The 511,536-nt window shown below is 38.0% G+C and overlaps 22 protein-coding genes, 1 long non-coding RNA gene and 1 other non-coding gene across 34 annotated transcripts in view; 9 read left to right on the forward strand and 15 right to left on the reverse strand.

Moving 5' to 3' along the window:
• Positions 1-2,392: 2,392 nt before the first annotated feature.
• On the reverse strand, positions 2,393-45,674 carry LOC139943882 (spermatogenesis-associated protein 20-like). Its single transcript, XM_071940758.1, has 16 exons — positions 45,631-45,674; positions 43,992-44,182; positions 42,950-43,060; positions 42,391-42,455; positions 40,977-41,131; positions 39,829-39,972; positions 38,556-38,757; positions 37,465-37,595; positions 36,231-36,335; positions 35,053-35,127; positions 32,808-33,017; positions 31,405-31,597; positions 29,669-29,837; positions 27,258-27,466; positions 7,105-7,304; positions 2,393-5,646 (listed from the first exon to the last, which is right to left on the reverse strand). The coding sequence occupies exons 2-16, from the start codon at positions 44,081-44,083 to the stop codon at positions 5,401-5,403; spliced, it is 2,307 nt and encodes a 768-aa protein (XP_071796859.1). The 5' UTR covers positions 44,084-44,182; positions 45,631-45,674; the 3' UTR covers positions 2,393-5,400.
• A 74-nt stretch (positions 45,675-45,748) lies between these two features.
• On the forward strand, positions 45,749-53,294 carry LOC139943883 (NAD-dependent protein deacetylase sirtuin-7-like). The gene is made up of 9 exons (XM_071940759.1): positions 45,749-45,865; positions 46,655-46,792; positions 47,151-47,255; positions 47,721-47,791; positions 48,503-48,575; positions 49,381-49,479; positions 50,438-50,674; positions 51,830-52,017; positions 52,337-53,294. Exons 1-9 carry the CDS (start codon positions 45,752-45,754, stop codon positions 52,869-52,871), a joined length of 1,560 nt encoding a protein of 519 aa, XP_071796860.1. The 5' UTR covers positions 45,749-45,751; the 3' UTR covers positions 52,872-53,294.
• Positions 53,295-56,511: 3,217 nt separating this feature from the next.
• Positions 56,512-75,053, reverse strand: LOC139944705 (uncharacterized). Its single transcript, XM_071941787.1, has 16 exons — positions 74,920-75,053; positions 72,966-73,262; positions 72,416-72,640; positions 71,325-71,441; positions 70,618-70,720; positions 69,774-69,841; positions 68,861-68,931; positions 67,700-67,782; positions 67,381-67,458; positions 65,718-65,811; positions 65,184-65,408; positions 61,756-64,369; positions 59,926-60,108; positions 58,494-58,600; positions 57,921-58,025; positions 56,512-57,334 (listed from the first exon to the last, which is right to left on the reverse strand). The coding sequence occupies exons 2-16, from the start codon at positions 73,246-73,248 to the stop codon at positions 57,281-57,283; spliced, it is 4,410 nt and encodes a 1,469-aa protein (XP_071797888.1). The 5' UTR covers positions 73,249-73,262; positions 74,920-75,053; the 3' UTR covers positions 56,512-57,280.
• A 220-nt stretch (positions 75,054-75,273) lies between these two features.
• LOC139944708 (uncharacterized) lies at positions 75,274-77,844 on the forward strand. Its single transcript, XM_071941789.1, has 2 exons — positions 75,274-75,654; positions 76,862-77,844. The coding sequence occupies exons 1-2, from the start codon at positions 75,274-75,276 to the stop codon at positions 77,060-77,062; spliced, it is 582 nt and encodes a 193-aa protein (XP_071797890.1). The 3' UTR covers positions 77,063-77,844.
• Positions 77,845-77,967: 123 nt separating this feature from the next.
• LOC139944709 (transient receptor potential cation channel subfamily A member 1-like) lies at positions 77,968-106,721 on the reverse strand. Its single transcript, XM_071941790.1, has 27 exons — positions 106,489-106,721; positions 105,314-105,749; positions 103,846-103,963; positions 102,156-102,334; positions 101,345-101,452; positions 100,371-100,479; positions 98,405-98,502; positions 97,113-97,285; positions 94,519-94,567; positions 93,913-94,194; positions 92,893-92,975; positions 91,686-91,847; positions 90,604-90,715; positions 90,108-90,277; positions 88,956-89,100; positions 88,426-88,527; positions 87,683-87,753; positions 86,126-86,297; positions 85,521-85,631; positions 83,499-83,665; positions 82,236-82,296; positions 81,898-81,966; positions 81,533-81,706; positions 81,065-81,133; positions 80,386-80,499; positions 79,825-79,937; positions 77,968-79,652 (listed from the first exon to the last, which is right to left on the reverse strand). The coding sequence occupies exons 2-27, from the start codon at positions 105,689-105,691 to the stop codon at positions 79,520-79,522; spliced, it is 3,522 nt and encodes a 1,173-aa protein (XP_071797891.1). The 5' UTR covers positions 105,692-105,749; positions 106,489-106,721; the 3' UTR covers positions 77,968-79,519.
• Positions 106,722-110,275: 3,554 nt separating this feature from the next.
• On the reverse strand, positions 110,276-120,923 carry LOC139944588 (catechol O-methyltransferase-like). Of its 3 annotated transcripts, none has more exons than XM_071941642.1 (5): positions 120,746-120,923; positions 118,643-118,754; positions 115,588-115,803; positions 113,916-114,115; positions 110,276-112,648 (listed from the first exon to the last, which is right to left on the reverse strand). In XM_071941642.1, the coding sequence occupies exons 3-5, from the start codon at positions 115,772-115,774 to the stop codon at positions 112,337-112,339; spliced, it is 699 nt and encodes a 232-aa protein (XP_071797743.1). In that variant the 5' UTR covers positions 115,775-115,803; positions 118,643-118,754; positions 120,746-120,923; the 3' UTR covers positions 110,276-112,336. The 3 variants fall into 3 exon arrangements, with proteins under 3 accessions (XP_071797743.1, XP_071797742.1, XP_071797744.1); XM_071941641.1 differs by having other exon boundaries at positions 118,643-118,827; XM_071941643.1 differs by lacking the exon at positions 118,643-118,754.
• Positions 120,924-131,137: 10,214 nt separating this feature from the next.
• LOC139944663 (uncharacterized) lies at positions 131,138-137,019 on the reverse strand. The gene is made up of 3 exons (XR_011787005.1): positions 136,854-137,019; positions 135,310-135,424; positions 131,138-132,502 (listed from the first exon to the last, which is right to left on the reverse strand). It is a non-coding gene; the product is annotated as an uncharacterized lncRNA (long non-coding RNA).
• A 6,758-nt stretch (positions 137,020-143,777) lies between these two features.
• Positions 143,778-186,070, reverse strand: LOC139944707 (synaptotagmin-17-like). The gene is made up of 5 exons (XM_071941788.1): positions 185,779-186,070; positions 153,400-154,269; positions 150,829-150,949; positions 146,439-146,663; positions 143,778-144,651 (listed from the first exon to the last, which is right to left on the reverse strand). The coding sequence occupies exons 1-5, from the start codon at positions 185,794-185,796 to the stop codon at positions 144,521-144,523; spliced, it is 1,365 nt and encodes a 454-aa protein (XP_071797889.1). The 5' UTR covers positions 185,797-186,070; the 3' UTR covers positions 143,778-144,520.
• Positions 186,071-197,955: 11,885 nt separating this feature from the next.
• On the forward strand, positions 197,956-201,494 carry LOC139944288 (serine/threonine-protein kinase SBK1-like). The gene has a single exon (XM_071941274.1). The coding sequence runs from the start codon at positions 198,461-198,463 to the stop codon at positions 199,589-199,591; it is 1,131 nt and encodes a 376-aa protein (XP_071797375.1). The 5' UTR covers positions 197,956-198,460; the 3' UTR covers positions 199,592-201,494.
• Positions 201,495-216,173: 14,679 nt separating this feature from the next.
• Positions 216,174-231,368, reverse strand: LOC139944046 (histone-arginine methyltransferase METTL23-like). The gene is made up of 6 exons (XM_071940994.1): positions 231,253-231,368; positions 229,545-229,665; positions 228,100-228,204; positions 226,864-227,104; positions 220,027-220,111; positions 216,174-219,492 (listed from the first exon to the last, which is right to left on the reverse strand). Exons 2-6 carry the CDS (start codon positions 229,650-229,652, stop codon positions 219,339-219,341), a joined length of 693 nt encoding a protein of 230 aa, XP_071797095.1. The 5' UTR covers positions 229,653-229,665; positions 231,253-231,368; the 3' UTR covers positions 216,174-219,338.
• Positions 231,369-231,770: 402 nt separating this feature from the next.
• LOC139943657 (alpha-L-fucosidase-like) lies at positions 231,771-245,212 on the reverse strand. 2 transcript variants are annotated; one of them, XM_071940388.1, is made up of 10 exons: positions 245,055-245,212; positions 243,673-243,902; positions 242,365-242,562; positions 240,791-240,897; positions 239,105-239,235; positions 237,969-238,108; positions 237,030-237,127; positions 236,400-236,532; positions 234,057-234,227; positions 231,771-233,622 (listed from the first exon to the last, which is right to left on the reverse strand). In XM_071940388.1, exons 1-10 carry the CDS (start codon positions 245,160-245,162, stop codon positions 233,367-233,369), a joined length of 1,572 nt encoding a protein of 523 aa, XP_071796489.1. In that variant the 5' UTR covers positions 245,163-245,212; the 3' UTR covers positions 231,771-233,366. The 2 variants fall into 2 exon arrangements, with proteins under 2 accessions (XP_071796489.1, XP_071796490.1); XM_071940389.1 differs by having other exon boundaries at positions 231,772-233,622; positions 244,982-245,126.
• On the forward strand, positions 245,199-251,032 carry LOC139943658 (alpha-L-fucosidase-like). The gene is made up of 8 exons (XM_071940390.1): positions 245,199-245,592; positions 246,076-246,182; positions 246,746-246,879; positions 247,365-247,498; positions 248,028-248,125; positions 248,799-248,931; positions 249,532-249,702; positions 250,147-251,032. The coding sequence occupies exons 1-8, from the start codon at positions 245,243-245,245 to the stop codon at positions 250,400-250,402; spliced, it is 1,383 nt and encodes a 460-aa protein (XP_071796491.1). The 5' UTR covers positions 245,199-245,242; the 3' UTR covers positions 250,403-251,032.
• A 3,421-nt stretch (positions 251,033-254,453) lies between these two features.
• Positions 254,454-274,270, reverse strand: LOC139943659 (short-chain dehydrogenase/reductase family 42E member 1-like). Its single transcript, XM_071940391.1, has 11 exons — positions 274,085-274,270; positions 272,495-272,663; positions 270,852-270,947; positions 269,789-269,849; positions 266,938-267,056; positions 263,801-263,876; positions 262,793-262,875; positions 262,560-262,691; positions 259,548-259,677; positions 258,841-258,914; positions 254,454-256,129 (listed from the first exon to the last, which is right to left on the reverse strand). Exons 1-11 carry the CDS (start codon positions 274,144-274,146, stop codon positions 255,911-255,913), a joined length of 1,221 nt encoding a protein of 406 aa, XP_071796492.1. The 5' UTR covers positions 274,147-274,270; the 3' UTR covers positions 254,454-255,910.
• A 1,769-nt stretch (positions 274,271-276,039) lies between these two features.
• LOC139943995 (DNA polymerase subunit gamma-2, mitochondrial-like) lies at positions 276,040-289,264 on the reverse strand. Its single transcript, XM_071940921.1, has 11 exons — positions 289,127-289,264; positions 286,765-286,984; positions 284,658-284,886; positions 283,538-283,686; positions 282,490-282,595; positions 281,717-281,890; positions 280,755-280,880; positions 280,076-280,153; positions 279,480-279,574; positions 278,688-278,784; positions 276,040-277,240 (listed from the first exon to the last, which is right to left on the reverse strand). The coding sequence occupies exons 2-11, from the start codon at positions 286,920-286,922 to the stop codon at positions 277,181-277,183; spliced, it is 1,272 nt and encodes a 423-aa protein (XP_071797022.1). The 5' UTR covers positions 286,923-286,984; positions 289,127-289,264; the 3' UTR covers positions 276,040-277,180.
• A 117-nt stretch (positions 289,265-289,381) lies between these two features.
• On the forward strand, positions 289,382-297,962 carry LOC139944122 (uncharacterized). Of its 3 annotated transcripts, none has more exons than XM_071941085.1 (2): positions 289,382-289,578; positions 295,888-297,962. In XM_071941085.1, the coding sequence occupies exons 1-2, from the start codon at positions 289,523-289,525 to the stop codon at positions 296,546-296,548; spliced, it is 717 nt and encodes a 238-aa protein (XP_071797186.1). In that variant the 5' UTR covers positions 289,382-289,522; the 3' UTR covers positions 296,549-297,962. The 3 variants fall into 3 exon arrangements, with proteins under 3 accessions (XP_071797186.1, XP_071797184.1, XP_071797185.1); XM_071941083.1 differs by having other exon boundaries at positions 289,382-289,550; positions 295,953-297,961; XM_071941084.1 differs by having other exon boundaries at positions 289,382-289,550; positions 295,956-297,961.
• Positions 297,963-299,867: 1,905 nt separating this feature from the next.
• On the reverse strand, positions 299,868-373,609 carry LOC139943649 (zinc finger ZZ-type and EF-hand domain-containing protein 1-like). Of its 2 annotated transcripts, none has more exons than XM_071940380.1 (75): positions 373,327-373,609; positions 371,460-371,499; positions 370,587-370,668; positions 370,042-370,123; positions 369,450-369,521; positions 368,532-368,676; positions 367,748-367,812; positions 367,376-367,502; positions 366,883-366,982; positions 366,273-366,485; positions 365,536-365,667; positions 364,935-365,066; positions 363,896-364,012; positions 363,392-363,498; positions 362,829-362,909; positions 362,215-362,313; positions 361,442-361,521; positions 361,009-361,064; positions 359,858-359,947; positions 359,359-359,421; positions 358,747-358,903; positions 357,856-357,957; positions 349,885-349,991; positions 348,880-349,048; positions 347,632-347,779; positions 346,806-346,876; positions 346,362-346,466; positions 345,790-345,855; positions 345,320-345,488; positions 344,126-344,760; positions 343,568-343,687; positions 342,638-342,816; positions 341,841-342,006; positions 340,353-340,464; positions 339,408-339,562; positions 338,411-338,499; positions 337,608-337,729; positions 337,256-337,335; positions 336,052-336,124; positions 334,407-334,480; positions 331,820-331,915; positions 329,890-329,981; positions 327,455-327,619; positions 326,357-326,482; positions 325,716-325,846; positions 324,894-325,057; positions 323,645-323,789; positions 322,460-322,511; positions 321,854-321,967; positions 321,299-321,342; positions 320,472-320,591; positions 320,038-320,139; positions 319,369-319,506; positions 318,842-318,957; positions 317,994-318,076; positions 316,913-317,215; positions 316,246-316,417; positions 314,793-314,924; positions 314,373-314,484; positions 313,845-313,915; positions 313,087-313,206; positions 312,334-312,687; positions 311,827-311,927; positions 310,888-311,043; positions 310,333-310,423; positions 310,095-310,190; positions 309,469-309,645; positions 308,529-308,672; positions 307,814-307,982; positions 307,220-307,307; positions 306,591-306,647; positions 305,397-305,513; positions 304,410-304,599; positions 303,719-303,790; positions 299,868-303,146 (listed from the first exon to the last, which is right to left on the reverse strand). In XM_071940380.1, exons 1-75 carry the CDS (start codon positions 373,396-373,398, stop codon positions 303,015-303,017), a joined length of 9,396 nt encoding a protein of 3,131 aa, XP_071796481.1. In that variant the 5' UTR covers positions 373,399-373,609; the 3' UTR covers positions 299,868-303,014. The 2 variants fall into 2 exon arrangements, with proteins under 2 accessions (XP_071796481.1, XP_071796480.1); XM_071940379.1 differs by having other exon boundaries at positions 336,010-336,124.
• A 335-nt stretch (positions 373,610-373,944) lies between these two features.
• Positions 373,945-385,059, forward strand: LOC139943650 (CMP-sialic acid transporter-like). The gene is made up of 5 exons (XM_071940381.1): positions 373,945-374,075; positions 378,567-378,904; positions 379,568-379,790; positions 380,448-380,624; positions 381,218-385,059. Exons 1-5 carry the CDS (start codon positions 374,063-374,065, stop codon positions 381,460-381,462), a joined length of 996 nt encoding a protein of 331 aa, XP_071796482.1. The 5' UTR covers positions 373,945-374,062; the 3' UTR covers positions 381,463-385,059.
• Positions 385,060-386,322: 1,263 nt separating this feature from the next.
• LOC139944470 (E3 ubiquitin-protein ligase SMURF2-like) lies at positions 386,323-442,646 on the reverse strand. The gene is made up of 16 exons (XM_071941491.1): positions 442,434-442,646; positions 424,834-424,872; positions 421,499-421,607; positions 417,898-418,031; positions 409,588-409,765; positions 408,839-408,922; positions 406,932-407,182; positions 405,967-406,213; positions 404,594-404,744; positions 400,596-400,814; positions 399,722-399,900; positions 397,811-397,948; positions 395,764-395,884; positions 394,730-394,931; positions 393,525-393,609; positions 386,323-392,997 (listed from the first exon to the last, which is right to left on the reverse strand). The coding sequence occupies exons 1-16, from the start codon at positions 442,483-442,485 to the stop codon at positions 392,898-392,900; spliced, it is 2,289 nt and encodes a 762-aa protein (XP_071797592.1). The 5' UTR covers positions 442,486-442,646; the 3' UTR covers positions 386,323-392,897.
• Positions 442,647-443,701: 1,055 nt separating this feature from the next.
• On the forward strand, positions 443,702-449,313 carry LOC139944472 (uncharacterized). Its single transcript, XM_071941494.1, has 4 exons — positions 443,702-444,172; positions 445,130-445,219; positions 445,974-446,111; positions 446,908-449,313. Exons 1-4 carry the CDS (start codon positions 443,956-443,958, stop codon positions 447,117-447,119), a joined length of 657 nt encoding a protein of 218 aa, XP_071797595.1. The 5' UTR covers positions 443,702-443,955; the 3' UTR covers positions 447,120-449,313.
• A 165-nt stretch (positions 449,314-449,478) lies between these two features.
• LOC139944471 (mitochondrial Rho GTPase 1-A-like) lies at positions 449,479-471,710 on the reverse strand. 2 transcript variants are annotated; one of them, XM_071941492.1, is made up of 16 exons: positions 471,648-471,710; positions 469,969-470,098; positions 469,205-469,266; positions 468,880-468,961; positions 468,740-468,783; positions 467,857-468,072; positions 466,422-466,622; positions 466,169-466,277; positions 465,188-465,308; positions 464,568-464,652; positions 463,707-463,852; positions 463,284-463,387; positions 461,508-461,722; positions 460,526-460,651; positions 459,100-459,296; positions 449,479-454,436 (listed from the first exon to the last, which is right to left on the reverse strand). In XM_071941492.1, exons 2-16 carry the CDS (start codon positions 470,009-470,011, stop codon positions 454,322-454,324), a joined length of 1,866 nt encoding a protein of 621 aa, XP_071797593.1. In that variant the 5' UTR covers positions 470,012-470,098; positions 471,648-471,710; the 3' UTR covers positions 449,479-454,321. The 2 variants fall into 2 exon arrangements, with proteins under 2 accessions (XP_071797593.1, XP_071797594.1); XM_071941493.1 differs by having other exon boundaries at positions 469,969-470,103; positions 471,648-471,700.
• Trnad-auc (transfer RNA aspartic acid (anticodon AUC)) lies at positions 468,148-468,220 on the reverse strand. Its single transcript has one exon. It is a non-coding gene; the product is annotated as a tRNA-Asp (tRNA).
• A 2,760-nt stretch (positions 471,711-474,470) lies between the features above and the next one.
• LOC139944055 (uncharacterized) lies at positions 474,471-477,803 on the forward strand. The gene has a single exon (XM_071941005.1). The coding sequence runs from the start codon at positions 475,448-475,450 to the stop codon at positions 476,549-476,551; it is 1,104 nt and encodes a 367-aa protein (XP_071797106.1). The 5' UTR covers positions 474,471-475,447; the 3' UTR covers positions 476,552-477,803.
• Positions 477,804-486,305: 8,502 nt separating this feature from the next.
• LOC139943644 (uncharacterized) lies at positions 486,306-487,929 on the forward strand. The gene is made up of 2 exons (XM_071940365.1): positions 486,306-487,251; positions 487,610-487,929. Exons 1-2 carry the CDS (start codon positions 486,306-486,308, stop codon positions 487,864-487,866), a joined length of 1,203 nt encoding a protein of 400 aa, XP_071796466.1. The 3' UTR covers positions 487,867-487,929.
• Positions 487,930-490,966: 3,037 nt separating this feature from the next.
• The window catches only part of LOC139943641 (inactive rhomboid protein 1-like), a 61,431-nt gene continuing 40,861 nt past the window's right edge, over positions 490,967-511,536 (reverse strand). For 3 of the 4 annotated variants that reach the window (XM_071940360.1, XM_071940361.1, XM_071940358.1), the window contains 15 exons: positions 508,353-508,558; positions 507,079-507,275; positions 505,570-505,728; positions 504,198-504,429; positions 501,956-502,157; positions 501,384-501,647; positions 500,654-500,765; positions 499,323-499,397; positions 498,098-498,259; positions 496,755-496,843; positions 496,068-496,131; positions 495,004-495,168; positions 494,361-494,461; positions 491,917-492,070; positions 490,967-491,400 (listed from right to left, as the gene is read on the reverse strand). In XM_071940360.1, coding sequence (XP_071796461.1) covers positions 490,972-491,400; positions 491,917-492,070; positions 494,361-494,461; positions 495,004-495,168; positions 496,068-496,131; positions 496,755-496,843; positions 498,098-498,259; positions 499,323-499,397; positions 500,654-500,765; positions 501,384-501,647; positions 501,956-502,157; positions 504,198-504,429; positions 505,570-505,728; positions 507,079-507,275; positions 508,353-508,558 — 2,611 coding nt within the window. In that variant the 3' untranslated portion in view covers positions 490,967-490,971. The remainder of the gene's footprint in view (positions 491,401-491,916; positions 492,071-494,360; positions 494,462-495,003; positions 495,169-496,067; positions 496,132-496,754; positions 496,844-498,097; positions 498,260-499,322; positions 499,398-500,653; positions 500,766-501,383; positions 501,648-501,955; positions 502,158-504,197; positions 504,430-505,569; positions 505,729-507,078; positions 507,276-508,352; positions 508,559-511,536) is intronic. The other variant, XM_071940359.1, reaches the window with a different exon arrangement.

Raw genomic sequence — 511,536 nt, forward strand, 5'->3', positions numbered from 1 at the left:
CTTCACTTGTTGATGTGTATTTTATTTTCACTTGTTCATGAGTATTAATTTGCCAAACAAGTAATTACTGCACAGAGCCATCCAAAGATGTTGGTTGTGAATAATGTCCTATTGTCATTTAAAAAGTTCAAGTAACAAACAACAAGGGAAACTTTGACAATTTTATTTATTGGTCAACTAACTACATGTACAGTTTGTTTTTATTCAACCCAAAATTTGTGGTGGGGTGGGGTGGGTATGACAGTTAACAAGAAGTACAATGGTGGCAAGACGAATTCAAATTCATATAAATTTGAGCAATTTTTTATTTCATTTTAATATATATATATATATTGGTTGTTACTTTTGTACACAATGTCTTTAAAAGCAGGATACACTTGTGGTAGTTGTTAAAAACCAGTATCCTAACTTTGTGTATCCCAACATATGCACAGAATGACAAGCCTGTGAAAATTTGGGCTCAATATTGGTCATCAAAGTTGCAAGAAAACAAATTAAAGAAGCAACACCATTGTTACAAAGAGTTGTGCTTTCAGATGCCTGGGGAAGGTTTCATGTCTGTAACCTTTGTCAGATTGAATTTGTGGGTGAAAAATTACCTCATTCTAAGAAACTATGTTTCTTGACGGGGGACTATTTCTAATACTGTTTTATAATATCAACACCTTCACATTGCTCTTTACCAAGTAATTTTTATTGTCACTAACTTTTAGAGAAATTACCAAAAGTATACCCTGCCTTTAAATGTCTGATAAATGATTACCTTTTCATAAGATTAATAATATCCAAGAAAGTGAATTTCAGAAAGTAATTAAAATACCCTGAAGATCTTAATCAGTTTCTATTTTGGATTATTTACTAAAACTGCTCTCAAAGTTGTCTTTAATAAAAATCAAAGAAAATGGAGAATTATTTCAGAGCCTTCTTTTCTGTGAATAAAAGATGAGAGTGTTTCTGCCAATGACTGTCTGTTTTAATAATTTTCAACCAGTAATTATTTCATGCAATTGCAATCTCAATACCTAAACCATAAAAATTAATTAATTTAAACATTTGATCAAAAACCACAAACTCAACAACCCAATACAAAAGTAATTACTTTTTATTGATTTGTGATTGTAGAAGAAAATTATATTTCAGAGAAATTTTGAAGTGTTTTAGAGCACCATACTTATTAAGTCATTTTTAACATTAGGATTTTAATATTATTAACATGATGGAGAAACAATCTAGTAAGGTTTGCAGAAACACTACGTACATGAGTAGGATTTGAATAGTTTCATGGTGGAGATACAATCTAGTAAGGTATGAGTAACACCATGTACATGGGTAGGATTTGAAATTTTGCATAGTGAAGATACAATCTAGTAAGGTTTGCAGTAACACCATGTACATGAGTAGTATTTGAAACTTTGTATGGTGGAGATACAATCTAGTAAGGTTTGCAACAACACCATGTACATGAGTAGGATTTGAAACTTTGCATGGTGGAGATACAATCTAGTAAGGTTTGCAGTAACACCATGTACATGAGTAGGATTTGAATAGTTTCATGGTGGAGATACAATCTAGGAAGGTTTACAGTAACACCAGGTACATGAAGATAATCGGTTTATGAGTTACGACAGTTCCAAAAAGAACAAGTGGTGCAACACCTCAAATTTTTGACCATCTATGAGGAAAATGTTTGACTCTAAAGAATGAAGCTCTGGATAAGCTGAATGAAAAAAAGAAAACACACAAACACCTGACAACCAAACAAAACTCATGACATTATTTTGCACTCTTAGAATCACGTTTTTAAAATGTCCTCAAGCATCTTTAGAGGAAGCCTGAGAGTTACTTGTCAGGAGGTGGAAATAATAATCCCAAATGAAATAGAATAAGAGGAAATATGAAAACAAAAAGATGAAGTAAAAACACAATGAGGATGTCGTGAAAGTCTCAGTCGATGACCTCCTTACTCATAACAGGCAGTAAGCTCTTCAATGTCCGCCCACAGCGCTGACATTTCTGCTTAACCTATGATGGTTATAACACTGTTACTCTACATAATACCAATTACATTAATCACCTAGATAATGATACGCACAATAGCTGTTATTCAGATATTGGTGTCATTAGAGGAAATGTCAGACATGAGTCACAAGCTTTCTATGAAAAAAAAAAGATTCTTTAAAATATTTTATTATCTGATAAAAATCTAAGTAGATCCTTCTCATTTGATCGTGTTGTGTAACATTCACAACTCAAACTATTACATGGCCCAGGGGTGGATTTCACAAAGGTAGTCCTAACTTAGGACTAGTCCTTAGCAGTGCTAAGAGATAGGACTGGCCCTAAGTTAGGACCAGTAACTCATCCTAACTTAGGACTGGTCCTATCTCTTAGCATTAAGTTAGGACTACCTTTGTGAAATCCCCCCTAGGTCATGTACAGTGCAGTTTAGTACTAATCACCTTGCATTTTTTAGCCCATACTTCTGGACTAACACACACAAGACCACATAGCCCTGTGGGGTCCTGCTATTGTTGTTCTATTATTCCATTTTCTAAAGAATTCCCCTGTGGGGTCCAAGGTTAACAAAAAATACCTTTCATTCATTTTGGTTTTTACCCATACACCGCTGGTGTTAGCACTGTAGACTCAGTACTTACCCAAGTTCAGTGAAAAAAAATCACTACTGCACTCATAAACATTTATTATTTGTATGTTTATTTACGTTTAATACACACGACAGTAAAAGACCTGCCCATAGTGGATGCCTGAACACAATCTTATTACCTTATTGTAATAACATAATAATAATGAAAGAAAAAAACACCCTTGTCACACGAAGTTGTGTGCTTTCAGATGCTTGATATCAAGACCTCAAATTCTAAATCTGAGGTTTCGAAATCAAATTCGTGGAAAATTGATTCGTTCTTGAAAACTACGTCACTTCAGAGGGAGCCGTTCCTCACAATGTTTTATAAAATCAACCTCTCCACATTACTTGTTACCCTGTTAGGTTTTAAGCTAATTATTATTTTTGAGTAATAGCCAATGCCTTTGTATAACATTTTGGGTTATCCTTGGCTTGTGATCAGTTCATGTTTTATGTATTCTCTTTGTATGCTTAATTGTTATGCCAAATAAAAACTATAATATTATTATATGCCTCTCACAAAAAATGCACTGTCTCACTTAAAGGCAGTGGACACTATTGGTAATTTCTCAAAATAATTATTAGCATAAAACCTTACTTGGTAACGAGTAATGGGGAGAGGTTGGTAGTATAAAACATTTTGAGAAACAACTCCCTCTGAAGTGGAGTAGTTTTCGAGAAAGAAGTAATTTTCCACAAATTTGATTTCGAGACCTCAAGTTTAGAATTTGAGGTCTCGAAATCAAGCATCTAAACGCACACAACTTCGTGTGACAAGGGTGTTTTTTCTTTCATTAATATCTTGCAACTTCGATGACCGATTGAGCTCAAATTTTCACAGGTTTGTTATTTTATGCATATGTTGAGAAACACCAACTATGAAAGCTAGTCTTTGACAATTACCAATAGTGTCCACTGGCTTTAAAAGTAGTTGTACAACAATAAGTGGAATATAGAATATGAATAATTGGCAAGTTTTTCAAATTACCCTTAACCCACAAATTAAAACAAAAGGTCACTAAAGGACCATGGCTACAAATATTCCAAAGAAAATAAGGTATGTACATATTTTTGTAATCTTAAATATCTTTGTTTACAACTGCATCGTTGGTGTGTAAAGTTTATTCTTTCAATTAATACAATTTATTTTTGAAGAAAAAATCATACCTTTTAAAAGATTTTTTTCCCTAAGTGCTATTACAAATTATAAACTTTCACCATATCTGAACAATGTTGGTTAAACTGTGAAAACAAAACTGTTCACCACATTTCAGTCTTGTAGGGGTTTTGCTGTATTTCCACTCATTCACTTCCCATCCTGTTCATCTACAATCCCGGCCAAAATACCTGGGCTTCCTACAAAAAAAACCCACCTTGACTTTAATAATATCAAAGTCTTATATAGCGCACGTATCTACCGAACAAGGTACTCAAGGCGCTGAGTATATACAAACTTTCAGAAAGATAGGTTATTGCAGTGATGAGTTTTGAGACCCTCTTCATATTAAATGTAGTGTCATTGATTGGTAAATACCCCGACAATTAAACCATAAAAACTTACTTGGTGAGAAGCACTTCAGCTGTCGATAGTGTTAACTATTTAAAGAAGGGATTCCCTTTGAAGTAAGATGGTTTGGGTAATGAGTCGCCCAAGATATTCAAACTGAGACCTTTTTTTTAAATGAATTGTTTCTTAGATTTCTGAATGCTGTGGCCAGAGTTGTGGTTGGTACATGCAGTCACCTCGCTATAGACCTTTTGCATATGACGTCATTTCAGTAGGGCGCCCTCACCTAGAGGTCAAAAGGAAGCTGTTCATTGGCCAATACTGTGCGCCGTGCGTACAAATCTGTGCGTCTCATTTGTTTCGTCACCATTTTTCCTCTAAGATGGCGGCTAGATGACGTCAATGCATAAGGTCTATACATGTACGTGCATGGATCCACAATCTTGTAAACAAAAATGTAACAGTTTCTTGTTGCTGTTTTCTCAGCAAAGAGGCACTGTATTCAGCTGAAACTTCTGCATGCGACTTTTATTGTTTCTTTCTTTATAAGTTGACAATAAATCAGCGTTACGTTGACACCAACCAATCTATGATTCTACCTTTAAATAAAAAGGTATTGTTCTAAAGACAGCAAGACTCCAGAAATAGCATTCACTGAAATGGATTTATTTATAGCCTATGACATCATCATATGGCAAGGCTATGGTGGCCTATTATTGCCACTCCATAACCAGGACGAGGCAATAGACCTCATCGAATAACCCCTTTGTTGCTAAGAAAGTGGTAATATTGTAGAGCAGGACGTATGCGTGTCTAAACGCATACATCACTGAAGCACGCAGCATGCAGCGATTCTTGTTTGATTTCTATTTCCCTTCAGCCCAATAAATACACGTTTAACAACTAGAGGGCGCACTGGTGATGCTTCTTGCACAAACGCAACGGGACTGTAAGGAGACGCCATTCTGTACGCGCGTTGAGTATGAAGTTCACGTTGGAGTTTGTGTTTATTGAACACTACGAGATGCTGTTTTGTCAACTTACAAAATGGCCGCACAAACACACGCTGTGCGATGCTGTTTTGTCAAATTAGAAAATGGCCGCATGCGCGCATGCCAGGGCGCATATATATGCCAGTGCGCCCTCTAGTTCTTATACATAACTCTATGCATCAGCCTCAGTTTGGTTTAATAGATTTGAAGGGTCAGAAAACAAAATGGCAACACCATGTTACTACACAAGCTCCTCATAGCACTTTTTCCAGCTCGGCCACCGACGTGACCGGAAGTTGGCACTGGAAGTTCTCACAGACATAAGCAGTAGCTTTTCCATCTACCATGGCAAGGGAAGACAGAAGACTAAGCTTGGACGAGAGGAAGGACGCATTGTTTCCATCGTTCAGGATGAGGATTTTGTTGGGTAGGAATCTTGAGTGGACGCATCTAAGGAGAGCCTTAGTGTCTTCGGCCTCTGGCTGACCTCGGATGATAATCTACATAAAGTGGACAAATTGAATCATTATTAACTTTGTCTGGCTTTGACTGGATACCTTCTGTCTCTTACTTCCCTGATGCTAATTAAAAACACAAAACAAGAGGAAATCAATAAAATACAATAACTTTTGCGTGCCAAAATTTCTTTTACAATATATTTTACAGAAGGTCTGCTTAACTAAATCGTGACCCCAAACTGTCTCTATTTTTGTTTTTATCTTTGACGGAAATAAGTGAAAAGGCCACAAGGATTTCCCAGTTTCACAAAATCAGCAGCAGTTAACCAATATTTTCTCTGCACATTTACTTTTACTATAAATATAATCTGCAGTGTCTGATATAAAAGAAATTTAGTGCAATAATTTTGTGAGAATAAGGTAGTGTACAGGTTACCAGACAAAATTCCATGCATTGGCTACAGTTTTTGACTAAATTCTTCTCAGCAAAGAGTACTTGTTCAACATCACTGTAATTAGCAGCTCTTTGACATTAGGGTCCGAGGACTAAATTTTAACCAAGATATCAGCATTGTTTACTGAAAGTAATTTTTTTTACCATTTAACGACCGAACATAAATATCTTTATAGACAATGTCTGACTTTAATACCCTACAAGTGTTCAATTAGTTAATGTTTATCAACAACTGCAACACAGTGGCACTTATGCACTGGCAGTAAAAACATTGACATTTCTTGGATATCAGCGAAATAGTTCGTCCGTGTCAGCGATTAAACTTGTGTAGTATCTCAAGACATGTGACAGTGAACGGACGCTTGAAAAATGCAACTCACATCCATGAAGCAATATGTCAAGTAGGCCTACATGTATGGTATGACTGAATAGTCTGATCTTGACGTTCAGGTTACATCTGAACAGTATTGTTTACCGGATTCTTTCTTAGAATATTGGATGTCTAGATACGTGTTAAAAGATTTTAACTTCAACCGACTACTTTTTGTAAGAGTCACAATAGACCTTATGCACATGATGTCATATCAGTAGGGCGCCCTCACCTAGAGGTGAAAAAGCAGCGTTCATTGGCCAAACAACTGATGTGCGGCGCAAACAAATCTTTGTGTTTTGATCATTTCATCATCGTTTTACCTCTAAGAGGGCAGATGGATGTTGTCAATGCGTAAGGTCTATAAAATGAAGAATTTTGTTAAATTAAAATTGGTAATGTTTTCAAAAATTAATTCAGTATCAAATAGGTCTCTAACAAGATCTGTAGAAGTTTTACCCTTTCTTAAAGTTTGAGACCTATTAATAACTATTGTACTGTCAGATACTACAAATAGAACTCTGTACATATAAAGTCAGACAACAAAAAACTAACCTGTATAAACTTGAGATTAAATGAAGTACCTTAAATCACTTCCTAAACTCTCATAACACGAAATCACCTCCCCACTTCTTAAAAATGTTTATACAAAGCAAATATTGATAGCAATCATTACCTGTTTAGGAGTACTTTGTTTGAAGACCAGGGCTGACACCATTTCTGGAAGAGCAACAGGAATTTTAGAAAGCCTTTCTGTAAAGACGGAGATAAGCTGATCGAATCTTGCCTCCCAGTCCTTATTGCCAGTAAACTGAGACAACCTCAGCAGGTTCAGAGCAGAGACAGAGTTGGCACTTGGTTCAGCACCATCTTGATCTTTGGAAGACAGAAGGTGGAACTTTTAGTTATATTAACAATTCAACAAATCTTTGTTTGATCCAAATAAACTCAAAACTTCCCAAGTCAGTTTGCCCTGTGGTTTATCACTTGATCCCTGGCTGCACCCGAACAAAGACATTGAAAAAATAAGGACCCGCCAACATAGAGCTAATTAGGTCAGTGCTGTCATGTTAATCCAGAGGTCGTTGGTTTAAATCCCACTCTAGTAAATTTTCTTTGTTTGGCCTTGAATTATATAAACATTTACTGAGTCAGTAATAAAGAAAGAAAAAACCCTAACCCCATTATATCGACAAAACAGACCATCATTAATAGTTTTGTAGGCCCTCACAATATTCAATAATAGACAGATTTGAGAGCCAAATAAAAGGGATACGGTGTATTCACATTTAAAGCCATTGGACACTTTCTGAACAGAACAAAAATTAAAAGGTCACAGATTTACAAATAACTTACAGGGTTTACAGAAGGTAATGGTGAAAAACTTCCCTTTAAATATTATTCCATGAAATGCTTTACTTTTTGAGAAAACATTAAAACAATTATCAATTCTAGATATCAAGAATAAAGGATTTATTTTAAACACATGTCATGACACGGCAAAAGGCGGAAACAAGGGTGGGTTTTCCCGTTATTTTCTCCCGACTCTGATGACCGATTGAGCCAAAATTTTCACAGGTGTATTATTTTATATAAGTTGTGGAACACGAAGTGTGGGCCTTTGGACAATACTGTTTACCGATGTTGTCCGATTGCTTTAACCTGGGGTCATTGACTTCCAACTCGAGGTAATTTGGATGACCATCTTTCTCTCTCGTGCTTCTATTTGCTGAGAGGTGTAGAGACTTTTATCAAGAATTGATGCTCAGACGTTTGGAAAATTAGTTTGGGAAAAAGTTCAAAAGACAATGAAAAATTTGTCCCTTTGTTGTAAAAAGCTGTGACCTGTGATACTCCTAATGTATTTTAAAATTAGTTTTTAATAATAGCGTTTTGCACTAAATGATATGGGAGTTTATTTAGTGGGGTGCGCACCACAATGGTTTACAGTTCTTTCTTGTGACCCACAAAGAAGTAGTGGTACTTTGTTTGTAATCCTTTGAGTAACTTGTTAAGTTACTTATTGTTGTGATTCTATATAATCCCACTTTATACAAGGCTTTATGTGGTCACATATTAACAATGTAACTGTATAGAAAGGTTTTGCGATAACACCATGTAGTGATTATCTCTAATGAGTTGGAGTGGTTCTGAAAAAAACCATTGGTTTCAACTCGACGCTTCTGCAGCTTTCTCCAGAAGATCAGAGCATACTGATCGAAGCATCGAGTTGAAATCAACGGTTCTTTTCATAACCACACCAACTCATTTAGAGACAGTCATTACATGGTGTTACTGCAAAACCTTTCTATATCGTATTTCCAACATTCAAAGTTTCAAATCCTACTTAATGTAACTGTAAATAGCTGTCAATGCCATACAAAGAATGCCTAATGAAACCATAGCTCTAGGATGAAAACCTTTGTGATTTATACTAGAGTTGTTCCAGTAACCCCATGGCAAGAAACTCAAGGAATCTACTTTAGAATCCTGCAATTCAAGCCTCATTTAGTGAGTTCAAAAGATTTGGTGGAGTGTGACAGTTGGGAGATAGAGGAGTACTGCCCAGGGCCCAATTTCATAGAGCTGCTAAGCACAAAAACTTGCTTAGCATGAAATTTCCTCCTTGATAAAAACAGAATTACCAACCAACTTTCCATTTGTTGCATATTGCTTGTTACTGGTTTTTAGCTGTTGTTTGCTCATCTTGAAAATCAAGTGAAAATTTGGCTGGTAGTCCTGTTTTTATCGAGGCAGACATTTCATGCTAAGCAAATTTGTGTGCTTAGCAGCTCTATGAAATTGGGCCCTGGTGGGTGGGTTAGGGGCATATTGAAGGTAAGAAAAGATTAAAAGATAAGTTGGCTTGAACCAATAGTAGGTGCACTAGGAATTGTTTTGATTAATAACAAACTGGCAACCAATCATCTTGCTTGATGTAGTACAACACAGCTTTTTCGTGGCAAACTCCAAACTCCTGAACACAGACCTTTTCGAAAATACCCATTGCGCAGGCGATAACTGTTGAACGAGGTGCATGCTGGTCTAGCTAGGGATCAAACTTAATTGCAAGCTAGACCAGCATGCACCTCATTCAACGCTTACAGCGCATGTACCGAGTATTTAAGAAAAGATCAATGTGCAATGCAACACCCACACTGTTGAACTCTGATTATGGAAGGTATGCCCAATAATACCATTTAAAGCATAATCAGTTAAAAGTCTAAAGCAATCAAACAAAACATGGAGTTGGATAGAGGGAATTGGCCCCCTGGCCTGTAATAAATAACTAAACCTTAAAGGTACTGGCCACCTTTGGTAATTGTCAGAGATCAGTATTCTCACTTGGTGTATCCCAACATATGCATAAAATAACAAACCTGTGAAAATTTTGACTCAATTGGTCTTGCGAGATAATAATGGAAAAAAATAACCAGAAAAACAAAACTTGTTGCACAAATTTGCGGGCTGTCAGATGCCTAAAAAGGTCTTTTATTAGTTGAGTGAGCATTTACCTCTTCTTTAAAAACTATGTTACTTCAGAGGGAGCCGTTTGTCACAATGTCTTATATTACCAACAGCTGTCCATTGTTATAAAAAGGTTTGACGTAACACCAGGTAATCTCTAAATGAGCTGGGGTGGTTCTGAAAAGAGATTATCATTACATGGTGTTACCACAAACCTTTTAAAATCGTTTTTCCACCATTCAAAGTTTCAAATCCTACTCAGCTCTCCATTGCTTATGAACAATTTAGTTTTTATGCTAACAATTATTTTCAGCAATTACCAACAGTGTCTAAGGCCTTTTAGGTGGTTTGGTGTTACCTTCAGATTAAGAATTTACGGTCCTCTTTCTCAAAAACTACGTTAGTTAGAGGAAGCCGTTTCTTACAATGTTTTATACTATCGACAGCTCCCCATTGCTTGTTACCAAGTAAGTTTTTATGCTAGTAATTATTTTGAGTAATTACCAATTGAGTCCAGCCGACGATTTTTACCAAATTCTTCATAACTTAAGATTAGTCTTGGGACTTAAGTTCGGTATCCATTGACGTTTGGGCCCATTGAACCATGATTGAGCCTACTCCTAGCGGTTTTGTTCCGCTATCATCTCCCTAAGAAACGATAGCGAAACGAAACCGCACAGTTCTAGGAGTACATTAAACCCATCTTAAGTTAGGACGAATTCTTCGTCCTAGCTCGAGGTAGGATTAATCCCAGTGTTTCGTAAAATGGGCTGCAGTACCTTTAATGGTATTTACCCACAAGGTTTGGTGTTACCTTCAGATTATTAGGCTTCCTAATCACCACCCACTCCCCCATCTAGACCCTTAGGGGTTACATTAGCAGTATGGATAAGAACTCACTTCTTATATTCATATTTCATCATGCGAGATTACAGCTAAAAAATAACCTTTATCATCTAATGGGGAGAATTGAAACCCGTCTAAGTGAATTTTGCTCCTGGGTAGGAAAGATATTGTGTGTTTGATATTAAAGGAGTTGACTTTCTAAAAGGTATCAGTTTGGAAAGATAAAAGACAAATCAGAATTTATGTCGGAGCTTAAAGACACTAGACATGCCTGGTAATTGTCAAAGATCACTAGGTGTATCCCAAAATTGGGCTCAACTGGTCATCGAAGTTGCCAGAAAACAATGAAAGAAAAAAAAAGTTGTTGCAAAAATTTGTGTGCCTTCAGATGCCTGAGAAAGACTTGGGATCTTTCTCAGACTCAAATATTTCAGTGAGAAAATTCCTCTTTCTCAAAAAACTACATTACTTCAGAGGGAGTTGTTTCAATATTTTATACTATCAACAGCTCTCCGTTGCTCGTTACCAAGTAAGTTTTTATGCTTAAAGGCAGTGAACACTATTGGTAATTACTCAAAATAATTATTATCATAAAACCTTTCTTTATTACAAGTAATGGGTAGAGGTTGATGGTATAAAACATTGTGAGAAACAGCTCCCTCTGAAGTGCCATAGTTTTCGAGAAAGATAATTTTCCACGAATTTGATTTCGATACCTCAAGTTTAGAACTTGAGGTCTCGAAATCAAGCATCTGAAAGCACACAACTTCATGTGACAAGGGTGTTTTTTCTTTCATAGTTATCTCGCAACTCCAACGACCAATCCAGCTCAAATTTTCACAGGTTTGTTATTTTATGCATATGTTGAGATACACCAAGTGAGAAGACTGGTCTCTGACAATTACCAATAGTGTCCACTGGCTTTAAATATATATTTTTAGTAACTACATGTACCAACATCTCCAGTACCTTTAAGTACAAAAAGTGGTTTTCCCTGGAAAAGTTTTCTGAAAAAAGTCCTGTAAGACAAAATAAGCACAAGTGATGCAATAATCCCTCCATAGTAGAATTAGTTTATACGCACCTGCCATAGAGTTATATATAAGAACTAGAGAGCGCACTTGCCTATATTCGCGCCCCGGCATGCGCCCAACAGGCGGCCATTTTCTAAGTTGACAAAACTGGCATCTCATAGCGTGTGTTTGTGCGGCCATTTTGTAAGTTGAACAAACAGCATCGCGTGAGCGTTCAATAAAAAAAACCTCAAACATGTATTTCATATTCAACGCGCATGCAGAATGAAGCGCTTGTCATCTTGCGGTCCCGTGGCGTTTGTGCACGAAGCATCACTCGTGCGCCCTCTAGTTCTTATATATAACTCTATGGCACCTGCAGACCCCAAACCAGTAAACTCAGAATTAGACAGAACTGCCAACAATTGCATCTTGCAATCAGTGCAATTTTGCACAACAATTTTAGAATTACATTTACATAAACAAGTTTTGATAATCAGGGAAATTAGTCAGGGCACTTTCTTCAGAATTAAAGAGAGTTGAAGCATTGCCTGTGGTCTATTTTCATTTACGGTAGCTTTTACCTTGAAGTGTGCTGATTACATTCATGCAGGATTACAGACACTTATTTGTTTGTGCGACTGTCAAGTCATTAACTCTATGACATTTGCCAGTGTCATAGAGTTAATGACTTGACAGTCGCACAAACGTGCATTACGCCCAACATCAGGCATGATAACACTAGGGCCATACTACGGTGCGTTTGTCGCACATTCATTTCGCTCACAGACAAACCCAACACTCATCACCAGAATTTAACTAGCTAGGGTCAAATATGTCTGACCAAAGCTATTGACCCCTTGCACGCGCGTTACACGCGGCGACTGATGCCACGCTTACCATATTGGTGGGCAAGTTAGGTTTACGTATTAACGCCGCGTCACCTAAAACGCGCACTTCACTGCATAACACACAGCATAGAGTTATATATGAAAACAGTAAAATTACCCACCAGTATGGTGCACTCAAGATTTTTCTGATGATGACGCCAGGTGAAATAGGTCAATACAGTAGCCAGACCAAACTGTTTTAAATTTTGTGTAAGACAGAATCGGACAACTTGAGAACTAGTTTGGTGTGACCCAGTCTTAAACCAGATTACTTCGAAGTGAAATGTTTCTCAACTATCGAAAGCTGTTGTAGGCTTATAAACCAAACGTTTTTAAAGAGCAATTACCAAACGTATACCTTTCCTTTAATTACATGTCAGTTTCTATTCTATTTTATTGATCATCCTGTGCATTTTTCTTTCTCTTGATTTATAATAAATTTACAGTTGACCTGAAGATGGCGATGAGAATTCAAACTTTCATAAACACTGGAGCAAAAAGTACAACCGTATGATCATAAAATGTTTGAGTTTGTTCCACAGCTGTGAGTTGAGCTAATAAATACCTAGCTAAATTGGCATTCCATGAGGGAGCCTATCTGCTTAATGGAGGTCATTTTTTACAGCATTGAGTTACTAAAAGAAAAGGTCTAGAAAGGATGCCATGTGATGCAGGATTTGTATTTAAAGCCATTGGACCCTTTCAGTTCAGAAAAAAAATAAAAGTTCACAGATTTACACATAATTTACAGGGTTTACAGAAGGTAATGGTGAAAGACTTCTCTTGAAATATTAGTCCATGAAATGCTTTACTTTTTGAGAAAACGGTAAAACAATATAAATTCTCGTTAGCGAGAATTACGAATTTGTTATAAACACAAGTCATGACACGGCGAAACGCGCGAAAACAGGAGTGGGTTTTCCCGTTATTTTCTGCCGACTCCGATGTCCGATTGAGCCTAAATTTCCACAGGATTGTTATTTTATATATAAGTTGTGATACACGAAGTGTGGGACTTGGACAATACTGTTTACCGAAAGTGTATAATGGCTTTAACTAACTATGTAAAAAAGATAATAATATTACTGTACAGTGCTTGTATAGCGCTATTCCAAGGAACATGATCCCAGAAAAAATGAGTCGTTTGTTGACCCAGGTCAATTTTCATTTAAAACTAATTTTACTTTAGAGAGTATCGACTATGCTTTCGTCCTGTTGAAACCCCATGTTGATACCCCCTTGGGTTCAAAACTTGTGAAAAAAGAAACACCAAGAATGTGAGAGAATGAAACTGGGTAAAATAGAGTTTTGAGTCAAGTTGCTTGTTGAAACTACACCAGCACATTTTCTTTCAATGCTAGTGTTAACCTCTTTCTGATTTCAATTAGCAGGAAGGAAGTTGCCCACAAATAATTTCGCATTTAAAATAAAAAAATATCTGTGAAAATTTCAGCTGTTTTGGCTTGTTTCTCCAAACTGATATTTCTGACAAACGACTCATTTAGCTTTATCACATCACAGACAGTCCTTGCCCACCCCAACAAAAGTATTATAAGCTGCAAAGGGGTGGACGGTCCCCAAATATGAATAATGATGGTAACTCAACTACCATGCTGTTTCAATCAAGTTTAATGAGTAATGGGTAATCTCCAAAGACCTGTTTCACTCTAAAATACATTGCTGTTTCTTTGTATGTTTCATAGCATTCAATGAGATTTTACTGCAGCCCCGTGCTCCCTCTGCAGACTTCTCCCTCTTGCATAAAAAAGTATAAGTATCCATCAAAAACATTTCCAACATATCATTGTATCTACACAACCAACTTCAACAGTCAAGTTTAAGACTTGTTAAGACCCTTTTGATGCTTTAAAGGCAGTGGACACTATTGGTAAATTACTCAAAATAATTATTAGCATAAAACCTTTCTTGGTGACAAGTAATGGGGAGAGGTTGGTGGTATAAAACATTGTGAGAAACAGCTCCCTCTGAAGTGCCATAGTTTTGGAGAAAGAAGTAATTTTCCACGAATTTGATTTCGAGACCTCAAGTTTAGAACTTGAGGTCTCGAAATCAACACAACTTCGTGTGACAAGGGTGTTTTCTTCTTTCATTATTATCTCGCAACTTTGATGACCGATTGAGCTCAAATTTTCACAGGTTTGTTATTTTATGCATATAATGTTGAGATACACCAACTGTGAAGGCTAGTCTTTGACAATTACCAATAGTGTCCACTGCCTTTAACCCATATCAAAATGTAAGACCAAATATTAATAAATAAAGATGGGGCGATACAGCTACAACTGCTCACATTTTGTTAATTGTTTTACTTGCAGTGTTCGTTCATTTCAGGTGAATGATAGAAAATTCTAATACATACTTAAGCCCATTTTTTATTAAGACCTCTAGCAACTAAGTTTATTTTAAGACGTTTTGATAACTCGAGAAACGTATAAAGCAACAGAGCCACTACAAAGAGGAAATATTGCAACCTATTAATCTGTGTGTGCAAATCCTCATGTGACATCTAAGAAAAGCTGAGGATGTTGATGTCATCATCATCTGACTTTCTGATTGTGTGGAGAAGGCATCAGGATGCATGACATTCCTGCATCTTCCTTAAGTCTAAGATGCCTTGGGGGGGGGGGGGAGACTACAGTATGCGGGAAGGTGTGTGGTGTCTGTGGTGTGGATATTAAAATAACTTCTTGTGGTTACTCTTGGCTATTTATGTGGGTGTTATAGAAAAGATGTAAATGTGACTTATACTCAAGAATAAGGTCTGCGGAATGAGGCTATACTAGATATACTGTTTGATCCAATTATTAGAGGCTTATGTCTGCTGTAAAAATAAACAATAAATAATAAATAAAGCGCATACTATCACTTCTAAGTCCCTACATGTTCTATATGAGTAAAGAAAACACCAATGTAAAAAAGTACCGACAGAAAAAAACGATAATTGATTAAGGTTGAATATTAATTGCACTTAAAGGCAGTGGACACTATTGGTAATTGTCAACATATGCATAAAATAACAAACCTGTGAAAATTTGAGCTCAATCGGTCATCAAACTTGCGAGATAATAATGGAAGGAAAAAAACACCTTTGTCACACGAAGTTGTGTGTGTCTAGATGGTTGATTTTGAGACTTCGAGTTCTAAGCCTGAGGTCTCAAAATCAAATTCGTGGAAAATTACTTTTTTCTCGAAAACCATGGCACATCAGAGGGAGCCGTTTCTCACAATGTTTTATACCATCAACCTCTCCCCATTACTCGTAATCAAGAAAGGTTTTATGCTAATAATTATTTTGAGTAATTACCAATAGTGTCCACTGCCTTTAAGGCGATTTTCAATTGCTCAACTGTGACTGCTCCCTTAACTCAGGTATGCCATTCCACAGTTCAGCTGCAGCTACTTAGAATGACCGGGCTCCGTACAATTTCGTAACCGGGATAAGTTGCAAATAAAGGAAAACAACTTCCTTCCAATGGTGTTGATTTCCTTTAACTTCATCAAGAGGTGACCTAAGTAACTAAATCGTCACTAAAGATCGGTCCTCACGCAACCTCTGTCAGCGGTTCACATCGGTATGTTAGTCTTTACACAGCTGCGGCGTGTGAGCAAATTATACCGAGAAAACCGGCCTACCTACCTAAAAATATCCCCCATCTGTGTATTGACTTGGCTTGGCTACAGCGCAGTAAATTTATAATTCAAATGGTCTGTGGTGGTTTGTTAAGAGCTTAATCTGTAATAAACAAACAAGGGATCTGTAAGTGCTCTCTGTTGTGTGAAGTCAACAGATGGCGATACATTTTAGAGTCTGTAGATGAGCGTGGTTCTGATTTATGACAATTTATCATGGAAACTGCAAACTGAGCTTAAATTGAGTCTACTTTATGTAAGTGTAATTACCCCTCAATTCAAATGAAATGTGTTTCATGGTAATGGTGTTAGGTTACAGAACATTCAGAGAATTATTCAATCGATCAAGCAATCCATAGACAACTTTTGATCCTTTATGCTGATTGTCTACAAACCACTGATGTAATCGCCAGCTTCTGCCACAGTTTGGGAGCAGAGTTACTGGAAATGCACTGCGTGTGTGAACTTCAAGCAACTTGTTTGCAATTGGAAACAAGCATTACTGTGGATATTTTCAAAGAGGACAACAAAACAAGCTGACCAACAAGTACAACAAAAACACGCTGATCCTTTCTATGGCTTCTATCCGAACCTTGGTCCTTGGTGTAAGAAATCTGACATGCATTTTACCAAATATGGGCACTGCGCCAAAGGCGTGGTTACTTCATGTTTATGTTAATAAACACTGATGACTGGAATTTATCAAGATTTCAAAATGACACTTTAATTGAGCCTGGCGAGGTAACTCCAGGTTAGAGACTGTTGTCTGCCAAAGGCAATACACCAACTCTATCCGGATCAACAATTCCAAATCATGGACCCCCATCTCATAAAGAGCTGATAGGCTCACAAAAATACTAAGCATAGAAAAATGTTTGCTTAGCAGAAAAAAGTCAGCAACCAAAGTACCATTTACTGCATACAGCCAGACAGCTTTCTAATCGTACGCTGCTTTCTTGAGCATAAAGTCATAAAAAAAAAGTTTTTTCGCTGCTATTAACTATATAGTTCTTGGTAGTTTTTATTTAAGGATATAATCTCAGAATACAATATCAATATGAGATATTTAAAAAAATGTGTATTTTCAGAATAATCAATTAAAAAAATTTTTTGTTTGTGGTTATTAAAAAAAATTTGGACCCATACACCAGCCCAAAAATTCAATTTTTAAATATTAAATAGCTTCATAATAATCTTTACACTGAAGAACAAAGTAATGCCTCAATTAAACCAGATATTTTAGTTCAAAGGTCTCCAACATCAGTAATTTCCAATGACCTTTCCTGGCTTAAACAAACAACTTTAACTTTGTGGTTTGAATCAGAAATGAAATTCAAGATCCTGGCCAGGGTATTTTTGTCTCTTTTCATTTAAACCAAATTTAAATTTTCAATTATGTCGTACAAAAAGTACCAAACCCTTTCAAATTGAGGTTGATGCCTGTACGCAGACATATTTTAAAACTTCCGCTTCAGCAAATTAGTGAGAACTTGTTTGGTTTGATTTGATTCTCTCTTAGGTCGATCAATCTGATGATAACAGCTGATATAATAACATCAGCCCCAACCTCTCAGGTAAACCTGCCAAGCTATTTTCTTATTGTGCCAAATATATAGCTGAGAGGTCGCTGTAGTTAAAGGGAAAATAAAAGTTCACAGATTTACAAATAACAAACAGGGTTTACAGAAGGTAATGGTGAAAGCCTTCTCTTGAAATATTATTTCATGAAATGCTTTACTTTTTGAGAAAACATTTAATCAATTATCAATTCTCGATCGAGAGTTACAGATTTATTTTAAACACATAACACGGCGAAACATGCGGAAACAAGGGTGGGTTTTCCCGTTATTTTCTCTGACTCCGATGACCGATTGAGCCTAAATTTTCACAGGTTTGTTATTTTACATATAAGTTGTGATACACAAAGTGTGGGCCTTTTGACAATTCTGTTTACCGAAAGTGTCCAATGGCTTTAAAGGGAAGGTAGTATACGTTTGGCAATCACTCTTTTAAAGAGGAAACCCCTGGCCAAAACTTCATGGGGTGAAATATCATTTACTTCTGCTGCCCCCTCATTATGGAACGACTTGCCGGATCATGTTAAACTTTCTCCATCAATAGCTTTGTTCAAATCTTCCCTCAAGACTCACCTAATGAGGACTTTGTAACTTTTCCCGTTTAATGTGTCACTGCACCATAAGCATCTTTAGATCGATACCGGTGCACTATAAATGCCCATGATTATTATTATTATTATTATTATTATTATTATTATTATTATTATTATTATTATTAAAATTAATGGCAATAAAAACCGTTGGTTAGAAGCCTACAGCAGCATTAGATCATTTAAAGAAAAACATTTCCCTTCGGAGTAATGTGGTAATGTAAAAAATATATAAGTATTTAAAGGCAGTGGACACTATTGGTAATTACACAAAATATTTATTAGCATAAAAGCTTACTTGGTAACGAGCAATGGGGAGAGGTTGATAGTATAAAACGTTGTGAGAAACGGCTCCCTCTGAAGTAATGTAGGTTTCGAGAAAGAAGTATTTTTCCACGAATTTGATTTCGAGACCTCAAGTTTAGAATTTGAGGTCTCGAAATCAAGCATCTGAAAGCAACATGTGTGACAAAAGTGTTTTTTCTTTCATTATTATCTCGCAACTTCAACGATCAACTGAGCTAAAATTTTCACAGGTTTGGTATTTTATGCATAATATGTTGAGATACAGCAAGTGAGAAGACTGGTCTTTGACAATTACTAATAGTGTCCAGTGTCTTGAAAATTTGAATCTAAATAACAATACTGCGTAAAACGGGTCTCAGATTGTGTATTCCTATTTTAATAGGGATAATTCTTCCTGTGTGGACATAATCGCTCCAGACTTTCGGCAATATCTCAAATAGGTGATCATCTTTGGATATGAAATTTGAAGGTGTTAGTTTAATTGTAGGCCTGTATGCTTCAGTTTTGAAAGGGCAAGGGCACCAAGGCATTGTCTCCGTGGTTGAAGGGCATCCTATGAGGAGATTGTAAATCTACTAGAGCATCTCAAGGGCACAAAAGTATTTTCTCCTTGGTAAAGACCACCCTATGAGGAGATTGTAATATTCTACCGGGGCATTTCAAGGGCACCAAGCCATTGTCTCCCTGGTGATGAAGGGCACCCTATGAGGAGATTGTAAATCTACTAGAGCATCTCAAGGGCAACTAGGCATTTTCTCCCTCGTGATGAAGGGCACCCTATGAGGAAATTGTACCAAGAGCACCAAGACAATGACCAGGGGGGGGGGGCATGGAGGCAAGTATTAGGCCTGTTATTGTATCATCTACAGTATTAAAACAATCGAACGGTTCCAAAAACCAAAGGTCTACCCTCCCTTTAACTCATCAGGAAAGCCTATGAAAGGTATATATATGTTACATATTGGACCAGTCGTCAGGTATGTTATATTGGACCAGGTGCCAAGTTAATAACATGTCGCTGTCAACTTTTCCAACCTGGTGAGATACGTGATCTTGAGTCAAGCTGAGTCTGTTATTCCCGAAGACTAGACCGACGGAATTAATTACATCCACTGAAATGATGCCAACTGTCTGGACTATGTAGATGTTGGAAACAAAATAATGACTTCATTTCTCAGAACTATATTACGAAAGAGAATTTCAATTGATAGATAAAAACAGATCTTGTAATTACAAAGTTGTAAATTTCGATACAAGTATTGTGGAGGATACAATTGTTTATTGTACAAAACTTAAGCACAGCTACACAGCTGTTGTTGTTCATTATTTTGCATCTCCAAGACTCTAAAAATAGGCACAAGATATTATTCAAGGGAAAGTTCATGCAATGTCACAGGGTCTTCATTTTCTATCAACAAGCATGATATTTGGTCCTTGAAAAAAAAGCAGGACAATTTTATTGAGTAAAAGGGCTGACCTACCATACGGTGTAGGCTTTAATAAGGGAATCAATGTGTGGTGAAGAGGTTTTCAACTAGTGGTTTAAACCCAACGAGGCCTGGTTCTTGATAATTTTACCAAGACGAAGTCGAGGTAAATTATCGGGTTTTACACTAGTTGAAAACCGATTCAACACACTTTGATTCCCATTCATAAATACCTTTTCGGTCAAAAAACATCAACACTTTTTGGTCAAAAAGTAAAATAAATGCAAAAATTATAATTGTTCAATGATTTCTTTCAACACAACACCCCTCCAGCTATAAAATGGTAAGGCCCTCGGGTAAACGACTCCTTATAAGGGAATGGTGTGTGCGCAGCGCGTATTGCGTGATGTTGCACAACTGTCCCGGCCATTGGTCTCGACCAATAGGAATGAAGAAACTGTCTTATAAGCACAGGTGCAAGCTCACGTGTCAGGCTGAGGCCCATGTTTTTAACCCTTTTTTCTTGTCATAAACAAAGGTTTATACACACCCACATGACGCGCTCTCCACCAATAGGAATAGCGAAACTGTCTAAGGTATTTATGAATAGACTTTTCAGGCTAATTAATCACAACTTCTCTGGGGCAAGTACTTCTAGACTACCCAGCCAGACTACAAAATAAAAACATATCTCAGGTCTGATACTTCATGCAGGCAATGAAGGTGATTGCCTCCATGCCCCCTGGTCATTGCCTTGGTGCCCTTGAAATGCTCCAGTAAAGATTTACATTTTCCTCATAGGGTGCCCTTTACCCAGGAGAAAATGCCTCGGTGCCCTTGCCCTAACAAAGCATACTGGCCTGATATCTGTCTCCAAGAACAAGACATGTCGCCTTGACAACATATGCAAGGGTACACATTATGGGAATGGCGCGGGGCAAAAAAGAAAAGATAAGACAATCATTACTGGCAAGTTGCCCTTCGCAAATTTTTCCGAGATCAAATGACAAGAAATAAACTGTCAACTTTCAACGGCCTTTGAGATGACAAACAAAGGCACTGAGATGTAAAAGAAGTAAAGATAAGACAACTTGAAAACCTTGAGATATCCACTTAAGGTTCTGCATTCCTCACAAGATGAATGTGTCAGTGATATTTCTTATTTAGAGTAAGATGTATCAAGTTGCTAGTGATTTGTTGTGGAGGGATGTCAGTAGGCAGAGTGTGACCTCCCAGAAAATTAGCCCTGGGTCATAAATGTTTTTCTGAGACGCTGAAACATTGGCTTTAAAGGGAAGACATAACAGTTCTGTGGAAGAGAAATATAAAATCTTTTTTACGCTCTACAGATGGACGTAAACACACCAATCCATCAACTTGGAGGTTACACATTACAGAGAATAAAAAAAGCAATGCTATTTTCATCAACTGCCATTTCGGGGAGGCAGTTCACACTTTCAGTGGTATAGACCGTGCAAGTCTCGCGAGAAATTGAACTTCCGGGACCATTGTGGTCCCAACCTAATGGAGTTTTACGTTTGGGAGATTTTGTTCTGTCAATAATTTTAGTTTACATAAGTTATGACTCTAAAAAGTGAATATGTTCTTGGGAATGTAAAAATAAGTGATTAAAAACAGAAAAGTAAAATCAATTCAACAAATTAACGAAGAAAACTAAAGAAAAAAACTTGACCTCCAGTTTCCGGTTTACTCTAAACAATTAAGAATATTACCCAATTGACGTTCCCATTATCGCTGAACCTATGTGATGATCGCACCAATTGGACGTGATTCACAAACGGGGTTTGTTAGAAAAACCATCCAGGTCGATGTCGAACAGCGATCCTCGTCCCGATAAATGTATAATATTTACGTTAACTTAAACAAAACAATTACTATGTACACGAATTAAAATAATAATTATACAAAAAGTACGTTAAAAATAATAATCTTTAAGGATTTTTTAACAAATAACAATTTCAATACAATTTGGTTTTGTACAAAAATATACTTTTTTTCGAATTAAGTTCTCATTTTCGCTACGAGCGAGACTTGCACAGTCTATAGATAAGAGAGGGAGGGGGGGGGGGGGGGCATGCCCCTCAATTGATATCCGTACCCCCTTATTTGAAAACTTGGTTACAAATTACCAGAACATTTTAGTATAAAATATAAATAAAACAATAAAACTCAAATGTTGTGTGGTATTTGCTCTTTACTTCCACGTCAGATTATCTTATAAAAAAATAGTATTTACTAAATGGCATATCAAGAGCACTCAAAAAGAGACTCGGTAACAAAACCTCCAGTTTTAAATTGGCCAGAAGTGCCCCCTAATGCAAATGGTTGCACCCCTTGTGCCCAAGCAATAACTTAAAGTTTCTGCTTACTCATAAGGCTGGCTGGAGGCTTTGTAGAGCAGCGCCGCTTGCGGCGGATACCGGCGTTATAAAAGTTTCCATTATTATCATTAAGATGTCAATATTTATATTCCCTTAATTAATGAACCTGGGGGATAAAATTGAAGATAAACTTGTATAAGCCTTTATGAGATATGGGGGACACAATGTTACAACTTTTTAAGGTTTGGGTAAATTTGTGTGTATACACCCAAACCAAACAGTACACTCCTATCACGTCTACCATACCTCAAAAAGGCTTATTAAGAATGATAAAATCCCCCCCCCCCCCCCCCCCCCCCCCCCGTTTATAAATACTTCATGAAAGATTTGGACATATCTTATGATACCATTGTAAATTGGGGAGGTAGTGCTTTCTGCTCTATCGGCCAGGCTTCGGATTGATGATACCCAGGCCTACATCCGTATGGACTGCAAAATGGGGTAACCCTGTTTCAGCCCTAGGAGTAGGTGGCAACGACCTCTGGAATAAAATAATTGTAGCCCACACCTTGAAGTGGCCTTCAAGCCCTGTGTGTCTGGCAACTTGCATAAAAAGAAAGAAAAAAAAAAAAGAAAAAAAAAAGTGACTGGCCCTCCTGGTGGAGGGATGGGAAGAGCGACTGGAGGGCAGAGACGCCTTAAAATCTGTTATTTTGTTTTCTAATCTGTACTTTAAAGCAACCACAAAATAAGAGACTTAAGTTTTGTTCATCAAACAGAATCATACTTCCAAGAAATGTTTTCTTGAAATTACTAATCCTGCATTCTTGAAGCTACCACTTCAGATATTTCATCTTGAACTGTTGATTGCTGACTGATTTCACAACAGAGTGATACACATATCACTGTTAATGACTGCAAATTAAAAGTCAAGCATTTCCACTATTGTTCCATCGCATCAAGAGATTGATACACACTACATTGTTATTGCCACATCATTAACGATCTAACCTGAATATGACAAATCCAATTGGCATGAGCAGATATTGCTTCCGCTCATGTTTTTTTAATCGTCTCGTTAATGAGTAGCAATTAAGGATTCTTGGGAAAAGAACGAGCCACCAGTGATCAATTGACATCCTGTGCTATGGCATCCATCAAGACGGCAACTTGCCAGGAATGCAGCACACTGCCTTGCGGTTATAAACACGATGCTGGTAGTGACAGTTTGGTTCTGACATAAAGACAGATAGATTACTGGCACTGGATAGTTCTGGAGTATCACTTGAGTTTACAAGGCCACGTCAAAGTATTAAAGGGATTGTAGACGTACATGTACTATGTAATGTTTGTTCATGATCAGAGATGCTAATATCCAAAACATTGTCACCCAACCACAGGCCTGTATGCTTCGTTTTTGAAGGGAACCAAGACATTTTCTCCTTAGTAGAGGGCACCCTATGAGGAAACTGTAAATTTCTACTGGACCATTTGAAGGGCACCAAGGCCATAGAGCACTGAGGCAATCGCCTGGGTTGCCTCCGTGAACTATCAGGCCTGCAACCAAGATGTAAAATTCCCCAAACTATCACCTTTTAAAGGTATAGGATCACAGATTGGTTTCAAATGGTCAACGTAAAGCTGATTTATAGGTAATAATAATATACAGCACTTACAGAACGCACAGTATCTGACAAAGAAAATGCCATTCCATGGCGCCAGTTCCTAAAGTCAAGAGTCCAGGATTTAAGATATTTGTTTGAAGAGCTGTGTTTTGAGCTGTCGTTTGAATTGAAGATTGAGGAATTACTTTGTGTTCTAGGTAAACTTATAAAGAAAGATACAATAAAAGTCACTTAAGAAAGTTTCAGCTGAATCTGTAGCTGAGAAAACAGCAGAAAGCTGTCAAGATATTTTCATAAGAATGTCACATCCGTCTACATTCAGCAAAGTGACAGCCACAGTAATAATAACATCTCTGGCAACAGACACAAACTCTCAGAAACCAAAGAAGCATCTCATGCATGAAACGTTTCTCAGATTCAAATGTTTCTAGGTTAAAAATGATCCAAACCTTAATCTTTAAAGGGAATCATTTCTCAAAATGCCAACAGCTGTCAGTGATTCTTTCTCAACCAAGTTTTTTATGGTCCGTTAATTTATTGAGTATTTGACCCTTCCTCAATTCTTGTTTCTTTGATGTATTTTGATTTTGTTGAAGTTACAGATTCAAATGTTTCTGGGTGAAAAATAATCCAAACCATAATATTACTTTGAGTGGAATTACTTCTCAAACAAGTTTCTACTATCAACATTCAACAGCTGCATTGATTCTTGATCACCAAGTTTTTATGGTCCATTAATTTGTTGAGTATTTGACCCTACCTTAACTCTTGTTTCTTTGATATACTTTGATTTTGTAAAAAAATAACGCCACAACGAAGGCTTAAAGGTAGGTTCATATTGTTGGTAACTACTCCAAACATTAATAACCATAAAAACTAACCGAGAGAAGCACTGCAGCTGTTGATAGAATAAACTATTCTTTTTTAAAGATTTCCCTTTGAAGTAATATGGTTTGGAAAATGTTTCACCCAAAACATTTAATGAATAAATCATTACGTGTTCAATTGTTTTAATCCCATATAAATGTAGATACTGTACATACAATAAAACTAACCTGTGAAAGTTTCATTTCAAAAGGTGATAACATTTTTGAAATATCGCCGAAAGTCCAGTTTGATTTTGCCCATGCAGAAAGAATAATCCGCGTTTGGCATACACAATCTGAGAAATTTTCCTGACAAAGATTCTTTTCAGATTCAAAATCTTGTTCAATAACCACATTACTCCAAAGTGAAATGATTCTCAACACTTTATACTATCAAAAGCTACTGTACTTCTAACAAATACATGTCAGTTGTTATTGCCATTATATTTTACGGGTGATTACCATACAGATTCCTTTCCTTTAATTACACATCTGGTTTGTGGTAACACCATGGGTGTATCTTCTTGCCAGGTAGATTTTGTTCTTTAGAGAACTGTCTTGCTGTATATTCTACTACCGCGAAGTAGGTTTTTGGATTTCCGGTAGACTTCTCAGTTCTGAAAAGAACTGTCGTGCTTTTATTAACTACTACCTGGGGCGGAAGATAGACCATCGATTGGGACTACTACTTTAGCTTATAGAGGATCGTTGTTAACTCTAATTAACGCCCAGATGAACTATCTCCCTTTAACGAATTTCTTGAAAGACAGAAATGCAAAGGAAGAGAAATGGAAGGGGGGTTAAGAATGCCTGTGTTCCTTCGTTGACTTATCTCCGGATTATACTGACAGATGTCACATTCAGACAATTTTTGAGTTGACACGAGGCATGCGATGGATTATGCAGTTTGTAATTCTATTAACTTGATCCGGGGGGCTAACGTGATCGCAATGCTGGTGTTGGTCTGTACATTGTAAAGGGCAAGGATGGGAGGGGTTAGACGTGCTACCAAAGACAAGTAAGAGGGGGGGGGTACTGGAAGAGGGAGGGGGATAGGTAAAGCATTTTGAGTTTGTGAAACTGTTCAAACATTTGTAACTTAAATTCTTCAAAACCCTTGACATGGTTTTGCTTGCATTTGATGGATTTGATGTTGCACCCTACAAATATCTGACTGTAGCACAGGGTCAGGGACACAGGGGTTAATGTTGACTTCACAAAGATAGTACTAACTTAGGAATAGTCCTAGGACTCTTTAGAAGTTATTCATAAATACCTCAGACAGTTTCGCTATTCCTATTGGTGGAGAGCGCGTCACGTGGGTGTGTATAAACCTTTGTTTATGACCAGTAAAAAGTGTTGAAACATCGGCGTGACACGCGAGCTTGCACCTGTGCTTAAGACAGTTTCTTCATTCCTATTGGTCGAGAGCAACGGCTGAAACAGTTGTGCCACATCACGCGATACGCGCAACGCGCACAGCATTCCCTTACAAGGAGTAGTTTACCCGAGGGCCTTACCATTTCATAGCTGGAGGGGTGTTGTGTTGAAAGAAATCATTAACTAATTATAATTTTTGCATTTATTTTACTTTTTGACCAAAAGTGTTGATGTTTTTTTACCGTTTCGGTAAAATTATCAAGAACCAGGCCTCGTTGGGATTAAACCACTAGTTGAAAACCTCTTCACCACACATTGATTCCCTTAATAAAAACTTAAGGCCAGTCCTAAGTTAGGACGAGTAATGCTTCCTATCTCAAAATAAAACTAGTCTTAACTCCTTGTGAAATCCACCCCTGATCTAAGAGTCTGAACGGCCGATTCTGTGCTTACTGAACGATTTCCAATTCATAGCACTGCTAACCGTGAGCACACTTAAAGGCATACAGCATCCTTGTTTTATAGGCTTCCTCGGGCTTGAGAGCTACTGTGATTAAGCTCACTTATAAGGCATCCTTAGTTTCATCTCACGATCTCTGGCTGTGCTTTGTGGTCATAATGGGTTGATGGGGCTGGCTGCCAAAGGCACCCTTGCATGCCTGCTTCTCGAACATGTGTTAGCCGCGTCTTTCGCAATTCAGCTCTTAGCTGCGAGTAAGGATGATTACCATCCCAAATTATTTTTAGTTTTACTACCTGAAATATACTATAGTTAGTATTATTAAAAAGGACAGTTATTGGCCAGAACATCTTGTGAATCTGGTTTAATTGGTCAAAAAAAATCTTACCTTCTTTCAACCTCAACTTGATGGATGGATCTTTACTTGAAGCTCCAAAATAACCTCCATGCTCTGCATCCCAGAATAGCTCATCCTGTTTGGACTGGAGAGAACTGGCCCAATCCAGCCATGACTGGTCATAACAGGTTTCATAAAGATCAAGAAGACCGCGTATGAGGTCGCTATAGTCATCAACGAATCCCTCTATAGGCTCAGATCTTCAAAATAAATACAAGGAAGATGTTATCTACAAAATTGATAAAATGTACGGGGACTTTAATCACTTCAGATTAGATAATAATAGTTATCAATAAAAATACTAAATTCTAAGTAAAATCAGAAGAAACAATTGTTACAACAGAAAACAGGAATTTTAAACATTAAAAATCAACCAAAAGGTAAGTTTTCAAATAAGATTTTAAAAAAACTTTCAATTGAATCGGTTAATTGAATCGCTGCCGAGGGGCATTTATAGAGAATGAACGATCACCTTAGTATTTAGTTCTGGCTACTGGCTGGTTTAAATATACCACACCAGAGGAAAATAAACAAAGAGTTTGAGAAGTAGATTTCACAGCCAATAATTCACTAAGAAAACTGGGGCTAATGATATGGATTGTTTAAATACAGACATAAAGTTGTTCAGTTTCATTTATACATTATTTGCAGACTATCCAAGGAAACATTTAATAGAAATAATTGTCTTGAAGAAGAAGAACACTGATAAGATGCCAGTATCCTTCAAGTCTTGACGTTCATGGTGCAGACAAAAACAAATACTTGCTCAGCGGTTCCATAAAAATAAATGGATTTATTTAGCGCCATATTACCAAAGGATGTAAGGCAGAAAAGAAAGACCAAAATAATGGGAAGAACCAGCTACAGATTGCAGAACAGATGAGTCTTAAGACCCTTTTTGAAGGACAGAATAGTCTAAGTGTTTTAATGGGGACAGGTAGACCGTTCTATAGGCGGGAGACAGCAGTGAAAAACGCTCTCTCACCAGCTAGTTTGCGTGACTAGTCCACCACAAGGGAGATGGCATCAAAGCTTAGAAGGGAGTATGGGCAGTCATGGATTTGAAGGGAGTATGGGCAGTCAAGGGATTTGAAGGGAGTATGGGCAGTCACGGATTTGAAGGGAGGATGGGCAGTCATGGATTTGAAGGGAGTATGGGCATCAAGGGATTTGAAGGGAGTATGGGCATCAAGGGATTTGAAGGGAGTATGGGCAGTCACGGATTTGAAGGGAGTATGGGCAGTCACGGATTTGTAGGGAGTATGGGCATGATGGGCAGGCATGGATTTATAGGGAGTATGGGCAGTCATGGATTTGAAGGGAGTATGGGCAGTAATGGATTTGTAGGGAGTATGGGCAGTCATGGATTTGAAGGGAGTGTGGGCAGTCGTGGATTTGAAGGGAGGATGGGCAGTCACGGATTTGAAGGGAGTATGGGCAGTCACGGATTTGAAGGGAGTATGGGCAGTCACGGATTTGTAGGGAGTATGGGCATGATGGGCAGGCATGGATTTATAGGGAGTATGGGCAGTCATGGATTTGAAGGGAGTATGGGCAGTAATGGATTTGTAGGGAGTATGGGCAGTCATGGATTTGAAGGGAGTATGGGCAGTCGTGGATTTGAAGGGAGGATGGGCAATCACGGATTTGAAGGGAGTATGGGCAGTCACGGATTTGAAGGGAGTATGGGCAGTCATGGATTTATAGGGAGTATGGGCAGTCATGGATTTGAAGGGAGTATGGGCAGTCATGGATTTGAAGGGAGGATGGGCAATCACGGATTTGAAGGGAGTATGGGCAGTCACGGATTTGAAGGGAGTATGGGCAGTCATGGATTTATAGGGAGTATGGGCAGTCATGGATTTGAAGGGAGTATGGGCAGTAATGGATTTGTAGGGAGTATGGGCAGTCATGGATTTGAAGGGAGTGTGGGCAGTCATGGATTTGAAGGGAGTATGGGCAGTCATGGATTTGAAGGGAGTATGGGCATCAAGGGATTTGAAGGGAGTATGGGCAGTCATTGATTTGAAGGGAGTATGGGCAGTCATGGATTTGAAGGGAGTATGGGCAGTCATGGATTTGAAGGGAGTATGGGCAGTCATGGATTTGAAGGGAGGATGGGCAGTCATGGATTTGAAGGGAGTATGGGCAGTCATGGATTTGAAGGGAGGATGGGCAGTCATGGATTTGAAGGGAGGATGGGCAGTCATGGATTTGAAGGGAGTATGGGCAGTCATGGATTTGAAGGGAGTATGGGCAGTCATGGATTTGAAAAAGTGAAGAGAGATAACCTTGAGCATGATATTTGACCTTGGTCTAGCCTCATTAAATTGACAGTGAACACATTGAGATGTGGGAGGAGGGGGCGAATCTCGGAAAATCTGTTGTTCATGTTTGCTTACATTTGAGTGACCTCCCCTTGTTTATCAGTGTAACAGCTCCTTATAAGGCATCCTTTCTGATCATTATAAAGATGCTCCTTAATGAAGGTTGCTGCTTGGATGCCCCGGGCTGTGTAGCTAGCATCCCCAAGGACTTGGCCTCCTCGAGCAAAACCAGAAATCATCAAACCTGCCAAATGAAGAGATTTAAACCATTTGAAGATCACCTTGAAGTAGACTGTTGGTAACTACTCACTACTCAAAAAAATTGTTGAAATAAAAACTTACTTCGTAATGAGCAATGGAGATAGAGCTGTTGATAGTTTAAAACATTTCTGACGCATACATGTTTTGAGAAAGAGGTAATTTCTCACTCAAATATTAAAAGACTTCAGACCTGAAACCTTTTGTTATGCATCTGAAAGCACACAAAAAATGTGTAAAAAGGGTGTTTTTTCTTTCATTATTTTCTTGAAACTTTGATGACCAACTGAGCCCAAACTGTCACAGGTATGTATACATATGTTGGGATACACCAAAAATAGAAATACTGGTCTTTGACAATTACCAAACATGTCCAGTGCCTTTAAGAATAAGAGGATGGAGACAATAAATCTTGAGTCAAAATAACATTGAAAATAAAGACGACTGACTGATATTGACTTACTGTGAAGGTGCTGGGATGAAAATAAGTTTCTGTTTGAGGTGAGTACATGTAACTTTCGTGTGAACTAAATTGAAGTAAAATGAACAGGGGTTTCAGGGTTCTTCACCGGGTTAAATTTTGTCCAGTGGCTAAACCAATCCTGCACTTTCTTCAAATTGCCTAAATCATTCCTGCATTGTTGTCAAATTGCGCAAATATTTCATGCACAATCTCATTTTGCGATATACCTATAGGCATATTGCGCACACTACTCCTGCACTATCGGCAAATTGCGCAAACTATTCATGCTCAAATAGATAAGCCGATTGCATAAACCACAAACCATTCCTGCACTATCGGCAATTGCACAAACTATTCCTGCAAGATTGATCTGATTATGCAAACATTTTTGTGCAAAGCATTTCAGCACGAACAAAACCACTTTGTGCACGATCGCCCGGAAAAAAAAGAGTTTCAGGTTTGCGTCCGTTTTTTAAAAATTATCTCTGATCGGTCTCATAATATATACCACGAAACTTGATTTCAAGTCTGAGAGTGCGGTAATTGCTACCACGCTCTAACTCGCTCCAGTGATGGAGGTTTATCCACGAGAGGGCACTGTTTTAGCCAATAACATATCAGGAAGACTAAGCATGATCACAGACTTGGAACCAAGTCTAAATACCACGCTGTTGTCGAAATGTAGTCAACTAAGCCTATTTTCTCAAAAGTGTTTTAAAGTGTTCTATGGTTTTATCTTTGTTTTATTATGATATTGATCTAATTTATTAAATATATAATTTGTTGTTAACTAAAATTTTTTGTTTTTAGTGGGGGTTTAAAAAGAAACGGATTTCCGGTTAAAAACGGAGAAATCACATCCCTGATATTAATCATTATCCAAAAAATTGAACAATTAACCACAAGGTTAACTGACTGGGTAACTTTGAAAATGATTTGGGGTTGAAAAAAAATGGGGAAAAAAAATAACTGAAAAAAAGGCCCAAAACACTACACAATTCTGAAAGAATGTGTATGGTACAATGGTACAGGGTTTGCTCATCTAAAGGTAGCTATACAAATATACAACACATTGGTTTGCAATTCTTACCATTCCAACTTGTCAGTACTTTGTCATCCAAATGAGGCTTCGGCCGCTTCAGTCTCTCCTTGTATAGAATCTCCCGAGCCTTGGACAGCGCCCTCTCTGTTGAAGTTTCATCTAGCTTGAAGAATTTTGCAGTCACTCCAAGAGAACCACGAACAATCAGAACATTCTTGTGAAGAAGTTCTCTGTGGGGATCCTGGAAACAAGGTTTAAAACTTTACAACCTCGTTCCCACTGAAAGTCTGTAACCAGTAATGCCCTTTCTACAGATATTTTCATGGTCTTCCTTACCACATCAGGACTGCAAATACAACATCTTCTTTCAAAACTGCCGTCAAAACTCACCTCTTTAAAGTTAAATGTTGACCAGCTACTCTCAACATAATTTTTCTGTTCCTTTCTTTTAAACTGTTTATTTTGTATCATGAGCGAGCACTATATGAGCGCATTTTTTGTGGCGGATACCGACGCTATATAAGACTTCATTATTATTATTATTATTTGTGGCACCAGTGTGTCTGACCTGGTTCCTCCTATCAGGGTAAATGAGGATGAAATCAGAATTTCTGCTTGTTGTAACCCATACACTCTCGTTTGCTGAGATGTAGAACAAAGAGCTGTTCATAAATACCTCAGACAGTTTCGCTATTCCTATTAGTGGAGAGCGCGTCACGTGGGTGTGTATAAACCTTTGTGTATGACCAGTAAAAAGTGTTGGAACATGGGCGTGACACACGAGCTTGCACCTGTCCTTATAAGACAGTTTCTTCATTCCTATTGGTCGAGACCAAATGGCCGGGACAGTTGTGCCACATCACGCGATATGCGCGACGCTCACAGCATTCCCTTATAAGGAGTTGTTTACCCGAGGGCCTTATCATTTCATAGCGCGAGGGGTGTTGTGTTGAAAGAAATCATTGAAAAATTATAATGTTTGCATTTATTTTACTTTTTGACCAAAAAGTGTTGATTTTTTTTGACCAAAAAGGTATTTATGAGTTGGAATCAAGGTGTGTTGAATCGGTTTTCAACTAGTGGTTTAAACCCGCCGAGGCCTGGTTCTTGATAATTTACCTCGACTTCGTCTCGGTAAAATTATCAAGAACCAGGCCTCGTTGGGCTTAAACCACTAGTTGAAAATCTCATCACCATACATTGATTCCCTTATTTCAACAGCTCTATTCCATGTACTTCCTCTCTTTGATTCCTCCCAGCTCTCGCCGATACCAGTTTGTATCCAAGGGCGGAGAAAAGAAAATATGATAACGTGCTTTGCTCAAGGAACACACGTTTCTGGACCCACCAGGCAAGAAATCGAACCAACATTCTGTAAACTATCGAACTTGAGTCCACTACCATAGACTATGTTTAAAATGCTTTGAATAATTAACATAAGAAAAACAAACCTGTTCAAAATTCACATTGCCTTCTTTTCTAACATTGTAGTGTTTACAAAACACATCAGCCAATGTGACGCTATCACTGCCCTCAATCTTGTCAACTAGCAAGTTTCTTATTTCATCTTCCTCCCAAACGCAGAAAGCTCCTTCCTTTTTGTCCTTGGCGTCTGCAGTAGGCAAAGAATCAGCATCTTCAGCGCTGAAGAACCCGCCTGTCTGTAGAGAGGAGTCAAGAGAAATCGTTTTTTTTATTGACCCCTTGTACCAACATCAAACACTGCTACTGTCTGCTTTGTACGCTTGCAATTTTTTTAGTCAAACTGCACATAAATGATGTTGAAATCATCTTTCCAATGCTAACTAAGATCAGATAAAAATCTGACGCACGACCACCCAAACAGTACTACACCCAAACCAAATGCTGCCTTAAAATTAAACTTTATTTTTAATTTCCTAATGTAATTTGACTTTGTTTTGTAATGAACTGATGTAATGATGAATGATATGTCATCTATGTACTTTGATGGCATATTGCAATAAACACACAGACCAGTTTTGAACTTTGAAATTTTAAGTATGTAAACCCTGTGTCACCTAAAATGCACAACGCACTAAAAAAAAAACAGGGACATTGATTCCCGAAATGACACAACCAAGATTTGTGACGATAACATCAGGGCCCAATTTCATTCAGCTGTTTAGCAGAAAATTGTGCTTAGCAACTTTGTCTGCTTAAGCACAAATTAACAGTGAACAAGAGTCAAGCAATATTTGGCTGGAAACATGCGTCTGCTGAGCAAGATTTTTCTGTGCTTAGCCATTTTTAGTGCTTTACAGCTTTATGAAATTGGGCCCAGGTGAATATAGACTTGACTCAAGTCCCAAACCCGTGACATCCCCAGAAAACTACTGTTTTGTGATGCTCTGAATTCCAAAACCTGTTCCGCATGCAAGACAGGGACTTGACGATGTCGCAGTCGCCTGGTATGTAAATATATTCACTTATGAATATGTAACATTGTTATGTGATACGTTTTGACCAATCAAACGCACCCAAAAAGAAGACTAGTTCATTTGTCACTTGTGGGTTAAGTACTTAGTTGATGATTGAAATACATTTTTTAATAACCAATTTATTATAAAAAAGAAAGCACTAAATGTTCATTTGAATTTAAGTAATACGTTGTAACATACATTGGGGTCGGTTTTGTTTGCAAAATTTGAATTTTGGGAAGTGCAATAAAACGACTTATGACACCGACACCCTCTTGCCTGCTAATGAGTTTACCCGCCCCACGTGCGTGCCGCGTATAGACGCGTGCCTTACAACCTCTTCTACTGTGATGTCACAGAGTATAATGAATATTTTATCGGCTGGGCAGCGCTTCCACGCTCCCATTGGTGTTGTACATCTCCCCATTTGGGGAGATTTTCTAATAACAACGTGCAGAGTAAGAAACGACTTCGTCAAGTCCCATTCTCGGGACCACATTTTGACGGCGAGCGCGCACTGTACTGTTTGCTATGGGGTTGTTTCATAGTAAGTTGAGGTAATAGCTTAGGGACCTCTCACACGAGAATGGGACTTGAATCAAGTCTAAGGTGAATAGTATTCCGCACTTATGCTAAAAATAGAAGCTTAGTAATGATAATATTGATAATAGTGGTGTCTTATGTAGCACGCATAGGAAAGGTATGTGGGACTAAGTTTGAATTGCAGTCTATTCCTTTGCGTATCACCATGTAATGATTTACAAGACGATGTGGCACAATATGCTGCCAATCCAGCCAGGAACACCGAGGTGGACCCCTTCACTTTTTGATAAGTGCACTGGGTTCTTTAACATGTGTTACACAATGGGACCAATGGCTTTACGTCCCATCTGAAGGCAAAGCAATGGTTAAGTGTCTTGCTTAAGAACACCAAGTGTCATGACTGGGATCTCATGACTTGTACCCAGATCTCAGAAAACCGTTCACAATTTTCTTTAACACACACCTGTGCGTGTCCAGGTTTACGCTATAGCTACCCTACACTAAGTGCAGTTTGGCGTGTTAATGACGCAGTGATATAATAAGTTGTGGAATGTTTGTCTGACAACCAGGCATTTTTAGCAAAAGTGAGGTCATTAGTGCGAAGTGTTATTGGGTCTATCAAGGAAAAAACCCAAAGGTATATCAAGACCAACAAGAGCCAACTACCCGTTTCAATGAATTTTACTGATATGATTTTGTGCAACTATTCACATACCTTGTTACTAAGATCTCTTGATACATACTGCAATATGCTTCGAGCAACATCGGCAAAAAACTCATCTTTTGTAATCTGAAATGTATTACAAAGTGCATTTATATTTAGTCCATTCATTGTGGTAGTATGGATAAACTACGTCAGCCTGCAGTATATCATGTGGTGAATGCATCTAAACAGTACACAGTCAACCCTCCTACTGTCTGGCCACTCAATAAAATCCACTGTGGTTTTAGATAACAGATAGATATACTTTGCCAACCTGCAATATGATATCATGTGGTGAATACAGTACATATCATAGAGTTATATATAAGAACTAGAGGGCGCACGAGTGATCCTTCGTGCACAAACGCCACGGGACCGCAAGATGACAAGCGCGTCATTCTGCACGCGCGTCGAATATGAAATACACGTTTGAGGTTTTTTTTATTGAATGCTCACGCGATGCTCTTTGTTCAACTTACAAAATGGCCGCACAAACACACGCTGTGAGATAGCTGTTTTGTCAACTTAGAAAATGGCCGCCTGCTCGCATACCGGGGCGCGTATATAGGCCAGTGCGCGCTCTAGTTCTTATATATAACTCTATGGTACATATACATCTTCACAGTTTGTTAGCTCTGTACACAGTTGTGTCAGCATACACAACTTGTGCGGTTGATTTTCTTCAATTGATTGGTCAACTCACTGGAAAATACTACCCAGATTAAGGAGATGTAAAATTTGCATTGGGGAAAAAGATAATTAATTATGATTTTACCCGTTCACCAATGTGTGTAAGCACTCAGTACTTTGGCCGAGTTCTGTGAAAAAAATCACAGGCATATTACTTGGTGGGATTCGAACCCATGACCTTTGCAATTCTAGAGCAGTGTCTTACCAACTAGACCACCAAGATTGCCCTGTGGCTAGAGGCAGTTCAAATCCTAAATGTATCAAAAGTACATGTAGCTGACTGCCACCTGACCTTGGTCATTAAGCGTTCTTGAACTCGGTAGAAAGAAGAAAAAAATTCCACAGGCTACTTGGGTTGGATTTGAACCCAAGACCCCCCTTAATTCTAGGAATATGGAAATTCAACAACCAATCACAGCATGCTGACTGTTGAACCTTCAATATTTTTGACTGGAAAATGTCACCAAGAGTAGGGGGGTTAATGTTGTGAGTTGTAGTACCTGGTAAGCATCGAGGTAGCTGACTGCCAGCTGACCCTGGTCATAAAGCATCTTCTCAAAGTGTGGCACATGCCAGAAATCATCAGTTGAGTAGCGATGAAAACCCTAACAAGAAAAGAAACCAGGAAATGTTTAATATAATAGGAAATGTTTAATCTAATGAAAAATAAAATGATACAAAGAAGTATTTCTAGATGTCCTAATAATGCAACTTGATGATCTAAACCAAAGATTATAGAGCACCGCAAGGCGCAAGATGCGGAACTCGGGCTGAAATGTGAAATCCCACTGGACGCCATTTCGGCAAGTAACTCTTTTGATACAACAATAGATCAGTGCAGATCAGTGCAGACAATGACCATTCCTATCAATGGGAAACAAAACATTCACTTGCTGAAATGGCGCCCATGCGTATTTCACATTCCAACAATAGATAAAGCTTCAGTTCCGCATCTTGGCGCTCTATAATCTTTGTCTAAACAGAATTCCTTTACAGTTTTTCATTGCAATTGTTTGATTGAGCATTGGTTGAAATGGGCTCAATTATACACAGGCTAAAAACATATGGGTTCTCATGTGAATCTTGAGAAGTAGTGACTGAAAAAAGAATTCATCATAAAGGAGATATGAAAACATCATAGCAAAAATGAAGAGCACATATTAATAATTGTTAAATTGTATCACGGTTGTTTTTCACAATGACATTTCAACAAGCCTTCAACTTGGCAATATGTGCTTTAAAACTAGTTATTTTCTGAACATTGTGACTTCCGAATAAGTGTTTCTACCGATTCCAATTCAAACTGTGAGCTATCTGTACGAGCAAAATGTCAATACACTATCCCAGATATATTAGGACTATCAGAAAACAGTGTACTACAACACTACAACCAGTTTTCCCAGTCACAAAACCTCAAACCACAACTGCTGCACCTGGAAAGCAAAATGTAAAACAAATTGTAGGGGACAGAAAAATAATAAATTGCATTTTGAGGATGACAGTTCCACCAACAGAAGGAATTTTAACAATTTTTCGTGAATAATGTCTGAGGTTAACATTTTCAGAAAAGAATTGTCCCTTTTTCTTGTTGTATTTTTTACTATTTTTTTAACAGTTGGCTTCATAAAACCATTGGTTCTTGTATGTGCATTACACGATGTTTAGAACATTCGTACATTCCACCCTTGGCCATGAACCGTAGCGTCTTGAAACACATCTCAAGACCTTCCTTACCTGAGCTATGTGATCGTACATTCCACCCTTAGCCATGAACCGTAGCGTCTTCAAACACATCTCAAGACCTTCCTTGCTATCTTTACTTTCTGGTTTATTGCTGTACATCCTGAACATGAAGTTAAAGTTCACTACAAAGAGAAGAGAAAAATCAAACTTGTTAGAAGCGTCCATTAAAACTTGTGCATATGACGTTACAAGCCCAAAACAGCGCCTTCATTGAGGTCAGAGAAGATCTATCATTGAGAGAATTGTGCAACGCGTATACAGGCATGCACATTTCCATTGTTTACCTTAGCGTCAGCAAGGGATGTGTTAAGTCGTTTTATTATTACAGATGCACTTAACATTAGATACCCTGAACGAATCACCAATACTGAACTTTATCAATGAAGCAATGTCACTACCAATTACACAACAAAAGCAACGACTACAACTGCTCGATTACGGAACTAGGCGTGACACTCTCTCAATACTACCCAACAAGAACACCCAACCTACAAATCCTATCGTAGAGGTGGAGCACTTATGTGCACCTACCAACAGCAACTCTCTGATGACCTGAGGATGGTTGGTATTAGAACAAAGCAACTTCACCAAGCCACTCAGAATACTGAACAATGGAAACAAACAATTAACAAAATAACATACTGTAGCCACTGAGCGAGCCTGTGCGCTTTACGCACAAAAACATCAGGCAATATTTGCAACTGATCGAACACCCAACTAGGCATGATACTCCTCTCTCAAAACTCCTGGATAAGAACACCCAACCTACAGAACCCTATCGTAGAGGTAGAGCGCTTATGCGCACCTAACCACAGCAACTCTCTGATGACCGGGGGATGGTAGTTAATCGGACATGCAACTAGGCATGACAATCCTCTCTCAATACTCCTGGATAAGAACAGGTGGAGCACTTATGCGCACCTACCAACATGACCCGTGGATGGTTGGTATTGGATTGAACTAGCTTCACCAAGCCACTTAACATGCGAGCAAAGGAAATGAACAATTAACAAAACGAACAAACTGTAGCCACTGTAACGTTTGTGCGCTGTATACGTGCGTCACCATGATGAAGTACATACCTGGTTGTGGGAATTTAGGAGCAGCTCCAAAGCCTCCATACTGAGGTTCAAAGCTCTGGGCTAGTTGACGATAACACAAACTGACACTAGAGGCCATGGCTAGCGGTCCAGCATCGGACAAAGCCTTGGTGGTCGTTGCTTTCTGTAAAGCTTGTAAGATCTTGTCTGCTTGTTGCATCATCCTCTCAGGATCCTTGCTCCACTGTTTGAGAAAATAAATAATAATGCATATTATAACTACTAATAATGGCTTCATGGATGGACCCTAGCAGAGTCTTTTACACAGGCTAAAATGATAATGGGTGCGTTCGATTAGCTTCCCTGGGTCGACCCCACGGTGCTCACTCAGGTGAGCCCCTGCCATGAGCTAATCGAACGATCACACTCGCCCTCTCGTGGTGACGTCATGCACCTCAGGTCACCCCAAGTGACCCACTCCACAAGCAGGGCACTTGGGGCCGACCCTGGTGAGCCCCTGGAATGACGTCAAAGCTATTCGAACACACCGGGGACAGACCGGGGTCGACCCAGGGAAGCTAAATGAATGCACCCATTGCAACAAACTTTACATTGAATATCGAGGGAAGGGCAACATTCAAACTGGAACATTACTCGTCTGTTCATCTCAAAGAGAAAGAAACAAATAGCTGATGGCAGTGTGTTCGTGCCAACTCTCTGGAACCAATTACCACAGACCATAAGATCCTCACCAACAGTTGATGCTTTCAGGGCAATCTCAAAACCTATTATCTGTGTGGCTGGCGCCATAGGAATATCCTATAGCAACATTCAGGGAATATTGAACGGATAGGCGAGTCGGACCGCTGAAGCCTGGGGGTTGGAGCAGCTTAGATGAGGCAAACAGCACACAGGATGGTTTCAGAAATACAACTTGCATGGTGCTAGGCCTGGTCACGCCTGACTAATTTATTGCATTACTAATCACGTGGTGCAATCGCACATTACAACAACTGTAGTGTTTTCCTGTTGCTGAAGTTGTTCTTTGTTTGTTTGTGAACCACAATAACCAATTATGTTATTGTGCTATACAAGAGCTGTTAATTCCATTATTATTTCATTTATTTATTTTATTAAATTTTAATTCTTCGGACAAAACAATAAAACAAGCACAGGCTGTCCAGGGAAGAGCAAAAGTAAAAAACCTGTCATCAAAAAAGATGTGCCCTCTCATATTATAATATTAACATGAAATGACTCATACAAAAATGTGACATGTTCCTGTAATAAAGTAATTATATATATACTTACTGACCTGACTGTAGATGCTTTTAACAATTGTAGCGAATCCAGGACGACCATATCGATCAGCTGGTGGGAAATATGTCCCTCCGACGATGGGTTTAAGGTCAGGGGTCAACCAAACACTCATAGGCCAACCTCCGCCTCCGCTTGAGGCCTAAGAAAAGGTTAATCAGATATCAGATAACTTTTAAAATAGTGATCTGTATATCAGCAATGCCATGGAATTGAAACCAGGACTAATGAAATATTCTTGTAACTTGATACATTGGTTTGGTTCACAAAGAAAAAATGACTGGAACGAGACTTGAACCATTGACCTCTGGATTAACGTTTCGGTGCTCTACCAACTGAGCCATCCAGCCCTAAGTTGACGGTCTCCCTATTTGTCAATAGCTATGTTTGGTTGTGCCAGTCAGAAGCCATTCAACCCATGACTGCCATGGAAGTGTCGTGGCCGCGCGGTTAAGAGCACCGTATTCAAACTCTGGTGCTTCTGATCAGCAGAGTGTGGGTTCGAATCCCCAACCGTGACACTTGTGTCCTTAAGCAAGACACTTAATCATTGCTTCGTCCTTTAGATGGGTTATAGAGTCAATGGTCCCATGTGTTGTGTAGCGCATGTAAAAGAACCCAGTGCACTTAGTGAAAAGAGAAGGGGTTCGCCTTGGTGTTCCTGGTTGTGGCTGCTGTATGCGCAGTAGCACCTTGTAAACCCTTATGTGGGTGCTACATAACTGGGTCCGAGAATTCCTAACTTCAAAAACCAACCTTTCTGTATAATGTTAATACTATAAGCGCCTTGAGTACCTTGTTTGGTAGGATACATGCGCTGTATAAGACTTTGATATTATTATTTTTATTATTACTATAACCAGGGATCACACCAAAGTTTACGATACAACCTGGGAAGCGGTAGCCAGGGGATCACCTTGAAGGGATGCAACTTTTTAATATCAAATATCAAGTAATTAGCCACAAGGTCAACTGACTGGGTAAGTTTTAAATAGTTCCGGTAGTTTTATGTTCAATCGGTAGCTAAGGTACTAAATGGATAATGATTTTGTAAAGGGTTTAACAATTACTCGTTTAACCGTCACAGGATTTATATCTGTGGCAAGTAAAGTGCGAGTCACCATGGATTGATCCAATAATCCTTACCTGAACGAAGGTCATGTAAACTCGGTCGACATCAGGTCGTTCTTCTCTGTCCACCTTAATACACACCATGTGTTCATTCATCAATGAACCAATCTCTGTACTCTCAAATGTTTCACGCTCCATCACATGGCACCAGTGACAGGTTGAGTATCCCACTAAATGTATATCAACAATATATAAACTTGTGAATGATGGACATCCCTTATAGGTTGAGAATCAACTTTTAATTAATCTCATTATCTTTGCTGTGTTTTGATGAGCATTATTATTACATGCCTCCTCTTTACTCGACTTAAAGACACTGGACACTATTGGTAATTGTCAAAGACTAGTCTTCTCACTTGGTGTATCTCAACATATGCATAAAATAACAAACCTGTGAAAATTTGAGCTAAATCGGTCGTCGAAGTTGCGAGATATTAATGAAAGAAAAAACACCCTTGTCGCAAGTTGTGTGCTTTCAGATGCTTGATTTCGAGACCTCAGATTCTAAATCCGAGGTCTCGAAATCAAATTCGTGGAAAATTACTTCTTTCTCGAAAACTACATGTACGTCACATCAGAGGGAGCTGTTTCTCATAATGTTTTAAACTATCAACCTCTCCCCATTACTCGTAATCAAGAAAGGTTTTATGATAATAATTATTTTGAGTAATTACCAATAGTGGCCACTGCCTTTAAAGGCACTGGACACGTTTGGTTATTGTTAAAAAACAGTTTTCTCACTTGGTGAATCCCAACAAATGCATAAGATAACAAAACTGAAAAATTTTGCTCAATTGGACATCAAATTTGCAAGAGAATACTATTAAATTGCATTACTTTGTGTGCTTTCAGATCCATAATAAAAAGTTTCAGCTGAAGTCTTTCATTATTTGAGTGAGAAGTTACCTCTTTCTCAAAAACTATACATTACTTCAGAGAGAGCCATTTCCACAATGTTTTATACTATCAACAGCTCTCCTTTGCTTGTTACCAAGTGCGTTTTTATGCTGAAAATTATTTTGAGTGATTACCAATAGTGTCCACCGCTTTAAGTTGTCACTATCACCATAGTGATTTGTAAAGTGACATCAAACTTTGCTTAGCAGTTAGGATTGATGCCCATTTAAGATCAATCTAAGATCTTTGTAAAATCGAGCAAAATGGGGTAAACCCTGCGATTCCTGCGGCCGATTTTACAAAGAGCTCAGATTGATCTTAACTGTCTATCAATCTTAACTGCTAAGTAAAGTGTGATGTCACTAAATAAATCACTACGGTGATACAGACAACTCATCTTAAGATGAATCTTATGGCTCTGTGAAATCCTTGCCTCTCCCTTAAGTTTGAAAGAGTTGTTTTTACTTCTTCTCTTCTTTCGTTTGATCTTAGGATTTCTGAGGCCAAGAAGTGATCTTGTTGTGTTACTAACCTGAAAGGAAGATGAGTTTGTTCTCTTTCTTGGCTTTCTCAAATGCCTCTGGTCCCCATGGATACCTGAGAGAGCAAACACAGTAAAGATGATCTATCATGCAACTTGTGTACCAAGAAGCGGACATGTTCCCAAGTGGGATTCTATGATCAACTGAGGTGACCCAATGAACAGACAAGAACAAAGCTGAAGGGTAATCAGGTTTCAGCTAACTGCATTTAAATACTGTCTCTGTCCCAGCCCCCATCCAAAGTTTTTGAGAGAATTTTCTCAAAACCCACGAAGACAATAATGTGCACCAGTGTTGTAGCTAAATAACAACTTTCGCCCAGCACTCTGAGCAAAAATCACTGTGCTGCCCAGTACAGATTTCCCCCAGATTGCACGTCAGCAATGATGGCCCCATATTTAAAAATGAATAATTTTGTTGAACCTCTCGCCCTTGATGGACTAAACTGGATGAGCTAACCCCTTTAAATTGATCACTTATTTGTACACTATTGGTTAATAAATGAAACGGATAGCGAAAATAATGAAATTGCATGTGACTGTTACTGACCAATCAACTGGGTTGCTGGCATGCTGCAAAAGATATGGTGACTTCTCATTGGCTAATCGATTCTTGTGGGATACATCTGAGCTGCCGGTAGCCATGGTTCTTATAATAAATCTGTTGGGAAGAAAAGAAACATTTCAAATAGTTGGAAAGAAAATCAAATCAGTCATCTAGTTCATCATGGAAATATAAAACAAATTATGTTCACTTTTCTTGTGAAGGTGAATTTCAAAATAGACACCTATTGTGAATGTTATTTCTCAGAAGAACAACAAAACTCACTGGAAAATTTTACCGAGTACATAGCAGAATGATCTTGTCACAACCAACCCATTGAGGTTGTGGTTGCATCAGAGGAAGAACAAACCACTGCAGAAATAAATTTGCACTTAAAGCCATTGGACACTTTCGGTAAAAACAGTATTGTCCAAAGGCCCACACTTCGTGTATCACAACTTATATATAAAATAACAAACTTGTGAAAATTTAGGCTCAATTGGTCATCAGAGTCGGAAGAAAATAGTGGGAAAACCCACTCTTGTTTCTGCACGTTTCGCCGTGTCATGACTAATGACCGTGTCAGGAATAATATTTCAAGAGAAGTCTTTCACCATTACCTTCTGTAAACCCTGTAAATTATTTGTAAATCTGTGAACTTTTATTATTTTTTTTTCTGTCCTGAAAGTGTATAATGGCTTTAAGCCAATCAAGATTATACTTACAATTTATTTACAAAACATTTATTCTGCTGTCCGAGTTCTTTTTCAGTGTTCTTTTTACACAGTATTAACCGATTTTCATGATTTGACAAAGAAAATTGAATAGAGAAGGATTTGAACATGCAACCTGTGGATTATTATGCCGGTGCTTTACTAACTGAGACATCTGGCCCGGCTGTTGGGGGGGGGGGTCTCCCTTATTTGTCAATATCTATGTTTGGGGTTCCAGTCAGAAGCCATTCAACCTAAACTGCCCTAAACCAGGGATCACACCTAATTTTACAACTGAGTTTGCAAATTTAACACAATCTCAAACAGACACTCACCTACAATTTGGAAGAAAATTAGTAGATGATGAAGACAGAGGAATTCTTGAACTGATTTCTTGTCTCAAGAATCGGACAAATGACCAAGACATCACAAATAGAAGACATGGATTATATGAACAGAGTCAATCTGCTCCATGCTCAGTTGAAGGTGGGTGGTGAGATAATCAAACTGCTCAGCAACGGGATTCCTGGATAACATTTAGAAAGAAAAATGTAAACAAGAGTTGCCGACAAAGAAAGAAACATATTATAAGTAACTTAAACACTTCAGATTTATTCTACTTTGGTTAAAAAACTGATAGCCTATAAAAAATGAAAGGATCTACTTTGGTTAAAAAACTGATCCTATTAAAAATTAAAGGAAAATATAAACTATTTTATAACTCTTGACTCAAAAACGCATTGAACAGCAAAATTATGTCGCCGTTCAACTTGATTATCTGGATAAGGGCCTTGTCAAACAAGGCTGTTTACAGCCAGTTCCATACAATATAATTATTATTAAAAACTCAAACTAAAGAAGAAAACAAAATAAAACAATCGTTATGATATTTTCTGAGGGATTATTAAAGCCATTGGACCCTTTCGGTACAGAAAAAAAAAAAAAAGTTCACAGATTTACAAATAATTTACAGGGTTTACAGAAGGTAATGGTGAAAGACTTCTCTTGAAATATAAGTCAATGAAATGCTTTACTTTTTGAGAAAACGGTAAAACAATATAAATTCTTGTTAACGAGAATTACGAATTTGTTATAAACACATGTCATGACACGGCGAAACGCGCGAAAACAGGAGTGGGTTTTCCCGTTATTTTCTCCCGACTCCGATGTCCGATTGAGCCTAAATTTCCACAGGATTGTTATTTTATATATAAGTTGTGATACACGAAGTGTGGGACTTGGACAATTCTGTTTACCGAAAGTGTATAATGGCTTTAAGACACTGTTACATTTGTCTCTTGTGTAACCGAAGAGTTCCTTTTGCATACAGTGAAATTGCCATCATCATAGAGGGTTACAATTATCGCAACCAGCTACCATCGTTGCCTTTAAATATGTCTTGTTTGATGAAAATAAAATAAGGCTCTTCATCACTTTCTCCAACTGTCACGCAGGAAACACTCACAGTCACATGTATACAAACGTAAGGAGTCTGTGATATAATTAATATGGCTAATCTACATGCAAATATATTTTTAGAAATATATATCTGAACTTCTTTTAATTTATCATAAAATTTAAGGTAATGCTCTGCTCTAACCCTACCAATAATACTCATGACTGACCTCTGACCCACAGCACATGACTACAAAACAAAAAAGAGACTAGAAATATACATTAGAAATAATGTACAAGGCCCATGTTCTCTAGCCACACCCCCTTCCCCTACCCCTTTTTTAACCAAACCACACACGTAGACTGCTGCGTACGACGTATGGTGGATAGTGATTTCTATAAAAAAAAACAGATCAAGTTTACGACTCGAGCTAAAGTTGTTTAATTACTCGAATTATATCCTGTTATTTACTTTTATAGCTCATTTATGACTACTGAAAAGCACACTTTCTTTAGCCAGTGTAATATTACAGTCTATAAAGTCAAGAAATGAGAAATAAAACGATAAATTGCACTTACTTTTGATTTTTGCACCTCTCAATAAACAGCATAGAATTGTCAGACTCCCAGACTTATCTCTCGCACGTCGAATACGGGTTAAAATGAGCTACAATGGGAGCCAGACTATTTAAACATAAACATGGCGACGAACCCACAAGATCCGAGTGTTAAGAGACCGCGGAGAGATTGTGCGAAAAAGAGCGATATCGCCGGAATATTACGAAAGAAGGAAAAGAAAGAGAAGGAGAAAGAAGTAAGGAATATATTGTGGTATATCATTCAAATATTGTGTTGAGATTTTTAAGTGTAATTCAACAAAACATGTGGCATAAGAAACCGCTCTGCATTGCCAACCGTACATTAGATGAACACTGGAAAGGGGCGTGGTCAAGAATGTAGTTGGGGGAAGGTTTACCAAAACCACAATTTTGTCAAAGGAGAACAGCGTTTCCCCTGGTCTGAATTAAGTTGTTGAAGTTAACATTGGTGACTGATGGTTGAGCTAAACGAAGGACTTACTTCTCATTTTTGACTTATGGTATTAGAAAAGAGAAATAAGATAAAATAACACAAAAACAAAACAACAAAAAGATACTGGGCACTTTCAGTGGATCAGGGCCATTCGCTATCGAGCGTATGACGAGTCTGTCGGTCAACCCAGCTGCCCAATACCATTTCTTTATAATCCAACGATCATGAGAATGTTTGTTTTTGAAGTAAAGTAAAATCCAAGATACTGACCCACTGCGCGACACGAACGACTGATGATGGCGCAGATCAGCTGAATGTGCCCAAAACTAGGTGTACATGTACATGTAGTGTTTACATACTACTCTAGTTACAAATTTCTAGCAGTAGTATCTTTTTGTATACTATGTTTTAAAGTGTTCTTTTAAAACTTTAAAACATTTAAACAAGGACAAGATGGAATATTAATATTAGTTCCAAGACCATTCCCGTTGCTTCTCGTAACGGGAAACAGTGCCAACCAGAAGAACATTCACAAATTTAATCTTTTCATAATGTATAATTTTCCCCTTAGATTAAATCCATCCTGTCTAAACCAGCCAAGCTGAGGAGTAAAGATGAGAAGAAGATGTTGCGAGAATGTAAAGATGTTGCTAAGGAGATGGAACGTAGAGAAAGACTTAGGACCATGGTCAAGATGAAGACGGAAGAGGTTATTTTCAGGATGAGATTGAGTCTTAGTTCCAAGACCATTGTGTTTTTGCTTAATACACACAACCAATATTCGGATTTGTGAATAAACAAAGAGGGCGCTGTGTTGTTTATGTCGGTGGGGAAAATAACACAAGTCACAGCGACCCCTATGGTTTTTAGTTCATAATTCATTGAACATTGGTTGTGTTCATGAGAAAACAACATGGTTTTGGAACCAAGACTAGATAATTGCGATCCAAGGTTTAAAAACTTATTTGCAAGTTAAAAGGAGTTCATGTTATTATAACCTCAGATTCTAATCACCTTCAAAGAGTTTGTTTTTTCTAATGAAACAATGAATATTTTTCCTGTTCTAGATTGAAGACAGCAGTGATGTTCTTGATGCTAAGATAGATGAATTAGTCTCCGCTCTGAGGCAGGCTAAGCATGTAGTGATCTACACTGGGGCTGGAATAAGCACTGTAAGAATTCAAATTAAAACATTTATTAAAAAAGCATTTACCCAAGTTTATTACCAGAACGTTGTATTTCAAGCATTTATTTTTCTCCAATGGTCATTGATGCACAACCTTTATGTATACTTTCATTCTTTATTGTAGAAAAACGAAATTGTTAAAATATTTATAATTTCCAAGACCAGTTGTCTTCTGCATTGAATGAATTTGAACAATATTAATATAAGCTAAAAGGGAAACTGACTGGGTAAATTTTAAATGATTTGGGGTCGTTCAACCCCAAAGAGTTTGAATAATAAGAAAGAAATATGTATGTCAGTAGCTTTTCAAACCATATAAATGACGTGACCAAGATTGGAGTCAGAATATCCAAATTATCTGAAGAAAACACACCTCTGATGCCATTGGCTGTGCAGTTTTGATTCCCTTTGAAACAAAAAGTGATTGATTTGTTTTGTTCTTACTTTACAGGCTGCTTCAATACCCGACTATAGAGGGCCAAATGGGGTGTGGACATTGCTTCAGAAAGGACAAGTTGTTAGGTAAGGTGCTTAGTGTCAACACTACCACAATTACCAGATATTTTCAAGCCATTAAAAAAAGTTCACAGATTGTCAAATAACTTACAGGGTTTAAAGAAGGTAATGGTAAGAGACTTCTCTTGAAAGTGTCCAATGGCTTTAATTAGGATTTGAAACTGCATTGTGGGACTTTGATTTGGTAAGGTTTGTGGAAGTACCATGTGTAAATATCTTTGGAGTAGTGTTGGCTTTAAAAAAAAGAATGGATTATGGACAAGTCAACACTTGGAAAGTATGCCCTGATTGTCATATTACATTTAAAGGGATGGTACATGTTTGGTAATTACTCAAAACAAATATTAACTTAAAAACTGACCTGGTAACGAGCATTGGAGAGCTGTTGATAGTAAAAAACATTGTTGGAAACGACTCCCTTTGAAGTAACACAGTTTTTTAAAAAGAGGCAATTTCTCACTAAAATATTAAAAGACTTCTAGCTAGAAGTCTTTTATTCCTATCTGAAATTACACAAATTCGTCGACCAAGGGTGTTTTTTCTTTCATCATTTTCTCACAACTTCGATGACCAATTAAGCCCAAATTTTCACAGCCTTCTTATTTTATGCTTATGATGGGATACACCAAGTGAGAACACTGGTCTTTGAAAATTACCAAACGTGTACAGTGCCTTTAACCTATTTCTTTGAATGTTTTGTTGATTTGTTGTTGATAGGACCACTTCATTGGTAGACGCAGAGCCTACGTTAACTCATATGGCAATCAGAGAGCTTCATCAACAAGGCGTGGTAAGTCTCCAAATCAACAAAACTACATCACATAGTATTCAAACTGCCTCTAGCCACCGGGCTAGCTGGGTGGGCTACTGGTAAGACATACTGCTCTAGCAATGCAAAGGCAGTGGGTTCAAATTCCACCTGAGTGATTTGCATGTGGCTTTTTTTCACAGAACTCGGGACAGGTACTGAGTTTACAGTGCTTATTACACATCGTTGAAACAAACTACAAAATACAAACTACATCACTGGGTCTTTGTTTTTATCTTTTAAACTTTGTGAAATATAACAATCACTCTTTGACAACAAACGTTGAATGTATTCATAATCGGTATTTCATATTCTGAAAGCTTTAAAACATTGAACTTTTTGGAAAAGAACACTTTAGATTTTATGTGTTTTATGAGAATTGCCTAACATCACAAGGTTGGATGGTTACTTAAAGGTAAGGGCTACATTTTAGCTATCGACCCAAACCAACTGTCACCAGACACCTAGTCCTGGGGCTGAAACAGGGTTACCCTCTACACAGTCTACAAGGATGTAGGCATGGGTATCATCCACTAGGAGCCTGGCCGGAAGAACATAATGCGCTACTTTCCAAAGTTTTTACAAGGGCACTTTAGGTGTCATAACCCACATCTGTTGCTGAGACAAAGTGCATTGAAGTTAATAAATGGCACTGGCTGTGGCTAGATTATTATGCTTGTAATATTCTACATTCCTAGTGCAGCCTCAGCTATAGCCAAAGCCACTCGGCTTGTTTGTATTTTTTTGGGGGATACAATCTTATTTTGAATTGGAATGTTTTTTTTAGATCCAGCATGTTGTTTCACAAAACTGCGATGGGTTACATCTGAGAAGTGGCCTGCCACAGAGGGCGCTGTCTGAGGTCCATGGTAACATGTTTGTTGAGGTGAGTCACTGAATGTTTCTTGATCAATATTATAAAAGAGAGGTACTGTGATTGAAAGACACCTAATTTTAGACTTAACAGTGATTAAGAACTAATCAAAGACCTGTAATAGCAGGGCCTAATAACCATAATAAAATGAGGCCTAATGTGTTTTCAGCCATTTTTCTCCAACCATCATGAAAATAAATAGTCAGTTTTTTCTCTAGCAAAAAAGAGCATCCTTTTTGTTTCGTAAGGTGGCTTTGTTTACTTTTTTCCTCAGTGGGTAATTGGGTAATCGTATTTCATGTTTTGTAATTCCTGCAGTTGTGTGCTTACAGCTTAAAGAGAAACACAGCCTTGTTGTAGTTAAGAAGTAGCCAGGGGCCAATTTCATAGAACTGCCTTAGCAAAAAATGTGCTTAAGCACGAAAATAGCTCGCTTATTTTTTACATGTTACTGGCAAAATTTTCATGTCATATACATTGCTTCTGACTGGTATTTAGCTGTTTTTTACTTAGCATAACAATTGAGTGGTGTCTTGGCCGGTAATCTGATTTTACTAAGCAAGGTTTTTTTTGCTTTTAAAACAAAATTTTGTGCTTAAGCAGCTCTATGAAATTGGGCCCTGATGGATATTATAAAACAAATATTGCACTTTAGATGCGATGATGCTGTTGCTATTTATTTAATGCTGGTGATATTTGATTTATGGTCTTGTCAAGAGGTTAAGAGGACCAGACTCAAGCTCTTGTGTTTTGGTCTGCAGAGTGTGAAGATTGGTGGTGCAGTTAAATGAAGCCAGAACACTTATCATGGAACAGTAGGGGTTAACCCTGGTGTTTCTGGTTCACATAGAAAACACCCTCATTTACAGGTTTCCTCAGGCTTGCAAGCTTCAGTGATTAACCTTTGTGAGGCATCCTTGGTTTCTTTACCAGAAATATATAAAAACAATTGTAATATTAATTTCTTCAGGTTTGCACAGAATGTGACCCAGAGATCCAATACATCCGTCTTTTTGATGTGACGGAGCGAACTTCTTTAAGAAGACACTGGACAGGTCGATCATGTCATTCCTGCGGAGGACCTCTCAGGGATTCTATCGTTCATTTTGGAGAGAAAGGAGCCGTTGAACAACCATTGAATTGGCCGGGTGCCGTCTCTGCGGCTGGAGACGCTGACATGATTCTGTGTCTTGGTTCAACACTTAAGGTACTACTCTAAATCAATCAAACATTTTGAGCAGGTGTCAAATTCATCAAAGAAACCATCCATATGTACCTTATATTTTACTGTTTTTTTAAAGCAATTTTATTATGAGATATGGCCTAACATTAGGCCGGTCCGCCACTACAAGGTGAGGACAGTATGTAAGACTACTACACTGATTTGGGCTATAACCAACCCAAATTAACTGCCACAAGAGGCACATAATAATAATAATATAATATTTTGAGTTTACATAGCGCTTTTTCACTCCCGAGCGGGTGTCACAAAGCGCTTGAAATTATTACCCCTGGTCACTGGGCCTTAATTCACTTCTTAAAACCATCTCAGCTCCCTGGTGGGGAGTATGCAGCCTGTGCAACATTAATATGCGCTACTCGGCTAAATCAATCACAAGAACCGCCTCTGCCCTCACAGGTACCCATTTACCCCTGGGTGGAGAGAAGCAATAATAGTTAAGTGTCTTGCTCAGGGACACAAGTGTAACCACCGGGATTCGAACCCACACACTGCTGAACAGAATCAGCCATGACACCCCACACACCACATTGCCACGTACTCCAAAGGCTGAAACAGGGTTACCCACTTCACAGTCTTAAAAGGCATGGGTATCATCCACTATAGGAGCCTGGTTGGTAGATCAGAATGTACTACCTGTGGCATGTTGGGTCTAGCAGTCTAGCTCACCACACTCAATCTCTGGTGTTGTCAGCAGCAGAGTGTGGGTTCAAATCCCGGTCATGACACGTGTGACCTTTAGCATGGCATTTGACCATAACTGCTTTGTTACAAATTGGGGCAGTAGTGCATTCTGATCTACCAGCCAGGCTCCTAGAGGATGATACCCATGCCTACATCGTTACCGACTGTCAAGGGGGTAACCTGTTCCAGCCAAAGAAGTAGGTGGAAATGTATCTCTAGCTCTTGTGACAATTGATTTGGGTCTACAGCAAAAATCAGTTAAGTGGCCTTATGAGTTAAGCGTATCTCATAAAAAAATAAACAAGTAAATAAAATTAGAAAATAATTTTTATGTTTTTGGTGACAAACTTTTCATTGACCAAAAGATTTTGAAATATTTCTAAAACAGTAAAAAGTTTTGTTCCTTAATCGTTTCATCCCCATCCGATTGAATCACAGGTTTTGAAAAGATATGCATGTCTCTGGGGCACAGGAAAACCTAGGAACAAACAGCCCAGGTTATTCATCGTCAACTTACAGTGGACACCAAAGGATAAAATGGCCAGTCTTAAAATCCATGGTAGATGTGATGATGTTATGCAACAAGTTATGTCCAGACTTGACTTAAAGATACCGCAGTATGACAGGTAAGTAAGTAAGGGTTGCAGTGACACCATTTGGGATGGCCCTGTGAAGAGCCGGTTTCTGCTTGACGTTTCGATTAATGTGCTCTGACCGTCTTCTGGAGAATGCTTGACTCTGCTGTGTGTTTGAGCTGAGGGTTGGCTAGGGTTCAGTATTGAATAGATACGACTACAAATTCAACTCCAAAAATTATTGTATGCCTAAGCACGCATTGCAGTTGGATATTTTGAGTCGATTTCTTTCCAGAGAAAGAAAAATCATTGGTTCGCTTGTGCTTTTCCGTTTCAATGCCTTTATAAACTGAATCTTGAATTGTTACAGATCTCAAGATCCCATCATCCCCATGGCAACACCGCTGAAGAAACCAGAACTTCACTCTTTCTCTACAAAACTTTTGGAAGCAGTTCCTATTGCCGGATCAGTCAAGAATAAATCAGTTTCAACCAGTTCTGATCAACTTGTCAAAAGAGATACAAGTGGTTTGCAGCAGCAGCAACCAAGTTCAATGAAAACAGAACTAAACCAGGTGGAACCAGTACCAGCCAGTTCAGACCAGAATGTCAACACCACACAATCAAATACAAATTCTCCAAGAATAGAATCAGACCGGATGAAACCAGTTCCAGCAGGTTGTGGGGCGACTGACAAAGCAGATAACGGTTCTCAAGTTAGTCATGAAGTATCTTCAAAGTATGAGGGTGACCTCGGACTAGAAACTGAGATGGATTACTCGACACAGAACAAGGACACAAATCAAAATCCGATGTTAATCAAACCAGGGTGGTTTGGAAAAGGTTATCACAAGAAAATATCCAGAGGTAGAAAACGAAGGAAGATCTCCCAGGACTCTATTTGACCAACTCCAAATCACGTCCCAAGTTTCCTCAGCAATATAACAAACCAAAAGATAAGTTTGATTTGAAGAAGTACATGTCAAAGAGTAATTTACCCGGGAGTTAAAATTTACATTTGTTAACAAGTTTTATGTCTTCAAACTATATTTTTAAACTATTATTTACTATCATCATGATATTGTTATGGAATTGATTTTTTAAACTACTGTATTTTATCATTGGATCGGACTATTAAAGATGTTTTAAATTTGTATTTTTTTAATTGCACGAACATGTTTGGTAGTGTCCCGTATGTGTCTATAGCTTTGAAAGAGCATGTTGCCTTCGATTGGACGAGTTGGTCTATACAAAACGTTTGTTACCGTTTGTTATAAAATGCATTTAGAAAGAGGTTTTAAAAGTAGATTACACTGATCCACACAAATATGCCTCGAAATTGCGTGGTTTCCTTTTACCTCGTCGACTAACATGGTCGACCATTTATATAAATGGCCGACCGTGTTAGTTCGCCAAGTAAAACGAAAACCACACAATTTTGAGGCACATTTGTGTAGATCATTGTATTCTACTTTAACATTTTTCCAGCCATATGCATTTTAAAACAACAGTTACAAATGCTTTTCCAAGACCAACTCGACCGAGCCAAGGCAACGTGTTCCTTTAAACTCAGGTGTCCAACTCTATCAAATGTGACAATTATAAATGCTGAATAACCTAAAAACAAGAAGACAATTTAAAACCCTTTACTTAGCCGAACGACCATTAGCCTAAAGCCCTGTTCGCATTGGACTTTTTTTCTTTCTTTTTTAACGCCTATTTGGTACTTTTTAAAAAAAATTTATATATTTTTTTATTGGACTTAATTTGGGTAAACTAACCGAGCCAATTGGTAACTTGCCCATTTTAAGTCCAATGCGAACAGCCCAGGAAGTTTTCCTCCCAGGTAACTTACCCAACCCGAATGGGTAGTTTAACCGAGCCAAAGGTGCCCAGGAAGATTGACCAGGTCAGTTTAACCGAGCCAGAAAGTCCAATGCGGATGCGACGACTGCAAGCTGACATGTTTTGTCATGGAAGAATAACATTTTCATGACTATCGAACTATTCAATGTTACGCAGGGGGCCAGCTCGGTTAGTTTACCCACGGTCTCGGTAAGTTTACCCAAGTCAAATCAATCCAAGTGCGGCCGGTGGGAAAGTTAACCCATCGGAATGTTGCCCATCGGAATGTTACCCAAAATATGAATCCAGTGCGAATACGGCTTAAGGGACACTTTCGGCAATAACAAATCTTTAAAAAATTTGGACTCAATTGGTCATCAAGTTGCTAGAGAATAATGAGAGAAAAACAACCTTGTTACACACATTTGTGGGCTTCCAGATGCCTAAACAAATATTCAAAAACTTCAGGCCTGAAAGCCTTTTATTATTTTAATAAGGAATTTTAACTCTTTCCCCAAAACTACATTACTTCAGAGGGAGCCGTTTCTCACAAAAGTTTATACTATCAACAGCTCTCCATTGCTCATTACTGAATGAGTTTTACTGCTAACAATTATTTTGAGTAACAACCAGTAGTGTCCAGTGCTTTTGAGGGTTTGAAACTGTCTGTTTTTGTAAGGTGGAGTAACAAATTCACCTTCGTCTCAGCCGATTTTAGGTTTTTGTTTTCTTCCTTCTGTAAAACTACTAAAATATGAAATACCCAGCACAAATGTGTATGCTAAAATAAAAAGTTTCCTGTATTTAAAGCATTAACAAAACTACATGTCTGAGTAAAGCTTGGTTCCTGTGAATCTAAAGTGTATTTTGACGTCTTTGGCAGCGAATGTTACGCAGGAGTTCAGCACAAGTCAACTGATGCAAATTATTTGTTGCGAATTAGTGATATCAAAAATCTTACTGCATGTGCATTAAGTAAGAAATGGGCTTATATAAACTATGCATGAAAACTCTGAACGGTAGATTTGTCCTCTATGGTACAAACACTTAATAAACAATTGCAATATGATAAATATTGTTTATTTATTTTAGAAGATTTATTTCCTACATGTTCTGAAGACAACCAGGCATCTCTTTGATTGTTTGACAAGAATAATCAAATTAAAGAGTAAAAAATGCCAATTAAACAAGATAAAATCAAATTTAATTCAGTTCGTTGTGAAAACAACAACAGATGTACATCAAAGGTGCTTACGGTCAAAATTAAACTTACAGAACTGTTTTAAAGTTGCCCCTTTTTAAAGCAATTGTGACCAATTGTATTACTGCATTATTTCCTAGTTGTTATCTGAACTGTCGCTACCCAGGTTGTATCGTTAACTTGGGTGTGATCCCTGGATACACGACAGGTAATGGTTGAATGGCTTCTGCCTTGCACCACCGACAAAATAGGAAGACCGCCAACCTAGGGCTAGAAAGATAGCTCAGTTGGTAGAATGCACAGTTATCTGGAGACCATTGGTTCAAATCTGGCTCTACTCAATTTTTCTTTGCTCAACCCAAAAATATTAAATCTAAAGGATTTGGGTACTTTTTTAAAATGTCCATAGATTTACATTAAACTTACAGGGTTTGAAGATAATGATAGTGGAAAGCTTCCATTCAAATATTACTTACCGAGGTGCTGTAGTTTTTGAGAAATGAGTAAAACAATGTCATGAAAATACGTTTGTAAAATGATTAAAATAATTTCCGTCTCGTGAGACGAAAATTATTTTCATGACATTGTTTTACTCATTTCCCCAAAACTACAGCACCTCAGCACTTAATATTTTCAGGGAAGCTTTCTACTATCATTATCTTCAAACGGTGTAAGTTTAGTGTAAATCTGTGGACATTGTGTTTTTTGTCCTACAAAAGTTACATAGACCCTTCAACCCAGTCAGTTTATCTTTTTAATACTGTGACCTCTGATGCGATAAATACTTCTTTTTTAAACATACAAAATAAGTGATTTATAACAAATTTACAATTACCCTTAGAAATGATTAACCTATGGCTTTAGTGACATCATGTACAAGATTATCATTTCCAACATTTCTATACACGTGATGTTTGATTTGGGATAAAATTTAAGCTTCCATAATTACCTCATAATTTGTAAAAAATTTCCACAATTATTTTATGTTGATTAAAAAATGAATGGCTTCTCTGCCCATCTTCCTAATAATTGCATTTTCCCAAATGCGAGAAATAAAATAATCTTGAATAAAATGCTTCATAATGTTAAAATAAGTGCAAAAAGCAGCATTTGCTGAAAAAGAACCAAACTACAAGCTTTGCTTGACATCTCCTTCAGGCAAACAAAAATATGAATAACTTGTCATGTTATATTTTGAATAGTTAATAAATAAGGAAGTGAAATAATTTGATATTGCCAACTGTACATTATACAATATTAGCTATACAGGCAGTGTATTCAATGTCAATGTTTTACCAATGTAAGATCTTGTGCAACATTAATAAATCACAGGTTCATCATTCTGAGACGAGGCTTGATTGCTGGGGAGTGATCTTCCGTCAATCAAATAGACATTGTGGAAATCCTAAGCACATAGCTGTTTTTGCTTGTTAAGTCAAACTGTGAAGTTACAGGAAAAATCCCAGATAATTACCCCCCCCCCCCCCCCCCCCCCCCCCCCCCCCCAAGAATGGTGTGTTAACAAACACAACTGATCCCTATAATGTCAGGTCAGAGTTTCTTTTTGGATGTTAAATCACAAAAATAATTTCCGAGGACAGCCCAAAGAAACAATCTTGGGTTGATGTTCTAATAATTTGAGTTTATAACACACAAGTTTGAGATCCATGAGAAGACCGTGGCCCAGTTTCATGGCCCTGCTTTTCGCCAAGTTCTGCGCTTACGCTCACTATTCTCGCCTTAATTCACAAGAATTTCTGCTTTGTAAGCAAAGAATGCCTAGTAACAGGAAGTATGCATGTGCACAGGCAATGAAGAGGAAGTCGATTTGTATTTGGCCCTAGACAAGAGGGGAACACTTTGGCAAAATTATGTGTGTTTTTGTTGGTGTTTTTTTTAGATGATCTTCCTGACAAGAGAACTCAGCAAACTCCCACAAGCGGATATACACACCCAGCTGGCAACAACCAATCTCTCTCATACAAACATTGGTTTAACGTCTATGATTATGAATTGCACAAAATCAACAAATATTGTGATTCAGTAACTAGACGACAATACTTATTCTGGTGATAATGATATCAATGGTTAGCTGGGGGATTCCAACCCACAACCTTGTGATTGCAAGTCCAGCAGTCTAACCACTTGACCATGTTAATGCAGTGTTTTAAAAAAAAAGAAGAGACAAATCAGCTCAATACTATAATATACTTGTACAAATTTATACATATATGTATATATATATCAAACATTCAATGGTGAACTTCATCATCGAGGGCGCTCTCCATAGGATTGACTGAGCCTGTTGTAACCATGGTGATCCTGCAACAACAAAAATCATATTCAGGTTTACTAGTAAATGAGAAATGTTAGGAAAGAAAAGTGATCTGTTTGTAATTGATGGGATATATTAAGTGGCATAACTAAGAGGGACATGGGCTGCATTTACCCCCCCCCCAAGTTATGTCCGTCCCACCCCCACCCCCATATGGAATCTGGACTTCTTAGATTTAAAACTTACCAGAGTAAAGTGTTGGAATTTTACACACTTTAACGTTTTGAAAATTAATTTTCCATTTAGACACAATTTATTTTTACATTCACTTCAGATAATCTTTCAAAAATAGTGAATGGCAGCACTGAAAAGGGGCAATACAGTTTTAAATTGCCCAGAGTGCCCACCCCCAAGAAAAAATGGTGCACCCCATTTCCCCTTCATAATTAACCCTAGTTTTAATAAAACAAAAATTTTATGAAAACTGCAGCATCAAAACAAAACTTTCCGATTACTAAAAGTAAACAAATGAAAAACCCAAACTTCTTACCTAATGCTTTGAGGTGAAAAAAACCCGAATCTAAAACATAATTTTTTTTTCTTAAAAATGAGAAAGGGGGCTTGCTATCCTACCTTTTCAAATCTGTTTCTTGTTGTCTGTATAGATTGAAACGGATTATTCCGACCACCAAACAACTTCTGTTTGCCTTCTTCAAGATACTTCTTCACTTTCTTGATCTGGAATTAGGGAGAGGGAAATAAAGGAGTTTTACAATGTAGGAACCTTCTGCAAGGGGGAAATATTCGCATTTCTGGTTTATCCGAAAATCGTTAACAATGATGGCGCTCTACAAAGATATATATATATATATATACATGTATAACAGTAATAATACTTGCCAACAATATGTGTATGTATATATTGTTTAGGCCTATGAGAAAGGATCTGCAAGGTTAAAAATGTCAGGATATTAAACGATACTTCCATTAATACAATAGGTCTTTTTGGTTGGTAAGCAGTTTGCAACAGCTAATTTCTATTTTTTTCACAAGTATAAGTATTACTCAAAAATAACCCTCAACAAAAATCAACACAAAAATTAAGAGGCAACACTGAGCTTGAAATCACAACAAAACTATGTAATAATTAAAACACAAGCAATGCAAACAAATATGCAGACAAAAAGAAGCACATTTTGTGCCTACCTTTCCTCTATCAAAGTCTTCTTCATACGGATCTCGCTGTCTGTTCTGCCGCGAGTCAGAATCAACCTCGTTATCAAGAGCGCTACGACCTCCATCCCAAGAAAGGACTAGAGAAACAAGTGATATCAAAGTCTATTAAACCATCTGGGTTTTTTTTAATGGCGGGGTGGGGGCAAGTAAAAATTCCTCAAGATAAACACCACTTAAAAAAATAAAAATAACAGTAACAAAACAGTAAATAAATAAACCATACACCATAAATATAACCATTAGCAGTAGCTTAGTAAAACGCAAACATCTACCATAAGGTACTCAAGCTGATAGAAAACTATTATCTGTTGTGGTCAGGCATAGGCCTGGTTGACTAGCGAAATTCGTAACTTTGACACTAGTCATGACTATTTTTTAAATGGAAACAAACTTGTTAAACCACGTCAAAACTTTATTATTTATTATTATTCAGTACATATATTTCAATGCTGTCATACAAAACAATAATACAATAATGTACATTTATGTCAAAATTAAAACGAGCAATATAGTATGAGGTACGATTGGGTACACAATACTTCAAAAAAAAGCAGCAACTTAAAGACAACATTTAGGTGTAAGGTTAAGCGAAATGCTTTTGTGCCCTAACCTATTGACAGACAAACATGATACCAAGGAACACAAACAAAGACAAAGACAAGGGACAACACGGACAGACGAATACATATAGATGTACTAGGCCTAGCAACAACACAAAAGCGAGTCATCATTAAGTTGACACATACTAATGCCTTCATACCACATTTTTACAATAATAACACAACATCAATTTTATTAAAGGAAGTGGACACTATTGGTAATTGTCAAAGACTAGCCTTCACAGTTGGTGTATCTCAACATTTGCATAAAATAACAAACCTGTGAAAATTTGAGCTCAATCGGTCATCGAAGTTGCGAGATAATAATGAAAGAAAAATAACCCTTGTCACATTAAGTTGTGTGCGTTTAGATGGTTGATTTTGAGACCTCAAGTTCTCAACTTGAGGTTGAAATCAAATTCATCGGAAATTACTTCTTTCTCGAAAACTCGTCACCAAGAAAGGTTTTATGCCAATAATTATTTTGAGTAATTACCAATAGTGTCCACTGCCTTTAATTAGGGTGAATAAGAAAATGCAGAGCTGCCAGCATTTGCATCCTGCAATCAGGGAGATTTTGTCTAACAATCAGAACAATATTTAGAACAAAATTCAACATTAACAGAAAAAAAAGTTTCAATCATCAGGGAGATTTTCAAATTTGTTAGTCAGAATATGGACAAAATCGGGAACTTTCTGCAGAATTAGGGAGAGTTGGCAGCTGTGATAATGCCAAAACGCTGAGAAACAACATAAAAAGAGATTCAGAAAGAATCATTTACTTTCCAAAAATGGTATCTTACTTGATGGGCCAAAGGCTTTGAGCGAAGACTTGTTAAGTTCCTCAGCAACGCTGGAGGACGAGTAAGTACCGTCCCAAGAAGTATGCGTCTTGGAAGATTTACCGACTGTTTCGTCATCACCTCCTTCTTTATCCCGTTTCTTATGGCTGTCTTTAATGTGGTGGTCCCATTGCTGCACAGGAACTACATCGGGGAAATAAAGAAAGTCATTAAGGATTTGAGAAGTCTCCTGATTGTAGAGAAGTCTCCTGAATTGTAGAGAAGTCTCCTGAATTCCATAAAATCTACCCAGCAAGTAGATATACACATGGTGTTACTGCAAACCAAATAACCACTGACACCTTGTCAAGCAATGACTCAAATTCCATACATTTCAGTTAACAAAAACAGACTGTAAGTATTGTTTGAAGCTTTGCATGGCGTGGAGAAATCAGAAGAAACTATAAATAAATAGTAAACTTGCAGGTACAACCATTTGTAAATCTCTTAGGGTGAGTGTTGGCTCTGAAAACAGACTGTGTTCTTCAGGCAGTAGTATGTTGGCTGAATACCACTATTTGAATGGCTCCTATATTCTCATTTATAGCTGCAATCAGAGGCAATCACATGTCTCACTTGGGTTATTATTAGCGAGGTTTATGCTAGCAAATACGCGAACGTGAACCAAAAAAATCTGTTGTTTCTGGGTGACGTCGCCACTTTGGGCTTATTGTATGCTCAGGTATATTGTCTACGCGCACAGTCGAACCCGACGTGAAAAATGGTTAACTTCACGTATGCTAAAAACGTGAGATTTACATAAATTTTCTGACGTTCACATTCATGTTCACGCGGAACGTGCAGCTAAACCTCCATATTATTATATATTGTGGTAATGAAACCAAGCCTGAAGACATCTGTTAACAAGGGTGCTTGCTATGTAAACCTGAAACACTAGGTGAACCCATACTCTTCCAAGATGAGCATTCTGGGTTCTTTTACATACACTACCAATTCTAGTACATGGGACCTACGGCTTAAGGTCCCATGCGAAAGGCATATCAGTTATGGTAAAGTATCTTGCTAAAGGACACAAGCGCCAGAAGAAGAACTCGAACCCGTACTCTGCTGTTCAGAAAACACAAGAGCTTAAGTCTGGAGCTCTTAACAGCTTGGCCACCACCCGCCACAAATGTAGGTTCTAAAAGTAATGGTTAGCATTTCAGTTGAGTATAGAATACACACATCAAAATTTACCAAAAAATCCCACTTATGATTTAAAATGAATTTTAAAATCAAAGAGATTTTGAAATTGGAACATTTCTTGTAAATTGAGTTATTTACGAATTGAAAAAATGGAGTCTCAACAAAAAATGCTATTGATATTCAAGTGCTGACTTCTCAATTTGCAAATAATTTACAAAACACTTTTTGACTACATATCCATCATTTAAGGCACTGGACACTATTGGTAATTACTCCAAAAAAATGTTAGCATACAAACTTACTTGGTAACGAGCAATGGAGAGCTGTTGATAGTATAAAACAAGTAAATTTCTCACTAAAATATTTGAATTGAATTAGAGACCTCAGCTGAGTTCTAAAATTCAAGGCACTGAAATTCCATTCGCAATTGAGTTCAAGTTTTCATAGGTTTGTTATTGTTTGCATACATGTATGTTGAGATACACCAAGTAAAAAAACTGGTCTTTGAAAATTACCAAAGGTGTCCAGTGCCTTTAAAAAGTATGATAAAGTAAAATATTTGTCAATTCATAAAACACTTTTTGACTACATCCATCAAGTAAAATATTTGTTTCCACAAGTTTATTCCGTCTTCAGATTGCTTACCGTCTTGTCTTGATTTCTGAGAGGTAACTCTACTGCTCCGATCCTCTTCATCATCTGATGAGCTATGCTTCTTCTTTTTCTTCTTTCTCTTCTCCGGTTTACTCTCCTCATCATTATGATCTTTAAGTGATCTCCTCTCGCTCTCCTCATCCCGGTGTTTCCGTTTCTTCTTTTTCTCCTTTGGCGGGCTTGGATCATCTTCACTTCGCAGTTGTTCCCCCTTGTATGGTTTCTTGGAAGTTGAATGATTATCTGAACTATGGCTGTGCCTATCTGACTTGTCAATTTTATAACTGTGTTTTTCTCGGTTTGAGGTCAGATGGTCGTCTCTGTCGATCCGTCTGACCTTAGTGGAATAATCCGAGCTGCTACGATCATCTGAACTATGTCTCTTCCGTGACTCTTTGTGGTGCTTAGAATATTTGTGAGATGTGTCACCGTTGTGAGGTACATCACGACTTGAGTTTGGTGTTTGATGATGATCCTCATGGATGTTGTGGTCGTCGTGTTTTGAAGAGTCTTTCTTGTGTTTCTGACTGGCACGACGTTCATGGTGGCGTTTTAACTTCTTTTCCAGAGCACGTTGCATCATAAAATGCTTGTCTTTGCGTTTTGTTTCTGTGTGTGGCGTTGAATGTTTGTGCTTAATCTCTTCACTGTCTCTCTTTTTGGAAGTCTTATGTTTGTCGTGATAGTCTCTGTCTGAATCGTGATTACTCACTTTAGAATTGCTTAAAAGTGGTTCTTTATCGCTGTCTTGATGCGGTTCAATCACACGTTCAACCCATTCCTCAACCAGCTCTTCTTCTTCATACTCTCTTTTCTCCTTATTTTTTTTCTTCTTCTTTTTCTTCTTCTTATGTTTTTGCAACGCCACATCATTCTCCCTGTTTTCCTCAATATCCCTGACCTTTGACCTTTCACTTTTGGCCTGACCTTTACATTCATTGACCTTGGATGAACTCTCAGGTTCCTCGGGACTCCCTGGATGAGATCGATCCTTCTTACGTTTCTTCTTCTTCTTTGGCGACAGGTTTTCCTCTAATTCTTCCTTAGTATCTTTCTTGAATGTCTGCTCGTTTGATAACTTTGGGTAAACCGTATCCTGCTGGCCATCATCTTTAAGATTTGATCTCTCCAAAACTTTCTGATGTTTGACGTCTTTGTGAGTACTTGATTTATTCTCATTTTTTATGGAAACACTTTCTGATTTGATGGATACCTCTTGTTTATCCCCAGAAACAATTTTCTTTTGTTTTTCATGGACTTTTGTCCGATCTGGGCTTTCGTCTTTCACATCGTCGAAAACAAGAGCAATCTTTGGTCCGATCAACTTAGTTCTTTGTTCCTCTGAGTCTGGAGGTTTTTCAGAATTCTTAAGTGGAGGAGCTGGAGAGATATTCCACCCAAACACAGCCGCTTCCTTCTTCATATCTTGAGGCGTCTGAGGAGCGTCTCTCTTCTCTAAGATATTCCACTCGCTAGTTGAGTTTGTTGACACGTTGCTATGGAGACTACAGTCGGAGGCAGGTGAAGGAGATATCTGTGAGTCTGAATCCGCCGCTCTCCAGTGTGACGTTGATTTGATACGCTGTGCCTGACCGTTTGTTGTTATAGTCAACTTCAACGGGGAATCTGGCTTACGGATTGACGTAAGGTTTGTACTATTAGCCAGTCCGGCTTTCTTGAGAAGATTTGGCGAGAGTTGAAGATTGTCCAAAGATAAACTCTTGGCGGTTGCTGGTGGTTTCATAGGCGTGGCATCAACAGGGTTCTCTTTACTGTCATTAGAGATACAAACATCTCCCTTGGGAGGTTCCTCAGACTTGACTTGAGGTTTTTTATTGGAGTTTTTACTTTGATTTGAAGCATCCCCGCCTTGTGACATTGAAAACTGGGCAACGACGTTATCGTAGTCCATCTCGGAGTCACCAGAGGAAGAGTTTGAATCTTCCGCAGTGTAAGGGACAAGTCCAGAGGAGGCAGGCTGCTTCTTACAGACACCATTCATCTTGGAAGCATCTTGAGGTAACCTTGCCTTGGGTTTGACAAGTCCCTGCATGTGTTTGAGTGAGTCTTTGCTTTGTGTCGTTGAGGAGGCTATCGTTGGAGGAGAAGTCTGGTTTTGGGGAGGTGAGAAGGTCTTTGTCGCTGCAGTCTGTTCAGGATGGATCTGTGGTGTAGCATCACCACCACCAGTTACTACTGGGGTGTTTACTGACGCAGCAGCCGCTGTGGCATTAGTGTCCTGTTTCTTAACCAGCAGTGGTTGCTGCTGCTGCTGCTGTTGGGGTGGAGGTTGTGAATTTGCAGTAACCACATTTGCACTTTTGTTCCGGAATTGAAAAGATAGTTTGTTGCGTTGAGCTGGTAGTGGGGTCAGCTTGTGCTTTGCTTCCTGTTGTTGTTGTTGATGACTTTGATTCAACTTCAATGGTCTGTTGTCTTTACCCTCGGAAATCATTGTGGGTTTGAATACAGGGCTCTTTTGGTGTAGAGTGTTTGCCAGTGGCCTGGATACAGGGGTTCCAAGGGGTCCATTGAAGAGCGACTGAGGTTTACTGATTGTTGTGGCTGGCTTGGAGCGGTTGTTCTGGACAACGTCACGTTTGGGCTGAGGAGTAAAAATGACAGCAAGAATTTTAGTTAATACAGATTTTCATGTCCAGTAGTAGGACGAAGCATCATCCTTCTGGTTATCACTACAAACTCAAATCAATCAATGTTTATGCATGTAATTTTTGATGAATTTTTGTGTGTGTAGATTTAGAGATTTTATTTACTAACCTGATCTCTGTGATTTATGGTCAAAATGTCTTCAGAAATGGTTCAGGTTGAAAGTTTTGAAAGTACAATTATTGATGTGTTTTTTCCAGCTTATAATTGCCCTCTCACAATATTTTTTCAACTGACTGTGTTGGTGGTAGTATTTATAGTAATTGATTTATTATTTTTAATCTAAATTTAACTTCTTGGGAGGTATGGCTGCAATAGCACTCCACACTAATGACGTGGATTTTGCTAAAAATACCAGACAAATGTTACTTAACTTATGCAACCACAGCACCAATAAAACTTTGACATGTACGTGTGCCTATAAATGTTATCAAAATTTGACACGCTTGTCTGAGATTCAGGTACCTAGCTTTTATTTTTAGCATTAGTGCGGAGAAGCTGTCAGCTGCTATGGTCAGCTGTAAATGAACCATTTCAAATCCAAACTAAAAAACAAAAATAGTGTTAAATTAATTGTTTATCTTACCCCTATACACCGATATGTGTCAGCACTGTATACTCAGTACTTTCCCAAGCTCAGTACTTTTTTCACAGAAATCAGGTATTTCTGATATACAGTGGTAACACACATCAATGAAAATGGGTAAAACCAAAATTAATATTCTTTATCCCGATGCAAATCTGAAACCTACCTCTCCGCCATTCATAGGCGATTTGAAGCTACTTTTACGAATATAGAACAATAGATAGGCGTTCTGGTTAAGAACCCTCTGTAGGCTGACTTGACTAACAAACGCATCGTTCATGCAGTACCAACTCTGATTGGCTGCCTTGACGAAACAGTAGTAATGACCTGAGTTACACGAAGCGCCCTCGTGCTTCAGAACGGCATAGAGCTCGTACATAATCGCTGGACCCTGGAGGAAGAGAGTAGAATTGAATAAGTACACAATTGATTTGATATTTCTTTACCCCTTTTAGAGCCCTTGGTCAGGTTCAATGCTGTTATATTGAATATCCTCAAAACTAAGGAATGAGTTGAAAAATCTCTGTACACAAATGTGCAGACAATCTATTTGAAATGTAACGTCATTAAACAATTTAAAACTTTGACAAAAATAGCACTTTATGGGTATCAAATATAGAGATATTTTAACATGAGGCTAGACTTGTAGTATTTTTAAAAATCTTTTTCAAAATGAGAGGATCACAAAACTGAATCTTACCTTAGGGTCACTCATGTATGGTCTTAGGTTGAGATGATCAGAATAATTCAGTTCTTTGTTGATTTTCCCCGTGCTAAATCGGTTGAAGTCAAATCTAAAACATAAAGAAAGACAAAATCACGTTTATTGTTAGACAAATCTACCACTGGGAGACTTTTGGGGACACTAGGGTGGCAGCAGACTTACTACGTAAATCCATTGTTCTTTGAAATGTGCACAAGCTCAGAACTATGTAAACAACTGCCCCCTAGAGACAAAAATTTTCAAATTGATGTTGCGAGATTGAACAAATGTGAAAATTCCATTAACCATAGCAGGAGGTTTTACAAACTCTGGGCATCACCAGAAATACAAAACTGCAGGTTGTGGACTACTTGTGGACATAGTGGACTACTTGTGGACATAGTGGACTACTTGTGGACATTGTGGACATATTGAACTACTTGTGGACATAGTGGACTACTTGTGGACATTGTGGACATATTGGACTACTTGTGGACATAGTGGACTACTTGTGGACATTGTGGACATATTGGACTACTTGTGGACATTGTGGACATATTGGACTACTTGTGGACATAGTGGACTACTTGTGGACATAGTGGACATAGTGGACTACTTGTGGACATTGTACATAGTGGACATAGTGGACTACTTGTGGACATTGTAGACATACAATGAAGTGGACATTGTGGACTACCTCTTTTTCCCTTTGGCGAGTGTTTTACTACTTTTGAGAAAACTGGACACTACTGGTAATTGTCAGAGACCAGTGTTCTCACTTGATGTATTCCCACATACATGGCATATGCATAAAATAAAAAACCTGTGAAAATTTTGACTTAATTGGTTGACACAGTTGCAAGAAAACAATTAAAGAAAGAACACCCTACATGTACTTGTTGCACAAATTTGTGTGCTTTCAGATTTCTAATAAAAGGCTTCATCAGGCCTGAAGTCTTTAAATATTTTAGTGAGAAATTACCTCTTTCTCTAAAACTACATTTCTTCAGAGGGAGCCATTTCTCACAATGTTTTATACTATTAACACCATTTTATACTATTAACACCATTCATTGCTTGTTACCAGGTAAGTTTTACGTCAACAATTATTTTGAGTAATTATTTTTCGTGTCCAGTGACTTTAAGGCCAGTGGACACTATTGGTAATTGTCAAAGACCAGTCATCTCACTTGCTGTATCTCAACATATGCATAAAATAACAAACCTGTGAAAATTTGAGCTCGATCGGTCATAGAAGTTGCAAGATAATAATGAAAGAAAAAACACCCTTGTCACACGAAGTTGTGTGCGTTTAGATGGTTGATTTCGGGACCTCAAATTCTAAACTTTAGGTTTCAAAATCAAACTCGTGGAAAATTACTTCTTTCTCGAAAACTACTCCACTATAGAGGGAGCCGTTTCTCACAATGTTTTATACTACCAACCTCTCCCCATTACTCGTTACCAAGTAAGGTTTTATGCGAATAATTATTTTGATTAATTACCAATAGTGTCCACTGCCTTTAAGGAGGTTTTGAGAAAATCCTTAAATCAGGAAAAGTGCTGAGAAATCACGAGCCTATTGTTGAAAAATGTCGCTAAGGAATATTTCAACAATCATTCTATCAAAAGAGTTTGTTTTCACAATAGTTTGACTCACCTCTTTAGACAAAGTGTAAGTACATGTGGCGCTCGTTGAACCGTGAACCTTTTCTGAGCCTGCACCTTTCGATTACACCTGAAATAAAATAAAATCAATTTTGTTGTCTTTCTTCTATTTGCTAAATTGCAGAAAAATTATGTTTTTTATAAGAGTTCTAACCACATCACATTGGGCGATCAAGAATTAGGCAGTAAGCAGAGTTATGAAATTGTGCCCACGTTCTCCTATACTCCAGACTGTTGTTTCCCTTCCAGCCTCATTATGGTCAAGTTGATTTGAATGGAAGAGTAAACAAGATGGCTGCATTTTGACTTACTTCTTGCACTGATAGAGATTCTCTCCATCCAGCATCTCTGGTCTTATCAATCTCTCCAATGCTTTGGTTACCGTTGGTGCTTGCTGTGAATCAACAACATGGAGAATTAGTTCCGATGAAAAAAATGCAGACATGATAAGAAGTAGGAACATTTTATTGAGTGAAAGGCTGGCCTACATGAACATACATTATAGGCTTTGACAGACTGTGCAGGTTATTTTATAAAAATTGTGAACAATTTTTTCTGAGGGCCAAACCTATTGGGAAACTAGACTAAAGTAGGAAGGATGCCATGCCTAAAAACAGCTTTTACACCACTGGAGTGTTTTCTTCTTGTGGCCCCTTCCATTGTTTTTGGTGCTTTTGCATTAAAGACAGTGGACACTATTGGTAATTGTCAAAGGCCTTCACAGTTGGTGTATCTCAACATATGCATAAAATAACTAACCTGTGAAAATTTGAGCTCAATCGGTCATCAAAATTGCGAGATAATAATGAAAGAAGAAAACACCCTTGTCACACGAAGTTGTGTGCGTTTAGATGGTTGATTTCGAGACCTCAAATTCTAAACTTGAGGTCTCGAAATCTAATTCATTGAAAACTACTTCTTTCTCCAAAACTATGGCACTTCAGAGGGAGCCATTTCTCACAATGTTTTATACCACCAACCTCTCCCCATTTCTCGTCACCAAGAAAGGTTTTATGCTAGTAATTATTTTGAGTAATTACAATAGTGTCCACTGTCTTTAACAAATAAATACATTTAAAAAATCCAGTTAACAACCCAGTTGAATGGTTTCAAGTGGTTGGTCAACTCAATGGAAAATGTTATCAAGAGAAAGTTAAATAAATGTTTTGTTGAATCAGTGCAAAAATAGTGCATTTCAATTTCCATACAGCATCATTTTTGCACACAAAAAAAGTACAGTATCACAGCAAATACTATCCTTATGTGTAAATCCCAGCTACGTTAAGTTAATGACAATGCTCTGAAAATGCTACTTACAAACGCAAGTATTGTAAGTACAATTTTAGGAAACACATTGTTGTACAGCCTCTATAAGTTGTAACGCTGAAAAATGCCACGCAAATGTGACGTTTTTGAACTCAAATAAATACTGAACAATTCAATACAAATCGGTGATGTAAAAACAACAATACCTTAATATCCAGTCCGATGTCTAAGAATGGCTCGTACGTATCCGACTTGTTTTGACAAACTGAACAAATCACTGCAAGAAAATCAAAACATATATTTTATCAGAATAAATCATTTCAAAACGATCACTTTGAAAAATATTTTACAGGTTTGAAAGGTTGGTGGCATGTCACGACCAGTTGGTCAAGTGAGCTGGACTCAAAATGTGGTGTTTCTGATCAGAACTTCGAGAAGAGGAACAACAATGTTACCAAGATATAACAAAACAATTGTTGCACGCTGGGACTGGGGTCCATGGGTTTTGTACACCCTCGAGGGCAAATGGCACCCTCAGCTTCGGGGTGCCATTTCCCCCTCGGGTGTACAAAATGCCATGGATCCCGTCACAGCGTGCAACAATTGTATAATACATAAAGGCATTTGAGCAGTGAATTAGGTTGGGTAAAGATAATGTTTGATACACTTCTTGAATTTGCATAAAGAGTCAGATTCTCTGATTGAGGTGGTGGGTGTATGCCAGGTGTATGGAGCAAAGGCCAGTAGTGTTAGATGCTGAGCGAAGACTTGAGCGGCCAGAAGATTAAAGGTATTTAAACTCTTTAAGAGACCATAGCAGCTGCAAGCGGCTTGTACCAAAATAACCCAACGACAAGCGCAAGTTTTACCTACTTCAGGTCAAACAAGGCTCGAAGATACATCAGACAAATTTAGCGATTTCCCATGTACTCTTAGAATGAACAATTCTAACAACACCACGTATTTATGTTTTGTACTAATTCTCCTGAAAATAACAGGACAACAATTAAGAAATATTAGGCATGTGGGGCCGTATGGTGATGATTTTACAGAAATTAATGAACTCTAAAATGACTAAAAGGGTTAAAGTTTTGAAAGATGTTTTTTGTATTGTCTCACCTCGACTTCTGTAGTATCCACTGAATATCTGATAAACAAGACTCGTCTCTTTACTATACTTATCAAGTCTGTGGGGAAATAAACAAAAACAAATGTGTTATTTAAGATATGAATGTCAACTTTGCAATATGAATACAGGCTTTGAAATAACATCAAGACATTTTACCAACTGGTGAATCCTTAATTTTTTTTTTTAAATATTACACAATTTCTTTAATGAAAATCGTACAACACACATTTGTTTAACTATATTACTTATATTTCACTACACAACCAACAACAGGATGGTGAATAGGAAACGAAAACAAATGCTCAGTTTTACATGTGGGAAGAAAACCCCCAGGCATCGTGCTCTTGAAATGCTCCAGTAGAAATTTACATTTTCCTCATAGTGTGGCCTTTACCAAGGAGGAAATGCCTTGGGCTCTTGCCCTTTTCAAAAGTGCAGCATACAGGCCTAAACTCCAATGGGGGAAACCCACGCAATCAGGCGGGGACTGAAAACCCAATCCACATAGTGCCCCCTGGCAGGATTCAAACCCCCTCTGGAGGTGAAAGGCGTGGAAAGAAACCATTACGCCAAACCAACCGCCCTCAGATATGAACAGTAGGCGGGGAGTGGTGATCGTACACGCAGAATTCAGCAGTAACTAGAGCCATGAAATTTGACCCAGCTAGGAACTCAAAACCCAATACACGAAGTAGCCCTGGTGAGACTTGAACTGCAGTCTAGAGGTGAAAGGCGTGGAGCGAAACCACTCCGCCAACTTCCCCGCCAATAAATACCCATCTCTTCCCACGATCAACGATAGTAGATCTCATTTACATTACTAGGTCTACTCACTTGTCAAAACCGTTGACACAAGTTTTCTGCATGGCCTCAATGAGTAATCGTAGAAACTCATGTGCATCTTCCTGTCTGCCGATATGCATGTGCTTGGCAAAATCTACGATGGTGAAAAAAAAAAAGGTGTCAATAAATTGCCTTGGTTAATAATAAAACAGAGCTGCCAACATTTTGCAATCAGGGAAATTTAGTACCACAATCAGTGAGATATTCAGAATTAAATTCAACATTATGGGGAAACAGTATCATACTCAGAAAACGGAAAGACTGATTTATTTTCAGGGAACTTTCATGCGAATCATGGAGAGTTGGGAGCTCTGATAATAATACAAATATTCATAAAACGCCTTTTACAAATTGTTTTTTTTTTAGCGCTGTACAAACTGTTAAAATAGCACTGTTAAAATTTAGAATAAAAGTAATAAGAGTTTTTTCACATGACTTTGAAGGATGCAAGAGATGCTTGAGGGATGTGAAGAGGTTGATTGTTCCATAATGTTGGTGCACTGACTGTGAAAGCTTGTTGGCTATATCGTTTTTAAGTGCGGGGTGCAAGCACAACAGGGAAGTAGAAAAAGAACCTGAATTGTGGAAGCTGTGGGCTTTATTAGAAATTTATTTTCTGAAGATAAGTAGGAGCTAGACCATTTTTGACTTTACAAAATGTTTAGTGAGTTAGATTATGTAGTTGGAGTGGTACTTACATTTGAGTTTGTGGAGGATAACCATTGGTCGTATAGCCTGTCCGTTTTGCTGGTGGATGAATGCACGATGGACGTGGTTACAAAGCTCACACATTATGCAAAATCCCAGCTCTCGACCTGACAAATATAAACAAAAAAACAAGGTTTAAAAGGATGACACTACCAGGCACGAAACATCACAGAGAAATGTCATTGTGCTGGTCTTGGCATTGACTACCCCCCTCTCCCAAGCCAAACATGTTCTTATAGATTTTAGTTAGGGAATAAAAGAGTTGTGACCAGGTTTTATACCATCAACCTCTCCCCATTACTCGTTACCAAGTAAGGTTTTATGCTAATAATTATTTTTAGTAATTAGCAATAGTGTCCACTGCCTTGAAGCACGAAGTAGCTCCTCCCACAATTTTTGCAGTTGGGGGATTAAGTTTCAAACTAACACACGCAAGTTTCAAACTTGCGTAAGACAAACCATGCAATCATAGAGTTATATATAAGAACTAGAGGGCACACGAGTGATGCTTCGTGCACAACTGCCACGGAACCGCAAGATGACAAGCGCGTCATTCTGCACGCGCGTTGAATATAAAATACACGTTTGAGGTTTTTTTTATTGAACGCTCACGCGATGCTGTTTGTTCAACTTACAAATTGGCCGCACAAACACACGCTGTGAGATAGCTGTTTTGTCAACTTAGAAAATGGCCGCCTGCTCGCATACCGGGGCGCGTATATAGGCCAGTGCGCGCTCTAGTTCTTATATATAATTCAATGCATGCAACTTACCAACTTTTGGGCAATGTAACTTGCATACTGTGAGCAACCATCTTGTAGCGCCCTCTTTTGACACAAGTTTTTTAGGTTGATCGTGTTTATATTGCTCGTTTAAACAAGGCTAAGTTATCTCCTCTTGACCAATAAGAATGGATACAAACTGTCCAAGGTATTCATGAAAAACAAAACCCTGAATTAACTTGTGTCTTTTTCCAAATGAAATTTTCCCTGCTAATTTAATGACAAATTACAGATATACTACATTTTTTGGGGGGAAGATTGACGCTAAATAAGATAAGCTTGGTGACATTCTTGCTTACACTCTGTTTTGTGTTGATGACTGAGGAGGTAGTTGGCTAAAGGTGGAGTATACGTCAGGCACTGTAGTGTTGCATTCAGGAAGCATGTGTTGCCCATATTAATAAGGCCCGGCCCAACACGTTGGGACCGCTGCCAGGCGAGGACAATCTTATCAGGTGGGTACAGGACTTTCTTAGGGGCTGGGATGCCATCTTGCTTCACTTCCACCTGCCCGTTCATTTGACCTGGGAAAACAAATATTGAAAATATATCAAATCAAGAGGAATGAGTAAGTAAGGTTTGCAGTGACAAATGTTGGTGGAATGTTTTTCATCGTAATCCCCAACAAAGGTTTTCTAAAAATTGTTACAGTGTTCTGTTTTTGTTCATTGAAAGTGTTTTGACATTTGCTCCTTTAACATATGGGCTCATAGTTCTGAGTAGAGTTGGTAGGAACAGTTAAACAGTTAACTTACCCGAGTAATATGCATGTGATTTGTTTGCACAAAACTTTGGAAAGTACTGTTGCTAACACACATCGATGAAAGGGTAATTAAAATTAAAACTCACTATGATTATTGCTAGTCAGTTGCTTAGTGTCCTCGCCTCCAGAACAGCTGGGATTCAGTGCCACATACTTCACTCTGAGATTCTGCAACTGGAATGAAACGTCCTGCTCAGCTGGTCGGAAATCTATGCTCTTGAGGAGGACTTGCTTAGAGGAGGCGACAATATGTTGGTCTAGGTTAGCGACATCAGATTGTGAGTCTTCCCTTGTCTCCTTCTCGCTGGTGGCTGCTGGCGTCGTAGACTTCAACAGGTCTCTTTTAAGGGTTTGATCAATCGTCATCATTTAGTTAAGAGGGACTGTGGGAAAATACATAGATTATTTTTGATTATTTCAGGATACAATAAAAATTAACCTTTACATACCTGAATTAGGTTTGTATACATGTAGTATGGGTAGAACTAGTTTTTTTATAACCTGACTAACAGGTGTAAGGCCATAATACAGCGTGTAATTTTCGACTAGCTATTAATAAGGCCTATTCATTCCCTCTCCAGGGATGAAGGTCACTGCTGACAAAATAGTCTTAACTTTGATCAAAATCTTTGGAGGTGTTGAAACCCACAAGACCACAGGCAGCGGGTTTGTTTATTGTAGTTGTTCTGTACCCCCCTGTATATAGCCCTATCATTGTTTTCTGGACAAACTTGTTTTTCAAGACCCGAATTGAGATGAGAAACAATAAAATAACTGTTTTAACTTCAACGATTCCACTTCAACAAGCGCAACTTTACGACTTTCGATTTTAATTAAAGGGAAGGTACACATATATAGTAGTTACTCAAAACAAATATACTTAAAAACTGACTTGGTAATGAGCATTGGGGAGCTGTGGATAGTATAAAACATTGTGGGAAACGACTCTCTCAGATTTAACGTAGTTTTGGAGAAAGAATATTAAAATATTGAAAATTAAAATATTAAAAGATTCCCAACTAAATAAAAGCACATAAATTCGTCCAACAGCGGCGTTTTTTCTTTCATCATTTTCCAAGCAACTTTGATGACCAATTGAGCCCAAATTTTCATAGGCTTGCAGGCCTGTATGCTTCATTTTTGAAAGGGCAAGGGCACCAAGGCATTTTCTCTCTGGCAAAGGGCACCCTATGAGGAAATTGTAAATTGCTACTGAAGCATTTCAAGGGCACCAAGGCAATGGCATCGGGCAACGGAGGTAATCGCCTCCGTTGCCTCCGTGAATTATCAGGCCTGGGCTTATTTTATATGGTTATAATGGGTTAAACCAAGTGCGAACACTGGCCTTTTTCCGCCTCCCACTCTGCCGTCCAAGACTCCAAGTCCAATCCAAGTGTAAAAACACTTATTTTGTTTGATCCCTGCCTTTTAGTTCACTCTACTAGATTCAGTCTTACAAAAACATACACTGAGACTATGCCATGCTGCTGAGACACACACACTGTCACTGACAGTCACACAGGGGTTGAAAACAGAGATTTTGAATTAAACTCGGAAAAGTTTCCGTATGGCGCCACCACTTTTTCATTCGGTATGAAATAATCTAGGAAATTCATAATCTAATTTACCTCAATGAGATATCCTTTTTTCTAAAAATAAGTGAAAAAGTGGTGGCGCCATACGGAAAGTTATCCTTAAACTCAAATTAAGCTGAGCCAGTATTTCATTCATTGTGATTAAATTGGCTACACAAAAAGTATTCAATATATTGTCACTGAAAAGGCTGGTATTTCAACCATGTTTGCAGCAACAAGTTAAGTCTACAATCACAAATTTTTAAATTAATTAGTCAGGCGAAAGGATTGGTGGCGTTGTGGTCCTCGCCTGGGACTCGTAACTCGCGGACTTTTTCAGCCCCCATTCAAAAAAATTAACGAAAACAACTGTCCGGAAATTGGACACTTCATTATCATTTCAGTTTACGACATTCACAAAATACAACAATATAAAGTGAGAAGAATATGATTTATGATGACTTACCTTATTTAATCTTTAAATGAAACCATCGGGCGTGCTCATTCATCAAACTGCACGCAACGAAATCGGTAAGTGTACTTTGAATTATGGAAAAAACCTCGATTCAGAACATACACGAGGAAAGACATAGCACATCCGGGCAAGTTGATTAAGTCACAACAAGTTTAAATATTGTATTTTTATTAAAATACATTTTTATATCAAAGCATACATTATTATTATTTTTAAATTGTTGTTATTACATTTGTTATACTTTTGTAATTTATAAAGTCTTAAATATTTAAATAATTATTATTTTATAGATGTTGGTTTAAAACGTTGCGACAGAGGATATTATTTCCAAACTCTCAAATAAAGATGGCTGCGCCCATGAAGTTATCACTTTCGTCGGTTTTGAGAATTCAAACCCTTAATAAAAGCCTAGTTATGGCAAGAAGGGTGCTCTCAAGTCAGATTTTACCTTCTTGTATCAATAACCAAGTGTCGAGTCATACATCAAGACATTTGATGCAAACTGGAATGCAGCAATTCAGATTTAATAGACTTTCTCTGCTTCACGTTAAATCGCCATTACCGTTCACCAGTACCACTACCAGTAGAAATTCATTGAGCATGTTGAGTGCACATCAGCAGCGGTTCATGACAACCGGCAATGGGCTAACCAGTGACATGCTACGAAGGGAAATGGAAAACCTCAGTGATCGATTTATGGAAGCAAAGGAACTTTTAGATGATGCAGTAAGTGGAAGCTTTATTTAGTTACACAACTTTACTTTACTGAGTCATGAGTAAAGGAAATATCAATAATTTGCAGAAACTACCTACAAAAAAAACCCAGTAACCACGTTAATCGATATTAATGATATAAACGGAACGAACCTAAGTCTTGAGTTGAGTTATTTGTAGCTTTTATTTTTAGACCTTGAATCTTGATAGTTCAAGTACAATCATACTTCTACTTCTTAGAATCTACGTGGTACTCGGCAATGTCCGTAAGTCAGGATATAATGCCCAGGAAAAACTAAATGTGCATGCGCAGTATTATAGTCATTTAATTTAATATGTCCGTTATGAAATCGGCATCAATAAAAAAAATGATCAATATAGTTTTATTAAAATTTTACTAACGTTGAACAAAAGAAATTGAAGCTTCAATAAACAATATATATGCAATGCAATGGGAGACTTTTTGAAAGCTCTGCCACTAGAGGGCAGCAGACCTACCAGGTAAGGGTGCACAACTCCTATAGTAAACAATGGTAAATGCTAAAAATTCAAAAATACTCAAAAAATATTTAGAAGTCTCTCAGCCTCTTGAAAATGAAATCAGATACATTGTCATACAACTAGACTTCAGATTTCTTCTCAATTTTCGGTAGGTCAGCATTTTGGATTATTTGCTTATTACCCTAGAACTTAAGAAGAAACACTCCCAAAAACTCAAGCACACCGCTTGTTATCCTTGGGGAACTCGTGTCCAGTACGTCCTGTTCCAGAATAATTTTTGGTTTATGCTGGCATTGTGTTATGAAAAACAAAATTCAGTTTGGCTAAATCTAAATACAAAATCAAAAACACGCAAAACACAAGGTATTTGCTGTCAGTGACCGTCACTCATGCTTCTCCTATTCCTAAGTTGTTGACATTACCTGGTGAAGAGCGCCCTCTCTTGGTGATTGGCAGATAGTCTAAAGCACCACCTCTGCAGACCCTGTGTCTTGTTTGTGGATTGGGTTTTCAGTCCCTACCTAGCCTGGGACTGCGTGGCTTTCCCTCTGTGTGAGGGGTTTTCCGCCCATCCCACGTCTTTACCTGAAACTTCCTCATTGTCTTATAAGTTGGTGTGATGTTGATAATTTACCTACTATAAATTCAGATACAGAAGTTGTAAGCTTTCAGAATCAACAAATATTGATGACCATCTTTCATTTGTTTAATTTTTCAGAGAGAATCCATGGGAACTGTTTACTTTAATGACGATCTTGAAGATGCTGATGGGGCTGTGGAGGAGACGTTGAAAGAATACAAATCTCTCTTAGCTCGGTTGAGTGAGGAGCAGAAACAAACCGTAATGAGGACTATTGGACTGAGGATGGAGGAACTTTCTGCACAGCAAATAATGATCAGAGAGTCCCTCAAAGATTAACGGTTGAGAAAACCAACTTTTTGTTACTTCTTGGTTTTGCTTGTCTGTAACCTTTGTGTATCATTAAGAATGGACCACCACAAACATCCAACAGTAGTCCAGTGATTAGAACTGCAATCACAAAGGTGTGGGTTCGAACCCTACCAAGCCAACCCTGTTCCAGTGATTAGACTTCTGAACTTGCAATCACAAAGTTGTGGGTCCGAAGCCTACCAAGCAGAACTTGCAATCACAAGGTTGTGGGTTTGAATCCTACCAAGCTTTGAACTGATTTCACAAAGACTAGAATTTAAAGGCAGTGGACACTATTGGTAATCACTCAAAATAATTATTAGCATAAAACCTTTCTTGGTGACGAGTAATGTGGAGAGGTTGATGGTATAAAACATTGTGAGAAAAAGCACCCTCTGAAGTGCCATAGTTTTTGAGAAAGAAGTAATTTTCCACAAACTTGATTTCGAGACCTCAGATTTAGATTTCGAGGTCCCGAAATCAAGCATCTGAAAGCACACAACTTTCTTTCATTATTATCTCACAACTTCGATGACCGAATGAGCTCAAATTTTCACAGCTGTGTTATTTTATGCATGTTGAGATACACCAACTGTGAAGAGTAGTTTTTGACAATTACATGTACCAATATTTTCCACCGTCTTTAAATTTTGGGTTATTGTTGTAAACAGGGAACAAATTAAGTATTGTGGTAGCACAACCATGAACATCTAAATTATCATGAAGCGATGTCAAATAAATCAGGCAAAAGAAACTTGTGTCGTAAGAAATTGTCACGTGTACGGATATTACACAAATTGATTTATGCTGGCAATATTAAGCAAGCAGACTAATAAAGTTTTCTCTCTAATAAAAACAATAAATTATTAAAACAGGGTGGAATAAAGACTTTAAGTTGAGTATCTTATTTCAAAAGATCTTCGGTTATTAATATTGGTTAATCAAAAATCAAACATTGTGGCCATGGGCTTAATTGTATTTAATATAAAAGTTGAGAATAGTGAACAAAATATTCTAAACTAAAAAATATTTGTACAAAAGTAGTTAACTTTATACAAAAACTTTAAAAACATTTCTTCCTTGTGTACTTGCATGTTCCAGCCACGTTCAACCCATCCTCATGAGTATTACAATCACACACTTTGTACAAATTGGGAATGGAGAGACAAATGTTCTAAATGTAAAATTATTTGGACACAAGTAGTTGTCATAATACAAAAACTTAAAATACATGTACTGGTATTGCTTGGGGTACTTGTATGCTTTGGTTGTGTTCAGCACAAGTTTATAAGTACTATTTTCACATTTTTGGTGGAAATTTTTTGGACTTTCGTTTGTACAATTAGCTCATGTGGTCGTCAATTTCAAGAGCTGGTTTGTCATAAAATAACCCAAACATTCTGAGCGCATGTGTCTTTGTATGTGGTCAAAATGGTTTATACATGACGGTGAGGTAGTTTTCCAAAATGTTAAATGGGCGCATGACGTCACACCATTGCAAATCATGTAGTCTTGGTTCCAAGACCATTGGTGATGCGCGGTCACACACAACCAACGTTCTAGTCTTGGTTCCAAGACCATTGGTGTTGCGCGGTCACACACAACCAACGTTTCGATTATGCACGGCAAAAACTGTACACGCTTGTAATGAACGAACGCTAGCGGGCGCTCTGTTTCTCTGATTTTGATCTAAATCTAACAAAAGAAACAACCAATAAACCACAACTTCAAAATTCTTCTTCTTGCGTATAAAGCTGTTCATAAATTGGCTCCTGTATATCTCCAAGACCTCATAGCCCTTCGTTCTTCTTAACTTTCATCAGCTACCCGACGCCTTCGCTCTTCTTCAATAGCTCATTTCCAGCTTTCCCGGGACCCCGCACCATGACACACTATGGCGATCAGGCCTTTTCAGCCATAGCTCCAACACTTTGGAACAAGCTACCCACCCACACCCAAGCAGCTCCTTCATTGGACACTTTCAAATCTCAACTTGAAACCCATCTGTTTTGTCTATCTGGTTATAGCGCTTAGAAACATCCGTATTCAGCGCTCTATAAATGTTGTAATTGTTATTATTATAACAAAATTTGAGATTTATGTGACATCTTACGAGATGGTACAGTTCCATAGAGCTAATACAGTTCTGACACGTTGCAACCCTTAAACTCTCATTGTGCTTCTGTTGTTTTGAAGTAAACACACATTTTGGTAGTGATGGTAAAGTAGTTATGTTTAATTCAACAACTGTAAACTTTTAATCACGAAGGTTGTTTCTAAAACGCTAGTCTTCTCTCAAAGCACACAGTGAAAAATACTTCGCGCACCTAAAGGAAACGGTTAACATGTCCAACATGTCATGACATGAGGAATTTGGAATATGTACACGGGATGAAAGAGTCTGACGTCATACGAGAAATCCTTGGGTTTCCAGTAATGTTTATTTCAATGAAGAATGCTGGATACAGTTTCCTTATAGGATAACGCATCCTCAAAGTCGTGCTTGATATCAAATTTTTCGGTGATCTTCTTCATGACATCTGTGTGTTGCTGGAGAACGATGTCCATTATACCAAGTCTGGAAAATAAACAAAAACAATGAAAACGTTGAAGAACATAGAACATTACTAGCTTGATCGTCACAACTTACTCGTTGTTTTATTTTGCAGCACACACATTCAATTCACAAGTTTACTCAGTTAAAGATGCTTCTTGTTTTCCACAGCAAAGCTTTAAAAAATGACACTTACGATCCGCGAATTTGCCGAATATCTGCTGTATTGTCAGGGGCACATTGGGATGTATCTTCTTCCTCTCTTGGTAAGAAGGGCGAGTCCTCGTCCCCAAACAGTAGGCGTTTTAACTGCAGGGAAATAATGATGGTTGCTATAATTAATGTAAATTTTTTGTTATTGTTATTTCACGTTTATTTTAGTTTTATTCGTTTCAACGTACACTCCTCTTTGAGTAAATTGTAAATTTTGTTTGTTTGTTTGTGGCTTTTGTTTTTGCTTTAGTTTCTTTTGTTTTGTATTTTAGAAATAATCCTCTTTATCTTCTGTAAATGTCCCATATTGGTTTACTCCGTACCCATTACATTAAATTATTTTCATTTCATTTTCATTAATTGTTCTACCAGTTCTCAACTGTCTTTGACTTAAATAATTATACTTAGGCCTACTTTGTTTATTACCCGTTGTCAATATTGAAACAAACGTTTGTTGAATTTAATTGATTGAATTAAATGAAAGAAACTAAGTGTTACAGAGTTTATGGAAACGTTAAAAGACAATTTAAACGAAGTCACTTACCTTCCCGCGCCTTCCTACTGAGCGTCTGTTCGGTCTAGCCGTTGTTTTACTCTTGTGTAATCTACGAAGTACAACAGCGGGGAGTTTGGTCTCGTAATCCCATGATAGAGAAACCTGCGAAGGATCAAGACATTTTGGACTCTTGCCTGTTAACAAAATGTCCAAACCACACCAAGTACAATGTATACTTAAAGACAGTGGACACTATTGGTAATTATCAAAGATCAGTCTTCTCACTTGGTGTATCTCAACATATGCACAAAATAACAAACCTGTGAAAATTTGAGCTCAATTGGTCGTCGAAGTTGCGAGATAATAATGAAAGAAAAAAACACCCTTGTCACACGAAGTTGTGTGCGTTTAGATGGTTGATTTCGAGACGTCTTCTAAATGTGAGGTCTCAAAATCAAATTCTTGGAAAATTACTTCTTTCTCGAAAACTATGTCACTTCAGAGGGAGCCGTTTCTCACAATGTTTTATACCATCAACCTCTCCCCATTACTCATCAACAAGTAAGGTTTTATGCTAATAATTATTTTGAGTAATTACCAATAGTGTCCACTGCCTTTAAACCAAATTGGGTTGAACAAAAAAACAAAAACAAAACAATGTTAATTGTCTGCATCTTCTTTGATATAATTATGTAATATGAAACTAATTACTGTCACTAAAACTTACAAGATTACGAAGCCGATCCATATAGGCAGTTCTGAATATTTTCTCAATATCACCAACTGCAATACCGACCTGTAGAAAAACATGGAAGAGCACACGATACATAAAAGATAACAACTCAGAAATGTATACAGTTAATACAGGTAAATATTAAGTCTTTTTGAATAGGCATACGGAATTAGTTTTGGTGGAATATTTGAGATTTGTCAACAAGATATTTGTAGAGTATAACGACAACAGCAACTTCATCATCATAAACATCAACAATATCAATGACAGAACATCAACAACATCAACATCAACATCAACAACATTCAACAGAACACGAACAGCAACAGCAGCAGCAGAAACCACAAAAGCAACTTCAGAATGCAGCAGCAACAAGTTGCAGCACAACAGCAGCAACAACAGCAACAAAACCAAAGCATCAATACAAGTTTACATTAAACAAGATTTAACATTAGCTCCTACCGTTAGATTGATTAAGACAATCGGCATGAAGAAGAGAAAGATAACGAAGATGGTGTACGCGACTGCATCAAAGGGTCCTATGGGATCACTTTCAAATATATCGGCTTTGTTGAGTTCACCAAGTGTCATGACAAACGTGGTGAGTAGACTGCTCGGTACGTCCTTGAATGAAGACTACGGAGGAAAATAAAGCAATCATTTACATAAAGTGCTTAGTAGACTGAAGTCATTGAATGAAGACTATGATTCAATCAAAGAAATCAAGTATTTGAATAAGCATGATTCTGATTAGGCCAGACAAAGTTTATTTGAAATAAAAATTCCTTGATGCTAATATAATCTTAGCTAAATATTCCAATACTTACAAGTCGAGCGAAGCAGATGTAGAAACTCACTCCAAATGCTATTATGAAGAATATGTAGACTGTCATAGCCTGCAAAAGACATCCAAACACCACACAATGTAAGTCAAACAATTTTGTTGGTCAAATGTATTTTGGCCTGCCTATATACAACTTCTCCACTTTTACACTGCTTAATAGGGGGATTTAAAGCCGGATTCTACATTTTGTTAGTGCAATAAAGTTTGCATAATATGTGTATACTCAAACCTTACGTATTTTATATTATTTGAAGAGAAAGTCATTTGACTGTATTTGTATTCAAACAAAAAGTGAACAAGCACTCAGATTAATCATTTTACCTTCAGGAGCGATCTTAGTGTTGTGAAGAACATTCCGACATACATTCCGAAGAATGGCAAACTAAATCAAGAAAAAAGGTTAAACATTACGGTATATTACTATTTGTAACGGTCCACCCCGTCTGGTAAATTCATTCAAAAAGTTGTTATAGATTTGGCCTGTACTGTACTATAAACTCGACTATCAAAATAGTTTTATATAGATTTTAACATATATTTGATATTCGTGTATAGGTAGTTCTGAGATTTTTTTCTCTTTTAGAGATGTTATAATTTATTTTTAATAAAGCGTCCTACGTAAAACAAATCTCAAATCGCTGTACATATTTTTGTTTTACATTATAAACATTAAGCTAAAAAGAGATAAGCAAAATTCAGCAAGATTACATCTTACAATAATACAAACAATGAGATAAAACAAAAACACAACAGTGAGATACACCAATACGAGTCAATCAACCGTCACACCACAAGAAAAGGCGGGGAAAAAAATAATCTTTTAAAGCCATTGGACACTTTTGGTAAACAGTATTGTCCAAAGGCCCACACTTCGTGTATAACAACTTATATATAAAATAACAAACCTGTGAAAATTTTGGCTCAATAGGTCATCGGTGTCGGAGAAAATAACGGGAAAACCCACCCTTGTTTTCGCACGTTTCGCCTTGTCATGACATGTGTTTAAAATAAATCTGTAATTCTCTATACCGAGAATTGATAATTGTTTTAATGTTTTCTCAAAAAGTAAAACAGTTCATGGAGTAATATTTCAAGAGAAGTCTTTCACCATTACCTTCTGTAAACCCTGTAAGTTATTTGTAAATCTGTGAACTTTTATTTTGTTTTCTGTTCCGAAAGTGTCCAATGGCTTTAAAAAGAAATACTTTGAATTGAATTTTAAAATACCAAAGTTGACGATAGTCCTCTAATAGAGTTGGAGCATTACTGGAAAAAGTCCGATCCCCATATGACTTGCTAGGCTTTGGGCCATCTAAGGAGTTATTATGTTTAACACCATCACAAGTTCTAGTATGAGAAACGTAAATTGAAATTAATCCTAAAAGATAGCGAGGGGGCGGATTTACCTTGATGAATAAGTTTTAAAAATATAACACAGACAATTTTATACTCAACACACACTTTCTTCTGATTCAAGTTCATTTAGGTTTACCAGTTGTGGTTGTGTTGGAATTGAATGTTTGTGATTCACATTGAAAACAAGAACAAATACAAAGAATTTAGCAGGGAGAACAATTATCTTACGGTTGAAGGTACGTTATAAGATGAAGCCAGATGCAATAATTGGCTATTGCTCCAGCCTGCCATTGAAGTGCACACGGTGGCTTCAATGTTGGTAGAACGAACATCATACAAACAACACATAGGCCAAGAGTAAAGTAATTGTGCAGGTGCATCCAGAACGCAAGTTTCTATAAATGGAATGAATTTTTGGAGAAAAAAGCATTAGTTCAATAAGTTATTTTGACCCCTGCTTGCACAAGCGGAACACCGACCACAAAATGAGCGTATTCAACCATTGTGTGAGTCAATTCCGTTTAAGGAGAATGGACGAGAAAAGGTAGATTCGTGAATAGAATGATACTGTACATTATAGCTGTAGATTATGTTACGAATCTATACTTTAGTGTCGATTAGTAACGAATACAAAGTTAAGTGTACAGGTATTACGTGTACAGTTAATTGTAGATTCGTAAAAAGATTATTTTACTAACAAAAATAGCGGACATAATTATTGAAGTGTAAAGTGCACTGCGAACTGTGCAAAGTTATCGACAGAGGAAAGTGTTATGACCCAACTGCTGTCAATAAAAAATGAGAAACATTGTGAAAATCCTTTCAGTCAATATGCGGTCTTTGTTTTCCGTTTTGACAAAAATGTATCAATCTTCTCGCCCCTAACTTCAGGTCGAGATGATCAATTATTATTATTATTAAGAAGTTCGAAATACAAATAGTTTTAACCGCCATCGGTGATGCACTAAAATCAAGAATGAATTACCGACCAGTATTCTTACTTGGTGTACCCCAACATATGCATAGAATAACAGATCTGTGAAAATTTTGGCTTAATTGGTCGAATTTGCAAGAGAATAGTGAAAGAAAAACACCATTTGAGATGCATAATAAAAGGCTTCAGCTGAAGTCCTTGTTATTTCTCAAAACTACGCTACTTCAGAGGGAGCCGTTTCTCACAATGTTTTATACTATCAACAGCTCTCAATTGCTTATAAAGACAGACTATCTGCAAGGTCGAAACGTGAGTAAAGTGTTTTTGCATTTATACTAGTTTGAATGATTAGCAGTTTGCACTTAAGTCACTTTCCCACCATTATTATAAAGTTACATGTGAGTACATCAACCAAGTTGCGCAAAATGCGTCTGATGAGTCGAGACTAACCAATCGGTGCACCTAAAATGCCCTACGTCAGTAGCATTACATGGCATTTCTAAAATGACATGTTTACAAAAATTTAAAAATTCTACAAAAAAAAACAAGAGAAATCTATACTAGCCTGATGTTTGCATAAAAGGTCTCACTACATCAATATACATAACATTGGAAAACAGACAATCATTTAAAAATGCAAACATGCATCATTAAGACTTTGACAGAGCTGGGATTTAATAGAATCCCAGTATCTGTCAGTTCTGCACAGAGGTGGAACTAAACGTGTCATGGTGCTTTCCTCAAATGTTGTTATGTCCACAGTCAGTTATAAGAGTGGTGGGGGGTGGGGAGTATAATGTCTACATTTGGTGCACTGCAACATTTTTCAACCAATTTATAAAAACAATTGGATGGCTCCTTAACCATTTAATTATATTATTTTCATTTCATTTCCAATAACTGTTTCTAGACAGTTCTTGACTGCCATTGACTGTACATACTTTTTTAACTACCCTTTTTTTTACACCAATGCCCAGGTCGAAATTCCAGTTGAACCTAGTTAAACTGGGTTTAACTGGAACTAGTTGAAACCAGTTGATAAACTAGTTAAACACAGTTAAAACCAGTTGGTTTAATATGGAAAATGGACAGAAACCAACTGGTTTATAATTTCAACCTAGTTGAACACAGTTAAACAGTTAAACCTAGTCCAAACCAGTTGGTTAATATGGAAAATGGACGAGTTTGGTCACTTTCCAGTTGAACCAGTTAACCCCAGTTAACTAGGTTCAACTGGAATTTTGACCTGGGTGTGGACATAAATTTAGATTGAATTGTTAATGTTGCTAATTGTGATATCCCCCAAATTCTCTTACCTGATGCAGCATATCGGTGACTTTAGACAATAATAAAAAGCCGCAGTAAATTAACACTGCAAATTGGGCAACGATTATTGATGCGTCACTGAATCGAACCACCTCGCCTGCCTGTAGAGAATTAATGAACAAACAATGGTATTTCAACTTTCCAGTTATATTCTAATAAAAGTTAGAAGCAATGTTAACTACACTTGCTTGCAGGTGTGCCTTTTTATGTGTGAATGTTTCATAAGGAGGTCATGATAATACAACGCAGTGTTAGCGCATACCAAGGCGGTTCAACAAGGACAAACACTTTTTTTAGCCAGGTTTTGAAGTTGATGATTTATGCTTCTTATAAGTGTTTACAAAGTGAGGTGCACCCACAGCCGCTAACGGTACGTGTACTGTGTTCTTTCACGTACATAACACGGGACCAACGTCTTTTTGTACCGTCCGAAGGGCGACAGCATGCAACCAGAAGGGTGAAACCAAAGCGGGGAGGGAGGGGTAGGTGACATCACAACAATAATACCTTACATTGTTTCAGATATCGGTGACCTTATACAAAAATTACTAAATTATTGCATTTTTCTCATGGGAAATTATTATTTTGTACCTACCTCGTTGAATACATAAGCAGTGTTGTTCACATCGCGTATAATGCAGCCATTGTTATCCAGTTGACTTTCAGAGAGTATTAACTCACACGACCACGTGTAGTACAATAGGAACCCAAGAAACATGAGGTAGAAGGAAAAATCCACTGTGTAAAATGGGCCTGCAAATTGAAACCTGAAGTAAAGAAGAAGTAGAAACATTACACTGAACAGGTCTGACTATAGCCTGAACATCTGACGCCACACTTCGAGAATTACGCCAGATACCAGCCTCCAGCGGACGTCCAATTGTACCCTTGACATCGTGCAAAGAGATTCGCAGTCAATTCACACGTACATGAACGCATACATGAAACAACATGAACCGTACGCTGCAAGCAGATGGTTCAAAGTGCAGCTGACACCGACTCAGACCAATCATATTAACACTGACATTGAAAGCTTATACGTCACAACAAATTCATCCAATGAAACCACTGATCCAATAAAATCATGGCAGTCTCAATATAAGCTCCATTCTGGGCGGGGCAATGTGGATTTGGGCATTGAAAAGCTACTAAAAGATGACATTTTACTATTTTTAAGCGAAATATTGCTTTACGTAATAATAATAATAATGATTATTGCAAAATATATAAGTGCTTAAAAGTATATTTATAACAATAGTTTTAACTAATAGCGAGCTCAGTACATTATTGACAGAGGCTTTATGATCACAAAAGGCTCACTTAATAAACAATTGTGTTTTCAACCTGGACTTAAATGTATCATGATTGTGATCATCAAGTGTGAATATTGAGGGGAAGATTGTTCCATAAGGAAGAGGGGGCATAATAATAAAAAATAATAACAAAAACTTATATAGCGCCAAAGTCCGCCTAAAAGACGCTCAAGGCGCTTCACAGAGAAACAATTTAAAAACAGTGGACACTATTGGTAAATGTCAAAGACCAGTCTTCTCACTTGGTGTATCTCAACATATGCAAAAAATAACAAACCTGTGAAAATTTGAGCTCAATCGGTCGTAGAAGTTGCGAGATAATAATGAAAGAAAAAACACCCTTGTCACACGAAGGTGTGTGCTTTCTGATGCTTGATTTTGAGACCTCAAGTTCTAAACTTGAGGTCTCAAAATCAAATTCGTGGAAAATTACTTCTTTCTCGAAAACTACGTCACTTCACAGGGAGCCATGTTTATCACAATGTTTTATACTATCAACCTCTCCCCATAACTCGTAATCAAGAAAGGTTTTTTGCTGATAATTATTTTGAGTAATTACCAATAGTGTCCACTGCCTTTAAAAAGCAAAGCTAAAAAACACTAAACTAAGTAATTAATCAACAAACCTAAGAAATTCAAATAACAAATAGATCTTTCCCTATAATATTTTGAGCTGAATCTTTGAGTAACTTCCAAAAGTGACTAAGTAGATGTTTGCAGTGTCCAGGAAGGACTGTGTAGTGAACTGTAGTGGTGGATAAGATCTAATAAGTGGGTAGGAGCAATACCATGGCTTCTAGCTTTGAAAGTATTGAGAAGGTTTTTCTTAAGACGCTTACCATTTTCTTGACAGTATATGTTGTGACAGTTCATGTGATAAGAGGTCTTCGCGGTTGAACATGGCCATTGTCTGCAAAACAAAAATCAACAGAAAATGTGACGTCTATAGGGCTTAATGTTTGGATCGAACAGGCACAAGCAAGGTTCTTTCGAATAGAAACACATTCTTTATCTATCAAACTTCTCTTTAATTACTGGAAGACTCACAGCAGTTACTCTTGAAGATTTGAAGATCTTAAGTTGGTGTGAAAATATTCTTAATAAAACCCAATAGTTTCCGTCTAGCCAGTGACATATCTAGTAAGTAGCAGGAGTCGAGGGCACCATTTTTATAGTCAATATATGCTGACAAAATTGCAACAGATATATTTCTTTTTCAAGTATCCCCTGAAAACCCTCCCTAACAACACATCAATGTTACATGCCCAGCCGTCGATTTCACCAAACTCTTCCAAACTTAGGATTAATCTTATGACTTAAACCGAGTTCAGTTCCGTATCCGAAGACGTAGGACGCATTGAACCCATCTTAAGTTAGGACGGGTAACTTGTCCTAACTCGAGATAGCGTTTTGTGAAATCGGCTGCAGTGCACCACCAGGGATGCCATACTATGTTTGTTTGACTATGGAGAACAATACAAAATTTAACCTGATATTAAAAATATATAATTCTGGATTTTATCGAGGCCTATCTTAAAATAATTTAAAGATTTTCAAAGAGTAAATGAAATTACAAACTTACCTTCAGTCCAAAATATCGATCTTTACTGCCCTTAAACCGTCCATGTTTTCCAATCTGGTGTTCATCGATTCCCGGATCGATATATTGGTGATCATACGTTATCTGAAATCGATTTTCCAAAAAAAGTGTTTAAAGCAACAGAAAAAAACAATTGTGCGATATGTACTTATTATTTATTGGTCACTTGCAAAATTGTAGCATGGTTGTAACATTTTTACAAAATGTACCTCGTGAGAAGGTACAAAAAAATCTATACTGTCCAAGTTCTCCTCTTGCACAATCTTGTCAAACATTGCTACATTTTATAACCATGCTAAAATACAGCAAGGGTCCCTGGTTAAATTGATGTCATGCCACTTAATAGGGAGATGATCGACATTTACAGGGCTGGATATAGCCATATAGCTCATCTCAACTTTTTGGTAGAGCGCCGGCACGTTAATCCGGAGGGCGAAGGTTCAAATACCCCTTCTGTGTTTAACCCCAAATCAACAACAATACAGACAAAATAAAACGGGCAGAGAACTCACCACTAGATCGGGATGTGTGGGATTCTTATGTGATCTCTCCACAGAGTAATCCATTACAATCATGGCTGCATTAGGCATCTCTTCAATCAGTTTCTTCATCGGGGATAACCCTTTTTTATCACGGTTGCTCATTGCCGACTCCCACCTACAAAAACACAAGACAGGTCAGAAACAATGCGGTGTGGCAGGAGACTCTGTCCCCCGGAGATTCGATTCCCCCACGGCTCGAATCCTCCTTTTCCAGCCCATGTTAATTTCCCATATTGGGGACCGAATCTCCGGCGGACATTGCCCCCGGACACCGGTATAACAGCCAATATGCAAGTCTTCCTAATGCGCATGGTTGGCAAACTCTAAAAACTCCCAGATCGGAATTGACCCAGATTTGGGTCCTAGGGGCCCGGACCCATTTCTGGGTCAGTTTGACTCAGAATCCATGTCAATGTGTCCCGGAATCCGAGTCAAAATCCCCGCTTTTAACCAAATTGCTGGTCACATTGACACCGATTCCCGGGTCACCATAATACGGATTCCGGGTCAATGGACCCAGAAATGGGTCTGGCCCCTGAGCCTTTGGAGTGCAGGTAAAGGATTAATGGGTGACATAAGAGTAAGTAACACTGGCAACCATCAAGGCGTGCTTAATCAATTCGGTACAGAACTATAAAACATAAAACAGTTTGTGCAAGTTAATCATGGCGGCCATCTTGGCAGATCCATAATTTTGTTAAACTGCATTAGGTTTCCCAACATGTATTGCGTTATAGTTTAAAGATAGCACTTGAGCATGTTCCTTTGAACTGTGGCCAAGAACCGATCTTTCTCGGGGTTGGTTCTCATATTTTGTTTTCTCATGTTTTGTTTTCTCATATATTGTTTTCTCGCTCAAGAAAGCTTGTTGTATCACGGTGGAGTAGCCATGGTTTGTTTAAAGTTATACCCTGGCACATTGATACCCTTGGTAGCTCTTTGGGTAATGAGGTTTGGCCGTATGCACTAGAGGCAGCCATTTTGTTTGTACGTCACTGTTATAAATCACCTTACACGATAAAACATTAAAAGTTGTTTTCACACCTTGAAGTAGCCTTCAGGCCTTGTGTGTCTATCGAATTGCATAAATAAAATAAATAAAATAACTCAACAAAAACTTACTGTGTGCTTGACAAGATGACCTTGCCTATTTCATCATCTCTATTTTTGATGGCGACGTCCAGAGCGAATTTGTCTTCTATGTTCTTATGGGTAAGCTCAGCACCGGCCCTTAGAAGCAGTTTGGCTGCTGGGTAATGGCCCTCTATACACGCAAGATGTAGAGGAGTATTCTGTAAGATAAAATATAAAAGATAACAACAATTCAGTCAAACAATAATATGAATTTATTCCTAAAAACCTTCGTCTGTGCGTACGTTTAAAGCACTGCATGATCAATGACGTCATGAACCGCTACTACCCTTTCACGGATTATTCTTCCTGAGTGGACGTAACTGCTGCGGATTTCCGCCGATATCTAAAAAACGCCAACACCTTTTGAAATGAAACTGTACAGGTTAGTTTTATTGTGTATATCTTCATTCAAATACTACAAAAGCAATCGAATGGTAAAAAAAAAAAGGTATGCATGCCATTTAAAAGAAACATCATACAGCACCTTATCTCTGTCTTGTGCATTGATGTCCGCGTTGTGTTCTATCAAGACGGCAATAGTGTGCATCCGATTCAGCTGAGCAGCGAGGGATAAGACGGTCTTCCACTCATCATTCCTAGACACAAGAAATGTATAAAACAACAATGGTTAAAACAAGGTATTTGGCATAATGTCATCTGAAGTCTATTCTTATTAAAGATTTATGTCTTTGGTGCATTTTAGTTCTTTGGAGTTACAACATGTATGGGGTCTGATGTCTTTAAGATTTTCGATGTAGATGTCTTGGAGGTTTTTGAGGTCTTGGAGGTTTTTGAGGTCTTTAAGGTCTGATATCTGAATGTTTTAGGTCTGGAACCTTTGACGTCGTTGATGTATTTCATGTCTTTGAGGATTAGGTTTTTGTCGATTTTTAGGTTCTTCATGTGTTTAGGTTTTCGGGGATCTTTGAGGTACTTGGAGTCTTGGGTTCTTGAGGATATGTCTAGTGGTTCTTTTGATGTCTTTTGAGTTCTGTTTAGGCCCAAAGTCTTTTAGATCCTTGATGTCTCTGGTTTTGTTTGATGTCTTGGAGTTCTCTGATGCGTTTGATGCCTTTAAGGGTATTTGGAATAGCTTGGATCGTCTGAAGTCTTAAAGTTCTTTGAGGGTTTATGAGGTCTATGAGGTATTTGAGGTCTTTAATGTCTTTGGGGGTATTTTAGGTCGTAGTGTTTATTTTAATTTGTTATCTTTTTTACTATTATTATTATTTTTATTTTTTTTATTTTTTTTTGGGGGGTAATTAAGGTCTTTGTGGTCCTTTTTTTCAGAGCATGCCCAGTCTTTGATTACTTGTTTTCAGTACAGTTTTTATTATTAATGCTGCAATAAAACTGGGGCTCATATTACACTGCTATGATCCAAACCTTCTCCTAAATCAGTGGAAGAATAAATCGTGTCATTAAAATTACTCTTGATCAATCTTGTTTTTAAAGAAGTTTGTACAAACCAATTTTGTTCTTATCTTCTGAAAATACTGTTAGAGTAAATTGGTTGAAAGAACAACATGTTATAATCTATAAAAAATATTTAAAAAACATACCCACCTCTTATAAATATCAGCCCCCATGCCCAGCAGGAACAAAATGACGCGATGGTGGCCTCCCCGACTGGCCAATAGGAGTGGAGTATTACCGTCTACGTCATCATCGTTTAAGAAATTAGGGAAGTTCTTTAAAAACGTCTCCACACATGATAGGTGACCGAACCTAGTAGTACAGAAAGAAATAAACAAAGGTATCCATGGTTTAAATAAAAGCACCAAAGAACTGTTGATTTGACATAAAGAATTTTGGGTACTTTGTGTATACGACACAAAACCCAAACGAACACAGATTTACATCAATTTTACACGGTTAAAAATAATGATGATAGACATTTTCCATAATTTTTTTAGTTGCGGAGTTGCAGTAATTTATGAGAAATGAGTACAACAATGTCACGAAAATAATTTCCGTCTCAGTGCTTTTAGCTTGTACGAGGAATGTATGCGACTCTCCTAAACACATTGCTTTGTGATTTTCACTTTTTTTCTCTCAAAATCTTGACGACTATCGATGCTGAAGCTTATATCACATACATCTTCATTCACAGTGAGTAGGGATTCATGTCATGGCAAAAAAAAAAAAAAACGATCTACAAAAGATATCAAAACCCTTTAAAACTGATGAAGCTCCTCAGAATTGAATTTGGAACCAGTTATGATTGCATTACATGTTTGGGCTGATAACCTGTTCCTGTTATAGGCAACCATTCTTGTTTAATTGGTTTGTTATGAAATTTATATGGTTAGAAAGGTGTTTTAAAAGTAGTATAATGATCGACAGAAATATGCATAGCACTTGCACAGTTTTTCTTTTACGTCGTGAACTAAGCCGGCACGCTAATTTTTTGAGTCAAATTTTTGTCTCCAGAAAATGGCCGACAGTATTATAAGTAAGATATGAAACTTTGCATGGTGGACATACGATTTGAAAAGGTTTGCGGTAACACTATGCAATGACTATCTCTAAATGAGTTGGGGGTGGTTCTGAAAAGAACCGTTGGTTTCTGCTCGACGTTTCGATCAGTATATGCTCTGATCGTCTTCTGTAGACAGTGTTATAGTTCGCTAGGTAAAAGGAAAACTGTGCAATTTCGAGGTTTTTGCATTCTATAACACTAACGGTTTCAAACGCTTTTCATAAACCAACCTGCCGATCCAAGGCAACGTGTCCCTTTAAACCGGTTTCGGAAATAAGATGCAATACTCACTGTGCTGCGATATGGAGAGGCGTTTTCTCGTCCACATTTCTCGTACCTCCTCTTGCACCTTTGCTGATCAGCATTTCCATCAGCTGAAAAGCAGGATAGAAAACAAAACTCCATGGGTCAAATTGATCTACAGTCCGGATTCCGAGAGGGGGCCTGACCCATCCACGGGTCTGGTTGACCCTGAAACTAATACATCAATGAGATTTTGACTAGGACTCTGCATCAGTTTGACCAATTTCCGGATAATTTTTGACCAGGATTATCATATTGACCCAGACATTGGTCAGGTTCTCCGGACCCGAATCAATTCTGACCTAGAAGTTGATAGAGAGCATGATACAGAGAAGTTTATTTGATTAACTTAAACCGTCCAGTTTTAATTTGAGCTAATTTGATTTAGAAGCCCTTCCATTTTAAAGACACTGGACACCTTTGATAATTGTCAGGGACCAGTCTTCTCACTTTATGGTGTATATCAACATAATGCATAAAATAACAAACCTGTGTGAACAAATTTTTCAAAAAGTACAACACATCAGCATCTTCAAATGTAAATGTAAATCTGCAAAAAGCACCATGACCCTTTAAAGCCTGAATGAATAAATACATTAAAATAAAAGTGGTCCAAGTCATTCTTGTATTTTGTAAATATCGTTGCGGTACCCGCTGCCAAAACATAGGATTCGAACTGCCTCAACCGGGCAATCTCGGTAGTCTAGCTAGTTGGCAAGAAACTGGTTTAGAATTGCAAGGGTCGTGGGTTTGAATCCCACCCGAGTAATATGCCTGTGATATGTTTTCACAGGACTCGGGAAAGTACTGAGTATACAGTGCTAACACACATCGGTGTATGGGTAAAAACCAAAATTAATCTTCTTTATCCCGGATGAAAATTTAACATCTATTTGTAAATCATGTTGACTTCCTTGTTTTCACACTGCAGGACTGAGAATTTCATGTTTTAAACCAATGTGACCAATAAATGAATGAATAAATGAATGAATGAATGGTCCTAGTTACCTGTTTGTTCCCAATCTCAGCGGAGTAATGCATTGGGCTGTGGTCTAACTTATCCTGATGCTCCATCAATTCAGATCCAGTCTCTGACTCAATAATGATGTCTACCAGTTCACAATGCCCCATCTCAACGCACCAATGAAGACACGTCTTAAGTTGATGATCTTTGATAGTGATGTCAGCTTTCTGAGCTACAAGTTCCCGGACTACGTCAGCGTGACCCTTCCAACAGGCCAAGAGTAGAGGGGTAAAACCATCCTTTCCAACGGCGTTGATTTGGGCTCCCTGCACCGGGAAATAACACAAGACAAAAACCAGTGATCTCACTTGGTGTATCCCAACATATGCATAAATTCACATATCTGTGTAAAATATTTCCCAATTGGTCATCAAATTTTCAAGAGAATAAAAGGAAAAACACCATTGAGGCACAAAATGCTGACTTTGTCTTTACTTACGTTTTGGTTTTGGCACTTTTTTGTTTTAGTTTTTTTTATATAGTTTTTTTCAAAGTTCTACATTTTTTCTCATGTTTGTTTGCTTTCTATAATATTCTGACTACGCGCTTCTAATCATTAATTTATGTAAATTTTACAATTAGTTACTCACATTTTCAAGCAGTAGTTTCACCATCGGCAGACGGTTAAACATTGAAGCCCTGAAATAAAATAAATTCCAAGTTTACTGATTTTCAAACCAGAAAGTAAGAAATGACGTCAACAAACTAAGACGTTATATCAGAAAAAGAAGATACATGTATTATCATTGTTTGTTTTGATTTTTTGTGTGACTTGATTTGGTTTTGTTGCTTTATCTTGCTTTATTATGTAAAGACGAATGGCCCAATTTTTCCGAAGAGAAATTTGAACAAATTTTGACATATGACAGTGTTTCAAAATGCAAAACATGCAAAAGCTGTCGCATATTCCAAATTCACGGAATAGAATTTCAGTTATTTGTACATGGATGATGGACGAAAGCAAATGCGGGGGTCCCAATAACAATTCGTTTCTAGATTTTAATTTACTACCCCTTAATATTAGCGTTTTTTTAAATATTGTTTATACCCATTGTTGAAAGCTTTCACGAGCCAATAACAATAACTTTTTGTATTATATATCTTTAAAAACAATTCGGTTGAACCAAGTGGTATTCTCTGTTACCCACAATGTCAAACTAAAAGTACTCTTGGAGTTCGTGTTTTTAAGTGTGTTGCCACTAAACTTTGGAATTCTCTCCCATAGCCTACATGCCACCAGGATCGCAAAAAAAACATTGCTCAAGACCCATTTATTTGGACAGGCTTTTTATTAGTTTTTATGTTGCCTTTGGCTAGCTGATATAATTTCTGTTGATAGTTTTGTATTGCAAAAAAAACGTTGTTCAAGACCCAAAGTGACAATACCAAAGTGCAACCATCAGCCGTGAAGTTACATTATATATGATGGTTGTCAAAAGGATAAAAAGGTTGTTGTCGCCACAACCAACCCCTTTATATACAACGAACCATGTGAATCTATATATTCAAACAAACAAAACCTTCTAAAGAATACCCATGCATAGATTTGTCAGGTGCATAAAATTATGTCCAAGCCAGCACTGTGATTTATATGTGTGTTTTACTAATTTCCTCACTTCCCCAACCAAAGTGACTACAATACGTCTCTATTGAATAACAATGGTATATTTCGACATGGTTTTTATTTTCAGCTTTTCCATAGATCCTGTTTTTTATGACTCCCAAAAATGGCCGACCGTGTTAGTTCGCAAAGTAAAAGGAAAACCACGCAATTTCGAGGCAAATTTGTGTGGATCATTTTATTCTACTTTTACAACATCTTTCCAACCATTATGTATTTTATAACAAACGGTTACAAACGCTTTTTATAGACCAACTCGTCCGATCCAAGGCAACGTGTTCCTTTAACGCATGTAATGTTATTTACATAAAATAAGAAAATACTGGAACCCAAAATTGGGCTAAGCATACTAATTATGTATCGTTTGGAACCTCCTTAACATCTCCTGCCCTAGTGGTGCCCGATCCAAGGCGTCAAACATGACTTAAAGCCATTGGACCCTTTCGGTTAACAGTATTGCCCAAGGCCCACACTTCGTGTATCACAACTTCTATAACAAACCTGTGAAAATTTAGGCTCAATCGGTCATCGGAGTCGGGAGAAAATAACGGGAAAAGCCACCCTCGTATCAGCGCGTTTCGCCGTGTCATGACATGTGTTTAAAATAAATCCGTAATTCTTTTGACCCAGAGGTGCTCGGTCCAAGTTGTCAAACATAATGATAATGAAGTAAATTTAATCACAAACAATGGAACCCCCATGAGCGGGCTAAGCACGAGCCTGCTCAGAAGCTCGAGCCTGCCCAGTGATTTTTCTCCAGATGTTACGGTCCAGCATGCAGGAGCGTAGTTCCTCAGCGCTGGTCAAACCGGTGTCTCGTTCTCAGTGTATACCTTTGATTTTTGGAAACGCTTTATGTTGTTTAACTACTATATACATTTAGAAACGAAACAACTAAAATGAAGCGTTTTAAGATATCACCGAAAAGCTGGAGCTGTTGTCTTCACAGGAAGAATAATCCGAAATCGGAATACACAATCTGAGAAACGTTTCTGTCAGTAACGCTTCTCAGATTCAATATTTGAGGGGGATAAAACTGATAAATGTTTTATTCAAAGACACTGGACACTATTGGTAATTGTCAAAGACAAGTCTTCTCACTTTGTGTATCTCAACATTATGCACAAAATAACAAACCTGTGAAATATTGAGCTCAATCGGTCATCGAAGTTGCGAGATAATAATGAGAGGAAAAACACTTGTCAATCAAGTTGTGTGCTTTCAGATGCTTGATTTCGAGACCTCAACATTCTAAATCTGAGGTCTCGAAATCAAATTCGTGGAAAATTACTTTTCTCGAAAAGTACTCCACTTCAGAGGAAGCCGTTTCACACAATGTTTTATACTATCAAACTCTCCTCATTACTCGTTACCAAGTAAGGTTTTATGCTAATAATTATTTTGAGTAATTACCAATAGTATTCATTGCCTTTTACCTCATAACCGAAGTGATGTGATTCTCAAAATGTTGTATATTGTCGAAAACAGCTACACTTCTAATAAAGTTAGTCTGATTCACATTAATTCTTATAAATAAATAAATATTTTTTTAAAGATAAATACTTGTGTAGCGGTGTCATGAGTTCATCATCTTGGCATTCAATTGTTGCTCTGTATTCAATCATTATTGCCGCCATATCAACGAAACCCATGACTGCAGCGAGATGAAGTGGGGTCTGTCGGGAGTTTTTCTGCACGTCTACGCTTGCACCATTTCTCAGGAGAAACTCCACTAGCTGTGAAGAGATTTTTAAATTTAATTAGAAAAAAAAAAACGCAAAAGGGGTCATGTGTGAGGTTCACAGTTTCACCAGGGCCCAATCTCATGGCTGTGCTTACTGCCGAATTCTACACTTACGATCATGATTCCCGCTTACGTGCAAGCGCCGAATTTCTGCGCTAGCCTTATAAGCGTAGAATGCCTAGTAATGTCGAGTACCGTTCGCGCAGAAGCCAAAATTCGCTGATAACCCATGAAATACGCTAGCCGTTGTTCCCTGCTTCCTTAAGTGCATTTTCTGTGCTTACGGTAAGCAGAGCCATGAAATTGGGCCCTGGTGGTTGTATAGCACCACGTGTAAAAACTCTTTTGAGTAGTGTTGGTTCTAAGACGAACCGGTGGTTGATAACTCAACGTTTCAATCAGTATGCTCTGACTGTCTTCAAGAGGACGAGTTGCCAACCACGGGTTCTTCTCAGAATCAGCAGTTCACAAAATAGATTTACAAACTACGACAAACCTCACCTGAATACTCACACCATGCAAAGTTTCAAATGCTACATGCTTAGTAAAAATAAAATGTTAATCTCTAGTGTTAAAGAAACTGGACCCTAATGGTAATTGTCAATGACCAGTCTTCCCACTTAAAACATATACATGAAATTTAAAAAACCTGTCAATATTTGAGCTCAATCGGTAATGGAGACCTCAAATTCACCTATTGTGTGGTTACACCGATAAACTCAGTCATTAATAGAAATCGGTGTAAGGGCAAAACAACATAATGATATCTTTTACGAAATATGGTCGACCGAAAAAGACATTTCCAAATATCTGGGTGACATTAATGTCTGTGAATTCCATGCATCCCTGAAAAAAGAGACGTGTCCAGAACACAACCAGAACATACGCTTTAAAAACACAACCAGTTGAAAAGAAGACTACAACAGGGCTGAGTTTTTTTGGTTTTTTTAAAGTAGGGTTCGTTAAAAAAAAAAGATTCATAGACCGATATTACTGCCAAAATATGATACACTTGCCCAAATTAGTCTGGGTTGTTTAATAACTTCAAATTTTGTTTAAAAATCACAAGCGAGGCTGGGTGATGGGAAGAGATAGGTGAACCCAGGCCTACCTTGGTGTGGCTGTTTTTTGCGGCGGCATGCAGCAGTGAGTTCCCTTCGTTGTCGGTATCTTCCAGTATATCATTTGTACTCAAATCTTGAGACGATGCTGGAACAAAGAGAAAGATTACAAAAATGTTACTATTATATCCTCTGACGTGTCTTCAAGGCACTGGACACTTTTGGTAATTACTAAAAATAATTATTAGCATGAAGCCTTACTTGGCATAACGAATAATGGAGAGCTGCTGATAGTATAAAACATTGTGACAAACGGCTCCCTCTGAAGTAACGTAGTTTTTGGGAAAGAAGTAATTTCTCACTAAAATATTTGAGTTTGATTTTGAGACTTCAGAATTAGATTTTAAGGTCTAGAAATCAAGCACCTGAAAGCACACAACTTGTGCAACAAGGGCCTATTTCTTCCATTATTCTCTCGCAACTTCGACGACTAATAAAGTTCAAATTTTCACAGGTTTGTTATTTGTATGCATGTGTTGAGATACACCAAGTGAGAAGACTGGTCTTTGACAATTACCAGAGGTGTCCAGTGTCCTTAATTTACCCTTTATAACATCCACTGCATGGAGATGGATTGCACATCGACGTCATTCACCGCCATCTTTGATAAGACTCAATTAAAAAATGCACGCTTGTACGTGCTGCGCACGACCGTCGGCCAATGATAGACCTTCACTCGTGCACGTGTCATCAACGCACTTGACACAAGCTCTTGTGTTTCTGATCAGTAGAGTGTGGGTCCGAGTCCTGGTCTTGACACTTGTATCATTGAGCAAGACACTGAACCATTGTTATATTAAGAGCGTTTTGGCAATAGGCCCAGGGAGCATGACAGCTGTGCTGGATAATCCCCGACAAGAAAATCTATCGGAAGGACGACTGTATGTGAAGAAAGTGTTCATCTTAAAAGATTTGGGTACTTTTTTCAGCACAAAACATAATGTCCACAGATTTACATTAAACTTACTCAGTTTGAAGATAATGATGGTAGAAAGCTTCCCTTAAAATATTACTTGCTGAGGTGCTGTAGTTTTTAGGAAGTTTAAACAATGTCACGAAATTAATGTTCGTCCCAGTCTGTCAGTGAGACGAAAATTATTTTGCATGTAAAAACGCAGTAACCAGGTATGGTATGCTACCATCAATGGTTAATACGTTTTTACATGCTAAAACTGAGAATAAAGTAATTTTCATGACATTGTTTTACTCAATGTATATTTGGTTTGCGGTAACACCATGTGTGTATCTACTTGCCAGGTAGAGTTGTTCTTAGGGAACTGTCTTGCTTTATTCTACTGCCGTGGAGTAGATAATCGGAGGTTCAGGAGACTTCTCAGTTCTGAAAAGAACTGTCCTGCTTTTTAACTATTACCAGGGCGGATGGTATAGAAATTAGACTGGACTACTACTTTAACTTATAGGATCGTAATAACTGTACTGCCGCGGAGTCAGTTCTGAGTTGGTCTCAACGTTTTGACTAGCTTGCTCTAGTCATCGTTATAAAATGCATATGGTTGGAAAGATGTCTTAAAAGTAGAACACAATGATCCACACAAATTTGCCGTAAAATTGCGTGGTTTTCCTTTTACTTTGTGAACTAACACGGTCGGCCATTTTTATGGGGGTAAATGGCCGACCGTGTTAGTCGACGAGGTAAAAAGAAAACCGTAAAAGTTTGCCGTAAAATTGCGTGGTTTTCCTTTTACTTTGTGAACTAACACGGTCGGCCATTTTTATGGGGGTAAATGGCCGACCGTGTTAGTCGACGAGGTAAAAAGAAAACCGTGCATTTACGAGATGTGTTTGTGTGGATCATTATATTCTACTTTTACAACATCTTCCTACCCATAAGCATGTTATTAAAAACGGTTACAAACGCTTTTCAAAGACCAACTCGACCGATCCAAGGCGACGTGTTCCTTAAAGGTGAAAGACACAGTGATCCAGTGGTTGTACCTGTTTTTAGGATTGTCTCTGTCATGTCGAGATGTCCAGAGGATACTGAGAGCATGATTGGAGAGATGTTATTGATGTCTTTAACGTCGATTTTGGCGCTGTAAGTTATCTATGGATAAAACAAAACACTAAAATTTCAAACATATTCTGATGAAGTAAATGTATAGATTGTAGCAGTGCAATGCATTGTGGAAAGTTTCTGATTAACTTAAAGTCACCTGGAAGTGTTTTTTTGTCAAAATAAAGCTTTTTTTGTCACTTATATGTGTATTGATGAGTGGAATGTGAATAAACAGTTAACTAAGGTTCTAAAAAAAACTAGTTCTTATCTTATTTACAAATTTAAGAGTAGGCCCCGACCCGAGGGGCACTGTTCGTGACATCAATCGAGGCGTGATATTTGAAGAGAAAATGCTGCACAGCGCTGAAAAAGACGTAGACCAGACCACTAGGCACTATTGCTCTTGTGAGTCTGACCAGCCATGCAGACTGGCCCCATCTTTAGTTGTTTTGCTGCATCCAGCAGCAACACACTTGGTCGGCATTGCCGGAAAAATGCAAGAAAAAAAACTGTTTTCGAAACGTACAAACTCACGACGTGGACTTGAATGTACTTTGCACGTGTCCCCTCTACGCATGATTGACGTCCCAAACGAGTAGGCGGAGTCAACCCCCCAAAACAACTTTTTTTTAAATATAAATCGTTACAAACAATTACTAAAAAATGTTTTTATTGTTACTAAACATATACTCTTATCTTTGAAAAAATTAAAATTCTATTGCCAGGTGACTTTAAGTGTTTGATGTATGTGGTAAACAATGGTATAGTCATTCCTCATTCCGTCAAATTTGCAATTTTTAAAACGAAATAACAATAACTTATACGAATTATGAATTAATTATACTTTTACAAACACGCATCTTTAAAAACAAGTGTGCTTTTCTTTAAAACCATAACCATTCAACAATCTCACCAGCATCCGCAATGCCTCCTCGTTGCCGTTGAGGGCGACCATGTGTAACGGTGTTATCAGATCGTTATTTCTAACATTAACTTGACCTTTGTCAGCTTCAATTAAAACCTGGATAATAGACAAACAAATCTCAGAATTAAGCCATGTCAGTGCTCTCATGCGAATGCCTCTGTACGATAGGAAAAGAGTGTTTAAAGGGAAGGTACACGTTTGGGAATTACTCAAAACAAATATTAACTTAAAATCTGACTTGGTAACGAGCATTGGAGAGCTGTTGATAGTATAAAACATTGTGAGAAACGGCTCCCTCTGAAGTAGCATAGATTTTGAGAAAGAGGTAACTTCTCACTAAAATAATAAAAGACTTCTAGCCAGAAGTCTTTTATTCCTATCTGAAAGCACACAATTTTGTCTAACAAAGTTGTTTTTTCTATCATCATTTTCTCGCAACTTCGATGACCAATTGAGCCCAAATTTTCACAGGCGTGTTATTTTATGCTCACATTGGGATACACCAAGTGAGAAGAGTCTTTGACAATTACCAAACATGTATCTTCCCTTTTAAGTACAGGAACCCCCTTGTTTTCTTAGAGGGAGAGGGGGGGTTCACACCCTCTGTCACAATATAAGTCTTTGCAAATTGAGGAAATAAAAGAATGTTACAATTTGTTTTAATAGATGTACCTGGTAAAGGGGGGGTTCAAGTGTCCTTTCCTTTCATTCAAATTAGGCAACATTTGACTTTGATCAATTTCATTAATTCCACAAAAAGTATATATTATACGTTTTACAATAATTGTATCATTTAAACCTCAATGACGTCAGCAAGTCCCCTCCTTGCGGCCAGATGAATTGGTCTCTGCCCGTTAGTCGTAGATGCGTCACAGTTTGCTCCGTGGCTGATCAAAGCCCGTACGGCTTGTGTACATCCATACCGGGCAGCAAAGTGAAGAGGAGTTAAACCCACTTCTGTAGAGGTAATATCTACATCTGCAAACAGTGGACAGTGTGGAGAAATTGAACGAGTTGAGGTTTGTGATGGTAACACCAAGTGAACATCTTTTTTGAATAGTTTCGGTTGTGAGTGTAGTTTTGGTTTTGAATGTGAGGTTTTGCAGCACCAAGTGAAAATCTCTTTTGAATAGTTTCGGTTTTTAAAGTGTACTTTTGGTTTTTGAATGTGAGGTTTTGCAACACCGAGGGAAAATCTCTTTTGAGTTGTGCTGGTTCTGAAGAGACTCGGTGGTTGGATAACGGTTCGATCAGTATGCTCCGATAGTCTTCAAGATAAAACCTATTTAAAATGTGGTAATATAGCGGAAGGAAAGGGCTGTGAGGGAATGGATAAAAAAAGTCTTTGAGTAACATGTCCCACATATACAAAAACCATGTCAACATAAAAACAAAAACATAAGCTACAAACGTTACTCAACTTGGAAAACTGAAATCCGCTTATTTCTAACGGTGAGAAAATGATAGAGGCTGGATGACAGTATTGGCGTCGCAATTCAACTTTTATATTTAATTGAACCGGTCACTTGACTGGTTGAGATAAAACATTATTTAAAAAAACTGTTTCTTAAAGTGTATCAATGGAAGATCTGAGCATTCCATCAACTTGCCTAAAGTTTATCCTTTGCACATTTCATATATAAATAGGCCTAAATTAAATATATTTATGGAAATATGTATTTGAAAAGATGTCGTTAAACAAAATTATTTTCAGCATTTTCATTTTTTACTGACTCGCTCATACAATGACAAAGAATCAAACTAAAGTTAAATGCCCCTTTATTTAAAGTCATGCTTCCAATGATCGACGTAAATTGATTTTTGTAAATCTTTTGAAATTATTGCTATTCAACCGCAGCTATCTTGGACCAGAGGGTGCTAATAATTGTGAAAGACGGGCTAAATAAAAATCCAATTGAAAGCTCGCAAAATATTACGACTGACAGCAATTGATAACAATAGACAATAAGCAACAATGACAATTGAACTTGGTACCCAGTGTGTGGTATATGACGAGGTACGTCCAAGGTTAAAAACTGAAAGAAATGATAGGAGCCTTTTCAATGACAGATCTAGTTCTGGGGGTTGTTAGGGTTTGCTTTGATGGGTTTGAGCTGTCATACTGTGTCTAAGTGTATGCTAGGCAGAGTATGCTAGGCAGAGTATGCTAGGCTTTGGTTCATTGACCCACTTTCCTCTGCTGGTGTCTGATATTGGGCATGATTGCTGTGTTTTCATTGTGTGTTTGGTACTTAGAGTTATATATAAGAATAAGAGGGTGCCCTGGTGATGCTTCTTGCACAATAGCGACGGGACCGCAAGATGACAAGTAGAATATGAAATACACGTTTCAGGTTTTAGGAGATATGAAAAACGTACGGCTATTCCTAAGTTAGGACGAGTAATGCATCCTAACTAGAGATAAGACTAGTCTTAACTCTTTGTGAAATCCAACCCAGTGCCTTAAACTTCAAGATTCCATACTATACCTGCGTCACTATCGAGAAGCTCCGTCATTTCTTCGAGATTGTTACTCTGAGCAGCCAAATGGAGAGCAGAAAACCCTTTCTTGTTTAGTTGATTGACGATGGCCGCTCTCTCAGATTTCTACAAAACAATAATTGACAAATAAAACATCAAATAACCGACATTGTTTTGATCAATAAATAAAGATGTCCGCCATCTTAGATTTCCATAAACCAATACGAACAAAAACATCATCAATTTTTCACTTCAATTTGATCATTAAATGAGGATGTTTTAAAAAGCAAAGATTTGTAAATGGAAATAGGTCATCTTATGTCCCAAGTGTGGTAAAACATCTTCATTTAATGATACATGAAGAATTGTATAAACCAACAATTGAGAAAAAAACAAAACAATTCAATTGACTGCAGTAAAACATCGTCATTCAATGATCAATGAAGATTTGTAAAAACCATCAAATTTGAAAAAAAACCTTCATTGACTCAAATGCGGTAGAAAATGTTAGCGTGATGGTCAATGCAGATGTTTATGAACCAACAATTGAGAAAAAAAATTATTGACCCAAATGCAGTAAAACATCTTCATATTATAATGATCAATGAAGATTTTTGTGAACTAACAATTGAGAAAAAAACTTCATTGATCTAAAAGACTTTGCTAAACCAACAATTGAGAAAAAAAAATTCACTGACCCAAACAGTAAAGCATACTCATTAAACCTTCATCTATAAACAAAAAAATCTGAACAAAAAACCTTGATAATTAAATGAAGATGTTCGAGAAGAAAAAGGTTCGTAAATGAAAATACGTCGTCTTAATATAACCCAAGTTGGGTAAAGGTATACTAATGATATTTGATATTATTTAAATTAAAGTATAGAAAGATGATTTTTCTCAGCAAATTCACTTTTTTTTTAAAGTCACCTGGAAGTGGTATTTGTTCAGAATAAAGCTTTTGTCACTAATATTTGTGTTTTGATGAGTGGAATGTGAATAAACAGTTAACTAAGGTTTTAAAAAATCAGTTCTTATGTTATTTACAAATTTAAGAGTAGACCCCGACCCGAGTGGGCGCTGTTCGTGACGTCAATCGAGGCAGACTTTGCCTGTAATGCGTAGAGTAAACACAATTGCAAAAGACATGTACGGACCAAGTCGTGAGTTTCAAAAAAAAAAACACCTTTTGAAATGTATCAACTCACAACTTGGTCGTACATGTACTTTGCACGTGTGTTTACTATACGCATTGCAGGCAAAGTCTGCCTCAATTGACGTCACAAAAGGGGTAAGCGGAGTCAGCCTCCCAAACTTTATATATTTTTTAAACATATAAATCGTGACAAACAATTACTAAAAAAATTGTTTTATTGTTCATAAGCATATACTCTTATGTTTGAAAGAAAACAAAATCTATTTCCAGGTGACTTAAAGGATAACCCAAGAACTAGAAACGATCATTTTACAACTGACCGGTTCATAAGCTGAATCCCTTGGAGAAGAAAATTTGTCTCCAGTCTCTGCTGAAACCACAGGTTCCTTGAGCATATTCTGCCTGTCTGTTTGTTGGAAGAGCAAAGTATTAGACATTTGCCTCCGTTTGCTTCCAGTCTTCTTCGTCGATACTCTTGGTTGCCATGACTCTGTTTCAGCCGGACCAACTGTGCTGGTTTTATGCGGTAGGAGTTGACGGACAGGGTCTTTACTGCGGTGTCTACGAAAGGGTTCTGTGTCACTTTGCTGGGAGGGTTCCAGCCGTTCCGGAGGTATGTCCACCAGGGGGATTTGGTCCATTTGTTCGTTGAGGTCATTGATGGATGACCCCTCACGGGAATCGCTATTGGATTCCATTTTGTTGATGTGTCAAGTTGTACACTTGAATCGTCCGATAAAGGAACGAAGCGATTTTCTGCAATTTTTAAAATACAAAAACAAATGAGACTTAAATTAACAAACTATGATCTCATTATTATGTTGAGTTGTTAATTAGCCTTTCAGAAATGCTATGAATCCTACCTCCATGCTATGATATAGGGTCAATTGTCAGCATAAATATTAATACGGATAAGGTTGAGTCTGCTATTAAAGTCATTGTACTACAAATAGACTATGTATACATAAAAACAAACCGATTATTTAGGCTACTTGATACAAAATTAGGGTAAAATGTTGTTAAATAAATTTAATATGAAATCTAAAGAACCATTGAAGAAACATTTGACATCTGTAGAATGTGTCGGGTCACTTCGTCCATTTTTAGTGATACGAAACGTACATGGTTCCAGAATGCTGACAAGCCATTATTTGACAACCTATTGATCCACAGTATCATGGAGGACCAACATCTCGTCCTTGCTGCCGACCAAACACAAAGCTAGTATACATGTACCATCCCACACGCTGATAGATGAAATGTGATTACGTAATGCAATTTATCCACTCGTCAAATATTATTATAAATAACGACACTGGTTTATTATTCAATAGCTACCGTACTTCTAATACGCAAGCTAATGTGTAGTTCTCAAAATATGGCTGCAAGAAATTTGCTCTCACGCTCCCTGTAGGGGGCTTACATCAACGGTCTAGGCATGGAGACTACTTAGAAAACAAATTGAAGAGACGAGTTGTCCAGCATCATGACTCACCACTTTTCTTGGCAGATCACCTCCATTTATTATAACCGTCTTCTGAGTTGTCTTGCATGTCAGCAGAATTCCTCATCAGCGGTTCATGATTTATTCATCTATTTGTCAGAACCACAACTTCTTGCACTTTTTCATTCAGTTTGATAAGGCAGGAAGACTCATTTCCTGCCGGTATTTACTTGGTCTTTTGGTCAGACTGTGTTTGCGAAGACCACATTAGCGTTGCTACAAACCATAAGCCAGCCCCACTGCACAAACACAATGCTTTATCGATCGTAGATGGTCGAAGCATGTATGAGCAGTATAACGGGACACAGAGGCAGATAATAACCATCGCTCTTTGTGTTCGTTTTAGCTTTAAAGCCGATATTGGAAAATCTCAAACGTGAAAATCTCCTTCACATTTCATGACTAAGCCAGCCATATTTATAAAATTAACTAAGATGTGTGTGAAAACATCGTTCACTAATTAAACAGTTGTTGAGCCAAATTACAATTTAGACTTCCATACAGAGCCAGCAATTGCTGTTCATCACTACATCCGATGATTTTGCAAAAAGAACTGATGCATATATTTCTTTAGAAGAAAGATCTAGCTATTGCAAACTGCTTACCAACCAAACAGATCAGAATGGTATATGGAAACAATTGCCGGAAGTTTCGACCCTTGCAAAGTCTTCCTCACTCCTTGCTTCATATGGAATGAAGGGAAAACTTTCCGTATCCTGCCACTACTTTTCCACTCATTTTTACATAACAGGAATATCTAAATTGAGATAGGCCTACTTTGTTTTTATTTCAAAACGAATTTGTAAAAAGTGTTAGCAGTATACGGAAACTTTCCCCCATGAAGTTTGCACTTTAAATTGAATTGAATGAAGAATACTTGGGCCGAAATGACAACACAAAACAACACATACGAACAGGTAGACGTATTATACCTGTTCGGTTATGTCATGAGAAAACAAGTAGACGTATACCTGTTCGGTTATGTCATGAGAGCGACTCTGCTGGGTCGAAACGTCAGGCCATTGAAGGCAGTGGACACTGTTGGTTATAACTCGAAATAATTATTAGCATAAAACGATTAACGGGGAGCTATTGAAAGGAAAAAACATTGTGAGAAACGGCTCCCTCTGCGAAGTAACATAGTTTTTGAGAAAGAGGTAATTTTTCACAAATTTGATTTCGAGACCTCATAGAATATGTGGGGTGATGGTGGGGGTTCTGTGTGTGGGTTTGTATGTCCTACCTTCCGAGGACATTTTTCAATAGGGCAATAGGTCCTCTAAGAGTCGGTTCTTTATTGTCGGGAAATGGAATTTACCCTCAATATAGTTTACTAAATCCTTGCTTTTAAGATGAAGTTCATTTCAGGACTCCATCTAAAATCCTCACAAAAAGAGTACAAAAACTGCTGTCCAAAAGTTATTATACATTGTATTCACATGTTTCCACAAGGGTAACATAAATATAAAATATTCTAATACAAAGTGACCACCTGAAGGCAGGTTAATCATAATGATTTCTAAACAAACACACTACTTAGAGACTTTTTCCTAATATGTTCCCACCAGGTTGACTTAAATGCATGGAAATAGGGAGTGACAAGCTTATTAGAGCAATTTCTATGTAAACTCATTGTTTTAAGGGAATTTTCAGAGAAAACCCACTTCCTTATTGCTATATATTCTCTTGGTCGATTGGAAAGGTTTAGTGTCCCTCAAGGACTGCTAGTCCTGAGCCATGGCCTTTACAGTGACTTTGTGGGTCAAGTTGAGGTAAATTGATACAAGGAGAAATTTCTCTGTCAGCGATTAGTAGTGACCAATGGCAAACATCCAATTCAAACTTACTTGTATACATATTAGGGGAACTTTCAAACTAACCAATTGAAGATTGGTCTAGCGTCAGTGACTAGTAAAGTTAGGGGTTTAAAAGGCGATGCACAGAGGATCAGGAGCCATTCCGAATTGATGAGCACAGTGGTGAATTGAAAACCTGTGAGATGGAAGATTTTGGTCATCAATGCCATAGCTCAGGGTGAGTTTTGATCTTAGATGTTTCAAGTTGTAGTTTTAACAGTAAGTTATTTTGGAGTTTATTGTACTGATTTTGTTGTATTTCTTGTGTTTAAATGTGAGTTAATTCTAGTACAAATGTATAACTCTTCCTCAAGGAACTTGTGTTCAATCCAAATATCTAGAATATTGTGACTGTGTTTATGTTAACCTTTCTTACAATAAGGATAAACAATGTTAGGTTTTACTGAGATGGAACTGATTGTTTTGTTGTCTCACGCTTCAATTGTATTGAGAGTTACTCCATTTTATTCTTATATCGCTTCCATATCAGCCTGAGTATGGTCGTGCTGATGATGATGTGTTAAAAAGAGAAGCATTGGCTGAAAGTGTTCAGGTTAGCTTCTAACTTCTTGTATTAAAGGAACACGTTGCCTTGGACCGGTCGAGTTGGTCTTTGAAAAGCGTTTGTAACCGTTTTTTATAAAATGCATATGGGTAGAAAGATGTTGTAAAAGTAGAATACAATGATCCACACAAACATGCCTCGAAATTGCGTGGTTTTCCTTTTACCTTGTCGACTAACACGTCGGCCATTTATGGGGGTCAAAATTTTGACTCCCATAAATGGCCGACCATGTTAGTTCGCACAGTAGAAGGAAAACCACGCAATTTCGAGGCAAACTTGTGTGGATCATTGTATTCTACTTTTACAACATCTTTCCAACCATATGCATTTTATAAAAAACGGTTACAAACGCTTTTGTTTTGACCAACTCGTCCGATCCAAGGCAACGTGTTCCTTTAAAGTGGTTTACAGTTAAACTCTACTTTGAGAGAAATGGTTTTGATTGAGATTTGTTAAATCAAATTGCTTTATTTTGTGGTAATATTGTTGTTAATGTTTATTGTACCACACTGCACCATAGTTCAAAGAGTTGTAACTATTAGCATCACAATGTGTTTATGTTGGCCTTGTGCATGTAGTAATGCATACATCCATGTGCGAGTCCTGGATTTTGATGACAAGGACAAAGCTCTAACAACTATCCAACATTGTAGTAATTTGTCATGTATAAGTAAAAGTGACTGTTTTATGGTTTGTTTTGACTCTCAGTGAAGGTTGTTCACAAACTGACCTTTGAACTACTGGTGTACTGTGTTTAGCTCAGTTTATGATAATGTAATAATGATGTGTATTCTAAACCCTTGTTTTCTATGTTACTCTCTATTTACAGGGGTCTGTTTTTTACTCTGGGGTCTGTTTTCTAAACTGTTGTTTTTACACTAAGATTTGTTTTTGAGTCTGTTTTCTGTTTTTGAGTCTGTTTTCTATATTACGTTGTTTTGAATATCGTCTGCGTTTCTAGTTCAGATCCAAGTCAGGTCTGTATCGGTTTGAGTCTATTTGAATAAAGTCTTAGAACAGTAGTAAGTCAGAACTGTTTTGTGTGCATCTGTAGAGTCGTATTGAGTTTACCCGTTGAGACCCTGTGTGAAACCACACTAAACCAATACTCAGAGGTTTGATTATTATACGACATTATTTTCATGGGTCCTCACTAGTCCTTTGTATACCAAACCAAAACGGATTGTTTCAATGAAGTACAATATGTCATAACGTAATGGTCAAACACGACTGTGGTGTGTGTGTAGGGGGGGGGGGGCATTGGACGAGAAACAACTTTTAAAATGTTGCGTTTAAAGACATTCCAACAAGCACTCAACATAACAATAATTTAAAGTATCAGTAATCAGTACTGTCTATTTATTGCTGACAAAGAAATAACTATTTGATAAGGCTAGCTTGTACGATCTTTGATAAAGAATGTGGATGGTAAACTAATGATACTGCGTAGGGACTTTAAAAAAAGTACACCTGTCCAATGTTTGTGTGCTTAGCAAGTTTATAATTTAATTTTTGAAAAACATATAATTTAAAAAATTTGGCACTTGATGAAGGACATGGTGACTATTGGTGGGAGCTTATAAAACAATGGAAGTAATTTCCTATTATAAAACAGCTAACAGATGAACACCAGAAAGAAAAATTGAATGGTCAGCAATGCATGAAACAAGCATATTTTTGTTGCTTAACCAGGGGCCGTTTTACCAGAGCTTCGTAATTTTTGTAGCACAAAAAACACGATGTCCACAGATTTACACTAAACTTACACAGTTTGAAGATAGTAGAAAGCTTCCCTGAGAGTATTACGTGCTGAGGTGCTGTAGTTTTTGGGAAACAATATCATGAAAACAACTTTGGTCTCATGAGACGAACATTATTTTAAGCATTTACAAACGTCTTGTCATGACATTGTTTTACTCATTTCTCAAAAACTTCAGCACCTCAGTAAGTAATATTTGAAGGGAAGCTTTCCACTGTCATTATTTTCAAACCCTGTGAGTTTAATGGACATTTTTTAAAAGTACCCACACCTTTTAAGGGAAGGTACACGTTTGGTAGTTACTCAAAACAAAAATTAAAAACTGACTTGGTAACGAGCATTGGAGAGCTGTTGATACTATAAAACATTGTGGGAAACAACTCCCTCTGAAGTAACGTAGTTTTTGAGAAAGAGGTAATTTCTCACTAAAATAACTTCTAGCTAGAAGTCTTTTATTCCTTTCTGAAAGCACACAAATTCGTCCAACAAGGGTGTTTTTTCTTTCATCATTTTATCGCAACTTCGATGACCGATTGAGCCCAATATCTCATTTAGTAAGATGCCGACTTTCTGGTTATTTCATCGAAGAAATGTCGACATAGTGAAAGTAAAATGCCGATACACATGTTTTTTTTAAGTCGACTTCTAAGTATCATTCTGACCGTTTCAAGAACCCACTAAAAAGGAAAGTTCTCCCAAATTTTGTCTATGAAAAGCGGGCAAGTCTATCGGGCAAGTTTGTCTATGAAAAGCGTTTGAAACCGTTTGTTATGAAAGATGTTTCAAAAGTAGGATATAATGATCCACACAAAATGTGCGCCTTGAATGTTATTATTACTACTATTATTGCGTTTCTAATACTTGGACTATTCTAGTTAGAAGGGACACACACAACTAAATACACGTCAACAATTCACGGTGACTTTAACGGCTCGTGTGAAAGTCAATTATATCGTTGGTGTTCCTTCAGAGCAACCATACTACTGTTTTTAGCAAATTTAAACTCATATAATTAATTTAAATAAAAATCTATTGTGTATTTCAGTACTAAGTGTCCGTTTATATTGCAGCTCTTTTGCTACATGTTACATAAATGCAATTCAACCCAATCTGTCTTTGTTCACACTAACATTAAAATTACATGACAAAAAGAGTTTCCCTTGATGTATTCTGATGAATATTTGAAATATTATATTAACATTTATTTGTTTGAAACATGAAATGCAACAGTTTAACAACAAGTTAATAATTATACTATCCCTCCCCTTGTTTTCATATTCGAGAACAAAATGTTACAAAATATCGGGCACATTTTTCAAATCGAAACCATTTCAGGCATTTAAATGTTTTAACTTCCATATTCCCCAAATAGGCAAAGCTTTGAGCGAGAGAAAAAGAAGCTGAGCATAAGCTACAATCTACCAACCCTGTGCCCAATTTCATAGAGCTGCTTAAACAGGAAATTGCTCAACAATTTACTGCTTAGCGGAAATTAGCAGGATACCAGAAACAAATTGTACGCATGCCATGGTACTATGGTTGGTAACCCTATTCTGGTAAGTAACAATTTGTTGCGCGGTCAGATACTTTTTCTGCCTCAAAATAAGCAGCTCTGTGACGTCGGGCCCAGATTGGTCAATCCTTGATCTGTTTCCTTGACTACCCAAGATAAACAGATTTTGCCAGAGCATCTTCACGATCAGAGTATTCTAAGGTGGAAACTATGACCTCAGTGTCATACTTCTCTGATCCTTTCACATATTCCAGATACTCAGGAGCGCCTGGGTAGATGATATTATCGGCTAAGATGACCGTGCCCTTCCTAAGGAGCCCATGGGTCTCAAGAAGCTGGATGTCCCGTACGTATAAGTTCTTCCAGTGGTCGATAAAGACGAAGTCCAGGGTATCAACGGAGTAATCGCTTTGGAGGCTTGGGATTACCTCATCTGACTGTTTGTTGATAATTTTAACCTGTGTGATATAATAAATTAATAGATTTTATACAAAATGAAGTGGAAGTGTCGTGGTCGAGCGGTTAAGAGTACCGAATCCAAACTCTGGTGATTCTGATCAGCAGAGTGTGCGTTCGAATCCATAGCCGTGACACTCCTTAAGCAATTCAGACACTTAAACACTCCTTCAAATTTAGGAACCATTGCTTCGTCCTTCGGATGGGACGTAAAGCCGTTGGTCCCATGTGTTGTGTAACGTATTTAAAAGAACCCAGTGCACTTTATCGAAAAGAGAATGGGTTCGCCCCGGTGTTCCTGGCTGCGGCTGCTGTATGCGCAATCCTTGTAAAGCCTTAGGTGCTACATAATTGGTGCTCAGAATTCATCACTTCAATAAAACCCTATCTTTCTGAAAGTTTGTATATACTCAGCGCCTTGAGTACCTTGTTTGGTAGATGCGTGCGCTTTATAAGACTTCGATATTATATTCGTTTACATGACGTAATGCTATGTAGTTTGCATAGTAGGCATAGTGTAACATTTCTTATTTATACTTTCAATGTTACTGACGTCAAGGCAATTTTTATTTGAAAAGAATATAACATTTTTTGAGAGAGAATTAGCAGCAATCCGTAGTATTCCGCGTAAGGGCGCTCCAAACATTTGCGTCGACCCTTCCGAGTGGCATTTTTTTCTGCACATTAAAAATTGCAATCCTAAAAGAGTGCTCTTAATCGATTTAGGAAAAAGCACTACGACAGTGGCAATTTCGGAGTGCAGAAAAAATACTTCCGGGTGCATCACACAAATTAGGCCAACATTTACGTACTTACGTTTTTGGACAATAACGTTATGGAGGTCATGCAATTAATAGACTACGTGTCACAACCTGGAGCAGGGGGGGGGGGGGGCTCTGTGGTTCAACTCTTGCGGAGACTTGATAAATTTAGGCTTTATGGTTCTATTTGGTCGTTCACACAAATCATAGTCAATGTAGGCCTATGCGACTATTTTGCCAGCTCTACAAATTCTGTATAACACCTTGTAAACGGAAGAATGCCGAATGATTTGGCGATGAATGTAAATATTGGACGAATTAGTGAAATCATTTTTCCCATTACGATTGTTGAATGTGCATGATGTAGCTATTTGACATGTTGAGTTAATGACAATACATGTCCCAACATGGCGACCAGTTAACGTGTGTTTTTGTCCAGTCATTAAAGTGTCATCAAACTGAGTAAGTCCAGCCAATTATTACTACTGTTGTTTCCGTCAAACCCTACCTTCTCGCTCACATCAGCACCCGCTAGTTGGATGAATTTTTCTGCATTTTCTACATTTCCTTTTGAAGGTTCGACGGTGAGGAAGCGGCTTCCTTTAGGCAAGACACTCGCCATGAGAACGGCCGAATAGCCGCAGTATGTACCCAACTCCAAACATGTCATTGGAGCTAGGTCCTGGATAATCTTACGAACGATTGCACCTGTTGAAACAATTAAGTTGAGATCTTCATTTTCTCTGATAAAATGACTTCCCAAGGGGTGGCAGAGGTTTCCCTGATTTTGTTTTGTTTACAGTTGCCTGCCGGGCGATTCAATCTTAATTTTTGGATCGCCCAAAGTTTTCTTTTGTACTATAGCCCGCATGTATTGCTGTGTGTGGTTTCCCCTCTTGTGCGGCTTAAAAACAGTGGACACTATTGGTAATTGTCAAAGACTAGCCTTCACAGTTGGTGTATCTCAACATATGTATAAAATAACAAACCTATGACAATTTGTTTTTTTCAAAACGTAAAAGAAAGAACTAATACAAATGGAAGTGAAGTCGTCAAAATTGCCCTTTTTACCATTTTAAGTGTTATCTTAATTTCTGCTCTAAACTATACCATTTCAATCCTAACCATTTTTAACGAACTCTTGATTTGAGGATCGGTTGTTTCAACTTCGTTTGCAACAAAATATTCCTGTTAAAAATGAGCTTTACCCCGCATCGGCCTCTGTCAGCCAAAAACCCTGGGTGAGACAGACAAACAAAGAGAGGTATATGGACAACAAAATTACGCTGGACAGAATAATAGGCACAGCAAAAATGCCATACATTTTGTGACTGGTGTCCTGCTAATTATTTGCTTAGAAGACAAACCTGACAAATAGTTTTTAGAGTGCGAGTTCCAACAAGTTTGGTCAGATAAGAAAGAACTAGTATACACATAGTGACTGGCAATTGAGGTAGCCGCGGGACTTTGAGTGGCCAGAAAAGGGACCTGTTCCAGAGGCCGTTTCATAACACAACTCGGGCTTAAAATGTGAAATAAAAAAAGACATTTCGAAAAAGAAAACAAAAGGAAGTTTTTCAGTTGCTGCTCACGGTTCACATCAAGAGAGGGCGCTGTAACCAGTCACTAATTTAAAAGACTAATGCCCGATGGGTACTATTCCCGCAAAACACGCGCGCGATCACTAGACTGTAGGGAGGTTTAGCTGCACGTAGCGAGCAAAAACGTGAACGTGAACGTCAGAAAATTGTGCCTTTTCTACGTGACGTCACCACTTCGGGCTTATGGCACGCTCACGTATGACGTCTGCACGTACGTAACTGACATGACAAGTGGTAACTTCAAGTGCTTAAACGTGAGATTTTTGCAACAAAACGTTCTCAAGTTCCCGTTTTTGCTAAACCTCCCTCATATTATTAGTTCACAGTAACCGCGTTTCAGCCAAACAGAATACAGACCAAGCAAGAGGTGTGTTATAAAAAAAAAGTAAACTTGTGTGTACAACCATGTGAAAAATCTCTTTTGTGAGATTGTTGGCTCTGAAAAAAAACGTTTCGACCAGTACACTCCCACAAAAGAGATTTTCACATGGTTGTACTTATTTCATCTTATTTGCCCACACCACGCAAGTTTCAAAGAATATTTAAGTTTGGTCAGAATTGTAAGATTCTAATGTCTACCTTTTTTGTCGCCAACATGCATCATCTTACGGTCAAACTCGTAGCAATACTGGTCTGCTGTATCAAGCAAGTTTGCTGGATTCCCTTGCTCTACACGCTCAGTCACGTACTCCAACATCATTCTTCCCTGGTTGACCATTTGAAGAGCGAAGTCGGGAAGGGATCCTTTCTGTGTATTCGTAGCCATTGCTTCTAATTAATGTTCGAGTGACGAGTCTGTGAACAACACGGTCAAAAACATGTAGTTCATTAAAGGCACTGGACACTACTAGTAATGACTCAAAATAGTTGTTAGCATAAAAACTTACTTGGTAACAAGCAATGGAGAGTTGTTGATGGTATAGGTTTTCTCGGTCAATTTCGGAAAACGAGCAGCCACTTTAACCACCAGCTTATTCTATTTGGCACGAAATTGAATGCTATCTGAAAAGGGTCATTCGATTTCGTTTTAAGACTAGTCAAATGTACTTTTACGTTTTCGATTTAACAATATAATCATTTAATTTAACAATTCATCAAAACAGCAATCAAATTCACAGACGCTTCTTGAGGCGTCACTGTCACGAAAAAGAATGACTATACGCAAAATTTAACAGAGTGCTAAGGGAGTTTGACTCGACTCAAAACGAAATTGAACGGCCGAATTCTGAATTTGAAACGCAGTAACAACTGGAGATGCAAAACAGTTTTAATTCGAACGCATGAAAAAGAAATTGACTGCTCATTTGCCGAATTTGACCGAGAAAACCTATATAAAACATTGTGAAAAACGGCTTCTTTTTAAGTAACATAGTTTTCGAGAAAGAAGTAATTTTCAACGAATTTGATGTCGAGACCTCAAAATTGATTATAAAAGGAGTAACTTTGTAAGGGAAGACTTTGTGCTCAGAATGTACACAGTGTGTCAATGACTGGAAATATTATTATACTACAAAATATACTTTAAAAAAGGTGATGGCAAATGGGAGAGGTTACCAGCACATGACACCCTTCCTCAGATCCTCAGCATCTGGCTGTCCATAAACAAATGTATTATAAAAATAAACAATATAAAAAATAAAAAACCCAGTATAGATTGAGTGCATGATGAGGTCAGGGTGAAGCCTTGTGTCCTTGACTTTTCTTAGTCATTGCGTGTCAAAGTGAAATATACAAAGGCAATAGCTTAATCTTTTCCCAATCTAAATTGGCTAGCATTACACTCGATATTATCTTTGACACTTCTATACATTTTATTACTGTTAAATTATGTGGTATCCATATTTTCACAATTATACTTATTGTTAACTTTTTTTTTTTTTTTTAATAATACAAAGTTCTTATAAAGCGCACATATCCTAGTCCATTTTTGAGTAAAATTCATTCAATTTTAATGTGCAATTTTCAATGTGTAAAATTAGGGGAGTGGCTTAACTGTTTCACATATTTTTTTTATTTTTTTGTTTTAACCAATTTGTCTTCTATTTAATTTTAAATTTTAAATTTATGTAAAATTGTTGTAATTCAGCCTTTGAGCTGCGAGGACAGTTTTTTAATAAACCATTTTATCTATCTATCTATCTATCTATCTATCTATCTATCTATCTATCCATAAGCACTAGACCAAGTCGCTGAACAAATAGAGAATTATCAATTTTAATTATCATGTTCAAAATGAAAAATAAACGTGAATTGAATTGAATGCGATTACAAAGCATTTATGGCGCTGCCGCGACCCAGTAATGTCGGCGCGGCCATGCTAGGGTGAAATGCATTGTGTAAATGAATCGGTCTATTACTAATAGCCCATTCACAAAGCCGTACGACCTGACGAAGACCACCAATCACCCCAATCTAAAAAAAAAGAACATCAAGTTGGGACACATGTTGCTGTCAAAATCGAGCAAATTGGCAAATTAAAGACTCCACCAGAATTGTACTGTAAAATACCGACTAGTAAAATTAATGTTTGTAGTGATTTCTTACCCTGTAATGGAGATATGCCTGCATGAAATACATATAATTTTACTGACTGTTCGGCAGAGACATAGAAATGACTGTGAATAAAATCTATACATAGGCCTATAAATAACTTTACTAGCTTAACCACAGAGCTGGCATAAAATACACATGTAGTACTCCACACACTTAAAAGACACTGGACACTATTGTAAATTGTCAAAGACCAGTCTTCTTATTTTGGTGTATCCCAACATGTGCATAAAATAACAAACCTGTGAAAATTTGAGCTCAATTGGTCGTCGAAGTTGTGAGATAAAGAAAGAAAAAACACCCTTGTCACATGAAGTTGTGTGATTTAAGATGGTTGATTTCGAGACCTCAAATTCAAAATCTGAGGTCTCGAAATCAAATTCGTGGAAAGTTATTTCTTTCTCGAAAACTATGTCACTTCAGACACAGCCGTTTCTCACAACGTTTTACATTATCAACCTTTCTCCATTACTCGTCACCAAGAAAGGTTCTATGCTAATAATTATTTTGAGTAATTACTAGTAGTGTCCACTGCCTTTAAACTATGGAACAATTCGTGAGTATACAAAGCAAAACATGACCAGCAAGCTTACACTGTGAGGTTAATTTATGCACTGAGCGACTATAATATAAACCAGTGAAGCACAGAGCCTTGGCCCTGTGAAACGGTGATTTCTTTTGTCGGTGTCTTTATAGGAAATGGGAACAAAACACATTTGCTTCTCCTCTTTTCCTACATGTTAATGTAATTTAAATTATTTACTTATTTTTCAAAAACCAGAGCAAGTTTTCATTTGTACTAGTTACGGGTATGGGGGCGGGGGTCGGTGTTACAGTGTATGTTTAACTGAGCAATGTTATCACACTTTGTATTGAATGATGTTGACACGAAACAAATGAATCTTTAATGACAAATGAAACTTATATGCTAAGATAAAAGCTATGCTAATGCTAAAATACACAGGCAGGAAGTCAAACAAGTGTACACCCTTTACACATGTGCGAAAGGACAGATGCACATTCCACAACTACAAAAAATAACTTGCCTTAAAAAAAAATGTTACGGGATCTGGCCGGTACTTACCAAAAGAATAGAGTGCTCCCTTTCTAACGAAGTCGTGAAATTATACAAAATCCCTTTCCACAAATTTGCAGTTCAACAGTATGATGAAATAACCACACCCACACAGTCACCACTGGTCTTCCATCAAGTTCACGTGACAAAGTCGTGCACAAAAACAAACACAAGGGTTTGGTTCACGTTCCAATCTAAAAATGCCCGCTAGTCAATAAATATATCAAAGCTCAAGGGGAGTATTAGCGCCCTCTGTCGCTTGCACTAGTGCCCTGTCTTTAAACCGCAAGATACAGACAGGTTGCTTTTTCAGAGCCAGTGATTTCGTTGAATGTACTGATGTCAGTGGATAAACGTGCAGTGACGTAAGTTTTCTATGTGTTTTGATTGGTCCGAGGTGACGCTTGGCATCTGCACTTGTGGCTCCTATATATATATCTATCTATCTATCAGTGGCGTAACCAGAGGGGGGGCAGGGGGGGGGGCCGGCGCCTCCCGCTCAGAACCCTTGCCCCCCCCCCCTCTTGCCCCCCCATATGAAATCAGAGATAAGTATATTCTTATAGGCCTTATATATAAATCGTTTAAGGCTGCATGAAATGCTGCCGTAAAACGGAAAACTTTTATTCATTATCAGTAGGCCCTATGTGGACTATAACATGAAAAATGCGTGGAAACGCGCGCGCGATCGTATTGGATGTAAATGTTTGTTGTGGTTTTGCGGTTACAGAGAGTGCAGGATGTGACAAAGTTCTGTTAAATACGTGGTGGTCTGAACGCGGACCAATTGCTCCGTAAACACAAAGTCAGATCATGGAGGTAGAAATTTCTACCTCCATGGTCAGATGCACTACAGAGAAATTTACTACAGCACAAAAATGGCCAGCGAAAAAGGTTGCTTAGACCATTTCTTCTCCTTTGAAGCAAGCGGTGCAATTGAGAGGTAGGCCTATTATTTTTAAATATCCGTTTCGTAACTAAAATGTGATTATTAAACACCCACAATTTCGATCCTGTATTTTTGGCTTACACTTGTTACAATAAGGCCGAGTAAAAAAAGAAACATGTTTAGTGTCTGGGTTTCTCAAAAATAAGGAAGGAGGAGGGGCTTTTTATTTTTTATTTCAAGATGGTCGCCATGAATGTCAAATATCAACTGTTTTTTTTCTGCTGCTGAAATACACAAAACATTAATGAAACAGTTTGGTCAAGGCATTCAGACAAGACATTCAGATTTTTTTTTTTTTTTGCTGAGATCATTTAAAATAACCCTTTTTCAAAGAAAAAAAGAAAAAAAAATGTGCATAAAAAAAACTTAAGAAAAAAAAAGAGGTGTCCTGTAAAAAGGAAGCGGGCGGGGACGCTAAACATTTCTATTTTTCTATTTTTACTTGGCCTAATATTATTATGTTTTGGGTATTTACACACCCACAAAGCCTAGTTGAGAATACCGTGTACAACTCTAAATTGGTACTTGTTGACCGCAGTTGGTAATTTAATCCTTTTATACAGTCAAAAAGTTTTATCTTATACAAAATGACATGTTCTCTAAGATTTTGTTGTTTTCGCAATCTTTTGTTACATGCTGACTATAGACTGTTTTAGAACTGCATTGGTGTGTATCAACTATATATCAGTTAACATATTTAATAATAATCTTGCACTTCTTTGGCCCCCCCCCCCCCAAAAAAAATTTAATCTTTGCCCCCACTTGCCCCACCAAATGAAAATGTCTAGTTACGCCACTGCTATCTATATATCCCAGGCATTATAGACCAAGACGCTGAACAAATAGAGAATTATCAATTTTAATTATCATGTTCAAAATGAAAAATAAATGTGAATTGAATTGAATACAGTGTAAGTTTAACTGAGCAATGTTATCACACTTTGTATTGAATGATGTTGACACGAAACAAATGAATCTTTAATGACAAATGAAACTTATAAATGCTAAGATAAAAGCTATGCTAATGCTATGCTAAAATACACAGGCAGGATGTCAAACAAGTGTACACCTTTACACAGGTGCGAAAAGACAGATGCACATTCCACAACTACACAAAAATAACCTGCCTTGAAAAAAGGTTCCGTGATCTGGCCGGTACTTACCAAAAGAATAGAGTGCTCCCTTTCTAACGAAGTCGTGAAATTATACATAATCCCTTTCCACAAATTTGCAACTCAACAGTATGATGAAATAACCACACACAGTCACCACTAGTCTTCCATCAAGTTCACGTGACAAAGTCGTGCAAAAACAAACACGAGTGATCGGTTCACGTTCCAATCTAAAAATGCCCGCTAGTCAATAAATAGATCAAAGTTCAAGGGGAGTATTAGCGCCCTCTGTCGCTAGCAACCCGAAACCGTTCTTAGCCACGTTAGACTTGCACTAGTGCCCTGTCTTTAAACCGCACGATACAGACAGGTTGCTTTTTCAGAGCCAGTGATTTCGTTGGATGTTCTGATGTCAGTGGATAAACGTGTAGTGACCTAAGTTTTCTATGTGTTTTGATTGATCCGAGGTGACGCTTATTGGCATCTGCACTTGCGGCCTCCTGCGTATGAATCAATGGGTGCGTTCGTTTTAGCTTCCCTGGATCGACCCTGGACTGCCCCCGGTCATAGCTATAGAATAATATAATACATAGATCGGCTGCGCGTACGTACATACGCGGGTTCTGGCATGGGGGCAGCCATTCGCCTATCTTTAACGTTCATCTTCTACCAGCACGTGACTTTTAGCGCATCCATAGTGGTTTAAGGCCTATCTCCAATGTTCATTTTCTGTGCGTTACCACCAGCACGTGACTTTTTAGTACTATATTCTATATCTATGCCCCCGGTGCGTTCGAATAGCTTTGACGTCACTCCAGGGGCTCACCCAGGGCCCAATTTCATAGCGCTGCTTAGCGGCCGATTTTGTGCTTACTTTGCAATTTCTATTTCATAGCGCTGCTAACCGTAAGCACACGAAAAGGCATGCTAACCTTCCGGTGCTTACCGCACGAAAATAAATGACGTCACATCGAAATCCACGGTAAACACGCAATATGGCCGCCCAATTTTTTTGCTAACCTGTGAAATACGCTTAAGCAAATCTGTTACAGTAAGTACGCAAATTTGCTTACCGTTAAGCAGCGCTATGAAATTGGGCCATGGTCAGCCCCCAGTGCCCTGCTTGTAGAGTGACACACTCTTGGGGGTGACCCGATGTGCATGACAACACCACGAGAGGGCGAGTGTGTTCGTTAGATTAGCTCTTGTCAGGGGCTCACCCGAGTGAGCACCGCAGGGTTGACCCAGCAGGCAAGCTAATCGAACACACCCTATGTGTAAGGCCGTGTCCGAATTGGCGACTTTGGCTACAGCTACGGCTAGATCAGCGCGTCTGTCAGTGTTGAAGAATAGCAGACGCGCGCGCCCTATAGCCGTAGCTGTAGCCGAAGTCGCCAATTCGGACACGGCCTAAGATGCAAATAAAATGGACCGGGGATTGACCTAGGCTAGGCTAGAGGTCACTCTCTTGCAATATTCACAAGCCTCGAAGTGTGACATCAGAGGTTCAGGCTAAAGCAGCGTCATCTTTACAACAAAACGTTTTAGAAAAGGAGTATCTGGCACCGGTTTCCTCTTATCAGAATGGAAGAACGAGTATAAGTAAACATGGAGGTAGACACCGCCATTTTTTGACTTGTTGAATTAATTTGGTGTTCCTAATGATCTCATCACCATTGAACATTATGTCCAGAAAGTAAAAACCATAATTCTGATTTACCTAGAAGAATGACTAATGTTTACGTAGCAAAAGTAAGGGAAATTTATTATATTATTCGAAGATTAAAAACTGTCGTTTTATTCACACAGTTTCCCATGTGCTCTCGACTTTCCACTGTTTATTGTGGATAGGCCTACCCTGCTACATACGATTGGATATTGAACGCACCAATGTGTTCAAAGACTAGTATTCTCACATATACACACAAAAAACACCAGGGGTGCACAAACGTGTGTGCTTTTTATGTCTAAAAAGACACATTAAAGATGCTATGTCAGATGTTTGGCCCCAAACATTAAAAAATAGATTTGTTTGAGTGAATGGTATTTCAAAGAGTATCACCCACTCTTACGAAAAAAAGTTTAACTTTTACTTTTAATGGTCAGGAACCATGACAAAAATTTAAACAATTCTTATAAAACACATAAGAATCGGTCACGTGATATATTGTCGGGATCCTGACAAAGACTAATTTTGAGCACTTTATTTCACTGTTACTAATAATTGGCGGACTTTTTCGAGCAATGGCTCAAATGAAAGCTTGTAACTTTCTCGACCTCCATCAAAATACAAATTTAATTTTACATCAACATTTTTGGGTCAAATCGGCCAAAAATCTGACATAGCATCTTTAAAAAACTGAGTCCAATGGACCATACTATACCAACAAGGTCTGCCTCCCAACACGGCTCACCCTTTTCGGTCATGTAGTAAATAAAAAAATAAATAAAAAAAAACACGGCTCACCCTTTTCGGTCATGTAGTAAATAAGCACCCTATAGAATGCCATGTTAGGTGTGGCGCATTAGTTCAAATTACGAGAACGAACGAATGAACGCGGGTTCCAATGTGGCAGGAGATTCTCCCCCCCCCCCCCCCTCCCCGCCGGCCGGCCCCGGAGATTCGGTCCCCCATAAGGCAAACTGTGTACAAACTTCTTCTGATAGCGCCCTCTTTTTAGTCATCCTCCTACAGCACATGTTAATTTCCCATTGGGGGTCCGAATCTCCGGGACACCGGGTGTTTGCTCTAGATATTGGATCTAGGAAAGTTAAGAGGCGTTTATAACAAGTGTATTCAATTACCAGATCTTGTCGATACACTCACTTTATGCATACTACGTCTAGTGAGGTCCTACACCCCAAAGTAGTGTATTTGACGTAGGGGCCTATTGCATATCGTTAGACTAAAAGGCCGTCGTTTTTAAAAAATATTTTTTTTTTTTTGGCAGCATAATTTTCGCTACAGAGATTCTGGATAGGATTTTAAAATAATAAGGCCTACTAAACAGTCACTTTTTAAATAAGTTAAAACTACATTTTTCTTAATTGTTACTCCAATATTTGTTATTGCTGTAACCCATTCCCTAGGGTAAGGGGTTTGTTCCGGTTAAAATAAAATTGATACAATACAATATTAGTGACCCCCATCTCCAAGAAAATGGTTTAACTGGTCAACAAAATAATGGTCAGTACTGGGGACATTGAGGTAAAAGCCTGGGAATGTTTGTGGTGGCTTTTATGACAAGAAGTGTGAAGACCGAGGATTATGTGCAACCTGTTGAGAAATAAACAACTATTGTGGAATGGGAAACTTTGGACTATCTGCCAATCACCAAGAGAGGGCGCTCTTCACCAGATAATGTCAACAACTTAGGAATAGGAGAAGCATGAGTGACGGTCACTGACAGCAAATACCTTGTGTTTTGAGTGTTTTTGATTTTGTATTTTAGATTTAGCCAAACTGTATTTTGTTTTTCTTAACACATTGCCAGCATAAACCAAACCGTTCTGGAACAGGACGTACTGGACACGAGTTCCCCAAGGAAAACAAGCGGTGTGCATGAGTTCTAGGGTAATTAGCAAAAATTCCAAAATGCTGACCTACCAAAAATTGAGAAGAAATCTGAAGTTTAGTTGTATGACAATGTATCTGATTTAATTTTCAAGAGGCTGAGAGACTTCTAAATATTTTTTGAGTATTTTTGAATTTTTAGCATTTACCATTGTTTGCTATAGGAGTTGAGCACCCTTACCTGGTAGGTCTGCTGCCCTCTAGTGGCAGAGCTCTCAAAAAGTCTCCCATTCTAGAGATAATAGTGGACAATCTTCCTCTTTACAATAATGAAGCTAAATGAACAGTATTGTTGAAATAGGAATGTTAAACTGTCAGCCTGAGATTACCCTTTACAATACTTGGTGTTAGCTTTCAAGATCTTAAGCTCATCCAACAAAGGGTAAAATCCCTGAATGATGTCTCGCATCGAATCACAGACGATTTAGTTATATAAACTGTGTTGTAAATTTCCACTCCACAATATTGACATAAAATCCCTGATGCCGCCTCGCTTTGAATCACAAACGATTAATTTGTTTTTTATTGGGGGGGGGGGGGGTGATATCTACTCCACAATGAATGCCAGGTGTGATTTGGTCTGATTGCTTTTTCGTTCGGAAAGAGTATCAGTTTTCAGACTGACTTTTAGTTGCAAACCTATACGAATTAAAGCTTGCCGTACAAATGTCAGCGATGTCAGGCGAATAATCGGATACAAAACCCTATTCTTTCACCACAGTTCTTTCTTTCAAGGTGGAAAGAAAGTTGTTTTGAACCCAACTTTTATGAGCGTTTTCCTTCTTCTGTGCTTCAGAACAGCTTTCTGAGTAATTTCGGAAAAAGTTTTTTTGTAATAAGTTTGAGCCTTCATTTCCAAAATTTAAAAGCTGCAAGTGATGTTCAATACGGCCGCATTCAAATCAATTCAGTTCAACTTGTTTCATTTTATGTGAAACACGTGAAATTCCTTATTCTCTGGAGAGCATATTTGTCCATAAACACATTACTTCAGAGGCCGCGGCCGAGTTCGGACGGTCTTTTCTTGGCCCAAGTGCGCTGTTCGCACGCCCGAACGATGAGAACACGACCCGAGAACAACCATAGTATACCAATATTGACTGCTTCGAGTGCTATGGTTAAAACTATGACTCCCGAGGTGATCCCCGGATCACGCTACGGGGATCACCGAGGGAGTCTTAGTTTTTAACAATTGCACGAGTAAAAAGCAGTCAGTGTTTGTTTTATAACACCCCAAACATTTCTCTAAATACTGTACTATTATTATTAAGTTACAGACCTGAATGCTACAATCCACGGACGACGCGAATACAGATTGCAAAAACTTTTACTGTGCTGCATGTAGTGTCGTGCAATCCGAAATGGTAACAGACTATTAATTTATCATCCTCGTACACGCAACGGACGTCTGGGTATTGCACGCCGTGTGCTAGTCTTCGGACTAGCGCACGGCAAACCGACGCCCTATCACACGGCCGTCGTCTAGCAAAACTAAGACATGTCATGTGACGCGCTCTAAACCAACGAGCAGGCAGAATACTTGAAAGGGTGTTATAAAATTAAATACCTAAATCGGCCGGGCGTACATACGCGGGTTTTGTCATTGGGGCAGCCATTAGCCATTTTTGTTTTCATCTAAAACCAGCACGTGACTTTTAAGCGCATCCATCGGGCGAGCCCCTGCTGACAAGAGCGTCATGCACCTCGGGTCGCCCCCAAGTGACCCACTTCACAAGCAGGGCACTGGGTATGGGGCTGACCCGGTTATACATTGGTACATTTCAAAAAGTGTTTTTTTTTTTGAAACGTACAAACTCACGACTTGGTCCGTACATGTACTTTGCAATTGTGTTTACTCTACGCATTACAGGCAAAGTCTGCCTCGATTGACGTCAAGAACAGCGCCCTCTCGGGTCGGGGTCTACTCTTAAATTTGTAAATAACATAAGAACTGGTTTTTTAAAACCTTAGTTAACTGTTTATTCACATTCCACTCATCAAAACACATATATTAGTGACAAAAGCTTTATTTTGAAAAAATACCACTTCCAGGTAACTTTAAACTTAGTCCAGTCGATAAGCCAACCTAGCAAAAATGCATCCCTCAACCCAGAATCTAGACTTGACTCAAGTCCCGTTGTCGTGCAGGAGGTCCCTATAAAGCATACTCACCGCCGTCAAAATGTAGCTATTGTGGTCCCAAGAACAGGTTGGGGAATGCAGAACATCACAAAACAATAGTTTTCTGAGATTTTCACGGGATTGGGACTTGAGTCAAGTCTACCCCGAATCACGCTCGTCGCTTATGAAGACAAATTCAATTCTAGATGAAACCTTTACGGCATGTGGTCCGGGCCCGCTATAGGGTCCGGTGAAATTATGGCACATTATACGGAAATATGACAGGAACTCTTCAAGCTGAGTTGCGCTGAAGTTTAAAAGTCGGCAATTTAATTTTTAAAACCCCGTCGTATGCGTTTCTTTTTTTGTTGGATGTTGTCGCCAAATAATTATATTTCAATCAACAAATAATATTATTAAAACATGCCCAGTAATCAGCCTAACATATCGAGGCATGAAATTGTTACTAAAAGGTATACCTTTACATGCAATACAGATTTAAAACAATCGTATGATTGAATAAGAAACAAAAGACCTTGGGTATGTTTGGTAGATGTGCGCTGTATACACTGCAAAAACGTTGGTCAAATCATTTGTTGGGCAAAGTAACTTCAACAATTATTGGTCGATAATTGCCCAACAAAACAAATAATTGGTCTTGTTGGGCAAACATTTTGTTTGCCCATTCTTTGTTTAAAAAGCGGAACAAAAGTTGGGCAAGTGTTGGGAAAATATTTCGTAATCTGAATTCATCATAACTGTTGGTTACACTTTTGCTTATTTATTGGGCAACTTTTTGGTAATTTTAATTAATCTCGATTGTTGGTTAAAATTATGCACATTAGTTGGTCAAAATCGTCCGATCATGCGCACTACGATTAAAGAGTTGCCAAAAAGTTGGGCATTAAACAGTAGAACAAAGATATTTTCCAACATGGCGAGTGGAGGAGTGGCTGTGACGAGCGGGGTTGTCCAGTGGATATAGATCCAGTTTGAAGGTGAGTTTTTAACTAAATATGAAGTTGTGTTTTCTAGTCAGTCGTACATATAGTCGTGACAATTGCAGAGCGAGCAACACATTGACACTACTGTGATGGTTTCAGTTTTATCATGCCATTATGTGCAACGCCGGTTGTGGCGTGTATGCGTGGTTGTTGTGTTGCTTTGTGTATGAAATACATGCATGGAACTATCACTGCATTGCTTGCGCTGCAACTGTCACGACTGTGTACAACAACTGAACAGGAAACAAACTTTATTTAGTTAAAAACTAACCTTCCAAAGCATCTACAAATTACTGAGCACCCTCACGATTTTGAGAGAGATGCCAAGGTCACAACTCACCACCGTTTGCCATCGTGGAAAATATATATTTTATATGCCTGGTTGTATGACGTATCACAGGAGATACTGTAAATCAAAGGGTTAAAAACATTCACCACTTTGTTGGATAACACCGGAAATGGTTAAACATTTTAACTAGATCATGAATAAAATCATCGCCCAATAAGTGGGTAATTGATAATTATTCAATTTCCAGAAAATGGGTAAACAAAGAATTACCCAACTGTTGGTTACCAAAATATACCCAACTATTGATGATGAAATATTACCCAATTATTTGGCAGTCAGAGCGCCCAACTTTGATGGGTAATACTTTGCCCAAAAATTGGAGGAGGTCACTATTCGCCCTTAAATGGGTAAAAAGTTGGGCATTTTTTTAACCCAATTTTTTTACAGTGTAAGACTTCGATATTATTATTATATTCCCTGAAAAAAAAAATACGCTTGAAATTATTCGCCGTCTCCTCGCTCCTCCGGCCGTCGTGATACGAAAGCTCCCTACTTGAATAAAGAACGTCCAGAACTGGACAACGAGATACCTTTAAAGGAGAACTCTTTAAAATAGGTTTAGTACAAATCAAACTCACCCAAAGGACATTATTGTCCCTAGATTCTGTCTCGCATGAACTATTTTGAAAGGGAACTCTCCCCCCACACTGAGATAGATTGAATGAGTGCAATGGGTTTAGCTTAACATTGTCTTTTATCCTCCTTTTGTTCAGTCGAAATCGGTTTAGTCAGCAATCTTTCTATGGTGGTTAGAGGTTGTTGACAACTCAAACTCATCCGAAGGACATTAAAGACTAGAGGTTGCGCTGAGGTTTAAAAGTCAGCAGTTCAACTTAACTACCCCGCCAAGACTATCCTTTAATTGCAAAAGAGTTTTAAAACAGCCGTACGCTTGAATTTTAAAGCAAACCACAATAAGTACCAACATAAGAACAAACTTGTCGATTTTGTTTATGCATCACTAAACTACAAAGGGTACAAGAAAATGTATTGTAAGCAGAAAAAACGACAATGCAAGAAAGAGAATCCACTAGATTGTGACAAAGATTCCACAAAGAGTTACTTTGTACTGAATATAAGAGTTTAGAGAACAATAACTAAAAGCTTGAAATTAACTGACATCGAATGGTTATTTTGAAGAAACTAATAAACTAAAATATCAAAATGTTATTGGTCCACACACTTTTTATTTGCTTATTCGATTTTGTTTGATAAACAAGGTAAAAAAAGACAATAGTCCTGGGGTCGATTTCACAAAGAGTAAGGACTAGTCCTAACTTAGGACTAGTCCTAAGAGATATCAAAAATGTACAGCTAGTCCTAAGTTAGGACTAGTAACTCGAGATAAGACTATAGTCCTAACTCTTTGTGAAATCCACCACAGTACGTTTAAATAAACCGGGCTTAAAGGAACACGTTGCCTTGGATCGGTCGAGTTGGTCTTTGAAAAGCGTTTGTAACCGTTTTTTATAAAATGCATATGGGTAGAAAGATGTTGTAAAAGTAAAATACAATGATCAACACAAACATGCCTCGAAATTGCACGGTTTTCCTTTTACCTCGTCGACTAACACCGTCGGCCATTTAGGATAGTCAAATTTTTGATTCCCATAAATGGCCGACCGTGTTAGTTCTTACAGTAAAAGGAAAACCACGCAATTTCGAGGCAAACTTGTGTGGATCATTGTATTCTACTTTTAAAACATCTTTCCAACCATATGCATTTTATAAAAAAGGGTAACAAACGCTTTTTATGGACAAACTCGTCCGATCCAAGGCAACGTGTTCCTTTAACGATGTCCCCCTATCTTTCAATTTTATAACAAACGGTTCAACACGCTTTTCAAAGACCAACTCGACCGATCCAAGGCAACGTGTTCAATGTCCCTGGGTGCTTCCTCGCGTTGAATCACAGACGATTTGGTATAATCTGTGTTGTGGATGTCCATCAATTAACATTGTGCAATGTTGCATAATTCTCAGAATTATTTAGAGTAATCTTAAAAAGCTCATCTAACAAAGGGTACTAAAGTCCCTGGAGTGCTTCCTCGCATCGAAACACAGACGATTTGGTTATATAATCTGTGTTGAGGGATTTCCAAATCACAACGAGAATAAGTGGACATCCGTTTGTTCAGATTAAGAACGTATCTAGTTACGGTTGAATTGGTCTACACAGTCAGTTGATGTTGTTTATGTGAATGTCAGATCTTTTTCACTACAACCAAGAGTTGTAAACCTCTAATAATTAAACTGTTGGTTTTTATTCACCGTTATATCACTCGGCCATCTGGGGGTCAATGATCTAAGAATACCATTTAGAAATTTTATTTGATAAAATCATCAATTTCTTTCACCAGAGTATATGGACACAATCTGAAATGGTTGGTCCTTTTTCACTTCCAGGCAGAATAATAAATTGCATTAGATTCAACTTTTATGAGGATCGTCTCTAACAAAAGTTGATGGTTAATAAAACCGCTGGGTAAACTGCATGGATATGAGACTATTAACATACATATACGTCTTGCAGACTTGTATCTGTTTTTACGTTAATCGTTTCAGAACAAGTTTCATGTTTAAAGGAACACATTGCCTTGGATCGGTCGAGTTGGTCTTTATAAAAGGGTTTGTAACCGTTTGTTATCAAATACATAGGTTAGAAAGATGTTGTAAAAGAAGTATACAATGAACCACACAGACATACCTCGAAATTGCACGGTTTTCCTTTTACCTCGTCGACTAACACGGTCGGCCATTTATGGGAGTCAAATTTCTCTTCTGGGTAGTTGAAACTTTTGGGGGCAATAATGAGCTTTCATGTTTAAACTTCAAAGTGGAAGGAGGATATGAAGTATATTATATTGCCATATTGAATTCAACTAAACGAACGCATCCATTGATACGCAGTCAAATTCTATTGTGGACGTGACATCAGTGTACTGTTGTGGGCATTATGGACGCACCTTCATCTAATATCATTGTATCCAATGGAATCACTGGATCAGCCAGCAGGGACCTGTATTCATCCTTGCCGATAAAGACAGGGTCAATAGTGGTTGATGACCACTCAAACACATCCAAATCACATCCAAAGGACATAATAGACTATGGTCCCCAGATTCGGTCTCGCATGAACTATTTTGAAATGTCAGAACTATTTAATTCCACATAGAGAAAGATTGAATGAGTACAATGGGTTTAGCTTCTAGCCTCATCTAATCTTCGAAATCGTTGTAAAGCAATCTTTATAATAGTGCTTGGAGGTTGTTGACAACTCACACTCATCCAAAGGATATTAAAGACTGGAGGTTGCGTTGAGGTTTAAAAGGCAGCAGTTCATATTTACTATAAAAACAGTTCGCATGATTGAATATCAAACAAAACACAAAAAGTACCAACATCAGAACACATTTTGTTGATTTTATTCATGCATTACTAAACTACGATTGGTTCTATAAAATACATTGTAAGTAGAAAAATAGAAATTAGATAATCAGATTTGGTCAAAGATTCAAGGCAGAAATACTTTGTACTGAATATCAGAGTTTAGTATCTAATTGATAAGCTTGAAACTGGCTGACATCGCATGGTTATATTGATTAATAAATAAACTAAATATAACAAAATGTTATTAGTCCTTAAAGTTTTTATTTACTTTTGTAATCCAATCGATTTTGTTGATTGATAAACAAGGTGAATAAGACAATAGTCCAGTACGTTTAAATAATTTTGCATATCACTCAGATGCATCCAGGATTGGATGAAGAAGTCATGCTCTTTTAATCCAACAGCTTGGACCAGGCATGGCTTCAAGGTTTGTAGAAACTTATATGGTTTTGTGTTTTCTATATTTGTTGTTTTTGTTGTTGTTGTTGTTGTTGTTTGTTTTATGTGAAAACATGTATTTTCTAATAATGACCTACACTATTCACTATGGTGTCCCTTTTGTGCGTAACTAGCAATTGTGTGTGTTTTTTTTTAAATGTACACAACTGGTTTATCATCAAACATTGTTGGCGCTGTTTCAAAAGAAACGATCCGAAATTAAATAACCCTGATGCAGTTTGGAGAAGCTGAGGAATATTAAAACAAAGACATTTCGGGGGTAGTGGCTTTCCAATTAATATCTGGTTAACAATAGGCCTCATGGTTTTATCCCCATACTTTCTTTATATTTTATACGTTATGCTGAAATACTCGTTTGATTTGCGTCGAAGTAGTCAATATAATGATATTTTGTTAGTTTATTCCAAGTACCTACTTAAAAGTAGATAATACTGCTAAATGGGCCCCATGCATGTTGCATCGATAGAACTGTTGTAGGGTTTAAAATGGCAAAATGAGTAGAGGAACAATAGGGCCTAATTGTTTGGCGTTATATAGCCTGAACACTCAACCGAATAATGTTATGGTTTTGTTTTTACTGTTAGTTTATCTATTTGACTATTTACAGCAGTAAGCGGGTAGCTTAGCGCTAGGACGGGGAGTGTTCGGGATCATCATGACAGTTTTGAACAAAATCCTACCGGTGGAGTAACATTCACCGGCCTTTATGTACTTTTCTTCGCAAGGAGTAACTCTGGCATCACGACCCGTCTTGTCGTACATGCCCCAGCGTGGGTCATAGTAGTTTTTCAGCCAAGCGTTAGTCATCTGGCCCAGGGAACAGAGCGACAAACCAATACTTTTACAGTAGGTTTGGGCAGACGCCGAATCAGTTTTCTCATATTTGTCTTTTGTCAGACAAATACTGTATCCTGCGGATCAAACAAACAGAAAAATCAACATCGTTAATAAACCGTAAACCAAAGAGAGACAATCAAACGATGCGTGTCGAGATGCCAACTGAAAAGAATCTGACGTGCAGCGAGTCTGAATTTCTTATTCTGTGAAGGCACTTGTTAACAAAGCACCATTGTGTACGAACTATTACTATACCTCATACATATTCAAGACTGAGAGTCGAATTCTCATTGGTCCATTCATCATCACGTGCCAAGTGTTAATTTTGCTAATTACAAAGCGCGCACGTGAGTATTTCTTATTTATGTTAATGACATCTGTAATTCTACCCAACTTCTGAAATTTATCCTATGTGCAGATGATACAAACATTTTCTATAGTGGAAAAAAATTAAAAGACGCAGTTACCCTTATTAATACTGAATTAGGTTACGTTTGTGAGTGGTTTACGTGTAATAGATTATCCTTGAACTTAAAGAAAACACATGCGATGGTTTTTACAAATAAATCTGTAGATAAAAACGTAAATATTCGCCTCAATAATAATGTTATTGAACAGGTAAATTCATGTACATTCTTGGGTGTCGTCAGTGACGATAACCTTACATGGAAAAATCATTGTCAGAAAGTTCTCACATTAATTTCCCGCAACCTTGGCATCATTAGAAAGCTTAAACATTATGTTCCTTCTTATTTTTTGCTTTCCATTTATAATACATTATCATGTCTACAGTATTGTATACTTGCCTGGGGTAACACCCACAAAACATTCCTTGATAAGTTGTTTGTTGTACAAAAGAAATCCTTAAGATTGATTAATGGGTCTGGCCCCAGAGATCACTCTGGACCGCTTTTCGTCAAATTCAACACCTAATCTGTATTTGATCTCTATAAATACCACATGTGGTTTAAAGGCAGTGGACACTATTGGTAATTGTCAAAGACTAGCCTTTACTGTTGGTGTATCTCAACATATGCATAAAATAACAAACCTGTGAAAATTTGAGCTCAATCGGTCATCGAACTTGCAAGATAAGAATGAAAGAAAAAACACCCTTATCACACGAAGTTGTGTGCGTTTAGATGGTTGATTTCGAGACCTCAAGTTCTAAACTTGAGGTCTCAAAATCAAATTCTCGAAAACTATGGCACTTCAGAGGGAGCCGTTTCTCACAATGTTTTATACCATAAACCTCTCCCCATTACTCGTCACCAAGAAAGGTTTAATGCTAATAATTATTTTGAGTAATTACCAAAAGTGTCCACTGCCTTTAATGTATAACTTTGAAAAAAATGTATCTCTACTGTTGAATATTAGAAATCTGTTTGTAAGGAACACTGACATTCATACCTACAACACTAGGGCTTCAGATAAACATCTAAGTAAAGTTAGGGCAACTCATCACCTTTCAACTGTAAGATATCAGGTTCTCTTCTTTGGAATAAAATTCGATCTTCATGCCCACTAACTTCAATTAGAATTTGTAAGAAGCACTTACTTAAATTGCCATAATGATTAAATATTAATAAAATTGTTAAGTATTAGATGGTTATTTTTCTTTTAAATTTAATTTCTTGTCAGGTTATGAATAATTATTAAATTAAATTATTCAATAAATAAACTTCATATTCAATATTGCTTATTTATCTATTTTCAAAAACTCATGATTGTATCTAACTATTTATATGTGTTCTTTTTGTAGAGGCCAGACCCTGTACAAGCCTAGGCTTTATGTCTGCGACCTTCCCATACTGTTATAAAGTTCTTTATTTAGTTTTTCCCTTACATTGCACATGTACACATGGTATGAAAAATATACCTGAAACCTGAAACCTGAAACCTATTCACGCAAGTGTTAATGCGCGTGACAAGTAATAGCTCCCCGGGAGCTATTCTACTTGTCATGCGCATTACCATTGTGCGACGTCATCCCCGGGTGCTATTCTACTTGTCATGCGCTTTACGATCGTCGTACTGCTTTGTACATACGCACGAACAGCGCTCTCTCTAGCGACATCCAACTCATGAACAAACTAAATCATGTGTCTTTTATTTCACAGTTATCATCTTGCTCAAAACTCATGTTCCGGTAGCTGAATATGTATGAAGTATAGTAAAACAAATGTAACATGATTTATTTCGGGTGACTAGTCGATGAGCTCCCCTCGGTTTTGGAAGTTGACAAACTAGTTCCCTCGGCTTCGCCTCGGGAACTAGTTTGTCAACTTCCAATACCTCGGGGAGCTAATATCGACTAGTCACCCTTAAACAATGTTATATTTGTATATAATCACCATTCTGTATAAAGTTAACTATAATCACCATTCTGTATTAACTATAATCACCATTCTGTAAAAATTTAACTATAATCACCATTCCGTATTAACTATAATCACCGTTCTGTATGAACTATCTGTATGGAACTATAATCACCATTCTGTGTTAACTATAGTCACCATTCCATATGAACTCTAATCACCATTTTGTATTAACTATAATCACCAATCTTTGTTAACTATAAGCACAATTCTGTAGAACTATAAGCGCCATTATGTATGAGCTTTAAGCACCATTCTGTCTGAACAAGCACCATTCTTCTTTGTAATGGTTACTACCTGAAGTGCAGATACAAGACCTTCCACCATTATGGAAACTCATTGTAATTGAAATACTGGTGTATATTAATTAAGTAAATGTGTGATTTTTCCCCCTGATGTGTTTCTCCGAAATGTTCTCTTCACATTTCTAAAGTCGTTATGATTGTTTTGCACTTCCGTCGTGACTTTCATGTGCGGATCGAGACCAAAAGTTGTGTACTTACGCGAAAACGACCAACTGTACAATTTCGGACAATCAAATGGGTCAGCTGGACCCATGTCCCAGAAAGCTGTTGTCATGGACACCATGGTCAAAACCAGCATCAACTTGTAAATCATCTGAAACGAAACCATCCCAAGTTATATAAATACAACGTTTCCTATATATGTATGCCTTTACAAAATGGGGACGGTAGTACAATGTTAACCAATCTTAAAATCCAATAGTCTATAATACCATACAGGTAGAGAACGGCTGATTTAAAAGTTTCAATTTGATTACAGTATCACACACTGTTTCTTCCAACATCATTATATCGCCAGTTTGAAGTACTGACGTGGTCGGTCACTTCTACATGTAACAATTCAATTAACTTTTCTGTCTATGAAGCTTGGCCAGAGAAAATCCACTAAATTAAGCCAATTCTCGAGGAAATTCCAACGAGACAATATATTTGTTAAGAAGGAATGTTAAACTGTCAGTATGAGGCGACTTTTTACAATACTTAGTTTTAGCGTCAAGATCTAAAGCACATCCAAAAAAGAATAAAGTCACTGGATGCTTTCTCGCATCGATTCACAGACGATTTGGTTTTCGGAACTTTCTGGCAATAAACTTCAAAGTGGAAGGAGATATGCAGTATATGGCCATATTTTCAATTCAATGAATTCTTAATAAAATAATTAATCTCGTAAAAAAACACATGAGAATTGCAAATCATTTAAACAAATTACATAAAAACCTTGTGTAGGGGTATGCTTCGGTTCATTCATGGCTTGAATGTAAATGTAAAATGTAAAAATTAATGTAAAAACCAAAAGCTTTATGAAACCTAAAGACGTATTTTTTCAAATGTCGGTTTGTTAAAGTCGGGTTAAAGTATGTGTTTTTTTAACCTCATCTCCCTGCAAAGATAAAACAAAAAATCAGATTGATAAAAAAAAAGTAATTTCGATTGCAAGCTTTTCAGGGTTTGGGTAGACTTTGGTTAGTGCATGGCTACCTCCATGGTTAGTGGTCTACTCACTCAGCTTTATTTGCCTGGTTTTAGGATATCAATGACAATTCTTGGGTATACCATAAATGGTTAAATAGACATCTTTACTTCTACAAAATTCACTTGCAAGTATTTTTGTTCGAAATATTTATGACGAACGAAACCTTGAAGAGATGAAGAAAAATGGTCCGTTTTGTGCCTCTACGTCTGTGTTCGTTATGAAATAAAGTAGTATCTAATTAGTGCAATTTTAGATATTTGTGTCACTTAAAAATAAATTAGTAAAACATTGGTGGCAGGATATGAAAACTTTTATGATGTTGCTACAACGAGATAAGACGTAATGAATATAAAGGATTATTGATGCTGACAAATCAACTCGAGAAATATTTCAGATTTAAACAAGAATCAGTTTGCAAACGTATCGTGTCCATTAAGCATCGTTTTGATAGTGAGCAGGACGTAGCAGTCGAACCCTCATAATCAACCAACAAACTCAATTAAATAAAACATTAAAGGATCAAGAGGAAATTATCAAAATGAAAACATACCTTGAAATTGATGGAAGTTTTATGTAACCCTGGTGAAATAGCGTCTCTCGATCTGGCAGATTTGACGTCTTACTCGGCGCTGGCTGACTTACATATGAAACCTTTAGACGTTGAATTAGTGTTCATATGTTTTGGAGGTACGTCGGCCGGTCGACCACGTCAGAGCCAATGAACAGCTCTCCCTGCTGGGCAGCTACACCCCCAATTCACTACAGCAGGGTGAATATTCATGTATCGGCCTCTGCGATGACGAAACACCTGAATCTTACCCGCGCTATTTAAAGGCGAATGAATAGACTGTGTGCTCGTGACATACCAAGTGAACAGCCAATGTGAGTTGAGACAGTCCTGCACTGTTTGTGTTACTTGGTATGCCACGAGCACACCGGGGGTTTCGTCATCACAGAGGCCGACACATGAATATTCACCCTGCTGTAATGAATAAAGGAAACCTCTGCAACGTTCGTTGTGTATGTAAATTGTGGGTGTAGCTGCCAAGGGAGAGCTCTTCATTGGCTCTGACGTGGTCGACCGGCCGACGTACCTCCAAAACCTATGAACACTATTAGCACTGAGAATGTCGTAGGCGACTTTTGAACCTTAACAAATCAAACCTATCGAATCCCACCCGAGTAACATGCCTGTGATATGTTTTCACAGGACTCGGGAAAGTACTGAGTATACAGTGCTACCACACATCGGTGTATGGGTAAAAACCAAAATTAATATTCTTTATCCCCGATGCAAATTTAACATCTATTATTATTATTATTATTATTATTTCAAACCTATCCAACCCAGACAAAGTCCCTGGATTCTGTCTCATGAATAAGGAACGACCAAAAACCATTCCCGTTTAGTTCGTGAAGAGATAGGCGTGCCTATTCGTGAAAACTACTTCTTTCGCGAAAACTATGGCACTTCAAAGGGAGCCGTTCCTCACAATGTTTTATATCATCAACCTCTCCCCATGACTCGTCACCAAGAAAAGTGTTATCCTAATAATTTTTTTGAGTAATTACCAATAGTGTCCACTGCCTTTAAGCCAATGAAAATAAAAATAATAATAATAAAGAGTATTTATATAGCGCCTTATGCCAGGCCTCAAATACCCATACCACCATCGTCTCAGAGACCTTGCAATCATGCAGATCTCATGAAAACATGTCCCGTCTTCTCATCACTAAAATTATTGAAAAAGACAACCGGTCAGTTTATGCTGCTCTCACATGGCGAATGTGTTTGACAATATTGCTCAAACTTCGCAACATTCGCCAGGTCTTCGTATGCGTTGTTAACCAATTCGGAACGTTCACAAGTTATTTTCCACCTCCTTACGAAGATCGGTCAACTTGGGTGCTTTCAAAATTTCAGCTAATGTTGTGAAGACGGTCATTCGCAGTAAATTTTCGTAAGCATTGGTAAGCCATGGACGTTGGTAAAGCGTGCGTAAAATTAGTGTTGGCAACGTTCGTAAAGGCATATTATTGGCAAGCGTTGGTCAGCATTCGTAATAATATTCGTGATATATTGGTAGGAAAGGGCCGACCGAGGACGACCGATGGTAGAGACCGAGATGAAATATTCACTATCCAATCGGAATTTCGGGGCGAATTCACGTAAGATATTGGTACGGGGGGAGAGGTCGAGGGACGATCGAGGACGATCGAGCAAATATTCATTATCCAATCGCAATTCGTAGGTGATAACTATTCAACATAGAATAGCATCTTGGCTTGCCTCTGAGGGGTCAGTCCAAAGATATGCTGTTTCAGTAAAGTTAGCAGAAGTATTTTTCAATGAATCTTTCAGAGGGGCTTAGAAGGCCGTTGACCCACCTAAACTCATCCGAAGTATGTGGATGGATGTCTCGCATGAGCTAATTCGGAATGTGCAACACAATGAAGGCTAAGGTGATTAGGCCTAGAATATTTGTATAGCTGATAGGCCTGCCTCATCTTCCATTTGGCCTGTCGGATAAAGTTATACTGAGCTAACAGACGTCATCTTTGCATAATTATCTTTGGTCAGACAAGTACGGTATCCTGTAGATTTACTTGAATTGCAGATGGGTTTCCTCCAATATGAAAGTCTTCAAAATTGAGAGAGTGGCGTATAATAATTGAAGTAAGTTGCTGATTTTATTCTGATATGTTAATTCGAAATGTTCTTTTCGATTTCAAGTGTTGTTATGATTGTTTTACACGGACGTCGTTACTTTCAAGCGCGGGTCCTGACCAAACCATCAGGGGGGGGGGGGGGCAAATCTTTCAAAGATGGTTCATGCGAGCGCGCCTTAACGACCGTGGGTCCGGGACGGCCGTGCTCTTTGCTTGGTGCAGTCTAAGACAAACTTAGAGGAATAATTGATAAAGGCAATCTGTCTGTCTGTCCGTCTGTCTGACTGCCTGCCTAGCCGATTTCACTGCCATGCTGGAGCAAAGCCTAGTCACCAATTATCCATTTTACTCTATCCTGTGTTTGTCTGTTGCCAAGCACGTACTCAATTCCATCATCTGTCTCTCCTTGAAATGTCAGCCACTGTAATACAGAACACTCCACACTGTTTCCATTTGATATGAGTTTTTTCCCTTTTTGACAAAGCCTTTTTATTGTTGTTATTGAACAGGGAGGTATTAAACACGGTATAATTACAATATCTTGGCCTATCCAGACTTACATCAATTCAAAACTTGGTTTGAACACTAATTCTTATTTCTAAAACACTTTTAAGTACGTTTTTTGTGGTTTAAGACTTGCTGCCCTTCATATACATATTTTAAGTACAATCGACAAATATTCAACTCTGGTTTTTAGCAAAAATAATCTCAATTTGCACGAAGCCAATAAAAATGGACAGTGATTTACAATTAATTTATTAACAAACCCGTAGCTCATAACACATTCATACTTATGCATAATAACCGGTGAATACTCATCCAACAGCTTACATACTGTCTGACCTAAAGGGACACGTTGCCTTGGATCGGGCGAGTTGGTCTAAAAAAGCATTTGAAATCGTTTGCATATGGTTTGAAAAACAATGACCCAAAGAAATATGTCTCGAAGTTGCACGGTTTTCGTTTTACTTTGCGAACTATTACACGGTCGGCCATTTTGTTGAGTCAAAACTGTGACTCCACAAAATGGCAACGTGTCCCTTTAAAGAAAGGGACACGTTGCATTGAATTTGGCTTATTTGGTTTATAAAAAGCGTACGTTAGAAAATTTACATTGAAACTAACGTACAGGGTATGGTCGCATCGCTGGTTACCAACAGCCGTTTTCGTAGCTCAGCGCAGAGTGGACAAGACAGAAGCGGAAAATGATAACGTGTTTTAAATGCGGCGGGCAATATTGGTAAATTACTCGAAACAATTTTGTTAGCATACAAATTTACTTGGTCACGAGCAATGGAGAGCTACTGATAGTATAAAACATTGTGAGAAACAGCTCCCTCTGAAGCAATATAACGTAGTTTTTTAGTATGAAGTAATTTCTCACTCAAATATTGATTTAGAGACCTCAATCAAGCACCTTTTGAGGTCTCGAAATCAACATCTGAAAGCACACAACTTCGTGTGACCATGGTGCGACAAGGGTGTTTTTTCTTTAATTATTATCTCCCAACGACCAATATTCAGCTCAAATTTTCACAGGTTTGCTATTTTATGCATATGTTGAGATACACCAAGTGAGACGACTGGTCTTCTTGACAGTTACCAAAGGTGTCCAGTGCCTTTAAGCGCCCTGACATGACATGACAAGAGGCGTTTACACTCAACCTCTTTGCGCATGCCGTAAGTACGTCACTGCACAACCACACTTGACCATTGTGTATTAAGAAATGAACAGAGCTGTAAATTTGTTTGAAAAGCAGATTATAGCGATCCGCACACATGAATCAACACGCTCTGCTAGTTTGGTTAGTAAAAATGTTTGTTCTATAAATAACTATTAGGACTTTATCTAATGAAGTAAAGGAAAGCTACAATAATGTGTAATCACTTGTGTCGATCATTATTTCAAAATCTTCCAGTTCCAATGCAACGTGTCCATTTTATAGTTTCGAATGCTGGATACAAACATCATTATATCTACATCAATCAACTGTTTTGTTTTTAAATAGGAAATTAATATCATAATTTTTTACATTTATATAATATTATACGTCTTTGACCATTTTGTTCCAATAACATACTCATATAGGTTAAGGGTTGTTAACTTGGGGGTCTATATATCTTGATTACAAAATGTCTGTAAGGTGCATGTTAAACTTGTTACAACAACAGTAGCTACAAATAATACCATAGTAATAAGTTCCCTGTGAGCGTTAACAATAGTTAAACTTGCTCTTTGGTTAAACCAATCTCATGACCCTAAAAGAGGGCCCTTCTATACGCTTGTTCCAAGACTAACGCTGTGTGTGTGTTAGACCGTGTCCGAATGGGAGACTTTTGGAACGCTAGGTGGCAGCAGACCAACCAGGTAAGTTGTCATTATTTACGTAGTTCTGGGCATGCGCACATTACCGAGAACAATGGATTTTACCTGGTAAGTCTGCTGCTACCAAGCGTCCCAAAAGTCTCCTGTTGGCGGCTACAGCTACGACTACGGCTAGATTTCCACTTCATCATGCGTCGATGTATAGGACGTCCTTCGCAACACCCTGTCCAACAGTCGTAGCCGTAGCTGTAGGTGCCAATTCGGATACGGCCTTATTTTGTGTCGTGTTGCAGTGAATAATGGGTCATTACACGCTAAAAAAACTTCATATTGGCATGGTTTGGAATATTTTGTGCAAATTGACAATTATATCAACACAAATAATATTTGCTTTATGTCAAGCCACAACATCGGATATCCTATCAAACAGAAAACAAATAATTACAGTTTTTTTTTGTAGTTTACCTTTTGGATACCACACCAACAAAAATAACAGAAATAAATAATGAAAAAAGAAGGGAAAAAAGAGAATAATAGAAGTTGATCAGGAGCACAATTTTCCGTTTCAAGAATAAATAAAAGCAAACAACAATTCAATAAAATTGAGTCATTATTACTTTGAGACTGGCGACCAACAGAACCAAGGAGCAATAGTAGCAACATTTTAATAAATTAAACCACTTTGTAAAAAATACACAATCGGTAAACAAAGACAATAACATTTGTTCCGAGTTTCTAGAGCTTACGTCACTTTTTGTATGAACTATATTAAAGTGTATGTACTGCTGTGGTATGAATTTGAGAAAGTCACCGAAATTTTAACGTATAGGCCCCTGAGCGAAACTTCCCTCGCATGAGCAGTCTATTGAGGGCGCACTGTTTGGAAATTTGGACTTCAATGGCGAAAGCAACAAAGTCTATGGTGGTCCTTTTGAAGGACGAAATTTAAAGTGACGGTTATTCATCCTCCAAAAAACAACATTCTGACGTTCATTTTGAAGCCGGTGTCGCAGGGAAATTGATCCGCTGTGGATTTTACGGAAATAACACAAAAGGATGTTTAAAAATAGGACACTATTAGAAGTAGTTTGTACAAAGTTCGCCACACAGGGGGGGGGGGGGGCGTAATATCCTGCCACACCCCTTATTATTAATGGCCTAACGAAACCCCTACTCCACATATGCCGAATTTTTCTAAGAGGCATCAAATATATATCAAACTTTCAACTGTGAAAAGTTACTTTCTTTTTTATAAAGGGGGCCTCTAGGCCATACTTGTAAATTTTGTGCCAGTGAATAAATAATTAGTAAATCATAGCCTTCGAGAAAGACTCTGCTAGGGTCGAAACGTCAGACCACTACCACATTGTTTGCATCAAACAAACAAACAAACAAACAAACAAACAAACAAACAAACAAACAAACAAACCAACCAACCAACCAACCAACCAACCAACCAAACAAACAAACAAACAAACAAACAAACAAACAAACAAACAAACAAACAAACAAACAAACAAACAAACAAACAAACAAACAAACAAACAAACAAACAAACAAACAAACAAACAAACAAACAAACAAACAAACAAACAAACAAACAAACAAACAAACAAACAAACAAACAAACAAACAAACAAACAAACAAACAAACAAACAAACAAACAAACAAACAAACAAACAAACAAACAAACAAACAAACAAACAAACAAACAAACAAACAAACAAACAAACAAACAAACAAACAAACAAACAAACAAACAAACAAACAAACAAACAAACAAACAAACAAACAAACAAACAAACAAACAAACAAACAAACAAACAAACAAACAAACAAACAAACAAACAAACAAACAAACAAACAAACAAACAAACAAACAAACAAACAAACAAACAAACAAACAAACAAACAAACAAACAAACAAACAAACAAACAAACAAACAAACAAACAAACAAACAAACAAACAAACAAACAAACAAACAAACAAACAAACAAACAAACAAACAAACAAACAAACAAACAAACAAACAAACAAACAAACAAACAAACAAACAAACAAACAAACAAACAAACAAACAAACAAACAAACAAACAAACAAACAAACAAACAAACAAACAAACAAACAAACAAACAAACAAACAAACAAACAAACAAACAAACAAACAAACAAACAAACAAACAAACAAACAAACAAACAAACAAATAAACCAAGAAAACAAGAAGAACAATTTAAGTGTTCTAGACTGCACCATAGAGCATCTTTGGTAAAAAAGTCAGTTGTTCCTGTATCGTCATGATCAACAACTAACCTTAATCTATACATGTAGTTAACAATTTGTTCTTAAATGAGAATGATGTTCTAAAAATCAATCTTTTTATTGGACTACTATATTAGAATATTAGTAATTAGTAATCCTGTACGAGTTCTTAAGATTGTGCACTTAAAGTTAATATTGTGCAACAGGACGGAAGTGAATATAGTGGATTTAATATTATTTCAGTTGTTCAATAGATCATTTTGATGATACTCTTTGCTTTGGTAAGTTTAAAGTTGGTCGTTCTATGAATGAGTTGTTTCGTTATACACATATTAATGACATCATACTTTGAGCTAATATTGCACTGTATACTCTCCAGCAGACGTCAGGGTAGTACACTTCTGCAGTTGGTTCACAGACTCGCTATGCATTGTATAGTAGTGACCCTAATTTAACATTCCCTATTGGATACAATAGCCGTGCATTTTATCTTCAGATCACATTAAGCTAAATCAAGTAACATAAACATACCACCATATCTCTCCGCTACAATTCTTGCATTTTCCTATCCTGCAAATCACCGTCAATTCTGCATATGACAATGTTGTGACAAAAGCATTAACAATCACTTAAGACAATGATTGAAGTTAAACAATGAATGTTAACTTCAAACATTTGTGTTGCCCCTCTGTTCCTTCTCTAGCAGTTGACATGCCCTATATCCGGCAACGAACAGCTGTCTATCTGTATAACCCAATTTTCGTACGTTTCTATTACTTGTTGTACAGTCGATCTTTAGAGCACATCAAGTATTGCGGCTGGTTTTAACGTCTACACCGTTCCAGTCGTTCCCTTTGTATCAAGATGAATAATTGAGAACACATGGTGGCGCTATAATAAAGCGTCTGTTAAAATCCTCATTGCTCGGAAATATTGGTGTAGTATTTTTTTCATCAATCAGGATACACCCGCATTGGAAGAAGGGAAAACGTCATCACATTCTTCGCGCGTGCGTAGAGTGTGCCACTGAGCGACCGGGGAGCGATGGGCATGTACCATGCGTTGCCAATGGGTTATTTCACTAGGTCCTGAAATAAAAAAAAAAAACATCAAGTATTAGCAAGTTAAAAACAAAAATAGTTTTTTTTTTTACCTGGAGAAGGAAGTTTATAATTAGGTAAATCAAGTACAAAACAGTCTACTCTCATTCATGTGACGTCATTGTTTACTGGTATAATTACAGAATCTAGGCCTATCCAGACTTACATCAATTCAAAATTGGTTTGAACACTAATTCTTATTTCTAAAACACTTTTAAGTACGTTTTTTGTGGTTTAAGACTTACTGCCCTTTATATACATATTTTATGGTAAGAAGTCGCCATATATTCAACTTTCTGTCTGATTTACCATTCTTATACACGCAGCAGAACACGTTAGTTGAATAAACGTGTTGAAAAAAAACCACCCTTTTCTTGTATAATTCATTCCAATTTATGTGAAAGTAAACTAAACTAGAGCCAGTGCATCTTGCAGACGTTACGGAGACTGATCCATCCAGCAAACCCTGTACAAACCCTGTCCCACGTACAGTATAGATTATCTCTGAATGCTTGAAACACAATATGCTCTGCTGAATTGCACAAACAGACCCGCCACCAAGACAATCAGCACAAGCCGTATATATTGCCTCATAGTCAAATCCTTTGGTCATATATCTCAAACCCCAATCACTGTACGCTGCACAACAATATCTGATTACCAACAATGACGTCACTACTTGGACTGGCTGTATGGATTGTGAACTTCCCTGTGGCCATGGCTGCCGTTAGGGTTGCATAGTAATTGCGTATTGACCGAATCTGTATGACATTTCAGTCGAAAGTGTACATTCTTTAAGTTTTCTTTATACATACTTTAAGTTTTTTAATTTCTAATAAGGGTGATCACCTTCGGTAATATTTTGTGGGTGCTTTCTTAAAATATCATAATCAATAGATTTGTAAAATATCTAACACCAAAGGCCCGACATTTTGGGTTTACACACACCGGCCGGTGTAGCAGGGACTTCCGCCCCCGGGGATTCAGACCCCCATAATACGGGAAATTAACCTGGGCAGGAGGCGTAATTTTTTTCCTAGGACGAACGTGGGCAATTAACATAAAATGTTCCAATTTAAGTAACTGTCAAATTTGTTCTAATTTGAATAGCCTTATATTTAAATTGGAACATTTTATGTTAGTTGCCCACGTTCGTCCTAGGAAAATAAAAACACGCGGGCAGAAGGAGGAGAGTTCAAGACTCAAAAGAGGGCGCTATCAGAAGACATTTGAACACAGTTCACCATATAGGGTGCGTTCGTTTAGCTTCCCTGGGCCAACCCCGGTCTGCCTCCGGTACGTTCGAATAGTATGACGGTATTCCAGGGGCTCACCCGGGTCAGCCCTCAGTGCCCTGCTTGTGGAGTGGGTCACTTGGGGTGACCCGTTGTGCATGACAACACCACGAGAGGGCGTGTGTGTTCGTTAGATTTATGCTCTTGTCGGGGCTCCCCCGCCGAGTGAGCACCGCAGGGTCGACACAGGGAAGCTTTTTATCGCACGCACCCACTGAGGGACATAATCTGCTGCCACATCGGCACATTGTATCAAAGATGGCTGAGACACCATATACATGTAGAAGGACTACATGAAATGCTGACGTGCGCAGAATTTATTAACTGTGTCAAAATTTTCACAGTTTTGATTGTGTTATGCTTATGTTGGATCTGTCTACCTCCATTATTGGATACACCTAGTGAGAACACTGGTCTTTGACAATTACCAAAGGTGTCCACTGCTTAAAAAGATTATACTGATTTGCAGAGAAGTTCTACCTGATGGGTATTTTCCCAGAATAATCTGTCCAATGAAATTATCCCGACTCTTGGAGTTATAGTCCCAAGCTGAGACCAAGAGACAGACTTCATCCAGGAGGGCTGGTGTGACATGGAAGCTAAAGGTCTCATTGAAGACAGGGTCGATCGTATTCTTCTTGGTAGAAGTCTTCTTGGTCTTGACGACTTTTTGTTCAACAATGAGCTGAAGTTTGACAAAAGGATCTGTTGAGAAACACAATAGTCAAATGTTAAATTTGCAACGGGGATATTAATATATGTGTTATATACCCATACACCAGTATGTATTAGCACTGTAAACTCAGTTCTTTCCCCGAGTTCTGTGAAAACAAAATCACTGACATATTACTCGGTGGGAATCGAACCCACGACCTGTGCGTTTCTAGAGCTTGTGTCTTACGCAAAAAGTCAATGTACAAAATGTAATTCCAACCTCTTGGACCAAGGCGAAGTGCCTGATTTCATAAAGTCTGTAAAGCATAAACACACACTTTCTAATCACAGACACATTAATTAATAACTGAAACTGGCTGTTAGCAAAAAATCCAGTTGCAACTGGTGCTCCACTTTTTGTTGTTTCTCAAGCAAACAAAATTGCTTTGCAGCATTTTCTACCTTCCAGCTTTGTAAAAATGGGCTCAGAAGACAACATTATGATACAGTTCACTGCAGTATTTTTGTATGTGTTCAATTTTTTAATTTAGTCACCATACTTTGAGTAAAATGGTTGTATTTATAAAAGCCAATGTAGGTGGTATTATAATTATTAAAAATAATAATAGTAAAACCATAACCTATAGGGGCCTATACAGCCTTAAATACAGGCATTGTCCAGGGCACTAAACAATTAACACTTGTCAGAAGCTAAGCATATGCAATTATATGGAAATTGTAACAAAAACAGTTACAAAATATTAAACACAACAATAAGTAGTCAAAAAGGGCGATTTAAAGAAAATTTAACCTATCGTAAAACGTGTAAGAGGATGAAATGAATCACTGAAAAATTAAAATGCAATTTGATCTAAAGTTATACTCAACATAGAGAAAACAAAATTAGCTGTTGTAAACTACTAACCAACCAGAAGGACCTATACAAGGCAAACACAATAGCTATTAGATGGCCTGACGTTTTGATCATATAGCAGAGTCCAAAATGACAACACGACACACATGATTAGGTAACTAAGTGTAACATATGCAGTGAAGTGGAAATACATGAATATAGTGAGAGAGAGAGAAAGTCAGAAAGCACACGGAAAAAAGCAAAGGGTACACATAAACTATTATTATTCATAACTTGACATTGTTTTACTGAGTCCAAATGAAGATGCTTATATGTTGCATTTGAGTGAAGGTTAATACACACATCAATTCATTTATAGCAAACGTTAATATTGTTGTGGTAAGAGGGGCAAACACCACCAAGCCAAGTCCAAACCTGCTACATTGGCTAAAGAAAATAGTAGCGAAGAAAACTGGCTTAATAATCGAGAACCTTCTCTGACCAGAGCTGACGATGAAGTGGACGAGCATTTGCTATGCGCCCCTCGTTGTCGTTACACCTCAGCAGTTTTCAAAAGAAGAGGGGAACAAAAGCGTGCGTCTTTTGTGCACAAAGAGAGCTTTATTTATTCTTAAAGGAATTCACTACAATATCACGGCACTGAGATGTTATCATGAACACACAATGGTAAGAAAACGTGACCAACTGGAAAAAAACACTGTTGTTATTGGTTTGACACCGCCATTTAGGGGGAGCACAAAGACGCGATTTGGGTATTACAGTTATAAGCCAACTATTATGACAAGATTGGACAAGGTAAACGAAAAACAAAATCGGAACTTTATTCCTGGAGTCTACAATCTACAATTCAAACTAAATTGTGATGAAAGAACGTTAATTTGTGTGTGTCGCATTAGCCATATCGGCGGTAAGAAGCCTATAAAGGCAAATCTGTTTTTTGTGTGTGATAAAATGGCGTTTGTTATGGAATTGATGTGTTTGGAAAATTGTTTTAGAAGTTTAAAATACCTTAATATACCTTACATTGGCCAACATCGCTGATGAAACGTACACGGGCGAAGAGCTACCATTGGCTGGGAGTCGATGCGCAGTGCGTATACAGGTTTCCATTATTTGTCATCAAAGATGACGACCAAATGCCGGGATACGAATAATAATCCACACAAACCAAAGAAATCGTGTGGTTTTTCCTTTTACTTGTTCTTGAACTGAAACCGGTTCCTTTTTGATAGAATTTCTTTTTTGACACAAGATGGTGGACCGTGTTAGTTCACGAAGTAAAAGGAAAACCACATAATTTCGAGGGTTGTTTGTGTGAATCATAATAATCAACAAAACATCTTTCCAACAATATGAATTTTGTACCAAACTTTTTAATACTGCCCCAAAAGCGCCCAATCCAAAATCAAAGTGTCACTTTAAAATCTCCTCACTACACATGAGATCGAGTATCAAACCACAAAATAACAAATCAAGATATATATAATTGTTTTTACCCTTCACACCGATGTGTATTGAGCACTGTAAAATACAAAATGATATAAGCCTCTACAATAAATATAATGACATCCGGGATAAATTTGATGATAATGTATATATATGGTGATGACGAGGGAACCGCGAGGACGGGAGCAGTGTCTTACGTCTTGAATTATTGTATGAAGTACTTCTGTGTAATCAGTCATGACGATCACAAGTTAATGGTACTCGTTGAGATTATACAATGGCGTCACTCTTACCTCAGGATTGACGAATGAGGGTGCTTTGTGTCTCTAATAATATCTAAAACCTTGATAAGAATCCAAGTGGTTTAGTGCCATCCTTTGAATGAGACTGAGAGCTCCCTTGTGTATCTCTAATGAGTTATATGTGTATTCAATCACATCATACTGATTTACCATACACACTATGGGCTTGAATTACGAGTGGCTATTTATAAAAAAAACATCAGTGAGCAAGTTCGGGTGGCGACTAGACTTGACTACACCGACTAGACTAACCAGAAACCATTGAGCACAGGGAGATTGACTCAACCGAGCATGCTCGATATGGTCACTTCGAGAGCTACGTCATAGTTTCTGCTCAAGTTTAGTCGTTTACCAAAACTTGCTTATTAAACCAGAATACGCAGGCTTATTTTTAGACGGACGTATAGCAGGCCTGAAATTTCATCTTTGAAAGGCAAGGCCATTTTCATTTTACGCACTTCCGTTGGGAAATCTTAAAGTCAGTCTAAGAAACTGTTTAAGTTCACCAGGGCCATGACCAGGGACAATAGAGGCTATGACCTCGTGGTATGTGTGTAATTCGATGCTTGAAACAAGTATTGTCGTGGAAGTAAAATGGAAACGGACGCTGATTTGCTGTATTTCTGTGAGAGATTGAAAACGTTTCAAATGCAAAACAACAAAAGACAAGACGATAAGACAAAAACAAAAACCTAACTCTACAGCCATGTTGAGCAGACAACCAGTCAAGATACACATTATGTCTACATGGCATTTTGGTCGCTTTCATATTCTGCTCAGCAACGTCCGTGCTGAGCAAAATTTACTTCTAGAATTAAGCACGACAATGTATGTAGGCCCTAATAAGGCCATTCCTGGTTGGTTAATTCGTGTACTGACCTCAAACAACTCACTGTAGGTAGATGTAGACAAAAGTACGATTTACGTAGGCCTACCTTATACAGTTGATTGAACCCAATACTTGAAAACTTCACATGAAATTGCCTTTGCACTAATAAAAAAAGACACAAATTTCCCCATCTCAGTCATCACCACAGAATATTGCATCCTCAGATGACCGAGAAGAAACTACTTCGAATTGGTTTAAAGGCACTGGACACTGTTGGTATTTACTCAAAATAATTGTTAGCATAAAACCTTACATGTTTTGGAACGAGCAATGGAGAGCAATTGATATAATTGTAAAACATTGTGAGAAACGGCTCCCTCTGAAGTGACGTAAATTTCGAAAAAAGAAGAAGAAATGTTCACTATAATAAAAGACTTTAGCAGAGGCCTTTTAATATGATGCATCCAAAGCACACAACTTGATGTGACAAGGGTGTATTTTTCTTTCATTATTCTCTTGCAACTTCGATGACCAATGAGCCAACATTTTCACGGGTTTGTTATTTTATGCATATGGGGGTCGGGTACATCAAGTGAGAATACTGGTCTTTGACAATTACCAATGGTGTCCAGTACCTTTAATCCCAAAATCCACGCTTGAATACCTACAATTTCTTTTTGCAACGAAAAACAAAATCACTGACTTTTGTGGTTAAGACTTGCAAAATGTGAGCAAGGAGAGATAACAGTAGTAGAGTCACAATACCTGATCCACCGTGTATATCGGTCTGAAGTAATTGTTTGGCTTTGATGATGTCGACGTTTAGTCTGCCAGCACTGGGAAGGTAATTCAGTGAGATCAGAAGTTCTCCTCTACCTGGGTTATTCTGAAACATCAATAAGAAAGAGCGTGAATTCGACGAGATAAAGTGGATCAAAAAGAGCAAGAGACAACGTGAACTCGTGAAACTAATTCTTGATTTTAGAAGGCATAGAAACTGCGCAACATCGAATTTGAATCAGAGCAAACTATGCTTGCTTCTAGTTTGGCCGATTGTGCGGCCCCTAAATGTAGCCCGAGCCCTAAATGTCGCCTGACCTAATTTAGGGATTGGGCTACGTTTAAGGGCCGCACAGCCAATTTTTAAATTATGGCAGGCATACTGAATAAATAATGACTTTTAAACACATTTATTTTTGATATCTTAATTCCTTTAAAGGAACACGTTGCCTTGGATCGGACGAGTTGGCCTATATAAGGCGTTTGTAACCCTTTTTTATAAAATGCATATGGTTGGAAAGATACTGTAAAAGTAGAATACAATGATCCACACAAGTTTGCCTCGAAATTGCGTGATTTTCCTTTTACTGTGCGAACTAACACGGTCGGCCATTTATGGGAGTCAAAAATTTGACTCCCATAAATGGCCGACCGTGTTAGTCGACGAGGTAAAAGGAAAACCGTGCAATTTCGAGGCATGTTTGTGTGGATCATTGTATTTTACTTTTACAGTATCTTTCCAACCATATGCATTTTATAAAAAAGGGTTACAAACGCCTTTTATAGACCAACTCGTCCAATCCAAGGCAACGTGTAACCAGGTTACCAGGTTAGTCTTAATGCTAACAATTATTTTGAGTAGTTACCAATAGTGTCCAGTGTATTCAAAATCAATCTTATGCATAGTTTAATCATTACAGTGACGTAGTCAAAACTCATTACATTTGAGGAATCACCAAATGTTAGATATTTAAAATTTAAAACAAGCAGTTACTTAATTTGAAATAGCCATCTAATTTTCCAGAGATGATTTCTATTGTAATTCATTCCAGCCATAGTTCTGGCATGCCATTTTATGAGGCGATTGAGGAACAACCTACATACTTCTCTCCAAAGAAAATTAAATTTTCGTAATCAAGTTTAGCTCTTCGTTATTGCAATTGTAAATAGGTGCACTCCATTGATGCTCTGCACAACTAATGACTTTTGATTAACCACTGCGAACTAAGGATAACTCCATTCTGTGGTGCATCAACTCAACCGTTAATAACCATCTGTCGTTTTATTCTTGATATAATTCACCACTTATCACAACCCCATTTGTTATCAGTCTGTATGAAAGAAACAACCCTAATTTATTTCTATTACAGCAGCTCTATATTTTGATTCTGCATGCAGGTTAAGGTTGTACTTTGGGGGTTATAATAACATCACATTAGTGGTATGTACCGCATTGATGTCATTGTCCAATTGTAGTTGTTATATATCCACGTTTTTGTGTGAGTACATTTCAAACTTTTTTTAATAATGTAAAACAACAAACTAATTCCTTCTTAAAGGCAGTAGACACTATTCGTAATTACTCAAAATATTTATTAGCATAAAACCTTACTTGGTAACGAGTATTGGGGAGAGGTTGATAGTATAAAACATTGTGAGAAACGGCTCCCTCTGAAGTGACGTAGTTTTCGAGAAAGAAGCACCTTTCCACGAATTTGATTTCAAGACCTCAAATCTAGAATTTGAGGTCTCGAAATCGAGCATCTGAAAGCACACGACTTCGTGTGACAAGGTTTTTTTTCTTTCATTATTATCTCGCAACTTCGATGACCGATTGAGCTCAAATTTCCACAGGTTTGTTATTTTATGCATATGTTGAGATACACCAAGTGAGAAGACTGGTCTTTGGAAATTACCAATAGTGTCCAGTGTCTTCAAGGCTGTGGATAAACACATCAATAATAATATAAAAGAAGTTCTACCCCTGAAAATGTTGATTAAGAAATAAATTGAATACATTCAAAAGCCCTCTATAAAACCCGATTTGATTGACACCCTGAGGATAATACCCTTATAAAAATCTTTTAATCTTTTAACACCAAAGCAAACATGGATATTGTTTTCAGCTCTGATAAAACACAAAAAGACTACCCACCGTCAGTATTGTTTACATCTTAATAAACAAATAATAATAAAAACAATTTTTTTCATATAGCGCTTTTCCCACATTATTACCCCGGCCTGGTCACTGGGCCATTATTCATTCCTTAAAACCATCCCAGCTCCGGGGAGTATAAAGCCTGTGCAACAAATATGAGCCATATCTGTTCATGGAAGGAGAGAGTTAAGTGTCTTGCCCAGGGACACAAGTCTCACGGCCTGGACCCGAACAAACACTCTGCTGAACAGAAACACCAGAGCTCGAGTTCGGTGCTCTTTTTCCACTCCGCCACGACAACCCACGATATTAAAGGTACAAACTGTCTCCATGTAACCCCCGGATTAAATTAATTGACAGCCTCCCTTCACCTGTCTTGAACCCGTAAAGTATCTTACCTGATTAGGAGGTTGAAGAGGCTTCCAGTAATGTCCACCTTTAATTAGATGAAGACCCGCCAGTGGTGCAATGTGTTGTCCAATAACACAGTGACGTGAAAATTTATCAAAGTCCTGTATTGACAGTAGTAGTAACCTCCGTTGGGCTTCTTGGTATGAGATATTGAACCTAAAGTGTTCATCAAAGTCAGGATTTTGCGTCTTGCGTTTAACAGTTGTCTGCTTAGAATCTTTTTGGTCTGGAAGTAGACATATCTTGACGTAAGGATTGGAATGTGCTAAGTCTTGTCTTGTCTCATCGTATAAAACTGGTGGCGGTAAGTCTCTTGCTTTGATGATACGAATAATGAGCTGTTCATCGGCTACGTCATATCGCAATCCGAAGTGAATCTTACCAAGTTTGTAACGAGCAACCTTTTCCTCATCGGTCAAGTCTTCTTCGTGTTCAGATACTTCGTAAAGTTTGGGCTCGATCTTGAGCTCAGTATCACTGAAAGAACCAAAGTCGTTGGTGTACCGACGCATCAGTGGCTTGGGTTGAACGGTCTCTTGGTTGGTACTCGGCGGCCAGAACTCTATTGGTTTCATATCAATGACTGGTACCGGTGTGCTACCTCTTCGGTACTCGGACACTGGTGTAGAGCTTCTACGGGATTCATTGCAAGATGAACGCCGGGAACCAGTGGATGGAAGGCGACTGGTGTGCGATCCACCTGAGCTATAGTCGCTACATATCGGGATGCTGTCATCAAATGTGTCATCAAGATCCTCTATGGACGATGACCGGCGTTGACATGTGTCGCAGCATGGACAGCAACGACAATGACAACATACTGATGATAACTTCCACCAAAAACCACCACTTCGTATCTGCAATTAGTGAGAAGAAATACAAACATTCATAAATTATATGTGAGGAAAGCTCAGTCACTTTTTAGCGTTATAAACACACCAGACTGGAGGCAGTCGTGGTGTGATCAACATTTCATCATTGGTATACGATGGACATAATGAGTATTAAAAATGTCACCAAACGAGCACCCCCCGGATAGTTAAGGTAATGTTGTATTGAGATAAATGGAATTGGCCAAAACAACGTATCGGCAACCAGCCATTGTACATCTTTCAAACATATTTGAAAATGATCTTGAGGGTTTGGAGAATAAGTTTAAGCATGGATTTATATAAATCGCCTATCAACAACTAAACTCAGCTCCGTCAAATACTTCCCCAAACAAGACTTGACAATCATTAAAAAAACCGTACAAAAACAATAAATATTTGAGTCACACTTCAAATGTTATCTCTCTACGGATAAACGAAGTAGTCTGGAAGGAGGGGGCGAAGGCTTGCCGGCACTTCGAGACAGTTCGTTTCAGCTCCAACAGTTTGAATGACACAAGGGAAGAACGTTGAAAGGAAGAGACTCAACGCAACCAAGCAGAGTTCATTCGATTTGATCTCTCTCCGAGTGCTCGGCCTCTCTCTATACACGCCTACCGGCTGCTATACTACCGTCCATAAATCCGTACATCTTAAAGTAAACCATTAACGTCTTCATGCCAAGAAGTGATAATGTCATGAACCTTAGAAACCTTTAATTCAACAGCTCGATCGCTCATGAGATGCTGCTGGGTTTGTATCTATGTTTAGAGCCAGAGTGTGAAAGTTTTTTTTTACATCGTGTTGTGTCAATTTATTTCGCAAGTTTAAAGGCAGTGGACACTATTGGTAATTACTCAAAATAATTATCAGCGCAAGGTTTTGTGCTGATAATTATCAGCACAAAACCTTGCTTGGGTACGAGTTCTGATGAGAGGATGATAGTATAAAACATTGTGAGAAACGGCTCCCTCTGAAGTGACGTAGTTTTCAAAAAAAGAAGTAATTTTCCACGAATTTGATGTCGAGACCCCAAGTTTAGAATTTGAGGTCTCGAAATCAAGCATCTAAAAGCACACAACTTCGTGTGACAAGGTTTTTTTTTTAATTTCATTCATATCTCGCAACTTCGACGACCAATTGAGCTCAAATTTTCACAGGTTTGTTATTTTGTGCATATGTTTAGATACACCAAGTGAGAAGACTGATCTTTGACAATTTTCAATAGTGTACTCTCTTTAAAGGATGACACAGGAATGGATGCGTGCAATTATTTTTTTACGACGTGAAGTGTTTAAAAAACGTTTTTATTTTCTTCGTCAATTATGTGCTCACAGAGCTTGTTGTTTTTAAAGGGCAGTGTGCAAGTCTATATTCCAGCCAACCAAACACAGCCACGTCTGGGAAACAAGGCAATTGCTGTCGTCTGTCCGTAATTCTGTAAGCGATTTCCATATCCAAAATGAAACTGCAATTTTAATACAGACACTTTAGTTTCTATGATTTTTGCTCAGTTGAAATATTTTCTTCAGAAGTGAGGCCATTTAACTTTTAACCTCGATCTGGCTTTACTGAATACAATGAAAACTAGATTGGATTCATCCTGATAACCTTATATTGTGAATAGTATAGAGAATGATACCAAACAACACCACAAAACGTGGTGGAATATAGCGCTTAAAAGCACTGGGGTCGATTTCACAAAGAGTTAGGACTAGTCCTAACCTAGGAGATATACAAATTGCATGGATAGTCCTAAGTTAGGACGAGTAACTGGTCCTAACTCGAGATCAGACTAGTCCTATTCTTTGTGAAATCCACCCCTGGACACGTTCGGTAATTGTCAAAGACCAGTAATTTCACGTGTTGTATCCCAACATTATGCATAAAACAACAAATCTTAAAAAAAAAATTGACGTAATGGTCATCATTGCAAATGAATAATAATCAAAACACCCTTGTATGTTGCACAAATGTGTGTGCTTCAAATCAGATGCCTAAAAAAAGCGTCAGGTCTGAAGTATTTTAATACTTGAGTGAGAAATTACATGTTCGTTTCTCAACAGCTCTTCATTGCTCGTTACCAAGTAAGTTTTTATGCTTAATCAATTATTTTGAGTAATGACAAATAGTACCCAGTGTCTGTAAACAGACTGTTTCCACGCAACCTAAGAAACAATGTGGTTATTAATAGTTGTGTACGATCTAAGTAATGTGCCATCCGATGAACTATTCAAATGACGGGCAAAGATCAAGGATGCTGTATCTAGGTTGATGGAGGTGTCTTGAACTAGAGTGGTCTATATTTAGATAGCCAGCTATTAAAGATGGGTACAACATTGGGTGAGACAGTCGAAGAAAGACATTCAGTAAGGAGACAACAGATGAGACAAAGCATCTTACTAGGAAGACTGCAAGAGATGACAGAAGAAAGAAGTCGCCAAGTGAGACGCCACTTGTAAATTATTACAATAGAGACAAGGGGGATGTGTCATTGCGAACACAAGGACTTTTGCGATGATCAGGAATAGGCTTTTAAGGGCAGAGACACTTTTGGTAATTACTCAAAATAATTAGTAGCATAAAACCTTACTTGGTAACGAGTAATGGGAGAGGTTGGTAGTATAAAACACTGTGAGAAACGGCTTCCTCTGAAGTGGAGTAGTTTTTGAGAAAGAAGTAATTTTCCACGAATTTGATTTCGAGACCTCAAGTTTAGAATTTGAGGTCTCGAAATCGAGCATCTAAAAGCACACAACTCCGTGTGACAAGGGTGTTTTTTCTTCCATTATTATCTCGCAACTTCGACGACCGATAGATGTCAAATTTTCACAGGTTTATTATTTTATTCATATGTTGAGATACACCAAGTGAGAAGACTGGTCTTTGACAATTACCGATAGTGTCCAGTGTCTTTAATCAAGGCACTGGACACGTTTGGTAATTATCAAAGACCAATATTCCTATGGTGTATCCTGACATATAAAGAAACAAACCTGGTACGTTTGGGCTTAATTGGTCATTAATTTGCAAGAGAATACTGAAAGACAAAACACCCTTGTCGCATTTCTTTGTCTGCTTTCAGATGCACCATAATATACTTCAGCTGAAGTCTTGTATTATTTGAGAGAGCTCCTCTCAGGATAATCGTAACCCGAGTGTATTTCTTAAAAGCACCAAACCCAAAATAGGATAAGAACGTGGAAATTACTATAAACATAATATGTTGTTGCCGTAAGACGATACACTGTTTGCTTGAAAAAAGAATTTGTTTGTCTTATAGTTCCATGTGGTATTAAAGGCGCAGAACACTATTGGTAATAATTGCTCAAAATAAGTGTAAGCACAAAAACTTAGGCTTGGTAAACGAGCAATAGAGAGCTGTGATAGTATAAAACATTGTGATAAACGACTCCCTCTAATAGAGAAAGAGGTAATTTTTCACATGAACCAGCTCGACGTGATTGAACTAATACATATTGGCTCTGTTTGTTGCAAAGGTGCCAGGTATTCCCCACAGGGGATACAATGACCTCTCCGGCAAACTCCTCTTGGGGGCGCACTATTTAAATAGTCCCCCCCCAATTCTGCAGAGATTGGAAGTTTGTTTGTTTGGTCACCGAGCCCAAAACACAGGCACTCGGGTTGCAACATTCTTCATGCAAATTTGATTTAAAAAGATCGGTTACATTATCTGTGGTATATGTTCTGAAGTCTCAATGTAGTGGTTGTGCGTATTGCATTGATAAGCAAAACATTTGTTCCCACTATACATCACTTGATCCTGAACGAGAATTTGTACAGGCGTCAGCCATCCTATCAAAGCGAAGTTTAAACTACAGGTCTAATACCTACATATTTCAATTTCAATTTAATTCACTTTATTACCCACATTTGGGAAATTCATTTCGGCCTTTTATACATCAAATTTACAAAAATTACATAAGATTATTTTTTTTACCATTAGACAGTACAAAAAAACACAAGCCACAAAAGTCTATAAAAATAAATACATGAAAAGCTGGAAGTATAAAATATTGATTTTACAAAAATATTTCAGAAAATCTAATATATGAAAAAAAACACACACAAAAAAAACATGACGATCCCTGTATACTTGCACGAAAAAATCAACGTTCCAATTGTTCATTAAACATCCGGACACCTGTGTGGACAAATGAGTTAGCATATCGCTTTGTATTAATTCTGAGCTGCAAAAGGCAGTTACTTCTATCGTCATCCTTATCCACATTACGATTTCGCAGGCACTAAGGGACAAAGATTACTTCTAAGGACATGTTGTACTAAGCAGTGTTGACGTCACTAAATTTCTTTGTATAGCAGAGCAAAATGCTATTATATCGAGTGCTACTCAAAAATCCCCTTTTGCAACGCAATGCTTGAATTCAACGGCACAAAATAGGTACAGTCCAGTAATGTTTTGCTATGCAAAATTGCTTGATGAAATTGTTTTCTGAAATTAATTATTATTCAAACAGCTGAAACCAGTTCTGTATAGATCTTGACAAGTTTGCCCCAATCTTCTTGATTTCGTGTACGTCACGAATCCAGACTTACACGACGACAGCACCAACAATGGACATTCTAAAAACAAAACATGTTTTAAACTGTTGTCAGATGTCGCTTTAGACTAAAATATTTGGTTGATATAATCGATTTTAGACCAGTCTGGTTATTAATTGCTTTCACAGAAGATTATTAAGTTTTTTTTTGCTGTAGACCTATCTCTTTAACGTAAAGGGTTTCACCCCTTGATCGAGGAAAATACCAAATGTCGAGATTACATTACTTATTACCAATCAATGCTAATGTAATAAGATAATCAAAATATACAATTAAATTTCGTATACATAAACATCAAGCTTTTATGATGCCCCAAGCGCAAAATACAATATTATCACCTGTTTAAATATTGTTTTTACGGAAGAAGACAAACTGAAAGTCCTGTTATGTTTCAACGGATCTTGTCTTTAATATCCAGTCTTTATATCCTCCCTACTAAGTGTATATTGCCATAGCAACGCATGACGTCAAAGATGCCTTCATAACAACCCACACTGATTTTGCCTCCCTTACCAATGCCGTGGCTGGGAATCTAAACTTAATATGCACCCTGCCTTTAAAGTGAACTCGGGAATCAATTTTGAAGAAAAGAGAAAAGTATTTGATAACGTTGCTGATGGTCATTTCCCTCCTGTTCTAAACCTGGACATTGCTCTGGGTCAAAGGGTCAAACATGCCCAGAGAGGAAACTCAGGATTGATTTAGGTTGGTAATAATAGATGACCCGAGAGTGTTGAAGAACAAGGTTGGTAAGGTTGTGTGTTTTAAAGGGGTTCAATTAAGTATGGGTTCATGGTGGTCTTTTAAACGCAAAAAGGTCTGCAGTTCTTCAGAGGGTGTCAAGAAATTATAGCACGGACAATTCTGAGGACGAACTCAGACAAAATAGTATATAACATGGGAAAAGCAACTCTGTTGAAAACTATAACGAACCCGTTTCAGCCATAATTATTTAAAATTATCTACCCTTCGTGTAAAAGAGAGGCATTTAATCTTAATTGATGAAAAGTATAATAAATGGATTGTTTTGCATGTTTGTTTTGGATTTCTCTTCATGCAAGAACAATAAGAGAGGGTTACAGATATGTTAAACCTTAAAACCACATCCTCTCCAGGGTACAAGTTTGTACAAAAGAAGTAAAATTAACAAAATAACGGAACTGTATAAATCTTATGATTGTCATCAAAACAATCTTATGAAAAGTTTTTTTAATTGAGTGTGTACATTTATTTCCTTTTAATATAATATGTAACGCTGTTATCAAACAAACAATTGTTTCATTCATCGTGCAAATGGAAACTAACTTTCTGTATATTTATGATGCAGACTAAAACATTCTAAGTCTAAAAATTATGCCGACATCGTTCCGATTTGTGAACTGCTCTTATTTCCTCAATGCATCCAGGGTTTGTATATACATAGCGCTGTAGGAGTGGGTGGATAATGCTGACAATAACAAACAAATCAAAAGCCGATCTCCTTCTCAGCGTGTTAATGAAGTATGGATTTTTAGACCTCGGCCAATGTTCCCCAAGCAGAAAAATAGTACAGCACGAACGAATTATTTAGACCACATGCAAACCACTCCAGTCCGCTGAGAGGCAGTGGAATCGGTATCCTGATTGCACGTCTACCAGACTAAACAACTCAAAGAGTTACCAATATGTGACATTTTGCAGTTTATTAACCGAACACCGCCCCCCACCCTGGGGATACCGCCATCTCCCAACCCCGGGGAAGGTTTGTCAAAATGTACTGGCTCTGATAGTTGTTTTTATGGACACAGTGCCTCCGGGTTGTATCGCTCGCTAGGGCGTCTTGTACGTCCACATAACACCTTTAAAATTATTTATCATGATTTAGTCGATCATGATGGTGTGGAAGGGATCAGCTTCGCAAAAAGGATCATGGAAATTATAGTTAAGATCAAACTCAAGCCACGTTTTACAATATTATTATACAAGTTAATAGTCGTAAGTAAAAACCAAATACTGAAAGGTTTTAATTTAAAAAACATAAAAAGTCTTTAAGTCTGTATCGCTTTCGTATACGAAAGCGTTAAGGAACACGTTGCCTTGGATCGGACGAGTTGGTCTTTAAAAAGCGTTTGAAACTGTTTGTTATGAAAAGCATTCAGTAGAAAGATTTTTTAAAAGTAGAATATAACAATCCACACAAGTATGACTCGAAATTGCATTGCTTTTTCTTTTACGCCGCGAACTAACAAGCTCGGCCATTTTATGGCGTCAACATTTTAACTCCTCAAAATGGCTGACCATGTTTCTTCGCGACGTAAAGGGAAAACCTTGCGATTCCGAGGCATGTTTGTGTGGATGAGTGAATGGTATTTCAAAGAGTATCACCCGCTCTAACGAAAAATAGTTTAACTTTTAATGGTCAGGAACCATGACAACAATTTTAAAACGTTTCTTATAAAACACATAAGAATTGGTCACGTGATATATTGTCGGGATTCCGACAAAAACTAAGTTTTAGCACTTTATTTCACTGCTACTAATAATTGGCGGACTTTTTCGAGCACTGGCTCAAATGAATGCTTGTAACTTTCTCGACGCCCATCAAAATACCTATTGAATTTTAAATCAAAATTTTTGGGCCAAATCCGTCAAAAATCTGACATAGCATCTTTAAGGAGAATGGTCGAGAAAGTGTAGATTCGTGGGTGGAATGTACGAGCCCAAGGGGAGTACATTGTATTCACATTTTTTTATAAATACAGTTTATAGAGTCTTTGATACTTCATACGCTATGAGCACATAATTGTCTAATTTCCCATGTTCATTACACAGCTAACTAAACAAAAGCTAAATACATAAAAGGTACCAGACTGTTTACCTGCAAACTTTGCTTAGTACATCTGATCTTTCACGCCTACATAATGCAGAGTGCGTTATTGCTTTGCTTTGCCACTTACATGTACCCTACATTCTGTTTTTACAAGGACACTATTGGGAAAAAAATATAAAGGCTAATTTGTTTTCAGATTTCAGATTTCATTTTAAATTTTCATTTGAAGATCAACTGTTTTTGTAAGACAACGCATGGTAATATTTAGACTTGCTTCACGTCTGCTTTTAACACCCTTAAAGCCATTATACACTTTCGGTAAACAGTATTGTCCAAGTCCCACACTTCGTGTATCACAACTTATATATAAAATAATAATCCTGTGGAAATTTAGGCTCAATCGGACATCGGAGTCGGGAGAAAATAACGGGAAAACCCACTCCTGTTTTCGCGCGTTTCGCCGTGTCATGACATGTGTTTATAACAAATCCGTAATTCTCGTTAACGAGAATTTATTTTGTTTTACCGTTTTCTCAAAAAGTAAAGCATTTCATGGACTAATATTTCAAGAGAAGTCTTTCACCATTACCTTCTGTAAACCCTGTAAATTATTTGTAAATCTGTGAACTTTTTTTTTTTCTGTACCGAAAGGGTCCAATGGCTTTAACGTGATCTTATGGCAGTATGATGCAAACTAGAGAATAGCCTTCATTTCTTGGCCAGTCTATGTTGACATGCTAAATTCCGATGGAGTTCTCCTTCGACTTAAACTCAATTTGATCACACCATTACCGTCGTACGTACACAATTACCCGACCCTAGTGCGTTCAATTCAATCATGACGTCAACCAACATCTATATTTAAATCCAAGTTCCATTTTCCTGCCGTTTCTGACACATTCAAGGGTCTTCCTCTGCGTCAAAAACACTAAATATAGACTACATTTTTCATATAACAATGAAAGTTAATGCTGTTTAATTTGAAGGTCCCTTTTTGTATGAATTTAAAAGCAATCAGAGGGGACAGAAATTAAATCGGAAGTTTGGTAGGAAATCCAAGACCTTCGGGTACGTTTGAAATTTTCACCGAGAAGAGCGAGTATACGGGAAAGTGGCCTTCTTTACTATACTTCAAGAAGTAAAAATAAAAACAGTCAAAATAATAAGACAATGTTATTTTGTTTACTGGTTTATCTAAGCAATTACGGTTAGGCCTACTTGTATTATTTTAAGCATGTTGTAAAGCGCCTCGGGTTGGTTAAGCGGGAGGCGCTTAATAAATCAAACTATTATTAATATATTATTCTGGGCAAAAGTAAATAATAAATCAACGTTTTAAACCATTTGGTCAGTAAAAATCTTTGTCAAAGACAAGCAATTTAATGTGAGGCAGAAATACAAAGTTAAAAACACATCTGTGCCGGAGTTTGGGTATTGACCCCGCTGACCCCAAAGTGGTCCACATGACCCCTCTATCGGTAAATATTCTGACTTACTTATTACTTTTGTGTGTATTATATAATTATGTATTTTTTTTATAATGAAACCAAAAATGGCTCACAACCTGTAAACAAGGATGTTTACTATGTAAATCAAAAACACTGGTATAATCCCTTCACTATTTCACGATAAGTGTTCAGGGTTCTTTTGAGTGCACTACACCAATCCTAGTACACGGGACCTACGGCCTAATATCCCACCCGGAGGACAGCAATTATGTTAAAGACTGGGACTGGAACCTACACTCTGCTAATAAGAATCACCAGAGCTTTAACAGCTCACAGTTCACAAAAGTTATCGAAAAGTATCCTCATTACAATTTAGTTTGTAAAACGAGTTTGTAAACATTACAACCTAGAATGGATCGGATGCAGGGAGTTCCTTGAAAGAAAAACACCTTTGTTTTGTTACTTTGTGTGCTTCCAGATGCAAAATAAAAGACTTCAGCTGAAGTCTTTTATTATTTGAAAAAACAACGTTACATCAGAGGGATGCCGTTTCTCACAATTGTTTTATAATACTATCAAGTTCTCCCCATTACTCGTTACCAAAATAAGTTTGTTTTGCTAACAAGTAGGTTTGAGTAATAACCAATAGTGTACAGTGACTTTAAAGGTAGTGTCAATATTGGTAAATACTCGAAATAATTATTTGCATAAATGGGGAGAGGTTGATGGTAAAAAAAAACATTTTGATAAACGGCTCCCTCTGAAGTAACGTATAGTTTTCGAGAAAGAAGTAATTTTCCACGAATTTGATTTCGAGACCTCAGATTTAGAATTTGAGGTCTCGAAATCAAGCATCTGAAAGCACACAACTTCGTGTGACAAGGGTGTTTTTTCTATCATTATTATCTCACAACTACTTCGACCACCAATTGAGCTCAAATTTTCACAGCTTTGTTATTTTATGCGCATGTTGAGATACGCAAAGTGAGAGGACTGGTCTTTGACAATAATCAATATAGTGTCCGTGTCTTTAACCGCACGAAGTTCATGTGCATTTTGGTCTACAAGGTACATCAGAGAGCAATATCTAAAGGCTACATTTTCCTGCGGGGCCGCGAAAACGATGAGCCCTTTTTCTGAACTCCTTGTAGATAAGATGTCATTCCCGTTGGGCCGAGCAGGTTTTATTTTACGGGTTTTAGCAAGTCTTCGCCATTCAGTGAAGACAGTTGTTTTCATCTTGGTCGACGTTCAGTGAGACATTTTTCTTCATGACAATTAGCGTGGCAATGTAAATCGCTGCAACGAAGGCGACCAGCTGTGAATTATGTGTGAATACAACTGCTCGATATCGTGGACAATTGGTTTCCGTTACTAACGATATGGCTATCTTTTGCTTACATACATTTAGTCTGGAAGTGTTGAGGCATTCAATTTTCCACTGCAGTTTACTACCTACCTCTAATTTAATGTGATGTATATGTTTTACGAAAGTACACCTTTTAAACATTTGTTTGTGAAGTCATGCTTTAGGTATAATCAAACAAACTTTCTCAAAGAAGACATTCTTTCAAAAGGGGTCTCTAAAAAATGTATTTGTCAAAACAAAAAACTAATTAGGCATAAATTATGAGACATAATTTTGACTAACTTATATCAAAGTCTCATATGAATAATTAGTGTTGTTTTGACTAATATACTTTTAGAGACGCATTCTGGCACAGAGGGTTGATCAGTGACCAGCGTTATCAAGCATATAGATTATCAGTCATATTGAACAGTTGCGTTACAAACGTTTTTTGGGGGGAATGCGGGGGCAGATTTAAATCATTGTATTTGTATGATCTTGTGAGGGGAAGGGGGGGTTCAAAAGTTCTGCCCTCTCCGTTTAGGAAACTGTACACACATTTATTCAAGAAACAACTTCTCGATGTAGCCATTTAACTGTATCGTGTCTTTAACGAGAGGTTTCTATTTAGATCGTCATTATGTAACCAGCCATCATCAGCCATTGAGTACTGTTTCATATGCAATGAAATGTATCAGGTACTTGGCACGTTTGGCAGTATCCTCACGTGGTGTATCCCATCACATGCATAAGATAACAGACCTGTGAAAATTTGGCTCAATCGGTCGTCGAATTTGCAAGAGAATAATGAAAGAAAAACACCCTTGTCGCATTACTTTGTGTGCTTTCAGATGCACAATGAAACGCTTCGAGCTGAAGTATTTTGTTATTTGAAGGAAAGATTTTACCTCTTTCTCAAAAACTACGCTACTTCAGAGGGAGCCGTTTCTCACAATTTGTTATCAACTACTCTCCATTGCTCGTTACCAAAACGCTTACAATTATTTTGTGAGTAATTATGTAGCGCGTGGTTCTAAATGCAACCCCATGGGATTCAGTGCAGTGTTAATGCTGCCTGGTCTCAATGTGAAAACATTGAATTGTTTCCCTTCACTAAAAACACATACTTCACGCTACTCACAGAAATTGGGTGTGAAAAAGGTCTGTGTCTTGAATAACATCTTCAGCTCAAACTTAATGTCAGAGGTCGACAACAATCGGTCGATCCGGGTCCTGTCGATCCTAACCCATTTCTGGATGTGACCCGGAATCTTTGTTAAAACAATCAGGAAAATGGTCCGAGACGCACTAGACCTGAAATATAACTGTGTAGAAACCTCTCCAAGATGATGAGTAATCCAACTTCAGGATCAGGATTGACCTGGATGCGGGTCCTGTTGACTCGGACTTATTTCTGGATCAGTGTGACCCCGAATCTTTGTCAAAACAACCAAGAAAAGTCAGTGTTTTTAAAACAGACCGGTACAATTCTCTGTCCCGGGAGTTTTTAGAGTCTAGAGGTTTACCCCATAGGTTGGCAGCATATTGCGCCACAGCACCCTGTAAAACCATTACATGTTAAAGGGTCTGTGTACTTTTTGTTGGACAAATTAAAAACACAATGTGTACAGATTTACACTAAACGTACACAGTTTGAAGATAATGATAGAAGAAAGCTTCCCTGAAAATATTACTTGCTGAAGTGCTATAGTTTTTGAGCTGTTACATTTCCAGCTGAACTCCCCGTCTCAAAACCCATTTCCAAGGTGAAAATTAAAACAATATAAAACTCTGTATACGTAAACATAGTCTACGGCTCAAACAAGGCATGAAGCATCTCATAAATGTTCATGTTCAATCCCTAGGTCGTGGGCTCGACGAATCCTGCCCGAGTAATATGCATGTGATTTTTTCACAGAGCTCGTGAAAGTACTGAGCAAATAGTGCTCACGGTGTATATGGGTAAAATATATAAAGATGTTCTTTATCCCCGACGAAATTTTCCATCTATTAAAGACAATGGACACTATTGGTAATTGTCAAAGACCAGTCTTCTGACTTGCTGTATCTCAACATATGCATTAGAGTAACAAACCTGTGAAAATTTGAGCTCAATCGGTCGTCGAAGTTGCGAGATAATAATGAATGGAAAAACACCCTCGACACACGAAGTTCGATTGATTTCGAGACCTCAAATTCTAAATCTGAGGTCTCGAAATCAAATTCGTGGAAAAATACTTTTTTTTCTTTAAAACTACGTTTCTTCAGAAGGAGCCGTTTCTTACAATGTTTTACACTATCAACAGCTCCCCATTACTCGTTACCAAGTAAGGTTTTATGCTAATAGTTATTTTGAGTAGTATACCAATAGTGTCCACTGCCTTTAATATAAATCTATGTAAGCAAACACAATAATCTACGACTTGACTAATAAGCAAAGTGCTTCGTAAAATTGTGGTATTCAACAGCAAGGGAGCAAACTGCATTCCTGGTTTCTTGTGTGTTATCCAGTCTACAGCTAAAAATAAAATCAGTAGATGAAACAAATCTGCTGATGTTAGCGTAAGATTTCGATCGCTTCCTCTTCCGTGTACGAAATCGATCTGCTAGATAACGTTGATGAATTATCTTATAGCAGAGGTTGTCTATTTTATGATTTGAGCATGGGGGAGGAGGTGTCATAAACAAACAACATTAGACTAGACGATGAACAAAATATCTTTCTTTTTTTTCCAATTTTTTATTTGGTTGATTGTGGGTTGATAGGGAAGCTAGGACGTCATAATTTATATAATTATTGAATACAATAGGTCAAAATACTTATTATTTCATTTGATTACTCTTTCTGAATGGATATCATTTGAAACTATTTCAAACCGGGATGAAACACTCTAAGAATGAACGTCTTCAGATAATTATTACACAAGTGTGTAACTGTTTTGGGTACTTTTTGTAAGACAACAAAAGCTTTGTTTGTTTTCATTTAGTTTACACGGTTTGGAGATAATGAAGGTAGAAAGCTTCCCCTGCAATACAGCTTGCTGAGGTGACGTATAGTTTTTGAGAAACGAGTAAAACAATGTCACCAAAATAATGTTCGTCTCGAATTATTTAAGCATGTACAACGTATTTACCAGTCTGGCATTGCAACTCTCCTGATACGACGCTCTGCGACGCCCTGTATGTGGTTTTCCCTTTTTTTTCTTCAAAAAATTTGACGACAATTGAAGCCGGAACTCCTATAGGTAAATTAATTTACATACATTATCATTCACAGTGAGTACAGGGATCCGTGTCATGGCCAAACAAAATTAATCCACAAAAAGGTATCACAAGAATACAATTTAAGTGATACGTACGGAGAGTGGACACGAGAACAAAATAAGTCCACATATAAAACTGTACGGATTTGAAACACTATGTGGGGTCTCTTTAAACATAATTGGAGGTTACGTGCACAGAACAAAAGAATGTCAAACGAGTTTAGGCGGCACAGAGCTGTCCTTGATTGTCAGAAAACCTACGCTCGTTTTTGACCGCCAAAGCAAAATAATTTCATCTTCTTTCAGCCTCCTCAAAATCTGAAGAAAAAAATGTGTTTGCTTCAGAAATGCCAAGGCAACAGACGACGTGTCAAATTGGAATCCAGCACAAATAATATTGACTCTAAGAAAAAGGAAAAAAGAACAACACAAATCCATTGTCTCTACAGCATCCCCCAAGAAAGGTATTTAGAGTAACGGAATCCCAGTAGCTTTTCCATAATGCAATGAATTTATACACGTTTTAATCGTATGCTCGTTCCATTCATACGTAATTTTGAAAATCATTGACTTAGTAGATACTTCAAGTTCGGTTGGCTAAAACAAAAACTGACCCGCGTGTCCTGCATATAAACTAGCCTCCATTGACGTCATACTGATGCTACTATCTGACACAAAGTAGAGAGTTGTTCAATCATAAACGGGTGTACTTGACGTGTTGCTTGGATACAGCGATCAGGGCACCATATGTTGGCGAAGAGTTTAGCAAACATACAGCCACTTGGTGAAGAGTATTTCTATATGCCATGGACGCGAATTGGAGAGTCAAGAATAGGGAACATTATTTGTCAACTTCCTCTCGATCCGCAATAATACATCAAGCTGTTTCCAGGCTGGGTACCAACTTATACACTTAAAGGTACTGGACACTATTGGTAATTACTCAAAATAATTGTTAGCATAAACAAACTTACTTGGTAACAAGTAATTGAGAGCTGTTGATACAACATTGTGAGAAACGGCTCCCTCTGAAGTAACGTAGTTGTTTTGAGAAGTATTTTCTCATTAAAATAGTTGAATTGATTTCGAGACCTCACGCGTAAGGTCTCAAAATTAAGCATCTAAAGGCACACAACTTAGTGTGAGGGTGTTTTTTCTTCCATTATTATCTCTTAACTTCGACGACCAATTATTGAGTTCAAATTTTCACAGGTTTTTTTGTGCATATGTTGAGATACACCAAGTATTAAGAAGACTGGTCGTTGACAATTACCAAAGGTGTACAGTCTTTAAAGGGATTGTTATATTTAATTTTAAAAGGTGGTAACGTTTTTGAGATATTGCCGAAAATCTGGAGCTGTAATGTCCCCGCAGCACGAAGAATACTGTGCAATTGGACACACCTTATGGGTAACGTTTCTGTCAGTTGCGCTTTTCAGGTTCAAATATTGAGGGATATATATTGAAATATTTTTCCATTACTGCATTTTATATTATTCCAAGCTGCATGCCATACTTCTTTTCCAGGTAAGTTTTTATTGACATTGATTTTCAGTCGGTACAAAACGTATAGGCCGCACAGACCCTTCGAAGAGAAATCATTACTAGGCCATAGTTAAACCAATTTTTTCCCTTCATATTTATCAATCAAACGCGTTTAAAGGCAGTGGACACTATTGGTAATTACTCAAACCAATTATTAGCATAAAACCTTTCTTGGTGACGAGTAATGGGGAGAGTTTGATGGTATAAAACATTGTGAGAAACAGCTCCCTCTGAAGTGCCATAGTTTTCGAGAAAGAAGTAATTTCCACGAATTTGATTTCGATACCTCATGTTTAGAACTTGAGGTCACGAAATCAACCATCTAAACGCACACAACTTCGTGTGACAAGGGTGTTTTTTTCTTTCATTGTTATCTCGCAAGTTCAATGACCGATTGAGCTCAAATTTTCACAGGTTTGTTATTTTATGCATATGTCGAGATACACCAACTGTGAAGGCTAGTCTTTGACAATCACCAATAGTGTCCACTGCCTTTAAAGGATTTTGGTACTTTTTTCACACAAAACACAATGTCCACATATTTACACGTAACTAACACCGTTTGAAGATAATGATGGTAGACAGCTTACTTAAAATACTACTTGCTGAGGTGCTGTAGTTTTTGAGAAATTTGTAAATCATTTTCATGAAAATACGTTTTTACATGCCTAAAAAATGTTCGTCTCATGATCACCGAGACGAAAATTATTTTCATTACATTGTTTTACTCATTTCTCAAAAACTACAGCACCTCAGCAAGTAATATTTTCAGGGAAGCTTTCTACTATATCACTATCTTCAAACTGTGTAAGTTTTATGTAAATCTGTGGACATTGTGTTTTGTTTTATTGGATTGTGAGGGTTAACAGTTTTCCATTTTCACATAATAAAACCAAGCTTGGGTTAACTGAACCTACAGTAAGCACGCATGTGTAGACATTAGTTTTTGTTCTTTTTGTATGTGATGTGTTCATGTTTTTCTCGCTGTCATTTGTTTGCACGGTACCAGATGTTCACGTGATTAATGAGTCTAGCACATGATCCTAATTGCAATAAAATGTCGAGTGTGGAAATCAGTCAAAATGTCCTCTACTGCTCATGTTTGCATAAAGTGTTATTACAAATTGTTAGCATTCGTAACGAGCAATGGAGAGCGGTTGATAGTATAACACATTTGTGAGAAACGGCTCCCTCTGAAGTAACGTAGTATTTTTTTCGAACATCTCGACTAGTTGAGCCCAAATTATCACAGGTTTGATACTTTATGCCTATATCGGGATACGCCAAGTGAGAAGACGGGTCTTTGACAATTACCAAACGTGTTCAGTGCCTTTAAATACAGCCTTTCGGGTTATTCGCAACCAGCCAACTGACGGTCACTTCGACCACTCTTTGACATGCACTGAGACAAATGCATCTTTGAAGTCTATGTTCATGTCTTGAATATACATAAAAATGCATTAAGGAAGCTAGTTTCATCAAATCCATGAATACAAAAAACTTCCAAAACAGAGAGCAGCAGAAACGTCAACATGAAATCTCGAACATGTTGCCAAGCAAGGCCATCGAGCAAGGCCAACAGAAGATTTTTCCAGAGAATAAGAAACAACCGACAACGGGCAAACTCAGAGCACATGTTCTATTGCTGTAATTTACTGTCTTCATATTCCTAATCAGTATCTCCTACATGCTCCTTCAGTATTGTCACTGAATCGATGCATTCATTTGGGGGGGGGGGCATTCATGATGAAAAACAAGACGAGAAATATCTACCGAGCACCATATTTTTTAGGGAACCAGAGAGCGATAAACCCCAGGCACGCGGCATAAACATGAAACGCGTGGGCGTCTTCAGGCCCCAGGTCCGCCGGCTGTTTGCCAGTATTCTCCCCACCGTTTTGTTGTTCCATGTTGCGCTGACTTGCAAGAAAACACAGACATGCAACTTTCTACTCGCAAAAAAAAAAAGAGGAATTGCCAATCACACTTAATTTTTGAGCAGTGTTTTTCAGGTTTCTTTGGACGCACTATTTTGAAAAGTAAAAAAGAGGAAATCAACAGATCAGCTACTCAGCGGCTAAGTTGCATGCCTGAAAATATCGCTGCACCGGTCGTGAAGACGTCACATTTATTTTTGACAATGTAACTCAATAATGAGGTCGTAATTTAGTCACAGACTATTACAAATATTATAATGAGTAATAGAAAACTCCTCTCTATAGTAAGTAACCTGTGCATGTAAAATCATTTTTCGAGGTTGATATTAGACGTTCTCTCACACGAACGAGGAGATCGAGGACAGAGAGCGAAATATTTCACCACAAAAAGATGAAAATTAATATCAATTAATTTCTCTCAATGATGATTAAAAGTTCTTTGTTAAATACCCACTTCATTATTACCTACAATTCGATACACAATTTACCTAGCACATACGTCGCAGCCTACTCAGAATACTGCTATTAATAATTCACTAATAACCACAACACAATATACAAAATAATTTTCACAATATCCACTATATAACCACCATATCTATCTACAGTGCATATTGTTCACAATACTACCCTTTATCCACTAGCCTTTATCCACATAGGATTAACACAATTCACAGTGCAGGATTTTCACATACCCCTTTATCCACATAGGATTAACACAATTCACAGTGCAGTATTTTCACATACCCCTTTATCCACATAGGCTTAGCACAATTCACAGTGCAGGATTTCCTCAAAACTACCATTAACTATCCACTAAACACAACACACTTCACTGGACGTGTAGTAGTTTCACTTTAAAACCCTTCTCCCACTATACCTACAATACACAGAGCAGGAGTTTTCAATGACATGGCAAGTCAGACTCTGCCTTAATATACGATTTCTTGTTCATGTATACGTCAAGCGTGACTGGCCTGTCTATATCTGCATTTTTCTTTAAAAATCATCGTCCTCTTCAAATTTATATGACATCATCATGACGTAGAACAGGGCAATGTCAAAAGTGAAGTGTCTCCCACTCTACCAGTTTCGCTTGTAAACTGATTAAGAGAAATTGAAATAATAAAAATTGCCAAAAATTTGCAGAATTAAACTACGCAGCGAGTCTACGGCTCTCACACAAGCAATCAAATCCACACAGCCCCGTATCCCACCTAAAAGATGCACAAAAATCGAAAGCACTTTGAATCCATACCTTCGCCCCCCTACGGCATAACTACAAAAGACAGAAAGGGATAATAAAGAAGAGAGAAGAGAGAGGGAGAGTGTGTGTGAGAGGGGGTTGGGTAGACAGGCCCAGCTCGGGTAGCCGAAATATTACGACTGTAAATAGTCTCGTATAAGCAGGTGACAAAGACACCTGTAAATGGAAGCATTATTAATCAATCGATTATCCACAATCCACAGAGTTGATCGATGTGCCGGGGGCGAACACTGCATTCTTATTGCACACGTTGTCGGCCGATAGTTCCTATCAAAACAAGAGGCCTGGGGACGAGGAAAGGTTAAAAAATATTAAAACCGAAAAAAGAAGACTAAAAAAGAAGAAGCTGATGTCGAGGCATCAAGGGGCCGTGAAGTGTTGCTTTGAAACACAACCGGCCTGGATGAATAACTGGACTGCATACGGGTGAATGCAATTGAAGAATGGCCTTAAAATTGCTGACGAGTCTCTGAAGACAGCTCTCTAAAAAATGTTTAGTTTTATATCTTTCTATGTAATGGTATCGCTAGGATTTGGAGAGCGCCCTAGGTGCAAAACTGTACTTGCTGTCATTTCAAACAACTGGACTGAAAAACACACATTTTGCCTCTCTTTATCAAAGCCATCGAATTGCTGTTTATTTTCGCTGAATCATAAGTTTCGGCAAAGCTCGATGACAGTTGGGCTGGTTATATGGTTATGATACCTTTTGTAGACCAAGTTTTTTGCCATGACATGAATCCCTACTCACTGTGAACGAAGATGTATGCTATATATGTTATATATATGTTTCCGCGTCTCGGATGAGCTTCATCAGTTTTAAAAGGTTTCGATACCTTTTGTAGATCGAGTTTTTTGCCATGATATGAATTCCTACTCACTGTGAATGAAGATGTATGTAATAAAATTTACCTCTAGAAGTTTCAGCTTCATTGGTCGTCAAGTTTGTAAGAAAAATTGAAAACAATCAAGAGAGTCGCGTAAATACGTCGTGCATGCTGAAATAATATTCGTCACCTGAGACGAACATTATTTCCGTGACATTGTTTTACTCCTTTCTCAAACACTGCAGTACCTCAGAAAGTAATATCTTAAAGGAACACGTTGCCTTGGATCGGTCGAGTTGGTCTTTGAAAAGCGTTTGTAACCGTTTTTTATAAAATGCATATGGGTAGAAAGATGTTGTAAAAGTAGAATACAATGATACACACAAACATGCCTCGAAATTGCGTGGTTTTCCTTTTACCTCGTCGACTAACACGTCGGCCATTTATGGGGGTCAAAATTTTGACTCCCATAAATGGCCGACCATGTTAGTTCGCACAGTAGAAGGAAAACCACGCAATTTGGAGGCAAACTTGTGTGGATCATTGTATTCTACTTTTAAAACATCTTTCCAACCATATGCATTTTATAAAAAACGGTTACAAACGCTTTTGTTTAGACCAACTCGTCCGATCCAAGGCAACGTGTTCCTTTAAGGGGAAACATTCTATCATCAAACCGTGTATAGTTAAATCTGTGGACATTGTGTTTTGTGTCGTACAAAAAGTATCCAAACCCCTTTTCAGAGCTTGATGAAAATTCTACCGGATGTTCTACAAATCACAAATTAAGTTTCTTGTGTTTTTACTTCTTGATGGAAGAATGGTGGATCTGTACATTTTCTTTCCCCTCCCCCCCCCCCCAAAAAAAAAATCCCGTATTAAAAGACAGACACAATCAGCTGTTACCGCAAGGTCTCATCGTTAGACCTTAAAAACCATGTCCTAGCATTCCATACAGAGGTACTGGATTTATTGTAATTTTCAATCCATATGGCAATATTATTTCAATTTTGCATACGTGGTTTGTAGTCCATTAATACAAAGCTGTACTAATTTGATATCTGACATTTGTAAATCGTGTCCCTGAAACTTGATTATTCCCTCGCTGATAAATCAAAATGAAACTCATTAATAAAATTACAATCTGTACATTACTTTGTCCATACAGGCAAACTTTTGCTACAAATTATGAAGCATCACCCAGATGTTTCTACTCAATTGGCAAACAACTGATGTTTAAATCGTTTTGGTGATTTGTTTTAGTAATATAGGATTTGAGGCATTGCATGGTGGGGTATCAATATATATTGGTTTGCGGTAACACCATGTGTGTATATCTACTTGCCAGGTAAAGTTGTTCTTAGGGAACTGTCTTGCTTTATTCTACTGCCGTTGAGTAGAATCGGAGGTTCGGGAGACTTCTCAGTTCTGAAAAGAACTGTCCTGCTTTATAACTATTACCAGGGCGGATGGTATAGAAATTTGACTGGACTACTACTTTAGCTTATAGGATCATAATAACTGTACTGCCGCGGAGTCAGTTCGGAATTGGTCTCAAATGTTATCCAACCCTAACCTGGTCTAAAGGGAGATTCGAACCACTGTCCACCTGGTAACAGGTTCAAGCTCTTATCCAACCCTAACCAGGTCTGAAGGGAGATTCGAACCACTGTCCACCTGGTAACAGGTTCAAGCTCTTATCCAACCCTAACCTGGTCTAAAGGGAGATTCGAACCACTGTCCACCTGGTAACAGGTTCAAGCTCTTATCCAACCCTTACATGGTCTGAAGGGAGATTCGAACCACTGTACACCTGGTAACAGGCTCAAGCTCTTATCCAACCCTTACCTGGTCTAAAGGGAGATTCGAACCACTGTACACCTGGTAACAGGTTCAAGCTCTTATCCAACCCTAACCTGATCTGAAGGGAGATTCGAACCACTGTCCACCTGGTAACAGGCTCAAGCTCTTATCCAACCCTAACCTGGTCTAAAGGGAGATTCGAACCACTGTACACCTGGTAAGAGGTTCAAGCTCTTATCCAACCCTAACCTGGTCTGAAGGGAGATTCGAACCACTGTCCACCTGGTAACAGGTTCAAGCTCTTATCCAACCCTAACCTGGTCTAAAGGGAGATTCGAACCACTGTCCACCTGGTAACAGGTTCAAGCTCTTATCCAACCCTTACCTGGTCTAAAAGGAGATTCGAACCACTGTCCACCTGGTAACCTGGTCTAAAGGGAGATTCTAACCACTGTCCACCTGGTAACAGGTTCAAGCTCTTATCCAACCCTAACCTGGTCTGAAGGGAGATTCGAACCACTGTCCACCTGGTAACAGGTTCAAGCTCTTATCCAACCCTTACCTGGCCTAAAAGGAGATTCGAACCACTGTCCACCTGGTAACATGTTCAAGCTCTTATCCAACCCTAACCTGGTCTAAAGGGAGATTCGAACCACTGTCCACCTGGTAACAGGCTCAAGCTCTTATCTAACCCTTACCTGGTCTGAAGGGAGATTCGAACCACTGTCCACCTGGTAACAGGTTCAAGCTGTTATCTAACCCTTACATGGTCTAAAGGGAGATTCGAACCACTGCACACCTGGTAACAAGTTCAAGCTCTTATCCAACCCTTACCCAGCCCTGGTCTTAAGGGAGATTCGAACCACTGTTCTGGTGGTAACAGGCTCAAGCTCTTATCCAACACGGTTGAGAGTCCATTACCTGATGACATAAACCTCGCATACTGATTACTAAATCATGTTAAAATAATTTACAGGTCGATACGTCTGTAGAGAAACTCGGTCAAGCTGATGAGATGGTAACGCCATAACCACAACCGAGCTTAGCCACATCCAGACTAAGCCATAGCCACGCTAAGCCACATCCACGTTAAGCCGCTATACTCGATAAAATATCCCCCCAATTTGTGTATTGGGATAAAGAATACTTCAACGGTGTGGCACTTTACAGTCCTACTGTTTGTCTGTACGGGTTCTGTTTCAGAAAATCTAACGATGATATCACAAAGAGTACAGTGCACAGTTTTAGAAATTTGTCAAAGTCATTCCCCTCAAAAGACATTCTTGCTACACAGTCTACAAGATTAAAGCATAGATAGCGCTTCAATTTAGATGACGCGCGATCGCCATGTAAGAATTCTTCACGTAATTACTGGAAAATTGCAAATAAAAAAGCTTTCGCTTTAAAATAATTTAACAATCTTAAGGCTAGATCTTGGCTTAAAATTAGGAATGGTAATTGGATTTTACAATTTAGCAATGGAGCAAACTCTTAATCGGATATTACGCTGAAGCCCCTCTCTGCAGATCCTATCACTAGAAACCAATCTGTCGTCACAATCATCAAAATACTTAACAAGAAAACGTAATAAAAAGTTATCCTTTTTTTCGTCTTCATAAAGTTACTCAGTTGTGATTGACTGAGTTTCCTTTCACCGCTGTAGGCCTATGGATATATTTAAGGACAAAACCCTGTGACATTGGAATGAGTTTAGTGGGCGAATCTTTAGAGGCGAAACAGCCAACAGTCAATGGCCAACTTGAAGAAGCTTTAGCGAAGCAGCCGTCGGATCTCCGGATACAGTAAATCAATGGTCGACTTGGAAAATCCTTAGAGGTGAGAGCTGTCGGGTCTACGAATATAGCGTTCTCAATGGCTGACATGGAGAATCTTAAGAAGTAAAACAGCCGTCGGATATCTAAATACAGTATTTCGATGCCCCCCCCCTCCCACGCACGCGACACGACCACCAGATTTTTTTATATTTTAAATAAAGCCCCCCCCCCCCCCTATAGCGGCTTGCGTGCAGTCAACCCCACACCTCTGCTGGACACCATCGCAGTGATGTGTGTGAGTTGTATTGATTGTTGGCTGGTACTCCAACACCCCGCTAAGCCCGCGGCTTGAGAGGGACCCGTCAGGTTTAGTGGTTCGTTTCGCGCCTTTTTTAACGCACGGTCTTGAACGCCTGGTCCCTCATCATTAACCAAGCATTTCGAAGACAGAAGAAGAACTGATTGAGGATTAACTCAGTCTACTTCAATTTGATGTCAGGACAAAGCTATTAATGTCTTTGATTTACCAATGAGCATTTTAATGGTAGAGAATTTAAATAATTGAATAATGAAAGAGTGTATCATCACTCAAATAAAGACAGGAAGGTCTAAGGAAGATCAAAATATTGGCAATAAAGCTGGTCTACCCCAAAACACGGTTTTCAGTCAATCTTAGTTTTATTTATATCAAAGATACCTCTTAAACGTTAGATGTGTGTCACCGCTCTTCCCCAACGTCGAGAACATTACAGAAAACTTTAACTGACAAACCTGTAGAAGTTTGAGATCGATCGGCCATCTGGGTCACGAGAAAAATTGTGAAAAAACAGATTACTTTTGCATGACATCGATAAAAAAGAAAACAAAAACACGCTCACAGAGGGAAACTCCAAACGGGAACTTAGTTTTATTTATTTATTATCAAATTATGACATTTCAGAGAGTAATATTTCAATAGATGTTTTCTAATATCATGATATCATCAGCATTAGACCGTGCAAGTTTTATGTAAATCTGTAATCTTAAACGAGTTTTTTTGTAACTAATTCTTTAATGTTCTCATCAAAGTACACGTAAAAATCAACTTCAATGAGGGCGCTGTTTAAACCTTTGAGATGACGTCATGCAATATGGCGTTGAAGGTTCAAATTACTTCCATACTCGTCACAAACAACTCCTCCCGCATCAACTCTTAAAAAAATTCTATTTTTGTTGCACAAACTCGATGTAAAATAAGTTGGCAGAATGTTTTCCCGTAATATGATTTCATTACCATCCACTTTGCTCGAGCAGTTCAGATTGACAATTTAATTTGGCGTGCCCTAATTTTTGCTGAACGGTGTGAAGAAGACGTATTGAAGAGTTGCTGCATGCCGTGAGCGTGGATTGATCTGAACGTATAATATGCAAACACTGTGTATATTTTAAGACATCCCTTAAGCCTAACAACGGATGTATTTCAAATTTTCTCTTTATAAAAACAACTCGGTATGATGAACATTTACTACTGTAGTTGATCGCGGACTGACACTGTATATCCTACGATCCTACACAGTCATGTTTGTTTGTTTGGATGTTAGTGGGTGGGGTGTTTGTTTGTTTGTTTGTTTGTTTGTTTGTTTGTTTGTTTGTTTGTTTGTTTTCTGTTCATACATGAACATCCATTGTATTGTACATTAAAAAAACAGTGTGTTGAATTTCAAACACTTTGTATTCATAAATGCAGTAATAAATACGAATTATAATGGACACTTTGAATCATTACAAGGGGGCCAGACTATTTCCCTTTTAACATATATTTTTTTATTTTTTTTATTTTTTTTTATTGTAGCCTTCGAAAAAAATTATTAATTTATAAACTATTTTTTGCATTTATACGGCATGTCCTTTTGGTTGGTAAGTTTGCAACAGCTTATTCTAGATTCTCATAAATTGTTTGAGACATATTCGAGAGCAACAATTGACGCAACCACAAAGCAATCTAAGGCCGCAATGTTTACAAATTAGTGAAGCTCAACACAGCCTAAGGGTCCGGCTGGGATTACAGGCAGGTTTTTAATATCAATGGTCCATTGTTTTCTAATAGGAGATGATACGAATAGAGCGTGGATACCAACCGGAAAGCATCCAAGACGTAGCCAGATGGTCATTAAAACCAACCCATCATTTTGATTGGACGGTCCTCTATTGTTAAAATGAAATACAATGAAGATGCCCAACGCCGAATAAACCTTTTTTTAATGATTGGCTTCTGTGTCTTAATTTGTTTGCTTTTGTAATGCTCTTGAATGTTATAGTTTCTGGAGTGTTTGAATTTCATGTTTAATGAAGTGTTTGTTCAAACTTTTAAGTCATGTTCACATGTGCAAGCGAGTCATGTTTTTAATAAACCATTATTGAACTGAATTAATTGAACCTTCATGATTCAGTGGTTAGTTCTTAGGTATTGAACTTTTGAAAGACTACCATAGAAATGATGGCAGCCTGTGCGTAACAATTTAATGTGGTATTCAAAGATAAATGCGCATTTTTGAGAAAAGGCGCCAACATTATTGACAATATAATTTTTCAGTGTGACATCATAAATGCATATATTATAGTCTTTAGTTTTGATTTCAAACTTGCTCTCAAAACCCATCTCTTCTAGAACTGTATAGGTCGGTTTAGTTTCAGTTTTTGTTTTTGTATTGATAGTTGTTTATATGCAGTTTTTGAAATGTTGCAATCATGTTACTGTTTTTAGAATTACTTGTTCCAAACATGAATAGGCCTAAAGGAATATGCACAATTACTCAGAATGTCCTATATTTAATGAGATGAAACACGCAATTCGCACAGTATGTTTATGTGAACAATACACAATCATCACCCAATCAACAAGGTATGACGAACCACACGCATCGAATCATGTCAAATTGTTATAACGACAAAACCAGCTCCACTGTGGGGAAACACGGGTATACAAGATGTCATCAGAACGTCACACAATAATCACCTTCATCATGCAACAAAGCCGAATTCTACAGGAAAAAAACGTTGCCATGGTAATACTTAATAAGCGTGTTGACAGGTTTTACGCTTGATCACGACACCATCGAGCTACACAGGTGTTTTCTAAATAGCCACTACCAATCAGAGGCGCGCTGCCCATTGCTATACGACCATGACAGATATGCATAGGACTCTCTTGACCTTTGTATTACGGTCTTGACGTGTTGTTCTCTACACCTTTCAAAGCAAGATGGTCAAATCAAGGCTAATAAAGCAGGGGAATAATTTACACCGTTTGGTGAAATTAACATTTACATTTATTACTGTATTCAGGGTCGATTTCGTCCGGTTATTTTGCGTAGCAAAGATGTCCAGGAAAATATACGGGAATTTAACTGTCGATTTTTAAGCTGAAATAATGACACGGGTGGCTACTATTCTATTTGACAGCGTATGTTAAAAACCACCAATCATTGAAAAACACTCCCATCGTGTTTGCAACAGCACTCTGCTCAGAACTTTAAGGTCCTTATTAGTGCAATATATATGGATTTTGTAAAACTGCCTTTCATATTTTAGAGCTCCAGTGCTATAGGTTTAATGATCAAGAGTGGTCATCAATGTATTTATTTTGCAAAAATAAATATTCTAAGTATAAAAAAAAAACAAATAAAATAAAAACGATATTTTGATCATTACGTATGAAGTTGTCATTAGTATGAACTTATTATAGTTATGAGCAGACGTTAAGTATTCCTATATTTACAACATATAATGTACCACACTACATCCCTTCTAGACTCGGTTGGGTTTTATTGATAAAAATGGTGCACTGTAAAAATGGCTATACTTTAGATATATTGCCATTAACCACGGCATAATTATTATTATACATTGTAGACCTACATGCATTTATATATTGTATTTGCTAATTTACACCGCCTTTATTCGAGATCGAACCAGTTAACCGGTTAAATGGTAATTGTCCAAACACAGATTAAAGTAATTATTTAGGCCTTTATTTGAAACGTATCAACGACACAAATCAGTCATAATAATGAGAAATTTGATGATAATCTTTTTTCGAGTAAAGCATGAAATAGTATAATTTAATCAGCATTTCCTTTTGGGAAAGATTATTCATCCGAATCCATCTAGTGTCATAAATCATATTATAATCCATTTATTTGAGAAGGTTTGTGATAAGAAGGAAAGCAGTTGGCCTATACCGTTATCTGGTTACGTGTGGAGGTTGTTGGTTAATAATTACATGTTAACTGTCTTGTGCGTCGCATGTGAAGTAGCAAAGGATTCAAAAACAGATCCTATTTCTTGAGTATAATCTCAATTTATAAATGTAAACAGTTTCGACGGGAACTGTAATCGCAAACAAATCTCCTAAAATTCAAGGATGTCATATATGAAAGTACTTAACTTTGAATACTGGTATTCTTGTTTTAATAATGTTGACTAAAACAGGTTACAAAGAATAAATATGTAAAGCTATTTCCTTTTTTATTTTTTACTTTTTTAAATTTTTTATACTGATCAATTTGTGAATTATTTCATTATTTTGTTTAATATTAATAATAAACCTGCAGCGAAATTTGTTTTTAAATAAGCAGGATTTTAGTCACATATATTGTACATTGGACTTAGTATTTTGGATGGATAACCAAATTCGGGTATCACAGCATGGATTTGTTGCGCACAGCTACTTTTTGTCATCTCTATGAATTTGGGACCAGAGCAGCTTGAAGTACTAAGGAAAAGTGACGTCACAGTGATGGTACTTTCTTAAGTACTTCCACATCGTTTACTCAATACTGATCTGTTACATAAGTTATAAAAAACTGTCCCGAACGGAAAACCCGGCGCAACTAACCCGACTTTACATACAAAGCAAGTTCGAACGAAAGATATTGTTTTTCAATCATAACTCTCTGTGTTGCTAAAGCTGAGAAGTTGATTGAGTTATCACTGGTTTGGAAAAGAGAAAACTGTCAATAATAATTTCCACGTTTGAAAAAAATTCATCATCAAAATAACTGCTGAAATATTATCAAATTTATGTAAGTGTTTACCAACAAAATAAACAACATAACTATTGATTTATCAAATTTTTATCAAATTTAATCAATTATGTTTCATTTTTTGTGCATTCATGCCTGCAGCTTTTCTTCTCTTTTTTTTAGTCAGAGTTTGTTGTTTTTTGTAATTTTTTACAATAATGAATGTAAACACGCCAATTTAAGTCTTTTCAACTTCTGTCGTGTATTTTGTGATATTTTTAATAAACCTTAATGAATTGAATTGAGTTGAATTGATGTTTTGTGAGTGTCTTGGTGCAAGTTTATTTTGTGTTTTTAATTTAGCATATGAATCAAAATACAGGCTGAGTGTGACGGAAAATATTCCCAAGCAAGACAAAGGCATTATAGTGCTCATGAAAAAATACAGCTCTCCAACTTAACAACAATTTATTTATCGATCATAATGGAATCCCACAGCAAAGAAAAACACAAGCCTTCTGCATAACATCTGTCGTTGGTATTGTTTCACAACTTCTAAAAGCCTTTATCTCTGAAAAACAACCGGTCTTATCCAAAATGTAAATGTCAACCGTCCGTGAACACCCGCGCTTTTGATATCAAACGTCGTATTAAAATATTTGTAACAACAAACACAATGTCCACATATTTACATTAAAATTGTACAGTTTAAAGATAATGATAGAAGAAAACTTCCCTTAAAATACTACTTGCTGTGATGCTGCAGTTTTTGGAGAAATGAGTAAACAAGTCATAAAAGCAACTTTCGTCTCAATGTAAAAACGTATTCATAAGTACCTCAAACAGTTTCGCTTTTCCTATTGGTGGAGAGCGCGTCACGTGGGTGTGTATAAACCTTTGTTTATGACCAGAAAAAAGTGTTGAAACATGGGCGTGACACGCGAGCTTGCACCTGTGCTTATAAGACAGTTTCTTCATTCCTATTGGTCGAGAGCAACGGCCGGGACAGTTGTGCCACATCACGCGATACGCGCGACGCGCACAGCATTCCCTTATAAGGAGTTGTTTACCCGAGGGCCTTACCATTTCATATAGCTGGAGGGGTGTTGTGTTGAAAGAAATCCTTGAACAATTGTAATTTTTGCATTTATTTTACTTTTTGACCAAAAAGTGTTGATGTGTTTTGACCGAAAAGGTATTTATGAATGGGAATCAAAGTGTGTTGAATCGGTAAAATTATCAAGAACCAGGCCTCGTTGGGTTTAAACCACTCGTTGAAAACCTCTTCACCACACATTGATTCCCTTATTTATAACCAGTTTTGGTAAAATACAATAATTGGTAAAATTTACATGCTAAAATTGAGACAAGCAATCTTTTCGTGACTTGTTTCACTCATTTCTCAAAAGCTACAACACCTCAGCAAGTAATATTTCAAGGGAAGCTTTCTACCATCATCATTTTCAAATCATGTAAGTTTAATGTAAAATCAGAGGACGTGGTACGAAAATTACCCCAACCTTTTAACAGCATGAGTGTAGGAACCAAACAGTATGGTGTAAGGGTTTAATCTAGGGTCAGTTAAGCCACTGTCTATAATTCTGGAGACCTGTTCAGTTTCTTCTATTATCTGTGATAGAATCATCATCTTAGAGCGATCTTATTGATAAAGTATAAAGCAGTATTGCAGCGTGGGTTATTAATTGAATGTAGCGCTGTGGTGAACACAGAAGGCACTCAAGCCCGATGGGGGTAAAACCAGCTGCTTTGCTTTGCAATGAAGCACGCTCAGATAGAAAGAGAAACAATCGTTTCTTCTAGGATTCTTACACCAGGTATCAGGAAACGATGGTTGGCAGAAAATGAAGGAGAGGAAGAGAATGGGGGAAGGGAATGTGGGATGGTAAGAGAAGAAACTGAGGGAAGTGAGTTGAGGGGAGCGGGGGTGGGGGTGGAGGATTATAGAAGAAAGGAGTAGAGGAGGTGCATTGAGACAGAGGAGCATTGATATATAACATGAATAGTAAATAGTCTAAAAGGCTAAAGGGCCAAAGAGAATGACATCTTGATAATCACAAATAAAGACTACTTGGAATTATGAAACAAGTCCTCCGGAAAGATTAAGTTCTCCTCAGGGGAGCATTGCGAAGGTTCATATGGTTTCTGTTCCTCGGCAAAAATAAATGTGTGAATTCTACTTGTTCAGAAGGTCTGGGCTTAATTACATGGCACAGCTTACCACAACGAGCAGTGCTTAGTGTGTCATAATTGAACCGGATCCAGGTCCCGTGTGTCTTGATCCAGCTCTAGGTTAGTATAACCCGGATGCGGTGTCAAAAAGAACCAGGTTTGGTAACAACTGAGGCAGAATCCTAGTCAAATTTACTTAGGTCATCTTCTCGTTGACCAGTTATCGGGTCAGCCGACCCAGAAATTGGTCAGAAAATCTTGGTCAATTCTGTTTGATCCATGTCAAGCCTGTCTGACCCAGGTTAATTCTGTCTGATCCAGGTCAATTCCGTCTGACCCAGGAGTTTTTAGTCTATAGCAGAGCATTCCTGAGCAACCTTAACGAAAACAGTAAAAACATCCACTTTCACTTTATGTCAAAGTAAATTAACATAATGTTAATAATTGACAAGGGGAAAGTTGTAGTACGGAAACAGTTCCAATGATCGTTGACACCAGCGATGATTATCAACAATGTTTCCTGAGCAACGGTCATTTAATCTGAATGGTACAGATGATTAAAATTAACAAGGATCACTTGACCATATAGGAGAAGTCCAGTCTTATGGAACACCACGGCTGACCCTTCCGTATCAGTGACCATGCGTCGCCCTCATTAGCCATTATATCTTTCATTTATCATCGTTACGGCGAAACAATCAGAATTGCATGCAATATTTATATGATTAGGAAATAGCTTTACTTCGCTGTTGTTGTATCAATCTAGGTTGAGCAGCATAAAACTGACATCGGGTGATACATTAACGGTTTGGGGGAAATTCAACATAACTAATAGAAAACAACAAGCCCTTATGTTTTCTATGTAATATTATCCACAATTTTCTTGCTTTTTCCCAACTATTTGTTTCTTCAGACACATCAACAATTTTGAAATTGATTTGAAGAAAATAAATTTGAATTGAAAAAAAAGGTGATGGAAACAAGTCATACTCATTTAAGAAAACGTTCAGATTCATTCTCCTAAATATTCCAGGAATATAACAAACAAGCTATAAACCATCACATCCTGCTTCTAATTTACGAAGTCTACTATAACAGCAAAACACGAAATTGTTTCTCACTATTTTTACGTAATCTGCTGCCTAAAATACTAGTACAATATTAAAATTGTTCTGCATTAAACTGAAGATAGGTCAGATTACCTATGAACGGGAGAAAGTAAAATAGACCCACGATAACTGTCGCAATTCAAATCAATCAATGAGGCAAAGTACGTTTGGCTCAGTTATCAATAAAACTCTCCCGCTCTGTAAAATATTAATTATTAATGAACATTTAGAATTACGAAATAGAAGCGGAAATAATATGTGAGTTTAGATTGAAATATTAATTATGTCAAGGGAGGTGAACGGAAGTTGCCTCTATTTTGGATAGATGTTGACATAAAGTGGGTGAATATACAGTGGTGTTTGGACTGTTGTATGCATACAGTTATAAAGTAGTTATTAACTTAACAACACGAGAATGAAGTCATATGAAATACCAACAATCCGTAAAATGAACGTTCTGTTCATGATTTCATGAATAATTTGTAAGCTTCCCCCTCTTCAAGTTAACCGCGCAGTTGTAATACTCAAACACAATTTATATTTGCACTCATGCACAAAAGACAAATACAAAAAGAAAAACTCAAAATACCTTGAAATACGAAGTCATCTTTAGAGTGAATTCTGATGACTGAAGACAAGACCAGCTTTAATGGAAGACCTCTTATAAAATGTAGCTCAGATTGCAAGCAGTTTGGGACGAGATATCCAAGGTAAGTAAATGTACAAAGATGTAACGTGTGGATGCAGGTTGTAACACCAGTACTTAGCAGGCTGTAACGTCACAGATGGATGCAAGCTGTAACACCAAAATACGTAGCAGGTTGTAACGTCACAGATGGATGCAGGCTGTAACACCAAAATACGTAGCAGGCTGTAACGTCACAGATTGATGCAGGCTGTAACACCAAAATACGAAGCAGGTTGTAACGTCACAGATGGATGCAGGTTATAACACCAAAATAAAGTGCAGGCTGTAACGTCACAGATTGATGCAGGCTGTAACACCAACATACGTAGCAGGCTGTAACGTCACAGATGGATGCAGGCTGTAACACCAAAATAGGTAGCAGGTTGTAACGTCACAGATTGATGCAAACTGTCACACCAAAATACGTAGCAGGCTGTAACGTCACAGATTGATGCAGGCTGTAATACCAGAATACGTAGCAGGCTGTAACTTCACAAATGTATGCAAACTGTCACACCAAAATACGTAGCAGGAGTAACAAGTTACAAGATGGAGGCAATATGTACTGTCACAAATAGTAGCAGAGTATAACGCTCAAAGATGTAGCAAATAAGTCACGCCAAAACGTAAAGTAAGTTGCGGTGTTAGTTAAATTAAGTCGTAAAGCGGAAAAGTAACAAGCCGGTTACAGCAACAAAATAAATGAAATCTTGAGAACCATTAGAAAGATCAAGATGAAATGTCGTTCGTCGTGCTGTCCTCTTGCTGATGTTACTTTTAATCCATCCATCTATGTCACTTAAGTCACAAGGCTCAGCATCTTGTCATTTCAACTCCGGATGTTCCTTACACCACTGAAGATAAATCCCGGATTATGATAAGAGTTAACAGACTGCCCTGGGTCGAAACATGTGACCGCTAAACAGACGATGAAACATTGCATAAGTTCCGCTCATCAAGGAGATGTTTAGTTGGAGGATTGCGTCTTTCAGCACAGATAGCTGCCCTTGATTGCTCAGGCCCTTCCTGTACCCTACTACCCACTGTCTCCAACAACACTGCTTGACCAGTACACAAGATATCCACCTTGCCGAAACCCGCTGGCGAAGTATCTACATAAACATGTGCAAAGGTATGGTTTGACAGCTTTCTGCCCACTTCGGTATCACACTCTAGGTTATCCCATAGGGGATAAAAAGTAGTGGTTGATGCAGTTTACTCCTTTGGTGTTGATACCGCCAGTACGGTGCCCTTTTTGGCAGCACGAGGTGCCTGGTGTTAACCCGCACCTACCATATGCTGGGCAGCAAGGCGCTTACCAAACACACAGAGAGAAACAGACAGTAAACATATGAATGATGCTGGATGGAGTGTTGCCAGCTAGCGCTAGCTATACCGCGCTCCGTAGCTACAACCTAGCGTGCATTATTACCCACTCGCTGAGATTCTGCATTGCCCAAGGCTTTTCATTACAGTCGTCACATAACACGGACTAGTCGACTGGCTAACTCACACAGAATCGTTCTGCTCTTAGAAACATTGCGGGGCGCCACCAAGCGGGATCATGTCACTCAACATGTGTATACCGTATTGCTTCAAATAGGCCTAGCCCAAACAAAATTTACAAAATTTACAAACTATATTGTCAGGAATATTACACGCATGTAAACAGGCGGGGATAAACGAGTAGACATTTTGATTCAGTGTCTGTCTGTCTGTCTGTCTGTCTGTCTGCCTGTCTAGTCTGTTTCACGCCACTGCAGTAGGAAAGCCTCTTCACCAATTCTCCATCTCACTCTGTCCTGTGCTGTCTGTTGCCAAGCAATTATGCCCCCATATGTACTTAGATTCAGTGTCATCACATTGTAAAAGCACTTGTAGGCACTATACCTAACACCGATTTGGTTCTTGTATTAAAGACACTGAACACTATTGGTAATTGTCAAAAGACTAGTCTTCTCACTTGCTATATCCCAACATATGCATAAAATAACAAACCTGTGAAAACTTGAGCTAATCGAAGTTGCGAGATAATAATGAAAGAAAAAACACCCTTGTCACACGAAATTTTGAGCTTTCAGCTGCTTGATTTCGAAACCTCAAATACTAAATCTGAGGTTTGAAATCAAATTCTTGGAAAATACTTCTTTCTCGAAAACTACTGCACCTCAGAGGGAGCCGTTTCTCACAGTGTTTTGTACTACCAACCTCTCCCCATTACTCGTTACCAAGTAAGGTTATATGTTAATAATTATGTTAAAAGAAAATCACACACAAACCATTTATACAAACACTTTCATATCAGTCATACATCTTCTTTCTATTACAAACTGTAGTAAAAACAGTTCAGATTCACAACTTGTTGTTCCGTTTGAGTTGTTGAACATCTAACCTTTTTAGCATAGTGTTTAACATAATATTGTATACTTTAATGTAATTTTATTGTAAACCAAACTCCCTTAGTCTTTTACTTTTTATTTGGTTGAGTATTTTTATGAAATAAATTAATATTGGATTAAATTGAATTGACTCTTACGCTTTGATACACTACTAAACATGGAAACGATTTCATGGAACTGTTTGAAGAAAAAAGAAGAAAACAAGTTTCCCCTCCCCCAAGCGATTGGTTCAAATTAAGTGCAAGTGAACCTGTTTTTAATGCGTCTTTTTAACTATGAGCAACAACAAAGTGATTTGAACTTCCTCACCCTCAATATGAACATGAACATTCTAAAAATTATAAATAGTCCGCCCTAAGACATGATGACGTAAGTGAGTGGGTGTTGTTGTTTAGATTTTCCATACGAGTGGAGCATACTAATTCGCTATGGTGTATAGCTTGAGGACCTCATCACTAAGAAGGAATAGATTTTGTACATCTCAACTCACGCGAATGAGAAATGAATCAAGCCAGCTGCCAAGTGAAGAAAAATTACTTCAGGCTATGTGAATAAAAACACGTAGATTTTCGTCAGTTAATGGGCAAAAAAACAACGATTGAAGTATTTTTTGAGAGTTTGGTTCAGCTTTACGTTAAAATTCACTTTTAGAATTGGTTGTCTAACACATGTTTCTGTCATTGTTTAGTTTATACTTGTCATGCCCAAGTCATTGTCTGGCATGGGGTAAAGCATAAAAGCACGAGGCTTCATTTTCCCTACATTTTGGCTAGGATTGTATTTATGATTTTTTTAATATAGGATTTGTGTTTTTATTTGCGTTTTTTTTATATGTGACAATAACAATCACACCAATATTATAATGATTGTAAATAACCCGCACTTGTCTTTGTACATACTGCCTCCATGATATAAATGTTTATTGAATTTAAATATAGTTTACTCTGCAAACAGAGTAGATGGAGATGTTCTTAATGGCTGCCTGCAGGAATCTGAAATAATCGAAAAACCGATAAAAAACACAAGCGTTAAAAATGTTCAATTAAAGAGTGTTTGTTTCGGCTTTTGCTTTGAACCACGAGAATGCTTTATTGATATCGTCACACTATGACTCCAATTTGTCCCATTTTAATTTAATCTAATTAAATTCTAAATAATCAATTGTGTACAAAATGTTCTGACGTTTCCAAAGCAAATCAAATGACTTTGATTAAATACAACTGATCAAGCTTGGTTCGGAACAATCTCATAGAACACAATGCGCTTGTCTAGGACAATCATTTTAAAACAATTTCATGAGGTGCTTTTCGTCAATTTCATTCATACATAAACTTACGACGTTGTATCAGTTTGAAATTCAAAACAATTTTGAACAAGGAAAACACTGGGATCAAAATTACTTTAGGAAAAAAAAGTAAAACAGACGCTCAGTGAACAACCAGAATATCTTCCCGTTGTGATTGAGGGGTAGGTTTTTTTTTTGTAGATGTGTTTATTAGTATAATTGTTTGTTTGCTTGTTTGTTTGTTTGTTTGTTTGTTTGCTTGCTTGCTTGCTTGTTTGCTTGCTTGCTTGCTTGCTTGCTTGTTTGTTTGTTTGTTTGTTTGTTTGTTTGTTTGTTTGTTTGTTTGTTTGTTTGTTTGTTTGTGTCTTTTGTGTGCTTTAAGAAATAAAAGGACCTCATTGGGAAATACTAAACCCCGGGTGCTCCACAGGTAGTTTTAAGTCTATTGGAAAAATCTACGTAGGGACAGAGGAAAGAACAAAGGATGTCTCCACAGGGATGCATGAAAACAATTGAGAGTCAGTGTGGGTAGGACATCCACATTCAAACCGGGGCCCTATAAAACAAAAGGGACAATATGTCCTCAGTTGCTATCACAAAGGAAAGCATTGTGGTCCACGGTTGATATCGCAAATAGTTGAAGGAGGGTCCACGATTGCAGGTGTTTACACACTATAGATCTTGATTTTACTCTATTCCAACTCATTGTAACCAAACTGAGGCTGGTCAAAATAATAGTCTGGTGCCATGTTTGCGCAATGAAGAATAGCATTCATAACTGTTATGTAAACAGGGAACATGACCAAGATGGTGACAGCGTGTTTTGATTTTGTATTTGTTATTGTAAGTCAGGCACTAGATATAAGTTGGCAAAATATGGGAGGGCGCACTCAGCAGCACCAGGAAGACAAAATCATGACCAGAAACGTGATATGCTGGGCACTCTTTTATTAAAGACACTGGACACTATTGGTAATTGTCAAAAACCAGTCTTCTCACTTGGTGTATCTCAACATATGAATAAAATAACAAACCTGTGAAAATTGGAGCTCAATCCGTCATCGCACTTGCGAGATAATATTGAAAGAAAAAAACAGTTGTGTGCGTTTAGATGGTTGATTTCGAGACCTCAAGTTCTAAATCTGAGGTCTCGCAATCAAATTCGTGGAAAATTACTTCTTTCTCGAAAACTATGGCACTTCAGAGGGAGCCGTTTCTCACGATGTTTTATACCATCAACCTCTCCCCATTACTCGTCACCAAGCAAGGTTTTATGCTAATAATTATTTTGAGTAATTACCAATAGTGTCCACTGCCTTTAAACATAATTTACATCAAAATTGATGAAATGGTTGTAAGCATTATGATCTGCCTCGACCTTCTGGATTCGTTGAAGATGAAGAGTTCTTTGTAATTACATTACACATTTTCAGGAAAGCTCAGGGCTAAAGCTCTGTACATTAACCTTCAACTGGCGAAGGTGTTGTCTCTTTTCTTATTAAGTTCTGCATATATTCAGTTTCTGTTGTATTTATTTATATTAACATGAATGTATGTTACAACGCCATTAAAGTTTGCTTTAAAATGATTGACGCAAAATAAGCTTCATAAGCTAGTTTTTAATTTGTGTAGGTAAAACAAAATTTTACATGCATTGTGAATGTTTTTTATATCTTTATATCTTTATATTATAATGAATAGGGTTAATGGCCTTAGCTTTCGATCCAATCCGGACCTTCTTCAGAGGCATAAAACAAGTACAAACAAATACATATCCATTTATAGAAAAAGAGAGGGGGAAAGGGATTAAGGAAAGGATCCAAAAGAAGCGGGAAAATAACAGCCAATCAAAGTTTCTATTTCAGAGACAATGTGTGGCTATAAACCAATAGGAGTAAAGTATCTTTATATTTGTATATATCTGTAAATTGTAATTTTATTCTTGTGGTTATGCCTTTCTTGTATGTAAAGCTGTCTTCTTTGCACAGGGAAGACACATTTCATGTTTTATTGTCATGTCAAAAAATATTTGTAATCTTTTAATCTTTATCTTCAAAGATCTTTTTGTTGTTTCATGTATATGTATCAAGTATTTTTTCATTTTTTTCAAATGTTCAATACTTTTATAGTTTTATAAACATCCTTGTTTTTGTTTCTAATAGATTCAAAGCCATTTAATTATAATTTTAATGTTTTACACGAGACGTTTAATCTGTTCTTTGTTCATATAACTCTGCTGCTGGCAGCGGTTTGAATAGCTTGTTATTAAACAATTGAATACTAAAAAAAAAAAGAGAAAAAAAAAAACATTTCATGCATTCGTGCCGAGCGTGAACGGTTGGTTTGATGATTTTTTGTCATTTATTGTTTAGCACATTTACTGAATACTTCCCGATGGAGTTTTATTTTTTAGAATAGTTCCCCCGTTGTGACAAACGGGGGATTTTGAGAAAGACTATGTTCTTTTAGGTTCATTCCAACAAAACATGAATAGCATTATTTCCGAAACACACTTTGCAGAGAGACGAGCACTCTAAATTAATTGTATTACCTTGTGCCTGTTTTGTTTAAGAACTAACTGTGGGGAGTCGTGGTAAGTACTAAATTGTCAGTGGCTGACCGCTGCTATGGACTGAGGTCAATCAACAGCAGCCAGACACCAACCAATTACCATGCATTGAAGACTCGCTCCTCACACTGTTATTGCCATTAATAAAAAGCTGTATCGCTAGACGAACAAAACCGACAACTATACCATCAGAATTTGTGATGAAGTTAATGCAATACGCAATGCTCATAAGTATTCTCAAAGACATGTGAACAGCAATTTCGTGATATTTTTAAGTAAGAAAATTTGCTAGTTACAATATATTTTGCTTACTGTAGAAAGCAACAGCAACAGCCAAAATAAAATTTAGTGAGTACTTTTTATTCATGGAACCGGGTCCTGCTTACGTTTCCCAGGCATTGATTTTTTTACAACAATTTCTGTTAAAGTTGAATCTTAGAAGTAGCTCTTTGAAATTGCTCCGTAGTGCACACCCGATGGTACCAGCTATTTTATCAACACACTACATTGAAACATTTGGTTACCAGCTTGAAATAATCCAACTCCAGCAACGACGCCTTAGGAATTCGACAATGACGTCATTGGTCGTCGGGTTTAATTCAAGTTGCATTCAGGAGGGCGGGTTGGATTATCTGAGAGGTGGGATATATAAGAACGCGGCACATGGCAAAGCAATCAAAATACAAGATAGAATTATGCTAACTGGATCTAATGCACCAGTGATATTGATTTTGGTTAATGCTTTACGGTTTATTCTAAACAGCTGTCCGCAACACCCAACATATTAGAGGTATATTCTCCTGAATACGAGCAGAGTATACTCTTCGAAATGTCGAGCCCACACCAGGCTCCTTTCAGAGATAACACTCACACAAAATTGTGCCCGCAAGTTTACTATTAATTATTTTTTTCCTACTATAACCACACCATGCAAAGCTTCACACAAAACATATTAGACTTGTATTTATGTTTAATTGTTAGTTTCTCATCACGAATAAACAAGGGGAACATTTTAAACAGGATAATAATAATAACAATCCCTTACAAAAAAGTCCTATCTATAGGCGAAATACCTATATATTTTCTTTTTTAGAGAATCATAGGATTTTTTTTATAGTTATAGGATTCCCATATAATTCCTATAGATTTTTCGTCACTTCTTTGATTCCTATAAGATTCCTATCAGATTCTTTTTTGTTGGTAAGGGATAATATCGAAGTCTTATATAGCGCACGTATCTACCAAGGTACTCAAGGCGCTGAGTATATAAACAAATTCTTAGAAAGATAGTTTTATTGAAGTGATCAATTCTAAGACCCAATTTTTTAGCACCTTGTAAGGGTTTACAAGGTGCTACGGCGCATACAGCAGCCACAGCCAGGAACACATCGGGGCGAACCCCTTCCTCTTTTCGTTAAGTGCACTGGGTTCTTTTACATGACACAACACATGGGACCAACGGCTTTACGTCCCATCCGAAGGACGATTTGACAAAGGATGTCATTATGGGAAGAGAGGCCTACATCATGATTGGATATTATATTTATGAAAATATCATTGCCTTTATGAGTCAACATTAATCCAAAGTCCCCAAACACAACATTTTATAATCTCGGTTTTAAGTATTACTCTTTGCGTGCATCTTGTAGAACCTGATTACATACCAACATCAAATTTGATTATATATGTTTAAATATTAACTTTAAGTTACTGCTCTCCTCCCCATAGTATAAGTGTGTACAGTACTTCTCCCTCTTAGTTTTTCTGTAAGATTTTGGCAATTTTAAATAGTAATGTAATGTTTGACTCCAAATTTTTAACTATGTAACTGTTCATGTAATTCTGCTGCTGGCAGCGAATTTAATAGAATTTTAATAAACCATTGAACGAATAAACCATTGAATGAATAGTACAAATAACAAAATGATTAGCCCTTTAAAATCCAAAAGGTCATTGGCTGTGGTTGCGTGTATTGATTGATCGATATTGTGTATCGACTTCAGACATGAATGTTGTTGAATCAATAACAACAGACATATTACTTTGTTGTCCGATGAGACAAGAGTATACTGTATAACCAAACACAATGGCCACGCATCTACATATTATTTGCAAGAACTTATTCACAAATACCAGCCTTCTAGAAATCTCTGCACCCAATCACAATCTCTACTAGCCTGTTCATTGGCCTCAACTTAGTCTTACGGCCATCGTGCATTTTCTACGTCTTCTCCTACTCTTTGGTACAAACTCCCCCGTAACATCAAAGACGCATAATCTGGATATATTCAAACGCCTTCTCAAAACTCACTTGTTAAACTCCAACTTAATATTTTGTTTGTTTTTCTATTTGTCAGATGTTGCCTATTTCAAGAATTGAGTTGTTTGCATTGCTGGAAAGAACACACCAGCAGCAGTAATTTGGTTTATGTCTAAGCTTTGGGGTGTATCGCGTTGCTGAGTTACTCCCGTTTGAAATTAGCCAATACATTTTTGTGAAAAACTACTATTTCGCGCAAAAGGATACAAATTAGACATAAGTATGGTCACAAAATTGTTGTATTCATAGCTTTATTGCCTAAAAGTAACTATATATATATGGTAATTGTCCAGTATTCTCATTTGGTGTATCCCAACGTACAAACCTGTGCAAATTTGGACTTGATTGGTCATCGAAGTTGCAAGAGTATAATGAAAGAAGAACACTCGTGTTGTACAAATTTGTGTGCTTACAGACGCTGATTATAAAAAAGCTTCAGACCTAAAGTATTTGAATATTTGAGTGAGAAATTACTTTTTTTCTCAAAAACTACGTTACTCCAGAGGGAGCCGTTTCTCACAATGTTTTATGCTATCAACAGCTCTCAAGTGCTCAAAAACTACGTTACTCCAGAGGGAGCCGTTTCTCACAATATTTTATGCTATCAACAGCTCTCAAGTGCTCAAAAACTACGTTACTCCAGAGGGAGCCGTTTCTCACAATGTTTTATGCTATCAACAGCTCTCAAGTGCTCATTACCAAATATTTTTATGTTGATAATTATTTTGAGAATAACTACCATGTGTCCAGTGCCCTTAACTAGAACCACATGCTGAAGTGCTATGTACTGTAATGAAGGACCTTTGTTGAAACAGCTCTTATTACCCTCACTGCACTTTTCAGGATTCCTGGGCTGTATTCACGCCACACTGTTGTTTAATAGATTATCACGATAAATTGTAGATTAAAAATAATAATGAGTTTTAGTGTGTTTTGTCAGACACACTGCATTTTCAGACGACGACGATGACAGTTTAAGGGTGACACTGCCAGACACACTGCATCGCCAGACGACGATGACACTTCATGAGTGACACTGCCAAAACACACATCTACGCCAGACGAAGATGACACTTCATGTGTGACACTGTCAGACACACTGCATTGTCAGACGACGATGACACTTCATGGGTGACACTGTCAGGCACACTGTATCGTCAGACGGCGACGATGACACTTTATGAGTGATACTATACTTGTCAGACATTGAATCATCATTTACAAAACATTGTTTATGTGACACTGTATCTATCTGACACACTGTGTCGTCAGACGATAGTGACACTAACTCGTCCGATGATGATGACAATTTGAGTGACATTTGTAAAACACTGCATCGTCAGACGATGACACTTGATGTGACCACTGTACTTGTCAGACACACTGCATTATCAGACGATGATGACACTTGATGGGACATTGTAGCCTACTTGTCAGACACATTGCATCGTCAGTGAAACTTTATGAGTGACACTACATGATCTGTTTTCATGCAGAAGTAAATACGTAAGGAGTGCATATTATTAAATGTCTGGTAAAACAATTATGGAATTGTATAAATTCCTGCTTGATACATGAACATTCTTTCCAATCTTTGCCTTTTGACAACAGTCAAAGCTATTTTTTTTTCTTCTTTTTTTTCTAGCCGCTTTTCCATGAAATATATCTGATGGAATGTTGAGACCAATGAGGTACAAGAATCAAATTTATCTGTAAAGTTTTCACATTAATTTTGTTTGTATTTGTGGCCCCTTCCCAAACACATACGCACTCTCCGTCATAACCGTGAAATTTGTTACAAATTCTCCATCCTCACAAGGTCATTTGCAGAATGGAATAAACTACCACAGGATATTCGCGACGCACCAACTATTAGTAGTTTTAAGAGTAAACTTCAAGTATGAATATGGGTAACATCATCAGGGGGGCTCACTTCATGTAAATCATTGCTGCTCAGCCACCTGCACGTGTACATCCCCATATGTGGAGATTGTGCAGTAATTCACCAGAAACAGAACCCTTTAAGATAAATCATTAGTGTGGTGAGCAAATCATGACGTCAAAGCTAAAGTTTCCACCGAAAGATACTTTTTCCGTATCACATTATTTTCAACACTTTTGTATACGTCATAATTTGTATCGCATAGCCGATGAGTATGGCCTATGCACATTAGCATCGACCGAAACGTGCAATTACAAAGTCAATAGGCTACTTCACGTTAAGTACCAATCACGGGGGAAAGTAAGAATTTCCTGTTTGAACTTAAAGTACGTTGTCGTATGTTTGCATTAATGCTGACGCAAGTAATGTGGATTATTAGAATCTTTTTTTTTTTTACAAAATAGCACAATTTGATTTCATTTCTTCGGCTAAGTTTCGTTGTTTAAATGCACAGGACACCATTGGTTATACTATAGTCAAATACTGGTATTCTCACTTGATGTAGCAAAACATTGCATAAAATAACAAATCTATGAACATTTTGACTCGGTCGGTCATCAAAGTTGCAAGAAAAAGACACCATTGTTTCACAAATATGTGTGCCTTAAATCATCAGATGCCCAAATAAAAGGCTTTAAACCTGAAGTCTTTTTCAAACAGTTTGAGTGAGAAATTACCTCTTTCTCAAAAACTGCATAACTTCTGAGGGAACCGTTTCTTACAATGCAATGTTTTATACTTTCAACAGCTCTCCATTGCTCGTTTACCAAGTAAGTTTTTATGCTAACAATTATTTTGAGTTATTACCAATAGCGTCAATCAGTGCATTTAACCATATATCTAGTCTGTAGACGGAGTATATACTATTTCATTCTACAAAGATAATCGATGCTCTGATGTATAATACTCTATGTGCTATGCCTACATCAAAATGGTCTCTGGTCTTTGACTCACTTTCATTTGCTAATCTGCATATAAAAATCAATGGATCTTAGTCACTTTTGTTATCATCAATTACTTTTCTCAACCAGTTCTCGATTGTCTTTGACTTCAGCTATTGTATCAAATATTTGTATTATTGTTCTACAATAATATGGAAACAAATGTTGCTTTGAAATTGAATGTTTAGGAAAAATGTATTAATTCTTGTGAGGTACTTTCAAAGAAGAATACAAGGAAGACACTAGGCTAATATCGCGATAAAAACACTTCATCGAGACAAATACCTAAAAAGATGGCATTAGAGAGTACCTTTATTTAAACAATGCTATACTACAAAAATTACAATAAAGTATTACCCCAAAAAAATGTTAAATTTAAATCAGAAAAAAAACAAATACGCGTGGAATATTAATTTTGGTATGTAGTTTCCTTACCTTTTTAACAAGTCATTATCGTCTCTTTAAATGTATTAAAAACAACTTATTGCTGGTTATCAATCAATAAATGTCAGAGTAAAGGTACCGGTTAATTCTGGACTACCGCAATACATCCAGTCAATAAACTCTTGTACCCTTACCACTAATGGTTCAGTCTGGTTATGTCTGGGCCAACACTTTTGCGTAGGTGCATTTACACACACATGAGCGGACTTCACATGCACACGCATGCAGACTGCACACGCATGTAGACTGCATCCCAACAGCTGAGATGCAAGCTATACATGAGAGAGGACTACTGAAATCAGTGACCGGCAGTCAATGTTGAGCCTGGAGTAGTATGACAAATACATTCATTTTCTGGGTTTGAATATTTCAAAACAATCGAACATAATGAGAGGGCGTGCGAATCATTCATGACAGGCCGAGTACATGGTCGTCTGCACGGTACACACATGCCTTGGCTGCAACGATGTGACTTAGACCTTCAACATTAAACCTACACACAACATGGAAGAGGCAGTGATGACATTATGCCATGTGCACAAACTCATATCAATCTCGTGTTTTGTAGGAGGACCATCTTTTAGTGCACTTAATCATTACAATGTTTAGGAAGTACCTGTGTTCAAAGTGCGGTGCCGTGGTGGCTGTTTTGACTTGGAGGTGCAGTGACGGAACAAGGAGTTATGTTCCAAGCAATGGATAAGATTCAAGCGACTGGTCTGGCCCCGGAAACTACGACTCCGGACGGTATCACAGGGGAATTCACACCGGGACAACGCGACGATGCCCTACCCTGTCCCAACAGCTTTATCACCATTCGAGTGCTCAGTCGGGGGATGTTCGGTAAAGTGGAACTCGTAGTAGACAAGAGGTCTGGCAAACGAATGGTATTGAAGTACTACGACAAAATGAGGATCAGAATGAATGAATTCCTTCGAGAGTTTCAAATCAGTTGCCGGTTAGCCGTCCATCCAGCCGTTCTTATTACTTACGATAAACCCGTTGAGAATGACAGGGCTTTTATATTTGTTCAGGAGTACGCTAAACAAGGGGACCTCCTTGAGGCAATACCACCACATCAAGGTCTTGATGAAGATAGAGCTAAATCATGCATCAGCCAGACTGCCTCTGCAATCTCCTTCATGCATAAGAGGTTCCTCGTACATGGTAACGTTAAACCAGAAAATATCCTTGTGTTTGATACCAGCATGACTGTGGTTAAACTTTCTGATTTTAAGAACACACAGAGGCAAGGGGATACAGTAAAGAAGAAATGCCCGAATGTACCGTACACGGCACCAGAGAGTTGCTCCACTGTGATCAACGAGGGATATGTAGCTGACTACGGTCAAGATGTATGGTCATTTGGGGTTCTCTTATTCTGTGTTTTGACAGGAGTGTTTCCATGGGGGACCGCCACACCGGAAGACACCTCATTTCGAAACTTCAGCCATTGGCAAAAACGAAGGGTAAACGTGACCCCAATGGAGTGGAGAAAACTCTCGTCTAAGATGCAGAAACTCTTAAGGAAAATCTTACATCCGAAAGCTGAACGCCGCTGCCCTATCGGTGAGATAAACAAATACATGAATGAACAATGGTTAGAGACAGAGCAAGAACCACCGTCTCTACGTGAGGAGACGTGTAGCTTAGATAGCACACAAGAGGTTGCAGCTATGGATGAATTGAGACAGATGTTAGCCCGGCATGGTGTTGTCACTAACTCTAATAGCAAACAAAAGATGCAAAGAACTGATGAGTGGGTACAAACAACATGTAGACAGGCACTCCATACCACAGGCACCAATGCTTAAACACTATCAATACCAACATCATTAAAGAACAGCAGCAAAACAACGACAACAACAACAACAACAACATTATTAACAAATACAAAAAACAACAACATTATTAACCAGAGCAGCAACAACAAAAACAACAAAAACAAAAGCAAAACAAGAACAACAACTTTTACAACAACATATACAATAAAAACAACTACTCTTCAACAACAACAAAATAAACAGAGCTACCAATATCACTACCCACACTGCGATGGCTCAGCACACACCCAAATAATAACAACAACAACCAGAAGCAACATATCATAATCGTATAAAAAGAGCACATGTAGATGACTAGAACGTTGTACTAATTGCTATTGCCACAGGAAAACTGTGCCCATTTATCGTTTAACTTGCAAACATCAACCCAAAGTCTGTTTTGTAAACTTTACATCCCTACAATGGGCATAAGCACATGGAGATTTTACATTTAATTCAAGGTTTTGAACGGAATTCCGAAAACAAATTGTTTCCATTTTATTTAAATGTCGATAAATGTTTAGTCTTCTGAATCATCATTGATCATTATTCATGTAAATAATATTCGATTAGTTCATATTGAACGATGTATGTATTTAAGAGCAATGGCACGTATTATGCTTAACAGCTGTAAATGTCTTTTATAGAGCGCAAAAAAAAAATCGTCTTTGAAAATATGACCACAGCTGCTCATGTGTATAAATAGAAATCTCTTGAATCAATTTTATTCATTGCCGTCTTGCACCATCTGCCTGTTATTGGCTGAGGTTAAACTCATAATAATACTTTTGTTGCCTTTGGCTGTATTTCTAACCATGATTGCACTTTTATTCGTCACACTATTCAAACTAATCCTGTACGTGACGTGGCTAAATTTGACTGAAACGTTTAACACAAACAAATTCCAATCTCAGAAAATCTGTGAATAATAGAAATAGCCAAATAGTTATTTCTGAGATTGTGTATTTGATTGATGTTACTTTCTTTGGGGTGTTTGGGGCTGTTTGTTGGTGTGTTGGGTTGGTTGTGTGTTTGTTTGTTTGCTGTGGTGTCGGGTGTAGTTTTTTTTTTTTTTTTGCTGGACTCGAGTGTATAGGTTTGTTGGGGTGTCGGGTGTTTGTTTTTATGATGTTAAAATTTGCATCGGGGATAAAGAATATAAAATGTGGTTTTACCCAAACATTTTAACCTTTAATTTTGGCGTTTGTTTGGTGGGGTTTTCGGGTTTGTGTTTGTCTGTTTCCTTCCTTCTTTCTTTTCCTGGGGTGCGGGATGAGCGTTGGTTTCATAGCAAAGAAATACTGGGCAGGTCAATACATTCTGTTTTAAACAGCCTTGTGAAAATTGCGGGCCTACAGATCGGTAACTGTACACGAGCGTCTTCATGTATGCAGTAATTGTGTCTATCTTTCCTTGACCCTACGTTCTCGAATTTAGTTGTATAATTTGGACCAACATGGCTATAGCCAAAAACCATCAAATTTCAATTTCCTCTGTTGTTTTAATAGCTTTATTAGAATGGAAAATGGAAAATCACTGTTTACAAAAATGTATTCTATAACTCACATATTCCCTTTTTGGAAAACGCGTTTAGTTATGAAGCTTTGGGGCTTGTAGAAGACAACTACAAACATTTTTTTACTACTCCTGGTTGAGAAATATTTATTGACTGAAGATTTTAAACATTATCTTAATAGTGCATGTAACGCAATATGTGTGAATGTGCGAAGCATTTACAATCGCTCTTCCCAAGGTATTATTCCCTTTAAAGGCAGTGGAAACTATTGGTAAATACTAAAAATAATTGTTAGCATAAATACTTACTTGGTAACAAACAATGGAAAACTGTTGGTAGTATACATGAATACACATTTCTGGGAAACGGCTCCCCTTAAGTAACGTAGTTTTTGATAAAGAGGTAATTTCTCACTCATATAAATAAAATAAACTTTTATTATGCATCTGAAAGCACACAAACTAATGCAACAAGGGTGTTTTTTGTAATTTCTCTTGCAAATTCGATGACCAATTGAGCCCAAATTTTCACAGATTCGTTATTTTATGCATATGTTGGGATAAACCAAGTTAATACTGGTCTTCGACATTTACCAAAGTTGTCCAGTGCCGGTAATAGGCTTTTTTCGCAGCAATCTTGAATTTCTCCAACTGATATCAATGTTGCCAAACCGAGGCTGGAAGAACATTATAGTCTGGTTCCTATTTGCAAAATGATTATTAGCATTCATTATTGTTATTCGATACGAGGAACGTGACCAAGATGGAGGCAGCATGATAAAGGTCTATAAGCCCAGAGTCCGGCGTATGTTTAATCGAGTGAAGAAATTGTTCAGTATAATAAGATGAGCGAACAAAAACAGCAGACACTTTCCCTATATAGGATGATTCCCAGTGCCGTAAGCAGAATTGGTGTTTGTTTTAGCATGGACAACATAGATGCACTCTGTAACGAGTCGGTGAACGCACTCACACCTTGGATCAATATTCAGGGATAGTTAGCAGAGACTGAATTGTGTTGCACTTCTATTTCCATGGTTGGACCATTTAGGTCATATACAGTAACTCACACATTCCAGAGTTTGATTAACAGCAACAAATTAGCCAAGTTTTTGTCTTTCTTGTTGTTATTCGTTTAGGCCCTATATAAAATAAAATCCCTCTGAAGTGCCATAGTTTTCGAGAAAGAAGTAATTTTCCACGAATTTGATTTCGAGACCTCAGATTTAGTACTTGAGGTCTCGAAATCAACCATCTAAACGCACACAACTTCGTGTGACAAGGGTGTTTTTTTTCTCTCATTACTCGCAAGTTCGATGACGGATTGAGCTCAAATTTTCACAGGTTTGTTATTTTGTGCATATGTTGAGATACACCAACCGTGAAGGCTAGTCTTTGACAATTACCAATAGTGTCCACTGCCTTTAAACTAACTAGAATAATAGCTCTACAAGAACAGCTCTAGAATAAATGTCTTACCACTTGACCACCGAGATTGCATGGCAGCTTTAGACAATTCGAATTCCTCATTTTCACCATCTATTATTACAAAGCACATCAAAACTATGTTTCAAATTTGAAGCATATTCTGGTGCTTTCTGTTTTTAGTTGTGTTATTAAGCCATGTTTCTTTAAAGGCACTGGACACTATTGGTAATAACTCAAACTAATTGTTAGCATACAAAATTACTTGGTAACGAGCAATGGGGAGCTGCTGATAATATAGAACATTATGAGAAACGGCTCCCTCTGAAGTAACGTAGTTTTTTAGAAAGAAGTAATTTCTCATTTAAATATTTGAACTGAATTCGAGACCTCAGCTGAGGTCTCAAATTTTAGCATCTGAAAGCACACACATTGTGCGACATGTTTTTTTTTTTCTTCCTTTATTCTCTTGCAACTTCGACGACCAATTGAGCTCGAAGTTTCTTAGGTTTGTTTTTGTATGGACCATGTTAGGATACATCAAGTGAGAAGATTGGTCTTTAACAACTACCAAAGCTGCCTTTAACGTAGATGTTCTTCATGCAATGATCATGAAATACAACACGAGACAGACTTTGTTTTAAGAATCTAGCTCGCAATAATTGACATCTCTTGATGGGCAGTCAAGAGTGAAACAAAGTGAAATGGTACTTGGAGTATAAAACAAATCACACACAGATAAATAAAATACAAGTTTTCATGAGGATTAAAGGGACTTCGACCGAGCTCAATAAAACAAAAGATGCAACACATTACAGAGTAAGTTCAATCTCAGCGTCGCGATATTGCAAAAAGGGCCATCAATATAGATTTGAATTAAATTCAGTTCAACAACATGTTTAGGGACCTCACGGTGATGTGCGCAATATATAAATGGTTTTATTATTATTATTTTCCATTTCACATAATATTTGTACCGGTATCAAACAAAATGATGGTTTACGTTAAAACCGAATACACTATATTATAGAATAGTATAGGATTAGGGCACAGTTAGTGAAATGAAGTTGCTTCCATTTATTTGAGAATGCCACACAGGATAAGACACACAAAGGACACAAAAGACAAAGACAATAACAGACATGCTGACAAACAGACATCAATTATTGAGTTTTAGATGGGGATGCTTGAGATAGTTGTATCATGACAAAAACAAAGTATTAGTCAAATCAGCGATATACAAGGACTTTTTTTGCTATTACCCTTACCGTGTGTATAAGCACAGCTCAGTATACTTTCCCTAGTTCTGTGAAAGTACTGGGTAACTATATAAACATCATGCAGTGTAAGGGAAAACCAAATAAAATTCCCTATCAGTGAATTTATTCTGAAAATTGTGCGTGTTTTTCTTGACGAGTTTCTCATGACACACACTTCGGATTGAGCCCAAACTTTCTACAGGTTTGTTATTTCATGTATATGGTTTGATCGGCACACCTGTGACACTGTCTGCGAATATTGTGTCAGCTCTACAAATTCTGATATCTAGAACGATGACAACTGTAAACCAAGAAGACTAGATGGAAAACAGAGCTGGCTAACGTGCAGATGTTTGGAATAAAAAACCTTGGCCGTCTACTCTGATAACTAAGGACATCGTTAAAGGCACTGGACACTATAAGTATTTACTCAAAATATGTGTTAACATAAAACCTTACTTTATAGTATAGCAAGCAATGGAGAGCTTTTGATAGTATACAACATTATGAGAAACGGCTCCCCCTGGAGTAACATAGTTTTTGAGAAAGTGGTAGTTTTTAATCGAATAAAAACAAATCAGCTGAAACCTTTTACTGTATGCATCTGAAACCACACAAAGTAATTCAACAAGGGTGCGTGTATTTTGTCTTTCTTTCAATATTCTAATGCAACTTCGACGACAAATTGAGTCAAAATTTTATTAGGTTTTGTTTTTTTATGCATGTTGGAATTCACCGATTGAGAATACTGGTTTTTGACAATATTACCGAAGGTGTCCAGTGCCTTTAAAGCCATTATACACTTTCGGTAAACAGTATTGTCCAAGTCCCACACTTCGTGTATCACAACTTATATATAAAATAACAATCCTGTGGAAATTTAGGCTCAATCGGTCATCGGAGTCGGGAGAAAATAACGGGAAAACCCACTCCTGTTTTCGCGCGTTTCGCCGTGTCATGACATGTGTTTATAACAAATCCGTAATTCTCGCTAACGAGAATTTATATTGTTTTACCGTTTTCTCAAAAAGTAAAGCATTCCATGGACTAATATTTCAAGAGAAGTCTTTCACCATTACCTTCTGTAAACCCTGTAAATTATTTGTAAATCTGTGAACTTTTTTTTCTGTACCGAAAGGGTCCAGTGCCTTTAAAGGAATGATTAAGAGGTCTTCTTGTACTTAGTATGCGAATTAATTGATATGCACAACATAATGGGCGTTAAAGAAATGTGGAACAACGATCCAGAGGAAAAATGGTGGTCTCTTTTGAGAAAATGACGTATATAGCGTTTGGCATACGTCAAGTTTATGGCGTGAATGGTATGTAGTACATGTAGCGATTGTAATTTGTATGCTGTTGTATTTTCTTGATAAATGCTTCTCTCAAGGCAAGGCATTTGACAGTTTTCTTGAAGACTGCAATCATTTAATAACAATGATATTTCTAAAGGGGGTCAGTGGCATTTCCAATCCTACAAATATTGGTTTTAGATTATAATTTTGAGGTTTTAAGTCGCCTTGAAACAAAAAGATGTCTTTAAGCAAGATGCGTTGTGTGCGGCTGTAAACTTCGATTAGTGTTGACCGCATTTTGCGTAACGAGAAAAACGGGTGTGAACATTGTCTACGATGCCGTCAGATATCCAAGCTTTCTTATGGGTCATGACTCCTATCTCACCTTCGTTCCATTTAGTTCCTGCCAGTTTGGTATCCTGACTATTTAGTGAATGTAGTAAGAAGGCCTGGTTTGTACACCGGAGTAAGCACATCTGTGCCGTGCACGTCAGGGGGCTTGACCCGTAATTACACACCGGGTTAAACAGAGACGTTTACCCGCCGCCTCAACCAACTGGCAACAACATAAATTCAGTTAGAAATATAATTTGATAAAGACCAGTGCGAGCTTTGAGGTCGGTCCCAGCGCAGGACAAGATGGGTTTAATGGATTTGACATTTTCTTGGGCCTTTACCTGGGGTTGAGTCAATTGGTAATATTTTTGTCGACATCAAAATGTCACTGCCATACAAAACAAATTAATAAATAAACACGATTTTGAAAAACTTCTTTCTTGTGCCAATTTATCAAATTGAGTTAAGTTTTACTAATCCAATCACAGCCTATGAATACATTTTCAAACAGAAGACCTCATAAAATACGTTCAGAGGTAAACAAGACAAGTTTATAAACACAACAACTTCAACAAAAATTTAACCAGAATCGGATTCCATTTAGTTTGAAATAATTGCTGCTTCTGTTGATTAAAGTCTAACCTTTCTCCTTTACAACACCAGTTAGCCGTCCGAATAACATGATTTAAAAGGAGTGTTAATTGCACCTGTATCGTTTCTCTTTTTCTGTAAAGCCACTGGGCACTAGTGGTAATTACTCAAAACAAATGTTTGGATATAAAATTACTTGGTAGAACGGGCAATGGAGAGCTGGTTGATATTATAAAGCCCTGTGAGAAACGGCTCTCTCTGAAGTAACGTAGTTTTGAGAAAAGGGTTATTTCTCAATCAAATAATAAAAAAGACTTCAGCTGAAGTATTTTATTATTAGGCATCTGAAAGCACATAAATTTGTGAAACAATAGTGTTTTTTCCTCTATTAAAGGATTTGGATACTTTTTCAAAATGTCCACAGATTTACATTAAACTTACAGGATTTGAAGATAATGATAGTGGAAAGCTTCCCTTCAAATATTACTAACTAAGGTAGTGTAGTTTTTGAGAAATGAGTAAAACAAGTCACAAAATAGTTTTGGTCTCATGAGACCAAAACTATTTTAGCATGTAAAATCCCTTTAACCAGTTATGATATTATACCAAAACCATAGCATAACTGGTTAGTACGTTTTTACTTGCTAAAACTGAGACGAAAATTATTACTTTTACTCATTTTTCAAAAACTACAGCACCTCAGTAAGTAAAATTTCAAGGGAAGCTTTCTACTATCATAATCTTCAAACTGTGTAAGTTTAATGTAAATCTGTTGACATTGTGTTTTTTGTTAGGAAAAAGTACATATACCCTTTAATTCACGAAGTGAGAATACTGGTCTTTGACAATTTACCAAACGTGCCAAGAGCCTTTAATTTAAAATTAAAGGGCCCGACGTTAATATTTAAAATCATAAGACAACGTGTTTTATCTCAATCAATGTTCACCATTACAGAATTCCTACCGAGACTCGGTAAGGCGTGTACATTCGTTCTGACATCCCATTTTACCTAACTATACACCAGTGCCAGCCCTAATGAACAAGCGACTTGTTAGACATTACTTATCAGTCACTTACGATTTGTTATTACTTCAATCTTCATGGCCACTATACCAACACAAATGGAATACAATTAAATTTAATTGTCAGATGATGACGTCACGGGCATCGTGTCACCAATAGGGACTTGGGGACGCCCTGCAGCGTTATGGAAGCCAGTTGATTACTGGTTAAATATTGTATATACACTGAACTTGAACTTACAAATTTCAGTCTACAACGTTGTTCGGTAAAACAAAACACGTCTGGGTATAGATTTTGACCAGGTGAGATGTTAAAAGCAAAGTGTATGCATACCTTTGTTTTTCGGAACTGTACGATTATAGGATTTGAGGCATTGCGTGGTGAGGTATAAATGTATATTTGGTTTGCGGTAACACCATGTGTGTATCTACTTGCCAGGTAGAGTTTGTTCTTAGAGAACTGTCTTGCCTTATTCTACTGCTGCGGAGTAGATAATCGGGGGTTCGGGAGACTTCTCAGTTCTGAAAAGAACTGTCCTGCTGTTTAACTATTACCAGGGCGGATGGTATAGAAAATAGACTTGGACTATTATAGGATCGTAAATAACTGTACTGCCGCGGAGTCAGTTCTGAATTGGTCTCAACGTTTCACCTTGCTTGCTCTAGTCATCGTCAGGAGACGTACGATTGTTTTAATAGTACAAAAGTACTAGAGCGATTACCAAACGTATACCTTCCGTAAGAAGACAATAAAAAATCGCTCATTTGCCTTAAAATTAAATACATTTATTAAATCATAACTTTGCCAGTTATCTCATCTTTCTAGATGAGAACATGGTTTTAAATCCCTGTTCTGTTAAAATTGTGTCATCTTGCTATAGGCATAAAGGATTGGGTATTTTTTTAAATTACAGTTGTATACAAAAAGAGGATAATGAGTTTTGTTTTTGTTTGTTTGTTTGTTTGTTTGTTTGATTGTTTGTTTGTTTGTTTGTTTATTTGTGGTGTTGGGTTGTTTCTTTGTTTTCCACTAATACTTTCATACACACAAATATATCATGTTTAATGATCAATTAAAAAGTATGTGTAGCAAGACAACTAAACATAAATCCCCTACACTGTTGCCTCTTTCAATGACAGAAATGAGTGTTTCCCTTCTACATTACACATCCTAGTGGCTCATCTATTCACACATTATTTAGATAGACCATAGAAATGATAAGTGATGGGAGTTCAGTAAACTGCGTCATAACATTGGACAAATGTCCCTCCTTTGTGTGATTTAATTGGTTTGTACATGAAGTGTAACCGTACACGATTGGCATGTACTAATTGCTTTAATGTCAAACTGTGATTATTGATGAAACACGGAAGTGCCTATGTCTAAATATGCACCAGCTGGTTTCATGTTGAGGCAATCCATTATAGAGTAGACTTTCAATCTCATCAACAAAAATAAAGATGAATTTAATCTGGCAACGCACCATCATTAATCCAATAACGTTTTCTGTAGTTACTAAATAGATTGCGAAATTAGCCTGCGTTTGAACCCACATAAAAACGTCTTATGGCCTTCTCAGACGAGGCAACTTGTACACAAGGAAACGTTAGAGGCAACCAACGGCAGTGCATGCCAAAGGGGCACTTTGGTATAGCACATGCGTTACTATTTTTCAAATAAATGTCTTACGATCACAACGAAAAATACGTGAACATTCAGGTGATAGCCTTTTCTTCTGAGATTGCATGTACCTGTTTGCCTTTAAATTGCATCGTGTGACATAACCCTTACTATTCAAATCAATTCAATTCAATATAATATTCATTTCCACATTTATTTTTTTTGCACAAGGAGGCATCATCTCATGCATCCTACAAGCCGAGGCTTTTGATGGATGTGCCCGTATACTTTGTTAATTCCATTTCAGTTTTCTATTACAGACTTTGTGAGAAGGGCCTTGAAGGGCTCGAGTGTTTTTCTTGACAGATTTGTTTTACTTCTGCCCTTCTATGATCGATGTCTTCCCCTTCACAGGTTTATCCATATCAGTAAAATGAGTAGTCATTGGTAATTATTATCATTTGCGTGATGTGTAAATGCGTGTCACATCAAGTCAAAGCAAACACAAAGATGATTTGGGTTTTTAATCACGGCATATATCGAAGCTGACAGAAAGCAAAATGTAGATGTTAACAAAACAACAAGTGAAAATGTCATTTGAAGGTTTTTCTTTTTTAGATATCGCCAAAAATCCGGAGCAAATAATGTCAACGCAGGAAGAACAATTCTTAAAGACACTGGACACTATTGGTAATTGTCAAAGACCAGTCTTTTCACTTGGTGTATCTCAACATATGCATAAAATAACAAACTTGTGGAAATTTGAGCTCAATCGGTCGTCGAAGTTGAGAGATAATAATGAAAGAAAAAACACCCTTGTCACACGAAGTTGTGTGCTTTCAGATGCTTGATTTCGAGACCTCAAATTCTAAACTTGAGGCCTCGAAATCAAATTCATGGAAAATTACTTCTTTCTCGAAAACTACGTCACTTCAGAGGGAGCCGTTTCTCACAAAGTTTTATACTATCAACCTCTCCCTTTACTCGTCACCAACAAAGGTTATATGCTGATATTTATTTTGAGTAATTACCGATAGTGTCCACTGCCTTTAACACTAATAAATAAAGGCTTCTAACCAAAATCGTTGTATAATCCCTTAAATACGTTGCATACACTAAGTAAGAGTAGGCCTACTGGCGGGGTACCGCAGTAACGTCTCTCAGATTCATATATAATACATTTTTACATATTATTACCAAACGCACCTTCCCCTAAAATAACAAATAATCCTTTTGACTTGGATTGTAACATCTAAAGAGAAGATATAGAAGATATCTTATTAAGATATATTATTTCAAAATATGAAACAAATTTGAAGAAGCTTGAGTAGGCTCTCTTTAATTGAAACTTGACGGTGTTCTGATTTTTTTTCTCCGTCTTGTATACAACAATCAGTGGTCATCCTTTAGGGACCAGTGCTCGTGATTACTCTTCTCACGCCACCAGCATCAATGCTATAGGTGTGGAGAAGAGAAGACGTAAGCCTTACCTATACCTTATACATCCGATATAGCCTCCTTATCTCGAGTACATCTCAGACATAAAGCCTCCACAAGAATTCAGTTTCATGAAAAATAAAAACTATAAGCTGCTTAAGTGCAACACCATGTGCACATTTTTGCAGGTGTTTTTCAACTTATTTAATGCCTGGTCTTACTTCGCGGTGCACCCCCCCCCCCCTCAATCCTAATGGGGAAGATTGATACTGAAACATTAAATCCGTCTACAAAATTCTGATCTATACAAGAAAACAAGGTGGCAATATTTCTCTTGTTGTACAACACCTCCTATATATCAGCTCTCTCGTTACAAGGAATTCCCAATTTTGTGGCAACCTCTTGACTGTTCAAGCTAAAATTGAGAGAGTTGCAATCCAGCCTCTCGCGGTATAGTACAACCAATCAAGATGTGCTCATGAGTCTAGACACGTTTTAGAAAACGTAAAGAGTACCCTCACGAATTGGTGACATTTGATATGTGGTCGTGGGGCCCTGATTAAAACGAAGCCCGGCTCTATAATGAACCACCCTGTTTAACCAGAGCTTGGGCATTTACTGAGACAAACAATAATATTGTTTGTCTCAGTAAATGCCCAAGCTCTGGTTATATTATATACTATATCAGGGCATGATATTTTGTCTTAGGAAAAAGTAGGAATATTTTATCAAGCACATGGGCCGACCTATAATGTATACAAAGGCTGTAATAGATGTGTATGTTGAAACAGATTCAATTCAATTCAATTCAATTCAATTCAAATCAATTCAATTCAATTCAAATCAATTCAATTCAATTCAATTCAATTCAAGTCATTTCAAATCAATTCAAGTCAAATCAATTCAATTCAATTCAAATCAATTCAATTCAAATCAAATCAAATCAAATCAAATCAATTCAATTCAAATCAATTCATTTCAATTCAATTCAATTGCATTCAATTCAATGTTCAATTTAACTCAATTCAATTCAACTCAATCAAATGACGTTTAATCATGGTTTACTCCTAGTGGTTTTGTTTGGTTTAAATTGTATACCCTTTATGTGGTTTTTAGACTGCCTTTTCTATATTTAGTGTTTTTTTATACATATTGTAATGTGGAAAGCGCCTTAGGGCCTGGCATAAGGAGCTATATAAATACTCTTTTAATAATAATAATAATAATAATAATAATAATAATAATAATAATAATAATAATAATAATAATAATAATAATAATAATAATAATAATAATAATAATAATAACTAGAGATAGTGATTGTAAACAATCACACAGCTGTTCCCGGATGTTTTGTTAATAAAAGTTCTCTATGCTACAAAAAACACACACATTATAACTCTATGTAATGTGATTCTGGTCTTGTATCTGATACCAAATCAAAAGGAGCTTTAACACAAAAAATAACGGTCAGCATGGCGCCATGGTCATTGTGCTGAATAAATTTAACACAAGTTTAAAAATTGATTGTGTAGTTCTTGAGATAGGATCCCACTTCCGGTTAACACGGAAGAAAAGGTCAATACTGGGTCACGGAAAGCCATGCTTGATTTTCAATGCCCAAAGAGTCCATAACTGAAAAAAGTTTGAAAATCTGCTGTGTAGTTCTTGAAATAAGGTCCCACTGCCGGTTGACCCGGAAATAAAGGTCAACATGGGGTCATACCAACCCCATACGATTGTCCAATGCCAAAGGAGCCCATAACTGAAAAAAGTCTGAAAATCGGTTGTGTTGTTTTTGAGACAAGGTCCAACTTCCGGTTGACCCGGAAATAAAAGTCAGAATGGGGGTCTTAGTTTTCAAAGTTAATATTTAATGCCTAAGTAGTCTATAACTGAAAGAAGTGTGAAAATCGGTTGTGTAGTTCTTGAGAAATGGTCCAACTTCCGGTTGACCCGGAAGAAGAGGTCAAAATGGGGTCACGGATTTTCCCCAACAAAATTTAATGCCTAAGGAGTATATAACTAAAGAAAATAATTAAATCGGTTATGTAACTCCTAAGATATGGTCCCACTTCCGGTTGACCCGGAAGTAGAGGTCGAAGCTGGGTCACGGTTACCCGAGGCAATTCTCCTATGCCTAAGGAGTCTAATACTGAAAAAAAGTTCGAAATCGGCCGTATACTTCTTGAGATATAGTGCTGCAAAGAAAAACTCATTAAAGCTTCTAATTAGCATAAATTAACATGTGATGACGTCACAGTCTTAAAATTGTGTTTTTCGTACTAATAAATTTCATAAGGTACACGATGGTGTGCAACTTACCCCAATCCAATGCCGTTTACAAAATCCCAATTGTGTATTGCTCTAACTATACGAAAGATGTATCAATGCAATGATCAATGCATATCACGTTGTACCCATGATGCCAAGATTTTTAATTAATCATTAATTATTTACGTACTTTGACTGATTTTAACAAACTGAAACATCTCTTATTAGAATCAATACATTTTTCAACACAGAATATGAAATTTTGAAAACGAACAGATAAATTATTTTGAAGTTACTGTCAATTATTGTGTTTTTGACTTGTAAAACGTTTCCACTTTTAGCTCCATATGTTTTGTACACAGAAAACAAAACGCGCAAACGTATGACGTCATGATGACGTGACTGAAATTGTTAGGCTGGAAGTCTTATCTACACTTCAAGACAAGTCCATAACCGAAAAAAAAAATGGGATCGGATTTTTAATTCTTGAGATATGACTGTAACAATATTGCCTAATTAAATATTCACATGGCTGTAACTTGAATAATTAAATAAGAATTTTAATCTAATTAAATTTAAAAATTAAGTTAGGCCATAAACTTTCATATGATATATGATTTGTCACTTTCTGATAATTATAATTTGACATTTGACAATTTTAAAAGTCAAGTGTTAAGTCAATACGATTTTGAGGAAAGAAAGAATAATAATAATAATAATAATAATAATAAAAAATAAAAATCTCGACGATTACAATAGCTGTTCCGACTAAAGTTCGGAACAGCTAATAATAATACCATTTATATAGCGCCTTTTCCTAAGGTTACAAAGCGCTCAGAGAATGACAGGAAAAAACAAAAAAGGGAATGCAAACAAAACCAAGAGGAAAACCACGACTAGGCAAAGCTAGCAGCATTTAGCCAAGAAAGTCCCGCGCAAAGCCGGTCTCTCTTTGACTAAAACCGCAGGCCAAGCATGCGAGATTTACTGATTGAAAATGAATGTTTTCAGAGACCTTTTGAACAAGGTAACAGAGCTAGAACTTTTGGTTGAGTTTGGAAGGGAATTCCACATCCTAGGGCCTGCAACTGAAAATGCTCTGTCTCCTGATTTTCTGGTGGTTCGAGGAATATACAAGTTGCCCTGTGAACGTAAGTTGCTCTTTGTAGCCCTGGTTTCTAATGAGTTGGAAATGTATGTGGGAAAAGTACCAGACATACACTTAAACATGTTTAAGGCCAATTTGAACATTATTCGTTTTTCTACTGGGAGTCAGTGCAGCTGTTTGATCAGTGGTGAAGTGGGGACATGGTTTGGGTAGGAGAAGATGATACGGGATGCTCTGTTTTGTATCTTTTGTAACTTGCTTAAATCAGATTGCTTGAGACCACTTAACAAAGAGTTGCAGTAGTCCAATCTGGAGAGTACAAGTGCCCTAACAGCGGCGTGACAGGCTTCAGCGTCAATGTACTTTCGGACTCTACCAATATTTCGGAGGTGGTAGTTAGCTGATTTGCAGACTGATGTGACATGATCACTCATCGACATAGTATTGTCGAAGACAACACCAAGATTCCGGATGGAAGTTGATGGGTGGAGTGTGCTGTTGTTTATAGGGAGAGTCAGATGGGCAAGATGTTTGTAGTTACAGCTTGAAGAGGCAATGAAAAATTCAGTTTTCTCTTCGTTTAGCTGAAGCTTGTTGCTTGACATCCAGTGTTGAACGTCACTGATGCACTTCGAGAGCTTGAACAACCCACATTCTGCATCATTGGGGATTTTGGGGTCAAATTCTACGTAGATTTGGATGTCATCTGCATACATGTGAAACTTGACCTCATGCTGACGAAGAAGATCACCGATTGGGGACAGGTACATGGTGAAAGCCTGAGGACCTATAACAGATCCTTGTGGGACACCGAAACGAAGAACAGTTTCATCGGAGGTGACACCGTCAGGTAGGATAACCCGACTCTTGCGATTGTTGAAGTATGGTGAACCAGTCGAGCGCTGTGTCGGTTATACCAAATCTGTCATGGAAGCGTTGCAGGAGGGTTTGGTGGTCTAGGGTATCGAAGGCGGCGGAGAGGTCCAGCATGACCATGAAAATGGCATTGTTTTTGTCGATTGCTCTAAGGATGTCATTTTGTACATGAAGCAGAGCAGTCTCGGTGCTGTGATTGGGCCTGTATGCTGACTGTAGAGGCTCTGCTAGCTGATGTTGAACAACATGTCGGGATAGTTGTTCGCAAGCGATATTTTCCATAAGTTTGGCTAGGTACTGGAGATTAGAAATGGGGCGATAATTTTTGAGTACTTCTTTATTAAGAGATTTTTTTTCAGGCTAGGAGTGATGACGGCCTTTTTGAATAGCTCTGGGAAAACACCTGATGTCAGTGAGGTATTTACAATCTCCGTTAGCTTCGGTAAGAATGTAGCCGTATGCTTTTTTAATACCCAAGTTGGAACTATGTCGAGCTGGCACGATTTTGTCGCCGAGTTTTTGATCACTTTATGAAGGTAATCTTCGGTGATCGGCATGAAATGCGCGAACTAAGCACTTGGGGGGCATGTATGCAGATCAGCCGATGAAATTGAAACAAGTTGAACGTCATCCATATGAGCTCGGATATTTTTAATTCTGTCAGTGAAAAATTTACTGAAAGCTTGAGCAAGAACTGTGGGCGAGTCCTGGATTGATGGGGTTAACCGGGGTTTACCAGTGAGGTTATTGACGATGCGGAAGACTTCATTTGGACTGGATCCTATCAACGACTCTCTATAGAAGACAGATTTAGCTTTGACAAGCACTTCTGCAAGTTTGCATTTGGATTGTTCGTAGTTCGTGCGGTCACTGGGTAGTCTGGACTTTCGCCACTTGCGTTCCGCTTGACGACGTCCGCGTCTCGCATCATCAACATCGTTGTTGTACCATCTTGGTTTAGCGCGTTTGGGCTTTGGTTTAGAAGTCAACATTGGTGCATGGATGTCTAGAGCACAGTTAACTGCAGAGTTAAATTCCACGACTGCCGTGTCAACGTCGCCTTCACAGGTGACATCGTGGATACGTTCTGTTAGTTCACGAGCAAAAGCATCATGGTCAATCTTACGAAAATCACGGAACTTTGATGCCATGAGCACGGGTTGAGGTTTAATGAAGTGAAGTTTGCAGTTGACAACACCGTGGTCAGAGATGTCATTCATGTCAACTGTGCAGTATGGGTAAAAACCAAAAATTAATATACTCTTTTATTATTATTTATTATTATTCCAAAACTCATGAGAATATCAGTACATAGAAAGGTAACCAAATCAAAAACTCATACTATAAGTATACAAAATGTACAGATTTTCAGGGAGGCCTTATTAATCTTTTCCAAAGGCAAACACAAGGAACAGACTAAAGGAAGCATATCATGCCTGATGTTTAAAGAAAACAAAAAGCGTGGGGTAAAAACGCTTAAAGGAACACGTTGCCTTGGATCGGACGAGTTGGTCTATAAAAAGCGTTGGAAACCGTTTGTTATGAAATGCATATGGTTAGAAAGATGCTTTAAAAGTAGAATATAATGATCCACACAAGTATGGCGGTCGGCCATTTATGGGAGTCAAAAATTTGACTCCCATAAATGGCCGACCGTGTTAGGTAAAACGAAAACCACGCAATTTCGAGGCATATTTGTGTAGATCATTGTATTCTACTTTTACAACATCTTTCTACCCATATGCATTTTATACCAAACGGTTACAGAACGCTTTTCAAAGACCAACTCGACCTATCAAGGCAACGTTTCCTTTAACAAAAACCAAAATATGGTGTATGATTTATATGCCTATAACTTATAGTATCAGTAGCCACCGTATCCAATAGGATGAATATCAACGCATGAAATACAAATAAGCTCCATCTTCTCCCTCAGCCTAACATGACATGTTTTAAGCAATCTTTTAATTATGCTGGTGCTGCTATATGGAACAAGTTACTCCTAAGGCCTGGACTTGATCTGTAAAATCTTTTTACTCTGACTGTAAGTATGTCTTTAGGTGTATTTTTCACTATTTTTTTTTTTAAGACACAGAATGATAAGGTAAAACAGCCGTTGTGCAGATTTAAACCCAAAGCTTATACCCACGTCTGCATCGGTTCCACGGCCCAGACTTGTTTTGGATATATCAGATTCAACCACTCAAGAAGCATTAGGCCAAGACACAATCGAGCCATGTAACTTTAACCAGTGCAATACTTGATGAGAGTGTTCAGATGTAGAATTTGAACAATATAGATCTGTTGGAAATGTAATAGCTCCATTTATAGGCTAAGTGTGTGCTATTTTCGTCAGCTTATACCTATAGTCAGGCCACTTGGCTCAACCGGACTTATCCTTTAAAACCAAGGGGAAAACATTAAAGAAGTCCAGGTCGTCTTCACATTCGCACAATTGTCACTTTGTGTAGCAAGAATTACCAGAACCACAGATAAAGAATACTCCTCTAAAAAATTATTTTTTTCCTTCATTTTTCCACAACAAGGGATTTATAGTTTTAATTACTTGTAGATCTCATATTAATTATACTGCAAGCCATGTTTTATTAAATTCCATAATGTCCTTTTATAGTGTCTGTGTCTTAAATTGTGGCATCAGTAGATTAACTTGAGAGCAACTTAGTTTACTCTTTTTGAAAATCATCGGGGCTGCTCCTTTTTTGTTTTCTCTCCTATATGTGTGTGTATCTTATTTTTGTACTTTGAAATTAATAAATGAAATTTAGTGAAGTGAAATAAATTCAGGAGTACACTGATGCTTATAACATCTTGAACACGTGACATAAGTTCTTAATTGCATACAATTGAAGCGCTTGCGCGCGCGCCCAACGGTAAACAAATTAACCTTGAACTTTACAGAGTCATGAATACATGTAATGAAAATATTAAAATGTTCACAAAACATCGATCTAAAAGGTCTGCTGATCTTCCTAGAATTGCAGAAAATAAATTGCATCAAGTAGATCCTAATGGATACAGCTTGTCACAAAGGAATTCAACTGCATTGTGCAATGCGTAAACAGACGCGTTTTAGACGGCGTAATAAAACAAATATTAAACCATGTGAAACTTTCAATGGAATTACCCAGAATAAAAGCACCTCAGATCAGCCCGAAAAAGTTACTAATTTTTCACAATTTATGTTGATATATTTCTGCCATTGGAACCAAGGATACCTTAAGGCCAATATCTTGTAATAATTGCAACTATGAACCGTAAAGGATCAGCCCTGTGTACTGTTCATTCACGTCGATTCCAAACATACGAGTATCCACGAACAACAAGCATCACGATTGATCACAATGCTGGGATTTGAACCCATAACCATCCAACTGTGGAATCCAACATCATCCCCAAGGACAAATCACACACCTCAGTGAGGGGTCACACCTAAAAGGAACTCGTAACACCTCGCTGACTCTTCTATAGCTTAGTGATCTCTAATAGTTGTATGGTGTGAGGACTTGGTTAGATTTGAACCTGTAACCATCCAACTGTGGAATCCAATATCCTCCCCAAAAACAAATCACACAGCTCAGTGAGGGGGTCACACCTATAAGCAACTCCCACCACCTCGCTGCATGAGGATAAATCGTCTATAACTTGGTGATCTCTAATAGTTCTATAGGTTGATGACTGGTGATGACAAAGTTAGATTCGAACCCATATTCATCCAACTATGGAGGGAGACCAACACATCCTCCCCAGGACAAATCACATACATCTGTGAGGGGTCACACCTACAAGGAATATGTACCACCTCTCTGACTCGTCTATAACTTGATGATCTCTAATAGTTGTATGATGTGAGGACTTGGTTAGATTTGAACCCGTAACCATCCAACTGTGGAATCCAATATCCTCCCCAAGGACAAATCACACACCTCGGTGAGGGGTCACACCTACAAGCAACTCGCACCACCTCGCAGCACAAGGATGAAACGTCTAACTTGGTGATCTCTGAACAAAGTTGTACAGTGTGATGACTTTGTTAGATTCGAACCCATTACCATCCAAATATGAAGGGAGTCCAAAAAATCCTCCCCTAGGACAAATCCCACACCTATCCTATGAGGGGGTCACACGTATGAGTAACACCACCACCTTTCCGATTAGTCTTTTACTTGGTGATCTCTTACAGTTGAATGGTGTGATGACCAGGTTAGATTCGAACCCATTACCATCTAACTATAGAGGAAGTCCAATAAATCCTCCCCATGACAAATCACACACCTCTGTCAGGAGTCAAACCTATATGCAACTCGCAACACCTCGCAGCACAAGGATGAATAGTCTATAACTTGGTGATCTCTAATAGTTGTATAGTGTGATGACCGGGTAGATTCAAACCCGTAACCCTCTGTCAGAGGTCACACCTGTAAGCAACTCGTACCACCTCGCTGACTCGTCTATAACTTGGTGATCTCTAATAGTTGTATGGTGTGATGAACAGGTTAGATTTGAACCCATAACCATCCAACTATGGAGAGAGTCCAATACATCCTCCCCAGGACAAATCACATACCTCTGTGAGGGGTCACACCTACAAGCAACTCGTACCTCCTTGCTGACTCGGCGATAACTTGGTGATCTCTAATAGTTGTATGGTGTGATGACCAGGTTAGATTCGAACCTATAACCATCTAACTATGGAGGAAGTTCAATAACACCCCAGGACATTCACACACCTCTGTCAGGGGTCACACCTATATGCAACTCCCACCACCTCGCAGCACAAGGATGCATAGTCTACAACTTGGTGATCCCTAATAGTTGTATGGTGTAGTGACTGGATTGTATTCGAACCCATAACAATCCAACTATAGAGCGAGTCCAATAACTCCTCCCGCATGACAAATCACACACCTCAGTGAAGGGTCACACGTATAAGCACTCTGTACCACCTTTCCCGAATAGTCTATAATTGGGTGATCTCTAATAGTTGTATGGAGTGATGACCGGGTAGATTCGAACCAGCGACGCTAGGACCATCAGCCCCAAATACACCCAGGGGAATGTGAAGGCAATGAAGACCCCATCGGATCAGCAACTGATCGAGGCTACGATCGGAGCTGGATTTATAAAATAAAAAATAAAATTACTCTACCAACGGCCAGTTATTGTTGACCAACGACCAGGGGTCGATTTTACATAGAGTTGGGACTAGTCCTAACTTAGGACTAGTCCTATAGGAGATATTTAAAACTTAAGGCTAATAGGACGAGTAGTTTGTCCAAAGTTTGGACGAGTTACTCGTTCTAACTCGATATAGACTAGACTAGTCTGATCACTTTGTGAAATCCAACAAATTTCATAAAGCATAATTTGGTGATTAGATGGGTGCACTGTATACGACCAATCAAAGCGAGAATACATTGTTAACTACCGCCTCAATCCCATGTTATTCCGGCATGATGTACTCTAATAACCTGATGTCTGTCTCGCGCGCATGTTCCCCGAATCGCGAAATTTAACCACATAGCTGTTGCACGTTTTCAAGTTTTTATCATCCTTTGATTTCATTTAGATTTAGATGGTTAGAGATTTACTTTGTTAATTTATATTCTTAAAAGTGAACTTATACACAATAAAAGTATGATTTTTACCTTCTTTCTTGGTAGCCTATCCAACACCTTGTAGTTGTTCCTTTCTCCAGAAAGAAAACAATTGTGGCAAGAACATTCTCAAAATCTGCAAACAAACACAGATAATTTTGCACACATGTTTAAAATGTTTTGGATATATCTGTAGAAAGAAAGAAAATAGTTTTGGGTCTTGAGTAAATATTATGTATCTGTATCCAATTATAATCCAATATTATAAGAGGAGAGGAGTAAATTAAGATTCAATCGAGCATAGTACGATTATTCTGCAGAAGTCACCGTAATTCGAAATGAATAACACAAAATGTCGAATTGATAGTACAAAGAGCGGTTAAAAGCACCGGATTCAAACTTTGGTGTTTGATCAGCAGAGTCTGGGTTCGAATCCCGGTCGTAACACTTGCTACATAAAAATGGGGAGGCAGTGCTTTCTGCTCTACCGGCCAGGCTTCGGACTGATGATACCCAAGCCTACATCCGTATGGACTGTAAAAGGGGTAACCCTGTTTCAGCCCTAGGAGTAGGTGGCAACGGCCTCTGGACAAAAAATAATTGTAGCCCACACCTTCAGGCCTTGTGTGTCTGGCAACTTATATAAACAAAAATAAAAAATTTAAAAAAAGTGAACTTTAAAGAAATACCAACATCTAGGTCGGGCGAAGCAACAGCTTTTGTTCCCCAGCCTAGTGGACGGACGATAAAATGGCAGAAAATAAAACAAATTACATACACTGGTGTAAGACAGACAATAACTTGGTAATTGTAAAAGACCAGTATTCTCACTTGGTGTATCGTAAAACATAAACAAAGTATAAAACCTGTGAAAATTTGGAGTCAGTTTGTCATCAAGGTTTCAAGAGATAATGACAGAAAATACACCCTTGTTTACAAGTAAATTATTATGTAAAATGTGAACAAATAATGTCATATAATAAACAAAGCAAAAAAAAAACCCACAAATCTTCGAAAATTTCAAGAGCCCTTACATCATACAGCTTTACACAATCATAGCCAACATGTAGGAAAAAAGTGAAGCATAGTGCTTTATGCTTTTCCTTTTTGACAGCAATGACTTGGCAAGACAAGAACAAAAACAAAACAGAGACCAGATTAGGATGACAAATTGACAATACCGACATATGAAAATCTATAATTTTAAAACAAAGGTTTTGTAAGAATCACATGCAAGAGGCTTGATGCAAAGACAAAACAAGTTTCTTTTACACTCAATAACTGATGTTTAAGACGTTGCAGCATTCCTTTAAGACATCTTAACTTTAGGTAAATACTCCCACTGTAGACTCCCAAGAGTAAAAAGAGATGGAGACGAACTCTCCAAGCTTCCTTCCAGAAAATCCAATTATGAAATCTAAGTCATTCCTCAGGGTTCAAGATTTGCTTCCAACGGACGCAATACGATGACGTTGGGAGTTGAAAATAGAACATGAACTCTGTATCACAACAACATGCAACTGTTATGTTCGTAGGATGTAGGATCATGTGAACAATTTATTGATCATAATTATTACCAAAAACTTGCGTAGCTGTCTCACTTTGACTTATTTTTTGTGTTTTTTTTCCTTCTATCAAAAAAAGATTGAATTTTATATTTACTTTTAGATTTAGTAACCGTGTAACTTTTTGTAAAAGTATCTTTGAGTGGTCATCTTGCATACATGTCACCTGTAATTTTTGCCTCATTTATTAGACACTGTTTTACGGTTTTGATCCTAAGATTTAGAAATTGGAAATTCTGAAATTGATGTGATATTATTAATCTCTGCCACTAAACTAAAATAAGTCCCTGTGATTAACCATGTCAATAGAATTCAAAATGAAAAAAATTGAATCAGGAACCTAAAATGTAACAATATTTTTGCAATCGAAACAGTGTCCTCTCTGAAGTACTATCTTTTATCTTCAAGACAGATTGACTGATCCCAATTTCCAGGCATTGGACAATACTGAAAATTACTCAAAATAGTTGTTTGCATCAAAAGTTACCTGTATGAGCAACATGGAGCTGCTGATAGTATAAAAGAATTTGAGAAAAAGCTCCCTCTGAAGTAACAGAGTTTATGAGAAAGAGGTAGTTTCTCACTCAAATAAAGAAATACTTCACACCTGAAGCTCTTTTTAGGCATCTGCAAGCACACAGACAATTGTGTTTTTCTTTCATTATTCTCTTGCAGCTTCGATGACTGAACAAAAAATTGAGTAAAAGACTAGCTGCGCATTGGGATCAACAAGTGAGAATACTGGTCTTTAACAATTACCAAACGTAGCCAGTTCATTTAGGATGAAATTAACATTTTACATATTATTATGAAACTACAATCTGAGCACATCCATTTAATGCAGTCAAATCCCTAAATCAGTTTATGATATTTGTTTGGAAAACCAATAATATAAAACACTTCCAAGATATAAATGTTCTTCAAGAAGGACTTTATTGATGAAGGAAACGATGCCGAGTATCAAGCGTGGATCTCTCCGGTATTAAAAAGATTTCCACAATCTTTAAAACTAAGACTCTATAATCCAGCAAATCTAGATCTAGGAAATCGTCTAATGCAAATAGATGATCTGATTTAAAAAACAGAGGTCAGCAGTTTTAAGATTGACTTCTCAGTATTCAAATTAGATTTAAAGGCACTGTACACGTTCGATAATTGTCAAAGACCAGTGTTCTCACTTGGTGTATCCCATCATAAGCATAAAATAACAAGCCTGTGATAATTTGGGCTCTAGTAATATTTTTATCATATTAACTTGTACATATATTTTTGATGTAATTTTATTGTTAACAAAATGCCATTAGTCTGTGACTTTTTATTTGGTCTTGTATTGTTATATGAAAATAAACCAATATTGAATTGAATTGAATTGAATTGAATTGGTCATTGAAGTTGCGAGAAAATTATGAAAGAAAAAAACACCCTTGTTGGACGAATTTGTGAGCTTACAGATAGGAATAAAAGACTTCTAGCTAGAAGTCTTTTATTATTTTAGTGAGAAATTACCTCTTTCTCAAAAACCACGTTACTTCAGAGGGAGTCGTTTCCCACAATGTTTTATACTATCGACAGCTCTCCAATGCTTGTTACCAAGTCAGTTTTAAGTTAATATTTGTTTTGAGTAATTACCAAACATGTACCTTCCCTTAAACCATACACGATGTAAAAGATTAGCACTGGAAAGTTATTATTCGGATCACGTAACTGTTTTTGCTGACATAAACTCAAGTGGAATGAAGTAACTGGGATACTTTTATCATTTAAAGACATTGGACACTATTGGTCATTGTCAAAAACTAGTCTTCACAGTTGGTGTATCTCACATTTGCATAAAATAACAAACCTGTGAAAATTTGAGCTCAATTGGTCGTTGCGGTTGCGAGATAATAATGAATGAAAAAACACCCTTGTCACACAAAGTTGTGTGCTTTCAGATGCTTGATTTCGAGACCTCAAATTCTAAACTTGAGGTCTCAAAATCAAATTTGTGGAAAATTACTTCTTTCTCTAAAACTGTATCGCTTCAGAGGAAGCTGTTTCGCACAATGTTTTATACTATCAACAGCTCCCCATTACTCGTAATCAAGAAAGGTTTTATGACAATAATTATTTTGAGTAATTACCAATAGTGTCCACTGCCTTTAATTTGAATTGAATACACATGTGGATATATAGAAGATGCATTTAATATCATAAGTAGCTGCGGGCTTGGCTGATCCTACGCTTATCCATTTACGCTTTCAGGCAAACTGCAAACTAAGTAACAACATGTGACCATCCCCGATCATTGTACACAGAGTTTCGTGTATTGGCTACGCACGGCCAATTAATGTGGTCGCCAAAAGGGGCGGGGCTTAATGTACAAGACTGGAGTTAGTTGCAAAAAAGCTACTAGCTAGAGATGACAATAAAATAGCGTCGGGCATAACTAGATCTTGATTTAAACCCATTAAAGAAAATTTAGACTGGCGGCTGTTTAAACTTTAAAGTCACCTGGAAGTGGTATTTTTTCAAAATAAAGCTTTTGTCACTAATATATGTGTTTTGATGGGTGGAATGTGAATAAACAGTTAACTAAGGTTTTAAAAAATCAGTTCTTATGTTATTTACAAATGTAAGAGTAGACCCCGACCCGAGAGGGCGCTGTTCGTGACGTCAATGGAGGCAGACTTTGCCTGTAATGCGTAGAGTAAACACAATTGCAAAGTACATGTACGGACCAAGTCGTGAGTTTGTACGTTTAAAAAAAAAAGGTGTATTGCTGCTGAATGCAGAAAAACACTTTTTGAAATGTACCAACTCACGACTTGGACGTACATGTACTTTGCACGTGTGTTTACTATACGCATTGCAGGCAAAGTCTGCCTCGATTGACGTCACAAAAGGGGTAGGCGGAGTCAGCCCCTAAACAACTTTATATATTTTTTAAACATATAAATCGTGACAAACAATTACTAAAAAAATTGTTTTATTGTTCGTAAGCATATACTCTTATGTTTGAAAGAAAAAAAAATTCTATTTCCAGGTGACTTTAAATGATGTAAACCTCTTTAAATTTGAAAGGTTACCACTATTAATGAACAACACTATAAAAACAAAAAACATATTCAAATGTAGTAAAGGTCTGTATTGTTTTAAACGGGGCAAATAAAATAGTCTTACAAAGTGATTAAAACAACAATAAAAAAGTGTCTTAACTCAAAGCCAAAACAATTGGTGTCTTGAAACATATAAGAACGTAAGAAGAGATGTTCAACCTAGTTTTTACCCTTACTTACAGCGATTGTGTATTGCAGCACTCTAATAAAGACACTTCTGGGGTTAAGTATTACAGTACTTAAAATCTAAACATTTATCCCATTGCAAAATTAAAATCTCTTTTAGTAAAGATGGTCCAACTCACGTGTCAACCTTATAAATAGATGACTCTACCTCCATGGTTACACACAGCATCTGTTGTGATTATTAAAGACACTGGACACTATTGATAATTGTCAAAGTCCAGTCTTCTCACTTGGTGTATCTCAAAATATGCTTAAAATAACAAACCTGTGAGACCTCAAATCTAATTGTGAGGTCTCAAAATCAAATTCATGGAAAATTACTTCTTTCTCGTAAACTACATTACTTCAGAGGAAGCCATTTCTCACAATGTTTTATACTATCAACAGCTGCTCCCCATAACTTGCTACCAAGTAAGGTTTTATGCTAATAATTATTTTGAGTAATTACCAAGTGTCCACTGCCTTTAAATTGTGTGTTTATCACAAGTGACATTCTTCAATTGTCATCCATGTAATCTGATCAGTCAAGATTGTCTTACTGACTCAAGGAATGTTACATGATTGGGGAAGATAGATTCACTCTGGTCATCAAATCTTACAACTGGAAGCTATATTACTGGGAAGAGCAAAATCACTGTAACCATTAAGAGTATGATTTTCTATAATTGTGGCCGTTCCCAAGGAGTGGAAGGGGTCCTATGGAAGTATAGGGTGAGATTTTCCATCATTGTGGCTATATTCAAGGAATGGAAGGGGTCCTATATGGAAATGTAGGATGAGAGTTTCCATCATTGTGGCAGTCCTTAAGGAATGGAAGGGGTCCTATGGAAGTATAGGGTGAGATTTTCCATCATTGTGGCTATATTCAAGGAATGGAAGGGGTCCTATATGGAAATGTAGGATGAGAGTTTCCATCATTGTGGCTGTCCTTAAGGAATGGAAGGGGTCCTATGGAAGTAAAGGGTGAGATTTTCCATCATTGTGGCTGTCCTTAAGGAATGGAAGGGGTCCTATGGAAGTATAAGGTGAGATTTTCCATCATTGTGGCTATATTCAAGGAATGGAAGGGGTCCTATATGGAAATATAGGATGAGAGTTTCCATCATTGTGGCTGTCCTTAAGGAATGGAAGGGGTCCTATGGAAGTAAAGGGTGAGATTTTCCATCATTGTGGCTGTCCTTAAGGAATGGAAGGGGTCCTATGAAAGTGTAGGGTGAGATTTTCCATCATTGTGGCTATATTCAAGGAATGGAAGGGGTCCTATATGGAAATGTAGGATGAGAGTTTCCATCATTGTGGCAGTCCTTAAGGAATGGAAGGGGTAATATGAAAGTGTAGGGTGAGATTTTCCATCATTGTGGCTATATTCAAGGAATGGAAGGGGTCCTATATGGAAATGTAGGATGAGAGTTTCCATCATTGTGGCTGTCCTTAAGGAATGGAAGGGGTCCTATGGAAGTAAAGGGTGAGATTTTCCATCATTGTGGCTGTCCTTAAGGAATGGAAGGGGTCCTATGGAAGTAAAGAGTGAGATTTTCCATCATTGTGGCTGTCCTTAAGGAATGGAAGGGGTCCTATGGAAGTAAAGAGTGAGATTTTCCATCATTGTGGCTGTCCTTAAGGAATGGAAGGGGTCCTATGGAAGTACAGGGTGAGATTTTCCATCAGTGTGGCTATTCTCAAGAAATAAGGGAATAAAAGGGTAGCGACGAGGTCTTACACGGCCGTTTAAAGCCGGCAGGGTCGAGTTGCCGTGTGATAAAGGGCCGAGCTGAAGGCGAGGCATGTCAGTATATGTGGAGCTACATTTAAATTATGAGACCTATTCCTTTACATAGCAGCATGTAGTGGTTTACAAAGTGCTGTGGCACAATCTGCAGCCAAGTACGTTTAGTTCTGACACACATCGGTATATACGAGTAAAAACCAAAGTAAGATTTAAATCGTCATGCAAAAATTACATCATTTTAATGTGCTCACACTTAGCAATACAATCTTCAAATCTTTAGAAAATGAGTCAAAATGATAAAGTAACCAACCTTTGGTGTCATAAAAACAGTCTGAAGCCAGAATGACATCAAATGTTGGAAGTTGGAAAATACCAGGTGGAAACTCCCCCCAGGAGAGGCCTACTATATCTACCGAGTCTCTCAGGTCGTTGGCCTGGCATGACTTAAGACAGTTCTCAAGACAGCGAGGGTATCTTGAATGGTCAGAGAGAGTGACCACTGCTCCACATATTGCTGCTAAGATGCCTGGTAGAGCTGTGCCAGCTCCGAGCTGCGAAATATAATAATAATAACAATTTTTTTAAAAATCAAATGGTTTCAACAAAGTGACTTATTATTATATTTGTATTCTTCTTGTTTCAGTTATAGTGCATGCTTCAAGCAGATACCACATTGTAGGTTGGTGTGACCACAAACCCAATGTATGCCCAGGCAAATAAAAGATCATGTATTTTTTGCAGAATACACGCCGTGAAGAGAAGTGCGGTTAAAAAAGAAGAATGTCAGGAATCTATGGGGGCTTCCCTCAGTGCCGCCTTGAAAGCAAAGAGTGTTGCAAAGTCACTGGGATCCTTCTGCAAGGGTTGTATTCTTTGCTCTTAAATTTTTTTTATTGCTAGTAAATTTGGAGGTGAATTTGATTTGATTTTAGAGCATTTATATTTGCATGGCCTAAGTTGTCCGCAAATAAATTTTCTTTAAACAATTCTGTAAATGAATGTTGACAGACGATGCCATTTCAAAGCGAAAAACAGACAAATTAGTGTAAAATTAGTGTAAAGTTATTAATATTATTATTATTATTATTATTATTATTATTAAATGCAACAATTATACGCATGTAACATGCACAATTTTTTTGTGCGTGGCAATTTGACGCAAGATAATGCTGAAACCCAATTAATCATATCTAGCTTTTAAATAACTTCCACTCATCATTGGTGTTTTTTGTGGAATACTTGAGTCTTGAATCTATAAAAATAGCTATTTAAAGTTAAAACCAAGTTTTGGGGGTCAAGTTTGCAAATTACCTTCAAGTAGTAGCGGTACCCCCTGCTAAAACATAGGATTCGAACATCCTCTAGCTAGTTGGTAGCTCTAGAATTTCAAAGGTCATAGGTTTGAATTCTAACTGAGTAAACATGCTTCTGATTTTTTTCACAGAACTCAGGAATGTATACTGAGTGTACATTGTATGGTGCTAACACACATCTGTGGGTAAAAACCAGAATGAAAATTCTTGTAGCCAGTCATTGTAAAACTCACCTCGAGGACTCTCTTGCCAAAAATCCATTTTCGCTTTTTCCAAATATACTGAGCTAAGACAGGTGCAGAGGGCCATACGTACATCCCATAGGCAGGATCAACCACCTAGAAGAAAAAAGAGCACACACAATACAGCTTAATGTGGCACTACGGATCGTCTTCTTGCGTGATAGTTAAGAGCACCAAATTCAAACTCTGGTGTTTCTGATCAGCTGAGTGTGGGTTCGAATCCCCAGCCGTGACACTTGTAGACACTTGACCATTGCTTCGTCCTTCGGATGGGACGTAAAGCCGTTGGTCCCATGTGTTGTGTAATCAATGTAAAAGAACCCAGTGCACTTATCGAAAAGAGAAGGGGTTCGCCCCGGTGTTCCTGGTTGTGGCTGCTTAATGCGCCGTAGCACCTTGTAAACCCTTATAAGATGCTACATAATTGGGTCTCAGAATCCATTACTGCAATAACTTATCTTTCTAAAAGTTTGTATATGCTCAGCGCCTTGAGTACCTTGTTTGGTAAATACGTGCGCTATATAAGACTTCGATATTATTATTATTATTATAGTTTTTTATTTTTTCGCCGAAATGCTGGTGCGCAGCCATGAGCAGCACCAAGATATCAGACGATAAAGCCAAAGCAACCAGACCAATCAAACAGTCTGACCTACAGGCAACCGTTCACCAGAGTTGATTGCTACCTTTATAGCCGTTTCCCAAGAGCTGTTCGGATTTGAAACAGGCTACCAGTGGCTGCATTTACTGAAACAAATCTGCAAGGGTTCCAGAGACAAAGCACTGCCAGCTATATAATAAGAGGGATGGAGCTTTCAATCTCTCTCAGAACAAACCACAATTGATTTCCATAATATTGACAGAGCACAATAGACCGATGTAGTAGGCTCCGCCCACGACGCACGTGTGAGCAAGAACACATGGGGCTCTACAATGCCTTTCTGCACAACTCTGCCGTGCGCGCCAAGATATGCGCACAAATGTCGAACCTTATCTGTCGGACCTTCGTTGCGCTGTGATTGGTCAATACGCAATGGGGCAGAGCTTAATGGATCAGTCTATTGGATTGCAACCCACCCTCTCCATCAGGACAGCAGCAATACTTTCAGGAGAGTGTAACAATTTAAGGTTCCAATCAAAACAAAGTATGCCAAGCAAAGCAAATTTCACAATTTGCATTTTAAAAATTTAGGTAGCCATCTAGATTCTAGATTCATTGAGGTTATTATTGGCTAGTTACATACTCCCAACCCTCCATCCTCCCATGACCAAAGTGAGGATGGTGAGTTAATGTATTATCGCAACTAGTTAATGGCATATGGGACAAAAGATGTTTGACATCAACCAACCTTCCATCCTGTCACAAATGACCAACAGGAGGATGGTGGGTTCAGTTATCACAACTATTAGACAAAACTTGATTGAAAGCAACCAACCTCAGGGATCTTGACCTCTATTTCATTTTCTGTTTCCTCCTCATCTTTGAATGTGAAAACTTTCAAACTTTCCACACTCTGAGAACTGGGTGTCTCATCAAACTGCATGTGTGTGCCGAGCCTGCAATTTAGAAATTTAATAACACTTTAACAAAATGTTAAGGGTGCTTTCTCATTTATTTACAAAGTTCTGCATACTGAACTGCAGGAAATAAAACTGAGCTTTTCTTCACTTCAATGTTTCACATAGTTGCGATAATTGTAACCCTCCATCTTGTGACCGATTACGATTATCAAAGAGATGCTTCAGAGCCATTCACGTTCTTGTTTGTATTTTTGTGGAAGTTTCTGTTCAGCTCAGTCAGTGCATGGACTCACCTCAAGTTTTTATTAGGTTTTAAACAGACTATTTACAACATATTAAAACATTCCCAATGTATGATGAGCATTCTCATGAACGGCAGATTAATTTAGTGACTCATTGAAGTATCCAGTATTTTTAATGAAATAATTAATATACTCAAAGTCGACAAACAGGGCCCAATTAATTCAATTGCAGTTGGTGTTTTTGCTGGTGCTTAGTTTGTGTGGGGTTCACGTCGTGCTCTGCTACCGCCCCCCAAAATACATTCATAATTCCACCTTTGAATATATTTTGCACTGCCTTTTATCATCATAAGGGAGCTTTTAAATTGGGCGCTCATTTGGAGCCTGTTTTAGATCCGAAATTGCTACAGAACTGTCAAGCTTAGGTGCATTCTCTTGTCAAGCTTAGGTGCAATCTCTTGTCCAATCTGCTGTTGGAATCCAAGATGGCGCTGCGCTGATTGCTTACGACATGGAGATCCTGTGACGTCATGATACAAACAGTAGAACTAGAAGCTTCATAACCCACAGAGCCTGATTGTTGGATATCCACAAAATGTCATTCTTACCAACCAAGGACCACTATGGTCCATAGTAGAGTGGAATGCCCTTGACAACTCATAAGTAAATACATGCCCGGCTTGAACAACTTCAAGCAACTGCTCCAATAAAATCCCATATCCGCACAAGCCTGGCTTCATACATACTCTCATCGAGTTCAGCCAGTACAACACAAGAGTGAAAGTGAAGAAAGTGAAAGCATGAAATAAAAAGACTCCATTCTCCAAGTCTAACTAAGTGAAAAGCCTGTAAAGCAGTAGATCCAATTTCAATAAACTTCTAAATAGTAAGCACAACAATTGAACAAAGGAAAGACAAAAAAAAAAAAAGTAAAGAGTACAACACATGACTTGCTATTTAACTTACTTACTAAAGCACAGACAGATATTTGAAAAGTATCAGATACTGGTGCCCCACTCACTAAGCAAAGACATTTGTCAATTCAATTCAAGCAGTATTTTCTGCTAATAATAAACAGCTTTATGAAATTGGGCCCAGCAGTTCAGCCAGGAAGTAGCACTAGCAAAAGCATAGCAAGCATAGCACTAGCTAGCCCTGGTGTGGTAGGTAGGACGTCAGTGCATAGAGCAAGGAAGAGTGGTCAGTGCCACTGCAACGGAGGAGTTCTATAACACTAACAGCATGGCGGTAGAAAATAGCACGCATTGATTGGCAAATTGATGTTGTCGTCTGCTAAATATTATAAAAATGTCTGCACAAATGTTACATTTTGGTTGCTAACTAAATAAACTCTGGTACCAAATAATAAAACAAATCTTACCAAATGTTGTAAGAGAGATATCCAGTAAGTTATTGTGGTTGAATTGTTTCTTCGGGTTACAAAATCGCAACATTTGCAACGCCCATTTTCACCTCATGACAAAAATTACCATTTTTCGCAATGGAACGGTTTCCGTACTCACTATAAACATTCTGAACACTCTTCACGATTTAGAAAATAGAACCAGACTATCAAAATTTTGAAAGGGCGCCCTCTTTTGACTCTTTTTATTGTTATTATTTTAGGCCCTGTTCTTTTTAATGTACAAGGCCTCTTAAGGGCCTATACCATTCACAATGCATTGAACTTAAGTAGATGCTATCAGATTCACAACCTGAAATCTGTACCTGAAAAAGTGTTATCGACAAAACCAGCTTCTTGTGGATTTGAGTTTTTAACCTGAGGGGGAATCCTGTACAATCATAAATTTGTAGGCACTAATGTTGCATGTTTCAAATTCAAAACCGATGACCTGCCCCAATCATTCAAACCCAAATAAAAAAGAAGTTACAACAATATGATTACTTCAAAAGCGACTTGTCATTTAATTGTTGCATCATAAAAAAATATATTATATACAAATGCATCATATTTCAGGGTTAGTATACTCTTTAAAGGCAGTGGACACTATTGGTAACTACTCAAAATATTTATCAGCATAAAACCTTTCTTGGTGACGAGTAATGGGGAGAGGTTGATGGTATAAAACATTGTGAGAAACGGCTCCCTCTGAAGTGCCATAGTTTTCGAGAAAGAAGTAATTTTCCACGAATTTGATTTCGAGACCTCAGATTTAGAACTTGAGGTCTCGAAATCAACCATCTAAACGGGTGTTTTTTTTCTTTCATTCTCGCAAGTTCGATGACCAATTGAGCTCAAATTTTCACAGGTTTGTTACTTTATGCATATGTTGAGATACACCAAGTGAGAGTACTGGTCTTTGACAATTACCAATAGTGTACACTGCCTTTAAGTTCACAAACTACATTGGTAAGAAATTAAATGACCTGATCGCCCCCCCCCCCCCACCCCCCTTAAATTTTACCCTAGTTGTTGGCACTGGTGGGTGTTACCAAAAAGCAGGCATGTCTCTTGCGATAACTCAGGAGGAAATGAGCTAATTAAAAGTATTCAAATTAGCCGCAACATCAACTATGATGTATTCACCTAGAATAATTAGAAATATAGATGAATTTTTAACTGAAGATAATAATGGTAAAAAAACATCTGGAAAGAATTTAGATCGTATCATGGGGACTCAACTTTTGTTGCTTGAAAGAACAATACTGAAAAAAACACAGGTCCAAGACAAGTTCCACACCCCTTTTTGTGTAACATCTTGCATGCCAAATTCTATCTCAGCTGAATTTCATAGAAGTTATTATAGAGAAAGTTGTTCTTACTTTCTGCTGAGCAGAATTAAACAGGATACCTGACACAGATCATGCATAAAATATTTTATGTTTTTCAAGCATTATTTCCTTGTACTTGGCTACTTTGGCAACACAATTGGTAATAACACAAATTATATCTTATAGCGTAAAACTTACTTGGTAAAGAGCAATGGAGAGCTATTGATATAAGAAAGTGTTATAATGATGAGAAAGAGGTAATTTTTGAGAAAGAGGTAATTTCTCACTGGCATAATCAAATACTTCAGGGCTGATGATTAAGCCTTATGCATCTGAACGCACACACATTTTGTACAACAAGGGTGGTTTTTCTCTTGCAACTTCGATGGCCAATTGAGTCCAAATTTGCTCTGATTTGTTATGCATAGTATGTTGGGATACATATATAGCGAGAATAAGGGGTCTGGTATCTTTAAGCAGCTCTATGAAAATTGCCCTGCACCCAATTTCATCAAGCTAAAGCAGAAAATAGTGCTTATTAAATTTCTAAGCTAAGCAGCCAATTTCAAAAAAGCAGCCAATTTCACATAACGCTAGGATTAATCCTATCTCGAGTTGTGGTGAGTAACTCGTCCAAACTTGTGATGGGTTCAATGCGTCCTAACGTCTATGGATACCGAATTTAACTCGTCCTAAGTCCTAAGATTCATCATTAGTTAGGAAGAGTTTGGTGAAATCGATGGCTGATCCTTTTAATGCTTGCTAAGAAACACAATCCAATTTCAGCACCCATGCCCACCGACATGGCATCTGAGATGTATTCAAACTCGGCAGGTCCACAAAAACTCCTCTTTCATATTGTCCAGGTTTCCACTGCAGCGCCCCCTTGTGACCCAGCATCGTAACTGTTGTATTGCTACTAGTATTTGGCACACCAAGCAAGAGACTATTGTTGTCTGGCCAGTCTAACAGGATTGCGTATACCACAATAGAATTTCCTTGTTTCTTTGATGTATACCTGGGAGGTGAATGCAAATGGAAAAAGGATAAAGGTTAAAAAGTAAGCAGGCATGCAAGGGCGCCTTTGGCTGCAGCCACATCAACACATTACGACCACGCAGCACAGCCAAGATCGAAAGTGTTTGGTTTTTCCCGGGGGAGGAAAACCGGATGGTCTGGAAAACCCTTGTGGCACAGCAGAGAACCAACGCACAACTCAACTCACATATGGCCCCGGCCGGGAATCGAACCCGGGTCACCTTGGTGAGAGGCGTGCACTTTACGCACATGCCAACCATGCCACTTGGTGGTTGCAAATTTGAAGATGGTATACAAATCGAACATCAAAAATAGGACTGATCCCATCTAAACAAAGGAGTCTGTGAAGCCATTTACAACTTGTTTATTTCCTAACAAATCTCTTGAATGTTAAAGCTAGGTTAGTATACATACCAAACTCCTTGAGTCTTGGTGTCATTCTGTGCCCTCCATGGCTTGGATGCATAGATCGCCTCACCATTCACCTTCAACCAAGAACCCAGCTGACGCAGACGCTCTTCAAATATTGGAACAATACGACCATCATGGGTTGGACCGATGTTCACCAAGAGATTCCCACCACAACTGATGAGAGAAAACAACAAAATAAGGAAAATAAACGAGATAAAAATAATGGTTTCAACAGAGCAACAGGAACATGTTATGTAAAGAAAAACCTTTTTGATTTCACAATTAATGGGACTTACAATCATTAAGGCACCGGACACACTATTGATAATTGTCAAAGCCCAGTTTTCTCACTTGGTGTATCTCAACATATGCTTAAAATAACAAAGCTGTGAAAATTGGAGCTCAATTGGTCGTCGAAGTTGCGAAATAACTATGAAAGCAAAAACACCCTTGTCATACAAAGTTGTGTGCTTTCAGATGCTTGATTTCAGGATCTCAAAATCTAATTCTGAGGTCTCAATATCAAATTTGTGGAAAATTACTTCTTTCTCGAAAACTACATTACTTCAGAGAGAGCCATTTCTCACAATGTTTTATACTATCAACAGCTCTCCATTGCTTGTTACCGAGTAAGTTTTTTTGCTAACAATTATTTTGAGCAATAACCAAAAGTGTCCACTGCCTTTAAAAGAATGATTAACTGAGTTCAACATTCGCCAAAGAGAATGACAAGATAAGAAAGTCAATACTTTGATCATTTACTGCACCGAGATGAATGCATTAACATTGAAACACCCACCACCTACCACCCTCAACCGTAGTCCCATCCCCATTCAGGCCTGATACTTCACGAAGGCAACGAAGGCAATTGCCTCCATGCCCCCCGGTCATTGCCTTGGTGCCCTTGAAATGCTACAGTAGAAATTCACAAGGAGAAAATGCCTTGGTGCCCTTGCCTTTCAAACACGAAGCACACAGGCCTGCCCATATATATGACCAATCAGGAAAGCTGACTGCAGTGCCACAAAACCACCCTCGTCAAGCATCTGAATCTGAATTATACAGTCGGCAAAGCATCATATTACCTAATGGAAACATCACATCAATTTTTGTAGAGAAGACAATGAAGACATTCCAGTTGTAGACGTGGAAGGAAAACCCCTATTGACCCCTTGCACGCGTATCACACGCGGCGACCAATGCCACGCTCACCATGTTGGTGGGCAGTTAGGTTTACGTGTATTAACGCCGCGTGGCCTAAAATGCATACTTTCACTGCATAACGCACAGCATAGAGTTAATATAAAAACGCACTGTGAAATTGACCACCAGTATGGCGCATTCAAGATTTTTCTGCTGATGACGTCAGGTGAAATGGGTCAATAGGGAAAACCCACGCAGTAGGGTGGAGACTGAAAACCCAATCCACAAGCAAGGCCCGGTCCGCGTATCGAACCGGGGTCCACAGAGGTGAAAGGCAGTGACAGAAACCATTCAGCCAACCTGATATGCCCATAGACCAATCCCCATTGACAATAAAGCAGGCTGCACAATGAGTCTTCAATAAATTGACATCTGATCCTCATGTGGAAGTGTCGTGGCCGAGCTTTTAAGAGCACCAAATTCAAACTCTGGTGTTTCTGATCAGCAGAGTGTGGGTTCGAGTTCCATTTGTGACATCTGTGTCCTCAAGCAAGACATTTAAACCATTGCTTCGTCCTTCAGATAGGATGTAAAGCCGTTGGTCCCGCGTGTTGTGTAACGCATGTAAAAGAACCAAGTGCACATACCGAAAAGAGAAGGGGTTTGCCCTGGGTTTCCCGGTTTGATTGGCAGCATATTGCGCCACACACCTTGTAAATCATAATACATGTAAGCTTGGGCGATATCGATTTATTTTATACACGATATATCGCCGACAATATATCGCGATATTCGATATAATCGCGATGAATGAAATTTGACATCATCAGTCTTAAAACTCCAAGTGAAAGTTGTAGAAGAGACAATCATAGCATCAGAGAGGTGTTCTAATGACCTATTCTTCTGGTTTTACTCCAAACCTATGGGGTACAAGATGTCTCAGCTAGCAAATACATCGCGATATATCGCGATATATCGCGATATTTCGATTAAAACCAAATCCATCCGATATCGAAATCGTTTCCAAATTAATATCGCGATATTTGATAATATCGTGATATCGCCCAAGCTTACATGGTGCTATCTCCTGATTCAAATGCAGTCCCACATACTCTGTATGTTTAAGCACCTTGATAAACGTCACTAAGTGATGCTCATATCCGCGCTATATAAGAAGCCACTATTATTATTATTATGACTTACCTGACAGTTTCTGCAAGGAGTCTTGTAAGATCCTCCATGTCTAGGTAGTCAGTGACTTGAGCATCTCGACGATAACCCCAAGACATTTTATCTATTGTCATAGCATTCTCCCACTTATGTTTCTGTAGTACACCTACATTAAAGGAATATTACAAAATTGGTTAGAATAAAAAACTTGTCTAAAAGATCACAGATTTACATAAAACTTACACGGTCTATTGATGATGATAGTAAAAAACATCCCTTGAAACATTTCTGTCTGAAATATCATACAGTATTTGATTAAAAGTAAATAAAACAAGTTTCCTAATTGTTAGAGGTTATCGCTCAGTGAGCACTTTATTAATTTTTCTTGTATTCGATGACAAGCCAAATGTGTCATCGGTTTTCTCATGAACCAAAAGGGTCGATCGATCTCAAACTTCAACAGGTTTGTCATCTTGTGGTGGATAGACTAGCTGCCAGCAACTGTTTTTTTTAGCCAAAGCCAATTCTGTAATGTTCCTTTTAAGTACAACATCAGACACAAATTTGAAACTAAAAACTCAGGATGCACGGTCATTATTTTCAAAACTTTGCCCATTCGTGAAGTTGAGTAAACAATAGAGGACAGGAAATTCTGTTTCCTACCTGGATTAAAGTGGTCACCACATGTGTAGAACCCTCCATGTTTACAGGTTGTGTTGGTACCCCATCTATCATTGGTTACCACGACATCCTTCACTGGACTAAAAACAAACAAACAACCGTAGAAACAAAAGTAAGAACAAATTTGAAATGAGACTTTTTAAAACTTTTGATCAGTTGTGGCTGCCCAAAAAAAACCTGTGGATTTGTTGAAACTTAAATGCATGCCTAAGAAGGCACTTCAATTTACTGTGAATCATTATCAATGGACATTATGCATGGACATCATCATGCCACAACCTTAGAGGTAGGCATGCCTTTGTACGCACAGCGTGCAGGATGGTCCAATAGGCGATCTTCTTTTGACCTCTAGACCAAGGTGCCCAACTCAAATGAGGTCAAATGCATTAGGTCTATGAGGTATTCCTAATAGAGGGTGCGTTAGGTTAGCTTCCCGGGTTGTCGACCCTGCTGTACTCATCCATGTGAGCCCCAGACATAAGCTACAGTCAAACGCCAACTTCCCCTAGCATTGACAACAATGCACCTACAGACAGCTGACTACTTTTGTTGTGCATTTACATCCCAAACTGTTCGTGGATTCACACAAAGATTTTGAAATATTGATTTTCAATATAAAACTGCAACGTCTAATAAAATTACAAACCTGTGGTACAAACTACCCATCTTCAGATAACAAAATACTAACTGCTCAAAAAGTCTCTGATTTAAAGGTGAAAATAAGTGTCAAACCATGTGAAAATGGTGTCCATGTGAAAGTTTTTGTGGTGATGTCATGCACCTCAGTCAGACCCCAAGTAACCCGTAGCACAAGTAGGGCACCTGGGGCTGAACCGGGTGAGCCCCTAAAAGTTATTCGACCCATCCATCAGGGAATCTAATCGAACGCACTCGTTGTTTCCTTTCGAACTCTCTTCTTACCTGTCGTTGTAAAGCCATGCAAGGAATCCAGTGCTATGCCAGTAGTTGGGTTTAACATAATACTCATTTGCACCATCGGACCATAATATCTCCGGCTTGTACATGTTGACAATTTCATATAACTCAGGTATGGCTACTTTCTATCAAAGAAACACAAAGGATTTAATCAATTTTAGTTTTGAATCGAATTTGTCTTCTTCCTACAACAAGCAACTAAGACTGTACCAGTTGATGGATCTAGCAGCAACACTCGCAAAACTCGCAAAATGATTAACTTTGGGAACGGGTTGCTAATATCAATCATTGATGATCCAGCTATCCTGAGAGCCTACTTTACCAAAACAACATTCCGAGTGATATGCCTTTGAACTTTGCTCAAAGAATTTTCCGGTATTAAAATACTTTTTTTACAGTGTTTATTACACATTGTCGTTGATGGACACCAGCAGCAACCCAACACTCACAAAATGATGAACTTTGGGAACGAGTTGCTAAAACTATCATCGATGATCCAGCTATCCTGAAAGCCTACATTACCAAAACAACCTTTGAAGGTTGTGGGTTCGAATCCCACCCGAGTGATATGCCTGTGGATTTTGCTCAAAGAACTTTACAGTATTAAAATCCTTTTTTTTACAGTGTTTATTAGACATTGTCAGAGGGGCAAATCCTTGCTGCAAATTTTTTTTTTACATTTTATTTTGAAGAATTTATAAAGATTGCAACTTTATACAACAATGGCATTTTTTGTTATTTAAAAGCCCTTTTAAAGACACTGGACACTATTGGTAATTATCAAAGACCAGTCTTCTCACTTGGTGTATCCCAACATATGCATAACATAACAAAGCTGTGCAAATTTGAGCTCATTTGGTCATCGGAGTTGCGAGATAACTACGAAAGAAAAAAAAACACCCTTTTCACACGAAGTTGTGTGCTTTCAGATGCTTGATTTCGAGACCTCAAATACTAAATCTGAGGTCTCAAAATCAAACTACGTCACTTCAGAGGGAGCCGTTTCTCAGAATGTTTTATACAATGAACCTCTCCCCATTACTCTTTACCAAGTGAGGTTTTATGCAAATAATTATTTTGAGTAATTACCATGACTGTCCACTGCCTTTAAGATTCCATACCTGAGCGTACTGAGAGGTTTCATATTTATTCCTTTTGTCTTCTTCAAAGAGAGGATGAAACCACTCCTTTAAGGAATGGTAGAGGCCGAAGTGAAGATCAGTCTTATTACGGATTGACTTAGCAAGGTCTCCTGTTTCAAATGAGAGAAAAAACACTAAAGGTAAACAACAACAAAATATAACATTTGTTATATTGAACTTCCTGTGAAGATCAGTCTTATTACGGATTGACTTAGCAAGGTCTCCTGTTTCAAATGAGAGAAAAAACACTAAAGGTAAACAACAACAAAATATAACATTTGTATATTGAACTTCCTCCTCCATAACTTGAAGGTTTGAATAATAATAGGTTCTAATACAGCGCTTTATCACTCCCCTAGGGCCATATCAAAGTGCTCATTTATCTCTTTTTAAAGGAACACGTTGCCTTGGATCGGACGAGTTGGTCAAAACAAAAGCGTTTGTAACCGTTTTTTATAAAATGCATATGGTTGGAAAGATGTTTTAAAAGTAGAATACAATGATCCACACAAGTTTGCCTCGAAATTGCGTGGTTTTCCTTCTACTGTGCGAACTAACATGGTCGGCCATTTATGGGAGTCAAAATTTTGACCCCCATAAATGGCCGACGTGTTAGTCGACGAGGTAAAAGGAAAACCACGCAATTTCGAGGCATGTTTGTGTGGATCATTGTATTCTACTTTTACAACATCTTTCTACCCATATGCATTTTATAAAAAACGGTTACAAACGCTTTTCAAAGACCAACTCGACCGATCCAAGGCAACGTGTTCCTTTAAAGCCATTGGACACTTTCGGTAACATTGTTGTTCAAAGGCCCACACTTCGTGTATCACAACTTATATATAAAATAACAACCCTGTGAAAATTTAGGCTCAATCGGTCATCGGAGTCGGGAGAAAATAACGGGAAAACCCACCCTTGTTTCCGCACGTTTCGCCGTGTCATGACATGTGTTTAAAATAAATCCGTAACTCTCTAAATCGAGAATTGATAATTGTTTTAATGTTTTCTCAAAAAGTAAAGCATTTCATGGAATAATATTTCAAGAGAAGTCTCTCACCATTACCTTCTGTAAACCCTGTAAGTTATTTGTAAATCTGTGAATTTTTTTTTTTTTCTGTTCCGAAAGTGTATAATGGCTTTAAAGGATAAGTAGAGCTGTGTTTTGAATTATGAGACCCATTTATGTAGCACCTTTTAATGGTTTACAAGGTGTTGCAGGGCATTCAGCAGCCACTGCCAGAAGCACAGGGGCAAACCCCTTTTGTTATAGCGATAAACGTAACTGGGTTCTTCAACATGCAATTGTAGATACAAAAGTTTACTATAACAATACAATTTGCATTTAAAGGAACACGTTGCCTTGGATCGGTCGAGTTTGTCTTTGAAAAGCGTTTTTATCCGTTTGTTATAAAATGCATATGGGTAGAAAGATGTTTTAAAAGCAGAATACAATCAAATTTTTGACTCCCATAAATGGCCGACCGTGTTAGTTCGCACAGTAAAAGGAAAACCACGCAATTTCGAGGCAAATTTGTGTGGGTCATTGTGTTCTACTTTTAAAACATCTTTCCAACCGTATTTATTTTATAAAAAACAGTTACAAACGCTTTTTGTAGACTAACTCATCCGATCCAAGGCAGCGTGTTCCTTTAAGCCTACCAACAAGATCTCTTTTGGGTCCAACATCCATGGAGTTCCAATTCCATGAATACTTGGATGGCCAGTTGGTGAAACCTTCGTGGTGTTTACTGGTCAACACAACATATCTACATAATAAAAACACACTCAAATAGTTATTGCAATGTAAGGAAGAAAAAAGGTTACATATCCTAAAAATTATAGTTTTAACTGATAATCATAGGTGTGAATAGTCCTGGGCCCAATTTCAAAGTTGCTAAACAAATTTCTAAAGAGCAAAAATAAGCAGGCTATCAGTCACATATTGTACATGTAACATGGTATTTTGGCTGGTAACCTTGTTCGGGTAAGCATAGTTTTGTTGTGCTTAGCTGTTTTTGTGCTTATAAATGCAGCTCTATGATATTCAGCCCTGAACGAAGGATGTGGTCTTCTCGCAATGTTTAGTTGAAAATCACTCAATGCTAAACTCATACAGACTCTCTACCCTACCACAAGTGATGTGGGACAATAATAATTTGTTTCTAGTCTTCGAAGCGTTGATGAAATATTTTACGACAACTTCTACATGGTTCGAAAAAACATTTATTTTAGGAGACCCAAAATCAAGATACATTCTGACAAATCACTAGGGGGGGGGGGGGGGGCGGGTGTTGAGTGTGTTAAGTTGAGGTTTAGGGTTAAGGTAAGGCGTTTCAATGTTGAGTGGTCTTCTTCACCGGAACCAAGCTGTGTTCTCAGCAGCAGAGTGTTGGTTCGAATCCCGGTCATGAAACTTGTACATGACCAGGGCACTTAACCATAATTGCTTCATAAGAATTGGAAAGATAATGCATTTTGCTTCACCAGACAGGCTCCTAGTGTGGATGATACCAATGCATATCCTTCAGACTGTAAAGGGCGGACCCTGTTTCAGCCCCAGGTAGGTGGCAATGTGCCTCTTAAACTTGATTGAAGTGGCTGTCCGTCCTTGTGTTGTAAGGCGATCTTCCATAAAAAAAGTATTCATAATTACCTCAGACAGTTTCGCGTCACGTGGGTGTGTATAAACCTTTGTTTATGACCAGTAAAGAGTGTTGAAACATAGGCGTGACAAGCGAGCTTGCACCTGTGCGTATAAGACAGTTTTTTCATTCCTATTGGTCAAGAGCAACGGCCGGGACAGTTGTGCCACATCACCCGATACGCGCGACGTGCACAGCATTCACTTATAAGGAGTTGTTTACCCGAGGGCGGCAAAGGGCCTTACCATTACATAGCTGGAGGGGTGTTGTGTTGAAAGAAATCATTGAACAATAATAATTTTTGCATTTATTTCACTTTTTGACCAAAAGTGTTGATGTTTTTTGACCGAAAAGGTATTTATGAATGGGAATCAAAGTGTGTTGAATCAATTTTCAACTAGTGGTTAAACCCGCCGAGGCCTGGTTCTTGATAATTTACCTCGACTTTGTCTCGGTAAAATTATCAAGAACCAGGCCTCGTTGGGATTAAACCACTAGTTGAAAACCTCTTCACCACACATGGATTCCCTTAGTAAACTTGCGGGAATACCCAAGTTAAGGTTTAGACCTACTCTCAAGGCACTGACTTACTTGGCTCCAGACAACTGGAAAATATCTGCCCAATGATCAGGATCAAACAGCTCTGCTGTAAACATCTTAGCAAAATCCTCATAAGTAAAGCTTGGGGTGTAGTTCTCCTTCATGAAATCAAGGATAGGTTTCTTAGGAGTGTCCCCTCTCCAATACCACCAGAACCACTCAGCGGGAATAGCACCATGTCCACCAAAACTAAATAACACAAAGAGAAAGTTAATAGTTTATAAGTCTATCTAAACAAAACCACAACATTACTTGTGTGGGATTCGAACCCAAGACCCTTGCAATTTTAGAGCAGTGTCCTACCAACCGAGATTGCCCAGTAGCTGGAAGCAAATTCAAATCCTATGTTTTGGCAGCGATTCCGCAACGATTTTTTTCTGACTGAGTACCGAGTATACAGTGCTAACACACGTCAGTATTTTTATAGGTAAAAACCAAAATCAGTATTCTTTACCCTGTTGCTAATTATTATTAAACCACAACATGTTACAATTTTACTGTTGTTTCGGAAATTCTTAGATTTCTTTGTTTTTGAAAATTAATAAGACACGTATCTGGCAATAGCTTTCCAAATTGTATCTCTGTGAAGTGCCTTGAGCGTCTTTTAGGCAGACCGATAATAAATTGTGTGAAATTTATTATCTTTATACTAGCATTTTACACACAGATTCTTGTCCTTAATGTACCATGTACTGCCAAGATGCTCCAAACATTTAGAAGAAGTCCTATATGGATACTTACAGGACAGTTAAAACGTTTTGAAACCTTATGTTTCCAAACGAGCATTTTCCGCTGTATTTTTCCTAACGAGCAGCTCTTGTATACGGCATAGAGTCTCTAACGTGCTCCTATAGGCCTATTACTATGGCTTACAATTAACTTTTCTTTCATCTTTCTTTTCCAACCTTTTTTTAATGGGGTGGTTAGTTCAGTTTTCAATTTTCTTTTTTTAACTAGTGAATACAGTACTTGAAAAAAATAAAGAATTAAATTCTTTTTTTTTTCCTCATCAGTTAAAATTTATTAATATTACTAACAGTAGGAATGTACTCTTAGAGTCCTACCTAGAAGTATTTCCTTAATATTTTCATAATCCACCTTATCTCCATGAAAGTTGAGATGCAGTAAGCTTGGGAATCCCACGATGTATCGTCAAGAAAATATCGCGCTATTCAATAATATCGCGAATTATATTTGAATTAATCGAGGTATACATCTGTCGGGTGTACTGTCTACCCATGGTGTGAAAACCTGGCATGCCAGCGGAATGAACTTATAGTTCAAAGTAAATACAGATACCTTGGTACAGCGTAGACACCCCAATGCACCATCACACCAACTTTTGCTTCATCATACCAGGCTGGTAAAGGTCTAGAGTCAAGAGAGTTCCAATTGGGTTCATACTTGATGGCCGGCACGGCGGAGATCATCAAGCTAAGTATGATAAATAATTGTGTCCGCCCTATCCTGGGCATCCTGAGTGGGCATTCAGTGATCTTTGCTCCTTGTGGGTGACTCGATGAATACATCTATAATATTAAAGGAACATGTCAAGAATTGGTAAGAATGGCAACTAGCAGGCGGAGGGGGGGGGGGGGGGTCAGTGAGGAGAGAGGAGGTGGGGAGGGTCGGATTGGTTGGATTGGGAGGAGGAGGGAGGTCTAGGGAGAACAAGATTTTTAACAAAAAACGCAATCCGACAGTATAGGAAACTAAATTAAAGTCAATTTATACACTTTCTGCACAGAAAAAAGAAGGTTCACAGATTTACAAATAACTTACAGGGTTTACAGAAGGTAATGGTGAAAGACTTCTCTTGAAATATTATTCCACGAAATTATTTACTTTTTGAGAAAACATTAAAACAATTATCAATTCTCGTTGTCGAGAATTACGGATTTATTTTAACACATGTCATGACACGGCGAAACGTGCAGAAACAAGGGTGGGTTTTCCCCGTTATTTTTTCCCGACTTCGATAACAGATTGAGCCTAAATTTTCACAGGTTTGTTTTCTTTTACATCAGTTGTGATACACGAAGTGTTGGCCTTTGGACAATACTGTTTACCGAAAGTGTCCAATGGCTTTAAAAATAAAAGGCAATCAATGAAGACAAAGTGAAAACATTATAAAATATCAGTCAGAGAAATAAAATTAAAATAGTATAAAAAATTTACTAGTTTAAAGTTCAAATTTAGTAAGGATCTGGAAAAGTTTCCGTATGGCGCCACCACTTTTTCATGTGATATGAAATAATATAGGAACTTATTTACCTGATTGATATATCCCTTTTTCTAAAAATGAGTGAAAAAGTGGTGGCGCCATGCGGAAAATTATCCAAGGATCTTGTTGGTATGTAAGGGGTAGCTTAGGGTGGGTCTTTACTCTACTCGTCTCACTGTAGGCAACTTCTTTAACTTGTGCTTTGGATGATCGGATAATGCAGAGTCTTTATCCAACCATGCACATGCAGCAAAGCACAAAATAACAAGTTAAACTTTGATTTGATTGAATGAAGAAGTTTTTTTATTGGGCAAGTTAATTGTGTGGTGAACATTTGTCTTCTACAATCTAACACCATTAAGCAATGCAATATTAAATAGTTACCCTTCATTTACACCATTGTTTGCCTTTCGTTTTCTTAATCCGCCTCTGTTTGAGATTAAAAACTGTAAATTACCCTAATCACTTTCGTTCGCAGAGAGCCAGAGTTTTCACTTTGGGGTATGTCACATGACCTGTCATGTGACTCTGCATATGCCCTTTCTGTTTTCCTCAGTGTGGTCATGTGACTGGCTGGTCTGCAAAGCTCGGTTTGTTTTGATTTAGCCGCGTAGTATATGCAGTGGTGGATAGATTCCACTCAAAATGGCTGCTCGTTGTACCTTTGTGTTCCTGGTTTTCCTGTGTATTTCTGTATCCCAGGCTCTTGCAATCTACCAGCCAACCTGGGCGTCTTTAGATGCTCGACCCCTACCAGCCTGGTACGATGAAGCCAAGATAGGAATCTTCATGCACTGGGGTGTTTTCTCAGTTCCAAGTTTCGGTTCTGAGTGGTTCTGGTGGAACTGGAAGGGTAGACAACTTCCTGCTTATGTTGATTTCATGACCAACAACTACCGGCCAGGGTTCACTTATGCTGATTTTGCTCCGATGTTCACTACAGAGTTCTTTAATCCCAAGGAATTTGCTGAGATCATCGAAGCTTCTGGGGCTAAGTAAAGTTACATTCATAAATTTTTTAATTAAATGTTCAGATATATTTGTTTAGCTGCAAATTCGGGGGGGGGGGGGGTGTCCGTAACCAGTCTGTAGGCCCAATAAAATAGAAATAGATTAAAGTTTAGGCAAATATTACTTCTAGAAACTACTCCTTACGGTGGAGCCTTCTAGTTTCTAGAAGTAGACAAATATATAGCCCCATTAAATAGGTCCAATCCACTCCATTTGACACATTTATAGTTACTGTATTAAACAGTCTTTAATCTATTTAACCTATTTCTATGTTTGTTTAAACTTTATACATTAAATTGTCATGACTGTGTACTTTTTCCTTGTTGTAAAGTGGTTGTGCATTTTTAAGTTGTAATCCAGAAGTATAAATGATTGTAATCCAGAAGTATAAATGATTGTAAACTGAGTTTTCCCCCCAATGTTTTATTAAAATTATCATTTTAAAACAAATCTTCTTTGTATTGTAGATATGTTGTGTTGACCAGTAAACACCATGAAGGTTTCACCAACTGGCCATCCAAGTATTCATGGAATTGGAACTCTATGGATGTTGGGCCCAAGAGAGATCTCGTTGGTGAGTTTCACCATCTCATATTATTTGCAAATTATGTTGTATTATTATTACTGGTAAAATTAAAATTATCTGGCAGGCTGAATTCTAACACAGATTGACAATAAAAATATAAAAGGGAAAATATGTATGCAATAGGAACAATAGATTCAGTACCCAAACCAAAAATAACTATAACTTAGAATTTCTTTTGTACAAGCTCACTTAAACCAGACTGAGACCAAATCAACTTTTTCCACAATATTTGTTATTATAAGAGACAGGTCTTGATAGCGAAGAAGACATTGAACTGTGACAGTTTTATTTGGCAAACATTTCATTTTCCTACCTAGAACTTCTTATCTCGCCAAGTAGTTCTCGGCTTGTTTAGAAATGTGATAACTACTATTTTGTAGTAGGGCCTAGTTGTGGCGGCAAGATTAACCAAATAGTTGAAAAACAGTAGTTGCGACTCAACTAAGCAATCAATAGTTGCGACTTTGACACTTGTCCCACCAGTCGCCCAGGCTTATTCATGTTGATAAATCAGTGTAATTTTTTTTAATGATTTTTATTTGCACTTGTAGGTGAGTTGGCTGCAGCAGTCCGAACCTACACTAAAGATGTTCACTTCGGTCTCTATCACTCTCTCTTTGAATGGTTCAACCCGTTATTTCTGAAAGACAAAGCAGCTAATTTCACATCGCAGGAGTACGTTCAGGTAAAAAGCATTCTTCACATAAAGGGACACGTTGCCTTGGATCAGGCGAGTTAGTCTTTGTAAAGCCCTTGTAACCGGTTTTTTTAATAGAATGCTATGGTTAGAAAGATGTTTAAAAAGTAAAAAATAATGACCCACAAAAATATGCTTCCAAATTGCGTGGGTTTTCTTTTTACTTTGCAAACTAACACGGTCGGCTGCAGTATTAGTTCACAATGTGTTTGAAAAACAGTTTCTAATTTGAGGCATATTTGTGTGGATCATTATATGCTGCTTTTCAAACAACTTTCTAGACATATGTGTTTCATAACGAACGGTTTCAAACGCATTTCGTAGACTAACTCGCCCAATAGGGCAGCAAGACCTTTAGGGAAATTGACAATGTTAAAAAGAAGGAGCTGTCTTTTGTCTTTCACAATTTGGAATTTCCAGGCAAATTTCTAATTCCACTTTTGTTATTGTTATCTGTCACGTCTTTGGAGTAGGAAATCTGCCTGCCAGAGTTGCATGAGATCATAGAGGCTTATAAACCAGACGTACTGTGGTCTGATGGTGACTGGGACGCTAGTCCAGCTTACTGGAATAGCACAGAATTCTTAGCGTGGCTGTATAACAGTAGGTAAGTGTTTGAAGGGTCAAGGATAACAAAAATTACACCCATGTGTAATAAAGGCATTGGACACCAGTCTTCACACTTGATGTATCTTAACATTTGCATTAAAAAAAAAACCTGTGAAAATTTGACTCAATTCGTTGTTGAAGTTGCCAGAGAATAATGGAAGAAAAATCACCCTTGTCTCACAAGTTGTGTGCTTTCAGATGCCTTGACTTTGAGACCTCAGCTGAGGTCGAGTAAAAACAAATTATATTCTTTATACCCTGATGCCCAAAAAACACTACCTTCTATTAAGAATACAAGGAAATGAAGTAAAAGCACTTGTATAACATCTAGTTGGTAAGACACTGCTCTAGAATTGCAAAGGTCATGGGTTCGAATTCTAACCCATTATGCCTGTGATTTTGTTCACAGAGCTCGAGAAAGTATACAGTGCTAACGGTGTATATGGGTAAAAACAAAGTTAATAATCTTTAAACTGATCACTTATTTAATTACAGTAGCCGTTTCTGTTTAATTCATTTGTTTTCAGCCCAGTTAAAGATACAATTGTTACGAATGATAGATGGGGCCGAGGTACTGCTTGTAAACATGGTGGATACTACAGTTGTCAGGATCGCTATAACCCTGGTATGTATTTGCTTTTAAATGAATGAACTTAATGTTTCCTCCACAGTTATCAATGTCGATGCAAATCTTTTTTTAGAAACATTTTATCAGAGTAACAAGATTGTAACGGTATGTAGGTGATAGGAAGAGAAATGAAATGTGCCTTTAACTTTGCATGATGGAAATATAACTAATAGAGTTTTGTGTTAATACCATGTGAAAATCTCTCTCGAGTAGTGATGGTATTATGATTAGTTTGTTTAAAGATGTTGTCCTTGCCCTGATGGTTTTCTTCATTTAAAGACAGTGGACACTTTTTGTAATTGTCAAAGACCAGTCTTCTCACTTGGTGTATCTCGACATATGCATAAAATAACAAACCTGTGAAAATTTGAGCTCGATTGGTCGTCGGAGTTGCGAGATAACTCAGAAAGAAAAAAACACCCTTGTCACTGGTAGTTGTGTGCTTTTAGATGCTTGATTTCGAGACCTCAAAGGTCTAGATCTCAAATTCGTGGAAAATAACTTCTTTCTCGAAAACTACGTCACTTCAGAGGGAGTCGTTTCTCACAATGTTTTACACTATCAACCTCTCCCCATTACTCGTTACCAAATGAGGTTAGATGCTGATAAGTATTTTGAGTAACTACCAATAGTGTCCACTTCCTTTAATTTGTTATCTTTTAACTAATAGGTGTTTTGCAGAACCACAAATGGGAGAATGCTATGACGCTTGATAAGAAGTCTTGGGGTTTCCGTCGTGATGCAGATTTAGCTGACTACTATGATATGGATGAACTGATCCAGGTTCTAGCAGAAACTATCAGGTTAGTAATGATGATAAGAAGAAGACTTGTTATGCGCACATATCCACCCCGCTGGGTGTTCACGGTGCAGTAAAACCAAAAACAAAGAAAAACCGACACAACAAAATTACTCCTTGAAAACCTGTGACATAAGATCTTTTGGAGAAGAGATTAGAGTTTTGTGGTACAAAGTCAGATCTAAAAATAAAGATACAGTGGTAGAGAGTTCCAGATGCGAGGCACAGCTGAAGAAAAAGACCTGTCACCCCACGAGTGTCGGGACTTGGGTTCGATGAGGAAAAGCATGGAACTTGATCGAAGATTCCTTGATGGAGTGTAAACTTGAAATAGTTCAGAAATATAGTGGGGAGCCATTAAGTGCTTTGTGGACAATGAGCATCAGCTTGAGGATGATTCGTTGAGAGATTGGGAGCCAGTATAGGTTTTTTTAGTAGCCTTGTTCTGTTACTATTTTTGAAATAATTTGAGTTTAATTGTTTTGTTGTTTTTTAGTTAGTTTTAATTGATTGTAAAGCAACTTTGTCCAGGATTCTGTCTCCCTTCCTTTGGAAGTTTTTTGTTGGTACATTTCAAATTAAAATCTATTTGTCTGTTTTGTAGTTGTGGCGGTAATCTCTTGGTGAACATCGGTCCAACCCATGATGGTCGTATTGTTCCAATATTTGAGGAGCGTCTGCGTCAGCTTGGTTCCTGGTTGAAGGTGAATGGTGAGGCCATCTATGCATCCAAGCCATGGAGGGCACAGAATGACACCAAGACTCAAGGAGTTTGGTAAGAATTAACAGACAAGTTTCAACAAACCCACCAAGAAATCCAAATGATAAATAAAAAAACATTTAAGCCTATAAACTGAAACTTCTACTGTTCTCCACCTGTGACGTCATACTATTGCTTTGTTGCTCCATTATTTCGAAAAAAGGGCGTCCATAGCTCTCTTTAAGCAATATCATGCCATTCATGCTAAATAATTGAGCGCTGGAACACTAGAGCATGGGGCAACAGGTGGAGGTTAAGTGGCATAATGCCCTCGGTGTAGGCCAAATTCGTGGGATACAAGTGGCACTCGGGCTTCCAACCCACAAATGCTCGAACAGTTTCCTATGCGTAATGTTCCCAGTGCATGTTTACCTGAATCAGTAATAGTAAGCTATAGACCTGTCACTAGTTTGTCGCAAGTTTAGTCTTCTATAATTCTTATTTGATATCTTTCTCCAGGTACACCTCAAAGACGATTGAAGGAACAACAGCAGTATATGCCATCGTCTTGGATTGGCCAATCAATAATCAGCTGGCCCTTGGTGTTCCCATAGTAACGAACCAAACAGTTATTAAAATGCTGGGATATTCTAATCCCCTACGCTGGCAACCCATGGCGTCTGGTTCCGGACTCATCATTACCATGCCTCCATTAAACCAATCACAGTTGCCATGCAAATGGGCTTGGGTTATCAAGATGCAAGCTGCGAAGTGAACGAGAGAACAACACTTTCTTTTGCAAGAAAAAGGATTAGTGTCCTGACCTTTTCAAACCTACCAGAGTCAGTAGAATCTTGTTTAAAGGCTGAAAGAGAAAGACTCTGCTTGGGTAGAAGTATCAGGGCACTAACTTTTCTCGTAGAGCTTTTGCAAACTTTGAGGCTTTGCATGGTGAAGGAATTTGTATGTTTGAAAGTTTATGTTTTTGTATTCAATGATATAAGACCGGGAAGATTTGTTTTTATGGGTCTCTAGTTAGTTTTAAGTTTAACTTACTTTTACTTGTACTTGTTTTTTTGTTTTTTTGAAATAGTTTTCTGTTTTATTTCAACAGGGGGTTCTGTGGGGTTGCTGTATATCCCTATATGTTACTTAATGTTTTGTATCTTGTTTTTCCGATCTATCAGCGCCATGAGGATATTTGGTAGATGTGTGCACAATGTGCTTTTCATTATTAACGTTTACAAATGGACAGAAAAAAATCATGTAGACAGTAACAGTTTAATGCTTCCATTTTTTACGCCGCACTGTTTCTTTGGAATAGTCTTCCTGTGCATATTCGCCGAGCTAGTTCTTTACAACGTTTTAAGTCCCTGTTGAAAACTCATTTGTTTAAAGCTGCTTTTTTGTAATTTGCTTATTTGTATTTTGTATCTTTCTCTCATTGTTTATTTTATTTTTCTCTTTATGCGCTTTTTGCATTAGGCGCTTTACAAATGTCTTAATATTATTTGAGGAAAGATTTTATTTTGTCATAGTTTGCTTTACAGTACCCAAGTTTGCATTAGTCATCTTCCTTTTGATAACTATTTGGTTATATAATTAGTTCTTGACTTGAAATCGTAGTCCACTGTTTCTGTCACTCCTGTTATGGGTTCATTAGATTGATACTCAAAGGAAAGACGCAATGATTACTTGACTTGTTTTTAGAACTCTTTGGGTCATGTTCAGTGTTAGTAATGCTTTGTATACATGAGTTGCATTATGCATTGTCAATAGAGGGCGGTATATAAGATGAGTGGTTAACCATCAACAACTCCTACTGATTCTTCTTTGTAAACATGCATGTGCCTTGATTGAGACCAGGCCCAATTTCATAGAGCTGCCTGAACATAAAGCATTGCTGAACATTTATCTTTTTGATGTTTCAACCGTCATTTTCTTTGTAAAAGGAAGGCTAAATGCGGTTGTATAGACATTCCTTATGTTGATAAACAAACCGCCTTGGTGTGAGTAAAACACTAAATCGTAAAAACAGATTTTTAAAAAAATCAAGTGTGACTATTACACAAGTAGGCTCACCGTCTTTGAAGTAGTAACAGAAGGGTGTCAGTAAAAACTTGTGTACAGTAATTCACAAAAAGCAACTAAATCATGGCATGAGTATATCACAACATAGAATACCATTATTGATTTTAATTAGTGGGTATTGAAGAAAGGATATCAAAAAAGAGAATGGTAAATACTCGAGAGTAAATCAGGGCAAGAGTATATCATCACAACGCAGAATACCATTATTGAACTCAAATAGTGGGTATTAAAGAAAGGAAATCAAAAAAGAGAATGGTAAATACACAGTACCCGACACTGGTTATAACTATAGATCGCTGGGACTGGCCGAACGACCTCTTTATAATAACAGGAACATTGAAAAGAGGGCAACCAAACCAAGAAACACAAAGCAGAAATGAGATTCGGCACTTTATAATGTACTCTTTATAAGCAGGAGTTCTTTATAAAGTGCTCTTTATAACAAGGTAGACTGTAAATATCACAGAAAATATTACATTTACGGTGAATTTTACATACGATGACGGAAGATGAGAATTTGGATATCACAAAGTGAAAAGTAAAACTTCAAAATGAATATCATAAGATAGAATAGTGAGTACCTGTATTTAATTTTGCAGGCATACTACATGTATATTATTATAACAATAATAATATAATATATGTTTAACTTGGACTAATGGGAAGTTTAACTTCAACTAATGGGAAGTTTTGGGCAACATTACAAACATGATTACGGTAAACAAGTCATAGTATAAAAATTGAGCATCAACAATCAAATTGTGCTCATCTGTAAAGTATCTTTCATTTATTTCATATTGTTAATAAATTATTTATAATAGTTAGTTGAAGACCTCATTTCATGACATCCTTTGACTTTGAACAAGCACATGATTCTCAATTTGGACAGCTTAATAAATCATGTTATAGAAACATCTTTGGTATTAATGTATTTGGTTTGCGGTAACACCATGAGCATCTACTTGCCAGGTAGAGTTTGTTCTTAGAGAACTGTCTTTCTTTATTCTACTGCAGCGGAGTAGATGTTCGAGGGTTCGGGAGACTTCTCAGTTCTGAAAAGAAATGTCCTGCTTTTAACTATTACCAGGGCGGATGGTATAGAAAATAGGCTTGGACTGCTATTTTACTTTAACTTATAGGATCGTGATTAAATTGGTATTACTGATCAAACTTCTATAAGTATTTTGTATACAAATGTCTAAGTCTTAGCATAACAAATCTATGCAACTGTGCAAAAACATGTCATGTGTAAATAGACCATAAAAAACGAACTTGACTATCCTTATTTTTGGATTATTTGATTGTATTTCAGCACGTGGACATTATAAAAAGTTCTGCAAAGAATAAAGTAATAATATTTCATTCTAAACCACCATCATTGACAAAATTCTTTCAGAACGGCAAAAATACTGTAAAGTAAAGCAAATAAGTTTGCTCTCTGGACATAGAGCTAAGAATTTTCATGAAGTATATGTCAAATAAATCATTTTTGGAGGAACAAAGTAAATGGTTAGTCATTAAACATTTCATATAATACATCTGCACCTTTATAAATTAATGAAACTTTAAAACAACATAAACATGTGAAAACTGATAAAATACTGACGAGTATAGTGATACAGACTTCATACTACAGCAGATTTTGTTATAAATGTTCACCCAGTAAACGATAAACTAAAATACTGTTTCTGTTATTCAACATTTACAATAGCGCTGTACTCAAATTAACAACCTACTTGATTTTTAACAGCTGTAATAATGCTGTTAAGTTTACAAATCAAACCTTTAAAATTGCTTTAAAATTTGAAAGCTGCATCTGCACACGGCACCTGTTCCAACTAATGAAATTGTTAAACAATGGAGATTCATGTAAATACATCATAATTTAAAGTGTTTTAATAATTATTTCTACACTGTATACAAATGTATACAAAGCTTTACAATGAATTTGTTAATTCAAACTTTGCATTGTTTTCCTGCTGGATGTAATAGTGAACTGTTCTCATAGCTATAGGTTGAAGTGACATCAACCAAGGAACTCACAAAACAGAGCGCCACCAAACGTCCCTTTGAGGTAATTTTCAAGTAGTTTGCAGAAATGCTTAGACAAACTGTTTGAATAAGGGAATCAATGTGTGGTGAAGAGGTTTTCAACTCGTGGTTTAATCCCAACGAGGCCTGGTTCTTGATAATTTTACCGAGACAAGTCGAGGTAAATTATCAAGCACCAGGCCTCGGCGGGTTTAAACCACTAGTTGAAAACCAATTCAACACACTTTGATTCCCATTCATAAATACCTTTTCGGTCAAAAAACATCAACACTTATGGTCAAAAAGTAAAATAAATGCAAACAACATAATTTTTCAATTTCTTTCAACACAACACCCCTCCAGCTATGAAATGGTAAGGCCCAGTCAAGGCCCTCCGGTAAACATAAGGGAATGCTGTGCGCGTCGCGCGTATCGCGTGATGTGGCACAACTGTCTCGGCCGTTGCTCTCGACCAATAGAAATGAAGAAACTGTCCTATAAGCACAGGGGCAAATTCGCGTGTCACGCCCATGTTTCAACACTTTTTACTGGTGTTACATCATCCGTTCAAACAACCCCTCGTGATGCCCTCTCTACCAATCAGAATGGATAAACTGTCTTAGGTATTTATGAATTGTGAATCAATCTGGAAACAACCCTAACAGTGTCCTATTAAGTTTGTGAAATGCCTTGGGTATTTTAAGTTGTACATTAATGTTTTTGTTACAAGGAATTTGTAATTAGAAATTCACGAGATAATGACGGCAGTAAAGTAAGGCTGAACCTTTGCATAGTGGGAATCTACAAAGATTTGGGGTAGCACCACTTAGCTGGGTAGGGATTGAAACTTTGCATCATGGAGATACAATCTAGTAAGGTTTGCAGTAATACAATGTACATGAGTAGGATTTGAAACTTTGCATGGTGGAGATACAATCTAGTAAGGTTTGCAGTAACGCCATGTACATGAGTAGGATTTGAAATTTTGCATAGTGGAGGTACAATCTAGTAAGGTTTGCAGTAACACCATGTACACGAGTAGGATTTGAAATTTTGCGAAGTGGAGATACAATCTAGTAGGGTTTCCGGAAACACCATGTTTTGTTGGTTCTGAAAACCACAGGTTCTTCTTCAGATTTAACATAACTCATAAAGAGAGTTTCTGCAAACCTTATTAAACTGTAGTCAATACACGAATTCAGTTGGTCATAACATGAAGCAAGGACCAGCTTAATATATGGCCACAACTTGAACTTTCAAACTTTCAAGAAAGATCACTTAAAGTTCAAATATGCCATATCCAACATGTGGCAGAAGTCACACCAATGTTCCTATACTCTTACACAATAGTCTTACACACTCTTCCCCTTGTGTACAGAATTCCCATCTTAAGCTCCCCCTCCATTCCTGAAAAACCTTTACAAGTATTCCTGAGATTCACACAACATAATGGGTGCGGTCGTTTAGCTTCCCTGGGTCAACCCTGCAGTGCTCACTCGGGGTGAGCCCCTGACAAGAGCTTATCGAACGATCACATTCGCCCTCTCATGGTGACGGCATGTACCTCAGGTCACCCCCAAGTGACCCACTCCACAAGCGGGGCACTCGGGGCTGACCCGGGTGAGCCCCGTCAAAGCTATTTGAACGTACCGGGGCAGACCGGGGTCGACCCAGGGAAGCTAAACGAGCGCACCCAATGAAAACACAATAGGGTGAAGGGGGTATACCATGCCACATATCAAGCACCAAAAATATAAATTAGGCATATTACTATAAGGCAGTGGACACTGTTGGTAATAACTCAAAATGATGTTGGCATAAAAACTTACTAGGTAAAGAGAAATGGAGAGCTGTTTAAAACATTGTGAGAACGGCTCCCTCTAAAGTAACAAAGTTTCTTTAAAAAAGTTAGGCATCTGAAAGCAGACAAGTTTGTGCAACAAGGGTGTTTTTTCTTTCATTATTCTCTTGTAACTTCAACATTGAGCCCTTAATTTCACAGGTTTGTTGTTTTATGCATATGTTGGGATACACCTAGTGAGCATACTGACCTGGGACATTTAACAAAGGTGATCAAATGCCTTTAATACTCAGTGAAGTGCAAAAATTTGGTCAACTTAAATTGGCCGTGGACACAGCTTCTGACGGCTTGATCATCATCTTAAAGTAAGACTGCTATCAATAGAATAAAGACGACAATAATGATGATCTTAAGCAGCAAGGATGAAGTCCAGTCACCACCAGGGTTGGTTTCTTTACTGTGTCCCAGTTGTCTTAGATGTTCCAAAGAGTCTTCAAGATCACGCTGGAGAGGTTTGTAGCCGAGCTCGGAGCTAGCTTTGTTATGGCTGACAGTGTGATGTAATGCTGATTGGTAAACCTGAATACAGTCAGAAAAATTGAATTACTTTTAGTGCTTGAATCTCATCTTACACATTTCTTTCGAACCAATCTTCTAATGGATATTTTTTAATAATTGTTACTTGCACTTAAAGACACTGGACGCGTTTGGTAGTTACTCAAACTAATTGTTAGCATAAAAACTTACTTTGTAACGAGCTATGGAGAGCTGTTCATAGTATACACCAATGTGAGAAACGGCTACCTCTGAATTAATGTAGGTTTTGAGAAAGAGTTATAGACTTCAGGCCTGGACCTTTTTTTATTATGCATCTGAAAGCACACAAATGTGTGTGAACGAGGGTAGTTTTTTTTCATTATTCTCTTGCAGCTTCGATGACCAATTGAGTCAACAATTTTTACAGGTTTGTTATTTTATGCATATGTTGGGATTAAGTGCCTTAAATTTCAAGTTACGGACTTACTTTCAATTATGTTTCTTAACATCTCATCCTCAACAATAGCTACAAAGGTACCATTTAAAGCCATTATACACTTTCAGTAAACAGTATTGTCCAAGTCCCACACTTCGTGTATCACAACTTATATATAAAATAACAAACCTGTGAAAATTTAGGCTCAATCGGTCATCGGAGTCGGGAGAAAAAAACGGGAAAAACCCACTCCTGGTTTCGCGCGTTTCGCGTGTCATGACATATGTTTATAATAAATCCGTAATTCTTGCTATAGAGAATTGATATTGTTTTAATGTTTTCTCAAAAAGTAAAGCATTTCATGGAACAATATTTCAAGAGAAGTTTGTCACCATTACCTTCTGTAAACCCTGTAAATTATTTGTAAATCTGTAAACTTTTTTTTTTCTGTACCGAAAGTGTATAATGGCTTTAACAACTGACACTAGTTCATATTATTGCAATGCATCAATGCATTTGTCTTCTCTCACATAATTTGGGAAAGTACCGAGTGTACGTAAAATCAAAAATAATATTCTTAATAAGGGAATCACAAATTATAATTGTTCAATGATTACTTTCAACACAACACCCCTCCAGCTATGAAATGGTGTGGCCCTCCGCCGCCCTCGGGTAAACAACTCCTTATAAGGGAATGCTGTTCGCGTCGCGCGTATCGCGTGATGTGGCACAACTATCCCAGCCGTTGCTCTCGACCAATAGGAATGAAGAAACTGTCTTAAGCACAGGTGCAAGCTCGCGTGTCACGCCCATGTTTCAACACTTTTTACTGGTCATAAACAAAGGTTTATACACACCCACGTGACGCGCTCTCCACCAATAGGAATAGCGAAACTGTCTGAGGTATTTATGAATACACATTTAACATCTGTGTTCAACTCCTTTCTCACTAAATCAGATGACGTTTAATGACTTACAGATAGTAATAATTTGGGCAACACATTCACAAGTACAAACACAGTGCTACATTATGACTGTTGCATAACATTTAACAATACACATTGTGAAACAGGCTGGCATGTGTTGCCAAATACCACAGATGTTCTTAAAGGCCAACAAATATATGCCAAAACAAAAGTAACCTGTGGGTATGGAAAGAAACAGGTGAGTTTTAAGGGGAGAGAAAGCCCATCTGAAATACAATGTACACACATTACAAATATACTAAAAACTTAAGTTAAAGAACAATTGGATGCTGAAGAGAACATAAAAGTTTAAAATATAACTGTCGCCATAGAGGCGTGTGTCTCCCAAATCCCAGAAATCCCAAAAGATCATACAAATCACTGAACAACTATAAAAAGGCCCAACACGCAGAAAAAGGAACACCGAAAGACTTTAAGGAAAGACTTTAAAAAGCAAGCCAAGACATCAAAATGATTCCTCGAGCTGACATAAAAATTCAGATAAAGGGCACATATATTTAAAATGTAAGAGACTAAATACAATTCAATTCAATTCAATTCACATTTCTTTCCACACAAAAAAACATTTCGACAATATTACAAAACTACATTGTAATGCATTAATAAGGGAATCGATGTGTGGTGACGAGGTTTTCAACTAGTGGTTTAAACCAGCCCCGAGGACTGGACTTGTAAATTATCAAGAACCAGGCCTCGGCGGGTTTTAACCACTAGTTGAAAACCGATTCAACACACTTTGATTCCCATTCATAAATACCTTTTCGGTCAAAAAACATCAACACTTTTTGGTCAAAAGGTAAAAAAAGAGCAAAAATTATAATTGTTCAATGATTTCTTTCATCACAACACCCCTCCAGCTATGAAATGGTAAAGCCTCCAGGTAAACAACTCCTTATAAGGAGATGATAAGAGCGTCGCGCGTATCGGCACAACTGTTTCAGCCGTTGCTCTCGACCAATAGAAATGAAGAAACTGTCTTATAAGCACAGGTGCAAGCTCGCGTGTCACGCCCATGTTTCAACACTTTTTACTGGTCATTACCAAAGGTTTATACACCCCACGTGACGCGCTCTCCACCAACAGGAATAGCAAAACTGTCCGAGGTATTTATGAATGTTTATTATATACAAAAGACAGAAAAATTATAAACTAGGGGGAAGGGCGTGGAGGCATAGCCCAAAATAAGCCAGGTAGCTTGTAGCGACTTGCCTTTATATAACAAAGACATAAACTAAAGGTACATGCTTAGGACAACACAAAGACGAAACAAACAGACAGACAGACAGACAAACATACAGACGAACAAACATCAGTTCAGACTAGACACTTACCTCAGTCCGGTTGAGAAAAGGAACAAAGTGATAAACTGGCTTCAGAATAAAGTGCACAATCTCAAACATCAGGGCTGTAATCAAAACAAAAATAAAATCATGTATTCTTTGAATCACTTTCACACTATGCTAGAGTAGAACCAGAACACCTGTACAAAGCACAAACTTGTCTTTTTACTAATTCAAAGTAATTGTAAAATCAACTTGAAACAAGAACCCAAACCAAAAGCAATGTGAATAACAAAAAAGTAAGAAAAATAAGATTGAGGCGTTGTATGTGTAGCCAGACATTTTCCATGGGCTGAGTGTGTGGGGAAGAGGGGGGGGGGTACATTTAAATTATGTATATTTATTATTAACTTTTTGTTTTGTTGTGGGGGCCTTAATAACGCATAGTTAGCAACACCCCTAACTCCAACAATATTGTCTCAATAATTAATGTTAACTTTTGTTTGATTTTCTATTTCGTTTGGTACTTGTCAGTGGGCGTTTCAAAATAAGCATGTTTGGCTTCTGTAAATGCCCCCCTCCCCCCCATATCGGTTTTCTCCGTATCCACTACATTTTATTATTTTCGTTTCATTTTCATGTAACATTTTCTTGATCTGTTCTTGAAATAAATTAATTTGTTTATTATTCTCATTTTTGTACCATAATTGGAAATAAGTGTTGATTGTTGTTGTTGTTGTTGAATAGAACAAACTTACCTATCATCCATAAGATGTTAAGCGGTATCCATGTATCAGGAAACTGGTAACCGAGACCAGTGATGATCGGCTTGAAGAATAAACAATTATTAATGGGCGTCTCGTCTGTTATGAAATAAGCTTGCCCTCCCTAAATTAAAAAACACAACAAAGTAAAATAAAACCTCAAAACAAAATTTCAAAATAATTGGACTACGGTTTAATGGTAGCAGGTTTTGAACTTATTTCCTGTATCTTAAAAGAAATCAAACAAATCCGCTGCAAGAGTGACTGAAAAGAGTAGAGTGATATTTGTAAAAAAGATCTTGATGACCTCTTACAAAGAAATACCTATTTGTGGTGCGATTAAGGTAAATGGGTTGTTTGTCACAATTAGTTATAAATATGGAGAAACAAACCTGATGAATAACAACCAAAAAAGGGTTAAAACAAGCGTTGACAAAAATGTGCCGATCTATGTTCAATAAAACCTTTTGTTCTCAGTTGTATTCTCTCATATCTTGGTGTTTCTACTTTCACAGTTATTAAACCGAAGGAGGTATCAAGACAGGGTTTTAAGAGCATTGAATCATAGATTAAGCTCTTTTCATATATACAGTGTGAATCATTTGTTGAATTCATCTGGGTCAACAAATGACTCATTTTGCTGGATCGCAACACATTGTGTCTAAAAACAGTTTATCTTTAGGGTCATTCCGTGTCAATTCAACACGCTTTTGGACCTGACCCTCACGGATTTAAATGAAATTCGGTGTGCTGATTGGACTCCCTGAGAAATGCCCAAATCCCAAATTGTATGTAATTCGGATCATTATTTTGGGAGATACGGCTTAACAAACTTTTGACTAATTAGCATGACCTGCTACGTTTGGACAATCATATCTCCAAAAGTAAAACACCTACCAAGATAATATTTACATCATTTTGAAGCTCTTGACATGGCCCACATTTGATAAAATAAAATCAAAAAATTTCCACGCACCACCGAAAAAATATGCAAAAATTTGACCTTTGACCTTGATTTGCGAAAATGAGTATTTTTCAAAATGCGTAATTTTTTTTTAAATGCAAGTTTAAGATGTAAGCAACAATATTCTGAAAAATTGTGATGGGCACTCTTACAGTTTTTTTTTAATGATTTTTTGAACATTGGCTATCAAGACAAAAACCATAAAAACGCATTGTACAACATACACAATGTACAGTGTACAGAGTATTGTGTGGGAGCGTGTACACGCACATTAAAAACCATGTTACCCTGGTAATAATATGGAGTTCAAAAGTCTATTTCATGACATGACTTAATGAGCTAATTCATTTCATCCCCTTAATTTAATATAGGAGACACTGTGTATCCGACATACTGTATACATGTTATACAATGTACAGTGTATTCACATTTAGTGCTTTAAAAGCTTTATTTAGTGCTTTAAAAGTCAAGTCATGATCATAGAGAAAAATGTGTTGTGACCCATTTAAATCACACAGCAAGAAAAAAAAGAAGCAGGCTTAAGGCAGGTATCATAAAGGTTTATACTGGAGCATCCAAGTCTTTATTTCACTTGAGCACACAGTTTATGCACTGGCTGTCACAAGAAGATATCTGAACTGTCGCCTGAGAAAATACTCTCAACAACTGAAAGTTTTAGCAGTGATCCAGAAGTTCAGGGACCATCAATGTCATCTGCACATCAGGATGTTTTTGTGCAGCCAAATACCGACATGAACATTATCAATGAGGCTATGACAATTATTGGTGTATCTCCCATCATAAGTAATAAGAAAGCTCATGGAAGTTACATGGAAAACAAAGTTAAGAGAATAGAGACAACAATAAAGCAGAAACTTGAAACTGCTACGGGAAAACAGTTCGGTGATGATGAAAGTGAGATGATAACTCAGTTGAAACAAAAGTTTCATTCCTTGACAAAGAAAAGTGAAAAAGTTCATGTCTTGAGCGTCTTACCAGTGAGTTGGAGTATCAAAAGAATAGCAGATGAATTTGAAACATCAAACTACATGCCAAGAAAATCAAAGAAACTGGTGAATTAGCAGGGAATGCTTTCCATTCCAAATCTTAAGGCTGGAAAATCTCTTTCATTAAAAATGGTGCAAACTGTGAGAGACTTTTACTTGTTCGAGTCCGTCAGCAGACAAATGCCAGGGATGAAAGACTTTGTATCGGTTACTGTTGATGGTGAGAAGAAACATCTCCAGAAACATTTTGATCTTTGTATCTGAAAGAAGTGTTTGAACTTTTCAAGGAACATCCTTCTGAAAGTTTTGCTGAAAATTTGCTGAACTTGGGCTGAAGCAGTGCATCCTTGCCGGATCTAGTGGAATGCATTTAGTTTGTGTTTGTACTATACATCAAAATGTGAAACTCAAAATGTGAATGATTATCTTTGAATTTCTAATGTACATGTATCATGTACACATTACTACACATTACACTGTATATGTACATGTATGTACATGTACATGTACAATGCGTTTTTATGGTTTTGGCCTTGATAGCCAATGTTCAAAAAATCATAACAAAAAAACTGTAAAAGTGCCCATCACAATTTTTCAGAATATTGTTGCTTACATCTTAAACTTGCATTTAAAAAAAAATTACGCGTTTTGAAAAATACTCATTTTCGCAAATCAAGGTCAAAGGTCAAATTTTCGCGTATTTTTTCGGTGGTGCGTGGAACTTTTTTGATTTTATTTTATCAAATGTGGGCCATGTCAAGAGCTTCAAAATGATGTAAATATTATCTTGGTAGGTGTTTTACTTTTGGAGATATGATTGTCCAAACGTAGCAGGTCATGCTAATTAGTCAAAAGTTCGTTAAGCCGTATCTCCCAAAATAATGATCCGAATTACATACAATTTGGGATTTGGGCATTTCTCAGGGAGTCCAATCAGCACACCGAATTTCATTTAAATCCGTGAGGGTCAGGTCCAAAAGCGTGTTGAATTGACACGGAATGACCCTTTACTGTCATAGATACGCTTGTTCTTACCGCTATGTGTTTCTTTCCTGATGCTAGGCCCTCTGCTGCCAATAAATGTCCATTCACAAGGTTGTCCACATGGACCCAGTTAGTTAACGTATCACGACTTCCTAAGTTGGCTTTATATAGTGATAACAGATTCTGAGGAACAAAAGAAAATCACAGAGATATATTTTACAACTGTTGTGGTTGGAGACAATCCTTAATTTCATAGCACTTTTAGGAAATATTGTTTTACTTACAACAATCCTGTTAAAATGTCTCTGTTCTCCTGCCCCATAGATGCCTGGTGGTCTAATTGAACATGTATGTAGTACCCCTCCATCTAAACAAAAAAAGTTAAACATCACTCAATAATTATGGCAACCTTGGGCTTAACCTTATGATATTCACATATTGTTTATAAAATTGCTTATTATACTAATTATAACCACAAGAAAATAGAATTAGCTGATGCAAACTGCTTATGCCCCCCATCACACCGAACTCGTTCTCACTATGAAATCATAGATTCGTTTTTACAAATCCAAAATATGTGTGATGTCACTTACATATAATTTAGTACTAGTAGTAACGTTTCACTCCTAAGCTAGGAGCTTCCTCACTATGTTCTGAAAAATGTAGTCTTGGTGCAAGACGTTGTTTTTCACACTATCACTCAACTATCGCAATCCCTGCTCCCTCCCTCCTCGCCGTGCACCTTACTATCGTCTTGCAACAAGAAAGCATTTGTCAGAAGAGAACGAGTTTGGTGTGATTGGGGGGGGGTGTTACCAACATAAGTAAATGTCCATGGGGTTTTCCTGAAAACGAACCAGTACATGTCATTTGAGTGTCTCAAAGTTGTAATTTAATAAGCTTTTTGTTATAATAACAACCCGTTTTTTATATAGCGCTTTCCACACTCGAAGGGCGTCCCAAAGCGCTTCACATTATTACCCCTGGTCACTGGGCCTTAAATCACTCCTTAAACCATCTCAGCTCCCTCAAGTGGGGGGTATGCAGCCTGTGCAACATTAATAATGCGCTACTCGACTAAATCAATCACAAGAACCATCTCTGCCCTCACAGGTACCCATTTACCCCTGGGTGGAGAGAAGCAATTATAGTTAAGTGTCTTGCTCAAGGACACAAGTGTCACGACCGGGATTCGACCCCACACTCTGCTGAACAGAAGCAGCAGAGCTTGAGTTCGGTGCTCTTATCCCCTTGGCCACGACACCCCATCAATGAATGAGTAGAATTCTTACTTTCTGTTTGTCTGCCGTTTGTTTTCTTAACTAGCTGTTCTGCAATGCTTTTGGTTCTAGAATAATCATCCGCATGCTGAAAACAAAGTTGACCAGAGAAACATTATATTTAAAAAAAATTATAACAAAACCAAATCCAATAAAGGTTTTTGTTTTTGACTGTTAGTTTGGCTAAGCATTTATTAACGGAGTACCAGTCGTAGAGCACTGTAAATTGCAAGGCATTTTAGCTGGTTACTATACTGCCTAAAGGGAAAGTATACCTTTGGGTTTTTGTAACTGTTTGATTTTTAAAATCCTATATAAATATAGATTCACACAATAAGACTAACCTGTAAAAATCCAAGCGATTATGTCTCGTGCAAGAAGATTAATCCCTTAAATTGAGACACATTTCTGTCAGTAACACTTAGATGTAATACTCAAATTCAAATTTTAGGGTATAAAAAATGATAAATTTTTCAATAACCAAATCACTTTAAAGTGAAATGATGCTCAACATACTTTATATTTTCAAAAGCTGCTGTAATTCTAACCAAGTATCTTTTTATTGCCACTATTTCTAAGAGTGATAACCAAATGTACACCTTTCCTTTAATAGCATGATTCTATTTCTGTAGTTACTTTCTGTTTTTTCTTGAAAAGCATTAGACAACTTAGCCCTGTCCAAGGCTCTTTAAACAAGCACAGGCCCGCTCTGAATTCCCCAGGCAGTGCTATGGACGACGAACTGCATGAATACATGTATACTGCCACCATGACTGGCACAAAGCCATTATACACTTTCGGAACAGAAAAATAAATAAAAGTTCACAGATTTACAAATAACTTACAGGGTTTACAGAAGGTAATGGTAAAAGTCTTCTCTTGAAATATTGTTCCATGAAATGCTTTACTTGTTGAGAAAACATTAAAACAATTATCAATTCTCGACATCAAGAATTACGGATTTATTTTAACACATGTCATGACACGGCGAAACGTGCAGAAACAAGGGTGGGTTTTCCCGTTATTTTCTCAGATGACCGATTGAGCTTAAATTTTCACAGGTTTGTTTTTTCATATATAAGTTGTGATACACGAAGTGTGGGCCTTGGACAATACTGTTTACCGAAAGTGTCCACTGGCTTTAATGTACAGTACTTGATACTGTGGGGTCGAAGCAAGTTTTGTATGAGGTTAAAAAAACCTTGAAAAACCAAGCTTTGACCCCACGATATCAAGTACTATATCAAGTCCGCAGTACCGTGACAGTACATGTATCTATGCAGTTCGTTGTCCAATGCTACTCAGAGCGGTGTGCTTGGATATAGAGCCTCGAACCAGGCTATAAACAACTTGGTGTCATATATTGTACATGAAGATAAGAACACAATTAAGAAGTATTTCAAATTGGAAATCATTTAGGTCAGAGGAAACTATCTGCACTAAAGCCACAAAACAAATAAAATAAGGACATAGGTCCAATAGCTACAATAGCTCCAATCTCCAATAGCTCTATGTCCTTATTTTAGTTTGAACGGCAATTGTACCGCTATTTGCATGATAGTGCGTTTGTTTTTTTCCTTGTGTCATCAAACAAAAATGCAGCATATGTGACGCACAATCTGCTGATGAGTGACAAACTGCGAGCATCATGTGCCTCATGTTTAAATGGCGCGTAAACTTTTTTAGTATGTCAATCAAGTCGAGATTTACGGTTTTGTTAGCAGGGACACACATGAAAAGGCAGTTGCGTATGTAAGCGCACCTGCCGAATATCACAAAAATTGCGGCAATGCGTGTTCTCTTCAAATTAAAATTCTTCCATAGTCATGCAGCACATCAAACATGTCTGCGCCCAGGGTGGCTTCAAAACGCAGAACAAGTTAGCGCTCTAGTCAATAAAAATAGCTCTATGAATATGGATCAATTAAGGAATTTTTCTTGCAAAAATTGTGTGTTTGTTTTAACTACAAATAACTCAACATCATCGGTGACATGGACTTTGGAATTTTAAATATAAGCACAGATAACAAAACAAGCATATTCTTCCTTAGTCACGCAGCACATCAAACATGTCTGCGCCCAGGGTGGCTTCAAAACGCAGAACAAGTTAGCGCTCTCGTCAATAAAAATAGCTCTATGAATATGGATCAATTAAGGAATTTTCCTTGCAAAAATTGTGTGTTTGTTTTAACTACAAATAACTCAACATCATGGGTGACATGGACTTTGGAATTTTAAAATATAAGCACAGATAACAAAATAAGCATATTGGAATTGTATCAAATCTAAGTCAACAAATTGTTCATCCTTGGTAAAATTGAACACCTGAAACAGGTTTAAGTTGACAAGATAAAAACAAACAAACAAAGAAATGGTCAGTGTTGGGTTTTTTGGACCGTCACCATGAGAAAACTTAAATAACCAATTAACTAGGCTTAAAGCACTGGACACTATTGGTTACAAGCAATTGAGAGCTGTTGAAAGTATAAAACAATGTGAGAAACAGCTGCCTCTAAAGTAATATAGTTTTTGAGAAAGAGGTTATTTCCCACTCAAATAATAAAAGACTTCAGCTGAAGCCTTTTATTATGCATCTGAAAGCACACAAAGTATTAATGCAACTAGGTTTTTCTTCTTTCATTATTCTCTTGCAAATTCGATATAATCAGTTGAGCTTAAATTTTACAGATTTTATATTTTATGGGGGATACACCAAGTGAGAATACTGGTCTTTGACATGTTTGACATTACCAAACGTGTCCATGTCCAGTACCTTTAAAGCCATTGGACACTTTCGGTAAACAGTATCGTCCAAAGGCCCACACTTTGTGTATCACAACTTATACATAAAATAACAAACCTGTGAAAATTTAGGCTCAATCGGTCATCGGAGTCAGAGAAAATAACGGGAAAACCCACTCCTGTTTTCGCGCGTTTCGCCGTGTTATGACAGGTGTTTATAACAAATCCGTAATTCTCGCTAACGAGAATTTATATTGTTTTACCGTTTTCTCAAAAAGTAAAGCATTTCATGGACTAATATTTCAATAGAAGTCTTTCACCATTACCTTCTATAAACCCTGGCTTTAATGGCTTTAATACAATGTACATACTCTAAAAGAAGTGGACTTTTAATTCGAATAACTTACATTTTGTGGGGGTATAATAGGAAGCTCCGCCTCTGTCTTCATATCAAATGGCTCATGACCTAAGACAACGTTAATCGTACTAGTATAGACAAGCCTGGGTACATTATGCTTAATGCAAGCTGAAAAAAAGAAGAAGAAAAAAAAAGATTTTTTATAATGATTTATTGACAAAAAAATGTCTCACCATAAATTAAAAGTGTTTTATCAATGTATGGTTCTTGATTGTGAGCCTTAAAAGAGTGTCATTATTAGTATTTCATTTTGTCACACCTTTTTGTTCCCAAAAGTGCCGCCCTCTGAAGCTAATCTACCCTCACAGTTATGCCTATTTGATCTAGACTAGGTCTAGACGCTTCTTCAGTGCCTTCAGAGTGGTGCTTAGTGCTCCAACCACCAAGGGAACTCATTTCACCTGCCAATTGTTACCAGGCCAAGTAAAATAGTACACCAGTTGAACGTCCAGGTTTTTCCAAAAAGAGGAGGACCAAGCATTTTAATTCAAACTGGCTACAAATTCTTCGGTTTAAAGTTACCACTTACTCTATGTAGTAACAAGTTCTTTAAAAAGAAAAACTTAATAAAATAAAAAAATTATAAAAAAAGAGAGTACGGCCTGAAAAAGGATGAAGAGGGGATGATCAACTGGTATTTTTTTTTTTTTTTTGGCCTAAGTACCAAATTCCATTTTCTGTCTCCTCTGATGAAGATATCTCTTGGAGATTGCACATCTCCTTTGTCTTACAGGCCTAGAATTTTATCTTTGACAGGGCATGGCCATTTAAATTGTGTAAAGAGCACTTTCCTTGTCATATCTGAAGGAACACTTTTGGAGGGGCACTAAGGCACAGGGCAACAGAGGCAATGTCCTTTGTGGCCTCCATGTAATTCCAGGCCTGGTCTTATCTACAATCATGACTACCGGACCTTGACCGGGATGGGTCTCTAAAAATATCTCTGGAACATGGTCATTCTATTTCTCTAGCACCTTGAAAAGGACCTAACATGCTTAGGACCATTGAGTCAAACCAAAGTACAGTAACTAAACTAGTTACTAAAACTACTATATAAGTAGAAGTTGGAACCTTAATATACAGGATGCTATAAACAACTGGATGAAAATAGCATCTGTTAAAGTTCAATTGCATATTATTTATACAAATTATATTTTGAGTAAAAAAAAACAACCTGGCACATGCCCTCAATTTTAACAATTATTCTTGCTTTGTAATCAGCTAATGGTAGAATGCACTTGTCTTTTAATATCAACTGTAAGGTTTAAAATAAGAATAAACCATCTGCTGGTATTTCAGGCATATCTAGAATAAAGTCTGAGTACTAGAAAACAAAATGAACTTTGAAACCATCAGAAAAGCCAGAAAGCTACTAGAGGTTCATTTCTATTTTAATGCTAGGATGTAAAGTATTTGTATACCTAAAGATAGATAGATAGATAGGTAAATAGATAAGACTTCATAATCCCTCCCAGAGGAAACTAAAAAGGCCTTGACAAAGAACTGTAATACAAAGATAAAATACAAACGATCAGTTTCATTGAAAAAGGATCAACTGAAAGAATGCATAAAATACACACACAACTAGTAAAGTCATTACATACAACAGCAAGAAGACATGGAAGATGATTTGTTAACTAGGGACCCGAGCCAGCAACATAGACTTAAGGACAAGTCGTTTAATGTCTGCCGCGCTGATGGAGTTCCGACTCTCTCAGCGATCCCCGCGACACTGGCGATATTCTCGCGAGTGCTGGTCCCCTGCGAGACTACTGCTCCCATGCTGTGCAGCTTTGGTCGGCAGCCAGCAGCTTCGCGCAAGAGAGCAGTGATCTCGCCAGAGCAGTGGTCATTTGCAGAAACCTGAATCATTATGCCACCACCACGACAAGACTATCAACACAACAAACCGCAAAAAACTTGCCCACAAGTCTAGCTACATCATTCATCATTCATCATTAATAGCTGCCGGAACAAAATAATGAGTTTTCTGTATCACCATATTCTGATCCTTCATTTAAAAAAACGTTTACTTCTGGAGTTGGTAACTGTGTGCGAGCATTTAAATTACCCTTTTGGGGATCTAATAAAAAGATTATTGTATTGTATTGTATTGCATTTCATATTTTATTTTCTCATTTAAGATTTAAAAAAAAAAAGGTCAGAGCTTTTCTCTCTCTGCCGTTTCTTTGCCACTTTCAACAGCAATAAAGCAATGAAATACAGCACAAGTCATTGCAATAAAAAAAAGTAAAGTTACATAAATAACCATGTTGTAAACCACAGTCCATAGTTCATTTCATCTATGATAAAACACCGCCCGTTAATCCGGAGGTCGTTGGTTCGAATCCCACTCTAGTCAATTCTTTGTTCAACCCCCAAAAATCTATGATAAAACATTCACCATATTGGTCCTACAGTGTGTACACTAGAATTTGTTAAGCTATGAAAGAGTTGAGCATCCACGTATTAATTTGAACTGCTGATTGTATGGTGCAATATTACAAAAAAGTAAACAAGTGTATAATCGTATTTATAAACAAGGTTGACCAATAAGGATTGGTCCTGCATTGGTCCTGCAATTCCCAAGTGTGTGGCTGAAAATTTTGTGTGAGGAAATTTATTGTCACTTTGTCAAAGCTTTTTTGCGGAATCTCATAGAAAACTTATGAAAAAAAATAAACCCCTACTACAGCACAATTCAATAGAAAGGTCTTAAAGTATGGAAGCAAATTATGTATTGTGTAAGTAAGTCTTCATGCTGGTACAGTGTAGAGCTCTAGAAATGTCAGATACCAGATTGTATTTTATGCAGGTACAATAAAATAAGTGCTTTTTACCTTCGATGATATTCTCTGTACCACCAACATTGATACTGCTTATGAATTCTTTTTTCTTCAACTGAAAATAATTGGAAGAGGTAAATTTAATCAAAACATGTAATCAAAAAAAGCCTCATATAGCTGCCTAAGCACACACAAAATGATAAGCGTAAAACAACTTTGCTTACCAGAATAAAGGTAAGTGGTCAGCTATAAACGACATGCAAACTGTGTGAGTATGACTCTTTCCTTTTTAACTTTTGCAGCTCTATAGAAATGGGTCGAGGCCCCTTCCTAAGCACTGTACCAAGTCCATCAACAATATTCTACTCCAGTCTAATTAACAAGATTGAGAGTAGTAATGGGTTGCAGCTCATGACACTACCATTCACAAATCCATCAAATTCAAGTATTATCATCTGCTTTCCGAGCAACTCTCCTGAGGGTAAATGCTACAAATGTTATTTGTATTTATTTCGTTTATCGGGTAGATAAAAAGTACAATAATGCACAATAATTTGGTAAAAACATTAAAAGATACCAAATGAGCAATTTAAATACAGAGGAAGGAAAAAGAAACAGCTGGAGCCCGAAGGATTGCCTAAAAGAAACACAGTTTCTGTCTAGAGGCTCTCCTTTCCAGCTGGTTCAAAGACCACAACTACACAAACTGCATATATGCATGGAACCAGATTATAGCCAAAGTTAGCTTACATAGTTTATAATAAAGTTGACTGTAAACAGGCCTCGAACTTCACTCTTAAAGGGGCATGCAATTCCCTTCTGGAAAGCCACACTGTTAATTATTGTAACTTAACAAAGGGCACCACAGCAACACCACTGCAGGGCAACAAGGCAATGTGGGTTATTTCAGGGCCTAAGCGGCATTGTAACGGGCACCACAGCAAAACCACAGGGCAACAAGGCAATGTGGGTTCTTTCGGGGCCTAAGGGACATTGTTGCACATTTGTACTTGAACTTTGCAAAGGGCACCACAGCAAAACCAAAGGACACCAAGGCAATTGCTGTGGGTGCTGTGAGTTATTTCGGGGGCTGTGTAAATTATCACAAAATGCTTACCATATCAGCACCTGACATTCCAAAGGATGCAATATGAAACACAACGTCGACTCCCTCACAAAGTTTCTCCACTAACTCTCTGTCTCGAATATCTCCCTAAAGATCCATCAAATAAAAAAATCAAAAAATAAAAACAAAGATGAATAGCCTTTTACCAAACAAAACTGGAAGTTAGAAATTTAGAGTAAAAAACTATATCTACAATATGATTGTATTGGAATGAGGGTTCTCTGCAGAATTTTTCAAAATTGCTCTGACAGTTAGTAATTCAAAATGAAGGTTCGCAATCAAGAAAGTATCCAAACTGATTGACAATGTTGTTCTTAGAACAGCCATGATGATTCGTTTTTGAAACGAAAATAGCACCAAGGGATGGGGGACATTCTTCAATCTTCAACTTCAATGGTGAAATCCTTATTCAGCTATAATATTGCTATAGTTATACAAGGATTTTCCTTTTCATTTGCACACATTTATTTCATTGCTGCCCTACATGTACACTTACACATTTTACAATTTTATAATTACATTCAAATTATGAGTAGTTTACAGTATTACTTAGTATCTTAGGATATGAAAGTTTACAATGATTTAGATAGTTATATATTAGGAAGCTTTTAAAGTAGCAGAATGGTACAGAAGTGATGTCATTTTTGTGAATATCTATTGGAAAGGTCAAGAGGCACCAAGGCAATGGCCAAGGGCAAATTGCCTACATTGCCTTCCTGAAGTATTAGGCCTGGAAACAACAACCTTTCTTTGAATATTTTTACGCACATTTTGTTGATATTTGTTCCTGTGACCAAGCAATAGACCGATCTAGTAGGCTCCGCCCACGACGCACGTGTGAGCAAGAACACGTGGGGCTCTCCATGCCTTTCTGCACAACTCTGCCGCGCGCGCCAAGATACGCGCACGCACGTCGGACCGTAGTGTCGGACCTTCGTTGCGTTGTGATTGGTCAATACGCAATGGGGCGGAGCTTAGTGGATTGGTCTATTCCCAAGTGCACCCAAGTTTGACTATACTCTTCTGCTTAGAACACAGATCTACAGAGAGAGAGAGTTTTAACAAAGGACATAACATTCTGAATGAATGAATCTCAGCTCAAAAGAATGATAATCAGCCCTGCGGCTGATTTCACAAAATGCTAGCATTAATCCTATCTTGAGTTAGGACGAGTAACTTGTCCTAACTTAGGATTGGCTCAATGTGTCCTCAACTTCCATTACGGAAATTAAAGGAACACGCTGCCTTGGATCGGACGAGTTGGTCAATAAAAAGCGTTTGTTACCGTTTGTTATAAAACACATATGGATAGAAAGATCTTTTAAAAGTAGAATGATCCACACAAAAATGCCTCGAATTTTGCATGGTTTTCCTTTTACTCTGCGAACTAATACGGTCAGCCATTTATGGGAGTCAAAATTTGACTCCCATAAATGGCCGACCGTGTTAGTCGACGAGGTAAAAGGTTGTCGACCAACTCGACCGATCCAAGGCAACGTGTTCCTTTAACTCTTCCTGAGACGTCAGATTATTCATTATTTAGAAAGACTTGGGTGAAATCGATGGATAGCGAATAAAAAGAACTGAAGAACTGATCAATTCAAAGTACATCAAAAATCTTTATTTAATCAAACCTGAACAAATTTGATGTCATCTTGGTAGTCTTCAATAGGGTTTCCTTTATCGGTGATGAGTACCGAGCATCCTAACATGTGTAGCGCCCTCGCTAGGTGAATACCAAAGAATCCACCACCTCCAGTAATGAGAACCTTTTGACCCCTGACTGATGGTACGTCCAAACTCCTATGGAAATAAACACAATACCAATGACTTTTGAAAAGAATGGTCTGTGAAGCGCCTAATGAACACTCAAAAACCATTGAGGAAATATTTTTGAAGAAAAAGGACAAAAACTTACCAGATCCCGGAGCGAATTCCCAGGTTTATATTTTGAACCTGTCGCATCGCTTTGCAAATGCTTTGTTTTTTGGTTGGACTAAACCATTCTGTGAAAGGGGTGTTACAAGGCAGTGCGTGCGTGCTGTCCAAACATTGCCCGCCTAGCCATTCACTCAAAATATTATGGCACGCATCTTTTCAAAAGGACTTGCCTAGGAGCTTTTCCCGAATCTAACGTGATGCTCTCGATCGAACACTTGTAACCCTCTGTTTCATAATGCAATATAATAGTGAATGCCTACCAGCAAATCTTTTTAGTGTTATCCGACCCTGTTAGTGTTAGTGTAATCTATGGTGTAATCATAGAGGCAGGAAGTCATGGTTTGGTGTAATTAGTGTTTACACAGGCAGGTCCTCATGCAACTAATAGGTATAAATAAGATTGCGGTTGATTCAAACAGAGAATTGGTGGCCTGTCTGATTTGAAATACTAAGGGGCCACCTTGAAAAAAAATAGTCCTCTTTTTTGAAAAATCCAGACGATCAACTGGTTTTTTGTGTTTTTTTGCCTTATTTGCTATTTTCCAAAAGTCGGTCCTTTATCATCCCGTTCTATAATATCCCCACGTGCTCAGGTTTTGACCAATCAGTCAGAGAATGGAAACTGTCCAAGGTATTCATTAATATTTGAAAAAAGTTTTTACATTGCATTTTTGTACTAAACTGCAAATGTCAAACAAAAATGCAAATCTTCAAAATTAGTACAATAATATGCCCGGTTTACCATGTTTACTTGGTCGAGTCATGGTCTAGTCTAATAATGGAGGTCACTGCTCAGTATACCATGCATGGACTGGGGATACTCCTAGAACTATTTTGGTTTCATCCGGCTATCGTCTCCCGTAGGATAGGAGTAGACTGGGGAGGCACAAATGTTGTAGCAATTGTCTTAATTATAAGTTATAAAAATAACATTACAAAATACTTATCTAAATTTGCCGGCTTTTTGCTAAAAACCGCAGTGATCTGTGAGTTAATTAAGCCCCACTTGAGTGTGGCCCACACTAGCCCACCTTGTTGATCTGTTAATAATAATGGCAGTGATGAGACCAATATTAAAAGCGGAGCCATTAACAGCTCAACAAGGTGGGCTAGGCCCACACACAAAAACAAGGCTAGCTGCCTTGGCCACACACAAGTGGGTCCGCCGGCTACTGTGAGTTCAGTCATTGGGATGGGGTCAGCAGTTGACAGTCAGTTGGTAGGCCCTACGGAATGGTTTGGTGGTATTGCTAAAAACGAAAATCCTAAAAAAATATCCGTACCTAAGCACCTCCTCCACACGCTCTCTGTGTCTTTCAGGTCCAATCATCTTCTTCGCGGTCATCTTGACTTCCAAAGAATGAATGTTATTGTCACAAATTAAATCCAATCTGAACGAATTAGTGCACTCCCTCTATCCTGTGTGATTGCCTGCAGTGAAATGAAGCCGGTACTGAAAAACAGGTGGTGGACCTAGACCTTTTCGCAAATACTGGGGCGCGCGCGTAAAGCTTGGAATTAGGTGCATTGTGGTCTAGCTGATTACAAATTTGATTCATATATATCCCACAATGCACCTCATTCAACAGTCTGCGCTTGCGCATTGGTATTTGCGATAAGGTCTCTTGACATCAAGTAAATAGTGGTTTGGCGCCCTCTAGCAGCCGTTTTTCAATGTGATTGGTGGGGGCGGGGCGAGGCTTGGGGAGGAAGGGAGGGATGGTGGGGGGGGGGGGTCATAGTTTGGCTGTAACGTTTTTACCAAGTCGCACACATCTACTCTCAATAACCCAATATAGACACTTCCCATACCAAATTAAAGAAAGGGACACTGTGATCTCACCAACACCTTGCGTTATCAGCAAACACTTCCAAGAGTCAATGTTAAGAGGGTTTGGTTATGCACTTTCTCAAATATCCATGTATTGCCTGGGTTAAACTAAGCTGGTTTGTTTGTTTAATTAATTAAGTTTTCTAATATTTGAAAAGTGACCTAACTAATTATGTGCTTCTAGAATTTGTTCTGTCCCCTACTATTGTGTGGTCCATACTTATATCATGCCATAAGCTGACTCAGGCGATTATGATATAATGGTACTGAAATAATAACATTTTGTCAGCAAAAGCGTACCCCAAAATATGGCGAGACAAATTAAAAACAAACAGCATTTTAAAGATCTGAAGGTGAATGATAAACGTACTGCTAGCAAGAGGAATGCATTGTGACCCGACATCGTCCCGACAAAGACAGGGTCAAATTTAATAAAGCAGTTATTAGCACAACATTTTGCTAAGTACAGAATAGTATTGCTTAGCAGAAATTGACTACCAGCCCAAATTACTTAATATTGTTTTTTTTTGTGGCCAGTGCCAGACTAAATTTTTGCTTAGCAAAAGCTGACCATGTCCCTCATTTGATGTACCCGCAAAAGGGACAGACAAGAGACAGACAATTGAAAATAATTGTTTTACACTCAGGATTATTTTACAAAATACAAACACAGTTTCTTTACTTAACCTCATAAAAGCAGCATGATTAGATATTTATATTTGTACCATTTCCACCTCAAAACAATACTAACTTAAAGGAACACGTTGCCTCGGATCAGTCGAGTTGGTCTTTGAAAAGCGTTTGTCACCGTTTTTTATAAAATGCATATGGGTTGAAAGATGTTTTAAAAGTAGAATACAATGGTCCACACAAACATGCCTCGAAATTGCACGGTTTTCCTTTTACCTCATCGACTAACACCGTCGGCCATTTATGGTTGACTCCCATAAATGGCTGACCGTGTTAGTTCTTACAGTAAAAGGAAAACCACGCAATTTTGAGGCAAACTTGTGTGGATCATTGTATTCTACTTTGAAAACATCTTTCCAACCATATGCATTTTATAAAAAAGGGTTACAAACGCTTTTCATAGACCAACTCGTCCGATCCGAGGCAACGTGTTCCTTTAAAGGAACACGTTGCCTCGGATCGGTTGAGTGGGTCTTTGAAAAGCGTTTGTAACCCTTTTTTATAAAATGCATATGGTTGGAAAGATGTTTTCAAAGTAGAATACAATGATCCACACACATTTGCCTCGAAATTGCACGGTTTTCCTTTTACCTCATCTACTAACACGGTCGGCCAAATGTTTGACTCCCATAAAAAGGAAAACCATGCAACTTTGTGGCAAATGTGTGTGGATCATTGTAATCTACTTTTAAAACATCTTTCTAACCATATGCATTTTATAAAAAACGGTTACAAATGCTTTTTATAGACCAAATCGTCCGATCCAAGGCAACGTGTTCCTTTAGTGACATAAAACTTACTCTCTTTGACCATTGTACTGGTTTGATCACTTTTTGGTCATTGCCTCTTACTGTCAGACTTTCTTCAATCAAATCATGTTTTTATTAAGTTATGACTCATAACCAATCTAAGGACTGGTCAAGTCTACTACGCACAAACAAAGTCTGTGCGCTTTTATTAATAGCACCATCTCCTTATAGCAACCTTTTAAATCATAACCAAAGAACAATGAGAGAACCATAAATTACTTATTTGACAATGTATTTCAGGAAACAAATCTTAATATGGCACATGTATATGATGAACGATGTTGTTCCTCTTGTTAAAGAGATATTCTTCCCAACCAATCGGGTCCCTCCTCTGGAACAACTTCAATCAACAAGGTTTCTCTTAAAGACACCGGACACTATTGATAATTGTCAAAGAACAGTCCTCTCACTTGGTGTATCTCAGCATATGCATAAAATAACAAACCCGTGAAAACTTGAACTCAATTGGTTGTCGAAATTGCAAGATAACTATGAAAAAAAAATGAAGAAAAAACCTTGTGTTGTCACACAAAGTTGTGTGCTTTCAGATGCTTGAAATCAAATTTGTAGAAAATACCTTCTTTCTCGAAAACAACGTCATTCTCACACCATTTTAAACTATCAACCTCTCCCCATTACTTGTTACCAAGTAAGGTTTTATGCTAATAATTATTTTGACTAATTACCAATAGTGTCCACTGCCTTTAATACATTTACAAATACTCATCGATGTAGACTGGTCCCCTGTCTTTATCTGCAAGGATAAAGACAGGTACCCGGTACTTGCTTTTCAGGTGGATACAATCATTTAATTGGTTAAAAAACGTGCAGTGACGTTAGCTTTCTACATCTGTGTTTTGATTGGTCCGAGGTGACATTCGGCAGCTGCACGTTCGGTCGTCTGCGTATGAATGTAGGTAAAAGGTGAAGATGGACGGGGATTGACCTTCACTAGGGGCCACTCTCTGGCATTATTCACGAGCTTTGAAGTGTGTCGTCAGATGTTCAGGCTATCATTGATGGAGTTTGTTGGCTTTCTTTAACTGTCTTCATTCAGCCTCCAGATGGCGCTCTATGCATTCTTTGACCTCAGTGATATGTAATTGTTGCTGAAAGTATAAAAACAAAAATCACAAAGTTATTTTCAAATAATTTGGGGTTGAGCAAAGAAATTTTTGGGACTTGCGACTGCGTGCCAGCGCTCTTCTGCGTTATCTACAATCCCGGCTATATCTCGTTGGGCCTGCCCCCTGCCCAATTTCAATGTTGGTTCTGATTGGCAGTCTTCTTCTGAGTTACAGTCAACATTGAGCAAGTGATGGGGGGGCGGGGAGACAATGTTTATTGTCAATGGGAAGTGGATAGGGAATGGTTTTATATAAATATAGGAACGGGTGGCCCAAGCATTTTGGCGGGGATTGTCCGAGGGATCTTTTTATTTTTAATTAGCAAATAATGCTTGAAAAAGATACAATAATGATTGTCAATGGGAATTGGACAGGGAATGGTTTTATAAAAACATTAGGAATGGGTGGCGGCCCAAGCATTTTGGTGGTGGTCTTCCTACGGCCGAGTGGTTAAGAGCATCGAATTCAAGTTCTGGTGCAGTCACCAGAGTTTGGGTTCGAATCCCGGTCATGACACTTGTGTCCTTGAGCAAAATACTTCACTATAATTGCTTTTCTTCACCCACGGGGTATAAATGGGTACCTGCGAGGGTAGGGGTTGATATTGTGTATGAAAAGCCACAACACCTTACAGGCAGCTCAGGGCTGTATACTCCCAAAGGGAGTTGAGAAACATTAACAGAGTGTTATTGGCCCTATTTTGTCAATTTTTGTTCAGGTGCCAGTCAGAAACATAAAACCTGTAACTGCCTTGTAGCCAGGGATCACAGTCACACCCAAGTTTTTATTCAACCTGGGAAGCGGCAAAGGGATCACTATATGGGGATGCAGCTTTTATTTTAGCACCAACAGTTCTGAGAGCACTACTCAGTCGCTTCAAGGATTTAGGTACTTTTTGTACAACACAAAACACAAAAACCACAGATATACATTCAATTTGCATGGTTTAAAGATAAAGATGGTAAAAAGCTTCCCCTAAAATATTACTTGCTGAGTTGCTGTAGTTTTTGAGAAATTAGTAAAATAATTTCAACAAAAATTATTTTCAACTCAGTGAGACAAAAAATTACTTTAAGCATGTACAACAACCAGTTGAGCCTCAGTTTTCACAGGTTTGTTATTTTAAGCATATGTTGGGATACACCAAGTGAGAATACTGATCTTTGACAATGGACCCTTCCCATGAAACATGCTAATTACATTCACGCATGCGTACAGACCCTGTTGGTTGGCAAACGCCATAGAGTTGTGCACTAAGCAGACGCGCAATCGCGTCTACGTCATGCACCCATTAGCCGTGTACAAAACAGCGCGATGTTCACTCATTTTGCCAACCAAAACGTTAGTGCGCACGCGCTATGTGCAATTTACATATTTCATGGGAAGGGTCTATTACCAAAGGTGTCCAGTGCCTATAAGTCTCTCTTACCATTACTGATGTATCTCTGTACCTCAATCGAACCACTCCTGTCTTTAAGGTGTTCTCGTTAAGAAGGATAACAAACGGCACTCCCATCTCATCAAATCTAAGCACAAGAAAGTCAGTATGTTGTTTACTGTTCTGCACATACAAATTCCAGATGTGACGATTAAATGAAAGTATATAATACATAGTTTATATGGGATGGTTCGTACACAAAGCCATTGGTCCCGTGCACAAAAAGAGAAGGGGTTCACTCTGGTCTTCATGGTTGGATTGGCAGCACATTGCGTCGCAGCACCTTGTGAATCATTACATCGGCTTTAAAAGAATAGGTCTCATACTTAGCTCCACATACAACTTGCAGGTCAAAAAAAGCGCTTTGATCAGTTTCAATGTTTGCATGAAGTTAAAGACACTGGACCCTATTGGTAATCACTGTTAACATAAAAGCTTACTACTTAACGATCAATGGAGAGCTGTTGATAGTGTAAAACATTGTGAGAAACGGCTCCCTCTGAAGTAACATAGTTTTTGAGAAAGAAGCAATTTTCCACTTAAATATTTGAATTTGATTTCGAGACCTCAGAATTTGTTTTTGAGGTCTCGAAATCAAGCATCTGAAAGCACACAACTTCGTGTGACAAGGGTGTTTTTTCTTTTATTATTATCTCACAACTTCGAAGACCAATTGAGTTCAAATTTTCACAGCTTTGTTATTTTGGGCACTGAGATACACCAAGTGAGAAGATTTCTGGGGGAAAAAAAGGAGAAATCACACCCATTTATTATGGTACAAACCTTGTAAGATGTTGACTTATAACGGGACTGACTTCACCGACTCGGTGACAAGAAATACTCTTTTTCCTCAATTCCCTGGCAAGATACTCACAGAGCTGGCAATAAAACACAACAGAAATACCTAATCATCAAGATAAATGGTTTCAGTTAATCCGTGCTTAAAGAGTGGTTCACATTTAATTAAATCAAATTCGTCCGGGCATTGTTTGTCCATGAAAAGAACAGCCAGGTATTACTTTGACTAAATGTCAAGCTCTGGTGTTTCTGTTCAGCAGAGCGTTGGTTCGAGTCCTGGCCGTGACATTTGTGTCCCTGAGCAAAACACTTAACTACAATTGCTTCTTGTAAACAAAATGCTGCAATGCATCTTGGGAATTAAAAAGTAGTTGCGACTAGAGTCAAAGTCGCAACTACTTGAGGATTAGATGAGTAGCAAATTTCGATAGTCGCCAAGGTTTACTGTAAGGGTGTGTGTGCAACTGTACATGATACTACAGACTCCATTCATCATTCATGGACAAATACTGCTTGGCAAAGGGACAGGACAAAATAGACTTGACCAAGGCAATCAATGTATATCAGTCTGGGCACCTTACCTCTGTAAGCTCCTTGGTACCTCTGATGGGTAAAACTGCTGCCTTGACTGGAGCAAGTTTAACGTGTAGTCTCAAAATCTAAAATGAGAAGGAAAGCCAAACCAATCAAAACATTACTCTTTCATCTTATTAATTCCTGGCCTAAAAAAATACGTATCTGTCAAATTTATGCTCAATTGGTCATCAATTCTAAACTTGAGGTCTCAAAATCAAATTCTTGGAAAATTACTTCTTTCTCGAAAAGTACGTCACTTCAGAGGGAGCCATTTATCACTATGTTTTATACTATCAACCTCTCCCCATTACTTGTAATCAAGAAAGGTTTTATGCTGATAATTTTTTTGAGTAATTACCAATAGTGTCCACTGCCTTTATAGCATCTTGTAATGGTTTACAAGGTGCTGTGGCGCAATATACTGCCAATCAAACCAGAAACAGCGGGGTGAACCCCTTCTCTTTTCGATGAGGATAAGTGCACTGGGTTCTTTTATGTGCGTTACACAACACATGGGACCACTGGCTTAACGTCCCATCCGAAGGACGAAGCAATAGTTAAGTGATTTGCCTAAGGACATAAGTGTCACGACTGGCACTGTTGAACAGAAACACCAGAGTTTGAAACCGGTGCTCTTAACTGCTCGGCCACGACATTTCCACAATGAGGAAACTAAAAGCTCACCCTTTTAAGATCATCTCTCTTTTCTTTCTCTTGGAAAGCATCTAGCAATAAGGCCATCATTCCTCTCTCTAATCCACCAACCATCTCAATCACATGAGGCAAGACCATCTTCCTCCCATCACGACCCTAGTCAATTTAAAAGGAAACATACATTATAAATATTTGATTTGCAGTCACACCATGTCACGGTGTGTGTCTACTTGGAAGGTAGATTAGGTAGAGAACTGTATTCTACTACCACAGATTAGTTTTTTTTATTTGTTCAGGAGTTTTCTCAGTTTTGAAAAGAACTGTCCTGCTTTTTAACTAGTACCTGGGCGGAAGATAGAACATCGGCTTGGACTACTACTTTAGCATATACGATCCTTATTAACAGCACAACCATGGAGTCAGTAATTAATTGGTCTCAACGTTCCGACTTATAGCTTGCGTTAGTCTAGTCATCATCTGGACACATACATTCCCTTGATTACAAACTTCTCTCTAGTCAGGGATGTGATAGGCTAGGTTACAAAAAACTGAACTATGAGCGCAAAGATTGAAAGCTTGTAAGCGCAATAGAGTTTGAGTTTGGTGGTATCAAACACGGACCATTCTTGGATGTTGTCAAACCAGGGCATCTTTGGTTTGCCTACAGAACAACTTGACTTTGTTCCGGAAACTTAATATAATGAGTGGATAAGTACTAGAGGATTTGAAAAAAAAAAATCAAAATCAAGCATGTGAAAGCACACAACTTCGTGTGACAAGGGTGTTTTTTCTTTCATTATTATCTCGCGACTTCAACGACCAAATGAGCTCAAATTTTCATAGGTTTGTTTCTTTATGCATATGTTGAGATACACTAAGTGAGAAGACTGGTCTTTGACAATTACCAATTGTGTCCACTGTCTTTAACAGCTAGGCCATGACACGCCACAAGGCAAGAATGATTTCAAGAATATGAGTTTACCAGTAATTACTTGTAAATCTTCTCCTGTTTCATGTTGAAGCTGTTCCAGGTCACTACCCCCTCTGTTAGATATTCTCTCTATCGTATCTACTCCCCATGGGAAATGAAACTGGATGTCAGTTGTGCGTAAAGTGTCGGACTGTTTTGTTTCAGACATCTGAAAACTGGACGGAGCCCCTGAAAACTGAAATCAGTTAATAGTAAGTTGCAATTTTTATCAAAACATACTTTATTTTTCAAATTAAATGTCATTTTCTAGACTAGCGTTACAAAAAGACAATTTATTTACAAAAGTACCAGACCTGAAACTTGTTTATCCTTGGGTAAAACAAACCCAAAAACCCAATCATACAAAAGATTTTAACAGTTTGTTTACCATTATCATATCTTCATTGTCTTCATGTTGTTTTTATTCAGTATTCAGAACATTTAAATAATTCAATAATTTTGAGGTTGATATGGGGGCATGGTGTTCCCCATAGTGTGTCTTCATCATGTGTTTTTTGGGTTTTTTTTTTGGGGGGGGGGGTGGGGGTGTACTTACGTACAAGAGGAAACTAGTGTGTTGAAGTGTAGGGAAATGGGGGGGGGGGGAGGGGGGAGGGGAGGGGGAACCCTCTGGTCCCAGATTGGGCCTGCTATGAAATCAAGATGGGGGTGGAAAATTAGTCTGGTCCTTTTCTGTATATAAAACATTAGCATTTATGATTGTTACTGAACACATAGAACATGACAAAAATGAATTCCAGACGATTTAAAAATGTCTACAAATGTTGAACTGACCTTTCTCCACCACTGCAACCTATCTCTCTGCCAATCAATCATGCAACGATCTGCCGTTTTTGGTGAGCAATAAAACTGAGCTGTCATCTGGGTGAACTCTGGTAAACTTAAAGGAACATTTCAGAATTGGTCAGAAAAAAATACTCGTCTAAGATCACAGGTTTACATAAAACGATGATAGTAGAAGACATCCCTTGAAATATTCCTGTCTGAAATGCCATACTTAATGAGAAATAAATAAAACTTTTTTCCCTCATGGAGGTTATCTCTCAGTGAGCATTTATTCCTTTTTTGAATGATTGTTTTGAAAAAAATGTGTACAATTTGGTTTTTGACCCAGATGACCGATAGATCTAAAAAGTTTCCCAAATTCGTCAGTTTATGTTTATGGTGAATATAAAGTGATTACACTTCGAATCCACAAAATGGCAAAGTAAAAGGAAAACTGTGCATTATCAAGGCATATTTGTGTGGATCATGATATTCTACTTTTTAAAGCCATTATACACTTTCGGTAAACAGTATTGTCCAAGTCCCACACTTCGTGTATCACAACTTATATATAAAATAACAATCCTGTGGAAATTTAGGCTCAATCGGTCATCGGAGTCGGGAGAAAATAACGGGAAAACCCACTCCTGTTTTCGCGCGTTTCGCCGTGTCATGACATGTGTTTATAACAAATCCGTAATTCTCGCTAACGAGAATTTATATTGTTTTACCGTTTTCTCAAAAAGTAAAGCATTTCATGGACTAATATTTCAAGAGAAGTCTTTCACCATTACCTTCAGTAAACCCTGTAAATTATTTGTAAATCTGTGAACTTTTTTTTTTTTTTCTGAACCGAAAGGGTCCAATGGCTTTAAACATCTTTCCAATCATATGCATTTTATAACAATTGGTTTCAAAGGCAACGTGTCCCTTTAAGTGCTCTGTATCGACTTTGTAAAAAGGGCTATTTAAGGTTGTTTTTACTACTATTATTATTTTATTGTTTTGAGGACAGGGGGTCAAACAGTCAACAGAAAAACAAATATTTTTGTCTTACTCAAATATAAACTTGTTCTCATCTGGACGGTTTGTGTTTTCTGACTGATGGAGTCTCCTGAAGCATCGACCAAGTTGAGCTAAACCAAACGGTAGTCTGCCATTGTTTAGTCGTAGCGTGTTGTAGTAATGAGAGAAGGTTCCTTGAAATGAAATATTAAAAAGATTCAGTTTAAAATGGTATCCAAAAGTCATTCAGCCATCCCTCATGCCTCTAATCTACAACGAAACAAGAAAATTTCATATTTCATAATGACCGAAAGACTGACGTTAGAAGGTCTATGTACTTTTTGTAGGACAAAAAACACAATGTCTACAGATTTGACTTCAAGACCTCAAATTCTAAACTTGAGGTCTCAAAATCAAATTCAGGGAAAATTACTCCTCAAAACTATGTCACTTCAGAGGGAGCTGTTTCTCACAATGTTTTATACTATCTGTCCCCATACGATCTGACCTGTCCCCACTACTCGTTACCTAGTAGGGTTTTATGCTGATAATTACTTTGAGTAATTACCAATAGTGTCCACTGCCTTTAAAGGAACGTTACAGAATTGGTAAGAAACAAAAATTGTGACGATCACAGATTTACATAAAAATACACGGTCTAATGATGATGATAGTACAAAATATTCTTGAAATATTAAATGTTTGAAATTTCATATTTGATGAGAAACAAATAATATAATTGTGCGTTTGGAGTTTATCGCTTAGTGAGCGTTTTATTCATTTTTGTTTTGGCATCGATGCAATGCAAAATTTGTAATCAGTTTTGCACTATTCTCCTGTGACCCAGATGGCTGATCGATCTCAAACTTCTACAGGCTTGTCAGTTTATGTATATGGTGGAATACATAAAGTGCTTACACTGCCAGCAATTCTTTGGCTAGCATAAACAATTCTGTAATGTTCTTTCAAGTTTTAAATGTGGATGAAACACAAGATGATTCAGATCGGGACAGAAAACCCAATCCACATGTGCCCAAGGTGAGAGATTAGAACCAATCAGTATACAGGAAGGAAAAACTACTAATCCAACAACCCCATCACCCAATTGATGCATCTATTTCATGGGGTTGGCCAATTTGTCATTTGAGCTTTAGTAATCAACTAACCCTGATGTAGGCATTCCTGAGCACACAGTCAACCTTCTCCCCCATCTTGGCCGATGTTCTTGACTCATCTTTAGGCGTCTCTTGCAGTCTTGTATCTTGATTAGTAGGATCATGGAGAGGGCTTCTGTTGAACTCAACCGCTAGATTATTTGCGCTGTTCGTATCGTGTGTTGTCTGTAGTTGAGAGCTGTCTACTCCAAACATACTCTCTTCAGATAACACCACACTTGTCCACCTCAACAAATTAACAAGATTGTGATTAATAATGAAGAATGGACCCGAAGACAGTGAAGATCATACAAAGCTACAATCCATAGCTAGAACTATATGTGCATTTCCAGTTAAAAATTGTTGCCAAGATAGACCCACCTCATTACCATCCTTATGTTAAGGTGTAACAAGAATTTAAAGGCAGTGGACACTATTGGTAATTGTCAAAGACTAGCCTTCACAGTTGGTGTATCTCAACAATGCATAAAATAACAAACTGTGAAAATTTTAGCTCAATCGGTCATCGAAGTTGCAAAAAATAATAATGAAAGAAAAATAACCCTTGTCACACGAAGTTGTGTGCGTTTAGATGGTTGATTTCGAGACCTCAAGTTCTAAATCTGAGGTCTAAAATCAAATTCGTAGAAAATTACTTCTTTCTCAAAAACTATGGCACTTCAGAGGGAGCCGTTTCTCACAGTGTTTTATACTATCAACCTCTCCCCATTACTCGTCACCAAGAAAGGTTTTATGCCAATAATTATTTTGAGTAATTACCATTAGTGTCCACTGCCTTTAAATAGCCATACTTTTTACCCATACACCAATGTGTATCAGCACTTTCCCGAGTTCTGTGAAAAAAATCACAGGCATATTACTTGAGTGGGATTCGAACCCACGACCTTTGCAATTCTAGAGCAGTTGTCGTACCAACTAGACCACTGAGATTGTCTGGTAGCTAGAGGCAGTTTGAATCCTATGTTTTGGCAGCGGGTACTGCATCAATTCAAGTTTAACATAATTTTAAAACCATTATGAACATAAAGTCATTGAAGACAGTGTCTGTTGTATACATGTACGTATAGAATGACATAAATATACAGCCCTGGCTCGGATTTTTACTGGACCAATGGCCCGACGCCAGTGAGTGAAATTGGGTCCTGTATGTTGACCTTGCAATAGAAATATTCAATCATATTTGGGGATTTTTGCATCAAGGTACATTGCTTTTTAAGGAAGTGGACACTATTGGTAATTACTCAAAATAATTATTAGCATAAAACCTTTCTGGGTGACGAGTAATGGGGAGAGGTTGATGGTATCAAACATTGTGAGAAACGGCTCCCTCTGAAGTGCCATAGTTATCGAGAAAGAAGTAATTTTCCACGAATTTGATTTCGAGACCTCAGATTTAGAACTTGAGGTCTCGAAATCAACCATCTAAATGTACACAACTTCGTGTGACAAGGGTGTTTTTTTCTTTCATTATTATCTCAAAAGTTTGATGACCAATTGAGCTCAAATTTTCACAGGTTTGTTATTTTATGCATATGTTGAGATACACCAACTGTGAAGGCTAGTCTTTGACAATTACCAATAGTGTCCACTGTCTTTAAAGTCATGTGAATAAAAGTGTAAATGAAACAAAACTTTGATAAATTCTGAAAAATTAATAAGGAAAAATCGACTACGAGAAAATACTTGTAAACTCCGAACACTTTTTCCTTAAAGGAACACGTTGCCTTGGATCGGACGAGTTGGTCAAAACAAAAGCGTTTGTAACCGTTTTTTATAAAATGCACATGGTTGGAAAGATGTTTTAAAAGTAGAATACAATGATCCACACAAGTTTGCCTCGAAATTGCGTGGTTTTCCTTCTACTGTGCGAACTAACATGGTCGGCCATTTATGGGGGTCAAAATTTTGACCCCCATAAATGGCCGACGTGTTAGTCGACGAGGTAAAAGGAAAACCACGCAATTTCGAGGCATGTTTGTGTGGATCATTGTATTCTACTTTTACAACATCTTTCTCCCCATATGCATTCTATAAAAAACAGTTACAAATGCTTTTCAAAGACCAACTCGACCGATCCAAGGCAACGTGTTCCTTTAAAGCTCACCACTCATTCAGGATGTTTCTTCTTAATGCTGATCCCATTGGTCCATAATCATAACAACCTTTGACCCCTGACCTCATCAGGTCAGCTGACTGATAGATATAACCATGGTGACTGCATAGTGTCATCAGCTTCTGTAGAAGGTTGGATTCTTTGCACATTATTACCCTCCTCTAGAAAACTTCTTTTACCAAGTAGGTCAGTAGACGGGATGGTGGATGTCCTGATAGTTTTACAAAATGATTGAAGAAAAAAAAGGTAAATAAAATAGTTTATTTCAGACAAAACATGTTTAAGTATACAATATTTAAGTAAAAAATTCATGATACTAAGCCTGTCAGTAACAGGTATTTTAGTTTCGGTACCCGATTGTCAGCCTGCCGAACGTCAGCCTGCCGATTGTCAGCCTGCCGATTGTCAGCCTGCTGATTGTCAGTCTGCCGATTGTCAGTCTGCCGATTGTCAGTCTGCCGATTGTCAGCCTGCCGATTGGCAGCCTGCCGATTGGCAGTCTGCCGATTGTCAGTCTGCCGATTGTCAGTCTGCCGATTGTCAGTCTGCCGATTGTCAGTCTGCCGATTGTCAGTCTGCCGATTGTCAGCCTGCCGATTGTCAGCCTGCCGATTGTCAGCCTGCCGATTGTCAGCCTGCCAATTGTCAGCCTGCCGATTGTCAGCCTGCCCATTGTCAGCCTGCCGATTGTCAGCCTGCCGATTGTCAGCCTGCCGATTGTCAGCCTGCCGATTGTCAGCCTGCCGATTGTCAGCCTGCCGATTGTCAGCCTGCCGATTGTCAGCCTGCCGATTGTCAGCCTGCCGATTGTCAGCCTGCCGGTTGTCAGCCTGAAACTAAACCCGAAATGAGACCGATACATTTGATAAGCCCAAGCCTATTATTGTATATCTACATGGTCTGATTGTCTCCTCTACATGTACAGAGCACATACCGTGCAGTCAACTTGTTTGCATCCAGACTGTACAGACAGTTGGTGGACTTTTAGAGTGTCACCGCCAAGTGGTTAAGAGCATCGAACTCAAGTTCTGATGCCAAGTCACCGGAGTGTTGATTCAAACCCCGGTCGTGACACATATTCAAGGTGTGGGCAGAAAAGAGAAAGATATGCTTGTTGCTGTAGCTTCTGGGAGCATCCTCTTTCTTATTCTTAGACTGGGCCCCTGTGGATAAAGACAGGTCGCGCCCGCAAGATCCAGTGATTCCATTGGACACAATGATACCATTGGAATGGATTCGTGCAGTGACATAAATGCCCAAATAGTCACTGCTCTCAAGTCAGTAATGGAATTTGACTGCTTATCTATAAGTGAAATGACCAGGGTCAGAGGTTAAACTACACGCCGGTTTTGCAACTTTTTGAGGCTGGTCTCTGGTGGTATTCAGGAGCCTCCAAGAATGGCGTCAGACGTTTAGCTAGGCTACCTCTGTCTCTGATCTGAGGTTACGTCTGATAAGTCTGTCCAAGCATCCTGTTAGCTTTTGCAGAAATGATATCTACGTGGGATTGCCATGACAAGTTACTTGTAAGACATTATTTATTTGTAGCCTACCACTAGGTAGGTTTCTTGACCACACAACATGAGCACTCCTGCATGATATATCGTAGAAGGTCCTGTTTTCAAGGCTTTCCCTAAAATCGTGGCAAATCTTTTACCTCTCTGTGCGCGATGTAAACAGTCCCTAGATACAAAAATTTTGGTTTTATTAGCCAAGCAAAGAGTCTCCACTCCTTTGACCAAAACTTAGAAACCCGTAAGGCTCCACTGGTTTGCACCTGTAAATGCAAAAAGTTTGGTATATTAGGCAGTTCTACAAGGTACAAAAATATGTCATAATGTTGAGGACATATTAAAAAAATTGCCCATCGAAAAAGTTTCAAACACTATTTCAATTCACAATTCACGGTGATCAAATAATGTGACTGAAGTTTAATAAAAGTAAATAAAAATCAGATTTAAAAGCCAATAATTATTCACACTTTTTATTGAATTTTGAATTTTTTTTTTATTTTTGCAAACTACCATTTACCATGGTCATTTTTAAAATGTCATAAAAAATATTGTGAATAAATGGAGACAACTGCTGGCTATAGAGTCATACACAGAGTCTGACAGAACACTTGCAGTCACTGAAGGTATTTCTTCCACGTATGGCTTCACCGGGAAACCATTCTTTCTCATTTGCCTTGAAAACAGGAAAAACTCAAAACAAATGGGACCAGTTCAAACTGTGTGTGCTTAAAAAGCCTTCCAATCAAGGCGTTTTCATGCAGTATAAAATTCTGAAGATTCTGAAGGTTAGCTTTCTAGGTGGTTATTCAATTCACTAATGTTTGGATGTTTACACATACCTTTTTTATTCTCTCACTTAGTGAGATGAAAATCACACATTTTCAGAGGGTTTTTGATGTACTTTTCAACCATTCTCTGTTTTCTTCAGCAGCATGCTCCTTGCTGCAATTTCTGCATTGAGGTGGAGTGCTCTGAGATCGGAGGAGACGTGTGGAAGATTTCTTGTTATAATTAGCGCCCTCGTTGGGCCATTCAGTGATCAATGTTTTCAAACTTAACAAAGGAGGGCGCAATTTACAAACATTGGACGACGGATGGGAAGATGTACACCGGAACGTAAACAGAACCAGCTGATTTGAGGGTTTCTTGTTGTTTAGTTAAGTTAGACTTAGAGAGCAGAGTAGACAACCGCACCATTTATCTAGCTTCAATAAATAACACCGTCAGTCAACTCAATGCAGAATATCAATTACATCAAGAAAGGTTTGTCTGTCTTAAACCTCATCGCCCCTCGTCTCACTCGGACGTTGGTAAAACGCGGAACGATTGCGGAACGACGGAATGGCGGAACGCTTTTATATACGATGTAACAGATTGTATTGCACGTATGTACATACGTACAACCATACCTACGTGATGGAGCATGGAGGTAGAAATATGGAGGTAGCTAGATGGCAAGACGACTGTAGAATTTGCTGCATATATTCCAGTGTATAGAAAGTCTTTGGAATGATACTTTGTACTAACCAGTGCGTTCTATCATTGGACAACTTGGTATTTCAAGATTATTTTTTAGAAAGGTTCTTCGTGCATGATGACATTATGCATTAACATGGAGCACTGCTGAAGTCCTTGGCTGAACTTCAACGAGTGTACAACTGTGTGTAATTTGCATGCATGACCCACACGCGCATACTGTGTATGCTTCATCCCCCTATACTATGGCTGATGATGGTGCATTGCGCGAACTAAATATAAAAGGGGGGCATGATAAATGAGCAAAAACACCATCAAGGACGGGGTGCTCCACCAATTCCAATAAACCAAAATATTCTTTGAGGACTCCTCTTTCATACTAGCTATCCAAAATAGTGGAGCACCCCGTCAATGAGGTCGAAAAAATTAGTTCTTTTGGCGGAACGTTTTTAAGCCACCATTAATACATACAGTGCATTGCGCGAACTGACACAAAATAAGGGGGTACATCGACGGACAAAAACACCATCAAGGACGGGGTGCTCCACCAATTCCAATATCCCAAAATAGTCTTTGAGGACTCCTAATTCATACTAGCTATCCAAAATAGTGGAGCACCCCGTCAATGAGGTCGAAAAAATTAGTTCTTTTGGCGGAACGTTTTTAATACACCATTAACACGTACAGTGCATAGCGCGAACTGAAACAAAATAAGGGGGGTACATGGATGAGCAAAAACACCATCAAGGACGGGGTGCTCCACCAATTCCAATATACCAAAATATTCTTTAAAGACTCCTCTTTCATACTAGCTATCCAAAATAGTGGAGCACCCCGTCAATGAGGTCGAAAAAATGAGTTATTTTGGCGGAACGTTTTAATGCCACCATTAACACGTACAGTGCATAGCGCGAACTGAAACAAAATAAGGGGGGTACATCGACGGGCAAAAACACCATCAAGGACGGGGTGCTCCCCCAATTCCAATTTACCAAAATATTCTTTGAGGACTCCTCTTTCATACTAGCTAACCAAAATAGTGGAGCACCCCGTCAATGAGGTCGAAAAAATTAGTTCTTTTGGCGGAACGTTTTTAATACACCATTAACACGTACAGTGCATAGCGCGAACTGAAACAAAATAAGGGGGGTATACGGATGAGCAAAAACACCATCAAGGACGGGGTGCTCCACCCATTCCAATATACCAAAATATTCTTTAAAGACTCCTCTTTCATACTAGCTATCCAAAATAGTGGAGCACCCCGTCAATGAGGTCGAAAAAATGAGTTATTTTGGCGGAACGTTTTAATGCCACCATTAACACGTACAGTGCATAGCGCGAACTGAAACAAAATAAGGGGGGTACATCGACGGGCAAAAACACCATCAAGGACGGGGTGCTCCACCAATTCCAATATACCAAAATATTCTTTAAGGACTCCTCTTTCATACTAGCTATCCAAAATAGTGGAGCACCCCGTCAATGAGGTCGAAAAAATTAGTTCTTTTGGCGGAACGTTTTTAAGCCGCCATTAATACATACAGTGCATTGCGCGAACTGACACAAAATAAGGGGGTACATCGACGGGCAAAAACACCATCAAGGACGGGGTGCTCCACCAATTCCAATATACCAAAATATTCTTTGAGGACTCCTCTTTCATACTAGCTAACCAAAATAGTGGAGCACCCCGTCAATGAGGTCGAAAAATTGAGTTCTTTTGGCGGAACGTTTTTAAGCCGCCATTAATACATACAGTGCATTGCGCGAACTGAAACAAAATAAGGGGGTACATCGACGGGCAAAAACACCATCAAGGACGGGGTGCTCCACCAATTCCAATATACCAAAATATTCTTTGAGGACTCCTCTTTCATACTAGCTAACCAAAATAGTGGAGCACCCCGTCAATGAGGTCGAAAAAATTAGTTCTTTTGGCGGAACGTTTTTAAGCCGCCATTAATACATACAGTGCATTGCGCGAACTGACACAAAATAAGGGGGTACATCGACGGGCAAAAACACCATCAAGGACGGGGTGCTCCACCAATTCCAATATACCAAAATATTCTTTAAAGACTCCTCTTTCATACTAGCTATCCAAAATAGTGGAGCACCCCGTCAATGAGGTCGAAAAAATTAGTTCTTTTGGCGGAACGTTTTTAAGCCGCCATTAATACATACAGTGCATTGCGCGAACTGACACAAAATAAGGGGGTACATCGACGGGCAAAAACACCATCAAGGACGGGGTGCTCCACCAATTCCAATATACCAAAATATTCTTTGAGGACTCCTCTTTCATACTAGCTAACCAAAATAGTGGAGCACCCCGTCAATGAGGTCGAAAAAATTAGTTCTTTTGGCGGAACGTTTTTAAGCCGCCATTAATACATACAGTGCATTGCGCGAACTGACACAAAATAAGGGGGTACATCGACGGGCAAAAACACCATCAAGGACGGGGTGCTCCACCAATTCCAATATACCAAAATATTCTTTGAGGACTCCTCTTTCATACTAGCTAACCAAAATAGTGGAGCACCCCGTCAATGAGGTCGAAAAATTGAGTTCTTTTGGCGGAACGTTTTTAAGCCGCCATTAATACATACAGTGCATTGCGCGAACTGACACAAAATAAGGGGGTACATCGACGGGCAAAAACACCATCAAGGACGGGGTGCTCCACCAATTCCAATATACCAAAATATTCTTTAAGGACTCCTCTTTCATACTAGCTATCCAAAATAGTGGAGCAACCCGTCAATGGGGTCGAAAGAAGTTTTTTTTTAACCCGTTAGTTGGGTAAAAATCACTCCCTGAGTTCGATCTATAAATCAAACTCTTTATCCGCAGTGCTATAGTATAGCCGTTGTTGCAACAAAGGAATGCTTACACCAGCGAGAAACATGTGCGTCTCCCGCATCCAGTAGGCGTTTTTTCTATTAAAATAAAAGTATAACATTGTATATAATTCTTTTCGTGCCTTTCAATCTATAATTATTAAAAGATACACCATTGGCGAGCAACATTGGTGTAGCTAGCTTTCGTTGAGACCGCAGTGTTTAGTCGTTCAACACTCTTGCGTTGAGTTGGCTCTGTATTGCTGACGCCGGGTGGCAGTTAACACAATGTTTGGCACACTTTATGTAGATCCAAAGGTTTTTGTACTGACATAATCATTGGCTTTTGTTGTATACCACTATAGCATGACAGCAATAACAATCGTGTCTCAAGAAAGGATTAACATACTTGTGTAAATGAGTACATGTCTGTCGCAGGTTTTTACCTAGGTTGTTGTAAACAAGTTTGCTATAAAATAAAACGCAATGGACAGCAATTAATTTTGAAACGCTTCTCTCAGTGATGGTTACTATTATTTTGGAATGAATTTAGGTACAAGGTTATCAAATATACACGTCAATGGGTTACTGTGAAAGAACAAGTGCAACAACTCACAAGAAGAGCAAAGTCACAAATCAGGTTTGTTCTGACTTTCTCCTTCAAAGAATAAAATCATACAGTACACTTTAAACCACTTATAAAGACACTGGACACTATTGGTTATTGTCAAAGACCAGTCTTCTCACTTGGTGTATCTCAGCATATCCATAAAATAATAAACCTGTGAAAATTTGAGCTCGATTGATCGTCGGAATTGCGAGATACTATGAAAGAGAAAAAACACCCTTGTCACACGAAGTTGTGTCCTTTCAGATGCTAACTTGATTTCGGGAGATTTTAAAAATTCTAAACTTGAGGTCCCGAAATCAAATTCGTGGAAAATTACTTCTTTCTCGAAAACTACTTAACTTCAGAGGGAGCCGTTTCTCCCAATGTTTGAAACTATCAACCTCTCCCCATTACTCGTTACCAAGTGAGGTTTCATGCTGATTATTTTGAGTAATTACTAATAGTGTCCACCCTTTAAATTTCAATAAACTGAAGTTGTACAGTACATTCAATTTAGCAAAATCAATAAAGGCAATAGTAAAATTCGTTCTAGCTACTTCAACAGTAATTACAACTCTGCAAAATGACACCTGATCAACGGCAATTAACCACTGCAACAAAAAGTTCGTAGTGGAGCAACGGCCACGATAGTGTTTTTACAAGTGTTTTTTTTTTGCTCATCCATACCCCCTTATTTTGTTTAATTTCGCGCAATGCATTCCGTGCTAATAATGGTGGCTGAAAAACGTTCCACCAAAAAACTTATTTTTTCAACCTCATTGACGGGGTGCTCCACTATTTTAGATAGCTAGTATGAGAAAGGAGTCCTCAAAGAATATTTTGGTATATTGGAATTGGTGGAGCACCCCGTCCTTGATGGTGTTTTTGCTCATCCATGTACCCCCCTTATTTTGTTTCAGTTCGCGCAATGCACTGTACGTGTTAATGGTGGCTTAAAAACGTTCCGCCAAAAGAACTAATTTTTTCGACCTCATTGACGGGGTGCTCCACTATTTTGGATAGCTAGTTTGAAAGAGGAGTCCTTAAAGAATATTTTGGTATATTGGAATTGGTGGAGCACCCCGTCCTTGATGGTGTTTTTGTCCGTCGATGTACCCCCCTTATTTTGTTTCAGTTCGCGCTATGCACTGTATGTATTAATGGCGGCTTAAAAAAGTTCCGCCAAAAGAACTAATTTTTTCGACCTCATTGACGGGGTGCTCCACTATTTTGGATAGCTAGTATGAAAGAGGAGTCCTTAAAGAATATTTTGGTATATTGCAATTGGTGGAGCACCCCGTCCTTGATGGTGTTTTTGCCCGTCGATGTACCCCCTTATTTTGTGTCAGTTCGCGCAATGCACTGTATGTATTAATGGCGGCTTAAAAACGTTCCGCCAAAAGAACTAATTTTTTCGACCTCATTGACGGGGTGCTCCACTATTTTGGATAGCTAGTATGAAAGAGGAGTCCTTAAAGAATATTTTGGTATATTGGAATTGGTGGAGCACCCCGTCCTTGATGGTGTTTTTGCCCGTCGATGTACCCCCCTTATTTTGTTTCAGTTCGCGCTATGCACTGTACGTGTTAATGGTGGCATTAAAACGTTCCGCCAAAAGAACTCAATTTTTCGACCTCATTGACGGGGTGCTCCACTATTTTGGATAGCTAGTATGAAAGAGGAGTCCTTAAAGAATATTTTGGTATATTGGAATTGGTGGAGCACCCCGTCCTTGGTGGTGTTTTTGCTCATCCATGTACCCCCCTTATTTTGTTTCAGTTCGCGCAATGCACTGTACGTGTTAATGGTGGCTTAAAAACGTTCCGCCAAAAGAACTAATTTTTTCGACCTCATTGACGGGGTGCTCCACTATTTTGGATAGCTAGTATGAATTAGGAGTCCTCAAAGACTATTTTGGGATATTGCAATTGGTGGAGCACCCCGTCCTTGATGGTGTTTTTGTCCGTCGATGTACCCCCTTATTTTGTTTCAGTTCGCGCAATGCACTGTACGTGTTAATGGTGGCTTAAAAACGTTCCGCCAAAAGAACTAATTTTTTCGACCTCATTGACGGGGTGCTCCACTATTTTGGATAGCTATTATGAAAGAGGAGTCCTTAAAGAATATTTTGGTATATTGCAATTGGTGGAGCACCCCGTCCTTGATGGTGTTTTTGCTCATTTATCATGCCCCCCCCCCCCCTTTATATTTCGTTCGCGCAATGCACCATCATCAGCCATAATAGGGGGATGAAGCCTATGTACATACACAGTATGCGCGTGTGGGTCATGCATACAAATTACACACAGTTGTACACTCGTTGTAGTTCAGCCATGGAGTTCAGCAGCGCTCCATGTTAATGCATAATGTCATCATGCACGAAGAACCTTTCTAAAAAATAATCTTGAAATGCCAAGTTGTCCAATGAAAGAACGCACTGGTAAGTACAAAGTATCATTCCAAAGACTTTCTATACACTGGAATATATGCAGCAAATTCTACAGTCGTCTTGCCATCTAGCTACCTCCATATTTCTACCTCCATGCTTCATGGATACACGTACGTATGTATGTACGTATGTACATACGTGCAATACAATCTGTTACATCGCATATAAAAGCGTTCCGCCATTCCGTCGTTCCGCAATCGTTCCGCGTTTTACCAACGTCCGTCTCACTCTCACTCTCAATTCCTGCTGTGCACAAAATCTACATGTAACACCTACAACATCAGCAGAAGCAGCTCAAGAACGTAAGGACTGGCCCTTCACTTCCAGAACCAGACACACCACCAGCATGACCAGAAGCAACTTAGCAAATAATAAAGACCCCACAGATGCATTGGATACAGCCGTAAATCTGGCATCAACATCAACTGAAGAGAGTGTTGCCAGTCGGAGATCTGTTGGAAGTTGCAGGCATGTGAAATCATGGAAGAAGATGAAGAATTGTTCATTTTTAGTAATATTTAATACTAGTGCAGATGATCACTGTCCACAGTTTGGTTCAACACATCAGTGGAGATCTTTATCAACTAACTCAACTTCTTCAACTGATGTTGATCTGCAACAACCTGGTGATCCACATGGGATTAGTGACCCTAAACTGAGTGGATCCTCGGCCTTTGAACTAAAGGATCCCAAGCCGATGCCCCAGCCGCCTGATCCAGAGACTTGCTGCGAGAGTGGATGTGTCAACTGCGTATGGATACGTTATGTCCAGGAGTTGATGGAGCACTCACCAAATGACAAGGAACAAGTCAAGAAAGTGTTGGATCAGATTGAGGATTATAATGTTAAGATGTTTGTAAAAATGGAACTGGATTTATAATCAGAAGAAATAGGTCTATTATTTGACTGATTTAGAACTCTGGGTTGTGACAATTTAGGACCCACGTAGTAAAACTTTTTCAGGGTGATAAGTAGTGTTGTTAAGGCCATGTTACATGTGGCACTTTACAGACAACCGGTTCCATGCAAAGCAATATCTAAGAAGAAAAAAATGCTAATTTTAATGTTGACATATTTTTTGTGTGGATCATAAGACATTGTGAACTCGAAAAATGTGTATTACTGGCATGTGTGCTATGTAGGTAGTCCTGTAGACAAGGCCACTAGGAAGAGAGTAACATATTCCCACCCATGTACATCATAATAATAGGACTGGAATTCTATGTTTGGTGAACACATTGATTTCTTAAGACTGAAAACAAAATATTTACATGTGTTTATTTTGTTTGCAGATATTTTAAAGTCAGGACGCAACAATTATTACTTGCTATTATTATTATTATTGCTTGTTCCACATTATTGCATCTAGCATCTTGTATTGGTGACTTCTCCTTAAAGCATTGCTGCCGTTTTCCTGCAGCGGGTTGGTTGTAATTCCCTGTGTGCACTGTGGTTGTGCTGTTAGGGTGCTTATCAGATGGTAGTATGAGATAATATAATATTGAAGTCTTATAAAGCGCACGTATCTACCAAACAAGGTACTCAAGGTGCTGAGTATACACAAACTTTCAGAAAGATAGGTTCTTGAAATTATGAATTCTGAGACCCAATTATGTAGCACTTATAAGGGTTTACAAGGTGCTGCAGCGCATTTAGCAGCCACAGCCAGGAACATCGGGGCGAACCCCTTCTCTTTTCGATAAGTGCAATGTTAGGGTGCTTATCAGATGGTAGTATGAGATGGCCGTGCTGTTCTCTGGAACCCCACTCTTTGTGTGACCACCTAGCCCTAAGATTTTGTCCAGTCATAGACAATGAACAAAATTTGCAAAACTTTAAGCTCAATTTTCACCAGGGTCACAAAATATAGTGAAAACTAGTGAAAACCACCCACTGTTTTCAAACATTGGATTTCAGACTTATGAGAACCAATTTTTTTTTTGCTCATTATCTCAAAAGCTACCACATTTCAGCCAAAACAAACTTCAATGGTAATTTTTACGCCATCTTAGTTAATAGTGAAATTTGTGAATATTCATTTTCAACCTCACCATTTTGTGCATACCAAGGCTGTTGACTTCTCCTTTGATTAAAATCTGTCTAAGAAGTGTAAATGTGTCCAGATTCTCCTTTCTAGATGTTAACTCTCTTTTGAGAAAATTTCTGAAGACAATACACACACAAAATTGACTTCAGCCTACATTTTTACAGCGTTGATACATGTACATTTTTTTTTACATTTAATTATGTAGAAACTTCCAAAACATCATCATTTGACATTATTAATTCATTCCTTGGTTCTACCACATTACACGTTATCAATAATTGTGCATCAGATTCTCACCCGCCTCTGACCTGACAAAATTATAAATGCACTTTTTGTTATACAGACAAACTTTAATACAGACTTTGAATCCACAATGTGATATATGCAATATTGGTTAGGGACCAATTTCATAGAGCTGCTAAGCACAGAAAATTGATTAGCATAACATTTCTGCCTTGATTAAAAACAGGGTTACCAACCAAGTTTCCAAATGGTTTTCAAGATAAGCAAACATCAGCTGAATACCCAAAACAAGCAATATTATGCAACAAATGGAAATTTTGTTGGTAATCCTGTTTCTTTTATCAAGGATGAAATTTCATGCTTTGCAAATTTTTGTGCTTAGCAGCTCTACGAAATTTGGCCCATGTCTCTTGCTTTCACATCACACGAGACAGGCTAGGATTTTGCCCTGTACAGCCAATGCAAACAGCCACATCTAGCCATTAGCCACAGCCAATAGTATCATTTATTAGTACTGCCAGCAGCCACAGTCAATAACCATTGTGTATTTTACCGCAAAATGCTATTTCTGCTCATGTTTTTATTCTGTATTATAATGTGTTTTGACTGAATACTGAAACAGTGTTGAAGCGCTTTAAATGCAGTTAAGTTAAGGATTTGGGTATTTTTTGTAATACAAAACACCACTTCCACATTTAACTTACACTGTTTAAAGATAATAATAATAGAAAGCTTCTGAAAAAAATTACTTGCTGAGGTACTGTAGCTTTTGAGAAATGAGTAACTAAAACAATGTCACGAAAATACGTTTTACATGCTGACCGAATTTTCGTCTTTAGAGATGAAAATTATTTTTCGTGACTTTTCTGACAAAGAACAGCACCTCAGCAAGTAATATTTTATGGGGTGCTTTCAACTATCATTATATTCAAACAGTGAAAATCTGTGGACTTTTAAATAGTAACCTCATCCAATGCCACATCCTTTCCTTTCCTAGGCTGCTAAATCACTGCTTTACATCACTTCTTAACATTGCAAGACTCAACCAGCTAGAAAAAAAACACACAAAACAGTCACATAATTTTCTCAAATTTTTGTTTCTCCTCATTTATTGTAAAAAATAACAATCTGTTGTTTTATCAAGTTAACTTTAAATCAATAACACCAAATTGAGGTATTGCACATTTATAACATATAAAAGCAAAAAAAGCACTAAGAAATAATCATTCTTATTTTCTCTAATATTTCTTTTTGCTGAATTAATTTCAAAAGTCGATTACATCCTTCAAAAAAAATCCTTTACTTGCTACAAAATAACTCACTTTATCGAAAGTACATATTATTCCCAATTATTCTACAAAATTGTTTTTGATAGACGTAAAAAAAAACCCAACATTTCTGTATCATTTTGAAACAATGGTCAACTGACCATCGTTTGACAGTGCAAGTTTTAAGACAACAAGGTCTGTCAACAGCTTCAAAACATCACCATTTCCTCTCATTTTTGTTCAGCAGTCATGGCCGCAACAAAACGTAGGGTCTGTAAAACGATATTTTATATGATATTCAACCCCCCAATTCACATTTTCGAAAACAAAAATACAATGATGAAGTTTCACTTTAAAGGAACACGTTGCCTTGGATCGGACGAGTTGGTCAAAACAAAAGCGTTTGTAACCGTTTTTTATATAATGCATATGGTTGGAAAGATGTTTTAAAAGTAGCATACAATGATCCACACAAGTTTGCCTCGAAATTGCGTGGTTTTCCTTCTACTGTGCGAACTATCACCGTCGGCCATTTATGGGAGTCAAAATTTTGACCCCCATAAATGGCCGACGTGTTAGTCGACAAGGTAAGAGGAAAACCACGCAATTTCGAGGCATGTTTGTGTGGATCATTGTATTCTACTTTTACAACATCTTTCTACCCATATGCATTTTATAAAAAACGGTTACAAACGTTTTTCAAAGACCAACTCGACCGATCCAAGGCAACGTGTTCCTTTAAGTAAAAACAGAACAAATTATTTTCAGGGTGATTAAAAACTAATGTTCAAAATTAATTCTGCAAACAACTTGGCAAGGGATTAATCATAAATCAAAATATCTGTGAAGTATTCCAAAATGACTACCGAGATAACATAGTTATTGAAGTAATGGTAAAGGTACAAACAAATTGATGCATTTCACGTTAAATAAATCTACATACTGAAAACGGGTAATTGTTTTCCGACTTCCCATGAAGAAGTACAGCGCGGAGTACAGTGTGATTGAAAATCATGTTTGTTAAAACTTCACCATTTTATGACCAAAACCTTTTTTTAAACCCCCTACGATACTAATTTTTGTATTTTTTTTTCAAATCCTCTTTTGCATGCAGTTGCAATCAAGCAATTCAAATAATTATGTTCAACCTTTTTGCTTAAAGGTTTCAGTAGACTGATTGCCAATTGAATACCTGACTACTCAGTCCCATTTGCTGATAATAGGCCATGTGATGGTCCATAGAGGGCGCTGTTCATGCGAGTGCCAACAATCACAATAAGGCCGTGTCCGAATTGGCGACTTTGGCTACAGCTACGGCTAGATCAGCGCGTCTGTCAGTGTTGAAGAATAGCAGACGCGCGCACCCTAGCCATAGCTGTAGCCGAAGTCTACAGTGACTACAGTGACTAACCTCAGATGTCTGCTACCTACCACTCGATAGCTTCAGTAGACTTTGATAGCCAATGGCAAACCAGACTTTGTGATCGCTCGTTCCCATTTGGTGATGTTTGGCCTTGTATCCCAGACACAGAATCATACCTTCATTCTCTCACAATACATATCCTCAAATCAATAAGGATTTCCTCAATCTGATTACGAAATACTCGGCTCAAAAAACCTAAAGTTGCGTTTATAGGTTGTTGGAGTTGAGATATTTCATTAGTAGAATAACATTTTATAAAAATGTCATAGCTATGTACACTTTCTATACAGTCCGATTCCTCTCTCTCATATAATTACATCATTATACAAACACTTGCATCGTTTCACGCTTCTATGAACATTATATCAAGGGAGATAAAGAAAAAACAATGGAGCATATACATTATGTTATATATATAAATATAAAACGTAATCAAAATGTAACGATATTTGTGTGGAAATTAATGTGCTTAGATAAGATCCAGACGTAATGTGACCCAAAAGCCAGCAATCAAGTGCATTGTTCTTGTATACATGCACTGTGTCTTAAACAAAAAAGTAATAGTAATAATGATTATGTGCTTTTATTATGTGCAGCCATGTTTTAGTAAATATCTATCTTAAAGGTTGCCTTTTGAACTGTAAAATGAGGGAATTTCCTTTGATGCTTTGAAGGTGCTTAGCAGAGGAGAGCTATATAGCTTAGAACAAGCAAGCCACCAATCAAACTTGATGCACATGGACTTTAGCTGGTTCCCTGCAAAGTTGATACTTGTGGCATACATTTTGGTAAGCGGGTCTTCAATAACTTTGTTCAAGAAGACTGTGAACATTGATAAGGCAGGTATGGTGTTTTTTCTTGAAAATTAAATCTAATAATCATCACAAAACTTCACAGAAGCTAGATTTAAAATAACAACAAAATAACAACAAAATACAACTCAAGTTGTACTTAAAATGTGTCATATTTACATTATTGGGGTCAAAAAATAAAATAATTGTTGAAGATCATGACTTCGAAGCTCGTCTATCAGACAACAAAAACATCAAAACTTTTCCAATTTTGAAATTCCCTTTCAGATCGTAACGGCACTGGCTGCCACCATTTGCATCTTGCAATCAGGGTGATTTTGCACAACAATCAGGGGAGAGACTTGGAAATATATTCAAAAAAATGGGGACACAGTTTCCATAATCAGGGATATTTTAAGTTTGTTCATCAAAAAAACATGGAAAGATTGGTTTATGTTCAAGGAATTTTCTGCAGAATCAGGGAGAGTTGGCAACTGGGACATAAATCCCAGTGGGCCCTATCAGTTTTACTGGAACAACTGGTTTTAACAGTATACACAGAATGAACAAATGCTTTGCATATTAGAAAACAGCACTCTTCACAAAAACATTTGAATAATGATGAATATTCAGTAGATACATGGAGGAGGCATCAGTAGCTTGCTAAGTCGGAAACTGCGTTTATGACAAAACATCACAATGAAGACGAATATTCAGTAGATAGGAGGGTTCACGTTATCAAATAGCGTGCTGGTTAGTTGTTATTTAAATAATGATGAAGATTCAATAGATAGAAGGAGTCAACAGTTTGCTAAGAAGCTGCTTTTTTTGACTAAAATATAATGCGGATGAATATTCAATAGATAGGAGGGATCAAGCTATTAAAGAGGCCCTGTTGGTAAATTGCTTCACATTACTAAAAATAAATTTGAATGATGATGAATATTCAGTAGATAGGAGGAGTCAACTGTTTGCTAAGAAACTGCTTTTATGACAAATATTATAATGATGATGAATATTCAGTAGATAGGAGGGTTCACTCTATCAAATAGCATGCTGGTAAATTGCTTCACATTACTAAAAAGAAATTTGAATGATGATGAATATTCAGTAGATAGGAGGAGTCAACTGTTTGCTAAGAAACTGCTTTTATGACTAAAATATTATAATGATGATGAATATTCAGTAAATAGGAGGGTTCACGCTATCAAAGAGCGTGCTGGTTAATTGCTTTACATTACAAAAAAAGTTTTTTCAATGATGATGAATATTCAGTAGATAGGAAGGGTAATAATCATATTTGGCACACTAGCGAACTACCTTGATTACAAACGAATCAATTAAATTATGATGAATATTCAGTAGATAGGAGAGTTCAAATGACCTTTCAGCAAACTTTATCATACACTCAGCATGTGTGCTAAGCGTTGAATCTACAGAGATGGCTTACCATCATAACTGCCCAGAAATTTAAAAAAACCTGAATTTCACTCCGCAGTAGAGAGCAAAACACAACTTACATTTGCACCGATAAAAAAAAAAAATATTCTCATTTACATCAGCGGGAGTGTGGTTTATACAGTCAAGGTTGTAGATAGAGTCCCCGTGGAATTAATCCTGGTTAGATTTTCTTGGGTTTGACACTCCCTCGACGCCTTATTGGGGATGCCAATTGCCAAGCCGATAGCGGCAACGTTCCGAATGCCCTGTATTTAAAAAACAAGAAGAAGCAAATGGAATCCAGATTAAAACAACGTTACCTAGATTGGAATTTGTCTTAAGCCTATTTCATGCGAATAATTTGCAGCAGTTGAAATGTGTTCAACTCCTGTGAAATATTCGCTGGGAAAACAGACATGTGACGTTTGAATTTGCTTCGCATTCTTAAGGTATTCTAAAGTATGAACCGGGCTTGACACCGATAGTGTGGAAGGCTAAAAACATCCTTGCTTGTAAACATCCTTACGACAACCAGCTGCATCAAACCCAAAAATGGAATTGAATTAATTGAATTGATTTTTTTTTGTCATCAAGTATAAAAATACATGAAATTTAATTTCCAATAGTACAGGAACATATAAAATATTGAAAGGTAAAAATTGCACAAGATATACTAACATACGTAAGAAAACACTTTTTAAAACACATTAAAATTTATTTAAAAACCCATAAAAGAATGATCAAGGATTACAGCAAGAGACCGACAGTGTTTGATTGGCGGATATGACTCTTAATGAGACTGACTTGTTTTTATGCAAGACACACTTTGGTTTCTCACCTGAACAGTGGCAGATAAGATCTTGTCCTCATCCACCAAAGATATGGCGTATTCTTGTTGTACACCCCAATCCTGAAAATAAAAATAATAAAAACATTGTAAAATAATCTATAAGAACAAGTTGACTTTTACCACCACCTTTGTTCATTTGCCCTTACTACATTAGTAACTTATGTCTTTCGGGCACATTGCAAGAAGAGATGGGAATAACCAGGAGAAGCAATGTATGGACGGACGTGTTGCTGGTTGCGCCAGCAGAGGAAGGCCAAAGGCGAGGTGGACAGATAACATTCGTGCAATGGGGGGAGACTGTATGGCCTGGGAAAGACCACACTGGACAGGGACGCCTGGAAGGAGTTCACTTCTCAGATCACCACGGGACGGCTGACGCCCTAATGGACTAAAGAAGAAGACATTAGTAATAATGAATGTGTCTTGTTGTACCAAAAGGGAACAGACTACTTTGTTCCTCCATCCTCGGTATCCTTTGACCTTTCCATTGTTGATAAACAAACTGAGCTAGTTGGCAAGGACAGCTGAATGTACCGGTAAGTAAAACACTCTTTGTAAACTTTCAATTAAATAAAATACCTCCAATGATTTTTTTTTTTTTTTTTTTTCAACACTATGTTTGAATATTTTAGTAAAACACAAATAATATCCTTCGTAAACCTGAATATATAAGACTTACGAATGCTAGATTTTCGGCTCGTATAAAGAGTTCTGTGAGAGCTCGTTGTAGCGGTGGTAGCGTGGTCGTGGCTGCGTCAGGTACCAGTTTCTCATTCATGGCTTCTAGTAACCTCCATAAGGGCTTCAATAAGCCAAGATCGGGAGCAGTGGCAAGGTCTATGGTCGCTGAGTCGTTTACCAGTTTCGCACTTCGTGGTGGAAATAAAAAACATCAACATTTTATCACATATTTAAAAAACAAAAATGCCAATGGATTTAAATGTGATGATACTGAAAGACAATAAATAGGGGTGAGATTTGCCAAAAGTGAACATTTCTAAAAATAGTTTTCAGGCATGGGCTCTCCCCTATTCTAGACCTGGAACCTCGCATGTAACAATTCAGGAGTTTTACAGACGCTGTGCATCTCCATGAGGGAAATTGTTCAGTAAAATTTGTTACAACTCAATCCTGACGAGACAACATCAGATCCCGGTACTAAATTTTACAAACTTTTATCTTCCCCTTGTCAAGTTAGGGTTTCAAGGTTGAAGTTTTATTTTCAAAGGAAGACTCCATAAACTAATAATAACATGTGTGGGTACCCAAAATTTTCCTAAATACCGACATGTAGTGGTTCGTCACTGACTTTGTTTTCAAATTTTGTCAGCAAAAAATAGACTCGCTGAATAGCAAATAGACTTGCTGAATAGCAAAAAGACTCACTGAATAGCAAATAGACTCACTGAATAGCAAATAGACTCACTGAATAGCAAATAGACTCACTGAATAGCAAATAGACTCACTGAATAGCAAATAGACTCACTGAATAGCAAATAGACTCACTGAATAGCAAATAGACTCACTGAATAGCAAATAGACTCACTGAATAGCAAATAGACTCCCTGAATAGCAAATAGACTCGCTGAATAGCAAATAGACTTGCTGAATAGCAAATAGACTCGCTGAATAGCAAATAGACTCGCTGAATAGCAAATAGACTCACCTTGCTAGAGTGTGAAGAACTTGTAATAATATTTCTATGGTCTTGAGGCGATACTGGGCCGTCTGTCTGCAAGCGACGTGGACCAACCACGCCCATAACTCCTGCAAGGCTATATGCCTGTAGAGAAAACACATCAAAGTCGGTTACGGGATCAGAGAGATAAACTAGCCATGTCTGGGTGTGAGGTGGCCAGTCATCAGAAATACAAATATTGGCTAATTTGTTCTCAATGAAGTTGAAAATACAGAATACCCATATGGTTTGTGACAATGTTAGTGATGTTTTGCATGGTCTGAATAATAAGAATAAACTATATACAATAATAATCTTGAGGGTACAACCATGTATTAAATCTCGTTTGAGGGAGTGTAGGCTCTGAAAAGAGCCGATTTGGTTTTGATGTTTTGAACAGTATACTCTGCACATCAAATAGGTTTTTCCAGCCCAAAGCCATCAATTTAGATTCAGCCACAACTTACAGAACAGCAAGCACTATACAACGCCAAAACATGTAACACTACAGGGCCCAAGTTTATAAAGCTGCTTATAGGCACTGTGCACGTTTGGTGATTGTCAAAGACCAGTCTTCTCACTTGGTGTATCCCATCATAAGCATAGCATAACAAGCTTGTGAAAATTTGGGCTCAATTGGTCATCAAAGTTGCGAGAAAATGATGAAGGAAAAACACCCTTGTTGGACGAATTTGTGTGCTTTCAGATAGGAATAAAATACTTCTAGCTAGAAGTCTTTTATTATTTTCGTGAGAAATTACCTCTTTCTCAAAAATTACAACACTTCAGAGGGAGTCGTTTCCCAAAGATGTTGTACACTATCAACAGCTCTCCAATGCTCGTTACCAAGTCAATTTTTAAGTTAATATTTGTTCTGAGTAGTAACCAAACGTGTACTTTTCCTTTAAGCAAAGAATTTGGTTTGATGATCTTCAGCTAAGCACAAGTAAGCGGGAAACCAGCACAGACGAGACGAGTGGTATAGTATTTTGGCTGGTAACATTATTCTAAGCAAAAATTTATTTTTGTGCTTAGCTACCTTTTGTGCTAAGCGGTTCTATGAAGTTGGGATAGGGTTTGGAAACAATACAGTTATGTTCTTCTTTTGATGGGAAAGGGTGAGCTGTGAAAGAATGATGTAACCAAGAAAATTGATTATACCTATCATAAAAATCATCTTACCTTGCGAGACCTTGTTTGGATAGCACTGTGTTTAGAATAATATATCCAGTATCAAATCTATGAAAATTAATAATAGTAACAAGAACGAATTTAGCTTAAGTTTTCTTCAGTTAGTAAAGTTGTTAAACTATAACAGTAGTTGATGCATACAACAACAAATTATAGAGTTAATTATACAGAAGCTATTGGCTTCATAAGGTGTTTTTTCCTAAAAAGATGAAGTGTGTAATTATTATCATTATAGTACATTAATGGTGATGAAACCAAGGATGCCTCATAAGTGAACTTAATTACTCAAGCTCACAAGCCTGAGGAAATATGTAAACAAGGATTATGGCTATGTGAACCAGAAACATCAGGGTTAATCCCTACTCTTCCACAGTGACCAATCAAAGAACAAAGTAACGCCTCAAATGAACCAGATATTTTAGATCAAAGGTAACATCAGTAGTTCTCAATAGCCTTACCTGGCTTTTAAAACAACAATTAATGATCTTGGCCAACTTGATATTTTATCTTCTTCTTTTTCATTTGTTAATACATATATTTATATTTGTTTTTCAATAAAAACTGAATTTTGATTTTCAGGTTTTTCTTTTGACCCACATTTCAAATGGCCCCAAACTCACCTTCCTAGCCTGTTTCCAATGACAGTGAACTTGAATCCCCAGTCATTATTACTACTGTCTGAGGTGAACTTGTAGTAAACTGTATCTCCTGAATAAATTTAAAAATACAAACAAATGGCTCAAATTCTAACCTAATTTAATATAAATCTTATTATAAAAGACTTTGATTTTGTTTATGCGAGATCATCCTGACACTTGTGCCCATGAGCAATGCACTTAACCATAATTGCTTGTGATAAGGCCAAGGACGGCCACTTCAGGCTGCGGGCAACATTGAACTGATTTGGGCTGTAAACCCAAATCAACTGTCACCAGGGGCAGGCTGCCACTTACTCCCAAGGCTGAAACAGGGTTACCTCCTTCACAGTCCTTAATATGTGGGCATGGGTATCATCCACTAGGAGCCAGACTGGTAGAGCAGAATGCACTACCTTCCCAACTGTTTACCAAGCAATTATAGCTAATAGCCTTGCTCAAGGGCACAAGTGTCATGACTGGGTTTCGAACCCACACTCTGCTGTTTTGAGTTACAGCTTTATGCAATCAGGAATTCAAGTATAATGTGGTGGGTAGAATATACACACACAAAATTACCAGGGATTTCAAAGTCGTTCCAGTTTCCTCGTCCGCCGCTGAATTCGTGCCTGTCCTGTTTGAAACTGCTGTCCGCCGCGAAGGACAACTCGTCACATTCCTCTTCCGTGCTGCAACGCTCATCAAACTTGATGCTGAGGAATGTTGCCCCCGCTATTGTCACATGACCCTGTGATTCAAATTGATAATCAATGAATTAATAGAAATTGAATGTGTTGATTGATATTCAATGAATAGATTGATTGATGTCATAGTCAGAAAACATCGCGATGTCGGAAGCGACATTGTAGCCAAATCTTCATTCAATTAAATTCTCAACTCTCAAGTCAGTTTTACATAAGTCAAGTCTCAAGTCATTTTCTCCCAAGTCAAGTCAAGTCACGTGTCAATAAAATTGGTGACTCGAGTCTGAATCGAATCCATGTCAGTGACTCAAGTCAACGACATTGAGTCCTTCAAGTTAGGCAAAGGGAGCTCTGGAAACTGGAAAAAATCTTATAAAATCACAAGTTTCCATGAATTTCAGTGACACATGGATAACAACTTTGTACCACAATGCCAAACTAGTAGATTCGGATGGACAGATTAATGTCAAACATTATGCAATTTATCACTAAATAAAATAAAAACAAAATAAAAACTGACACTTGACATATTTCAGGGTTGTTCACCAAAGAAATAGAAGAGCAGTTAAATATGCCCGTCTGGTACCCACCTCATCCTTTGTATCATTCTTGTACTTATGCAGTGATTCCCTAATGACAGGCGCCATACTAGCCTCTTCCATGAATGTACACGCAGCGACGGTGAGAGGAGCTAGCAACTCCGGCTGACAATGGCTGACAACGTTAGAAACAACCTGGAAAGGGCACCAAACAGATCAAAATATCGTTATCCGTCAAGATTATCATGGTTTTTTTTTTTTTTAATTTTTTAAACACTGAAACGGCAGTCACCAGCATGCCAATTTCATAAAACTTCTTAAAATCACAAATTGACGAAGCACTGGAAAAAAAACGTGCTTAGCAGAAACAGGTAACAAGTCAAAATACCACATCATACTACATCTAGCATATTAATCAGGAATTCCCATACAGTTTAAAAATATTATGCATGTACCTACATAATTATAATAACAAAATTTAAAAAAAAAATTCTGTGTTTTTATTATCAAGTTTAAAGCCACAAAAGTCACAAACTTGACCTAGCCTGCAGACTACAGTCCAGTTGTGTTTTTTATATTGTACAATATACCAAGTTGAGTTGAATATTTCTGTTTGCCGAAAAATGTTGCTATAGCACCTCAACATGTATGTTTTAAGGGAAGCTTTCTACCATCATTATCTTTAAACCTTTTAAGTTTAATGTAAATCTGTGGACGTTTGTTTTGTGTCGTACCCAAACCCTTTAAAGAAATTGGGCCAAGGTGTCTGTGCATAGGTTCCAGCCTATAACTGCAGGGGTGGATTTCACAAAGGTAGTCCTAACTTTAGGACTAGTCCTAGGCAATGCTTAGAGATAGGACCAGTTCTAAGTTAGGATGAGTTACTGGTCCTAACTTAGGACTGGTCCTATCTCTTAGCATTGCCTAGGACTAGTCCTAAGTTAGGACTACCTTTGTGAAATCCACCCCAGGACAAATTCTTGGGACTGACCTTTTTAAGGACTTCCTTCTCCTCGTCTCTTTGAAGGAGGTCCAGAACGCTGACCATCTGAGCAGGCTCTGTACACCCTAATGTAGCTGTGTTGATCAGGTGACCTTCCGATGGCCAATCAGCAAGCAGGGCTGCCAGTAGATGTCTCGCATACATTATGGATATTGCATAGTTTATCTGTAAATGAAGGATGGTAAATTTGAGCAAGTTAGAAACAACGGAGTAGTGGGAGAACTGGAGCCACCTTGTTTTCTTTTCAACTTCAACACATATTTCAATCTTCCTAATCACTTCATTACTGACATGATTTTACAGGGCATTGAAGCACTAGCTAGGCAACCACAGAGATTGTTCTCCAGACCATTCAACCCCATGGTCTGAACATCCAAGAAGGAAATGACTAATAACCTTTTGTTTTGCCTTCCACTTCTCCTAACAGATACCATGCTTCCATTCACCAATTAATTTTTATTTTCTCTCTTCCTATCTTTAATATTTTCGTTTATCAAGCGTAGCCCTCACGTGTACCCTTCTGGTGTTAGGGGGACTCTCATAAAAAAATTTAAAAAATAAAAAAAGTTTGCACTAGCTATGTCTATTTTCTCATGCTCTAGAGTTTGACAAACCTTGTGTAGATGTTCCCTTGGATTAGTCTTCCCGTGGGTGTTGAGTTCCTTCTTCAGTAGATCGGCACTTCGGGATCTCTGTTGCCATTGGTAACTCTACAATTACAACAAATTCAACAATAAGTGTGAATTATAGTCTTACATGTAACTGACAGTGGTTCAAATTTTGGCTAAAGAACAAAATCTACATGAACTTTAACAGATGATGTTTTTTAGAAACCACAATAAGCTATCCTACCTCCCTAAGGGCTTTCTCTGAGCTGGCGATGAGCTTCAACGACATATCAACCATGGGCTCCGCGATGGCTTCATGAGGCGTCTTTGTAGGTCTATAGAAAATAATATCAAAGTTCAGTTATTTATGGCACGGTCACGACCCTGCCGGTTTTAAACGGCAGTTTCAAAACTCATTCCCTCACCTTTTATTCCCTTATTAATAAATGATGTTGCCAGAACAGGCCTGAAATTTCATCTCTGAAAGGGCAAGGCCGTTTCCATTTTGCAAAGGGGCACTTCTATTGCAATATCTGAAAGTCTATGGGAAACTTTTAAAGGGGCACCAAGGCCAAGACAACAGAGGCCATGTCCTTTTCACAAATACTCGGGCGCGTGCGTAAAGATTGGAATTAGGTGCATTGTGGTCTAGTTGGTGATCAAATTTGATCCATAGCTATCCCACAATGCACCTCATTCATTAGTTTGCGCTTGCGCATAGTGTTTGCGAAAAGGTATATTGCCTCCGTGGCCTGCGGCCAGGCCTGGCTGAACAAGAATGCGCAAAAGTTGTACATACTTAGGCAGAGAGCTTGACGAGCTGAAGGCCACGGCACCGGAGTCAACGGACTTCAGGTCTATCTTGGAGGATTTCTCTGTGTTGTTTTTGGGCTCCCATCTCTTAGCGAGCTCCTTGATGTCACTACTCACCCCTGCCGACCCATCTTCAAGAAACCTACAAGAAGATGGAGTAGACAAATGACATGCAGAAATGCTTAAGTTCACAAACTCAAGTCAGAACTAAGCCTTTTTTCCAAAAATAATTTGGAGCCAATGCAAAGAAGCAACAACGTCAAATCTATGATAATTTAAAGGCATTGTACACATTTGGTAATTGTCACAGACCAGTATTCTCACGTAGTGTATCCCAACATGTGCATAAAATTACAAATCTGTGAAAGTTGCCCAATCGGTCATCGAAGTTGCAAGAGAATAATGAAAGAAAAAAATACAAATTTGTGTGCTTCCAGATGCCTGAGAAGAGCTACAGGCCTGAAGTCTTTCTCAGATTGAAATATTTTAGAGAAAAATTACATCTTTCTCAAAAACCCTGTACTTCAGGGGGAGCCGTTTGTCATAATGTTTTATAAACTATCAACAGCTCTCTATAACACGTTACCTAGTAAGTTTTTATGCTTACAACTATTTTGAGTAATTACCAATAGTGTTCAGCTTAGGGTGTTTTACGCTCTCAAGGGAGTTGAGACAGACGCAGGGAGTAGAGAAAGTTTATGGAATGGTCTATGGGATAGGTTTTTTTTATTTTATTTTTATTTTATGCAATTCGCCAGACACACAAGGCCTGAAGGCCACTTCAAGGTGTGGGCTACAATTTTTGTTCTTCCAGGGGCCGTTGCCACCTACTCCTAGGGCTGAAACAGGGTTACCCCTTTTACAGTCCATATGGATGTAGGCATGGGTATCATCAATCAAATAAGGTTCCAGAAATTGTACTGACCATTCCTGTATCTTGGTTTCAACTGTCTCAAGATTGTGGCCAGACTTCTCATAAATTGCTCTTAGTATGGGAAGTGGCGTCTGCAGGGCTTCATTCGTCATCTGAAGAAAGAAAATTACATGACATCAGTACCTTTCAAAGTTGTGTTCTGAAGGGAAAACACTCAACTCACTATTTAAAGGTATTGTAAAAGAGACTAGTAGAGCTGACAAAATAGTAATAAGTGGTGTTTTGGGAATAATCCGTTGTTTGAGTCGGGAGAAAATAGTGAAAAACCATTCACAAGTTTTAGCATGTAAACATATTTTATTGCCATTTTCTGTCTTTTTGTCTAATGTATTTGCACAAATTTTCCTGGTAATTTGCCAATTAAAACAAATCAAATCAAAAGAAATGACAGCCTCAAACAACAGAGATCAATAAATCCCCCAAAATAAGAGTAGCTTCAGCCCTTTAAAATCTTCTTAATTTGTTTTCAGATTTAATTGACCAGGGTATTACTCTCACATGCATAAAGATCTTGGCTTTATCTTCAATCCCCTCCAAGGGATCTATTCCCCCCTGTGACGAAGTGGATGATCCCCTCAGCTGTCCGGGCACAGGTGGCGGAGCCCTCAGTGGCATGGAGTCTGGGGTGGCGTACCCGGACCCGCTGGACTCCGAGAACGTCGATGTGGATTTGAAGTCTGACTCTGAGATGTCATCGCTGTCCTCGTTTTCATTGTTGATGTCACTGTTGTCCTTGTCATTGTCTTCATCGTGGGATGACAAGTTGTCACTGTCGATGAATACGGGATCGTCGGACCGGCTGAATGAGGACGGGCCGGACTTGTCGTGGGTGTAGAGACGAATCGATAGAATCTGCAATTTGAAAGGAAAGACAGTTATAAATCCCTAAAAATAAGAGTAGTTTCTTAGCACAAGATTTTAGTTGCTTCATGTTTTACTTGCTTTCAATCAACATGGCTTATATTAATGTACTTATGTAATTTAATGTTATAGCTAATATAAAAATGATTTTATTTTCTACACAGCCCCTTTATGGTAGCCTTGTTTGATACCCTTAATTCAGCGTAAAACAAAATTATTTACAACTGAAATTGGAATTGAAACTGTACACTAAAGTAGAAACTTGAATTCCTAAAAAAAAAGTTTAGTCCTAATAAATTTTGTTTTAAACCAGGCCTAAAAGAAGGTATCCACAAATGGTTAAAACAAAGTAACTTCTTCGTAAGTAGTGCTAACATATCTTGAATGTACCTCTAGGTCCCGTAAGATCCATTGCCTGTTGAGTTTGGTTGCCTGACTCGCTAAGTGTACTAGCAATGGTAGTAAGTTGCTAGTCAGAAGCTGCAGTCTTTTCTCTGCACCATCGAGTCCCTGCAAAGAATGAACAAAGACAAATTGACAAATGGAAAATTAAATTTCATCAAAACTTTTAACAACTGTGCTGCTGCTTCCATGGTAACATACCTGGCAACATCAAAGAGGAGGGGAAATGAACAATTCAATTTTGTGATGCACTAATTTTTCTTATACTTGATAGAGTCCTCTCGTGAGCTGAGAAAAATATTACAAGTCTCTAACCTCACGTTGAAATGTTGTAGATTGCCATCTTTTAGGGCATTACTCGTCTACCTGCAAAATGTCAGCAGAGTTTGTGGAACGGTGAACCAGAACACAATTACCAGAGAAAAAAACATAGACAGATAGACAGACAGACAGACAGTATTAGTATCTTGTACTATTTTTTTTACTCTTATTTTTTGTTTATATTGCTTTTAATTTTCCGTAACATTCTTAAATATTTTACGTAATTTTTATATTGTAATTTTATCATGTGATTTTATATTTACTTTTAACATGTTAGTTTGTTCGCAGGGCCCAACCATTTTTTTTTACTGATTTGGCTCACCCTGGGTAAATAAAGGAAATAAATAAAAGACAGGCAAAACGTCAACACAAACGAATTAGCAGAAAAACAACAAGTTAATGGACAGATAAACAAACAAACAAACCTTAATGTTAGCCAGGATCGCTTTGATTATGAGGTAGAGGACCCAGACTGTTTCTACGTTCAGTTCAGCACCTACAGATAGAAATCATTGTACAATAATAACAGATTATTATGTGGCTTCTTGTGGCCGGACCCAAGCTCTGGGCCCAATTTTATAAAGCTGTTAAGCAGAAAATGCTGCTTGACAAATTTCTTCGCTCAGCAAAAATGTAGAAGGGCACCAGTCACAAAAGTGTAAACTTAATGTAATTTTGGCTGGTAACCTGTTGGAGCTGGTATGAGTTGGATATGGGACGCACAGACGCTATATTTTTCCTTATTCCACGAGCGCAAGTGATAACGAATTTATCTTCAAGCAAAATCAAGGAATCAATTTTGTGCTATGGATCGACCAATTAAAAAAAAGGATTCAAATTTGTCGCTACAGTTCAACCAATCAAAATCAAGGATTAAAATTTGTTGATATGGACTGGCAAACCAGAATCAAGGTATCAAGTTTCCTTGACGGTAAGACACAATGACATCATACCTTCTTTGAGCTGTGTGAGTATGTCCTTGGTAATGGTGATGAAGAACGAAAACTCGTCTGGTTTCAGACTCTGTCCGAACTCCTCATCTACAATCAGCTTGTATTCTTTCACCTGAGTATGGTTTGAGAGAGAAAAAAAAAATTAAATAGCCCACTTTCAACGGTGAGTCTTTGAATTTCAGTGTTGGATGGAAATACTGGCACATCCCAACCAGAATCATCTTTTAACTGATGCGAAACAAATTTTTAGTCAAAATTATTTTCTCTTCCACGATCTAGGATTTCATTTTTTATTTATCCAAACTATCATTTCTATCAATTTTCCACAGTTGGTCTATTACTAGAACAGCAAATAATTAATAAAATGGAGATATTTAGGTATTTTCAGATCTAACAGTTTCTGAATTGACGGAAACTCACATGTTTTTTCTTCCTGGTTCTAACGTCAGTAACGATGGCTCTGTTCTTCTCTACTAGATGTCTAATAACAATAACGTTAGACTGTTCCCCAGTGGATTCAGAATACCTCGCAGCACTGCCGAGACATAAAACCTGTCCAGTAAAAAATAACAAATTTTTTAAATAACAATTTTTAAATAAACGACCCCATTACAAACATAAATCCCATCATTTCTTGATTCACTGTCTGTGTTATTAACTTTTTCAGTGCCAAGATCCTACATACACAATCTATTTTATGTATTTAAAAAACGTCATTATCGTGCATGTACCATTTTTTTTTTATGTTCTCAAAAATTGTCATCAATAGTACATGTGCGACCCGTAATACACATGTTATCACGAGAGGGCATTAACACTTCAAAAATACTATTGACTTTGGGATGTACCAAGGCAACACATATCAGCAAGATACAGTGTGTTTGATGAGAAGACTTTTTTATCTTTTTTTCAAAGACAAACCTCACAAAGCTGGGCATTTCAGCTTGCTGAAAGAGTTAAAAACTACTTATACATTTGACTAGAATGGAATTTGAACCTAACACCTACCGGTTAAAGGGTCTATGTAACTTTTGTAGGACAAAAACCCCAATGTCCACAGATTTACACTAAACTTACACAGTTTGAAGATAATGATAGTAGAAAGCTTCCCTGAAAGTATTACGTGCTGAGGTGCTGTAGTTTTTGGGAAATTAGTAAAACAATGTCATGAAAATAATTTTCGTCTCATGAGACGAAAATTATTTTAATCATTTACAAACGTATTTTCATGACATTGTTTTACTCATTTCTCAAAAACTACAGCACCTCAGGAAGTAAGATTTGAAGGGAAACTTTCCACTATCATTATCTTCAAACCCTGTAAGTTTAATGTAAATCTATGGACATTTTGAAAAGGTACCCAAATCCTTTAACGTGCCAGTGCTCAAAAAAGGGCCGTTAGCTCAGATGGTAGAGCAGCAGCACATATACCTTGAGTTCGCACGTACAAAGCCCACCTGAGTAAATTTGTCTCTGTTCACCCCAAAATTGATTTGACTTTTCCCCGTCAGTTTCCCAACTTCTTGCAAATTGCAACAATAACAGCAAATTTTCATCGTTAGGTGCTTCAACATGCTGCGTTGTTAATATAATTTGGTTTTTACCCTTTCAGCAATGTGTATTACGCACTATACATGCAACACTTTCCTGAGTTCTGTGAAGAAAAACAAATCTGAAGGCAACTCACTCGGGTAGGATTCGAACCCATGACCTTTGCATTGCTAGAGCAGATGTCTTACCACTAGGCCACCGAGCTAGCTGAGGCAGTTTGAATCCTTAACAGCGGGTACCGCAACAAATTGAAATTGTATTCATTATCCCCAAAGCAAAAAAACAACAACTGGGGATCATAGTTATTATTGCAGATTCTTACCTCAGGAAAGCCGGCCACCACAAAGAGAGCGAAGATGCAGGGGAGTGGGCACTCCTTGGGCAGGCATCCGATACTCTCACTGATCTTCTTAGCAATCACAACCTGCCATGAAGGCATCAGACACAGATGCTGAAGGATGTTTGCGATGAGAGACGTCCACTCTAGACCACTCCTTAAATAAAATAAAGAATGGGATAACAATCAGCCATATTGTTTTTTTTAATTTTGCACAAAATAGTTAATGGCCTGACGTTTCGACCCTAGCAGAGTCCTTCTCGAGACTCTGCCAGGGTCGAAACATTAACTGACAGAGAAAGACTCGAAGCGTCAGGCCATTTACTATTTTTCGCATTTATACCATACAAAGGTTGTTTTGGTTAGCAAGCAGTTTGCAACTGCCCATTCTATTATCTAATTCTTTTATTTGATTGCCCACCCAAGAGCACAATTAGCACAAGTAACAGTATGAATAGGAAACTAGCAGAAATATTCAGTTTTAGATGTGGAAGGAAAAACCCCAAAGTGGGGGGGGGGGACACCCAAATGTGAATCTTCAGGTCAAAGTTGCGTTTGGAAGGGGATTGAAGTAGGCTCAAGGCAGGTTTCTAGAGTAATTCATGGGCCTTGAAGTGTGATATCAGATGTTTAAGCTGTATAAACTACTTACTTCTCAAGGCAAGATGCACCAAGATCAAAAAGGAAATCAACCGTCAGAGCTCCGTCAATCTTAACCTCCTCTTCCTCCTCCACCTTCCCTCCAGTCTCCTCGATACCCGTCTCAGCCCCTGCTGCCTCCACGACTGTCTCCAAGACATCCTCTTCCTTGGTGCTTGAGGACTTCTGCTTGGGTTGGAGGGCCTGGGATAATCGGACAATCTTGTCAGCGTCTCGAGGCGGGATGTGGATGAGGAGTTGTCCCAAGAGGGCCACCGTCTGGTGATGGGTGATGTTGTCGTGGGTGTTTCGTTCCCTGAGATGGTGAAGAAGGACGGTAAGAAAGAATGTAGAACCACCCCAACTCATATAGAGATCATCATTACATGGTGTTACTGAAAAACCTTTACTATAAAGAACATCCACGTTTGATTGGCTGCATATTGCATGCGCCACAGCACAGAACCTTGTAAACTATTACATGGTGCTATGTAAAAGGAGTTGGTCTCATAATTCAAAAACGTAGTCCGACATAGCTTGCAGGAAATACTGTATGCCAAAGCGCCTTGAGCGTCACCGAGTGACAGATATGCGCGCTAAAGAGGCCACTATTATTATTATTATTTCAGCAACCTTGTGGCACTTTAATACCTTAACGTTAATACCTCCTGAAGTCTATAGAACATTTGATGATAATAATAGTGGCTTTCTTATCCATCAATCAGTGACACTAATGCCACTCCAACAATATTATAACATATCCTACAAGGTATGCGGAGTTAAGTTTTGAAGTATAAGAGCTTTTTCCTTTACAAAGTTACGAGGTACTGTGGCGCAATATGCTGCAATTCAACCATACCAGGAACATCGGGGCAAACCCCTTCCTTTGCGATAAGCGCACTGGGTTCTTTTACTATCAACTCATACTTTGAAAACAAAGTGTTGAGCAGTGTCTTTTCTTGGTCTCAAATGAGATTTACTTCCGTTTTTTACTTTTTTTAATAAAATAAAAAGCTATGTGCACCAGCAGACCAACTTTAATTTAAAAAAGGTAGTATTCAGGTATTTTGTCTTGAGGTTGTACATGTACTTACTTTGCCATTCTCAGCAACAGCGGCAAAATAGCGTCAATATGAAGTTCCTGAATATTGACCTGTCGCAACGAAGAGCCGTCTCTCTGGAATAAAGAAGGGTTACAAAATAGACAACAAAATAGTGCAGCTCGTTTAATATGTTCCACACCCTTGAGAGAACATATTACCGCATCACTTAGGGAACTTCATTGGCTACCAATTAGAGAACGAATCCATTTTAAAATTGCTCTTCTTGTATTTGAATGCTTGAACAAAACTCCCCGATATACATTTGTATTTCCCCTTTACCGACACATTCTTCAGTCCACACTTGACATCAATCGCTTGATTGTTCCCCGAGCAAACGGTTAACAAAATTACTAGCAGCAACTGCACAGAAGCAGAAAATTACTTGTTTGGTGTTTGTTTGTTTGTTTGTTTTACTTCACGCTGAAACATTGTGCTGAGCAGAATGAGGTCACCAACCAAAACACCATGCAATATATCATTCTGGTGACCGGTTCCCTGCAAATACTTGCTTAGCAGAAAACATTGCTGAACAGAAACAAGTATAGGAATCAAATTGCCTCTAGCTACCGTGCAATCTCGATGGTGTAAGTGATAAGACACTGCTCTAGAATTGCAAAGGTATTACCCGATTAATATGCCTGTGATTTTGTTCACAGAACTCAGGAAAGTGCCGAGTACACAGTGCTAACAAATACATTGATGTATGGGTAAAACCCAAATTAATAGTCTTTATCCCCAATGGAAATTTAACATCTATTCAAATACTGCACAGCTCTATGAAGCTAGGCTTAGAAATGGCGAAAAATTTACAGGCGCTAACTAGAATGTAATAAAGTTACCGGTGTGTTCTCCAGCAACATGGCCGCCAGGAGACCTAGGACCCTTTCTTGTGAGCTCACGGTGAAGGCTTTCTCTTGTAGTAGGACCTTGCTCTCTGACTCCGGTTGTTGAAGGGCTGTCAAGAAAAGTATTTTTTGTTGTTACTACAATACATTTTTATTTTTAAGGAGATTTTGGCAATTTTTTGCACAAACTATGTTGGGACAATAGTTGGTAGCTGATATACCAACACTCTTTCATTGTTAACATAACTGTAAATGTGCACAAATTTCCCTCAAGTGCAATAGACCTTATGCACATGACGCCATTTCAGTATGGCGCCCTCACCAAGAGGTCAAAAAGAGGTTGTTCATTGGCCAATCATGTGCGCAGCGCGTACAAATCTGTGCGTTTTGATTGTTTCGTCACCGTTTTTCCACTAAGATGGCCGCTGGATGACGTCAATGCATAAGGTCTATAGATTAACCTGGTAAGTCTGCTGTCACCTAGTGTTCAAAATTATTTTCCCCTTTGTATTAATACAAACCTTCTGTTGGTTTCTTGTCTGTTGTTTCAGTAGATTTCTCCTTGTCCTCTTTCTCTTCAGTCTCTTCAGTCTCTTCAGTCTTCTCAGTCTTTTCAGTCTTTTCAGTCTCGTCAGTCTTCTTGTCTTCCTGTTCTTTCACTAAGAAGACGAATCGACAAAATACAATCAATTTTCCCCCATCATTCCCATGTATGAATGAACTATGACCCCTTAAAGGCACTGGACCCATTGTTATTTACTCAAACTAATTGTTTTGAAACTGATTTGGCAAAAAGCAACGGAGAGCTGTTGTTAGTACAAAACATTGTGAGAAACGGGTCCCCTCTGAAGTAACAGAGTTTATGAGAAAGGGGTAATTTCTCACTCAAATAATAAAAGGCCTCAGTATTATGCATCTGAAAGCACAAAAACTTATTTTTTTGCAACATTTGTGATAAATTGAGCCCAAATTTTCAAAGGTTTGTTATTTTATGCATATGATGAGATACACCAAGCGAGAATACTGGTCTTTGACAATTACCAAAGGTGTCCAGTTAAAACCACCAGGGCTCATTAATTGGAATGGAAATTGATTAAAAATTCCTTCTTCATTTTTGTTTTCCTTTCTAAATTTGAGAGTCCCATTTTAGGCTGGTGACTGTTATGTCAATCCTGTTATCTACACCTTACATGATATGGCAGTCTGGGCAACAGTCGGCAGGCAGTTGGTGGCTAACTCAATACATTGCTGGAACAGCTTGTTGGCATTTTGCACGTACTCAACATTCACATCTGTAAGAGTTAAAAACAAATAAAACAAAAACAACTTGGTTAAGTTTTAGTTTCTTCCATCTCAATTTTGTTAAATTCTGGAAATTAAACTTAATCACTGTAATAAAAATAAAAATAATAAACATGATTCGGTGGTGAACACAGACAAATTTACAACATAGGGAGACCTGTAACATAGCACGTTAGTTCAGAGGTTGTTGGTTCAAATCCCGCTCAAGTCAATTTTCTTTTGTTCAAACCCAAATCATTTAAATTTTACCCAGTCAGTTTTCCTGGTGGTTTATTATTTGATATAAATAAGAATAATACAAAGTTTTACAGAAGTCTGGTACCTTGACTGTGTGTATTGCGCACCATATCAGCAACGGAAAGAGCCAGAGAACAAAACAACAGCCAGGAATGATGGTGGCTGTAACTCTCCAACATGCCACCTTGCTGATTACCAGAGGTCACTGCAAAGTCAAAAGGTCAAAGGGTCAAACATACAATGAACTGTCACAAATGAACCAACTCTGCATGATTAAGAAACAAGCAGGGCCCAATTTCATGGCTCTGCTTACCGCCGAATTCTGCGCTTACTATCACGATTCCCCGCTTACATGCAAGCGCCGAATTTCTGTGCTAGCTTCGTACGCGTAGAATGCATAGTAACGTGGAGTCACACACACGCAGAAGCCAAAATTCGCCGCTAACCTGTGAAATACGCTTGCCGTGTGCTTACGGTATTGCAGAGCCATGAAATTGGGCCATGTATTTGCATTAGGCTTAAATTTGCTCTGTATCCATTACATTAAATTATTTTCAATTCATTTTCATTAATTGATTTTCTTGACCAGTTCTTGACTGTCTTTGACTTAAACGCCTGTACTTAATTTGCTAATTATTCACCCTTTATTCACCCATATGAAAATAAATGTTGATTGAATTGAACTGAAATGAATCGAAACGGCAGCCATTTCAAAAATGTTATCGTTCGTAGACATTTCATGGGAGAAAAACCGATAATTCTGAAAAACAAAAAAATCCTTAGAGACAAAAGTTGATCTGGTTAGTGTTTTTTATTTTGTAATTTTTGTGCTCAAGCAACTCTTTGAAATTGGGCCTTAGTTTTAATAAGCTTTCTTATTTTAATAATGTAAAGTTTGCCTTTCTTACTTACCTGTAGTCATGGTGAATATCTCTGTACTGTGGGCAGCCGTGTGACTGAAATAGTAAAAGAAAAAACACATATTCAGATTAGTCTGAGACTACAATAATAAGATCTGTTTAAGAAGGCGGCGCTTTTGGGAACAGCGAGAGGATCCGGTGAAGGGCTAATATAAGGCCATTTGACGTAGCCAGACTCAAGGAATAACCAGCAAAAAGGACAGCCAGTGTAGAGTCTACAAATGTCTCATACCTTCATGTCAAACTAAAAATTACAACTTCCCAGGATGTGTCGTAATTTGGGTGTGATCCCTGGCTACATGGCAGTTAACGGTTGTATGGCTTCTGACTGGCACCCCCGAACAAAGATATTGACAAAATAGCGAGACCGCCAATATAGGGCTAGATAGCTCGGTTAATCCGGAGGTCGGTTCAAATCCCACTCTAGTCAATTTTTATTTGTTCAAATCATTTTAAAAATGTACCCAGTGAGTTTCCCGTGTGGTTAATCATAATATAAATAACTTATAGTATCACATGCAGTGAAAAGAAGAACAAAATAACATACCCATCGGGAAACTTCTGTGCATGATTGCAGCCGTAGCAGAGGTCAAAATCATCACACACGTTACAATGTATACGAGTTCCGGCAATGAACCCATGGCAAGAATCACAATTATACCTGTGGGAAAGTTGAAAATTCTCGTTAATATTCCACAAGTTCCTAATTGTAATAATTGCATCAGGGATAAAGGCTATCGTTGTGTTTGTGTTAAACTGTTGGTGTTTCAAATTGTCAAAGCATCATGTTTAGCTTAAAAATGGCCCAGATGTACACATAACACAAGTACACGCCCAGATACAATGTTTTTGCATTGAGCATTTTAATGCAAATCTGTTGTTAAATAATTGATTGATTTCTTTGGATTTTTTTGTCAATATTTTCAACACAATTTGCCTTTATTTTCTATAACTAATGAATTTCAAGATAATTAATGACACAATTTGCATTTATTTTCTATAACTAATGCATTTCAAGAAATTAAAAACAAAACTGATGACTAATTTTGTTTACCTAAAGTTGACCATAATTAATGACACAATTTGCATTTATTTTCTATAACTAATGCATTTCAAGAAATTAAAAACAAAACTGATGACTAATTTTGTTTACCTAAAGTTGACCATAGGATGTTCATCTAGATGACCTTCCGTCTGAACACCACCTACAGGAAAGAAAAACATGTAACAGATATTTGAGGCATTGCATGGTGATATATCAATGTATATTTGTTTTGCACTAACACCAAGTGTGTACATACTTTTCTGTGTAGATTTCTTCTTTTGAAAAAAGGTCTTGCTTTTTATTCTTCTGCCGTGGACTGGACTTTGGAATTTGGGAGACTTCTCGGTTATGTCCTGCTTAATAACTACTACCTGGGCGGTAGGTAGAAAATCGGCCGGGACTACTACTTTAGCTTAGTGGATCGAGGGGACTTCTTGATATTAACTTCACTGTCACAGAGTGATTTCTTACTAGTGAAAAATTAGACTTTTGATTATACTTGTTCAGTTCTCAAAAAGATTTAATTTTTTTTTTAAGCCAGTACATCCACCATGTGACCATCCTGTAGGAGCCAACCCAGGTAACTGGCAGAAGATCTCACGAGAATGACAAAAGAATGTACCATCAGAGTTCAGTAAAATCTCACAAAATCTTCTCACTCCTTTTCCAGCCACATCCAAAGCTTATGGGAAAAGGGCTTTTCATGTTGCATCTCCTGAACTCTGGAATTCACTCCCAATAGTATTAAAGAAAGTTCCTCACTAAAACAGTTTAAGTCTTTTTTGAAGACATATCTCTTTGTGAATTAACCTTTTTTTTTATTACATATCAAAATATATTTTTCATTGTATGCATTTTGTAGTTCTTTCCATATTTTCTGTAATTTTTGTATTCAACAGTCCTGGTTTTTCTCTCTTTACTTTCCAAAAGCGCTTTAAATACTTCACTGTAAATTTGCGCTATATAAAAACTCTTTATTACTTTTATAATTCAATAATCAAAACAAAAACTAAAGAATAAATAAAAATTCAGAGAACTCAAGCTCTGGTGTTTCTGTTTAGCATAGTGTGGGTTCGAATCCCGGTCGTGACACTTGTGTCCCTGAGCAGACACTTAACTATAATTGCTTCTCTCCACCCAGGGGTAAATGGGTACCTGTGAGGGCAGAGGTGATTCTTGCGACTGATTTAGCTTAGTAGAGCATATTTGTAGCACAGGCTGTATAGAGAAGCCCTATGGGTGTGAAAAGCAAGGTGTAAAAACAGACTATAATTATTATTATTTTGCACTGACCAAAGTAGCAAGCGTAGCAGTAGTCGAAAGCTTCACATTCCAGACATCGATAGTGGGCACCAGGGAGAGTAATATTACATCCATCACACATCATACTGATGGATGGTAGCTGGTTGCAGTAACGTGCCACAAACATCTGTCGAGCCTAATGTTCGGAAGAAACAAAATAAACAACAACTGAAGTGTCGTTTGAAACTTTGCATGGTGGTGTGAAAAATAATAAGGATAAACTATAAATAGTAGTAAACTTGCAGGTACAACCCTGTATATATCTCTTTTGAGGGAGTGTTGGCTCTGAAAAAAAAACGGATTGGTCTCATCGTTTGGACAGTGTAATATGCTCGTCGTCAGGAGAGCGAATAAAGAAGAGCATAGTAGACTGTACATAACGTTGGGACCAAACCGGCTCTTTTCCTCTTAAAAGATTTGATATATGGTTGTACCCGCAAGTTTACTATTATTTATAGTTTATTCTTACAACAACCGAGTTGGTACCCTCAAACACTGTTATTGACAAAAAAGAGAGATTGCTCACAATAGGGTTAGAAAGCTTAAATTGGTAGAGCCCCAGCAGGTTAATCCAGAGGTCACAATGTATGTGGAGCTACATTTTTGTAGTATGAGAACAATTCCTTTACATGGCACCATGGAATGGTTTACAAGGTGCTTGTTGGAGATTGCCTGGAACTGGTTGTCTGCAGATTGCCTCATGTAATAAAGGCACTGGACAGTGGAAATGTTTGGTAATTGTCAAAGACCAGTGCTCTCACATGGTGCATACAATAACAAACCTGTGGAAATTTTTGCTCATTTGGTCATCACAGTTGCAAGATAATAATGAAAGAAAAACCACCCTAGTTGCACAACCTTGCGTGCTTTCAGATGTATAATCAAACTCTTTTAATAATTGACATAGAAATTACCCATTTCTCAAAAACTATGTTACTTCAGAGGGAGCCATTTTTCACAATGTTTTATACTATCAACAGCTCTCCATTGCTCGTTACCAAGTAAATGTTTATTTACATGTAGAGTAATTATCAATAGTGTCCAGTGCCTTTAAGCTAAACAGTGTCATGCACCCTGTATATGCCTCTTTTAATATTCATGCATGACGTCATAATTCTAACCCAAACTGAGGCTTTAGGCATATGTCCGCCACCACTTGCAGAGGCTGCGCCTATGGCCTCGTTTTGGGTTAGAATTGTGACGTGCTCATGCATAAATAATAAGAGAGGCGTATATTTACCCTTCGTTCCTCTGGGCTGGCCTGCTCCGCGATGTTATCAAACCACTCCAGGAACTTCTCATTGTCTTGGAACTCGTCGTACCATTCCAGGCACTGTTTGTGGACCTCAAGCTGCTTGGCTTCGTCCCCCGCACTCACCAACCGATCTCGGATGCTCATGTTCCCTACAGGAGAAGAAACACAACTTTTGTAAGTTTGGATTCTTCAAGAATTTGAATTCTTGGCGGCGGTAAATAACTGTTTTGGTCATTGGCCAGTGATTCTGACAACACAAATCTTGTCGAAGTTTGGACAGTATTAAAGTAATTAATAATTAAACATTTCTGCATCATAATTTTTAAGGCACTTCCAAAAAACTTCCTCTCAGCTACTGATTTGCAGCCTTTAAAGGCCACTTAACACCCTTGGTAATTGTCAAAGACCAGTATACTCACTTGGTGTATCCCAACATATGCATAAAATAACAAATCTGTGTACATTTTGGACCCAGTTGGTCATCGAAATTGCAAGAGAATGATGAAAGAACAAACACCCTTGCTGTCCAAATTTGTGTGCTTTTAGATGACTTTCAAATGTTTCAGGCCTGAAGTCTTTTAATACTTGTGTGAGATTTTCCCCCTTTCTCAAAAAATATGTTACTTCAGAGGGAGCTGTTTCTCACAATGTGTTATACAATTAACAGCTATCCATTGCTCGTTACCAAACAAGTTTTTATACTAACAAATATTTGGAGTAATTAACAATAGTGTCCAGTGCCATAATAAAAATCAAGAAAAGTAAAAAAAAAAAAACCAAGGAAACTTTAGCATCATAAAATCTTACTCTTTGAGATGTTGAGGAGCAGGAGGGGGGCCTTGATGTCGCACAAGAATTGCAGATCATAACGTTGCCAGTCTACGTCCAGAATGTGAAGAAGACAAGCTTGCATGCAGGCATATCCCATCTGGACCTCTCTGTCATTCAAAACGATACAAAAACATTCAACCACCAGTGGATAATCATTCATAGAGCTGCTTAAGCAGAAATCGCTTAACAAATTCCTGCTTAGCAGAAATTAGCAGGTTATCAGTGACATTATTGTTAATGTGACATGGTATTTTAGCTGGTAACCTTGATCCTGGTAAGCATAATTTTGTTGTAGTTAGCTACTTTTTGTGCCTAAGCAGCTCTATGGAAATATGCCCTGGGCCAAATTTCATAGAGCAGAAATCGCTTAACAAATTCCTGCTCGGAAAAAACGCCAGTGTTATCATGGTCAGTTTTAACAGCCGGTTTTGACTAGCTACATGTAGTTCTAACAGGCCAGTTTTGATTAGCCAGTACTACATTAACAGGCCAGTTTAACCGGCCAGTTCTAACAGGCCAGTTTTTACCAGCCAGTTCTAACAGACCATTTTTAACAGGCCAGTTTTTACCAGGCAGTTTTAACAGGCAAATTTGAACATGCCACAGACATTACTTACTCAGACTGTTCTGTGCAATCAAAGTTTTCAATAGCTTTGACTAGACTCCGTACAAGGAGGTAGAAAGATCTGCGTAAACTAGCCTCCAGCTCAAGCCCACAACCGTCTAGTCCACTTGCGTAATGCCTGAATAAAAAGAAACAAACAGTCAACATCTCTTAAAGAAATATTATTTTATGGGGTTGGTCACTGCCAAGGCTTTTTGGCAAGTTCCGTTGAGATAAAATCTGTGCTTTTATATTGAACAAAATCAGTGACCCTTTTTTGGAAAAAATCATCGACTCTATTTTGACAAAATCACTGACTCTACTTTGACAAAATCATTGACTCTATTTTGACAAAATCGTTGACTCTATTTTGACAAAATCATTGACTCTATTTTGACAAAATCATTTACTCTATTTTGACAAAATCATTGACCCTATTTTGACAAAATCATTGACTCTACTTTGACAAAATCATTGACTCTATTTTGACAAAATCATTGACCCTATTTTGACAAAATCACTGACTCTACTTTGACAAAATCATTGACTCTATTTTGACAAAATCGTTGACTCTATTTTGACAAAATCATTGACTCTACTTTGACAAAATCATTGACTCTATTTTGACAAAATCATTGACCCTATTTTGACAAAATCACTGACTCTACTTTGACAAAATCATTGACTCTATTTTGACAAAATCATTGACTCTATTTTGACAAAATCGTTGACTCTATTTTGACAAAATCGTTGACTCTATTTTGACAAAATCATTGACTCTATTTTGACAAAATCATTGACTCTACTTTGACAAAATCATTGACTCTATTTTGACAAAATCATTGACTCTATTTTGACAAAATCATTGACTCTACTTTGACAAAATCATTGACTCTATTTTGACAAAATCATTGACTCTATTTTGACAAAATCATTGACCCTATATTTTGACTTATCATTGACTAATAACTGGCAGATGATGTTAAAAGTGAAAACAAAATTAACAATTATAAAAGTTTCATTCAATGCAAAGTTTTGTAATCAATGCAAACGGGAATACACATTTTGAGTACTGTTTCTGGTCTTCCTTTTTTATGTGAAGGTCACTTACGTTTCTCCGCTGTGCCTGGTGTGCAGCATCTCTTTCAGGAACTGTACACAGTCCGTCTGGAAGATGCTGGGCTCGCCATTCGTCTTGAGGAACTTACAAGCAATCTGGTAGATCTCAGCCACAGCGCTGGCTCGATCCTGCCTCTCCTTAAGGAGATCTCTCACCCTACCAGGAGAAAATAAATCCATCAGAAAAAACCCATCAACATCATGAAAGTACCATCTTAAAGCCATTATACACTTTCGGTACAGAAAAGAAGAAAAAAAGTTCACAGATTTACAAATAACTTACAGGGTTTACAGAAGGTAATGGTGAAAGACTTCTCTTAAAATATTATTCCATGAAATGCTTTACTTTTTGAGAAAACATTAAAACAATATCAATTCTCGATAGCGAGAATTACGGATTTATTTTAAACACATGTCATGACTCGGCGAAACGTGCAGAAACAAGAGTGGGTTTTCCCGTTAATTTCTCCCGACTCCAATGCCTAAATTTTCACAGGTTTGTTATTTTATATAGAAGTTGTGATACACGAAGTGTGGGCCTTGGACAATACTGTTTACCGAAAGTGTCCAATGGCTTTAAGACCCCCAACATTACTAAAGTATATTTTGAAAAACCCTTCCCATGAAATATGTAAACTGCACATAGCGTGTGTCACTAACACTTTGGTTGGCAAAATGAGGGAACACCATGCTGTTTTGTATGTGGCTAATGGCAGCATGACGCAGACGCAATTGTGCATCTGCTAAATGCACATCTCTATAGATTTGCCCACCGATTGGATCTGTATGCATGCGTGAATGTAATTAACATATTTCATGGGAATAAAGTTTTCGAGCATCGAAGAAAAACTCATTTATCCACGGCAAATAGTGATCCGGTCCGCTAGGCCTTATTGTCTCCTTGTTTTGGAGACGCACGGTCTGGACTAATCATGATGCGTGTTTTAAAGGTTCTATCAATTTGAAGGACCAATCACAACCGGCGTGTAGGTCGATAACGCTTCGGTAAGCATTGTTGCAGTTCACTCTCTGTCTCGGCAACGGATAGAGAAGGTCCAAATAATTTTTTTCCCCACCCACCTCTCCCATAATAAAGACACATTTATATCAGCAATTGATAATATCACCCTCGACGATGATACATTAAAATCTGGATTAAGGTTGTTCTCTGCAAAATAGTTACAATGCTAACCAGTGATTAAATGATATGTGGGGAAAAGGTGGTTTGTAAAAACTGACTTAAATTATGATAAAATATAAATAAATAGCTTGAATTCATAGTTTCTTTCAGGTAGACTCCTATGAGAAATGCTTCGGCAGACGCTCGGAGCAGGTGATGTATTATGTATACATGTGTAACAAAAGACAAGAATTAAGGTGTCAGCCATTAAATCTCATGTGCATGCTTGTTTTTATTGCCAGGTCCCTTTGGCTTCACCGGTAATAGACACCGTGTGGTGGAGTCAGTGCTTTGGAGTAGACACTTCCAAACCCGTTTATTGGGATGCAATGTGTATTGTAAGCCCGGGGCGAACTTATTTGAATTGAATAATTCTTAGACTCCTGGTAGACATCAGGAAGTTCCTCAAGTATTATCACTGGAGGTAAAGAATTGTGTGTAGTGGCATTTTGTCCACTTTTGTTTTAACCTTTTGAGTTGGCTGACTCCTTTCATTGTTGAAATGTTTTCTGTTGAACGAAAGAGTAAAATTGAGAGAAATAAATTTTGACCCTGTCGGTGCTAGACAGCGAACAACAAATACTTTGTGTCATGAGTCTTTCAGTATTTGTCCGGGATAAGGGTCTATTGAAATAAACATGCACAAGCAAAGCCGCCACCGTTGGCATATTGAAATTAAGAAATACATTCAATATAATAGGGGGGGAATCTAATAATCAAGGAAATTTTTTGTTTTTTGTTTATCAGAACATGGCTATATTGGTTGATATTTTAGAGAAATTTTCTGCAGAATCAGTTCTGCCACTTGCCCATGACACCCAACATACAAAAAGCTTAAAATCCTACTTTCATAATCAAATTAATGCACAGTGACTATCTTACATTTTTCGGCTGTCAGAGCATACTGATCGAAACATTGAGTTGTCAAACTACAGGTTCTTCACAGAACTCTTGCAGACCTGATACTTCACGGAGGCAACAAAGGCGATTGCCTTCATGCCCCCTGCCTTGGTGCCCCTAAAATGCTCCAGTAGAAATTTACAATTTCCTCATAGGGTACCCCTTACCTTGAAGAAAAGGCCTTGGTGCACTTGCCCTTTCAAAAATGCCACCACTACTAAAAAGAGATTTAACAAATGGTGTCACCATAAACCCCATCTGATTGTTCTCCCACCATTCAAAGTTTCAAATCCTACTTATCGAAAACAAGTCAGACATAAACAATCTTTGAGACAACATGACCGTACCTTTCAACAGTGAGGTGAGGATTTTTGACAAAGTCGAGGACCAGCTTAAACTCTGGATACTGGCTCAGCACCGTGCCTTCCTCGGCCGTCCCCTAAACATAAGATACAATCAAAACACTGTGAAACTGCTAAGCAGACAAAGTAGCTAAGCATATTAAGTCAAGAGAAAAAAACATTAACCGGTAAAATAAGATACACATTATTTGTAACTGGTTTTAACTTTACAGTTTGCTTATTATCAAAACTCTTGCTCAATTTGTGTCAACTCTCCTACTGTTTGACCATTTACTAGCATCCACTGTGGTTTAGAACGATAGTTTAACTGTGCCAGCCTGCAATATGACATAATGTGGTGAGTGCATTTACACAGTACACAGTCAACCATCCTACGGTCAAACCATTCAATATCATTTGAGGATAGATAAAACTATGCCAGCCTACAACTTGTAGCCTGCAGGCCAAATTACAAAACATAAAGAATACAACTGGAATGGAGTCTAGACAAAATTGTTTTAAAAAGTGAACAGGTATGGTCCTGCCAAAACAAACCCCACAAGAATTCCAAAGTGCACCAGAGTATTATAGAAAGATTATAATGATATGATAGTTTGAATGTGTCTACACAGAACAAACACAAAGGTGCACACCCTGAACCTCATCGATATAACCGGTGCAGTGGTTTTGTAAAGTTGGTAAATACACCATATCACCACAGGTAGAATTGTAAACGCATATAAAATTGTAAAAACACATATATTTTTTAGATGATTGGACAGGTTTTGCTTTTGTTGTGATGCCCTTTGCAAAGTCCCAGCACAAGTTTATTCTTTCCTCATAAAAGTGGCCCTTGCCTGACAAAAATGTTTGTGCCCCTTCAAGAGCGAAGTTCAAGGCCCACTTTCTTTACCACAGAAACGTAAAAAGACACATCTTCAGTGTTTGGCATACAACAATGACCAAAGAAAGCTTTTACAAAAAATAATGTCACTTTTAAGACTTGGACAATTTGAGTACATGCTTCAAATGAACGAGGAGAGGCGAGGGAGGAATTTGTGAAACTTATGAATAGGACTTGGGAGGGGTGGGGTGGGGGAGGTAAAAGGGGGTAAGAGGGGGTAAAGGATGCTTTAAGATGTGAGGTAATCCATATCTATGAAACCATTTTTTTTTTATCTCTTCTTAACAAATATTTGTTTCTTATTTTATCCCTCTCCAGACTTCAAAGTTTATCTAAAATAAGGAAGAAGTAGGCAGCTTTTTTTCAAACAGGAATATATATATTCTTAATCAGGAAAGGCCTTATAACTAAACTTTTTCTACGGTCAATTTTATTGACAGACTTCAGATTTCTTTTTTAAGAGGGACTCTTTTAAGGTCAAATTCAGTTTTGAGATGCACTAATTTTCCAATAGGTAAAAGAAACGGGGGTGAAATTACAAGTCTCTAACTTCATGTTAAAATGGTGTAAAATTCAACTGTGTTTAATCCCCTTCAATGGAATTTTTTTCAGAGCCCAAAACATTTGATGTCGCCACATTTCAACTATATGGACTTTACATTTTTCCACAAACATTTTTTTAGCTCAATCCTGAATTTTGATGATATGTTGACAGGCACAAAAATTTGTCTAAGGATGTAAAAATCCATTAGCTTTTGTTGTCCGGTGACATCATGCTTAAAATTTCACTCTGGGACAGTATCAAATAAAATTAAATTAACACCATTTTAATGCGAGGTTAAGGGCTTGCCATTTTTTTTTCAATTCACATGAAAACTCTTGTTTTTATTGGGAAAATAAGTGCAACACAAAACTTGATTTGTCCTTGGAGACCCTCTTTAATATCAAAGCTTTGAAAATTGTTACACTTGTCCGTTTTGGCAGAAAGAAATCCACCCGAGCCAGATAAAGAGGGCGCTGTTGCCTAGTTACCTGAAATGCTGCATTCCTCTCGGAGGATGTTTGTCTCTCTTGGAAAGCTCTACTCTCTAGAGACTTGCTCCTTGTGTACAACTCGCTGCATTTTCGCTGAATTTGAAAACAAATACAGTGGCGAGTTTGTTTTGGGGGTTTTTGATTTCTTTAATAATAATTATTATAACTATTTTCTATGTTTTAAAGAGCTGTTTGTTTTTTGTTTTTTCTTACTAGTTTCTATATAGTGGTTTATCTACGGCTGTTTCAAAGTGCTGAATTTGAAACGTATACAGTGACGTATTTGTTAGGGGGTTTTTGTTTACTTTAAAAGTAATGATAATAACTAGTTTCTATTAGCGCTTTATCTACGGGTGCTTCCAAGCACTTGTTTCCAGATGTTTTTTTTTAAGTAAATGAATTATGAAACCCATTTTTAGGGTTGACAAGGTGCTGCGGAGCATTCAGCGGAGCATTCAGCAGCCACTTCCAGAAACACTGGGGTGAACCCCTTCTCTTAGCGAGAAGTGTAACTTGGTTCTTTTACGTGCGTTACACAACACACGGGACCCACAGCTTAACGTCCCATCCAAAGGACGAAGCAATTATGGTTAAGTGTTTTGCTCAAGGACACAAGTGTCATGACTGGGACTGGAACCCACACTCTGTTGATCAGAAAAACCAGAGTTTGAGTCTAGTGAGCTTGATGCTCAACCTAGATACGCCACTTTCAGTGCAATGGTTGGAGGAATAGTCAGTGAAATGAATTGGACCGGGACTCGAACCCACACTCGGCTGATCAGAAACACCAGAGCTTGAGTCAGGTGTGCTTGACCGCCCGACCAAGACACGCCACTTCCAGTGGACTGATTGGAGGAATAGTCAGTGAAATGAATTGGACCGGGACTCGAACCCACACTCTACTGATCAGAAACACCAGAGCTTGAGTCAGGTGTGCTTGACCGCCCGACCAAGACACCCCACTTCCAGTGGACTGATTGGAGGAATAGTCAGTGAAATGAATTGGACCGGGACTCGAACCCACACTCAGCTGATCAGAAACACCAGAGCTTGAGTCAGGTGTGCTTGACCGCCCGACCAAGACACGCCACTTCCAGTGGACTGATTGGAGGAATAGTCAGTGAAATGAATTGGAAGAGGGCAGAGGGGATTGATGTACATCAAAGCAAAGTAAATTCAGCATGCAGCATTTAACAAATAAAATAATTGTGGCAACAATTTCTTTTTTAATGATTGAGTTTCAGATTTAGTTTTTCTCTCTATTTTTGTTTGTTTGTTGGGAGGGAGTGTTGTGTTTTGTTCTTTTAAAGGCAGTGGACACTATTGGTAATTACTCAAAATAATTATTAGCATAAAACCTTTCTTGGTGACGAGTAATGGGGAGAGGTTGATGGTATAACACATTGTGAGAAACGGCACCCTCTGAAGTGCCATAGTTTTTGAGAAAGAAGTGATTTTCCACGAATTTGATTTCGAGACCTCAGATTTAGAACTTGAGGTCTCGAAATCAACCATCTGAAAGCACACAACTATGTGTGACAAGGGTGTTTTTTTCTTTCAGTATAATCTCGCAAGTTCGATGACCGATTGAGCTCGAATTTTCACAGGTTTGTTGTTTTATGCATATGTTGAGATACATCAACTGTGAAGGATATGTCTTTGACAATTACCAATAGTGTCCACTGCCTTTGAGCCCTCGAGAAAGACTCTGTTAAAGCCAAAACGTCAGGCCAGCGCCACTTTTTGCAAAGGTCACTTTGGGTGGTAAAACAATTTGCAACTGCTGATTATTTCAGTCAGACACTCAATCATCAGATGCAGACTTCACTGATCTATATTTGGTTGATTTGTATATTAAACATCTGATGATTAACCCATTGGTACACAAATTAGTTTTTTTTTTCTTCATTTTTTGAAAAAAAACATAATCTATGCTTTAACTATTTTTAAACCCTAAGTTAATACCAAATTTGGTTCCAAAGTTGTGAAAGTAGGAACAACAAGAAATATGAGAGAGAAAAAAACTGAGAAAATGGGGTTTAAATTCCAGTTGTAAATTCACCATCTGATAATCAACCCAATGGTGCACAAATAAGCAACACATGCTACCAGTCAAAACAACATGTGGTGTGAACAAACAAAATGATTTTTATTGTCAACCCAGGTAATTTTTTGTTATTTTTCATTTTTATTATACTTTTGAAAAGAGCATAATCTTGTTCCAACAAAACTACATTTTGATACCATGTCAAAAGAAGTGAAAGTATAAAACACCAAGAGATGCGAGAGAATAAAACTGTGAGAAAACAACTTTAAAATGAGTTGCTTGTTGCTTCGAAGCTAATTTTAATATTAACTATCAGAAAGGGAAGTTGCCAATATCAAATAAAACATAATTTGGCATTTAAATTTACCCCTCCAAAAAAAACCTTTTGAAAATGTCACCCTTGTTGGCCTGCTTTGCCTCGTTTTTAATTTGTCGACAAACCACTCATTTAGCTTGATTGCATCACCCTTGTTGTCACCAGTTTTCCCTTAATCCACGTTAATTCTTGCTAAAAATCTGCTTAAAATTCACACTTACCTCCAGTTTCTTCTCCAGCTTCGTGAGTCCAGCAAACTGAAGAAGGAAACGGGCCTTGTCACGGAATATTTCAACTGTACGACAGAAATGAAAGCAAGATTTTTAGCAACAGATCAAAATCTCTTTTTTTACATTCTAAACTGTTTAATGATGTGGGCCAAATTTCATTTAAAGCCATTATACACTTTCGAGTAAACAGTTTTGTCCAAGTCCGACACTTCGTGTATCACAACTTATATATAAAATAACAAACCTGTGGAAATTTAGGCTCAATCGGACATCGGAGTTGGGAGAAAATAACGGGAAAACCCACTCCTGTTTTCGCGCGTTTCGCCGTGTCATGACATGTGTTTATAACAAAACCGTAATTCTCGTTAACGAGAATTTATATTGTTTTACCGTTTTCTCAAAAAGTAAAGCATTTCATGGACTAATATTTCAAGAGAAGTCTTTCACCATTACCTTCTGTAAACCCTGTAAATTATTTGTAAATCTGTGAACTTTTTTTTTTTTTTCTGTACCGAAAGGGTCCAATGGCTTTAACAGTAAGCAAATTTTCATACTTAATGTAGCAAAAAAATTTGCTCAGGTGTAAGCTTATCTCATAGAAAATTAGACGGCCAGCTTGCGCGTTCACCATTGTTTATTTTTGTGCAGTAAGCACTGGAAGGTTAGCCTGTCTTTTTGGGAAGCAGCACTGCGAAATGGAAACAGTAGGCACAACATTGGCTGTTAAGCAGCTCTATGAAAGTGGGCCGTGGCCAGCGATCGATTTCCCTTGTACAGAACTAGTGCTGGGCGAATAGTGAAATTATGTTATTCGGATACCGCTGGCCAACTATCCGAAATTAACCGGATATTCGAATAGTTTTTTTTTTACGCTAGAGGGCGCTATAAAAATAAAATAAAAATTTTGGTTTGTTTTTTTTGTCGCTAGAGGGCGCTGTTCGTTTGTGAATGAGATCTTCTGGGCGGATTGATATTAGTTTCAGACAGTGTCACTCGGTTCATTCATAAAAATGACCGGATCTAATTTACAGATGGCGATTTGCTTTTTCTTTTGATCGTGGATGACTCTACGTGAAGGAAAACTTTTGTAATTTTTGAACAAATTACGTCAGAAATGTCATTGTTTTAACTCTTCACGGAGGTGAGCATAGTTAAATACTTAATTTATGCTGTTTTATGCTGTCTTAATAGAAGTTTCATTAGGATTCAGTCAAAACATTCATGTCAGTTGTCGCCCGACGTCCGCGGATATTCGGATATTAAAGAATATCCGGTTACTTGGTTGTAATTACAGAACTATCCGGTTTATAAATAGCTATTCGCGCCCTATGCGGATATCCGGTTAAGAAAAAAAAGGCATTCGCGGTTACGGATAGGAAAACCTATTCGCCATTAACCGGATATTTGAATAATTCGCCCAGCCCTATACAGAACAGCAAATATCTACACAAAATGTTACAGTTGCTACTACATGTATACAACGATTGCATGTATATGAGTACAATACAACAGAATATGACCACAAGGTGAAATTATTTTGCTAAATGCAAAACTGCTGGATGAAGTTATTCCCCGATGAAAAAAAAATACTAACTTTCTGAAAGGCAAGGCCCCATGTTGTCTGGAGTTTTCTTACCGGGTTCTAACTCCGATACATTCATGTTGGGGTCATTCTCTTTGGCTGCCAGTCGTTTTTGTCTCAGATCAATCTGCGGAGGTAACATGGATGTTTTAAGAACAAAATTCAGCAAAACTTCTTTGGTTTCTGTTTTAACACATACGAAGTGTGGACCAGGGTTCAATTTCAAAGAGCTGATTAAGCAAAAAAAGTAGCTAAGCACAGCAACATTATGCTTCGCAATAAAAGGTTACCAGCCAAAATAACATGTCAAATGTACAATTTGTGACTGGTATCCTGCTAAATTTCTGCTTTGCAAAAAAAAGATTACCAGCCAAAACAACATGTCCAATGTACAACTTGTGACTGGTATCATGCTAAATTTCTGCTTCCCAAAAAAAAGGTTACCAGCCAAAATAACATGTCAAATGTACAACTTGTGACTGGTATCATGCTAAATTTCTGCTTCCCAAAACATGGTTACTAGCCAAAATAACATGTCAAATGTACAACTTGTGACTGGTATCATGCTAAATTTCTGCTTCCCCCAAAAATTGTTGAGCAATAATTCCTGCTAAAGCAACTCAATAAAATTGGATCCTGATTATAACAAAAGACGTCCAAAAAATGTAGGGACTTGAAACTTTATGTGGACTTATAAAGTTCATACTAGAACCATATTTCTTTTCTGTGAACTATTTCCCTCTGAAATGAAATCATACTCGAGATAACTGCTGATTTCTGTTGTTACAACCACAGTTAAGGACATTGTGTTTCATGCTGAAAATTGTGCCAATCCTCAGTAGGATTTGAAACTTTGCATGGTGGAAGTAGTGCTTGAGTAGTGCTGGTTCTGAAACCAGTCGTTAATCACCGATTTATTTCAGAACCAACTATTGACCCCACCTTGCACGCATGTCACACGTGGCGACTGTGCCACGCTTACCATTTTGGTGGTCAATAGGTTTACGTAAAAACGCAGCGTCGCCTAAAATGCACACTTCACTGAATAATGCACAGTGATATTGACCACCAAAATGGCGCATCCAAGACTGTTCTGATAATGACGGCAGGTGAATTGGGTCAATACTCAAAAAGAGAGCCAACCTCTCTGCCAATCATGTATTATACTTTTTAAACAATCACAAGTATTATTTCCCCCTGGATAACTGTCTGAAAATTTAAGAAAATTTAGTCTACTTTAATCAACTGTAATATTTACCAGGAGCGGCCTGAGTCCCTCTGCAGTTCTGAATGCTTGGATTATACCATCACTGGGTTTACAAGTGGAGTCGCCATCAACTACACGATAAAAACAACACGATTGTCATCAATTACAAGATAAAAACAGAGTGGAAGAAGGACGTCACAAAAAATTTACCACAGAAAGGGCATAAGTAAGTAGGGATGAGATTTCCCGAATACAAGCTCTCCTTAAAAATGGCTTGCAGCCTGGCTAAAAACACCTTGACCAGGTGTTAAAATTCAAAAGAAAACAAAATGACCCAATCCCATCCATTCCTTACTATTGGGCAATAACAAAATAAAAGGTAAAATTTGCATGAATCAGTTACCATAATTAGGGATAATCTCTCGGAGTTCCTGTGAGTGCCACAAGAGGGCAGCAAACACCGACATGACAGCATCGTTGACGAGTTCACCACCGACTGAAGGCATGTGGTATTGTTCCCGACACCTTGAAAACAAATTGTAAAAAGAATTCTTACTTCAAACGAGAAAACTACTCTCAATACACAGCTGAAGGCGTATTAGAAATGTTAGCTTGCCTAGAACTTCGTCAACCATGGACAAATTTTCCAATATTTTTGTCTGCTGCCACCTAGTGTCTCGAAGTCTCCCAATGTAAATAAAATACTACAGAGCTTGCCACAAATGTAACACAGGTGTCATGATTATGAATCAGCTGCTTCTCTCCACACAGGTGTACAGATTAACACTAAACACCGTATCATAAAATAATATAATTAGAGTAGCAGTTGCTTCTCTCAAAACAAGAGTACACATGAGTGTTTAACAAGCAGAATATCATAAAATCGAAAGAGTAAAAGTTGCTTCTCTCCACAAATGAGTACAAATGAGCCCTTGAAAAAGAAGTATATCATGCAATTAGACAGTAACCGTTGCTTCTCTCCACACAGGAGTACACATGAGCTTGAAATACAAAGTTATACTGAAAAATCAGATAAAAATGTTCACTTCTCTCCACACAGGAAGGAGTGCAGATGAACATAGAGCGTTAACTTGTGACAATATTAAGTTTCTGCTTCCTGATATCTGTCAAGTGAAAAATAATTTTGTCCGGTGCCTTCTTTTTTGTTTAAAACAGCTCTAGGAGATGAAGCCCTTGATACCTTACCTCTTAATAAACTTGAGAGAAGCTCCTTGTGAGATGTATGCAACCTCCACCAGGAAGCTGTTAATCACCGACTCAATGGGCTCAGTTCTCTAAAGACAAAAACAGGTAACAATTGGAATAATCATGCTAGCCCATATCTGCCAGACTGGTCACAATGGATACACACTGCTCCTAATAATAGTGGCTTCTTCTATAGCACTTCAAATCCATCACTCAGTGACACTCATTTCGCTCGTACATTTCTACCCCTAGGCCCAATTTCATAGAGCTGCTAAGCACGAAAATTTGCTAAGCATGAAATTTCTTCCTTGATAAAAACAGGATTACCAACCAAATTTCCACGAGATTTTCAGGATAGGCAAGCAACAGCTGCATACCAGTAACAAGCAATATGCAATAAATAGAAATTTGGTTGGCAATCCTTTTTTTATCAATGAGGAAATTTCATGCTAAGCAAATTTTTGTGCTTAGCAGCTCTATGAAATTGGGCCCTGGTCACTGGTCCATTTATTTCATTCTTTAAACCATCTCAGCTCCCTGGGGAGTATACAGCCTGTGCGACACTTATATGCGCTACATGGCTAAATCAATCACAAGAACAATCTCTGCCCTCGCAGGTACCCATTTACACTTTCAAAATTGTGACAGTTAAAACATGCAATAAAAAGTTGTTTAAAGTTAAGTTGTTTATTGAACATACATTGGCACATTTTTTCAGTTCAAATTTTAACCCATTTCTAATGTCATTTATCAGGGAAAAAAAACTGCGAAAGCATGCGAGCATGAAGACCAATTATTAACATTTATCTTCAGTTTTAAAAGCCCTACCATGCAATCTGGGGCTTTATTACATGGTTTTGTCTCCATTTCTTTAAGAATTTGATCTAAAAAATAATTTAAGAAAGGAATTTCTTTTTTTAGGGCAAAACAAAACAGAATTCTGTTTCAAAAGGGAGGAATCACATCCCTGATGTATTGATAATAAATATTGACATACATGGATACCGGACAGGGATCTGGTTAGCCTGATGACCTCGTGACCTCCTCTAAAGAGTGTCCTCCACAGCTCTCCTTTCAGTAGATTAGTCGCTGCCGTCTTTTGGCCCTCCTCGGGGTCCGTGGTGGCGCTTGGACTCGCCTCTGGTTTCTTAGCTGTATCAGAACGAGAAAATATTCAATTCATGTCAACAATTTTCATACTACTGTACTCTTCTCTAGTTATAACGTATACAAAATATTACATAGATAATTAAAATAATGAGCACAGAGGATGGAGAAAAAAAAGTTACTCTATGTAGACCAAAATAAAGAGAGTATGAGGCTGTCAGATTAAGCCAAGGCTTGTAGAAGACAGCCTCGACAGACAAACTACAAACATGTACACAAGACAAACAGGTTAGACTATTCAGTTAGAAATGGTTCATGATTGAACACCCGGCTGAAGGGAAGAGACTCCCGGAGCCTATGATGAGAAGGATTGGGTGATGTAAAATGTGTCGTCAAGACATTGAAAGAACATTGTTGAACTCCTTTCTGACATCTTAATTTAGTAATTTATTTGTACTTTATTTTCCTTTGTTAAATTGGTCCAAGTGTAAATATTATTGTGAATAAATAAGTGAGCGTGAAACGCATTAATTTAAAAGTCAGCGTTTATTTGTAATTTTGTTGTGTGCTTGGAGGAACAGTTTTCCTTACTTTTGGTTTTGGTATTTGGGAGAACCCGGCTTTGTGGCAAAGACCCACAACAAGTGAACCTTGTTCTTGGATAAGGGATAATGAATATTTAACCCTCCTATTGTTTTACCATTTGATTAAACATCCTGTGGTAAATGCATCCACAGCAATTTTTTTCTGCTTAAGCAGCTCCATGAGATTGGGCCCTGAGCAGAAGGGTCAACTTCAAGTTGGGCTCGACAACCAACAATGTCGGTTTACTGACCTTTTGGTGGATTAAGGACACAGGCGCAGAGCTTCCCTTGTAGTTTAGCCAGACTCAGTTGAAGATCGTAAAGCCAAGATATCTGGATATCACGAGAGCCTTTCGCTGTCACCTTTAAAACAGGAAAGAGATCAGGATTTTAGGAATACTGATATTTAAGGTATTGCTTTAAAGCCATTGGACCCTTTCGGTACAGAAAAAAAAATTAAAGTTCACAGATCTACAAATAACTTACAGGGTTTACAGAAGGTAGTGGTGAAAGACTTCTCTTGAAATATTATTCCATGAAATGCTTTACTTTTTGAGAAAACAGTAAAACAATATAAACTCTCGTTGTCGAGAATTACGGATTTATTTTAAACACATGTCATGACATGGCGAAACGCGTGGATACGAGGGTGGGTTTTCCCGTTATTTTCTCCCGACTCCGATGACCGATTGAGCCTAAATTTTCACAGGTTTGTTATTTGATATTTAAGTTGTGATACATGAAGTGTGGGCCTTGGACAATACTGTTTACCAAAAGGGTCCAATGGCTTTAAATTAATAGAATTTGTTTTTTTGTTTTTTGTCCGTTTGCTTGTTTGGCTTTTGTTGTTATTTTGGGGGGTTTATTTCATGTAGAGCAGCTTCTCAGGTTATTGATTAAATATTATCTAAATATAACTGACAATTTAGGGTTGAATAAAGAACGTTTGACTTGAGCAGGACCTCAACCTGGGACCTCCAGATTAATGTGTCGGTGCTCTACCACCTGAGCAATCTACTTGCCCTAATGGTGGCAGTCTCCTTATTTTTCTCAACATCGTTGTTTGCGAGTGTCATTCAGAAGTAATTCAATCTGTAACTGCTGTTTCGCAAGTGATCACACCAAACTTTACATTACATCCCATGAAGCGGCAGCAGAGTGATCACCTTAACATAGACCCGGTCAGTCTCCCGTGGTTTATCACTTGATAAAGAAATATATCGTTGGTTTGCAGTAACACCATGTGTGTATCTACTTGCCAGATAGATACTGTTCTTTTGAGAACCTGTCTTGCTTTATTTATATTCTATTACCGCGGAGTAGATTTTCGGAATTCGGGAGAATTCTCAGTTCTAAAAAGAACTGTCCTGCCTTTTTCAACTACTACCTGGGCGGAGAAAGAAAGTTTTGATGGATTCAAGGACAGCTCCAGAACTTAACAATTAAAAAGTATTGTTTGAAACTTTGCATGGTGTGGATAAATAGGAACAAACTATAAGTAAATATTAAATTTGCGGGTACAACCATGTGTGAATCTCTTTTGGGGGAGTGTTGGCTCCGAAAAGAGCCGGTGCCTTCAGGAGAAAGGAAGATGAGCAGAAGAGAAGAGCAGAGTATACTGTTCGAAACGTCGAGACCCCACTAGCTCTTTTCGGAGCCAACACTCCCACTAAAGACATAGTTTACTATTTATTTATAGCTTCTTCCTAGAAATTATAAAGTTGAACTCCGTCACTTACGGTGAACTTATACCCCCACTCGTTATTGCTGCCGTCTGAATGGAAGAGGAATTGTAGACGAACTGGAGATTTGAATGTGACGGACACCGGCCATTTATCACTGCCAACCTTCTGATCGTAACGGGTCTTGTTTCCGTAGGAATCTGTGAACTCAAGGTAGTCATACCTGATCGGGGAAAAAAAGTTTATAAAAACACGTTGGTTAATTTGTTGCTGAAAGAAAAGGTATACAATGATAATAATAGACCATTTTTATATAGCGCTTTTCACGCCCGAGTGGTGTCTCACAGCGCTTCTGACATTATTACCCGTGGTCACTGGGCCTTGCTCAGTGTCTTGCTCAGGGACACAAGTGTCACGACCGCGATTCAAACCCACATCTGCTGAACAGAAGCATCAGAGCTTGAGTTCGGTGCTCTTATCCACTGGGCCATGACACCTCACTGGTAAACACTCTTTAAAAATGAATGGCAATAAAATTCTTTGGTATAGAAGCCTACAGCAGCAATAGTATAAAGCAATTTAAGAAACGTTTCACTTCGAAGTAATGTGGTTTTGTAAAAAGATTTGTAAACAAATTTAAATCTGAGAAGCGTTTCAGCATAACGCTTCTCAGATTGTGTATCCCATGGACACATTTGCTCCTGATTCTTTTTTTTTTTTAATTCACCTGGCAACCTTTTGATTGCTACGAATATGAAACTGCAGTTTACGACCTTATAGTACTGAGACAACAAAGTGTGACTGGGTTCTTTTATGTGAGTTACACAATGCATGGGACCAATCAAATACTTCACCTGAGTTCCGTTTCACAACGGGAGTCGAAGTCCACTTGGAATGTCTGCGCCCCGGGGCAGTTGAAGATCTGTGTGACGTGTTGATTATGTGGGTAGCGATGGGCAGATTCAATGTCCCACTTCCTCAAGGTGACTTTCTCCTTCTTGGTGTTCCCCTCCTTGAAATCGTCAGCAGGGATCTGTCAATCAATCAAAAACAACGATTTTTTGGGTGATCAGTGGGCACTGTTCAGTATGCTCAATAATAAAAAAATTAACATACCACCATGTAAGATTTTACAAGGATATGCGGTGCATTCAGCAGCCACTGCTAGAAACGGCAAGCCCCTTCTCTTATAGTGATAAGTGTAACTGGATTCTTTATACAAAAAATAGTTAATGGCCTGACAATTCGACCCTAGCAGAGTCTTTCTCGAAGGCTAAAAACAATCAAAAAGCCTTCGAGAAAGACTCTGCTAGGGTCGAAACGTCAGGCCATTAACTATTTTTTGCATTTATACCCTCGGTCCATTTGGTTGGTAAGTTGTTTGCAACAGCTAATTCTATTTTCTCATCTGAATTCTTTATAATCCCATATACCTATTAATAATAGTGGTTTCTCATAAAGCACTCATATCCGTCACTCAGTGACGCTCAAGACACTTCAACATGCAGTATTTTCCTGCGGGGTATGTGGGACTAACTGGAAGTCGTTAACTCCTTTTCACCGTTCAGGAAAATAGATGTAGATGCACAACTGTAGTTTACAGACTCTTTACATCACCACAAATAAAAAGATATATGTTTGGTCATAGAAAGGGCCCTGTCTTTCTTTATTGAGATGGTTAAGTTCTTCTTTTTCGAGTGTTGTTCTCCACATCTTCGTAACAAATCTAAAATTCGGGAGATAAAGTGGCAAAACCTTAACTGGCAAAACCAGAGTCCACTTACCTCATTAAAGTCGTCTCCGAGCAGCTGCTGCAATTTCTTGACTGCTATGGACACTTGCATGATGTCATTAATGATAGAATGGTTCAGGTTCTGATCGCTCAGTAGAATCAACATCAGAGTCTGGGAACAAGACACAAGGTTCAAAGGTCAAGAAAAATTTACTATGTGGTATCCCAAGCCTGGCAAAAGCACCTTGCACTATTAATACCTCTGTTCATTGGGCCTTAGATCATCATTGCCTTTTGCACCATTTAATAAGACGCAGTGTGTTTTCTTTCTTCTTTTGAAAGTCAGATAAGCATGCATCTTCTACACAAGAAATTAAGGCCAGTTGTATACATGTACATCTGTTAAAGATGGAATGTTCTATTGACTTCTTTATATATTTCTTATATCTGTGCTCATAATTCACAGGGTTTGCATGTAATTCACATTCAAGTATCTCTATCTTGAACAGTGTGGGGAAAAAAACACTTTTAGTGAAGAGAGAGGGGATTTTAAAAAAGTGTTTGGTTTGCACGCTTGTGAAAATGTTGATAATCGTGATTGGCTTCTTACCAGCTGCCTCATGATGGTTCCTAGGAAGCTGTGCTGCAACGCATCAATCAGTTTCTGCTGCTGCTGTTTCAACTTCATCCGGCACTGCTGCAGTTGCTGCTGCTCCACGCGCTCTTGCCGCTGCTCCACAAGAATCTGCAGCTCCTCCTCCATTCCAAGTTTCTTCGCGGGCTCCTCGCTGCTGCTTCCCGCAGGCGTTTGCTCCGCTGCTTGCTGCGGCTGCTGCTGATCAGTTACGGCGACTGCAGGTGTCGCTGCAGCCAACTGGCTTGTGGTAGCAGCGCCTTGCTGTGGTTGGCTTGCTGGGTCTGGTCTCACCGCGCTGTCTACAGCTGTGTGGTGTTGCTGTTCCCGCTGCAGGACTGGACCTTCTGAGGAATCCACTCCTGACCCTTCATCCGTCTCCTGCCGTCGACTACCATCCTGCTGCGCTGTGTTACTGACAGCAGCATCTGCAAGCTGTTCCTGCACTTTGTCCTTCACTTTCTCCAGATCAACTTCTTTGGTGTTGTCATCCTGGGTTTGTTTGTCTGGCGTCTTATCTTGCTTCTGTTTGAATTCTTCCTGCTGCTTCACCAGGTGAGCGTGAAGGCTATTGAGGGCTTTTACGCTGACCTCACACTGCATTTTAGTGTCTGTAAGAATCACATCCAATCAAGCGTTGTAAATCTACACAAACCAATACTGTGTATTTGGGTACTTTTTGTATGACACAGAATGCAAACTTTCAGGTTTACATTAAACTTACACGATTTAAAGGTAACAAAATTTCACAATTTTTTTTTTTTGCTCAACGGATTTACGCGACTCTCCTGAAAATATTGCTCTGTGATTTTCACTATGTTTTCTCAACAATTTATGACTAATGAAGCTGAAATTTCTACAGGTAAATTATATTACATACATCTTAATTCCCGGTGAGTAGGGATTCACGTCGTGGCCAAAAACTGGATCTATAAGAGGTATCAAAACCTTTAAAGGCAAAGTATACCTTTGAGTTTTTCGAACTGTTCAAATGCTAGGTAAACTATGCCAGCCTGAATATGATATCCCGAGGTAAATGCATGCACACAGTACACAATTTACTTCTACACACAATTGAGTCACCATACAAAACCCATGCAGTTGAATGGTTTCACCTGGTTAGTTAACTCACTGAAACATCTTACCAAGAGTAGGAACATTTCCACTTACATTTCAGTATAGCATTATGCGCTATTTTGACGTGTGCTGGATTAGGCGTTTTGGGCTGTAGTATGTCTTTACACCAGGCCATAAAGCTAGCCTGGACAGCGCCTAGCAGTCGACAGACGTACGACTGACCACTGGTTAGCTGCGATGGCTCCCCGAGACTCGTCACAAACTGGATTAAGTCAGGGGAAAACAAATTCGGTATTAATTTTTGAATCAATCGATGTAAATTTGCATGAGGGATAAAGTGCGTTAGCACTGTATTCGCGGTTCCTTTCCCGAGCTCAGTGAATAAAAACAAAAAGTAATATGCCTGAGATTATTTCACAGAGCTCAGGAAAGTACTGATCATATAGTGCTCACACACATCGGTGTATAAGGCTGAACAAAACAAATTGTTTTTAATAATCATTCACGCTTTTATAATAAAAGCGGGTGTTGGTTAAACCTGAATCAAGTGATGGTATATTTACCTCTTTGAACACAACTGATTGAAGAGTCTTCACTACATTCAACACGGTATGATCGTCAAAGTTTTCCTGGAAATTTTCAAAAAAGAAAATAAAAGAATTATTGTAAGATTTGGATGTCAGGTTGTTAGAGACGGTCAGAGCAAATATGTACCTCCTAAAATAGCCTTTACACAAAATCTTTACATTTTTACAACTAACATGTATCTCACTGAAACTGTCCTGGATGTTTCCCACAACAAACCCTGTCGCATCATTATTAGTGCTTGTGTTCATATATAAACTAAGAGCACCGAACTAAAGCGCTAGTGTTTCTGTTCGGCAGAGTGTGGGTTCGAGTCCCAGTCATGACACTTGTGTCCTCTCTATGGGGTTGGTTAGTACCATTATAAGTAAGTTCACTTTTTTTTTTAGAGTCCTCACAACTAGAGTTAATAAATAAAATGAAATGATACATTGTTGTATTTGGGTTTTCACATTTCTTACGTGCTACATGTAGATTGTAGGAAGTAAACTGGGCCAAATTTCATAAACCCTGTAAGCACAAAAACTTACTAAACACAGACAAAACTTACCTCGGTTGGATTTGTGGGTAGATTGAGCAAGCCACTGGGATCGATGCTTCCAAAATGATGACACAGCGACTGGAAGACGAGGTTGGTAGCCGCTTCCACGTTACTCTGCCAGAATAACAAGCGGGACACCAATTAGACAAAAACCCACAATAAAACAGCCTCCTATGGGAGTCACTGAAAACATGAGATGAGCTGAACTGTTTTTATTTTTAGTGAAATTACCTTACAAAGTATGCAAATTACAAAATGTTATTTATTGAAGATAACTTCAAATACTAACATAATAATAACTTGGGGGGGGGGGCTAATCATCCCTGCAGCTTAGCGGCTGTATTGCGAAGAATACGGACACAACTAGTTTGAGCCACAGGCAATGGACGCCTTTGGGAGCCAGCCAGATCGACCCATATATGACCACAGAAATTGTCTGTGAAGTATACTTACACTTAATAAATTCATCAAACGAAACAGTTCTTTCTTCCTGGTATCCTTGTCTGGGAAAAACACTGCCGCTCCTAAAAGTGGTGAAGATGTATACAATATACAATTTTAATGACTTTAGTTAAGTATTTAGACAAAAAACTCAACCCTGCCGACATACAATTTTATCAAATATTGCAATATTTTTTCAGATGATTAAACTATTGTTAATGATGATCATCAATGCTTAGAGGATATCAAAATATTGCGATTCTCGTTACATTAAATTTATCCCAGACATATTCTTGGTGAAAAATTATTTACAGTAGTGACATTTCCTTCATATTTGCAGATGGCACAGGGATATTTGCCAATGAAAGTCAGCGACACTGTGGCCTGATTCATTTTGAAATAGTAAGAGAGAACTGCCTGTGGAGTTTTTCACACACCTCGGGAAAGTACTTAGTATACATTGCTTCATACACCTCGATGTAAGGAAATAGTAATTTTGAAATAGTAAGAGAGAACTGCCTGTGGAGTTTTTCACAGACCTCAGGAAAGTACTTAGTATACATTGCTTCATACACATCGATGTAAGGAAATAGTAATTTTGAAATAGTAAGAGAGAACTGCCTGTGGATATTTTCACAGACCTCTTGACAGTACTTAGTATACATTGCTTCATACACATCGATGTAAGGAAAAAGTAATTTTGAAATAGTAAGAGAGAACTGCCTGTGGAGTTTTTCACAGACCTCAGGAAAGTACTTAGTATACATTGCTTCATACACATTGATGTAAGGATTAAAACAAATTACTATATTTCATAGAAGTTTTGTTTTTCTCCTACCATCCAGAATGGCCTCCTTCGCCGCTTCCTTGAGGAGCATCTCGGGACTATCAGGAGGCGGGTCTTGATTCACCAAGTCACATAGATGAGTAAACATCTTCTGGCTACAGTCCTCCCATTCTACTAACCAATCTGGCTTACCAGCATCCTGAAGAAAAACAATGAGAAGGCATCTACTGAAATACAATCCTTGAAAACTGAGTGAGCCAGGAAAGGTTTTTTTGTGGTTGAACCTCTCGTTTGAGTAGTGGTGGTTGTGAGAAACACTGGTGGTAACAACTCCAAAGTTTTGATCAGTACCGATTTACACGTAGTGCTACCTCACCTGATTGTACTCCTACCATGCAAAGTTTCAAATCCTACTTAAAGACACTGTACACGTTTGGTAATCGTCAAAGACCAGTGTTCTCACTTTGTGTATCCCATCATAAGCATAAAATAACAAGCCTGTGAAAATTTGGGCTCAATCTGTCATCGAAGTTGCAAGAAAATGATGAAAGAAAAACACCCTTGTTGGACGAATTTGTGTGCTTTCAAATAAGAATAAAAGACTTCTAGCTAGAAGTCTTTTATTATTTTAGTGAGAAATAACCTCTTTCTCAAAAAGTATATTACTTCAGAGGGAGTCGTTTCCCACAATGTTCTATATTATTTACAGCTCTCCAATGCTTGTTACCAAGTCAGTTTTTAAGTTAATATTTGTTTTGAGTAGTTACCAAACATGTACCTTCCCTTTAGCTGTCTGATCCTCACTTTTAAACATAATAATGGTAGAAAGAAAGCTTCTCTTCAAATATTACTTGTTTAGGTGCTGTATTTTTTTTAGCAAAACCATTCATGAAAATGCGAAAATTATTTTAGCATGTACAACAGAATAACGGGACTCTCCTGAAAACATTGCTCTGTGATTTTCACTTTTCTTCTCAGAAAATTGATGACTAAAGGCCGGTTTATAGTCGGTCGCGCGATGGACGCGCGATGGAAATCTTGACGAGCGATCATAAAAAACACAGTTTATAGTCATCGCTGAGACATATTAACTGTGTTTTTTATGATAGCCGCGTCCATCGCGCAACCCGGTCTTAATGAAGCTGAAACTTCTAGAGGTAAATTATATTACATACATCTTCATTTACAATGAGTAGGAATTCATGTCATGGGCAAACACTTGATCTACAAAAGGTATAAAAACACTTCAAGGCCCCAAAGTTTGGAAACAAAGATGAGGGAAGACGAAAATACTGTTACCTTCTCCTCAGCTGCTAGAGCTCCTCCCTGTTCAGCCGGGAGAGCCTGAGTGATGATCTTCTTGAGTTTATGCTTAGCGGTATCCGCTTCTAGCTTGTTCATGATGCATGGATAGCTGTGATGTAATAACTTCAGGGTCAACATACGGATCAGCATCCACTGGGAGTTACTGCAAATAAACAACCGAGAAATTCATGGGAAGGGTGTGAGAATGGTGTAAGAAGAGTAAGCTAGTCGAAACGTTGAGACTAATTTAAGAACTCGGTCTGCGATAATTAAGTTTATAACGAGAAGTCCCATTGATCAACTAAAACTGAAGTAGTAGTCCGACTGATTTTCTACCTTCCACCGAGGTAGTAGTTTATAAGAAATTCCTGCTTTTCAGAACTGAGAAGTCTCCCGAATTCCGAAAATCTACTCCGCGGCGGTAGAATATAAAGCAAGACAAGTTCTCAAAAGAACTTAAAGACACTGAACACCTTTGGTAATTGTCAAACACCAGTCTTCTCACTTGATGTATCTCAACATATGCATAAAACAAACATGTGAACATTTGAACTCAATTGGTCGTCAAAGTTGCGAGATAATATTGAAAGTCAAAGCTGCTCCTGGCCTATGGAATAAGCTCCCTGTCTCACTTCGCAAAACAACATCACTCAACAACTTCACAATGTTTTATAATGTCAACAGCTCTCCATTACTTGTTACCAAGTAAGGTTTTATGCTAATAATTACTTTGAGTAATTACCAATAGTGTCCACTGCCTTCAATCTATCTGGCAAGTAGATACACACATGGTGTTACCGCAAACAAATCATACATTAAACCCTCACTATGCAATGCCTCAAATCCCATTGTACCGAAAACATTGTACCGATATGCTGGCAGGACATAGAGTGCAGTTGAGCACAGCATTCTCTAGGTTTTTATGGAAAGCAAGCAGTGTTAACACCAAATTGCCCAGTTTGGCAATGAGCAAGCGTTAATAAAATTTGAAGTTCTTACCTCGTTGGTATGGAGTGATAAAGCTTAGTAATCAGACCCAAAGAGACTGACTGCATATCAAGGGTCGCCATCTTAGCGTTGTTGCCTTCAACTTTCTTCAGTAGATCCTGTCAACGGAGAAATTCAAAATATTAGCATTTACCATTTATTGGACCCAAACTTACTTTTTTCAGTTGTAAGTTTGACGAGGTCATGTGTCAATCTCTTGAAATAAGACTCACAATTTCTGATTCTTGATTTTTAGGTGTTCGGGCGAACAGCCCGAAACACCTCTTATTTTTTTATTTTTTTATTTTTTTTTTCTTCATACTTCTTCTTCTTCTTCTACTTCTTCTTCTCAGCGTCCCTTGTCCGCTAACAAAAGCGCCTTTTCAAAACTCGTATGAACTTGAAACTTCACACATAGTTAGCGATTTACTAGGAGAAGAAACCGTGTGAGTTACGTCATGATGACGTCATCAATTCTTGAGTTATGAATTTTCAAAGTTTATTAATTCAAAAAATCATAACTTTTGATCTACATGAGGGATTCTTACAATCGAAACATCATCTGAATCGTCATTGAAAACTCTGTAAACACCCCACAGACATGACCCCATTTTGATGTTGTCTTCTGGCTCAAAAGAGAGGTTGCAAATTTCAAAATTCACGTCTAAAGAACAACGTAAATCCCCATTGGTATGTGCATAAACATTGCACGTAGGCATACACACAACGTGTAGTGTATTAGCGGTGCAGCAGTGATCATCCATAATAGAGCGCGAAAAAGCTTCATGAAGAATAGTCTTCGTTCAAGGCGGTTAAAACATACATGCCCCTTACAGTCTTTTCTACAGTTGTCAATATTTCCTAAGTTCATATAACCTAAACTACATAAGCTATTTTGACAATCTATACATCATATGAAAGGGCGTTACGTACTTTACAGAAATGGATATGGATATGTTGGTGAACTTTCGTTGACCTTTTGATCTGTTTAAACCGGAAGTGACTGAAATGAGTTAAAAGGGCGTTGTTTATTGCCTTTTAGGTTGAAATATACATCCTTTGATGCTTAACCATCACCACAGCATACAAATCTGGCAAAGGTCTGGTTTAAAAGACATACTTGCTAAGCTCACATAAACTTGAAACTTCACACATAGTTAGATATTCATTAGTAGATGAAACCTTTTTAGTTTCGTCATGATGACGTCATCAGGTGTCGAATTACAAGGTTTTTAGGTTCAAAAAATGACCATTTGCATTTCGCTATATGTCTTCGAATTTTACAGTTATGATATTCATAATTACGCATCTGATAGATCAAGACTGGGACTACATTTAAAAAGTTAACGTCAAAAACGTATGACCCCTCCTTCCGTTCGTACCGGAAGGTCAAAGTTTGCAATTGTATATTTTTCTTCAAAAATACATCTCCGTCCCTTGCCCTCTAACAAAAGCACACTTCCCAAACCTGTATGAACTTCTAACTTCACACATAGTTAGATATTTATTAGGAGAAGAAACCGTTTGAGTTACGTCACGATGACGCCATCAATTCTTGAGTTATGAATTTTCAAAGTTTATTATTTCAAAAAATCATAACTTTTGATCTACATGATGGGTCGATTCATGATGGGTTGTTACAATCGACACATCATCCGAAATTTCGTTAAAAACTCCGTAAATGCCTTGCAGACATGATCCCATTTTGATCTCGTCTTCTGGTTCAAAATCGAGTTTGAAAATTCATAATTTCATGTATAAAGAACTACGAAATTTCCCCATTGGTTGTGCGTAACACATGTGGCATACACGTGTAGTGTATTAGGCATTTTATTTGGTGGCATGCTGCCAAGTTTATTGTACTCTGTGCCATAGCGTGATATGCATAGAGCTATGAGCTGTATAGCTCTATTTATGCAGATCGCTGCAAAAACGATTTCCTCTCAATCTTTGGCGTCAAATTGTTCAAATGTTACCCTTCTGATGGCTTAGTGGTCAATGTGGAATTGAAGACGAAGTTTCGCTGAGATGGCCACCTACTTCAGTGATTCATGGGACTTTTAATTATGTGAGAAAACAACAGTACAAAATGACGAACATTGGCCATGTTTTGGTTAAACACCGAGAAGAATAGAGACGTTACATCGATCGACCACTTCCCCCGGGTGAAGGGCGTTTTGGGCCCACGGAATTCACGTCAGTATTACAATATCTATCTATTACTTCTTGAACTTAGCATAATCATCAATTGTTTTGATTATTTGTTAAAACAACTATCCAAGTTATTCTGAGTTAAATATTTTGAAGAAGAAAAATCTCTGGAATAACATAAGCCCTTTTAAACTTTCTCTAGTAGGAAAGGATGTTACGTAAACTAATCTATTTCTACCTCCATGCATAGACATGGATGTTACAATACAAAACATTCAAAGAAAACAGAATGGTTAAAGTATAAGGCCCAAGCAATTAGGAGTGGTCTTGCTAAAATAAACTGCCGAATTAAACAAAACTTTAGTACAAACAAATAAATAAAACAATCCAGATTTTCATTAAGGTGTTCGGACTCAAGTCCGAAGACCTCTTGTTTTTGTTTGTTTGTTTGTTTTTTTTTTTTTTTTTTAGGTGTTCTGTTATTGTTATGTTTTTTAAGTGTTCGACCAACAGCCGAACAACTATTGTTATTGTTCCGTTTTTTTTTTTTTTCCCTCGTGTTCTTCTTTCCCTGCGAACCTTCTCCAGCAATTTTAAACAAAAGTAAAGCTTGTACAAACTTAAACTTACTATGTACATAGACAATAGTGAGTAGATGAAACTGCCACTTTTTGGGAAGGATGACGTCATTGATGACGTCATGGCAAGGTTTTTAAAGTTGAAAAACGACATTTGCTTTTCGCTGTATCTCAACGAATATAAGAGCTATGATGTTCATACTTGGGTATCGGATAGATAAAGACTTGGACAACATTTGAAAAGTAACGCAAAAAATTGTATGACCTTAGCTTCCGGTCGTTACCCTGGGTCAAAGTTTGCCTTCGTGTATTTTACATAAAAAAAAAAAACTTTTGAGCTTTTAAACAAAAGTAAAGCTTGTACAAACTTAAAACTTACTATGTACATAGACAATAGTGAGTAGATGAAACCGCCATTTTATTGGAATGATGACGTCATTGATTAGGTCATGACAAGGTTTTTAATGTTGAAAAACGACATTTGCTTTTCGCTGTATCTCAACGAATAAGTTTGACTTCGTGTTTTTTTCATAAAAAAAACAACTTTAGAGCTGATCTACGGCATAACTCAAGATTGAGATCGATTTGAACTAGGCCTGGGCGAATTATTCGAATATCCGGTTAATGGCGAATAGGTTTTCCTATCCGTAACCGCGAATGCCTTTTTTTTCTTAACCGGATATCCGCATAGGGCGCGAATACCTATTTACAAACCGGATAATTCTGTAATTACAACCGAGTAACCGGATATTCTTTAACTATCCGAATATCCGCGGACGTCGGGCGACAACTGATATGAATGTTTTGTCTGAATCCTTATGAAACTTCTATTAAGACAGCATAAAACAGCATAAATTAAGTATTTAACTATGCTCACCTCCGTGAAGAGTTAAAACAATGACATTTCTGACGTAATTTGTTCAAAGATTACAAAAGTTTTCCTTCACGTAGAGTCAATCACGATCAAAAGAAAAAGCAAATTGCCATCTTTAAATTAGATTCGGTCATTTTTATGAATGAACCGAGTGACACTGTCTAAAACTAATATCAATCCGCCCAGAAGATCTCATTCACAAACGAACAGCGCCCTCTAGTGGCAAATTTTTTTTATTTTTTTTAAATTTTTTTTTTAAATAGCGCCCTCTAGCGGCGAAAAAACTATTCGAATATCCGGTTAATTTCGGATAGTTGGCCAGCGGTATCCGAATAACAAAATTTCACTATTCGCCCAGCACTAATTTGAACCTTGAAACTCAACAGATAGTTGAACCTTAGTGTTTTTAAGACAACACAGGCCTAATTACGTCATAATGTCGTCATCAGGTATTAAATTACAATAAAACAATGTTAAAATGTGTACAAATCATATGGCGAGAACCTTTTGGGGGGGAATCCCAACAGAGCTCTCGTTTGTCCAACAAAATAGGGCGCTGTTGATTATCAAATCTGTGTACATCATCCCGTGCGGAGGTAGCTAAATTTTAAAAGGGTTTCCATAAATTGCAAATTAAAACCTAAAGCCAATCTTACACAAAAATATTGCATTTGTGAAGAAAAAAAGGAGTCGTTAAAAACTGTGACACAAGTTTAACTATAAAAATTAACGACATGTTGTAGAAAAAGTCATCTTCATGGTTCAATGTTTTTGAACTACGTCATCACGTAACGCCCAACCGAACACCGTATTTTTGTAATTAACAAAAATTTTATCTCTAGTGTATTTTTAAGTTTGTTCGGCCAACTCAAAAATACCTTGTCTGCTAACAAAAGCACCTTTTCCAAACCCGTATGAACTTGAAACTTCACACATAGATAGGTATTTATTAGGAGAGGAAACTGTTTAAGTTACGTCATGATGACGTCAACCGTTCTTGAATGATGGTCATTCAAAGTTTTTTTATTTTAAAATCATAACTTTGATCTACACAGGGGATTCTTACAATCAATACATCATCGGAATCATCATTCAAAACTCAGTAAACGCCTCGCAGACATAATCCCAGTTTGACCTTGTCTTACGGTTCAAAAGTAAGCATTTGTATATTTTCTTGGCTTAAGTGTTTATGCCCAACGCAGCATACCCCTCGCGACTATAGCTTGTTCAGACTTGTTTACACATTATACGCCAGTGCCATGTGCGTGCACATGGCGTGATTTTCCATTGATAAGTTTTGACTGGCAAAAGGTCACATACGGAGCTCCAGGAGTGCCATCCAACATATTGAGTTACCGACATACGTTATCTCATCAAGACGACTTATTTCGTGGAACCAGTTACTAACCGACATATTATATTGCTAAGTCGACTTACTCAAAACTATCAGTTGACTTAATAACATAGTTTATCTCATCAAGTCGACTTAGATAAAATGTTAAGTCCACTTACTGACATAATTTATCTCACCAAGTCGACTTACAGTTTACTTATACACAGCCTGCACACGTTGCAAATTGAGGTTGCGAGTTAGGGCCCGCATGATCGCTAATAATGTGGGGCCTTTTTTGTGCCTGGGATACAGAAGAATAACCACAATCTAAGACTTGAATCAAGTCTACACCTCGTCCAACTCTGATTGTATTAGTCAATTCAGGCATCCTCTTCAATTTTATTTTATGTAACAAGCAAAATTATTAATTTACTGATTTTATTTAAAAAAGGTTAATGGCTGTTAGCAAACTGCGTCCAACTAACACTACATGGTGTACATGTACTTGCAAAATAGGTTTTGACCCTACTAAATAACTACGTGAGAAGATTGAGACAACAAATCATGAATTCAGTTCAAACGGATAAAAGTTTGTTTTCGTCATATTATTCATCAAACTATAAGCCTTTACACAATGAAAATCTTCACAACAAAATGTATGTATGGAAGGTACCAGACAGCACGTAGAGCCGAGTTGAAAAGTGACAATACCAAAGTGCAACCATGAGCCGTGAAGTTACATTATTATATGATGGTTGTCAAAAGGATAAAAAGGTTGTTGTCGCCACAACCAACCCCCTTATATTCAACGAACCATGTGAATCTATTCAAACAAACAAAACCTTCTAAAGAATATCCATGCATAGATTTGCCAGGTGCATAACATTATGTCCCAGCCAGCACTGTGATTTATGTGTGTTTTACTAGTTTCCTCACTCCCCAACCAAAGTGACTACAATACGTCTCTATTGAATAGCAATGGTATATTTCGACATGGTTTTTATTTTCAGCTTTTCCATAGATCCTGTTTTTTATGACTCCCAAAAATGGCCGACCGTGTTAGTTTGCAAAGTAAAAGGAAAACCACGCAATTTCGAGACAAATTTGTGTGGATCATTTTATTCTACTTTTACATCATCTTTCCAACCATTATGTATTCTATAACAAACGGTTACAAACGCTTTTTATAGACCAACTCGTCCGATCCAAGGCAACGTGTTCCTTTAGCGCATATAATGTTATTTACATAAAATAAGAAAATACTGGAACCCAAAACCGGGCTAAGCATATACTAATTATGTATCGTTTGGAACCTCCTCAACATCTCCTGCCCTAGTGGTGCCCGCTCCAAGGCGTCAAACATGACTTAAAGCCATTGGACCCTTTCGGTTAACAGTATTGCCCAAGTCCCACACTTCGTGTATCACAACTTCTATAACAAACCTGTGAAAATTTAGGCTCAATCGGTCATCGGAGTCGGGAGAAAATAACGGGAAAACCCACCCTCGTATCCGCGCGTTTCGCCGTGTCATGACATGTGTTTAAAATAAATCCGTAATTCTTTTGGCCCAGAGGTGCTCGGTCCAAGTTGTCAAACATAATGATAATGAAGTAAATTTAATCACAAACAATGGAACCCCCATGAGCGGGCTAAGCACGGGCTAATCATACTAATACTCTGGTAGCACCATGTAATGCTTTACAAGGTGCTGTGGCGCAATTTTGCTGCCGATCGGACCGGGAACACCGGGGCGAAATCCTTCTCTTTTCGATAAGTACACTGGGTTTCTTTTATATGCGTTACATAACACATGGGACCAACGGCTTTATGTCCCATCCGAAGGACGAAGCAATGGTTAAGTGACATCATAATTTTGTAAAGTTAAGAAAACTCCAAAACATCTTTTGACCCAGAGGTGCTCGGTCCAAGTTGTCAAACATAATGATAATGAAGTAAATTTAATCACAAACAATGGAACCCCCATGAGCGGGCTAAGCACGGGCTAATCATACTAATATTTTGTAACCGTTGGAACCTACTTTATATCTTTGCCTGGTCAAACATCATTTAAAGGGGCATTACAGTATTACATTTAGTTGTAGCCCGCAAACGTAAAGTCAAAAAGCAATATACAAACTAGGAAATAGAGTGCTCTCATAGTGGTGCACAAGGTTTGATACACACACATCTCAACGCGTGTTCAGGCTGTTAAGTCAACTTCTTAGTTTCTGTAAGGCGACTTGGTGAGATAGTTGTAAATAGTTGCGTTAAATAATAAGTTTACACTTGGCGCCTCATAAGGGAACGTGTTCCTTTAATTGTTAGTTGTTCGAGCAACAACCCTTTTGATGCTAAATTACCATAATACACATCGAGAAAAAAAATCTTTGCATTTTTAACAACACTTATTTCATTGACCCAAACGCTGACCTTGACGATATCCGAACACCTTGTGTTTGTTTCTACAAACATCAAATTCTAGTTACTTTTACATGGTTATACCCACAAGTTTACTACTGTTTATAGTTTATATTTGGTTTGCGGTAACACCATGTGTGTATCTACTTGCCAGGTAGAGTTGTTCTTAGGGAACTGTCTTGCTTTATTCTACTGCCGTGGAGTAGATAATCGGAGGTTCGGGAGACTTCTCAGTTCTGAAAAGAACTGTCCTGTTTTTATAACTATTACCAGGGCGGATGGTATAGAAATTAGACTGGACTACTACTTTAGCTTGTAGGATCGTAATAACTGTACTGCCGCGGAGTCAGTTCTAAATTGGTCTCAACGTTTCGACTAGCTTGCTCTAGTCATCGTCAGGAGACTAAAAATAGTTATAATAACAGGACAGTTCTTTTCAGAACTGAGAAGTCTCCCGAACCTCCGATTATCTACTCCACGGCAGTAGAATAAAGCAAGACAGTTCCGTTCCCTAAGAACAACTCTACCTGGCAAGTAGATACACACATGGTGTTACCGCAAACCAAATATACATTGATACCCCACCATGCAATGCCTCAAATCCTATATGTTTATAGTTTATTCTTACCTGATTTTTGGTCATTCTGACGACGAAGTGAAGTACTCTGATACAAAGCTCTGCCGAGTTGATTGTTGCCTCTTGGTCAAAGGGTAAGGGGGCCACTAAAATCTGGATTAAAAAAAAAGGATAACATTTCAAATTATAAACGGGAAAATATTAGTGTGTACATGTACTGAAAGATACACTCACTGCAACAGTGTGTTGTTATTACTCACTATAGTTCTAGCACGAAACAAAGCATGCCTCATAAGTGAACTTAGTCACTGTAGCTCGCAAGCCTGAGGAAACCTGTATACAAGGGTACTTGCTATGCGAACCAGCCGTAGATTTCACCAAACTAATTATAACTTTGAATTAATCTTAGGGACTTAGGACGAGTTAAGTTCCCTATCTAAAGGCGTATGACGCATTGAACCCATCCTAAGTTAGGACGGGTTACTCGTCCTAACTCAAGATGGGATTAATCCTAGCGTTTCGTGAAATCAGCCGCAGAACCACTGGGGTCAACCCCTACTCTTCCACAATAAGTGTTCTGGGTTCTTTTACATGCACTACCGATCCAACTACAAGAGACCTATGGCTTAATGCCCCATCAGAAGGACAAAGCGATTATGGTAAATTATCTTGCTCAAGGATACAAGTGCCATGACCGGGACCCACATTCTGCTGATCAGAAATCTCAAAGCTTGTGTCCAGTCAACTTTGGCTATGGCTACGAACAATTGCTACAGTGGCAATGTTGAAGAGTAGGACTTGACAGCAGCCAGCCATAGCCACTGATGAAGCCACTAATTTGAACCCTACCATAGAATGGTCCCTTATTATCAATTACAATGAACATTTACAATCGCTTTTGAAGATAGGATACATGACGAAGATTGTTTGAAGATGCCTCACCTTAATCATGTTGTCGACGGCGGATGAGTTAGTCACATGACCATAGAACCTGACCCCTAGGATACCGAGCCTCTCTGCAGTATCCCGTGGCCGTAGGAACTTGATGAGGATGTAACGACCCAGGGTCAACTCATCTAGATGAATTTCGACCTCATCCCTGTCAACATAGAAAGAAGAGTAAGGCGATTTGAAGGTGAACAAGGTAAGCACAAACAAGCTTACATGTAATTAACTTTATTTTATGGTTATCTATGGTTTTATAACGAAGCAATAGTTTCAGTTGAAGTTTTTATATAATTATCCACACCAGTCCGAAATCTTACTCAGGAAGTTGTCTTTATGTCCTAGTCCAAACATTTGGGTGTCAAGATTTGTTTCTATTCAAACTTTCATTCATTTCTATACTTCACAAAAATGTCCAAACGGTAGCCAAAATATTAATTTAAAGAAGTAACCTAGCATTCTATACAAAGCAGAATATTAAATAAGTATGGAGGCTTCTTCTAGAAGCCGAAACATTTACACCGAAAACAGAGATGTGACTTCAAATTTAATTTTGTTTCACTTGAAGCAGTTGCAGGAAGTATGAACCGGGCTTAAATCAGTTCTTACCAGTCGTTCCCCAGAGTGAAGTAAGCAACAGGGTTGTCAGGTTTACCAGCGATAGATGCAGATCTGTCAACAAACAAATAAATAAGATAATTTCAGAAACACATCAAAAATTGGTCACGGGCAACAAACACAAAAAGGAAGAGCTGTCTGTAGTATAAACAAATTGTGAGAAATGGTCTCTGTGAAGTAATAAAGTTTTTGAGAAAGAGGTAATTTCTCACTCAAATATAAAAGGCCTGAAGCCTTTTTAGGCATCTGAAAGCACACAAACTTGTGCAACAAGGGTGTTTTTCTTTCATTATTCTCTTGCAACTTCGATGACCAATTGAGCCAAAGTTTTTACAGGTTTTATGTCATGCATATGTTGGGCTACACCAAGTGAGAATAATGGTCTATGACAATTCCCAAACGTGTCCAGTGTCTTTAAGTTGCTGTTTATGAACTTGAAGATATTTTGTTTCCAGTCAAGACTTTCTCCGAAGCAGACTTCCTCTCTTACCTTAGTCCATGAAGGATTCGATACTCCCCTGCCGTCCAGGCGTCGTACATCTCAAACTTGGCCACACTCCGGGCAAGATCAAATTCCTCCCTGAGAATTGAAACAAAAGAGAAGAGCAGTTTAAACAATGTCACAGCTTACAAAAACAGGATCAGACATAAGAGTCATTGCTGACGTAAAAATCTTAAACTAGGTTCCGAATTTTGTCTGTGCCTTGAACACCCAGCAGGGTGGATACATGCGCATTACAAGTCTAACTATTATTTTATTATTATTATTAGGTCTGTTGAATGATAGCATTTTCCACCTTTGGTAACCCTGGCTTCACAGAGCTTTTAGAACCAGTGTCCTCACACCAGAAAAAGGAGATCAGAAAGCAGGATTTCTTTATTTGTGGAAAATAAACACCACTATTTTCTTTAACAGGCTGACTTTAAAATTCTGATGTCCCTGGCGCATTGGAACTATTATGAATTTTTGTTAAATGTCCCTTTTATCAAGGGACAAGTCTGCGATGGCCCTTCAGCCAAACATCTTTCTTGTGACACTTTCTGACTGTGTGCCAAATGCCATGCTTGTATCATCAAAGCCATAATCCCATCACCTTCCCTGCCATATTATTATTATTATTTATACAGTCCAACAGTTTGGGTGTTGAGTTACTGAATGGTGTTGGACTGAGGACTGCACCGGTAAACTGAGTATGCTTTACATGGGATCAGGCATACCACCATAGTCAGAGTTCAACAGTTTGGCTGTTGAGTTACTGAATAGTGTTGGACTGAGGACTGCACTAGTAAACTGAGTATGCTTTACATGGGATCAGGCATACCACCATAATCAGAGTCCAACAGTTTTGGTGTTGAGTTACTGTATGGTGTTGGACTGAGGGCTGCACCAGTAAACTGATCAAGCTTTACATGGGATCAGGCATTCCACCATAATCAGAGTCCATCAGTTTGGGTGCTGATTTACTGTATGGTGTTGGACTGAGGACTGCACTAGTAAACTGAGTATGCTTTACATGGAGTCCAACAGTTAAGGTGTTGAGTTACTGAATGGTTTTATGTTTCGTTAAGAAGTTAAGAAAGATTGTTTAGTAAATCAATTCAATAATGGTAGGGTTAAATATCAGTAAGATTTCTACTCACTTGTCGTCATAGACAAAGATGAAGCCGGCTTTGGCTCCTATGGCTCCTTTGCAAACCTGAATAAGAAACAAAAATATTTACGCACTTTGAAGAATATTCACTGGAAACAAACTTACCTTACAAGTTCCGATGTTCTTTACTCAAAGATGACACTCAATCTTTTAAGAAAGATTCTGAAAGATGTCAGACTATTATCTTGCATTTACACCTTAGGATCTTTTGCTTGGTAAGCAGTTTGTAACAGCTAATTCTCTTTTCTCATTTGAGTTCTGTAAAATCTACTAGATTGCAATTAAGTGTAGGGCAAATATTCTGAAATTAATTATTTTCTATACGCTCCAATGCAAGAATTACAGGGTTCCAATTTAGATACTGAATTATTCAATTGATTTATGATCTGTGATTTATTCATTCTATTTTTGATTTTAACTACCTTGATCTGTAGCTTGGTGAGATAGAACGGCGTCTCGCTGGTGAAAAACATGTTCACTTTTGTCTTCTCCGACAAATAAGCTGCAACAAATTGGTAAAATTTATGTTTAAATTAAAAAGGTACCCTTAGTTTTCCTCAAATTAAGATCAAGGAAGAAAGACCCCCCCCCCAAAAAAAAAAAAAAAAAAAAAAAAAAAAAACCACAATTTCAAAAGATTTTGTTTCACAAAACTTGATTGATGTGTTTTTTTAGAATTTAGTTTATCTGTATAGACCACTGTATTTTTATCCACTTTTGACAAGAAGATTTTTTTCACAAAATTTAATTGATGTGTTTTTTTAGAATTTAGTTTATCTGTATAGACCACTGTATTTTTATCCACTTTTGACAAGAAGATTTTTTTCACAAAATTTAATTGATGTGTTTTTTTAGAATTTAGTATATCTGTATAGACCACTGTATTTTTATCCACTTTTGACAAGAAAAAAGGGGGCACATCTAAACACTTGTTCAGCTGTGATTTGTTTGGGTTTTTGTTTTAAAAAAAAAGCTTTACTTTATGTGATACTTACAACACAAAAAGAAATAACTTGTCTGCCAAGAAGTCCATTTGAACATGGTCACTCTTTTTGTAAAGAAGGTCTAGAGTTGTTTACATTTTTTTTTCTGTGAAATCACAATTTACCTTCATGTTTTTATAATAAAAGTTAAAACTCAATTTTGTTCTATCCTGTAAAACGAATCAATGAGATACAATTGACTAATCACTTACAATCACTTGTCCAGCTGCTGGACAGAACGTTGGCCGGTCCGCTAGAGCTCTCCTTCTGCCCCCCGTCACACCCTGCTAGGGTTACTGTGAACTGTGTTGCTGTAATTCAATCAGAGCGCAAAAAGTTAGATGTGACTAGTGATCATAATATTTTTATCTTGTTGTCTACATGGCCAGACTAGGTGTGTATGGACTTTATTCTTCAATCCTTGTGCGTTGTTTCTTGCAACAATATTCTTGTTGCTATTTGCAACTTTTAAATTTTTTGATAATTTTTGTGCTTTTTAAAATTGAGCGAGCAATGTAATTTTTTTCTTTTTGTCGAGTAATAAAGTTTATGTCATGTTAAAAAAACACTTGGTTTCTGTTACCATCTCAACGTAAATTCAGTCATAGTTCTAGAAATATAGAATTCTTGTCAAACACTTTATAGTTTTTTAAGTACACTCAGTCACAGTTCTAATAATATAGAATTCTTGTCAAAAACCAAATAATATAGTATTCCGTGAAATACACTTTTTGATTTTACACAAATTTCCTTAAAAAAAACTAAAAAAAACTTTTTTATATCTATCCACATTAACAGTAAATCATCATTGTCTTAAAATACTCACCATACTTCCTGAGCATTTTCTCTGTGACTGTGTTTAGCGATTTCATCAGCTTCACTGCCGAGATTTTCTCATCATTACCATCTGTTGATATCAGGAAAAACATTCATCAATAAAGACAAGAACCTCTCATAAGCAAAACCCAACCAAATCTGAAAGTCTAGTACTTTAGGAAGGCAGTCAAGTCTGTAAACACCCAAACCAACCAGTGCACTCCTATAGTGTCAACCATATCTCAAAAAGGTGAATGCAGTCGGCCTTTTGACAAAGAATCATGTGAACAATCAAGAAAAGGGGGATCGGGTTGGCTTAGTGGTTTCTTTCCCTGCCTTTCACCTCTGTGGACCCCGTTTTGAACCCCATCACATACATGCAAGGCTTGTGCATTAGGTTTTTCAGTCCCTACCTGATTGGGTGGGCTTCCACCCATTGGGGTTTTTCTCCCACATCTAAAACTGAACAATTCTTCACGTTTCCTATCCATCCTGTTATTGCCGCTAGTTGTGCTGTTGGGTGTGCAATAAACACAAAAACTTAAAATAATAAAACGGGTGCGCAGATCTTACCTAGTACAAGCTGTAATGCCTTGATGATTCTGACCACACTGCCTCTAGCCAGGCCAAGCTCAAGAAGAATCTTAATCCCTTCAATATCCAATCTGCCTTCAGAATTCCTGTCAACAAAAAGGGGGAAAGAAAACAAGGTTTGGGGGCAAGGAAAGTAAAAAATTAAAAACTAAAGTCTGTCCCAAGCCAGTAAGGCTCGTCAGGCCAGTGCTCATATTCGGTTTCATTTGCAGTAAGAACTGAGAATATTTTAATTCCAGCCCTGGACAGGATCCCAGTCCATCCCATTTGAGGGAGATCGGGTCCGTACCGTGTTTTTTTTAACTGCCTTTCAACTCTGTGGACCCCAATTTGAATCCCATCTCAGACCTGGAGCCTTGCATGTGGATTGGGTTTTCAGTCCCTACCTGGTTGTGAACGTTTCTTCGTGTTTCCGATTCACCCTGTTATTGGCGCTAATTGTGTTGTTGGGTGAGTAATAAATGTATATAAAAGTAGTCTTACCTGGCGACGTTGTAGAGGAAATCCTCCGTCTTATCCAAGACATGAGGGCTGGGGAATGAATTCCTGCCGACCTGGCTGGTGGACAGGGACATGGGTGGCATATGAGAAAGAGCCGTCCTGGAGAGTGAATGGATGGAAGAAAAGAGTTTTTAACCAAAGCCTTCATGTAATGTTGATTTCAGTATTTTGGTGAGAGCCAAAACACATCCCCAATGCAAATACTTCTATTAGATATGGACAGTTCTTTTCAGAACTGAGAAGTCTCCCGAAATTCGAAAATCTACACAACAGTAGTACAATATATAGCAGGACAGTTCACTTAAGAACAAAATCTTCCTGGCAAGTAGACACGCACATGGTGTTACTGCAAACCAAAGATTTATCTATTAAATCGTTGCGGTACTGGCTGCTGAAATATAGGAATCGAACTGACTCTAGCTACCGGCAATCACGGTGGTCTAGTTGGTATGACACTGCTCTAGAATTGCAAAGGTCGTGGGTTCAAATCCCAGCAGAGTAATACGCATGTGGATTTTTTTTCTCCACAGAACTTTGGAAAGCACTGCTCATATACAGTGCAAACACACATCGGTGTAAGGGTAAAACCAAAATTAATAGGAAGAGGCAAGGTTTGCAAGCTATCGGGGTAGTGAAGAAAGACACTGGAGAGGAACAGGCCAGTGAGTTTGTCACCCTTATGGCGTTATGGCCGAGTGGTTTAGAGTATCAAATTCAAGCTTGTGTTGTTTCAGTCATCTGAGTGTGGGTCATAAGACTTGTGTCCTTGAGCAAGATGCTTTACTGTAATTGATTCTCTTCACCCAGGCATAAAAGGGTACCTGCGAGGGTAGAGGTGATATTGTGTTTAAAAAAGCCACTGAAGAGCCCCAGCAGCTCAGGGCTATAAACTCCTCAGGGAGCTGAGAAAGGAATGATATTGGCCAAATGACCAGGGCACAAATGTAAAGCACATTGAAACATTATTGTGAAATGCGCTTTATAAGAACTAGTAATTATTATTATGACACGTCTACTTTACCTTGTGTGTTGCAGGATCATGCTCCTGAGAGGCGGGCTTGTTGCCATGGCCACCGTTGCAGTTGAAGCAAGAACGTCAAAGTACCAAGCCACTGACGCATCTTTGACGCTCACCTCCGAGTTAGCAATGGATCTGACCAGAAAAGACAGAAAAATCACTTTAAATTGTGAAATGACAGAAACAAATCTTTTTCAATTCCATTGGGAATCAAGTTATTACCCATAACAAAAATGAGATGAATCTTTTCTTAGTGCTTGTTCCAAAAACAGCTCAACGTGAAACTGTGTAGCTAGTGTTCTTCTCATTTTGATTCCAATCTCGTAACAAATACAGTCAAATTTTTGAGCTATATCCCTGCAGTTTCATGGATTTTTTCCCCAAATGCAAGCCCTGTCAAGCATGAGTAAAGCCTTGTTCATACTTCCTGCGAATACTACTGCTGACGTCACAGCGATCTTTTCACAGCGAATGTTTTCGCAAGAGTTGAGCACAAGTCAACTGATTATTCATTGCAAATATGTAAATTAAAAATTCGTATCGCATTCGCAGGAAGTATGAACCGAGCTTAACTTTTGGCAGGAAACTCTGAACTTCTGCTCACCTGAAGCCGACTGTCTTGAGACCGTGGATTCTGACATCACACCCATCGCTATGGCAACGAGTGATGTTAATCTGTACCAAGGGGCTAGTGACGTGCGCATTCTCAAGTAGTGTCACTTCTCCGGTGATGTTGCTGCAAAGGAATAACAAACAAAAAATGTGTGAATTTCTTTTAATTGACCTCCTATGCTTGGTAACATTTGCGTAAGGGTTGACCAACTGTGTGAAACTATTCAACTCCACAATTCCTGTTTGTCTGTTTAACTCTAGTAATATATTTTTAATATTATTGTTTTATCATGGTAACTTGTACATATATTTTTGATGTAATTTTATTGTTAACCAAATGCCATTAGTCTATGACTTTTTCTTTGGTCTTGTACTTTTGTATGAAAATAAACCAATATTGAATTGAAAAAATTGAATTGAAAAATCGTACATGGGCAGGCCTTGAAATTTGCTGTTAAAGGGGCCTAGCGAATTTCTCAATCAAACATTAAAAGACTTCAGACTTGAAGTTTTTTTAAGCCATCTGAAAGCACACAAATTTGGGCAACAAGGGTGTTTTTCCCTTCATTATTCTCTTGCAACTTGACCAATTGAGTCTAAATTTTCAAAGATTGTTTTTTTTATGCAAATGTTGGGATACACCAAGTGAGAATACTGGTCTCCACCAATTACTAAAGGTGTCCAGTGCCTTTAAACTGACCCCTCTGATGAACAATAACTCAGACTCACTTCGGTATGGAGACTTCTCTGACAGTGTGAAGGGAGTTTGGGTTCCGACCGGTCAAGACGACAATATGTTGCGGCATGTAGCTCTGGTCAGTCTGGGCTACCTTGATGGACAGATGCTGGAGGCAAATGTCATCTTTGAGACGCAGTCGGATCCAGTGGGAGCGAGCGTGGCCGTTGGATTGCCAGTAGGTGCTTGGCTCTCGATCTTCCAACCTTTCCATTTTGGGGAAAACAAAAACAAAAAGGAACAAAAGTCTGGATTAAATATCATTATTTATCCCCAAATGCAAATTTAACATTTGTTGAAATGATTCAAAATTTGAATCCGAGTATAGTGACTAGAACGTGCATTCATATTAGGGATTATTCTTCCTGCATGAAGATAATCGCTCCAGATTTTGTCGGCGATATATCAAACCGCAACCGATGTTTGAAATGAAATTTTCCCAGGATATTGTGTACATTGTACATCTTCATTTGTATAGGATTAAAAAACAATCAAACGGTTCCAAAAAATCAAAGGTGTACTTTGCATTTTAAGATGTCTCTGTTTCAGATTTTTTTTCAATGAAAACTGTTTTGCCAAAAAATGAGCACTGTCGTTTCTCACCATTGTGCGGAGTCGCTGCTTGTTGATACGCGGATCCACTTGTAACATTTGTTGATCACCTTGATGATGCCACCCTCTTCCTCTGTTAATTCCTTCAAGGCTGAGCGAAGATGCAAGATGAAAAAGGGCATTTATGAAATCATTTATTAACACTAAATGGATGATTAATATATCTTAAATTTGCATCAGAGAAAAAGATTGTTTGGTTTTACCCATACACTGATGTATGTAAGGCCCTGTACACTGTATAGTCCACAGGCATATTACTCAGGTTAGATTCGAACCCAGAACCTTTCCCATTTTAAAGCAGATATTTTACCACTAAACCACCGAAACCGCCGGGTAGCTAAAGGCTGGTAACCCTTTTCCAGAAGCAACATTGTTTGGTGCATAGTGGAATTTTTTTTTTTTTGGGGGGGGGGGGCAAAATACACAAGTATAACCTATTCTTTTAAGAGACAAAAAAAAACACTGTAAAAGAAATAATACATACCAGATTCTTTCTGTTTCTGATTGAGATATTTTCCGAGGACCGAGAGACGCATAGTGATGATGTTATTAAAACCGTCCAGATAGAAGAACGGTAAACCGGTACTCGGTGCGCGGTTCCTCAAGACGTACTGAAACAAGAAAAAAGGATGAACAAGATTTTTAAAATTTTGTACGAATAATTAATTATTTTACATCACTCTTACATTTACATTTGTCATAACTATCAATTTTTCAAATATTATACAAATAATTATTTTACATCAAAATTATCTATATTTGTGGCCTCTCTCTATCAACTAAGCTTTCTAGCCCTATGTTGGCAAATTTGCTTCACTTACGCAATTCTGTTGAGACCAAGTTCTGACTAACTTACCTTGACAAGTCGCTTTCCTTGGTGACCGACACTCTCTCTTTCTGATGTATAAACATCCACCAGACCTGTCAAAGATGTGAATTCCAAAATTAAGGTAAAAGTTACAAGAAACTTCAGAGCTGTGAGAACAAATATAATAAATCCATCATTCAAAAGTGAAAGAATGGATTAAATGGTTAGCAGGAGGGTTCGATCTGTTCAATCACTATCATCCCCCTAGCACACTTCGGTCTTTCAATTCATTTTCTCTTGTTGTTCCTAAAACTCACACCTCATGGGGGAGGGGATTGTTCATTCGAACATGTTGGATCTTTTATCTTGATGAACTTCTTCAAGATATCGGTAATGTTTCCAATGTGAACAATTTCAAAGATAATTTCAAAACTCACCTTTTCTAGATGTATTCCTTTAATTCATGTTGCTTTCCATTGTAAATTGTTGTTTGTTTCCCTAATTGTTATTTTGTTTTCTTTTCACTGGATATATTAGGTACATGCATTGTTTATGTAAAATTGTCTTTGCTTCTCTGCGCCTTGATTAATACTGCCTAATACTATTGTTATTATTATCATTATAATGAAAGTAAACTGAAAACATTCAAAATAATAAGCCGGTCTAGAATGTTGTCAAGCAAACTGCAAAGTTAAGGAATGAGCTTTTGACAAATGGCAGTTTTCTGGTTGGGAACCGGTCAGCCAGCCAACTTCAACATTTCACTTACACTTAATTAATAACATTTATTGTGTCAAAATATTTACAGTGATTTAAAAAAAAAAAAACTTACCTGGTGTAAGGCTACAGGCCTGCAGCGTACGGATGACATGGGTAAGTTCACCTTTGAGGTTAGCGCCGTTGGAGGACTTTAGCGATTCTAACATAGCCGCCACCTCGGCATACCCCTCCCCATCGACATCAAACTGACCAAACGCCTTAGAAGGAAAAACAAATTCACAAAATTATTCTTTAAAGGCAGTGGGCACTATTGGTAATCAAAATAGTTATTAACATAAACCTTACCTGGTAAAGAGTAATGGAGAGCCGTTGATAGTATAAAACATTGTGAGAAACGGATCCCTCTGATGTTACCTAATTTCTAGAAAGAAGTAATTTTCCACAAATTTGATTTTCAGGCCTCAGAATTAGAATCAAGCATCTGAAAGCACACAACTTTGTGTGACAAGGGTGTTTTTTCTTTCATTATTATATTGCAACTTTGATGACCGATTGAGCTCAAATTTTCACACGTGTGTTATTTTATGCATATGTTGAGATACACCAAGCTGGAAGACTGGTCTTTGACAACTACCAATAGTGTCCAGAGTCTTTGACATCATTTTGGTGTTAATGGGTAAAGATCTGATTGGCAGCATGTTGCACCACAGCACCTTGTAAACCATTACATGGTGCTAAAAAGGAATAGTTCTCATAATTCAAATGTAGTCCCACATTCCTTTGCAAGAAATACTATGTTACAGCGCCTTAAGTGTCACTGATGTGGGCTATAATATAAGAGTCCACTATTATTAGCTACAGCCACCAATTTGGACAAGGCCGAATTTTCAAATACAGTTTTACTTAATATGTGCCATATGGCTATATAAAGCTATTCAAATCAACAACAAAACTTTAAAAAAAACATCTCATTTATGGACTTTTAAAAACTTAATTTTACCACAAAATTGAAAAACTTATAAAAACCTACCTCAACGCAGTCCTCCCGACCAACCCCTCTTGTCATGAGCAAGTCACAGAATTGAGACAAAGAAACAATTTCCTAAGATAGAAGAGAAGGGAAAGAATTACGTCGATTCTTCTGTTATCCATGAACAGCCGTCATATTTACATAATACTCTGACAAGCTCAAAGGTGCTTTCTAAAAAGTGTTATCATTAAGCCCAAGGTATGTAGTAGTTTTAAAAGCAGGACAGTACTTTTCAGAACTGAGAAGTCTCCCGAATTCTGAAAGTCTACTCTGTCGTAGTACAATATAAAGCAAGACAGTTCTCTAAAGAACAAAATCTACCTGGCAAGTAGATACACACATGGTGTTACCACAACCATATATATATATATATAGATACCTCACCATGCAATGCCTCAAATCCCATATAAACACAAATTTTTCAAATCTACCCAGTCAGTTTCCCTTGTGGTTTACTACTTAGGTGTACTTGTTTTTATTAATAATAAGCAATATATTCTGCAAAATCAATTCTTGGTACGATTTTTAAGGAAGAGATGTCAGGCGATACTGTATAGAGGTCAAAGGTCAAATGGGGTGACCTTGAACTGACCTCATGTCTTTGTTCTCTGTCCTCCAGCCAGCGCAGAATGTGACCATGGTGTTGCTGAGGGACCGTCTCTGGGATGTCATCCCTGTTAAGAAAAATCAAAGAATGACTCCTGATTAAGAGTGTGTGTCATATGCCGACCATCTTGTGTTCCTGTCATTCAAATCATTGTACCCAAATCGAGGCTGGAAGGGTAAAAACAGTCTGGTCGCCATTTCTATTTATTTGAATTGGCATCTATCCAATGGGAGGGAACAAGAAAGAAAAAGATGCAGTGTGTTTGTAGTACAATGTCAAAACTGTCCCAAATCCTCCTAAAAACTCAAATCAGGAAGTTTTTCGCCTTTTTGGAGTAGAATGTGGTACAAAAATTGGAGATAGGCCAAGTACAAAAAAATGTCATGTTTGCTGTGGGCAAGTGGATCAAGGGAGTAGCAAGTATTCAACCATTAATGTTTGGAAAAACCACGACAATGAGGACTCTATGCTTAAATTACTAGACAGTGGGGTGAGACCTGTTAATACACAATTTGGTTGATTTCCATTACCTGATTTTGGAGGCTGCCTCTCTGAGGGATGTGTGATTAAACAGTTGTGACAAATCCAGCTCATTCTTGTCTCCTTCAGTGTCTGCGAATATGCAAAACATATCATCAATATTCATCAATCATGTGAAAATTTCCTTTCTCATGAATATTCATGCTTTTTCTTGAATATTTGTGCTTTTTCATGAAGTTAATTGTCTCCTGTGTCAGTGTATATTGAACAGAGCAGTATGAAAAAAAAAAAATGAAAAATCCTCAAAGAGCCACACCTTTTTTGATTGAATTTATGAGCAATGACTCTTAAAGGAAAGGTATGGGTTTGGTTATCACTCTTAAAATTAATGACAACAAAAACTATTGGATTACAAGAATAAATGTCCAATAGCAACAATGTGCAAACTAAAGGTGAAGTAGGAATCACTTATCTATCAGGACAATGGGAGTCTTTGCATCAACTGAGGGCAGCACACATACCAGAACATAAGCCGTTGTTTGCTTTGTTCTGTCTAGGCGCAAATTCCCAAGAATAATGGATTCACTCTGTATGCTAGCAGCGATAACCGTAGCCCTTGGTCACGTCCCTATAATATTATACCAAGCCTGGAGTTACACACAGACCACAGAACCCATTGCCCATGTTGCCCCTGGTCTTGGCCTTGTTGCCACTTCAAAAGTTTTCCAATGACTTTATGATTTTCCAATGGAAGTGCCCTCTGCAAATTGAAAATGGCCTTTCCCTTTCGAATAATGAAATTCCAGGCCTCTTAGACAGTGTTTGGATGATCAAGGGTTATGATTATCAAAACGACCTGTAAGTCTGCTGCCACCTTGTATCTGCTACTATTAATCTACTCTAGCTTGTTGTGTCTTCTGTACCTGATTTTGCCGGTGTGACCTTTTGACCTTCACCATCACTCTGAAAATATAAGGAAAATTTGACAAAAACTAGCGTAAAACATTGTTATTTATTAAAAATTGTTATTAACTAACTCTTTGTAGTGCACCTGTTTTTTTTTAAACAATTTTTAACCTAAAATACCCATCTTTTCAAGGTTTTTTATAAGTATTTAATCTATGAAGGAGCACCAAAAAACACTTGTATTTTTACAGCACTATAAACTAAACCATTTGAGGAAGGAACCACAGAAACCAGTTAACTGCCCCTCCCCCCTCCCCCTCCCCCTCCAGCAAAATCGACCACTGCCCTCTCATTTCCAAACCCCCGAGAGTTTGTATTAAAGTGGTGGGGCAAGTTTTGTGAGCGGGTGACAGTGGGGCAAGTTTGTAAGCGGTGGGGGATATTGCCAGGGGGCGACGGTTAGTGCGACGGTGTAGTAGTAGTGGGCGACTTTGCTACGAAATGAGTCATGAGTTGACTGGTACTGGTAGTGGTACAGTGGTAGTATTGGTAAGCCCATAGTTTCTTTTTTTCTTCCTTGTCTATGGATGACCGAGTTTCAGGTGAATTTACGAAGAAAAAAAAAAGAGACACACTGGACTGGTTGCGTTTTAGCCCCACTTGTGTGACCAAGGATAGCTGATCCTTGGCCACACAAGTGGGGCTAGTAGTTGCGTTTATAAATTAATGATGTGACCGACACGACAGCAACAGTAATTTTAGTTGCGATATCGTAACCCTCCTGCCGACGGCGGAGCCGGAGGGTTACGAGTCGCTTCAATCGAAAAACGGCGAAATGGTCAAACACGTACAATTTCAACAGCTAGTCAACAGATTTGCTCGATTTTTTCCCCTTTTGAAAATCATGACTTAAATTCTAAGAACATGACCTTAATCCTCAATATCTAATGAATAACACTCAACACACTATTGAGAAAGTATATTGAACTAAAGTACAAAAACTTACCAGATCCCGGAGCGAAACAGTCCCAGGTTCTATTTTGAACCTGTCGCTACGCCATTTTGTGACTTCCCGATGTTTATTGCTGTAAGACTAAACCATTCTGTTAAAGGGGTGTTATAAAGCAACGCTGCAGTGCGTGTGCGTTGTCCGTTTACTATGCCCGCTGTTCACTCACTTAAAGCACTGCCGCGCTGCAGCACCCCTTGCAACACCCCTTTTTACAGAATGGTTTAGTCAAACTCGGCTGCGGCTCGGTCGGCTGGTACCTGCGGTTGGGTTCAGCGCTTGGGGCTGCGCATGGTAACCAGCGACAGGTTCAAAAATAGAACCTGGGAAATTTGTGACTGTTTCGCTCCCGGAATCTGGTAAATTTTTGTCCTTTTTTTTCAAAATATTTTCTCAATTGTGTTTTTGAATCTTAATCATTAGACATTGAGGATTACGTTCGTGTTCACAGAATTTGTGTCATTATTTTTTAAAGTGGTAAAAAAATGAGCAAATCTGTTGACTAAAATATTTCGCCGTTTTTCGATTGAAGCGACTCGTAACCCTCCGGCTACGCCGTCGGCAGGAGGGTTACGCTATCGCAACTACAGTAATTTGCTTTGCAATTTGCAATGCATCACTCGGCCATTGATTGATTTGATCATAAATAAGTGTTTGTATGTCTGTTTATTTGAAAAATGGAATGGATATTTGGAATGGGGTTGAAGCTGAGATGGGCGGGGTAGCAAGCCAAGGGGGGGTACACATGGTGGTTTTTTAACAAAATAATAAACCGTAGTGGTGGTGGTTCCTTGCATTGATTGGAAATTGCACATGACCAATGACCAGCAGCCAGCCGGTGCATTTTTCCGGCTTATAAAGTGAAACTTTCTTACCAGTTCAAAACTGCTACTGTCGTCGTCACTATCGCTGCTACTCGTGCTCGTGCTTGTAGCGCTCCCCATCATTAGTTTAACACGATTTTCCTAATAATTATCAGTTGCCAATTGGATGCCATTCATCATACGGAAATACTTTACGCAAGTTTCGTACATTCAGTAGTTTTTTGTAGTTTTATCTCTGCTCCTGCAAATCGACGGGCGCTGCCATCATAGGTCACTTTCATTTAATTTTAGGTGGTTCTACAAAATATGTATGCTTAATAAACTAATTAAAACAATTCAAACTAAAAATATTGATTTGGTTTGTATAATTGGAAAGTATAATGTACATTTGTTTTTTGAAAAAGTGGTCTCAGATTTTTATCAAACAGAAAGAGCATCAACTGATAGTTTTATTTTGAAATATTTTCCCCTAATAACAAAATGAGCTCTTCTGTTGAGCCTGCGAGATTTGTTGATAATAAACGAGGACTTGCGAGAATGAGAGTGCTTAGTCTGGTAGGCAGTCAACCACTACACGTAGTTCCAAGCGTGTTAGGTCTGGCAGTCGGCCTCAGGCAAACGAGCACATGTGTAGTCAATGTAAAATGTAAACGAGTTTTTACCGTTGTGCGGAGATGTCATGGTAAATACGATACGTACGGTTTTACGGGAAATAAATGTGCACAAAATTAAAATGAATTGATCATTAATTTCGCTGCGTGGAAGGAACACAACATTATTTTGAATAATGGCTGCGAATGGTGAGTAATATTTTCCATAAATTTGATTCAATTGTGAACCCTTTTCCGTTATATTCGAATCTAGGACAAGCTTCATTTTCCGTCAATCCCCGTTTTCGTTTACTTTCGTCAGAGAACGACAGGGGGTGCAGGGGCGGGGAGGCAGCAACGGGGTCGCGGGGGGAGAGAGGCGCTGGGCTGGGTCAGTGTGGATGGTTATGGAACATCTCTGGTAACCCGTTCCGTTGTTGACCATTTGACCGTCAAGTCACAATCCACAGTCAGCCCACTGTCTAGTTTTATCTTAATTCTAACTACATAACAGCTTTATTAAATAATTAAAAAAGGCTTCATAAAAAGCCAATTTAATTAATTATATATTAGATATTAATTAGGCGGCCTAATTAATTATCAATAAATACAAAATAAAATAATTTATAAATTAATGTGATTTTTTTTCTGTCTTTTTTCTTTACTCTTCTTTCTTCTTCATTGTATGTGCTTTGATTTTTAAATTAAAATTGGTATGTTTAATTATAACTAAAACTTTTTACTAGTTTAGACTTTTAGTGGATCCTAGGCCTAGCCTAGTGCCAGCGTGCCAGTTACTTCTAAGTTCTAGAATTATTAATGAGGTTCATTCCGCTATCATCTCCATGGCGATAGCGCAACGAACCTCATATAGTTCTAGTATTTATAGCAGGAGTAACTGCCAGTTAGTTACAATAACTGTAACGGTCAGCAAGGGTCGAAGCGTGAGTGTTACAATTATTGTAATCAAGTGTCAGTATTTCAGTAAATTAAGTAGCCGACATTTTCATAGCCTGTTAAATTTTAGGGATTTTCTACCTGGTGTCAGTAAAACTAAAAGTCGATGTTGGAACAGAGTTAGTCAAGTTGTTACACTTGCCTTTTTCAATTAGTTCATATTTCAAATGAAATGGGGTTGCTTTACTCCTAGAACTATGAAGTTCATTACGCTACCGTCTCCACCAACTCGATATTCCACAAACTCGATATTCCACAAACTCGATGGCAGAACAAACCTTTTAGTTCTAGGAGTAGGGTTCAACACTGGAACTGGCCAGTTGGACCTCTTGGAGGGAATTTCCACTGGTCCTCAGGTGTTTAAAGGCAGGACACTATTGGTAATTACTCAAAATATTTTTAGCATATAAAACCTTTTCTTGGTAACAAGTAATGGGGAGAGGTTGATGGTATAAAACATTGTGAGAAACGGCTCCCTCTGAAGCGGATGTAGTTTTCAAGGAAGAAGTAATTTTCAATGAATTTGATTTTGAGACCTCAAGTTTAGAATTTGAGGTCTCGAAATCAACCATCTGAAAGCACACAACTTCGTGTGACAAGGGTATTTTTCTCTTTTATTATATAATTATCTCGCAACTTTGATGACCAATTGAGCTCAAATTTTCACAGGTTTGTTATTTTATGCATATTTTGAGATACACCAATGACAATTACCAATAGTGTCCACTGTCTTTAAACTGGCATTCGGCTAGCGCACCACTGTTAATAGGGAGAATGCCATGGGGGCTGTTTCTCCGAATTTTTGCTAGAACCTGGGGTTTTTTCAGGTATTGTATTTTTTTAATTTCTGTGTACACGTGTCTAAGAAAATAGTAAATTAGAAAGTAAAACTCATGTGAACACTACGACCATTTAATACTGAAATTAAATGGCTAAATTGTTTGAACAAAAGCCAACACGCAAGAGCAGACAGCTGTTAAAATGGTGTGTTTGGCTCTCAAAAATTGATTTTATGCTAAGTCAACAAGGAAAGCGCAAGTATGATAAAAAGCAAGTTCAATCTTTGGCCAGATGGCTTTTCCAGATAATTGGAAATTACTGATGTTTTAGTTCAACATTTGTTGTCTGTCTATTCTTTCATTATTTCCCGCGGTTTGCGAAGCCACCAAAGGGGCAAAATGTTTCCATCATCTTGTTCGGTGGGTGGCTGATATACTATGCATTCAAACCGAGGACAAAAAGAACCCAGTTTAAGCACGAAACCAATGGGATCTGTTGCTTAGAGGGTTAATGGGTACTTTTTGTACACAACGAGTTGCTGCAGATTTACATTTTACATGGTAGATACCAATACTGGTGGATGCTTTTAAATAGTTATTGTTCTCACTGAGACGAAAATTGTGTCCATGTGACATTGTTTTACTCATGTATGTTTAATGTATCTTTGAACATTGTGTTTAACAATCAAAAGAGCGACAATAGGAGGTCCCCATTGCATGTGTTTACACACACTGGGTGTTTGTTGGGGATACCTACCCATTCAAACTGAGGACTTTAAACAACAAAAAATTGGAGAACAAAGAGAAGTTAGTCCTCTACTGGATTAACAAAAATGGGTATGCGCAAGTGTGTTCAATAATTTCCCAAAACTCAAGAAGGACTTGGTATTTAAATCAACTCAAAACTTGGTGTGTGGATTGGTCTTGGGACACATCCCCCACTCCCCCCCCCCCCCCCCCTCGACAACAACAAACACCCTACTATTTTGTGGACCACCTAGGACAAAAGCAGGAAATGGACTGGCTTGCCGAACATTTGTGTTTACCACATCACAACTTTTCTTGTTTGTTTATGAAATTCATAGAATTGACGACAAATGACCATCTGTTGCTGTGGTAATGATAACAGCCAAACAGCTGTGCTTACTTTCCCTTTGTTCATCCCTATACCTCTTGTAATTGATTTGTTTTTCCTCTGTGTACGTAAAGAATTATTGATCACAGGCAAAATCAGAGGTTGTTCACAACAATTCTTAAACTGGACAATATATTTATAAATAACAACATGTACATTGTACCTGTAGGCATCCTTCTGACCCTGGTATGGTCAAGTAGCAATCAGTAGAATTACATAGGTTCTGTTTTTGCAGATGCCAAAATAAAACTGTGTTGTTTAATGCGAAAAGCCAAGTACATAAACATATTTATTATACAGCAATGCTTTGAAAGGGTTTTAAAAATCCTACTTTAAAAGCAAGTGTTAAAACAGGGCTCGACAGTGTTTTAGCGTTGGGCAGTCTTGAACAGTCTTGTGTTTTTCAGTTGAACAACAATTTGTATCATTTTTAACAACAAAATGATACGTTCAAATGTTGACTTTGAGTGTGAATAATACCACTCAATTTGAGTAGTGACATAATAGAGTATCTTTAAAGGCACTGGACACTATTGGTAAATACTCAGAATAATTGTTAGTGTAGAGTGGTGGATTGTTACTTCGAAAGTTTTTGCTTCAGAGCCATTACATGTATAACTTGATTAATTCCACCTGTTGATGCGAGTACATTCCCAGAATAACTTCCTTGTCCTAAAGCTATTTTTTGGTAGAGATTGCACCAGACTATTATTTACATTTGTGCCCTGACTTAATTGTGGCTAAAGCATTGTCTTGGCGGTGTAGACCAAAGCCATGAGGTCAGTGAGCAGTTAGGCAGCTAAGACAAAGCATGTACTTTTCTGGACACTCCTGCCCATCCGTGTAATCTGCTCAATAATCTGGTCTATGTTAATTCTGTATTTTTAGAGCAACTCACTGTTTAGTGCTGTGTGGGTTTTTCGGTTTTTTCTCGTTGGTTTTTTATTGTTGTTTTTGGGTTGTTTTTACTCCAATTCGAATCAGTCTTTCAAGTTTTTTTTATTGCATAAGTGTTTTTTCAAGTTGTTTTGTTTTCCTTTTTTGATCTTAAAGCATTTTTTTGAGAACCAATTAATCTTGTTTGAGGAAGTCACAGTCACGTGTTGTTTTATTTCTTGGCAAATTAATTTTGAGTTCTGTTTTTTTGGCTGTTACTATTATTGGAGTTAAGTAAATAAATCACTGTTTAAGAGCAAGATTTTGTTTTCCGTCCCAGTTTTTAAGTAGATTTGCGACCTTTCGTTAGAACCAGGGAATTTTCTATTAGTGGGCCTTTTTACGCCGTTACATTAGCATAAAACCTTTCTTGGTAACGAGTAATGGGAAACTGTTGATAGTAAACAGCATTGTGAGAAATGGCTCCCTCTGAAGTGATGTACATATGTAGTTTTCAAGAAAGAAGTAATTTTCCACGAATTTGAATTTGAAATTGTCACAGGTTTGTTATTTTATGCATATATGTTGAGTGAGAAGACTGGTCTTTGACAATTACTAATGGTGTCTCTAATACCCATACAGACAAATGCAATCAATCTTCTCTTATATGATATCTTAGCACTTGTTCAAATAAAAACAGTTAACTTAAAAAGCATGTTAAACTTGGTCAGGAAGTTTTGTTTTCATATTGGATTGTATAGGGACTTGATAAAAGGATTTTTGTCCTGACCCTTATTGCCAATTAACAATTTGAATAACATTTGCATAATATGCAAATTTTCCAGTGGATGTAAGCTTGGGCTTTATGATCTACATCCTGTTGGTCCTGACCCTCTCATCAATACCAATTTACAATTAAAATAATATTATTTGCATAATATGCTACTTTTCCAGAGGGAGTAAGCTTAGGCTTCAAGATCTACATCTTGTTAGTCCTGACCCTCAATGCCACTGGTTACATCTTACTCATCCGTTACACCCGGTCCCAGTCCGGGCCGCTGTACTCCTCCACCACCACCGTTCTCCTCACTGAGATCTCCAAGCTTCTCATCAGCTTGCTCCTGCTGATCAAGGAGCATCGCAGCGTCTTGGGGATGTGCAAAGATGTGTGGAACAACGTCATCACCAACCCGCGGGACAGCTTCAAGATGTGCGTGCCGTCCATCATCTACGCTATACAGAACAACCTTGCGTTTGTGGCGCTGTCCAACTTGGACGCAGCTACGTACCAGGTATGAAATGGTTCATCTCGCAATCGAAACCTCCTTTGCCCCTGGTCTCTGGCTACCTGCGGGTTCGAGTCCTGGTCGTGCCATTTGTGTCTTTAAGCAAAACACCCTAACAATATTGCTGCGTCCTGCGGATGGGACAGAAAGCCGTAGGTCTCTCGTGTTGTATAATGCACTCAAAAGAACCCAGTGCACTCATCGTAAAGAGAGGGGGTTCGCTCTGGTGTTCCTTGTGTGATCGCAGCATATTGTAAACCTAAAAAAGAATAGCTCTCATACTTAAGGTGCCCTGTGCTTTTGCTGTGATGCCCCTGGGCAGTTTCAATACAAATTTCAATACAAACTTGAATGTTCCTCATAGAAGTGCCCCTTACTAGAGGAAAGTTGCTGTGCCCCTTCAAGTGTGAAGCTCAAGGTCTGTTTTTCTTAATCCACAGCTTAATGAAAATGGGCCCTTTACTACCAGGCCTGATACTTCATGGAGGCAATTGCCTCCATATCCTCCATGCCCCCTGGTCATTTCGGTGGTGACCTTAAAATGCTCCAGTAGAATAATTACAATTTCCTCATAGGGTGCCCTTTACAGAGGAGAAAATGCCTTGGTGCCCTTGCCCTTTGAAAAAAAATGAAGCGAACAGTCCTGCAATAGTTCTTTTTCTCCTTTAGGTTTCATATCAGATGAAGGTGATCACGACGGCCATCTTCATGGTAATCATGCTGAATAAGAGTCTGTCTAGGACCCAGTGGGTGGCCATCGTGCTGCTCTTCCTGGGTGTCGCCATGGTGCAGGTGGAGTCTGCTAGCAGCAATAAGAGCACCGACGTCCATTACAACTATCCCGTGGGTGTGGTCTGTATCCTCATCTCGTGCTTATGCTCAGGGTTTGCCGGTAAGAATCTACGACATGCTTACTTACTGAATAATAATAATTGCTAGTTCTTATAAAGCACATTTCACAATATTAAACCGTATCAATGCTAACATCAGTGTCCACCAGCCGATTTCACAAAACACTATGATTAATCCTATCTTGAGTTAGGACAAGTAACCCGTCCTAACTTAGGAAGGGTTCAATCCGTCATAAACTGAACCTCTGGAACCTGAACCCATTCTCCAAAGACTTAACCACCAGAATCCTCACAGGTATCCTTTCATACCCCTGGCAGTTCACAATAACCGTATCAATGCGCTTTACATAAGTGTTCTGGTGATAGGGCCAATAACGTCCCCTTCAATGTTTCTCAGCTCCCTTGGGAGTATACAGCCTAGGCAACAGTTTATATTGCTCCAAAGGCTTTTTCATTCACAGTATCAACCTCTACCCTCGCAGGTACCCATTTATACCCCTGGGTAAAGAGAAGCAATTATAGTAAAGTATCTTGCTCAAGGACACAAGTGTCACGACCAGGATTCGAACCCACAGCTTGTTCCTCCTACATTTGAAGTCCATTCTCTTCAAGCTCGGTTATCATAACCAGCTAGCAAAATCCACAAATTTTAGGTGAGGTAATCAACTTATTATTTTGTTTTTTTGTTTTCCTCATAGGTGTGTATTTCGAGAAAGTATTAAAAGGGACTGATACGTCATTGTGGATACGCAATGTGCAGATGTACTTATTCGGTATCGTCAGTGGGATCGTAGCCGTCTTTTCCAAGGATGGAGAAGTCATCTTAGAACAGGGTTTCCTCCATGGTTATAATTATCTTGTGTGGATAATAGTAGGTAAGTTTTTAAAAAAAACAGTACTCATGTTCCAGAATGAATTAAAACCACTACCGGTAATTTCTGAAGTGTTCTGGTCAGAAACCGTTCAAAAACTATTTGCCTTCTTACTGTCTGATCATCCACTGCAGTTTTCAATAATAGATAAACTGCCACCTTGCAATATTATTAAATGTACATGTAATGAATGCATTTACACAGTACACAGTCAACCCTCCTACTGCCTGACCATTCAATATAATCCACTGGTATTAAATGATAGATACACTAGGCCAGCCTGCGATACTATATCTTGTGGTGAATGTATTTACACAGGACACTGTCAACCCTCCTTCAATTCTCCTAGTGGATGATAACCTTGCCTGCATCCTTATGGACCATGAAGGGGGTAACCCTGTTTCAGCCCCAGTAGAAGGTGGCAACGAGCCCCTGGTGGCAGTTGGTCTGGGTCGACAGCCCAATTCAGTTAAGTGTAGCCCTCACCTTGAAGTGGCCGTCTGGCCTTGTGAGTTGGGTGATTTCTCGTATTTTTTACAAATTTAATCTTACAAAAGGATTCTATTGACACACTGTTTTTTTTTCTTTCTCCCCAGCTATGGCAAGCATAGGTGGTCTGTACACCTCAATCGTCGTTAAATACACAGACAACATCATTAAGGGTTTCTCCACAGCTGTCTCTATTATCCTGGCCGCCGTGGGCTCCTTCCTCCTATTCCAGAAAACCTTTGGGGTAGTATTCCTCCTCGGCACTGGTCTAGTTATATCAGCCGTTTACTTGTATAGTTTACCCAAACCAGCCCCGGCCAAATTAGCATCTCAGCCTAAAGAACCTGTATAAACTTTTGTGCAATATTATCTAGGGGTTTGCATACCATGACATTATTCCCTGGTTTGTAAATACAATGTGGATAGTGATAGCTCATAAGGTTTATCGCGAATAGCAAAATATCAAGAGAGGGCGCTGTTGAACCTACACAAAGGTATAGGCGTTGCGTGCGCGAGTCGTACAAACTGCATAGTAACCGCCCCATATTCCTTCCCACAATGCAGTGCGTTTCTGAATCGCGATAAACCTTATTACCAGGGCCCATATTCATAGAGCTGCTTAGCAGCAGACTTTGTGCTTACTGTGTGATTTCTATTTCATAGCGCTGCTAACCGTAAGCACATGAAAAGGCATGCTAACCTTCCAATGCTTATGGAAATGAGTGACGTCACAGTGCAAATCCATGCTGAACGCGCAAGATGGACGCCTAACTTTCTTGCAAACCTGTGAAATATGTTAATACCATAGCAAATTTTTCTGCTTGCCATTAAGCAGCGCTATGAAATTGGGCCCAGGGAACCCTCTAGTAAAGAACCAAACTATCCTAATTGGGGTCTATTTCTACCGTGAATGGAGACCTCATCTCCGAATGAGGGTATTATTGTTCCCAATCAGACAAACAAACTATCCTAATTGGGGTCTATTTCTACCCTGATTGGATTTGATATTAGCATCTACTGTACACAAAACATGTTCAGTCTAAACATTTTGCAGTAAAAATTTGCTGGACAAAATCTTTTCCTGAATTGACGATGTGGTGCATGATATTACTCGTTTAGTATTTATTCATTAAATCCAGTGGCTCTTATATAGCGCGCATATCCACACTCAGAGACACTCAAGGCGCTTTAACTTACAACGTATGCCTGCAAGGTATGTGGGACTGCGTTTGACTTGTTCATTTTACATAGCATCATGTAATGGTTTACAAGGGGCTGTGGCGCAATATGCTGCCAATCAAACCAGCAACATTTGTGTTTTTCATACTTGTAAGCAAAATTTATAGTGAAAAGTACTTTATGTGAAGAGGGAACTCAATTGTGAAAGTAATTTTGTCTCTTTTGTTTCAGAGAAACAAAAACTTTGAACAGTACATTACTTCGTGCATAAAACTTAAGTACGTGTACAAGAGAGAAATTTTCAAACTGATATTTTGCTAAGTACACAGGAGTCGGACAAAGTCAGTTTTCAGGTGAGAGTTTGCGGTTAGTACCCTGGGTAAATCCTGAGTAGGGTTTTCAGAAACCAGAAACCGACACTACTTAAAAGAGATATTTACTCATGATGCTACTGCAAACCTCACCCGATTGTACTCCCACAATGCTTATTTTCAAATCCTATGTCAGTTTTGTTTTTAGGGTTTTAAGATATTGTCAACAGTTATTTGTATTTGTTTGTAGGTTGAACATTATTTTGAAGGTGACCTTGTGTTTCTAAATGATTTTTGATGTTTCAATCCATCGAGAGACAATGACTTGGCAGTAGTGTGTGCTTAAAAATTATCCACCAAATTGTCCTTTTCCTAAAAATGTGACAACATAAATAGTTTATATGATCAATTAGATCATAATAAATGTCTCTTAACAAATTATATGACTTGCTTTTGTTTTAAATTTTATTTGCTAAGCTGTTTTTCTCAAAGAGAAACGTTTTGTTCCTGTTTTATTAGAGAATGCGTGTATATTCGTCGTCGCGTAAAGTTTACTTCTAGCGGTTTCAGTTGTGTTGTACTCTTTTTTAATGGTGTCATTATTACGTTGCTATTTAAGTTGGCCTGTACTAGCTACTAAGCTAGAAAATACTCTAAAGACGTTTGAAATGTACATGTCTTATGAGGACCAAATTTTATGCTAAGCTATAAAAAAAGTGAGAGTCTGGACTCCATCCAAATTTGAGTTTGGAAATGAACTTACCATTTGGTGCTTAATTGTCTTGAATCAAAAGCAATTACTTTTTTTAAATTTTTTTTTATCCACCTCAATATCCACCTCAATAGGTCTAAACATCCTTAAAGGCAGTTGGTAATTACTCAAAATAATGATTAGCATAAAACTTTTCTTGGTGACGAGTAATGGGGAGAGGTTGATGGTATAAAACATTGTGCGAAACGGCTCTCTCTGAAGTGCCATAGTTTTCGAGAAAGAAGTAATTTTCCACTAATTTGATTTCGAGACCTCGAGTTTAGAACTTGAGGTCTCGAAATCAACCATCTAAACGCACACAACTTCGTATGACAAGGGTGTTTTCTTCTTTCATTATTATCTCGCAAGTTCGATGACCGATTGAGCTCAAATTTTCACAGGTTAGTTATTTTATGCATATGTTGAGATACACCAACTGTGAAGGCTAGTCTGACAATTACCAACAGTGTCCACTGCCTTTAAAGGTAGATTCATCGTAGGTTTTTGTCAACCTTGTGCTTTTTTATCAGCAAAATTATTAAGAAAAACACAGTAAAAGTCACATGTGAAAGTTTCAGCTGAGAAGGGTCTACTTGCTGAGAAAACAGCACAAAGCTTTCATGGTATTTCCACAAGGTTTCCAAAACTATCCACTTCATGTGAGGTGACTGCGGGTACTAATCGCGTATCTGGCCAAAGCATAATCAAACGGACACCCATAGAAATCTGAGAAATGATTCATGCATGAATCGTTTCTCAGACTCGAGGATTTTGGGGTAAACAAATTATCCAAACCAAATTACCTCAGAGGGAACCTTTCGCAAAATAGTTCATACTATCTACAGCTCCACCACCACAGTTTACAACTAAATGTATGGTTAACCAATCTATGACCCTATCTTCAGGTGAAGTTGTGCTAAAGTTCTTCTCTCAAAAAAACTTATCTGTTAGGAAGTGTGCCAACAGTTATTGAGTTCATTGTCATTAAAATACTTTAAAAATGAAAGTTACAACTTATTTGCCAAACTGTGTCATTTTTAATAATTTGTATGTCTTTAAAATGACACCTTCAAAATTAGACAACATGGATAGTTCCCACCTTACATCACAAGGCTTTGTTGCATAATCTATTTAAGTACAGTTATGCCTTTAGCATAAAGACTGGGTGTGGCATGCAGGAGGCTTGTTACATTTTGGTTGACAGACAGGCGAACGTTACATTATATATATTTTGGCTTGGCTCATTACAAGATTGACGTCTGACATTTCTGAAACCAAGGCGCTCCAGAGTCGTTCCAAACGACAGTCGCTTTTTTGACTTCCAGCATGTCAAGTCGCTCCCAACTATTTCAGATGTCAAACTTTTCATGTACTTAATTCAATGGTTTGGTTTGGTGCGACTTTAGCATTATTGGTTGGTGAACCACTTGGTTGGGTAGAAAAAAAATTAGAACGCTTGCACAGCTCAAAGCCAAAACCTAAATTGTCTGTAAAAACAAATGTATTTAAGGAGCTGCCTACAGGTCAGAAATCAATTTTTTGATTTGCATTGCTTTGTTAAAGTGTTTACTTTTTTTTTTTTCAAAGAAGTTTTAATCGCACTTGGATGTTTCACTGTTATTTAAAAACCAACTCCCTAATTTTAAATAAATGTTTCACACATAATGTTTTTAGTTTTTACAATATTTTATCTTACTTTCACTGTGTTTGCCGCTTACAACTTGTTTCTCTTAAATAACAATAAATTATCTTTTACCAAACTACCAATGTTTGTTTTGTGTCTTGTTTGAGTCTGCTCACAGTTTCTATGTGGGGGGGGGGCTGTATTGGTTCTGTAGAATGTCGTGCTTGAGCTATTTTAGCCTGTTGGCAAATGCAACATAATTCCCCTATAATTGACACTCACTTCACACCAACTGGTTCTGATGATGGCCAGGAGTCCATAGAAACTGCATTGAAATAGTTTTTTTGTTTGAGGATTTATGCAAGAAGAAAATTGGCTAGGCCTTTACGCACCTTGCCAGAATTACCAGTTTCTGTCGTATGAAATATCTTGAAATGTATAACTTTTTGTGAAATTCCTTGCACATTTAAGCCACTTATGGAGAAAAAAGAGTTACATAGCGGACACAGCAGATGCTAGCTATGTTGTATTGCTTTTCCAACAACACTCTCGACACAAGCAACAAGACAAGCCAGGCCAGGATTTGAACCCACACTCTGTGAATGACAGAACTTGAATACAGTGCACATGTAAGACAGCTTTCGAACCAGAAGAAGAGAGACCTTAGCCGGTAGAGCAGATGCTTGCAACAAACCAGCCAGGCCAGGATTTGAACCCACACTCTGTGAATGACATAACTAGAATACAGTTCACATGTAAGACAGCTTTTGAACCAGAAAACATAACTTTGCAGGTAGAGCAGATGCTTGCTCTGTCATTGACACAAGCAATAAGAACAGCAAGGCCAGGATTCGAACCCACACTCTGTTGAATGACATAACTTGAATACAGTGCACATGTAAGACAGCTTTGGAGCCAGAAGACGAGATAAATTTGCGGCTATAGCAGATGCTTGCTGTTTTTTTTTCACCAACAACATTACCCGACACTAACAACAAGAACAACCAGGCCAGGATTCAAACCAACACAGTGTTCTAGACCACTTGGCCAAGAAGCTCCACGATTACTTTCCCTGCGCAGCTGTCTTCTGATAACTTCTTTGGTTTCCAATGTAGCGCCTTTTACTGGTGCAAGAACTCTAAGAATATACTAATTTTGTCTAGATCAAAGGACGACAACAAAATCAATATATTTGGTTGCGGTAACACCATGTGTGTTTCTACTTGCCAAGTAGAGTTTGTTCTTTAGAGAACTGTCTTGCTACATCTTCTACAACCGCTAAGATCTTTTTTTCGGATTATTTTTTAGACTTCTCAGTTAAAAAAATAAATAACCCAGAACTCTTACTTGTAAGTGAATTGTTACATATGAAAGTTTATTTATCACACACATAATGTTCATACCAACTTAAAAGTACATCAGTCTGAACGCCCTCTTATGATTCTAGGCATTCACTTTCTTTTCTCACATTTAGGTTTTTTCTTCCTCTCTCTTGTGACTTTTACAAAAAAAAGAAATATTCAAGAGATTAGAATATTATTATACATGATGAAAGTTTGTCTACATTTTATTGTGTTTTCTAGTATATTATTAACATTGCATTGACTAATTTTTTTCATAGTTAAAGAAATAGAAACGAAAAACAATCACAAAAACAACCAAAGGACAACTGTGGAGAAAAGAAATTACAAATATAAACCTAGCAATAAATTCTCAGATTTCATTCAGCAAAAGTTCTAGCCATTTTCAACTTTTACTAGTCCTACGTTAGATATTTCAGTAGGCCCAACCTTTCTTCCATGAAATGTAAGCAAGCGAAATTTATGCAAATGTGCCACTTTACAACCAGCCATTTTGGTACATCATTCAAATTCCACCACCATCATAAAACAAGAAACTCGGAACACTGTCCCTCGTAGTTGGGGAGAAAAAAATACTGTGGGGCGAGACGAGCCGCCGGGTTTACAATTTAACAAATAAATAAACTGTGTTTGTTGACAGCGATTCACTGGATTTTTAGTAACAGTCTAATACACTTAAGGCTGGACACTATTGGTAATTACTCATAGTAATTGCGGAGATAAAAACTTACTTGGTAACAAGCAATGGAGAGCTGTTGATAGTAAGTAACATTGTGAAAAACAGCTCCCTCTGGAGTAACATAGTTTTGAGAAAATGGTAACTTCTCACTCAAGTATTGAAATATTTCAGACCTAAAGCCTGCTATTGGACAGACTTAAAGCCTTCTATTGGACATCTGAAAGCACGCAAACTTGTGCAACAAGGGTGTTTCTTCTTTGATTATTCTCATGCAACTTAGATGAACAATTGGGTCATCATTTTCACAGGTTTGTTATTTTATGCATATATTATTTGGATACACCAAGTGAGAATACTGGTCTTTGGTATTTACTAAAGGTGTCCAGTGCCTTTAACATATGTTTACTTCAATCAATACGGATTCAAGAAAACAAAAGTATTCTGCGAAACCCTTTTTTCGTTTAAAGGGAAGGTACACATTTGGTAATTACTCAAAACAAATATTAACTTAAGAACTGACTTGATAACGAGCATTGGAGAGCTTTTGGTAGTATAAAACTTTGTGGGAAACGACTCCCTCTCCTCTGGAGAAACCGGTAATTTCTCACTCAAATATTAAAAGACTTCTAGCTAGAAGTCTTTTATTCTTATCTGAAAGTACACAAATTCACCTAACAAGGGTGTTTTTTCTTTCATCATTTTCTCGCAACAGCTTGTTATTTTATGCTTATGTTGAGATACACCAAGTGAGAACACTGGTCTTTGACAATTACCAAAGGTGTGCAATGCCTTTAAATAAAAGAATGGCAAAATGATAGAGGGGCCTCTTTTTCAAAACAAAAAAACAAATTTAACCAACTCTCGATTTATTTTAAATTGCTGTTTAAACCTCCAAAATGTCCTTCTTTTTTTCATGAAGCACTTACTTCTTGAAAGTGTTTTGCAAAAGCACCATGCCAACCGGCAAATCATTTAATACACAAATAAATAAATTAATTAATTATAGGATTAAAGAGTTGCAGGGAAGGAATTCTTTGCTATCAATAAGCCAGCTACTAAGCGTGAGAAGACTTGTTTTCAGATGTTTGTTAGGATACAAAATTTTTGCAAACTTCTTGTGGTTAAACAAAAAATGGTTTTCAAAGCTGTTGTGCCAACATCAGTGATTACAGGGTTGGTGTAAAAAAAAATTTAAAAATTGAACATTCATTCAAACAATCATATTTATGTTACACTGAAACATAAGTGGCAAATCCTTGATCAACCCAGGAAGTACAGAGCTACAAACATTTGCATCCTCCACGTAAAAAACTCCTTTGAGAGAAGTGTTGGTTCTGAGCACAGAGTTATATATAAAGAACCAGAGGGCGCACTAAACACAAACTCCAATGCGTACTTCATATTCAACGCGCGTACAGAATGGCGAGCGCGCGTGTTTTATTGCGGTCCCATCGTGTTTGTGCAAGACGCATCACCAGTGCACCCTCTAGTTTTTATATATAACTCTATGGTTCTGAGAAGACGAGCAGAGTAAACTGTTCAAAATGTCAAGACCACACCGATCTTCGTAGACTTGGTTCCAAGACTTTGATTGTGGCTTTTTAGTCGTCCTGATAGCCCTCTTGTGATCAACATTTAGCCTACGATCAGATTGCGAGTTAGGGCGAGTGACAGCCAATAATGGGGGGGGGGGGGGCGTTTTTTTATTGGCTGAGATGCAGAAGAATAACCGTGAACTAAGACTTGAAACAAGTCTACGATCTTCGAAGAACCAACACTTGGAGAAAGGTTCCAAACTTTTTCCCTAGAATGTATGGGTGGTTCTTTTTGTTAATGTTCAGTGGGACTTTATGCCATGACGGTGAAATTATTTTCCTAGTAAGTCTTTTTCATGAATGTCAACAAAAACTTTTGCGTTTGAGAGGAATGAAGGCAGAGCAAGGCTTTGAGAAAGCATTTTTAGAGATTTCTTTTCCTGTACATAATTACATCTCCATGCAATTTATGATAATATTTGTTGCTAAGCACGCAACAGGGCACCAGTGAAATCCTGTACACACTTTATAGGATGGTAACCATTTAAACTTATAACTAGCAATAAACCAAGCTGTCAAATTAAGTAACACATTTCAAGACATCGAACTAACAAAAAAGCCATCTAGCTTGAGATAAAGCAACCAAAAATGTGACAAATTGGTCTTAAAATAATTTCAAACATTTAACAAATTTGGCTCAACTCCGTACCGAGAGAACAAAAGAGCATTAACAATTGGGTTTTTTAAAATTTTAAATCTACATTTTTAACCTTAAACAACAGATATAGTTCATATATAAATATGCATATATACTGGCCAATTAATCCTGCACATTAAATTGTTTTTAGAAAAAACTTTACTTGGACAAACAAAAGCAGGCATTTTCATCTCTTAACTTTTAGCTCTTTTTTTCTACCTATTGCTTTTACTTCAGGGTAATCCATACTGTGGGTCCTAGCAAATGCTTTAAGTGGGTAACAAATCATCAGCCTTTATACATGGTCCCTGATTTAAAATTTCTCAAATCAAATAAGCTTTTCTTGTTTGACAAAATTAATTAATACCCTGTATAAATATTTTTTTCCTTTTTTTTTTTCTTCGAAGTGTCCAGCTTTTGCCAAACTGATATTAAATATATTTATTTTAAATATTTCTTGTCCCATTACAATTTAAACCAAACAACGGAAACCAGTTCACTTATTAAACCAAGGAATATTTGGACAAGTCAAAGGGGGAAGTTTCAAGACCATATTTTGCAGAGTTGAAATTAATTCTTTGAAGGTCCTAAGAATTTTGGTTTCAAGTTTAAAGTGTGCACTGAATAACTTATAAATGCACGTTTGGTCAAAATTTATGAGGTTTGTTTCGCAAACTTAAGATTATTGGCCAAATCCATTAAAGTTAGGAGACAGGCAATCAGGGGTTGCATTCGTTTACCTTATTAAGCCTTGGACAAAACCTGTTTCTAAAAAAAAAAACTTATTGTAAATCTTGACGGACAATGTCTCTCACAATAACAAGACATGGAAAATTGTCCATAAAGAAGGGCATAAATAATGGGACGGTTCCAGTTATCCTTTCTTCTCAAATTTGTTGTTAATAAAATGAACTTATTGACGGTTTAAGTTGCAGGTTGCAGTTTGTTTTTATTGTTCTTTTGCCCTTGTGGCATTTGATGGTCTACTTGGGATTCGAACCCACAACCCTGCGATTGTAGGGCTGTCAGTCCAAAGCATTCGTTAAGTGTCAGGGGTAATCAAATTTGTAAATTCTCAGGATGAGAATGCAACCTTTGGTAAACCATTAAACCATAGAGAGTGGTCCTTTCTCTATGATTAAACACAAAACCATTGGGGCACTATATTTAGGATTCTACTTTTGTTAACCCATATCCGCCTCTGACTGGTCACAGTGGATAAACACTGTTCCTGCCTAAGCCCATTGATGGCTTATTACTGCATTACAATAAACAATCATCTGTTAATACCTCAGACAGTTTCGCTATTCCTATTGGTGGAGAGCGCGTCACGTGGGAGTGTATAAACCTTTGTTTACGACCAGTAAAAAGTGTTGAAACATGGGCGTGACACGCCAGCTTGCACCTGTTCTTATAAGACAGTTTCTTCATTCCTATTGGACGAGAGCAACGGCTGAAACAGTTGTGCCACATCACGCGATACGGAGTTGATTACCTGAGGGCGGCGGAGGGCTTTACCATTTCATAGCTGGAGGGGTGTGTGTTGAAAGAAATCATTGAACAATTACAATTTTTGCATTTATTTTACTTTTTGACCAAAAAGTATTGATGTTTTTGACCGAAAAGGTATTTATGAATGGGAATCAAAGTGTGTCAAATCGGTTTTCAAACTAGTGGTTTAAACCCGCCGAGGCCTGGTTCTTGATAATTTACCTCGACTTCGTCTCAATAAAATTATCAAGAACCAGGCCTCGTTGGGATTAAACCACTAGTTGAAAACCTCTTCACCACACATTGATTCCCTTATTATTTACTGCCTTGCAAATAAACAAACCCAAACAAGCTGTATACCATTGGAAAGAGCATCCCATTCTCTTTAATGTGATATCTACTTTGCCATGTTGCCCAACTCTTATCACTAGTATTGACCCCTTGCACGCGCGTCACACGCGGCAACTGGTGCCACGCTCACCATGTTGGTGGCCAAGTTAGGTTTACGTGTATTAACGCCGCGTCGCCTAAAATGCACACTTCACTGCATAACGCACAGCATACTCTATGCATAGAGTTATATGTGAAAACACACAGTGAAAATGCCCACCAGTATGGCGCATTCAAGATTTTTCTGATGATGACGCCAGGTGAAATGGGTCAATTGAAACCAAATACCACAGACCATAAGATCCTCACCAACAGTTGATGCTTTCAAACGCAATCTCAAAACCCATTTATTCTAGTGTATTATAATTGCTATTGTAAAGACGCTAGAGTCTTGTTCATCTACACATTTTTCTGCAGTTGTAAGCTCTGGGCCCAATTTCATAGAGCTGCTCAAGCTGAAAATACTGCTTACAAATGAATAATGAGCGAAAAAAAACAGTCACAAATTGTACATGAGACATGGTATTTTGGCTGGTAGCCTTATTCTAGTTAGCATAATTTGTTTTGCTTAGCTTATTTTTGTGCTTATGCTGCTCCATAAAATCAGGCCGTGAGCTCGAATTTCACCGGGAGCTAAGATTTTAAGCTGTGAATCAATCTTTACTGCTAAGCAAAGTGTGATGTCACAAGGTAAATCACTAAGGTGATATTGACAAAATATCTTAAGATGAATCCGAGTGTTTGGTGAAATCGAGCCCTGGCAATACACTGAGGCCAATGGCCTCAATTGCCCAATGTCTTGGCCCTAGTGCCCCTTCAAACGTTTCTCATAGACTTCAAGATTTTCCAATGGAAATGCCCTTTGCAACCAAAAGAATTGCCTTGCCCTTTCAAAGATGAGTCTGCAGGCCTGAGTTATTAGGCGCTAACAGTGTTTTGCGAGCTCCACTTGAAACCCCAGAGCAAGGCCGATATGGGTTAACAATGTCTTGATGTTAATAAGGTATGTTTGTGCCAATGCTGTGTTGCGATGTCGTTATAACAGATTTCTACTTGTACCTCGCAGCGAACGAAAAGAAAAAGAAACACAATATGCAGACAACTATAATTAATGCAAGAGCTACGTATGAATGAATTCAATGTTTCAAGATGTCACTTGACAAATAATGTAGTATACCTTTATACATATTTATATACACACCTTTAGAAAAAAAAGTGACTCCACGTTGCTATGGAAACCAAAGTGTTGTGAACTGTTTTTTACTCCACTGTGGTGCGACGTCACAGTCTCACGTGAAACTATCTTACAAATAATCACAAGGTCCAATAAATAAATTTTAAAAAGGTTCTTCGCCTCCGTGACAATGTTTTTTATTTTGTTTTCGAAATGGTCACCCTGGTAACCCTGCCTGACATGGGACCAGTGGTCTAACCTTTGACCTCCAGCTTTCCTATCCTTGTCTCAATCCAAAATCCATCCAGCCAAGATTCATTTCCAGCGAGGTGACTTTCAAACAACCTACAAGAAGAAGCTTCTCCATCTGGCCTTAAGCTTTGCTTTTCCTTCTCCTGGCAAAGTTCCTCCTCACCAAACGCAAGGCAAAATCAAAACCTCACAACATCCGCACAACGCCTTTCCTTAATCTGTAGAAGAGATGCCTTGAGTCACATTTCTCTCTGAGCAAATAACAAAAACAGAACCGCAGGAAGCTTTGGAGACGGCATTTCTTCTTGAGAGCAGACGGGAAACTTGATGAAGAATCATGTTTTTACTCCACTGTGAATCCGCACGTCTCCTCTATAGCGCATGTCAGCTTGTCCAGGAACTTCTCGTAGGTTTCATAGGGTGGTATATCTAGCCGATTAAAACTGCAGAGTCAAGAAAAGTACATGTGTTATTGAAGTTGTTTAAAGAGGAGGTATATATTCAGTACCCACTATTAATGCAAATAAAAACTTTTGGTTATAAGTCTACAGCAGCTTTCGATAGTATTAAGCATTTTGGGAAACATTTCACTTCGAAGTAGTGTGGTTATGTGTAATCCTATCAGGGATTATTTTTCCTGCAAGGAAATACTTGATTTTGGCTGATACACGTACCTAAAAAAGTGCGGCTACCTTTTGAAATGTTAGTTTCACGCTACATTCTATAGGATTAAAACAATCATATGGTTGCCTCTAAAGGTATTCACTATACCTTCATTGTAATTTCTGCAGGGTCAGAAACAACTGAGCCAACCCGACTGCCTATCATACTTGTATGTAATGTGTTGTCAGTTAGACTTTGGGATAGACTATGCTAGGGTCCAAATGCAAGGCGTGGCCGCTAACCATTTTCTTGCGAAAATAGAATCAAAGAAAAACCTTCACACTGCTTTAGTCATCTATAAACTCACCATGTATGTGCTTTGGGTAGGTTATCTGTACTAGCGTCAATCTGATGAATGGTAAACAGTCTCGGACCAGGAGCTCCAGTTGATCCTAAATACAATTCAAATCAAATTAGTTTCATTGCTAAGAAAAATTAACCAATTGACCTCCTTGCAAAATGCACTATGCATGTCTGTCAATCTGGGATTCAATTCCTTTGTGTACATTTTTACAAATGTAAGTGCAAATAGTCAATTTTTTTGAAACGAGTTAATTTATAACTTTATTTCTAGTTCTATATTAACAAGATATACATTAAGCCTATACAAATTCGCATTACAGTATTATGAAAAATAACAATAGTAACAAGCAAAAATAAGCAAACATAAAACAGAAATATTAGGAGAAATTATGAACTACGGCAACAACGTTGTCACAACAATGTAAAACACAGAGGAATATAAGCAAAATGACAATGTAAACCGAGGTCTTTCACGTTTTTTGACATTTTCAACACTGAAAAATTCCAACATTTTCCCATGCACAAGCACATGACAAGCTAGCTCATCGGCCGATACGCACGATAGAAACAAATTGCGGACCGATAATGCAATCATGCCAATACACACAAAAAATGTTAATAAATACAATTTCAAAAATATAAATAGGTGTATATGACTTTGATGTTCTAAAAAAAAAATTCTTGTAACTCCAACAACAAAATTACTCCGCACAGACACACAGTCAAGATCTGTTAATACCGAAGTCAAGTAGTTTTTTTTTTTTTTTACTCAATTCAAAGCAGTTTATTTCCACACATCATAATGGGAGGTAGTGCTTTCTGCTCTACGGGCCAGGCGTCGGACTGATGATACCCAAGCCTAAATCTGTATGGACTGTAAAAGGGGTAACCCTGTTTCAGCCCTAGGAGTAGGTAGCAACGGCCTCTGGAAAAGTATAATTGTAGCCCACACCTTGAAGTGGCCTTCAGGCCTTGTGTGTCTGGCGACTTGCATAAAAATATAAAAAAATATAAAAATTAATAAAAAAAAGTACAGTCAATAATATATGAATGTGGAGGCACAGGGCCTGTCAAGGAACAGCCTATATGTACAAAAGGAAACAAAACAACAGCTTCACAAAAGACGAATAAACAAAGAAGTATAAATATGTTTTCAAAGGACAACGTGGTTTCACTAAGATGAAATCTTTGCATTCTTCGTCCCCTCACCTTGTAACGCTTTGAATCCTTGTAACGGAACTTTAGACGTCCCGGTCACAAACTGAAGTAATCTGGCTCGTTTCTCCTCATCAAACAAGCTGACTGCCTTCCAGAACCAGATGACGATGTTACTCTCCTGGTTGCATTGTTTCAGCCTGGTGTGGCTCTTCCAGTCATCTAGGTCTATCTTGCCGAGTCCGTTGATCAACAACTACAAGAACAGACGGAAACAATTTTCAACCTTTTAGTCAGGTGATATTAGCAATTCAGCCTTTTGGCTGCTACGTTTGATTTTTAATAAACCAATAATAATATTAAACAAAATAGGTCAGTGTTACAATGCTGTATCTCTATTTTGTTTGCATTGAGCCAAGTTTGACTAGCCTGCTGGGTTGCCTAATATTAAGTTGGACTGGCAGTCCAGGCTACATGTATCTAAAAGCCAAGATTGTCTGGCAAGCAAGGCTACCTTAGAGTCAAAATTGGCTGGCAAGCCAGACAACCTAAGAGCCAAGTTTGACAATCCTGCTGGACTACCTAAGAGCCAAATTTGTCTAGCAAGCTAGGCTAAACAAGAGCCAGTTTGACTGAAAGTCAGACTTTCTCAGAGCCAAGTTTGACTGGCAAGTTAGCCAGGCCTCCTAAAAGACAAGTTTGACTGGCAAGCCAGGCTACCCAAAAGCCAAGTTCGACTGGAAGGCAGGCTAGCTCAGAGACAAGTATGGTTTTGAATAGATGTTAAAACTCCACAGGCAATTCAGTTGGGTGAAATTCGAAACCCATGACCATTTCCAGTCTAGAGCAGATGTCTAGAATGGAAACGGTTGTGGGTTTGAATCCCACCCAATGCTTTGCATGTGGATCTTTACCACAGAACTTGGGAAAGTATCGAGAACACAGTGCTTACACACATCGGTGTAAGGGTAAGAGCAAACAAGTTCAGTTTTTGATAATTTCAAAAAAATTATGGATGGAAAGTTAAAACTTTGAGATAAGAGAAAGAATGACAATATATTTTATTGGCGGTGTTGTTTTCCACTGACCTCTAACTCTCGTTCGTCAAACGGTTTGAGTAGATGCTGAGGGATAAGCTCGTTGCAACCTTTCTGTAATGCTAGGAATTGTGGCTCTATGCCTCGTAGAAACCGCCACTGCACAAACAATCTACGAGCAACAACAATAATATTAATGACAATAACATGTGACATATCCAAAATGAAATTAGCTCAAAGAAGCAACAAAAGCTCAGGTTAACAATGAAGACAGTTATGTAATAATGAACACATTTGACCAGAAATGGAAAACCTAGTAATGGGAACATATTTATAATATGATGTACAAAAAAAAAATTAAAATTAATAAAACTAAACAAAAGTTGTTTAATATCAGCAATTTTTACAATTTGAGGTATAATTTTTGTAAACATACTCTAAAACCAACAATTGAAAAAAAAAATGGAACAAATCGAATACAAAGTAAAATAAACAATAATAGACGTCAATTTAAACAGAATAGTAAAAAGAGGAGTATGCAGGCTGATTAAACGAGTTGAGACTTACACAAATCAGCCTTAGAACAGAACAGATGGCCAAATAGACAAAAGACTAGACAGACATTGGGCTTGACAGATGAGTATGATTACATGAAGACAATTAATAAACAGCGTTATTTAAAGCCATTATACACTTTCGGTAAACAGTATTGTCCAAGTCCCACACTTCGTGTATCACAACTTATATATAAAATAACAATCCTGTGGAAATTTAGGCTCAATCGGACATCGGAGTCGGGAGAAAATAACGGGGAAAACCCACTCCTGTTTTCGCGCGTTTCGCCGTGTTATGACATGTGTTTATAGCAAATCCGTAATTCTCGTTAACGAGAATTTATATTGTTTTACCGTTTTCTCAAAAAGTAAAGCATTTCATGGAGTAATATTTCAAGAGAAGTCTTTCACCATTACCTTCTGTAAACCCTGTAAATTATTTGTAAATCTGTGAACTTTTTTTTTTTTTCTGTACCGAAAGGGTCCAATGGCTTTAAAGACATGGACACTATTGATTATTGTCAAAGACCAGCCTTCTCACTTGCTGGATCTCAACATATGCATAAAACAACCAACCTGTGAAAATTTGAGCTCAATCGGTCATCAAAGTTGCGAGATATAAATGAAAGAAAAAACACCCTGGTCACACGAAGTTGTGTGCATTTAGATGTTTGATTTCGAGACCTCAAGTTCTAAATCTGAGATCTTGAAATCAATTCGTGGAAAATCACCTCTTTCTCAAAAACTACTCCACTTCAGAGGGAGCCATTTCTCACACTGTTTTTATACTACCAACATAACTCGTTAACACTCGTTTTTATGCTAATAATTGTTTTGAGTTATTAACAATAGTGTCCACTGCCTTTAAGCAACAATGTATGTATAAACAATTACCGTCTATGCAAAGAGAATATTGAAAAGTACTTTTCACATAAATGTTTAAAAACACGTCATTCAATACATCATGGATTCATATTTAACATCTGGGGTACTAAAGACTTCCTAGGGGCTTGTAAAACTAAAACACAGTTTACCAGCCCACTAGGCTACATTACAAATAGCTGATGCACAAGACCTGCAACAATATAAATACAATAAGGAAGCAAGCAGACAACGCAATGAATGTTGAAATATCACATATCGTAATAACAACCATTTCAATTGAGACAAAATTAACGCATCAGGAAAATTTGCCACTGTATTGTGACTGTTTAAAACAATCAATGACAATTCCGTGGTAGTACAGTTAATTACGATCCTATAAGCTAAAGTAATAGTCCCAGCCTATTTCTTTACCATCCACCCAGGTAATAGTTAATAAGCAGGACAGTTCTTTTCAGAACTGAGAAGTCTCCCGAACACCCAAACAATCTACTCCGCGGTAGTACAATTAAGCAAGACAGTTCTCTAAGAACAAACTCTACCTGGCAAGTACATGTAGATACACACATGGTGTTACCGCAAACCAAATATAGATTGTCATGTCTTGGAAACGACAATTATTTCCCAAACTACTGACACTCGTTCAGCTGTGGTGGACTTACTTGACATATTCCTTCTTGTTGTCTTCAGTGACTGGGATGTTCTTGCCGTTGGGTTTCAAGTCGTGGGTCTGCATCTGGCCGAAGCTATAATGCTCCACGGCAAATGTGTTTTCGATCACGCCAGTGATGTCATTGTCACTGTTAGTTGGAGAAAAAAAAGGAGAAGAAGAGGGAGAGGGGAAGAAAACAAGACGTGACTACAATGTATGAGCACAATTTCACAAAGCTACATGTAGGGCCAAATTCAATGAGCTGATTTTAAACACAAAAAGTAGCTTAGCACAAAATAATTATTCTTACCAGAATGAGGTTACCAACCAAAATACAATTTCACATGTACTATCTGTGGCTGGTATCCTGCTTATTTTTTGTAAGAGTATATTTGCTTCGTGCTTAAGCATCTCAATGTAATTGGCCCCTGGTAAACGAACAACCAATTTGCTAAGCACCAAAATATCTTGCTTAGTAGGATGTATTTACAGGCCAAAATGCTGATATGTGATCTACAGTATTTTGATTGGTAACCCTGCTAATATAGCATAAATAAAAGTAAATCTTGCACGGTAGAAAAGGGTTACAAAAGGGACAACAATTGCCATAGACCTATTCGCAAACACCCGATGCCCAGGCAGTAACTTGTTGATTGAGGTGCATGCTGGTCTTACTAGCGATCAAACTTAACCGCTAGCTAGACCAGCATGCACCTCATTCAACGACCAAAGCATGCGTACCGAGTATTTGCAATACGATCTATGCAGTTTATGATTGGTGCCCTGCTCATTTGTTTTACAGAAATAAATGCGTCTTTTTCATGAGAAGTCTGGCGACAATTATAATTCCAACGCTCCAGTAGTTCTCTAGCAACATTAATTTACATTAAAAAACCATATACATAACTAATGTGTAGGTAGAGGAAATCTTCAATCGACTACCCTTGGCACACAGCCTGTTTCACTTTCATTGCATGGCCGGTCAACAGTGACAAGTCAGGGGGGGAGGGGGGTCATCAGATGAAAATGACTTCAATATTTTTACCTAGGCTTTTGGACAAACGGTAGGCACTGTGAACGTGTAAGAGTGGAACGTACTGAACTATTTTATGAAACAGGTGTGATAGTTGGCCCTTGGGGGGAGGGAAAAAGGAGAGCAAATTTATCACGTACAAGGACTGGCCTACATGAACACATGGTGTAGGGTTAAAAAGACTTTGTATGGTTTTTATCTTCTTTCTTTTTTCCTCTTTTTCAACAGTTAAAAACGAGAATTCACATCCCTGCATGTGATTGTGCAACAGTATTTTTAAGTCCAAGGAAAACAAATTGCGAAAATAAATTAATAGTGACCAGACATTCAAATTTGTCTGGCTCTGTCCTCCAAGTCACAAACAAAATAATGAATGTAGGGAAAAAAAGTTTCCAGAACAAGCCTTCTTGAAAAAAATTTGTTTTTTCAAACACATAATTGATGTATTTACTGATAATTTTTTACAACAAAATGTACCCCTCCCTAAACAGGAAATGGCATTAAAAGATTACCAGTCAAAGTTCTGCAACCGAAATTATTCAAATTTGACTGGCTCTGCCCTTAAGTCACAAACAAAATAGTTAATGGTTTCCTGAACAAACCATCTTGATGATTTTTGTTTTTAAAACACATAATTGATTATTACTGACAAGTTTTTACCACAAAGTGTACCCCTCCCTAAACAGGAAATGTTTTTGCTTATTTTTTATTTATTTCAATTATATATGTTTGTTTTTATAGTTTTCTTAAATGTTTTATATTTATTTTATTTAATGTTCCCAGTGCTTTCTTACTTCTTTTTTATTACTTCTTACTTGATGATACCTGTTAGTGGCTGTTAACTGCTGATGGTTAACAAACACATAATTAAAATTTAAAAAAACTTACAGCATCCAGACTAGACTTCGGTAGACCTCAGGGTCGACTGACTCCATGTCCTCTAAGCTGACGGGTTTACCCAGGAGTTGCTTGTAGAAGGGCATCGTGAAACCGCCGTCGATGTAATGGCCGTGGAAGATTGCCATTCCGATGATCCGACCCACGAAATGGAAATATGACAAATGTTCCTGGGCGGGGAGGATTAAATTGTGCCATTAGTTATTTATCTAAGCGTCAGACTGGGATCTGTAGTTGTGTACAGAAATTAACTGGGATCTGTAGTTGTATACAGAAATTGACTGGAAGGAGTTATGCAGAAAGACTATTAATAATATGCATCAGGGGAAATTAATAGTCAGGGGATTGTTACAAGAGAAAATACTACTTCTGTTCAGATTACAAAATGCAAACCAGAATGCAGCCCGAAAGGGGAAACCACTTTTCAAAAACACAACCAACAAGAAAACTACTTTCTGAAAGGGTACAAATCTAAATGAGATAAATCTATAAGAAAAAAATGCTCTCTAAAAGTAAAAAAAAAAAAAACCTAAAAGGATATTACTTTCTCTAAGCACAAAAAAAGTAAAAGAAAACTACTTTCTCAAGGCACAACAAAGTTAAAAAAATAAACTTTTTCAAGGGACAAAAACACCAGTGGAATACTACTCTCTTGATGCCTGAAAAAATAAACCAAATCTACTGCAGGCCAAGAAATTCATCTTTGAAAGGGCAGGGCCATTGGAAAATGTAGACGTCATTGGGGCAGGTAAAATTTGAAGGGGCACCAAGGCAAGGTACAGGGGCAATGGAGGCCATGGCCTGCATGTAATTCCAGGATTGCTACTTTCTAAAAGTGCATAAAAACAAAACAATTGCAACTTACTGGGTTGATTCCTGAGTCGGGGTTGATCTGTAGTGTATAGATATCATCCCTAGAGTACTGGAAGAGACCATAGTACGGATTAAGCATCTCGTGAGACAAGAGATACAACCACTCTCGAGCAATACCTCCGTAGTCAAGACCTTCTTCCGATTTGAACTTGATCATCAGGCGCTTCCGAAGGTCCCTGGGTTTCATCTTCATTACTTGCCGGTAGGATTCCTGGTGAGAGGAAGAGGTGTATGGTATCGATGTTAGGACTAGGCACAAGTCTATTTTTGATTGTTAAGTCAGTGACGTCACACTGTGCGTCGCCATGTTTAAGCTCGTGTTTACAGGCATGCAACGGTAACTTTAACAGAAAAAGAAAAATTACAAAATTTCACTTATTTTTTATTTTGAATGGTAAAACTGTAATTCAAAAAAAGAGGAAATTAGCTGATCCAAGGGAAAATTTTCATGCCTGTGTTTACATGTCGGTAACACAGAACCGAGTTCAGCTCACAGTGAATACTTTGAGTTCATGGTTATATATGCTATGAGTGTTCTATGTATTTATAAACTCTAGGAGTAGTCTACTATTGAAGGGGATGAAGAAGATTAAGGAAGTGTTATTTTGCCGTCTGTTATTTCAATGCATGGAGATTCATCTTTGAGAGGACAAGGACGTTTTCAATTCCTTAAAGACACGGGACACTATTGGTAATTGTCAAAAACTAGTCTCCACAGTTGGTGTATCTCAACATACACATAAAATAACAAACCTGTGAAAAATTTGAGCTCAATTGGTCGTTGGAGTTGCGAGGTATTCATGAAAGAAAAAACACTATAATCACCCCAAGTAGTGTGCTTTCAGATACTTGATTTCGAGTCCTCAAAATCTAATTCTGAGGTCTCGAAATCCAATTCGTGGAAAATTACCTCTTTCTCGAAAACTTAGCACTTCAGAGGGAGCTGTTTCTCACAATGTTTTATACCATCAACCTCTCCCCATTACTCGTAATCAAGATACATGTAGGTTTTATGATAAAAATTATTTTGAGTAATTACCAATAGTGTCCACTGTCTTTAAAACCTCACTTTGACTATGGTAGTTTGAATGGAACCAAAAACAAGATAGTTGCACTGTGATAAAGTATACAGTCGGCATACAAACCAATGGCCTTACCCTTTTGTCATAATCTGGTTTTTTTAAAATAATACTAATAACACATTTCCTTTAACTGAATCTATGGTCCAATTTTATAGCTCTGCTTACCGCAGAATCGTGTGCTTATTAGGGCTATAGAATCAGGCACTTTACAGCTGTAAACGCAGAGCTCATACGGTAAGCAGACCCATGAGATTGGGGCCAGCTGTTCTTCAAAGACATATTTATACTTTTCCTAAAAGCCTCATTAAAGTTTGGTTCATTTATTAACAGTGCTCATTCATGTAGCTCCTCGAGCAACATTTCCACGGGATACCGAGCATTTTATCTTTTTTTCTTTGAACGAAAACATCCCTGGGCTTAATTATCTTGCAGAAAGTCAAACACAATAGAAGGTCGGGCATTTATAGCACAAAATAATGCCATGCACAAAATGGCACCTGCTCTGATTGTTTGTTTGTATAGTGTTTTGGTCTCCCCTCCTGAAACATATTCTCCCCATTTTGTTTTCTCCTCAATCTTTTTGACTTTAATGCAGAATTCCTTAACATACTGTTCCCGTCCAGCCAGATGGGAACAGCTATCACATGTCACAAACATTACATGGTGTTTGTTTTGCCGGTGCTCGGAATGCTCTGTGACATTTTGTAACCTGACCTGATGAGGGCCGTGTCCTGTGTTGCCAACGAGAGACCCAGTCATAAAACCTCGGCCATGGTCGAATGAAAATGATTATTTTGATCTTCTTCTTTTTTTTTTTTCTTTCTTTTTTCTTGCTGCACGTTTTGTTTGGCGGGAAACGTCAAGTTGTTTTGAGGGTTTTCAACACACAACATCAGGGAAAATCATTAATGACAGTGGGGGGAATAGCAGCCACCTCAAGTGTTAATGAAATTTACATTTGTCCTTGTGACTTCTGTTAAAGGCACTGGACATGTTTGGTAATTTGTCAAAAAACAGCATTCTCACTTGGTGTATCCCAACATTTGCATAAAATAAGAACAATCTGAGAAAACTTTGAATTATTCGATCATCGAATTTGCAAGAGAATAATGAAAGAAAAAAACACCCTTGTTGCAAAAAATTTGTGCGCTTTCCTAAAGGCTTCGGGTCTGAAGTCGTTTAATATTTGAGTGAGGAATTACCTTTAAATTATCTTGAAAACTACGTTACTTCAGAGGGAGCTGTTTCTCACAATGTTTTATACTATTAACAGCTCTCCATTGCTCATTAGCAAGTAAGTTTTCATGCTAACAATTATTTCGAGTAATTACCAATAGTGTCCGGTGTCTTTAAAGTGTTGCGAAATTCATGATTCATCCTTGTCAGTTTTGATTACAATTTTTATTTTTGTATGCAGAAATTCGAGCAGAGACGAACGACTGCTTTCCCGTTTAAATGATGTAAAAGATAAAGAGGGCTCCCGAGGTCAAATTCAGGTTGTTTTTTATTTTTTTATTTTTTTATTCCATTCATCTTAAAAACATAAATTTACAATTCTTGCACCCTCGGATTAAAACAGTGTAAAATGCCACTGTCTCTGATACCCTTCCAAAGCAAGTTTTGTCAAAATCAACGACATGGTATTTCAGCTGGTAACTCTCTTTCGGTAAACAAAGTTTTGAAATTTGCAGCTCTACAAAACTGGGCTCTGGTTTTGTCAGACTGTGAGGTTTGGATCCTTGTGCTAGACACTTAAACATAATTGCTCCGTCCTTTGGACGGGACATAAAGCCATAGACCCCATGTGTTGTGTAATGCAGGTACAAGAACCCAGTGCACTTATCGTTAAGAGAAAGAGTTTGCCCCTGATGTGTCTGGCTTGGTCGTCAGCTGATTGTGCCATATCACCTTGTATAACTCCTTACATGGTGGTGCTACTATGTTAAATGGCTCTCGAAGGGTGCATTCGATTAGCTATCCTGTGTCGACCCTGCGGCGCTCATTCGGCTGAGCCCCTGACAAGAGCTAATCGAACGATCACTTGCCCTCTCGTGGTGACGTCATGCACCTCTGGCCAGCCCCAAGTGACCCGTTCCACAAGCAGGTCACTGGGGCTGACCCGGGTGAGCCCCCTGGAATGACGTCAAAGCTATTTGAACGTACCAGGGGCAGACCGGGGTCGACCCGAGGAAGCTACATGTAATTGAATGCAACCAAAATCAAATATAGCTCTCAAAAATATTGAGTCTGTTGGGGGGGCTCGATGAACGTGATATATCACTACAAGAATGAACTATGAATTTTTTCCCAAGATTTATTATTTTTTCCCCCAATAGCTTTGCTTAAAGCCACAATATACCTTTGGTTTTTGGAACCACTTGATTGTTTTAATCCTATCAAAATTAAAGATATATCATTTCAAAAGGTGTCGCTTTTATGAGATGTCGACAAAAATCCGGTGCAAATATGTCCATGCAAAAAGCATAATCTGTAATTGGAATACAAAAGCTGATAAATGTATCTGACGGTAACGTTTCTCAAAATCAAATTTTAAGGGATAAAAAAAAATGATATCTTTTTACATAAACCCCATTACTTGGAAGTAAAATGATTCTCCAAATGCTATTATATTATTGGAAGCTGCTGCACTTCTAAAACAAGTACATGTAAGTTTGTGTTGCCGTTAATTTTAAGCGTGACTACCAAACGCATACCTTCTCTTTAAAATAATAAACATAAATCTTCAAAAACACACCTCAGACATGCAACTTTCTAATTGTAAAAAAAAAAGAGGGAACAGCCAATCACACTTAACCTTTGTACTGTGTTTTAAAAGTTTTTATGGCCCTTTTGTGAAAAGAAAAAGACAAAATCGGCTGAAACCTACTGAACCTTTCCTCTAACTTACCTCAAATATATTTTCTCTGGATACTTCTAATCTACAGTGGCCTGTCTGGGGTTGGAGAGATGACAGCTCGGCATGGAGTACCTTTAGCTTCTGTACAACGTCCCGGGTATACTTTGGTGCTTGCGCCGTTTCGGGATTTCCATTATTAGGTCTGTAAAAAAGAAAAAAAATTATTAATGTAAAGAAATTATTTTTTTTTTCTTGTGTACTTTCCATCCCAAAAGCAAGTCATGGGCGGGCGTTAAAAAATATATATAGAAATCTCCTATCCCTAGATTTTGTTGTTTGTTTGTTTGTTTTTGTTCTTCTTTATTTTCTATTAGTGTACTTTCTATTCCAAAAAAAGGTCATGGGTTAGCGGTTAAGAGTAACAGCTTTACTGGTTCTGATCAGCCGAGTCATGTCGCGGTCAAATTCATTCCACTGACCATTCCTCAAACTATTCGCGTGTCTTGGTCGAGCGGTCAAGCTCACTAGACTCAAGCTCTGGTGAATCTAATCAGCAGTGTGTGGGTTTAAGTCCTGTCTTGAAACTTATGTTCTTAAGCAAGAAACTTGACTATATTGCTTCGTCCTTTGGATGGGACTTAGAACTGTTGGCTCTGTGTGTTGTGCAACGCACGTAAGAGAACCCAGCTACACTTATCATTAAGATAATGGGTTCGCCTTGGGGTTTTTCGGTAGAGGCTGCTGAATGCGCCAAAGCACCTTGCATACCCTTAAAAAAAGTGCTACAACATAATCATTCAACTGTATCCAAAAGATTTGTTCGTTCAAGTGTGTTGAGTACCTGAATGGTAGATAAAACTATACATTATTATTAATTTATATTAATGAGTTGCTGTCTGGTTATGTGTCTAGCGTCTATCATAACAAATAAAATACAAATCATCAAAATACATAACTAGTGGCCACAAGGGGATTGCTTTTAATGACTCAAATCATTGATTTTCACATCATTTTGGAAAAGAGGAAAAATTAATAATTATTTTGTTCTAATTAATTTGGTCAACCAGACACATAAAATACCCAAGGAACTAAAAGGACAGAGGATTAAAATAAACGTCAGTAAATTGTGAACCACTATAAAATACAACTGTGGAGACGACTAGACTGTGGACATTAATTCTTAACAGCGACCGATAAAAAATATTAAATTTCCAACATAACCAGGCTTGATATTTGGTTCTTGGAAAAAAGTAGGAATATTTTATCAAGTACAACGATTGACCTACATGTACCCATTGCGAAGACTCGCATAGAAATTTCAGGCTATTTAATCACAATTTTTCCAACGGCAAAGAAAATTAGAAAAAGAGACTTACTGTAAGTGGGAAGAATATCATACTTAATTATTTCGATCGACTACTCACTTGTTCAATGCCCGATTAATGATAGTAGCGTCTAGCCTAGGATCGGTGAACTGTGTCGTTCTGCTGTTATGGTCTACGTAATACACCCGTCCTGACGAGGTATGTCTAATCTCCCAGCCGGGCGGCATCGTGCCGAGGTCGGCCTCGTTCACCGTGAAGTCTCGCGGTAACCGCGGGTCGTGCCACGTGCTGATGCCCGTCTGCGAGTGGAGGAAGTATACCTGGCCCTGCGCTGTCGTTCTTTGCTCTGTGTTTGGCGTTGAGAGTAAAGAAGGGAAATGAGAAGTCAGGGTACAAGTCACATAGTCTAGGTTCTCCAATCTTGCTTATTGGTTATTTTTCCATTCGTTTGATAGTAACCAGAGCTAAATTTCATAAAGCCTGTAAGCACAAAAACTTACTTAGCACAGAAAAAGATCACTAAGCACAAACAAATAACCAGCCAAAAGTCCATACAGTTAACACTATTGCAACTGATGCCCACATATCAACCTAGCAACTTAAATTGGGCCCTGAAATTTGCGCACTCCACACAATCATCAGATAGCGCCCTCTTGACTCAACAAGGTCAGGTCATGTTTAATTACAGCTAATCAAGTTTACAGTGCACGTTTAAAAATGGCCACGTAATCTCCTCTCGACCAATCAGAATGGATTAACTGTTTAGTGTTTATGAATGACAACAAGTGTTATACAAAAAAAAAAAAATAACAAACCACTGGGTAAATTTTTAATGATTTAAGGTTGAACCAAGAACAAAATGACTAGAGGGGGATTTGAACCAACAACCTCCGGATTAATGTGCCGGTTGTCTACCAACTGAGCTATCTAGCTTTATGTCAAAGTCTGCCTATTAGTCAATTCGGGGATGCCAGTCAGAAGCCATACAATCGTTTACTGCCAGGGATCACACCTAAATTTACAATACAACAAAAAGAAGAAGAAACAAAGCGTCAAAGATTTACCGTATCCATCGGGGAGTTCTCTACATTGATGAAGCGTGGACCGGTTCATATAGTTCCTTAATCTCGACGACTGCCGTCTACACAGAGGATTACCAGTACTAGAAGAATTGCTTAAGTTACTCGAAGTCTCCTCGCCCCGTTCACCCCTCCGTAGTAATGAGACGGGCCGGCCACGCCCATTGCTCTCCGACCCTGATATTGGAGAATTGTTTCGCCCCGCCCTGCTGGTACCAGCACTTTCCGAGGCAGGTCTGTGGATTTGGATGGAAATGACAAATAGAGAGAGAAGCTTTAGGGAATGATTTAGAATGAATCAAGCCAAAATCCTGGATTTTAGACAGCTTTTATCTTCTTCTTTTCTCACCGGATTATCTTCAATAATTATCTTCTGTTGGGACGTTGTCACACATGGCAATTTCTTGCAGTCCATAAACTGCACTGCGCTGAAAGCAAACACTTCGGTTTGACAAGACGAATTTTTCTATCAGCACCTTTCCGCCCGAGTGGGACAAAATGAAATGTGAATGTTCTCCCTTCTTTGGGATTGCCTGGAACTTATCATCTGTAAATTGCCCCTGTGTGACACAGCTCTTTACTACATAAATACAAGACATGTCCAAAATTTGCATTAGTTTGTGTCAAGCATCACCTCCGGCCGCAGTCAATGCATAACAGCCTACCTGTACAGCTTCTTTTTCTTAAGGTACAGATCACCCATGTATGGAAAAATATGTATTTATTCACAGAGATCCCATACAAGTAGATTGATTGATGGGTACATCTTGATTAATAGTAGAATGACGAATAGGCACGCTGTGACTACAGCAATGTCATGACATTTATTACTCTGTAATATTAGGATTCAATAATGTCCTATTAGTAATGACCCTCTAGTGGCAATGTGCGGTCAGGCAGCATGCGAAGACTGCTACATAAATGATGTAACGTAACATTTGTGAATGATGCAACCTTAAACTTAATGGTCTTGTGTACGTAGTCATGTACACCAATTTGGCGCCGACTTGCCGACTTGGAACCAATCATGCTTTTAAACAAAATAATTTTACATTCCTTTTACAGTCGGTCATCCAGCACTTTGTCAACAAGGGGATAAAACTTGCAAAGTTTTTTTTTTTTTTCCAGGTGAAGTCAGTGCAGAGTTCTTGTTTGTTTCACTGTTGTTTGGTTGCTAACTTGTTTCTGTTTGGGAAAATTGTTTGGTGTTTGCAGTTTGCAGTTTGCGTGCCTGGCATGACCAAGTACATGACGCTTAAACAATGTTATAGTTGAAACTGGGTCCGTTACATCTGTGGACAATTTAAGAAGCAACAATCAATGCAAACCAACTTTCAAAACCTAATAAATCTTCCCTCGCAATGTTCGGTGTTCCCATTGATGAGTAGCACCCCAATTTACACAAAATCCCAATGCGAATAACAGAGTCGTCTAAATCATTCACATTTGCATTGACATTAAAGGATCATTACAGAATTGGTTTTTACCAGCAAAAAAAGTTGCTGGCAGTGTGAGCACTTTATGTAATCCACCATATACATAAACTGACAAACCTGTCGAAGTTTGAGATCGATCGGCCATCTGGGTCACGAGAGAATAGTGAAAAACGGAATACAAATTTTGCATTGCATGGATGCCATAACAAAAATGAATAAAACGCTCACTGAGCGATAAACTCAAAACGAGAAATTAGATTTATTTCTCATCAAATATGAAATTTCAGACAGAAATATTTAAAGGGACGTTTTCTACTATCACCATCATTAGACAATGCAAGTTTTATGTAAATCTGTGATTTCCACGATTTTTGTCTTTACCAATTCTGTAACTTCCTTTAACATTACTAGTGGATCATTTTTAAACTATATCCGATGGCAGAAGTCCAGCCTAACCTTGTTGGTCGTTCCCATTGTGTAGCTCTTGTTATGTGATTCACAAAGTATACTCTACCAGATGTCGACATTCGCTCCTCCCATCTGAGAAAAAAAAGGGAGAAGGACAAAAAAAAAAAACGGTTCAAATTAGTCATTCAAAAAATAATTCTCTAATAGTGAGGGGTTCCTTGCTAGTTTTTGCTGAGAATGATTTTCTGCTTTAACACTTGATGCCAGAACATCTGGGCCCAATTTCATAAAGCATTTAAGCTTAATAACCTTGCTAAGCACAGAAAATGCCTGCTTCACACAACCAGGTTACCAGTCAAATAGCAATACTATAGCAACTAGTACCCAAATCTTTTTTTGCTTAAAGGCACTGGACACTATTGGTAATTACTCAAAATAATTAGTAGCATAAAAACTTACTTGATAACGGGCAACAGAGAGCTGTTGAAAGTATAACAAATTGTGAGAAACGGCTCCTTATGAAGTAATGTAGTTTTTGAGAAAGAGGTAATTTCTCACTCAAATATTTGAATCGGATAAAAGACTTCAGGCCTGAAGTCTTTTTAGGCATCTGAAAGCACACACATTTGTGCATCAGGTGTGTTTTTCTTTCATTGTTCTCTTTCTACGTCGATGACCAAAGGTTTTCACAATTTTTTTTTATGTGTATATTTAGATACATCAAGTGAGAATACTAAGCAGTATTTTCTGCTTAACAGCTTTATGACACTAGGCCCTAGGATGGGGGAGTTCCTTACCCATCTGGTAGTTCGTTGGGATCAGTTGGGAGTAACGGAGGCGCAATACTCCTGGAGTCTACGACCGTGCTGCTCCCTGTGCTCAGCCCCCTGTCTCTGGACGTAATACTGATGACAATTTGGCCCCTGATGTTATCATTATCATCAGGATTCTGCTTACAAAGGTCCAGTCTTTGGTCTGGAAATAGATAAGACAAAGAGAAAGAAACTACAGTTAAAAGCAGGAAGAAATTTTCACATACTCATAATACCGATGAAACATGGCCCGACAGGGACCAATAAGCAACTGGGACATTTAAAAAAAATATATACATATAATGATCCACACAAATTAACCTTTTACGTGTGAGCTAACACCGTTCGCCATTTTGTGGAGTAAAACAATTTGTTCTACAAAATGGTGGACTGTAAACAAAGCAAAACAAACAAAACACACATTTTTTAAGGCCGATTTGTGTGGATTATTATCCTCCACTTTTAGAACTTCTTTCCAACCATGCGCGTTCCATAACGAACACTTTGTAAAGCCCAAATCACCCAGTCCGAGGTAACATGTCCCATTTGTGTAAGCGTAGTCCGCGAGTTAGCAAGGAGCTTGTGCACAAATGCATGTGTACTTGACGATACCAAGTATAACTAGACATCGAGAGTGTGTCTTGACAAACTCTAGGTGTTCAGCTTCCGGGAGTAAAATTAGGGCCAGGGCCCAATTTCATAGAGCTGCTAAGCACACAAATTTGCTTAGCATGAAATTTCTTTACTTGATAAAATCAGGATTACTAACAAATTTCCATTTGCTGCATATTGCCTGTTTACTTGTATACAGCTGTTGTTTGCTTATCCTCAAAATCACAGGGAAATTTGGTTGGTAATCCTGTTTTTATCAAGGAAGAAATTTCATGCTAAGCAAATTTTTGTGCTTAGCAGCTCTATGAAATTGGGCCCTGGTGTAAAACCAACACAAGTATTGCACCTTGCTTTGTTCTCAAGATATGTAATAAATGATCAAATTTGCAAAATTGTAATTTAAAAAAAAATGGAAAAAATTGAGGGGGAAAAAACACGGGAAAAAACCATGATCTATAAATTTAAGTAGGTGTTGTCCTTGACTTACAATTCAAAGTTTCACCTCAATCGAACTTTTGGTTTGGCAAACACACAGCTTTGAAAAGTGCAACCTTTAAAGAATACCACGTGACACATGATGACGTCATCAAGCTATAACTATTTCCTTACTTTTATTACAGGTACTTTAATGAGATACAAAGAGGTAAATATTGTGCAATATGATTTTCGTTGAAAAACACGATCAATGAAAACAAAATCTACAAAAATTCCTGTTCTACTGTTTTCTTACAAATTGAGTCACGCATGAATACTTTTACTAGGCATTACTTTATATTGCCCCTAAGCTTTATCGTAAGTAAAAATAGAACCTACAAGTGAACAACATCAAAAATGTTATCAGACAGCATGGAAAAATACTGTAGCAAAGCAGAGTTTTGTGCCAGTAAAAAACAATGCAAAGAATAGAGCTGGAATAAATTGAGAAAATTGTAAGCCCACCCCGAGTCTCAGTAAAAAGTATTCTACTCTTTAATGGCCTAGCCAGACATGCATGTCCATAGGTATGGGTTGAATTTATGAATCAGCTATGCAGTTATGATAATACCACAGTCACTTGTCAGTTACATGTACATACACGTACAAGGTCGCCCAGTCAACAGTGTGTATGCACAGTACAGTTTACTCGACCTTGATTTTTCAGCAATCTGCTGATAATTTGACCTGTATAATATGCTCATTCAGTGCAGCCATCCTATATTGTTTCAGGTTTTTCTGTTGAACTCCAGGACCCAATTTCATAGAGCTGCATACGCAGAAACTATTACTGAAAATTTTTTTTGCTAAGCAGAAATGAGCAGGATACTACTTCAAATTGCACTTGTGACATGATAGTTTGGCTGGTAACCTTATTCTGCTAAGCATAATTTTGTTATAACGCTTAGCTACTTTTTTGCGCTTAAGCAGCTCTGCGAAATTGAGCCCTGGCCTGGAGATTCATGTTTTCTTTTTGATGGGCAAGGTACATGTAACCAACGTGTTGTCTCCTCATTATATAGCTCGCCATGGATACATTAACCTCATCTGTATGTTGGTGCATCCTCACCAGAGAGATCACCGAGCTCGACCACAAGCAAGCTCAGTTGGTGGAGGAACATTCAAATTAAAGGATTTTAATCAGTGTCTGGCTCACATGTCATCAGTAAAGTTGCTAATGACTTTGATAGGGTTCCATTGCCGAGTGGTTTAGAACGTTAAAATTCCTGGTGGCTAAGCCATCAGGGTGTGCGTTCGAGTCCTGGTCACTTCAGACGAAAATAATTTCGGAGGATGCTTCCTGTCATAACCATATTTAAATCAAGTACGGTAGTAATCTTTTTTGAAGAAAAAAAATAGTAAAGCATTTTTGGGTCATTACCAAGGTACGACCCCAAGCTTTGAACACTTCTGGTGTTTAACTATCTACACTGTACACGGAAATTATCACTTTTTAGATTGCGAATGAAGCATTGCCAGGAAACAGCCCATGAAGTAGACAGAATTAGAAAGGGATTTAGCGGCTTTAAAACCACGAACACCACACTCGTCTAGACCTGATCATTACACCATAACTTCTTCAGGAAATTGGACTAATGTTATGAAAGCCAGTCAAATAGGAGGAACTCCCCAGATGGTAAATTCCCCAGAGACACGTCATTTAAAATGTGTTTTATTCTGTTGTGTTCCCTCATCCACCTGGGAATTTCAATGTCTGGATTGAAGCAGCTAAGCTTGCATAATACTGGCTGACGGAACGTTTAAGAAAAACTTTCAGAGAACCTCTTTAAAACCGATATACGATACTTATAGAAAAATAGCTGGTAATCGGAGTCCTTTTCTAAGCAAGATTTCATCATGCTTAGCTGAGACCCAACATTCAACTAGCTTGTAAACTGCTCCTTTACTTGGCAAATTTTCTTCACGCTTAGCTGAGATTGAATATTAGCATAATGGCTGAAACCTGCCCTTTTTTTCAGTATTCTTTATGCTTAGCTGAAATGCAACATTCACTTAATGGTTTGTAACCTGCTCCTTTTCTTAGCAAGTTTTCTTCATTCTTAGCAAGTTTTCTTCATAACAGCTGATAACCTGTTCCTTTTTCTTAGCACGTTTTCCTCATGCTAAAGAAATGCAACATTTCACCACCATCATTTACAGCTAAAACACAACTTGACTGACACTGCAAATAACTACTTTCTTCCGCTGGTGCATGCTATGACGATTGTCTTTCCAAAATAAATTCCAAGAAAAAAAAAAGAATGATGTATGACGTGTGTGGGTGTATAAGTGGGTGACCATATCTCTAACCAGTACACGTACCAAAACGGAAAATAATTAACCAAGCCATACATTATCCAAATCCCTCTCCCCCCCTGTAGAACAGTTCATGCAAGATTCTTTTCAGAGGCTATGTATTTCAAGTCATCAAAGCAAAACTGTTTGTCTGTGTGGGGAAGTGAAGAATTCCTGGCCACCCTTCTCGGTATATGAAGCTTCCTCATCCCTCTACATATAAAGGCACTGGACACTACTGGTAAATTACTCAAAATAATTGTTAGCATAAAAACTTACTTGGTAACGAGCAATGGAAAGCTGTTGATAGTATAAAAGTTGTGATAATTGGCTCCCTCTGTAGTACATGTAGTTTTTGAGAAAGAGGTAATTAAAAGGCATCTGAAAGCACACAAATTTGTGCAACAAGGTATTTTTCTTTCATAATTCTCTTGCAACTTCAATGACAAATTTTCAAAAAAATTTATCTTATATGCATATTTTGAGATACCGATCTGTGACAATTACCAAAGGTTTCCAGTGCCCTTAAGCTGTAGATGATTCACAACTCCTCTTCAATCGACATGTACATGACCTTCATAAAAGATGGGGCAGTGGGCCTCAGGCATTGTTGTACATGTGGCCACGGTGGGCGGTGCTGGGCGGGCCTGCCCAGGACCTCACAATTTTACCCCAGCACTCAAGAGAAAAATACATTGTGCCGCCCAGCACAGATTTCAAAATATTGTCCAGCCACTGTGCATTGATCTGAGACACAATAATAACCAAATGTCACAGAGAAAGAACACAGTCAACAGGCCATTCAACTTATTGCATGACCCCATAACACGAACATTTTGGAAATTTGGCCACATAAATAAACATGAATAAGTTTGTTGATCCGCTCACCCTTGGTAGACTTTTAATAAAAAGAAGATTTATTGCCCACCACTAAAATTGGTCTAGCTGCACAACCCTGTCTTCAGGTCCCATCCCTATGGAACCTGAAGCTCCCCGAACGTAGGCTACCCTGAACATACATGTACCATAGCATGCACTTCTATAACCTCTCTGTCGTCCACATGTTCATGTGGGTTAAACTAAGAGGGCAGTAGGCTTCAGTACCCCCCCCCCTTTTGGTATATGAATATCCTGAACCTCCTCCATGTAGGTGTTGCATTTTATCAGAGAATTTTTTTTTAAGATTCACAACCTGTCTGCCATGTGACCTTCTTAGGACGAAGTTTACTAGGTCTTGGTCTTCCCCTTAGTATACGAAGACGCTAGGTGTTGGGTTTTGAAAGAACCCTAACCAGTCTGCCATCCAAGCGTACACAAATTGTATGTGACCTCTACAATACTTAAGAAGAAGTTAACTGGGTCTTGTTCTCCCCCATGGTACACGAAGACCCTAAACCTCCTTGGTGTTGCATTTTAGAAGACCCATAACCTGTCTACCATCCAAGAGTATGTGACAAACTACAGAACAATGTAGGAGGGTGTTGGCCTCCTCCCCCCCCCCCCCCTCCCCCTTGGTACACAGAGATCCTGAACCTCCTCCGACATGTACGTGCAGGTGTTGCAATTTTTAAAAGATTCACAACCTGTCTGCCATATGACCTAGTAAATATTAAGTTAACTAGGTTTTGGTCATCCCCTTGGTATACAAAGACCCTGTAGGTGTTGGATTTTAAAAGACTCATACTTTGTCTGCAATCCAAGTAGTGTGTGACCTACTAAAGAACAAGTTTACTGTACAGTAGATCATGGTCTCCCCTTGGTACACAAATACCCTAACCTTCTAGGAGTTGCATTTTGTTTAAGATTCACAACCTGTCTGCATTCCATGAGTATGTGGCCTACTAAAGAACAAGTTTAGTGGGTTGTGGGTCTCCCCCCTTGGTACATTCAGACCCTGAACCTCCTCCGTGCTGCAGTTTGGTTTTTTTTTAATTTACAACCTGCCTGCCTTCCAGAATTGGCTCCCCCACCAGTGACATTGACAAGACTCAGTTTAAAATGCTAACAGGTATTGTATGATTCCCCCCCCCCCCCAAAATTTGTTTGTAACCCCAGCCTTCAGTTGTCATTCATAGATTCATGAACTACCACCCTCTGGACCAAAAAACAAAACAACAACAGAAAGAGAAAAAAAGAAACTATGCTTCGGATACAGCCATTTTGCCCCCTGTATCTCTCACTCATCATCATCAGCTTTAAATCATAGTTGCCTGACAGTCTACCACTAACTGTCACCAATTACATCAATCCTGGTGCTGCTTCACCCTGATCATCACAACCTGTAAACCAGTCCTAAACTCCCCCCCCCCTCCCGACTTCAATGTCCATTCATTAAGCCACTTTATCCCCCTAGGTAACTTGATTAAAGACAAGGATAGACTCCTACGTCTGCTTAAATGAAATCCAGTTCATGATCAAAATGATATAACTGGTACAAATTATTTTTCATTTGTGTAAAATCATCCTGGAAAGCCAGAGCAAAATTATGTCTAGGCATAATTTTGCCCAATTGAACAAGATACACATCCAAGAGCTTGGAAAAGAGAGGGGGGGGTACCCTAGTGGATTGCAAATATTGCGAATAAACCATCAAAATCTTGAGATAAATGATGTTTAACTAGCCCTAATGATTGTGTTTCATTTGTGTAAAATCATTCTGGAAAGCTACAGGGGAATTATGTCTGGGCATAATTTTACCCAATTGAACAAGATACACATCCAAGTACTTTGGAAAAGCGGGGGTGCCCCAGTCGATTGGAAAATATTGTGAATAAACCATCAAAATCTTTAGAGAGTGAGTCAGTCAGTCGACCGTGGCTGGGTAATCTTGAAGTGTACGCCCCACACTCCTGTTACATACCAGCATGGAGGAAAACGATCAAACACTGGCAGACTTTAAGTGTTATTAATTGGGCACCAAATTTGGAAATATTAGTACTGAGACTGACAGATGACACCCAGTGGCGTGACCGAGATTGCCCGGCCCCTCCCCCTTCTGATGTCTTACTGACAGTGATTGGAGGCACAGAGATGATCAAATACTCCTCTGCATTTCTGGGTTTTGTTCTGGGATTTTTTTGTTTATTCACTGGGGATGGGATTTCTGATCTTAATGTGGCTGGCGTAAGGTGCCGGAAACGATTGTTGAAATGATCATGGTTACAGATGGGAAGAGAAAAACTTGTATGCAAGTAAAATGTAAGACCTCAGATTTTAGAATTTTGCGGTCTCGAAATCAAGCATCTGAAAGCACACAACTTTATGTGACAAGGGTGTTTTTTCTTTCATTGTTATCTCGCAACTTCGATGACCGATTGAACTCAAATTTTCACAGGTTTGTTATTTTATGCATATGTTAAGTGTCCAGTGTCTTTATTATCAAGATCCTAAGAAGGGAACCAATTCTCAAAATGTAATGCAGAATCAACAGCATTTCCAAGTAAGTTTTTATGCTCATTAACTTTTGGCATAATTACCAAAGGTATAGCCTCCCCCCCCCCTCCCCTCCATGCAAAGCCTCAACAGCAACATAAACAATCAAGCCATGTATACTGATAAGATCTGGGCTAGCTACAAGTTTCTTAATTTGAATGTTCCTCCACCAGCTAAAACAAAACAGGTGAGCTTTGTGGCCGAGCTCGGTAATCTTCCTGGTGAAGACGCACCTACATTTTTGATGAGGAGATTGGTAATGTGGCCGATGGGTTACCGATTTCTCTTCCCGAAAAGAGGAAAAAAAAATCCCACAAACTAAAATGATTTGCGTCTAGTCAAACCAGCCTTATCTGGTTAATTTTTAAGCCACAACCTGTCTACTGTCGATCACTGTGATTGTATTAGTCATGTTCTACAGCGCTTGTTCAATGAAATGGGAACGGGGGTGTTTCTACGATTCTTGCTTTCCACTTGAATAAATTATTAGCAGAACGAACTAGGAATGTTAAACCTTTTCGCTACACACGTGAAATGTTACTACTGTAAAATGCGATGAAAATTGTTTGCATCTGATACGTGTTACAAAATGGTTCAGTCTAAAATGCAAAAAGGATGTTTTGCTTCAGATGGCTCTCTGTGAATTTTCTTTTATCAATGTTTTGACTAATTTGGACATAAATGTTTATAATCCTGAAACTGTTATATGTACATGTACTTTGTGATAATTTTGATGATTGTACCCCAGACAACACAACCAAAGTGTGCTCAGCAAAAAGGTCAAGGGCGTTGTGTTTTTTGTTGTTTTAAGTTTTTACATTTGCTTTAGGCCGTCACTTGTCTTAATTTATCTCTGGTCAGATCCTACTGTCCCCATGTCTATCTCTGTCGTGTCTTAATTAATTAATTAATAAATGCTTCAATTAACTAGTCAATTATTTCTTTTGTTTTCTCTTATAAAGGCACTCCACTCAAGCCTTGGCCTATTAGGATCGTGACTCCAAAATATTGACGTTTACATTCAGTTGTGTTCTGTTGAGGCTGGAAATAAATGTGACACTGAGTTGAATCAGAAATGTATTGGCAAAATGTTTTTTCAGGAAGATTTAGTGTGAAACCTTAATCGTTTTGTGGCCATCTAGGGAGTTATTGTATGAAAGTTTACTTCAGAATGGGTATAGAAAAATATGTCTTTGCAGTAATTCTAGCAGTAAATATTTCACGGTCTAAAAGTACTATTTTATTAATTTTTCCATAAAACATTCTGCTCGGACAAAATGATTTTTTTTAAACATTTTTAATTATGAGACCAATTTATGTCACACCTTATAACTGGGACTCGAACCCACACTCTGCCGATCAGAAACACTACAGCTTGAATCCAGTGCACTTGACCACTCGGCCAGAACCAGAACATTCATCCCCAATCAACACAGTAAAAAAAAAAGGTGAAAGAAAAACAAGGATTTAAAAGATACTTACAGCCTGTGTCTTTTAGTCTCTGGATGGCGTGGGATAAAATCTTGATACAGCCTAGAAAGCCGGCCCCTTGTTTCTTGTGGATCTTCCGATGATTCCAAACACTTATCGTTATACTGTCGTTTTTACCTATAAATCTGTTTAATGGAAAGGAAGATAAGGCGGTTAGAATGGGACTTTATTTAGGAAAATTAAAACATAAATATCATAAACTTAGTAGGACCCCAGTTCAATGCTTAATACACACCCGTGTAAGGGCAAACATTACCGTAAACTTGGTGTGATCCCTGAATATTGGCCAGTTTACCTGTACATGTTAAATGGCTTCTGACCGACACCCCCAAACAAAATACTGACAAAATGGAGACTGCCAATATTAGGGCTTCATGTAGATGAATGCACTCTCAGTTGGAATATTGCCTGCATGTTAAACCCTGGGGGAAGCAGGTTCAAATCCAGCTGTAGTCAAATTTTGTCTGTGCACATTGTATTGGTTAGTTTTCCATTTAAAGAAAAATGACTCCTCCTTTGTCATCAACAAGAGTATCATCAGGTGTTTTAGCAGCATGTGGCCACTAAACCTGGGTGACTATAGTGCTACTACATGTAGCATGACTAGTGTCGTAGTCGCGACTATTTGCTTAGTTGAGTCACGACTATCATTTTTCAACCACTCGGTTAATCGTGCCGCCACGACTACTACAAAAATAATCACGACTAACTGCCTGGTGAACCAAAATGTGTCATTCACAACTATCCACCACAACATAATTTACTTACAAAACACAGTCAGAAATCGTGACACAATCCTTGAATCCTTTCATTGTGAATTTGACGATATTGCGTCAAATAGGCCGGATGCATCTTGGGAATTAATTAAAAATTGTCTTTTTGGACACCCTTGTTTTGAATTTGAGCATCCTGCATGTGTCTATCATTCAAGTGTAGGATATGAACAATCTGGACAGACGCCCTTAAATTTTCAGCAATGGTGGGCATCCTAATGAGATTTTTATGTTAGTCAGAGGAGAAGAGAACTGTGCTGTCTCTTTTGACACCCTGTGGTAATTTGAATGACCTCCCTTCATGGGATGACCTACTTTTGATTGCACCTATACTCATGTAAGTGTATAAAGCATTGTAAATAATCATCTTTTTCGAGTATCAACATTTCTGTTTAGAATCCTGACTGCTTGTAAGGTTATCAATGATGTCGACCTCAAGGAGTATTTTATCTTAAACATTAGCAATGCCCCAGACTGATTAAATCGGCCAAAATTTTGCACCGTTTATTGTCGATTAAACTTGCCCGTTTCTACTTTTGTATTGATTACAACATATCATGTGATCTTAAAATGACCTTACAATGTGAAAGTTCAGGCTATGGCAAAAATAGGGTGGGATAGTCAGCTTTGAATTTGTGTTACGTGCCTTGATTGCAGTCTTTGCTGTTTTTATGATTTTATGGGAAATTTCTTTTTAACAACATTTTACAAGACTAAAAACACTGGCAAAATACTGTCATAATTCTTACCCAAAATGAGGCTATGGGCGCACACCCGCCACCACTAACAGCCGATCGCCTCGTTTTGAGTTAGCATTGTGATGTACCTCATGCATAAATATTAAGAGAGGCGTGTTGTATATGAAATAGCAAACCTGTGCAAATTTTGGCTTAATCCATTGTGTGAGTCAAGAGAAAATAAAAAAACAAAAAACAGTGTAAATTTTCAGCATGTACTGTACATTGTAAAGACATTGTTCTTAATTTTGTATTGTAACAACCAAAATCAGTTAGTTTTTTGTTTTTTGTTTTTTTCCCCCCCTTAAAAAATGAGTTCATTTCAGTAGGAAACATTTCACAGAAAAATTGTTTTAGTACAAACTTTATTATAAAAATGATGGTGCTTTTTACCCTAACAAATGTTGTATAATATACCTATTTTTTTAAAGTTATCATTTGTAGCTTAAAAAGCACGGCATCATATGTGTTTACTACAGGGCACCGAAAAGTTAATGATACATGTAACTGAACATTGCTGGTGAGTCAGTCGATCTGCCCACTCAAATTCTAATGATCTCAAGATGCATGGGGGGAGAAACAGTTTAACCAATTCGTGGAATAAGTTCCCCTTTTTGGCTTCTTTAAAACTTTTTTTTTTTTGTTAATCCCTCACGATTAATTGGTTAGGATACAGACGTACTGCTTAATGATGTTCTTAATTTGACAGGCGACTGCTTGCTCTTGTTTTGTCAACCTTTATCCCTAGATTCCCCTAGATTCCCCTAGATTCCCCAAGTTCTCTGAATCGAAAAACTTGAGTCAATTGTCTCATTTTAACGCAATTAAAATCGAGACAGGTGTTACACCAGAAAATATACACATACATGTAGATGTTTCCAGGGCCAAGCACAACAAGTAGCTAAGCACAAACCAAATTGCGCTTACCAGAATAAGGTTACCAATCAAAACACCATCTCGTACATCACCGTCTATGACTGGTATGCAGCTAATTATTGCTCAGCAGAAATTTGTTAAGCAATATTTACTGCTTAAGCAGCTCTATGCGATTTGGCCCAGTTCTAACAGCCTAATTAAATGCAAAATCCCCAATTCATTAAACCACTGGCACTGACCCATATTGACAAATTGAAACCCACAAGAAATTAATGCCCAGCTTTAAAGCAGGCTAAATATTGTTGGTTTTTTTTTCCTTTTTTTTTTTTTTGTCGATAAGTAGATTCCAGCCGAGCAACTCCAACCCAATTCTTGGACCATTACAAAATTGGACTAAAGCTTATTGTATGAGTCTATTGACAAAGGAATCAATGGACCGTACAAGCTCTTCAAAAAATCGGAACAATTACTAAAAAAAAAAATCAATTTTAAAAACTAAAAACAAAAGGTTATGTCCAGATGGACTCAGACAAAGAGCAGCCAAAACCAATTATTCCCGATATTAAAAACTAAATATAAAATCAGGTCACGCGCAATGAACTTGGGTAAGCATGGCCGACCACCGGTGTTTTCTTTTCTCAAATGGCCATATTTGATTTCACCCGGCTATCCTTTTCTACATTATTGTTTCCCCATCCTTCCTTCAACAGCAAGTCTGTTTAGAGTAGACTTAAAGGCACTGGACACCTTTTGGTAATTCTCAAAGACCAGTATTCTCCTTCGATGTCAAAGTATAAAACAACAAAACTGTGAAAATTTTGACTCAATGAAGTTACAAGAGATTAATGAAAGAAAAAACACCCTTGTTGCCCAAATTTGTGTGCTTTCAGATGCCTAAAAAGGCTTTACAGGCCTATTATTTGAGTGAAAAATTACCTCTTTCTCAAAAACGATGTTACTTCAGAGGGAGCCGTTTCTCACAATGCTTTAAACTATCAATTGCTCTTCGTTGCTCACCAAGTAAGTTTTCATGCTAACAATTATTTTAAGTAATTATCAATAGTGTCCAGTGCCTTTAAATTTGAAGTAACACCGACAAAGACCATGTGAAGTGTTGACTGGTGCCACACATTTACCTCATTTTGAAAATTGAATAAAAGGTTAACCTTAGTTCTAAAGGAGGAGGGGGGGTGTATGGGTACTTACAAGTCATAATGTTGATTCCACTTGGGGTCCAGAGTACCCTTGTAGAAATCTGTGGAGTGGCATTGGCCCGAGCCGTCCACGACAATCTTGGCAAATGGATCCGGTAATCCTGAGTAGAGGAGAGAGGAAGGAGGAGGAAAGATGAGGGGCTTGGTTTTTGAGACATTTTATAATTTGTTTTTCTTCTCGTCAAAGCTGAATGAAAAAAACAAACCCACAGTCTGACAAGGGAGGTTATCCTGTTGATAAAACATAATTTAATAAATGTGATGGGGTAGTTTTTGTATTCTATCCTTTTTAACCAATGGCAACAGAATCTGAAGGAAAATTACACATAAAAGCAGCTCAAATGTTGTTACTCGCATGAAAATGCTGTACTACAAAACTTCCATCTCGGCCCATACTTGTTTTACATTGTACCTCCGGTCTTTTTAAATTGAGATCAGTGTTCTAACAATTTCAAACTCGCGCATCTTAAGAGATATAATATTTTTGCTCAACAAAATACTACATGATTATCATGCACGCATGTATATTCTGTATGACTTTCGAACCCAAAGCTGGCACAAATTTGTGTGCAATTTATTGAAAAAATAAAAACATTAAAAACATTAAAAAAATACCTATGTCATTGTTCCAAGAGATTTTTCATTTTTGACATGGATGTTCTTTGTTTTTAATTGTCCTTACCACATCCTTTCTTTCAAAAATTCCCAGCCTTTTTCTCTCAAACTTTTCAATAAAACAATTTACACACACAACCGTAGAGATGTAGTATTTTTTTAAAGGTCTGGAAAAACTTGTAGATATTAATTTATGAGACGGTTTACAGAATGTGCATTTAGTGTGGAGTCAGTAGTCGTTGAATAATTTGTTGTCATTGTCTCATATTACATTCAGAACTCCACTATCTGCCGCCATTGTAATAAAATTGTAATGTATGCTAATGCATGTTTATACAGTTATATATAATTCGTCAAACATTGGACTTGCAGACATTATTATCACCGGTACTCATGATTCATTTATTGCTTTTGAACTGCCTCATGCATGATAACCAGTTGAATTTCCACCGACACGATACAATCTCATGTTAGGAAAGTACCCACCATGACCGATGACGACGACAGTTTGGGAATGAGAGGGAAATAAAGAAGCAAGGAGAAAACCAAAAAGAGGGAACCAAAATTATCATACATGTGCATGACCAGTCTGCATTGACTTATTGCTCAGTACACTGTGAAATCACAGCGGACTAACAAGCCAAGGCTCAATGACACATCGCAGGGTTTATGTCTGGCCACAGACCCATCACCAAGGACTCTCTGCCTCTGACGTTCAGTTCAAGGTTTAACCCTCTTTCAACAGATGGCCTGAATAGAGGTCAATCTGAGGTCAACTTCACACCACTCTGGCTGCCCATTATACCATAGTATACTACAGGGAAATCAAGAGATTTAAACCTGGAATGACAAGTGTGTGGTAGCTTGCAGCCAGTGGCTCCAGCCTGTTTATGCAGTTTATCTAGAGGGGTTAGTTGACTGGCCACTGGCAATTCCTACCAGATTATAGCCCTGACTGTTTATCCCATTTTGGACTTCAATGTTGGTCAATTCATTGCTTTACAGGGTGGAATATGACTGGTGATTAGTTAGTTCCTATTGTTTCAGAATGGGATGAGTAAACCGAATGTTGAAATGCAACAACAACTACAAGGTTTTTCGTTTTGTCTTGTTTAGTTTCGTTTTGTTTTCGTAAATGAGCAGGATTTGTTTTTCGGGAAGTAAAAAGGTACTTGATTTCTGATGGCAATTTTGTTTGTACAGGATTCAAAACAAAAAGTGCTGTAAATGTGTTTTTCAAATATGAAGGCCTACACTTCCTGATTTTCTCCTCTTTTTTTTCTACTCTAGAAAAATGTACCAGTGCACAGCCACAATCATGGGTACACATTTTACTGTCCATTTTATAAGCAACAGTTTGAAAACCACTGAAGTACATGTAGCAGTTAATCTAAATGTAATTTCAATTAACAATCGCTGTGTCAATGATGAAAGAAAGTGCTCGAGTTTGTGGAACCCAAGATCTGCAAAGAGTAACTTGATATTTGTCACTCTTTGCACAGTATGTGTAGTTCACTTGGTGTCTTTGTAACAAAAAGTGTAAACCTGATTGTACACAGATTCAAGGGTGAATTCTGTCATTTGGACTAACATTTTATGCACAAAAAATGTATACTGGAGCTGTACCATTTATAACTTTAACGGGAAAGTTTTATACTTTGAGCTATGTATAGCATATTTTCATATTGTTACACCTAAATCACTTGTTCAAAAATAAAGAGACCTTAATGTATGAAATTAATGTATGAAATACATGTTTGAACAAAAATAATAAAATATAATAGAATACTTTATTAAGGGAATCAATGTGTGGTGAAGAGGTTTTCAACTAGTGGTTTAATCCCAACGAGGCCTGGTTCTTTATAATTTTATTGAGACGAAGTCGAGGTAAATTATCAAGAACCAGGCCTCAGCGGGTTTAAACCACTAGTTGAAAACCGATTCAACACACTTTGATTCCCATTCATAAATACCTTTTTGGTTAAAAGGCGTAATAAAGTAAGAAACTCTGTAAAACTTTCGTTTCCGAGTGCTTGAGCTCTGTTTCCAACTCCATGGTATGTTCAGTATGTACATGTACGATGTCCGTACGCGTGTGTTTTCGGGTTCCGTTCGTGAGCATGCGCGTACAGTCTTGGTGCATATTCGCTGGTTTTCCTTTCACACACAGAGCGGCCAACTCACCGACAGCGCCTGCATCGCCCGTAACAAGATCTCTTGCATCAAGACTAGCACAGACAACCGGTTGTAAACACTGGTAATTATCAACGGTTTAAACACCCCACGTGACGCCCTCTCCACCAATAGGAATAGCGAAACTGTCTGAGGTATTTATGAATGTTCATTTAAAGTATTTTAAAGTAATCTATTGTTGATTAACAAAAACAAAAATTTTCTCTCCGTTTCTGGCGCTTGCTCTGTGGATGTTGTATGAAAAAAATGAAAAAAATAATATTAATGTGCCTGAGAATAAATTATTTTTGACACTGATGCAAATTTTTCAGACAGTTACATGTATTGCCATTTATCTGCAACTAATGATCCCAGAATGTCCTGAATTTTGATCGGCGAATCGGAATACTGAATGAAAATTGCGCCATATAAGAAAAATTATCGCACTACAAAAATGTACCACGTATGCAAGAGTCATTATTAAAGCATGTGAAACTGTACTTAAAAAAAAGAGAGTTTGTTTTGAAGATATATACTTACGGAAAAAGTCTTTCTTGGAAATATTCTTTGCACACAGCACTGTAGAAGAAAAGGGGAAAAGAAAGTTCATTAAGATTCATATGAAATATATAAACTTGTTTCAAAGTACTGCATCATGATGCTTTATAAACAGCATCTTGCAATAAGGGATACAAAAAAAATGTAATGTTGGCATAACCCGACCTACCCTAAAAAATACAGCCGACCCTGGATATTTTTTATTTTTCAAGGGAAGAAATTTAAAGATTAAAATCTATTTAAGACAAATAAAATAAATGTCATCAAGAGATTAAAAATATACTATTTGTTGTGTGTAGCCTTGGACTAACACAAGCAAGTAATGCATTCTACTTTTGGTTTCAAAATCATCAGATGTTAAGAAAGACTCTTAGACCAGAATTTATCATTCATCTAAAATAAACATTTACTCTGGAAGTTTCCTCATCAAACAACCAAGCCTCTAAACTTTTCAAGTGTCGAGTTCCTTCAAATTGCCAGACGGTTGAACTTTGGCAAACTTTCTAGTTTTATTCAAGTTTTCCGTGTGTGTAACAACAGTGAACTCTAAAGTGAGTTCTAAAGGATGAGAAATCAGTTAGCAGTACTCAAGAAGAAGAAATCAGTACTCAAGACCAAGTAATCGATACTCGAGAACGAGAAAGCAGTTCTGAAAAGAACGGTCCTACTACCTGGGCAGAAGGTAGAAAATTGGCCGGGACTACTACTTGAGCTTTAGTGGATCGAGGGGACTTCTCTTTAGCTTGCTCTAGTCATCGTCAGGAGACACAGTACTCAAGATATCAGCACTCAAGAACGAGAAGCCAGCACTCAAGAACTCAAGAATGAAAAACCAATACTCATTCAAGATCGAAAAAACAGTAATCACAAATGAGAAACCAGTACTCAACAATGAGAAACCCAACCTCCAGAACGGGAAATTGGTACGAAATAATGATAAACCAGTACCCAAGAGTGAAAAACCAGTATCTAAAGATTGTCAGGCGACAAGGACCGACAATCGTTGGAAAATGACTAAATTCACATATTTCTTGAAAACGAAAGCACACTAGCTGCCATGATTTCACAGAATGGTTGAGACTGCTATTTATACTCTCCGAGAAAACTCTATAGTTTTTTGGCCCTTTTAACGCAGAAACTGAAAGCAGACGTTCATTACTCGAGTAACAAGTAAACAATCCGTCTGCCCAGACAATGACGGAAACGTCCCTCTGTTAAATTGACACGCAACTCATTTAATTACTTTCAATTTGCAATGGGAAGGATGACAAAAAAAATAATTATCAATATGTTTTTCTTTGAACGGAGCAATCTCTGTGCCTGCCAATTTCTTCCCGATCCATTGTATTTAAAAGCAGCAATTCTTCTTTCACAAGCCGATAAAGAAGGAGTGGTGGCAGGGAACAGTTCATGAAAACAGTTAACATTTGCAAGCAATTTATTTTGGTTTATCATGGCTGGATTATTTTAAAGCACTGACTACATATACCTCTACATCGGACCTGAAACAGGGCACTTAGTGCCACGACCGGGAATCAAACCCCCACACCCCTAATCAGAAACACCAGAGGTTGATTCCAGCACTCTTAACCACTCGGCCACAACACGTCACTGTTAAAGACCCTGAGTCTTATGGGAGAAATCCACAGCAATTCTGGTGGGATTCGAACCCACAAGCTTCTGGTTCAAAAGCAAGTGCTCTAACCACTATGCCACATGAATGCAAGACTTTTGGTTGAGGAAGCTTGGGTGGCAGCAGTCATCGTAATTATAATTTCATTGTCTTCAGAAGTGTATGCATGCTACATATTAACTTCCTAAACGATGGAAGACAACCTACGCTTTTTTGACGAAATCCCTCATTGTCTTTTACTGGTAGGCCAAACTGATTATACTGTTATATGCAGCAATCATTCACAACATTGTGTTTGCCAGCTTTGAACACGTGAGAAACAGTTGAAATTCAGACCATTCTTCATGTGCGATTCTTTTATATTAAAAGTCAACCTTACACTTTCAACATTAGGACTACAACAATGGGTCTACAACTCAGTCCAACAATGGAAATAAAATCAATCATGGACTCTGTGCGTATTTGCAATAATAGTCTACACCCAGCACAAAACCTATCATTTCAGACACTAGGTATTGCAATGTACTCAGTTCAAGGTGGGAGGCATTCTTCCTTTTTTCTCAAGATTTGGACCCTTCGGAGTGCCCCCCCCCCCCTTTCCGCCCCAGCAACCCCTTCATTCCGAGGTTCTATCATCTTTTTAGCCTTAACTGCAACCTTACAGGTTGTTCATGTAGGTGTTTTGGCATGGTACCTGGCTTATGTACGCAGCACGCACAGATGGAAGACTTTTGACTTGGCGCCACAAAAAAACTAATTTATTGACAAAGTACATTACCTTTTAAAATAAATTGATGACACAGTATATTAATAATGTAAGGTCATTCCACCATTCAACCTGCTTTGCCCCTGATCAAAAAGTACACTCCATAAATAGCAGATGGTAAATTTATTCGTAAAACCAAAAGGATTCTATGCAATGAACAACTTCACCGTCTATTTACTGAATCTACACCAACACAAAAAAATATTATTTCCTCAGTGTTTATTAAAGGGTATTGACACGTTTTGTAGATTAAGTTTTTGGCCATGATATGAATCCCTACTCACTGTGAATTGTATTTACAATAAATCTGTTGTACATGCTAAAATAATTGTCATCTCACCGAGAAGAAAACTATTTTCCTAAAACTGGTTTACTTTTTTCTCAAAAACAGCACCTCAGCAAGTAATATTTTAAAGCCATTGGACACTTTCGGTAAACAGTATTGTCCAAAGGCCCACACTTCGTGTATCACAACTTATATATAAAATAAAAAACCTGTAAAAATTTAGGCTCAATCGCTCATTGGAGTCGGGAGAAAATAACGGGAAAACCCACCCTTGTTTCTGCGCGTTTCGCCGTGTCATGACATGTGTTTTAAAAAGTAAATCCGTAATTCTCGATTTCGAGAATTGATAATTGTTTCAATGTTTTCCCAAAAAGTAAAGCATTTCATGGAATAATATTTCAAGAGAAGTCTTTCATCATTACCTTCTGTAAACCCTGTAAGTTATTTGTAAGTCTGTGAAGCTTTTTTTCTGTTCCGAAAGTGTCCAATGGCTTTAAGGGAAGCATTCTACCATCATTATCTTTAAACCATGTAAGTTTAACGTGAATCTGAGGCATTTGTTTAAGCGTCTTAGAAGCAATACATTTTCAGTTTTCGTTTCAAAACAATTTGTTTCAAAGAACAGTTCCCCGCCTTAGAGCTTGACAATCACACAAATGATTAATAACAAAACCGCAAGATCAATTCCCCCGGTCTTGTGTTCTAATTGAGTTACATGGAAATGATATATGCCGTGACATCCGAAAGTAACACCCAAAATTAACTGTCGTGTTTTTTTCATTCATCAGCAATAGAAAGAAAAAAAACACACAATGTGAAAACGACAAAGCAGCTCCTACGAACAATCAGCAATCAGTAGACGAGAGCAAACAAATCTTTATTAGATTTGCTGGCATTTGTGTTTTCCGTTTTTTGTTACCCTGCAACAAAAGTTTGTGGTGCGTGCAATCGAGCCACATGGGTTATGACCAGAATGTACGTGTATAAGATGCTGAACAAGCTAAGAGCAGAGAGAGTACACCACCGGAAATCTATACCACATGAGCTTGCCTTGTATGTCAATACGATACGACCATTTTTCCCACGGTGGTGGAACGGTCACGTCTTTATCACTGGAGAGTGACACTGTTACCGGGTTGTGGTTTCACTATCAATTTTGCATTTATTTAGTACGCACCAGAAACAATAAAAACCTGTGTTTATGACACATTCAGCTTCAGACAAAGAGTAATGGTTTTAATGACTAACAAACTAATGTTTTATCTTGCACAAGTTCATGTGTGAAGGTTTCTGTAAATATGAGTACTTAGCATAAAACACAACAGGAGGTTTTTCTGACAGCACATGCTGAGTACACATGTCTCTTAACGGTCCTTTCTTCTAACGGTAATTTTTCAATCGGCCAAATTTGAAACTTGGTCGCCGACCTTTGCTGAAAACAAAACATTACATTGTACCAGTACATATGTCATTTTATTTTAATCCTCAGCTAACAGATGTCACGGACATCATTTTTCATTGCCAAAGTTTTCTTTGTAAACAAGAGCTACACTATGTATACAGACCTGTAAGTGTATTGACATATGTTCACATAATGTGCATTCAGCACACAGTGCAAAGTGTTCAGTGTATTTTGGCGTATAATACAAATTATAGAGATGTAGTGTAATTCTGGTGATTTGTTACAAATATAAAAATAATACAGCCTGCCCTTTGAGTGGAATCATTCAAATGAGAAGGAGAACAATTTGGTGGAAGATCTGGTCTCTATTAAAATTTTTAATCAAATTAAATTGAATTTTCAAATTCCGTATTTAACAAACATTAGTACATCTTTCAATGTTTCTATTAGTTTTCCCAGTAGATTCAGATGACTTGATCCAGTTCCCTCAAAGATATTTACAATTCATTTTAAATCCCTTAAGAGAGCTACTCCTTCACTTTTCCGGGTAGAATCTTAACCCGAAAAACTCCAAATACATACATCACAAATTATTTACAATATTATGTTCATTCAAATGCCAACTCCATAGCCAGTAAAAAGGTCAAAACAGGATTAGAAGATGTCAACCACTATTAAATCACAGCTTGTCCATTTTATTATTTAAACCTATTTCTAGGAATATCTCAACGCGGCTTCCAACGATTATCACACTTTGACTACTTCACTTCCACTTGTTCCAAATCTATTTCCGAGAAGACAACATAAACATCACTCTGTCTCCACCTGTTTTTAAATCCGGCTGGCCGTAACAAGAGAATTAAAAAACCATCTATAACACATTCCAACAATGTCCGCATATCATGCTTTCCATGGGACCATCGGCAGCTGATTCAGTTCCCAGTAAAATAGAGAAAAGAAGAAGAAAAAAATGTGCGACAGATAAACAATTATCTGTTACGGGTTAATTGATCACTCGTTGTTCTGAAACATGTGTCTGTCTCGCCGGTCACCCAGCATCAGATGATGATAAAGTTGATTCAGAATAGATGGGAGGGGAAAAAAAACTGACTACATGTTTAGAGAGAGAAGTGTCTGGCTGTCTGGCTCTTCAATAACTAACGGTCTGTATGATCAAGGACTTGGCCACTGAATCACAGACCGTTTTTCAAAGAAACACGAGTGCAAAAGAATGTCCGTTCACAGAGAGGTAGACCCATGAATTGAGTCAACTTGCCCGATGACTCGTAGCAGCCAGAGATTCTCCTCTCATAGGAGTCAGGGGGAAATGCAAGACCTAGTCATTTTTTTAATTTTATCTCTGAGGGCCTTTTCCCTCCGCCTCCAGTAAAAAATAAAGGTTGTATTATTGTGTTATTCCATCTATTAAATTGTTGCTGTACCAGCTGCTGAAATATAGGATTCCAACTGCCTCTATAGCTACCAGGCAATCTCTGTGGTCTAAGTTGGTAAGACTCTGCACTAGAATTGCAAAGGTCGTGGGTTCGAATCCCAACTGAGAAATAAGGCCTATGGCTGTGATTTTCTTTTTTACAGAGCTCTTGTGTATTACAGAGTATACAATGGTTACACACGTTAACGGTGTAAAACAGGTAAAATCAATAAATTATTTTGTATTATTGTGTTGTAATTGTGCAAAATCTAATATTTGAGTGGTTTTGAGTGTGGACATTGTGGACTGTGTAGAGATTGCATGACGAGGATATGGTTATGGATATTTCATCATTAGTAAGGGGGGCAAGGTCACTCTGCAACTTGAGAGCACTTTAATTAGTAAAACAGAAATACTCTGTGGGGAAATTTGTGAAAGGTTCACCAAGGCCAAGACGGGGGGAATAGAGGTAACAATGACATTATGTGTATGTGACCTCCTTGAAATGTCAGGCTTACGTGTACTACTACTACGTATCATCATATGAAATACATGTTTATGCATCAGGGGTATTGCTTTAACCCTGACACACTGATGTTAAAGCAATGTATACTCGGTACGTTCCTGAGTTGTGTGAACAAATTCAAAGGGATGGGCCTAATACTCAGGTTGGATTTGAACCCACCCCCTTTGCCATTCGAAAGAGTACATGTCTTACCGACTAGACTACAGAGATTGCCCCGTAGCTAGAGGCAGTTCGAATCCCATCAGAGTAATGCCTGTGAAATTACAGAACTCAGGAAGGTATTGAATACTTACACACATCGGTGTCGGGTAAAAACAAACAATATTCTTTAACCGGATGCAAATTGAACATGTTTTAAATCGTTTAATAGGGAGGCTAGATAGCTCAGTTGGTAGAGCACCGGCATGTTAATCCACAGGTAATTGACTCTAGTCGCTTTTTCTTTATTCAACCCCCAATCAATTATGTATTACTTTAAAAAGCTAATGAGCTTTCCATCAAAACCAACCATTTAGAAACTTAAACCTGCTTACTTTATAATAAAAAAATTAAAAAAAAAAAAAAAAAAAAACATCCACCTATAAAACCCATGCATAAGAAGAGTCCTGGCATAACAAAAATAAATTATTACTGCCAATTAGTAGTGTTGAATATTTATCATTAGTCCCCCCCCCCCCCCCCAAGTGCAATGTTTTTGAATTGTAAATTGAATCATAAAATATAGTCCCTCACCAGCGAAGCAACCTGTATAATTGCCCTCCTCCGACTAGACAGGAGTACTTTTTGTCTGAGCGAGTTAACCTTCTCCCCATTTCCAATTAAAATAAGCCTCATTAGCCGAATACAAATTGATAGGAGACATGTGAAAGGTTTGTGAACCCTGGGCAGGCAATAGTGGCATCAGATGTTCATACATGACACTGTGATACCATAGAGCAATGACTTGCTCTATCATGATACACAACAATGTCAGAGACTGCCGGGGTGGCTCTACTGTGAAGGTCCAACTCTTAAACTGTTTTGGGTTTTTTAAAGGAGGTCACGAGTTTGGAGTTAATTTGAAATTCAATTTCAGCTCATTTGATTCATTTAGGTGTATTATTCACTTTAAAAAAATACACGACAGTCAGAAGACTAAAATTGGCGTCTTTACATTTTGATATAATTATGGCAGGAGATTCAGGGTCCCCCCTTCCCATTCGGCAAAATTAACTGTGTATAAATTTTGTCTGAACAAGTAATACGTAGCACTGTCTTTTGAGTTAAGTTTTAAGCCAGGATAAGGTGAAAGGGCTGCTCAATTTGCTGGAAATTTAAAAACAGTGTTTCCAAATTAGTCACTTACAATACATTTACACAATAACAAACATGCTAACACTTTATTTGAATCAATGACTAGGGACGCAATGACTACAGCCAGTAGCCAAAGCCACTCTATTTGGACACAGTAGCCAAAGCCACTCTATTTGGACACAGGCTTAGTCCCGATGTACATGTAGCCAAAAGGATGACTTCCTTGTTTGCTGAAAATTCTTCAAACAGGACGTCTAAACTGTTTCCAATGAACACTTCTTCAAGATCAGGCCATGTCCAAATTGGCAGCTGCGGCTGCTGTGGCTGCAGCTATGGCTCAGGGTGTTACTATGGGCCTCCTTTGACTAACATGACAGTTTACATGGTGATCAAGCCAAAGCCGCAGTGTCCAAACTAAAAAACGTGCCGACTATCCACCAGCCACGAGACATCCTTCCCTTGTTATTCATGCTTGGGGTGACTTGTACTTGCAATCGTGTGATTCTTACTTTAGTTTAACGAACATTCCTTAGACAACATTGTCCGCTTCCCTTTAACGGCGTCTGTCAAGTCTCAATTTCTGAAGGTCTACTGTCATTGCTTCTTCTTCTTCTTCTTCTTCATTTTTTTAATAAGCCTAGGGGAGCTGGATTCATAATGATGAGGGTGTAGTGCATTCAACTTCACGGAAGAAGTCTCACATGAAACTGGAGTCTTGTGAATGGATATTAATTTACTCTCATCATTTGATGAGTCTACAAGTGAGCAGATGTCAAGATTGGACAACTTTCTTACGATGCGATCATCTCATGATTAAACCTCTATACAGTTCTGACAGTCTGGCTACAGACAGTGTACATGTTTACACTAGCCTGTGTGCAATGCTAAGGCATGGAGGAAGGAAAATAGCCAAAGTAAACATGTATGGTGATAAACGCTAACTATCCCCAACCCTTCAAAATCCACTACATGTTTTGTTTGTGGTTCAGATATGGACTCAGGCTTGTACTTTATAGTAAAAAATCTGATGAAGCTTTAAAGGAATACGTTGCCTTGGATCGGTCGAGTTGGTCTTTAAAAAGCATATTAAACCGTTTGTTATAGAATGCATATGATTAGAAAGATATTTTAACAGTAGAATATAGTGATCCACAGAAGTATCACTCGAAATTACGTGGTTTTCCTTTTACCTCGTCGACAAACACGGTCGGCCATTTATGGGAGTCAAAGTTTTGAACCCCATAAATGGCCGACCGTGTTAGTTCTCAAAGTAAAAGGAAAACCTCGCAGTTTTGAGGCAAATGTGTGTGGATCTTTGTATTCTACTTTTTAAACATCTTTCTACTCATATGCATTTTATAACAAACGGTTACAAACGCTTTTCAAAGACCAACTCGACCGATCCAAGGCAACGTGTTCCTTTAAGTATTGGGATCAGGCATACCACCATAATCAGAGTCCAACAGTTTGGGTGCTGAGTTACCATAGTGTCGGATATTTTTATTTTGGGTCAAGAAAGATCATTGTAAATCATCTCTCGATGGAGTTGGGCTTCACTTCATGGAGGAATAGAATTAAAAACAATGTGGGCCTGAAATTACTGAAATTACAAAGAGGCTACTATGTTGCCTTGGTGCCCCACCAACAAATTCATCATAGACTTTTTAAGATTTTCCAATGAAAAGTGCTCTTTGCAAAATGAAAACAGCATTGGTTGGTAATGAATGTATTTCAAAAATCGTAAAATCTATGTGACACTGGCTGGGAGTCTACAAATAATGAGCCGAGAAAATACAGCTTGCTGTAATATATTACAACAAATCTGGATCTGAACAATATTGAGAGAAAGAAGATTACGATTTTAATTCTCCAGCATTTTACAAATAAAAAGAAAACAGGGGCTTGTGAGGGTGCCAGTAGTAAGGCCACATAAAATTAAAAAAATTGTTGATCGTCCATTTTTTTTGCGGATGGGTGAGAGAGGGAGGTTTTTTTGTTTTGGGTTTTTTTTTTAAAGTTTTGTTGACATGCCAAATATCAAATCAAGAAAAAAGAAATCATCACAATCACTGTAAAACAGAGGGTTTGTGTGTTTTTGATGTTTTCAATAGTTTTGTCAATTAAGTTTAACTCCTAGATGACATTTTCTGTAAACTTTTTCAAACAACTAAGCACAGTGTAGCCCAAGTAGATATTTGAAGAATTGTTCTTGCTTTGCCAACATGAATAAAAACCTTCTATAAACATATTTTCAAACCTTTACATTTTGAAAAAAATATCAGTGAAAAGGTTGTTTTTTATGATTAAAATTAAAAAATAAAATGACTCCTATTTGCATAATAAATATTTACTTGGCAGCTGGGTTTTATATACAGAATTGAAAGAAAAAATGCATCGTTAGAGGAATCAATTACATGTAAAACAGACCTGGATTCTCATCTGTGAGGGCAAGGCCATTTTTGCAAAGGGCAAGATCGTTTTAGCAAAGTGCACTTCCATTGGAAAATCTTACAAGTCTTTTTTTGAAACTTTTGCAGGGGCACTGAGGCAAGGGCTTCTGTGGCATGTACGTGTAACTCGAGACCTACTTTAAAAGGGGTAGTTTTATAATTATTAATCTACAAGATAATGAGCATTTGGATCCTGGAAACTGGGCATCTTGAGAACATTTTAACGAGGGTTGATAAATTATCAACCTTCAATACTTAGAATGTTTTTAAGATGAATTATAAAACATGGCATCCAAATTACAAAATAGTCTTTAACAGCTTATGAACAGACTCACCCCTGGGTTAAAAAATATGAATAAAACTATTTGCTTTTAAAAACTACCCTCCGCAGATGCTGTAAAGTTTTCATTTTGAATTAAGGACGCAGCAAAGTTTATTTTAAAAAAATCTGCGCTTGACTTGATGCTTTTTCTGCACAGTACCTGCAAAATGTACTCCAGACAAGTATTATAACTTGAGACGACAAATTGTTAATCACACACACGTAAAATATGCATTAACTCAATGCACACTCACAAGTGTACGCAAAAATGACTGTATACTACACACACATGCAATTGTAGGTGTCTATTGTGTATGCAATGTCTAGTCTGGTCTGGTCTGGATCCTTGACCCATGCTCCCATACTGTCACACGGTGTCGCCATTGATTAGACACCTGGCACTAATTGGGCAGTTGTCTATTCAGTATTCACCCCTCCTTTTCCCTCTGGGGCATTTTTTCCTCCTTTTGTCTCAGGACATGGTCAATAAAACTTGCGCTTTACCAGACGGTGTAATGAACGAGAGAGATATCTGGGGGGGGGATTTGTTTTAACGATGTCTCGTTGATTGTAAGTAATCCACGTACCGAGACAAAGTCATCTCTCTAATATAATATTCGATGACATGTGTACTTGACATATGGTCATCATCCGACCATGTGTCCTTCACACATCGAACTGAAAATTGTTTAGCATTCGTTACTTAACAAACAATACACTTTTATTTGATAGGTGGTATCTTTACTTCCTTTCAACTAAGAACCCTTTGTTTCTGTTTAGCAAATTACCTAAATGATTACTTAAGATCCTGAGGAATCATTAACTGCACTGCTGTTACATCTTGGAGACATGTCTAGATCGCATCTTTTTCCAATCGCATTGGCCCTGAATTAAGTACTACATGTTATGTCTCAAGCTACATGCATATTTTGTATACATGTCAGGCCTAAACAATTACATTCATGTACAACGACCAACACATGTATGTAGGCCCTTATCATTGCTCCCCAAAAGCATTAGAGCAAATTTTACAAATTTGAAGATTTTTATTAACTGCTTTCTGTGTAAGTGTCTTGGAAAAAAAAGATGACTAAAAGAGTAAACCTTTGTACATTTAGATGTCACATTAAAAACACTGAACACTAATGGTAAATGTTAATGACCAGTCTTTTCACTTGGTGTATCTCAACATGTGCCTCAAATAACAAACCTGTGAAAACTTGAGCTCAATTGGTCAGCGAAGTTGCAAGATAACTATGAAAGAAAAAACACCCTTGTCACACAAAGTTGTGTGCTTTCAGGTGCTTGATTTTGAGACCTCAATATCTAATTCTGAGGTCTCGAAATCAAATTCGTGGAAAATTACTTCTTTCCCGAAAACTCTGTCCCTTCAGAGGGAGCCATTTCTATCAATCTCTCCCCATTACTCCTTAACAAGTAAGGTTTTATGTAATAATTATTTTGACTAATTACCAATAGTGTCCACTGCCTTTAAATGAAATTTGAACAACTCCCTCTGGGTACCGTTAAAACTATCAAACAGGGCCCAGTTTCATGGTACTGTTAACCACCTTTGAAGATTGAAGATTGAAGACCCCTGAAAAGCATTAGAATATTTGAATATATATGGGCAATAAACGCAGAAAAACACGATACTGAGCAGTGCCATTCAAATTTGGGCCAGTGTGCTAATTGTGCTAATTAGTATTAGCAATGGACACTTCTGCTGATACATGTAGGGTACGTACATTGTACATTGTGTACGATGCACATTGTGTGGCGGTGGTACACACGTGTACAGGCCTGGCCACGCAGGCCACAGAGGCAATGCGCTCTGTTGCCCCTGGGCTTGGCCTTGGTGCCTTTTTCTTTAATTTTCCCACAGGAAGTTGAATTTTCCCAATGGAAGCAGCACCCAATGCAAAATGAAAAGTGCTTTGCCCTTTCAAAAAGATGAAATTCCTGGCCTGCATGTGTAATATTTTTTTAATTAGGCCAAATAAAAAGAAGACCAGTCAATCATCCCCTCCCGCATTTTGTGTTTTTTGTTTTTTTTAAGCCATCCTTTCAAAATAACTGGCCTAGGGGCTTTTCCCGAATCTAACGTGATGCTCTCAAACAAGTGTAACCGTCTGGTTAAAAAACAAAAATAAAGATGCCTACCAGCAACTCTTTTAAGTGTAATAATCCAACCCTGTTAACCCGCGTCCTCATGCAACAAAATAAGTTTGCGGTGGATTCAAAACTGCAGAATTGGTGGCCTGTATGATTTGAAATACTTCGCGGCCATCTTGGAATTTTTGTTTTAATAATAAGTAAAAAGGCACTCATCCTCCTCTTTTTGGAAATATCCAGACGATCAACTTGCATTTAATTTTTAATTTTTATTTGGCCTAATATTTTAATGCAGAGCAAATGTGTACTGCACAAGACATGGAGCACAACTATATATACTGGTACGTTAAAGACACTCCAGACACCTTTGGTAACTGTCAAAGACCAGTTTTCTCAACTGGTGTAATATACATGCATCAAATAACAAACCTGTAAACATTTGGACTCAACTGGTCATCGAAGTTGCAAGAAAACAATAAAAGAAAAAACACACTTGTTGTACAAATGTGTGTGCTTTCAGATGCATCATAAAAGGCTTTGACAGCCAAAGTCTTTCATTATTTGAGTGAGAAATTACCTCTTTCTCAAAAACTATATTACTTCAGAGGGAGCCATTTCTCACAATGTTTTATACAAACAGCTATGATCTCCATTGCTCATTTTAATCAAATAAGTTTTTATGCTAAATGTTTGTTTGAGTAATTACCAATAGTGTCCAGTGCCTTTAAAGTACATGGTATAAAGTGTATGGTACAGTGTATCGATACATATTACATGTACTTTCAATTCACATTGTCCGATCAGGGTCTCATCAATACCCAAGCCGACTGCAACCATTGTCCCTCCTCAGACAAAAACACAACAACAATAAATGTTCTTTGTCTCTCAATGACACCAGACCTCAGTGAACAATGACGGCTACATACTGCCATTCATTATCGAGTTAATATAGAGGGTCACACAGTCTGTGAATGAATGTTTATACCACATGGTTTAACGCCAGAGACCTAGACCCCTCATCTACTAAACTCACTTCCTGTGCTTTCAAAGACCCTTTCATTATTCCATTTCCAAGTAAACTTTTCACCCAAACATGTCTTTCTGTTTACTCATCAACATTACGATAACATTTTTCATCGTCTCCGTCTGGAAGGAGAAAACATAGTGGGAGCCTATATTATGCAAAAAGGGCCATGGCCCAATTTCATAAAGCTATTTTATATATCGGTAAGCAAATATTTGAGCTTACTATGTAGCAGGAAAAGATGCATTTTAGCTCTAAGAGAAAGTGTGTTTTATAAATGATTGAGAATGCTATACAGCATTATGCGCAGCATCATTCACAACTCATCTTCTTTCAAGAACCGCCAACAAGCTACCGATATGAAATCGAGGCTCGGGTCCAATTTCAAAGAACTGCTATAAAAAAAGCACAAAAAGTAACTAAGCACAACAAAATCATGCTGACCAGAATAAGGTTAGAAAAGTACCCGTCGCCTGTACCAGGACATGTGTGTTTTTGCTTAACAGAAAATTAATAAGCAATCAATTCAGCTTCAGCAGCTCTATGAAATAGACCGATCCAGTAGGCTCCGGGCACGCATGTCGGAACTTATCTGTCGGACCTTCATTGCATTGTGATTGGTCAATAAGCAATGGGGCGGAGCTTAATGGATCGGTCTATTGGGCCCAGCCAGTGTGGATTGGTGTTTTTACAGTTACATGTAGCACCAGCACATGTTACATTGCATTGAGCATATAACTACCTCCATGATGATACTAACATCCTGAGTCAAACAATTCTATTTCAAGTGAATTCATCTTAGGGAAAATGACAGGAATTGTTTTATACAGGTACAGGTTTTTGCAATGTCATTATTACCGTACATGAATAGTCTCCGAACTCTGGTGTCTCTTTCTTAGAGTTTCTTAGTGTAAAATTAGTCTTAAAAAGAAATGCAAAATGTGCATACTTATATATATCAATAATATGTAGACCTTATGGAATTTATTTATAATTTTGTTTATACTAATTTTGACCTCAATTCCAAATATTATGTTGTTATGAGATATTACAAAACTGTAAACTAAACCTGAGGAACGACTAACCACACCCTAGTGTAAGTCACCGGACCCTGTCTACAAGCACCTGTCCTCAAATCTATTTCACACACCGCACTAATTGGTGTCTACAAGTTGGCGTACGGTATCCTAGGAATTGAGATGCCTCATCCGCTTAACCAGCAGACCATAGACAGGGGTCTGGGGACAGACCCGGAGCCAAAAAGCCACAAAGATAGGATAATTGACTGTCTGGTACAAATGCACTCACGTTTGGAAAGGTAGAATTTAAGCCACACCTGGTAAAAGTTTTTCGTTTTTGTATTTTTTAGGTGTGGGCTGTTTGTTTTGCTTCTTTGGGAGGTTGTTATTGTTGTTGTTATCAGTTTGGGAGGGGTTTTTGTGGTCGGTAAGGGAGACTAGCTTAATTAAGACTTGTGCAGAGTAATTACAGGTAATGAGGGATGGGAAATTTTAAAATGGTCTATTTTGTTTTTAAGAAACGCAATCATTGAGAATGTTGTGAAAAATGTGCTTTGAATTTGCCTGCATGTACATTTCAGTAACTCTTTTAAATGATCGTCATTTAATATAAAATACATTTAAAAGACCGGTGGAGATGTTTCACACTATTTGTTTGTATGCACGGGTAGAATGTGCTGGTTTATCATAGTTGAAAAGAATCATTTAAAATCAATAAAGACAATTTATTGAACCACTACCTTGAGGGTTGCACTGTGTAGTTTTAAAAACTGTGTTTCCTTGGCTTTCTGCTATTTGTTACATTTTGCAATTAAACACAAGGTCTCCAAGACTCCAACATCGTCTTGGTTTCAGTCTCAGACGCCTCTACATTACAACTTACAAGGTAGTCTCCACTACAAGACTGAAGAGAAATATTATGCACATTTTTTGGCACTCAGTTCACACACCACGGGAAAAGTCGCCAGTTTCTCTTTCTTCTTTTTGTCTGACACGCTGCAAACTAATTTATTCCAGGACAATAGTTTTGCTTCCAAATCTCTCACCATAAATCTGATACAAAGAATTGTACTAGACTGATATTGGCAAAGGATTTAAATTTGTTCAGCAGACCATTGGTACACAATAAGTTCCCAGTTAGGCCGGCTTAAATCATTAACTTGAAAATCCTTTTCAAAGACAAACATCCCTTTGCTAGCCATGCAGCCCTACGTCTCAGGGTTTTTAGCACAGTATTAGATTTAACCACTCAAGGGGAATTTTTGCTGAAATCAAATGGCGCAATGACATCGTGTGACTCCAACAGGCCTGGAATATCATCGTTGAGATGGGTGCTTTCAATGGGAAAATCTTTAAGGCCAAGATCGGGGGCAACAGAGGCTGTGCGCTCCCTGGCCTCTTAGTAATTTACAGGCATGTTAATACTAGTCGTGTACTGTGTGAAGTCTACATAATTTGGCAGTACCCTGACCATTACTATAAAAAAAAACTGACAATAGAAAAGACAGGAACACTTTTACCAAACAACTGAAAACTTCAGCTATCACCACAAAACTGTACACAATGACTGTGTACATGAGTTATGTATTAAATATTACAGCACAATAGTCGGAATCAACAGCAAATACTGCCTCATCCCTAATCATCAGTAACACTTTAAAGGAACACGTTGCCTTGGATCGGACGAGTTGGTCAAAACAAAAGCGTTTGTAACCGTTTTTTATAAAATGCATATGGTTGGAAAGATGTTTTAAAAGTAGAATACAATGATCCACACAAGTTTGCCTCGAAATTGCGTGGTTTTCCTTCTACTGTGCGAACTAACATGGTCGGCCATTTATGGGGGTCAAAATTTTGACCCCCATAAATGGCCGACGTGTTAGTCGACGAGGTAAAAGGAAAACCACGCAATTTCGAGGTATGTTTGTGTGGATCATTGTATTCTACTTTTACAACATCTTTCTACCCATATGTATTTTATAAAAAACGGTTACAAACGCTTTTCAAAGACCAACTCGACCGATCCAAGGCAACGTGTTCCTTTAAACACAAACCGCAATTGTTTGGTATCACTTTTTTTAAGGAGGATCAATCCATAAGAGTATTATTAGACTTTGAGAACTACTGCAGGCTCCAATTCAAGGGGAAATGGATTTGATTTGTTGCTTACTAAAGTAGAACACTCACTTAGACCACAAATATTTCTATGAGATCTTTTGAGAGGAAGGAAGGAAATAGACTTGACAGCCTTACCAATACATTCCAGTCTTTTGTAAAATCTGAGGCCTAGAATTTCATCCTTGGGAGGGTAGCAGCATTTTCATTTTGAAAAGGGCACTTCCAGTGGAAAATCTTTTGTATTTAAGTCTGTGGGGCATCAAGACCAAGACCAGGGCAACGGAGGCTATGGCCTGGCCCCATGAAATTAAAGGCCCCGACAGGGGAGAAACTATATTGCCGAACTGGTTTAATTTTTGTTCGCTTCTTTAAGTTACTGGCCCAACAGCTAAGTATAGGTTACTATCAGACCAAACTAGGTTCCCGAACATCTTACTCTTCCATGTACAATAATGATCACTTATCATCAGAAGAAACAAAATTATATTTGATATTTTAAATTGCACGACTTTAAATCTACCAAGATGAGAGAAATTGATCTTGGCTCTTTCTTTCCATTTCTGTAATCATTCAGATAATTCTGGCACAGACTTTCAATATCAAAAGACAAGCGTAAACTTACAATATTTTTCTTTTTTAAAGTTAAACACACAAAAAAGCCAGGGGAAAGAAACCAAATCCTAGTGTCGCTTTTCACTTGTTCAATCCAATGGGTTTTGGTGTTGTTGTTTTGATTTTGTACTTTGGAGTTATTTTGAGGCAAGAATAACTGAAAAGATGGCAGTCTGATTTGGAATGATTTCTGCAACAGACAAAACTCTTCACAAGGCTTGAGTTTATTGTAATAACAATGTTTCTACTTTGCCTGCTAAAAGATTATGACCTGAGATGTATGATTTACAAACACACAGCAGTCAAAAGACTAAACAGCAACTCAATCGAGATTTCACCATGTAATGAGAAAACCAAATATCATAAACGATTTTAAGTAGAAAACATAAACATCATCTATCACATAAACTATTGATATTTCTTCAAAACATTTTAGTAATTTACATCACACAGGAAACACTACTGTCAATGTGAAAAGGTAAACTAAAAATATGGAATGGTCCGCGAACCATTGGGTTAGCAATAAGCATTTTCTAAACTTTGAAGCTCAAAAACGTCGCATTAAATCGACTTTATTTACTCACCCGTCAGTCGTATCTTGGTAGGACCTTCTCGACGACTCGATGGATGTGGCATTGTAGGATATTCACTGGTGTTTTATCCCCAAATAGTTATTTTATAGTCACCTTTTCTTGTTCGAGAATGTTACGTTCATTTCAACAATTTGTAGTGTACCGAGTGTGCTGTATACTCACAATGACCAGTCTATGCGAAATCTTACACACTTTTGACTCGTACGTGGGTACATACGTAAATACAACTAGACTACAAGACATGACCGCAGCCTTGGGTTCACATAGTTGATTGTTGATTTAATTTACATCGTGCAGTTGGTGTCATCTTTTACCGGGTTTAAATTCCCCATCCTGAAAAATTAAACCCAAGGTGAATTACTTAATTAGCATTCTAAAAAGCATTCATACTTCGATTTTGTAATGATGTATATCAGAGTATGTCAAAAATCTCCTTTTTCCGTTTCAGTCAATATTGCCATCAACTGCTAGATGTGCAGTTATTGCAGGTTTTACGTCACAAACAGTCGCCATTTTTGGAAATCCACTGATAATCGACACGGTTCAGCTTCGATAGTGTAGCAACAGACGGACACCAGCGAGTTTGGGAAGTTCCCTTGATAGACTCGTACAAGTCTCTTGCACACTATTCTGATAAGGGGGCGCCACTCATCTTGTCTTGTGACAGTCTCGTCTGCGGTCGCTCTTGACTAGTCATTGGATTACATAATTTAAACCTTTCACTAGACAGATAGACGATGGATGATTTATTCATAATCTATTAATAAAGGTTACAGCTTAAAAAATAATTAAAAACAGTTGGCCTGAAAATATTATTTATCAAATTTTTACTAGATAGTACAGGCCCATAAGGAAAGTGAAATCATATTCTTTTTTTATTTTTTATTACTTACATTGTAAATAAATAAATGGTTAGTTAGGTATTTTTTATGTTATAAATCAGTTACAGAGCTATCAATGCCATTCATTTGCGAAACTAAAATCGTCCAAAAGTTGTGACCCACTCGAAGCATCTCGAAGCAAAAGTTTTGCCTCATCCAAAGTTGATACCCCCGCCACAACGACCCACCACAACCACCTCGTCATTCCAACTCCGTCTCCCCCATCCCACCCCAAAAATAGCAACTCTACTAGCTACTGAATGAAACGTAGAAAAACGTCATCAAAGAATGCGAAGAAAACCAACAAATGATTTGCATGTCAAAGAACCGAGCCGCAACAATGAAGCAATACAAAGCTATACGGGAGAATGTGTAGGTAGTTTCAACTCCCTATATGTAATGTAGGTCATAATGAAAGTGTGTAATGGATGCTCATTCTTCTGTTAATGGTTTCGTTGTGGCACACACCTGTAGCAATCAACTACCTGTTAATATCAGCATCTTTTAATAATATTGGTGACAAAGTCAAGATCAAGCAGACGATCTCAAATAGAGGAATTTTTTTGATACTGTTTTTCGGTTTGGAGAGACTGCAATATCGGTCAAAGGAGAGAGTTTTTCAATAAATAAAAATGTCGCATCCTGACACCAAAATATTGATATTGTTGTGTTTCGTCGGGCTGACATCTTTTTTGGTGACATCTATCGGCTTGGCGTCGGATTCTTGGTTGATTTATCAATTAGGAAAGAATGACACACCGGGGGATGGGAATGCGACGACGGCGAGGGTGGAGAGGGTTGGGGTTTGGAGGGTGTGTTATCGGCCTGGCACACTGGTCCGGGAAGATGGTAAGAAATTTATTGATACCTAACTTTGGATGGTTTTTCGTGAGTAATTTCAACATTTTAGTTTTCAAAAACAATATTTGTGTTATAATAATGTTGATTTTGATTTCATTCCTCCATGTTTTGATGGTGTCTTTAAGGTTTATTATTATGTTTTCAAACGTGATTTAATTTTTAAACTGGAATGTTTTGTTTATCTCTTTTTAATTAATTTTGGTATTTTTGTGAACTGAAAGTTATTCCCTTTCCCCTTCTAACTCGTTTGTAAAACATATTATAATAAATTCATAATTTAACACAGAAATATTTTGTATTCATAAATGGTTTTAATTGTTAATTTCTTGCATGTAATATCTGTCATAATTACTAAGGAAAAGCTTGTAAATGATAACAAAAAGTAAAAGTTTTTCTTAAAGGAACACGTTGCCTTGGATCGGACGAGTTTGTCTATAACAAAGCGTTTTTAACGGTTTGTTATAAAATGCATATGGTTGGAAAGATGTTTGAAAAGTAGAATACAATGATCCACACAAGTTTGCCTCGAAATTGCGTGGTTTTTCTTGTACTGTGCGAACTAACACGGTCGGCCATTTATGGGAGTCAACAATTTGATTCCCATAAATGGCCGACTGTTTTAGTTGACGAGGTAAAAGGAAAACCGTACAATTTCGAGGCATGTTTGTGTGGATCATTGTATTCTACTTTGACAGCATCTTTCTACCTATATACATTTTATAACAAACGCTTTTCAAAGACCAACTCGACCGATCCAAGGCAACGTGTTCCTTTAAAGTTCAAAATTCTAACTGAAGTTAATATACCATGAAGTATTCATGTATAGTGATTGTGCATTATTTTAACCTGCAATTTCTAGGAAAGTCTATGAAATGAACAAATCCATAATGCTAAATTTAGATAAATTCATTCTTTTATATCACATTTTTTGTTTCTATCTTCCAGGAAAAAGCTGTCTGAATATTGATTACCTGACCAAAGTGGACTCAGCTACAAATCCATTGTTTCATTATCTTTTCCCAGCCCTTCAAAATGGTAAATATATTTTTCCTCTGAATTATTTCAGTCAAATTTATTCTCATTGAAATAAAATAAAGGGTCACAATGCAATTTTCCTCTTGCAATTTCATTTTGCCACTAAGTCCTGAAACAGGCTTGGAATTTCATCTTTGAGAGGGTAAGGCCTATTTCATTTTGTAGGGCACTTCCACTGGAAAATATTCAAGTCTGTGGAGAAACATCTGAAGGGGCACCAAGGCCAATACCAGGGGCAAGAGCCAATTGCTTCTGTTGCCTCCATGTAATTACAGGCATATTGTTACATTGATTTTCACTGAAAAGTGGCTATCAAACTCCTGAGTTTTTCACAAGTTGTTTTTGGGGGTGTTTTCTGAAATGTATTCTTTTTTAAAAATCTGAAATGTTTTTATGATCGTTTTCACACAGATTTATGAAAATATTGTTATAAATAATTCTATGGTTTATCATATTATCACTGGAATACAAAAGATGAATGATATGTTGTGACACTTCATGCCAAAACCAGTTGCTCTTCAAATAAATAGGAATACAAGTTTTCAAACTACACAAGGGCATATTCTGAAGACATCAAATGTTTAAGACATCACATCATGTTGATAGCAAGGATGTTTCAGTTGTTTTCACTTTTAGAGACATTTCATTATTTTTTGTGTGATTAAATTTGTGTATTATAGAATGAGTCACCAAGAAGTAATAAATCATCCTTTGCCCTTTTTGCCACCACCCCTCTTCTCTTTCTTATTTGTAGATTTGTTGTTGGTATTCTTGATTCTGGTGATGGCGGGTGTCTTTATCATATTCATCGCTGAGGCCATGGCGATGATTTGCTTTAAGAAAAGGGTCAAACGTCTTTACCTGGCAACAGCCATAATGTTCATCCTTGCAGGTAACTCTAGTTCATTTTCCGTTTTTGCTGTTAAAGGAGCAGTCTGTTTGATATTACAAGTTGTTGTAGAACTCTGATCAATTCTGTCAGTCCCATTTAAAGTCATGTGTGTTCTTTTAAATACTTAGACTTGACTCAATTCTGAGTGTTTGGATTGCTGTTGAATTTGGACCATAATGACAAAAGTTAGACTTGGGTCAAGTCTAGTCAATTTGCTGCTCATGACAACAATTATAATTTGTTTATAATCAACATTTTTTATATAAAATTGTTATCTTTCTTTTACCATTACACACATAAGGGTCACACCAAAATCAAACCAATTATTGTAGATATTAAATTGCACTGTATATATGAATAAGGTAGCCTATATTGATTTAATCAAATTAATGGGTTAATTACTTAAATTAATTTCATTATTATAAAATGAAAATTGATATTTAGTTGCAATATATATTTTCCTTTTTTCATATTTGAAAAGGTTAGGGTAATACCTCACTTCAATCATTATTTATATGCTTTATCGTTTCCTCAAGTTGCTAAAGCAATTTTGAAATAATATACCAATTCAATTTTCTTCACTTCTTCCTGAAAGAGTAACCTTATGCAAAGTGGTGATAAAAAACTATATCGTTTAAAAATTAATGACAAGCCTTGTGTTTTTATCCTTGGAGCCGGTGTGTCCGTCCCCAATAGATCGGTCATCCGTAAATATGACCAGACCGACGGTCACCGTATATATCAACCCAAGGGTTAATTACCCTCAGTGATTCACACATTGTCTCTCTCCCCACAGGCGTCGTTCTCACCGCCGGTCTAATTGTCTTCACAGTCCGCAGTGACCAGCTTCTCTCGGAGTGGTCGGTTGATGAGCTTGGCCTATCGCCGTATGACCTCTTATACTTCGGTTGGTCGTTTGCGATTACGTGGGCCGGTGCTGCACTTGCTGTAGTGAACAGCTGCGGTTATATTTGGTTGGTGAGGTTACAACATGACACCATGATGTGAACTTATGGAACTGTACACTTTTGTGAAACAGCTTTTGTTAATTTAAAACCAATTTGTTTTACAAGAGTCAAAAACGTTGCATACAAAATAATTTTCTACGGATAAAGGTAATTAATGAACTATTTTCAGAAAAGGACAACAAAATGAACAGATGTTTTTAAGTTTTAAATTTGCAACAAATAGCTATATATTCCTATGCAATTGACATCTCATGTTCTCTATTTTATTGTATAATTACTTTTTGTGTAGCATTTATATATTTAGTTAAAGTGATGACACAATTTATGTTGTCAAAATTGTTTTGATGTTTTTTGGTTTAAATTACAAGAAAAACAAGCTTGCATTGTCCATTCATAAACCGGCGTATCGCTCTGCCGATGAAAACATGCTCAAAAGTAGGTCTTATGCAAATTGGGTCATAAAGATCCTTAACCTTTGAGGGATACGTTTCCTTGGATCAGGCGAGTTGGTCAATCATTCAGACGGAACTCGTCAAATTTTTGCGCTAAATCTTTCCCTAAAAAAATGGCCTACCCAGTTATTTCGCAAAGTGAAAGGAAAATAGTGCAATTTCAAGGCATAATTGCGTATCATTGTATTCTACTTTTAAAACATCGTTCTAACCATTACATTTTATAACAAAAGGTTATAAGCGCTTTTCATAGACCAACTTAACCTATCCAAGCCATGTGTCCCTTTAAAATGGGGACAAAAAATTTGCTTTGCTTCCCCCGACCCTACTCCATAATGCTGGCTGTGTGTCTGTTGCAAGGTATTGTATTATGGTCGCGTAAAATTAATCTTAACAATCACCACCAAATTTGGCATTACGGCGCCAGGATTGTAATTTATAACAGACATGCCACATTAAAAATAACCACCATTATTGTTATTGTTATTATTTTATTGGTGTGCTGGTGCCAACAGCAATACACAATTTTTTTTATTAGTCTCCTGTTTATGTATTTTGTATGTAAATGAAGCATGTGATATTAATTGCATAAACTCCACTGAAATGTTGTTTTTTAATAATTGTCAACTATAGTTTACTATTTTTTCTAAATATATATGTAATATTTTTTGAATGAGGAAATGCATGGGATATATGAACCTGTGACTAAGGCTGGGAGGGGGGGGGTGTTGAACTTGATCAATGGTGTGCCCACTACAGAAATGAGATTTGGCGAATATGTGACAATTCTGAAAACTGGTATGCTGGCCCATGTTTGCCCTTATTCTAGACCCGGATCCCCCCAGATATTACAATTCAGGAGGTTTACCCGACTCTACAAGAATGAGATTTGCTGAATATGAACATTCCTGTAAAATGGCTTGCTGGCCTGGGTTCGCCCATATTCAAGACCCAGTACCCCTTCAGATGTTACAATTCGGAAGGTTTATAGACACTGTGCATCATCAGAAAGAAAAACTACAGGTTTTTGACACAATGTGGACCTAGCATCTCCAAAACACCTTAACCCCTGTAAATATGCCCAGCATCCCAAAGGTGAACAATTACTTAGGCTGCCAGCCTGTCTTGGTGGTCTGATTGGTGGAACATCTGCTCTTGGCAAAGGTCATTGGTTCGAATCCCACCAGAGTAATATGCCTGTGATTTTTTTGTTCACAGAACTTGGGAAAATATCGAGTATACAATGCTTACAAACATTGGTGTTAGGACAAAACCAAATAATATTATTATGTACTTAAAGGCAGTGGACACTATTGGTAATTACTCAAAATAGTTGTTAGCATAAGACCTTTACTTGGTAACGAGTAATGGGGAGAGGTTGATAGTATAAAACATTGTGAGAAACAGCTCCCTTTGAAGTAATGTAGTTTTCGACAAAGAAGTAATTTTCCATGAATTTGATTTCGAGACCTCAGATTTAGAATTTGAGGTCTCGAAATCAAGCATCTGAACGTACACAACTCCGTGTGACAAGGGTGTTTTTTCTTTCATTATTATCTCGCAACTTTGATGACCGATTGAGCTCAAATTTTCACAGCTTTGTTATTTTATGCATTTGTTGAGATACACCAAGTGAGAAGACTGGTCTTTGGCAATTACCAATAGTGTCCAGTGTATTTAAGAGGTCCCTGTGCCTTTTTAGGGATCTGTAATTACCATTATTATGTCACAATCAGATTAAATAAACTGCCTTATTTGATATTAAAACAGTTTTTATTGCGATACAGTTCCACTTCTATTAGTTTTTTTTTCTGGTCAAGTTTCCGTTTCGGACTTCCACTTCTTCCATAATAAGGTTAATATTAAAGGATCATATTCCTAGTACTCATTACCTTCTTCAACCAAGCAAAGCTTCAACTCATTCTCGACAGACAATTAATATTTTGATCTGAAAATTTCTGGTTTATTTCAAAGTTACTTAGATTAAATACATAATCAGAAATTTTAAACAAAGGAAAATGTGTAAAATAGTTAGATCACCTAGATGAGGTAAAGGTTTTGACTCTCACGTTGTACATCATCCAATCCAAAAAACAACTTTTGTGAAATATTGCAAAAAGATCAAAAAGTAGTTACTTATTTTTTTTTTTTTACAGAAACAATCTTCAACAGAGATATCCGATCCTCCAGCTGTTGGTTAAAGACCATAATCATGATGCCTCCATCTTGGTCATGTTCTCGTATCTAATAACAATAATGAATGCTAATAACCATTTTGCAAATAGAAACCAGACTATTTTGTTCGTCCAGCCTTGGTTTGGTAACATTGATATCAATAGGAGAAACTCAAGATGTCTGCACCATGATAAAGGTCTATTGCCTCAGAAATCTGCTAAAATTTATGTCAATTTCTTTTCTCAAATGTGACAGTTGGGTAGGTATGAAATAATGTACCCGCAGATGATGGTAAAAACATTTTAAAGCCATTGGACCCTTTCGGTAAACAGTATTGTCCAAGGCCCACACTTCGTGTATCACAACTTCTATATCAAATAACAAACCTGTGAAAATTTGGGCTTAATCGGTCATCGGAGTCGGGAGAAAATAACGGGAAACCCACCCTTGTATCCGCGCGTTTCGCCGTGTCATGACATGTGTTTAAAATAAATCCGTAATTCTCGTTAACGAGAATTGATATTGTTTTACTGTTTTCTCAAAAAGTAAAGCATTTCATGGAATAATATTTCAAGAGAAGTATTTCACCACTACCTTCTGTAAACCCTGTAAGTTATTTGTAAATCTGTGAACTTTTTTTTTTCTGTACCGAAAGGGTCCAATGGCTTTAAAACTCTGCAAAACCTCGGAACTGGTGAACCCAAGTTTCGACCACCCCACCCCCCCCCCCTTGCATGCACGTCACACGTTGCACAATTAAGAAGCAATGGGTGAACGTGCAAAATCATACTGTCACCCCAAAATTCACAAAATAATGGTTGCATGTGTGTGTAAACCTATTGCCACCATGCACCCCTAAAAAGGTCTCCTGGAGACCTTATGCATTGACGTCGTCACACGACATCTTAGAGATAAGACGATGATGAAACAATGGAAAGCGCGAGGCGCACAGGATAAGCCATAAGCAGCCTTTATTTGCCCTCTAGCCAAGAGCTCCCTATTCAAATAAAATCAAGGGTATAAGGTCTGTTACTTCTGATACCTAAGTATTTCAAACGCACATCCTAAAACAAGCACACTAAAAAGTCCCCACTTTTATGTTTGATTGTTTGTTGTTTAGATGATCTTCCTCGTCAAAGGAACTAGGCAAAGCTCCAACAAGGCGACAAATTGGCCAAATTGGCAACAGCTGAACTCTCTCATACAAACACTGGTTATTGATGTATGTGATTATGAATTGCACAAATCAAGAAACTGTAATTCAGTAACAACAGACAATACTTTATGGGCATTGTAAAAATGGTGTTTACCATGGCCAGCTTCGAACCCACAACCTTGTGATTGCAAGTCGTTGTAACCACTTGGCCACAGCGAATAAAGGCAATGTTATGAGTTGAAGTGGTGAGCAAAATAAAAGCCTTCTTTATCAACCACTACCTGTCTGATTGTTCCTCTGATCTACCTTTTAATGCTTTTTTTCATATTGTGTATTCTGCCAGACCGACTTTACTACTGTTGTTATTAAATAAATCCTGCAAAAATGCAATCATTCATATGAAACTGTTTAATATACATGCAAACTCTTTTCAGAGACAATTCAAACTGTAATAAACTTATCAAGATTATCTCATTCAAAAGTACAGTGGATGATACTAGTGGGTCCGACAATAGGAGAGTTAAAAACAACAATCATCCAAGAAACAGAACATTAAAAAATTATCTGCAATATCCGCAAACTTATCCGCAATTGTTATCCCTGATAATTGTGTTTCCTAAAATAATATTTTCAATGATGCTGCAAGTGCAATTACTTACTCTTTTTTAAAACAAACTGATTTTAGGTTTATAGTTTTTTTTTTTAAATAACATCTAAAACAGTCAATTGATTTCACCTGCATGCGTTTTCTCATAACTTAGATACAATTCTAACTTATGGCAACTCTTGGCAATTCTCCAACTCAAAAACCTGTACATAAATCCTTAGGTGCCATCTGCACTATGAAATTAGCAGATCAGTAATATAAAATAATTAAAACGTATCGCGCGTATTGGGATGCAATAACAGTAGCCAGCTCGTCTGCTCGGGACTATAAAGTCATTACTGCAGTTTGTATGAGTTTTTCTTTATTTTCTGAAGCATTTTTCTTTTAAATTTATTTCTTTTATTGAGAGATCACCCAATATCACAAAGCTGAACAGCCACTAGCGACCTAAATCAACTGCCACCGAGGGGCATGTTGACACCAACTCATGGGGCTAAAACAGGGTAACCTCCCTTGACACAGCACATAAGAGTGTAGGCATGGATATCATTCACTAGGAGCCTGGTGGGGTCTACACTAAGCTTGGGCGATATCACAATTGTATCGAATATCGCGATACTAATTTGGAAACGATTTTGATATCAGATCGGTTTTAATTTAATCGAAATATCGATATATGCTGTGACTGTCTCTTCTACAACTTTCACTGAGAGTTTGGAGACTGATGATGTCAAATTTAATTAATCGCGATTATATCGAATATCGCGATATATTGTCGGCGATATATCGTGAATAAAATAAAATGATTTCGCCCAAGCTGATTTGGGCACCAAGGGGCTTGTTGACACCTACTCCTGGGGCTGAAACAGGATTTACAGTCCATGAGGATGTAGGCGTGGGTATCATCAACTAGGAGCCTGGCTCTTCCCAACTTTTAACAAAGCATTTATGGTTAGGTGCCTTGCTCAAGGGCACAAATGGCATGACTGAGTACCTGGTAAATGAAGTTTATTACTCCAAGGGAGTGGTCTTCAAAGTATATACATGTATAGTTGGCAAACTTTCTTTAAGTAAAACATTTATTTGTTGATTTTGATTTTTTTTCTCCCAACAAATAGGTTTTTTTTCCCCCTTAAAGACCTTTGATCGTTACAGATGTGAAATTGCAATTAATGAACTTATAGTGAGCCGACGAGTTTATACTTTCATGCAAAGCTGCATGCAAACTTACTGTGACTGCTTTAGAGCCTTCTTGCTGATATTCACTGCTAGGCTCAACCCTTTCAAGACCAGTGGTCACAAGTGATTTGCACCAAAATGCCCGCAAGATTTGACCTTCTTCCAAAAGGTCAAACTGAAGGTCGTGCCCTGATTTGACATTTTTGAATGTTTCCAGTGTTTTAGCAAAGTAAATGTATATACATGTATACACTTTAAAAACAAAACAAAATCTGTTTTCATATAATTTTTCCCCAATAAAGAAGTTTTTTACCGGGAAAAATTATGTCATAACAAACAGCAGTAGCCATGTCTTGCAAACAGTAATGATCAAACAGAAACGAATGGTCTATTGGATTACTAAATTTAAGCCCATTTATGAATACATATTACTATAAGCAATGTCTGAAAGACTCTCTGTGGATATGGCTACAGCTGGATTACTGTGCTGCAGCTGAAGTAATCAACCACAGCCACAGCCACAGCCACAGCCACAGCAAAGCCACTTGTCTGGACATAACCTTCATTGAAACACGAGCATTGTTTGATTGCAGTGAACCACATACCAAACTAAAATTTGAACGATAACAAATTCATCAGAATGAGAGACATTTGCCATGCTTCAATGCTGGCTAAAATGATTGGGCCGCGTTGACAATAAACATACCTTCCCCATCCCCCTGCTCCGGAACTCAATGATGTAAACCCCAGCTTGAGCGCAGACCATTTGGTTGGATTAAATACAGTACATTTGTCAAACGACTACCAGTAGGTCAATTAGATCTTGTCAATCCAAAAAGCACCCCGGACTTTGAAAAAACATTTGCCGAGGACTTTCTGTTAGATAAGGAACAGACTATACTCCGAACTTCTAAGAGTCCAGTTGGGTCCGATTCAAAAAAGCACAGCACCCCCTCCCCCTAAGAACTCTGGAATCTTTACCACCAGTTTAAACCATTGCTTTCCAAAATAGGGATTTCCATTAAGCGGATTGATTCATCATTAAGGAAAGCGCTTACCAACATTCCCAACACATTCCGTTGTCCTATACCCCTAGAATCTGTCACAGAGTGACAATTACGTCATGCATTCTGAAAAGGTTTCCAATTTTAAAGTCGTATTCTTTTGCATTTGTCCCTCAACCTTTCTTCTTCAACAGTGTGCCCCCCCCCCTGGTCCTTGGTATACCATCTTCAATGAGGGTATCCATAAACCCCATCTACATACCTGCCAACATTAAAACCTCAGAAATAGGAACACCAATTTTAAGAGTCCACAGACAGTGACGCAAGTAGCCAGGTGAGAGTAATGCTTATAACAAGTACACATACAAATGATGTACTTCAAACAATGCACAAAAATCACTTTTTCTCCCCCCCAAAAAACATATACTGTCCCAGGCAAATGGCGCCCTCTATTGACAGAGCTTCTTGATCTTCTTAATTGCTATCTCTCATCAGAAACCGAAATATTCTGCTTTTTCACGGCCTGTAATCTCAAAAAACTGCAATTCCAATTAAGTCTGTACAGTTGGCAGGTATGCATCTACCATTTTGGTTTCTTATAAATTGCATCATTTTTTTTTCTGTACATACTATTATTATTCCCTGGTGTCCAGGCATGGTGGCTACCAATCAATGACTCTTGTAGTATCTGTAGATGACTATTCCTCCGACGGCCGCGACGGCAGCGCAGATGCCGACCTTCAACCAGATAGAGTGACTCTCTTGCGACACACCTTTAAGATGTCTGCGGAGAAAATAAAGCAGGTTGGAAATCAAAATCATTATAAATATTTTTTGAATAATTAGGATTCGTTTATTTATCCTCCTGAAGAAGGCATAGATTTATGCTATAAGTATTTTGCACAGATTGCTTTGAAGCTATGCATGGTTGAAATGCTGGCCTTGAAATTATTTCGTTCTTAAAGGGGCACAGCAACTTTCCTCTAGTAAGGAGGCACTTCTTTGAGAAAAATTTACATTTGTTTTGGTCCACCCACTCGGACCAAAAATATTTTTCAAAGGTTCAAAATTTAAAGTTCTAACCAACGAGAGGTGTTAAATTTGATGAAACTTTTGTGCATCTACCATGTTTGAATAGTTACATCTCAAACAAAGTCAGGCATGCAACTTTTCTCCCGATCAGCTGATTTCTTCTTTTTTTATTCTCAGTTTACCCATTCAAAATTGAAAAATACTATACAAAATCATTGATTTGTTTTAATTTCATCTTCTTTTTTTTTCGTGAAGTTTTTTCATGCCTGCAAAGTGAGACACGTAGCAATCATGCAGTCTAGGAACAAGTCTAGTTAAACGTATTGAAAATATGTCAACTGGCACCAGTCTAATCCCGCTTGATTCAACCTTTTAATTTTAAGTAGCTTTACAGTCAAATTAGAGCTCAATTATGTGCAACAACAAGGGAGAAAATAATATCAACAATTTTGCAACATGCAAAAGAAATTCTGAAATCAAAAGCTTGTTAAAATTCAACGACAAAATGCATGCAAAATTAATTTATCAACTCATGACATTTAAAAAACAAAAACCTTATCAATAGGGAGCTCCACAATCAAATTCAGTTGTGTGATGCAATCATTATTTTTTCCAATAGTCCGAGAGAAGGTCTCTAAACTCACATTAAAATGGTGTAAAATTCTCCTATTTTGGTAAACACTCTTCCCTATCACAATTGCTGAGTTTTGCTATTTATTTGTTTCAATTTAGTTTTGTGATTGAACAAAGAAAGTACCTGGATGTATGGCTTCTGATTAGCACCCCCCCCCCCTTACAAAATATTGACATTAGGGAGATCGCAAACATAGGGCTAGATAGCTCAGTTGGTAGAGCACCGGCACGTTAATCCGGAGGTCGTTGGTTCAAATCCTGCTCTGCTAAATTTCTCTTTAACAAACCCCACCTTTTTTAAACATTTACCTAGTCAGTTTCTCTTGTTTATTAATTTAAAATTATTTTTTCTAATTATTTGGGAATGTCTCTCTGACTTCCATCTGCTGACTATTAGGAAAAAAAAAAATAAGAATCACAATTTGACGAGGTGGGGTTGTCATGCCAACACAATATTCATCACAATATCCATCACACTACCGTACAGGATGCAACACAGAGTACAGAATCAAACACTGTCATTCACAGGACAATCTGGTTGCACATTCTCCAACGGAACAAACAGCAAAAAAGAACAAGGAAAATACAGTCTGGGAGAGGCAAGAGGGAAGGAGTTCTAGAGATTAGGCCCATGTACTTTTTATTCACAACCAAAGTTTGGGCTTAGGCTATGGCTTGGGCTTAGGACCCGGCTCCATCAGTAATTTTAAGAACATACACTTTCAGTTTGGGATTCAAAGAGATGGCACATAAACACAGCCATGGCCACAGCCGCAGCCAAGTTCGCAGCCAAAGCCACAGGCAAAGTCTCAGCCATGGTTTTGAAAATGGGCCAAGCTAGCAGCAGTCAAGTTTTACAGACACTTGTTTTTCAATGTTTGGCCTGGGATTGGACCTTGTGTGGTGGAAAGTAGCGGTACATGTACAGGTATGTGTGCTCTTTGTCTTAGTGAAAATGAATTATTGACCCATTTCACCTGACGTCATCATCAGAATAATCTTAGGTACGCCATTTTGGTGGTCAATGTCAACGTGCGTTATTCAGTGAAGTGCGCATTTTTAGATGACGCGGCGTTTACATGTAAGCCTATTGACCACCAACATAATAGATGTTAAATTTGCATCGGGGATAAAGAATATTAATTTTGGTTTTTTTACCCATACACCGATGTGTGTTAGCACTGTATACTCAGTACTTTCCCGAGTCCTGTGAAAAAATATCACAGGCATGTTACTCGGGTGGGATTCGAACCCACGACCCTTGCAATTCCAGAGCAGTGTCTTACCAACTAGACTACCGAGGTTGCCGGCAGCTAGAGGCAGTTCGAATCCTATGTTCGAACTGCCTCTAGCTGCCGGCAACCTCGGTAGTCTAGTTGGTAAGACACTGCTCTGGAATTGCAAGGGTCGTGGGTTCGAATCCCACCCGAGTAACATGCCTGTGATATTTTTTCACAGGACTCGGGAAAGTACTGAGTATACAGTGCTAACACACATCGGTGTATGGGTAAAAAACCAAAATTAATATGACCACCAACATGGTGAGCGTGGCATCAGTCGCCGCGTGTGACGCGCGTACAAGGGGTCAATAGAGCGTGTTTAAACCACTAGTACGAGTAGTTTAAAACTTATTCATGTACTTTGATTCCTGTATTTTTAAACATGAATATTGTATCTTTCAGAGTTTTTTTTTGTTTTTGGGGGGGGGGTTGTGATTAGGGGGGCACACGAACAATAGAAGAAGCAAGTGGATATAAAATAAAAAGAGGAATCACGTTTTTTTGTGAAGTAAGGAAGGGGGTTACGGTGCAGGTGTAGGGGCAGTGGGAGGGGAGGTGTAACAGAGAGTGAAGCGACATGAGAACCTTGAAGCAAGAGGACCCGAAGCTAGCATCAGTTTGTCCCTGATCCACAAGGCAGCGGGGTGCTCGACCAGTACCCCCTTAACGAGGCTGTAGACAAAGAGAGGAAATGTAGATATACCAAGGGGAAAGGGAAGGAGAGAGTGTCAGAAAAAAAAATAACAGAAAATCATATCAAAGGGGGTGATCAGTGAATACCTGGACCAAGTGTGATCAAAGGAAGTCTGGGGGAGAAACTGAATCAGATGACGATCTGTGTTTGTGTAATTTCGGTCGGTGACGGGAAAAGGGTGGACTCTTAATAAGAGTCTTATGAAAAATATTTCAAAACCCATTCATTATTTTGCGTATGGAAACCTGGTGAGTCATGGTCTACCCATTGGGCTCGAGGTCTGATGGTTGAATTATTGGAGTTGAATCATCATCGATTACAAAATCACAACAAAGTGAACAATGAAAGCAACAAGGACATCACCTGATTTTGTATGAAAATGCACAAACTCTATTGCAGACATCAACAAGAGAGGACATTACAAATGTATGGTTCTTTAAGAACCCCCTCCTCCTCACGCCCGTCCCCCTCACACCACGCCCCTTTTCATATGTACTTTGAAACTACCAGTAGTCTTTAGCATGATCCTTTTTTTATGAACTATTTAGTTTTAATGAGAATCTGTTTACCTGAAAAGCCATTTTTATAATGAGAGTCAAAATGTGGTTTAGGAAAAAATAAAAAAGACATGTTATGGCTGATCGATCTAGGTCGTTGGACTAAAGTTCTGGTGACCGAGTCATCAGTGTGTGATTTCGAAAATCACAGTCATGACACTTGTGTCCTTATGATCATGGCAGGCCTGTAGCTGTACATTGAATTATGAACTCTTAACCCAGTTACTACTTACCTAACCCTAACCCTAACCCTGCCTGTCACATCAATGTAACAAAAACAGCACCCTTTGTGATGTGATGGACAGCATGGGAGTGCGTGTGCAGTAACTGAGTAAGAGTTCACAATTCTATGAGCATTACAATAGAAGTCATTGTTATTAACTGTTTAAGGTTCTGCATTCTTTTCTCAGGGGACAAATCTGAAAAAAAATTCCACCGATAAAAAATATCAGTCTCGGGGTTAAGGGTTTAAGAAAACATAAATAAATGCAAGAACTGAACTTTGTCTCCAAATGTCAAATATATGAGCACAATTATCATTTTAAAAATGCACTGAGACAGACTTGATTGAAAGGGAGAGGGTTGGGAAGGTGGGGGGTAGATTTGTCTGGGAATATAGCCTTGTCTAGTAATGATTACACTTTTTCATTCAATTTGCTAAATGGTATAAAGACCGCCATGCAATGCAAATACAGAACTAGGAATAGTATTCAAGTCCACAAAAGCTGCAGCCATAATTCAAAGCAAAACTTTACAAATCAAGACTAAAATCAAAAGTCGTTGTGAAATCAGCAGATAGTTCGGTAGGATTCGAACCAACAACCTTGAAAATTGCAAGTCCTGCAGCCTAACCACTGGACCATGGTTAACTTGGTGGGATTTAAACCCACAACCTTGTGATTGCAAGTCCTGCAGCCTAAACACTGGACCACAGTTAGCTTGGTGGGATTTAAACCCAAAACCTTATGATTGCAAGTCCTACAGCCTAAACACAGGACCATGGTTAGCTTGGTGGGATTTAAACCCACAACCTTGTGATTGCAAGTCCTGCAGTCTAACCACTGGACCATAATTACTTTTGTAGAATCCGAACCCATAACCTTGTAATTGCAAGTCCTGCAGACTTACCACTGGACCATGGACCACGGTAACCTTGCAGAAGAATGGACTTTTGTGTACAACCCCGTCACAACACCCCCCTCCTCCACAAAAGTTAAGCAATCGTTAAAATCCAAAGAACACTGTACTCACGGGTATGCTGCTAGTGTAGCCAGCTTGATGTAGATGTCTTTATTGGGTCTCCCTTTACTGGAGTAGGTCTGGGGAGGGGGTAGATTGTGGCTTGCACAGAACTGGGCCGGCTGGAGAGTGTAGTTCTGGCGCACTGGGTGCATGTCACTCTTAGAGGCCACAAACAGGCACGGGATGCTGCTGTTCTCAAAATGTTGCTGTTAAAAGGGAAGGTATACAGTTAGTAATCACTCTAAAAGTTTATGGCGATAACAAATTTTGGCTAGAGGCCTACAGCAGCTTTCAATAGTATAAAGCATTTTGAGAAGTATTTCACTTCGAAGTAATGGGGTTAAGAAAAAGATATTATTGTTAAAGGCAGTGGACACTATTGGCTAATACTCAAAATAAATATTAGCATAAAACCTTACTTGATAATGAGTAACGGGGAGAGGTTGATAGTATAAAACATTGTGAGAAACGGCTCCCTCTGAAGTGGCGTAGTTTTTGACAAAGAAGTAATTTTCTGAGAATTTGATTTCGAGACCTCAGATTTAGAATTTGAGGTCTCGAAATCAAGCATCTGAAAGCACACATCTTCATGTGACAAGGTATTTTCTTCTTTCATTATTATCTCACAACTTCGACGTCCTATTGAGCTCAAATTTCCACAGGTTTGTTATTTTAAGCATATGTTGAGATACACTAAGTGAGAAGACTAGTCTTTGACAACTACCAAGTGTCCAATGTCTTTAAAAAAAAGGTATACAGTTGTTAATCACTCTTAAAATTAATGGCGATAGCAACTTTTGGTTAGAAGTACAGCAGCTTGCGATAGCATAAGGATTTTGAGAATTATTTTACTTTGAATTAATGTGGTTATTGAAAAAGATTTAAGTTTTTATGGCCCACAATTTTGAATCTGAGAAGTGTTACTGACATCAAGTTCATGCTCTCTTCATATTGATGTTCAATAGCAAATGCGCATGATAAGTTGGCAATGGAATTCTGCTTTTTAAGCAATGTAGCAACCAACTATAAAACCTTGCAATGATTCATGTCAACTACGTCCATACTTAAAGCTTTTTTTTTTTTTTTAACTGTTACCGGTTTCCAAATATGCATAGCGGTATATTTTCACGATGGCTCTTCGGCATATGGCCTATTGTCTGATGTGTTTCAAGGCTTAGTTCAGTTTAAATTTTGAGTTATAATAATAGTAACAACAATAACAGGATATTCATGTGTCCTTGTATGTGGGATGGAGCTAATCCATGAAGGGTTATGATAATGAACCATTTTTGTAGAGCGCATATCACAATCACAGAGATGCGCTTTGAGGTGAAAACAAAAGAGAAGTGTAAGTTAATCTTGGAGAGTTAAGGGGAAGAAGCAGAAGAGGGGAAAAAAGGTGTCTGGCTGAAGCCCGAACACCGAATGAAGTTACCTTGAAGCTCTTAGCACAATACTCAAACGTCCTTGGATCTGATATATCATACATGAGACACACTACGTCACATTCCAAGTCTTCTGATGTCAGTTCGTCTTGGAGACCAACATCAATCTCGTGAAGCTATCAGAACAAAAACCATAAGACAAGTTAATATCCACAAAGGAAACTGACTGGCACCCCTGAACAAAGATATTGACTAATCGGGAGAACGCTACCAAAAGGCTGGATAGCTCAGTAAATTTGTCTTTGTTCAAACCCAAACTTAAAAACAGAAACAATAAAAAAAATAATATCAGAAGTTTTAACCTACAGTATGGTGACGCCAAACACAAATCTTGTTCTGATCTTTGTAAAAGTCTAGTCTCATTGAATAGACTATATTTGTTGTCACTCGTATTGTAAACTGATATGAAAACATCAAAACTGAAAGCTGTGTTTTGCACCCTCCAGCAGTAAGGATTCTAGTATGTACATTGCGAACAACAAAAACTACAAAAACAAGGTAAATACAGGCAATTACATGTACAGGTAAATACAGGCAATAACAGGTAAACACATTTAAATACAGGTAAAATGCAGGTAAAATGCAGGTAAATTTAGGTAAATACAGGTTTATGAAGGTAAATACCGCAAACAGACAAATACAGGTAAATGCAGGTAATTGGAGGTAAGTACATGTAAACACAGGTAAAGGGGTAAGTACAGGCAATTAAAGGTACACGTATATACAGGTAAAACAGGTTAACACAGGTAACAGGTGGATGAAGGTAAAGTACAGGCGCAATCAGATAAATATGGGTTAATGCAGAAATATAGGTAAACACAGGTAAATGTAGGTATATTTAAATAAATGTAGGTAAATTAAGGTAAAAACAGGTAGTTTAGATCAACCCAGAACACCTAGTGACAGGTTGACACAAGTAAGTACAGGAAAATGCTGGCAAACAAAATCGTAAATACAGGCAAAATGTCTCACCAATAAGTGTTTCTCTTGTCCATACACCTGTACAGTATTGATGGTGTATGCAGACAGATGTTCCCTCATGGAGTGACTACTGGAGTCAACGGTCCGATTGTTCACTCCCTGCAGGAAGGCAGTCTTTCCTGCTCCTCTTGGACCGATCACATTGCACTGGAAGACGTTACGAGACGTCTGCCGTTTCTCAAGATCGATCCTCTTGGCTCGCGATACTATGGAGGGAATAAATTGCTCAGGATTAGGGGAGTTTTTTTCTCAGACATCAACCCAATTTGTAAAGATATTTGGGGAAATAATGATTCTATCAAAATCTTTCAGCGTACTAGGAGCTCAACCAACCTTTCGGCACCAGACAAGCTTCTTGTAAGATGACATGAGAAATGTATGTATTCATTGTTTAAAGCCATTGGACCCTTTCGGTACAGAAAAAAAAAAAAAAAAGTTCACAGATTTACAAATAGTTTACAGGGTTTACAGAAGGTAATGGTGAAAGACTTCTCTTGAAGTATTAGTCCATGAAATGCTTTACTTTTTGAGAAAACAGTAAAACAATATAAATTCTCGTTGGCAAGAATTACTGATTTATTTTAAACACACGTCATGACATGGCGAAACGCGCGGAAACAAGAGTGGGTTTTCCCGTTATTTTCTCCCGACTCCGATGACCGATTGAGCCTAAATTTTCACAGGTTTGTTGTTTTATATATAAGTTGTGATACACGAAGTGTGGGACTTGGACAATACTGTTTACCGAAAGTATATAATGGCTTTAAAGGGATGCTGCAGTGAATTCAAATAAAACAGTAAATTTTGCTGTCATTTATTTCTGATATATGTATTGAACATCAATAAAATGTGTTTTGTTTATTCCCGACATATCTGACTTGCGTAATTAGCGAATAAGTCATGCCCCCCCCTTTTGTGGATTGTTGCCGCCCCCCTACCATCGACGTCACATCGGGAATTCAACATATCGTCAGCAAAAAGAGTCTGGTCCCTAACTACACGCGCCTAGGTACCAGGCCACACAGTGCACACGTCTCTATATGCACACAGCCAGGGGGCCCAGCGGCTCGTGTTACCGACATGACGTCACTTTAGGCAAATGAAGGCTCCCTTTTAGGGGCGGGGTGGGTTCCCCTAATCTCTTGAAAACCATTTTTAAAATACTTGCGCATTTAATTAAAAAAAAATTAAAAAATACTTCAGGTTTAAAAAGTCATGTTTAATCGTTTAAATGAATTAAAAAAACACTTCAGCCACCCTTTTAACTATTTGTGTGTAAAATAAGCCTATGTATTTCTGGTGTCAATGTCTTGTTTGCAATTATTTGAGTTTGCGATGAAGTCTTTCCGTCGTGGCTGCCTTGTGGGGTAAACTGTGACAATGTATACACACCAAATTTGTTTGGACTAGCCTACGGTGGACGTGGCTGACGAGTATATCTGACCGGCCATTTCATTTTGTTTCATTTTGCACCTACCATGCAACGCATCATTTGTTCCATACAAAGAGGGACAGAAAGTTCTGGAAATGATAACTTTGTTAACTCTAAAAAGTTCTGAAAACTTGCATGAGCATAGACCTAAAATTAAAAATCTGATCGTCAACCACAACGAAACTGGGACCTAGGGTAATTGATGAATATGCTGAGAACGGATGCGGCTACAACTGTTGCTAAGGGTGTTGTTAAGTTTGCCTAAAGTTTAATGCATGATGATGTAGCCGTAGCTTTAGCCGAAGCCAGTAATTCGGACACGACCTACTACTTACCAATGATGGCTGAGAGCTGGTTCTCATGCTCCGCCATGACGTACCGGTAACCGAAGTACGCTAGATATTCAAGGGTCCTCGACACGTCCAGAAGAGTTGTGAGTCTATTAAAGAATAAAAAAAGATTTTGAGTGGAATAAAGAAAAGGTGACTGGAGCAGTTATAGGTTGAATGGCTTCTGACTGGTTCAAGTCCGTCTTCAGTCAGTTTGTCTTTGTTCACCCCAAAAATATGTCACCACGTCAGTTTCCCTTGTGGTTTGTTAAAAACCATTAAAAAAAATAACCAACAAACATTTCACCAATGTAAATTTATAGAGTCGGCAAATAACCAGTGCAGTCTGCAGCCCAGCAGATCAAACAAAACATGCAGTTGGATTTTGACGAATGGGGAGTGGTTAGGGCACTAAACACTGATACTTACGTCCATTGAGCTAAGCATCCTTGCAGTGTAATCCAGCCTTTCTCATTGGTGCACACCGTCATGTTGACATCGGGGCCCCACGGCATGACTGGACATGTCTGAAAGAAATTCTGCAGCTCTGATGGGGATAAGGCACCATCCTTGTCCTGAGATGACACAAAATTATACCAAGAAATTGTCAAAATGTTAGAACTTCAAGATTCAAGCATTTCCCATTTAAATTTATAGCATTTCTATCACTTGGAAATACTTGGAGTGAGAATGTATGTTATTTGGGTTTATCTCATGCTTCTTGTTAAACTAGTACAGGGTTCTCCACAGGGTTAAATCCTGCACGAACGTCAAATTGCGCAAACTATTCTTGCATCATAGATAAGCCGATTGCACAAACCATTCCTACACGATCAGCAATTGCAAACACTATTCTTGTACGATCCGCTATTGCACAAACTAGTCCTGTAAGATTGACTGTGCAAACATTTTTCTGCAAACCATTTCAGCACGAACAAAACCACTGCTCCTGAAATAAGAGTCCACTTTCTGCATGTTCGCCCGAGAGCTTCTACTTGGAATGCGAGTTACAGATTTGCGTCTGGGTAATTTTCCATCTCTGATCAGCCTCCTAATACCACGCTGTTTGTTTTGTGGAGAACCCTGCACTAGTATACTTGTACGTCTGTGTTGTGTTGTCATTTATCCTTCGAGAAAGACTCTGCTAGGGTCAAAACATCAGACCATTCACAATACTTTTGCACTATACCATAAGTCGTTTTGTTTGGAAGCCATATCCTCAAGCATTCAGACCGACTTTTGAAGGCTCATAAAATGTGTATTAAGAACAAACAAAGCAAGGAAATTTACCTGATCGTATTTTTCAAAAAGTGAGGTTAGAAACTGGTAGCCTAGATGACTCAGCTCTGTTGAGCTACCTCTACCAACTCGTAACCTGAAAAACACCAACAAAAAGAGGTCAAACTGGAATTACAAAATTTGAATTCAAAATTTGAAAAATCATTTTCAGAGAGCCATGAAATGTTGAGAAAACAATTTATAATTTTGAAGGGTTTACAACATTACACAGGCGTGACATTTGGTCCTTGGAAAAAAGTAGGAACCTTTTATCGCGCACAAGGGCTGCCCTACACATGCACATGGTGCAGGCTCTAATACAAATGTCAGACTATTAAGCATAATTTTTCAGATTTGCCCAATACAAGAGGAAAAAAAACATAAATCAGATTAACGTAGGAAAAATATGTTTTGGTTCTGGGTTTTTTTGATTAACAGACACAAATTAATTCCGCTGTGTTAACAACTCAGGTAGGGGCTATACTTCCTTCATCCATTCTTCTATGTCCTACCCCCACCAGAAAAAAACAAACCCCATAAATATAACAAAATGTTCCCTTTCCCCCAAAAATTAAAGCTTTGATAGTCAACTTGTCAAGGGTATATTTATTTTTACAGCTCTGCGTACGTACCTTGGTCGTAGGTAGTCTGCAGTGAGTTTGAGATGATCCGTATAACCAAACTTCCTGAGCACAGTCCATGTGGTCTCGTGTCTACCTCGTTGAATGAATAATGTGTGAAGGAATAAAAAACCTGCCGGTCACAAACAGAAGAAGAGGGGAAAAATCAATCAAGATGTTGATAATTGAATGTTGACAAACACTAAACAAGCAAACATGCCAACATCCTTATGAACTGTGAAGGAGGTAACCCTGTGTCAGCCCCTCAGGGGTGAGAGTCATTACTAATAAAAAAGTCTGAAACTTGGATACAAATTCAAAGGTATGTTGAAATGATGCCATTTCTACTGTTTGGTAACCCCTGGGGGTATAGATTCCAAGGAGCTTTTGGAAACAGTGTCCAAAGCACTAGATAAGTAGACAAATGAGCAGAATTTCTTTATTTGTGGAAAAAAATACTGCCTGATTTTCTTCACCAGGCCCACATAAAAAGTCTGAATTCAGCCAAAGATCTGAACAATCTCATCCCTGGCCCCTGGAGTAGGTGTATACAGGGCCCAATTTCATGGCTTGCTTACCGCCGAATTCTGCGCTTACGATCACGATTCCCCGCTTACGCGCAAGCGCCGAAGTTCTGCGCTAGCCTTGTTAGCGTAGAATGCCGAATAAAGTGGAGTACGCACGCGCAGAAGCCAAAATTCACCGCTAGCCCGTGAAACACACTTGCCGTAAGCACAGAATTCTCTGCTTCCGTAAGCGCCGATTCTGTGCTTACGGTAAGCAGAGCCATGAAGTTGGGCCCTGGTCCTTGGTGACAGTTGGTTTGGGTCGACAGACCAAATCAGTAAAGAGTAGCCCTCTCCCTAAAGTGGCCATCCTAGGCCTTCTGATGGTAAACAATCTCTCATAAAAAAAATACACATGTATCAATAAAAAAAGTTTAAAAATTGCTTTGAATGAGAAACCAACAAGATGGCAGCCTGTTGGCCTTACCTATTTGTGAGAGTCCGTTATTGACGACTCCTTCTGGGATGTTTTTCCTAACCACTGCTTTGACATCATCCAGAGCCTGTGGCTGCAACGGTGCATTGAAACATCGCCTCTGTGTACAAAAACACACACACACAAAAACAAGAAAACAGGAACAAAAGATGTTAGAAAAGACTGGTAAAAAGAAACAGGCTAATTTTGGGGGCTTAAATGCTAACACATGACTGTTTTTTTTAAAACATGTTTTAGTACCCACCTGAAATAGGTTAAGCTCGTAATCGTTCAATACGCCATCGTTGTCCAGATCGCATATCGTGAATATCCTACATAGCGCCCTCTTGCATTCAGGTTTGAGCTCCTTATCCTCTGCCGAGTACAGGGGACCAGTCGGGTGCAGCACGGCCTTCTGAGCGTAGAAGAACACCTCTGAGATGTTTTTTAGGTTCTTCGAAGAACACTGCAAAAAAAATAGATGAACGATCAAAAAGGGGCATGTAAGAAGGAATAGCGCAGCTAAATCTGTGATAACAGTGGGATATTTTTGTTTTTACTTTGACTAAATTTGAATCATAATACAAGTCACAATAGATCCGGCTTGAGCAACTGAGCTGTGGATACTGGGTACAATGATCTAGCCATAGCTGCAGTCAGAGTCACTGTTTTAGACGAAGCTGTTGTCTGGGGACATGGTCAGGTGAGATTAACCAAAATGGCCAAGTTTGTACAAGGACCATTTGTCCGCTAGTAGCTGATATTAACTGGTTCAAAAACAAGTGCTGGTACTGAGCAAAATCAACCTCTAGTCGATCAATGGTCCTCGTGCAAACTTGGCCATAGCTGCACCATTTATTATTTAAAAAAATAGGATACAGAACATTTATAATGCACTTTTATAATGCACACAATCTGCATATACAGAGCAAAATAGATCATAAAAACAAAATCAACATACGTCATGTCCATAGCAGTAAACAAGATGCATTCATAAGATTTAACTATGAACAAACAGAACGAACAAGCATTTACACATGACTCCGACCATAAGCGAGTTGCATTAGATTCATTTTCAACCTGTTTTTGAAAGTCTCAAGTGATGGAGAAGTCTGAACATGATTTTAAAGTGAGTTCCATAACCGGAGGGCTGCGGCTGCGACAAAGAAAGCTCTGTCACCCCAGGACCTACATGATTTATCAATAACCAAGATTAAGCTTGGGCGACATCACGATATTATCGAATATGGCGATATGAATTTGGAAACGATTTCGATATCGGATCGATTTGGTTTTAATCGAAATATCGATATATCGCGATATATATCCCGATATCGATTAAATATCGCAATATCACGATGTATTTCCTAGCTGAGACATCTTGCACCCCATAGGTTTGGAGTAAAACCAGAAGAATAGGTCATTAGAACACCTCTCTTATGCTATGACTGTCTCTTCTACAACTTTCACTTGGAGTTTGAAGACTGATGATGTCCAATTTAATTAATCGCGATTATAACGAATATCGCGATATATTGTCGGCGATATATCGTGAATAAAATAAATCGATATCGCCCAAGCTTAACCAAGATCATTTCCAATCAAACTGGCTGAAACATACCATGCTGCACTTTCAGTAATTGCAAACCCTACAAAGAAGAACAAACAAAACAATTCTCTGACGACAGGACAACTCTTACCTCAACACAAGTCTCAATCTCTGAGTAGTCGTTCATAATCGGGACCACCCCTTCCAGACTGTTGGCATCAGCCTGGTCAGACTTGTTACCCACCAGGATGATAGGGGTGCTATGGTCAGCACCTAGGGTATTCCTTGCCAGTGGTAACCAGTAGTCTGTGATGCTATCGATGCTCTCGCGATGGTTGACAGCGTAGACGATGCATATCACATCGGCCTGTTTGGGAGAAGAAGCAATATTGATACTTGAATGCTCTTTGATTTAATTGATTTTTGGGGTTGAATATAGAATTGACTAGAGTGGGATTCGAACCAACGACCTCCAGATTGATGTTCCGGCGCTCTACCAACTGAGCTATCTAACCCTATATTGGCGATCTCCCTATTTTTGTCAATATCTTCGATCCGGGGTACCAGTCAGAAGCAATACAACCGTTAACTACTGTGTAGCCAGGGAACACACCCAAATTACAATACAACCTGGGAAGCGGCAGCCAGGGGATCACCTGATTTAATAACAATAATAATGATTTTTTTTTTATATAAGGGCTTCATCATTCCCAATGGGCTTCTCAAAGCACTTATGATTTTTCTTACAAGGTATGTGGAGCTGCATTTTGAAGTATAAGACCAAATCCTTTACATACCACCATGAAGTGTTTTATAAGGTGCTGTGGAAAAATATGCTGCCAATCAAACCAGGAACAAAGGGGTGAACCCCTTTTCTTTTTACAATAAGCGACTGTTATTTTTACGTGTATTAAAACAACACACAAGATCTAGTACCTTCCCTCCTCCCCCAACCTAAGTGGTGTTTTTTACAATGATCAGGGTGTGGGGTGGGCAAAGGTTGTTAGAATCTTGAAAAAGGAAAAACCACTTACTCTGGCAATTTCCTCCATTAGGATTTCATCACTCTGCTCTCTCGCTGCAAAGAAAAAGAGTTTAAATTGTTTATAAAGTCATTCCAATTGACCTTCAAGAGCGAGGTGCAATGCTTGAAACTGTGTATGATTGTACTCACATGAGTAGTCCACAATGTGTGTTGGGACTTTCTCTGGTGTCACATCTGGAGGAATTGTGATCTCTTCAGCCCTGGCAGGAATCTGATCAAAGAAAAACAAAAACTCTAAGTGAACCTGTTTTCATCCAAAGAGTCACCAACCTTAGGATACAGTTTACACATCAAGTGTAGTAAACACAAATTCACTAAGCCCTCCCAGTTTACGTGTGGAGAACACTGTATATTGGGTGTCCAAATTGCTCGCTTGTAAGAAAAAAAAGCAAATGCAAATACAAAGAAGGAGTGACAAATTTCAAATCGCCCCTCTGGCTAACAATCAACTCACCTCATCCTCTGGAAATTCATCGCTCACTAGCGTCAGGATCAGTGAAGTTTTCCCTACTCCAGCTAGACAAAACAAAAACATTTTAAATTGTGATTATCTAAATTCAGACATACAGCTTTGTTTTGCACAAAACAGTTAAACTTCCAAAAGATTTTCACTTGACACCTTTTTATTGTAAAGTTCTCTTTCTCAAACCAAATAACTGGATTTCTAGGGGGATAGAAGGCTGGGCTCACTTTACATTAGTGCCATGGTCATTCGGCAAACATTTATTAATCTTTCTCAGCTCCCTCGGGAGTATACAGCCCAGGCTGCCATGGTGCTCCAAAGGCTTTTTCAAATACACTATTAACCTCTACCCTTGCTGTTACCCATTTATACACCTGGATGAAGAGAAGCAATGCTCGTCAAGCATTTTGCTCAAGGACACAAGTGTCATGACAGGGATTCAAACTCCTATAACCTAACCAACAGGACTTAAATTTGATGCTCTACATAGCTCGGCCATAAGGTTTATCACGATTCAGAACCGCAATGCTTTGTGGGAAGGCATATGGGGCAGTTTGCTATTAGGTTAACGTTGTCACGCAAGACTCGGCACGCAGCGCCTATATCTTTGTGTGGGTTCAACAGCACCCTTGCTTGATATTTTGCTATTCGCGATAAACCTTATGACACTCTACACTTTATTGTCAAATAAATTTGCACAGTGGTTATGTCAATGTCATTATAGTTTATCAAGTCAAGACTTTTTTAATACTTACAATCTCCTATAAGTAGGATGCGTACATCCCTATGTCCATACATGATTGCCACCAATCAAGCATTCAGATCAAAGAAACATCAACAATCTCTTGACAGTCTGCTCTAAAACTTATTGCTGATGTGTACAGGCTGCACTGGAGGAAAATCAAAAAGAAGGGAAACAAATTATAACCTTTAACTTCGCTTCAGACTCAGATTACAAGAACACAGGCCTGGAATTTCATGAAGGCCATGGCCTCCGTTGCCCTGGTCTTGGCCTTAGTGCCCTTTCAAAAGTTTCCCATAGTTTCCCATAGACCTTCCAATGGAAGTGCCCTTTTCAAAATGAAAATGGCCTTGCCTTCTCAAAGATAAAATTCCCGGCCTGAGAAGATTTAAAAGTTTACAAGTAAGAAGAGGGAGAAAATCCTCCTTTCCACCTTTGATGTTTTCCTTTGTTGCTTCCAAAATATACACTGCCTGAAATTGCTTAAAGCCATTGGACACTTTCGGTAGACAGTATTGTCCAAAGGCCCAAACTTCATGTATCACAACTTCTATATAAAATAACAAACCTTTGGCTCAATCGGTCATCGGAGTCGGGAGAACATAACGGAAAAAACCCACCCTTGTTTCCGCACGTTTCGCCGTGTCATGACATGTGTTTAAAATAAATCCATAATTCTCAATATCAAGAATTGATAATAGTTTTAATCTTTTCTCAAAAAGAAAAGCATTTCATGGAATAATATTATTTCAAAAGAAGTCTTTCACCATTACCTTCTGTAAACCTTGTAAGTTATTTGTAAATCTGTGAACTTTTTTTTTTTCTGTTCCAAAACTGTCCAATGGCTCTTAATTAATTAAAAGTAAACTTGAAAAATGTTAACATTTCTTTTTCAAATTCTTTACCCCCTTTATCTATGCAGTCAGATTTTCCAAGAAAGACAATTTTAATACAAAAACCGGGAACAAAATACACATAAAACTTGAACATTTTTAATAAACTTGTTAACATTTAAAACATTATCAACTTTAAAAACTCTTTTTCATTATTTTTTTTATTAAAAAGTTCAAAATAGGCTAGGCTATAGTTTGGATAACTTTCCGTATGGCGCCACCACCTTTTCACTTATTTTTACAAAAAGGGATATCTCATCGAGGTAAATTAGATACTATATTATTTCATATCGAATGAAAAAGTGGTGGCGCCATACGGAAACTTTTCCTATAGTTTTAGTATAGTAATACTACTACTAGTATAATATAACTAAACTATAAATAAATTTTGTTTCACTTTCATTTTCAAATCAAATCAAAATATAATCATAATTCAATTTTGGCCTAAATGAAAAAGAAGAAGGGGGCTTTGGATGTCTATAGAACATTCCGAGAGGGTGTCTTGCAGCATACACAGCTCTGATAATCGTACAAACATACAAACAACAAAACTATGCTTTTTATTTTCTTCAAAATGTTGAAATTCCTCACGAAACTAGTTAAACCCAAAACACCATTGAGAAGTTGAATAACCAAGACAGCCCTCTACCGGTCTAATCTATTTTTACATTTTTAACAACGTCGTGCAAAGCTGAATGTATTTCAATTCTAAATCAATGACTTTCGCAAAATATACACATTGTTCTAATTTATTGTTACAAATAGGACTCAATAATTAATTCATTTTTATACCACGAACCTGCAAAATAGACCGCTATTTTCCTGTCGAGCTCGGCGCACACTAACACGTCTAGCACCCGCCTCTATGTACTTACCAGACTCACACACGTAATCCTCGTATTTGATGCGTTGGGTCGCCATCCGGTCAACGTGAATCATACGTACAGACTAGACCACGGATGAACCGGTTTTTTTTTTTATTGTAACATGGTAAAGGTCTACCTTAGTTCGGTGGCTCATCCCTTATGGGGTGGCAAATTCTATTTCTCTACTTACAAGAATCATTTATTTCCTCCGTGCAAAAATGAACTCTAATTGCTCATGAAAACCTCTTCTAATCCATTCCTGTTTTGGGGTTTACGGGTTACGTTTTTTGGTTGATTTGAGTTTTAAATATAAATAAAGTAATGTTTCTATGAATTAAAAAAAACGAGAAGTTGGCGAACTTTTTGGGCCAAAGTTCAGTGAGTCAGAGGGTCAAGGTCAAAATGAGACGTTGGGATGGGGGGGGGGGGGGCGGGGAGGGGTTTTCTTAGCTAAATATTAAATATTATTTATTTATAGACCTAACCATGATCCATCTTTATTAGAAAGCATTTTTGGCAGAATTTATCCACAAATTTAGATTTAATGATGTTTAATTAGATTCAAGCGATTCAAGAAAGTTATCCGCAAAAAAAAATATATCCATGACAAATAGTAAATTAACAAGCTAAAACTCTTCAGGTGGGATTCGAGCCCACGACCTTCATTGCCATTTCAAAGATGTCTTTATCACCGATGGCCGACAGCGGCGCAGCTCCAATCCTATATTCATACCCGCGATTTAGTACACAGGGTTAAGAATATTATAGTAGACCTACATTGGATGAGCAATCGCAGCGCCAGACCGCAAAAAGTTAGGGCTACGATCCTTAGGCCACTCAGAGCTGTTGACCCAAATCAACTGTCACCACTGGCACGTCTTTACAACTTATTCCTGGGCTGAATCATATGGTTTACCCCCCCCCCCCTTTCTCGGTAATGATGTAATGTATAGGTGTCCTTCACTATAGGAACCCGATAGAGAGCATTGATATGTCATATGTCTTCTCAACTTTAAATTAATGAGCAGCTTTCTCAATGGAACATGGCGTCATGACCGGAAATCGAACCCCACGCCCTGGCCTGTGCGTACAACATGACACTGCTGCCGTTGCAGATGATATGCTTTGTTGCGTGGTTGATTCGAATTACACTTGACATTCGATAATATTTCTGAACACACACATGAATGGATGGTTGGAGATCACTATTACAAACACTTTAATTGACACCGTTCAGTGCCCCCCCCCCCACCCCCTCCACCCTCTCTTTCCCGGCTATCGTGTTAATGTAAACCCACAGGTACTTTTGAGCAGTGACGTTTTTGTGGTCATTAGATAGTGTAAGTATTACAACAACCTATCCAAACCAAGTGAGGCTCTTGCTCCAACCTTTGAGGAGGAGAGTTGGTAAATTTAGGCGTTCAAGTTGGTCCTTGGCTTTGGGAATTGAGGAGCGGTGCCTCGTGAAAAGCTGACAGCGAGTTTATGAGTTTAAGCACAGCAGTGTTCTTCTGGATTAGTTAAACCTCCAACCGGCTAACATGCCACAAAGTGAAAAGAAATCTAAAGTTTAGTTGTCTATAGAATATATTTGATTGGTTTAAACATGGAGGAATAAATTCCTCCATGGTTTAAAGAAGGCTGAAAGACTTGTTCATTTGTTAAGCATTTTTTTGTATTTCGCATTAGGATCCCACGTAAATCTAGTACCCCTATAGCGCCCCCATCTGGCCATTAAAAGCCAGGCGTAACCATTGCTGGCGTTGTTGCTAAGGTGTAAGCTTCAACCGACTCGGCCCTATGACCTTGAGCATTCCTTCTTGGCAAGAATTGATCCTCGCTAAATCTTTAACAACAAACCCCAGTTGAAGACAGCCATTTGAAGGCATACAATATCAAAACCTGTATAAGATAGCGGGGTTCCCTTGGAAAGAACCAAATAAATGCCTCCGGGCTCAAAGGTTTTACTGCCATGGTCTGACAAGAACATCATTTTCATTTCCAAAACATGATCGTAGTCAAAATATTGACAAGTGGATTGTTGTGATTCGTTGTATCCGTCTGCCTTTCGTAATTTATTGAAAGAGGTATATTCTTCAATTTATCCATCATGGGGCCTATTGGTAAAAAAAACAAAAACAAAAAATCACAACTTTGTGAGTTAGAAATATGTAACTCATTTACAGAACTGTAATCACCTGAAGTTATTGTTTATGGGTTTTGAGGCATGTATGGTGAGGTATCAATGTATATTAAGTTTGCAGTAACAACATATTGTTGAGCATACCATAAAACAATTTCTCAAACTCTCTTAATGTAAAAGAGTGAAAAAGCACTCTTTGAAGAGCCACATGAAGGACAACTCTTTTTCGAGTGGTCTTCCACTCTTTTAGATTGAATTTTGCATCTTTTTGGGTGATTTTTCACTCTGTCCTGGAGTGAAACCCCTCTAAAAGAGTGAAATAACCACCACTCTTTTTGAAGAGCCGTATGGAGGACAGCTCGAAATGTAAAGAGTGGTTTTTTACTCTTTAACATTTAGAGAGAAGAAAACAATCTTAACGGCAAATTAAATTAGTGTTTGTCATTGTTTGAGGCATCAGTGCAAGTTACAAAAGTGAGTAATTATTGTTTTATTTCCTCGTTGCTAACTTCATGGCACTGCAATGCTAAAGTTTTCTGTCAGCAATTTTTTTTTTCACTTAAAAAACAAACGACGGTCGCAACTCGGGACATTGTTGTTTTTCATCGATTTGGTGTCACTGCAGACAGACACAAATCAATTTTTCCTTGTCACGCGTCAAAAGTTCCATCAACACTATGAAAGGTATGCGAGAGTAGGCCTACCCCCAGGGTGCAAGCACGCACTGACACCCAGGCAAGAGTGGGCTACCAGCAGGCTTCACAGATTGCTCATTCATTTGGCCGTGGTGGAAAGAAAGGATAAGTGAAGGGGCAACAAGACCACTGTCTCTTCAAACTCTTCACCCCCATTAGAAAAGAAAGAGCCGATTTTCAAGACCGGGGGGATGGTCCTTCTCGTCATTGAGTAGCCATTGGTGTTTCACACCTGCGTTAGAACATGGAGAACATGCAACCCGATTGTGAACCACACGGTTTGCTGCATACCACACGCAGCAAGGCAGATGATTTTCCCCAGTGTTTGCAAACAGAATAACAATAGACTGTGTACACAATCGAGCAGATTGACTCCAAAGATCCACTGCGGGAGGTGACTACTTTCCATTCGTTGTCATGCCAAGTGGTTTCCTGTGAATGTTTAACCATGGAGGTGGGCCGCATGCCACACGGATGGGGGAGTATCTGGTGGGCATAGGGGCCTAAACATCTTCACTCTCGCTGCTCATCTGGTCTTTGCTCTTTGTGTAGAGCCATGAAGTGTTTCCAAGCGAGGAATCATAGTTTTCAACCTCGGTTATATTTGAGTGAACGTCAACATCGAGTAAACAGTTTGTAGTGGAGTCACGACATCAAGGACCCTTTTCACACAATATTGTGATAGTTTATCGCCGTGATAGTGGGTTATATTTCAATCTTCAACACGATCGTGAGCATGATTTGTTAATCAAGTATTGTGCGTAAAACGAATATAACGGGTAGTGGCCTATTAGCGACAATGGTCCGGCAGCAAGGGTAGGGTGCAACAACGGCTACCCGACAAGCAGGATTGGTTTGACAATTTGAGACCTAACTTTTGAGAGATTATTTTACCATGATGAAGGCCTCGATGTCGAAGACAGTCCATGTCGACAAGCGTCCAAGTTTTGCCGGCAATCTTGTGACCATCTTCGCCGGACGGGCCGAGCGTACGGCTGAGAGCACGGCGCTTCGACAGAACCTACCGGGCAAGAGCCACGTCGGGCGGATACTCCTGAACGACAACACGAGCCAGGAGCGACTATTGGATATGAGGCTCTCAGACATCCACAATGCAAGGAAGAAAACGGCTACTTTTATCACTCACCAGAAGAAGACGTTTATAAACAGAATGGAACATAGGCAGAGTACGTGGGTTAGGGAACACTCAAGGAGGGCGAACAGCCTCAATTCTTTGGCGAGAAAGAAGGGTGACCATGAGGAGTCGCGGGACATCGAGGAAGAAGGTGAAGAAACCAACCTTGAGGGTGAACAAGGTGAGAACAAGAATGTGGGTTTACCGGAAATTAAGGAGAAACATTCAGACGGAGCGGATTCTCTCCCTGACATCACTAGGGGAGTGCGTGCCGTGAAAAGCAACAACGGAGTTGCTTCTGGTTCGAGGGTCGGAGAGGGCAGACAGGGAAATATTTCACTGCCTTCTCTGCAGAAAACAAAAACCTTAGACAAACCCACGACCTCTGCCGAGGGTATTCGACTTCCCTCGGTACTCATAACATCCGACGCTGAAGCGGACTTGGCTAACCATGAGGTCCTCACAACTGATGAGGGAGTGACCTCTGCTAGAAGGAAACCCCATCACCGAGCAGAGACCGTTCCGTTTAGAGAGGTACACCTCACCGGACCGTCGCCGACGTTTATCTCGGAGGCTCTGCCGAGAATTCAAATCAAAGAGTGCCCGAGACTCCCCACACAGCGCGGCAGGAAGATGCGAGGGCACCATCGGAGGCGAAAGAGGAGTTCGGCCACCAGAGGTTGTGACAATGACCCTCTTGAAGACGATAGGTTCTTGAGGTTGCAACATACCCTCGCACCTCATCTTGCTTGGCAGGAGTCTAGAGATATATCGAGTATAGCTGGTGGCGTGATTGCTGCTAAGAAACTTGTGTCAGAGAAACGATTAAGGAAAGCAAATCAATTTAACATAGACTCTGACTGATTGATTTTTAAGTTAAACTAAAATTTTGGATTATAAAACACTGGAAAATGAGAGGCAAAAGAAATTGTCGCAACCCTTCTTTAATTAGACGAGAAAGTCTAGTTATACACGCATGCTTTGAGTGTCTTTTGAACACTTGCCGTTTTAAAATTGTCAAATTTCGGCATTTTTCAAAGAAAGATTTCCTCATCCTGCAACCACTTTTGCACTCATTTTTACCACAAGGAATATCCCATTTGAGTAAATTAAATACTTATTTATTTCATAACGAGTTAAAAACTTGTTGTTAGACACGAAAATGTTTCCGTTTTAAAGAGTGACACAATTTGACCGGCACTTTTTGTTTCATTTTATTTTAAAATTCGACATCAAAATTTCCGAAGTCTGGTCTAAACGCCAACGAGCAAATAAGTGTATTTTTATTTGCAGTGCAGTTCCTTTATTTATTTTTTACATTCATGATTCAATTTTGTTTTTTAAAAACATAGAAAACTGTCAGTAACTAGTTGCCAGTAAACTTCTCGTATGAATGGACTGGACAATAATTTAAAAAAAATCTGAAAGCTTTTCTAAAAAATAAACATGAATTTCTCAAACAACAAAAACAAACACCGTGCAATTTGTTTGAATTTTCCGTGTAATTGGATAGAAAAAGATTAAATTAAATTGGTAAATTATCCAAAAATAACCGTTTTATTTTACATTTTTTGTATAACAAACATCTAGACTCAGTCAAGGAATATTTGAGAGCTCATCTTTTTAAAGACACCGGACACCTTTGGTAACTGTCAAAGACCTGTCTTTTCACTTGGTGTATCTCAACTATATATAAAATAATAAACCTGTGAAAATTGAACTCAATTGGTCGTCAAAGTTGCGAGATAAATTATGGAAGAAAAACATCCTTGTCACACAAGTTGTGGGCTTTCATATGCTTATTTACACAACCTTTCAAGGGAGGATTGTTCACCAAATTAATAAATAAAATGTAAAGCAAGATAGTAAATAATAGTTTTATTAGATAACTTTAATCCAAGCCTGTCGGATGTTGTTAGAACGTTATAACTGAATCCGAATCCAACAAATCGCATTTAATACATAGCCTTTGAACACAATTAAACTTAAGGACACTGGACTCTATTGGTATTTGGCAAAGACCAGTCTTGCTAATATATCTTCCCAATATATCTTCTCAATATATGCATAAAATAAATAATCTGTGAAAATTTGAGCTCAATCGGTCATCGAAGTTGCGAGATTATGATGAAAGAAAAAAACACCCTTGTCACACGAAGTTGTGTGCTTTCAGATATTTGATTTCGAGACCTAAAACTCTAAATCTGAGGTCTCGAAATCAAATTCATAAAAATCTTTCTCGAAAACTAATTCACTTCGAAGGGAGCCGTTTCTCACAATGATTAATACTATCAACCTCTCCCAATTACTCGTCACCAAGTAAGGTTTTATGCTAATAACTATTTTGAGTAATTACCAATAATGTCCACTGCCTTTAAGAAGTACTAAATAGTAAACTTGCGGGTATAGTATCTCTTTGAGGGAGTGTTGGCTCTAAAAATTACCTGGTGTGGTTTTGACGTTTCGAACAGTATACTCTGCTCGTCTTCAGGAGAATCTCCACACCAGCTTTTTTTCATAGCCACCACTCCCTCAAAGTAACTCAGGGTTGTACCCGCAAGTATACTTCATATTCTTCACACCATGCAAAGCTTCAAACACCATTTACAATTAAACTTGTTTAGGCATATATATTTTGGCCAGTATTTTGGATGTGAAAGGTAGGCCACATGATTACTGGTTCTTATAAGTTACTTCATTGAGTTGAAAGACGTCGATTCCAATCCACAGCGGTTTGCGTCAATGGTGCTAATTTATTATCTCTTATTCAGTTCACAGTTGTAGTTACTCCCCATTAAAGGCAGTGGACACTTTTGGTAATTACTCAAAATATTTTTTTAGCATAAAACCTTTCTCGGTGACGAGTAATGGGGGGAGTTTGATGGTATAAAACATTGTGAGAAACGGCTCCCTCTGAAGTGCCATAGTTTTCAAGAAAGAAGTAATTTTCCACGAATTTGATTTCGAGACTTCAGATTTAGAACTTGAGGTCTCGAAATCAACCATCTAAACGCACACAACTTCGTGTGACAAGGGTGTTTTTTCCTTTCATTATTATCTCGCAAGTTCGAAGACCGATTGAGCTCAAATTTTCACAGGTTTGTTATTATGCATATGTTGAGATACACCAACTGTGAAGGCTAGTCTTTGACAATTACCAATAGTGTCCACTGCCTTTAAAAATGCCACTAAAATGCTGAGAATTGTTCTGCTCAGAAAAATAACCAACGGGATAACAGCCACAAAAATTACACATTTCAGGCATGGTATTTACTATTTTGTGGTAACTGTTAGCATAATTTGATTGTCCTTGGGCCCTAACATCGAAATTAGCAAAGTATTAAATGATTGTCTTAAAATGAAAACCACAAATTACCTTGTCAGTTTCGAGAAAATAGAAACAGGGCATAATTTAAGAGATGTTAAATTTGCATCGGGGATAAAGAATATTAATTTTGGTTGATGTGTGTTAGCACTGTATACTCAGTACTTCCCCGAGTCATGTGAAAACAATATCACAGGCATATTAGTTTAATAGGGCATAATTTGTTGCAGACTGCTTATAAACCAAAAGTGTCTATTTAAAAAAAAAAGTTAGGGGCCTGTGACGTGTTGAACCTTTGCAGCGTCTTTCTCGAAGGCTAAAAAGGACAGTTTTCAAGAAAGACTCAGGGGGTCGAAACGTCAGGCCACATTTCTTTGCTCTCATCAGTTTCATTATTTATAATAACAAAAGCAACAATACTGCCTACTTCGTTTTTGAAGGTTGTGCTTTAGGCCTGATTCAATTCACCAGTCTAGCTATTGTCCCGCTGACACGTAGACACAATGACAATGCTTCACGGATAATTAATTCACATCGTTTACGTAACAACACAAACCGCGGACTGGAATCGACGGTTTCAGTTTTTAATAAAACATCAGAGCGTCGCTATCTCAGCCTATGTGTTGATTAAATAATAATGATGACGGCAAACAAACCCGTATCACAGGTTGGTCGTGTTCCACTGTATGCTAGATATATAAAGTAATACTATTCTCATCACGCTAAAAAAAGGACCAGACTTATCCATCCTTCTCGAGTGTTAAACAAGAAAGGCAAATTAAATACAAAGAGTAAATTTACAAAAAGTTTAAATCCCCCACACGAGTATTTGCGCTCGGACTCAACATGTGAGCTGAGACTTTTGACTTGTCAATAAACATTTTGGCAAGTGGTTGCTGCGTTGTTGTAACGATGATAAAGGTATTTTGTTTTGTTTGTGGTACTTTGTGATTTGGGGTTCGGGTATATGTATACAAGAGGGGCGCGATGGGTTTCGTGTTCGTGATTTTGGGACACGAGGCAGGTGGGTTGTTTCTGTTACCAGACCCTAGAGGGCAGTCTTAATTTAGATAATTATTATTTGTCAGAGTGCACTACAACATGGAGAGGGTACATTCATGCCCCACTCATAGCAACCAATGCCTTCGTGCCCTTAGAAGTACACTCATGCCCCGCCCATAGCAACCAATGCCTTCGTGCCCTTAGAAGTACATTCATGCCCCACCCATAGCAACCAATGCCTTCGTGCCCTTAAAAGTACATTCATGTCCCACCCATAGCAACCAATGCCTTCGTGCCCTCAGAAGTACATTCATGCCCCACTCATAGCAACCAATGCCTCCGTGCCCTTAGAAGTACATTCATGCCCCACTCATAGCAACCAATGCCTTCGTGCCCTTAAAAGTACATTCATGCCCCACCCATAGCAACCAATGCCTTCGTGCCCTTAAAAGTACATTCATGCCCCACCCATAGCAACCAATGCCTTCGTGCCCTCAGAAGTACATTCATGCCCCACTCATAGCAACCAATGCCTTCGTGCCCTTCAAATGATCCAGACAATTTCCTCATAGGGTGCCCTATCAATGCAAAAATGCTTATGCACCCTTGCCGTTCCAAAAACGAAGTATAGGCCTACTGTCCTGAAATAGAAACCCCACCAAATAATTTCCCATAGCACACAGTGCAAAATGCTAAATATTCAAAAAATACACGAAAAATACTTAAAAGTCTCACAGCTTTTAACTTGAAAGGGAAAATTATTGGTTGACTCTTGAACTTTTATTCTCTGCTCAATTTTATGTGGGGAGTCCCTGCATGGGCCCGTCGAGTTATTCTCCCTCCAAGTAAAAACACCCCTTCACAGGTCTAGTTTTCAAAACGTCCGAGCATGCATCAATCTTGAAAAATTTCCCTTCACCTCTCAGCAAATAGGACCATTTATTTCAGGGCCTATGCCATCCAAAATACCTCAAGCTGGAAGTCAACAACCCCCAGGTCACAATTGGGCAGTATTTTTTGCACTGAAACACTTTCTGGGGGCTCTCAAATCTGTCTAATATAGAATATTTTCAGGGCCTACAAAATATTAATGAGCACGACGCTCTGTTTTCTCCTTTGGTGGGGTGCACCCTTATTATATATAATTGGCAATTAGAGAATGGACATGCCAGAATGGCCATGGTCCTCTTAAATAAACCCGCGGCTAAAGTTGCCTCTATAAATGTCATCGGCAATCAATAAAAAAAATACGAAAAGATGTTACAGTTACACAAGGTGTTTCTCCAACATTTTCCTCTATTGCTCCTCGCCTGTGGAACTCCCTCCCATCATTTCTTCGCGAAATTGACAACCCTGGACCACTTCAAAGCTTCGCTGAATCTCCATTCAGACAATTAAATGCTAACTTTAATGTGGGAATGTTTTTGAAATAGTTACACGTATATTGCGCCATACAAATGAGGTGAATCAGCATCATCATCAACTTCTATAAAAACACAAATTAGGGAAGAACTTCAAAAATACAAAATACTTGTAGCTCACATCGCTTTATGGGATTTCCGACCCACCCCCTGTTGTTGAGTTGTTTCCAAATAAAAACCATCTGAACAAAGAGAGTCTTGATATGTTTAAGGTGGATTTAATTTGTCCAAAATGGCTACACAAACATACTCAAAAAGGTCTTACTTTTTAACAACCAAAAGAAGGTTTATTGTTAAAGTGACAAAAGACTAATGTCGATGGACATTCACATTCCCAAGTTTACGCCCAACTATTTATAGACGATCAGCATCCGAGCATAAAAGGGTACGATAACTGTGCTTGTCTTTCCCTTCTAAGTTGTTTTTTTTTCCTTGGCAGATGGCAGATTTATTTCCGACGGAGAGAAAAATGTCAAGAAGGAATTTCCTTCTGTTTGTTGCACACAAATAATATTTTGAAGCACCATGCAAAAGCGCATGTCAAAGTTCACTGTGCGCAAGAAACGCAGACCACACTCGACACGGTACTCAAAATGGTGCAAAGTTTTTGAGAAATGAGTAAAACAGTGTCACGAAAATACGTTTTATCATGAAAAATAATGTTCGTCTCCTGAGACGAAAAATTATTTCCGTGGCTTGTTTTACTCATTTCTCAAAAACTACAACAACTCGCAGTAACTAATATTTTAATGGAAGCTTTCTACAGTCATCAGCTTCAAACCATTTAGACATTGTATTTTGTGTCCTACAAAAAAAAGTACAAAGCCCATTTAAGGTTTCGGTTCGGCAGCTTTGTGATTCTTTGCTTTGCGGTCCTCATACAACAACGTTCCTGTCCCATAAAGATCTAATTGTAACCAGTCACCCTCTAATTAAAGAGAGCTGTCCTAATTGGTACGAAAAGATTATTAAAAAATATCTATTTGATTAAAAAAAGAAGTAATTATCTATCAACCAGTTAGCGATTGTTATATATTTAGTCAGTTTTAACTACGCTGCCCTTCTGCACGGTTTAAAAAAAAAAAAACTTTAATTAAATCCGTACTTATACTACAAAATGGGTTTCATTGGCAAGTGAAGGCATTCATGACACTAGATCAGGGTTGGAAGCGTCACTGGTGCTATACTAGTCGCCACAATTAAATGTCTTCACTAGTTTATTTAAATAAAAAAAAAAATTAAAAAAAGGTAGGCCTTTTATTTGAAAGGCATTGAAATTATCTTTAAGACATGCTTCTGGCTGATTCACAGCAATACGAGAAAAGAAAACACACCCAAAACAAACACACACACACACACAAAACAAACATTTTGAAATCGAGCAAAATCTCTAAAAAAAAAACCATTTAACATAAATTGTGTTTGGTTGTTTGCATCTCAGAAACTCAATTGCCCTTCAGACTGAAATCTGCATATACTGTTGATTTGTACAGTGTATGTAATATTTGCTTTGACACTACTTTCCACAGCCTATATCTTTAAAGACACGGGAAACCTTTAGTAATTGTCAAAGACTAGTCTTCTCACTTGGTGTATCTCAACATATGCACAAAATAACAAACCTGTGAAAATTTGAACTCAATTGGCCGTCGAAGTTCCGAGATAATAATGGAAGAAAAAAACACCCTTGTCACACGAAATTGTGTGCTTTCAGATGCTTGATTTCGAGAACTCACGCATGAGGTCTCGAAGTCAATATTTTACTGAGAATTATAACTTTCTCAAAAACTACGTTAGAGGGAGCCGTTTCTCACAATGTTTTATACTATCAACAGCTCCATTACTCGTTATCAATACCAAGTATGTTTTTATGCTGAAAATTATATTGAGTAATTACCATTAGTGTTTGTACCTTTAAATCAACTGTTTATCATCATACTATGCACAAGCATAGAGGAAGAAATTCTTCCTACTTCCTCCATGACACAAGACAGTAGGCCTCATGCATCGCACTGAGTAATATCCAGTTTCACTTACAAAGAAGAACAGTTGCATCACTAGCTATGATAAGAGGCTGGCGCCTAAAATAACCCATTGTTACCGAGAAGGGGCTGCCCGCGTTGTTTAACATCTCCGCTTACGAAAGCCACGCCCCATGACGACTGCGTTTAGCTCAAGACGGGATGTGTTTGCGTGGATAGTTCTTGTGAGTTTGTTTTCTACTGATGTTCTGATTCAGTTTGTGATGTTTATAACCAGGAGATCACCCGGGAACAATATCATGGCATCTTGGAAAGTTTACGTCTGACGTAAAATGATAAAATTGAGAAGGACTTGAATAAAATAATGATTGAGCTGCTTATTTTGGGAATATTATTGCAGAATGAGATTGAAGAGCTATTAAAATGCTATTGTAAGTGACTACCAGAAATCATAAAAGGGCATAATATTAACCTTCAAGTTGACATACAGCAAAAAAAATATAAAGGTGTCTCTGAGTTTTGTTTCTGTTCTCTTTTTCATTTTCTAACTATAACACCTCGTTTTTTGCTTTTTCACAATTAAAATAACAATGTGAAAACTAGAACTCAGTATAAGTCATCGAGGTTGCAAGAGAATAATGAAAGAAAAACCACCCTTGTTGTGCTCTCGCTCTTTCAGACGCCTAATAAACGGCACGAGTGAGAAATTGCCACTTTCTAAAAAGACCATACGGTTTTTTGTCACAATGTTTTATCAACAGCTCCCCATTTCACACTGTTGTTTTAAGTAAAAAACAATAGTGTCAGTGCCTTTTAACAAACGGAGTTTAAATAGTAGACTATGAAAGGGGGGAAAAAAAACCCTAGTCACACAAAGTTGTGTGCTTTTATAGATGCTTTTAAGCCAATCATTTAATACTTTGCTAATTTCGATGTTAGGGCCCAAGGACAATCAAATTATGCTAACAGTTGCCACAAAATAGTAAACACCATGCCTCAAATGTGTAATTTTGTGGCTAATATCCCGTTGGTTGTTTTTCTGAGCAGAACAATTCTCAGCATTTTAGTGGCATGTTTAAAGACACTGGACACTATCGGTAATTGTCAAAGAGGAGTCATCACAGTTGGTGTATCTCAACATAATATGCATAAAATAACAAACCTGTGAAAATTTGAGCTCAATCGGTCGTCGAAGTTGCGAGATAATAATGAAAGAAAAAACACCCTTGTCACTTGAAGTTGTGTGCTTTCAGATGATTGATTTCGAGACCTCAAGTTCTAAACCTGAGGTCTTGAAATCAAATTCGTGGAAAGTTACTTCTTTCTCGAAAACTACGTTACTTCAGAGGGAGCCGTTTCTCACAATGTTTTATACTATCAACAGCTCTCCATTACTTGTAACCAAGTAAGTTTTTATGCACAAAATTATTTTGAGTCATTACCAATAGTGTCCACTGCCGTTATTTAAGAGACCCCGAAATCTAATTCTGAGGTCTCGAAATCAAGTACGTGGAAAATTACTTCTTTCTCGTAAACTATACGTCACTTCAGACAGAACTTTTTCTCACGTTGTTTTATACCATCAACCTCTCCACATTACTCGTTACCAAGTAAGGTTTTGTTCTAGAAATTATATTGAGGAGTTACCAAAAGTGTCCACTGCCTTTAGTTCCATAAGGTTGTTAAACACCAGAAATTTGCTTTAGCACGCCAAAATATTGCTCAAAAAATAATTGTGCTCTTTCATTATTCTCTCATTATTCTCTTGCAACTTCGATGACCAATTTGAGTCCAAATTTTCACAGATGTGTATTGGATGCATATGCTGGGATACACCATGTGAGAATACTGGTCTTAAAATTACCACAGGTATCCAGTGCCTTTAACAATTTTATGGAATCAAACTCCGTTTTTAAAGCATCAATCTCTTTTCTTGTTTTTGTGAAAGAGCAACTATGGGAAATAATGCTTTGAAAATGAATTATGGTGTACAGAAACTCAAAGAAAATTTTGGAAGCACCTAGGTAAAAAAAAAAGCTAATGTCAACTTGAAGGTTAATATCTCGTTTTACGATCATGTCTGACTTATAAGTTTAATTCTCTTGTATTAACATTATTTTATTTTCAATGGAAAGAAATCAACACAATTCGACACCTTAAAAACACGCCAGCTCTTGTATCACTCACTTAAAATTCACAAAGGCGATGTTTTTGTAAACTAAATATCATGTGGTGTTAACCCAAATTCTGTTTGTCTGCATGCCCAGGTCTTTCCAAAATTACTTATTAAAACCTAAACCATGACCTATCTAAAATGAGTCAGTGATAAACATACACGATCGGCCATTCATAAAAACATAACTCCCGCGTTCAGTGAGTCGGTCATCTCTGAATGCAAAATAACATCTACCCCGTCACAGACCGTGTAGTGACGTCGACGAGTAACCCACACCGAAGTGGGAAAACACCGAAGCGATGTGCAGACGACGCAAGGTACGGAGCCGAGACGCGATGAGTGACGGAGATTTCTTTTGCAGTGAATGGCTGGTGACGAAAGCAGCCGAAGCTATGACTTCTCTGCACCGTCGACTGGCTATTGCTCAGTAGGTATTCACAGATGTTGAGAATTATATTTAAGAAACTGCGATGGGCTGACTCGTCGTCATTCGATCTTCGCCACAAGCGGGAACAGTTGTCTTGTAGCTACCTACTGACCGTCTGATCTATCGGGTTTTCTTGAGCAAGATACTCAGCAATTCACGCTGTTTGTTAAGCTCCGTAGTCCCGAGATTAAACGCTGTTTGTTGTAGCTTCATCTCGACAAGGCCGAATTGAGAAAGTTGTCAATCTTCTCTTGCCAGAATCACCAACTTCTTGAGAAATCAATCATGTTCCCGCAGGAGTGCAAATCAAGCCACCATGCCCTTGTGCGTGCCATCAGGTCCGCTCGCCACCGTCAGGTTGGGATGCTCTTGGCTGCAGGTACCGGTCCCAACGAGAGAGACGAATGCGGTAAGACACCCCTCATCCATGCCATCTTCATTGAGGACCCTAAAGAGCGCAATAAGATCACCAAGATGCTGCTCAAGAAGGGTGCAATTGTGTCCATTGCTGATGCCACCGGTAGGAGTGCCCTAATGTGGGCGTGTCTACAGGGAAAGGACCAGGAGGTGGAACTCCTGCTTCAGTACAGGGACTCCAACTTGGACTTGAATCATAATGACGTCAGTGGACGCACCGCACTGTTTCACGCCGCTACATCAGGCAGTGCTGCTTCGGTTAAACTGATGGTGGATTCGCTGGTCGAGTTGGGATCGAGCGTCGACGTCACCGACTTCAACGGTGTCACTCCGCTCATGCAAGCCCTCAGCATGGGATTCGACGTCTGTGCAACGATCCTGATCAGACAGGGAAAGGCCTCCACTACCGTGTCCGATTCCAGCTTCCTGAGTGCGTTCGACTGGGCCAAACCAACCCGTGGATCGTCGAAGAGCTCTCGATTACAACTCCCCAAGATCGCAGAGTCCAAGACCGGCGTGACCGACAGGCGTCGGAGCAGCGGGCTCTGCAGGATGTGCGCCAGGGTGTCGTCAGTCGCCGAGACCGAGTTCGACTCGTGCTACGGGTCCGAGTCCTCATGGAGCGAAGACATGGCCGACACTGACACAAGAAAGTGCTCTCAGTCTTTCAGTGACGATGATATCTTTGACATGACATCCCTCTCCCTGGCTGATTTCTCTCCAAAGAGAAGAACATCACGAGCAGATTCCGGGACAGAGAGTATGACCGAGAGCTGTGGATTGCCTTCACTCAACCAACGACCAGGATCAGCAGGTAAGACATGTTCTCATCTCTTTCATTTCATTTGTTTACTCTTTTTTTTCCCGCGCAAAAACGACGGGAGACACTTTTGAATTGCTCTGTTATGAAGTTGATCTTCAGGTTTTCTGATTTTTTTGCAAAAAACTCCACCAAACAAACTTTTATACACAGAAGATTTTCATATGAATAGTTCATTTGGATTGTTATACAAAAAAACCGGTACATATTTTTAAAATGGCGGAAGTTCAGTCAGCTTCACAAGTGTTCAGTTGATCAAAACATTTTGAAAATGGCGCCAATTCAGCTACACATTGTGTTTGGTTGATCATTATTTTTTACAAAACTTTCACTTTATTTCCCCACCTTTCAGTGAGACGTCCAAAGACGCACGTTCGCCGAAACACCGTTTCCGGAAGACTCGGCGATATCCGAGAGGGCGCCGCCAACGACGATGTCTTTTTTGACGACGAGGATCGCCACTCAGCTCTGTCCGACCAATCAGAGATGAGGAGAAAGCACGGCTTCCCGATGATTTCAGAAGGAAGGTTCTCATTGGCTTCACGAGCCGACGGGAGTTCAAGACCACTTTCTGAACTTCGTGCGCAGATCGACAAACTTCTTTGTTAAGATAAGATATTCTTCCGTTTTGTTTGTAACTTGCAATATTTGATGTAAAAGATGGTTAACTTAAAGCATAAAACCAACCAAGTCCACAAATTAAAAAGGTGCTACTTGAAAGAAATGTTAATTTTCTGGAACTTTGTATCCACTTTTTATTTCGTTGATTGAACAAATTCGTATAACGATTTTTTTCAATAATATAATCTTAATAATGATACCATTTACAAAAAGGTTTTTGATAATATAAACTCGTTGATTTAATTCTAAAATAAACTAAATTCTCATGTTTGAAAAAAATATCTTTCACACAGTGAACATTAAACCTCTTTAATTGCAGTATTTATAACTCTTGCCAAACAGTGAACAAAAAGTGCATCTTTCACAAAGTGTAACATTTAAATATTCTTTGTTCAACCCCAAAAATCATTTAAATATTTGTTAAAAGCTTTAAAACTGGCATTAACAATAGTAATTTTTTCGTTCAAATGCGCTTTAATGATCACATCTACTTGAAAAATAAAATCCGCGAAAAATGTTTTAAAACATTATTATAGGAAAATTGCCTTATGTACTTTTCTGTTGGTGTGGTTTAAAAAGTCACCAGTGTTTTTGTTTTTAAGGAATATTTTTAATGTGTTGTGTGTGAAAATAATGAATCATCATTCAGGTCATAAAGCTGCTTAGCTTTATAAAAAAGAAACTGCTAAGCAATTATTTCTGCCAAGTAATCTTATCAGGGCACCTATTATAAAAGAAAATTAATTTAGAATTTGCTTATGCGCTATAGAAGGAATTGAGAGCAGAGAAAATCCTGTTTAGAAGAAACAGGATACCAGTCAGAAGACATTTGTACCAAAACTTTTTGTGGTTGGCTCTCAAGCACTTAATTTGCTGAATATTCCACGATAAGCAGCTTTATGACATTTTTAACTTCTTGATTCTTCTGTAAATAGTTTTTAAAAGTTTACTAAACACTTACCAGTGTATAAAATGTCACTGCCATTTTATGTCTTAAAAGTTTGTTTAAAAACCAAAATGGTGTCAAACACCGGTATAATGAGATCCAATTAATCTTCATTTTCTGTTGGACCAAAAACAAAATATGTATTACAAACAAGTGTTAATTTAATTGTATTCAAACGAGTTGTCTCAATAATTTAATTTTTAAAACTTTAGAAAACCTGTTTTGACACTTAAGAAAAAAACATAAACTGGGATTTACTCCTTTTATATCTAAGCCTAGAGATAATCCAAACTGAAATGAAATAAAAAAAAACAATAATTATTTCAGTTTAACATATATATATATATTTTCCTCGTAAAATTTAATGTCCAGAAAAAACCCAATCTAAATCAGCACTTTAACTCATCACAACGTGACATGTAACTTTGACCTTTGACATAGATATACAATTTTTGGATCTTTAATATTTAGCATACAACCTGTTTTGTTTCCATCATCAATAATTAACAGCAGTTTTCACCAAGAAAATGAGGAGAAAAAAGTGATAAATAGCTGGCACTTTTATTTCTCTAATTCGTTTCCAAAACCTAAAGAAGAAATACATACTAGCAGTTTTGTGGTCGTAATCTACCAATGTCAATTGTTTGTGTTTGATTCTTTAATATACATGAATGTACATGGTGTAGATACAATGTATTAAAAGGGATGTAAAAAGTGTTTTCGATTTTCAAATATTTGTACCAGATTTGTAAAAAAGAAAAGCAAAAAAAACTATAAAAAAACACCAAGATGTATATAAACAATCATACAATTGTACAAAATACAGGAATGTAAATACATGTATATATCTGGTTTGATTATTGTACAATAAAAGCTGATAAACTTATATCTCTCGTGCTTGAAAAGTGTTTTAATGTATCTAGCGTGATTGGGGTCAACGAACTACCAAAATAAGTCTTATATTGGGATAGATTTGATGGGTGGGGATGGTGATGGGGGTGGCAGGGGGAGGGGGTGTGGAGGGGACGTCTGTGGAGACGAAACAGCCACGATGGTAAAGTCAAAAGAGTTGATGGGGGCTCGTGGGTAAATGGAAACCTCCAAAATTGAAGACAGCTTCAAGTAAGAGAACCAACTGGTGTTCTTGCCAGGCCCAATTTCATACAGAAAGACAAAGTTGACAAGTACAACAAAGTTATGCTCACCGGAATAAGGTTACCGAACAAAATTCAATGGAGGATCCCAGATCCAGAAACTAAAATTTAACAGCGCCCTCTATTGTTCATGAGCTCAAAAACAATGCTGTGCCATCACAGCAGTCTGTTCCCCCAGCTACTAGATCCATCATCAAGGTTATCATACTGGGTGTACAGGGATCCAAACAAGAATGGCCAAATAAGGATTTAAATATAGCAATTATGTAACAAAGGCACCATTTAAAAAATTACTGTTGTGTATCCATCCTTAAGATGATTGAGAATATCTTGCATTGTTTTGTACTAAACGTAACAAAACTAAAAACCCCAATTTACTCAATTTTGTTGGAATGACCATTAAACACAATTCATAACACCAATTAAACAAATGTTAAAACACAAGGGAAACCCCCCCCCCTCCAAGAAAAATTACTTTGTAAAATGAAATGAGTAGGTGACTTAATGAGCATCTGGGACTTTCATAAAACTCACATGGAGACTCGAGGAAAGAAGAGGGTGCCACCTTTGTTTTTCTTAAGAGGCCCTTACTGTATGCAACAGATGCAAGACACTTGTGTAAAGTGTGATTGAGCACAACAGGCGTGGTTATACTTTCTATGATTGGCGTCAAGCCACTGCACCAGATAAGATTCAAATCTAAATCAGTATCTCCATATTGCCTCTTTGAGACACACAGGAATCTCCGGGTTCTACTTCATAGAAACCACAGTGGTTTAGAATTTTGTCAACATGACTGCTCTTCTTAACAAAGATTTCATTACATGAAGCACAACTGAATTTGATGGGTGTTAAAAACTTGAAGACAGTTCGTCCTTCACTGGTTTCTCGGAAGTTGAGGGAAAAGCCACATATCTTGCCATTCGAAAAACAGGTAGGCACTGTCGGATGCGAAGGGCGCCCTCTTGTGACCCATCAACAAAAAGCACCGTCTCACGTGGGAATCTTCTCCAGTCTGAGATCCATGTCGTTGCAGAAGTCGTCCGTCAGTGGCACACAGTTGAAGTACTGGCACCAGGTGCAGTCCTTTAGGAGGCGGAGGTAGAAGACGGTGAAGACGAGGCAGAAGTAGGCCGTCAGGAGGAAGATGCTGATGAGGATCTGGAATCGTTTCCGGGTGCGGTCAAACTCCCCGAAGTAGATGTACGGGAGGAAGATGAAGGAGAGGAAGGTGCCACAGATGAAGCCGCCGAGATGGGCGTAGTTGTCGATCCACGGGAGAAGCCCCAGGATGAAGAGGAGCCCAATGATGAAGAGCAACTTGGCCAGAGCCTTGAAGGGAGACTTGAGAATCTGCCAGCTCTGGAGGACCTCAACGACGAGGCAGGCAAGAAGGCCAAACTGGGCTCCGGCTGGTCCAGTCTAAGAGAGAGAGAGAGAGACAAATACAAAAATGGATAAGACAAAAAGATCTTCTGCATTTTCGTAACGTCAAGACTGTTCGTAACTTAAGAGCCAACACTCCCCCAACAGATATTTATTACACGGTTATACCCGCATGTTATACTTAAGTTATACTTAATTCTTATTACGCACACCATGCAACGCTTCAAACATCACTAAGTTGTTGGAACATGGTGAGGCCTGGTTCTTGATAACTTGTATACCAAGACACAGTTGGGGTAAAATTATCAAGAACCAGGGCCCAATTTCATAGAGCTGCTTCAGCAGAAAATACTTCTTAAAATGATTCTGCTTAGCAAAAATAAGCAGGGTACCAGTCACAGATTGTACATGTGACATGGTGTTTTGGCTGGTAACCTCATTGTGTTGTGCTTAGCTACTTTTTGTGCTTATAAGCAGCTCCATGAAACTAGGGCCAGGCCTCAGCGTGTTTAAACAAGATTCCCTTCTTATGAGTCTCCGAGGCAGTCTTACCTCTGCTCTGTACGGAATGAATATTGCACTAGTTATATTGCCTCCGATGCCGCTGAATATGTAAATGACTGATATCCGGAAACATCCTGCCAGCTTCTCCAGATCTCGTAGGATAGTCATTTGCATAATGGAGCTCAAGATACAGTGGAAAATTCTGCAATGCAACAAATAAATTGAGAAGAATTAGGTAAGTTTTTCTCCTCAAGACAAGCAGGGTATACTGTTCGAAACGTCGAGACCAAATCGGCTCTTTTCAGAGCCACCACTCCTTCAAAAGAGATTTTACTCATGGGTGTACCCGCAAGTTTACTATTCATATTTATATTCAAAGATACCCTCAGGTTTTGTTACTGACTTGATGAATTAAAAATTCAAATTCAAAGCAATGTTTATTTACACATATCATCATCAAAAAGTAGTAAATATATGAATGTGGAGGCACATTCCAAAAGGTGGGGCTTGTCAAGGAACAGTCTACAAAATGAAATAAAAGCTTTACAATAGACAAATAAACAAAATAAATAACACCTACAAAATAACACCTACAACAAGGTCAATAAGTAACAATAACTGAATGTTTTTTAAACTTCATTTTACTTGTGTAACTGTAAAGATAGAAGGTAAAAGATAACCATCATTTAAAGCCATTGAACACTTTCGGAACAGAATTTTTTTTTAAAGTTCACAGATTTACAAATAACTTACAGGGTAAAACAACTAATATTCTCGATTTATTTTAAACACATGTCATGACATGGTGAAAGATGTGGAAACAAGGGTGGGTTTAGCCGTTATTTTCTCCCGACTCCGATGACCGATTGAGCCTAAATTTTCACAGGTTTGTTATTTTATATATAAGTTGTGATACACGAAGTGTGGGCCTTGGTTAATACTGTTTACCGAAAGTGTCCAATGGCTTTAATAAACAATAAGGAAAATTTTTGTTTAAAATAATTTGGGGTTGAACAAAGAAACATTGAAAAGAGCGGGAATTGAACCTGTTACCTCTAGATGAGCGGGCCCGCGCTCCTCCAACTCAGCTATCTAGCTCTATGTTGGCGATATTTCTTTCTTGCCAATATCTTTGTTTGAGGGTGCCAGTCAGAAGCAATTCTTATGGCAGTTACAGGATGAAGGGCTTCTGACTGGCACCCCCGAGCAAAAATATATTGACAAAATAGGAAGATCGGCAACATAACACAGTCGGCCATTTATGGGAGTCCGACCGTGTTAGTCGACGTGGTAAAAGAAAAGCCGTGCAATTTTGAGGCATATTTGTGTGGATCATTGTATTCTACTTTTACAACATCTTTCTACCCATATGCATTTTATAACAAACGGTTACAAATGCTTTTCAAAGACCAACTCGACCGATCCAAGGCAACAGTATCACAGTACACAGATTTAACAATACGTAACATAGCTCTACTGCATAGTGTAAAGAATATGTTTGACTTATATAACAACTTCGAAGGTATAAGACAAATAACATGCATCGCTGAAAGAGAAAGTGTACAAAATGATGAAACAATTAGGGCAGGCATCCATGCCTACTATACATGTAAATATGATATTTATCATGTAATATTTTTAGTTTAAATATATCTTTAAAACAATACAAATTTGAAAACAATGCACACAAAAATAATAATCGAAATGGAAAGGAGGAAAGAATTCATTAAAATTACACAACACCCAAACACCATGAGGTTAAGCTGACCAGGAATATTAATAATAAAGACATTTGTAAAGCGCCTAATGCAAAAGCCTCTAAGCGCAAAGAGAGAACAATAAAATACACAAAGAGTGAAAAATACAATTACAAATAAGCAGATTACAAATAAGCAGCTTCAAACAAATAAATTGTAACAAGTAACAAAGAATTTGGAAAATTACTGGAACGGAATTTCAACCTACATGTACGACCTCCGGATTAACATGCTTTGCGCTCTACCAAATTGGGCTATCTAGCCCTATGTTAAATTCTCCCTATTTTTTCAATATCTTTAAAGACAATGGACACTATTGGTTATTGTCAAAGACCAGACTTCTCACTTGGTGTATCGCCACATATGCACGAAATAACAAACCTTTGAAAATTTGAACTCAATTGGTCGTCGAAGTTGCGGGATAATAATAAAGAAAAAACACCCTTGTCACACGAATTTGTGCGCTTTCAGATGCTTGATTTCGAGACCTCAAAATCAAATTCTGAGGTCTCAAAATCAAATTCATGGAAAATTACCTCTTTCTCGAAAACTACTTTACTTCAGAAGGGGTCGTTCCTCCCAATGTTTTATACTATCAACAGCTCTCCATTGCTTGTTACCAAGTATGTTTTTATGCTAACAATTATTTTGAGTCATTACCAATAGTGTCCAGTGCCTTTAATTGAAAAAAAAAAAGAATTGTCTAAAAATCTGATCTAGCTGTAAATGACTTACCCAGCATGAAGGAACAGTGAAAGAAAGATACGGTAGATCTGGTCAGGAAACTCTGGATCAGCAAAGATGACCAGACCACAGACATCGTACATGCAGTTCACCTATGGAGTCAATCGATAAAGATATAAGTTAAAGTTCCATACTGGTTTCCTTTTTAAAGAGGGGCTCCATGGTCAATTTAAGTTTTGTGATGGTTATGTCCACGCAAGAATAATAAACCCCTTTCTCTAAAACCACACTCCTTAGAAGGGAATCGTTTCTCAAATTATTATACATTATCAACAGCTGCAGTGCTTCTAACCGAGTAAGTTTTAGTGGTCGTTATTTTTCTTGAGTAGGTATACCCTCCCTTTTAAGTAGGTGTCAGACCTGGGCCAAACTACATAGAAATGCTTGAGCACGAAAAGTAGCCAAGCACAACCAAATTATGCTTACCAGAACAGGGTTGCCAGCCAAAATACTATGTAACATGAACAATTTGTGACTGGTATCCTGCTCATTTCTGCTAAGCAAAATATTGTTCAGCAGTATTTTCTGGTTGAGCAGCTCCATGAAATTGCTACTGCATTGGAGGAGGGGAAAAGGCAGCAGGGGGGGAGTGGGGGGGGGGAGTGGGGGGGGAGTGGGGGGGGGGGTTACATACCTGAGAGCAGAGAGTAGCTTCCTCATGATAGTAACCATTGACAAACGTGCACTGATCTCGGCTAACAATCTGGCATGTGCCATAGATACCAATACAGCATGGCCGACCAGTCAGTTCACATGTTGTGTGCTCCTGGTCTGGTATCTCATAGCTTTCCCAGCATATCTGTAGAGAGAATGTATGTTAACTTGGATGAGTCTGTGCTCAGTACCTGGCCAACTTTTTGTGAGTAGACAAAATCTGTGGGACAAGACGCTGATTAAGAAGTTAAGATGAATCTCCTTACTTTGGGTAACAGGACAAAGGAACTCTACACTGATGCTAAATATATAGAAGCCCAGTACCCATGTCGCAATTTGTCAAAAACCACGATTGTCGCATTGGTTTGATTGGCAGCATAACCGTTACATGGTTCTATGTAAAAGGAGTTGGAATCCAAGTTGTAGTTTTTGTCAATTGTACATAATCTTTTTAAAAAAAAATTCCTGTATACACTTCCCTTTTTAATGTTTTTATAATGTTTATTCTTGTTGTGTATCTTTTAAACTCAATTCAGCCCTCGGGCTGCGATGTTTGAATTTTTAATTAACCAATAATAATAATAGTATCGCAGGCAATTTGTCAAAAACCATGATCGTCGCATTGGTTTGATTGGCAGCATTAACCATTAAATGGTTCTACGTAAAAGGAGTGGACCTCATAATTCAAACGTAGTCCCACAAACCTTGCCGGAACCTTTACTGTACAATGTATGTTAAAGCTCCTTGAGCTTCACTAATTGACAGATATGCACGCTAGAAGCCATTACTACTACTACTACTACATGTCAAAGCATTATAGGTTTGGTACACCAATGCATTTATTGCGGGTACTGGGGTCTGGCGCGCCCATGCGGTGGTTGCGGGAGAGCTACGTGGTATGTATTTGTCTGACGTATTCTGCAAAAGTGAAATCATTATTGCAGAGTGCTATTGCTCTTTTGGGAGCATTTAAAATGAGAAATTTGGGGACAAAACAAAACCCAAACTGAACAAGTTTCTTAGGTAATGAATTGGGTTACTTACAGGCCAATTGGTGATGTTATCTTTCCATTCGTATGGAGCGACTGATGCAGGCGTTGTACACGATCTATTCAATAATTGGATATTGATAAATAAAGATAGTTAAACAAAATTAGGTGAGAGACAGGCAGACAAAAGGACAAACAGGTGAAAATAAGACAGATTACTAGAGGGTATGTTTCAGATCTTGAGGGCGCTTTTGTGGTGTGATCAAAAGAAACTAGTGAGTGCTTACGACTGGTACAAACACATGTATGTTAACAGGTAAGGGAGTCCTTGAATTGGACTACAAGGGACACACTTAGACAGAAATGACTAATAAATAAGAAATAAAACAATAAAAAAACCTAATAATAAAACATTCAAAATAGTAATAAATTTTCTAATTTCGTTGCTTCAGTGCAAAGACATTTTATCTTGATTTTGCAAAAAGGTATTAATTTATCATACAAAAATGTTCTGCGCAAAAACCCATACCTTGACATGTACTTGTTGTGTATGTACGTCGGGCTATTTTAAGTGCTAATTTAGCAGATACAACAATTTTGCACAGACACAACAGTTTTGTTAAATTTAAACTCTGTCCCCCCCCCCCAAAAAAAAAACAACCTACAACCCAAACAAACAATAAACAAACAAACCAAAACAGAAGAATCAAATACAATAACAAGGAGGATAACAAGTACGCACCTTGGATCTTGACCACAAACAGGTCCAGACACTCTTGAGTTTTCGGGGTCAGTGTTGTCTGGCCACTTCATGAAATTTGAAAACCTTGTCTGAAATCAATCCAATAGATATAAACAGCATCTCGTAAAAGAATTCATCAATAGAGCAATATAATCAATTAGGCACTAGATAGTAACTTTAAAACCCGGCCTATCAAAGTGCCTTACAGAGTAACTACTCCTATTCATTAATAATAATGGACACTTTTAAAGCGCCGGGCGTAGAGTGTCACGGCCGAGTGGTTAAGAGCATCGAATTCACGTTCTGGTGCTAAGTCACCGGAGTGTGGGTTCAAACCCCGGTTGTGACACTTGTGTCCTTTAGCAAGATACTTTACTATAATTGCTTCTCTTCACCCAGGGGTATAAATGGGTACCTGCGAGGGTAGAGGTTGATATTGTGAATGAAAAAGCTTTCGGAGCGCCACGGCAGCTCGGGGCTGTATACTCCTTAATGGGAGCTGAGAAAGATTAAAGGGATGTTTATTGGCCCAATGACCAGGGGGGACTAATGTAAAGCGCATTGATACGGTTTATTGTGAAATGCGCTATATAAGAATTTGTTATTATTATTATTATTATTATTATTATTATTATTATCCGCCGCAAGCGGCGCTCATTGCGCTGCTCTACAAGAGAACAACTATTAAGCCGCAAAACAATATAAGAAAAATAAACTTAACAAAAAGCTTCTCCATGAAGATGAGTTTTAAAACTGTTTTTGAAAATGTTGAGTGATTTTGAGAGTTTCACAGTTTCCGGGAGGGAGTTCCAAAGCCTCGGTGCTGAGCTCTGAAAACTTCTCTCCTCCAATTGATGGTTTGTCGTTTTTTTCCTGGAGGAGTTTGTGTGTATTCATTAGACAGAAGGCATTCCTGAACCATCTCAACTCCTTAAAAGTATTTTGCCCCGGCAGCCAGTATGGAAAACATGTACAAGCAATCAATCACACTACCATCTCTACCCCCCCCCCCCTAATTTATAATAAAACAATATTTACAGGGCGCCTTATGAGACAAGTCAGTAAAAATCTAAAAAGTAGAAAATACTACAAAGCCTAAAATTACACGCCCTTGGACTAATTTTTTTTAGGCAGCTCTATGAAATTTGCAAATTTGGCCCTGATATAAAATGGCGGGGTTCGTGGGTTTGAATCCCACCCGATAATATGCATGTAGATTTAACAATTTTTTTGAATTTATACCATAAGTCCATTTTGGTTGATAAGCAGATTGCAACCAGCTTACCGGTACTCTATGTTTCTCAAACTAACTCCTTTAACATTTTTGAATTGCCTCCACTCACCGGGCAGTCTTTTCTTTCTGTTTGTACACAGCCAGATTTATCTGTCCTTATACAGCAACCGGTGTCACTCTCTGCGCCTCTTGCATCATCGATTTGAAGATGCACTTGACTGTCTCGATGCATACACGGTGAAAACTTAGCTCCTAAATGTATTAAGTCTGCCTGAAAGGGTGGAAAGAAGGAACAAATATTTTACAAAATGACTCGTCAGTTGTATCATGTAGTCGAGTCAGTGTTCATGCATCGACGTGGCTTAGTAACCCTTTCAAGACCATTCTTTTCTGTATCATAGTCAGAAAACGCACAGGCAATACTACTAATAATAACAATAATAATAACAATAATAATAATAATAATAATAATACAGAGTATTTTCAAGGCACCAAAATGCTCAGGGCAAACATTGTCAATAATGTTCATTTCTTTAATCAAATTTAGTCAATTAAAATGTCAACAGAAATTACATGAAAAAGAAAATATACTTTTGTGTGTAGAAATTTGAATACTATATGTTGATAAACTATGACACTTTTTTTTATCCGGACATGACCTCTACTTTGACTTCTTTATGTGAATGGAAGTAGATCAAACTTTGCTGCCATTGGTGGCCGCTACAGACATTTTTTGGTACAAGCCGCTTTTGGACGCTCTGGTCTCTGAGGGGTTCTGGAGTCTAACATTGTTCGCATACATGAGACACCATTGGGGAAAAAAAACTTCTTTTTCATTTAGATGTCGACCCGCCACTCTAGTGCTGTTCTTTTTCCTGTTCTCTCATTAAAAACTTATGTGACAGGTCATTTACATATAGCCCTTGTGCAGCGCCCTCGCTTGAACTCTTAATATCTGTTCCAAGAAGTAGTGAGTCATTCATACCACAGCACATGTACAGCCAACATTATTATCTGTTCTGTGGCAAAAGATCCATTTATTTAACATATTTTTAATGGATTTTCATGGTACAAATTAGAAAGGAGAAGTTTGGAGGATCACCTCATGATGATCTATAGTGACTAGGCTGGGGTTTTATGCTAACGCCATAATAATAAAAGAACAAGACAGAGTTAATGTACATCATCCGCATCTTGTCACATTTTCTCGGTGTCACACTTATGTAATAACCAAACCCAAGACTTAAAGAGCACTTGTCTGACCCCCATTTGGAATAAGATGTATAGATGCACAAGAAAGATAAACTTGATGAAGAGAATTCATTTAAGCTTACCGGTCTGGGACCTATCCAGAAGTTATCTGGCTCCATGTAACCAACTGTCTGTATTACTAGATTAGACTGCTGGACCTGTACAAAAACAACCAAAAGAAGAAACAACCCATCAATAACTTAAAGTATTTATATTAAAAAACAAAAACATTGACTTCTCTTCAGATGTATTTAAGATTTTTTTTTCCCCCCACACTATAGAGTAAACTGGTTATTCATATTGGGTTAATATTTGTGATGCGTTCAAGACAAATGAGTCATTTGTCAACCCAGGTGATTTTTCATTTTTTGATACATTTGTAAAGATGCTGTTTAATGCTGTGTAATGATGTGAATGTAGAAAACGCAAAGGGATACAAGTGAATTTAACTAAGAAAAAGGGATTTAAAGTTGAGTTGTTTATTGAGCACACATTGGCACATTTTCTTTCAATGTTGATTTTAACCTTTTTTTGTAAGGAAGGAAGTTGCCATTATAAACAATTCTTTGCATTTGAACTTACAAAACAAAATATTTTTGATATTTTCACCCCTGTTGATCTGTTTCTCCATAATGATATTTCCGACAAACGACTCATAGCTCGGTTGTATCAAATTTAATCAAGACCATAGGTAACGTTCCAATGAGTAAATCGTACAGGAGTCCACACTTGGATTAATTGATGTAGGTTAACTAACAGAGACTATTTTGTGTGTCAAATTATCTGTAAAAGTATTGCAAACACTGTATCCTCACCATATTGCCACCATATCGTTCTACACACAGGTACATTGACTCCAAAGTGGCACAACCAGGCCCCTGTTTCATGGCTCTGCTTAATGTAAGCACAGAATCGGCGCTTACGGAAGCAGGGAATTCGGTGCTTACGGCAAGCCTGTTTCACGGGTTAGCGGCGAATTTTGGCTTTTGCGCGTGCGTACTCCACATTACTAGGCATTCTATGCTTACAAGGCTAGCGCAGAAATTCGGTGCTTGCAAGTAAGCGGGGAATCGAGATCGTAAGTGCAGAATTCGGCGGTAAGCAGAGCCATGAAATTGGGCCCAGGCCCCCGTTTCATGGCTCTGCTTACCGTGAACAAAGAATCTGTGCTTGCCAAAGCAGAGAGTTCTGCGTTTATGCCAAGCGTATTTCACGGGCAATTTTGGCTTGTGTGCGTGCATACTCCATGTTACTAGGCATCCACTTACACAACTAGAGGTGAAAATTGGCGCTTGCAAGTTTGTGATCATAAGCGCAGAATTCGACAGTAAGCAGAGCCATGAAATTGGGCCCAGGATAATTTAGATTATGACGTCAGGTGAATTGGTTCAAATACATGAGGCTGATTGCTTACCAAATCTGTCCTCTGCGAAAAGCTGAAGCCGATTGGTGCAAACCCATAGAACGCTATGGAAACGATGACAATGACTATTTGAACAGTTGTAACCCAGTACGTAAAGAAAGGCCTAAAGAAAAAGATCAGATAAACAGGTTGAAATCATATTAATAAATAATATCTCTTTTTTTTTATTATTTACATTTACTTATTTTTGATGTCACTCTTTGCAAACTGAATATTTTTAGTCTTCGGGCTTATTTAGTATCCTTAATGCTACATAATGAATTAATAAGGGAATAAATGTGTGGTGAAGAGGTTTTCAACTAGTGGTTTGATCCCAACGAGGCCTGGTTCTTGATAATTTTACCGAGACGAAGTCAAAAAACATCAACACTTTTGGTCAAAAAGTAAAATAAATGCAAACATTATAATTGTTCAATTAGTTCTTTCAACACAACACCCCTCCAGCTATCGCATGATGTGACACAACTGTCCTGGCCGTTGCTCTCGACCAATAGGAATGAAGAAACTGTCTTATAAGGACAGGTGTCACGCCATGTTTCAACACTTTTTTACTGGTCATAAGCAAAGGTTTATACACACGTGACGCGCTCTCCACCATAGGAATAGCGAAACTGTCTGCGGTATTTATGAATGAATGATAAAAAGGGGTCTACAAATGCAAATGGCACAATTCGTCAATCGCAAAATAAAAAAAAGTAAAAATAAAAAAAAAATGGTTTACCTGTGGTCTTCAATCTCTTCGATCTGTTTCCTGACATTACTGTCCATCCTCCTTGATTTATAACTCCGATTGAGAACCCTCCCCACCAGCCCCTTTCCTATCTGCCTCCTGTCCGCATTATCGTAAGCCCCTTGCATGATCTGCTCGGCGATTTTATTCCTACGTATCGAGGGCAGAACGCCATCGGTCGTGTCCTCTGCAAGAATTGGCGCCACTCGGAATCGGTCTTCGGTGTTTTTCTTCCGCCAGCCAATACCTGTTGGTCTGAATGGAGAAGAAAAAAAGGTCAAAGTCCAGTAAAAAAAAATCGTTTTCTATAACTGCTCCGAAACTCTTTACATTTTCGAAAAACAGGTTCAAACGTCATGTTCTGCATTACTCATAACTGAAAGAACTTTATGACCAAAAGAATTTCAGAAAGAACAGGACCGTCTATATTTTCTTCGATGACTTGATTTGGTTTGATTTGAATTTGAAAAAACATAAAAATTGGTTTGTTATGTTGAGGGAAGGTTTAAAAAAAAAAAAACGATTTCCAGTTAAAAAAGGAGAAATCCCATTCCTGTACTTACATCATTTGTGCCATTGCCATGGCGACCCTTCCGTCTAGAGGCTCTCCAGCTGATGGGGTCCGCGTCACGGGCAGTGGGGGTAGCGGCATCTGGGGAACCTGTGGCATCGGTTGAGCCCCTGTAGGGGTGGGTTCCACTTCTGTAGGCTCTTCATCTCCAATTGCAGATGCTGGAATGTAAGGGAGGCTGGAGGATATCTTGCCTGCCATTCACAAAAAAAAAAGGGGTGTAAACTGTCGACACTCAGACACAAAATCTGTCCAGAAAATCAAATAAGCTACAAGCTCTGTTAAGAAATAGGTCTCATACTTTGAAAACATAGCTCCACATACCTTGTAGAAAAAAATACTGAGCGCTTTTGAGAAAGCGATATATAAGAACTGCGTAATGCTACTACTAGTGCTATAACATCTACCAAACTTCAGACAAATCATAATCATAAATAGCTGTAACTAAGTTTTGAGGGCACAGTAACAACAGGACAAAATTGCTTACGCTTTCTGAGTACTTCACACGTAGTGAACAACTTTTTTAATGAGAAAAACTTTAGTAGTAAACTTGCGGTAAAACCATGTATGAAAACTCTTTTGGGAGAGGATCCGGTTTGGTCTCAATGTTTCAAACTCTGCTCGTCTTCAGGATAGAGGCGAGCAGAGTATTTGACCGCACCAACTCCTCTCAAGGCTTCTCCAAAACGACTTTTTATACATGGTTGAACTCGCAAGTTCACTACTATATTTTGGGGTTTTTTTTTGTAAAAAAAAAAGTGAATTACTACATGTGATAAAAGAAGTTTGAGAGTTTTTGTCCTGTTTTTAATGTTCACTACTGTAACTTTTCTTTTGATCCACACCATGCAAAGCTTCAAACATCACTTCAACTGTTGTTCATTGCCACACCCACATACATTGAAACCAGGGAACTTGTTGAAGGTCACAAAGAAGGTAGTTGAAAGAATACATCGGATGTAAGCCCAGTTCATCCATCTCTGATTGCCGAATTGACGGTTTATCAAGATTAGGACATTTATATAAAAGTTTTTTTGCCTCACTACCGACACTTTTTGGTCAGGATTTAATGAATTAGTGATTAATCCGGAGGATGTTGTGGAAGTCTGGAAAGACGTCAGAGATGCTGTAAAGGTCACAGGGTTCAGTCTGTCGCCAACTTGTTGCCTCAAGACTCATAATAAGATGATAGTGATAATATATTTATTAAAGTTAGGGCCATGGATTTTTTTTTTCAACATAATGCCGATATATTGGCAAAGACATAAAAAAACTAATGAAGAGCTGTTGATTGTATAAAACATTGTGAGAAACAGCTCCCCCTGAAGTAACGTAGTTTTAGAGAAAGAAGTACTTTTCCACTAAAATATTTGAATTTGATTTCGAGATCCCAGAATTAGATTTTGAGGTCCCGAAATCAAGGATCTGAAAGCACACAACTTCACAAGGGTGTTTTTTCTTCCATAATCATCTCCCAACTTCGACGGCCAATACGTTATATTTTCACAGGTTTGTTATTTTGTGCGCATGTTGAAATACACAAAGTGAGAAGACTGGTCTTTGACATTTACCAATAATGTCCAGTGTCTTTAATACCGTGCCTACTTGCTGAGAAAACAGCTAAAAACTTTCACAGAAGTCCATATATAATAAATTTTCCTGATTTGTTTTCTTCCCCAAACTATACTTTGCTTCCACAATTTTCTAAACACGGATATTCAAATTAATTATAGCCTGGTACGAACTCAATTCAAACAAGTGGGATGAGAGTTTGACATCATGAGTTACAGGCAAAATAAATCAGCTCTAGTTAGAGTGTTTTGCCCTCAAACCTCCATTTTGTTTCCCCAATTTTCCACACACCGGTATTCAAGTCACTTATAGCCATAAGGTTGTATACACGCACTAGAGGGTGCACAAGCCTAGATACGCGGCTTGGGATGCGGTCATTTTCTAAGTTGACAAAACAGCATCACATAGCGTGTATTTATCAACACACACGACGTGTATTTCACATCCAATGCGCGTACAAATTTCATGTTACAAAATGGCGCGCGTGTCTCCTTGCGGTCCTGTTGCGTTTGCGCAAGCAGCATCACTAGTGCGCCCTCTACTCTATGCTTACAGCCTGGTTCAAATTCAATCTAACAAATGGGTTTGTGAGTTTGATATTACAAATGACAGACAATTGAAATTTAGTATAAACTTCCCCCCCCCCCCCCCCCAGAACCAACCTATAAAACTATCGGCTTTGTCTACACCTCTTTCTCTCCTTGCAGTTGGGTCAATTTCAGTTTCGTTCTCAACGACGGTTGGCAGGGAGGCAGCTTGGCGTAGCTTGAGGTCATCATCTGTTAGGTCGGAGGTCATGGGGTCAATCAGTACCGCCTGGTCTTTTCTGACTTTGCGCCGTACGGGCTTCGGTGAGAAGTCAAAGAATACCTCGTCGTTGAGTTCGTCGGATAGCTAAGCAGAAAACAAAAAATTAATAAACATGAACATAGGAAAGATGATTACGGGTGGCTGCTAAAACAAAATAAAGCCAGCAGTTTTGTTAGAATTGTTATATTTCTGGTAATGGATCAGAAGATGCATCAAATAGTTTTTTTACTTCATTTCCAAATCAGTGGCTACTTTTTGTGCTCAGAAAAATACATGAATTTTTGCCCTATTATTAAATGGTAGTGTATGCTTTTAGTAATTACTCCACTAGTAAATGACCATAAAACTTACTTGGTAAGGAACACTGAGAAATGACTTCCTTTGAAGTAGTGTAGTTATAGAAACAGAGGTAATTTTTATCCCCAAGAGTATGAATCTGAGAGAGGTATCAGGTATGAACCATATCTCAGGGATCTGACAGCACACAACTGTATGCAACATAAGTTTTCTTTCTTCCATTATTTTCTTGCAACTATGATGACAAATTGAGCTCAAATTTTCATAGGTTTGTTATTTTATGCATATTTTGGGATACACCTAGTGAGGATACTGGTTTTAGACAACGTACCCAAAGTATACCCTGCCTTTAAGGTGCCGTCTATGGACCAGACACAACCGGAATCACTCCTTTTCCCTGATTGTTCTAGGGTTGAAGGAAAAAACCAGCCAGGGTCTCCAAAGGATTGAACTTCAGTGACTGCTATGGTGGTGTGTCTGTCACGTTGGAGAGAACCCCAGGCACTGGACACCTTTGGTAATCGTCAAAGACCAAAATTCTCACTTGGTGTATCCCAACATAAGCATGAATAACAAATCTGTGAACATTTGGACTCAATTGGTCAACGAAGTAGCAAGAGAAATAGAGAAAAAAAACCCATCTATTCAGATAACCAAAACAGACGTCAGGCATGATGTCTTTAATTATTTGAGTGAGAAATTACCTCGTTCTCAAAAACTCTGTTACTTCAGAGTGAGCTATTTCTCACAATGTTTTATCCTATCAACGGCTCTCCCTTACACATTACCAAGTAGGTTCTTATACTTTTTTACACTATAAACAAGACCACCCCGCAAGGTGGATATGTCTGCATTTCAACTCTTTTTATTACTATTAAGAATGAATAAGTGTTGATGCCGATGATGGGCTGAAATTTGAGAACTTACTGCTCCGGGTGAAAAGAATTGCGTAGAATCCAAGTCGTCATCATCTTCGTAATCAACACACATACTGGCGGGCGCAAAGCTCCGACTGTGAAGTAGCGGCGGGCGCTGCTGTACTAGACAGTCGTGACTCACACTCTGCTTGGGAGCTGTTTTGGGTTGCTGAAGAAAATCAGAAAATTCAAAGAAACCAATGTCAAGAGAAAAAAATCCGGAGAACAAACAAAAATTGTAGAAACATTCTAAATGCGGATAAAACAAGCATCTGAAACACGTCTTTTTTAAATTGAGACTATTATTAATTTCTGAGACACGGCCAATTACGTGCCGCCACTTCCCCTTCAACCAAACTTTACTCAACTTTTCGGACAGAGAAAACTTCACACCGAGTTGACTTCGGACCGAGTAACAACCTCAATAAGCCATTTGTGAGTTAGATTTGAATATTGTCTGGTACAATTAAGACTTAGCAACTTCCAGTTTAGCAAACCCTGGTCCAATTGTGCCATACACATTCATTCATAAGTGTGTATGGGTGTTCACCATCTTTACATAACTAAGTAAAAGCTTGCCCTGTGGCGTAGCAACTGTCTCTATTGTCTGTGGAATTCGAACCTGTGACCTTTGCATTGCTACAGCAGATGTCTTACCATTAGACCACTGAGCTAACCCGGTGTCTAGAGGCAGTATGCGTTAGCTGCGAGTACCACAAGGATTTAAGAATTGTTAATTTTGCATCGGTGATAAAGAACATATATTTTGTTTTTACCCTTACACCGAGGTACTGCATAGGGGCCTACTCAGTACATTCCAGAGTTCTGTTAAAAAAAAACCACTAGGCAAATCATTCAGTGGGATTTGGAGCTGTCCCTTTAATGTCAATTTGTCAAAAGCATTTGTTATTTATAGATTGAACATTAATTGCGTTTAGAGATTTAAAAGTCTCCCAGTGGCCAGGATTGATATTTGAAAAGGTTAACACATGAGACGCGGCACGGGCCTTTTTGGATATCGCTGCGTGTATGTGACATTCCAGAATCAATTTTTATCTGGCGTTGACAAGCGATTTCCGACATCAGTCTCTATAAATCCGAGAATGGCCGAGATGAATTGAGGTCAAGCACTGCATCAAAGAGATAACTTCCTTTTTTAAAGGCACTGGACACCTTCGGTAATTGTCATAGACTTTAAGATTTTCCAATGGAAGTGACCTTTGCAAAATGAAAATGGCCTTGTCCCCTCAAAGATGAAATTCCCGGCCTAGGAATTACGGACATGGGCTCCGTTGACCTGGTATTGGCCTCGAGTGCCCCTTCAAAAGTGTCCCATAGATTTTCCAAAGGAAGCGCCCTTTGCAAAATACATAAAATAACCTTGCCCTCTCTAAGATGAAACTCCAGCCCAATTTTCCAAAAAGGGTATGAAATAACGTCTTATTGAATTGAATTAAATTGAATCTGCTATTTTCATTTCTCAAAAACTACCTACACCGCATCCAGCCGATCGTCTTACCCTTACCCTTACAGACTGTCGTAAGACATCCCATCCCATCTTGGCCACCGACTGCCTCTTGCTGCTCTGCCTCGTCAGCCGATGTGAGACCTGCTTCTGAAAGACACTGCTACCTGCCGTCACCGTGCTCATCTGGGAATTCAGAGGCTGGCGGGTGCCGTCAGTCTCGTCCGTCGCTGTTCGTGTTTTGGGTCTCGCTGATGTCAGAGGGAAAATAATTATGAATAATATAACTACCTCTCTGGTAATGAGATCGGAGACCTCACAAGGATTACGGATGTTTAAAGCGAACAAACTCTTAAAGGGAAGGTATACGTCTGGTAATCACTCTTAAAATCAATGGCAGTACAATCTTACATGGTTAGAAGTACAGTAGCTTTCAATAGTATAGAGGATTTTGAGAATCATTTCACTTTCAAGTATGGGTTTTTGTTTATCCCCAAAAATTTGAATCAGAGAAAGATTTCAGACAGTAAAGATTCTCAGATTATGAATTCCATTTACGGATTACTCTTCCTGCATGCACATAATCACTCCGGTTTTTCATCGGAGATATCTCCATACCATGACCACCTTTTGAAATAAATTTAATAAACACGAACTGATATTTAAAAAGAGGGGGGGGGGAATTACATGTATAGCACTTAAACACACAAAATCTTGCTGAGCAGAAACAGGTCACCAGCCAAAACACCATGTTATGTACACTGTTTATGACTGGTTCCCTATATTGCTTAGCAGAACAAGTTTGCTAGACACAGACCGGTATGCTTCGTTCTTGAAAGGGCAAGGGGCGCCAAGGCAATTTTTTCCTTGGTAAAGTGCACTTATAAGAAATGTCTAGTAGAGCATTTCAAGGACACCAAGGCAATGTCCAAGGGACATGGAGGCAATCGCCTGCGCGAAGTATCATCTGGACCTGTAAGCGCCTTTAATAAACCCTTTAACAATTCAAAATACTCTTACCCAATGGATCGATGATGTGAGGAATAGAGGAGGGCACAAAAATCTTGCTTAGCAGAAACAGGTCACCAGCCAACAAACCATGTAATGCATTTTGTTTATGGCTGGTTCACTGTATAATTATTGCTTAACACCACTGTTGCAAGGGTCGTGGGTTCGAATCCCACCCGAGTAACATGCCTGTGATATTTTTTCACAGGACTCGGGAAAGTACTGAGTATACAGTGCTAACACACATCGGTGTATGGGTAAAAACCAAAATTAATATCAACACCACTGATTACCCATTGACAAACTAAAAGTATTCTTACCCAATGGATCGATGATGTGAGGAATAGAGGAGGGCGTGACCGCCCCCATCGACATGAACTCCCGCTCCACCTCATCCTCCAAGTGAGCTTTAACCCCGCCGTGGCGCCGACTCAGATGCCGCGACCTTCGAGACTGCCATCTTTTCTGGTCTTCCTTGGCGTTGTCGCCGACCCCAAAGAAGTTGGCCGTCACACTCTTGACACGACTGAAAAAAAAAGGAGAAGTGATGTTTGTGTTTAGATATATGGTCTCTTTGATCATCAACTCTCTTTTTAAAGTGTAATATTCTTTTAAGAAAAGAGTACAAAAAATAAAAATTCTGGGAAAAAAAGAAGCAAAGGTAATGTTTGTTTTAAGATATGTGGCCTCTTTGATCAACAACTCTCTTTTCAAAGTGTAATAATTCTATATCTACTTTGGGGTGAACATAGAAAACAAGACAAGAACAGAATTTGAATCTGTGAACTCTTGCCTCCGTGAAGTATCAGGTCTGGATTTGGAAATGCTTGCCTTCCTTCACAGGAGGTGAAAAGTTGTACGACTCAAGAACCCCCCCCCAGGCAAATTCATCAACTCTTCTTTAATAACAGGAAATAGGATCTAATCGTTGTGGCTGGGCTGTTAATTGTCAGTGATTAGCTGATGCTACCTGACTAACACAGCACACTTGCATGAGTCTTTTTTACTTTGGAATTCTGCGCTTACGATCACCATTCTCTGCTTACAGGATAGGCACCACATTTCAGTGGTACATTGTAGCTGCATCAGAGAAGGTTTTTTAAAAGTTTTTTTTATGCAAGTTGCTTTCCAAACAAGGCTAAAAATCACTCTTGGTAAGGGGCTACAAGAATATATTTAAGATGAAAATAACTCAAGGGAGCCGAAGGTAGGAATCGATATTCCTTTTAAACCAGTAGATTGTAGGGTGGAGGGAAACATGCATCAGGCAAGGGGTTCCAAAGATGTAAGATCGTACATTTACAAATGCAGGACAATCTTGCTTTACAATAAAATATCCGAGTGTTATTTTTCTACTTTCTGAAAGCAAAATCTAATCAAATTTTCTGGGCACGATCTAGAAATTGTTTGAGCTGAGCTCAAAAAACAAGCAAGCTTTGTTTTCATACCATTTCCTTCTCGAGTGCTCAGGCCAGCCAACCTTAATATTGGCCGCCTACCGCTTACTGATCCACAATGTTTGTTTTATATACAATAAAATACAGGTATGAATAATATTTTTCAAAATACTTGTAGTAATATTTTTTTACAAGGAGTTGTCTCCCCCCCCCCTTCCCCAAAGTATAACCTATTGATTGATGTATATTTTGATTTTCAGGTGCTCTTACAAGAACTAAAAAAAATATTCCATCAAATGCAAACCTTTTCTTTGCCAAAACCTCACTCCATTCCTTAAGATAGGGGTCACGGGTGAGGGTCATTGCTGATCAAAAAAGTCTGAAACTGAGATCCAAATTTAGAAAATGTACATAAAATGAGGGCAAGTCCATCTTTGGTAAGCCCTGGAGTTATAGATTGTCAAAAGCTTCTGAGAACAGTACCCTCAGTTTCTGAGAATAAAGAGCATGATTTCTTCATGCAGGAACGCTTCTCAGCTTCAAATTTAGGGGCATAAACACTGATATATTTTTACCTAACCACTATATACTGTAACTTCAAAGTGAAAATTTCTCCACTCGCTTTTTACAAAATCTGCTGAAGGCTTATTAACCAAAGGTTTTTATTCCCATTTAAGCCATTGGACCCTTTCGGTACAGAAAAAAATAATTTACAGAAGGTAATGGTGAAAGACTTCTCTTGAAAAATTAGTCCATGAAATGCTTTACTTTTTGAGAAAACAATATAAATTCTCGTTAGCGAGAATTACGGATTTATTTTAAACACATGTCATGACACGGCGAAACGCGCGGAAACAAGAGTGGGTTTTCTCGTTATTTTCTCCAGACTCCGATGACCGATTGAGCCTAAATTTTCACAGGTTTGTTGTTTTATATTTAAGTTGTGATACTCGAAGTGTGGGACTTGGACAATACTGTTCACCGAAAGTGTGTAATGGCTTTAACGTTAAGAGTGATTACCAAGCTAGCAAGCGTTGTATACCTTCCCTTTAAACTAATGTGTGTGCATCTGTAAGGCTCTACGCTTGGACAATGATGGAGTGATAGGCAATATTAGACTTGACATTCAAGCTCGAAAGGATGAAATCTACAGGGAGCATTAGGGAACGGCCGATAGGGCAGGATGGGGTGAGCTTTCATGGCATTCTCAGAGTCAGGGTTTCTGCTACTGGATTTAAATCTGATCAAATAACGCAAGTCCGCATTTAAAGATGTTTTGTCTGTAGTTTTTTTCTTCTTTTTCGGGAATTATATTTTTAAAGTGAACCAAAGTTTGAAAATTTAAAAGATATCAAATAGTCATTTTGATGGTTTTCTTAGTGAACATGGTGAAACCTCTATCCCTAATCACAACCTCATGGCTCTGCTTACCATAAGCAAAGAATCAGAGCTTACGGAAGCAGCTAACTCCATGCTTACGTCAAGTGTATTTCACATATGTTTGCAGGGAACTTTTGCTAATGCCCATGTGGGTAGTCCACATTACTTGGCATTTTTTGCTTACACAGTTACCAAAGAAATTCGACCCTTGCCCTGTTAGCAAGCACAGAAACCAGCACTTAGCAAAGCCATGGTCCATGTTTATGAATTAAATAAGAAAATAAAAAACCATGTATTTGGTATATAACACAAGATAAAGTAATAGCTGTCGACACTGCTTGCCAATGAAAAGGACCTGTCGTATAAAAGCAAAAAAGTGTCAATTTCCTGTGATGTTTGGATCCTAACAGAGTCATTCTTGAATCTCGCGTCTTTCTCAGTATCTTTACTCTTCTAGGGTCAAAACATCGCGCCATTAATAATTTTTTTGTAGAAATACTCATTGTACATGTATACATGTACAAGCACAAACATACTACATGTTTAACATGACCTACTGTACAAATCAGGAAGCAATGCATTGCAATGTAGGAACAATTGGGAGGGAAATTTGTATCTATATCGACATCTATAACTGGATCGCCAGCTGGCTCAAGTCCAGAACCATATACGATTCCAAAGAAGGTCAGGTCGTCATGGTATTAAGTAACAGTCACAATTGGATTCC

This window comes from Asterias amurensis, chromosome 11 (assembly GCF_032118995.1).
Source record: "Asterias amurensis chromosome 11, ASM3211899v1".
Taxonomy (NCBI): Eukaryota; Metazoa; Echinodermata; class Asteroidea; order Forcipulatida; family Asteriidae; genus Asterias; species Asterias amurensis.

What these genes read in the sequence shown, in the direction of transcription:
- LOC139943882 (XM_071940758.1), bottom strand. Translation starts at nt 44,083, where the DNA reads ATGTCTTGGTCATTTGTCCGATTCTTGAGACAAGAAATCAGTTCAAGA. An exon ending in CAAACTCATCTTCCTTTCAG is followed by an intron (nt 41,132 to 42,390) that starts GTTAGTAACACA and finishes ATATACATTTAG; the next exon opens with TGGGATACTCAACCTGTCAC. An exon ending in TTAAAAGCATCTACAGTCAG is followed by an intron (nt 38,758 to 39,828) that starts GTCAGTAAGTAT and finishes TTTCTCAAACAG; the next exon opens with TGGAGCAAGGATCCTGAGAG.
- LOC139943883 (XM_071940759.1), top strand. Translation starts at nt 45,752, where the DNA reads ATGGCGACGAACCCACAAGATCCGAGTGTTAAGAGACCGCGGAGAGAT. An exon ending in CAGAAAGGACAAGTTGTTAG is followed by an intron (nt 47,792 to 48,502) that starts GTAAGGTGCTTA and finishes TGTTGTTGATAG; the next exon opens with GACCACTTCATTGGTAGACG. An exon ending in AGCTTCATCAACAAGGCGTG is followed by an intron (nt 48,576 to 49,380) that starts GTAAGTCTCCAA and finishes TGTTTTTTTTAG; the next exon opens with ATCCAGCATGTTGTTTCACA.
- LOC139944705 (XM_071941787.1), bottom strand. Translation starts at nt 73,248, where the DNA reads ATGATGACGATTGATCAAACCCTTAAAAGAGACCTGTTGAAGTCTACG. An exon ending in CATACATGAGTGACCCTAAG is followed by an intron (nt 65,409 to 65,717) that starts GTAAGATTCAGT and finishes CTCTTCCTCCAG; the next exon opens with GGTCCAGCGATTATGTACGA. An exon ending in CAAGAAACAGATTTGAAAAG is followed by an intron (nt 57,335 to 57,920) that starts GTAGGATAGCAA and finishes TTGTTGTTGCAG; the next exon opens with GATCACCATGGTTACAACAG.
- LOC139944708 (XM_071941789.1), top strand. Translation starts at nt 75,274, where the DNA reads ATGGCTGCGCCCATGAAGTTATCACTTTCGTCGGTTTTGAGAATTCAA. An exon ending in AGGAACTTTTAGATGATGCA is followed by an intron (nt 75,655 to 76,861) that starts GTAAGTGGAAGC and finishes TTAATTTTTCAG; the next exon opens with AGAGAATCCATGGGAACTGT.
- LOC139944709 (XM_071941790.1), bottom strand. Translation starts at nt 105,691, where the DNA reads ATGGAATCCAATAGCGATTCCCGTGAGGGGTCATCCATCAATGACCTC. An exon ending in GGGGCTGATATTTATAAGAG is followed by an intron (nt 90,716 to 91,685) that starts GTGGGTATGTTT and finishes TCTTGTGTCTAG; the next exon opens with GAATGATGAGTGGAAGACCG. An exon ending in ATCGATATTTTGGACTGAAG is followed by an intron (nt 87,754 to 88,425) that starts GTAAGTTTGTAA and finishes TTTGTTTTGCAG; the next exon opens with ACAATGGCCATGTTCAACCG.
- LOC139944588 (XM_071941643.1), bottom strand. Translation starts at nt 115,774, where the DNA reads ATGGCTACGAATACACAGAAAGGATCCCTTCCCGACTTCGCTCTTCAA. An exon ending in GCATGTTGGCGACAAAAAAG is followed by an intron (nt 114,116 to 115,587) that starts GTAGACATTAGA and finishes TTGTTTCAACAG; the next exon opens with GTGCAATCGTTCGTAAGATT. An exon ending in GTGCTGATGTGAGCGAGAAG is followed by an intron (nt 112,649 to 113,915) that starts GTAGGGTTTGAC and finishes TATATCACACAG; the next exon opens with GTTAAAATTATCAACAAACA.
- LOC139944707 (XM_071941788.1), bottom strand. An exon ending in CGATATACACGGTGGATCAG is followed by an intron (nt 146,664 to 150,828) that starts GTATTGTGACTC and finishes GTTTCTCAACAG; the next exon opens with ATCCTTTTGTCAAACTTCAG. An exon ending in TCTGGGAAAATACCCATCAG is followed by an intron (nt 144,652 to 146,438) that starts GTAGAACTTCTC and finishes TTTTTATTTCAG; the next exon opens with GACCTAGTGAAATAACCCAT.
- LOC139944288 (XM_071941274.1), top strand. Translation starts at nt 198,461, where the DNA reads ATGTTCCAAGCAATGGATAAGATTCAAGCGACTGGTCTGGCCCCGGAA.
- LOC139944046 (XM_071940994.1), bottom strand. Translation starts at nt 229,652, where the DNA reads ATGCAGTTTGATGAGACACCCAGTTCTCAGAGTGTGGAAAGTTTGAAA. An exon ending in TAGAGGTCAAGATCCCTGAG is followed by an intron (nt 228,205 to 229,544) that starts GTTGGTTGCTTT and finishes TTTTTCTTCTAG; the next exon opens with GTGGTTGATCCTGCCTATGG. An exon ending in TTGGCAAGAGAGTCCTCGAG is followed by an intron (nt 227,105 to 228,099) that starts GTGAGTTTTACA and finishes TATATTTCGCAG; the next exon opens with CTCGGAGCTGGCACAGCTCT.
- LOC139943657 (XM_071940388.1), bottom strand. Translation starts at nt 245,162, where the DNA reads ATGACCACACTGAGGAAAACAGAAAGGGCATATGCAGAGTCACATGAC. An exon ending in ACCCAAAAGAGATCTTGTTG is followed by an intron (nt 239,236 to 240,790) that starts GTAGGCTTAAAG and finishes CATTTGAAACAG; the next exon opens with GAGACCTTGCTAAGTCAATC. An exon ending in TGGTGACCACTTTAATCCAG is followed by an intron (nt 236,533 to 237,029) that starts GTAGGAAACAGA and finishes CCTTTAATGTAG; the next exon opens with GTGTACTACAGAAACATAAG.
- LOC139943658 (XM_071940390.1), top strand. Translation starts at nt 245,243, where the DNA reads ATGGCTGCTCGTTGTACCTTTGTGTTCCTGGTTTTCCTGTGTATTTCT. An exon ending in CATCGCAGGAGTACGTTCAG is followed by an intron (nt 246,880 to 247,364) that starts GTAAAAAGCATT and finishes TCTTTGGAGTAG; the next exon opens with GAAATCTGCCTGCCAGAGTT. An exon ending in GTTCTAGCAGAAACTATCAG is followed by an intron (nt 248,932 to 249,531) that starts GTTAGTAATGAT and finishes TCTGTTTTGTAG; the next exon opens with TTGTGGCGGTAATCTCTTGG.
- LOC139943659 (XM_071940391.1), bottom strand. Translation starts at nt 274,146, where the DNA reads ATGACCGCGAAGAAGATGATTGGACCTGAAAGACACAGAGAGCGTGTG. An exon ending in CTATTATACCCCCACAAAAT is followed by an intron (nt 263,877 to 266,937) that starts GTAAGTTATTCG and finishes CTTTGTTTTCAG; the next exon opens with CATGCGGATGATTATTCTAG. An exon ending in TAACATCTTATGGATGATAG is followed by an intron (nt 258,915 to 259,547) that starts GTAAGTTTGTTC and finishes TTTTGATTACAG; the next exon opens with CCCTGATGTTTGAGATTGTG.
- LOC139943995 (XM_071940921.1), bottom strand. Translation starts at nt 286,922, where the DNA reads ATGTGCAAAGAATCCAACCTTCTACAGAAGCTGATGACACTATGCAGT. An exon ending in AGAAACATCCTGAATGAGTG is followed by an intron (nt 284,887 to 286,764) that starts GTGAGCTTTAAA and finishes TAATTTGTTGAG; the next exon opens with GTGGACAAGTGTGGTGTTAT. An exon ending in AAACAGGAGAAGATTTACAA is followed by an intron (nt 280,881 to 281,716) that starts GTAATTACTGGT and finishes TAAATTGACTAG; the next exon opens with GGTCGTGATGGGAGGAAGAT.
- LOC139944122 (XM_071941085.1), top strand. Translation starts at nt 289,523, where the DNA reads ATGCAGAATATCAATTACATCAAGAAAGGTTTGTCTGTCTTAAACCTC. An exon ending in GTCTTAAACCTCATCGCCCC is followed by an intron (nt 289,579 to 295,887) that starts TCGTCTCACTCG and finishes TTTTACCAACGT; the next exon opens with CCGTCTCACTCTCACTCTCA.
- LOC139943649 (XM_071940379.1), bottom strand. Translation starts at nt 373,398, where the DNA reads ATGATGGGGAGCGCTACAAGCACGAGCACGAGTAGCAGCGATAGTGAC. An exon ending in CTCAAGACAGTCGGCTTCAG is followed by an intron (nt 365,067 to 365,535) that starts GTGAGCAGAAGT and finishes TTTTCTGGTCAG; the next exon opens with ATCCATTGCTAACTCGGAGG. An exon ending in TGGTGGCCGGCTTTCCTGAG is followed by an intron (nt 314,925 to 316,245) that starts GTAAGAATCTGC and finishes TTTACTGGACAG; the next exon opens with GTTTTATGTCTCGGCAGTGC.
- LOC139943650 (XM_071940381.1), top strand. An exon ending in CTTATGCTCAGGGTTTGCCG is followed by an intron (nt 379,791 to 380,447) that starts GTAAGAATCTAC and finishes TTTTCCTCATAG; the next exon opens with GTGTGTATTTCGAGAAAGTA. An exon ending in TCTTGTGTGGATAATAGTAG is followed by an intron (nt 380,625 to 381,217) that starts GTAAGTTTTTAA and finishes CTTTCTCCCCAG; the next exon opens with CTATGGCAAGCATAGGTGGT.
- LOC139944470 (XM_071941491.1), bottom strand. Translation starts at nt 442,485, where the DNA reads ATGCCACATCCATCGAGTCGTCGAGAAGGTCCTACCAAGATACGACTG. An exon ending in CCGACTCAGGAATCAACCCA is followed by an intron (nt 399,901 to 400,595) that starts GTAAGTTGCAAT and finishes CTCCCCGCCCAG; the next exon opens with GAACATTTGTCATATTTCCA. An exon ending in AGGATTCAAAGCGTTACAAG is followed by an intron (nt 393,610 to 394,729) that starts GTGAGGGGACGA and finishes AATTGTATTTAG; the next exon opens with GATCAACTGGAGCTCCTGGT.
- LOC139944472 (XM_071941494.1), top strand. Translation starts at nt 443,956, where the DNA reads ATGTCGCATCCTGACACCAAAATATTGATATTGTTGTGTTTCGTCGGG. An exon ending in CACACTGGTCCGGGAAGATG is followed by an intron (nt 444,173 to 445,129) that starts GTAAGAAATTTA and finishes TCTATCTTCCAG; the next exon opens with GAAAAAGCTGTCTGAATATT. An exon ending in TTTCCCAGCCCTTCAAAATG is followed by an intron (nt 445,220 to 445,973) that starts GTAAATATATTT and finishes TCTTATTTGTAG; the next exon opens with ATTTGTTGTTGGTATTCTTG.
- LOC139944471 (XM_071941492.1), bottom strand. Translation starts at nt 470,011, where the DNA reads ATGTATGGACATAGGGATGTACGCATCCTACTTATAGGAGATT. An exon ending in ACACATTGTGGACTACTCAT is followed by an intron (nt 468,784 to 468,879) that starts GTGAGTACAATC and finishes TTTTCTTTGCAG; the next exon opens with CGAGAGAGCAGAGTGATGAA. An exon ending in ACGAGCTTAACCTATTTCAG is followed by an intron (nt 466,278 to 466,421) that starts GTGGGTACTAAA and finishes TTTTGTACACAG; the next exon opens with AGGCGATGTTTCAATGCACC.
- LOC139944055 (XM_071941005.1), top strand. Translation starts at nt 475,448, where the DNA reads ATGATGAAGGCCTCGATGTCGAAGACAGTCCATGTCGACAAGCGTCCA.
- LOC139943644 (XM_071940365.1), top strand. Translation starts at nt 486,306, where the DNA reads ATGTTCCCGCAGGAGTGCAAATCAAGCCACCATGCCCTTGTGCGTGCC. An exon ending in CCAACGACCAGGATCAGCAG is followed by an intron (nt 487,252 to 487,609) that starts GTAAGACATGTT and finishes CCCACCTTTCAG; the next exon opens with TGAGACGTCCAAAGACGCAC.